This window comes from Ochotona princeps, chromosome 8 (assembly GCF_030435755.1).
Source record: "Ochotona princeps isolate mOchPri1 chromosome 8, mOchPri1.hap1, whole genome shotgun sequence".
NCBI classification, from domain to species: domain Eukaryota; kingdom Metazoa; phylum Chordata; class Mammalia; order Lagomorpha; family Ochotonidae; genus Ochotona; species Ochotona princeps.
Genome location: NC_080839.1, coordinates 24,427,652 through 25,004,367, shown reverse-complemented (window position 1 = coordinate 25,004,367; position 576,716 = coordinate 24,427,652). Strand labels below are relative to the sequence as shown.

Genomic DNA, 576,716 nt, shown 5'->3' with positions numbered 1-576,716 from the left:
CCTATGTGCATTTTGACATCTAGATTCTTAAGTTCTAATTGTAAGTAGTTGCTAAAGAAGTAACTTCTAACATACTTTATTAATATTTGAAAATAAAAGTATAACATCACTCTTCAAGATATAATCCAGTGGAACATTATTTAGTTTAAAAAGTACAGGAACAAGACCTTCTATTTTATTTATAAAAAATCTTTTAATTCTATTTTTTTTTACAAACTTTAGAATATGTATTTGTTTGTTGTAAAGACATAGTGAACCAGCGGAAGGAAGATCTCTCTTTCCCTCTATGTCTATCCTCTCTCTGTCCCTCTGCTTTTTCGATCAGTGTCTTAACTACTAAACCAAACATCTATCCCTATATTTAATCTTTAGTTGAAACATACTAATTGTAGATAATTATTAGGTACAATGTGAAATTTCAATATGTTTATTCAAATGGGAAATTCTTGGAGTGAGGCAATTGGCATATCCATTATCTCAAAAATGTATCATTCATTTGTGTTCAAAATTCTACCTACTAGCTATTTTGAAATGTTCAGTTAACTACTGCCACCCATAGCTACTGTATCAGAAAATATACTTTTTGGTATTTTATATGAGAAAAAAGTGTCACTCTGCGTATAAACTTTATTGATGATTTTGTTGGACAGAGAAGTCTTGACTACACAGGTTTTCCTCCATAATTTTAAAGACTTTGTCATCTGATTTCCCAAGCTGCTTTTGGGAAGACTAAATCATTATAATTCTAATTTCTTTGTAGGTGACTGTTTCTTTCATTCTTGAATCTTATAAGATTTTAATTTTGCTCCAAATTTTCTGAGGTTTCATGAATTGTGTTGGTGTATATTTTAATCCATTGTTCTGGCACCTTGTAGGCCCCTTTAATCTAGAAACACATTCTTCTGTTCTCGGAAATTTTCTTAATTTTGTCTGATGACTTCCTCTCTAGTATTCTCTATATTCTCTCTTATAATTATTCTTATTATTTGGGTGTTGGGCACCCAGGACTAGTTTGCCAATCTTTTTAAGTATTTTTCTCCTATTTCCCATTATTTTGCTCTTTGGAGTTTAACTCAACTTTATCTGCTATTACTAAATTTTTCATTGTCCTTTTCACTTGAACTATCACAATTTCAATTTGCAAAAGCATTTTTTGTTCACGTTGACTTTTTAAGACATCTGTGAAGGATCAAGAAGCACCACTTGCACAGCTTCGATGAGTTGTCTTCTCTTTTTTAAGATTTGTTTATTTTCATTGGAAAAGCAGATTTACAAACAGAAGGACAAAGATCTTCTATCCATTGGTTCACTCCCCCAAATGACTACAACGGCCAACCTGAGCCAATCTAAAGCCAGAAACCAGCAGCCAGGAGCTACTTCCTGGTCTCCCACATGAGTCCAGGGTTCCAAGGCCTTGGGCCATACCCTCCTGTTTTTGCAGGCCACAGCAGGGAGCTGGAAGGGAAATAGAGCACCTGGAACATGGCACCCATATATGGAATGCCAGCACTTGTAGGCACAGGATTAGCTGGTTGGCCCCAATTTTGACTTTTTAAAAAAACAATCTGTTTTTCTTTTTTTTTTTCTTTTTTAAAGATTTATTTATTTTCATTGCAAAGGCAGATTTACCGAAAGAAGGACCTACAGAAAGATCTTCCATCTGGTGGTTCACCCCTCCAAGGAGCCACAACAGAAGGAGCTGAGCTGATCCAAAGCCAGGAGCTTCTTCTGGGTTTCCCATGCAGGTGCAGGGTCTCAAGGCTTTTGGCCATCCTTAACTGCTTTCCCAGGCCACAAGCAAGGAGCTGGATGAGAAGTGGAGCAGCAGGGACACAAACTGGCATTCATTTGGGTTCCCAGAGTATGAAGGTAAGGCCTTTAGCCACTAGGCCATTGCACCAGGCCCTGTTTTTATTTCATAGATGGAATATCTTTCACATTCCCGAGGACATCAAGGATAGCTTTGTTTCTTTGAGTTTCTTCTCTTTTTAAAAAGATTTATTATTTTTTTTTTGAAAGATGAATTTGGAGAAAGAAGGAGAGCCACAAAGAAATATTTTTACATCCACTGATTCACTCTCCAAATGGCCACAACAGCCAGAGCTGGGTAGGTTCGGAGCCAGGTACTTCCTCTTGGTCCCACATGGGTGCAGGGATTGTACGACTTGGACCATCTTCTGCGTTTTCAGGCACATTAGCAGAGAGCTGGATTGAAAGTAGAGTATCTGGGAATAGAATGGGCTTCCATGTGGAAATGTAAGCTCAGGCTTCCTCTATTATACCGTAGCGCTGGGCCTGTGAGTTTCTTCTTACACAATCTATTTCTTCTATTGTTTCCCTTTAATTTTAAAATTTCCTGTATTTCAGTTTGGGTATGCATATTGCATTTCAGAAGTTTTTCTAGGGGTTGGTGCTGTGGCACAGCGAGTAACACCATTGCCTATGGTGCCAGTGTCCCATTTAGGCACTGGTTCAACTTCTGGCTGCTTTACTTTGTATCCAGCACCCGGCTAACAGCCTGGAAAGTTGAAGACAACCCAAGCCATTGGGCTCCTGTACCCACGTGACAGACCCTGAGGAATCTCCTGGTCCTGGCTTCAGACATGCCAAACTTTGGTTGGTGTAGCCATTTGGGGAGTGAACCAGTGGATGGAAGATCTCTCTGTGTTTCTCTCTCTCTCTGAAGCTTTGCCTTTCAAATGAATAGAAAGACCATAAAAATATTTTTTCCTAAGTTGTACATTGATCCTTGATTCATTTATTTATCTAATTACAAACTGGGCACTGAAAAATAAGATTGCAAGCCCTGAATGCAAGAGCAGGGCTTGTTGAGTAGGTTTATCTGCAGTAATTTGCCTGTGCCAGTTTGTTGCACAATCTCTGACTTCAGTGTCTTTCAGGTATTTTCTTGTTAAAGAAAGATATTTCTGAAGGGACAAGGTCTGGAAACCAAATGAAGGAAAGGGACTGTAAATGTTGTTGCAGGGGAGGTCTCAAAGTTCAATATGAAAGATTAATCTGGGCCCGGCGGCATGGCCTAGCGGCTAAAGTCCTCACCTTGAATGCCCCGGAATCCCATATGGGCGCCGGCTCTAATCCCAGCAGCTCCACTTCGCATCTAGCTCCCTGCTTGTGGCCTGGGAAAGCAGTTGAGGACGGCCCAATGCATTGGGACCCCGCACCCGTGTGGGAGACCCGGAAGAGGTTCCAGGTTCCCAGCTTCGGATCGGCGCAGCACCGGCCGTTGCAGTTCACTTGGGGAGTGAATCATCAGATGGAAGATCTTCCTCTCTGTCTCTCCTCCTCTCTGTATATCCGGCTTTCCAATAAAATGAATAAATCTTAAAAAAAAAGATTAATTCAATTTCCCTATTTAGGTAGGGAACCTGCCTGGTGTTCCTGTGGGTAGGGGTCTTCTAGAGATAAAATCTCAGTTTTCTGATGGCAAAAGGATGGAGGACAGGCCTCACTCCTGGAGAAGGAAGAATGGAAAAGTCAAGCCATGTTTTTTGGTTTTGTTTTAAGACTTATTTATTCTTATTGGAAAAGCAGATTTACAAACAGTAGAAATAGAGAGAAAAATTTTCCATCCATTGGTATTCCAAATTGCTGCAATGGCCGGAGCTGAGCCGAAACAAAGCCAGGAGCCAGGAGCTTCTTTGTGGTCTCCCATGTAGGTATAGGATCACAAAACTTTGGGCCATCTTCTGATGTTTTCCCAGGCCATAAGCAGGCAGCTGGATGGGAAGTGCAATAGCTAGGACATGAACTGGCGCCCACATGGGATGCAATGATTGTAGACAGGATTAGCACGGTGTCAGCCCCCAAGCTGCTTTTTAAACAGATGTTCAATGGTCTTTCTACTTCTAACCCTACTGCCATTCTCACTTTCAAAGGTACTTAGTTTGCCCATTCTGGAGCCTTTGATTTTGACAGTGGAAAGTGGATTCTTCTTTGGCTTAAGATTTAGCCTTCTTGGGCATGGAATGATGGCTCAATTGCCTAAATACTTTGCTTACAAGTACCGGGATCCCATATGGGCACCAGTTAATCTCCTGGCTGCTCCACTTCCCATCCAGCTCTCTGCCTATGACCTGGGAAAGCAGTCGAGGACGGCCCAAAGCCTTGGGACCCAGCACCCGCATGGGAGACCGAGATTTGGCTTCTGGCTCTTAGCTGCAGGTTGACTCTGGCTATTCTGGCTACTTGGGGAGTGAACTAGTGGATGGAAGATCTTCCTTTCTTCTTTGGTCTGTAAATCTGTCTTTCCAATAAAAATAAATAAATCTTTTAAAAAAGATTTAGCCTTCTTGAGACTGCTTAGTCAATTACTATTTGACTATACTTCCCTCCCATTGTGTGTGTTTATTCTGGTGGCAGAAATTCCTGTCTGACCCTTGATATCCATCCTCTTCTTCTGGGTAATAGGCCTTCCAAGTTTTAGTTGGGTACTGTGACAAGAATAGCAATTACATTTCCTATGGTCTCTGATTGCTGTGTATTTCAATGTAGCTAAATTTTGGCTAACAGGATGTAAGCAGAAATGGCAGGTGCAACATCTAGTAAGTCTGCTTAAAGGCTGAGGGAGTAGCTTTGCTCTCCCTTCTTCTTTCTGCTGTTGCCTGGTATAAAAGATTGAGCTAGAGAAGACAGCTTGGACCCCAAGACAGTAGCTAAGTAGCAGATGGTGGTAGGATGATGGAACAACAAACCAGAATGGTCTCCTAATGATTGTGAAGTTGCTATGCCAGCTCTAAGTTGCCTAGCATTATTTGAAAAGTGAATTTGTATCTTATTTAAGCTATTTTTGTTTCGGTGTTTCTACTGCCTACAGTTGAATCTAATCTTAACTGATTTAATGCTGTTAAAGGAAATCTACTTTTCCCCCTGATACTGTTTTAGGAAAAACCAATAGTGAAAGTGTTTTTAACTCCCAATGTTGACAATAATTATAAGAATACATTTGCACCAACGACACTTGTTGGCGAGGTTGCGGGGAAAAGGGGACCCTACTCCACTGCTGGTGGGGCTGCAGGCTGGTACAGCCTCTATGGAAATCAGTATGGAGAATATTCAAACAACTCAAATTCAACATACCGTATGATCCAGCAATAGCACTCCTAGGAATATATCCAGAACACTTGTTCTATGAGAAACCAACATGCACTCCTATGTTCATAGCAGCACAATCAGTAATTGCAAAAACATGGAAACAACCAAAATGCCCATCAACAGAGGATTGGATAAGAAAGCTATGGTTCATCTACTCCATGGAATACTACTCAGCTATTAAAAAAAACAAAATGCAGTTCTTTGTGGCCAAATGGGCCAAACTGGAAACCATAATGCTAAGGGAAATGAGCCAATCCCAAAAGGTTAAATACCACATGTTTGCTTTGATTTAAGATGATATGATGTTATGTATAACATGTTATGTTTTGAATGTTATATGTTGTGTATAAACTAAAATTGAAGTATAGGTGAGGTGGTCACAGAAGGTGGCTGGGAACCCGCATTTACTTTTAACATATTGGTTACTCATTACTATGTCAATTAATTCCATAATGATGTAAATTTTTGCTGATGGTATGTTGGAGCTTTCAATTGACTGGGATGATACTCTGCTGGCTCTGTCTTCAGACCAGAGAGGGTATACCTAAGAAGCCGTTGAACTTGACGGGACAATAAGATACTGGACTCTATGTTTGGTATACGCTTGCAATGGGGAAATCTCAACTGAACTTGAGCTGTGGTTATGCAACAAGGTGGAGGAATCCACCATGGTGGGAGGGTTTGGGGAGGGGTGGGGAGAACCCAAGTATCTATGTAACTGTGTCACATAATACAATGTAATTACTGAAGTTAAATAATAAATAATTAAAAAAAAAAGAATACATTTGTATTTAAATTTTCTAAAATGGGAACAAAATACAAAGCATTTTATTTTGAAAGCTAAATTTGTGCTAACTATACCAGTGTGACAGCATATTTCCTATTCTCTTTATTTATTATTATAAAGGCAGATTAACAGAGAGGAAGAGAGACAGAAAGATCTTCCATCCTCTGGTTCACTCCCCAAGTGGCTGCAATGGCTGGAGCTCAGCTGATCCAATGCAGGAACCAGGAGCTTTTTCTGGGTCCCCCATGCAGGTGCAGAGTCGCAAGGCTTTGGGCCATCCTATACTGATTTCCAGGTCACAAGCAGCGAGCTGGAAGAGAAGTGGAACAGCCGGTACACAGACTGGCACCCATGTGGGTTCCCGGGTCTTGCAAGGGGAGGATTTAGTCTTTGAGCCATCATGCCAGGCACTTCTTTCGTAGTTTTAATTTGCATTTCTCTTTTTACTATAAAGGTTGAATGTACTTTCATGCTTACAAACTATTTACATTTCTTTTTCCTTTTTTTTTTTAAGATTTTTTTTTTAAAATTGCAAAGTCAGATATACAGAGTCTGCCAACTTCACTGGTTTATAGACTACAACTATATCATTTCCAACCAGGTCTGAATCCTAACCTTGGAAAACCTTCTAGGTTTATGAAGGGTTAATACTCAAGTCAAGATTTTCAGGTCCTTTCTTTGTGCCATAAGTTCAAAACTCTAGAGCAATAGGTGCTATTTTTCTTGGGGGTTTGGCTCACCTACAGAGAAAAGCAAGCTTTTTAAAATTTGAAATATGGATGGATCAAGGATGGATATTTGCTCTTCAAGGTTCCGTGCCATTTCCTGGGAGAAAGGACACCTTAACAACTCACATAAGGACTTTTGGAAGGATGTCACCTTTGTTCAGAATGATTTTTAAGGGATCTTGGGAGAGACACTTTGGAATCTCAACGCACAGAGATGGATCCTCTGTTCAGACCTCTTGACTGGGATCCTAAAGAAGCAATTCCGGGGCCCGGCGTGGTGGCCTAGTGGCTAAAGTCCTTGCCTTGAATGTGCCAGGATCCCATATGGGCCGGTTCTAATCCCAGCAGCTCCACTTCCCATCTAGCTCCCTGCTTGTGGCCTGGGAAAGCAGTTGAGGATGGCACAAAGCCTTGGGACCCAGCACCCATGTGGGAAACCTGGAGGAAGTTTCTGGCTCTTGGCTTAGGATTGGCACAGCACTGGCCATTGTGGTCACTTGGGGAGTGAATCATCAGACAGAAGCTCTTCTTTGTTTCTCTTCTCTATACATCTGACTTTGTAAAAAAAGAAAAAAAAAAGCTATTCTGGATTTCCCTAACCAAGAAGTCAAGCTGCTTCAGGCACTGGCATCTTTCCCCTCATTCGTGATGCTCTGAATGTAACTATTTCTTCCTCTTTAATTGCAAATAAATTTCTGATTATTCCTCCTCTGTGCTGAGAATGATTTGATTTCTTACCTGCAACGTTAGCTCTGACAAATTCTGTGGTCACACCTTGAAGTGGCTTTTTAATATCGCGTTTTGTCCTTCCTTAGGATTCTCCCTTAATTCAAGGATACCATATAGATTTCCTTGTATTTTATGGGTAGTCCATTAAACCAGTTAAGTATGTTACATTATTTTAAAATTCTTCATATAATTTTTCCTTGTTTAGATCATTGTGTAAGTTTTCTGCTGCTTGGACCCAGACTGATAATCTATTTTAGTACCTGTGTAGTTAAATTTTTTGCTGTATCAGGAAATGTTCCTACTGTGAGCTGCAGAGTATGGGTCAAGATTTGTTTTTTCTACGTGGCTAACTAGTTTACCTGAGCATTTCTTGAATATATTTTTTCCTACCAACTTTATCATTATTTAGCATTACAAAATTTTTGTTTTGAGGGGCCAGCATTATGGTGCAGGAAATTGCTTGACATTCTAGTATCTCAAAGCAGAGTGCCAGTTGGAGTCTCAGCTGCTTGGTTTCCTTCAGATCCCTCGTTTATGTATACATGTGTACATAAAGACTTTTTTATTTGAAAAACAACGAGAGAGTGAGAGCGTGAGAGAGAGAGCTTACATATATTAGCTTAGTCCTTAAATGGCTGTAATGGCCAGGAGTGGGCCTGGAACTCCACCCAGGTCTCCCACACGGAGAGCAGAGGCCCAAGTGCTTGGGCCATCTTTTGCTGTATCTAAGGCACAGAAGCAGGTAGCTACTGCAGCAGCTGGCACTTGAATGGTGTGTTCATGTGTGATGCCAGGGTTGTTGTAGGCAGTGCTCAATCTGTTATACCATCCTCTTCCCTTTCCTTCTTTCTAAAACATTTATTTATTTATTAGAAAGACAGAGCAATAGGGAGAAGAAGAGAGGTAGAGAAAGATATAGTTGTAGTACACCAGATGGCAGAGACAGTCACTCGTTTGAGGTTGTTCTGTGGTTACTGGAAAGCTTGAAGCAACCCTCCAGTAACAGGTGAGCTACAGCTGGTGGCTAGTATGCAGGCAGAGTTCCTGCAAAACTGCTTGAGTTCAGTGCTCTGTTTCTGGAGAAGCTAGATTTCACGAACTTTCCCTGTTACTTTTCTGGAAAATGGTGAGTTTAGATACTCTGTTTTCCTAAGATCATGTTTGGTAATTACATTGTTATGCACAATTAATTATCTGCAGTTATTTTCCCCTCACTATATTTTACATTGTGTGTAAGTGCCTTCTTTTTTTCCCAAAAACTAGATTAACCACTGGTTTAGGTATTTCCTATTCTTTTTCCTGAAAGAATTAGATTTTGATTCTGTTCATATTTTGTTCTTGTACTAGTTTCTATTTCCGTGCTCGTTAATTTTCAATTTTATCTTCATTATTTCCTTCCTTTGACTTTCTTTAGCCCTTTTTTGTTGCTGTTACTTTTTAATTAAAATTTTTTTTGTCTTGCTGTTACTTTTATTCTTGAGTTTTCTGCTTCACTTATTTTGTCTTTATTGTCAGTTAATATAATCTGAACTATTTCAATTAATATAGTTTAAAGGTATGGATTTTTTTCTTTGCACTGACTTTTCTGTAGCCCCTAATTTGATATGTAGTATTTCCATTCCTCTTTTAAAAAGATTTATTTCCGGGCTCGGCAGCGTGGCCTAGTGGCTAAGGTCCTCGCCTTGATCCCATATGGCCGCTGGTTCTAATCCCGGCAGCTCCACTTCCTCTCTATCTCTCCTCCTCTCAGTATATCTGACTTTGTAATAAAAAAAAAAAGATTGATTTATTTTTATTGGAAAGGCAGATTCACAGACAGAAGGCAATACAGAAAGAATAATCTTTTTCCACTGGTTCACTCTTCAAATGGCTGCAAGAGCTGGAACTGAGCCAATCTCAAGCCAGGAACCAGAAGTTTCTTTTGGCCTCCCATATGAGTACAGGGGTCCCAAGGATGTGGGTTATCTGTAAGCCCCTGTTGCTTTGCCAAGCTATTAAGCAGGGAGTTGGGTTGGAAGTGGAATAGCTACAACATTAACTGGTGCCTATTTGGGATATGGTGCAGCAGGCAGAGGCTCAGCCCACTGTGCCTTGGTGCTAGCCCCTAGCACTATCTATTAACTCAACATTATGAATCTGACAAAAATTAGTATATTTCCTTGTCTTATTTATACTCTCCCCTTCCTGCATAAATCAATAGTTTACCATATTCTTTTTGGAGTTTATCTTAATGCTGTTTAATATGTTGTATCTCTATTATTTGTCATCTAGAAGGGATTGCATTTGAACATCAGCTATTAAGAGTGAGGAAGTGTTACAGATAAACTAGAGCACTCTGAGTCCTAGTGTTTCATTGGAGATCATATATAATTTAAAAAGTTCTTTATTTTCATGAATAAGTTAAAGAATTGGGGAGATCTTCACAGTAAGAACATTCTTCTGAAATCTTGCTTTAAAGAGAAATGAATCATTTTGGTTGGAATTATTTATATTAAAGGAACAATGGATATAAAAGGAATTCTAATATTTTAATAATGAATCCTATCATGATTCCTTAAAAATGTTCAGAATTATTTGATCATATTAAAAATTAAATATGGGGAGATATATCAGGTGTCCATTCTGGGTGACAGTCCCCACATGTTATCTTTCTCCATTTATTTATATTTGGGGCTGTCTCTGAGGACAGAAAATGTCAGATACCTATACAGCTCACTGACAATGGACTTAAGGTCCATTAGCAAAGAGTGCATTGCTCTATATGGGTACACAGATAATAGCATTATCCCAGCAATTTCCCCAAATTTCTAACAAAGGTTTAACCTGTCAGAAGGACATCTGGCTTGCAATTTTTCCTGAGTTACCAGGTACTTCTGGTTAAAAGCCTATGTGTGATATTTCAGGTTGACCAATGACAAAAGCTTCACTTGGCTATCTTCTCTCCACACCAGAATGGTGCACAGCTAGCATACTGCAGTCTTGGAATGGAGCTGCCTCAAGGTCTCGGACCCCTGGCTGATAATATTCCTGGACTGTTAGCATCCCCTGCCCCGAGACTTTCCTTCCCAAATCACTTTATCTGAGGCCTTGTGCTATGTTCTCTTCAGAGTTCTGCCAAGGTCTGCTAATGGTAGGAAGGGAGAGAAGATAGTTTTACCTACTCTCAGTACATTTCCACTCGCACTCTTTCTTCTTTGCTCTCTCCCTCCACTTCAGGGTCCATAAGCTCAATTGCTTGAGTCCCTGCCACCCATGCAGGAGATCCAGCTGGAATTCTGGCCTCCTAGCTTCAGCTGCCTCAGCCCTTGTTGTTGGCAAATTTGGAGAGTGGGCTGGGAGTTGTAAGGTTTCTATGTTTCTTTCTTTCAAGTCAATAAAAACAAATACACTTCAAATAAATAATTAAAAAAATATCTCTATGGGGAGTTTCACTGGAGTCCTATCTGAGATGTGGAGGAAATATTTTTGCATAGTTAGGAATGTCTTTTTTTTTTAAATTAAATATGTTTATATTAAAGACAGAAAGAGAAAAAGGAGAGAGAGAGAGAATGAGATTTTTCTCCATGTTCCAGTTAACCCCCCAGATGGACCCAGAGACCTAGATGGAGCCACACTCTCCCACCTCCTGCAGAGGTGGAGCTTCAGCGCACACACTCCTATACGGAATATGGGCATGCCAGGTAGGTTCTGCTGTGCCAATGCCTGTCCCACTTAGGGCTTTCTGAGCAAAGAAAATTATGATGAATAGGTAGAGACCTCTGAAGAGAGTCAGAAACTTCCTTCTTCGTGTGTTGACATTTTGAATGGGGTGAAAGGAATTAGTGGTTTACATTTCCAAGAACTGTAAATGTCTAGGTTTCTTTTTGTCAGGGTGGAGGCAGGCAAGGCACAGCCTATTCAAACCCTAGATTAATGCTTTTGTGGTTTCTCTTTTTATCGTACAAATCTCTACATACATACGATGACATCCAGTTCTCACAGTGTCACCTGTGGGCCACTGGGCGTGGGGAACCAAAGTCGCTGTAAGTGCTAATAACTGTGCTCTTCTCCAGAAGTCTCATCTTTGGGATAAAATGAACACACAGACACACTTACCACAAAAGGGAGGATGCACTCGTGCTGATTTTGTACTATGTACAAGCTGAACAGGGACATGCGGTTGGGACCCATCAAGCCACAGGCTAGAGAGAAAAAGTTCTGCAGAGCCTCGCAGAGGTTGGAGCAGATATCAGCCCAAGATGGGAGAGCGATGTGCACAATGAGGAGACGCGGAGGTGGCTGGTAGATCGGCGGGGGAGTGGGATCAGGGGTTTTTTTACCAGTAGCTCGCCCATGATTCATGGTAGCCAGACCAGAGGTGGAGCTGCAGCCACTCCTTGGATGTTTTCTACACAAAGAAAAGAGAAATTATTGGCTTTCACAGAAATGAATTATGAACTCTGTTAAAATAAAGAACATAAATTGAAGGGATTAAGTCATGAGAGGAATCAGACTGGGTAACAAGATTGTCTAGTCCATCCCATATGAACAGTTCTTGGGAAGATCTAGATGTACACCTGTATTCCAAGTCTGAGAATGCTTAGAGATGCTGGAATGAATCAAATTCCAGTCTCAAAGCAAGGTATCTACCTTCACAAACTTGCCTGCTTTAGTAGCATTTATTATACTATAATTAAGTTCTATGATGGTCTCTTGTGAGCTTTAAAAAGGGAGGCGACTTTCTTATTGATTTTTTTTTCATTAGCACCTCGTATCATGTTTGATTTGTATAGAATAATCCTGAAAAATGAAAAAGTGATCACATTTTCCCCTCTTTGATTAAATTTCTTTGGTTGCTCTCATCTTCTAAAAGATAAAATTTAACCTTTCTTCAAGACCCTTCATGACACAAGATGCAATACGCGTTTCACTTCCCGTTGTTTTCCCTGGCTGCTGCACCTTTGTCGTCTTTTTTCACTGACACTTCTCCCCAGGACTTAGATAAGGAAATGCAGATACAGGAGAACAAAGAACTAACATGAAGAATGAGAAGAGACTATCCTTACAAATGCTCAAACACGGGAAGGAGTAGAAGAGGCTCTAATAAACAGCTTTATAAAAATAAATCTGTCAAAATAGCCAAATCCCCAGAAAAAAAAATGATTTAATGTTAGATAAAAACATTTTGTAAAAAGCATTTACGTAGTAGGCATTTTGGTAGGGGGCATTAAGCTCTTGCTGGGGATGTCTGCATCCCCTACCTGTGTGCCTGAGTCTAGCTTCCCATTAATGTTCACCCTGATGTACATTAATGGGAACCAAGCAGCAGGGTCTCTTCCACCAACATGGGCGGTCTGGATTGTTTCTGGTTCTGACTTTGCTCTAGCTTAATCTCTACTGTTGTGGGCATTTGGGGAATGAACACATACACATACAGTTTATATTTCAAATAATAAAAATGAAAGGTTTTTAAATTTTTAAAGAAATAAGCTATGTTGTTTAGGGATGCATATATAGTGATACAACTATAAATAAAAGCTAGAAAATGATTACCATAAAAATTAGAATAGTGATTTCCTCTGGTATAGAAGGAATTCAGATTACAAGGGTTAAAAAAAGGAGGTTCTGAGAGCTTAAAAAGTCTTTAAAATTTTATGGAATACGCATATTGTGAAAAGTTTATGAAAGGCTTAAAGATTTTATATCAAAGTAAATTTTATCTTTTAATTCAGTTTTCCATGAACTTTAAAAAATTTTTATTTTTTATTGGAAAGTCAGATTTACAGACAGAAAGAGAGAAAAGATCTTCCATCAGCTGGTTCACTCCCCAAGCGGCAACAACGGCTGGAGCTGAGCTGATCTGAAGTCAGGAGCCAGGAGCTTCTTCTGAGTCTCCCAAGTGGGTGCAGGGTCTTAACGCTTTGGGCAGTCACAAGCAGGGAGCTGGGTGGGAAGTGGAGCAGCTGGGATATGAATCAGCGCCTATATGGGATCCCAGAGCACGCAAGACGAGCATTTAGCAACTAGGTTACTGCACCAGCCCACCATGAACTTTTTGAGAAGCTTTTTTATTAGTCAGCTTTTTGTTACTACAATGAAATACATGAAGCAGACTGATACATAAAGAAAAGAGATTTATTCGGGTCAATTTTGAGGGTAGGCGGTTCAAACAATAGCTCTTATAGGGTCATACCTGGGTTGTATCATGTTATGATAGGAGTATCTGTGTATCTTTCTCCATCTCTCATAAAGTTACCAGGATCCATATGGCCAATGCCTACATGGAATACAGAATGGAGGCTCTCTCTCACACACACATATATACACACAAACACACTCACAGACTCATGGACAAATAAACACCCAAAGGATTATTTACTTCTCCCCTGTCTACCTACTCTCTTATCTGAAAACATATAGGCAATTCTTATTTTGCATATTCTCAAAATGCACAGATTTCTGATTTTAGTTTCTACAGTTATTATCAGTTTTTCATTAACACTATTCAAATTTCAGTTCAGTCTGAAATGGAATACCGACTACAAGTAATTACACAAACAACAATTGCATCTAGCTTTTTAAACTCACCTAAATCGCTAAGTAAAAGAATAGCATTTGCTGCACATTGACCAAATCTATCCCAGAAATGCATTGGAGGCAGACTCTTAGAAGCTCATGAGTCTTTATTTACTGGGCAGCACTGACTAGTGGACTGCCCCGAGCCACTGCAAGTGGAAGAGGTGAGCAGCCCTGATTAGCTGTGTTCAGGGGGTTTTAAGCAATGATCATCCAATCAACTAGGAGAGCATTGGAACATGATATGAATCATTCAATCAACCAAGTTTACAGCAATACAAATTATCCAGTCAACTGTAGTGGCACAAAACACAGACACCCAATCAGTTTAAGCATCTTGTACTCTAAACAATCAGTAAGAGCTATAGCCTGTCTACTAGTGAACAACTGAACCAGGCGCACAGGTTATTCCAATTCCACATACAGAACCAATTTGGGGCAATTAGCTTACTGCCTGAGCTGTAAAAGAAAAGCAAGACCTCATTCTGGAATCAGATATCACCTATGATAAGTACTCTCACTCCCCTTTAGGGACTATCCGAGAACCCAAGGTTATGAGCAAGTCCAGAAATGTATCTGGAGATCTAGCCTTACCCTCCCCATTATTTATTGTCTGGGGTGTCACAGTACTAATAATAACCCAATAACCACATAAATAGTATTATGATCAGTTTTGTCACTTAAGTCTATCAGTGACTGGTCACTGCAAATCTGCTACTCAATTTAAGCTCAGACAGCAAAGACTATAATTGTGCTTCCTTCTACTCTCTTTATAAGATCACATGAGACTAATATCTCAAAGGGGAAACTGATTAACAAAACTGGAAGTGAAGCAAAGAAACAAGAAGTGGCAATGGGCCTGGCGCGATAGCGCAGTGGCTAAAGTCCTCGCCTTGGACGCGTCAGGATCCCATATGGTTGTCAGTTCTTTCTTTCTTTATTTTTTTAGATTTATTTATTTTATTACAAAGTCAGATATACAGAGAGGAGGAGAGACAGAGAGGAAGATCCTCCGTCCCCAAGCGAGCTCAACTGCCGATGCTGCGCCGATCCGAAGCCGGGAACCAGGAACCTCCTCCGGGTCTCCCACACAGGCGCAGGGTCCCAAAGCCCTGGGCCGTCCTCAACTGCTCCCCTAGGCCACAAGCAGGGAGCTGGATGGGAAGCAGGGCTGCCGGGATTAAAACCGGCGCCCATGTGGGATCCTGGAGCATTCAAGGTGAGGACTTTAGCCGCCAGGCCATGCCGCAGGGCCCGGTTGTCGGTTCTAATCCCAGCGGCCCTGCTTCCCATCCAGCTCCCTGCTTGTAGCCTGGGACAGCAGTTGAGACCGGCCCAACTTCTTGGGACCATGCACCCGCATGGGAGACCCGGAAGAGCCCCTGGCTCCTGGCTTCGGATGGGTTCAGCTCTAGCTGTTGCGGTCACTTGGGGAGTGAACCACTGGACAGAAGATCTTCCTCTCTCTCCTCCTCTCTGTATATCTGCCTTTCCAATAAAAAAAATAAATAAATTCTTTTAAAAAAGTGGTAATGATGAAAGTGAAATTTACACAGAACGTAAAAGGAGTTAGAGAAGAAACAGCTGATTGAGAATGCTGACATTGCCACCATTTGACAGATGCCTCATAGGCAGCCTGAAGGAATCTGTGAAGGCAAACTAATCAACATAGAGAAAAGTGGGTGTGACAAACAGGATGAAGACACCCCTGAGAAAATGACACTTGCAAAAAAATATTCATGATTAAAGGAACTCTAGGAGATGTTTCAGAAAATTGAAAGCACAAAGCATAAAATGTTGGACGCTCTTCCAAACTTGAAAGTCTAAAGCATGCAAAAGGATGCTTACTTTATCGTAAGTTTGACCACGGGAAGCAAGCAACCACAAAAGCTCTTCACACTGCTCTTAAGAAATTCTTTCACAAAGACAGATCAGACCCTATTAAATTCCAAGAGGATCTCTACACAATCTTATTATCACTTACTTGAGGTTAATTGATTTGCATAGTTCCTTTCATAAGTCTTAAATGGAATTTTTAGTGTTTCTACTGTTTTATATAACAATAGGAGAAATAAATATTAGTCTTACTGCTTTATATTTCCCCATACAAATATTAAGAGAGCCCTTAGTTTTTTGACAATAACTTTCAGGGGTGAGAAAACAACCGGAGCATTTCCTACTGATTGGTGGGGCCTCTGGAGAGTTTCAGCTGGCAGTCATTTTGAAATCCCACACCAATATGCAAGCGGAGGACTGTCCTTGAACAGCGCTAAGAGACATGAGCACACATGACCAGTTCCTGTATCACCTATATGGATTTGCCACCAAACAGATTTTAGCTTTATCACCGACTCTTTACTCTGCATTTTGACCCAAACGCCGCTTAAAGGATTCCCCCTGTAAAATGGTTAAACTTTGAACAGCCTTGAACCACCAAAGACCAATGACATCCAAATACACATTGAACAAAATCCACACTCCTCACTCTAATCCCTGAGTGCACTTGTTCCGGTTCTCACTAACTCACTACCAGGTCAGGCCATTCCTTGCCCACTCATTCCAAGTAAAATAAACAAATCTTTAAAACAACAACCAACCAACCAACCAAAAACCCCCAAGTACACACATTACAGCCTTGAGGACGCTGGACAATGTTTGGTTCTTCCTTTGGCCTGCTCCTTAAACATGTCTTGGACTCCAAGCATTCTGCCTTCAAGGGCGCCTCCTTCATTACAAATCTTTAATTACAATAAATTAACAGACTATCATGGGCTCTGAAATGAAGAGGGCTTCAGCCTCTGGGCGTCTGTCCTCAGAGACAAATATCGGGACCGTGCCTGTGGGGGCCCCAGCTCAACCCCAGCTCCGGCCTGCGAGGCGCTGCCTGCTGCTCGCTCCGGCCGTGCTCCTTCCCCCCAACCCTGGCCCCTGCTCCGGCCCTGAGGCGTGGGGAAGCGCCGAGGCGCCCATTTTGGGGAGCGTTTGCCCATTTTGGAGACCCCATTACCTGGTCGTCCCTGCTCGCGGCGTGCCCCCGCGCGGCCCCAGGCGCCCCCTCAGGCCGGCCGCGGCGGGGCAGGGCTGCTCCCGGCCGGCGTTCACCTCAGGCCTGCGTGAACTGGGAGGCTGGGAACCCGCCGGCTGAAGCCCTCAGGTAGTCTGACACGTCTGTCTTTGACTTCGTTCTCAACCTGACGCTGCTTCTTTTAGCTATTCTCTACGCCTCATAAAACATTTTGGTAGCGCCACGACCAATTGGGGGGATTTTTGGTCTCTGGCTGCCCTCCTAGAAGTTAGAATTCGGCGCACATCAGTCGTTTTAAAACTGCTAAATTCCAAGGGGGGATTTTATCCAAGAGAATACTGTTCACCTTTGCTCATTCTTATTCTCACTTACTTGATCCTTCGACAAGCTCTAAGTGTGATCCAAGCTGCCTCTCCTTCATCCGGGTATTTAACACTATCTGGCCGTGTTGAAATTCTCTGAATTAGTCTGCAGGAGTGGCAGACCAGAACTAGACAAGCTGTTTCTTCAGTTTCCCTCTTTCTTTACTACTATTTTTTTCTCTCTGTGCGTTGGCTGAGGGGCAGATTGCAGGTGGGATAGGGCAGTGTTCCAATGAGTGGCTCAGAACTCAGATGTTCCCACAGGAAAAGAGAAAAATTCACGTTTGTGCTAGTCTCACTAAACCATTTTGCCTGTTCAACTGTTCTTCAGGATAAAAAAAAATGCAAATATTTAACTTAAAAAAATTATTGAGAGATGTGAAATTCCCATTTGCTGGTTTCAGCCTCAAATGCCCACAGTGACTGCCACTGGGCTGGGCTGAAGCTGGGAACGAGAAGCTCAGGTCAGGCCTCCTGTGTAGGTGGCAGGAACCCAGTTACTTCAGTGATTGTCAGAGTCTGTGGTAGCAGGAAGCTAGATTCAGGACCAATCCAAAAACTCTGAAATAAGATGCTGGTGTTGCAGGGAATGGTTGTCTGCTATACCAAAATGCTGCCCTCAATACTCACCTAATAATTACAAAACTCTATGTTTCATATTTTCTCTCTCTATATATATTTAATAAAAATATTTAGACTAGGACACTTATAAAAGAAAATACAGAAAAAACATGATAAAAGAAATAGATGGAAGAAATAGAGAGCAGGTGCCTTCCCTGCTATGTGAAATGCCTGTCCCAAAGATCTCTTTTTTAACATTGTAATCTGATGTCTGACAGAATTCCTGTGTTTCAGGGTAGCTTTTCAACTTCTCTTTTTTAGCATCTAGTCCAAATTAGTGTCTTTTTCTCTGATGTTCAGGTGATTTTTTACACTGATGCTAAAATTATCCTTGTCAAAATATTTTGATCATATTATTTGTCTTAAAAACTTTCTATTTTTGCTTTGGTTACTGGGTCCATTACAACAGCCCACTCGTTTCACCAAACTCAACCATCAGGCTATCCTAACTCAACTCCAAACTATACTTACTGTTCATAACTACGATAGATTTCTTTTCATACCTTCTATAAATGTTCCATTCATCTGGAGTAGCATCTATGGAGATATGAGAAGGACTGTGCCAGGCAGAGAGGACTATGATGCAATTCCTTGAAGAATGAGTCTCTGAGGGTGTCAAACTGTAACGGCTACAAAAAAGCAAAGGGCAATTGGTTGTATGTGTCAGAACCTGAAGAGAGAAACATGCTTGGAAATGTAGGCCTTGAAATGGCTATTAAGTTATTATGCCTAAGACTACTCAGAACAATGGTTTTTTAAAGTGGGGATCTCAACTCAGTAGTGGGAATTAAGGTCAGTTTAGTGGGCTACACTCAGTATTTAGAAAAATGGAATAGGATAAAATATAATATGAGAGCTAAGGGTGTAGCTCCTGAAATGAAGTTACACGTAGCATAACACAACTGTGAAAAGTTTATTTAATTTTTTTTCTTTTTTTATTGTTGTGAAAAGTTTATTTTACCAATATATTGTTAGTGTGTATAGTTAAGTATTAGCTAGGTTATAATGTAAAATGAGCTTTTAAAAAAATTTTAAATGAGGATTTCTTTATTTGAAAGAGTTACAGAAAGAGAAAGAGAGAGAGAGAGAGAGAGAGAGAGAGAGAGAGAGACAGAGAGGAAATCTTCCACTCCCCAGATGGCAGCAGGAGCCAGGTGCTGTTTCTGGGCCTCCCACATAGGTGGCAGGGACCCAAATACTTGGACCATCCTCTACTGCTTTTCCTAGGCGACTAGCAGGGAGCTAGATGGGAAGTGGAGGATCCGGGACTCAGACTGACACCCATATGAAATGCCAGTGTCACAGGCAGCAGTTTAACTCACAGTGCCACAACATTGACCCTAAAATGAGCTTATGATTACATATTACTGTCAAAGGTGTTTGAAGAAAGATTTTTTTTCTAAAAAGATGTATTTATTTTCATGGGAAAGTCAGATTTACACAGAGAAGGAGAGACAGAGGGAAAGATCCATCCACTGGTTCACTCCCCAAATGGCCATATTGTCTGGAGCTGAGCTGATCCAAAGCCAGAGCCTGAAGCTTCTTCTGGGTTAGTCTTGTGCTTGGTTGCAGGGGCCCAAGGCTTTGGAGCATCCCAGGCCATAAGCGGAGAGCTGGATGGGAAGTGGAGCAGCTGGGTGACAAATCGGCTGGGATGTCGACATATGGGATACCTGTGCTTGCAAACAGAGGATTAGCCTACTATGCCACAGTGTCAGACTTAATTAGCATTTTAAAATAAAACTGTTGGGCCCAGCAGCGTGGCCTAGCGGCTAAAGTCCTCGCCTTGAACGCTCCAGGATCCCACATGGGCGCCGGTTCTAATCCCGGCAGCTCCACTTCCCATCCAGCTCCCTGCTTGTGGCCTGGAAAAGCAGTAGAGGACAGCCCAAAGCCTTGGGATCCTGCACCCGTGTGGGAGACCTGGAAGAAGTTCCTGGATCCTGGCTCTGGATCGGCATAGCACCTGCCGTTGCGGTCACTTGGGGAGTGAATCATCGGACGGAAGATCTTCCTCTCTGTCCCTCCTCCTCTCTGTATATCTGACTTTCCAATAAAAATAAAATAAATCTTGAAAAAAAATAAATAAAACTGTTGCATGGTCTTGGTAAACTGTGATGAAATCCTGAACTATGATTATAATGAAAAGAATTGATTTAATCCTCATATTCTACCTTGTGCAGTCTGCTTCAGAACATCAGGCTTGGCATGTGTGATCAGTAGAATATGACAGTAGTGATGCTGTTCTTTTGAGGCTAAGTCGAAAGAAAGTGTGGTGTTTGCCTCCCTCTTGGATCACTTGCTCCAAGGAAGCCACTCCATGTAGTGAGGCCATTCATGCAGTCTTCATGGAGAAGTCTGTGTGGAAAACAACTGAGCCAGCTAAAGTTTCCCAGGCATGGAAGGAAGCACCTTGGAAGTGGATCTTCCAGTTCTAGTCAAGCCTTTGGTTCTCTGTAGACCTAGCCCATACCTTGATTGTACTTTCATGAGAGACTGACAGATTACCCAACTTAACTCCTGAGTTTCTGAAACAGAGAAACTGTGAGAAATAATAGATTATTGTTAAGTCACTGAATTCTGAGTTCAGTTGGTCCCATGTCTGAGATAAGCAAGATAAATATGCAATGTAGGGCAGAAGAGGAGAAAGCAAGGATTACCTGTGAGATCATATGGTAGAGCACTAAGCATTGGAAAGAGCCAGGGTTGGGATGGGGTGTAGTGGGTTATGCTCAGGACCAGTGTGGCCTGTCTATAAACTAATCAAAGGGAGGATGTGTCAATAGGCAGTCTTTACTTCTTGCCCTTAAGGGCCTCACAGACTCAGGTCAAGTGCTAGCTCATTTCTGAAACTTCACCAATTTCCTCAGGGAAAACCTGAGGAAAACCCTTTTGTGCACTTAGTGCATGTTACTGGAGTAAACACACATTATTGTGTATTATAGTTCCCTACTTTCAATTTTTACTTTGGGAGCCCCATTACACTGTGAGCTTCCTAAAGAGCAAGGACTGCATATTCTGTAGCATCATATATTTTGTGTAATTCGTAGAGGGCTTGGGAGCTTTCAATAAATAGTTGCAAAAGTAGTAATTTAAAGAAAAGTGGCGCGTGTACTCATTTACTCCCATACCTGGCACTTGTGTTAATGGAGCATCAGGAGCAAACCAGCCGTTGGAGGTCTCTGGAGGGACAGCTCCAGCCCACTTTAGAGGTAGAACGCCCACCTACAATTCGGACTCTGGCTTGGGGCGGGGCAGGGCGGGGTTGCGGAGGAGGCTCCCCTCGTCTCAGCTCCTCCTCTACTCAATTCCAATTGATTGAAGAGGATTGGTCCCTTCTTGAGGGGGGCGGAGCTGGATTGGGTTGCGGACGGCTGGCGTTGACGGAGCTGGGCCGAGGGGACCCGAGTGGGGCCGAGGAGACCCGAAAGGGATCGAGGCCGGCGGCGCGGCGGCCCAGAGCCGAGGCTGCCGGGCGAGCCCCACCAGGTGGCCAGGCGGAGCCAAGGATGCTGGCCTCTGCCGGGCAGCCCCGCCCGGGCCCCGGGCCGCCTCCGGCCTCGCCCTTCCCGCTGCTGCTGCTGGCGGTGCTGAGCGGCCCGGTGTCCGGCCGCGTCCCTCGCTCGGTGCCCAGGACATCGCTTCCCATCTCCGGTAAGGAGTGAGCATCGCCGCCCTCAGCCCTTCGCGCCGCGTCCAGGCCCCGCTCGCATGTCCCTCCTGCACCTGCTCTCTTCACATGGGCGGCAATACCTCGGGGTCCTCAGTTTGGTGCATGATATCCGGCGCTGCCCACGCCGCGGGTGATATCCCCCACGCGGTGCTGCTTGGACACCACCCGGGCTTCGCGCCTGAGCGCCCACGACACGCCCAGGCTGCTCCCATCACCCCTTATTCCCGGAACCGCGGGAGAGTTCAGTTCCTTCAAGATGTGGACGCAGACACTGGAGTCCGGGAAGGGCAGGAAATTCCTGTGGGAATCCCTTCTCTAGATTCCCTCTTTGGTTTCCCTGTGCCCTCGCACACACAGCTGTGCCTGTCAAGCCGCTTTGACACCCATTCTCCTCCAACCTCCATCCAGATCCCCCCTACTCAGCGTTTTATCTTCTCAAAATCGCTTTTATACCCCACCCCTATTCAACCTCTTGCCTGGCTCACAGACTTAACCTTGCTACCCGGTTCCTCAGTCCCTTCACATCTCTAGACCCCAGCTCCCATTCTCCCCGCTATCAGATACCTCCCCCTCCCACACACACCAGTCCTCTGCACTTCTCCGATGTTCTCCACTTCTTCTGTCTATTGCTTACGTTCAATGTTGGTAAACCACGCAATGAATTGTTTCAAAGTTCAGCCTTAGTGATTTTTAATCTTCACAAGAGAAAAGGGGAACATGGTTCTTTGGAAAGATGGAAGAAGGCAGGCTATGCCTAAACGTTGCAAGCAGTCATTGGGGGGTGATTCACATTTAGAGTCTGCTGAGGTGGAGATGAGTGTGGCCATGGATCTTGTTTTCTTGTTAGTGGGTATTAAGTGTTAGTGCCGTGGGCAGACAGAACAGTGAAGGCAGGGACTCAACCTGTTGGGAAAAAAGAAGCAAAACAAAAGCCCGAACCCACAACTGAATCATCACAGATGCCAGTAAATTTAGAGGGTAAACTCAGGCCATAGACAAGGAGACCATGAATTCAGAAGGCAAAGTTGTGGTAAGAGGTTGGTGTTTCAGTTTGTGTTGCAGCCACAGCCACAAGCTGAGCTGATATTGCCAGCCCAAGTTAATGTCCAGGAATCCAGAAAGGTCTAGATGGCAGAAATTGAAGCAGAGCTGGGGTTCTGGAGGGAGGCTGGGTGATTCCAGGGTTGATTCCCCCTGTGGAATACAGCAAGGAGATTAATATAGTGGGATGAGATGGCAGGGGCCCAGAGCAGCATGCCTGGGAATGACTGGCAGGTGGCCATTCTACTGTCTCAGGAGTACTTGAGCAGAGTGAAACAGGGAGAGCAGAGATGTACTGGTGCAAGGGTAGGGTCCCCAGAGCCAGAAGTTGAACTCAGAAGGTAGGCTTATGCTAATTTATTTGTTATAATCTTTAAACAGATATGAACTTAATTTTGTTATACTTGGGGTTCAAGGGAGACATAGAGTCAGAGAGAGAGAGAGAGAGTGAGAAACATCTGCTGGGTCACTCAAATGCTGCAAATGGTCATTGAACTAAATGTGGAGCTGGGAACCCAATCCAGGTCTTCCCCATGTCTGTTCCCGCGGGTGACAGGAACTGAATTACTGAACTGTCACCAGTACCCCCTAGGCCTGTGTTAGGCAGCTGGATTCAGGAGCCATAGCTGGACATAGAAGCCAAGTACTCCAGTGTGGAGGGCAGATATCTTACCTGACATCTTTAACTGCTAGACCCAAGCCCACCTCTATATGATATTTGAATGCTGGTAGGAGGTTTAGATTTTTCTATGATTTTTTTCTAAATAGAAAAATGTCCTAAGGAAGCAGAAAAGGGACCATTTATGAAACATGTCGTGTGTTCCACGTGCTTCTATGTTTGTTATTTATTAAATTCTCCCAACAAGCCTGGATGATGGTGTTTACACATGAGGAAGGTGGGGCTCAGAGAGAGCAAATAACTTCCTGAAGATGATTCAGCTGGTAAGTGGAGCAGCTACATTGAAGCCCACCTTGGTCCGTTCCAGAACCCACACTTTTTCTCAGTATACTGTTTAACTCTTTGCAAGGAAGCAGGCAAGAAGAAGGTCCAGGGCTACGGACAAGAGAGAGGATAGACTCATATGTTGGTGAAAAGTGTGAAACATTTTTTAAGTAAAAAGAAGTTACTACGAAATAGTGTCCAGAAAAAATAGCAAGTTTAGGAAAGTACTTGTACCTAGAACAGAAACTATAGGGTTGATGTTTATGCTGTTATTTCAACAAAGTATTCTTTTTTATAGAAAAATATGTTTGACTGGATTATGGGTTAAGTATTCTGACCTTATCAGTTGCCTATGTTTGGGGAAGTATAGGTAGTTGGCCTATCAAGGCTCTGATTTTCCCACTGATGGTTGCCAAATAAATAAATAATAATTGGAAGAAAACAAAAATCAGTCCCTTTGATTTTGCTCTTATGGATCTGACCAGGGTCAGGTGGTGGCTGATCTCTCTCTCCTCTCCCTCTCTCCTGCTCCTAGAGGCTGACTCTTATCTCACTCGGTTCGCTGTCCCTCAGACATACAATTATTCTGCTCTCCTTGTGGATCCTGCTTCTCACACGCTCTATGTTGGTGCCAGGGATGCCATCTTCGCCGTATCCCTGCCCTTCTCAGAAGAGAAGCCACGCAAGGTGAGAGATGAGAAGGGGGGAGGATTCCAGACTCCATGGGATGTAATTAGATCTCAGTGTTGTGGACTTTGTGGGTCGTAATAAACACAGGGATGGTGCCAGGAGAAGGAGAGTGAGGGGATATGTTCAGGAGGAGGTTGTCTATTTCATTGGCCCGGCTGAGCATGAGGGAGTCATGGTGACAAAGGAGGCTATGAGGAAGGTTTCAGGAGACAGTGGGCAGAAGGACAGTGGGACCATCACAATGGGCCCAGCAGCGTGGCCTAGTGGCTAAAGTCCTCACCTTGAAAGCCCCAGGATCCCATATGGGCGCCGGTTCTAATCCTGGCAGCTCCACTTCCCATCCAGCTCCCTGCTTGTGGCCTGGGAAAGCAGTTGAGGACAGCCCAATGCATTGGGACACTGCACCCTCGTGGGAGACCTGGAAGAGGTTCCAGGTTCCCGGCTTCGGATCGGCGCGCATCGGTCCGTTGCAGCTCACTTGGGGAGTGAATCATTGGATGGAAGATCTTCCTCTCCGTCTCTCCCCCTTTGTGTATATCTGGCTGTAATAAAATGAATAAATCTTTAAAAAAAAAATCACAATGCTGTCAGGAGACAGCTTTGAAGCTTTTTTTCACCATCCATGAGTAAGCAATATACTGTGGATTGTGACCCAGTACTGAAAAAAACATTTCTTGAAATAGTATGATATGTTCTATTCATTAAAAACATTGTTGGTCATGATTTCACAATTAATCATGTTGCTCCTTAGTGGATGTGGACCTCCAGTTAAAAATTCAATGCTCTTGGGATCTCTGAAGTTCTCAGAGGAATGGGGATAGTGGAGCTGTCCTGTCTCCCTTGACCTTGTGGGAGTTTGGGAAGAGGGCGATTCAGAGAAATGATTGCTCTTCCTTTCTCAGATTGATTGGACTGTTCCTGAAGCTCACAGACAGAGCTGCAGGAAGAAAGGCAAGAAAGAGGTAAGTGAATATCCCACCTAGCCCTGCAGTGTTGGTTCAGACCTGATGAAGTGTCAGTCCCCTCTGGTGCTCCCAACCCTGATGGTCCATGCAGAGACTAACACAATGCTATCATCCATCATCCCTGAACCTAGGATCCCAGAGCTGCATCTAAATGTTCTAACACTACCTTATCCGTACCCCTCTTTGCTGCTTCTGATTTTTCTCTAACCATCTCTGACCCCCAGGGCGAATGTCACAATTTTGTCCAGATTCTCGCCATTGCCAATGCTTCTCACCTCCTCACTTGTGGCACCTTCGCCTTTGATCCGAAGTGCGGGGTTATTGTGAGTGACAGGGGTGGGAGGAGAGGGAGCCTGCACCAGTGTAAGTTATTTGGGGGTGGCAAGTGGGTGGATGGGAAGGGTTTTCTTTGAGTGACCATTTCAGGGAGGATGGTTAAGGCAGCTGTTATGCATGATGAGCAGTGGGGTGGAGCCCTGTCTGCCACAGAGGGCGGGAATGGAGGGAGGGTGAAGAAGGTTGTAGAGGGTAAGATATACAAAGTTTTAAGAGGGAATGTAAGGGATGGTGAAGGAAGTTGAAGATGCTGGTTGGGCTGAGGAGAGAACAAGTCTGGGAGAGATTTAAGTAATCAAAACCCACGTTTCCCTTACTCTATGTGAGCTCTATCCAGGCAGCCTGGGTCCCCACTTCTTTTTTTTTTCTTTTCTTTTAAACAAGACTTATTTGAAAGATAGAGTGGCAGAGAGAGAGGAGAGAGAGAGAGAGAGAAAGAGAGAAAAAGAGAGAGTGAAAGCAAGCGGGAGAGCTGTCTTCCATCTGCTGGTTCTCTCTGCAAATGACTGCAACAGCCAGAAGCCAGGAACTCCACATAGGTGGCAGGGACCAAAGTACTCAGGTCATCTGCTGCTGCTCTCTCAGGTGCAATAGGGAACTGGATTGGAAGCAGAGCAGCCAAGATTCAAACTGACACTTGGATATGGGATGCTGGCATCGTTAGCAGTGGCTTAAACCTATAACAACACAACTCAGGCTCATGGGTGCATTTCTTAATCAGTGAAGCTCATGCCTGTTGCTTCTTCCCATAGTTTTTGACCCTCTCTCACCATCCTTCTCATCCTCCACTGCCAGCTTCATTCTGTGTGGGCTAAGACTCTTTGTTCTGATAGCCTCTGATGTCACTGTCCACTAATAACACCTGCTGGTCTCCTGCAAGGATCTTGCCTTTAGGATGGGTACACTGTCAACCAGGATTCCTTCTAGATCCTATTCATTCATTGCTCCTGAAGCCCTAGGCTTCACCACCTTCAAACCCAAGCAGGCTTGGGATATGTATATACCTGATCATGTTTAGGTTAGCTATGCTGAGTAGTTCCCTGGAATTGGTGACTGATTCTGAACTCTCAGCTTTTCCCATTCATCATCCAGACTGGCTCACTGTAGAACATGTTTGTGATGAGGCACTAGGGTGCATCAAAGGCCTTACATATCCTTTTTGTTTCCATTTCTGTTCCTTAAGGCAGCATCTTTCTTGATTCTGACCGTCTACTGTAAACCTTGACTCTTCTCAAGTCTGCAGTAACCCCTGTCACCTAACTATCAGGTTATATGTTATAGGCTACTCTTGTATCTCCAGTTATGTTTATGTAACTACATATGCTGGATTGTACCAGTAAGGTCCTTTGGGCTGCCCTTGAGTTCTTTCCAAAATATAGGTTATAGACTCCCTTTTCCTGGGAAGATTTCCCAGCTCAGAATTGTATTGAAAATCTCTATCTCATTGATGTCTCTCAAATCTAGCTTCCTTATAGCTTCCACAAAGCTCACAAGGTAATAGTGGTACTGCTTTTGCTGTATTCGTTCTTTTCCATGCTTGGAGAGCCCATGGGGATGAATTTTAGAGCCATGGCTTATAGTCAGAGCCATCACTTCAAGTTAGTCTTCTAAGGCCATCTTTTCTTCCTGGCTTTCTGTAATGGAACAGATAAGATTTCCAGATATATTGACACCTGTCAGGATCCGTGTGACTTGGACTACATCTATTCTTGATGAATATCAGCAGTGAAAAGTGAAGTTAGGGATTTGTATCGTGTCCTCCCACAAATTCAGCCCTTTCTCTGAGTACTCCTCTGTAGTAGACTCATAAAATGAGCACTGTTCTTTGATCAAGGCCTGTTAGTAGGGGAATATAAGGAACAAACCAAAAGAAATTAGCTCTGTTAACTCTTCATGCACGTTCTGTGCATCCTCTGTATGCTTTTAGAAGGTGCCTTTACCTGCTGCATGGCAACCGTAGGCTTTTTTTTTTTTTTTTAACTACACTCTTAATATTGAACTTTTAATGTCTTTGGCTGATGAGTTTGAGACTATGTAACTATTATTCAAGAATTTTGATCTGGCTACACAAACTTGTTTGCTGAGAAATGAAGGTTCTTACAGAAAAGGAAGGTCCAACATTGGATCTGCCAGCTGCAATTTCATTCTATGGGGGAACTCTAGCAATTGATAGAAGAAAGTACTAAACCTCAAATGATGACAATAGCAACCATTCAATTGAGTATCTACTCTGTTCCAGGATTGTTAGTTGATATTTTGTATTCATGGTGAAGTTTTATTCTCATTACCCCATCATGATATTTGGGTATTATTTATTTCAATTTCATAAGTAAGGAAACCAAAGTTCAGAGAAATTAGACATGACATCTAACATTATATAGTTAGCAGAAGCAGAGCCAAAATTTAAACTGAGGTTTATCTGGTTTTGCTCTTCTACCCTGTCTCACCCAGCCTGTAGCACAGAAGACCTTGTCTGGCTTTAATTTTTTTGTAACATTTGATGCCTTTCATTTAACAGGGGCCATCTTTCTTTTAATCACCTGGGAGAAGTCCTTAATGTACTCCAGATCCTTGTTGGCTAATGCTGAAAGACCAGTTCCAGCCTCATAGCTCAGTGAGTGAGGGTCGTTTATTCAGCTCTGGCTTTCAGCTCGTGGGACTTGCTGTCACCACAACTGACTGAGAGACTATGTTAACAGCAGTGAAGAATCTCAGCATTCACACAGGCGATACAGTAGAAAAGGCTGGCTCCTTTCAGATCCCAGTCAGTGGTTGCTTTAACCACACAAAATCATAACCTATCTAGCTTTCTTAAAGCTTAGAAACCTGGATGACATGATGATGCCATCATCAGAAATGGAAAGAGGACTAGTTTCAACATGTTGAGTGTTAACAGGCTGTTGGTGAGCTCTGTGAGGAAGCCCAGTAGTCAAATGAAAACTAAGACAAAAGTTTGAAAGACACTGGACTTGGAGAGTTTGGAAGATGATTTTCCTAGAAAGTCTGACTGGAAATAAGAATTAATGAGATCTTTGAAGCATATGTGAGAAGGACTAAGGATAGATCCTTAGGATACATGTGTAGAAACTGTTAAGAAGATCAAGAAATAAAAGGAGAGTAGAATGTCAGGATTGTCAAATAATAGAATATTCCAAGGAAGGGAGTGAGTCAGAAGTGTCAAATGGTGCATAAAACCTAGGGAGAATTTTTTTTTTTATCTTTGGTGAAGTGTAAGGGAGTATTTTTAAGCTTAGAGATGGGAGACCACAGTATGTGATTTGAATAGGACAGAGACAGTTTTGAGAAGTAGTAGAACGTCTTTAGGTTGAGCTAAAGAGTTTGTACTCCAATAGTGAGGCATTCTTTCATGCTCTTGCTAAAAACATGTTATCAAGACAGTGATACTTTGGAAGATCAATCTTGGGTAGACCTGTAGAATAATTTGGGGTGGGGCTAGAGAATAAGGAGAAAAGAGATTACTGTCATAGTTGAAGCGAGAAGGGAGAAAGCAACAGCAGGTATGAGACACATCTTAGAAGTGCCTGAACCTCTTGTTAATCTCTCACCAAGCGGGCATCTCCCCGTTCAGGTGAGGTTACCCCCACCACCTCACAGGTGCTGAGCTTGTCTTCCATTCTACTAGACTCTTTTGATCTCCTCTGGGGCTTCCTTAGATCATATCTACTCTTAGCAGGCCTTCTTCAAAATCGTCTCATAAAATAAAACCTGCTTGCCATGTGCAGCAAAGAGATGAGCAATCAAATGGACAAGTAGCGTACTTTACTCAGGGGGTGTCTATGTTGCTTTTCCAGCCACCATCAAAGTAATCAGGCACCAGCAACACCACAGACCCATCCTAGTTTTTGAATTTTTGACTTTTAGGTGGCATGCCTGCCATTTCTGTGGCATAGCTTTGATTCAGAATCAGCTACTGCCAATTTCCCTTTCAATTACTCCCCAATTGAAACCATTCTTGATTTTCATTTGTAGATGTTATTTTGAAGATTCCTTAGCACTGGACGCTAGACTAAGGTAGCTGCTGGTTAATCCTGGTGGAACTCTTACATCTCTTGCCTGCCAACCAGGTCAGGCCCTGTGGAGTACCTGGGTGGAGGGAGAAACTTAACTACCAAATCCTCAAATATTGGCCTGAGTTTCTGAGCATTCTACATTGATTGTAGATTCCCCTCCCCCATGGGGCGTCTGAGTTGGGCTGCCTTTTATTCTTGGGGTGCCAGTAGGGGAAGAATGGCCTTTGTGTCTCTAGCCCCTTGGCCTACAGATAGTCCTCTGTTAACCTGTGCTTTTCTTTATCCTTCCCAAAGCCCCAGCCTTTAGGATATCTGCCTTCTTTGTTGATCTCTCCTGTCCTGTACACATTCACTAGCCAGTTGCAAACTCATATTTCAGCACTATTTTAGAGGAAAGGCCCTGCTACAGAGTCTTGATGTATTCTAAAGCCAGCCTAGGAGTTCCTTTACAGGGCATGTGGATGATGAGTACTAGATGAATTGAGGGGAGAGGAATGAACTAGTAAAAAAGGGATAGCAGAGGTGGGAAAAGCAAGAATGAGGTAGGGGAAGCAGGGATAGCTAACTGGGAATATGTAATTTTCATCATGAACCTTCCCCATGACCCCTAAACCAATTGCCCCCTTCTGGTCTGTAGGATGTGTCCAGTTTCCAGCAGGTTGAAAGACTTGAGAGTGGCCGGGGGAAATGTCCTTTTGAGCCAGCTCAGCGGTCAGCAGCTGTAATGGCTGGTGAGTGAGGAGAGACAAGAATCTGTGACATCTTGCTCTAATTGCCCTCTTCCCCATTCTAAATGCTGTTAGAGTTTCTGTCTCCTTTCTTTCCTCAGAGTGTTTATTATTGCCACATATCTTTTTAGCCTTTCCTGTTCTTGCTGGAGTGCCTGTGATTACCTGCTTTTCCCTATAGACTATTACTTTCCCAGCATTCTTCCTAGAGAATGTGTCCTCTCTACCTCCAGTGTGTTTCCTCTGTTAACTCCATTTCCTTTTCTCATTGTATCTATTTTTTGCTTATAAGAATCTACTACAATGCATATTGTAATACTGTTGGAAAAATATTAAAAAGAATATTAAAAATTTTTTTCTTAAACAACTCTAAGACAATTTTGATCTACCTTGGCCAATACAGTAGCTGCTAGTTGGCAGTCACTAGCTATTGTGCCTGTTAAGATTTTGAAATATGATGCATAGCTGATAGAAGAAACTAGATTCAACTTAATGCAAATAGCCCCATGTGTCTAGTAGCTAACATATTAGTGCAGGTCTGCACTATTTCTACTTAGAAAATATTTTCTTCCATCCTTTTTAATGTGTATACACACCCTCATGCATTCAGGAACATACATTTTGATGGCCAAGTAACTGTTTTTTGTTCGGAAGAATCAGTAATTACTTAAGTAAATTCTTGCTGTCACTTCCTTTGAGGAAACTGTCAACACTTGCTCAGATGTGGATGGTTCTTTTACACATTATGCTAAACCTCTTCTGGGTAGTGACTGGCTGATTCTTTAGCAGCCACAGAGTAAATTGTTTTCACGCCACAAAGCCTGGATTTTAGGTCAGATCACACTGCATGTGCCCTGCAAATTCAGCAAAAAAAAGTTAGCTGTTTTTCTCATGATAAGTACAAAATAAGCAGATCAATGGACATTTTATGAGAGTGTGTTTGTTGTAAAGCTTTCAAATATCATGCTACATGGACATAATTTTGAATTTTGTCAGGTAACTATATGATAGGCTGTGCTCCACAAGCTGAAAGTTCTGTGTAGAGAGAATTTTTAAGGACAGGTTACCTATTCTATAAGCATACCATAAGTTGATTAAACAATTCCAAATCATTTATGTAAATATATCTAGTTTACTTCAGAGTTTCTGCTATTACCAATATTTCTATAATGAACTTTTTGTGAATAAATTTGTCCTTATTTTAGAAAATCTTAAGACTTCTAGAAATGGATTGCTACCTCGAAGGCTGTGAATGTTTCATGACTCATTATAGGTTGCTAATTGGGCTTTTAGAGAACTCAGTTTACACCCTAAGCCTGCAGTTGGTGTTTTTTTCTCTCACATAAATTTTACAAGAATGCGTTTTTGTCATTTAAACATTTTTTTGTTAATTTGATACTAAAAATGGCGCCTTGTTTTAATATTAATTTCTTTGGCCACGAAGGTGGTTGAATATTTTTCATGTTTTAGTACATATTTTTATTTTTTCTATAGCAGATCTTCTGCTCACATTCTTGGGCCTGTTGATGGGTAAGAAATTAATACTCTAATCTGCATATCCTTTCTTTTGTGATTATATTTTCTTAAGCTCAGTACTTTATTTACAAAACAGAAAAAAAATTTTCTTTGGATTTTTTTTTTCCCAACTAACTCTTGGATTTCTTGGGTGTTTATTTTGATGATGAATGTGGGATAGGGTCTGAATTATATTTTCAGATCTAGCTTATCAGTTGACTTCATTTATCACACTGCTTTTTCTTTCTTTACAACGTTTTCTGCCAACTATATCATACATTTAAAAAACATTTATTCATTTTTCTTGAAAGAATTGCAGGAAGGGAGAGAGAAAGAGAGAGAGAGAGAAAGAGAGAGATCTTTCATCTGCTGGTTCACTTTCCAAATGGTCACAACTGCCAGAGCTGGGCTGATCCAAACGAACCTTTTCCAGGTCTCCCTGATGGGTGCATGGGTCCAAAGACTTGGGCATTCCTTTTGCTGATTTTTCCTGGTTATTAGCAGGGAGCTGGATCAGAGGTGAAGCAGCTGGGACTTGAACTGATGCCCATATGGGATGCATGGGGCTGTGCCTCTGGCCCCATGAATTTTTTAATTAATACTTTTTGATGGTATTTTATATAAAATGAGATTGAGATTTAAGATCTAACATTGCATTTTGTACATGATTTTATCTTTCAAGAAAAGTCTTAAAAACAATATAGATTGCATTCCTATTTGGTCATACAGGTAATGACTTACCTTTTGTGAAAAATTATAAAATAGCATAGATATTTTTGAAACTGGGCATAAAGAATGCTGAATAAATTCTGTTTGTCATGCTTATCATTATCTACTATCAAAACTGATGAGAGTTTGCTTATATTCATCCATTTTTGGATAAAACAGGTCACTAGTTTGTTTTACTTGGTTATCAATATATTTGGCAAAATTCTGAGTTAGGTATTGAAATAATTAAGAAAGATTTCTGAGTTTTAGTGGCTGTGACTGTCCTTTGAATCTACAAAACTGTTTATCAACAAAATTGACTTCTCAATTGCAGAAGTCAGCTATGATTAGAGAAACACTTCTTTTCAAGCAAGGGTAATTTTGTGAGTAATTTCTCTTTGTTTAGCCAGTGAATTTGAATTAGGATGTCATACAGGAATACAAATTTTGTGAGATTATTATAATGTAGAGTGGAAAGAACATTTTCAAAATCATTTCAAACCTTCCCTTTCTCCTCCATCCCTCCCCCACCCAATATTAAAATTCAGGGGTAAGCCTTTTAGCTGGTAATTAATAAAGGTGATTAGTTGAAAATTACTAACGTCAGTTAACTTGGAACCTGTGTGTCTGTAGCTGTGTCAGACCAAAATCACGCTGACTTGTCAGTAGCATGTGTTTCCTCTAGTGGTTCTCATGTCGCAGTTCTCTTGGTCTGACCTACATGCCAGGTCCACTCAGAGCTTTGAGGACTGATCCCTTGTCCTTGCTGCACCTCTCTTTTCAAGACAGCAGTTTAGAAGCTAGTGTCAATGTTATGTAAGAAGCAGAACCAAAATTTCCAGTTAGGATCTGTGAAAATGTCCTTAAAGGCGATGAAAGTGCTTTGAAATTTTAAAAAGAGCTTTCAGTAGTAAAAATATTATAAGAATGTAATTGCAGGGACTTTTAAAATATTGAATGATAAAAATTACAATGTGCATTGTAGAGCATTGAGAAAAAGGAATGTATAAAGAAGAAAGTGAAAACTTTATTTGTATGTCTCTCTTCAAGTAATTGCTATTTTTATTTGGGAGTGTTTTGAATATTTTCTTCTACTGTGCTTGTCTATATGTTTTATGTATTTATAATTGAAATTATTATGCATATTTCATTTAGTTTTTTATACTGAATGTTTTCTTATAAAAATTGTTTAATTATTAAAACATGATTTCTAATAATTACATTCTTTACATTGCTGTGGCTGTACTATACTTTAATGATTTCCATATAGTTATACATTCAAAATTTAGAATATTTCCTTCAAAATAATGCCATAGCAGAAATCTTTTCATTTATGCATTTTTCTCAATTCTTTATATGATCCTTGTTTATTGTATGTGAATATATACAAAAATGGAATTTCGAAGTCAAAAGATAATAAGGGTGGTGTTGATGGATCTGGACAAACTGCTTTGCAGGAAGTCCATAAGCAGTGACAGTAGAGCCTGTTTTCATTGTGCCCTTGTCATTCCTAAGTAATAAAGCTAACATACAGTGACCTTCTCCAAAGCCAAGTTGAGATGTGTGTTGATAAACATAGTATTAAGGAGACTGAACACTTTTGCATTTGTTTATTGGTACTTCTGGGAAAAGCTTTAGAAATCTTGTTCTGAAGTATGTTTGCTTGAAATGCACCTGAGTATAAGTTAATAAAATGATCTTAATGTCTTTTTTCACCATTCAAATTCAGAAAAATAAGATCATGTTGACAGTAATATTCACATTATTCTAAAAACAGCACTGGTTCCTTCCCAGGCTCTTTGGTAGATTATTTTGTGCTCATTCTTTAATGCTGAGGTCCTTAGGCTTCACCCAGGGGCCCTTAGGCTGTGTTGCTGTGACAGCCAGCCCTGAAGCTTTTGTTCCACTTGCGTTCTGATGCTTCTCAAATCTGAATCGGCCTCCAAGTATTATTGCTGCTGCATTCAGCTGCTTTCTAGACATCTCCATCTAGATGTCCTGCAAGAATTCCAAACTGAGTTTATCACTTTCACTTCACTTTCTCCACCCTGTGTTCATTCCACTCAGTATGTGGAGTGATTGCTTACCCAAGTACCACAACAGAGACAGCGTTAGGCGTCTTTGGTCCTCCCATCACTTCCTCAGTTAGGGCTTTTCCTAAGAAGAGTAAAAGATTTTGCTCTTTCCTGTGCTTTTAGCAGCTGCCTTTGGTCTTACTGCTTCTTGTGGTAAATGCGCCTGCCAAGAAGCACAGCTAATGTTCCAGCCGCACTGAACACTGCTAGCATTTTGGGACCAAGCCCTTCTCTTAAATCCATGTGCCGCATGCCCCATGACTAGCATTCACACCTGGTAAGAAGACAGAGAAATCCGATAGGGCTAACAGAGGGAAAAGCAAGCACCATATCTCAAGTTGTTGAATTACGTCCCAATAATAAACTGTCTTTTAAAAAAGATTTGTTTTTCTTGGGAAGTCAGATATTCAGAGGAGGAGAGACAAAGAGGAAGATCTTCTATCTGTTGATTCACTTCCCAAGTGACCACAATGGTCGGAGCTGTGCCAATCCGAAGCCAGGAGTCCGGACACTCTGATGGGTCTCCATGAGAGTGCAGGATCCCAAGGCTTTGGACCACCCTCAACTGCCTTCCCAGGCCACAGGAAGGGAGCTGGATGGGAAGTATGGCTTCCAGGATTGGAACCAATGCCCATATGGGATCAGAATGCATGCAAGGCGAGGACTTTAGCTGCAAGGCCGCCACACCAGGCCCAGCTGGTTTTTTTTTTTAAGGCAAGATAGCCAGTTGGCTTAACTCTAGATAAAAAAATGGAGAATATTAGATAGCTATGTGTGCTGAAAGGCAGCTGACCACAAGAAGACAAGGAAGCAAAGGAAAAGTCCAGCACATGTTTAAAAAACTTGCTTTTAAGTTTTATTTATTTTTATTGGAAAGACATTTACAGAGAGAAAGAGAAACTGAAAGATCTTCTATCCACTGGTTCACGGTGGCCGGAGCTGAGCTGATCTGAAGCCAGGAACCACGAGCTTCTTTGGGGTGTTTCATATAGGTGCAGAGTCCCAAGGACTTGGCCGTCCTCTGCTGCTTTCCCAGGCCATAAGCAGACAACAGAATGGGAAGTGGAGCAGCCGAGACACGAATTGCACCCATATGGGATACTGGCATTTTGAGGTGGAGGATTAGCCAGTTGAGCCAAAGCACTGCCCCTCCCCCGGAAAAAAAAAACTCTTTTTAAGAATAATGAATAGACAATTCCTATTGCAGATCTTTTAAAAGTGATCATTTTAATGCCAGAATGTAAATTTGAAACCCCCAGAATGTAATGAAATATTCATTTAATGACACACATCCTTACCATTGGTTTCAAGCTGCTAGCACATTTGGGAACTTGTGTTTACAGACTTTTTAGCAAACAGAATCTATTCCCACATGTAACTGTGATTTTTTTTATCTTTGAATGCAATTCTTCATTTATACTTTTAAATCTTTTATTAATTTTTTGTATTTCCCCAATGAAAGCATTTTAATTTGGGGATTTATAAAAGTAAGAGATGCAAACTACACAACATATTCACTGAAAACAAAAAGGTATAAAAAATTTTAAAAATCACTTGTCAGGCCCAGCGGTGTGGCCTAGCAGCTAAAGTCCTCGCCTTGAAAGCCCCGGGATCCCATATGGGCGCCGGTTCTAATCCCGGCAGCTCCACTTCCCATCCAGCTCCCTGCTTGTGGCCTGGGAAAGCAGTTGAGGACGGCCCAATGTATTGGGACCCTGCACCCGCGTGGGAGACCCAGAAGAGGTTCCTGGTTCTCGGCTTCAGATTGGTAAACATCGGCCCGTTGCGGCTCACTTGGGGAGTGAATCATCGGACGAAAGATCTTCCTCTCTGTCTCTCCTCCTCTGTGTATCTGGCTGTAATAAAAATGAATAAATCTTTAAAAAAAATCACTTGTCATTCCATTAGTCAGAAACAAGCATTAACACTGCAGATCTGTAGCTCCTTTAACAATTGCTGCTATGCCTGCAAGCATGTGCACATATTTAAAAAAAAAACACAGACATGGTTGAATTATCCCCATTTTTTAAATTTTGTAACCAGCTTGTTCGCTGTGAGCATCATTCTTTTTTGTGCTTCACATTCTTCCAATGGCAGGTGTATATTTTTTAAAAGATTTATATTATGGGGGAGGGGCGGGGGGATTCCCAGAGCCTATGAAACTGTCACATAATGCTAAATATTAATAAAAATATATATAAAAAAGAATGCATACAATATAAAAAGGAAAAAAAATAGACAGCATACAAAAAAAGAAATTGTGTCATATAATACAATGTAATTAATGAATAAATGAATATATATATATAAAAAATAGATGGCAAATCAAAAATCAATACTAAACAGTATGAAGCATGTATTCATCTTTGTAAACAACTTGAATAATAAAAGATTTTCAAATAGAAAAAAAAAGATTTATATTATTTATTTTTATTAGAAAGTCAGATATGCAGAGAGGAGGAGTCCATTGATTCACTTCCCAAGCAGCTGCAACAGCTGGTGCTGTGTCCATCCAAAGCCAGGAGCTAGAGGACTCTTCTGAGTCTCTCACGCAGGTGCAGGGTCCCAAGGCTTTGGGCTGTCCTCGACTGCTTTCCCAGGCCACAAGCAGGGAGCTGGATGGGAAGGGGGGCTGCCAGGGTATGAACCTGTGTCCATATGGGATCCCAGCACATGCAAAGCGAGGACTTTACCACACCAGGCTCGACAGGTGTACATTTTAATGTTTACTAACTTGATCAATTCAACCATCATTTGCCAAACCATTGCACATTCTGTGCTTTATTGCATGAACAGTGTGACAATATTTGAAGTTGAGAGTGACCTGGAGAATCTAGGTTATATGATTATTCTGTGTCTTCCCGGCCATACAACCACAATGGCTGCCATTTTAGAGAAAGAGAGAGAGAGAGAAAGAAAAAAAAAAGAGAGAGAAAGAGAAAGTCTCTTGATACTCCCAGGGCACCTGAAGCTGTAGTACATCCCCCTAAAGTGTCTGACTCCTCACGCTGTCACTTTATGCCAGCAACCCCCTCCACCACTCTGCCTTCAATCAGTGTGCTCTCTAGCATTTCTAGGTTCCAGTGTTGTTGCCTCCCTCACTGATCCGTTAGAAACTTTGTGAGCTTTTACATCTGTCCAGCACTAGGTTCTAACATGTCCTGCTGTTCTTAAGGTGCCTATGACACAGCTTCTACCAGGAGTCAAGTCTTAGTGAAAAATTCCAATCCGATTCTGGCTTCTGTATCAACTTTCCTCCCTTTTGAAGGACAGAGGATTGGCTCATTGATTATTCCATATGCTGCCAGACTGTTGACTGATCCTTGGGCTTTCTCTCCTGAAATTTCTTGGAAGGGAATGAGATGTCACTTTATAACAACCCCTCTCCCCTTGTCCTAGTCAGGTAGTAAATCAAGCACATGGACAATGGAGGTTTCCTAAGAAGTTGACTGTAAGTGTGTTAAATGCTAATCATGGAGCCAGGCTCCAGTTAGGCTTCTGCGTTGCTTATCTTGGTTAACTTGTGCTACTCTGCAAGGAAGGTGACATTATCCCCACTCTACAGTTAAGGAACTTGGAAGTATAGGAAGGTTACTTTGTTCAAGATTATAGTCAGGGTTTAAAACCCACATCTTCCTGGCTCTAGAATTATTGGGTCTTTTTCTCAAATGATGGTCTCCCATCCACACTGCCCTGGGCTTCTACCTCTCCACTGCTGCCCTGGGCGGCCTGCTGGTCTTTGCTTCTGCACGAAGTGTGTTGTCAATGCTGGCTATCTTCCCAGTGCCTGTGACAGGCAGCTTCTTTGGGACATCTGGATACAGGGCAACTGATCTTCCTCCAGGAGGTCTCTCTCCCCTGCTTATCCTCATATATATGAGTCCCCTGCTCCAGCTGTTTTTGGTACACTGGTTGCTGGAAGCCAACCTTTTAGGCACTCCTAGTCTCTGCAGTTAGAGCCTTTCCGTGGCCCTTGTAGCTCCTCCCGTTAAAGGCTGGTGCTCAGCAGGGCTCCCTTCTCACATTAATTTCCCCCTCTCCTCCATGTTCATGTGGTGACTTAGGCATGTATGTGTTGATGTCCAGGTTGCTGACGCTGACCTTTCCCTTTAAGTGTCTTCCAGCGTCTCTGAGCAGTGTCCCAAAAGCGCTTCAATCTGAGCCTAGCTCACTTCTCCAAGTTCCTCCTTAATGGGCCTTCTGCTCTCATTTCCTGGCTTGGCTCATGATATGAGCTACTATCATCAATCTTCTCAGTTAGAAACCTTAAGAGACATTCTTTTATTTTATCCTCTCACATCTCACATTCGATTGATTTTCAAATCGTGGTAATGGACTCTGCCTCAGAAATATCTCCCAGTTCCAGCACTCATTTTCTCTGCCCTTGCCTTGGTACATGCCTTGCATTCTTGGCCTGCACTGGGTGGATGACCTTTGAATTAGAGTTATCTTCTGAGAAACACGAAATTGAATACCTCCGCAGACTTGCCCACATTCCTAGCATGGCAGAATGCTCTCTCATAAGCAGGTGTCTGGAGCCGTGTGCCCAGCTCCATCTCTGCTCTCCTTGTACCCTGGGCAGCCCTCCCTCCTATCCAGAGCTTCAGGTGCCAGGTCCCCTGTGCCTGAGCATGGCTGCCCACTTCATCTCTTGCTTGTTTTCCTCCCTGAAGTCTTCCTGTTTGGACGATCTCTCATTTTTCAGACCCAGTTTGGGTGTCGCCTCAGAGATGCTTTCCTCCTCCCCCAGTAGAAGTGACTTGGTCTTTTCCTGTGGCACCTCCACCACATCTATTAGCATCCAGGCCTCCAGTATCTGATCACAGCCTTGTCTTCCTGCCTCCAGGGGCAGTTCTTTGGGGACATGGATGTGCTTAGCACCCCCAGCATGGTGCTGCATGTATAGCAGGTGGTGAAAGCATGTTCCTATCTCCCCAGAGTGGCTGTGATAGTCAAGTCTCCTAGAATGTGTTTCTGACCTTCTACTGCTCCATTCTGTTTGCTTCCTGCTTATGTTTAAACCCTTGGCAGTGTCACTCGGAGTGGCTCAGGTTCCTTCACTTTTAGCCCACAGCATGCCAACTCCAATTCCTACTGCCCCATAGAACCCTTGCCCTCCCTCTGCACCAGGAGAAAGGACCCAATTCCTCCTGGCTTTTCTGCAGTCTGTGAAACCATTTGTCCCTAAGTCATCTGCAACAGAGTAATTCCAGTTGCTTGTCTGCTATCTTCCTTCTCTACCAAAAGAGAGTTGCTAAGTCCAGGGTGTAATTCTAACCTTGTGGCCAGACCAATGCACACCCACTAGTGTTGCTAAAGACCCTAGTTGGTACAGATGTTTATTGCAGTGGAAGGCTTCAGTAAGGGAGGGAGATGTTGCAAAGCGAACGGCCCTGTGCGAGAGCCACTATACAATTAGCGAATGTCAGGGACCTTGAAACCACAAGCAACCCCAGACCCAAGAGACTGATTTCCAGGCGGCAGGCCTTTCTTCTGCCATATAAGTGGGGATATTCAGGCACTGTATTTCCCTTGATCCTGCCTGGATCAGTTTTTGTTGGGTGGTCGTTGTGAGGAGGGTGCTGTGGCGGGTTTGGCAGCCCCTGGCCCTGAGCGGGTGCCCCCTCCCTAAGAGTTGCTGCTCCCTGGATCCCTCTACTCTGCCTGTGACCACTTGCCTTCCTTCTACAAATCTCTGACAGCCCACCTTCTTCCTGTCACCCTGCAGGGGGCGTCCTCTATGCCGCCACTGTGAAAAACTACTTGGGGACCGAGCCGATTATCTCCCGGGCCGTGGGGCGCTCTGAGGATTGGATTCGCACAGAGACCTTGCCGTCCTGGCTGAACGGTGGGGACGGGGAAGAGACCCTCTGGGGGAACAGATGGGGTGGAGGCTGGGTGGCCCCACGCCAGGCCTGGGGATCTGAGGTCAAGGATCTCCCCAGCCCCAGCCTTTGTTGCAGCCATGGCTCTTAGCCCAGCCGAGAGGGGGGATGAAGATGGAGACGACGAGATCTACTTCTTCTTTACGGAGACTTCTCGAGCGTTTGACTCCTACGAGCGCATTAGGGTGCCACGGGTGGCCCGTGTGTGCGCGGTGAGAGCTTCTCCACATCCTTGTTATGTGTCTGTCATTTCCTGCTGTCTGTCCCCTCGTCCTGTTATCTCTTGCTCCGGGCTGTTATCTCTGCATCTTCCCTCTCTCTCCTTTTTTCTGTTCCTTCTCTTCTGGGAGTTTGAGGAGGGGGGACTGGGAGCTCTGGTGTCTGACTCTCCCTCTCCTCTACACCCATTTGCCTTTGTCTCGTGCTGACCAAAGGGATTGTTCGAGTAGAGAGCTTAATGGCAGGAGCTGTTGATGGATAGACCTGGGTTCCAGTCCCTGCCATTCCCTCTGTGAGCCCAGGAAGTTCTTTAGTGTCATAGAAACTCAGGTGTAAAGCATGGGTAACAGTGATGGCTGTGTGTGTGAGTAGTTGTGAGGGGTAACTCATCTAAAATCCCACGTTGTACTGTACTTTATGAATGTACACTTTATTCAGTCACTGTCATTGTTACTGTGGCCGCACGCACTCCTGGATCCCAGTATCTCTCTGTTCCTTTGTGTGCATCCCTGTCTCCTGATCTGACTGTCTGCCCTGACATCAAGCAGGTGGCCTATTTTAGTCTCCATACCCCTTGTCCAATGTTGGGTTTCTAAAAAGAACTCCCCTTGTGCTTGTCACCTCAGGGGGACCTCGGGGGCCGTAAGACCCTCCAGCAGAGGTGGACGACATTTCTGAAGGCTGACCTGCTGTGTCCAGGGCCTGAGCATGGTCGAGCCTCTGATGTCCTTCAGGACATGGCTGTGCTTCGACCTGAACCTGGAGCGGGAACCCCTATCTTTTATGGCATCTTTTCCTCACAGTGGTAAGGGGCCTTGGTGAGGAAGAGGATGGCAGGGCAGGACGTCCGTGGGGTTGGCACAGCCTCATGCTGTCTCCTTCAGGGTTGGGCTCTCCCTGCCTTGTCTGTGTGGTTCCCTGTGTATTTCTGGTGGGTCACCTCATTTGACAAGGGATGAGCTACTGTCCCCCAACTCCTTCCAACTCTTTCAGGGAGGGAGCTGCCATCTCTGCTGTTTGTGCCTTCCTACCACAAGACATTCGGACAGTATTCAGCGGTCCCTTCAGAGAGCTGAAACATGACTGCAACAGGGGACTACCTGTCATGGACAATGATGTGCCTCAGCCTAGACCTGGAGAGGTGAGGGGCCAAGGAAGGCTTTCAGCCCAGACCTGAATGAAAGACCTACCATAAAGATAAGAAAGAACCCCTGCTGAGTTTTACTGACACTTCTGGTTCCCTGGAGTAGTTTGTCACCCAGTCCTGTGCTTCCTCTAGTGCATCACCAACAACATGAAGCTCCAGCAGTTTGGTTCATCTCTCTCGCTGCCTGACCGTGTACTCACCTTCATCCGGGACCACCCACTCATGGACAAGCCAGTGAATCCAGCTGACAGCCACCCCCTTCTGGTCACTACCGAAACAGTCTATCTCAGAGTCGTGGCGCATAGAGTCGTCAGCCTCTCAGGAAAGGAGTATGATGTGCTCTACCTGGGGACAGGTATATTTAATAGTCAAACAAGTTTACCTGTTCAGTGCATACACACTTTCCTCACAGGGAGGGATTCATAATATGTTTAGGCAGCTCCGTCATTGTTCTCACCCCTTGCCTACCTCCTAGAGGATGGACACCTGCACCGAACAGTGCGCATTGGAGCCCAGCTCAGCGTCCTTGAGGATCTGGCCTTATTCCCAGAGCCTCAGCCAGTTGAGAACATGAAATTGTATCATGTGAGTTGTAGATCTGGGTTTCTTCTGGGGTTAAAGCTGAGTCCAGAACCAATTTGTGACCCAAAGAGCCCGGTGAAGTGTTTTAACCTTTCCCACTCCCTTTCTGTAGGGCTGGCTGTTGGTTGGCTCCCGTACCGAGGTGACCCAAGTGAACACAACCAACTGTGGCCGTCTCCAGAGCTGCTCAGAATGCATCCTGGCCCAAGACCCTGTTTGTGCCTGGAGCCTCCAGCTGGATGCATGTGTGGCTCATGCTGGGGAGCACCGAGGGTGAGTGTAGACATACTAGTCTCTTGTCTGTTGCCCTAGGACTCTGCTCCATCCCTCTGTCTATATCTACTTCTCCTTTGGTAATGCTACCTTTTCTCTCTGTTTTTTCTGTGTGTTAGCAACTGCATTGCTTGTGTGTCCATCTGTCAGTTCATAGCAGTGTATCTTTCCAATTGGTGTTGCCTCATAATGTCCTTGCCTCTCAGCTGGACCTGTCCCAACTATGGGACTGACTCCGTGTTGCCTTCTCTAGGGGACACTACTTAGTGTTCAACTTCAGGAGCTGGCAGAAGTATTTCATAATTGTCCAGTCCCTCCTGTCTGGAACTGTTCTTTCCTCTTGCTTCTGTCACTCTACAGTCTTCTATTTCCCATCCTGACTTATTTTCCCATCCAATTTATGAATGCTGTGTTCCTTAGGGTCTAGTCCTAGACCACTCTGTTTTAAAAGATTTATTTTATTTGAAAGGCAGAGTTACGGGGGGGGAGGGGCGGGGAGAGACAGAGAGAGACATCGTCCATCTGCTAGTTCACTCCTCAAATGGCTGCAATGGCTGAAATCAGGAGCCTGGAGCTTCTTGGTTTCTCATGTGGGTGCAGCAGCCCAAGCAGTTTAGGTCATTTTATGCTGCTTTCCCCGGGCTATTAACGGAGAGCTGATCAGAAGAGGAGCAACTGGAACAGGAACTGGCACCCACATGGGATGCTAGCATTGCAGGCAGCGGTTTTACCAGCTAAGCCACAATGTACTGATTCTGGCTCCAAAAGCTGTCTTTCCCTAGCCCTCTCTCCCTTTCATATTTGTTGCTATTACTCTCATCTAAGCCATCATGTTTTTTTTTCTTTTCTTTCTTTTTGTCTTTTAAAGATTTTTAGATGATGTTTACTTAGTTGAGAAGGATGCATACCCATGTGGACCACTGATTAGGGTGGGAACGGTTGAGGATTAGGGGATGAGTCCCTTGTTTCCATTTTTTTTTCTTCTTCCTGTATCTGGGGAAGGGGTGGGAGTAGGGGAAAAGCTGTACCCACCTTCCTAACTGCATTAGTACCCCGGGGGTGGGGAGTGGCTAACTGATGTCATCCCAAGTCCCCAATGTGGGGCATGCTGTGAGGGTTCTGCTCAGGTGGTGTTAGCAGTTCTGAAATGCTGTTGATTTCATTGCTCCGAGGATGAGGAAATACTTCCAAGATTCATTGGCTGACATAGTCCATCTCAGAGTCTCCATTTGCCCAGATACTTGCTGTCAATACTTGGCTGGGAGAGTTGTCCAATTTCTTCTGCCCGCCATCCTCTGCTGTGAAATTAGATGTCTCGTTAGGACCCAGTGGACTGCCATACCCCCATGTGCATATGGGCATGCAATCTACTGCACCATCTTAGTGACTGAGGAGGCCCAGGTCTGACTTATGCACTCCATGGTTAGAGCACAGATCCTGCATTTCTCCCTGTGGTTGGAGTTCTGAATCCAGTAGTTCAGTTTATGCTGAGGTGGTCCCCATAGCAACCATCTAAGGTGACACCAGACCTGACTCTTATGTGTGCTAGCTGGTGTGGGGTCCTGTTCAGTCCATCACGCACAACCTGTGTACACACTGGTGGTGGCAGTTGCTGGGTCAGTTCTGTCTCTAGCCCCATCTCTTACATAAATCAGTGGATGCTGTGACCCAGCCCAACCCTGTCTACCACACACTCAGGCATCACATATACCAGTGGAAACTGCAGCCCAGTTGGGGCAATGCCTAAAACTCCCCACCAGGCCTGCCCCTAGCCCTTGTTCTTATACATGCTGGTATATGCAGGAGACTGGTCCAGTCTATCCCGCGTCCCATTTAGCTTTTGAACACACCAGTGGGCATCGCAGCCTAGCTCAGCCCAACTGACTGTACTATCAGCCTACACTTATGCTGACGGGTGCTACCACCTGTCTAGCCAGGTCCACTCTCAGCCCTGTTTCTCATACTCAGCAACCCATCAGTGAGGTGCCCATAGTTTCCCTAATAGGCTCATTCCCAGCCCCAAATCTTGCACTTTCCAGGTGGTTCTGCAGTCTAGCTTGACAAGATTTGTCTCCATTCCCAGCACTTGCCAGCTGATGCTATGGCAAGGCCCAATTAGCCTGTGCTTACTCTGGCTCATGCATGCATTAGTGGATGCATTCAGTTAGCCCAGCCTGGCTCTCCCATTAAACCAGCTCACATGCAGGCCAACAGGTGTTGTAGCCCTGACTAGCCTGGTCTACCCCCATGGGAACAGTGGCTCAGCAGGGGTATCCCCTGCAGCCTCCCTATCTGGCTTGATGCTCCACCTTGTCCCCCTGCTCCCAGCCAGCCCCAGGTCTTATGAATGCTGGTGGATGCTGCAGCCCAGTCTGGCATTGCCTGTGCCACCTCGGCATTCGCTGACAAGTGCTGTATCCTAGCCCCAACCTAGCCCACTTCCAGTTCCAGCTCTTGTTGATGGGTGCTGTAGCCTAGCTCTGCCCAGTCTGCCCCCATCCCTGGCTTTCATGCAGATTGATAGATTGATAGCCTAGCCCAGCATGGCCCTCACTCCATCCTAGATCCTGCTTATGCCAGTGTGCTAAGGTTTGGCCTGTCCTTGCCTTGTCCTCCCTTCCCCAGAACCAAGCCACACATTTGCTGATGAGTGGAGCTGTCTTACCCAGCCTGACCATCACCAAGGCCTGAATCACATGCTCACCAGTGGGAGCTATAACCCATCAGAATATTTTCCCAAGTTCCCTTACCAGGCCCACTCCCAGACCCAAATCTCACATGTACCACTGGGTGCTAGGCTTTTATCCAGCATAGTCTGCTCCCTTCTCCCTTCCTCTGCACCTCCCCAAACGCTCCTCCCCTCTGCCTGAAATCAAGCACATGGGGAAATCCCCAGGTGGGCTCTGCTAGCCAGGGTATGAGCTCTAGGTTCCCGCATGCTCCCACCAGCGCCATTCCTATCTCCTAGATCTCCTGCAAACCCACACTCCCAGGCCTCTATGAGCCCAGCCATGCTGGTGGCGGAAGCAGCCAGCTGGCTGTGTCAGCAGTGAAAGCAGCCATTACTCTTTCTTAGCTGGACTACTCCAACAGCCGCCTATTTGGGATCTTTTTGTTTCATCCATTTTTCGTTCAGCAGTTAGCTTGAGTGTGTCATATTGAAGCAAATCCCTGACATAATGACCTCAAGTGTTACAAAAAAATCTCTGCCAGGTGAGGACTTTGTTAAAAACATTTTATTGTAAGAGATTTCAGATATATTCCAAAGTAGATGCACTAGCATAATGAATTCCTGTGTATAAATCTGTGGCTGCTGTTATCAGCTCCTGGCCAGTCTTGCTCATCATTTCCAATGATTTGGTAACACATCTTAGAGAGTGTCTCATTTATTCATAAATCCTAATGCAGAAGGGCTCCTTTAAAAAACATATCTCTAACACAGAAGGACTCCTTTAAAAGACATAGCCATACTTGTATTAATCAGTAAAATAGCAAAACTTAATTTCTTGTCTTGTATACAGCCAGTGTTCTAGTTTCTGTGATTGCATAGGCTTAGAAAAGTAAGTCAACAAAGTCAGGATCCGCATAATATCTATCACTTGTAGATGGTTGATATGTTTCTTAGAACCTTTAGTTGAGACCCTCTCAAGGAAGTATTTTTAAATTTTTGAAAATTTATTTGAGAGGGAGGGGAGGAAGAATTGAGAGAAGGAGAGGGAGAGGAAGAAAGAGAGAGAGAGAGAGAGAGCGATTGCTTGACTTCTATCCACTGATTTACTTCCCAGAGGCCTGCAATGAGCAAGGATAGACCAGGGAGCTAAAGCTACGATCTAGGAATACAATCCAGGTCTCTCAGATGGGTGGCAGAAATGCAATTCTGTGAGTCTTCATTACTGCCCGCCAAGGTCTGCGTTGGCAGGAAGCTGGAGTCAGGAGCCAGAGCCAGACTTGGAACCCAGGCACTCCGATATGGGATGCAGGCATCTTAGTCACTGGCTGAGTGCCCGAACCCTTAATGATATATTTGTGATCAATTGTTTCGAAAGTGACTTTAAAAAAATTGACCTTGGTATTTCCTATTTTGAAGCCAAGTTAATTTACAGTAAGTTATTTGTATTACAGAATCCAAAGTATATACAAAATTTTAATAGATTACAGAGCTCCCAAGTTTACAGCTTCTTTAAAAATAAGCACCTATATTTGGAAATAAGACAGATTAATTCACATATGAAACAGTCAAAATGTTTAAAATCACTAACATGATCAGAGTGCTCATAAAATTTAAATTTGCCTTTCTGATAGTCATTTTGGATTCTAAGTGTAAAATCTTATGCTATCTCTTGATTGGACTTGACTTTTTGCTAGTTGGGAGTATAAAGTAAAATTTGGATATCATCCTTGAGCAGCTTTGCATTTTTGGCTAAGGACTCTGACTTGGTCATTTAGTTCTTTTGGGAGGAATTTTTAAACATCTGGGTCACAAGTAGGATTTTTCTTTGTTTTAATATCCATTGACAAGAGTGCACTGGTCTTAGGTAGGTTATGTGCTAGAGCTTCAGAAGTTTAGGCATATGACAGTGTGCAGACCATAGGACAGGGTCTGGAGGTATGTGTGTGTGTCCTGAATTGGTATGTTTATATGTTCTATCTCCCACACATCAGTTCATACAAAGGAGAAAAACAGCACAGACTATGAGGTTCCCAAGGCCAAGGTGCTCTACGGGTTCTTCTCACATTCCTGACTCTCAGATGAACTAATCAGCCTTTTTATGCAGACACTTCTGTCTGTCTGTACCAATCTAGGAGCTCATTTCAGGCAGCTCAGTTCATACTGCAGGAGTTCATTATACATAGTCTGTCTTTGACTGAAGCTTTCGTGTGTTGAGCTCTTGTACCCGGCCTTCATGGGCAGACCTTTGTGGGCTTTACTGGCCTTGCCTCCTCTGGGAGTGGTGCCAGAGTGTTCTGAGGTAAGCATTGCATCTGGCTGGTTTCCATCACACACAGCCCGCCCAATGCCTGGGAGCACCAGCACTGGGCTGTTTGAAACAGACCAATTAGTACATATCTGTTTAAGAGAAATACTCCTTGGCAGAGATGAGAGGCTTTTATGAAATGAAAATCTTTTCATTGATCCTCTTAGAAAACTGATTAGCTTCTGTAGAGAAGTTTATGTTTTCTGTTAAATAACAACTCTAGTTTTAATATTTTTCTCCTAGAGAAATTTCATGGCCATGGACAACCAGGCACATTTCTTGGAATATATCCATGTTTCTTTTTCCTTTTTTTTGGTAAAACTTATTTATTTTTATTGGAAAGACAGATTTACATAGAGAAGGAGAGATAGACAGAAAGATCTTCTGTCCACTCATTCACTTCCCTAGTGGTCGCAGTGGCCAGAGTGGAGCCGATTCTAAGTCAGGAACCAAGAGGTGCTTCCTGGTCTCTTGTGTGGGTGCAGGGTCCTCCACTGATTTCCCAGGCCACAAGCAGGGAGCTGGATGGGAGGTGGAGCAGCTGGGACCTGAACTGGCTCCCATGTGGGATCCTGGCGTGTTCAAAGTTAGGATTTAACCACTGAACCATTGCGTTGGGCCCCGCGTGTGTGTGTGTGTGTGTGTGTGTGTGTGTGTGTGTGTATTTTAATTAATTAATTAATTACTTGTTTTTTTAATTGAAAGGCAGAGTTATAGAGACAGAAGGAGGGACAGAGAGGGAATCTTCCATCTACTGGTTTGCTCCCCAAATGTCCATAACAGCCAAAATTGGGCTGGGAGCTAGGAGTTTCTTCTGGGTCTCCCATGTGAGTGCAAAGGCTCAAGGACTCTGCTGCTTTCCCAGGCCACAAGGGAGCTGGATTGAAAGTGGAGCAGCTGGGACCCATAGGGGATGCTAGCCCCGTAGCCCGATAAACCATGGTGCTGAGCCATCTCCCATCATGTTTATTTAAAGAACACCCACTGAGTGTGTTTCCACCAGACATAGTGCAAATTGAGTCTTCTATGATCTGTGTAGAACTTGATTTGACCAGAGTTGTGAGGAAGAAGTCAGTGATGAGGCAAATGCTGACTGTTCATGCCAGGAGCAATGCATAAGATAATGGGAGATAGAACAAATGCATGGATATTCAGTGAATTCACACTGAGGAAGGGAGAAGGGAATGTTGACACATGATTTACCAAGTATTCTTTTTTACAGGCTGGTCCAAGACATGGAGTCAGCAGATGTAGCTTCTTTGTGTCCCAAAGAACCAGGAGGTTTGTATGGCTTATAGAGTTGTGGGTGTAGTGGATGGAAAGAGCTGGAAAGTTGTTCATTTTGACTCATTTGAAAACTTGGGTCCTCAAGGATATGGCAGCCAATGATTCAGGCCTTACCTTAATGATCCTTTTTTAAACTGTTTCAGTGTCCCCTTCTTGTGTCTAATAACTGTATATTTCTCTCCATCACTTGCCTCCCTAACCTCACCACCTTTTGTGCCTTGGCTGTCTTCCTGCAGAACACCCAGTAGTGTTTGAAGTTCCTGTGGCTACAGCTGCACATGTGATCCTGCCATGTTCCCCCAGCTCAGCATGGGCATCCTGTGTGTGGCACCAGCCCAGTGGAGTGACTGCATTCGCGCCCAGGGGGGATGGGCTAGAGGTAGTGGTGACCCCTGGAGCCATGGGCGCTTATGCCTGTGAGTGTCAGGAGGGTGGGGCAGCTCGTGTAGTAGCAGCTTACAGCTTGGTATGGGGCAACCAGCAGGGCCTTCCAAGCCAGGCCCATACAGTGGGGGCTGGACTGGCTGGCTTCTTCCTGGGAGTTCTTGCAGCATCCCTGACTCTTATCCTGATTGGTCGGCGTCAGCAGCGACGGCGACAGAGAGAACTTCTGGCTAGAGACAAGGTCGGCTTGGATCTAGGGGCTCCACCATCTGGGACCACGAGTTACAGCCAAGACCCTCCTTCTCCTTCTCCTGAAGATGAACGGCTGCCCTTGGCCCTGGCCAAAAGGGGTAGTGGCTTTGGTGGCTTCCCTCCACCTTTCCTGCTTGACCCTTGCCCAAGCCCAGCCCACATTCGGCTAACGGGGGCTCCTCTAGCCACATGTGATGAGACATCTATCTAGAGCTGGGCAGATGACAGTCACTGGCACAGAGCAATCACTGAGGTGTCAACATTGTGGTCTCAGCTTCTTTCAGTATGAGTGATCACTTTGACTTCAGTGTCCACCATTTCCAGACCTGGATAACCTTGGATTCAGGATTTGCTTAGTTCCTGATTCTCCTAGGGGATTAGAACTGCTCTCTCTGCAGGGAATCAGGCCCCTCTCCCCTCATCTCTGAGCCCCTATGATCCTTAAGCCCTGGTCCCTATCTTGGGCCCATTAGTCTTGGGGATGGGGCACAGGACTTAGCTATGACTTCACTTTCTGGCTGGCCCTGGCCAGAAGGAAGAGCCATGGCAGGGTTGGGACTGATGTACACTGCATCCTTGGAGTGCTTCTGCTGATTCTTCTAGTTTCTCTGATTCTCCATGGGGAGTGCATGATCCCCTGTTACCACGTGGAAACTCTGCCCTGAGATCTCCGTCCCGGCTCTCGTTCTTCCATGAAAGAGGGAGTATAAACACATAGGTGTTCACAGGATCCCTGATCATGTGTGCACGATTGGGCCGATGCTGAGGTGTATTCATTGGGGCTGTCAAGGGGAGAGTTTGGAATGGGAGTGTTAGCCACAGAACTTACAGAAAATGGTTTTCCTGTCTCAAAGGAAATGAAACACTGCCCCTCTCCTCGCTGCCCTACAACATTCCCTAAATTTGAGCAAGAAAAATCCAAAAGTGACCTTGTGGGTGGGTAGGACAGTGGTACACATGACCCCATCCTGCTCTTTGTTTTTGCCTTCTGGCTGCCACCACTACCCTGCCACAGCTGCCCTTTTCCTAGCTGGAGTGTCAGTTCAACCCCTTTTCTTTGGCTCCCATTAAGAGTTCACTTTACAACATCCTAAATACTTGGGGATGACAGGAGGGGAACGGCCACAAGAAGTATGAGCAGCATGAGTACAAACTTGCACCAGTGATGTTACTCAGGGTGATACCCTTGCCCTAAACCAGGAGTCCCCCTCCTCAGGCCCTTGGACTCCCTGAAATTGTATGCAAAATGTTTTCTGTATGTGTCTGTCTATATTTTTCTTGGGGGGAGGTTTTATGGTTTTTATCAGAGTCTCAAGGCCTTAACGAAGTTAAAGGACCACTGGCCCAAGGTCATGAGGACTAGACCAGGCTAAGGTGATGCTGCTCTGAGGCAGCCCTTCCTGGCCTCACTCTCCTGGATTTGTGCCTGCTGGATACCCTCTCTCCTCCAGCCCCTGGAAGCTGAATGCTGTGTATATCTGAAGGCACTGTCAGCTCTCAGTAAATGGCAAGACCTCTTCCTGCTTCACAATGCTCACGAGCTCCAGGCTTCTTTTGATCACTTCCTGTCTAGGCCTCTGAATGTGCCTCTCTTATTCCTGATGAGGGACCCCATTAAGTTCCGATGAATGATCCAGACCTTTCCAGTTCAAGTTTTCTGCTTTTCTTTCCTTGGCAGCAGCCTGTGAACTACTCAAGAGTCCCCTTGCATTGGAAATTGTTGGTGGCTTTGCCACTAACAAGTGTGTGATCTTCAGCAAGTGAACTAACCTAGGGGCATTGGCTTTCTCATCTGTAAAGTGGGGATGGTAATACCTACCTCAAGGTTGCTGCAAGGATTAAATGAAAAAAAATGTAAACAATAAAGCACTATCTATATCTTAAGATGTTGTTATAAAAACTGGCTTATTATGCCATAATTATATATAGTCACCATATAACCCCAGCAACTGCAATCACTTTAATCCCCATTCAGTGGAAGGAGGGTCATTGCCTAACAGAGCTTCCATCCTGGATCATTGCTGGTCAGTTCTTAGTTGCCACTGTCTAGGTTTTGGAAGGCTGACTTTTTATTTTTATTTTTATTTTTTAAAAGATTTATTTATTTTTATTGCAAAGTTAGATATACAGAGAGGAGGAGAGGCAGAGAGGAAGATCTTTTGTCTGATGATTCGCTCCCCAAGTGACTGCAACAGCAGGAGTTGAGCCAATCTAAAGCCAGGAGCCTCTTTCGGGTCTCCCACGTGGATGTAGGATCCCAAGGCTTTGAGCCCGTCCTCAAGTTGTTTTCCAGGCCACAAGCAGGGAGTTGGATGGGAAGTGGGGCCACCAGGATTAGATCCCATATGGGATCTCGGCAAGTTCAAGGCAAGGACCTTAGCTGCTAGGCTTTCATGCCTGTCCCTTATTTTTATTTACTTTTAAAAATAATATATTTACTAGAGAAGGAGAGAGAGAGAGTAGGAAACATCAGAAGAAGGGAGGGAAATATCCCATTTGTTGTTTTACTCTCCAAATGCCTGCAATAGTGAGGGCTGGGCTAAAGCTCAGGAGCCAGAACCTCTGTCCATGTCTCCTGCCTGTGTGGCAGGGACCGGCTTACCTGAGCCACCTCTGCTGCCTCTCATGTTAGGCATCTGGAGTCAGGAGCCAAAGTTGGGAATTCAAGCCAGGTATTCTGGATGTGGAATGCTTCTTTGAAATAACTTGGCTACATTCTGACCCATGATACTTTTTCTTAAAGTTTTTTTTTTTATTATTTAAAATATTTATTTTTATTGGAAAGTCAGAGAGAAGGAGAAACAGAATGATCTTCCATCTCCTGGTTCACTCCCTAAAGGGCTGCAGCTGCCAGGGCTGAGCTGATCCAAAGCCAGGAGCCAGGAGCTTCTTCTGCGTCTCCCATGTGGGTTCAGGCTGCCAGGGACCTGCTGGGCTTTTGTATCTACAGCGGCTCACAGCTGATTGGGTTTGTGTGTCCCTCTAGAGTTCCCAGATTGTCTACTTTTTGTTCCTCACTCGCAGGGTCCCCTCTGTCTTTGGCTCATAAATTGTGATTCTTGCCTTGTCACCCGTAACCAGTGGCCTGCTGATTAATTCAGAGCTAGAAGGGATGCTCTCTGTTGGCTCTTTTGATCCAACCAGTTCTAGCCCACGGCTGGTCCTGATCCCCATGGGAAGCATACCTACTGACTTTGCCAGGAGTCCCCTACTCCTTCCCTCTGCTCTGCGTCTACACACACAAGTTGATGGGTGGCACAGGCTGGGCCCTGGCCTTCCTGGCTTCCCTGCACCACCAGAGAGGGGCAAGGCACAGCCTCAGCTGACTCACAGATCTCTTACGGGTGACAGAATAAAATCTCTTTTCATTTGTGGCAGAGGCGAGATTTAGATTTTAAAAATAATTTTTGAAAATTTGGAGGAAGAATGTGCAATAAAAGCAACAAATAAGACATCTTTTAAGTTTTCTGATTCTCCTTGAAAGAGTCAGGCATGGGTCTGTGACATGGTAAGTTGTGTTGTTCCAGGAAGCTCTGGGTTGATGTAAAACACCATGTCCTGGTTGGGTCAGGGAAGGTGAGCACCAGGAGAGTGATTTAGCTCCCTGGGTTGGTAGGCGGGGAGCAGAGATGCTTGGAAGGGCCAAGATTAGGGGTCAAATTCAGAGTACCTGGGGAGAAGTAAATGCAAACAGGAAATTCCCTTGTTTTTAAGGACTTCCAGCCCATGGGACTAAAGTTTAGCGTGACAGATGAGGCTAGACCTGCCCACACTGCTCCTTTGTGTCAGACTGGCACCCATCTCAGATTCTGAGACACCGCAGTGCTGGACCATACACTAAGTTTTCTCCACGTGTAGCTGTATGCTTGGTTAGGGTGGGTGGATTCAGCACCTGATGCTGGGTCCAAGGACCAACATCTCCCCTCAGGTTCCAGAAAGTGTCGAGTTGAGGAGATTGGGAATAAAATCCTCCCAGGGCTGAGATGCACTCTGGGTGTAGTGGCTGTTCCTTTTACATTAAAAAAAGTTATTTAAAGATTTATTTATTTTTATTGGAAAATCAGATTTACAGAGAGAAGGGGAGACAGAAAGACAGATCCTCTATCCACTGGTTCACTCCCCAAGTGGCTGCAACAGCTGATGATTAGCCAATCTGAAGCCAGGAACAACTTCTGGGTCTCCCATGCGGTCCTAGTCTCAAGGTCTTGGGCTGTCCTCGACTGCTTTCCCAGGCCACAAGCAGGGAGCTGGAAGGGAAGTGGAGCAGCTGGGACACAAACTGGAGCCCATATGGGATCCTGGCACATGCAAGGCAAATGCTTTAACCACTAGGCTACCATGCTGCCCACCCCCCAGTTTTTGAAAGTCTGGTGCTTTAATGTCTGGGGACTTGTTGCCCAGGATCACCTGCCTCTCAGGGCTGACCAGTTCCTACAAATAGGAAACAACTCCCTTGCAGGCGAGCTTTCATCTGCAAACCAACCGACAGGGAGCCCAGTCCCTGAACTGCCCCCTTTTAGTAGGATTTCCCTGAGATGTTACTCTCTTAAGTTAATCACATGGGCCAGGGACCAGATACCTGGAGACAGTCCTCACACTCTACACTCGCTGAAATGATTCAAACCAGCACATGCGAAGCCTGTTTGGCCCTGTTCTTCCCATGGAACCCACAATAAATCGGCTCTCGCGCACGTCCCCTGCCCCTCTTGAGTGCTGACTGGTGCTTCCGATGTGGCCGTGCTGCTGCGTGGTGCGCTGTGCGGCACGACGAGCCAGGAACGTTTTAGAGACCTGCGAAGATACCTTACCTTCATAACAGCCTGTGTGTGTGTGTGTGTGTGTGTGAGAGAGAGAGAGAGAGAGAGAGAGAGAGAGAGAGAGAGAGAGAGACCACAATCGATTAAAAGAAATCCTAGGCATGCTGCGAACACCAGGACTCCCGGGAGGTTAAATGTTGAGGAGGCTGACTTGACTGAACCTGTCTGGTGAAGGAGGCCAAGGTAGAGAACACATGGGGAAAGCTCTGGCTCTTGCCGCTGCAGTCACAGCTCATAAAGAGGACTTCTAAAGACCCCCACGGATTCGCCCGCATCCTCCTCAAGCCCACACGTGAGGACTCGGCATTCTTGGTACGCTGGAGATACACATGCAAGCACGCATGCGCAGGTAAGCACGCATGCGCTGTGCTCCAGTGCCGCTTTCGGCAATGAGAAGGCGGAAGAGGTACTTCCGTGAGGCTAAAGGCATTGTACGTGTTAATATTAAGTGGTGTAGACTTGTGCCTTGCTTCTCTCCAGCTTCTGCAGCGGTGCCAGACTTGAGTGGGATGGAACTGGAGGCTTGTAGGGATGTGGCTTCCCGCCTCTTCGGTGTGGCTCTGGGGAGCGGTCCGGGGGGATCGGACAACGAGCTGCTCAACGGAGCTTGTCAGAATTCGAGGCCATGGCGTGCTTTCTTGGAATTCACGTAAGCTCTTGTGGATTCATACACAATTGTGGGAAGGGGAATGACAACCTTCCAGGATTGCTGAGGCCAAGTATCCCACCCCCTCAGTCGCCTGGGTCCTCCAAACCAGGTACATTTTGTATGAGTAAAATAGTTTGTGTACCTGTGAGGGGTTTTTTTTTTAAAGATTATTTTTATTGGAAAGTCAGATTTACAGAGAGAAGGAGAGGCACATATCTTCTATCCGCTGGTTCACTCCCCAAGTGCCTGCAACAACTGGAACTGAGCTGATCCGAAGCCAGGAACCAGGAGACTCTTTCCGGTCTGTCACGTGGGTGCAGGGTTCCAAAGCTTGGGCCGTCTTCGACTGCTTTCCCAGGCTACAAGCAGGGAACTGGAATGGAAGTGGGACCACCGGGACAGGAACCGGCGCCCATATGGGATCCCATTGCATGCAAGGTGAGGACTTAAGCCACTAGGCTAGTGTGCCACCATCTACCTGTCAGTTATGGAAAAAAAAGTTCTGCCGAGAATACTAACACCATTGCATCTGTGATTGGCTGAGACCACAGCATGTGGATTATCAACTTGCCTGCATATTGGGAGAATGAAAGAGCTGTTTGTGGGGCAGAGCTCAGGGAAGACCACATTCCTCAGTTGAAGATAGAGGGCCTCCCTTTGCTCCTTTGTAGGAGCGGGTGGCAGGGATGTAAGTACTGGATCTCTCACTTGCAGTCTCCCCAAATGTGCATTAGCTGGAACCAGAGTAGTCAGGATTCAAACCAGATACTCCAATATGGTACCCAGGCAGTTTGACTGCCGTACCAAATGCCTAGTTTCCCCCTGACTTTTTCTAAGGCTGGGTTCTCTGGTTATTCAAGCTTCCTCTTAAATATGGCCTTCCTAGCAAGGCCCGCTCGCACTGTTTGATAGAAAATAGTTTTAAGGTTCTCCCTGTCACGTTGTCCTGTTTCTCACTGTAGCATTTACCATTAACTTGTATTTCTGATTGCCTATTTTATTTTTCTTCTTGGTAAATTGTAAGCTCCATGTGAGTCTGAACTGTAGCTGTTTGGTTCACTGCCATGTCTGCAGTGTCTGACACACTGGAGATGTTTACTCTGTATTTATTGAATAGACAAATATGGCCATTACCAAGCTGCCCCATGTGGGTAGGTAGGAAGGTCGGTAGGTAGGTAGATAGATAAACTCTTTAAGGATTATGAGACTTATATTCTGAGCCATTGGTGTGTACCAAGCACCCAAATGTTATCCACCAGGGAGTCAACTTCCAGGTACTAAGGCTTGCTGCCCTGCAATGATGGCCTCTTCTTTCCCCAGTATTTATTCAAATATTCATGTAAGTTCTACTTACCAAAGATTTTGGAGACACAAAAAGTGAATGAGATATAGTCTCTGCTCCCTTACAGCTCATGATTTAGTGAGAGGCAGACAAGGAACAGATAATGCAATTATCAAGGGATATTCCAAATCCCAAGGAACACAAAACACCTCAGTCTGCTGATGTTACTTCTTTATTTTGGGATGGTGGTATAGCAAGCTAATCTGCCTGTGGCACTGGCATCTCTTATGGCTACCAGTTCTAGTTCTGGCAGCTCCACTTTGGATCTGTCGCCTTGCTAATGTCCCAAGAAAGTGGAAGATGGCCCAAGTCCTTGGGCCCCTGTACCCACCCTGTATCCACTCAGTTCTGGCCATTACAACCATGTGAGGAGTAAACCAGCAGATGGAAGCCCTCCTTATCTCTCCTTTGTTTTAAAGATATATTTTTATTGGACAGTCATATATAAAGAGGAGGAGAGACAGAGAGGAAGATCTTCTGTCCACTGATTCACTCCCCAAAGTGACCGCAATAACCAGAGCTGAGCCAATTTGAAGCCAGGACCCAGGAGCTTTTTCCGGGTCTCCCACACAGGTGCAGAGTCCCAAAGCCTTGAACTGTCCTCAGCTGCTTTCCCAGGCTACAAGCAAGGAGTTGGATGGGGAGCATGGCTGCCGGGGTTAGAACCGGTGCCCATATGGGATCTCGGTGTGTGCAAGGTAAGGATCTTAGCTGCTAGGCTATTGCGCCAGGCCCTCTATTTCTCTTTCTATCTGTAATTCTGCTTTTAAAATAAAAATAAAATAAATCTTTTAAAAATAGTTTTGTTGGGAAAGAGATTGAGATATCAAAATATCTTCAATATGCTTCTTCACTTTGCAAACACCTGCAGCAGCTGGGGCTGAGCCATCCAAAGCTGGGAGCTGGGAACTCAATCCAGGTCTACCATATGGGTGGCAGGGACCAAACTACTTGAGCCATCATCTGCTTTCTAGGGTGGGCACCAGTAAGAAGTTGGGGTCTGGAGCTGAGCAAAGACTTAAACCCAGGTCATCTGTTACAGCATGTAGGTGTCCCAGGCAGTGCCTTAACCACGATACCCAACTCCTGCTCCCCACTTCTTAACTGACAGCTGGAGGAACAGACTTGATTCATGAATGAAAAGGCTCAAAGCCTATAACTAGACTTCTTGCAGCCATTGGGATAATTTAGTATTGTCTAGTGAGACAATAGGCCTCTTTTGTCTTTTTTTTTTTTAATAGTAAAACACCTAAAAAAACAAGTTTGTTTTTCTGACTTAGATTGGCAAAGATAAGAAAAAGTGATTCAGAGTGCTTTGTGATGATGAGGGCTTGGGGGGATGAATGTTCTACAGTGCTTTGGAAGAGGGCATTCTGGTGGTATCTATTAAAAACTTTGAAATGTATGTATCATTTGATTTAGTAATCATACTTTAAGAAATTTATTTTAAGGAAATAGCTGTATAAATACATAATGCTGTATTGCTTAAGATTTTTGTTCTAATATTAAGAAGAAACCTGAGGTACCAGAAAAATATGATTGTTCAATAAGAGAAAATTGATTAAATAAGATAGTATTTATACAGGGAAAGAAAGGGCCAACAACATTGTTCATTGAAAAAAAAAGTGAGAAAGCGGAAACAGGCCCGACAACTAGAAGCTGGCCTGTACTCCCAGCCAGCCCTGAGTTTTACCCTGTTGGATTTGAATGATTTATAAAACGTAATCAGAAAAGGGCTTTCTGCTGATGATAGACCAAAACAAAAGGAGACCACTCTATCATGACTGAACATGGAGAACAAGCTGCCAAAATCATGTCTGAACAAGCTGTCAAAGTCACCAGGCAGCTGCCTGTCCCCATAAGGTGAACCACACTGCCAACTCACCAATTCTACAGCAGCTTTATGCTTGTGCTAGTCTTGCCTACTTGCAGATGAAGTTTATTGAGATGCCCAGCCATACAACTACCCTGCTTTGTGATGGCAACCAATCCCAGCATAGCCCTTCTGCAACCCACCTAGCAGAGTGCAAGTCCCAGGAGAAGTTTCACATCCCCACAGTGTGTGTTCACCTTCAACTCAGAGTAACGAACAGACCAGACGTGCCCAACTATAGGTGTGTTCCTTTGTCTGGAGAGCAGTGAAAACCAGTAACATCCCATTATTGCTTGCATTGGTGTATATTCCACTGTCATAAAATTGTTAGATGATGCGGGATGTTATTTCTGAGTTATTTTTTTGGGAGGTACAATGTGCAATTTTGTATAATTTTGGGGGTCTTAATTTTCTTCTTTACATTTCTGCTATTCCTCTGTTTACATATGGGTATGGGAAATAGAAAGGATTGAGAAAGGAGAAAGAATAGAAGGAGAAAGTAAAAGGGGACCTGATGCGATAACCTAGTGGCTGGAGGAGTCCTTGCCTTGCACCCACCGGAATCCCATATGGGCGCTGGTTCTAATCCTGGTGGCTCTGATTCCCATCCAACTCCCTGCTTGTGGCCTGGGAAAGCAGTCGAGGACGGCCCAAAGCCTTGGGAGCCTGCACCTGTGTGGGAGACCTAGAAGAAGCGCCTAGCTCCTGGCTTCAGATCTGTGCAGCACCGGCCATTGCAGCCACTTGGGGAGTGAATCATCGGACAGATCTTCCTCTCTGTCTTCCTCTGTAAATCTGATTTTCCAATAAAAATAAATAAATATTTAGAAAAAGAAGAAGGAGAATATCAGGGGAAAGAGAGAAATGATGAAAGTGATTATGGAAGAAGCAATATTAAGCTGATTTTAGTGTTGACAATAGTGCTGTTGGGGGTCTTAATTTACTTCTTTACGTTTCTACTATTCGTATGTTTACATAGGGATATGGGAAATAGAAAGTAATTTAAAATAAAAGAACATTGTGATTTTCTTTCAGAGGAAAAATTTATATTCCACTTAAAAAACACTCTTTATGCTGGTGAAGTAGAGCTTTTGGGGTTAAAATTGTATCTAGAGGCTGGAACTAAAGTTTGAAGCCTTCTGATTTTCATTATTTACTGCAATATTGTTGTAAGCAGCAGGTGGCACTCTCTCTCAAAGAATGACATATTGCTATACTGGCGGCAAGTTCACAATTCCAAGGCAATTAATTATCTGTCTTCGAGATTTGCCTTTTTCTGGAGTTTAAATAGTAAGAATTTTAGTTTCCCATCCTCCTGTAGTTTTAATCCCTGATCCGACCATCTAGCTGAGGGGAATGACTACAGCAAAGCAAATTCTCTATATTTTCTGTGGAACTTTCATAGTGTCATCCTATTAGATTTTCATGTTTGTAGTAGCTCCATTTACCAGATGAGGAAGTTAATCAGAAAACTTAAATCACTAGCAATTAATTGGTCCAGATTTCTTTCTCTGCCATGGGCTAGTTTTAGGAACAAATACGTATGTGGCAAAAACATCACTTGTGCTCTAAGTACATAATATATATTTGTATAGTTGTATATTACTATGTAATATACAGTAAAACCACATTCAAATCATTTTCTCACTACTACCATACAAAATATGAGAACCAACTCTTAACTATTGTGTGGCATGATGGATGGATGAATGCTGATGGATTCAATACATGGAGGAACTCTCTCAACTTTGGGAAAGGAGGGCAGCATCAGATACCTTTGAGTTCTTTGGAACAGTGTAGGATTCCATGGAAAGAGGCTGATTTTGAGTATATGTGGTGTGGGGTTGCTATTATAAACATGAGTTACTGTGCTGTGTGGTAGTATTAGATTATGAGTTTATTTACCTCCTCTGCTTTCCTCATATTTTCTCAACTCTTGCATGATTATCAGTCAGTCTGTCACCTTCTGATGCCTGCCTAGTAGCTGTTGCTTTTTCACTTTTCTAGTTTGCATTTGCTACATTGTTATGGAGTTAGAAGACAAATAACCAAGCCAGGTAGAAATGAGTGTCAAGTTTACCAGATCCAAAGCAAGTCTATTTGATAGCATTTGTACCTGTAGATTGCCTCCTGGTTCATAACTGAGTTGTGGGAAAGGTAGACTGATGGGAGCTGGTTCAGCGTAGACAAGGAATGACCGTGCTGATACTTTCCAAAGTCCAAGAATGGTCAGAGTCAGCTTTGATCTCAGTCTCCTGAGTCACCCTGGAACCTATACATGGCTGTATTCCTCACTCCAGTGCTGCAGCAATTTGAAGGGAATGCTTGCTGGGTTGAAGGCATCAGCTTTCCAGAGCTGGTCTGACCACCTTCTGACAGTGTGATGAATACTGGGCATGTGGGAAGCAGGCAGGGTGTGCAGCAGGTGTGGGGCTGAAGAGGCTTCAGGGAGGGCTGCTAGATTATGGCCCCTGTTGACAAAGGAATAGCCAATGCAGTCAGTCCTCTCCTCATGTTGTAATTTGCAGAGTGGAAAGTAAGGGGACCAGATGCACTACAGCAGCATCCTGTACCAAACAGTAAGTCTAAGGTGAATGGGAACAGCTGACAGACTTAACAAAATGTGGTCAGCAAGAAAGAGGCAGCAGAACCGCTTGTCTGGGGTACAAGACAGGAGCCCAGGGGAGAGGGCATAGGTGAGGAGCATTGAGAATGAGGCAGCTGGACCTGGCACGCTCTGCCTCTGACCTGCAGCTGAGTAGTGGGGCTGAGAAACCTGACTCTGCAGAAGCTCAAGCCTTCCAGCATGATTTCCAGTTAACTGACTAGGGAGGTGAAAGCTTCTGGTCAGTGTGCTGTAAGAGGGAGCCCTCTCAGCTTCTGCCAAGGTGGGCGGCGTCCAGAGGGCTGGGAGTTACTGTAGAATGGCACTAGGAGTAGGTGTGGGTGCTGACAGAGGGCTGTGGTCTCCTGGGCAGTGAGGCCTACATCAGACCTCTGTGAGCCCACTGATCTGAGACGTCTCTTCACAGGGGCAAGGGCAGGGAGGTGGGGGAGTTGTTCACAAACACTAAACACTTTGGGAGTGGCATAGCTCATCCCAATGATAATTGAAATGAGTGTGTGTGTGTGTAAGATTTAGTGGTCATAATTATTGTATAAATATGCTCCTAACAAATCAGTAGGAAATACTGAGAAGTGTGAGAAATAAGTATTATTGGAAGCCCATAGGTCAGAGATGTAATCTTGAAATACATTTTGGTGAATTTCCTTCTTTCTTCTCTGTATTTATTTATTTATTTATTTATTTATTTATTTTTTTAAAGATTTATTCATTTTATTACAGCCAGATATACACAGAGGAGAGACAGAGAGGAAGATCTTCCGTCCGATGATTCACTCCCCAAGTGAGCCACAACGGGCCGATGCACGCCGATCCGAAGCCGGGAACCTGGAACCTCTTCTGGGTCTCCCACGCGGGTGCAGTGTCCCAATGCATTGGGCCGTCCTCGACTGCTTTCCCAGGCCACAAGCAGGGAGCTGGATGGGAAGTGGAGCTGCCGGGATTAGAACCGGCGCCCATATGGGATCCCGGGGCTTTCAAGGCGAGGACTTTAGCCGCTAGGCCACGCCGCCGGGCCCTTCTCTGTATTTATTTAACATGGGTATTTAAATACATATTTTCATTTTAAATGTTTATGTGAAAGGCAGTGTGGAGGAGTGTGTGTATGTGTGTGTGTTGGCTCACTCCTAAAATGTCTGTAATAGCAGGAGGTGGGCTAGACTTGAACTAGGAGCCAGGAACCCCATCTGAGTCTCATGTGTGTGGCAAGAGTTCAAGTACTCAGGCCATCATTTGCTGCCTTCGGACTGGAGGTGGGACTCACTCCCAGGCATCTGATAGGGAGTTTGGGAGTTGTAAGTAGCAGTTTACCTACTGTATCATAATACTAGTCCTGTAAATATGTATTTTAAATGGAATCATAGAATGACACCTTTTATAATTTACTTTTTGATATAAAGCTGAGATATGTTCTGACAGTAAATAGTTTTACATCATCATCTTTGGCTGTGCCTTGAGTTGTATAGTCTGACATTTCTGTTTAGTAAGTCCTCCCCTGACTAATATCATTCCATTTCAATATAGTAATAAATTTGTTAAATTAGTTTTTTCCTTCTCCTTTTCTAAAAACTCATTCATTTATTTGAAAGGCAGAGTTACAGAGGACGAGATGAACAGAGAGTTCTTTTATCCACTGGTTCGTTTCCCAGATGTCTTCAGTGGCCGTGGGTAGGTCAGACTAGGAGCTTGGAACTTTATTTGCATCTCCCACATGGCTCATCAGCAGGGAGCTGAATCAGATGTAGAGCAGCTAGGGCTTAAACCAGTGCTCATATGGGATGCTGGTGTTACAGCTTAACCCACTGTGCCTCTAGGCCAGCCACTTCTTTCTTTTTCTTATTTTGGTATATGAGTAGAATTTTAGAACAAGCCCAGATAGAACTCATTCTTGACTTCAGCCTGATTCTCTGGTAGTGCCTGTACCATTTCTTACACTAACAAGATTTTATGTTTTTTATTCCAACAGAATCAGAATTGAATGGTGCAGTAAGACAGCTGTCTTCCTAACATCCATTAAGATGATGATTTAGCCTTTGTTTTTTAAAAGGAGAGAGAAAGAAAGAGATCTTTTATCTGCTAGTTCAATTCCTAGTGGTCACAACTGCCAGGACTGAAACAGATTAAAGCCTGGAACAAGGAGCTTCCTCAGGGTCTCCTACGTGGGTGCAAGGGTCCAATGACTTGGGCCATCTCCTGCTGCTTTGCCAGGTGCATTAGCAGCGAGCTGCATAGAAGCAGAGCAATGAATACAGGATGCCATTTGGGATGCCAGCATTGCGGGTTAAGGCTTACCCTGCTAGCAGCGTAATGTTGGCCTCTTATCTATAAAGATATGTATGTTTTAGCCTGCGAATATCCTGCTGCTAAACTCACCCTGATTTCTTGGGATGAATCTTTCATTACTGATTTTGTAAACTGAAAAGAGGAAGTTGCTGCTCTTTGCAAATCTTTTAGAAAAGGCAACATGCTTTATAAGATATGCTACACCTGTGCCTTCATATTTAACCATCAATCCAGGAAATTGTTCCCTATCAGTTCATAGGATGTTTCCTCCTTCTCTTTTATAGCTCCAGGATGTTTATTCCTTTGTGTAACTGTGTCATGATTTATTCTATCAGTTCCCTAGTGATAGATATTAAGGTGTTTCTAGTCTTCTGCTGCAGTAAGCAGCCTCATAGACACATTAATTTATAAATGTATGGGTGTACCTCCAAAGAAATTCTCAGTAATGGGACTTCATATTAGGATGATCTGGGAAACTTTCAGTCTTTTAGAAATTGATAACTAAACAGATAAATAAACTTTGATAGTTTGGATAAGCAGAGTTAGGTAACTTGGCAGTGATCTGCTCCTAGTTTGATAAAATGTCCTTAGCAGACAGCTGCGTTTAGAACTGAAGGGCACTTATAAGTGGTTATTCCATATCTTTTATACTTCTTTGCTTCCTTCTTTGTTTCCTTGCTTCCTCATAGCTGTGCATTTTCCTTTAACCTCTCCAGATTTTTTGGTTTTTGTTTTTAAAGCACTTAGATTTTTGGGGCATGATGGAGGGGAATGATAATGGTTATCAGTCCTGAGCGCTGTCCTAGGGCCAGGTACTGTGCTAAGCACTCGGAGTGTACTGCTGCTAACTTTTACATCAATAGCACCGGGAACTTTGTACTCTTTTTACAAAATGAGGAACTAAGAGCTCAGTTTTCTCAAAGCTCCAGATAGGAAGTTGTAGGTGCAGAATTCAAAGCCAAGTCTGTCTGCTCCATGACTGTGCTCTAGTTATTAGTTCTGCCCAAGCCCAGCTTTGCCAGCATTCCCATTCTGTAGCTAACAATGCATGGAGAAAGACTGAGCGTGGGGGATATGTCCTGATGGTTAAAAACAATACCCTTTAGCTTCTGGATTATTCTTTTAAATAATAGCTTTGGGCCACCAGCTTTATTTTGATGCCAAATCAGTTCAAATTGACAAATACTTATTGAACATATGCCACGTGGGAGGCATGGGGTTAGTTGCTATACGGAATACAGAAGTCAGGGCTCATGGCTGGACAAATGGAAGCTCAGTCTTGCAAAGCAGTATTTAAATTGACTGATTAACCTGTAAATAACTCCTCTCACTGGATAATGTTGTCATATTGACTTCCCAGGGGGAGAGACTACATGTTACACAATAAATGTAACTGATCCAAACTGACTTCTATTGTTTCCTAGGCCCGCAGTCCTTGTAACTGAAGTAATTTAACTCTAGGTCAATAAGCTCAGTAAACATGTACATCAAGTTATTGAAAACTCAGCAAAGAATAGTGTATGCACTAATGTTGTGGCAGGATAGCTTTATTGATAGCTTTATTAAGAATTGAGGCTACAGAAAAAAATGTTGAAGAAAAAGATTGCTTGAAAACAGTGAAAAATTTCAAAAGTTGAAAAAATATGATAGATTATATATATCAGCATGATAGCATTGCTTTTTAAATGAATAATTATAATTAAGCTCAAGTTTATAAAAAGCTTATCAAGATAAGTTAGAACACCAAGTCTTGACCACCCCCAAGTAGCAATCTGCTTAATCGTCCTTACAAACTCCACAACTATAGATCAGATACAATTGAAACATGAAAGAAATTAGGAAAGTAACAAAAATGTTCAGTATGTTCACATCCTTTAACTTAGTTATGTTCTCTTGAGTATTTTTTTTTAAAGATGTATTTATTAATTTGAGAGGCAGAGTTACAGAGAGGAAGAGACAGAGATCTTTCATTTGCTGGTTCACTACTGAAATGGCTGCAACAGCTAGGACTAGGCCAGATCCAAGTCAGGAGTCTGCGAACTCATCTGGGTCTCCCGCTTGGGTGGCAGGGACCTAAGCACTCAACCATCTTTTGCTGCTTTCCTCGGTGCGTTAGCAGCAACCTGGACTTGAACTACTGCTCATATGAGGTTCTGGCGTTAAAGGCGGCATTCTAATCTGATGTACCATGACACTGGCTCCCCCTTTTTTGTTTTGTTTTAAAGATGTGTTTGTTTGAAAAGTAGAGTTACAGAGAAAAAAACAAAGAGGATGATTTTTTTTTAAAGATTTCTAAGCATAGAGAAACTAAAAGTAAAAGGAATGTCAGCATAATAGGGAGATGGTTAACTAAATGTGTGTTTGTGATGGAATATTATGAATATTAGGAAGTTAAGATAATCATTAGGAAGGCTTTGAGATCATAGATATGTTACAAAGCCATGTTAAGTGAAACTAGCAGAAATTATTCTACACAATTATTCTATTTCTGGAAAAGCAAGTTTGTAGGATCAGGGCCTGATGGAGAAAATAAGTTATTTTGTATAATTAGGATTCTTCTAAAAAAAAAGACTTTTTTTTAAGCTTTATTTATTTATTTTTATTACAAAGTCAGATATACAGAGAGGAAGATCCTCCATCCGATGTTTCACTCCCCAAGTGAGCTGCAATGGCCTGAGCTGCGCCGATCCGAAGCAGGGAACCTGGAACCTCCTCCAGTCTCCCACACGGGTGCAGGGTCCCAAAGGTTTGGGCCGTCCTCGACTGCTTTCCCAGGCCACAAGCAGGGAGCTGGTTTGGGAAGTGGAGCTGCTGGGATTAGAACCGGCGTCCATATGGGATACTGGCGCGTTCAAGGCGAGGACTCTAGCCGCTAGGCCACGCCGCCGGGCCCAAGACTTTATTTTTTGAAGATGTTTTAGGTTCACAGCAAAACTGAACAGAACATACAGAGATTCCCCAGTACTCTTTGATGCTTCACATACACAATCTTCCCTGCCAGAGTGGTGTGTTTGTGACAGTGCACTGATGGTGACATGCATAATCCAAGACCATAGTTTACATTAGGGTTTGTTCCTGGTGTCGTGCTTTCTGTGGGTTTGCACAAATATGCCCTGCCTTCCCACTCCAGTATCAAGCAGGACAGTGTCACTGCTGTAAGAATCCTCTATACTCTGCCTATGTGTCATCCTTTCCCCTCCAACCCCTGGCAACCATTTCTTTTTAATGCTGACTAATGCTTGTTTGTCCATGTAACGGTTTACTTATCCATTCACCTCCTGAAAAATGTGTTGGTTGCTTCCAGATTTTGGCAGTTATGGATAAAGCTGCAATAAAATATTCATGTGCCGGATTTGTGTGGCATAAATTTTCAACTCATTTGGGTCAAGATAAAGGAGTATGATAGTTTATTGTTTTTCAAATTAACATTTTGAAAGTTTTGTGACAAGATTTTAAAATTATTTTTGAAGGAGAAAATTTGTTTTTGGATCTGTGTTGCAGGTGGTTACACCATCATTGCTCACACCAGCATCGAACACTTGACCAAATGTGGCAGTCCCACAACTTCTACCATAGCTGAGACCAGACGCAGTAGCTGACAGGTGCCTTAGACTCACAGAGCTCCTCTACTCTAGTTTTAGCCTTTTCCCGGGTCCCCGTTTCTTTCTCTTTCACACGCAGTGTATCTCCCTTGCACAACCAGCACAGGGCACCACCCTGGCTGGCTCCTCTTGAGTCTCCAGCCTTGCCCCTGTCTCCCCATGACACAGTGAAGCAGTCTGGCTCCTCTCATCTTCCATTTCCTACATACCTGGATTTCTTTTTTTTTTTTTTTTCATTTTTAAAAAGATTTAAATTTTTTATTGTAAAGTCAGATACATATAGAGAGAAGGAAAGACAGAGAGGAAGATCTTCCATCTGACGGTTCACTTCGCCAGTGGCCGCAACAGCGGGTGCTGTGCTGATCTGAAGCTAGGAGCCAGGAGCTCTTCTGGGTCTCCCACGTGGGTGCAGATTCCCAAGGCTTTGCGCTGTTTTCGATTACTTTCCCAGGCCACAAGCCGGGAGCTAGATGTGAATTGGGCAGCTGGGATTAGAACCGGAGCCCATATGGGATCCTGGCACATTCAAGGCGAGGACTTTAGCTGCTAGGCCACCGTGCCAGGCCCCCGACCCTGGATTTCTATTATTCCTGCTTCCTCATCCTCACAACCTTTAACAGAAGTCATTCCGGATGGGTGAACAGAACTGAACTAGACTTTGTTATACAGAGAGTAATTACCCAAGAAAGAGAGTGCTGTGTTTAACTGCACCTTTATACAAACAAACAAATTGCTTTCTAAAAGGATGTATCCAAGTTAAAGTGTAGATTTAAAAGCCTCTGAATTTAGCCTAAGACAGAATCACTTGGGCATGACAATTGACAAATATAATTCAGGAGTGGGAAGTAACCAAATAAGGATTTTGTGCTTCTGGGAATTCTCTGGATGGAGCTGGTGCCAAACATGTTCAGTGGACTCACAAATATCTGTACCAATAAAAGAACAAAGACGGTAGCAACATTATGAAACGGGAGGGATTCAGGAAAGTTATTTATGAGAGGACCTGGCTAGAAGGAAGGCCATCCCCTCTTATCTCACACCTGAGAAAGTTCAGGTGGCCAGGCAAATACAGGCTCTACAGGGTCAGCCCTGATCCTCTTCCATCCTGTCCAGCACTCTCTGCCCTCTGGGATGTGTTCTGGAAGTTTTTTGGGTTGCTGATTTTTTTTTGGCACAGTAAAAACAGTCAAATGATTTAAAAATAGAACAATATTGAAAGGTATACATTGAATAGCTCCTCTATGATTAGTTTCTTATGTACCCATTCAGTGTCGTGTTGTGAAAACAAACAAGTGCAAAAATATTAAAATACATTTATACTTGATACAATCTCTTTTACAAATAATATATGTAAGGGCTCTTCATGTTAATGTACAGAAAGATTTCTAGTTTTGCTTTGAGATATTGTGTTTTAAGGATGTACTGGCATATTTATTTATGACCTTTGAGTTCTTTCTTTTTTAAAAAATATTTGCTTATTTTTACTGAAAAGGCAGATTTACAGAGAAAAGGAAAGACAGAGGAAAGATCTTCCAACTGTTGGTTCATTCCCCAAGTAGCCGCAACACCTGGAACTGAGCAGAGCTGATCCAAAGCCAGGAGCCGGGAGCTTCTTCCAGGTCTTGCATGCGGGTGCAGAGTCCCAAGGCTTTGGGCCATCCTCCACTGCTTTCCTAGGTCACAAGCGGGGAGCTGTATGGGAAATGAAGCAGCTGGGACACAAACTAGTGCCCATATGCGTTCCTGGTGCTTTTAAGGGGAGGATTAGCCAGTTGAGCCATTGCACTGGTCCCAACGTTTGAATTCATTCTAATCTTTTGTTGCTACAACTTGTGCTGCTGTAGCTCACCTTATATAGATGTCATCTTGCAGAAACGCAGGTGTATCTGGGTATCAGTTCCCAGAAGTGAGTTTGTGAGCTCAAAGAGTGACTGCATGTGCAGTTTGGGTAGATGTCAGCACAAGTCTCTCACAAGTTTTGTCCTGCTTTGCTTTCCCATCAGAGGAATGGAAATGTGTCTGCTGTCCATACTTTGCTAGAGGTCTGTCTTTCCAGGCTGTATTCTGCTTAGACTAGTAATACATTTGTTTCATTTCCCTTGGACAGACTAATTGGCATCAGTTGAGGGCATTGGTCCTGGAGCATGGTGGGGTAACATGAGGACCCAGCTTAGACTTCAGAGCTTGGCTCAGTTAGTGCATAATATACAGTCTAGTGTATCAGTGTCTCTCACCCCAAATTAGCTCTTCCCTGTACTTCACTTGGAGAGGCCATTACTTAAAATAGCTGTGGGTATTGGGAAATCAGGTGGTGCAACTGGGTAAGCTGCCACCCACAACGTATTGTAGCAATGGCTTGAGTCTTGGAGGCTCTCTTCAGATCCAACTCCCTGCTAAAGTGTCCGGGAAGTAGTGCAAATTAGCCTAGGTACCTGTACTCCTACCACCCATGTGGGAGACCTGGATGGAGTTTCAGGCTCCTGGCTTAGGCTGTTCAAGCTATGGCTGTTAAAACCATTTGGGGAATGAACCAGCAGATGAAAGTTCTCTGTCTTTCCCTCTCCGTGTCACTCTGCCTTTCAAATAAATAAAATCTAAAAGGGCGGGGGGGGGTGGGTGGGCAGCAGAACTGGAGTAGAAATTTAAAAAAAAAACAAAGTCTTTAGGTTCACCTGAAGGCTGTCATTTCCGACCATTCATGTTAATTTGCTTGTAGTACGTCTAGAATATTTCTAGTTCCTTTCTCAATTGACCACCAAGGCCCAGCTTACCTCCGTATGAGTCACCTCTGTGGATCTGGTATCTCTGTTCTTATGATAGAATTATAAGAATTCTCTCCTAAATCCAGATGTTGAGTTTTCAGTGACTTGAGGGGACCTCTAAGTGATGATGCTGTTGTGTAGTCTGACATTCAGAGGGAGAATGGAATTAATGGTATGAGTGAGTGTCATTAGCTTGTGTAGGGGGTAAGGTGAAATCCTGAGAGGAGAAGAGGTCACCTGAGAGGAGATCAACTGAGAGGAGGTCACCTGGGGAAACTTAAGGTAGAGGAAGCATAGGTCCTGGGGGAAGATGGAGAGTTTAAGGATGGGTAGAGAAAGGGAAGTGGGGGGCATATAAGGTGCTTGGAGAGGGCATCTGGGAGGAGGTGTGAGTTAGAAGCAGAGAACAGAGTTGAGGAGAGATTGGAGACTGAGGAAGAGCAGTCAGCTAATGTAAACAACTTTTTGAGATGCTGACGGAGAGGAAGGTGGAGCCTGGGAGGGGAGATTCAGGAAGGAGCTGCTTGCCTTTGGGGTGGGAGAGATCTGAGCTTGTTTTCAGTGCTTATGTGAAGGGACTGGGAAGGAGAAAGAGCTAGAAGATAGGGGTAGGAAGGGGTGGCTGATAGAACCAGTGTCATAAGGAAGAGTGTGGGGGCATTGAAAGATAGGATTATTAACATTAAAATAGGCCTCAAAGAAGGAATTACTCTTCAACGGTGGTGGGGGGACTCCATATTCACAGAGCTGGAGGGATAGCAATATGCATGTAGGGTTGGATCTGAAAGTCTGGGTAGGAAAGAAGGCGTGGTGCCCAGTTTCCGTTGTGTTGAGTCAAGGGAGCAATGATAGAGTAGATGTCAGAGGCCAGGTATCCCATTTTGAAATAGCTTTCTCTTGTCCTAGCAAAATGGCCTGTTTCCTGCCTAACTCGGAGTGGCACTGCAGCTCCTGTGCTCCCTTTCCTTCCTCCACTGCCCTGTCCGTGACATTGAGTCCCTGCGAGTTGGCCTGAACCAGCCTTGTTTCATCACCTTCAACCTGAGGGACAGACTGTTAGGTAGGAAAGAGACCAAGAATGAGCAAGAAGTGTTTTTTTTTTTTTTTTTTCAAGTAATGAGTCGTATATTCCTCGATCATAGAAATGGCACTGTTATTTCCCCCACAAGGAGGCACAGAGAAGGCAGATAGTTTGCTCAAGGTAATTCAGTTTGCAAATTGAAAAGCAAAACTAGACTAGAACCTAAGACGCCAGAGTCTGTGCTCTGGATTTTCTTCAGTGAAGAGAGTGAAGGTAACCTGCAGAGCAGAGGTAAGAGAAAAGGAAGACAGAGCAACTGTTCTAATGGTGTTTGAGTCCTGAGTTTTGGTCCTTGAAGTCTCCAGGGCGTTGCTGGTTCCTGCTTGCTGGAGACTTCGTTTTTCAGTCATTCGTTTGGGGCTGTGAGATACTCCCAATGCCATAGGAAGAAAATGTTAAACCAGAGATTCAACTGTGGGACCAAACTGTTCCTGGGACTCGAGCTTCCTTGTGCCCTGCTGTCTGGGGAACCTGTGGATGGGTGTGGTGTGGCCAGAGGGCCCAGTGTAGGGCTCATTCTGCTTTCTTTGTGGAAGAGGAGGGGGTTGTTGAGGGTAGTGATCCAGACCTGGCTTTGGTTGTCAGCTGCTTTCGTGTCCTTCATCCTAAAGTTGCCATTCTCATATACCATCCTCTGGAGGTTCTCTCTGGTTCATCTGCAGCCTGGCTGAGACGGGACAGTCAGGATCAGTTCCTTCTAGTTTTCCCTCCCTCCTTCCTTTCCTCAGTCTGTGATCCTCTGGCAATTCCTTCAGCTGTAGTCTCATCATGACACTCATGTTGTTTTCTCCAGGCATCTGTGTTAGGTACTTCCCAAGTCAACCTTACTATTTGTTTCCTCTGCTTGAGTTCAGGCTGACTGGTTCCAGAACAAATTGATGACTTCTAACCTCAGCTGGGTTGTCAGTGCTGCCAAAATAATCTTTTTATTCCTCCTTCAGTTGGTAGTTTTCAGATACTTCAGGACATCTGCTTTCACTCCTGGCTATCTACCTTGAGCTCCTTGCCCCCATCTTAGTTCCCTTCCCTGTGGTCGCCACCTTCACAGTGTCCAGACGTGGGGATGTGGAGGAAATAGGGATGGGCTTTTGTGTACTTAAATGATAACTGCAGAGGCCTGACTCAATCGAAATGCTGTGAAGATGTCCTGATTCTGATTCCCAGGTAACATGACTATTCCATGAGCATGATCAAGGAAGCTTCAGTTGTGGGCAAGGAGACGGCTACTGTACCTTAAGGAGGAGTGGGCCTTGCCTCTAAAGACCACTGTAGGCCTCTCCCTGTCTATAGAGAACATCCCATGGTAGAAGTAAGTGTGGGAATGAAAGCGTCTCCTCAATCAGTATTGTCAGTCAGCTGTGGCTTTCAATGATATATTCTTTGATTTCCAATGTAATTGATAACCATACATAAATCTGTATTGTTTTAATCTGATTCAGTGTACTTGCTTCATAGAAAAACATCACCTGTAACCAAACTCAATTTTATACAAGTTAGTTTTGTAGGCAGCTCACCTGTTGTTGCCCAGTTTAAAACCTCAGCTGGACTAACTGAATACACTTCAACTTTGCCTTTTCAACCAGACTTTTTTTTTCTTTTTAGTTCACAGTTGAATATTGACTAAATAGTTACTGAAAGTAGTATGTGTTGTGCCCGGAATATGGAAAAAGAAAAGACAATTAAAAGGTTCTCAAAGGTTTCTCATATTGTGAAATTGGTGTTGCCTGTTTTTATATCAGTAAGAGGTACTGAAAAGAAGCAAGTTGAATCTCAGGCTTAGACTGTTGCTTTTAACATATTTAAAAAGAATGCACCCCTTTTCAAGTGCTTTGTGCAGCCATGGAAGATGCTGAAAAAGGGAAATCCAGAGGCAGCCTCTGAAGTTATCATGGCAGCCATTGCACATACACACACACTCATGGAATCTTGGTAGAGCACCCCAGGAAGAGGGGAAACAGGGTGAACCTGAGCTTTGTAATGTAGCAGCTGTAGCAACTCAAGGAATACTGATACCTCTACATGGCACCCATCAGCCTTTCAAAAACATTTGTCACACTCTTCAGAACTGGAGCCCTGACAGCTAAAAAGCAAATTTGGCAGTCCTGAGGTATTTGCTATAGACAAGGCACCATGATGATGCGGGTTTCTGAATTTATGTCTGTAACCCTCTTGTTTGAACTTCAGACTTGCATACCCAAGTGTTTTCAGGACCTCCATTCAAAATAAATCCTACCAAAACTTAACTCCTCCCTCTTCACTTAAACTTGCTCTATGTAGTTGCCTCTATTCAATTAGTGTTTAAAGTGTGATTATAAGTCATTAGCATCTAATGATGAAACCCCTTTGATCAGGGACAGTTGCTTTGTTTTCCTTCTGGGAACTCTGCTGGGTTTCAAGATGAAGTCTCTCTGGTGGTCTAAGCAGACTGCTGATCAGCTGCAATGATCTGAGTTCTAATCCTGAATCTACCACTTACTAGCTGTGAGACTAACCAAGTTATTTACCTTCTAGACAGTTTAGATCCTCCTCAGTAAAACGATGTTTTAAATTGTATCAGCTTGTACAAGGGGAATGTTGTTTAAAAGAATATTATAGTCACTGGTACATACTAAAACTCAGTTAACTACTAATAATTACTCTTTTTTTATAAATATTTATTTATTTTTATTGGAAAGGCGGATATACAGAGAGGAGAGACAGAGAGGAAGATCTTCCATCCAATGGTTCACTCCCCAAGTGGTCGCAATGGCTGGAGCTGAGCCAATCCGAAGCCAGGAGCCTCTTATGGGTCTCTCACGTGGGTGCAGGGTCCCAAAGTCTTGGGCCGTCCTTGACTGCTTTCCCAGGCCACAAGCAGGGATCTGGATGGGAAGTGGAGCTGCCGGGATTAGAACCAGTGCCCATATGGGATACTGGCACGTTTAAGGCGAGGACCTTAACCGTTATGCTATCGCGCTGGGCCCTGATAATTACTCTTTATCTTAGAATTTCCTGACCTGGAAATGAATTAATAAATAAAATGGATTTGGGTGTCCAAAGAAATTCACCTGAGATAGATAGAAATTTGAAAACCACTTATTAAGAAGTGGAGCCAGAAACTGGTTATCTTCCCATAAACACTGATGCTTCACTTCAGAATCCTTCCCTATTAGCCACTAAATTCAACATGAAGTAACTAAGCATGTTTTACACTGAGCACTGTTCTGAATGCTGGAGAAAAACAAGTGAAGAAAAAAGACAAAAAAAAAAAAATCCTTGTCTTTCTAGAGCTAACTTACTAGTCGGGGTCAGATATTTAAAACCAATCATTTATATTGCAGCTTGGAAGGGAGATGGTGTTAAATATGGTTGTGAGGGAGGGCACGTAGCATGTAGCACCAGGTTCTGAACTTGAAGAAGGAAAAACATCTTGAAGTACCCTTCAGAAATGCCCACTGTGGTTAAAGGTACAAGACAACATTCACATATCAGTCAGTAATGGAACAAACAAGGCATTCTATGCATAACTGATAGAGACAATATTCTAGAACTGTAGAGAAGCTACAGAGTTAGGGAGAGGGTGTAGCAGCCCAAGAACTTGTTCATAGGAATGGTCTGGAAATTTCTCTTGAAGGGAGTAAAAGTTAGCTGGAAGTTGTGAATGAAGTCCTCCCACCCTGCCCTTCCTCCCTCCCTGTTAGATGCTGGCAATCTGCTTGTGTTGCAGTAGTCTAAAATGAGCTGTTAGTCTTGGCCTTTTCCAGGGAGATGCTGTCATGAAAACACACTCGTAACGGCCACAGAAAACCATCACAGCCTCTCAGAATTGGCTGAAGGAGAAACAAGTCCTTTGGGTCAAGCCTAGGCTTTGAACCCAGTAGGAACCAAATCCCTGGAGACCCAAGGATAACTTCCATTTCAAAATAGCCAGGACTGCTCTGGGTCAACACCAGGAGCCTCCAATGAAGAGGTTGTTCTGTGACTCTTCCCCAAGGCTTAGAATGTGCACCTGTTCTCTAGGTAGGTGGCCAAGTCCTACTGGCAGTCTATTACAATGAGTACAGATGCAAACCTCAGCAGCAGTAATGAGCTGGAAAATGGGCTTGGGAAATGTGAGTTCCTAGTAGCTGCTTTGAATGGAACTGCACAGGGGAGAAAGCAGCCAGGGATGTGTGAGTCAAGAACGTGGGCCTTAAAGAGTATCAAGTCTTTCAGTCAAGCACATTAAACTGACCCTTGCTTGGTAAGGCACATGTTGAGTTGCTCTAAAGTAGAATCAAGAAGCAGACATTTGGAACAGTGGGGCCTTAGGTGAACCACCAGCATGGACTGGGAGTGGAAGGAAGTAGAATTCTCCATCTCCTTTGCCTCTTCTCTAGGTGGAATTGCTTCTAGAGTCTTAATTTTTCTTTTGGCTATTTGATCTTTAACTTGGAATAGAAGCTAGGAGGACTCGTATTGCTAGTGAAGATAGCAAGTCCAGTGAAGCATTGTGGTTACATTGGAGGTAGTCAGCCTGGGTTCTCATTCTAGCTGCCCACTTACTAGCTATGTGGTCTTGAGCAAACTGCAGCATGTCTCTAAGTCTCAGTTTCCTTTCCTGTAAAGCAAGGATAATGAGAAAATAAAGTTCATGTGGTCACTGTGGAGTCAGAGTAGATCATGTGTGTAGACTATAGCACCTGGCATGTGGAAAGTACACAACCAATATTTGCTGTTATTCTATAACCAATTGGGAGTAAGAAAAAATGATTATTAGGGGACAAATATTATATGAATATAAAGAGCTGGCACAAGAATGAATAAGAATGAATAAGAACCTGTCTAAGATATGGACCAGATTCAAACTCAGCCACACAGCTGCAATCCTGCTCCTGTTAGCAGAGTCCTGATGACTTTCAGAATGGTCACTGGCTTTATCCTTCCGCCTCTGCTCTCCTTCTTCAAAGCTGGCTCCATGAGCCTTCATTCCTGCCAGCGCTGGAGTCTTGTGATTTGCCCAACTCTTTCAGTTTCTCCCAACACTGAAGATGTCTTTGTTTCCCCATCCTTTTGCTTTTTGACTGTGCTTCCGGCCAAGGCTCAATCAGCCTCATGCTGATTTTTTTTTCTCTTGTTCTCTTCATTGGTCACTCATCCTGCCAGACAAAGCTTGTAAATGTGTAGATGGATTTGGTGTGAGAGCCAGCACTGATAAAGGACATTCATTTGGTTCAGTGTTTATCAAACACAAGAGAATTAAAAAGAAAAGGAAATTAAAGTAAGAAATATCAGTTCCTGTATAACAAAGAATGACTATATGCCCGAAGTAGATGAAGAATATTAATTGATATCCTCTTTCTCAAGAGCTACTCAGTAATGCATGTCAAAGGTATTAATATTTTTACATTCTCTTTAACCCGGAAAGTCTACTTCTAGGAAATTAGGAATGAAAATCAAGATTTATAAGCTTGCTCATTATGACAATTACTTAGAAGTATTGAAAAAGGAAACATTATCTAAATGTTCAAAATTAGAGAGTTTGGACAAATCCCTGAACAGAATTATTTTGTAGCCATAATGGGTGATAAGTCTGTGGAAAATAAAATATGTATTACATTACTACATAAAAGTGATAAAGTACTGTATGCAAGGTATTAATAGTGAATATTTATGTGTAGATAGCCCCCAGTATAACAATAATTTGACTTGGGTTTTTCCACTTTACAGTGGTCTCAAAGTAAATCATGTAGAAATTCTTTTTTAAAAAAGATTTATTTATTTTTTATTACAAAGTCAGATATACAGAAAGGAAGAGAGACAGAGAGGAAGATCTTCCGTCCGATGATTCACTCCCCAAGTGAGCGCAACGGCCGGTTCTGCGCCGATCCAAAGCCGGGAACCTGGAACTTCGTCCAGGCCTCCCACATGGGTGCAGAGTCCCAAGTCTTTGGGCCGTCCTCAACTGCTTTCCCAGGCCACAAGCAGGGAGCTGGATGGGAAGTGGGGCTGCCGGGATTAGAACCGGCGCCCATATGGGATCCCGGGGCGTACAAGGCAAGGACTTTAGCGGCTAGGCCACGGCACTGGGCCCAATCATGTAGAAATTCTGATTTTTTTTCATTCAAGATTTATTTATTTTTATTTGAAAGTTAAATTTACAGAGAGAGAAGCAGAGTGATTTTTCATCTGCTAACTCACTTCTCAGATGGCCCTATTGGCTGGAACTGGGCAGGCCTGAAGCTAGAAGCCTGAACTTCTGCATCTCCCATGTGGATGCAGGAACCCAAGTACCTGGGCCATCCTCCGTTCTTTCCCAGGTGCAGCAGTGGGGAGCTGGATTGGAAGTGGAGCAGTTGGGGTGCCAACTGTTGCCCACATAAGATGCTGACACTGCAGGCAGAGGCTTAACATGCTATACCATGATGCTGGTCCTTGATTTTGCTTTTTTACTTTCACCGTGGTCTTCAATAGATTAAATAAGATATTCAACTCTGTTATAAAGTAGGGTTTGTGTCAGGTGGTTTTACTCAACTGTGGGCTAATATAAGTGTTCTGTGTATGTATAGGGCAGGCCAGACTGAGCCATGACATTTGTTAGTTTAGGTATATTAGATGTGTTCTTGACTTACAATATATGTTTTTTTAAGATTCATTTATTTTTGTTTGAATGGCAGAATTACAGAGAGAAAAGGAGAGTTGTTCCATCTGCTGGCTTACTCCCCATATTACCACAACAGCCAGAGGTGAGCTGATTTGAAGCTAGGAGCCAGGAGCTTCTTCTGGATCTCCCACATGAGTTCAGGGGCCTGAAGTCTCTAGTCATCCTCCACTGCTTTCACAGACCAGAAGCAGAAAGCTGGATTGGAAGTGGTGTAGCTGACACACTGGTACCCATATGGGATGCCAGTGCTTGTAGGTGGAGGATTAGCTTATTAGGTCACAGAGCTGGCCATAACTTACAATGTTTTCAGTATATGCATGAGTTTATCAGGATATCACTTCATTGCGAGTTAAGGCACATATGTAGTAATTTATATGTTATTGTCGTTGGGTTTGGTGATTGCTTCTTTTGCTTCTATTTTCTGATCTATGATGAATATGATTTAGTCATAATGATAAGCTGTTATAGTTTGCATAAAGTTACTGATAGTATTTTTTTTTAAAGATTTATTTATTTTATTACAAAGTCAGATATACAGAGAGGAGAGACAGAGAGGAAGATCTTCCGTCCGATGATTCACTCCCCAAGTGAGCCGCAACGGCCGGTGCGCACTGATCCGAAGCCAGGAACCTGGAACCTCCTCCGGGTCTCCCACGCGGGTGCAGTGTCCCAAAGCATTGGGCCGTCCTCGACTGCCCTCCCAGGCCACAAGCAGGGAGCTGGTTTGGGAAGTGGAGCTGCCGGGATTAGAACCGGTGCCCATATGGGATCCCGGGGCTTTCAAGGCGAGGACTTCAGCCGCTAGGCCACGCCGCCGGGCCCACTGATAGTATTTCTTAAACTTTGGGGATTCAAATATGAATAGAGGAAGAACTAACATTTATTAAATTTCTAATGAGTCAGGCATTAAAATGAGTCCTTTGTATAACTTATTTCATTTACTTTTCATCATAATTACACAGGATATTATGTTTTTGGTTTATCTTTAAGGAAGCTGAGGCTGATCATAGTTCATAAATTCAGTGGAATCTGAAACCAAGTTGACTGTAAAGCACATATTGCCATTCATATAGCTTAAAAAATGTTCTTGAACAACCCAGGAGTCTGGGAGGGGCTCTGAATCCACAAACTCAAAGACTTCAGGTCTATAAAAACTCAGATCCATGGCACACATATGTACACACAGATGGTGTGAAAGACCAGCTGTGGTAATCAGAGGGAGAACTCCGACATGGATTTGGTGTCTAATTTCAGGACTCAATGACTACGGCTAGGGTTTCTGCCAATAGCCAGAGCAGGAGGGCACAAAGGCAGGAAGGAAGAGTGGGAATGGACAGGGCGCCTGGAGTGGAAGCGAGGGAGGACTTTTGGCAGGCACAAGCAGTACTGGCTTAACTGGGCAAGGTAGGAGGCTCATCTCGGTGATGCTTGCTGACTTGGACCTCATTGGTGCTCCTTTTGCATCTCACTTATCTTCCTGCAGTATAGCTTTCATCTCACTGATTTCCACTTCTGGGTTCATCTATTTGTTTGAAATCTTTTCATTTCCTTTTTATTAGCTTTTGTAGCTCATTGGGCACTTCTACTTCACACTCATAAGAGTCAAGCCAGGAAAGGAGATATCTTACCTGCAGGGACCAGGGAGGAACCAAAAAGGAATTTTGTCATGCTGATATTCTTCCCTATTACTTAGAAATATCCAGAACATCAAGGGCATTGGAGAAGAAGTTGGACAGGAGCAGGGTTACAGGTAAGGGCAGGTAGAAGGAGAATTTGTTGGGGATGGAATCCTAGGCCAGGACTACTGGTAGTGGTGGTGGGGAAATCTGGCATCTTACTCTTTCTATAACATGGCATTAGACCAACTAGAAATTCATTTAGCTTATACTTTAATACATATTATTGACAAGTAAATGCATATCTTTATCCTGGTTTGGATTTTGTATTGGGAAAAAAATCGCTATAAAGCACATTGGCAAAATTTGAATGTATACTCAATGCTAAATTTTATGACTTTGTGAATTGCGTTATAGTTACATAAAAGAATCCTTGTTCCGGGCCTGGCATGGTAGCCTAGTGCCTTAAGTCCTCACCTTATGGATGCCGGTTTGTGTCCCAGCAGCCCCACTTCCCATCCATTTTCATGCTTGTGGCCTGCGAAAGTAGTTGAAGATGGCCCAAAGCCTTGCGACCCTGTACCCATGTGGGAGACCTGGAAGAAGCTCCTGGCTCCTGGCTTCAAATCGAAACTCCTGGCTCTGGCTATGGCAGCCATTTGGGGAGTGAATCAGTGGACGGAAGATCTTCCTCTCTGTCTGTCCTCCTCTCTGTATATCTGACTTTGTAATAAAATAAATATATCTTTTTTAAAAAAAGAATTCTTGTTCTTAGAAGATAGACGCTGCTGTCTTTGAAATTATCATGCATGACGTTGGCAACTTATCCTTAAATGACTCAGGAGAAACAGTGATGCAACCCAGACTTCTGCCTTCACTCAGCTATAATGGGCATCCTGATCCTTCCCTGCTGAAGTGATGTCTCCTGTAAAGGCCCACCCCCTCCCAATGTCAGGAAGGACCCACCCACACTCAGCAGTAGTGAGGTGCTCTTCTCCCATGAGTGTGTCTGTGGAGGCCCAGTGGGCAGGGTGAACTTCCATTCCCATCTGGTGGTAATGAAACAGTCATTTCCTTTCCCTCCTGGCATGGTGTCAACAGCTACTCACGCTTAGAAAAAAATATTTAAATAAGATTTAGGATCTTACACATTTTCCCAAATGCTCAGGACATACAGAACCAGGGAAATTTGAACTTGAATGAGAAAAGACATCAAAACAGATGTTAATGTTGAAATAACTCATATGTTGGCAAAAACGTAAGAGAAACTCTTAAAGAAATGCTCCAATGAGGACTATAAACAATCCAAAACATATTGCTGCCTCTCAGCCATGAAGGGAATGAAGCAGCATGGATGAATCTCGAAGTGATTATGGTAGAAGGTCAGATGGGAAACGGTGGCGGTGGGGGAGGGTTTGGTGGGGTTGCACAGCAGGCTAATCCTGTACTCTGTGGTGCCAGCATCCTAGATGGATGCTGGTTTGTGTCCTGGCTGCCCCACCTCGACTCCAACTCTCTGCTTATGGTCTGAGAAAACATCAGAAGACGGCCCAAATCCTTTGACTGCTGTGCCCATATGCAAGAGCCAATAAAAGTTCCTGGCTCCTAGCTTCTGATCAGCTCAGTTCTGGCTGTTGAACCAGAGAATGGAAGACTTTCCCTATCTCTCCTTCTCTCCTTGTAAAATCTGCCTTTGAAATAAAGATAAGTGAATCTTTTTTAAAGAAAGAAGACGAAGAAGAGGAGAAAGAGAAAGAAGAAAAGGAAGAAGAGGAAGAAGAAGTAGTTGTGCCAGTGTGGTGGCTCAGCAAGCTCATCCTCTGCCTGCCACCACTGGCTCATGTCCTGGCTGCTTCACTTCACATCCAGCTCCCTGCTTGTGTCCTGGTAGGGCAGCAGAGGGTGGCTTAAGTCCTTGAGTCCCCATACTGATATGGAGATCTGGAGGAGGCTCCTGGCTCTTGGCTGTTGGTGCCGTGTTTTGGATTGGCTCAACTCTGGCCATTGTGGTCATTCAGGAAGTGAACCAGCAGATATTAGATCTTTTTCTCTGACTCTCTCTTTATCTGTAAACTTTCAAATAAAAACAAATACATCTTATAAAAAAAAGAAGACTGACATGATGGACATTCTGGTGCACTTTGGAATGCCTGCATCTCATTAGGCTTCCAGGTCAAGTGGTAGCTACTTGGCTTCCTATCCAGCCCCCTGGCTTACCTGGGAAAGCAGCAAATGATGGCCTAAGTGCTAGAGTTCTTGCTACTCACATGGGAGACTCAGATGGAGTTTCTGCTGCTAGCTTTGGCCTGACATAGTCCCAATTATTGCAAGTCCTTGGAGAGTTAACTTCCTGTCTGAGTAGAGGAGTTCTGTTCTTTGTGATCTTTTTTTGCAGGTGTATAGCAAGTGATCGGCTGTTGATAGGGTCTGCCATGAGGTGATCAGCTGTTACTAGGATCTGCCATGAGTCTAGTGATGGTTTAGGATCAAATATAACAGGAACATGAGTTTGGAATTTTTTAAAAAGATTTTTATTGGAAAATCAGAGTTACAGAGAGAATGAGAGACAGAGAGAAAGAGCTTCTGTCTGCTGATTCACTTCCCAGTTGCCACAATGACTGGAACTGAGCTGATCCAAAGCCAAGAGCCAGGAGCTTCTTACAGGTTTCCCCTGCAGGTGCAGGGTCCCAAGACCTTGGGCCATCCTCAGTTGCTTCCCAAGACCACAAGCAGGGAGCTGGAAGGGAAGTGGGGCAGCCAGGACATGAACCGGCACCTAGATGGGATCCTGGCACATGCAAGGTGAGGACTTTAGCCATTACACTACCGTGCTGGGCCTGAGATTGGATTCTTAAATAACACTTTGAAAGCTTACTGCAAATTCTTGGGTGCAGAAACCGTAAATTGTCTGGACCTGCCTATAGTTCTTGCTGTGGGTAACTTGGGCTGTTGAGTAATTAGAGATCAAATTCCAGAAGCATATTGTCTGTGCCAATCAATCAAAGACTCTGGCTCTGTCAGCATTCACGGGACACAACCCAGGCATAGAAAGGGACTGGAGGTGCTTTGGACTGGATGAACAGAATGGAAACTTGGCCTTTGGTGTGAGAGGCATGCAAGGGCCAGCTGCTGCAAGGGTCACCTGGACATTTGTGACTTGCAGAGGAGAGACAAAGCCTTGGCCTGGCTGACTGCCATCAGAGCCATTCGTTGGAGGCATGGATGAAGACGAGTGTCAGTCTGTCAGTCACATGGAAGGCTTTGCTGCTCTCAGACACCGGATATTCCCTGCTGCCCTGGGGCAGAGAACACTCCAGGCCTGCATCAGGGCCAGGCACAGCCGAGGATGGAGCTAAGGGAAATGAGTGGAGTCCAAGTTCCAACAGCTAAAAAGGGAAAACAATGTTCACTGTTACACTGTGTTACTCAGGAAAGTCCTTAATAGGGCAGCTGGCCAAAAGCACAAGATCCCTTCTTTCTCCGCTTCCTCCCTTCTTCCCTTCCTCCCTTCCTTCTTTCTTAACACAAAGAAAATGGACAGGACTTCCAGAGAAAGAAAGGGGACGAAAATCAGTTGTTTCACTACAATGGAGGAACATTCTTAAAGGGAAGCAGGGGCGCTGGGAACGGGGAACTTAATACACCTTTGGTTTCTGGGATGCTGGACCTCACAGTGGCTCACTCTAACATACCCCTTTACTCTCCCCTCTGAAAGCAGAGCCTAATAAGCAGAAAAAAAGGCTTGTCGTGAAGAAGTGGTTCTCTGTATTTTCCTTTAGCGTCTTTGGAAAATTGAAGCCTAATTATAGGAAGTCACCTTAACTTGAAAAGTTTCAAATGTTGTGGGCCCGGCGGCGTGGCCTAGCGGCTAAAGTCCTCGCCTTGAACGCACCGGGATCCCATATGGGCGCCGGTTCTAATCCCGGCAGCTCCACTTCCCATCCGGCTCCCTGCTTGTGGCCTGGGAAAGCAGTTGAGGACGGCCCAATGCATTGGGACGCTACACTCGAGTGGGAGACCCGGAAGAGGTTCCTGGTTCCCGGCTTCGGATCGGCGCGCATCGGCCCGTTGTGGCTCACTTGGGGAGTGAATCATCGGACGGAGGATCTTCCTCTCTGTCTCTCCTCCTTTCTGTATATCTGACTTTGTAATAAAATGAATAAATCTTTAAAAAAAAAAAAAGTTTCAAATGTTGCAACAGATACTTGGCATAAGATTGTGAAACAGAGTGTGTACTGCTTCCATTCACAGGAATCCACAAGGCCCCTGTAATACAGTCAAGGGAGTTGCAATCTCGAAGAGAGGCACTGCATGTATTTTCTGGTTCCACATGCTGCATTGCATCAGACAAGTCACTAAGCCACTGTGGATCTCAGTTTCAGCCCTTTGCAAGGTGGAGGTGGGACTTTTGTGACTATACTATAGAAAAATACAAAATGATCAGCAGGAGCCTGGTGCAGTAGCATAGTGGCTAAAATCCTTGTCTTGCGTGCGCCAGGATCCCATATGGACGCCAGTTCATATTCCGACAGCCCTGATTCCCATCCAACTCCCTGCTTGTGTCTTGGGAAAACAGTTGAGAATGGCCCAAAGCTTTGGAACCCTGCATGGAAGATCTGAAAGAGACTCCTGGCTTTGAATCAGCTCAGCTTTGGCCGTTGTGGTCACTTGGGGAGTAAATCAGCAGACAGAAATCTTCCTCTCTCTCTCTCCTTCTCTCTGTATATTTGACTTTCCGATAAAAAATAAAAATAGATCTTTTTTAAAAAATCAGCAAACTAGAGATATTGTTCGTCTGGAAGTCTAAAAGCCAGAATCTCCCAAACAACAGAATGCTAAAAATAGCAAAAACTGGTTAAGGTTAAAAATTTGACTTTTTTTTAGAGTACTTACCATAGCAGATATATCATGTCATTTAATCCTCATAGTTAGCCTGTGAAATAAAGATTCTCATCGTCTTCACCTTATAGACAAGAAACCAAGGTGTAGAGAAATGAAATAACATTTCCTATATTCCTATATTAGCAATTGTAGTGTACTGATGTATTGAGCATAGGGTGCATTTCTTTCTCAGGGTGCTAGATGGCAGGTGCGCCTGTTATTTATCATCTGAAATACACAACGAGGGAGGGCAGTGTGATCTAGTGGGGTAAGTAGTAGCTTGGGATGCCTACATCTCCCGTCAGTGTGCCTGGCTCAAGTTTCAGTTGTCCTGTTTCCAAATCAGCTTTCTGATAATTCACCTGGAAGGTAGTGGATGATGACGTAATACTTATATTTCTGATGTCCTTATGGGAGACCCAGATAAAGTTTCTGGCTTCTGGCTTTGGCTTGGCCTAGCCCTGACTGTTGTGCGCATTCTGAGTGTGAACCAGTAGGTACAAGATCGATCTCCTTCTTCCCCCACCCCCTTTCTGCTTTTTACTGAGATCTTTAAAAAAAAATCTGATGAGGACTAGATTATTGTTCCCATTGATCAGGTTAGGAAACTAAGGCCCAGGGGAATAAATAACTTTCTCAAACTCATGAAGTTAAGTTAGGATACAAATCCGTGGTCATGAAGTAAACCATCATACTAATGGAACTGAGAATTTTTTGAAAGTATCATTCATTTTCAAAATCATGGTACTAGAGAAAGATTTGCTCTGGTGCTACATACAGGGTAATAAGGTGACCTGCTGGGCTGTGAATTTGACCTAGATAATGACCACTGGGGGTGTCAATGGTCACTCTGAGCAACACAGGCAAGGCAGAACCAACTGTGGATCACACTGACATCATGGGGGTGGTGTTAAAAAAAAAAAAGCAGCTCTGGTTGATGTGCATCAATTACATGCTTTGGTGGTGAATATCTTTTACAGCATTAAATTGCATTAGTGTAAATATCATCAATCCCTTGTCATATCCACACAATGGAAAACAAACCGAATGGAAAACTCCAGAAGATGTGGAGGCTACATACTCTTTGGCCAATGATTGTGCTGTTTGGAATGAATGAATCTAAACACCTGCAGGTGACGGTGTGAGTGCTGATGACTGTGAGCCCCTGGGAGAGTAGCGGAAGGGGATGGCAGATGAGAACTGGGCATACATATGCAGGCATATATACATAGGATCATGTGAATTCTGACTCTGGGTAGAACACATCATTCATGTAAACCCCTCTAGTCCAGGTCAACTCAGAACTCCTCAGGAACAGTCTGGTGAGCTCTGGCTCCTGTCAGCTCCGGCAGGGCACTGGCCACAGCACACGTAGTCTCCTTTGCCCTGCCTGAATAGAAGCTTCTGCAAGGGGCTCACTGGGAGTAGGGCCTAAGCATCAGCCTACATGGCTCTCAGTGCCTTGGCGGCCATGCCTTCAGTCCCAGGGCCGGCCTATGTGTTTCATAAGACCTTACGTAACTGCATCCAATGCCACTGAAGATCAGAGCATGGCCCGCTGCCTCCAGCGTGCTGTCCCCCCTGGGGAAGCAAGGCCTGCCATTCCGCACGTCCGCGGAGGTCTGGCTGCTACCTTCAGCTTGCATGCTCCTGGCTTCCTGCAGGTCCTGTAGGAGTGGAGAAACCAGCCCTGGCTCTGCTGTCTTACGACAGGAGGTTTTTTCACTTTAGACTAGACAGGGTGTGGGCTACTTTGCCCCACCTTTCCTGTGCAGTGACCTGTCCTCTGTTGTCTCTTTCTATGCCTGCTTTAGCTCTCATGGGGATGCTAATCACATTTAAATACAAAGATTAGAAACTTTACTGTGGACTTCCTGGGCTGTGCTTACTTGTTCCAGTAGGGGATTGGCTACAACTGCACAGTTTTTAGCGGTGTAACTTAAGACATGCGCACATGCTCTTGGAAGAGGTGTTTTTGTCAGGTGTGTTTCTAGGATTCCTAAATCACACTGCATCATAACTCACAATGTGACCATTTGTGGCTGAGGAGAAGGTCAGACTTCTTGGCATATGATATTCTTTCTCTTCCCTTCGGTGAATAACAACTTGGAGCCTCAGAGTCAAAAAAGGATAAAATTGAGAACATTTTTAGTTAAGGCAGATTTTCCACCAATTGCAGTGGGTTTATTCAGCTACAGTTTGGGAGACACCCCATTGCTCACATGGCTTTTTACAGATCAATATAAATCTGTGTGCTGTTTATAATTATGATAATTACAACATGTGAACCTGTGGTTGGCATGCATTGACAATCTCTGGTACTCCGACACAACTAAATAGGTGGCAGACTCCTCCATTTCTCCTCCCCCAACCCCCATGAAAGCTGGTATAATCATTCTTTTGTACAATTACTCTTCCTTCCACTTTCTTTACTGAATTCCACTGCCATTCAGCCAGCTCACCTTCCAGCGAAGATTCCTGCCTCAGCGTCTGCCTCTGCCTACCTCACTCCTTACTCCCACAAGCTCCTCCCTCACCTGACCTCCCAGGAAACTGTTTCAATTACACATAATGACATTTGATTCTAGTTGATTAACTGCATTGTTAAATATTGTCCCAACTTGTTGTCAGTTTCCTTTTTTCTGAAAGTATGATCTTATAAAACAGGCTGTAAGCTTTGAGAGGGCAAAGACCATAACCATTAAAGCTAGGCTTGCTAGAATGCTTAACAAATAGCTATTTAAAAGTTGAGTATCCAGAGGAAACTTTATTGATGAGAAACAGGAAGTGATTTCCTTTTTAAAGATAGCCTATCATGGTGGAAAAATTTAAAGTATACACAGAAGTAGAGTAAATCATTTCATGAGACTGATTCACCTGTCACTCAGTGTCAACCATTATCACAAGCAAAACAAAACAAAATAAAACAAAACAGCGAAACAAAAAAAACCATTTTCACTATGTGGTCAACCTGTTTCACTGGGCCTCCTGCCCCCTCGCTCAATCCCATTGCTTTGAAGCAGTCATTTCACCTATAAATATTTCAGTAGCTATCTCTGAAAAATGTAATATATATGAGCATGGTACCACTAACATACTTAAAAATTAACAATAGAACCCAGCATGGTAGCATAGCAGCTAAAGTCCTTGCCTTAAATGTGCCAGGATCCCATATGGGTGCTGGTTCGTGTGCCAGCTGCCCTGCTTCCCATCCAGCTCCCTGCTTGTGGCCTGGGAAAGCAGCAGAGGACGGCCCAAAGCCTTGGGACCCTGCACCCATGTGGGAGGCTCGGAAGAGCTCCAGGCTGCTGGCTTTGAATCAGCTCAGTTCCAGCCATTGTGGCCATTTGGGGAGTGAATCAGCAGATGGAAAATCTTAATTTCTGTCTCTCCTCCTCTCTGTATATCTGACTGTCCAATAAAAATCAGAAATTAATCTTTAAAAAATTAACAGTAACTTATTACTATTATCAAATAAAGAGTTGACAGACTCTTAATTGCAGTTTTGTGAACAATTTATTTAAATTGAAATTTAAAGTTTCTACCTCGTTAGTGGAGACTCTTAAATGAAATCTCTTAAGTGATAGGTTGTTTTTTATTTCTTTGTTTGCTCCTCAAAAAATATTCCTCTCTGAATTTTACTCATACTCATCTTTTGGGGATGTTGTCTAATATATTCTTCTGTCTCTTGTATGTCCTATAAATTAGTAATTTTATCTTTGGTTAGATTATGGTCATTTAAACATTTTTCTAATTTGTATAGTTTCATAGTTTTTAAGTTTTGACTCATCATTCCTCACCTTTATAACTTAAGAAATGTTTTCTTAAAAGTTGTTTAAAATTGGGACCTGCACAATGATGTAACAAGCTAATCCTCTGACTAGTGGCATTAGCATACCATATGGGTCCCCATTAGCATCCTGGCAGCTCCACTTCTGATCCAGCTCCCTTCTTGTGGTCTGGGAAAGCAACAAAGGATGGCTCAAGTCCTTGGACCCCTGTACCCACATGGAAGATATGAAGGAGGCTCCTGCCTTTGTAGCCATTTAGGGAATGAACCAGCAGATGGAAGATCTCTCTCTCTCTCTTTCCCTCTTTCTGTAATTCTGCCTTTCAAATAGAAAGTAAATCTTAAAATAAATAATTTAGAAGATAACTTTAAAACTTATGTTTAAAAAAACTTTTAAAACTTCTAAAAAAGACAGCTTTAGAAATTAGACTATGATGGGTCAAATGTCATGAGTGGTAGGCTAATCCTCTACCTGTGGCATTGGCATCCCATATGGGTGCCAGTTCGTGTCCTAGCTACTCCACTTATAATCTACCTCATTGTTTATGGCCTGGGAAAGCAGTGGAGGATGGCCCAAGATCTTGGACCCCCATACCAATATGGAAGACCTGGAAGGAACTCCAGACTCCTGGCTTCAGGCTTGTTTAGCTCTGGCCATTGTGGTCATTTGGAGAGTGAACCAGCAGTTAGAAGATCTCTCCTGCTCTCTATAACTGCCTTTCAAATAAAATGAATTTTTTTAAAAAGAAAATAAATAGTAGTGGAATAATTGAATCAGTTTTAATGAAGTCTGAACTTAGTAGTATATCCACTTCCTGGTTTTGTTAAATATATTATGGTTGTATAAAACAGAAGCTTTTGGGAGGGCAGGATAAAGGACGTAGAGGAGTGTCACAGTTTTTGTAACTTTTAAAAAAAGAGTCTGGATTTATTTCAAATTGGCAAAATTAGAAAAATAAGGAAGTTGGCTAGCATTGTAGCACAACAGGTTAAGTTGTCACGTGTGACATCAGTAATCCAATGTAGGAGCACTGTTTTAGTTTGCAGCTGTTTGGCTTCTAATGGCACTTCCTGCTGATATGCCTGGGAAGGCAACAGAAGATGGCTCAAGTACTAGGGGAGACTTGGCCCATGGCTTCAGCCTGGGTTTGACCCAACTATTGTTGCTTTTTTGGACAGTGAACCAGAGAACAAAAAATAGCTTCCTCTCTCTCTGTCACCCTGACCTTCAAGTAAATAAATATCAAGAAGAAAAGAGAAATTTCAGGGCCCTGTGCGATAGGGTAGTAGTTAAAGCCCTCACCTTGAAAATGCTGAGATCCCATATGGACGCAGGTTCATACCTGGCATCCCCGCTTCCCATCCAACTCCCTGCTTGTGGCCCGGGAAAGCAGTCGAGGACGGCCCAAAGCCTTGAGACCCTGCACCTGCGTGGGAGACCTGGAAGAAGCTCCTGGCTCCTGGCTCCTGGCTTTGGATCGACACAGCTCTAGCCATTGAGGCTGCTTGGAGAGTGAATCAATGGGCGGAAGATCTTCCTCTCTGTCTCTCCTCCTCCCTGTATATCTGACTTTCCAACAACAAAAAAAAATAATAACAATAAAGAAAAATTTCAGTAGTGATAGAGATTAAATCTAGGGAGTTAAGAAACAAAGAGGAGAAAGGAAAGATAAGTTGGTTGAAACATATGGCTAGCTAAAAAATGGGGGAAAATTGGAAATAGCTTAATGGAGTCGTAAGATTAAGATTGTTTTAAAAATGTTTTTATGGCTAGGAGCAGACCTGAAATTTCAGAGAAAAATGCCAGAGGAGACTGAAGAGGTTTTAGTAAATGATATGCATGTTTTAAAAAAAGGTTTATTTATTTTTATTGGAAAGTCAGATTTATGGAGAGAAGGGGAGTTAGAGAGAAAGATCTTCCATACACTGGTTCACTCCACAAAAGGTTGCAGTGCCAGAGCTGAGTTGATCTGAAGCTGGGAGCCAGGAGCTTCCTCTAGGCCTCCCCCATGGATGCAGGGACACAAGGGCTTGGGCCATCTTATTCTGTTTTTCCAGGACATACGCAGGGAACTGAATGGGAAGTGGAGCAGCTGGAACACGAACCAGTACCCATACGGCTCCTAGTGCTTGGAGGTGGAGATAAACAAGTTGGGCCATTGTGTTGGGCCTATATGCATGTATTTTAAGTATTCTGTGATAAAAGATTGAGTTTGCTTACATGAAATTATCAATATTGTAATGAAGAATGGGTTCCATAACAAAATTTTTTCCTAGTAGAAAATAGAGATGTCACCTGTTTTTCTGACATAGGAAGAACCTAGGAAAGAGCTTCTGTGAACAGAGATATTTTAAAGTAAGAAGAAACAGAGTTGAGGCAGAATTTCTACTCTCCAGGGAAATTAAACTAGTGAACTCAGCTGAAAGTGAGACGCATAGGAAAAGAGTTGGAGACTTATAGAGCCTAAAAAATCTTTGCAATGGCTTGGAGGGAGCAATAGAAAGCCAACTTCAGTTGGACATCCATGGAACCTGGAAGGGCCCAGATTGATTTGGGGAATAGAAGTAGTGAGCAAGTCCTGGGATTCTGTTGTGATGCTTTTTCTAGAAAAAGTTGGCAGCCCTGTAGTAGACAGGTCGTGGATGACCTAGAATGAAGGTTGATGTTAGGACAGTTGGCAAGTAAGTGAGGCAAGGGGGCCAAGGATGCTAGTAACGGCAGTACTGAGGAACTGGCTGTGGGTCCAGAACAAGCAGGAAAGTGAGTCAGGCCAAGAATGAACTCTGTAGTAGGTTTCACTGGCCTGGTCCCACAAAGTAGTATCAGCCATTACAACACTGACTTTGATATATTGAGCTCTTGGAAATTTTTTCTTTAGCCAAGGAGGATAGACATTTCAAGCCACATGATGACACAGTGCGAGTTTACCTTGTTTTGTAGGTTGTTCCACCTGATGCAGCTCCACCCTCTCTGGATGAGGCATCAGTGGGATGTTAATAACTCCAAAGAAATGAGGCTCCTTTTTCTGAGGTTTTACCCACAGTCTGAGATTCTTGGCACCAGTTCCTTCCTCAGGTGGGGAGATTGGACATTGCTGTTCACAGAGATGCCATCCTGTGTGCTCAGCAATGTCCAGTCACTAGAGTTGGTCCTTTGGTGTCTAAGTTGGGTTCTAGGGGGTCATTTAGCCATTGGCTTAGAAAATCCAGCCACCCATCCTCCCTTCTCACTCTTTAGGTAGGAAAGCATGTGTTACTATTGGAAATGTATGCTTCACTTTATAGTCACTGCTTCTACCCTCAGTGGAGTAGCTTAGAGGAATCATTGATTATGAGGAAAGGAATAAGAAGTTACTTCACACAGGGATGTGTTTGCAAAAAGAACACTCTTGTGAACTTCCTACAGCTGCTGTAATAAAGGACCACAAAGTGGATGACTTAAGCAACTTAACTTTATTGTCTTATACCTCTAGTAGCTGAATGTGAGATGAAGGTGTCAACAGGTTTGGCTTCATCTGTTGGTTGTGAGTGAGGGATCTGCTCCAGGTCTCCCTCCTTGGTTTGTACACAACCTCTTCTCTGTATTTCTCTTTACATCATCCTCCTATGTGTTTGTGCTGGTGTCTGAATTCCTATTTTTATAAGGACACTAGTCAGATTAGGATTCACACATCCTAACTTAACTAATTACATTTGCAGTTACCCTATTTCCAAATAAGGTGACATTCTGAGGTGCTGGCAATTAAAACTTAAACGTGAATTTTTAAGAGGACATTATTCAAACCATAACAGATGGCAGAGTCTCTTCTTTCTCTGGCCACTGTAGGCCCCTGTATAGGCTGCTGGAAACCCTGTCTTCCTTATATCAGCCTCTGGTTTACCTTGCATATGCCCATCAAATTTCTAGAACTTCTACTATAATTACTCCTGATTAACAACCACCCAGTTTTTCTCCTTTGCATATGAAAGTAGTTCCAAAACTTGTCCATTGGTTCACTGGGAGCATGTTGCGGGAGGTACCTGGTTTATAAAGTCTGGGTTGGTGTTTCTGGCTGTTTATTTAAACAATTTCCAGATGATTTTAGTGACTAAGTCCAGTGCTTTAAAGAAGAGATCCAAATTCTCCACAACTCTAATTCCTAGCTTCATCATTCTCTTTGTCTGCTTCCTGGGCCCCACAGGTTCTGTGATATCTGGCCCCGATGTTGTTCTTCATGTTGAACACCTGAGCAGGTACTCTCTTCTATTTCTGCAACCTGCTGTTATCCTTGTTGACCAAGTCTGATGTTTTTGCGATGTCTCCCAACTACTCTGACTACTGTGGCCTCCCTCTTTTTTTTTTTTTTAATAAGATAATGATTTTTATTTTTCATGATTTTTACATAGTTGTTTAGGGTGATAAGGGTCAAGGTCCACAGGAAGGTGGGTGAGACCATTATTTCCACATTCTTTTTTTCTCCTTCCTATATCTGGGGGAAATATGGGGGTAAGGGAAGAAACCACACCTAGCCTCCCAAATGCGTCTGCACCCTGGGATGGAGGACAGCCAGCCACCTGACACCACCTCAGGGTCCCTGATGTGGGGCATGCTCTGAAGGTCCTGCTCAAGGGGTTTCGATAGTTTAGCAATTCTGCGTTACTGCCGATCTCGCCACTCCAAGCACAATGAAATCTCTTTAGAATCCACTGGTTGACATAGTCCACCTTAGAGTCTCTGTCCAGGCGTTCACTGCCAACACTTGGCTGGGATAGTTGACCAATTTGTTCTGTCCTCCATCCTCTGTTGTGGTACCAGGTGTCTTCTGTGTAATGCCATATCCTCCAAGTGCACCTGGATATGCTGTCCACTTCTCTATCTGAGCCACTGTGGAGGCCCAGCTCTGGCACATGCACTCCACAGTCAGAACATGAAACCTGCAATTCTCTCCATGTTTGGGGTTCTGAGTCCAGCAATTCAGTTGGGGGGATCCCAAAATAAACTTCATCTGAGGTGATCTTAGACTTGATTCTTGTGTATGCTTGCCAGTACAGAGTCCAGCATAGTCTGTTGCCCCAGGCAGCTTATGCACATGCTGGTGGTTGCAATTGCTGGGTCATTTCTGTCTCCAGCCCTGTCTTCTACACAGCCCAGCCTGATCCTGTGTGGCCTCTCTTTTGTTCACCTCCTTCCTGTCTCTGTTACCTGCCAGATGGATAATTCTACCTTGTGAAGGTTCATGAATGACCGAAGCCCAGAGCTAAGACAGTCCTGAAACTCTGTGTCTGAAAGACCCCCAGAGTTCAGAGGAAACTGAGGCCCCTGTCATGGTGTGCTGGAGGTTATGGGGTGGTAGAATCAGAAAATGGTTCTACTCTGTGACTCTAAACAAGACTGATTACGACTGTTAGACTTCTGTGTTTTCTCCCCTGTGCAATATGCTGTGGCAACAGATTAGAGCAAATATAACCCCTGGAGATGAGCTGAAGAGGCATTGGAATTGGGACTGAGGGAATAGTGGAGGGCAGAGCTGAGGTACCACACTGGAGATAAAAGTCCCTGTGCCAAGAAGGTTCTCTTCACTTCACTCCCATTATACTACTATCATAAATACCTAGGGCAAGAAATCAAATGATTTCCACATAGATAGACTGAAGAATCTAAGAGAAAATACAAGAAAGAGCCACCAATAAGATGCCCAGACCTCTACATAACTGTCCTATGGCAAGGCAGCATCCACCAGTCTAAAAGCCCCATTAGTGCACAATGATCTGTCAATCAGCCTTTTGATTTCTTATGTTCATAAGTGATTAAGCAGCCATGGAGTATCTGAGACAAAAACAAATAAACACCACAGAAAACAAGGAAAGTCTTGAAGTTTAGACAGACACACAAAAAGGAATAAGAATAATAAGAATAAAAAGAACAAAGATTAGCATGGGAATTTCCATTAGAAACTTGAGAAGCCATGGAACAATACCTTCCATTTTCTGTGGCAGTTTTCAATTTATATTTTCATACCTAGACAAATTATCCATTAAACATGAGCATAAACAACTTAAGATATAGAAAATGCTCTCTCCTGGGCATGCTTTCTCAGAAGATCTTGGAGGATGTGCTTCTCAGAAAAGGTGAAATTTTTGGTACCATGGGATTCAGCATAAGAAAGATGGTTATCCCCAGGATGATGGGGAAGGAAAGTTCCAGAACAATAGTCATGTAGCAGGTCTTAAGAGAAAGTAATTAATAGGAAGTATAGGACTACAGGAGGAAAGACAATGAAAGAACTGATAAATCTGGGCTGGTGTGTGTGTGTCCCTGTCTCTGTACTCTGCTTTTCAAGGACAAAACGTGGTAAATCGTTTGACACATTTGACTTTGTAGGAAATTGCAGGCATTTGGGGGTATGAACCAGTGAGTAGAAGATTTATCTCTGTCAGTCCCTCTCTTTGTTTCTCTGTTTTTCAAATAAATGAAAATAAGCACATTTTTAAAAGAAAAAAAATCAGTGGAAAAAGTGAAGAAATCTGAATGAAATATAGTTAATGTCCTCATATTTGATTTCTTCATTTTTGGCAAAGAATCATGATTACATGTATGATGTGAACATTAGGGGAAACAGGGTGAGAGGTATCTGTTAATTTTCTGTAACATATTTGCAGCTTTTTTGTTAATCTAAAATTATTCCCAACTGAAAAAAAAAGTTAAAAAAAAAAAAAAAACACACACCAAACCTTTAAAGGAAACTAAATCAATCAGGTAGGAAGAGGCTGTTCTTTGCCTGCTCCTTTCTGCCAACCCTGCTGTCTTTCTTGGGTGTCAACAGCTGCTTATCACTTGGTGATGGGATGTGATTTACCATGGACCTGGTTGAACTCCAGATGGAAGGACAAGCCACGAAGGGAGGCCCTTTTGGTCACAACCATAAGGCACCTAGCCCCGGGATCCTTGATAGTTAACACACAGAAGCTGAGAAGCAGAGAATGGAACAGAGGCATTTATAAAAAAAAAAAGAAGAAGAAAGAAAAGAATGTGCAATCCTCTGAAGACTTTAAGAAAGCAGAGTTCCAGACATTTCTTCACGGGGTTTTGCTTCTTGCTTTATCTCTATCTTCAGCCAGCTGTAAAGTTCAAGGAGCAGCTTTACAGTAGAAAGAGCTCCATGGCCTTTGTTCAGTGCCCCTTTCCTCTCTTCAGAGCATCCTACAGTTTACTGGTTGGGGGATGCCTGTTCAGGTGCTTGCTTTGATGCTTAAGTATTACCTTGATATTTTCTATGTGTCAGTCACTAAAAAGTTGTTTTAAAATTTTTATGTAATTAGGGGAGAGTTACTAAAAAGAAAAAAGAAAGAAAAAGAATCTTCATCTTTGGTGTTCATATTCAGACTTTTCCCTCCTTCTCTTCTTGGTAAGCATTTTTTTAATCTTGAGAAAATGTTTTCCTAATCTATCTTTATTCTCATTTGCATGGAAAAGCAGAGGAGTTAAAGAGAGATCTCTACCCATTGGTTCACTTCCCAAATGCCTAAAACAGTCAGGTTGAAACCAAAAGCCAAGAACTCAGTCTGGGTTTCCCATGTGGATGGCCAGGACAAGTACCTGAGCCATTACCTGCTGTCTCCCAGGTTGTGTATTAGCTGGAAGATGGAATTGGAAATGGATTTTGTACTAGACACTAGGTGCTCTGGTACTGGATGAAGGTATCTCAAGTGGCAGTTACGCCACGATGTCAAACACCCAGGCCTGGAAATCCTCTTCTGTTCATGATTCTTCCTTATGTACTGCCTTCCTCCACAATCCCTCTCCCTTCTTGGGTGTGTTCACTTTGGGAAATAAAAGCCAGGAAGTACAATCCTTCACATACTATTTTTGTATCCTATCCAGCAACAACCTTCTCTGAGATGGAGCAGATGGCTATTTATGTTTTTTAAAGATTTGTTTTATTTTTATTAGAAAGTCAGATTTACAGGGAGGAGAGGCAAAGATCTTCTGTCTGATCATTCACTCCCTAAGTGGCCACGATGGCTAGAGTTGAGCCAATCCGAAGCCAGGAGCCAGGAACTTCTTCTGGGTCTCCCATTCGACTGCAGGGTCCCAAGATTTTGGGATGTCCTCAAATACTTTCCCAGGCCACAAGCAGGATGCTGGATGGAAACTGGTGCCCTTATGGGATCCCGGCGCATTCAAGGCGAGGACTTTAGCTACTAGGTTACCGCACCGTGCCCTCTTTATTTGTTTTGTAAAGGTGTTATTTATTGGGAAGAATTGACAGGGGGAAAGGGAGAAGGAGTGGAAGGGAGGGAGGGAGGGGGAGAGAGAGAGAGAGAGAGAGAGAGAGAGAGAGAGAGAGAGAGAGAGAGAGAGAGAATATCTTAATTCTGTTGATTCACTTCCCAAATGGCCACAGTAGCCAGGCTGAAACCAGGATCTAGTAGCGTCATCATGTGAATTCATCATGTGAGTGCAAAGGCCCAAGCATAAGGGCCATCTTCTGATGCTTTCTCAGGTGCATTAGCGGGAAGCTGGATGGGAACTGGAGAGCATCTGGGTCTCACACCGCAGGTGACTTCATCTGCCACCCCACAACACTGGCCCCAAAATTGCCGTTTAAATTGTAGTGAAAGTTAGAAGGGAAAAGCAAATGAGTGATAATGTACAATTATCACTGAGGAGTTTGTTCTAATTTTGTTTTCTTCATAGTTATTTAAGAATTCCATATGAAATGTTTTTTTAGAAAAAACACTGCTAAACAAAACATTAAAATAAATGTAGAATCACCTCTGATCTTAAAAATTATAATCTAGTTCACCTACAACTTAGCACTCAGTCTGACAAATCAGCAGGTGAAGAGAAAGAAAAACAAGGAATGAAACCCTGAAGTACGTGAAACTCTGGCTGTATAAGCTTCTGAGATCTAGCTGCTTGTATCTCTCATCATTTTTTTTATCGTGTATTTATTTAACTGAAAGAGAATGAGAGAAGTGAGAAAAGAGAGAGACAGGAGAGAGAGAGAGAAAGAAGAGAGAGAGAGAGAAAGAGAGAGAGAGAGAGAGAGAGAGAGACATATTTTTCATCCAGATGGTTGCAGCAGCCAAGGAGGCTGTGTCAGCCTGAAGCCATGAGCCAGGAACTCCAACCTGGACTTCCACAAGACTGACAGTGGCTCAAGCACTTGGGCCGTTTCCTACTGCTTTCCCAGGTGCAACAGCAAGAAGCTGCATGAGAAGCAGAGCTTCTGGGGTTCTCACTGGCACTCCAGTATGGGGTGCTAATGTTGTAAACAGTGACTTAACCCACTGTTTCACCTTGTGCCCCTGCTCACCCATCTTGTGGCTTAGTGTCATGTTTTGCCTGTCACATTTGTTTTCCATATTGGATAGCACCCTTTTGGATACAAGGTACAGAAACCTGAGCTAAAATTTGTTTATGCAAAAATAAAAACAGGATGTCTGCTTAGATCATGTAAATTAAAGTGCTGACTCGGCGAGTCTTTGGCCTGTTCCTTAACCTCTTAAAGCCTCTGGTTCCTCACCTGAAAATGGATGCCCATTTCTCAGCAGCTTGTTATGGGGAAGTTAGACATGCCTGGCACATGGTGACCCCTCAGTGGACAATGCTGCTATCAGCAGTAATTGAGCAGTAGTTGCTCTCTCAAGGATTGGGGAACAAGGTGTTAGGAATGTGCTGGTATTGCCAGAGGAAGCAGGAATCAAAGGGAATGAGGCAGGACTTGACTTTCTTCTGTGTGCACAGCCTGTGAAGTCCACCAAGGTTGCTGCGAGCATTGCAGGTGTGCACAGCCATGTGTGCTGCCACCATCCCCTGCTCCATGAGCACCCTTACCCTCAGGATCATGTACAGCAGGTCTAGAAGGACAATTTCTGGACTGATGGGCAGGCCTGATAGAATTCAGGAGAACTTCTGCACCTGCATGTGACACCCAGAAGAAGCTCCTGGCTTTGGCTCAGCTCAGCTTGGGCCATTGTGACCATTTGGGGAGTAAACCAACAGATGGAAGATCTTTATCTCTTCTCAAGGTGTATTTCCCTTACCAATAAAAATAATAAACAGAATTCAGGAGAACTTGCAGCTTCTTCTGTAGTGAATGCAGTGTTTGTCACAGATCAACTCTGCGGTTTGAGATGGTGGTTTCAGGCTTTCTGAGACATGAGAAAGCTATGCAGTATGTCTCTGAGAGTCAGGGCTGTCTGTACTACCGAAGACAGACTCACACGCTACAGTTATGTCTTCTGTCCATCTTCTTGTCATTTTCTTACCCAATTAAATCCATCTTAAGGGTGAGTATTTATGATTTAGTTAAAATATGTGGCGAGAAACCAACTGGAGTATGGCTAAAAACCCCTTTTGAAAGAATTACTTTAATTTCTAGTTTGTACATTCTAGATTGTACATTTTCACTCTGTCTTATTAAATGTTTGATGTTCTTTTTCTTTTTCCCTTTGGAGACCAGTGTAAAGACATTAATTAGAATATTCTCAGTGAAGAAGCTGGGCTCACTTTCAGAGTTGTCCAGAGTTAGAGTATCAGGATGAATTGTTTTTTGTTTTTTGTTTTGTTTTTGCTTTTTTTGTAGAAGGCACCCCCACTCTAACCTTGCCAGCCTCCTCTTTTTTTTTTTAAGATTTAATTATTTTTATTGGAAAGGCAGATATACAGAGAGAAAGAGATACAGAGAGGAAGATCTTCCATCTGTTGGTTTACTTCCCAAGTTGCCACAACGGCCTGAGCTGAGCCTATCCGAAGTCAGGAGCCAGGAGTTTGCTTCGGGTCTCCTGGGTGCAGGGTCCCAAGGCTTTGGGTCATCCTCTACTGTTTTCCCAGGCCACAAGCAGGGAGCTGGAAGGGAAGTGGAGCAGCTGGTACAGAAGTGGTGCTCATATGGGATCCTGGAGCAGACAAGGCAAGGATTTAGGCACCAGGCTATCGCACTGGGCCCAAGGATGAGATTTTAACCCACCCTAACTTTTGTCCTAGTGGATAGACATTGTATATGGCATTCAAAGGTTCCTAATAAGGTAGTTGCTGAAACAAACCTGGGCCACTGTATATGCTGGCCTGCAGTGTCAAATCAATGTTTCTTTACTAATAATTTGTGATTGGATCGTTTTTGTTTGTTTTTGCATGCTTTTTTAAAATTTTATTTTTTTAGGATGTTTACATAGTTGATCAGGGTGGGAAGGGTCCAGGATCAGAGAAAAATGGGCAAGACCATTGTTTATATATTTTCTTTTTCTTCTTCCTGTAACTGGGGGAGGGAGGATACAATGGTATGAGACCACACCCAGCCTTCCCAGTACCTGATGCCATCCCCGAGTCTGCATTGTAGAGCATGTTCTGAGGGTTCTGTTCAAGTGCTTTTGATATTTCTGAGATGCTGTTCATATTGCCACTCCAAGAATGAGGAAATCCTTCCAAGGTCAATTGGCTGACGTAGTCCATCCCAGAGTCTCCATTCACCCAGAAGTTTGTTGTCAAGTTTCACTTGGGTAATTGATCGATTTGTTCTGCACTCCTTCCTCTGCAAACCAATGGGTGCTGCTGCCCAGCCCAACTCTGCCCATCACACGCTGTACCCTCACGTGCACCATGAGGAGCTGAAGTCCAGTCAGAGCGACCCCCAGTAACCCTCTGGACCACCCCCTGCTCTTGTTCCTGCGCCTGCCAGCATGTGCAGTGAACTGGTCCAGTCTGTCTCGTAGCCCATTCAGCTCTTGTACACATCATTGGCTGTTGAAAGCTAACTCAACCCTACTGACCCCATCCTCTAGCCCACACTCATGCTAGTGGATGCCATCGCTTGTCCAGCCAGGCCTGCCCCCAGTCCTGTTCTCATGCTCACCAGTGGGAGTTGTAGCCCATCAGAGAGGTGCTCAAAAGCCTCCCCACTAGACCCACTCCCTGCCCTGGATCTTGCCCTCTCTAGGTGGTTCTGAAGTCTAGCTTGGCAGGACTTGCCCCCCAGTCCCAACACTTGTCAGCTGATGCTGTGGCAAAGCCCAGCCTGCCTGCTCTTACTCTGGCTTATGCCTGTACCAGTGGATACCAGCCTGGCTTTCCCCTAACCCAGTTCACATGTAGGCCAACAGGTATTATAGCCCTACCTAGGTCTTCCCCCAGTCCCAGCTCTCATGCTCACCAGCAGGAGCAGTGGCCCTGCAGGTATGTCCCCTCTACTCCCCTACTGGGCTTGCATACCTCCCCCTTCTAGTGTGTGCTGGTGGGTTCTGTGGCCCAGTCTGGCATGGCCCATGTCACCGTGGCTTTTGCTGATTGGATCATTTGCATGCATAATCAGATCTAGCTTGAAAGGAGTCTAGATTGAAAATATGAACAGGCTCAGAAGAGGCGTGCTGTTTTTTACCATGTCCCAGGCTCAGGCAATGCCAGTATTAAGACTATCACTCCTCCCAAGCACCAAGTCTGTTGCACAGGTTAAGAGCCTTGTGTGAATGGAGGGATCGGGGTTTGTGAGCACAGTAGATAGACCTCTGAGTGTAGCTAAATCAGTTGCATAATCTCATATCCTACACAATATGTGTGTGTGTGTGTGTGTGTGTGTGTTTTCCCTACCAAAATAGGACTCTCCAGTAAAACCAAGTAGCAGTTGAACAATTTCTAGTCTTCTCTGCACCTACAAGGTGACCTACAATTTAGAGCAAGATTTAAAGATTTAAGGCTTTGCTGTCTCTTGGCTTGTTCCCCCTCCACTGCATTTTGTGCTTCAATAACTGGGAGTCTTTGTTTAATCTGATTCCAGCTCTGTCTTTGTGTTTGAGAAAAACACTCAGCCTGCATCTTCTCTGCCTTCTTCAAGTCCCAGTTGCAACTTCAGCACTGATCAGTGCTGTTAAGGTTGTAATTTAAAGCTTCTGGGAGGCCCTGGCTTTCTCTGTGTTAGACAGTTATCAGTCCTCTTTATTGACCCACTCACCCTGTTTGCTGCTTTGTGTAACAGAAAAAGCAGCTTCCTGCTCCTGATGGCTCGACAAAACATTGAAAAGAGAAACATTATGGCCATAGCAGCTGTGCACAGCAGTATCCTCCCCAAATTACCCCCCTCTGTAGGCCTTTTTAATCAGAAGGACTCAAAGGAGCTGGTCTGCTTGGGACACTGTATGACTCAGTGATGAAATTCAGTGTCAGAGGGCAGCAGCTCTCCATGCTCTCATGTTTCCAGACCACTTCTTGCCACAGCCAATAGTTTCCTGAAATTAATTTAATTTTTTACCTAAGCACAAGCATTAAACTTTTAACAGTGCCGAAAGAAGACAGAAGAAACAGTTATAGTCTGCCATCTCTACTCCTAAATTCTTTTATTCATTTAAAAGATAATTCTTTCTTAAAAGAACATTTTTATTTACTTAATGGGGGAGCGGGAGGGGGTGGAGAGTGAATATCTTCTGTTTTCAGGTTCAGTCTTCAGATGCTTGCAATAGCCAGGGCTTGTCCAAGCCAAAGCCCAGAGACAATCTAGGTCTTTCACATGGCTAGCAGGGACTTAGATACTTGAGTCATTAACTGCTGCCTCCCAGGGCGTGCATTATCAGGAAGCCTCATTGGAAGTGGAGTTCAAACAGGTTCTCCCATATGGTATAAAAACATCTCAAACAGCATGTTAATGCCATGCCCAATGCCTACAACTGCCAAGTTCATGTAAAGTTATCTCTTTATTATCTATCTCTATTTCTCTATGTGAAATGTACATATTAACTTTAGACTTTACTGGCTTTCCCATAGATCCAACACAATTCAATTTTCTTGCCCTCACCTCTACTTCCAATTTTCTACCAATATAATTAATATTTTAATTTTTTATTAAATATAGTTTCAGTACTTACATATTTTTAAAAAGATTTTTATTTAATTTTATTGGAAAGTCGGATATACAGAGAGGAGGAGAGACAGAGAGGAGGATCTTCCATCAGATAGATGATTCACTCCCCAAATGGCCACAATGGCTGGAGCTGAGCCAATCCAAAGTCAGGAGCCAGGAGTCTCTTCCTGGTCTCCCACGCGAGTGAAGGGTCCTAAGGCCTTGGGCCATCCTCGACTGCTTTCCCAGGCCACAAGCAGGGAGCTGGATGGGAAGCTGGACTGCTGGGATTAGAACCGGTGTCCGTATGGGATCCCAGGGCATAGAAGTTGAGGACTTTAGCCGCTAGGCTACCATGCTGGGCCCAGTACTTACATATTTTTAAAAAATGTTTATTTTATTTATGTGCAAGGCAGGGTGGCAGAAGGCAAGAGAGAGAGAAAAAGAGAAAGAGAGAGAGAGAGAGAGAAGCTCTTCTGGTTCATTTCCCAAATTGCTGCAGGGTCAGGCTGAAGTCAGGAACTTGGAACTCCATCTGTAAGACATCTTCCACTACTTTCCCAGATGCATTAGGAAGTATCTAGATCAGAAATAGATCAGCTATGTTTCAAACAGTTGCTCATAGGGAATAACTGAGTTGCAAGTGGTGTCTTAATGTGTTGCATTACCATGGGGCCACCAGTGATTTCCTCATTTTCATGGAGCACATTCTCAAACTGCTACCCGAGAAAGAATATATAGAAGACAAGTCTCTTGGGACTTTTCAAGCCTGTGTTTTGCTTGCTGCTCACATTTGGTTGATAATTTGCCTGGATATAGAATTTCAGATGGAAAACATTCTTTCCCATTTAGAATCTGGTAAGCATTACTCTGTTTTCTCTCTTTTGTTTTTTAAAGAATTCTTTTTTTATTTATGTGAAAAGCATATTTAGAGGAGAGAGAGAAAAGGATTTTCCATCTTCTGGTTGACTCCCAAATGTCCACAACTATCAAGGCTGGGACAGGCTGAAGCCAGGAGCCAGGAGCTTCATCCAGGTCTCCATGTGGGTGTTGAAGTTGGGCCAGATTCTGCTGCTTTCCAAGGCATGTTAGCAGAGAACTGAAATAAAAATGAGGCAGCTGGGGACTTGAACTAGCAACCATATGGGATGTTGGAATTGTGGGGCTAGGCTTACCCTGCTGTACCTAACACCAGTGGCTCCATGATTTCTAACTTCCTATACTAGAGAGAAGAAGTGGCTATTCCTTAAGGCAGCTCATTTGGTGCTGTAACAGAAGAAGAAGAGAACTAACTGGGCAGCTACTCCAAACAAGCGATGACAGCAAAAAATCTCAGTGAGTGGAGCCAATGGACATTGGGAGGGAGACATCCTCCTTGGATTGGTGAAATCGGCAGCATTTCAGAACTATCCAAACCACTTGGACAGAACCTTGGAATATGTACACACGAGACTCTGGGTTGATATGAATGTGGAAAGTCATGAGTGATTTCCCCCTTTGTTTCTCCCCTTCCCCCAGGAACAACAAGAAGAAATAGCAAATTAGGAAGCAGTGAGTTCATTCAATTTCCCCTAAACCTTGATCCTTCCCACCCTGATCAATCATGTAATCATTATAAAACAAATAGAATTTTTATAAAAAAAGAAGTGGTTATTCTTAGCTTCAGCCATCTTGAGGCTTATTCTCTTAAGGAATTTCTGTTCCTTATCCTCTTAAGGAATTTCTGTTCTTTATTCTCTTAAGGAATTTCTGTTCATCCCGGTGTTGTGAAATATTAATAGGGCCCGATGCGATAGTGTAGTAGTTAAGGTTCTCGCCTTGCATGCACCGGGATCCCATTGGTCGCCAGTTCTAATCCGGCGACCCTGCTTCCCATCCAACTCCCTGCTTGTGGCCTGGGAAAGCAGTCAAAGATGGCCCAAAGCCTTGGGACACTGCACCTGCATGGGAGACCCGGAAGAGCTCCTGGCTCCTCGCTTTGGATTGGCTCAGCTCCAGCCGTTGTGCTCCCTTGGAGAGTGAATCATCGGACGGAAGATCTTCCTCTCTGTCTCTCCTCTTCTGTGTACATCTGGCTGTAATAAAATGAATAAATATTTAAATAAAAGATTTATTTATTTTTATTGGAAAGGCAGATAAACAGAGAGGAGGAGAGACAGAGAGAAAGATCTTCCGTCCGATGATTCACTCCCCAAGTGAGGCGCAACGGCCCGAGCTGCGCCGATCCGAAGCCAGGAACCTGGAACCTCTTCTGGGTCTCCCACAAGGGTGCAGTGTCCCAATGCATTGGGCCATCCTCAACTGCTTTCCCAGGCCACAAGCAGGGAGCTGGATGCAAAGTGGAGCTGCCGGGATTAGAACCGGCGCCCATATGGGATCCCAGGGCTTTCAAGGCGAGGACTTTAGCCACTAGGCCACACCGCTGGGCCCAAAAATAAATAAATCTTATATATATATCTATAGATATAGATATAGATATAATCATAATGTAAATTGCATTCTTTGTGCCTATACTTTATTTTAAAATTTTAAAATTTTATGTTTATGTTGTTCACGTAGTTGAGAGGAATGCACATTCATGTGAGCCTCCAATTAGGGTGGTGCGCATTGGGATATGGGGGAAGGTGGGTGGGACAGACATTTCAGGTTTTTTCTTTTTATTCTTCTAGTCTGATAGGGGCATGGGAAGGATAACACTCCTTGCTGTCAAACTATATTAGCACCCAAGGATGGAGGACGGTCATGTGATACTGCCTTAGAGAATCTGACATGGGAGAGAATGTTCCAGGGATGTTACTTGAGTGATTTTGACAGTTCTGACACGTACATCAGTTTTGTTGCACCAGGGTGAGAAAATCTTCCCAAAGTCTGTTGGCTGACCAAGTCCACCTGGCTGTGCACCCACACACCCAGAAACGTTGCAAAGCTAGGCCAGGAGAGTTGTCCAGCTTGTCCTGTTTCCCAGCCTCTGACAAGGCACTCTCAACATCCTCTGCTGGCCTATATGATCTGGCTGTCATGTTCCCCATGTGCATTTGGACATACTGTCTGACACACAGGTGTCAGCAACTGAGGACGTCCAGTTCTGACACATGCACTCCGAAGTTGGACCACGTATATTGTGATTTTACTTGTGACTGGGATTTGAGTCCAGTAACACAGTTGGGGAATCCCCTAAGAAACCTCACTTGAGGTAGCCTCAGACTTGACTCTTGTGTGTGCCAGCTAGTGCTGGGCCAAGTTTGGTCCATTACGTATGCCAGGCAATGCACATACCTGTGGATGCAGCTGGCTGATCAGTTTCTCAAACAGCCCTATCTCTCATGTGAACTGACAAGTGCTGTGCCTAGCTGAGCCCAGTCTACCACAGACCTGGTCTTCATGCACACCAGCAGGTGCTGTGGCCTAGTCAGGGTGGCCCACAATAACCCTCACCAGGACTGCCCCTAGCCCTGGTTTTTGTGTGTGATAGCATGTACTGAGGGCTAGCCTGACTTATCCTACATCCCATCTGGCTCTTGTGCACACCATGGGTGTTGCAGTTTAGCTCAGCCTGCCCCACCCTCAGACCTCACCTACATGTATGCAGATAGGTGCTGCTACTTTTACAAGCCTGGACTATCCCCAGCCCTGGTTCTCACCACAAGAACCAGGTACAATCCAGTAGTGGAGTGTCCACAGTTCCCCTACCAGGTCTGCTCTCAGCTCTGGATCTTGTGGCTTCCAGGGAGTACTGTAGCCCAGCAGTACCCAGTCCCAGCACTTGCCAGCTGGTGCTGTGGCCTAGCTTGACTGGCCCACATGCATTGTGGCTCTCTCCTGTCCCAGCGGGTGCAGCAGCTTATCCCAGCCTGGCCTGCCTGAGACCTAGCCCAAATGCCAGCTGATAGGTGCTGTAACCTTTCCCAGACTGGCCCACCCCCAATTACAGCTCTCACTCTCACCAGTGGAACTAGTAGCTCAGCAGGAGAGTCCATGAGGTTCTCCTGCCAGGCCTGCTACCAGCCTCAGGTCTTCATGTGGCAGCAGATGCTGTAGCTCAGTCTAAGATGGCCCACCCCCTAGTCTCAGCTTTCACCTGCAGGTGCTACAGCTTGGCCTCACTGGTGGGTACCTCACCTTAGCCCAGCCTGGCCCATTCCCAGCCCCAGCCTTCATGTGAACTGACAAATATTGTGGTCCAACGTGGCCTAGCCAGTACCCATCTTGGCTTGGTTGTGCCAACGTGAGCTGTGGACTGGCCCAGCCCAGCCTGCCTCCAGATCTGGCCCACATGTATGACGAAGGGTGCTACAGCCCAGCCTGGTGTGGCCTGCCCCAAACTCTTGCTCCCATGCTCACCAGCAGGAGCTCTAGCCTAGCAGGGAAGTTCCCCAAGTTTCCCTCCCAGGCCAACGCTCAGCCCTGGATCTCATGAGTGCTGGTGGGTGCTGTGGCTCAGCCTGACGTGGCCAGTACCCAGTCCTAACACTCACCAACAGGTACTGTGGGCTAACCTGGTCTGTTTCATAGCTGGCTCTCATATGACCCAGCTGATGCTATGCCTAGCCCAGCCTAAATACCTTAGACACCCTCTTAACCCTAGAAATTTTTGTTACTTTGTGTCTAAAAAATATCTAGACATTTTGTTCTCTTGTGTTTTTTTCAGGTCTCCTTTTTTCTGTTTCTGTTTGTTCTGGTCTTTGTGTTTTACATTGAGGGGCTTTTGCATGAGTTTGTGAATCCTTATTTGTTCAGTGATATTGAGCCAATCAGTGAGAGCTGTGGTGGCTCACGTAGAGGGGTTCTGGTGATTTCGTTGTAGGGCTAAGGGCCTTAGTAGAGACAGCTCACAGTGCCTCAAATCTTATATGTTAATTGGCTAAATATGGTAACCATCTCTCTGTCCTACTGCATTTTCAAACTCCTACTGGACAATTATGTAAGTGAAAAGTTGCTTGTAATTATTTAACCCATGATGTCAACCTTGTTTTATATATGATACAAATAATTCTTTTTTCTCATGAGTCTCATGTATCCTGTCAATTTGAAGAATGCAACTACCATATAAATTTAGAGGAGACCGGATTTTTATTTATATCTCATCTAAGGGTTCTCACAATTCAGAAAGATAACCCACTGGCCACTGCTTGTGATTAAATGTGCTGATAGTAGTGTAAAACTATCCCTCTTACTCATGGGGATTCAAATACATGAATTTGTACCTTATTTCAAGAAATACATGTGTAAGTATAAAAATACAGTATAAGAAACATGCCAAACTGTAACTTAAAAATATCGGCAATATTCTGTTGAATATGGTCTTCTCTTAAATTTGAACTTGTTCCTTGTAAGATGATGAAAGCATCAAATGCTTTATTTGTTTTTCAGGTTGTGCTGTCCATGTACCTGTATAGAATATACCTGCTGCTATATCGTAAGGTACCTTTTTTTGTTTCTCTGTAAAGGCTCTATAACTTAGTATAAATTAAGTATAAGTTGATGATTTTTTTTAGAACAAAACAGGTATATTTCTGTTGGACTATCTGATGCAGAAGATAGTGTGGTATGGATGGATATAGTATGAATAACAAAAAATACAAATATCTTTTATTGAAATAAACAAAAATGCTTACACAGCTCAATGAGTCACTTGGAAACAAACTCTTGCTTGAGTGTATTTCTGAGCAAAAACAATGCTGAAGCACAAACAACCTTGTGCTTTAATACTTTGTGGTAGGATTGTACTATAAGCAAATGGATCGACTATGTAAATCACAAATATGAAAAATGAACCAAAGTGAGAAGGCTAACTTCTAGGCAGTATCTTTCTATTTAACCTATAATTTAAGGGAATACTAGTGATTTCTTCTAAGTGGGATTTAAGACTTGTTGCAAGCTACTTTCCCTCAGTCCTGCCTGCCAAGTTGATAATTTTAACCATGAATTTCATTTGAGATAGTAGAGATACTTTTGAAATACTTATTTTGAAAAGAAGCTTGAAGTTAGCTACAATATGGTCAAATCCTAAAATATTTATACTGAGAGAAACCAGATAAAAGAGTACATACTATGACTTCACTTTTATTAAATTCTTGAAAATGTGAACTTACCTGTTTGAACAGAAGTGTGATCAGTGTTTGGGCATGAAAGTGGAGTATGGCATGGCAGGGAGAGATTATAAAGAGACATAAGGAGACTCTGGGAGACAGCAACACTTTTTATCTTGTTTGTGATGAAGATTCCATAGAAACTGTCAACAGTTTCCAAATGATTTACCTTAACTGTGAGTCTTCATGGTATGTCTATAATCCTTCAACAAAGCTGTTGAAACACCAGCAAGAAAGAATGGGAATGTTTTGGGTCTGTTAGAGTTGGGACCAACCACAGTAGAGCAATTGGACAAAGATGGGACCTGTGCATTGAGGCTATTGCACATGTTGGGATCTGTAGGATCTGTAGGCTTTTCTCTTAGTGTTAGTCAATCCTCTAGGTAAACATTATCTAATCGCCCCCTCAGGGAGTGGCAGTGCAGGCTTTTCCTCCATCTCTGCTTGCTGTCTCCAGTCTGGTGCCTCCCACTACTCTCAGTAGTGACAGGACTCTTCCCCTTAGAATATAGGCTTTAAGCACATTCTAGAAGGATAATCATGAAGGTGAAGGATTTTCTTATGAAAATTTATTCATACAAATCCATGGATGATAGAATCCATTGCTGAACAAATGACAACCAGAGCGGATGTTTGGGGTAGGGGATGACATCTGAACTTTTTTGGAGAGGGTTATGATTCTGTCACCACCAAAGACAACACCAGACAGGAAGTAGCATTGTAGATGTTCCACTCATGGGTATCAGCAACCACAGAGCAGGGCCTAGAAGTGATTCTGGTCACACGGTCAAGTTTGCTGGTAGAGGAGCTTTAAGGTCTCCATAGGTGGCTCTAGATGGAGATTGTCGTGAAGATGGCCATGTGGGAAGTCAACCTGAAGGCAGTACTCACACCCATTTCCAGCAGGAACTCACACCCATTGTGAAGGCAATAAGGCTCCTGCCACTGAATTAATAGCTTGTGGTGACTTTTTGCAGAGGCTGGGATTCTGCTTGGGAGACCGGTCTCCAAAATCAGAGTGCCTGGCCTGTGGTCCCAACTCCCTTCCTACTGAGGTGTACCCTGGGGGACAGTGGGTGATGACTTGAATGATTGGATCACCCACAGGGCAGACTTAGATCGAATTCCTGGGTATTTGGGAAATGAACTAGTTCATGGAGATGGTAGTGGTGGTAATGGTGGTGGAATATTTATATCAGTTTGCCTTTCAAAAAAAATATTGTAGCACTACTTTTTGAACACAAAAACTCTGCCAAACATTTTATGAATTATTTCTGTGATCTCACAGCAATCCTGTTTTTAAGACCCCATTTTACAGGTAAGGTGAGTGAAAATCAGACAGCTTAGAGAATAGGCCCAGAAACCCTGAGCCTATGTCTGCCACAGAACCACACCCACAGACAGACTCCAGAGCAGGAGATTCCATCTACATTCAGATTTGATGCTCTCAAGAACTCCAGCTCTGAGCATCTTTTTTTCTTAAAGATTTTATTATTATTGGAAAGCCAGATATACAGAGAGGAGGAGAGACAGAGAGGAAGATCTTCCATCCGATGTTTCACTCCCCAAGTGAGGCGCAATGGGCCGGTGCGCGCCGATCCGAAGCCGGGAACCAGGAACCTCTTCTGGATCTCCCACGTGGGTGCAGGGTCCCAAAGCCTTGGGCTGTCCTCTCCTGCTTTCCCAGGCCACAAGCAGGGAGCTGGATGCAAAGTGGAGCTGCCGGGATTAGAACCGGCGCCCATATGGGATCCCAGGGCGTTCAAGGCGAGGACTTTAACCGCTAGGCCACGCCGCCGGGCCCAACTTCTGGACATCTTAAGTAGAACTTGGGGATTAAGGAATAACTCTTGGGGGGTCATTCTTGCTTGAACTTTGTGAGGGTATGGGGAAGCTTCCTGCCTGAAAGACAGAGGGAAATATTCTTGGTAGATCATTGTGCCTATCACTTCATGGACTTGCTGCTGGCAGATCCAGGTTCAAGTCTCCGTTCTACTACTCTCTCACAGGATGAGTTTGAGTGGTTGTTAACCCCTCACTGATGGGACCCTCAGGTTTCTCATCTATTAAGGGAGAAAATTTGGGGACAGGAGCCTGCCTGTCCAAATCCAGAGCGGTTAAGTCCCTGCTTAGGATGTCTACATCCCATAATGGAATACCTGGTTTATGCCCTATTTCTTCTTCTTCTTTTAAAGATTTATTTATCTTTATTGAAATGCAGATTTATAGAAAGAAGGAAAGACAGAGAGAAAGATTTTCCATCTGCTGGTTCACTCGTCATGTAGCTCTAGTGGCCATAGTTACGTTGATCCGAAGCCAGTAGTCAGGAGCTTCTTCTGGGTCTCCCATGTGGATGCAGGGTCCCATGGCCATCCTCCATTGCTTTTGAGGTCACAAACAGGGAGCTGGATAGGAAGTAGAGCAGCTGGGACACAAACTGGCACCCATCTAGGATCTTGGTACTTGAAGGGGTAGAATTAGCCAAATGAACTACTGTATTAGGCCTTGCTTGGCCATTTTACTTCCCATCTATCTTCCTGCTACATGCATATCTTTGGACTCAGCTGATGATCCAAGTATTTGGGTCCCTGCCACTCATGCATGAGATCTAGGCTGAGTTCCTGGCTCCTAACTTCTACCTGACCCTGCCCTGGCTGTTCAGAGCATTTAGGGAGTGAATCAGTAGATGGAAGAATTCTGTTTCTTTGTCTGTGTTTCTGTCTCCCTGCTTTCAAGAAAACAAAACAACAACAAAAAAAAGGAAGGGAAGATTTGGTTGGATAGGGCTTTTTAAAGTGCTGGATTCCATACATGGCCACATAGGGCTTTTTCTTCTTGAAAGGAAAGGTCTTTTGCTGCCATCTCAGGGAAGTATTCTTGCAAGTGGGTATTTTCTGTCCCAGTGTCCCAAACTCAGAAATCTTAAGGAATTGTCTACCCACAGGGCAGCTGCTTATGTCAGGCTGTGGCAGTGGAGGAGTTAAAGAGCACTCTGATTCTGCTTCAGGCAGAGAGGCTGTGAGGACAGCTCTGCTGGCTGCTGTGACTCACTGCTGCACGATGATTATGTAAGCGCCCAGGAAACTGCGTATTACATAGACCCAGGCAGCCGCAGGCCACTCCAGGCCTCTGATTCATTAGTACGTTTTTTTCTTAATCTTTCCTTTGGACACAAGCGTCTCTGAGTTCATATTTGGAGTGGCAGTGGAAGCATTATTGGACAGCATGTGGAACATGAATTATCCACCAGTCAGGGAGTGCCCAGCCCTCTCTGAGAAGCTGGAGTTAGCTCATGGAACTTGGAGCCTGGAACCTACCTGTCCAAGCCCAGACTTGCTGCTCGCTCTCCCTCCCTGCTGCAGGACCCATCTCTCCTCTAGACTCTCCAAGGTTGCCTCACCCCCCACTGGGAGCCTCAGGCAGGAAAAATGAGTCCCAGATCAGGGACAGTCCCGGGGACCGTGCAGTACGTGTGTTGCAGGCAAGCATGCGCGTGTGGCTGGAGCATGAGTGAGTATTGGAATTCATTCTGCAGCTGGAGCCATGACCTGCAGAGGATTTCTGTAGGGCACAGGATGGAAACCTAGCCCACTGTATTCTCCCATCAGATCACACACTTCAGTCTCTCCTTGCAGGGTGCCTTAGAGGTCAGCTTGGGGCTGACTCCCCACCTCCCCTGCCTGACGTCTCCATTGACAAATAGTGATTCTACTTCTTGGTTTGCTAATCATTGCATGCTTTATTTGGGTGTCCCTTCACTTACCGGAAGTTTACCTTCCCATATGTGTTCATATCCACACCCTCTAAACCACTAAACACGACAAGCTGATAAAAGCCTCTTCCCCTCACATCACACAGCATTCTTTCCCCACCCTACACAAATTTCTTGAACCCCTGAGTCTGTCCTTTGCTGCCTTCACTTCCTCATCTCTCACTTGTGTCTGACTCAACAGGGCAATGAACTATCCTGTGGTCCCTGGTGACCTTCTCATCACTCAATCCCAAGTCCTTTTTTTAGTCCTTATCCAATTTAACCTTTTGCAACATGTGACATGCCGACCAGCTGTTCCCTCTCGGCTCTTGTGACCCATGGGTTTACTACTCTACCTATTTCTCTAATACCTCCTCCTTCTCAGTTCCTCTTGCCATTTTCTCTTGCATGGCCTACATGCCACCTGTATGTGTGTATATAAAGGCAGGTGTTTTTCCATTGTCCTCTAAAAATGATGTAAACAGGTGATAAAAATATTTCCTAGCCCAGGATAATAATAAAGAAAGAAATGAGATACAAGTGGTGGGGAATTAAGAATAAATTGTCATTGGCATAAATTAAAGGTGCAAAACATCATAAAATTATCCAGTCAACAAATCCAATCATGTGACTCTTCCACCAACAAGTCCTGGATGACATGGTGCTCAACTCCACAGCTTAGGTTCTCACAGTCTAATCCTAATTTGTTTTTGCAGCTTATTTTCTGTTTCTGGGTCTGGTACAAGTTGATCCTTCTATTTAGAACACACAGCTGTCCTTTCCCCATACCTCTCCTTTCCCATTTAACAAACAGCTACTCGTTTTGTTTAAAGATTTGTTTATTTTTATTGGAAAGGCAGATATACAGAGAGGAGGAGAGACAGAGAGGAAGATCTTCCATTTGATGGTTCACTCCACTCCACAAGTGGCCACGATGGCTGGAGCTGTGCCAATCCAAAGCCAGTAGCCTGGAACCTCTTCTGGGTCTCCCATGTGGGTGCAGGATCCCAAGGCTTTGGGCCATCCTGCTTTCCCAGGTCACAAGTAGGAAGCTGGATGGGAAGTGGGGCCTTTCATCAGCCTGAGTTTCTGCCACTAGATACCAGGGATAATAATAGAATCCACCACTTCATTGTGAAGATGAAGTGCACACAAGACCCAGCGCCTTGTAAGCATTTACTGGATGTTGGCTGCCAACTATTTTATTTCCTTTTAAATAGAGGAGGAAGATGATCAGGAGAATGGGATATTTTTCCAAGTTAGTTACGGATGTGTGATGACAGAGCTCAGAAGGCACCACCAGCTCCTTTAGCACAGGCTCCTGACTGTTCTGACCCTCTTATATGGCTTTGCATCAGTCCCTGGTTGTTCCCCTCTGGAAAACCCTTTCAACCCCAGCCGTTGATCTTTTCTGGTTTGGATACCTGAAGCGTGTGTAACTTCATCAGCACGTGTGCAAGTACGGGTGCTATTCTAGACTGCCTTTGCTTTCCTTCTGTTGCCTCAGTCTTGCTGAGGTCACAATCTGTGAGACTTAGTACCACAACAACCTGGTCTCAGTGTGTACCAGGATTGTGAAACAAATTCAGAAGAAATCAGGGAGAAGGCATCTCAGTGTCAAAAGGCTGCCAGGAATGGGGGTACCAGTCAAGGCATTACTGGCCTTCGTTGCCAGGAAAGCTTGGGTGCTCTGAAATCAGGCTTACAGGGGCAACAAGCTGTCACAGCTGCTGGGGTGGGTTCCTGAGGGCCACCTCAGCAGCTTTCTAGCTATAAGTGCTCCACAGAGCATGCGCCTGAGTGTGTGTCTGTGAAACAGCATTGTACTGTTTCTCAAGAAGTACTTGTCACCCAAGAAGCATCTTGGCTCACAGTCAGAGGTTCATTGTCAGTCCCTCAGCCACATGTATTTAACTGGGGAATCTCATAGTAATTATACCTATACCAAGATATAGTTAATATCATTCAGAGCAATAAGAAAGAAGACTTAAGATTGCCAAATCTCTCCCACAAAGTCTCAGAATTCTAGGTGGTATTTATACAGGAGCTGAGGTCTGCCTGATGCTAAGGCTGGATTCTTTATTCTGTAGCTTGTGCCCTTTTAGAAAAGTAGAAAAACAGGACTGGTGCTGTGATTAAGCAAGTTAATCCACTGACTGCAGTGCCAGCATCTCTTATCAGCTCTGGTTTGAGTCCTATCTGCCTCGCTTCCAATCTAGCTCCCTGCTTGTGGCCTGGGAAAGTAGTGGAGGACAGCCCAAGACCTTGGGCCCCTGAACCCATTTGGACACCTGAAAGAAGCTCCTGGCTCCCAAATTTGCGCCAGCTCAACTTTGGCCATTGTAACCATTTGGGGAGTGAACCATTGTATGGAAAATCTCTCATCGCTGCCCTCCCCCCCCCCCCGTTTCTGTAACTCAAGTTAAAAAAAAAACATAAATTTAAAAAAAAGAAAAGCAGCAGCAAAGTAGAGAAAGATACAAGGGCTTCTAGATAGCCATATACAGCACCCTATCAGCGGAAGATGCTGTATTATGACCTTCCTGAGGTGCTGCCCTGCACATGCAAATTACCCCTGAAAACATGCTTCGGTGACATGTATATGGATGTACTCAGAGGAGGGAAATCACTGGCTTTGGAATGTGTGCCAAAGTTAGAAGACACATGGAGAGCACTCTGCTGGTTCCAGCCCTGAGATCTTAGGCAGATCCCTGTCAGTTTTCCATGTGTACTAGGAGCATTGCGGAGATAGCTTTGAAGTACTTCCTTCAAACAAGAGGCATCATATCTCTGCCCCAGGATGAATATTGCTTACACAGTTACAGTGAGCTTGTGGGGTCTTATCTTGTATGTGTGTGCAACTTAGCCCTTCCCTCTGCGTGTTTGTTAACATTCAGGAGTATGGCTCCTTTTATCTCATTTGATGGTGTGCAGTATTTTTCATACTTCATAACAATTGAGTAATTAGATTTAAAAAAAATGATACTTTCCCTCTAAGATCAGAATTGCCAGCACTTTCATAGCTGGCATTTGACTATAGGTGTCAAGGAGTGAAATGAGCAGGTGTCCAGCATGGCGGCGAGAGGTCAAGACCAGGTCTAGTGAGGTGTGTATTCTCAGCAGGTGCAGAGTGCTCCCAGAATAGCAATCAGAGAGCGCAGCTTGGAGAGACCACATTAGCTTTCTGCCCATAGCTGAATTTTGTCTGGTCTACACAGTGTTTTCAAAAGATTGAAAAGAGTTGCTAAAATTTAAAATCAAGATACTTCAATGTTTAGAGGAAGAACAATTAGCCCAACAGTTAATACACAGTCTTGCTGAGGTCTTGCCTAGGTTTAAAACTTGACTCTGGCTTTTGGCTTCAGCTTTACACTAATGCAGACCCTGGGAGGCAGCGGTGATTGTTTATGTGGCTGCGTCCCTCTTGCCTATACTGGAGATCTGGATTGAAATCCTATCTCCTGGCTTTGACTCGGCCCAAGTCAAGCTGTTTGGGGCATTTGGAGAGAGAACCAACAGATAAAGGGGAGCTCTTGGTTTCTCTGCTTCTTAAATAAATAAATTTTAAAGAAATCATCATTTTGGCTTTCTGTTGAACAATGTGTGTGATGGAACCACCTTCAGCCAGTAGGTGTATACTGCCCCTTCCAGCTAGGGCCTATTCTATCTGCTTCCCTCATCCTGGTCATCTACAATATGGGCACCTTCTCTGAATACGTAGCCTTCAGTGCCAACAATGGGAAGGTGGAGTAGAGGACTAAATTGTGCTCAGCAACTTCTTTGACAATTAATTGTGCCTCTGTCTTTGTGAAGAGCCTGCTGAAAGTCCTTGCCTTGCACAGAGCAAGGGAGAGAACGCACGTGAAAGTACTCAGTAAAATTGCACTGTGCTCCATAAATGCTAGTTGTTTTGGGTAGTTATTATAACCTGCAGGTCAGGATTCCAGCTGGAAGCACGTGGCCAAGCTACCCCTACCCAGCATGCCAGACTCTCTCCAGCTATGGCTCTGGGGCTGAAGGGTTATGAGGAGGTGTTATTAGCACCGATTCTTGAAATTCCAACATGGTGTGAACAAGAAATCAATTACAGGCTACCCTGCAGTGTGGTGGCTGATTTTTCAACAGCACAAAGACTCATTTATTTCCAGTACTGCTTTCTCCATGGTGGGGTTAAGCCCACCCACAGTCACTGCTCCTCCTTGGGAGGTCTGGGTTTGCCCACAGCTAGTGAGGACTGATGGGTTCCTAACCCTCTCCCTGAGCAGTTCCCAGGGCACCCATGCACAGGTGTGCAGTTTGGGGACTAACCAGCTGAATCAGCTTTGCCCTGCATGTGCTTTGGTGTGGGCTGTGCCTATTCTTTATACAAATGAACTGCCTCTGCAGTGTCCACTCAGCTTATGCCCAGAGAGGGTGTCATATGGGTCATGGGATGTCCTGGTGCACCCTTAAGAGGCAGACAACAGACTTCTTGCTGCCCAGATACTCAATCTCTACTTCTCCCACCCACTTCCATTCCCAGTTCCTGATTCTTCCTATCCAGTCCCAGAGCTCCTCTTCCCTGTAGACTCTTGGTTCTCTGTCCAACCCATGTCCCCCTATAATTTTGTAGAATTCATTTTCTCATTCTAATCTGGCCCAAAACAGTCGACCCAGGGCCAGTTACTAAGATCCAAGGTCAAATTCACATTTGCTTCTCATTTAGTTTCTGGATTCCTTTTTCAGTAACTTCCTAGTTCCCCTGCCTCACTCCCTATGCCTACCAGTTCCCCAGCTGCCTAGTGGAGTGTCTTGTGTACCAAATCCTGGAGAAGGCTGCTAACTCCTGGTTGTGGAGAACTTGCTGGACATCGCAGTGCCTGTTGCTGCACTCTACCCACCTGTGAGTCAAGCTCTGGCTTTGTTCCCCACTGCTCACTGTTGGCTTCCACCCGAGCTGTAGATGCCTATGATGGTGACACTCAGCCTACCTGCCCAGCCAGAGTGTCACTTCCTTCAGTGCCCATCCCATCTCACGGGTTAAGCTTGGCTGTTTCAGACCCTACTGTCTTGTGATGGGCCTGTCTTGTGAGTAAATAGCCCATCATGCCCAGACAAGCCTGGAGGGATGACACAATGGATGGAGCATGGTTCTTTACCTGTGACTGCCCCCATGATCACATAACAGCGCATAATGGATAATTATTGAACCTTTTCAGCTGTCACTACTGCAGCCATTTTTGCCTGACAAGTGACTCAGAATTTCCATAGGTGAATGTAGTGGTGGTTGAAGGGAGTTCAAAAATTTCTTCTCCTCCTGAGAGTCACATTTGCTCTTATGCCATCTTGGAAGTGACATGTTCTCTTGGAATGAATTACTGCACAAGTGTTTCTTTGTTACTTTAGCTCAAATGTGAAAAGTTCTGCTATTACTTTTGATTTACTTATTTATTTCAAATGATTTATGTTTATTCATTTATTTTAATTTATTTGAAAGGCAGAGTTCCAGAGAGAGCAGGAGAGAGGAAAGCTTTTTAATCCACTGGTTCACTCCCCAGATGGCTGCAACAGCAGGAATTAAGCTGGTCAGAAGCCAGGAACAACTTCTTGGTTTCTCACATGGGTGCAGGAGCCATCCATGGACCATCTTCCACTGCTTTCCCTGCACATAAACAAGGAGCTGTGTGGGAAATGGAGCAGCTACAACTTGAACCAGTGCCCATATGGGATGCTTGCATTGCTGGTAGTGGTTTCCCTCCTGTGCCACAGTGCCAGCCCCTACTTATTTATTTTGAATGCACATAGACAATGAGAGATCTTCCTTCTATTGGTTCATATCCAAATGCCCACAGTAGTTGGGGCTGAGCCAGACTGAAACCAGGAACCCAGAACTCAGTTCGAAGCTCCCACATGGTTGACGAGGATCCAGGTACTTAAGGCATCACCTGTTATTTCCCAGAATGTGCATCAGAAGCAAACTGAAATCAGGAGCAGAATCAGGACTGCTGTCATGTGGGATGCAGCCATCCTGAAGAGGGACCTAGCCATTGTGCCAGACACCTACCCACAGCCCTTTTCTGTATATCTCTAGTGATATGCCTTCATTTCTGATAGCTTCACACTCTGCTTTTGCTCAATAGATGGTTTTGGAGTACAAGAGTGCTTGAGGCTCCCAAGATTGAGCTGACCCAGCATTCCTTGACCTACTCCTGGATGTCCCAAGCTGGCTGTTGATCCCAAGGTCAGGGCTGTTCAGGTGGGGACCTCTGCCCCCTGAAAGCTACTTTGGGAAGCTCCCTGGGTTGATTGTGGCCCCTCACCATCCCAAAAGTGTCAGGGGCCAGGCCAGGAGCAGAGTCAAGCTGGGGAGTAGTGGGATATTGACTCTAACACCTCCTTCCCCACAGTCCTCCCCCTCATCCCCAAGCAGGACTGCTCATCCGACTAATTAACTGATCCGGGAAGTGACAGGGTACATATGAGGGGGCAGCCAGGATTCTACTGCCCAGAGCCCTCCTCTCCTAGTGCTGCCTCCAGTGACCTCAGCGACCAAGCCTTGTGCAAGCGTTAAGGCTCTGCCCATACACACACCCCATCCAGCCCGCCAGGGCCCTGACTCACTACCACGTGAATGGGCAAACAGCTTTTGGAGACTGACCTTGGAAGAGAAATGTGAGGCTGGACTTGTCACTAACTGGGAATGACATACCCCATGTCTATACTGGCCTCATTGAGGCAGTGTGGCATGGAGGGGGAGACATTGGGCCTGCTGTGGCTGTCCTCTCCCCTACCCCCAACCCTCCCACCCCAAACCCATGTCTGCATGCTGCTGGCTCTCCCTCTCCATCACTGAACCCTGCTCCCTGTGTCCCTCCCTCAGACAGTGCTCTGGGTCAAAGACCACCTCTCCAACTCTCTTCTCTGAGCTCCTGCCCTACATGCAGACCTCTGTTCCCCACCTTCTGCTGCATATCCCCCACTGTGTGACCTCTTACACCACTTTGGTTGTTTTCTGATGCATTTGTTCTCTGGAGGCTGTTAGGCTGGCAAGGCTCTGATAAACTAGGTCACTCTTCTTGGAGAAGAAAATCATCATTCTGGGCTATTGTCTTTCCCAGTAGCATCTGCTTCCCAGTTTGTAAGTAAGCCTGAAAAGGAGCTATATTGGAAGCATGGCAGCTGTTAACTGTCAGTGGGTGGGGAAAGTTTGCAGTTAGAGAAATCTGCCTGTTCACTGCCAAACCATACTTTTGTGCCTGGAAAATTACCTGAATACCGAAGAATAGCCTTTCCTTCTCCCGTATTTCTCCTCTCTCCAGGCTCCTAAAACCCTGAGCTATGACAATGTGTATTTTCATACAGGGTCCTCTAACAGTATGGGCTAACATCACGAGGCCAACATTGTAATCAGCTTTTCAATATGTCTTTATTTACTGAAGTCAGTGTATCTTGGAATCTGCCGTTTCAGCCAGAGCTGTTAATCTGCATTTTTAATGGGTTATGGATGAGAAAGAGAAAAGAATTGGAAAAACAACTCTCAGTGTTTCAACTTGAAATTGACTGAGAGGGAGCTAGAAAACACCTTATGTGAATGCATATACAAGTGTCTCAGAGAATCTGCATAAACTCTTGGATGTGTCTCTGATGATTACTGTGCAATGAACTATGAATGTAGCACAGCAACAGACAGCAACTGGGAATGTTGCTCTGAAATGGTTGGTCTGTGTTAATGACGTGAGCACACATACCTCACCCCGTGGCAGTAGAAACACCAAAGGATTGCCAATGTGAAGTTTTTACAACTGTTCTTCTGTCTTCATTTGGGGAAACAACTGGGATTTTGCCAGAGGATGACTTATACTGTGAGATTCCTGCAAGTGATGTGAATGAGGAGCCACAGCTGGGAGGCCCAGAGGCAGTAGGAGGCCCAGCACCTGCAAGCCATAGTACCCTTGAATCCTTGCCCAGGATTTTAGCTCAGCTTGTCCAACAGGCTGTCAGTTTAGGTTTTTGTCAACATTTGTGCTCTGATGCCCAGAAAGACGTGGAGTGACATGAAAGGCACACAGGAGCCTAGAAACTGCCCAGCTTAAAGTGTTGGAACTGTTAACTGTCCAGCAGCAGTACCCAGTGTGTTTCTGGGCCACTTTAAAAAATAAAATATTTATGTATTTATTTGAAACTCAGAATGACAGGGAAAGAGGGAAGAGAGAGAAACAAAGATATTTTCTATTTGCTGGCTCACTCCCTAAGGCACTACAATGGCTAAGGCTGGGCAAGGCCAAAAAGCAGGAGTCTGGAACTCGATACAGTTCTCCCACAAGAATGGTGGGCACATAGGTACTTGGGCCATCTTCTGTTGCTTTCCTAGGCACATTAGCACGGCACTGGGTCAGAAACGGGGAGTACCTAGGACTTGAGCCAGCTCTCCGATATAGGATGTTGGCATCTCGGGAGCCATTTTAATGTGCTGTGCTACACAGTGCTGGACAGACACACTGTGAGCCACTTTTGGTATTTGGGTTGGGATGTGAGACTCAGTTAGCTTGGGGCCAGCACAGTGGCTTAGCAGGTAAAGCCATCGTAACTGCATCCCACTTCCCAATCTAACTCCTTGCCAATGGCCTGGAAAAGCAGCAAAGGATGGCCCAAATGATTGGGCCCCTGCACTCACATGCGAGACCCAGAAGAAACTCTTGGCTCCTGGACTTTGAATTGCCCTAGCTCTGGTCACTGTGACCATTTTGGAAGTGAACCGACAAATGAAAGATGTCTCTGTGACCCTTTCTCACTCTGCCGTTTAAGTAAATAAATCTTCTTAAAAATCAAAAACAGGGGCCTGGCACGATAGCGTAATGGTGCTTTGAATGCACCGGGATCCCATATAGGCGCTGGTTCTAATCCCAGCAGCTCCACTTCCCATTCAGCTCCCTGCTTGTGGCCTGGGAAAGCAGTCCAGGACAGCCCAATGCCTTGGGACCCTCCACCCACTTGGGAGACCCAGAAAGAAGTTCCTGGCTCCTGGCTTTGGATCAGTGCAGCATTGGCCATTGTGGTCACTTCAGGAGTGAATCATTGGACGGAAGATCTTCCACTCTGTCTCTCCTCCTCTCTGTGCCTTTCCAATAAAATAAATCTTTAAAAAAAGAATAAAAAAAATAAAAAAAAAAACAGGTGTGAAGTGCAACAGTGAGTGTAGATTTTTTTAAGCAGCATAGTACAGGAAGAAATACTTTTTCTTATGTATTATCAATATTGCCACTTATAATACTAAATATGTAGTTTTTTACCACAATGACCACATCTACAACTTGCTGTGATACTAGTTTGTGTCCTACAACTTTGTGTGTGTGTGTGTGTCCTACAACTTAACTCAATTCTGACATTAACTGCCTGACATCATTACTGCAGACCTCACTGGCTGCTCAGTTCAATAGAACCTTCCATCGCAGACACCAGTCAAAAGTAGTGTTTACTGTTTCCCACACTAATGCCTGACTTGGCTACAAATCAAGGATTCCCATAACCCCTCCTCAGGCTTGGTAGTTTGCTTAAAGGGTTCATAGAAGTCAAGGAAAAACTTATATTTGCCAATTCATTAGAAAAGATGCGATAAAGGATGAGCAGCCAGGTGAAAAGGTGCATGGGGATGTCTAGAAGGGTCCTAATATAGGGGCTTCAGTCCATATTGAATTAGGGTACATCGTCATCCCTGAACATGCATGTGTTTGGAGAGGCAGAGAGCTCTGCCAACTGTGTGCTTTAGGGATTTCAGGAGAGGCTTCATGTTGTTGACATAACCTATAATTAACTCCATCTCCTCTTTCCAGAGGCTAGGGTTGGGCTGAAAGTCCCAAGGTTCTAACTGTGGGGTGGTCTTTCTGAAGAGCAGCTTCATCCCAAAGCTACCATCCACTAAGAGTCTCCTCATTTTTTTAAAAGTCACATTATTAGAACTGAAGATGCTTCTGTCACTCAGGAAATTCCAGGAGATGTAGCATGGCATCTGTCCTAAGTTGCGCATGTCTACAACTGCCTCTGAAAATCCAGCAGGAACATGCTTTCCAGGTAGGAAGCAGGAGGAACAAAACGAGAGGTGCAACTTTCAGCTGCCTGTTTCAAAATCTTTTTTTTTCCCAGTACACACTGCTCCCTCATTGCTCCCTGCCTCACATCTTCTACTCACCTGCTCCTCACTTAAGTAATGTTACATGACTACAGAGTTCTAAAAGAGACCAGTGAAACTGGGGTTGTATTCCTCAGGAAAAAGAAATAGCGGTGGGTAGGCAACCAGAAGTGGCTGCCTCGTTATCTCAAACACAGGAACCTTGTGCTTTTGGAGTCCTGGTTGGTAATTTTTATATACAGAGGATTTGCAACGTGTGTGCATGTACAGAAGCCACAGAAGAAACTGCAAGCAGGTTTGGAAATCAGCATGACTCTTCTTTAATAATTGCTTTGCTGGTTGATCTGATCTGATCTGTTTAGTTACCCTCCACCACCCAAATAATGTCTGTGGAGACTTTTGGCTTAAAATGGAAACTGGTGAGCAGCCTTAAATACAACACACTCTTAGTATCTCAATAAAGAATCCAGGAAACCATAGGAGGGAGTGGTGAGGAGGGAGCTCATAAGCATGTGGACATGAAAGTTAATGGATGAACGCAAGAAGCAAGGGTAGGAGCACCCCAGACCATGCCAGGTTACAGTACCCGCCAGCATACATGTGGGTCAGGTCTGGGGACAGACCAATCTGGGCCAGCACATAATATCCACTGGCAGATCTGAGAACCAGGACAGGGGGCCGGAGGAGCCAAATTGGACCACAACACCAGCCAGTTCACATTAGGGCCGGGATAGCAATCAGGCTGGGATAGGCTGCAGTACCCACCAGCTGGAGCTGGAACAGGGGGCAGGCTAGACCAGGCCAGAATGTGCAACAAGATTGTAGACACTGAGGTGAGGTGTCATGCCAGCCTGGGCCCAGTGTGGGCCAGGTTTGTGAACTCCGAGGTTGGGGGATCCCAACTGGGATCGGGTCATCTGGTCAGCCTGTGAAGTGGGTGCTGGGTTTGTGAGCCACAGGGGTGGGAGATCTGGCAATGCTTGGGATGTCTGGCCCGGGTCCTTGGGCTCATCTGCAAGAACATGTTGTACTTAGTGAAAAAGGTGGAGCAGTGGACACAGGCCCTGTTGTAAAAGGAGAATATGGCAGCTCATTTGGTGCCGTGGTAAAAGAAGGAGAATAGAACAAACAGGACAACTACCCCATTCAAATGATGACAACAAAAAATCTTGGTGAATGGAGACTCGAGGCTTACTATGTCAGCCAATTACATCATCCTTGGATCAGTGAAATCAATAGCATTTCAGAAATATCCAAACCACTTGGGTAGAACCCTCAGAATATATAGACATTGAGACTCTGGGTTGATATGAGGTGGCAGTTCCTCATCCTTGGGTACTGGGACATGTGGACAGTCGTGAGTCGTTTCCCCCTTTGTTCCTCCCCTTCCCTCAGGAACAAAACAAGAAAAAATAGCAAATTTGAAAGCAATAAATTTACCCAATTTTCCCTAAATCTCGATCCTTCCCACCTTCATCAACCATGTAGTCATTATTTTAAAAGAATTATTTTAGGGCCCGGAGGCATGGCCTAGCAGCTGAAGTCCTCGCATTGAACGCCCCGGGATCCCATATGGGCGCTGGTTCTTATCCCGAAAGCTCCACTTCGCATCCAGCTCCCTGCTTGTGGCCTGGGAAAACAGTCGAGGACGGCCCAAAGCTTTGGGATCCTGCACCCGCGTGGGAGACCCGGAAGAGGTTCCTGGTTCCCGGCTTCGGATTGGCACAGCACCAGCTGTTGCGGTCACTTGGGGAGTGAATCATCAGATGGAAGATCTTCCTCTCTGTCTCTTCTCCTCTCTATATATCTGACTTTGTAATAAAATAAATAAATCTTTAAAAAAAAGAATTATTTTTAAAAATACCCACCAGAAGTCAGTACTGGGGTGGATGCTTGATACTGCAACCTGCCCTTCAGCTGTGGAGCTGAGAATGGAGTTTGATCTTAAGGCAAAGAGAAATGATGGTAGGGGAAACTCACACACATTGTATGTTGTTAAATACCTAGTTAGATAGTATTTACCTTTAAAAAATTAATTAAATGTCACTAAAATTCAGTATGGCATGGACAGTGGGGAGCCAGATGAGTCTGGGTTTAAATTCTGACTTTCCCACTTACAACTGTGCAACCTTGAGCAAGGTACCTAACCCTGATGGCTCAGCATTTGCACCTGTAACATTAGGTGAATAATGTATCTCACTTCACAGAGTTGTTGTCAATACATGGGAAATGCTTGGAAGAGTACACAGTAAGCACTCGATAAATGCAAGCATTATTATGATGAGGAACAAAGAGAAAAGCAATTTAACATGGAACCTATAAATAGATTATGGAAACAAGAGAAAGGAAATAGCAGACTAAGGATTCAAGGCCAAATATATATATAAAATATTTATTAATTTTTTTATTGGAAAGTCAGATATACAGAGAGGAAGAAAGACAGAAAAATCTTCCGTCCGCTGATTTACTCCCCAAGTGGCTGCAGTGGCCAGGGCCAAGCCGATCTGAAGCTAGGAACCAGGAGCCTCTTCCTGGTCTCCCATGCGGGTACAGGGTCCAAGGCTTTGGGCCATCCTCGACGGCTTTCCCAGGCTACACGTAGGGAGCTGGATGGAAAACAGGGATGGTGGGATTAGAACTGGCGCCCATATGGGATCCTGGCACGTGCAAGGCAAGGACTTTAGCCACTAGGCTACCACACTGGGCCCCCAAATATGTTTTAAAAGTATGTACTACAGTTTGCAAAAGAAAAATTCAGTAAAATCTTTGCTATCCTGAGTGAAAGACGTAAGTCTTTATGAAACAGGATAAAAATATGCAAAGAATGGGGTGGAAGAGATGTTAAACGAAGATTGAGTCAAAGACCAGTGCTTATAAAACAGAAGATAAAAGTGGGAAAATGTGAAGAACAATCTTGAAAAATTCTGAGTGCAGAGGAAAAGAATGGAGAATTGAGACATGACCTAAAAAATCATATATGAATAATTGAAGAAGTGAACAGAGCAAATGAGATGCAGTAATGCTTAGCTATGACATAGAATATTTTCACACTATCAGAGGTTTATATATTGATCAAGAATGATTTATTCCTTTTACGCCAAAACAATGACTGGGGACTTACATTTAGGCACTCACAAAATATGTCAAGCATCCAGGTAGAGGAGGCAAACCTGAATGTCAGGCTGGCTGACATCTCTGCCAAGAGTCAGATGCACATTTATCTTTCAGTGTTATTATCTATTGTCTACCTGGAAAGTGGAAATAAAGGTAATAGAAAAAAAAAGTATAGAACTACTATGTAGGCTCTGGATTAAGACTCATTTAGAGTATAAAAGTACGAGCTTTCTTACTTCCTTTCAAGAAGGGTTTGCTAAAGAGTAACTGAGAGGCCAAGGGACGCCTTGACAGCTTCAAGGGGCCACAGCCCAGGCCCTTCCCAAGGGAACCTTGAGGAGCCCTCTGAGATCGTCCAAGCCCATTAGAATCTTGGTCAGGAAACCACACTTTCAAATGGGCAGCATGCAAATTGCCCAGCCATTTCCTAACTGATTGAGAGACCAGTGACAGGGAATGTCTTCCTCAGGCTCCTCTCTGGACAAGGATGGGTGAGGGAACACTTAATAACCCCCAAACCCTTTGGAAAACTTTGGTGTCTCTTCCTCTCTTTTCAAGCAGCACCTCATCTCCCTGACCGCTCCCGGAAAAAACCTTCATCTTCCTTCTTCTTTTCCCCTTCTCCTGTTCACTTCCCAAATAAAATTTCTAAGTCTGGGCCCGGCGGCGTGGCCTAGCGGCTAAAGTCCTCGCCTTAAAAGCCCCGGGATCCCATATGGACGCCGATTCTAATCCCGGCAGCTCCACTTCCCATCCAGCTCCCTGCTTGTGGCCTGGGAAGGCAGTTGAGGATGGCCCAATGCATTGGGACCCTGCACCCGCGTGGGAGACCCGGAAGAGGTTCCTGGTTCCCGGCTTTGGATCAGCGCGCATCGGCCCATTGCGGCTCACTTGGGGAGTGAATCATCGGATGGAAGATCTTCCTCTCTGTCTCTCCCCCTCTGTGTATATCTGGCTGTAATAAAATGAATAATCTTTAAAAAAAAATAAAAATAAAATAAAATTTCTAAGTCTGCTGCTGATTCCCTGATTTTTATTTTTATACTGAGGAAAGAACCCACAGAGCTTTGCCAGTAACATCCTCCTCCCTTTAGATTGCGACCCCCAAAGTTTTCCTGCACCTAACTAAGGGATAAAACTAGACCAGAAGCTCTAACTATTTCGGTCTCCATCATTGAATCAAGGTGATCCCAGCTTACTGCTGCTTCCAGGCACATAACATACATACTCTCTAAGGAAAGGTGTAATCAAAGGCTTAATTCACCAGGAAGATATATTTTGAAAAGAGTAATGATACAAATAGTTTCCAAAATTGGGTAAAATTTACATATATAGTATCTAAATTGATTAAAAAGGAGAAATTTTCTATTAGTGTTAGTGTCTTCAAAAATATATTTTACTGATAAAATTAACATGTGAACTTAACTCCCTAGATAATTTTATATGTGTGTGTGTATGTATAATGCTTTATTTATTCATTTGAAAGAGTTAGAGACAAAATGGTATCTTTTATCTGCTGGTTCACTCCCTAAATGCTTGCATTAGCTAGAATTGGGCCAGTCCGAAATCAGGAGACAGGAGATTCCTCCAGGTCTCCCATGTAGGTGCAGGGATCCAAGCACTTGGACCATCTTCTGCTGCTTTCCCAGGCACTTTAGCAAGGAGCTGGAATCAGAATGGAGCAGCTGGGGCTCCAACCACAGCCCATAAGGAATGCTGGTGTTGCCGAGGAACCATATGGTGCTGCACCATAGCATTAGCTCTTAAAGTTATCCTGTGTGGTGACAAGCCAGAAAACCAGAATAATATCTTTAGATTTGTTTTTACTCTATAAATAATGGTATCCAGTCCAAGAATGAAGCATGTATTCTTTGCTGAAGGATTCCCTCCCCCCTGCTTTATTTAGGATTTACTATATATACAAGAATGTATGTAACGTTTGGTACTTTCTTTTTTCAAAAGCAACTTATTCTTTCTTTTATTTGGTTTTTTGACACAGTTTCATAGACTCTGGGATTCCGCCAACCCCTCTCCCTACCCTCCCCCTAAACATTTAGTACTTCATCAAGCATAGCAACATATCTGTGAGGACACCATCCAATTTATAAGCCAGAAACAACATTCTTTTTCTCTCCCCCCACATTTTTTTTTACTTTTTAAATATAGAGTTATTTATTTTTTTCCTTGATATAGATTTATATGCATAAAGGATCATCCCTCAATCGTCTCCCACTCTCCCCTTTCCCAAGTCCCCCTCTTATTATTTGTTCCCAAATTACTACAAGAGCATAGTCATTTCATTTCAGAACAATCATTTCATTAAAAAATGCATCCATTCTGTTGATTTGGGCATGGCTCACTCTCCTGATTTTCAAACGGCAATGAAACTCTGATCTTGTTAAGATAGCTGGATAGGGCCCAGCAGCATGGCCCAGCAGCGTGGCCCAGCGGCTTAAGTCCTCGCCTTGAACGCGCCGGGGCCATGTGGGCGTAGGTTCTAATCCCAGCAGCTCCACTTCCCAAGCCAGCTCCCTGCTTGTGGCCTGGGAAAACAATTGAGGACGGCCCAGGGCTTTGGGATCCTGCACCTGCGTGGGAGACCTGGAAGAGGTTGTTGGATTCCGGCTCCGGATCAGCATAGCACCGACCGTTGTGCTCACTTGGGGAGTGAATCATCGGACAGAAGATCTTCCTCTGTGTCTCTCCTCCTCTCTGTATATCTGACTTTGTAATAAAAATAAATAAATCTTTAAAAAACGATAGCTGGATAGATATGAGCTTATGTGTGAGTGAGGGACAAAAGAAAAAACAATGATTTTTATATAATAGATCAAGAAAGCAAGGCTTGGAAGCAAACCATGATTTACATATCAAAAGTCTTGCCATTGTTCAGTAACCTGGTTGGGTAGATCCCAGTTTTCTACCTGGTGGTGGTGGGGGGGGGAACAGGAAGGGGAATATCGTCTACTTTTTACTAGAGATACTGTCTGGAAGTTCTGGGTGGGATTGCATACCTAGAAAGCTCTCCACTCAGCAGCATTCCAGTGCAGGTAAAGGGGAGGAGAAACAAAGAGGACCCACACCCAACAGCCATAAAAACTGCAGTCTGAATGCAGGCTGGACTCTGAGTTCTTTATTGAGATGCCCACTGGTCTGTGAGGTAGGACCTCCTCATTCTTTTTTTTTTTTTTCTTTTTTTTAAGATTTACTTATTTATTTTGGGGGGAAGGCATATATACAAAGAGAGGGAGAGTCAGAGAGGAAGATCTTCCTCCCACTGGTTCATTCCCCAAGTGGCCGCAACGGCCAGGACTGAGCTGATCCGAAGCCAGGAACCAGGAGCTTCTTCTTGGTCTCCCACACGGGTGCAGGGTCCCAAGGCCTTGGGCCATCCTTGACTGCTTTCCCAGGCCACAAGCAGGGCTGCTGGGATTAGAACCGGCGCCCATATGGGATCCAGGGGCTTTCAAGGTGAAGACTTTAGCCACTAGGCTACAGTGCTGGGCTCCTCTTCAGTATTTCTTTATTAAACTTTGCTAGCTTGCTCAGTGTTACTCTGTATCTCATGTCTGAACAAGAACACTGAGCAACAGATCTCTGATAACAATCCGTGATGTGCTTCTCCTCCTCTCCCTTCTCCTTTTCCTCTTCTTCCCCTTCCTGCCCCTTCTCTTCCTCCTTCTTCTTTGTAAAATTATCTTATTTATGAATGGCAGAATCACATAGAGATACAGATTCTCTAACCACTGGTTCACTCCCCAAATGACTGCAACAACCAGGTTGAGCCAGGCTGGAGCCAAGAGCTTCTTCCCGGGCTTCCACATGGGTGCAGGGGGCCAGCAGATGGACACATTAGCACGGAGATGGATTGGAAATGGAGCAGCCAGGACTTGAACTAGTGCCCATGTGGGATGGAATGCTATACTGCTAGGCCACAGCACTGGCCCTGAGTGTTTGTCCTCCTCCTCGTCCTCCTCCTCCTTCTCCACACACACACACACAGAAATTTCCTGTCCATTCATTCACTCCCTAAATGGTTGCAGTAGTAGAGGCTGAGCCATTTTGATGCCAGGAGTCAGGAGTTTCCTCTGGGTCTCCTACAGAGATACCATTTGGTATGCTGGCATTGTAGATAAAAACTTAGCTTACTACACCATGGTGCTAGCCCCCGGTGCTTGTCCTTCTTATGACTCTTCTTCCCCTTCAAATCAGAATGATGTATATTTAGCTGAAGATTAAACCTGATAATGATTTTGTCCATGATTACTAATAAAAGAAGAGACAGGATTTGGCAAATACTAGATTACATGTTACTTAAATTTAAAAGATTTTTCAAACTCTGTCCGTTGGCAATCAATATATCGATGAACCATAGCATGCTTTCATGTGACTGGCATCTGCAAAGCCAAACACCAGCATTCGGAGATGTTGTTTTCCGTGAAGATTCTGGCCATTAGAAAATAAAGGCTTCCTGAAAGAGCTCATTTTTAAAAAGATTTATTTATTTATTTTATTGGAAAGTCAGATATATAGAGAGGAAGATCTTCCATGGCTGCAACGCTGGAGCTGCGCCGAACCCAGGAACCAGGAGCTTCTTCTGGGTTTTCCACGTGGGTGCAGGGTCCCAAGGCTTTGGGCATTTCTCGAAGGATTTCCAAGGCCACAAGGAGGGGGCTGGGTGGGAAGCAGGGCTGCTGGGATTAGAACCAGCACCCATATGGGATCCTTATGCTTGCAAGGCGAGGACTTTAGCCAGTAGGTTACTAAGCCGGGCCTAATGAATTAGCTCATTGGTGTACCTTGTTGCCTGAAGGTCTCTTCCTAGCAGAGCCTGCCATGGAGAGGCATAAACAAGTGTTGTGTGATGAGCTGCAGATCTCAGGGATCAGATCATAGTCTCAGATCCAGAATGTTAGAGGAAGAAAAACATGAAGACATTCATGAGATGTTAAAAGAGGTAACACTTGAAACCTGCATTGTGGTGGTTTGTGCTAAGCTGCTGTCTCCAATGCCAGCGTTACCATATCAGTGTGCAAGTTTGAATCCTGGCTGCTCAGCTTCTGATCTAGCTCCCTGTTAACATACCTGGGAAAACAGTAGAATGTGGCCCAAGTACTTGGACCCCTGCCATCCACGTGGGAGCTCCAGATGCAGCTCTAGGTTCCTCAGCTTCTGTGGCATGTCAGCAAGTGAACCAGTGAATGGGTGATCTTTGTCACTCTCTATTGTATTGTTGTTGTTGTAACATATTTTCATTTTATTTGAAAGGCAGAGTTACAGAGAGAAGGAGAGACAGAGAGAGAGGTCTTCTGTCCATTAGTTTCTTTCCAAAATGACAATGTTGGACAGAGCTGAACTTAACTGAAACCAGGAGCCGGAAGCTTCTTTTGTGTCATCCACGTGAGTGCAGACACCCAAGCACTTGGGCCATCCTCAGTTGCTGTGCCAGGCCATCTGCAGGAAGTTGGATTGGAAGTAGAGCAGCTGGGACGTGAATTGGCACCTATATGGGATGCCGGTGCCAACACTCATAAGTTGGGAAATGAGATTGTCCAGCTAGTTGCAATCTGGCAGCTTTTTATGTGAAGGTCACCCTCAAATCTTTGGGAAGGATCAATGAAGCTCTCTGCCAAACCTTGGCACACACACCTTGGAAGAGGTGAAGAAAGAGCAGAGGAAGAAGAAGATGAGGAGGAAAAGAAGAGCTTTGACAAGAGTTAAAGTCAAGAGAACAATTAAGCCCCAATGGTAAAATCAGCAAAGGATTAAAGCTTCTATGTGTTAGTTCCTTTTTCCTGTTGGTATTTCTTTAGATTCTTTCTTTGGAGACCTCCTGGCACTGGGCCCTCTTCTAGAGCAGTTGGCTTAATGAAAGGCTCAGTTGGCCCTACTCTAGGACATAGAGAAAAACACTGTAAATTGATTCAGGCTTAAATTTGGGCCTGCATTTAGTTTAGGCTGTGCAACAGAGGCTCCTGTATAGCCTAACTAAACTCAGAAAATTTGGGAAATCCATGTGAGAATTTAAACCCAAGGCCACAGATGATTAACCCTTAGGTTTATTTGATGTTTCAGAAACTTGTGGAAGGCATGAGCAGAAGACCGTATGTTTGGGAATTTGGATTTGAAGGAAAGGTCCAAGAAAATAGATTCTTCTTGAAGAGACATTAGAGAGACAAGTTGCTTTTTGGTGATAGCTTCTGAGATATAACTGACTTCAAGAGCACACCTGTGAGTCCAGGAACTAGAACGTAGAACAAGCCTAACCCTGTACCAAGTGACATGATATCTCATGCTTGCATGCACAACTTTTCCTATGAGGCTAACTAGAAGGCATATGTGATGGGAGATAACCCTGGAGGCACATGGAGGCTGTAGGCTACATCCTGCAAAGTTATCCATTGGAGAGAGAGACAACTACTGTGCTCCAATAAAGAACATTTGTAGAAGAGAAAGGGGAACTCTTGTTCCTGTGATGCACTCTGTTGCTACAGTCACTAATTCGTCTTTCTCTTCTTGTCTTGTGAACATGTCACACTATATATTTCATCTTAAAAACAAACTACAAAATTTTCATTTGTATGCCCATTGTTATGTTCAGTTTCTTCAAAGCACTTCTTATTGAAATGTTCATATATATTGAATTACTCAGCTTCTCATTACTAACACAAAATACTGGAAGCACGCCACTTTATAAAGAAGGGGGCTTATTTTGGCCCGTGCTTCCTGAGAAGGCTGCATCTGCTCATGGCCATGTTGTTGGCAGAGCTCTGATGTGGTGCAGAGTGTTACATGGCAGTTGGTGGGGAAAACACATGTGTGGATGTGTGTATCTGTTCCATACTTTTTCTTATGAAACCATCAGGATTTACCCGAGGGATCAACTGCAATCCTGATCCCAATCACTTTCAAAAGGTTTCATCTCTGAACACCACTATTGCATTAGGTTTCTACCCCTTGAATGCCTCACAATGGGAGTTCAGTTACAACCTGTGAAGCCCTGGGGAACACTAGAGTGATGTCCAAATCATGTCATATGTCTGTTTTTAGCTTCTGTGCTGTAGGAAATTGGGTCTTGTGCCTCTTTTTTTACTACTGTTTTGTACTGTCCAGGTGGTTCACTCCTCAAATGTCCACAGCAGCTGGATCTGAGCTGATGTAAAGCCAGGAGTCAGAAGCTTCTTCTGTGTTTCCCATGTGGGTGCAGGGATCCAAGGACTTAAACCACATTCTGCTACTTTCCCAGGCCATAAACAGAACTGGATTGTAAGTGGAATATCTGGAACTCGAACTGGTGCACATATGAGATGTCAGTTTCTCAGGCAGAGGCTTAGTCTACTACACCACAGAAAAAGGCTCCAGTATTTCTTAATTAAATCCAAGAAGTTGAGTGGCATGAAGATATGTAATGTAATTGCTTGGCTAGAAATAGATTTCTTTCAAATGTACTTATAGTTTCCAAAGGCAGAGACAATGGATTGAACTATTATCATAGGAAATAATAGAAAAACAATTCCGGGCCCGGCGGCATGGCCTAGTGGCTAAAGTCCTCGCCTTGAAAGCCCTGGGATCCCATATGGGCGCCGGTTCTAATCCCGGCAGCTCCACTTCCCATCCAGCTCCCTGCTTGTGGCCTGGGAAAGCAGTTGAGGACGGCCCAGAGCTTTGGGATCCTGCACCCATGTGGGAGACCTGGAAGAAGTTCCAGGTTCCCGGCTTCGGATCGGCGCACATCAGCCCGTTGCGGCTCACTTGGGGAATGAATCATCGGACGGAGGGTCTTCCTCTCTGTCTCTCCTCCTCTGTATATATCTGGCTGTAATAAAATGAATAAATCTTTAAAAAAAATGAATAAATCTTTAAAAAAAAAAGAAAAACAATTCCATAATCCATTTGGTTGCAGTCTAGAGAGGACAAACATGGCATACACACGCTATATCCTTTTTCAAACAGACTTTTATTTAAATTTAAATATCATGCATTTTGTTTATTTCAAAGAGAAGAGGAGTGAGAAGGAGGAAGGGAAGGAGGAAAGGTGATAGGAAGAGATTGATCTTTTTTATTTTTAACTTTCTTTTTAATATTATTCACATATTTGATAGGGATGCATGCCCATGTGGGTTTCTGATTAGAGTGGGGAGGGTTAGGTATGGAGGATAATGAATGAAACAAATTTAAAAAAAAATTTTTTCTGTTGTGTCTGAAGGGGAGAATGGGGAAGGAGCTAGTACTTGCTGTCAAACTGCATCAGCACCCATGGGATGGAGGACGATCCTTTGATGATGCCTTAGAGACCCTGATGTGGGGAGGAGTGTTCTAAAGGTGTTACTTGAGTGGTTTTGAGAAGTTCTTGATTTTGTTGCTCCAAGGTTGAGAAAAATCTTTCCAAGTTCTATTGGCTGACCAAGCCTACCTTAGTGTATCCTCAGTCCCTGGAACATGCTGCAAAGCTTGGTCAGGAGAATTGTCCAACCTATTCTGCTTTCCATCCCCTGACAAGGCAGTTGACATCCTCTGCTGGCCTAGATGAGCTGACCATTATGTCCCCAGTGTGCATCTGAGCATGGTGTCCCACTGCACAGGCATCAGCAATTGAGCAGATGCTAGGATATGCACTAGTGGGAAGCTGAAATTTGAAGCAGAGCTGGGACTCAAACCCATGCTTTCATGTGGGATCTGGGTGTGTCTAGAGGCATCTTAAATTTATTTATTTTTATTGAAATGGCAGATTTACAGAGAGGAGGAAAGATAGAGGGAAAGATCTTGCATCTGCTGGTTCGTTCCCCAAATGGTTGTAATGGCCAGAGCTGAGCTGATCCGAAGTCAGGAGTCAAGACCTCTTTTGGGTTTCCCATATTGGTGCAGGGTCCCAAGGCCATCATCTGCTGCTTTCCCAGGTAACAAGTAAAGAGCTGGATGGGAAGTGGAGCAGCTGGGACACAAAGCAGCACCCGTATTGGATACCAACACTTGCAAACAGAGGATTTGCTGATTACGCTGTGGTGCCAGCTCCTAAGAGACATTTTAATTGCTACAGTAAATTCCTGCCTTCTTATCTCTCATTCTGCTTTTAAAAAGGACACCACGAATCTATCACAGATCTTTTGTTGGTGGAGAGTGGTAACTACCTCCCTGTTTTATTAAATTCACAGCACACATGAATGGATGGATTTTGGAGAACTCCAATGTGGAAGGCCTAGATGCTTCTCAAGAGCCTGATCACAACTTTAGAGTGTGAATATGTAAAAGAAGGAATAATTACATGACTTTAGGTTTTTCTTTCTATACAAACCCAATGGTGCTGCAGTTTAATCACTGTGTATGCTGGAGAGCTCCACATTTAGCCACAGACAGATGCAAACGTCAGCCAAGAAAACCTGCCTGGATCTGTGGTCTGATGATGGAGTGCATGACTCAGACCTGGGCCTCCTCAGTTGTTGGAGATGGTGCAGTGGATGGCATGCCCAGATGCACATAAGGGTATGGCAGTACATTGGGGCATGCAGAGGATATCTAAAGCCACAGCAGAAAATGAAGGGCAGAACAAATTGGACAACTCTCCCAAAGCCAAGCGTGGATAGCAAGTATCTGGGCAAATGGAGATTCTAAGACAGACTGTGTCAGCCAAAGGAGCTTGGAAGTATTTCCTCATACTTGGAGCAACAAAATCAACAGCATTTTAGAATTATTGACACCACCTAATCAGAAACCTCGGAGTGTGCTTCATATCAGAGTATTGATGCAGTTAGGATGCTGGGTGAGGCTTCTCCCCTCCCCTCCGCTCCCCCAGATACAGGAAAGAAAAAAGGAGATTGGAAACAGTTGTCCTCATCCACTTTCCCCTATTCTTCGACCCTTCCCACCTTAATCAGTGGTCCACATGGGTATGCATCCTTCTCAACTATGTAAATATCATCAAAAATAAAAGAAAGAAAGGAAGAAGGGAGGAAAGGATGCAGAAAGGAAGGCAGAAAGAGAAAAAGGAAGGAAGGAAGAAAAGAGAGAGAGAAAAAAGAGGAAAGAAAAAAAGTAGGAGAGAAAAGAAGGAACGAAAGAAAGGAAGGAAAGAAAACCTGTCTGGTGACATCAGAAAGCACAGGGCAGATGTGTGCCTCCCTGGCTACTGTGGGAGCCAGAACTCACCTCCTCAGCGAGCTGCTGGCTCCCGGGAAAATCAGAAGTGAGACTAAGAAAGGTACAGCTCTGGCCCAGTCTCTGAGTATTTTTAAAGGAGGACGTAGGCAAGATGGGCGGGTGCAACACGTGGAATGCTGCCTTTTATTAAAGTGCAGGTGAAACTAGTACTTGGCTTATAAAGTTGGGGCTTTCTATAGCTAGCACAAAATCAACACAATAGGAGAGTTAACAGGTATTTACACAGCCTGAAATGGTCCGCAGGGAATACATGCCAAGGAACAAGTGTTTTCCACAGTTCTGCCTTCTCTCTGACCACACACCCAAAACACTGCTCTGTGATAAACAGCTGGCTCATGGATTAGTTGAGAACAGAAAACACTGCTCATGATCACTGTGTGTGTGTGGAGGGGGGGGCGCCTCTGGCCGAGAGATGAGCAGCTGTCCAATGTAAGCCATCTTGAGTAACTGCAGAGTTCTCATCAAATTGTGTCGCAAACAAACTGACAAGACCATAGGGAGTAGAGGCACACGCTCAGATTCCCTGTTCTTGTCCCTGCTTCTGACCTGGCAATGCAGTGATGGGGCCCCAACATGACCTCCAAGGGAGGTCTGGATGTGACCTGTCAAAACAGGTGAAGGGCTTGTTCAGACCAGGAGAGGGAGAACCATCTGAGGTGGGACCACGTGAGCCCAAGAGAATGGGCTTGTGTGTCTCCTGTGGGAGTGGCCCTGGATTCACAAAGGAGGCGAAGGGTAGACGAGGGTGAGGTATCAAGAGGGATCTGTTTGCTCAGCGGACTCTGTGTGAGGAATGAATCACTCCTCAGATTGCAGTGGCATAGGAATAACACCTTAAAGGTGTGGGTCTTGGGGCCTGGCTCCTTTCTCCATTGTTCTCCACCCTCACCTGCTCTCCTTCTCCCTTTTAGAAACTCTTTTTTTCTACTGTTCAATATCACAGGAATTATACTTCAAGAAGTCGCCCCCTGCCCTGAATGTACCCTCTTTACATCATCTTTTTTTATACTCCATCTGTTCAGGTCACACTGCCTATCATGGAACCTCTTCTTACTTCTGTTTCTAAGTAAGCCAATTTAGAGACATTGCTGTCTTTAGTCCCCAGACAATACAGAAATATCTCAAATGAGGAAGAACAAGGGTAATAAGTAACTTTCTCAAGGCCAAAAGAATCTTGAGTTTCAAATCAAATTTTTCCTTTTTTTTTTAAGATTTATTTATTTTTTATTGCAAAGTCAGATATACAGAGAGGAGGCTATGGTCCTTTCTTGACTGCTTTCCCAGGCCACAAGTGGTGGTGCTCTCCCTGCTTGCTTCCTCAGCCCATTTCCTTTGTCATGCTGACCTATTCCTTCAGAAAGTTCTTCTTTTCAAACATGAAGATATAATATGAATAGAAAAATAGGCGTAGCTTACTGGTGGGCAGTCACGTGCCTTCACATCTCCAGTGGCCAAAGATACTAGGGCCACTGTCAGCCACTCCTTGACTGGAGATTCTTCTGGAAAAACAGGTATAGCATCCAGCTCCCTGCTTGTGGCCTGGGAAAGCAGTTGAGGACGGCCCAGAGCTTTGGGATCCTGCACCCATGTGGGAGACCTGGAAGAAGTTCCTGGTTCCCGGCTTCGGATCGGCACAGCACCGGCCGTTGCAGCTCACTTGGGGAGTGAATCATTGGACGGAAGATCTTCCTCTCTGTCTCTCCTCCTCTCTGTATATCTGACTTTATAATAAAATAAATAAATCTTTAAAAAAAAAAGAAAGAAAAACGGGTATAGGCCAGTCATAGAGACAGGCCTGGGTAGTAAACTTTGACCATATAAGCCAAGTAACCTGGCAAGGCTTTCAAAAGAAGCTGCAACTGGATTTGGGGTTTGAAGAAAGGGTAGGATTTGTACAGTTGAAGAGGGACTTGAGAAGCCACTTCCTGTGAGATGAATTTATATGTGGCTCAGTGATTTTGCACCTGAATTGAGCATTTCTTGGATCTGATTTGTTGAAACTGTCTGTGGGCCAAGTTACTCAGCCATTAGGTCAAGGTGCTGGCTCAGGAGGGCAGCTGAGGTTTTTGCATAGAAGTCACCTGATTTATGGTTCACACGCTATTTCTACTTGGTCACATTGACCAAATCCAATTAGGCAAGGGAGGTGGCCACTTCCACCCCCAACAGTTTCTTTTTGGAAGAATCTGAAGCACATGTGCACATACAGTGTTTACATAGTACTAGCGTGATTTGACTGAAGAGAGAATAAGTATACATATATGGAATTTGGAAGTCAGGTGGCAGATGACAAGGGGGTTCTGTGGTCTGAGCCCAGAAAAGTGCTTGTCCATGAAAAGCACTCAAGTGTTTTCTGGGATAATAAGATAAATAACAAAACAAGGCAATTGTGGCACAACCATTTCCTAATGGTGGAGACTATGGCTAAGTGGATAGTACTCACTCCACTTACAGGGGACAACTGTGAGTTTCTCTTTGTTTTGAATCCACGCAAGAATGGTCTACCCTGACTGGGTTTCTTTTTAACTTCAAGGTGCTAATTGCTAATTGACCTAAGAAAAGTTTTCATTTATGTCATGTAGAGTTTGGGCAAAGAAAAAACCAAAGCAAAAATAAAATAACAAAAGAAAACAAAATCCATAAAACGTAAAACAACCTGCAAACAAATAAGCAAAAAATCCCCATCAACCGAACATGATTCATGAATGAGCAGCTCTCAAGACCAGAGAAGGGTCTAAAAAACAGAGATGGTAACTAGAAAACAACTTAATTGGCCGTAGCCTAGTCAATGAATCAGTTGTTATAGCTCAACTAGTTCATTGTTTACAATGTAATTAACTAATTAAACCAACCAAAACTCAGCTACCATGATTAACTCTGTATTTTCTTAGTCTGCTGAGCCCATTCCAAATTCATGGTCTCCTCCAGTGTATTATTTAACAAAGAGAAGCCAGAAATATTGTTATTTGTTACAAGAAATTTTCTAATCTAAGACTGTTGCTGTTTTGGGTCCTCCTGCCATGAAACACCATTTTCCAATCTATGTCATAGAAGCCACCCAGCTGTGAAAGTCACCCTTGCTTGTCCTGGAAATAGAAGAGGAAACCTGTCGGGAAGTGTCCAAGCTCCCTTTCTGGCACGAATGATTCTTGCCTGTTTCTCTGGATTTATCTTTCCCCGTGCTCCACTCCTAATGTATCTGGCACAGAGACTGAACCCTGACCTTAATCCAAATTCTTAGGAAAATGGAATTACTTCATAAGGCTAAGCTGAGACTGTGTGAAAATTTCAAAATATGTTCATAATTTTTAATATTCCTTCCATTAGGAGGTGGACTTTAAAACTGATGGGGCATTTGTGACAAGTCCAAGGGAGGGTGAGTTGACTTATGAGTTTAGTTCATTAAAGGCAGTGCAGTTTCCACTTTGCTTGCTGGCCACGCCTCCTGAAGCCGTCAGCAAGCCCAAGAACAGCCTGACTGCCCTGAGGCCACCAGGCTAGGAAGAAACCCTGCGAGTCCTTGGGAAGAAACAAGGGAAGAGAACTGGGAGGGGGTGGAAAGAGGGAGAGAGGTGCTCCTGCAGTCCTCAGATGCTCTTGCTCCCTGCTCTTCTAGCTTTGGCCAGCATTGGGGCTGTAGTTGCCCAAAAGACCAGGAGTAGGAAGTGCCTGGCTGAGTGCTCCCTAAGTTCCTCACGCCTGAAAACTGTGAGAGGTAACAGATTTTGTATCATGATAGTAACTGAATAGTGGAAATTTGCATTCAGAACCCAGTCAAAGGAGGACTAGTTCAGGCAGGAGCGGAAGTGGCTTTAGCATCTAATCTGCTACCTTTGCTCCTTAAAAAAAAATTATTTAGTTTTATTGCAAAGTCAAATATACACAGAGGAGGAGAGACAGAGAGGAATATCTTCCATCTGATGATTCACTCCCCAAGCGGCTGCAATAGCCGGAGCTGTGCCAATCTGAAGCCAGGAGCCAGGAGCCTTTTCCGGGTCTCCCAATGTGGGTGCAGGGCCCCAAGGCTTTGGACCATCCTTGAGTGCCTTCCCAGGCCAGCAGCAGGGAGCTGGATGGAAGCATGGTATTGGGATTAGAACAGACACCCATATGGGATCCAGGTGCATGCGAGGCGAGGATTTTAGCCGCTGAACTACTGCGCTGGACCTGCTACCATTTCTTCTTTTATAAATCTTTTAACATTATTATGTATTTATGTGACACAGAGAGAGTGTTCGTATCTCCTGGTTTACTCACCGAATGCCTGTGATAATCAGGGTTGGGTTTGAGGTTGAAGCTGGGAGCCAGGAAGTAACTCCAGGTATCACATGTGAATGGCAACAATTCCATCCCTTGAGCCATGATCACTGTCTGCTAGGGTCTGCATCAGTAAGAGTCAGGTGCCAGGCATTGAACTGGACATCCCGACACAGGATGCAGGCATTTCAGCTGCCATTCTAACTGCTGGGCTAAATGCTTACCTCTGCCTTGCTTCTGTGCTCTTGATGCGATTTGGCCAACCCTCTGCTGTTCTTCCTATGTAATTCTTCCTGTGCTATTCTTCCAACCAGTTGAGCCTTTAGGCCAGGTACTTACCCATACACTCAATAACCCATCACACGTTTGGCATGTTTAGGAGCCCACGGGGAGGAGAAGTTGGGGTGGCTGGCATCCAGAGTGCCGGTCTGGTCCCTGTGCCTTGCTTTGTGCCTTGCTTGACGTACCAGCCTTGTGCTTTATGATTTCAAGGCATTTCCACTCCCAACACCCACCCATGCTTGGAGCCTCAATTCAGTATTCATTCCTTTCCTCATTTCTCTAGGAGGACCACTCCATCTCTGCTCACCTGGCTTCCTCACCTTTCAGTCCCATAGGCAGCAGTGAAGGTTTTTGAAAGGTGGTTAATTCATCTGAGTTCCCAGTGGTGGCTCTGCTGTGGGTTTGTAGCAGGGCTGGATGAATCACTGACAAAGCATGAATAGATGTGTTTAGTTAAAGGAGAGAAGACAGAGAGCCATCACATGAGTTTCTCTAGAGCTTGGAATGCTTTTGATGTCTGAGCGGAGAGGCCCAGCTCTGTCTCACTGCCTCTGGAAGCAGTGGATAACCACTCATCAACTGTCATTCTGTTACCAGCAGTAGGTTGCATTCTAAAAGGGTGAGGTCTGGGACTTGAAGCAAGGTTTTCCTCAAAGCAGTAATGCTACAAGCCAGTGGTTTTCTTTCTTTCTTTCTTTCTTTCTTTCTTTCTTTCTTTCTTTCTTTCTTTCTTTCTTTCTTTCTTTCTTTCTTTCTTTCTTTCTTTCTTTTTTCAAGCCAGTGGTTTTCAAGTTAACAACAAACAAGCAAACAAAAATCAGGAAACTCTTCAAAAATATGTGCTCCACAGAACTCACTTCTTCCTTTACCTCCCACATCCTTTTACTACCCCTATGCCAAGGGGACTCCTAGAAACTCACCCACACCCCTAAGTGAGTGCTGAGTCCTAATCCCCAAGGAAGCCCACATGCAGCCAAACTGCAAATTGCCCTGACCTGGTTGGAATGGGGGGACGCCTTGAAAACTATCCAGCGAGGTGGTGGGAGCTTAACCGAGGCAGCAGAAGAAATACACAGAGAGGACAATGAGAACATGAAGTTTTTGTCTATTCAGAGCTCACTTTGTATGCAATATTTTGTTTCTCAGAACAACACTATTTAATTGGTGTTGTTTGAACCCTTCTACAGAGAAGGAGCTGAGCTCAAACAGAATAAGGGATGTGCCCAGTGGTCCTTTAGGCTGCAGGTGCCAATGTTAGGATGTAAACCATGGCTCCTCTGATACCAAGGATCACAGTGTGTCCTGAATCACTGGGATGCAGGATAGCCTGGGGGGCTGAGGGCAGCAGGACTACCCCTTTGCACGTCATCCTGTGGGAGATGCAAGTAAGTCCTGATGTGCTCTCGGGTGAGTGTGGCACCCCCACACTGGGTGACCAAGTGGTGCTGATGCCTAGGAGTGGACCTCTGAAGGCGTGATCTGCTATAAATGTGTTTTCCTAATAACCCACCCTCTTTGCTTCCATTGCAGGAGGCAAAAAGTCTTCAAAAATCTACACAAATCCAAACTTGGAAAGTCATCTGTAGAGTGGTTAGAGGCTAACTGTGCTTTGGCAGAGACAAGCGGACATAGGAATTAGGGGGTGCAGAGTTATCAGCTAGATAGAAGGCCCCAGCTGAGGTTGTTCCAAAGATACCAGACTCAGAATGAGGCAGTGGGGATCCAGATAAATACTTAATATTTTATAATTGTCTTATGCTTGGGTGCTGCAGAGTGCAGATTTAGCAGTTTATGTATTGTGCTTTTACTTCAAAATTACCATGAGAAATGTTGACAAAGGACCACATAGTTTTCTTTATGCACATGCAATGAGCTTTGCTTATCATTCCACACATTTTCAGTCTAGCTATTTCCTCCCTTGTCTACTCCCTTTGACCTATTTTTAGGTCCAGAAGCTAAAAATAAAAGCTACAAAAACCTGAGCAGCCCTGGAGCCCTGATGTGCCTTGAGGGAGATTCCAGTCTGGGTTTTCAGTGAGTGCAATACCCACTCAGCTGGCCTGGCCTGAGAGGCTTAGATGATCACAGAACTGTGGTTTTCTATCCTTCCCTCTTCCTTCTCCCATATGCCTGCTGTTTGGTCCTATTCCCCTCTGCCCTACTGCCATGTCAAGCTGCTCTGAGGATGCCATATCCCATACCCTCAGCCCAGGTCCCAGTTCAGCCCTAGCCATGAGCAGGACCTTGGGATATAGCCGGTCTTGGCTCTTTGCCTTTTTCCTGGCCATTACTGAATGTGTTGCAAAACAGATGGCAGTTGACAGCAAACTCATTCACTCAGAAGGCAGAAGAATGAGATAAGCTTGGCTTTTAGAGAAAGAGATTCAGCAGGGTTCAGATTCCAGCTTTGGGACCATTTGCTGTGTACCAGGGCAAATCACTTACCCTCCTGAACTACACCTTCTTCATCTATGAAATGGGGAGAATGATAGCACTTTCTTCTGGAAGTTCAGGGAGTTAGAGATACCCTACAACTTACCATATGCTCATGGGGTCAGGGACTATGTCCTCTTGTGCATGTTGAGTGCATGTGTGCCTGGAAGGCTTCCATTTATCATGGCCCAGATGAATGATTGTCCATGAGACATTTATATGAAAATGGAGTAAGAACATGTCCAAAATCTGCTCTGGGGGAGGATGACTCAAAAGTCAGATGTGTGGAGTTGATGTTGGAGTTCAAATTCTTATGTTCAGTTTCTGACTTTTCCAGTTGCTAATTGCTATGGGCTCAGTTTCCTCATCTGTCAAATTCAGATAATAATGATGGTGATGTGACTATGGTGACAATGACAATATCCACCTACTCAGGTTGGTGGAAGGTGATATGAAGGTGACAGGCTTATGAGAATAGAACTGGAATTACATACTATGAATGTTTATTTTCATTATCATCCTTTCCTCTCTGTTATCTCTGTAGTTGGTGAAAGAAAGTCCTCCAAAAAAGTGTCTATTACCCTTTTATTTAAATTATTTTTCTGATTATAGAACTAAACATGTAAAAAAAGCAAGCATGTTTTTTTTTTTAAAAGATTTATTCATTTCATTACAGCCAGATATACACAGAGGAGGAGAGACAGAGAGGAAGATCCTCTGTCCGATGATTCACTCCCCAGGTGAGCCGCAACGGGCCAATGTGCGCCGATCCGAAGCCAGGAACCTGGAACCTCTTCCGGGTCTCCCACGCGGGTGCCCAGGCCGCAAGCAGGGAGCTGGATGGGAAGTGGAGCCGCCGGGATTAGAACCGGCGCCCATATGGGATCCCGGGGCTTTCAAGGCGAGGACTTTAGCCGCTAGGCCACACCGCCGGGCCCAAAAGTAAGCATGTTTAAGGGAAACAATATACAAGTGAAAAACAGGCAAAAAGATGAAAGCATATATAATCCCATGACCCAGAGATCCTGGGAACATTTTGATGATTTCCTTCTAGAATATCAGCATTTATACCCTTGGCAGAGTAGGTAAAAATGTGCAGCAATAGGAACTGAGGAGAGAGCCTGTGTTTTGGAGTGTGTTTGAGCTTGTCAGTGTGCACCCACCTCTGTGTTGTGCAGCACTGGTTCTCACCAGGCTGTCTCTGCAGCAGAAACATCACTTACGTGCTTGATAGAAGTTCCGGCTCCCTGGAGGCAAGCGTTGTGGTGCAGCAGGTTATGTGGCTTCTTGCTACATGGACTTTAATAGAGTGCCTTTTGCACTATTTGTGGTTCCACTTCCAACCCTCCAAACTGTGGTTCAGTGCCCAAATGTACGCAACAACCAGAGAGGATAGTACACCTCTCTCTCTCTCTCTTTATCTCTCGTTCTGTTTTGATCTCTGTCATGTTGATGTTCAAATAAACAGATAAATGAATCTTCAAGAAAAAAAAGTGAGGCCTGGCGTGATAACTCAATTGGATAAATCCTCCCCTTTCAGCACTGGGATCCCATATAGGTACTGGATCGTGTCCAAGATGCTCTACTTCTTGTTCAGCTCCATGTTGTGCCCTAGGAAAGCAGAGGATGGCCCAAAGCTCTGGGACCTGCTTATTAGGCCCAGAGGAAGCTTTTGGCTCCTAGCTTCAGAGAGGATCACTCCGGCCAGTGCAGCCTTTTGGGGAATGAACCAATGGATAGAAGATCTTTTCTTTCTGTTGCTCCTTCTCTCTATAAATCTGCCTTTCCAAAAAATAAATAAATCTAAAAAAAAAAAAAAGTTATAACTCTAAGACTGCATCCCAGACCTGCTGAATCAGAAAGTTTGGGCCATTCACTTGAACATGTTGCAAAGGCCAGAAATCTTGTATCTTAAGATCTCAGGAGATTTTGAGATCTGTTCAAATATTAAAATAAAATAAAAATTCATAGACTCACATTCATAAGTTAAACAAAAGTTTAAGAAATTTTTGCTTTCCTGGGGCCCAGCGCCGTGGCCTAGAGGCTTAAGTCCTCGCCTTGAACGTGCCAGGATCCCATATGGGCACTGGTTCTAATCCCGGCAGTTCCACTTCCCATCCAGCTCCCTGCTTTTTCGCTTTCCTTTTTTTTTTTTACTGCAAAGTCAGATATATAGAGAGGAGGAGAGACAGAGAGGAAGATTTTCCGTCTGATGATTCACTCCCTAAGTGACTGCAACAGCTGGAGCTGAGCCGATCCAAAGCCAGGAGCCAGGAACTTCCTCCAGGTCTCCCATGCAGGTGCAGGGTCCCAAGGTTTTGGGCCATCCTCGACTGCTTTCCCAGGCCACAGACAGGGAGCTGGATAGGAAAGCAGGGCTGCCAGAATTAGAACCAGCGCCCATATGGGGTCCCGGTGTGCTCAAGGCAAGGACTTTCGCTGTTTGGTTATTACGCAAGGCCCAATTTTTGATTTCTAATCTCTCATGAGTCCTGAGCCACTTATTTGAAATAGAAGCTTCCAGAAAAAGGTTAGATCTTGGAAGACTTCCTTTTTGCTACACTGAGATGCTGTGTTGAATATAGCATTAAGTGTGGGTATTTGCCTAATGGTGAAGATGCTAATTAGAACACCCCCATCCTGTAGCATTCCCTCTCCGTGCCTGGCTTCAAGAGTCCTGGTTCTGCTCCAAATCCTGGATTCCTGCTGGTTTGAACCCTGGGAGGCAGTAGGTGATAGCTCAAGTACTCAGGTACCAGCTGCCCAGATGGGAGGCTTGGATTGAGTTCCTTGCTACTAGATGCAGCTCCAACCAATGGGGACATTTGGGAAGTGAATAGAAAGCTCAGAGTTTCTGTCCTTGTGTTTCTGTCTCTCTGTTTCTCAAATACAGAAAGAAAAAAACCAAATAGTTAACAAAAACCTTTTTAAAAGTTGATGCTACTTTTAATGTCTCTGCCCTCTTTTAGAAAGAACTTTGAGTCATACATTTAATTTCCTTTTAAGTTCTAAAATGGAACATAACTTCGTTGACACCTGCCTTGGGTAACAGACCCACCCTGTGATACTAGAGTCCTCACTTGTTCCTGTCTTTGTCATTCATTCAGATAATCACCACCCAGCTCTTTGAAACATTTTTTATCTACCAGTTATGCATCACAAAAGAAATTATCTCCTTTTGTTTTTGGATTTTATTCTAAAAGTGTATGTTTTCAATTATATTTGTGAAGATATGAATAGAGAAATTTTCTCTTGGACTTGGTCCTCCATTATTAGTACTGAGATGAGGAAGGCTTTCTAGGTTCTGTTGTTCTGGTAGCAAAGGAATTGTATCCCAGTAATTGGGAAGTTTGAAGGGGGAAGAATGGCCCACCAGTGCTCCTTGATACATTTTAGGAAAATGACATGTGTCCTAAAAGAAGAGAGCTAAGTAAAAGGCATTTAGTTGGCAGCCTGAAGGGAGTACATCATGGTTTGCTCAAAATATCAGTGATTATATCACAGACCAGATTCTAGACTAGATCTTATCTATATACACATATTTAAACATAATATTCATATAACAATATTGGATGTATTGTACATAATTTGTATAAATATGTACAATAGACACTATATGTATGTTTATAGAATATCTACATATATAAAGGCAGAAAGGCAGAGAGAGGGAGGGACAGAAAGAGGGCTGTTTGAGCCAGTACTGTGAAAGCTAAACCTCCGCTTGTGGCACTGGACTGGCATTGCATCTGGACTCAGGTTTGAGACTCAGTGTTCCACTTCTGATCCACCTCCCTGTTAATGACTTGGGAAAGCAGCAGTAGATGGCCGAAGTACTTGGGAGATCCAGAATAAATTCCTGGCTTCTGACTTCTGTGGTCATTGTGAACCAGTGGACAGAAGATCTTTGTCTCTTTTTAAATGATTTTTCCTTTTAGATAAAAATAAATACATTGAAAAGAAGAGAAGAAAGAGAGCTTTTCCATCCACTGGTTCATTTGCCAAACAGCTGTAACAACCAGAGATGGACTGGTCCAAAGTCAGGAGCTCCTTCCAGGTCTCCCACGTGGGTGCAGGGTCCTAAGGACTTGGAGCATGCTTTACTACTTTGCCTGGCATATTAGGAGGGAGTTTGATTGCATGTGGAACAGCCAGGACTCAAACCATGCCCATATGAGATGTCAGCCCCTAGTACAGTGGCTTTACCTGATAAGCCACAGCATTGGCCTCATAGACTAAAATATTTAACATAATAATAATAATAGTAAAAAGTTTGGAAGATTCAGAAAAGCAGCAGTCACTGGCATTCAGCCTGAGATTTTGAAAACAAAGTATGTCAGCCTGATCTTTGTCTCTCTCTTGATATTATTTCTTGACTCATTTATTAAGAAAATATGATAGACATAAAGCTTGCAGCATAATAGAGACTCCGTCAGTACTTGTTGACTGAATGATTTAGTCTTTTGCAAGATTTCATGATAAGATCTCCCATGACTTGGTTAATAGAACTATGGCAGAATGAAGGCCGGATACGTGAGTAATAAGCTGAGTTAGAGTTGTCCAGAATAAACCCTTCATAGCAGCAGGGAGTCAGTCATAATGCTGGGCCTGGTCACCCCCAGTAAGTTCTCTCTGATGTCACGTAGACAATATGTGCTTCAAGCTGAATACAATATCATGCTGGGCAGGGTGGTACACACTGAAGGATGGATTTCAGGTCTACAGACCCTTTTAGTAATTTCCTCTGAGTATAAACAATACATCTTCATTGTGGGTAAGCTGAGAAATACAGGAAAGACTGAATAAAAAAGTGACAAAAATTCATGACATTCACAGCCAGCATTTTAGTGTAAAAAGTATACTTTATTTACAGTCTTTGTTTAGTGCATATTTTGATCTGGATGAGTTATTTCATACTTTTTTCACTGAAGTTAAACTTTTCCTAAGCACAGTTTGTGATAATTGTATTGTATAATCCATCGTATCTGTGTTGCTTTTCAAATGTTTATTTGTATTAAAAGAAACAAATAATAGCAAATGTTAATATTGCATTTTATTAAGGCCCCCATAACTATTTTTTAATTAATGCCCCAATAATTAATTTTTTGGTTTTATTTGTTTTTAGTTGAAACATGTATCGGAGAGAAGGAGAGACAGAGAGAGAGAGAGAGAGAGAGAGATCTTTCATCTGTTAATTCACTCCCTTCTGTCTGATGGTTCACTCCCTAAGTGACAGCAACAGCTGGAACTGTGCCAATCCAAAGCCAGGAGTTTGGAGCCTGTTCCAGGTCTCATGCGGGTGCAGGGTCCCAAGGCATTGGGCCATCCTCGACTATTGTCCAAAGCCGCAAGCAGGGAGCTGGATGGGAAGCGGGGCTGCCAGGTTTAGGACTGATGCCCATATGGGATCCAGGTGCATTCAAGGTGAGGACTTTAGCTGCTATGCCACTGTGTCAGGCCCAAATATATTAATTTTTTTAAAATCCTCAAATAATCCTGTAAGGTATTAGTTATTCTTTTCTAATTTATAGATGGAACAAATTGAGGCATAAAATTTACATATTGTCCCAGTACTAAATGATGGAGGTAGAAATTTCTTTCTTCTGAAGTGAGTTTTGACATTTTATACTTGTAAAATGGTGTTGGAATAATTGAAAACCCAACTGAAAAAAATGGATCACATCACACTTTACCTTTGTATCAATTCTAGGTGAATCAAAGACTTCTATAAAAGATAACATTGAAACCAAAAGCAGTGGTTCTCCATGTTCTTCACGTCTTAGAATTACCTGGGGAATCCTGGATGCGTAGCAAAAGGAAATAAAATCAACCTGTTAGAGATCTTCATTCCCATGTTCATTGCAGCACTATTCCCAAAAGCCAAGATATGAAATCAGCCTAGGCGTCCACTGATGGATGAATGAATACAGAAAACATGTGTAGACATACAAAGGAGTATTATCCAGCCAAACAGGGACAAATGGTGGGGATGCCGATTGCCCAATTTGATGGGTTTGTGATGTATGCATGTGTTGAAATAGTGTTCTATAACCGATGGAGGTGTACAGGGTAACGGAGGTTTAAAATAAAAGAAGTGCCAGTGCTCAATCAGCCCCGTCCAAGCTATTTAAAACAAAATCACAGAGGGTAAGGCTAGGCACTGATATTTTTTAAAAAGTCCCGTGGCAATTGGAATGCAGCCAGAGTTGAGAAGCACTGACTAAAAGAGAAAAGGACAGATTAAAAAAGAAATCTGGGGAGGAAGAAAATTTTTTATTAGAAATGCAGTGAGTAACTCCAGTAGTGGGGAATTTTTGTTTAATGGGTAGAGTTTCAGTTCAGGAAGATGAAAGTTTTGTCATGTGGTGGAGGGAATGTCTACATAGCAGTGTGAATGCGCTTCCTACCATTGAATTGCACATTTAAAACAGGTTGGGGCCAATGCAGTTGCTTAACAATGAATGCTCCGCTTATAGTATAGGCATCTCATATGGGTGCCAGTGTGTAGCCCATCTGCTTCACTGCCAATCCAGCTCCCTGCTTATGGCATGAGAAAACATCACAGGATGATTGGAGCTGCCCTTGGGCCCTTGCACCCACCTATGCAACCAGGAAAGAAGTTCTGGCTCCCAGTTTCAAATCAGCTCAACTCTGGACATTTTGGCCATTTGCAGATTGGATTAGCAGATGAAAGATCTTTGTATGTCTCTCTCCTTTTTTTTTTTTTTTTTATAAATCTGTCTTTGAAATAAAAATAGTTTTTTTTTTAAAAGTGGTGAGATAGTATCACAATAAAACAGCTGCACTACAAAAAAAATCATAGGCACAACCAAATATAAACAAGAGATTGAGGAAAACAAATAACTCATAATAAAGAGGGGATTATATATAAAGAACTGACACACATCAGTAAGCTATAAAGCAGCTCAGGGCTGGGTATGTGGCCTGGAAGACACCAGTTATGGTGCCTGGACTGTACATCTGAGTGCCTGGGTTATTTCTCTGACCCCTGATTCTTGCCGTCGCAGTAGCTGGGTTCCTGCTACCTGCATAAGAGATCTGGAATGAGTCCCTGGCTACTGACTTTGGTCTAGCCCAACACTGCCATTGGGGCGTTTAGGAAGTGAGCTAGTAGGTGGGAACTCTCTCAACCCTGGCTACATCCACATTCCCTATTCTTCTTCTCTGATTAAAAAAAAAAAAAAAAAGAAAAGAAAATGGAGAATAACCCAATGTAAAGATGGGCAAAGAATGAAGTTTATAGAAAAGATGAATGTTTTTAAACATATGAGAAAAAAAACATTTTTATTAATTGTGAGAAAAAATAAAATTTCACATTAAAATATCTTTTTCACTTTGGCTGAGAGGATTTTTTTTTAAAGTTTAGTAACTCAGTTGTCAATGAGGACCCAAGAAAGAGCTGCTCATTCTTTGCTGGTGGGAGTATCAACCGATGTATTTTCTGTGATGTGCCCATTTAGGACTACCAATTAAAATTTCAAATGCATGTATAATTTAATCTCATAATTCCATGTGTAACATTTTATCCTTAGAAATATCCACATTTGGGGCCCAGCGGCGTGGCCTAGCGGCTAAAGAAACATTCACATTCTGTGTGTGTGTGAGAATTTCCCTCTCTATATCTAACTCTGCCTTTCGAATACATTTTAAAAAATTATTTGAAAAGTCTGTTTTGTGTACTTTTGGGGGTACACTGTGAATGGTAAATTTAAGAAACAAAGCAGATCTATGTAGACTTATATGAAATGACTGGCACTATTTGAAAATGGAAGGTGAGAAGGAATATATAATGGACCTAATTCTGTGGAAGTAGAAGCTGGGATACAGCTAAGAGTTTTTTTTATGGTGGGATTTTTTTCCTATTGTTTTCTTAAACCTCATGAATGTTTAACTTCTCCAGAATTCTTCCTTTCCAAAGTACAGCCACACTGGGGAGGAAAAGAACAATATAAAACGACGCCTAGATGGGACTGAGGGTCAATGGTTTGTTGTCAATGTTGCTATTTGGTTGCTTGTCAGTTGCAGGGGGAGAGGAGACATTTTCACTTACGGCAGAGATGAAATCAGCAGAAAGGAAAAGGCGATGGAGCCATTTTGAGGGGAGAAGGGCAGGAATGAAGTCAGGAACAGGAGGCAGAAGCAGACACAGCTCCTTCTGTGAGATGGACCAGATGAACAGAGGAGGATTGGGCCCTAAAGATGAAAAATGGAGGCGTGGGTGGTAGTGGTGGTGGAGTGCCTGCCTCATTGCCGGCATTTTCCCGAAAACCATTATATAGGTTATCTGCTGCTAGGAAGGAAGGAGTGAGATGCTCATCCTGGGGGTCTGAGGGGATTAAAATGTTAACAGCTGTTACAGAATGCCAGCAAGCCTTAGGAGGCTTGAATGACAGCTGGCAGATTGAGAGCCACATAAGCAGGGGTGGCTATCCGCTGGGCTGAGAAGTTTTCTTTAGCAGTTTCAGTAGCTGGGACACTGAGCTGGGACCCACTCCTCACACCCAGGAAGAAGGTACCCAGGAGGAGGGCTGGGGGTTGGAGGTGTCAGACGGTGGGCCAGGTCTGAGACTGTGGGGAGAGAGCTCATTAACACTCAGGTCCCCTGAGGGCCTGTTGATCTGCCCAGGACACCAGGAGCCTCTCCACCCCAGGCCCCAAGTGGGTACCTGCTCATGGGTCACACTCAAGGTATACCTTTCCAATTCCACCAACCCTGTAAATGTAAAACTGAGGGAAGACAAACACCAACACTAGTAAGACCCAAGTCTTATCACTTTGGCAATGCTGTGTGAGGAGGCTTTGTCCCCTATGACATTTCAGTGTTCAGCTACGTTGTTCCCTGGTCCTGTTTGCTTTTTCCAGATACAACAATTGCCTCAAGAGATCTCAGGGATGTGCATCTCTGTGCATGCTGCAGGATATGATGGCATGAAATGTGCAGGGCAGAGGGTTTTTCTGTAACATTTTCATCAGTCATATGTGGCATTCCTTTCCTAGTGATCCATGCTGCGGATTTCTCTTTCTTTCTTTTTAATCGTATTTTTAAAATATTTATTTCTGATTTTTATTGGAAAGCCAGATGTAGAGAGAAGGAGAGACAGAGAGCAAGATTTTCCATCTGCTGGCTCATTCCCCAAGTGGCCGCAATGACCAGAGCTGAGCTGATTCAAAGCCAGGAGCCAAGAGCTACTTTCAGGTCTCCCATGCAGGTGCAGGGTTCCAAGGCTTAGAGCCATCCTCCACTGCTTTCCCAGATCACAAACAGGGAGCTTGATGGAAAATGGAGCAGCTAGGACAAGAACTGGGGCCCATATGGGATTCTGGCACCTGCAAGGTGAGGATTTAGTCATTGAGCCATCACACCCAACTCCCACATTTCTCTCTCAGTCACATGAAGGGGGCAGGAAGGGAGGTAGAGGAGAGGGTCTGAAGAGAGAAGAAAGTACAGTGCCCAGGAAGTAGCTCTCTATTACTGACTCCTTAGTACCAGTGACTTGCAGCTCAGGGAGTTGCAGGCACTGGATGTTGGGAGGAGTAGGAGGCTCTTAGACGCAATCTGAAGGTAAATGCACATCTGCAGCTATTTGGAGAGAGTCACTTTTCCCCTCCAGCCCCCTACCCTGGATGCCCATTGCACTTTCCTCTCATCTCCACCAGCAGTGAGCAGGAAGCTGGTGCTGAAGAAACCCTTGTTCATTCAGCCATTCGTACAGTGGCATCTGAGCCCTTGCTGCCCGCCCAGGAGGAATGCAGAGTCCCCCCCTTCCCGCCCACCCCTCGTGAGCTGCAGACAGAGGCTTCAGCTCCAGTTGGGGAAAGGTCTCGTGATTGCCTTTAGATATTATTGTCTGAATCCTGAGATTAACAACATACTCCTGAACCCTGAGCAAGTGAGAGACAGGAGTGCCCTCCAGGGACCTGGCGGAGTGCACATGCCAGGCTGCACGTAGCTGCTGGGGTAGGGATGGAGGCGTTGCCTGGGAAACTGGCCCTGCCAGCCTTTCCACACTAGGAGACACATGCATAGCTCTCTCTCCTCTTTGTTCTTGTCCCTGGAAGAGCTGGGGAGGAGTTTTTGGTGAATGGAGTGGCATAAGTGGAGCTGAGCATGGGCAGGAAAATAGCAGATAGGAATCAAGAAGACCACCTAACTAGCTGAGTAGGGCTTCCAGTAAGGTAGTGGGGGCACAGCTGGTGCAGTCCCACAGCTCTGCGACTCTGGAGGGAGAAGCATGGCTCATGTCATGACCCTACACCTGCTGCCCTCTCCTCCCCTGCTCTCATGGGCTATGTGGTGTTTAAGGAAAAGTCCAGGCAGGTGCCTGGGCCTGGGGAGGCTGAGGCAGTATAGTGCAGTTAAGAGAGTGCTGGAATTACAGTAAGGAGGTCTGGATTTTAACCCTAATCCCAGCAAGGCTTGGCCTTAGGCAAGTCATTTCATTTGTCTTCCTGGCACTGTTTACTTACCTGGAAAGTGAGAGGGCTGGGCTAGAACCGGGATTGCAAAGAGCTGCATCAACATTCTCTCACAATATTACTTGATGCAGACTTGGAAGCCCCCTCCAGGGATTCCTATTAGATATGTCTGGATGGAACCTAGGAATCTGTTCATGTGAAGGTGAATTATTTCAGTTTGAGAAGCTGTTAACATGCTTGAGGTAATTAAAGACACTGTTGAGAGCAGTCACACCAGAACTATGAGTCACTGAATCAGAGATAAGTGGGAGCTACACTTAGATAATGGAGTAGGATATTCTAAGAGTATATTATCTGATTAGTCCCAGGCCTCTATACTACTTATCTCATTGTGGAGTGTCCTTTAATGCAAAAGTGACCATCGTTGAAACCTTCTTGAGCAGACCTGACCTCAAGATATCCTTGAGGGTCCGGCATGATGGCTTGGTGGCTAAATCTTCACCTTGAAACTGCTGGGATTCCATATGGGTGCCGATTCATCTCCTAGCTGCTCTACTTCCCATCCAGTTCTCTGCTTGTGGCCTGGGAGAGCAGTAGAGAATGGCCCAAAGCCTTACAACCCTGCACCTGCGTGGGAGACCCGGAAGAAGCTCCTGGCTCCTGGCTTCAGAACGGCTCAGCTTTAGCTGTTGTGGCCACTTGGGGATCTTTCTCTCTGTTTCTCCTTCTCTTTGTAAATCTGACTTTCCAATAAAAATAAATAAATCTTTAACAAAAAAGAGAAAGAAAAAAAAATTTTTTTTTAATCCTTCAAAAAAAGTAAAAGATATCCTTGAGCAGGGCCAGGTGCCATGTATAGTGGCTTAAGCCTTTGCCTACCGTGTCAACATCTCATTTGAGTGCTGGTTCTGGTTCAAGGTCCAGCTGCTCTGCTTCTGCTCCAGCTCCCTGCTAATGGGAAAGCCACAGAGGATGGCTTATGTGCTTGGGCCTTTGCACCAACACAGGAGACCCAGAAGAAGCTTTTGGCTTTAGAATGGCTCAACTTGAGCAATTGCGGCCATCTTAGAAGTGAACCAGTGGATGAAATATCAGTCTGTTTCACCTTGTCTTTGTTGTTATTCTGCACTTAAAATAAAAATAAGTAAATCTTTTAAAATACTGAAGATATATCCTTGAACATCAGAATGGACAGGTAATCACCCAGTCTCTCCCAAGTGACTGTCGCTGACACTGCAGTACCAGGACTGTAAGAGGTGGGGCAAACAGGCCGCTGAACACTACCCTGAGAATTGTCTTCCTTCCCTTTGGTAAGTCCATTTCTCCATTTTAACAAATCTTGGTTCAATACATATATTCACCTGGATGAGTACCTGTCTGCTCCTAATAGTTTTAAAGCCAGCCCTGTGCTGGGCTCTGCGGCTACAAGGGAACTCACAAAGGCCTATGGCCAATTACAATGTGATGTCATGAGTTTTGTGAAGATGCTGTGGGGCTGTCTACCCAGACTGTGCCCAGACATCTTCTCACCTTTCTGCCTCTAAACTCTATTCTGTAAAGCTATAAATGACATTTACTGGCAACATGATGGAATAGAACAAGGATGGCTGGGACCAGCAGTCTGGCCAGATTGTAGGTGGCCCTGGCAGGGAGAATCTCGCAGTTGGTGATAAGAAATTGAGAATGGAAGTCCTCTAAGAAGGTCCAAGCAGGGACCTGTCTTGTGGCACAGGGGTTGAGCCGCCCCCTGTGAACACTGATTGGAGTTCCAGCTGCTTCACTTCCAGTTTGGCTTCAGGATAACATGCCTGGGAAAACAGCAGAAGATGGCCCAAGTAGTTGGGCTTTTGCTACCCAAGTGAATGACCAGATGGAATTTTAGGCTCCTGACATGTCTGTCCCTTATGTATTATGCCATTTGGGGAATGAACCAGTGGCATCTCTTTCTCCCTCTTTCTCTCTGTCTTTTTTTCCTCTAACTCTGCCTTCCAAATAAAATAAATTTCAAAAATTAAAGAGAATCCTAGCAGCTGGGAAAAGATAAAGTTTAGGTAGGCATGTGAAATCTAGATAGATACTTTATGAATGAAGCAGTGGTTAGGTGGACCCTGTCTCAGGGCCTTGGGTGGGATGAGGTGGCACCTGATGCAGACAACCTGTGGCACTTAGCAGGCCATCTGCACATGGACACAGATATGGGACATGATAGGTCAGGTGGTGGTCAATGAGGGCTTCTTTGAGGAAATGATATATAAGCTGTACCTGAAGGATGTGTACTAATGCTCGAGACAGACAGAGGCCGAAATATTCCAAGAGGAAGCAGAATGTGGAGGAGTGACTGCTGTTACCTTCTGTGTGAGTATAACTGATGGTCTTCCTTTCCATGGATTATGCAAAAGAGTCGGGAAATCTTACAGGCCTGCAGAGACTGGGCAAGCCCTGGAAGGTGTCAGGAAGTCTGCCGAGGGAACAGAATCTGGGGAGGAAACTCCTTCCTAATCGGAGAGAGCTTTAGTGACCAGATGGCCTTGAGGTGGCCAGTTGTAAGAATTCTCTATCCCTTAGGATTAGTTAGGTGAAGATAAAGGTTAACACAAGGTTCTGAGATGTACTTGCATGTTTTACATACACACAAGTATACAACCAATTATGGATTATTATTTATAACTTAAATAGATAATTGTCTCAAAATTTAAGCAAAGAAAGAAACATAGATTTCAAAAATGTTTCCTGTCTACTGAAAATTTTATTTAAAAACAGATTTTTATTGAAAGGTAAAATATATATATAGAGAAGCCCAGAGAGATGTATTTGTTATTTCCCTCCCCGGATAGACACGATGGCCAGAGCTGAATTGATCTGAAGCTGGGAGCTTCTTCTGGGTCTCCCACATGAGTACAGGTACCTAAGGACTTTAAGATTCTGTCTGCTTATTGCAACATCTGGGTTGCTATTATGTATATTTCTATTGACTGTTCCCATTCCCTCTTTTAAGATTTATTTATTCATTTGAAAGGTAGAGTTACAGAGAAAGAAAGGAAGAAAAGAGTGAGGTTTTTTATTTTAAGATTTATTTATTTTTGTTGGAAAGGCAGATTTACAGAGAGAAAGACGTTCTGTCCAGTGCTTCATTTCCCAAGTGGCTGCAACAGCCAGAGCTGAGCCAACCTGAAGCCAGGAGCCAGGAGCTTACTTTGGGTCTAACACATGGGTGCAGGGTCCCAAGGCTTTGGGCTGTCCTTGACTGGCTTTCCCAGACCACAAGTAGGGAGCTGGATGGGAAGTGGAGCAGCCGGGATACGAACTGGCGCCCATATAGAATCACAGCACCCCATGGGATCCTGATGCGTGCAAGGCGAGGATTTAGCCACAAGGCTATTGTGCTGGACCCGGAGTACGCTCTTGCATTCTCTAATTTACTTCCCAAATGGATACGACAGCAAGAGCTGGACTGGTCAGAAGCCAAGAGCCAGGAGCTTCTTCTGGGAAAGGAAGAGAAAAGGAGAGACAGATAGATCATCCATCTGCTGGTTCATTCCCCAAATGGCCACAGTGGCTAAAGCTAAGCTGATCTGAAGCCCGGAGCCTTCCCTTGGTCTCCCACACGGGTGTAGGGCCCTCAGGCTTTGGGCCATCCCCTACTGTTTTCCCAGGTCACAAGCAGGGAGTTGGATGGGAAATGGAGCAGCCGTCATATGAACCGGCACCTATAAGGGATCCCAGTGTTTGTAAGGGGAGAATTACCCAATCAAACCATCATGCCAGGCCCAAGTAGTCCTTAAAAAAAAATTTTTTTTTTTTAAATTTTCACTTGAAAGAGTCTGTGTGAGAAAGAGATCATGGACAAGAGAGATCTTCCATCCATTGGCTCACTCCCTAGTTGGCTGCTAATGGCCAGATGCAAAACTGGGAGCCAGGAGCTTTTTCCTGGTCTCCCACATTGGTGCAGGGGGCCAAGGCCTTGGGCCGTCCTCTGTTCCTTTCCTAGGTCACCATCAGGGAACTGGGTTGAAAATGGAGTAATTAGGATCTAAATCAACACCCATTTGGAATGTGGCACCAGAGGCAGAAGACCAGCCTGCAATGCCACCACATCACCCTCCAGGGTGTATTGTCGTGGGGGGGGGGGGAATTGTGCACATATCTGAATTTCCTCCCTTGTGATTTCTTCCCTTTGAGCATTTCTCCTTCCATGTCCAGATGCTTTGGCAGCTCATGCTTCCTCTGGTTCCTTTTCCTAATAAAACTGATGCTTTCTGCTTGATTGTTACTTCCATGTACCACACTACACAATCCTTAGGGGAAAGCTGGAGTAACTATGGATCTCCTACACTGTGCTTTCTCCTTTAAAGGCCACATCTGTTCACTGTCCTGCGGCGATGGACTCATTGCACGGAGCTGATAAAGTTCATTAGCAGCATCAGGCTTTTCTAGACTGAGGGCACATAGGGTAAGGGAGGAAGCTTTGAGGAGTTTACATAGTTCCCATAAGCCTGTCTATGGAACCCATCAATTGTTTCCACACGCTTGTCTGAAAGTATCTCTCTTTGTTCTGTAGATACCCAATCAGTTGTCCTACGCATATCCTCTGAAGTTTGTGTATGTTCTGCACTGTGCTTTAGTGCTTTCAAATAATCAATTCTGTCCAGAGTTGTAAGTTGTCAAGAGGAGTATTAATTAAATATGTGGTCACTGGGGTAGGGAAAGGATGGAAGCTGAGAGTATTCTCTGTATCTGATTTTAGAGACTGTAAATTGAAAACAGGCATAACAGGAATGTGTCGGTGAGTTATTGGGAGTCTGCAGTAGCTGAAAAGTTTGATCTGGCCTCTGCCTGGAACCAGGAATCAGCATTTAGAACTGTGGCCATGGAGACCAGTTAGGATGCTGAAGTCTATACAGGCATGTGCTGAGGCAATCAAGTGAGAGACAGTGTAGAAAGATTGAATTAGGCAACTAGAGAGAGTTGGGTTTTATGGGAATGAAGAGGACCACAGAGAGGAAAGAGACAGGAGTGACCTCTCAATAGTGATCTTGGAAGGCAAGGGGATTGGGAAGGGTAATTAGAGGTGCCTGTGAATGGTTCACCTGCAGGGCGGTGTTGGGGGCCATTCAGTGCAGAGGTGGTGGTCTCTGAGGGAGAATTTGGAGAGAGCCAGGTGGTGATGTGAGGATTGATCCTACACAAATGCTGGCCACCAGGAGAGGAAGGAAGAGAGTGGAGCCTTCACGACCCTCCTGTGGAGCTGACCCCGCAGGGGGACCAGAGAGGGCAAAGTGGATTACAGAAGGTTCTAAGGAGGGATGTTTAGGATGAGCCAGCCTGCGAAGAGGTGAAAGTTCAGCAGCTCAAAATGGGGAGGAGGAAAAGGAAAGGTCAGAGGGCAGTTGTGAGGACAGGTTCTGGACAATGGTAAAAACGGAAGTCATCACAGCAGGTTAAATAACAAGTGAGCTTAAGTTACTCAAAAAAAAAAAAAAAAGTGCAAACAAAAAACCAAAAATCCTGCTGTCTGCCTTTAATGCAATCTTGTTCCTCACCCTCTAGCTCTGTCAGTGTCAGATTGGCCTCTTGCTGCCTCTGGTTTCCCAGGGAATGGTGGTTGCAGCTCCTGTCAAGGGTTTCTTACAGGCAGTTTTATCTGTCTGGGAATGAACCTCCCAGAAGAGGATTCAGCTGCCCCAGGGAGATACGGACACACCAGGGGAGCCGCCTGATCTCCTCGTGCTTGGAAGATAAAGGCTTCTAACCTTAGAGTTTGAATCTGAGCTTCTTCTAACCTTTCCTGTCTTCCACATGTTTAGTTAAGATGATGGATAGCACCTAATTGTACATCTGCCTTCGCAAATCGTTTTGAGCATGCGTCTCCCAGGTTTCAGACTGGCTGGAGACAAGGCAGGAGAAAGACTTTATTGCTTGGGCACCTTTCTCACTCCTGCACTCTCTGGGTTATCTGGTCATAGGCAGTGTTTACCCTGAATTGGAGTAGACACAGCAGGCACTGGGCATGGACTAGCGTGTCCCTCATTTTCTTATTTTTAAAACATTGATTTATTTTTATTGGAAAGACAGATTTACAGAGAGAAGGAGAGACAAAGATCTGCCATCACTCTACCAGTGGCCGCAACAGCTGGAGCTGAGTTGATCCAAACCCAGGTGCCAGGATGATTGCAGGCCCAAATGATTGTAGGGGTCTAAGGCTTGAACTATCCTCTGCTGCTTTCCCAGTCCATAAGTAGGGAGCTGGATGGGAAGTGGAGCAGCTGGGACATAAACCAGTACTCCTATGGGATGCCAGCACTTGTAGGCAGAGGATTAACCAGTTGAGCCATTGCACTGACCACTAGGGTGCTCCCTGTTAAAATGAACAGTCTAGGACATAGATTAACTGAGTGTGGGGAGGAAGATGATGCATGGGGGTGGGGAGGTGGCTCTCTGGAGTCCAGTCTGATTAAGGAGCAGGTAATTAATCAGATGAGGGCAGAAAGAATACAGTGTGGAAAAAGATCATAACCTTGACTCTAAACTGTTAGGTGCAAGGGCCTATGGAGCATCCTGGTGCTTTCTGTGAGGCCCAGGCTTGGCCAAGAATGCAGGGTGAGAACCAAGAATGACAAGTACCTGAGGTGTGTCTTTTGGACATGATGTTGCTGGTGTCTGTTTTGCTTACATGCTGCTTGCATCAAATTTTCTCTCATTTCACAAAGGAGAGCCATTAACAAGGGAATAGATTTTTGAAAGAAAGTGATGGAGGCAAAGAAAACTTGTGACATGGTGCTCAAGCAGCGTTAGTGAGCAAGGAATGCGCTTACAAACCTGTTCTGTTGCAGTTGGGGCTGCAAATTTGGCTCAGACTCTCCTCAAAGCCAAAGCAAATATTTTCTGATAGGGATTGTCACAAGGGCGCGGCAGAGATTTCCGGAACCTGAGACCCAAGAGAAATATCTCCTGGGGATGCTCAAAAGGAACCCTTTGATAAGGTACTTGAGAATCATTCAGGAAAGCCTGTATCTGAACGATTACAACAAAGTAGATCTGGCATGTGCTCCAGGCTTTCTTGATCCCATCTAGACCCTCTGCTGTTAGGAAAGGGGAGGAGATTATTTCTAAATACTGCTCCATTGGAGGAGGCAGCCTTCCTAACCCTCAAGCCAGGGAATGACAAACTTTCTGTAATATTTTAGATAGTAAATACTCTATACCTTGGGGGCAGTTAAATCTGTTACAACTACTCAATGCTGTCATTATAGCTTACATTAAGCCTAAGACCCCTTAAACAAATGAGTGTGATTGGGTTCCAGTAAACCTTTAGTAAGGGCCAACAGAATTTGAATTTTAATGACTTGTTTTTATAACAAAATATTAACTCTTATTTTGATTTTTTTTTCAGCCACTAAAATGTGTAAAGATTTAAGCAATGCCCTACAGCCATGGACAGTGGTCAAGTAGACTTGACTCACATACCATAGTCTACAGATCTCTGCTTCAGGTGACCCTCTTTAAAGAGTCATTTTAATAACTGATTAAAAAGGTGGAAGCCAAGGATGCTTAAGTACAATTAGACTCCTGTAAGAAAACATTGTAAACTGGATACCTCATAGGGAACAAAACTGCTCTGCTCACACTTATGGACTGGGAAGTCCAAGTTCAAGGCACATTGGGTGCTGGTAAGGGCTTGCTCTCTTGCCTCCTCATCACTGCGGTCTCAAATGGGGTAAGAGCATTCATATAGACTCCTTCGTATCAGGCCTCTACTTTCATTCACAAGGCTCTAATCACCTAACTACCCCCCAGAAGCCCCATCTCCTAAGCTCATCACCTGTGGGTTGTTGGGGGGATTAGGATTTCTTTATTTTTGGTTTTTTATTTATTTTTTGTTGGGATTAGGATTTCAACATAAAAAATTTGGGGGGTAGTGGGAACACATTCACACCATCACTCAGGAGGTTGAGGTTAATTTGAGAGACACTAGATACTTTGATGGATCAAACTCAAAATCTCTGACTGACCAGGAGTGTATTGCTGCTCACGTAAAGTCTGAACAAGGTTTCCTGATGGTTGGGTGGGTCTCCTCTGAAAGGTAACTGAGGAATCTGGGGTCTGACTGCCTGGTAGCTTCACTTCAGCCAACAGATAGGAGAAAATAAGGTAACTATCAGCTTCCTTTTCAGGCCTTTCATCCTAGAAGTGACACATTTACAAGGCCGCAGTTTCATGGAAAGGGACAGGTTGTGCTGCAGACAAAGCCATTAGGCTGGTCAGTAACTTTCTGGTACGGGTGCTTCTCTTTGCTGGAAGCTCAAGTCTGTGATGGGTTGCTGGCGCTCCTTGCCAGGGTGATGGAAAAAAGAATTTGAGCACACATAATGGTGTTGGTTAAGTGTAGTTGTGAACCAAGATGAATAGAAAGAAGGCATACTTTTCAGAAATTAAAATTGCTAACCAGGCCACATAGCTGGGATATGTAGAGGGCTGGGATTTGCTACTTTCCTCCCTTTTTCACACTATAATTTTGATTAATTTTAAAAACATTTCTGTTTTAGTTTTTAATGGCTTCAACATAGTTCTTAGATACAAATGTAAGAATATAATATTCTCAGGCCCAGCACAATGGCTTAATTGGCTACATTCTTTACCTTGCATCCGCCAGGATCCCATTTGCATGCTGGTTGGTATCCCGGCTGCTCCACTTCCCATCCAGCTCCCTGCTTGTGGCCTGGGAAAACAGTCAAGGACAGCCCAAAACCTTGGGACTCTGCACCTACATGGGAGACCCGGGGGAGTGTGCTGGCTCCTGGCTTCAGATTGGCTCAGCTCTGGCCATTATGGCCATTTAGGGAGTGATCTTTATCTCTCCTTGTTGTATGTCCGCTTTGCAAATAAAATAAAATAAGATAAAATGAAATAAATTTTTTTTAAAAGAAAGAATATAATATCCTCTTCCTCCCTCTCTCCTGTCTCATCCTTTAACCCTCCTTCTCTCATCCTCTTTCCCTCTCTCTCTTCCTTCATTTCTTTTTAAATTAAAAAAAATTGTTTTATTTTTCATGTTGTTTATGTAGCTGAGAAGGATATACACCCATGTGGGCCTTGGATTAGGGTGGAGGTGGTTGAGGTATCCTTCCTTCTTTCCTTTCCTTTTTGAGATAGCATTTTGTATTCAATATGCAATTATTCAACTGGAACAGTGTAAACTCCAAAAAGTAGGTGGTAGAAGGTTCAGTGTTTTCCACTGAAAAAGCTGGAAAAACTTCAAAGACTTGTGATCAGTTGCCCAAGAAGGCAATAAAAGCCACTAACAAAGAACCCAGGGAACTTAAAATGTTAAGCAATATGACCTCCTTTTGAACCTTCTAAAATACACTCATCTTGAGTTGTATTTCCTCATAACTCAGAGATTCTTAGTAACTGGTAACTCAACACCACTCACATTTGGGGCTGGAAACTTCTCTTATGAGGGCTGTCTTGTACTTCATAGGATGTTAGCAGTTCCCTGGCCTCAATACACAAGTAGTACCATCTGGTTCCCTTTTCATGACAGTCAAGGATGTCCCCAAACATTGCTCAGCATCCCTTAGGAGACAAAACTACCCTGCGTTGAGAATGATAGAAACTGCTGAATAAAATAATTGAGTATAAGCCAACTAAATGTTGCAGGACTGAAGCAGTCCCTGATGATGTTGACTCTGTAGCTGTTGGTTTGGGGCCATCCTTCCTGACAATAAGGAGTGGGCTGATGCTAAGAACTTCTCTTAGTAAAAAATGATGACATTTGGGCCTGGTGTGATAGCATAGCAGCTAAGGTCCTCGCCTTTAGTGTGCCAGGATCCCATATGGGCGCCGGTTCTAATCCCAGCAGCATTGCTTCCCATCCAGCTCCCTGCTTGTGATCTGGGAAAGCAGTCAAAGACGGCCCAAAGCTTTGGGACCCAGCACCCACATGGGAGACCCGGAAGAAGCTCTTGGCTCCTGGCTTCAGATTGGTACAGCTCCAACAGTTGCGGCTGCTTGGGGAGTGATGGAAGATCTTCCTCTCTGTCTTTCCTCCTCTCTGTATATCTGCCTTTCCAATAAAAATACATAAATCTTTAAAAAAATTGCCATGGCATAACACCTAGAAGGAAGAGAGCCAGAGAAGCTAGTAGTATGGTTCAGTCCATGTTCAAGGATCTGAGGACAAAGGAAACTGATGATCTAAACCTCAGTTCTAGTTTGAAAGTCTGAGAAAGTGGGAACCAGTGGTCAGGGTTTGGAGTCCAAAGGCGAAAGATCCTGAAGTTCTCATGTCCTGGGCAAGAGAAGAGGCTGTTTCCGCTCCAGCGGACAGGACAAACGTGAGTGGGCCTTTCCTCTGTCTTTCTGCTCTCTCCGGGCTGTCAAGTGATTAGAAGGTACCACACTGGGCAGGGGCAGATCTTCCGTACTCAGCTCACTGACTCATAGGCCAATATTCTTTAGAAACACCCTCACAGAAGTACTAAGTAATGCTTTTCTAGGTTTTGGGAATCCCTTAGTTTAGTCCAGGAATTAAAGTACTCATTTTAGCAATAGTAATAGTAACATAACAGCAACAGTAATGTTAGTATTAGTTCCATGATGGGCAACAGCAAAGTGACTTTGTTGGAAATTATGCATGCTGGTGTCACAGAATGCTTCCCTGCCTCACAGTTCATTAAAAAGGAAACCTGAACAAAATACAATCCAGACTTGTTAATACGGCTTTCAAGACCCTGCAGTTCAGCCTCTCCCTGTATCTAACCTCATTTTGCCTCCTCCACCCCCTTTGGCTTTTTGAAGTCTCTGACCCCTAGAGATTTGGTGGTGTAGTACTGAGGTGTTCTAGGAGCATCCTGAATTTTAGAGCTTTCTCACTGGTTTTGATGGGCTAGCAGGTTGGCGAATTGAGGCCACAACCATTGCTTTGCTCAAACCTCAGCTGGTTCTAAAGCTGGACAGATGCTAAGTGAGGTGAAAGCTGGTACTCTTGAAAGCCATGACTTCCTCTCCATGAATGAGTAGGCTGGATTGCAGGAACTATGTGGGTGGAGGCCTGGACTTGCTAAGAGGGAGGGGTACAGTCCCCGGAAGACAAGACCAGTAGGAAAAGCCAAGTGAGGTTTCTGTTTTAGGAGCTCTCTCTCCCAAGCAGGAGGGTGAGCTCTAGGCCTAGGCACAGACACCGGCAGGGAGGAATGAGTTCTTAAAGCAGTGGTAATGATGTGGTGAGCACTTAGTAAAAATGTCCTAGTGTTGAAGATTTCTGCAAAGGCCCTGAATTTTCCCAAATTCAATATTTAAACTATGCATATTTTATTTTGTTTAGGAGTCTTTCCAAAAATTTAACATTTAACGTTTAAGAACCACTAATGGAACAGGTGCCGTGGTATAGTACATTAAGCCTCTGTCTGCAGTGCTGACTCCCACATGGGTGCCAGCTTGAATTCTGGCTGTTCCATTTCTGATCCAGCTCCCTACTCCTATGCCTGGGAAAGCAGCATTAAATGGCCAAAGTCCTTTGGTCCTTGTTCCCAAGTGGAAGACCCCAAAGAAGCTCCAGGCTCCTGGCTTCGGGCTGGCCGAGCTCCAGCCATTGCAGCCATCTGAACAGTGAATCAGCAGATGGCAAGATCTCTTTTTCAGTATCTGTCCTTCCTCTTTGTAACTCTGCCTTTCAAACAAAAATAAATAAATATTCTTTTAAAGATTTATTTATTTTTATTACAAAGTCAGATATATAGAGAGGAGAGACAGAGAGGAAGCTCTTCTGTCCGATGGTTCATTCACCAAGTGACTGCAACGGCCGGTGCTGCGCCGATCCAAAGCCAGGAACCAGGAATCTCTTCCAGGTCTCCCACGCGGGTGCAGGGTCCCAATGCATTGGGCCGTCCTCCACTGCTTTCCCAGGCCACAAGCAGGGAGCTGGATGGGAAGTGGAGCAGCTGGGATTAGAACCTACGCCCATATGGGATCCCGGGGCGTTCAAGGCAAGGACTTTAAGCTGCTAGGCGACGCCACCAGGCCCAGAAATAAATATTTTTAAAAAACAGAACCAATGATAATAGAGACTTAACATTGGATCAGTGAATTTTGCCAATGGTCTTTAACATAGACTTTGTTAAATATATATTAGCCAGAAGACAATAAACAATGAAAAGGACATATAGTATGTGATATTTATTTTAGCACAGACAAAAAATACAAGCTCAGAGGGCCACTGTGTTGGGCTAGAGGACGTGATAAAAGACAACTCTATTCATGGATATGGGATAATTAAATAATTCCCCTTTAATTTTCTGACAAGCAGATAAATGAGAAATTTCAGAAAGTTCTGGTTTGTTTGCAGGATATATTCCATTTTGGCTTTTTCATTTTTGAACTGGTTTTTTTTGTGATTTTTTTTTGTTGTGGATGTTGCTTGCTTTATATTTTTGTTTGTTTTTAAATATTTATTTGTTTTATTTGAAAGGCAGAGTTACGCAGAGAGAAGGAGAGACAGAGAGATCTTCCATCTGCTGGTTCACTCTCCAAATAGTTGCAATGGCTGTAGCTGTGTGAACATGGAACAGCTAAGATTTGAACCAGCACCCATATGAGATGCCAGGGTCACAAGTGGAGGCTTAGCCTACTATACCATGCTCCCAGTCCCATGGTTTATTTGTTTGAAAGGCAAAGATATACACAGAAATATATTCCATCTGCCGGCTCACTCCTTAATTGGCCGCACAGCTAAGGCCGAGCTAGGCTGCAGCTAGGAGCCAAAGCCAGGTGTCCTACATGGGTTCAAGGACTTAAGCATTTGGGCCATCCTCCAGTGCTTTCCTAGGCACACTAGCAGGGAACTGGATCAGAAGTGGAGCAACTGGAACTTGAACCAGCACGCACAAGGGATGCTGGCGCCACGGCTTATCCTGCTATTGCCACAGTTTTGGCCCCTCTTCCTGGGGCTTTTTATGATGGAAATTTAAAGACACATTTCAATATTAAGAATCAAACAATGACCGCTTTGGAATCCAGGGCACAGCTTCAGTACCATCTGGTTTGCTGTTATCTCTGAATCTCTTCCACTTTGGTTTTGATGCTCTTGGTCCTTAAAGGGTGTGTCAGGTGTCTAAGAGAGGTATCTAAGACAGGGATAGGTAAAACCAACTCTACAAGAAGACAGATCGAAAAACAACCTGGGGCCCGGCAGCGTGGCCTAGCAGCTGAAGTCCTCGCCTTGAAAGCCCTGGGATCCCATATGGGCGCCGGTTCTAATTCCCAGCTGCTCCACTTCCCATCCAGCTCCCTGCTTGTGGCCTGGGAAAGCAGTTGAGGACGGCCCAATGCATTGGGACCCTGCACCCACGTGGGAGACCTGGAAGAGGTTCCTGGTTCCCGGCTTTGGATCAGCGCAGTACCGGCCATTGCGGCTCACTTGGGGATTGAATCATTGGATGGAAGATCTTCCTCTCTGTCTCTCCTCCTCTCTGTATATCTGACTTTGTAATAAAATAAATAAATCTTAGGAAGAAAAAGAAAAACAACCTGGGCTGGCTCAGAATGAATGTAGGTGAGCACCAAGCAGTGGGGCTAAGGACCCTGCTTCCCGAGATGGTCCAGCATGGGGATTGAGTCATTTGGTCCTAAAAGTGCAGTCACTGGGAAGGTTTCAGAAGTCCTTGAGTAAAATGACTTCCTACTACCCTTCACCATTCAACCATCTAATTCAGAATATCTTCTTTGTGCTCACCTCTCAGAGTGAGGATATCGGGATGGGGCTTGGGAGCAGTGATTCATGACAGAGCACACAAGCAGCCAGGAAAGAGTGACATAGTTCTGAAGATTTTTAGATCCCCGGTTTCTGCTGGGAGTACATTTGGCAGGGAACAGAGGGGACAGAGGGAGGTAAAAAAAAGATTTATTTTTTATTTATTTGGAAGGCAGAATTACAGAGGGAAGAGATGAGATAGAGAATTCTTCCATCCATTGATTCACTCATTCTCCCAAATGGCTGCAATTACCTGGGGCTGGACCAGGCCAAAGCCAAGAGTCTGGAGCTTCTTCAGGATCTCCCACGTAAGTGCAGGAACTCAAACACTTGTGCCATCTTCTGTTGCTCCCCGGGTGCATTAGCAGGGAGCTGGGTCACAGATGAAGCAGTTGGGACTCCAACTAGTGCCAATGTGGGATGCCAGCATCACAGCCAGAGGCTTTACCCTGATGTAACACAACACCTATCCCAGAAGGGGGGCATTTTTATGAGAGAAAAGCTGCTAGAAGTGGTGAACAGCATGATTGCTGTTGTCAAGCCTCATCCAGCCTGTGGTCACAAGCTTTGCCCCCTCAGTAGGATCCCTTACCACATGGGAGGAGCATGGCCTAGAGCTGAAAGACCCAATTTCAGTCCTGACTTCGGTTTTTCAGATCTTGAGCAACCTCACTCAGCAAACACCCCGCCTAAGAAAGCATACATGTAAGTGTTTCATAAATTTCTCACAAGATACTATTGTGAGGGTGGACCTGTGACTTAGTGGCTAAGATGTATCAGGATAACCTGCATTCCATATCCAGGTGCTTGGATTTGGGCCTGACTCCTCACTCCAGCTTCTGTCTATGCAGACCCTAGGAGGCAGCAGGAAGTGGCTCAAGTCTTGCTAGCCTAGATGAGCTGACCTTCATGACCCAGTGTGTGTCTGGACATGCTGTCTCACTGCACAATTATTATCAACTGAGGAGGCCCAGGAAGCAGGTTGAATTTAATTTAAAGAAAAATGCATGGTATGTCTCAAAATAGAGGATTTTTAATGTATTCACAGAAAAAGAAATGTGCAGAGTCTGAGGTGAACAGTACAGTAATTACCTGATTTGATTGTCACTCAACATATACATAACCAGAACATCTTATTGAGGACCAATGTTGTGGTTCAGTATGCTAAGCCACCACTGGTGATGTGGGCAACCCACATTGGAGTACTGGTTTGAGTCCTGGCTACTCTGCTTCCAGTCCACCTCCCTGCTAACGTGCCTGGGAAAGCAGCAGAAGACATCCACATGGCAGACCAGGATGAATTTTGCATTCCTGGATTTGGTATGAATCAGACATTTGGGAAGTGAACCAGTAGGTGAAATATGTCTCTTCCTCTTTGTCTCTGCTTTTTCAGTAAACAAAGAATTTTTTAAAAGAACATTGTGTCATGCCTCACAAGTATATACAAATATAAGATCAATCAGAAAACTGGAAAGAAAGTTCTGTAGGTTCAAAGCAGTGGACCTCAAAGTGCAGTTCCGAGAGCAGCAACATTAGCCTGGGAGTTGCTAGAAAAGCCTGTTCTCAGATTCCAGCCGATATTTTGTATCCAAGTTTTGGGTAGGGCCAAGCTCTGTGTCTCCATGAGCCCAGTAGGTGACTGTAATGCACAGTGAAACCTGAAAGTCTCTGCCCTTGCTAAGCTGGCATAGCTGGTTGCTTTGAGCATTTGTCAGCGCATCCTGTCATTTGGGTACCCTGGGTTGGTTCCCCAGACCCTAGAGAAGCCCCTTTATCTGTGGTAAAAGTGGTTAGGTGATTGGAAGGACAACTTGCCTTCCAGTGAGCCTAGGTTTTTATTTATAGGCCAAAAAGTGTCGGAGAAACAGACATTACAGTGCCTGTTCAAATGGAACGGACTTCTCTTTCTGGGTTACAACGGTCTGGAAGTGACCCAAAAGAGGTGGTCAGAAGGCACTGGGTCATCTGGTGCTAGGGTGCTACAATGTATTCTCTGTAGTGGCTCCCACAGGGTCTCTGCAGCCCTTCCCTGCTTGTTCCCATTATCCAAGGACACAGCCTCCCGTCCTGCTCTCCCCACAGAACAAGGAGGCCCTGGCTGCTGTGAAACCCTCAGGGCCAGCCCCAGTGCCTGTGGCTTTCAGAGCCCTCCCCTGGAAGCCGCTTCTGCTTCACCTGAGTATACTGTGTTCACAACCTTTACCTGGATGTTATGTCTCCCGTACAGCCAAAAGTGCTCAGCATACAGTACAGAACCCAAAAATGATAGTTATCCCCATTATTGTTATTATTTTGCAGTAAGCAAGGGGAGAAGAGAAGAAGGGCACCCTAGGGAGAGGGAACATCAGGGTTGACTGCACAATTTATGGGACTTGGAGAAAAACAGAAAATGTGAGGTCTGGCTGGGGAGGGCAGGGGTCCTGGACAATCAATCCTCCTTCTCCACAGGGCTATTCTCCCAACCCACGTCTAGTAGGCAATACTTCAAGTAATTGTAATTTTCATTCAGGGACATGGTTAGTCCCTGGGGTGGATGAGAGAATCCACAGAGCTACTTACCAAACATACCATCAATCACCAGAACATTTGCAGCTCAGGAACCACCGAAGCATGTCCAATCCCTTACCTTCATGCTCGTGCTCCCAGGCCCTGGGTGGGGCTGGAGAGCAATGGAGGAGTGACCCACTTGGCACCTAGGCAGAGGGTGACCATGGTCATAAGCCTGAAATGGGAATGTTAGGTTCCAGATTCAGGGAGCAGATGGCCAAGAACTTGTCCCAGAGGATGGCAGGAAGTCACATGAAAGTCATCTGACCATCTCAGCAGTGACATCTAAGGCTTACCAGACAGGTCAGCTTTCTGGATATATGCCCTGCATAGAACGCAGGACCACACTCAGAAAGGCTCCGTGCTTAATTTAATATCTGCTATTGCCATACTGAAGTTCTTAATAATTGTATCTTTGAATGTGAAGTGAGTTAGTGGGGTCCAGTAGGACATGGGGTGTGCATGTGCAAAGTAGAGAAGTGAGCAATATTGTAGTTCTTATTTCTTGAGTCCCAAGCACTCAAATGCTGCTCCACATGCGCAGAATTCACCTGATTCATTAGCACAAGGGCACTCAGGCACAGGGCAGCATGAGATGTTGGTGACTGAGTAAGTGGGGACTTCTACAGTCTGTGAGGTCACACTATCCATTCCAACTACAACTTGCTTCATTTATATCCTTCCTTGTGGTATCAGCTAACTCCCTAGCTAAAGAAGATGACACACAAGGAAAAGAGTGTGCTGATTGCTTCTAGTCCTTTCTGCTCAATAGGAAACTGAAGAGAACGTGTTGGTAGGATGTGCACATGTTAAGAAGTGAAGTAGAAATAAATGAGTTTATTTTGTGCAGTATTTCTGCCATTTTGGTAAGAATGAAATATTTATGCATGTACAAGCCACAAATATAAATTGTCTGATTTTGATTTTTCTAAGTTAACTGTGCTTATGTTTATGCTAAAAGACTATAGAGATGCTTATGATTTAAAAATTTTGACTTTTCTATACTTACAGTGGCATTAAATTTAAAAAAATAATAACAGATGAAGAGAGAGAAAGTGGAAGGGCGGGGGGGCGAGGGGAATTGCAGGTGGCCTGGCAGCTAATAGCCTGCTTGGATACCCAAATTCAAACAAGGGGGCTGGATTTACTCCTGGGATCTGGTCCTCACTCCAGCTTCCTGCTAATTGTGTGTCCTGAATAGGTCTAGCAGTTAAACTGCTGTCTCCCACTTGAGAGGCCTGGGTTGAGTTTCTGGTTCCTGTCTTTGGCCTGGCCCAGCTTCCATAGGTTACACAAATTTGGGAAGTGAATTGGTACATAGCAGTTCTCTCTGTCCCAGACTGTCTCCCTGCCTGTCAAGCAAATGTTTTAAGGAAAGAAAGTGGGAGAAAGAAAATTTGTGTATGCATATCTTTAATGACATTCTTCTTTTTTTTTTTTAAGATTTTTTTTGTTATTACAAAGTCAGATATACAGAGAGGAGGAGAGACAGAGAGGAAGATCTTCTGTCTGATGATTCACTCCCCAAGTGACCGCTACGGCCGGTGCTACGCCGATCCGAAGCCGGGAACCAGGAACCTCTTCCAGGTCTCCCACGCGGGTGCAGGGTCCCAAGGCTTTGGGCCATCCTCGACTGCTTTCCCAGGCCACAAGCAGGGAGCTGGATGGGAAGCAGGGCTGCCGGGATTAGAACCGGCAGCCCTGGTAAGGACTTCAGCCAGTAGGCCACGCCGCCGGGCGCGACATTCTTCTTTTAACTCATGGTCTCAATTTTTCACCTTACCGTAGCATCTACAAATTATGTAGCCAGCCTTGCCCTGATCATCCAGGACTTACCCTCTTCGGCTCACAAGTTTATTCTGCACTCCAAGACCTGGCAGTTTCAAATTTGTTTGGTTGATCTATACTCCAGAAATGCATGCTTCAAAAAAAGCAATGTGTTCTATTAAGATAAAGAGTTGGATATACCTGAAATACTTAAAAATTTATTCTATTTTATATAAAGATGTTTACCCTAACACTTCTTGTAGTGGCAAAAAAAAAAAAAAAAATGAAGCAAAGGGCTTGGCACTTTGGTCTAATGGGCTAAGCTGCACCCTACAGAGCTGGCATCTTGTATGTATGCCAGTTCAAGTTGCAGCTGTTCCACTTCTGATCCAGCTCCATGCAGATTCCCATAGAAACAGCAGTGGAGAATAACCCAAATACTTGGCCCCTGCACCATGTGGGAGACCCAGAATAGGCGTCTGGCTCTGACCTGGCCGAACTCCAAGCCATTGCAGCCATTTGAGGAGTGAACCAGCAGATAGAGATCTCTCTTTCTCTTTTTCTATGTGTATCTCTCTCTGTGTAACTCTGCCTTTCAAATAAATAATACATCTTTTAAAAAAGATGAAACAACATCTATGTTTAAGTATGGAAGATTAACATATTAAGTGAAGTTATACTTGTGCCTTGAATACTTGGGAGCCTTAAAACTGGTGTCAGGAAGCCCGGCAGTGTATCCTAGTGTCTATAAAGTCCTCGCCTTGAACACACCGGGATCCCACAAGGGGCCGGTTCTAATCCCGGCAGCCCTGCTTCCCATCCAGCTCCCTGCTTGTGGCCTGGGAAAGCAGTCGAGGATGGCCCAAAGCCTTGGGACCCTGCACCTATGTGGGAGACCTGGAAGAGGCTCCAGGAATTTGATTTTGGATTGGCTCGGTTCTGGCTGTCGTGGCCACTTAGGGAGTAAACCAGAAGATGGAAGATCTTCCTCTCTGTCTTTCCTCCTCTCTGTAAATCTGACTTTCTAATAAAAAAAATAAATAAATTTTAAAAGTTTGTTTTTTGAGATATATGGAGATAAATTCTTTGTTTCAACTTGGCTAGGTTATGGTGCTCAGTTGTTGGTCAAACTACTTTTAAGATATGATTAGCATCTAAATATTCATAGTCTAAGTGGGGCTAGCATTGTGGCATAGTGGATTAAACTGCAGCCTGCAGTACTAGTATGCCTGTGGGTGCCTGTTTGAGTCTCGACTCTTACATTTCCCTTCCAGTTCCCTGCTAATGTTCCTGGGAAAGTAGTAGAAGGTAACCCAAGTGTTTGGGTTTCTGCACTCACATGGGAAATATGAAAGAAGCTCTTGGGTCCTGGCTGCAGCCTTGCCTGCCCCTGGCCATTGTGACTATTTGGGGAATGAGCCAGTAGATGGAAAGCAGGTGGAAGGCTACTCTCTCTCTAACTCTGCCTAAAGCAGATTATTCTCAAATAATGTGGGTAGGCCTCACCAAGTTGATTGAAATCTTCAAGATTAAATATTAAAAAACCCTCAGTTTTAGGGATTAGAATTGGGTGCAGGCATTAAGCTGCAACTTGAGACACTATATCCTATTTCCAAGTTGCTTGTTTGAAACTCAGCTCCTCTAATTCCAGTGTCGTTCTTGCTAGCATGTACTCTGAGAGGCAGCAGATGGTGGCTGAGGTAATATAGCCTCTGAAGCCCATATGAGAGACTACATTGAGTGCTAGCTTCCTGGGTCTGGCCTGGCCCAGTCCTGGCAATTGTTCTGGGCATTTGGGGAGTGAACCAGCTCTCTTTTTGTTTGTTTGTTTATGGTTTGTTTATTTATTTTTACTCCTTTTATTATTATTATTGTATATATTATCATTTATACAGTTCCTTAAGCCCTGGAATTTCCCTTCCTCCCTCCCACAGAGTTCCCCTGTATTATTACTATAGTATAGTCCTTTATAAAGTCGTATGTCCATCATTGTGGGCATGGACAATGGCAGAGAGTACAATTTCATTGGGAGTTCATCTTTGATCTGGAAGTAGAAGTGCATACTGCATTGTGTCCTCACATCTGGATATGATAGTCTCCATTACACAGTTACTATACTTCCCCTGAAATGAAAAGCCACAAAACAAAATCAGCAACAGGGAGAAATGCCATGCTACTGAATGTGTTGCCAAAGAAATGGAAAAGAAAATCAAGAATCTTATTGAAGAAAATGATGCTACTGTATGATCTATAAATCATTGAACAATGTAATGAGAAAGCGTTTTGAAGAGATGAAACTAAAAAAAATCAAAATCCATTAGACATAGTTTCCGTTTATCTTTGTTGGTGAGATATGTCTCCTGTAGATAACAAATAGATTACCAATTTCAATCCAGTCCACTTATCTATGATGTTTGATTGATGAGCTTAATCCATTTACATTCAGGGTTCGTATGAATGGGTGGTAATTTGGTCCTGTCATTTTAGCAATAGGTTATTCATTGATTTAGTCTTCTGTTGTTATTTTACGGGGTGTTCTGCCTTTGGTTTTGTTTGGTGCTATTCCTCTTCTCTATCAACAGAACATCTTTAAGTATCATTTGTAGGGCAGGTTTGGAAGAGGCATATTTATTTCACTTTTCTTTACTGTGGAAGAATTTTGTTTCATTTTCAAACACAAAGGAAAGCTTTGCTGGGTACGTTATCTCGGCCAACATTATTTTTCTTTTAGAATCTGGAATATGTCACACCATTCTCTTCTAGCCTGTAGTTCCTGTGAGAGGTCTCCTGTGAATTTAACTGGCATTCCTTTATATGTCTTTTTTTTCATGTGCACATTTAAAGATCTTTTCCTTATGTTCAATTGAAGAGAGCTTGATAATCATGTGTTGTGGTGAAGATCACTTTTGGCCAACCCTGTTGAGAGTTCTGTGCCCCTCTTGGATGTTGTTTCCCAGTTCATCCTCTAGATTAGGGAAATTTTCCCTTATTATTTCATTGAATACAGTTTTAATCTTAGCTTCTCTTTCTGCCCCTTCTGGGATTCCCATGACTCTTATATTTGACCTTTTAATAGTGTCTTTCAATTCTCGAATACTTTTTTTGGCCTGATCCAGCTGTGCTTCCTGCTTCCAGCTTTTGTTTGTTTCCCCCTGGTGACAGGAAATATCTTCCAATTCTGAGATTCTTTGTTCTGCTTGCTTCATTCTATTTTGGAGACTCTCCACTGTACTTTTAATTTGCTCTACTGTATTCTTAATTTCTGATATATCAGCTTTCATTTGGTTCATTTCCTGTGTGACATATTCCTTAAATTCCTTGAATGCCTACTTTATGTGCTTCTCGTTGTTGATAAGAAGCTTTGTAACAAGTGTTTTTAATTCTGTATCCCCCATTTTCTCAATGTATTGCTCAGTGAACTCTAAGGTTGGCAAAGGGTTTTGTTCCTTTGCAGGGGAGTCTTCAGTATTATTCATTGTGTCTCTGTCTCTTCTTTTGCTTTTGGTCATTGTACCTCTGGTTATCAATCAGATTGTTCTCCTTGGGGCAGGTTTCTAAGCTGTGTCACCCACAGGTCTACAATTTGATTTTACTTGTTGCAGTTGGTACATGGCTCTTTGTTTATAGTCACTTGTGTCACTCTCTCCAGCGAGTTCCAGGTCTGGGTTCTTATGTTAGACTTCCTCCATGGTCTCCATAACCCCAGCTATGGGCTCAACAGTCTCTACCTCCTGTGATCCCATGCTGAGGCTGCACTGTTGTCTGTGCAGCCTTTTTCCCACTTTTGGTTTAAGCAGTTCCCAGGATTAGGGAGACAACATGTTGCTGTCCCACAGCGATGGACTTGGTGCACGGAGCCAATAATAATAACACATGTGGATTCTGACTGATGGTCAAAAGCCGATGTTTATTAGTGGCATCAGACTTTATACATTGAGGGTCATATGGGATAAGGGAGGAAGTATTGAGCTTATCAACAGAACCGATCAACTGTTTCTATACTTTTGTTTGGAACTCCTTTTGTTTTGTATATTCTACCAAGTGTTGTCATTCACATGCTGTCCACTCAACTGTTCTCATACAAATGATATCCAATCAGTTATACAAAAGGTATCCATTAGGTTGTTATCATACAAATATTATCCAATCAGTTGTAATCCTGTGCTCCCTTACCTTCTAGGGTCACAATGTCCTCCTACAGCAACAGGTTTCCTATATAGCTAGGTTGTTGTTGGTGCTGATCTTGCTGGAATCTGTTGGTCATTTGGTCTGGGGGCAACATAGACCTATTTTGACCCATATGATGCCGAAGTTGGTATTATTTTCCCCATGGGAGCAGTGCAATGCACTGAGCTCAGCAAATTCTCTCCCAGCTCAGTGCTTGCTCAACTCACTGCTGTCCCTTATAGTCTTAAAGTTTTTGCCATACTGTAGAAAATGGCACCTGATGTGCCACTACTAGAGTTCTTCATCTGCTCGCCATGAAGTCTGAGGGTTACCTGGACCTATCTTTGGTGGAACCTGTAGGATGCCACACTGTTGCAGTTCACTGACCCGGAAATGAGTTCACTCCCAGCTCAGTGCATGCACAGTCCTGTCCTGTAGCCTTTGTCTCCCTACACAAAATGGTGCCCAATTCGACTCTTGGGAGTGAACTGGGCTGAGAAATCCATCCTGTTCCCACACTGCCCATCTGGGACCTGCTGCTCTGTCTCTGCTCCTGGTTAAATCAAGCAGACTAGCAGGATGAGCAATTCTTTGAGTTCTCCTCCTTAGCTGCCAGTGAATATCCATTCCCACTTTGTTGCTGGTGGAGTTCCAGCTGCCAGTGGAGTTCAGATCGTTGTTTGCTGAATGCCACTGGGGTATTGGTCACTACAACACCACACTGTTGTGTCCACTGCTTTCCCGTGTCTGTCAGTCTCCAGGTGCCCCTCTGCTGTCATTCTGTCCTCTCCTATTTCCTGGAATGTTCCCTCTCTGTTTCACCCTGGCTAATATTTCTGCATCTGTTTAAATGTGTCCTTACCGTATTCTGCCGTCTTGATTCCTCAAGATCTCTTTTATGGTTTCCCTTGACTTTCAAATAAAATAACAATAAATAAATTAGTTAATTAATAATTTACAACTGTGGTTGAGTGATTGGAAAAGGTTACATTTTCACTTAGCAAATTATTAAGCAAATCATGGAGTATCCTGAAGGTGGCATTGTGTTGAGAGCACAAAGATGGGTAAAATTCAGTCATTTCCCTTAAAGAAGATGGTTACGTTTTAGAGGAACGTGACACAAAAACAAACAATTGGGAGCCAGTGCTGTGGCCCCACTTCCCATCCAGCTGCCTGCTTGTGGCCTGGGAAAGCAGTTGAGGATGGCCAAAAGCCTTGGGACCCGGCACCCACGTTGGGACCTGGAAGAAGCTCCTGGCTCATGGCTTCAGATAAGCTAAGCTCCATCCAATGCAGCTACTTCAGGAATGAATCAGTGGACAAAGTATCTTCCTCTCTGTCTCTCCTTCTCTTTGTATATCTGACTTTCCAATAAAAATAAATAAATCTAAAAAAAAAAGAATTAACAGATGCAGGACATACACAGACACACACACATACTCACACTGGGTCATTTTCATGGGCTGGAATGATCAGAGTGGGCTTTATCTGTTGCAGTTACACATGTCTTATGTTTGTGATAAAAAGTAGGGGAGTGTGGGTAGGGTAGATGTACAGCAGGGAAAGGGTGCAGTGTATGTGAGCAAAGACTCAGAGAAGGCTCTCAAAAGCTCAATCTGCAATGCCCTAGGAAGAGACCAAGCTTGCAGGAGGGGAGAGTTGGTGTCAGGAAGGAAGTATGGACAGGGTGGAACAGGCTGAGCTGTGAATACCAACCTAATATCTTGGACTTGATCCTGTGGCAATGAGCCTTGATCAAAGTAGCAGTATTGTAAACTGTTCAGGCATGTAGAACAGTGGCTCCTGAGATTTGGAGAAGGAATGGGGTGGATGATTTTATGAAAGACTTTGAAAGATAAGGAAAAGCGTTTTTTGTTTGTTTGGCTGGTTGGTTTTTTAGATCTTAAAGCAGAACTCCTTTTCCCTGTCTTCAAACTAGTGTCAGAAGAAGCTCAGTGTATCAAAGAAACACAGGCAGCCATTAGCGTGCCTAGGTTGGAAGCCCCTGCTGAAGTTGATGGGGAGTCCAGCAGCTTGTAGACTCTGATGGCCATGTATGATCTGAGTGAAAGGACAGAAGATGCGAATGGGTTAGGGTTAGAGCAAGAGGGTGAGGATGTAGATGATAGAGATGAAGGGATTAAGGCAGATCTGGAAAGGAAAAGGTAAATACAGGAAAGGAACTAAGTAGAGAAGGAAAGAGCCTGAACTCTCCGGAGAGAGGGAAAACAAACAAAGAGGAGAGAAAGATCTGTCTACTGGTTCACTCCCCAAGTAGTCACAATGGCCAGAACTGAGTGGATCCGAAGCCAGGAGCTTCTTCTGGGTCTCCTACACAGGTGCAGGGTCTCAAGACTCCAGACCATCTTCTATTGCTTTCCTAGGCAAGAAGCAGGGAGCTGGATGAAAGTGGAGCAGCCAGAACATGAACCAGTACTACAGTGGATGCAAGACAAGGATTTAGCCACTAGGTTATTGTACCAGGCACGAGAGGGAGAGAACTCTTGCCAGTGCTTTTAGAGTGAAAGAGCTGGCTGCCCTCAGGCAGTAATACTTGACAGCCAACTGTGTGGCCGTTGTTACAGATTGTCATGATTGCCTATCCACTAAACTTTGTTCTGTGCTGGGATATTTTAGAAGAACTTATAGAATATTTAAATTTAGTCCATTGAGAAACGCAATGCTTGTCTGTCTTTATATAGTCTAATAACAGGAGGCTGTCAGGAAGGTGTTTCTGTTTTGTTTTGTTTTGTTTTGTTTTGTTTTGAAAGTTCCATTGTAGTCCTTGAATCTTATGCTAAAATTACCTGTGCAGATTCCTGACTATCAAGAACTGTGAAGAGTTTGGGATTTTACTAGCAAACTGGCAAAGTTGCCACATGGAGGCTGACAAAAGATACAAGATTCGGGGCAGGAGGTGAAGACTAGCTTGTGATTCACAATAATAGCACTGGACAGAGTATCATTTTTGTATTGCTTCCCCATGACATGAAAGAACAAGGTGATGCTTGCACATACAGTGGATTACAATCCAAAGAGGAGCACAAGTTTACGGAACTCAAAACTGGTATGAGGGTGCTTCAAAAAGTTTGTGATGAAATGGAATTATTGTGGTATTTAAAAAAAATACTGAACTTTGTGCATAGCTCTGTCATAATATGCATTTTCATAAATGAACATTTTGAAGACCCTTTCCTTTTTTTTTTTTTTTTTTTAAAAACAAATACATCTTTGGGAGGCAGAGAGACATAGAGACACAGAGAGGGTTGTCACATAAAGGCTTGCTCCCACATGTCCGCAGTGGCTGAAGCAGGCAAGGGACCAAAGCTGAGAGCCAGAATTTCAGTCCAGGTTGCCCCCGAGGGTGACAGGGACCTGACTGCTGCCTCCTGGTGTCTGAATCGGCAGGAAGCCGTCATCAGGAGGGGAACAAGCAGTTGAATCCAGAAATTCCTAACTAGAATCTTAATTGTTCAGTTAAATGCCTGCCCCTGAGCTAGTCTTTTAATTCCACTTTCCAGAAACAGAATGCACAATAAACCAGCCTAAACTTTGCCCTGAAGGAAGATGCTATTTTTGTTGTAATAAGCAGTAAACAAACCTGTCCCCTCATCTAGAGGGAGAAACTATCTCTGCCTTCCAAGGCTTTTTCTTCTATATTGACATTCTAAAAATACGGGCTTGGCATGAGGCAGGTAGTACTCTGATCCCCAGATAGGAAGAAAGGCCAGAGTCTGTGAACAGTTGCCCCCCACTGAGGACGGCTCCCTGGCCCTTCCTGGGCGTTTGCCTTTCCTGCCCGCACCACCAGTTCGTCCACTGCCCCACCAGCCTGTCATGTCTTAGGGCTGCACAAGTGGGCAGCAGCTGGTGCCGGATGGAGGGGTTGACAAGATACCAGCAGTGCTAGTGCTAGCCATGAGCCCCCACAGGGGAGTCTCCAGCACGGCATCCCTTCAGTGTCTGGGTTCAAGTCTCTGCTTAGCTCCATTCTCCAGCTTCCAATTAATGCTGGCCTCTGCACTTTGGACACCCACCCAAAAGTCCCAAGATGAACTCTTACTTTCTGGATTTGATCTTCCAGCTGTTTGGGGCTGTTGGCTTAAACTAGCAGATGGTAGGAATCTCTTGAAATGATGTTTTAAATGAAAAAAAAAAAAAAAAAAGAAAAAGAAAAAAGACAAGGATAAAGAAGAATTGCCTCCTAACGTAACAAGGTTCTAATGGCAGTGCATTGTAGGGATGGCCGATTTCCTTCATTTTCAGTCTTTTCCTCCATGAACTTCATGGTTCCTAGGAGATTTCCAGGTCGTCTACAAGGTCAAAATTTCTGTCATGCTGGCATTCTTTGGAGTGTCTCAAAGTTGTGACCACTAGGTAGCTAAGATTCTACTTGTCCATACACAGCTAGTTTAATGATTCTTCACTGACCAGGTCTTCAGATTATTTTCATTCTTCTCACCTCAACTCAGATTTCTTGCTAGCTTGACGTACTATAAATTCTAGGACCCAAAATGCTGAATTCACAATTAAGAGATATATAAAGAATGTTCAAAAATTCCCCTAAAGAATTTTTTGCAGGATTGGGTAAATAAACTATATAGAAAGCTTTGTAGAAAGGAGTTGTGATGTAGAGTAGCCTAGCACACCTCTGAAAGATTTTACAAGACAGCTGAAAAGAATAAACTTCCTCAACTGGGGAGTCCTTCTAAGTCTCCAGTCTCGTTGTTCTAGCATGTAACAGGACAGAAGAGTCATGCAGCCATACCTTCAGATGAGGGTGAATTGTCACCACAATCCCACAGAGCTTGTAGTTTCCCCAAGTCACAGCTCTAACAAGGATGTGCCTTTAGCCCCTTCTAAGGCTAGAGAGGTCTCAAGTGGTGACTGTGACTTGGTGCAGTGGCCAGCCATGTATGGTAAGAGCAATGAACATTGCTGTCATTATAATGAGTGAGTGAGTCAGGGATCCTTATCAAAGGCTCATGCACTCAACCCTTGTGAGGTGGCTTGGAGAAAAACATAGCTCAGACAGGGGACCTATACTGTATGAGAAAGGCAAGTTTCCTTTACTCCACAGAGAAATATGAATATCAGACTCACAGAAGTTGGCACAACCTTAGGGGCAGGTTGCAAGAAAAGTGTCTCAGTTCTCTTAGAGGTTTAGGGGCCATCTAAATACAGAATATGAGGGCAGGCACCTCACACAGTAGTTAAGGTGCCACTTGGAATGGCTGCATCCCATATTGGAGTGCCTGGATTCAAGTCGTGGCTCTGTGGATAATTCCAGCTTCCCTCCAGTGTGCACCATGAGAGGCTGCAGGTGATGCTCGAGTACTTGTGTTCATGACACTCAGATTAAGTTCTGGCTTCCTGACTTTGGCTTGGCCTGATACTTTCTGTTTGGGCATTTTAGAAATGAACAGGAAGATGGCAGATACCTTTCTCACCCTGCCTTTCAAATTAAAAAAAAAAAAATTAAAACATATAAAACAAATCCAGGATATGCTAGAACTTAGACAGAAAGGGTTTTCCTTTAAATCTTATGTAGTATGGACAGCATTGTAGTATAGTGGATAAGGTTAGCATTGTTAGCATTCCATATGAGTGCCGATTTGAGTCCTGGCTGCTCCACTTTTGACCCAGCACCCTGCTAATGGTCAGGGAAAGCAGCAGAAGATGGCGCAAATATCTGAGTCCTTACCACCCACGTAGGAGACCCAGATGAAGATCCTGGTTCTTGGTTTCACCCTGGCCCAGTCCTGTCCATTGAGGTCATCTGGGAAGTAAACCACCAGATGGATCTCTCTTTCTCTCTTGCTCTGTGTGTGTGTTTGTGTGTGTGTGTGTGTGTGTGTGTCCCTTTCTCCCTATAACTATCAAATGAATAAAATAAATCTGAAGGAAGAAAGGGAGGGAGGGAAGGAGCAGAAGAGAAGGGGGGAAAGAAGGAAGGGAAGGAGGAAGAAAGAAAGAAAAGAAAGAAAGAAAAGAAAAGAGGAAGAAAGAAAGAAGGAAAGAAAGAAAGAACAAGCCTGGTGTGGTAGCCTGGTGGCTTAATCCTCATCTTATATGCAATGGGATTGCATATGGGGGCTGGTTCATGTCCCAGCAGCTCCACTTCCCATACAGCTCCCTGATTGTGGCCTGGGAAAGCAGTGGAGAATGGCCCAAAGCCGTGGACCCTGCACGCACATGGGAGACCCGGAAGAAGCTCCTGGCTTCAGATGGGCTCATCTCTGGCCATTGTGGCTGACTGAGGAGTGAACCAGTGAATGGGAGATCTTTTTCTCTGTCTCCCTTTCTCTCTGTAAATCTGACTTTCCAATAAAAATAAATAAATCTTAAGAAGAATAAGGATGATGTTGATGTAGGTTTCAGTGAAATTCTTGTCTACTGAATGAAAATTTATTGAAAAAAAATCTGATGTAGTGACATAATAATGCCCTAAAAGGATTTCTAATCAAAATGTAAATGAACCTGAAATTAGAGATAGAAAATAAATCCTATGTGCAAGAGAAGTGAGACTCTGGTAGAAGAGGCATTGTGTTGTAGGCCAGGATTGTACAAATACCACACTGTCTAAACATGAGCTAGTAAGGAGAGAAAGTTATCTTCGCTATGTGCATTGTCAAAGCCAGAGATGAAGATTTGTTCCCAGCCGCTTCAGTCTAACCTTATAAAGTGTAGTCCATAGGGCATGAGACTGAAAAATGTCAAGCACAGGAGGAATGAAAGCCTCTTTGCCCACACTCCCTCAGAAGCAGATCTCATCCTTTCCCATGACTTTAAATACAACCTTGGTCTGACAACTCCCAAATTTTATCTCCAGCCAGATGTCTGATACGAGAAAAAAAGTCATACAACCAACAGTCATCTCTGTCTGAATTATAGCAGGCACTTCATCTAAGCATGCACAAAATGGAACTCAAATCCACTTTCCCTCACCTTCTGCTGGTTCAGTAAATGGTACTATGTGCAGCATAAGCCAGGAACCTAGAATCATTCTTAACCCCTCGCATCCAATCTCTTGAGAAGTGACGCCAATTCTGTCTCCCAAACATGTCTTGACTCATCTGCTTTTCTCCCTCTCTGCAGCCATCCATCATCAAGCCACTGTCAGCTTTTCCCTGGTTGACCCAGTGGTCTCCTGTCAAGTTGTATCCTTTCTGCTGTCTTCTAACCCATGTTTCAGACAGCAGCCAGATGAGTTTACAATCTATAAATTTAAAAACACATAAATAAAAATAAGTTGAATCATGCCACCCATGTGCCTGGAACACTTTAGCCTCTTCCCATTGAACTTGGAATAAAAACCACCTTTCTTTCTCACATTACCTTCTACATTCTCTATGAAACTGAGGCTTATCTCTTGCCCCATCCTGCGAGTGACTTGTCCTTGCAGAGGTATTTCCTGCCCCAGTGCCTTCTAGTATGTTGGAAGCCACGTGCATGGTGTTTCCCTTAAGCAGTGTCCCTTTGGGAATTCTGCATCCAGATGGCCTTCTTTTTCTTTGATTACATAACCTAAAAGAGGCTGCGGGCTTCTCAGTCATGGAGTGCCACATTGTTTTTCCTTTATAAAATTTTGTTAAAATTCTTTGTCATTATTGCTTATCAAAATTTAAAATTCTGTCACTGGAAATTAGAAAAACACATTGTCACTGTAATTTTATTTTGCATCTTTATTTGTTTTTTTGGTTTTTTTTAAAGATTTATTTATTTATTTTAGATTTATTCATTTTATTACAGCCAGATATACACAGAGGAGGAAAGACAGAGAGGAAGATCTTCCGTCTGATGATTCACTCCCCAAGTGAGCTGCAACGGGCCAGTACACGCCGATCCGAAGCCGGGAACCTGGAACCTCTTCTGGGTCTCCCACGCGGTTGCAGGGTCCCAATGCATTGGGCCGTCTTCAACTGCTTTCCCAGGCCACAAGCAGGGAGCTGGATGGGAAGTGGAGCTGCCGGGATTAGAACCGGCGCCCATATGGGATCCCGGGGCTTTCAAGGCGAGGACTTTAGCCGCTAGGCCACGCCACCGGGCCCAAGATTTATTTATTTTTTTACAGAGTCAGATATACAGAGAGGAGGAGAGATAGAGAGGAAGATCTTCCGTCCGATGATTCACTCCCCAAGTGAATGCAACAGCCGGTGCTGTGCTGATCCGAAGCCAGGAACCAGGAACTTCCTCCAGGTCTCCCACGCGGGTGCAGGGTCCCAAGGCTTTGGGCCATCCTCAACTGCTTTCCCAGGCCACAAGCAGGGAGCTGGATGGGAAGTGGGGCTGCCGGGAGTAGAGCCGATGCCCATATAGGATCCTGGCGTGTTCAAGGCGAGGACTTTAGCTGCTAGGCCAACGCGCCGGGCCCATCTTTATTTGTTTTTAAAAGATGTTTTTATTTGAAAGGCAAATTGACAGAATCTTTCCTCTGTTGGTTCACTCGCCAATGACTGTAATAGCCAAAGCTGGGCCAGGCGAAAGTCAGGAGCCAGGAACTCCATCCTGGTCTCCCACAGACATGCCCCAAGTGCTTGTACCATCATCTGCTGCTTTCCCCAGTACATTCATAGGAATTCATTTTCAAAAAATATGTATGGAGCACTTATATTTCCTTTTTTTTGTGAACTCTTCACATTTTTGCATGTTTTTCCAAATTAAACTGTTGATTTTCTTATTAATTTATTACAGATTTATTTATTTTACTTCAGTAGATGTAGAGACAGAGAAAGAGGGATTTTCCATCCCCTGGTTCATTCCCCGAAAGACTGCTCTGGCCAGTGCTGGGCTGGTCTGAAGCTCAGAGCCAGGAGCTTCCTCCAGGCATCCCATGTGTGTGCAGAGGCCCAAGGCCATGCGCCATTAGCAGGGAGCTGGATAAGAAATGGAGCAACTGGGACACGAACTGGCAACCCATATGGGACACCAGTGCTGCAGGTAGATTCGCTTACTCTACTGCTGTTATGGCTCCTTTTCCCATTATTTTTTTAAATTATTTATATCTTAGAGAAATTTGTTTATGGTAGGTTTATCTTCAGAGATTAAAAAGAACCTTAATAGTGCTAAATTAATCTTTTAAGGCATCTCTCTCTCTTTCTTTTTTTTTTTTTTTGGTGGTGCTTAAACAAGTTTCAGGTAGAGTTAATGACAAACATTCTCCTATGATTTTTCTTATACCTTATAAATATATATATATAAAGCTTTTTTCCATTTGGAATTTATTTTTATAAGCAATAAGCCAATAATCAAATTAATTGTTCTTCCCAAATTGTCAGTACCAGTCCCATTTATTGGTTAATCCATGTTTTCCCTGCTGATTTGAAAAATCAAGACTTTATCATGTCCTAAATCCCTGTATGTTTCTGGGTCTGTTCTATACTTATTACTTGGTCCTTTGTTCTATTTAATCATGTCTGACTTCATGTTGTACACAATTTAATGTCCCTATCATGTCAAAGGGTTACAAAGGCAGATTTCTCAGCCACTATTACAGGGAGAATTGGATTTGGCAAACTAACTGGGGCATACAGAGATTGAATCCTCAATTCTACTTAAATAACTCCTCATTGACCCAATGCCAGCTACTCCAAAACAGGTTCTGACACTTTTAAGGAACTCTGGGCTTGGTATGTCTAGACACCGCATTCTGTTCTCATTTGAGACTCACAACCCCTGGTGAGGTGAGGTTTAGGGGGGGTTATTTTGGTTGCAGCAAACAGAGATTCATTGAGGCTGGGTCAGATAATAAGGTGATTGTATATGTGCAGCCCATGAATCTTAGCCACATCATCCAAAGTCATACAGGAACACCTCCTGGGAAGGGCTCTGGTCGTTTTTAAAACATTGCACATCATTTATGGAATGTTCACACATAGGCATCATTTATAACTCATTTTGTGAGCTTGACTGCTCTTATATTTAAAGACTCATATCAAACATATTAGAAGGCTGGTGTGTTACCAAACGCTGGGAAGCAAGAACACAGGAATCAGGGTTTTAGGTTAAAAAGCAAAAAGTGAATGTGAAAAGGCAACAACTATAGATGGAGGCCTTGGACGGGCTACTGAGAGTGCCCAGTGCATTGAATAATAATGCACCAGCACTGGAAGTCCTTTAGAAAATTAAATGTAAAGCTTTGGCTATTGGGATGTGAAAAGAGAGGTAGGGAATTGAATGGAAGAGAGCAAATCTGGAGCCATGCAGGGAGATGAGGAGGAAGCAGGTAACTGCAGGGAGAGCCAGCATGTTTGTTTGTTTGTTTGTTTGAAGTTTTAATTTTATTGGAAAGGCAGATTTACAGAAAGAGAGACAGCTGGGATAGGAACTGGCACCCACATTGATCCCTATGGTTGCAAGGTGAGGTTTTAGCTGCTGGGCCACCTGCTGGGCCTGAGCCAGTGTGTTAGGAAAAGCAGACTGTTACAGTAACTGCAGTTTAAAACTAAAAAGGTTATTTCTTGCTTATTCTACTTGTCTGTCTCAGTCCTCCTCACCCAGGAATCCAGGCTGGCAAAGACTTTGTCTCTCTGCTTCCATGGAAGTCAAAGCTCAATTTTTTGGGGGTGCACCTGCTGCATTTTTCATTGGCCAAAGCAAGTCACATGGCCACATTCAACTTTAAAGGGACGTGGTTATATAATCCTACCATGCACTTAGAGGAAGAACTATAAATATTTACTATAGCAGTGACAACAATTCACAGGAATGTGAGCCATAGGGTCAATTTCTCTGACTTTACATTTTAGAAGCAAATTGTGGCCTGGAGTCCCAATGGCTCTGAAGTCAGCAGAGGGCTCCTGGCAGGGGAGGGGAGTGGTGGCTGTTTCTGAAAGCGGGAGCAACCTGCTCCTGTTCTGAGGATGGGGGTAGGTCCTTAAGAATTAAACATGAAACATTGGGAAATACACAAACACACACAATCTCTAGGACGGCTTGGCAAAGCCAGTCTTTGTCCTAGAGTGCTGGTCTCCGTAATTAATGCTTTGTGTCTTCTGTCCAAAGAGATAGTGGGTAAATAACTGTCTCAGCATAATACCAAGAACAGGGATATATTGTTCTTCTGGATGTTTTAGCTGATACTTTAATCCTAACTCCCCAAAACTCCCATGTCGCCTTGAGATATCAACCAATGTTGCAAATAGAAGCAGTCTAACCCCACAGTTTAGTACAAATTCTACCAATAGTGACATCATATTTTCCTCTGCCAGATTAAGAGAAGCAATTCTGAAATGTTCGCAGACTGACCAGTAAGTGTCCCTGGGGCTTTTTGAGTGCTAGCCTTATAATTCTGCAGAAATATGAACACTAAGAGAGTAGCCTCCGTGGATTCAAGGACGGCATAGCCCTATGTTGTGATCAGACCATCCATTTCTAGATTGTTTTTCTGGGTTACCTGTGAAGCAGGGGCTTTGAGGATGCTGTTCACTGCCTACCACCTTGCTTCTTTTCCCTTAAACACCTGAAAGTGTTTGAGATCTAGCAAATGACTAAGGGATAGGAAACCTCACCTTTAGCTCTCAGGATGGGTCCTGATTAGTGTCAGCCACGTATTTCAGGCCTGGCACAATTAAGGGTTTAAGCAGTGTAATTCCTTGTTTTCCTTGTTATGTGGCTACTGTATGTTTTCTAGAATGTTTAGCAGTGCCCCTGCCAGTTGCAGCCCACACTCCAGTTGTTTCTAGGCAGCTGGTTTAGGAACAAGTATGTGACTAGCTCATGGGATTAAGGAGAAAGAACACTCTTGAAGGATTTCAGGAATTTTTTCTTTCTTTCTTTCTTGGTTTAGGAACAAGTATGTGACTAGCTCATGGGATTAAGGAGAAAGAACACACTTGAAGGATTTCAGGAAATCTATCTATCTTTCTTTCTTTCTTTCTTTCTTTCTTTCTTCCTTTCTTTCTTTCTTTCTTTTTTAAGCTTCATGATAAGGAGATTCAGGATGGGTTACCTTCCATTGTTTATGGCTAAAACCTGGACACTCTGCTATTCATCTTGCTGTTAGTTTGAAGATGAAACTAATTCAAGGAGTGAGGCAGAGCCAAGAGCTCAGAGAAGTAGGGCTAGAGCCCTGACGCACCTGGCCTGGACCCCAGTCCACTGCTACACAGCTTTTTATTTGCTACAACAAATATCCTTATTGTTGGAGGCAGGGTGTTCTGTTACTTGCATCTGAAACCATTCTAGCTGAAGTCACTAGTTGATTGGGGCACAGAGGGAGGCACCCTCAGTCTGCTGGAGCTGCCCCCAACAAGGGCCTCATTCCTTCCCGCTGGGCCAGGCATCTCTTCCAATGAAAAACAACACATTTCCCATCACTGAGGGGTCAGGGGCTTGGGATGGGCTTACTTGGATTTTAGGCAAGTTCCTAACAGGAAGACTGAACTCCTGCTGCCTCTTCTAGAGAGGAGGAATAGAGCAGCCACAAGGGTAAGGAGCAGATGCTGCTGGGCCAGAGGAAATAAAGAGATCAGAGAACCACAAAGGGATCAGCCTGGTGCTTAGGGATGGAGGAGACAGATTTAGATGGTAAGACTGACACAGATTCAGCTGATCTCCTAAGTACCCAGAGCCATGATTTTTTTTTTTTTTTATTACAAAGTCAGATATACAGAGAAGAGGAGAGACAGAGAGGAAGATCTTCCGTCCGATGATTCACTCCCCAAGTGAACGCAACGGCCGGTTCTGTGCCGATCCGAAGCCAGGAGCCAGGAACTTCTTTCCGGGTCTCCCACGCGGGTGCAGGGTCCCAAAGCATTGGGCCGTCCTCGACTGCTTTCCCAGGCCACAAGCAGGGAGCTGGATGGGAAGTGGGGCTGCCGGTGTGAGAGGAGTTAGACTGGGTAGTAGGCAGTTAGGGTCCCCAAGTCATTTTTCTTCCCAAATATAAAGGGAATTTCCCCACCATGTCTTGGATTCACCAGAGCACATCTCTCCCAGACAAGTGCATATCTTATCAGGAATGCTTCCCCAGGAGGCAAGGGTGACATCTATTCCCCTCCTGAAGCTTCCACCCAATTCTGTCTCCAGCCATTGCCAAGGGGGAGGGCTTCAGACTGGCCTCTTAATCATTAGAAAGGGACCAAGGAAGTTGACCAGTGACACCTTTCTGGCCTTTTGTCCCAAGGCCAGGTACCATGGAAACCAGGAATTTTCTTTGTTTATGGAGAAACATCTTTGAGGGGAATCTTTAAAAGATGCTCTCCCCACCATTAATACGGGTTTTTTTCTCTCTAGCTTTTCCTCCTGCCCCTATGGCAGGGGACTAGGGTCTTTTAGCTTTTCCTCCTGCCACTATGGCAGGGGTAAGGGTCTTTTTCTATCTCAGAACCCTCTCCCGTCACTAGGGCGGGAGCCTCCTTTCTTAGCTTTTCTAATAAATCTTACTTTAAAACTAAACTGTGTCTGCATGAAAATTCTTCTTTCCTGCGAGACAAGAATTTGAGGTTGCTGCAGTATTCGGGGTTCAAAAACCCTACAACACCGGGATTAGAACTGGTGCCCATATGGGATCCCGGGACATTCAAGGTGAGGACTTTAGCCGCTAGGCCACGCCGCCAGGCCCCCAGAGCCATGATTTTTACCTCTGATTGCCCATTGGAATCACCTGGGGAGCTTTAAAAAACCCTAAGATTCTGAAACTTGTGATTGTTTGAGAGGCAGGCAGAGAGAAGGAGTGCACCCATTGACTGGTTCACTCCTCAAATGCCTACAATGGCTGAGAATGAGTTTGGTCAAGCCTGGACCATGAGTGGGACCCAGATAACTGAGCTATCACTGCTGCCTCCCAGGAAGCTGGAGTCGGGTACCAGAGCCTGGAACTGGGACATCTGGGATGGGATATCAGTGTGTGTGTGTGTGTAGATAATACTTGCTCCTGGCACAAGATTACACTACCAAGGCTGTTGTGGTGCACTGAGCTAAGAGACTGCCTACAACACTGACATCCTATATTGGAATGTTGATCGAGTCCCAACTGCTCTGCTTCCAATCCTGCTCCTTGCTAATGTGCTTGGGAAGGCAGTGCTTTGACTCGTGTCACCCGTGTGGGAGATCCTGATAGAGCTCCAGGCTTCAGCCTGGACCAGTCGTGGGCCACTGTCGCCACTGGAGGAGTGAACCAGAATATGGAAGATACCTCTTTCTCACTCTCCTTCTCTCCCGTCCCCCTTCCTTATCTTCTCCCATCACTCTTCTTTTGATAGGTAAATAAATGCTACACAATGGAGTCTGTTTCCATACTTATCTCCCAGTCACTTATTTCCTCTAATTATAGGATAGTTTATAACTATGCAAAGGTATACATTTATTTAATTTAAAATTCCTGTTTATATACCAAGGTAACTTTCCATGAATATTCTGTAGCCTGATGTTTTTTCTCTTTTATTTTATCTTGCTGAGAGTTTCATATTAATACTTTGAGATCTTTTTTGTGTTTTTTACATGTGGTGACCGAATAGTTGGTGGATGTGGATGTGCCATAAACCACTCAGCTAGTCCCCCAATGATGGGAGTTGGGTTAGTCCCAGTTTACACAGACAGTGCCCAGCACATGTGGGAATACCTGTATTAAAAATAGAGTCGGGCCTGGCGGCGTGGCCTAGCGGCTAAAGTCCTCGCCTTGAAAGCCCCAGGATCCCATATGGGCGCCGGTTCTAATCCCTGCAGCTCTACTTCCCATCCAGCTCCCTGCTTGTGGCCTGGGAAAGCAGTTGAGGACGGCCCAATGCATTGGGACACTGCACCCGCGAGGGAGACCCAGAAGAGGTTCCAGGTTCCCGGCTTCGGATCGGCGTGCACCGGCCCGTTGCGGCTCACTTGGGGAGTGAATCATCAGACGGAAGATCTTCCTCTCTGTCTCTCCTCCTCTGTGTATATCTGGCTGTAATAAAAATGAATAAATCTTTAAAAAAAAAAATAGAGTCAGGGGATCAAAGGGAAGTTATATTTGCAATTGATTGGAGAGTGTCTCCTGGAGGCATGTCTGTCCAACAGTTGCTCTTCCATTATGGCAATGAACAGAAAGCCAGATGAGAAGGGATTATGAACAAAGACTGGAAGGATCAGGGCCCAGCATGGTGGCGTAGTGGCTAAGTCCTTGCCTTGAACGCACCAGGATCCCATATGGGCATTGGTTCTAATCCCAGGAGCCCCGCTTCCCATCCAGCTCCCTGCTTGTGGCCTGGGAAAGCAGTCAAGGATGGCCCAAAGCTTTGGGACCCTGTAGCCACATGGGAAATCTGGAAGCAGCTCCTGGCTCCTGGCTTCAGATTGGTGCAGCTTCAACTTTTGTGGTCACTTGGGGAGTGAACCATCAGACAGAAGATCTTCCTCTCTGTCTTTGCACCTCTCTCTCTCTCTCAAAAAAAAAAAAAAAAAAAAAAAAAAACACTGGGAAGAGTGGAGTGAATGGAAGGAAGTTCCTCCAAACTTCAGCTGCACCAGGTGCTCAGAAGTCCAGAATAGGTGGAGTCTGAGCAGTGCCACACCTGCTTCCTGTCCTTAGGGAAATCTGTTCACCTGGAAGAGTGCTTCCTACTCACAATGTGTTCTCACTATTAGATTTTTGCCAAATGATGGGCAAAAGAATGATGTAATACTCTATTTTCAATATTCTGGATAATGTTATTCAAATTTTCATGTATTATATAGCCATTTATTTATTTCCTGTGTTCTGTGTCCTTTATGTAATAGTTAGATTTCTTTTCCCTAATAATTGGGAGTTCCTTGTAGAGTATTTTTGTGTTGACTGTCTTTTGATTTTGTCTCACAGAGATTGTTTTATTGCTCTTTTCTCATGATATTTCGGTTTTCAGTCTTTCTTGTAAGTGGCTTCACATCTCTAATGTTTAAGAAGCAAATAAATTGCAGAAACTGAGTAGTGGAGATCTTGTTTAATTTTTCATATGGATGTAGAATCACCCTATGTAGTTCTTAAAAATTCCTATTTTGAGGTGGATTATATTTAACGTTTACAGATCATCCTAAGAGGAAGTGAAATATTTGAAGTACTGTTAGGCTTTCCTATTTGTTCTGAGTTCTTTGTACAGATTAAATTCCTAAGAATTTTGTCTTTTGTTCACTGTTACAATGTTGCAAAAAATGCCATTAAGTGTTCTGTTGATCGCTTATTTGGCCCAGGATGAGTAGAAGCTCTCCAGGGGATTCTAATACATTAGAGTACAATGGTCAGGAGTGGAGGGGTAATCTGGAATCTGCTGGTTGTAATCAGGAACGAGTATGTTGTCATTGATATTATTTAAAATTGTCAGCGTTGGTGATAATAATACTGGTAAACCACACTGGCTAAAGGTTTTTATTACTGTTTATAAGTTCTCTGGAGCAAGGCACTGCTCATTGACAAGACCCAGGGCCAAGTACCCCTACCTCTTGGGGCATCTTGTTCCAAAGAGCAGTCAAGGTTGAGAAACCATTGTCCTGGTGTCTTCCACTGCTCCCTGTCCTTCACATGCAGTCACTTGTCACGTGTTGCCAGGCTGCCTCTTACATTTCTCTCACTTGTTTTGCCTGTTCCCTTCTTCTATGAGTCTAGTAAAGGCCTACAACATCTTTTCTCAGGACTCGGGTCTCACTTCCCATGGGTCTGTCTGCTCCAATCTTCCAGAGCCATAGCTGTGTCTTTAAGCACTGATAAGATTCTGTTGTCTTTCTTCCTTTTGGCTAAGCCCTGCACATCTGCCCAGCTTCCCTTTTGCCATTTCTTACTGAAATAGTCTTTCCCGATCAGGACACTGAATTTCCATTTGGCACAAACCAGTCTTTTCCCTGAGACTCTGGCACCTGATTAAAAAAAAAAAAAAAAAAAATCACTGAACTCCTTTTGCACAGAGGACTTGAGATTACAGGTAATAATTTCAGGAAACTGGTATTCAGGATCTACTAGGCACCATACTGTGAAGTAAAAGCTTTGTATATTCCATCTCATGAATTCTGCTTTGCAGGTGAGGAAACTTGGAAACTTGGAAAAAATACACAATATTCCCAGGCCAGCCTCAGCATTTCCTAGGTATATCTCTCTGGTGCTATGAAAGGGCTGAGAGTGGGGATAAGATACATTGCCAGCACATTTGGAATGGCCTTGGGGGGATGGAAATATTTCATAGTGGTCTTTTCCTTACCTGATGTGGACCCACACTGGGCTGCAGCCTGTGTGTGGATGGTGAAGCATCCAGCTCCATGTCAATCCTTGAATAGTTTTCTGGTGTTTGCCTACTGATGACTGTCACACATATTAAACTGTTACTAATTATACATGTCTTAATCTTCAACCTTTTATGTATTTTTTAAAAAAATAAGCCAGTTAGTTTCAAGGTATTTTGAATTTTGCAATGCAGCACATTCAGACACTGTTGGTTATAATGGATGTTTGTCAAACTTTGGGACTTCCCAACCCTCTTGAACAACTTTGAAGTTTTGGGTCTTCTCCATCTTACGATTCCTAATTCTCTACATTCTGTTTCTCAGGTTCCCATGCAGTTAGGACATGGACATTTATCCAAACTCTTGGCAATCAGCTTCAAACTTTCAATTTACAAATAAGTTCCAAAAGGAGGAGATGCTGTGCAGAATTCTTTCTGTAGAGGGTAAGAGGAACAGATAATCAGCTGCCAGAGGTAATCATCCTGCCCCAGCTGTAGGCAGCTGCCTAGGTTGTCTTGTACCTAGGCAAGAGTTAAACTACTGGTAGAAAAGCAGTCAGTAGCTGGTGGGAATTCTGGACCTGGTTAATGTCAACTCTGTGTTAACTACCCGGTTAATGTCAACTCTGTGTTAACTGTACCAGTGTGCCAGCATAGTTGACACAAGCCTTGGCCTTGTGTGGCTAACCTTCCTGTGGCCTTTTGTGTATACACTGGGACCTGTAACAATACCCATTTCCGCCACCTGCCAGGCTTCCTAGGAGTACAGAAGAGGTTACACACACTCAGAGCCTCTCATGATTATTAGCCGATGCACATGAAGTAGAACAACAGGGAAGTAAACAAGAGACATAAAATTACTATCTGGTGAGAGGATCATAGTTGATCTGACCCCACTAGCTTTGGTCCCATCTGCCTAGGGATATTGGATTTTTGCAGTACTGGCTTAATGGCTTTCTAAGTGTTCTTGGGCAGTGGCATCCCCCTTTTTATCCTCTAACCTCAGCCAAGTCTACCTGAGACGTAACATCTAAATATAGTCCAACTCCCTGGCCCACCTTCATCGTGGCTCAAGCCCTAATCTTGATATTTCTGCTTCTTCCTGACTCTTCTCTGATCTTCTTTTTCCTTAGTTCATATGGAAGTCTGTCACTGCCCTAAAAAACAAACCTGGAGGTGAGCCTTGTGGCACTGCAAGTTAAGCCACCACTTGGGATGCCTGCATCTCACATTGGGGTGCTTGATGGAGTCTTGGCTACACCATGCTTTTGGTCCAGCTAATGTACCTGGGAAGGCAGTGGGTGAAAAATAACTAAGGTGCTTGGATCCTTACCACCCAAGTGAGAGACCTTGGTGGAGTTTCTGACTCCCAACTTGAGCCTGATCCAGATCTGGCTGTTGTGGCCATATGGCAAGTAAACCAGCTGATGGAACCAGGCACCCTGATAAGTGATGCAGAGGTCCCAGGTGCTGTTGAGACATAAACTGCTAGGCCAAATGCCTGTCATGGGTTATGTTTTAAACAAGTCCCTTGGGCTCATGAAAGAAAAAAGAGATTATAGGGCTGAGGTCTAGGTGGATAAGAATGGAAGCAGGGGCCCAAGGCAGCATGATATTGGTTCTTAGATGCTGGTGGCTGGGATGGAAGTATCCAAGGACACAGAAAGAAGTGATCAGATGCATGCTGTATTGCCAGTTAATGCCCCTGCTTGCTGAGGCACTGACTGGCTTGAAGGGTGGTGTCATAAAAATCTAATACGACTTAGGGTGGATGATGTTGTCATGGGCTGGGATAACCAGGAAAGAAAGCTTTGGGGAGAAAGTTGAATGGAATTAGGACATGTTCCATGTCAGGTACTAGAGATGATGACATGGTGGCTGGAGTAGTCTGGAGCTCTGGGAGAGCCCTTGTAGATTTACTTTTATGAGTCATCAGTGTGTAGATGATATAACAGTCATGGGGCTTGGGAGGGATGGCGCAGGGAGGCAGTGTAACTAGATCAGGCAGTTCAGGGATACTCCGGTGTTTAAAAACAGGAGCCAAGGAGTCTGAGGAGCAGGGTTAGCCAGGAACCAGCACAGCTGATCGTGTTAGGCTTTGAGCATGGAAGGTATATCCAGATGGAGGTGATCAACTGTTCCCAGCATCAATGAGAGGTGTAAACAGCCAGTGGGCATTTATTCCTTGTGTGACAGTAGTAAGTCAGTGCACACTTAAGACCATCAGAAAGAATGATATATCTTCTGTAGGACAGGCAGCCCATCAGTCCTCCAATGCCAGCTTCCTCCTCCTCTCCCCACCCCCACTCCCTCCCCACAACCAGGGTTTATTATTCACCGCACCACCAACCTCACATCTGCTGAAATCGATGTTTCATTCATGCTGGTTTCCATCTCTTTACATTCCTATATCTATATCCACACGGGGTCTCCAAAGGCTCAAAAGGTAGGTGGACTTTGGTAACGCCTGAGCAGCAGTTACAACTTCTCATTTGGCATTAGCAATGGTGAACAGGTTGAGCTACAATAGGCAAGAACTTGGATGCTTCAGACGTGTGACCGGGTTGTAGGAGGCCCTCACATGATCCTAGGAATCCAGACGATGTCCCTCTCTCCGGAGACACAGGGTGTGTGCTTGTCCAGAGGCCTGTCTTTCCAGTCGCCTCACATCTCGGGTCCCCAATCACGCGCCCCCCACCCAGAGGCGCGCCTGACGCAGCGGTGGCTCATGCGCCTTTCCGTCCAAGCCTTCTGCCACGGAACACACGTCCCATCTTTGCAGCCTAGCCCCGCCCCGCCCCGCGCTCCGGGCGCACCTCCCCAGCCCGCCAGCTCGGGTGTCTGAGCGGCCGCGCCCGCTGGCCGTGCGCTCTGATTGGCTGTGCCGAGGCGGCGGGCGGCCCACGGGCGCACACACCCTCTCTGTACAGCCAATGGACGTGCGCGCGTCACTGACCGGGCGGCCCGCGAGCGGCAGCCCCTTCAATAAGCCACATTGTTGCACGAAACTCCAGAGCAAGAGTCCCGGGCTGCCGCCGGCATCGCCGTGTCACGCAGCTAGGAAGATCTACCGACGGGAGCATCGCGTACATTTGTCCAAGAGGTCCGATCACCCCAGTGGAGCTGGGCTGCGGTTCTTTCCAAGTTGAGTTTAGTGCCCCTGTGGCTTAAGTTAGCGCTTTGACGTAGGGCAGCCAGACACGTTGCCTGGAGTGATACTTAGCCGCTTTTACCAGTTGTGACTCCAAAGAATCCCTGTTCCTAGAGCCCCGAGTTCCCACCTAGCCAGGCGCGCTTTCGCCGTTAACCTTCTTCGTGAACTCCCTGCTCCCCGTCGGGCCGCCGAGCCTAGGCACAAAGCGCTCGCGCCTCGGTTTCCCCAAGTCGGCACCGTTTGGCCGCGCAGCAGGATGATTGCCTCGCATCTGCTCGCCTACTTCTTCACGGAGCTCAACCATGACCAAGTACAGAAGGTAAGTCAGTGGAGCGGGGGCGGCCGGCTAGCTTCTGACAGAGTTGCGCGGTCTCGGAGACCTCCTTCTTGACCCTGCCGGGACCCGCTCACTCACTTCCCGACCGACTTAGCTGGAAAAGTCTGAGCAGTAGGTAAAACTCCCAGGCTGGAGGAACCAGGTTCGGCAGGCTAGTGCGCGCGAGCCAGGAGCCGGGGGCTCGCGCGCCGCCCGACTGGATTCCTCGCTGCCATCCTGTGCGCATTCCCGTGGCCGCCCCTACCCCCTTTCTTGTTTCTGGAGCGGCGAGTCACCCGGCACGTAGTCAGGGACTGCGGCGCCCACGTGGTAAGGACCCCCCTTCTCGCAGGCGAGTTCCGGCGAGAGCACGTGGGGGAAGCATCGTGGCTGGGGGAGGAGGCTCCGTGGCCGCGTGGAGCTAGCGCCGGCATCCAGACAGAATGCCAGCGGGAGGCGCGCCGCGGCCCCCGCCCCAAGCAGTGCCGCGGCCCCGTGGAGGTGGACTTCGGGGAACCGAGCCGGGGAGGCGCTGAAAAGCGAGAGGAGGAACTCCGCCCTCTGCGCCCCCTCCCCGGAACTGAGGCGCCCGGAACTGAGGCTCGGCCAGGGGCTCGCGTCGCCCGCCCCCAACTCGGCTTCGTGTCCCCGGGGCCCGCCTCCGCGTGGGGGCGGGATTTGGATGTTACTTTCTGCGGTTCCTTTTAAAAGTTACTCAGAAGAGTACCACCCCTCGCCCTTTCCCGGACTCCCGAAGACTCTTGTCTTCCCAAAAGAGGGATTTCTGCCGCTCTGGGCCACGGCCGGTTGGCGCTGCCAGAGGCTCGGGGAGCCGGGGCCTCCACGCGCCGCGCTATTTACATAAGAAAGAGCCCAGGGGCCCTGCCGGGAGCCTTTCACCCCGCGTCCCGGATGCAGTGGGGGCGAGCTCGGTGCCCCGGGGCGCGCTCCCTCCCGGGGGAATGAGGCTCTACAGTGCCTGGGATTAAGGGATTGTCCCCTGGTTGGACGTTTGACTGAGATTGGAGGGAGAGGATGGGCTAGCTGGTGGAACGGCGAGTGTTGTGGAGTTGTGAGGCAGTGGAGCGAGCATTGCTCAATGACACACTTGCAATCTCAGTATCAGAAATCAGTAATATCTTCGTTCTGCTGGTCTCCCCATTCTGATGCAACTGGAACCTTGGCCAGACGAAGAGCCTAGGGTGATTGGGTTGGTTGAGTTTTATCCCGTCTGGAAACGGCTGTTACTCTCGGAACCCATTCCCTGGATGTGGCTGCGCCTTTACTACTCAGCGTGCCTGGAAACGTGGCTGTGAGCTGGCCGGATGCTGACAGTTTTTCTGGCTCCCCCCGCCCCCGCCTCCACAGGAACGAATCAACTCTTGCGGGGAGACTGTCATCTCTAGGTCAAGTCCTCATGCTCAAAGTGGTGGAGGATCACTCATTCCCCCCCACCCCCCAGGAGGAGCGGGGTTGTGCGGATCTGGCTCCAGGACGTTTGGGTTCTTTAATAAACTTTCGTAAGCCAGAGGAAGATGCTGGAATTATGGAGTTAGATCATTTCACAGGTGTCCGTGAATGAGCCCAGGTATCTGGGAGTGGGTCCCTATCCTTGACTTGAGATTTATTAACAGCAAGAGTATCTATTTTTTAAGACGCAGGTGGTGGCAACCTCTTCCACTTCGTGGAGTTATAATGATTAAGCACAATGTTGGCTTTTGATGGCACAGCTTGCAGTTAGAAGTGTCCCACCGGAGGAGGCAGTTCCTCTAAGTTACCACTAGGGGTAGAGGGGAATCAGGGCTTTAACTCCACCAGGGCTCCCATTCTGGGATTTAGTCTCCCAGCTCAGGTGCACGAAGCTGTTGGATTGTGGTTGCAGTAAGATAGGAAGTGAGAAGGCAGAGTATGTTAGAAACATCCTTTAGAGTTGCTGTTAGAAGGAGGAATGAGAGGAGGGTGAAGCTTAACTTTATCGTCTTTTGAAAAGGCCTTCATTTGATGATTCTGAAATTTCCTTGGGATGACATCATTTTTGTATTGTGTCATCTGAGTGCATGGAGTGCTTGGGGTCACGCGCACAGAACTAGTCCCATTGGGATCCATGGTATTAGGATGAGAGTCAGGGATGTTGGCTGTCTTTATTTTTGCCAATTCACACAACTCAAGAGCAAACACAGGGTGTCCTCTGAGTAGCTGAGGCTGTTCTAAGCTCTTGACATAAGTTAACTCATTAACATTTACAACAGCCCTGTGAGATAAGTGTGATTATTGTCAGCATCTGTTTTACTGGTGAGGAACTGAGGTATGGAGTGACCTGCTCAATGTCACCGGCTTTATTACAGGAGCTGTGAGCCAAAGTCACAGGCGCGGCTCCAGGCATTTGCCTGTCTCCAGGGAGTCTTAACGGGCTCCTGGCTGTGTCTGTGTCCTCCTGGGTGCTGGGCAGCACACCCTCCCAGCATGTCTGGGAATGGAACTGTTTTTCCTGGTGGCCTTGTCAGTGGCACCAGCACCCTTGGCTATTCCAGCTAGGAGCTCCTGGTTCATTTTCACCGACTCTCTGATCACTGGAGGGTTACTCCCAAGTGCCTCTCTTGTTTTTTAAGGCGGAAGTGGCTCATTTCAGAAGTCACCTACATCCGCGTTGGCTTCCAAATGCTGCTTGACCCTACTCTGCATCTCAACCTCATTGTCCTCACATCATTTCATTCCCCCAAAACTTGAATTGCCATTCCTCTACTCAGTGTTTACTTCCATTGGGACCTTTAGCTCAGGCCCTTTTTGCGGCCCCAAATGTTTTGCCTACCTTTTCTGCATTTGACCTTTTCCAGCTAAATGCTGCCTGCCCTCCCAAATGTCTCTGCCTCCTTCCCTGCTCCCTCCTCTGGGCCCACCTTACTGCACTTGAACCTCCCATGGCATTTGTTTTCATCTTGCATATGCAAGAGTTGATGGTTTGTATTCTGGGTTCCTTCCTCAGGGCAGGGAGAATCCTGGCTGGGCACTTCAGCCACTGCGGTTTCTGCCCACTGGTGATGTGCTCAGTGAGTGCAGGGATGCAAGATAAAGAAGCAGAGGAAGGGTGGCTGGGTGGACCCTGGGAGAGAAACTCAGTTCTCCAGGCTGTTTCTTCATCGGAAGTGTGGCTTGTGTTGATGCTAAAGCAGGTGAAAGTGGTGGAATGGGGGAGAGGAGTTCCTGATCCCCTGTAGTAATCAAGATTTTCAGTCCTCTGTGGGTGGAGGTTTAAAAAGATTTATTTATTTTTATTACAAAGTCATGTATACAGAGAGGAGGAGAGACAGAGAGGAAGATCTTCCATCTGATGATTCACTCCCCAAGTAACCCCAACTGCCGGTGCTGTGTCATCCTGAAGCCAGGAAACAGGAACTTCTTCCCGGTCTCCCACGCGGGTGCAGGGTCCCAATGCCTTGGGCCGTCCTTCACTGCTTTCCCAGGCAGGGAGCTGAATGGGAAGTGGAGCTGTCGGGAGTAGAGCCGGTGCCCATATGGGATCCTGGCGTGTTCAAGGCGAGGACTTTAGCTGCTAGGCCACGCCGTCGGGCCCTTGTCTCTTAAATATTAGAATCATGGTTAACCATGTATATACCAGTGTATACCCTTTTCTTTAGCCAGTGACCAAATCTGTAAGAGGGCAAGAAAGAATGGGAGCTCCCAACTTTTGGTTCACTCTTCAGATACTGTAACAGCAGGCATAAATTCAATCCAGGCCTTTAGCAGCCTTCACTGTTCTCTGACACTGTCTACCCTGGGGAGAAGCCAGAGTAAGAACTAGAGTCAGAACTGGAGTCAGGAATCCAATCCAGGGAACCCAGTGTGAGACATGTGTGTCTCTCCCTTGCCTGTCACCTCCCCACTTTAATAAGATTTATTTATTGGAAAGGCAGAGTTATATATAGAGAGGGAAAGAGAGAGAGGGCTGGGCCAGGCCAAAGACACAAGCCTGGACCTTCATCCAGGTCTCCCATAAGGGTGCTTGCGCCATCCTCCGTTGCTTTCTGAGGCATATTATCAGGGAGCTGGATAGGAGGTGGAACAGCTGGGACTTACTTGAACCTTAACTCATAGGATGACAACATTGCTAGCAGCAACTTTTTCTGCTGAGCTATAACACCAGGCCCTGGACATATATGTCTTAAATGATGTCTTAAGCAGCAGACTAAATACTTGCCTCTCCCAATTGGTAGACATATAGAGACTGGTGATATTACCACTCCGGTGCTGGGATATACATAGCTTACGTAAAGCTCCTGGCTGTAACAACAGGATGGCTTTCATTCCATTTGAGTGGGGAATACCTTGGAACTGAAAAGCTTCTTCAGAGCTTCAAGAATCAAAATAGACAAGACTTGTTTTTTGAGACCCTAGTGTGAATGCAAGGCATTCTGGGGGCATTTCAGTTGTCTGGGGAAATAAGGTTCCAATAGAAGATCATTTTTGGCCACCAAGCCAAAGAGGGCCTGTTAGTGTGAGTGGATGGGGTGTTAGAGACCTCCAGGGGACGCTGAAGCATTTTGAACACCTATGTGCCATTAATCTCCAGATAAGGGGCTAAATGATGAGAGTAAACTACTGATGAAACTTTAATAGGTTATTTTTGAGCAGGTTAATTAGATCGATTTTGATGGGTTAATTGGCATTGGTAGATATGATTTATCTCATTTGGCCCACATCTTTGTATCAACCTTGTCCCTTTACCTATCCTCAGACAACTGATGGTGGTAAGACTGTTCCCTCGCTTTTACTAACTAGGCTTTTGTTTATACTATTTGTTAGAAGCACTTTTATCTATATCCTTGAATGAATTAAAATTCCCTCTGAGGTCATATAGCCAAAGCCAACGTCACTTTTCAAAGCTGAATTTTTCAGCACCCTATAGAGTTTGGTGGCAGCCAGGGGCCCCTTTCAAAGGCAAATCAGAGCAGCAAAACCACAAAGTCAAAATGTGGCAGCTGGAGTCAGATCTGATGTGCTAAGGAACTCAGGAACCCCAGAAAACTGGCTTCTTTTGTTTGGATACTTCCAGTGGACGAGCAGCTCTTGATAAGAGGTTCCTCATTATCACAGTTGAGTTTCGAATCAGCAAGTTCAGTTTGTTTTTCAACTTTGTATGTTGTCTCTTTCAGAGTAGTGGGGGTGGGGTATCCAATCCAATCCCAGGTTTACTGAATGGGACCCAGCACAGCAGTGGCCTTGCTGCTGGTTTCTCAGTCTTGATACTGTTGACACTCTGGGTCAAATTTTATTTCTTGGAATTGTCTATCCCAGCCTATGATAAAGAACAAGAATTTGTTCCTGCTCCAAACACTGGGCAAAGCCCATTTGTGTGTGTGTGTGTCACTGTTTAGAGAACCATTTTTAAGTTGGATTTTGGCAGTCTGGTGACATTGTTGGTTATCACAGATTAGTGACAGATGGGTGAGTATGTGTTACTGATATGTGGTTAAGTAAAGACTAAGGAAGATGCTGAATATCCCCACATTGTGGTGGATAGCTCTCCTGTCTCCTCTGGTCCTAAACAGCTATAGTGTCAGGATTTAGAAGAACGTAGATCATCCCCACCACTCCTTCCTTCAGTTTTCAAGGGCATCGATCATGGTCATACAGCCACATCCTGGGACAGTCATATGGGGAAACAGGTGAATTTAATGATAGATCTCCAGTCCACAGCAGCCAGCAAATACCCACAGTCCCTCACTGAAGGCTGGTTTTCAGTTACTGTCTCTCAACCAAACAAAAAAAAAAAAAAAAAAAGAGAAGAAGAAGAAGAAGAAGAAGAAGAAAAATATATAGGGACAGTGGCTGGCACCCTAGCAAGCCACCAGGAGAGAGAGCTGCTGAGTTGTCTTGGGAGAATCTCACCCTGGTTGTGCTGGGGTTTCCATGGAGGTTGAGCTTGGCTAGGCTTCCAGACAAGGCAGGCAAATGAGCTGGAGAGGAGCTGCCAGGGCTGCGGAGCGGGGGCCAGGGGCCAGTGAGCTGCATAGTCAGGCTCTCTGGGGTCGGATGTTAGCCTGCCACGCACGGAGCAGTGTGAACTTGGGCCAGTTATTAAACTTCTGGGCCTTAGTGTCTTCCTCTTGTAAAATGGAGATTGTTTGGATAACACTTTAATAGGGCAGTTGTAAGGATTAAAGAGAAGCAGAGTTAACACATGGGGAGCCCTTAGAACTGTGCCCAGCCTGCTTGTTAATACACAGAGAAAGAACGATGCCCTTGGAAGCCCACTACCCTGTCCATTTGGAGCTCAGAGAGGCCCTGCTTTGATGTGGTCGATTCCCAAGGGCTTCTTGGATCATGTGTGGGTCACATCTATTTGTGACCTCTGTCTGAGGTCAGATTATATTGAAAGGTAGAGGGGCCAAAAAAGTAGAAATTTCCTGAAGCCAGAGAAGAAGGAAGTGTCCCTACTTCCCCTTTCCTCTTCTCTAGAACCTTCTCTTTCCTGAGGCCCAGAGGGGTGGGGCATCCTTGAGCTCTTTCTCTGACTTTCCTTCTAATCTGTCTCTGGCATGTCTCGCCTGTGAGGACACTTTAGCATCCTCCTTGTGACACCCCAAGACACAGCTGTATTGAACTCCTTCTCACCAGAGAACTTAACCCCTCTCCCTCAACCACCTCCCCAGAGGGCAGCGGCTCCCCGCTGGACATTTGTGTTTTTTTATCTGACACAGAGTTTTCCAGTAACTACTGGCCCGACCCTGGCTTCCCACAGAGCCAAGAAGAGGCAGGCTTGGTTCCCCTTGACTCCTGGGATTTTGCTGAAGTGAACTGGCATTCCTTGGGCTCACTGGGTAGAGGTTCCTAGCCAGCTTGGGTCTCGGTAGGGAGTTCTTTGTTCATGCAGACTCCAGGTGCCAAATGTGTTCTTCCTGCTGATGCAGGGGTGCCCAGAGGATCCTGGGTGTGGAACCTGCACTCTTTATCCTTCCCCTTCAGCAGCTTTTGTCAGATTCAAGTCAGGGGTCTTGTCCCTGGTCCTGTATCCCCTTGAACACTGTCCTTGATTTGAGTGATTGGTTAATGGCTTTTGTTCTTGCCTCTGGCTCTCTAAGCCTGTCCTTCACATGCCATTCCTAGTCAAACTTTGTCTCGGAGTTAGCCAGGAGAGGGAGTCAGGACTCTGAGAAGCAGGCTGTGGGAGCCCTCCAGGCCCATCTACTGAGCCTCCTGCAGGGCTTCAACACCCCAGCCCTGGATGGCCAGCATCCCTCTCCTGGGAAGCCAGGAGGTGCTTCTTGTTCTAGAAAGATATTCTCAACTTCTTACTCTTGGGTTCTACAAGATTAGAGGCAGAAACAAAGCAGGCGTGCCATCTGACAACTTTAATTAGGGCTAACTGAGGGCATCAGAAGCAGCCACTTTTCCTTCTTTCCCGTTTGAGGGGCTTCCTCCTGCTGCTTCCTGCTTCCTCCCCCAAATTTCCTATTTAACACCACCACCTCCTGCCACTGTGAAGCTGTCCAGCAGTGTCCCTTCATTTCCTTCTCCCCCTTGCCTATGGGTAGTCTTGCAGATAACAAATCAGATAACAAATCAAGGTCCTTGGGAGAGGTGACCTCTGTCCACACCCTCTGCACAAGGTAATTGAGGGCAACCTCCAGAGGCGATCCTCCAGGGCAGGCTCTGTGATTCACTGTTATTCAGTTGAAGCCTGAAGGCACAGAAGAGGACAGTATCTTGTCCAGAATCCCCACCCAGAGACAGCCTGGCCCCTGAGACCATGCCTTTTAACTCCCCAGCTTGTGCTGCCTAGGACACCTGGTGATGGCCAATCATGTTTCAGTTTCATTAGGTGATAAATCAGGTGTCTGCTGGGAAAAGACCTCTGTGGTATCACATGATCCCAACCTTCCATTTCACAGTTAAGGAAACCAGTTGCTGTGTATCTAAAGGACCAGCCCCAGCTTACATAGAATAAGCCCTCAATCTGGAACCCAGCTTTCTGTTAAGTAGCATCTGCACAGCATGAACTGTTATCACTTAGGTGTGGGTTCCCCAAGAGAATGCACAGGCAGAACTTGCCTAGTGGCCTGTACCTGGGGGTCCAACTGGGCTACTTTTGAGTGTGAAAAAGGCATTGGCCATACTGATGCCACTACCACAGGTGTAAACTGTACCTTGAGTATCATATGATGGGTGTCATTTTGATGTGGGCAGGGCAGACTGGGAAAGTCTAGGACAGGATAAGGGAACAGAGGGACAGAGTCAGACATTTGATCCAGAGGTGGACAGTTATTGCAGCAGACAGGAATGGGTAATGCAGGTGCCACTATGAGGCAAGAGACCCAGATACAGACTCTGCTCCTTGGCATGGGGCTGTCTAGGAGTAGACAGAGTTTAACCTCTAGAGAACCTGGCATACTAAGCCTAGTATGGGTAGCCAGGTGGAGTGGATGGGGAGGATCCCCCTTAGTGAGGGCACAGGCCTGGAGAGGTCAGGCCCAGCACACCTGCCAGTCTGCAGTTGATAGGTGTTCTTTACCAAGTCAGTCTTTTTTTTTATGTCTGGCATTACGATAGGCCCTTAGGAATTTCATGACAACTCTCTCTTGCTCTTACTGTCTGTATATTGATATTGTTTATAACTTTCTCAGGACAAATGTTCTGTGCAATTATATTGGGGAATGTGATATAAATGATAATAAATTTGTATTTTATTGCCATGAAATAAACTGCCTCCTGTCTGCCCTGACTCCTAGGTTTCTGTGCCTCCCCACCCCAGACAAAGCTGCTTGCTGGCCAGACTAATGTCTGCTTTTAAATCCCAGTATTCTCAGTGCTCAACTTTGTGCAATAAACTTGGTGCTCAATCAGTCACTTTTGGTAAGTGAACTCTGGCGGAGCCATTTATACCTGGGACATTATTACTACTTGGTACTGCTGGCACTGCTGCCTCACACATAGAACAGAATGTCTGAGGACAGGAAGACCCAGGGCCCAGTCCCTGACAGGTGCTGCTGCTGCCTGAGGAGGTCTGGCTGTAACTTGATGCAGCCGAGAGAACTGGAAGAACAGGAAACCTGTGACTCACAACGGTGCAACAGGATCCTGGAGGAGTGGCCTCCTGCCTCCCTGGTCAGTGCCACCTGCCCTCTGGCACCCCAGGCTTCTGTCTAGTCCACTGTGTGTCAACTGGAATCTTCCTGTGGTGCCACAGCAGGCCCCCTCCCTCCAGGTGGGTCTGTTTGGGTCTCCAAACATACCCTCAGTTTTGATCCGCTGAGGTTCAGAGCAGATGGGCCTGGAAGGTTCCATGTTCCGCTGAGTGTCTTCTCTCCCAGACACATCTTTATTTTCTTTATCAGAAACATCTGGCCTTGAACTTGGCAACTTTACAGGATAAACTTGCTGCTCTTTGTATGGCCTCTGCCCTGCCGGGAGGAGTCTGTGAAAGCATTATTATTATTATGAATGAGGTCACTGATAGCAGGTGTGCAACTTTCCTGGGATAGGCACACCTGTAACTTTAGGTCAGTGCACTCGGCTGGCCACAGGATGTCCGGGTCCTTCCCAGGGTTAGACCTGTGGCTTGAAGAAGCTTCTCCAAGCCTTGGTTTCCTCGTCAAAGATTTACAGTATGACCTGGCAAAAGAATCATGCAAAAATATGAAGTTCATTCCTGCAAGCATGTGTCAGCTCATAGCCAGTGGAAGGCTTTGTGTGGCTGAATTTAACTTGTGGGTTTCCTGTCTGTCTTGTCCTCATCTGACCTGTTTCATTCTCCTTGGCACCTTGACAATATGTAGTAGACACACTAGGGCCAAGTTCTTGCCATCTGCCTTTTATTACTCCTTTTTTTTTTTTTTTAATATTTATTTGAAAGGCAGAGAGAGGGAAGCAGAAAGAAAGAAAGAAAGAAAGGTAAGATTGGTTCCAAGTGCCTACAACAGCTAGAGCTGGGCCAGGTTGAAGCAGGGAACCAGAACTCAACCTGAGTCTCCCACTTTGGTGGCAGGGACCCAAATCCTCGAGCTATTACGTACCTCTTACCAGTGAGGAAACTGGAATCAGGACACAAGGCAGAGCTCGAACTTAGGCACTCTTAGGATTGTGGGTCCCCCAAGTGGTCTTAACCACTCAGCCAAATACCCTTCTGTCTGTGTTGTTGTATATCAACAACTAATACTGAACACCAGGGACAAGCACCCTCTAGATCCAGTGACAGATTATTACCAGTACCAGCTCCATTTTTCTTTTTTTTTTTTTATTGATTACATTGCATTATGTGACACAGTTTTATAGGTACTGGGATTCCCCCCCACCCCTCCCGAGACCGCCCCCATGGTGGATTCCTCCACCTTGTTGCATTACCACAGTTCAAATTCAGTTGAGATTCTTTCATTGCAAGCATGTACCAAGCATAAAGTCCAGCATCTTATTGTCCAGATAAGTTCAATGGTTTCTTGGGGAGACCATCTCTGGTCTGAAGGTAGAGCCAGCAGAGTATCATCCCAATCAATTAAAAGCCCTGACATTACATCAGCAACAATTTATACTGTGATGGAATTAGTTGACATGGTATTGAGTAACCAATATGTTAAAAAGGGAAAAAAACCAAAAGAATGCAAGTTCTGAACCACATCCTGTTACTTCTACATTGACATTTCAATTATTATTTTATACACAACCGGGTTCTATATACCTTAAAATGGCTATTCTATTCAGCTGTCTCATGTCTATTTTAATTTTAGTATTTAGCAGTTTGTAGCATTGAAGCATGATTTTGCTGAACCTGGCTGTTTTTCGGGTAGTCTAACTGTAACTCTAACAAGACATGTGTCAACAGTTTAGGTGAACAGTGTTAGGAGGGGTGTGCAGAGAAATCTTCAATACCCCAGTGAGGAGTAACTATTCTTTGTGTCCCACCCAGTGAGTTATAAGTGCATCCCCGCTGACCATTTCCTGTCTGTTTCTAAGCTTTCCTTGTTGTTCTCTATATATTCTAGTTTTTGTTTTTTTGTTTTGAGGGGTTTCTGGAGAAATCCTGGTGGTCATTACGAGAGAGGGTGGGGACCCAAAGTTGGGACCAGGCAAGGACCAGAGCCAGCTCCATTTTCTGGCACTGACACCACTCACCCCTGTCCCCAAGTGCAGTCACTGTCTTGACCTCCTACAGAATAGATGCTCTGTGTGCTTGGTGTGCTTGGTGTAGTGGCACATGCAGTGTGTTACCCTCAGGGTCTGATGTTGGTGTCCCCTATGTTGCTGCATGTGCTGTGGTAGGTGATGTATTGTTATTGGTGTGTTGTATTCTCTGCCCCACCTGGGTTGATCTGGCTGATGAGACTAGCTGCAGGGCCCTTCAATTCCAAAACGCTCAGTCTTTCTATTTTTTTCCTTCCTTCTTTTTAAAAGGTTATTTTTATTTAAGAGGAATACTTATAAGAGAGAAAGAGACAGAAAGAGAAATTTCCCACCCACTGGTTGATTCCTGAAATGGGTGTAGTGGCTGGAACTGAGCTCAACTGAAGCCAGGAGCTTCTGGGTCTCCCATGTGAGTATAGGTTCCTAAGAACTAGAAGCATCTTCCTCTGCCTTCCCTGGCCATAGACAGGGAGCTGGATCACAAGTGGAGCACTCCACTGCAAGTGGAGGATTAGCCTGAAAAGCCACTGTACTGGCCCCTCCTAAACTTCCTAAATTTCTCCGTTTGGAGCTTTGATGTAGTATGTAGATTATCAGATTGTATCATCAGGACAAGAAAACTTGAGAATGAGGCCGGTAGGTTGATCTTCTTTGTATCCAGAGGCTAACAGGTAGAACTTAGCTAGTGTTCCTTCAGAACCACTTGGAGAGAGGGCTGTGGATCTTAAAATCAGAGATGTGCAGGGCCAGTGCAATGACTGAGCAGGCTAATCCTTTGGCTGCTCTACTTCTGATCTAGCTCCCTGCTTATGGCGCAGGAAAGCGAAGGATGGCTCAAGTCCTTGGCCCCGTGCCACTCACATGAGAGACCTGGAAGAAGCTGTTGGTTCCTGGCTTCAGATCAGCTCAGCTCCAGTCATTGTGGCCACTTGGGGAGTGAAGCAGTGGATGGAAGATTGTGTGTGCATCTTGCTCTCGGTAAAGCCTTTCAAATTAAAAAAAGAAATATCCGAAGATCAGAAGGCAATCTACTCCGGTTCAAGTGTCCCTGCGTTCTTAGCTGGGATCCATCTAAGCTTGTTGAGTCACTTTTTTAGCCTTTATGAACACTTGAGTTCATCCTTCTATTGGGAAGGTGTGTCATAGAAATGACTGAGCATTTAGTCATTCATGTATTATTTAATTTTCTGCCTGCTTACTAAAAGGAGTTGTTGATTTAGTTCACCTTTAAGTAAAAAGATTTCTAGAATAAGAGTCAGCAGTTGGGCGGGGATGATTACCAGAAAACTTAGACTAGAAGTTGTTAATTGGCATTAAAGGTAGAACACTGAGCTTCCTGGTGGCCAAAGCATAAAGGACAGCTGTCCTTGAATCAGTGTTGCCATATTATTGGCTGCAGGAGGAAACAATATGTCTGACCAGCTGAACTTTCTCCAGGCATAAACCTAAAGGAAATTGAGTAGTTATGGCAGTTTTACACAGGGAGCTGGTCTTAAGGTTATACTTAATCATATTGCTATGAAGCATTTCACTAGGGAGCCTGAATGGCATAGGAGCTAGTAGCTTTCTGTGTCTGAAATGAATGATCTTCAGGATCTCGGACTTGGCCATACCTTCCGAATGTCTCCTGAGCTCTGGTTTCATTAAGGCCACTTTCACCCAATCAAGGGCTACCTCATATTGTACTTGCCTTATCTGCTGAGACCCATCTTCTATTTGAAAGGCGGAATTACCAGATGGCTACCACTGCCAGAGTTGAGCCTATCTAAAGGAGGAACCGGGAGAGGAAGGGTACCCGTGAAAGTGCAGACACCCAAGAACTTGGCCCGACCTCTACTGCTTTCCAGGGCCATAAACTGGGAGCTGGATGGGAAGTGGAGCAGCGGGCACTAAAACTGGTACCAGATATCCTGCCAGAGGCAAAGGATTGGCCTACTGCACCATACCATGACGCTGGCTCAAAACATGTTTTTTGTTAGAATATATTTTTTTACATCGTAGTGTTTTTGTGGATAATTGAGATTCAGTACATATTGTAAAAAGGGAAATACTGAAGCTGTAGCTGTGACCAGGAAGCCAAGGGTTAAATGTTAGTGTCCTAATTAGGTATTTAGACATTGGAATCTCAGGGTTCCTCTGTAACTTTCCTTTGAAGGCCCTTAAGGTACTCAAGGTGGAGTTTGTAGTACTTTATATAACAAAACCAACAAAGTTGGGATATCTCTGTGTTTCAGGCATAAAGCATTGGTCAAGGCACCGAGACCAGAGATGGTAGTCTCAGGATCCAGGTGTTGGTCACCAGCCATTCAGGTGTGGGCGTCCTGGACGGCAGTCTCTACTGGGCCTCGGTTTCCCCAAGATTTCTTTCCGGCTCCCATATCCAGACCTTTCCTTCCTGGAAAGATGTGTCACTCACCCTGCCCACTGTTCCTTCCAAGAGGTTCCTCTATGAGGAAGATCTTTTCTTTCCTGTGGGCTGTGCAACATGGCTGTGACAAAATGTCCGTTCCTCTTAGTACTGCTGTGAAGGAAAAATATTCCTCAAGAGTATGGCCTTGCCCCGCCACCACCAGCCCCTAGATGGTAGAGGAAGGATATCAGGCTGGTGGCTCTTGGGGGGGAAAATGCAGCTGACCAGGATTACCCTGTGAGGAAGTTCTAATCTCCTTGACATTGCCTAATAGATACCAGCTAAAATGTGTTGTTTTGCCCACACAACCTTACTCAGGGGTAGGCGGGCAGCCCTCCGGCTGTGCTCTGGCCTGCCTCACTGCTGGAATGTCCCTCCTTGCCTCCTGTCTCCCAGTCAGGATAGAAGTGTGACAGAAGATGATTGAGAATTAGCTTTGATCATCTGGGGGGGACCACTTCGCAGAGAGAAGTCTAGGAAGAAAAGGTAGTAGAAAGAGGATTGCCTAGAGCTTTATACTTGCTTCCTAAATTATTGTGTAGAGTTGTTCATCATGTTGGAGTGAGGAAACTAGAGTCAGATTGGAAGCGGCTCCTCTAAACGTTGCATGCTTTACCTACAGTTTCTGCCTGTGGTGAGAATTTGCATGCCGATTGTTCTGATGCCAAAGCCCCTACTTCATCACCACCAGTTACTAAAAGCCTGAATCGTTCTGCTTTGTTTTTTATACTTTTCAATTTATTTTTCATTTGATTTTTACTCATTGACTCTCTAAATGCTCACAATAGCTGTGGCTGGGCCAAGCTAAAGCCGGGAGCCCAGAACTCAGTCTGAGTTTTGCACATAGGCGGCAGGGACCCAAGTACTTGAGCCATCACCTGTTGCCTCCTAAGGCATGCACTTTAGGAAGCTGGAATTGGAGGTAGAGGCTGGACTGTTAGCCAAGGACCCTGATGGAAACAGGTACCTTAAGCAGCATCCTAACTCGGCATCAATATTTATTCCAGTGACCCTGCTTTGATGGTTTGAAACAACTTCAAACAGGTGTGGAGTTTGTCTTTTATTTTTATTGTTAAAGGTTTATTTTATTTATTTGAAAGACAGAGTTACAGCAACAGAGATCGAGCTTCCAACTACTGGCTCACTTCCCAAATGGCCACAATAGCTGGGGCCCGGCCAGGCCAAAATCAAGAACCAGGAGCTTCATCTGGGTCTGTCACATGGGTGCAGGACCTCAAGGACCTGGGCCATCTTTTGCTGCTTTCTCAGGCACACCAGCAGTGAAGTAGCCAGGACTCAAAACTGGTGGCCATATGGGATGCCTGAAATTGCTACACCACAACACTAGGTCCAGAGTTTGTCTTTCCAATCCTGGGAAGGCTGAATTGTTTCATACAGTGGGACTAATGTCTTAACTACTGACTCCAGGCAGAAAGGTGGTGAAAATGACCTGAAACCATGCCAATTGGAACTTGATTGATTTTTATCAAATCAGTGGCTTGATAGAAACCTGCCCCGGGTGTTAAACTCCCTGCCCTGGAGGTGCCATTTAGCTAGTGTGGAATGATCTCTGGAATTCTTACTATTTTTTTTTTTTAAGATTTATTTATTTTTATTGGAAAGTCAGATTTACAGAGAGAAGAATAGACAGAAAGATCTTCTATCCCCTGGTTCACTCCCTAAGTATCTATAGTGGCCGGAGCTGAGCTGATCAGAAGCCAGAAGCTTCCTCCAGGTTTCCCACATGGGTGCAGGAGCCCAAGACTTTGGGCCATCCTCCAGTGCTTCCAGGTCCACAGGCAGGAAGCTGGAAGGGATGTGGAGCAGCTGGGATATGAACCGGCGCCCATATGGAATCCTGGCACATACAAGGCAAGGACTTCAGCCGCTAGGTTGCTGCACTGGACCCAAATTCTTTCTGTTTTGTTAAAGCTCCTTGTGTGATTCTGAGTTTGAGAACACGCATCACAAGTGACAGAATGGAGATGAAGTTACGAGAAAGCAGATTTCTCACTGAAAGAAAGTTTTCTAACAATAGCCAACTTACAGGGAAGTAGTAAGCGTTCATGCTTAGAAGCATTCACATCTAGGCCAAATGGTGACCTGACCGGGAATGTTTTCGAGCTGCAGTCCCAGTGCTGTGTGAGCATGTGGCATCTGTTTCATGGCTCTCTCCCCTGACTTAGGAGGCCTTATGCCCTGTCCCTGGGGTTTTGTTGTGGTTGAAAGTTGGCTAAAAAACTGACTTTGAATGGAAGCTGCCTCATTTTTCTAACTTGCACTTTCGTTGGCTGCTGTTCACTCAATACCAGCAGTGCCCTCCAAGCTTGGTGGACTCCAGTATTGTGACACTAGGTAGTCAGTGATCCTTTTTTGGATGACACTAAGATACTAGGTGGGTACAGTTGCTTGATAGTTAAGATAACTCTGGGTGAAAGGGGAAGTTTGGGGCAAGGTGTGTTTTTCACCACTGTTCTTTCTCTTGATAAAGAGGAAACTAGAAGTCGAAGGCTCACCCAGGAAACCAGAGGGCAGTCAGGGAATGCCACCCCTATGGAGAGAGGCCATGGACTGGCAAGGGTGGCAGTCATGAGGGTCCTTAGAACCTCTGTTTGAATTCTACTTCTGCCCCCTACCACTTGAGTGGCCTGTTAAACAAGGACACAGAAGTGTTAACAAAAAGACAGTGGAGATCAAGTTGTCCCAGCTGTGGAGGGCGCCTGGCAGATTAGAGCTGCTTGGTTAAGGTTCAGCTGTTGTAGTTATCGTTGTCACTTGTTTTCATTGCTATTGAACACTTGGAAGATAGTCAACATCTATTCCGCAAAGGGCAACGTGACTTGAGTAAAGGGTGACCATTTAACTTGAGTCTTCAGAGTTAATTGTGAGAATACTCTGGATTTCCAACAAGCTTTCTAGCAGTTTAAACATCAAAGATGAACTGAGAATGGCCACAATCAAATGAGCTCAAAGCCAATACTGCTAATGTCCCTGGGTAGGCAGCGGAAGAGGGCCCAAGTGCAAATAAAATAAATCCAAAAAGGCTGGAAAAACATAGGTTTTCCCATTAATGAGTGTGTTAGTCCAAGAAAACCAACTGCAAAACACCATGTCCTTTGTCGGGGTTGGGTCATTTACCTATTTCTCATAAGAATGACAGCAGATTGGAATCCATGAGCTCTAGAACTTGAAAGAGCAGCATCTGTTCTAGTCCTGCCCTATGAAGAAACTCTGATAGGGTTACTGGTGCTTCTGCCCCTCCTGGTATGCAATCTGGAAATGGTTAATATAAATTCATGCCAGGGGCAAGGCCAGTTTTTGCCTCTGAGTACATGAGAAAGGGTGGTGTCATTTACACAGAGCCTCTCAACATGTTAGGTACCATGCCAGGTTTGGAGCTCACATAGGTGAACCCACACATCCCAGGTTCTGGTACTGTGATGTCCATGTCAGTGTGAACACTAACCCAGATAGCTCTGACCTATTAATAGTTTATTGATTCCACTTAATAGTTTATGACCTTATGATGGTGTGAGAATGATACACATCTTGTAGAAGCTGTACACACTCCCCCTACACCTCTCCCCTACCCCTGGCTAGTGATAGCTGTTACAATTTTCTCTTCGTGGTGCTGGACATGGAAGTGACTGACAGCATCTATTTCTCTAGTTTTTCTTTTTTCTTTTTTTCCCAAAGGCAAAATCTCATCATCAGTTCTTGTTAATGGCCTTTAGTAACTCTTCCGTACCTAACAGATTTTTGAATGAGGTTTCATAAGAGACGTGTACCATGATTGATTTGACCTATTGATCTTTTGCTGTTTCCCACCCACCTCTTCTAGGTTGACCAGTATCTCTACCACATGCGTCTCTCTGATGAGACCCTCCTGGAGATCTCTAAGAGGTTCCGCAAGGAGATGGAGAAAGGGCTTGGAGCCACCACCCATCCCACTGCATCTGTGAAAATGCTGCCAACTTTTGTGAGGTCCACTCCCGACGGCACAGGTACTGCAGCTGGATAGTCCTGAGTGACCCAGGTCTAGGGAACAATTTGCTTGGCTCTCTTTGGAGGCCCAGAGAACTATGTGTCAGTGAAGGTTCTGTGGTTTCAAATCTCAGAAACCAACTCTGATGAAAGATCCCTGGAGTGGACTGGGAGGCTGTAGATGGGATGGAGGGGAAAGACTGGGAAGCTGGCAGTCCTGGCATTCATGGTAAGGGTGCTTCCTGTCAGCCATGAGCTAAGAAATACTGCTTGGCTCAGCCTGGTATTTTACAGTCTCACTAAAGTGGCACCTCGAGGAGGTGATGGAGTCCAGCAAACTGCCTTGAGATGGTCCAAGCATGGGCTGCGGCAGCAGCTGCGTGGCCACCTGTTCACACGTCCTAAGTAGCACGTCCTTTGGGTGTGCTGGAGAGGCAAACTGTGGTATAGAGGCTCCTCGTTTATTGCTGGAAGGCCATGAGAAAGGTTCTAGAGGGCTGACCTGGGGAGAACAATGTGCCTGGCAAGGAAGCAAGGGTTCTGAAGTGAACACTGTGGGGTGTGGGTAGAAACCAGGTTCTTGTAGGATTGGATGGAGCTATCTTGGTGATGTTTCATCATTAGCTATCCCTGATGGGGAGGCCCAGGGGGTTGACAACAACCCCCAGAAAAGGAGAATGAACCACATCACAAGAAGCCTCTATCTTAACACTGAAGCCCCTGTGAGGCCCCTACAGGATAGGAAGTGGGGAAGTACAGGTGCAGGATAAAGAGCTCAGGGACAGCTCCTGGAGCTGCAGAATGACCCAGAAGAGCAAACTCCAAGATCTGGAAGGAGGGAGGAGCTGTAGGAGGTGCCAACCACTGGTGATGCGCCTGCAGGGAACTCACAGGGGTTGGGGCTGGGGCCTGGTAGGGGACAGGGCTGTTTATGGGCCTCATGCTTGTTTCCATCACACCGTGTCCTTGAGGCTCACCTTCATGGGTGTCCAGGGACTTGATTTGTCCAGCAAGACTTTTAAGTTCTTAAAATAGCTATGTATTTGCTGAGGCTTTTGGGACTGCCTGGACGCAGCGCCAAGGGTGTAGCCTTGTTTGGGATTGTTCTCTGAGCATGTGTGTCTCAGCCCTTCAAAGAGACCCTTGAGGTAAAGGGCCCCAGCAGCCATTCCTCCTGCGCCCTCTAACTGGGCATGCTTATTGTACCTACTGTTCTCACTGAAAACTACACCTGTTGCCATGGTGTCTGTTTGACCTTCTGATAAATAACCACCTGTTGAAGGCTTGCTTTCACCCAGTGCTCACACTAAGTGCCCTAAATATTTTCTAAACGTATGCTATTGAAAAAGCTATTCTGAACATCTGCATGTGCTCATTCACTTTTACAAAACCCTATGTAAGGGAGTTAGAAAGCTTCCCATCTAGCTCCCTGCTTGTGGCCTGGGAAAGCAGTCAAGGACGCCCAAAAGCCTTGGGACCCTGCGCCCACATGGGAGACCCAGAAGAGGCTCCTGGGTCCTGTCTTCAGATGGGCTCAACTCCAGCCATTGTGGCCACTTGGGGAGTCAATCAGTGGATCGGAAGATCTTCCTCTCTGTATATCATGCTTTCCAATAAAAATAAATGTTAAAAATAAATAAAGGTGCATTGAAGTCAAGATATTATTTTTTCGACTACATCACTTAGACAACTGTTTCATTTGCTGTCGCTGTCCCGCAGCGATGGACTTGGTGCAAGGAGCCGATAATAACACGCATGGACCCTGACTGATGGTCAAAAGCCGTAGTTTATTAGTAGCATCAGACTTTATACACTGAGGGTCATACAGGATTAGGGTAGAGATACTAAGTTCATCAACAAAACCATCAACTGTTTCTATGCCTTTGTTTGGAAGTCCTTTTGTCTTGTATATTTCCACTCAACTGTTCTTATACAAATGATATCTCATCAGGTATACAAAAGGTAGTCACAGTTGTTCTCATGCAAAGGATATCCAGTCACACCCATTCAGTTGTTTATCATACAAATATTGTCCAATCAACTGTAATCCTGTGCTCACTGACCTTCTAGGGTCACAATGTCCTCCTACAATTTGCTGTTATCAGTTTTTAAAAGATTGAAAAAGCAACTGAAGTCCTAGAAAATAGAAATGTAATTTTTTAAAGATTTCTTTTGGTTTTTAAAGAAAAACCAAAAACTTTAGTTTTCAACATGAGTTACAAGGTCATGAACACAATGCAACGTGATCCACTGCAAACCAGGGGTGCCACAAACTTCTCTTCCCCTGAAGCCAGGGTGGCTCCTGCAACTGTGGAGGGAAGGTAGGTGCTGGAGGACACCACCATCTTAAAAGGAAATGCAGGAATAATTGACATCATTTTAATAAGTGCCTGTGATCTTTTCTAGTCTGTTTACATCAGTCTATTTTACTCTCCATAAAAACTTTACAAGAAAGACATTCCCACTTTAAGACAACTGAGGCTAAAAGAGGGTTGCGGATTGCAAGGTCACCTGTGGGCAGTTCACTTCAGCTGGTGACAGACTTGAGGCTTAAGCTAGTACTGACTCATGGCATTTAGATTCACTGTTTCGGGGGCTGGTGTTGTAGTGTCATAGGCTAAGCCTCCGCCTGCAGCTCAAGTCTTGGCTGCTCCACTTCCAGTTAAGTTGCTTGCTATGGCTTGGGAAAGCAGCAGAGGATGGCTCAAGTTCTTGAGCTCTTATGTCTACTTGGGAGACCTGGAAAAAAAATAGCTCCTGGCTCCTTGCAGTCATATGGGGAATAAGCCAGTGGATGGAAAACACCTCTCTATCTCTGTAAATTCTGCCTTTCAGATAAAAATAAATAAATCTTTAAATACATATATACATACAGTTTTGATGGCTCTTGTTGCTGAACAAAAATGTCCATAGCAAGCCAGATTATCTTTAAAAAACTTTTTTTTTAAACTGTATTTTCCTATTTGGTAGACACAAAGATCTTCACTTGCTGATTTGTTCCCCAAATGCAAATGCCAGGACTGGACCAGGCTGAAGCCAAGAGCCAGACAGGACCCCATCTTGGTCTCCGACAGGGGCAACAGGGACCTGTGCGCCTGAGCTATCATCTGCTGCTTTCTCTGTAAATGTTCGCCGGAAGCTGCATCACAAGAGGAGGAGCTGGCACTTAACCCAGGCATTGCAGTGGGTGATCTAAGAAGAAATTTAACTGTTACACTAAATGCCTACCAACAGAATATTGTTGTTTTTTTTTTTTTTTAAAGACTTATTTTATTTTTATTACAAAGTCAGATATACTGAGAGGAGGAGAGATAGAGAGGAAGTGGAGCTGCCGGGATTAGAACCAGCAGCCACATGGGATCAAGGCGAGGACCTTAGCCACTAGGCCACGCTGCCTAGCCCCCCAACAGAATATTGTTAAGAAAAATTTATTTGAAAGGCAGAGTGACAGAGAGAGGGCACTGGGGGAAGATGGAGAGATCTTCTGTCTGCTGGTTCACACCTCAAATGGCTGTTCCAGTTGTGACTGGGCCATGCTGAAGCCGGGAGTCTGAAACTTCATCTGGATCTCCCACACTGGTGGCAGGAACTCAAGTAGTTTGAGCCATCATCTGCCGGCTCCCAGTGCATTAGCAGGGAGCTGAATTGGAGGTGGAGTCTCTGGGACTCAAGCTGGTACTCTGATATAGAGCAGGTGTCCCAAAGGGCAACTCAACCTGTTGTGCCATATGGCCTGCCCCCAGATGGTTAGAAATATAAGTTGGCTTTATATCATTAAGACAAGTTCAAGTACAACCCAAATGCTCCCACTGTAGGCTCTAATTTAGAAGTGAAGTATCTGTGGCATCCTCATTGACCTCTTTGTCCTTGCAAGATTGTTTAGGTATCACTGTAGCACTATGTCTGATTAGCAGAGTTAGGGTGAGGCAGCATCAAGTTGACCATCTGACACTCAACTTCCCTGAATTATGAATTATCTTATCAGGTAAATACATCTCTACTCTTAAGTAAGACTTAGATAACCAGGGAGGAGGGGCTAGCTTGGTGAAAATAGCAGGTACTTTGCTGAGGGCCATATTTGAGCTATCTTATTAGTTCTCACAGTGACCTGATACACAAAAAAGCTAGATTTAGAGAGATTAGGCACTTGCCCAAAGTCACACAGTGAATAATGGCAGTATTGGGATTTGAACTCCCTGGCCAAAAGACAAAAAAAACCTCACTAGCCATGTACCGGGCCTAGGGTCCCTACACACACCACTGCTGGCACATTTTGTGCTTAGGTATGTGTGACACTGTTGGTACAATGCATTAATTTTTTTTTAGTAACTCAAGCCTGCTTGTTTAGTTAATCAACAGATCCTCTGTCGGTGGCCGAGCTGCCATGCGTCCTGCCTTTGAAGAGTGAAAATTTGACCACATGCTGCACTGAAGTGACAGGTTCTTCATAAGACACGGAGAGAGAAGTGTCAAAGCTTCAGAATGTTCCACTTTCTTTTCCTTCACAGAGGCAGTTTGTTGGCTTTCTTCCATTGTTGTTTTTGTAGCATTTATTCCAGAAATATGTATTTCCATAATCCAAAGGTTATAAAACCACTAATGTCTTAGTGGTTGGGGCAACATTTAAGATGAAAACTGAAAAAGCTAGGATTTATGGAGTGTCACGTTAGGGTCCAATATCTATCTATCCTGTAATGTTTAGGATTAAAATGTTAAAAATTTTGAAAAAAAAAAAGTGAAAATTATCCCCAGGGAGATAAAGCTTACACAGATGAAACAATTAGAGGGTGATAACGGGCCATAATGCAGCCACACTGTATGATAACGGGAGACTGGTAGGCGGGGTGCAGGCAGAGAGAAGCCCTTATCTTGGTTGGTCTGCATTATATCAACAGCCATGCAGTGGAGACATGGATCAACAGTTAGCATACAAGCAGGTCAAGTGGATTGATGTGGTGGTGGCAATCTAAACTGAAGATTGTACTGATAAATGGCCAGCATTTAGGTGATACATCGGCCTTGTTGCCAAACACCTTATTACACTTTGTTGCTATCAACTTTTTTTTAAAGGTTTATTAATTTTGATTGGAAAGGCAGATAAATGGAGAAAAAATTCTTCCATCCACTTATTCACTCCCCAAGTGGCTGCAACAGCTGGAGCTGAGCTGATTGGAAGCTAGGAACCAGGAACCTCCTCTGGGTCTCCTGTGTGGGTGCTGGGTCCCGAAAGCTTTGGGCCATCCTTGCCTGCTTTCTCAGGCCACAAGTGGGAGCCTGAAAGGGAAGTGGGGCTGCCGGGACATGAACTGGTACCCATGTGCAGTTCTGGCGCATGTGAGGTAAGGATTTTAGCCACGAGGCTATTGTACTGGGACCCAATCTTTTTTCTTTCCTTTTTTTTTTAAAGATTCATTTATTTTCATTGGAAAGGCAGATTTACAGAGGGAAAGAGGTGGAAAGAAAGATCTTCATCTACTAGTTACTCCCCAAATGACCACAATGGCCAGAACTGGACTGATCCAAAGTCAGGAGCCAGGAGCATAGTGTTGGATCTAATACAGTCCAGCTGTCTTGATTTTTTTCTGGGACTTTCTCAGTTTTAGCTCTGAGGTCCATGTCACTCTAGATCTGGGCGAACTGGGACAATCACCCTTACAGGTCTTTGTTGTTCCATTCATTTATCACTGCAGCTTCTGAGCCAGCCTCCCAGCTCTGGAGCCCATTCCCCAAGGTGCTACTAGCTCGCTCTTGGAAAGACAAATCTGACAAATCTGACATGCTGAAGTACCAAGGTCGTTGGCAATGGCGTTTGCCAAGAGCTCATAGCCGTGTCATGTAAGCCCTATGTGGTAGCCACTCTGGACGTGCCATTGTCTCAGTCCCAAGTGATGCCATCTCAAGCCGTTACCCCACACCTGTCCTGCCTTGCCAGGTATGGAGCGTGCCATGAAGTTCCACACCCTGTGCACTCCCTTTTCTCTGACAACTTCCTACTCAATAAATCCTGGCTGTGGCGGATCTTCCCTTATCTGAACAGAAATATTCGCTCCTTCTACAATAGTTCCCGTCACAATATTGTTCTTGCCACTGCCCACCTCCCCATTCCCCATTCATGCAGCCAAGGAGCTTTTCCTCACCTGTCTTCAATGCTCAGTGTTGAAATAACTAATCAACAGAATAGAAAACATTTTGTGCAAAGGTCTTTAAATGGGTTCAGATTTCCTTTTTTTTAAAAAAAAGATTTATTTACTTTATTGCAGTCATATATGCAGGAGATACAGGAAGATCTTTCATCCGATGATTCACTCCCCAAGTGGCCGCAATGACCATAGCTGAGCTGATTGGAATGCAAGAGCCAGGAACTTCCTCCAGGTCTCCCACGCAGGTGGAGGGTCCCAAGGCTTTGGGCCGTCCTCGACTGCTTTCCCAGGCCACAAGCAGGGAGCTGGATGGAAAGTGGGGCTGCCAGGATTAGAACCGTCACCCATATAGGATCCTGGTGCTTGCAAGGTGAGGACTTTAGCCACTAGGCCACCGCGCTGGGCCCCAGATTTTATTTCTTAAGATACAGTGTTTGTTGTTTCCTTTTTTTTTCCCCCGTATTTCTTGAAATGGCTTTCTTCAGTCTGTTGACATTGGAACCCACACCCAAACTTAAGCCAAATGAAATGCTGTATAGAAACCCACATAAAAGACAGGAGAAATAATAATATAGGAGGTGAGGATGTAGGAGGTGATTTTTACTTTGATGGTCCTCCTATAACCTTCACTAAGGACAGACTGCCACTCATATGAATCCCTGGACTCTGAGAACATGGTATAAAAACCATGTTTTAAATAGGGAGTACCTGTAGCTTATAGTTCCAGAAGTCTGTTTGATCTCTTGATGTCCTGGGGTGAAGGGCTTGGCCCCTAGCTGCAGCTACTCTCCACAGAGTGGCCCCGGGTGAAGGAGCACTGCTGCCTTCCAATGCAAAACAAAACCAAAATTGTTGCAAGTCATACTTTGAGCACAGGCTGGCCCTCTGCTCTGACTTTCTGAGAACAGGTGGGCAAGCACCTAAGGATCGAAAATAGACCCTGTTGAAAAATCTAACTGTCCCTTATGTCTCATCTTAAAAATTAAAAAAAAGAAAAAAGAAAGAGAAAGCGAGCTAGAATGACATGTCAGGTCCCAGGCCAGCATGAATGTATGCAATTAACACTGCTCGAGTGACAGCTAGTTCAAATACATTACACATGTCACATCAACCAAGATGACATCCACTATCATGTTTAGGGGAGCATTTGGTCAAATTCATGTTCGTCTCCAGCTCTTCCCTATGACAGGTGAATTCCCAGGAGAAATTCAAACCTGTTTATCTTGCTGACCTGATGTATCCGATAAGAGTCAAACTGAAAGTGAGTTTACTGGAGTCCTCTAGCATGGGAAATGAGTCAGCAAGCCAAAGCCAACTGCTAGAGGGAGGGTGGCATGGCCTGATACTCCTGCTGCCAGTTCCTCTTATGACCAGCACTGTGACTTTGGATTCCTTTTTCTTCTTTTATTGGAGAGTGGCAGGGGTGGTGGGGGGAGCTTTTCTTATCTATTTTGTGAGGAGCGGGCTGAGGATATTTTGGATGAGCAAGATCTTCAGCAGAGAGTACTTACAGAAGTGAGAGCAGAGGTTTCCTAGAGCTGTAGGAGAGGGCACCAGTTTGTGGCTACCAAACTAAAACCTGAGTCTGATGCGGTAGCCTAGTGGCTAAATCCTCGCTTTCCTTGTGCGAGGATCCCATATGGGCACCAGTTTGTGTCCCAGCAGTCCTGCTTCCCATCCAGCTTCCTACTTGTGGCCTGGGAAAGCAGTGGAGAATGGCCCAAGTCCTTGGGACTCTGCACCTGCATGGGAGACCTAGAACAGGCTCTTGGCTCCTGGCTCCTAACTGCAGACTGGTTCAGCTCTGGCCTTTGCAGCCACTTGTGGAGTAAACCGACACAGGGAATATCTGTCTCTCTGTAAATCTTTCCAATAAAAATAAATAAAATCTTAAAAAGCAAAACAAAAAACAAAAACCAAAAAAACCACCTTGCATTCCCTAGCTCTCATAGTCCAGGGTTCCTCTGAAGAGAAGGGATGCCTCCCCTTGCCAGCTGATGCGTGCCAACTCTGCCTCAGGAGGGAAGGTGGAGTCAGAGAATGTGCCATTGAAGCAGTCCAGGGCCTGGGCTGTGGTTATTGATGAAGGATAGGGTGTCTTGCTTTCTCACCACATTATTGGCTTCCAGAATCCAGAGCCATGAAAGATGTGGATGTAGAACAAAGCAGGGGCCCAGGCTCTGGCGCCTGGTGGATTTGGGTTCACACCCAGCACCACTCACCCCCATGTGACCTTCACCCAGCAACTCAAGTTCTAGGCCAGCTGCAGTATCGCTTCCTCTGTCTCCCAGACCAGCTATTGTCCCTCTGTGTCCTATTCTTGGTGGTAAAGCAAAAAAGTCCCTAATTGAGGGTTTACTGCTTTCCCATGAGAAATCTTATTTTTTGTTGCGTCAGGAAACTTTGTAGAAAACAGATCTTGCTTAGGATTTCTTGGTGTTCTTTTTGTAAAGTGGGGATTATAATGTCTGGCTGGGTTGTTGAGGATTACTGAGATAATGTTGGAACAAAGAGCCCATCACTTAACAAACCTGAATTTTCTTCTGTTAGGGGTGGCTATCTGTTGAGGCCCTAAATCTACTAGACAGTTCTCACTTCTGCCTCTGTGTTCCATTGTTTTGTTACCACAATAATCTGAAAGTGAATGAGGAAGTCTCAGATCTTCCCCAGGGACAAGAGAGGTGAGGGCAGGGTCCTAGATACCATTTTTCAGAAAGATTTCATAAGAAAACAAAAGATGAATTTGATCTTTTAAATAAACTTCCTCATTTTGGCAGTAGTTGTAGTTATATTCAGGAAGAAATGGAGAGTTCTAGAACTCTATATGTGTCTATATTCACATACAACATGTCATGTAAGCCTTATACCCAAATGGAGAAGCCGATGTTGTGAACCATCTTCTTTTATGTATGAGGTGAAGTGCTTGGAGTTACGTGATGTTCTCAGGTCACACTGCAGCCGAGCTGGGATTGAACACAAGGTCTCCCCACCCATCTCTAAAGGTAGCTGTTAGCTGCCACTCTCCTGGACTGGCATGACCTGGAGGTGGGCGTTCGGAGAGGGCTCGCCCACTGCCCTAAGGGGTCTGTTAGGATCCCCAGAGTTCCAGCTTGGTGTAGAGTCCTTGGCTGTGGTGGCTGATCTGGCAGGGGGTGGTAGGTGGATTGCAGGGTGGAGGCACATGAAGGAATGTCTGTCCCAGAATAGCTGTCAGGAAAGCAGTGGATGCGGTTCTTTGCTGGAGTCATCAGCGAGTGCACTCAGTGCCCTGGAAGATCCTGAAGCGCTGCCGTGCCCCTGCTGTGAGCCTACTGGGCGGGCCCTGGGTGATCACTAACCAAGGGAGCCCTTTCCAGCTCAGTCCCCCCTGGTCATGGACGGGCCCTGGTTCAGCGGATCATGTGTATCTGGGCCTCAGAGTGCTGAGGCAGGCAGATCGTGTTTGGTTCTTCTCTTCATCCCTCATGACAAGCGCCACATGGTGTTTCCTAGAATCTGGCTGACTGCCCACTCCCTGGGGAGGCTCAGAACTTTTCCAGAGTGTTGGAGGGTGGAGGGGATGCGGGGTGTGGGGGGGTGAATGTAGCTCATGGCCACAGCAGGGAATAGGGAGGGCAGGCAGGAGGACCCCAGACAGAGTTGATATTATTTTACCCAGGGTACAACTGTAGCAAGTGACAGGGCAGCCTCCAGACACCAGATGGGCAGTACTTCCCAGGAGGAAGCTGAAGTTCCTGGACTGCCTCTGGTGGCTTTTCTTGGACAAGGGTCTTCCACCATGAATGTGGGCAGGGGCAGTGTTTGCTGAGAGCCTGGGCAGAGTGTGTGTCCTCAGCTCTCAGCAACTTGGGTGCTGAGAACTTAGACCCCCTCACAGCAACCCAATGACATATGATGTGTCTGTTGTAGAGGTGAGCCTCATCGATGAAGTGGCTGGGGTTCTGATGTAAATGTAGGTCACCCAGCCAGTTTCCATTTGTTCCAGCACCTGGCTGCTGTTTGGTTGAACATCTCCCATAGATGAAGTCTACAGCCAGCTGCGCTTGTGGGCTCTGGGTGCTGTGCATGGCTGGTCCTAGGGAACTGGGACAATGTTGCTTTTCTCAGGCAGGAACAGTTGCTGAGGGAATATGGGCACAGAATAACCCTTGTGGGTTCATTTAGTCAGGGCGTGTCCCAGACCCTGTAATCCGCCGGACCTCACTGCAGCAGTGGGAAGGGACAGGATGTCACTCCACACCCTGAAGGACTCCTCAGGGAATGATCTCAGATCCTTAGAGCAGGTTGGGACAGGGCATCTGGAGACTGGGGCAGCGACTGGAACTGGTTGAGGTGGCTACAGGGAGTTTGAGCCCACCTTCTGCAGCCCTGGCCTGCCTGCTACCCCCACCATGGCTATGGCTCTGCACCTCTTCAGCGCTTTCATTCTATGTCGTACAATGGGGTGCTTTTCTGCAGCCGCCGTGTCATTGTCCACCCTCTGGATGTTTTTTGTCCCTGCTGTTTATGTCCGAGGTGGGAAGGAACCCTATACTCCTGGGGATTCCTGGAGATTGGGCCCATTTATGTCTGTAGGATTCTCCTGGAGTCTCTGGCCCTGTCCCCCATTTCCTCACAGCTCTACGGTTTGCAGGAGTGCAACATCCCAGTGCCTCTTGTCTTTGTACGCTCTCAGGTCAGCATCCTTTCTTATTCACTCACATTCTCATATGCTTGGGACCCTCTGAGGGACACTTAGTCAGCTCCTTAATCTGTAGTTGGCTGGACCCTATTTCACTCCATCACTATCACCATCTTGGCACTCAAGCATTCCAAAGCAAACTTTGCAGCAGGCAGTTTGTCAGAAGCCCTGGGGCCCACAGGCCTACAGTAGCATGTTGGGCATTCTAGAAGGAAGAGGAGCAAAACAGAGGCATGGACCCTTGGCTTGGGGCTTGCAGGGCGCCAGGAGCTCAAGGAGGACTTACTGAACCCAATTAGGGAGGACCCTCGTGAGGGGTGAGTGCCTCAGCATTGGCTGTGAAACCAGATCCTTGTACATGTAGATTTCTAGAAGTGCTCACCGTGCAGAGGATCCGGCAGCACATCCGTGTGTGTTGAGGACAAGTGACAGCTGTTGACTGCCCTGTCTCCCACAAATGGACCAGTGTCTTGGAGGAGCTCAGGTTTTCAAGTCTTGACCCTGTTGTCTTTTCCCCCCGCCCTTCTCTGCAGAACATGGAGAATTCCTGGCCCTGGACCTCGGGGGCACCAACTTCCGGGTGCTCTGGGTGAGAGTGACTGACAATGGGCTCCAGAAGGTGGAGATGGAGAACCAGATCTATGCCATTCCGGAGGACCTCATGCGCGGCAGTGGAACCCAGGTACAGCCTTTCTCTTGGAGTGGCCATCACACTGTCTTCCCAAGATGTGTCTTGTGTGCCGTATTCAGCTGCCCTAGGTCCATGGGTAGGCACTCGGTGGGAACTCAGCTCTTGGCTGGAGTTCTGGCTTAGTCTTGCTGTGTTTTCACACTCAGTGTGTACTTGATAATAAAAGCAGTGAATGCCAGAAAATCCCACAATCCAAGGATGCACTTCTAGCATTGTCACATCTTGGGTCTCTGGGCTTGCGGAGAAGTTGAGCGCTCTGAATCCTGGTCTGCCGTTCTCTTCTGCCACTCTAAGCCACTCCTGAGAAAGGAATTTCAGGCCTGGAGGAGAGCATGTGAGGAGGCTATTTTTAGAGCATTTATTTGTCTTTGGGGGGTACCCGTGAGAGTGAACCTGCTTCCTTTGCTGCTGTGCTGGAGTTGGGGAAGGAGGTGAGTCCCTGGACCTGCGGCTATATTAAAGCTCTACCAAGGTTGTCACAGGGCTCCAGTGCAATGTTAGGAAGGTCACAAAGGGTGGTCCCTGCCTCCTTTGCACCTGCTTGATGCTGTGACAATGAGGAAGTTGTTCCTTATGATTCTGGGTAAGCAGCAGACACCACAGAGCCAGTTTTACTGATCTGTAGGGAGGGATGATAGCACCTGGATTGTGTTGGGGCTTAGACAAGACGATGTGGGCTAAGTATAAACCGGGGCTCTTGTTGCTTTTCGTTAGGACTTTCATCTGTTCCTCTGTGGCCAGTAGTTGAACTGTTGCCTCATCACAGGGGAAGTGGTCACCTTCTCATTGCCTCTATCTCTTATCCAGATTACAAACATTTGAGAACCAAGTAAGCAAGACTAAATGACAAAACGTTTCAAGTGTGCTCTGTGCTTCTCAAAGGCTAGCAATATGATGCTGATGTGTTAGGTGAATCTAAGCTCTATGGAAATAAAACGCTACAAGCATAATTCCAAGGCCTGTTGTTCACACCTCAGCAGCATAGAGGGCCCAGGTTCCTCACAGCCCTTGCAGTTTCCGGGCTTCTGTAGGCAGTGAGGTGTGTTTGCCAAGCCAGAGAGCGAATCTGTTTCAGACACTCAAGAACTGAGTGAAGTTTGCCATGGAAAAATTATGTTTAAATCTCCTAAAACACTTAGTTAGATGGTATAAAGACAGGCATTTTTTTGGGGGGGGAAGGAAATATATATATATATACACACACACATATTTGAAAGGCAGTCTCAGGGTTTAAGCCTGCCCGCAGGCCCCGAGGTCACTGAGGGTGAGGTGATGGTGTTCTGGTGAGGAATGTCCACTTTATTAGGAACAAGTTAAGGGGTTGAAGGCAGGAGGGCTTCTTCCAGCAGTCCCCCGCCACCCAATAATGACATATTCCTCCCCCCCACACCCCCCCTTCCTGTCAGAGGTCACTTCAGGTTCCAGGTACAGGCCTGGAAGCTGTGCCTCAGGTCATGGACAAGTAAGTGATGAGCCACGCCTACCAGGGAGTGGTCAGGGGCTCAGGTTTGATTGCCTACAAGGCAGCTAAGAGGGCCTGGCACAGTGGCTCAGTTGGCTAATCCTCCCTGTGCAAGTGCCAAGATCCTAAATGGGTGTCGGTTCATGTCCCAGCTGCTCCATTTCCCATCCAGCTCCCTGCTTGTGGCCTGGGAAAGCAGCAGAGGATGGCCCAAGGTCTTGGGACCCTGCAACTGCGTGGGAGACCTGGAGGAAGCTCCTGGCTTTGGATCAGCTTAGCTCCAGCCACTTTTTCCACTTAGGGGAGTGAAACAGGGGATGGACACTCTTATCTCTCCGTTTCTTCTTTCTGTAAATCTCCCTTTCCAATGAAAATAAGTAAATCTTAAAAAACAAAAATAAATAGACAACAAAGAAAGACAGTTCTTGTGTTTCATTTTCCAAATGGCCTCAACAGTCATGGCTGGGCTAGCCCAAAACCAGGAGCCTAGACCTCCATCCAGGTCTCCCATGTGGGGATAGGGGCTCCATCACTTGGATTATCTCATGTTGCCTTCCCAGGCATGTTAACACAGATTGGGATTGGAACAGGAGCTGCTGGGACTTAAACCAGCATTCTGATGTAGGATGCTGACATTGCAAATCCACTGTATCATGACACTGCTCTAAGAACACAAGGACAAGATATTTTAGTCTAATTAAAACACAAGCACCTGAAACCACCTGGAAGAAGCAATAAAACCATTGGAATAAGAGAAAGATCTGAATAAATGAGGGGAATGCTAAAATAAAAGGAAATCAGGAGTTCATTTACCCTAAGGAAGAGAAGGAATACTGTAAATCTAAAACCACTGGGAAAAAGCGTGGATAAAAGGAAGGCTATTTCAGGTGATATGGTTACTGTTGTTGTCTTACTCTTTTGGGGATATTAGGTATAAGTATTTTAATTAAAGAGAAACAAATTAGGGCCCGGCACCGTAGCCTAACAGCTAAAGTCCTCACCTTGAATGTGTCGGGATCCCATATGGTGCCGGTTCTAATCCCAGCAGCTCCACTTCCCATCCAGCTCCCTGCTTGTGGCCTGGGAAAGCAGTGGAGGACAGCCCAAAGCCTTGGGATCCTGTACCCACGTGGGAGACCAAAAGAAGCTCCTGGCTCCTGGCTTCAGATCGGCTCAGCACCGGCCGTTGCGGTCACTTGGGTTGTGAATCATCGGACATAAGATCTTCCTCTCTGTATATCTGACTTTCCAATAAAAATAAATTTAAAAAAATAGAGAAACAAATTAAAATTTTAAAATGGAATTCAAACCAAGATGAAATCAGCAACCCCCTCCCCCCAACCCAGGTTGGCAGAGGTTTGTGAAGACCCGGGAGTCCCTGGGGGGCAGCTGTCTCCCTGGGCCGTCACTTCCTCCAGAGAGCAGGGATGGAAAACCTGGCTGGTGGCCACTTGGAGTTTTTAGAGTGAGCAGATGCTCACAGCAATAAGGAAAGGGAAACCTGACTGAGTGTATAAATGATGCCCTTTGAGCCTTTTTTTTTATGGCCGGAAGGTGTTGTTAGCTTTTCCTTCCCGTATCTCATGCTTATGTTCTCAGTAAATAGAAATGGGGAATCTTCCAGTACAAGGAAGCTGATGGTCTCTTTCGACCAACTTGTACATATAGGTCCTTTTCTTTCTTTCTTTCTTTCTTTCTTTCTTTCTTTCTTTCTTTCTTTCTTTCTTTCTTTCTTTCTTTCTTTCTTTCTTTCTTTCTTTTATTTAAAAGATAGTTAGAGATAGAGGTGAGACTGAGAAGGATTTTCTGTCTGTTGATTCACTCCCCATATGGCTGCAACTGTCAGAGCTAAGCTGGTCTGAAGCCAGGAGCTTTTACTGAGTCTCCCACTTGGGTGCAGTGGGTCATCCTCCACTGCTTTCCCAGGCCACAGCAGGGAGCTGGATGGGAAATGGAACATCCAAGAATCAAACTGATTCCCACATGGGATGCTGGCATCACAGGTGGAAATAGCATGCTATGCCATGACATCGACTCTAAGGATAGATTCTTTGAGCCAAACTTTGGCCAACAAACCTTCATACAATGATAGGACTTATTCTGGGGCTGCCTTGGGCAACATAGCAGCCATTGTCCACCTGTGGCATGGAGTACCAATAATGTGGCTAGAGGAGCTAAGGGCTTACATTTTTGATCTAAAAATTCAGGTTGATTGGAATAGCCATGAAGGGCCAGTGGCTACCATATGGGGCAGGGTAGCATTTAATGCATCTCCATTGCGTTTCTTTCTGCACCTCCCCCGGCTGGGAGTATGATTAGAAAGGTGGCAGTGGTCAGTATGCACGTGGGAAGCTTGTTGCTTTTCCCCTTTCTGAAGGCTCCTGCACCTCTGGTGATGGCCCTTATCTCTACAAAGCTTTGCAGTTTCTTCTCTGTCCATAGAAATTTACGTATTCTCAACATTTTGACTAGAGTGCCAGGAAGGAGTCACTCAGCTTCTCAGCAAAAACAGAATTCACTGACTCCTCCCAGTTAACATTAAAACAAAACACTTCAAATATGTAGTATGTACCTCTGCCCCAGGTCAATACCTTTCCCTTGTTGAGAAAATCCTGACCTTCTGCGCTTGAGAGTGTTGTGATTAGAAGGCTGAAGGTTCAGCATCAGCTGTCGTTAGCCTTGCACGGGATCAGACAGGGGGCGGAATTCACCAGAATGTCAGGCAAAGCCAGTCACCTTCTAGCTGGGTTGGTCTTGTCTTCCCGGGTCCCTCCCGCTGATGGTACTCAGGGAAGTAAACGCCTCCCTCTTCTGACTGACTGCTCAGTTCCTTCAGAAATGCAGATACATTCAGGGGGGTAAAGTCTTGTTAGCATAGTTTCTGGGGTCTAGGCCCTACGATTTGCATTTCTAAGTGCTTCTCAGGTAGTGATGTTGATGCTGCTGGTCCAGGACCATGTTTGAGAACAGTCAGTTTCAGAAATCTTCCTTATATCTCGGAGAAGAAAAGGATCGTCATCCTCTTCCATCCTCTGCGCCCTTGGCTTTTCCATGTTGCCACCTGATCAGCCTGGCACTTGGAATTGCCTAGCTTTTTTACTTCTGCTTCACTGTTTGCCCCAGGGTGCCCTTGCCTCAACCTCTAAGCATCTGGAAGGTCACCACATTGTCTTTGAGGGAGCCAGGTGGGGAAGAAGGAAGCCAGTAGAAAGGCCGGCTTTTGTGAATGCAGCTTTCTCTGCAGCGTTAGGGGTTGTGTGGCTGCTCAGCGTGGTCAGGTTGTGTGGCTGCCCACCTGCACCTCTGTTCATTTTCCAGTGCCGATCACCGATTCACTTGGGTGTGTTCCATTTTGCAGTCAGAAACCATAGAGAACTACTTTGAAGTGCTTCCCAGAAAGGACAAAACTATGAATTACTTATTTTGAAGATGGCTCATAGGAGAGTAACAGGAGAATGTTCCATCTCTCCCCTATCATAAGGGATGGGAGTGCTAAGACTTCTTGGTGGTGAGTTGAGCAGTCTTTCCTGGGAAGATAAGCAGCTAGGCTTATGTTCTGATAGGGCCTCTCCAAGAAGCTGTGACTATTTGGTTAACTTTGGCTTCACAGGGTGATTTTTGACGGTGATTTGGATAAATGCTTAGAGGAAGGTTTAAACCCTCTAGGCTGTATTAGGCATACATATATCTATATCTATAAACAGATATAGATATAGATATCTAGATATAGATATAGATATATAAATGTAGATACATAGATCAGTCTTTGATCACTTAATCATTTTAGTCTCTCCATGAGGACAGATCCAGTTGTCATTCCTAGTGAGCATAGGCTTTGAAAAGGGGATATGGCTCTAACACAGGACTTAGTTAGCTCCTTTCTGGGCCCCAAGCTCACACGCTCACTCGCTGTGCTATGCACCTCCCTGCTCATCTTCCGTGTTGTGTGCCCTCAGCTGTTCGACCACATTGCTGAATGCCTGGCGAACTTCATGGACAAGCTACAGATCAAAGACAAGAAACTCCCTCTGGGTTTTACCTTCTCCTTCCCCTGCCACCAGACTAAGCTCGACGAGGTAAGAGAGGCTTTCATACCATTCTATTACCTTGTTCTTGGCTGGGTGGACCAGGAAGGACATCAGAGTCACCTGCCACTGTAGTGTCAATGGCACCCCAAAGGGGTTGAGTCCAGAGAAATCTGAATTCTGTTCACCCAGGTGGCAGGTGACTGTGTGTGTGTGTGTGTGTGTGTGTGTTTGTGTGTTTGTGTAGCTGCTGAGGGGATGGTGACAAAGTGTCACAGAAATGGGGTGCTCTCATCACTCTTGCCTCCACTAATATCACACAATCGCTTATCCTGCTGACGGAAGCAGGAGAGAAAAATTAGGAACTCCTCTGATCTAGAGTATTGTGATAAAGACCTCTGGAATAAAGACACATGAGGAACTGAATGGCATGGGGTTAGTAGTGTCTGGTTTGGGTAGTTCTAAGCCTGTTGTTGCTGCTTATTGGGGTCCTGAGAGAGTCTCACCTTATTTGGTTTTTGATGGGTGCCAAGTTTCTCCTTCCCAGCCTAGTCAAATGACAACATACAAGTTGAATCATGACTTTAGCCCAGTGGCAGAGGTCTGCGCTCATGGTAGCTCTTTGAGGGGTGTGGCCCAAGTTCTAGCTGTGAGAAATCAATATTCATTCCTTGATCCTTTTCCAGAGTTTCCTGGTGTCATGGACCAAGGGATTCAAGTCCAGCGGAGTGGAAGGCAGAGATGTGGTGGCCCTGATCCGCAAGGCCATCCAGCGGAGAGGGGTGAGTGAATGGGTTAGCTGGTGCTTGGGGTCCGTGGGTTCTTTTGGGTTCCCCCTGAAGTCTTCCCTCTTCTCCCTGCTGTGTTTGCCCATCCGATTTTGTGTGTGATTAGATGCCTTTTGGGGTCTTGGAGGAATGCAAGGACTGAGTAATCGTGACTGTGGTGAAGGAAAGCCCCTAAGTTCTTACCCTGAGAAAGAGTTGGATATCAAATTTAAGTAAGAAAGTTGGGATGTTGTTGACATGAAAGTGGAACAGAACAGAGAAGGGAAATAACACGGAAGAAGAGAAGAGAGGAAAGAAGAAGGAAGACAGTAAGATGGACTCCGTTAGTGCAGTGATGGCTGTGGATTGTTTGCTGGGCTGCCAGTGAGGAATTTGGGCCTCTGCATGGAGGCCAAGCAGAATGAGAAGTGTGTTGGCACAGTTCGACCAGATGTGGACTTGGGAGTTCCTGCTCCAACCCTCCTGGGGGTGGGTTAGTTGGGGGAAGCTCTGCTCTGCTTAAGCTGTATGTCCTTTTTCCATCTTCGCATCTGAAGCCCCCTGTGATACTGATGGTTCCCCCATAGGACTTTGATATTGACATTGTGGCTGTGGTGAATGACACAGTTGGGACCATGATGACCTGTGGCTATGATGACCAGAACTGTGAAATCGGTCTCATTGTGGGTGAGTGGATTCTGGATGGTGGGCTGGAAAGGGAAAAGGGAACTGTGGTCAGGTGTTTTCTTGTACTTCATATCTAAAGATTATTTGTACGGTCACTTTGGAGGACTGAGACAGGAATAGTTGGGAATAGCAGAGGACAGGATCCTGGATTGTGATTCGCTGGGAATCTCTGTTAAGGAATTCCAGTCCACCGGGCACACTCAGGACTGTGGTGACAGAGGAAGATGAGGCTCTGGGGATGAGAAGGTGTGGTAGGTGCTGAGCAGTCCCTTACTTTGACCAGGCACGGGCAGTAATGCCTGCTACATGGAGGAGATGCGCCACATTGACATGGTGGAAGGCGATGAGGGGCGGATGTGCATCAACATGGAGTGGGGGGCATTCGGAGACGACGGCACACTCAATGACATTCGCACTGAGTTTGACCACGAGATCGACATGGGCTCGCTGAACCCTGGGAAGCAACTGTGAGTAGGCTCTTCCTGGGAGGGTGGGCTTGGGGCTAAGGAGCTGAGGTCGGGGTTGGCCAGAGCTGGGCTTGGTTCTCATGTTTTCCTTATAGTATTGTATCCCCAAAAGGTTGCTGAGGCATATCGGTTATGGAAATACCTGTGACCACCACTCACAACGAGAGCTGTGGAACAGATAGAGCAAGCATTGCACCAGATTATAGCTGATAATTTAGCTCTGACCTTTAGATTACCTTCCTCTCTGTGTAAATATTCATAAAACTCTTAGCCACATAAGAAAGTGACGTAATGATGGTCAAGATTACCGTCTCTAAAGACATCTTTTGTAGCTCCCACCCATCACCATCTACAGCACAAGGCTGTGGTACTTGGTACCTAGCCCATGGAATCCTGGACTTCCTGCCCCAGCTGCAGGCAGGCCCATGGCTTGGGGGAGGCTGGCTAAGGAACCCCCTGGACCTCCACCCTGGACTGTGACCCAGTCATGACCTGGGGTGGACTAGAGAATGCCCCAGCATTTTGGACCCTGAGTGCTGTACTAGCCAGCCTGGCCTGACTTGACTCTTACAACACACTATTTCACCCTTGCATTTGCCAAACGTCCCTGTGAAAGATCTTAAAATAGGATTGCTGCAAACTCTAAAGGCCGTTGCAAAATGTTTTGAGCAATGCGCTGCTCTCTGGGTGTTCTTGTCGCTATAACCGTGTTAGGAGCGCCTTTAATGCAGATGTCTTCTTGGAGATGACTGCCCACCCTGTAAACCAGGTTGCCAATGGTCAGCCCTTTCCCATGCAAGTGACCTTGCTTCCTCTTTACTTGTTGAAATGTAATTCTTTGTACTTTCTTAGGAATATACACACTCAGGATACACTTAGATTGTGTCTTCCGTGGATGGTGAGGTTTTTATGAGCTGAAAAATCACTCGGTCACTGCCTACCATCCTTGATGAGGCACGCCCAAGTTACTAGAGGAGCTATATGAGGAGCTGTATGTCCTTTGAAGTGCCCAAAGATGGGGACTAGCAGTCAGTCCTTGGCAACACATCCTCAGCTTGTTCTCAGGCTAGACAAAGGCTGGGAGGACATATGAGGGGGCTTCAAAAAGTTTGAAAAAAAAAAATGGAATTAAAAGTTCATTTTCTTGCAAAAAGTAAAATGTTGAAATCCATGATTAGTTTTTCCAGACTATGCATTTTCCATAAACATTTTGAAGATCCCTCGTGTACATAGATTTTAATTTTTTTTTTTAACCTTTAATTGAATTTCCCATGAGCCTGGAGTGCTTTCATAAGCCAGTTGTCAACTGCGATATCCCTGAAGTCATGACAGACAGTTCCTCTTCTCCCACCTACTGTGTCTAAGTAAATATCTTGCAAATATTGAGCAGCACAGAGTAGTTTACAGGCTGGAATAAATCCTTACAAAACACCCCCTGTACTTGGGAGCCCTGCTGGCCTGCGGGCCTCTGCTTGCTTCCCCCAGAGCTAGCTCCCTAGCAGATGTGGAAGCAGACAACGTGAGTTCTGGGCCAAAGAGGAGAGCACTGGTGTCATTGTCATGTTTTAAATCTCCCTAGGGCTTCAAGCCACTTTCCCAGCTCTCACTGAGCACTGGTCCTGCCATACCTGGCCCTTGGTCTTGAGCAGGGCACCACCCAAGGGCAGGCCCTGGTGTTCTGTGAGACCCAGATCTTTCCCAAGATTCTCAGAAATGACCCTTCTTTGGCAGGAAGCACTGCCAGTGCTAGGTTTCCTCTGCCACATAGCCCTGGTCCTTTCTGTGTCTGAAGGAAACAGTGACACCTAGTGTTGGAAAATCAAGTTGCCTAACTGCCCTTGCAGTTGGCGGGTGCTGGCCCATGCCTTTGCTTTCACCTATCCTTCCCACCTTTATCATTTTGAAAACCAATTTTCCATGAAGGCACACTCGATCCACAGGTGGAGAGCAATGGGGGTTAATGAGCTGCAAAAGTATGTGCCCTGCATTTAATCTGATTGGAGTGTTACATAAGATTTTATTTAATTTTTTAAAGACTTTTTTTTTTTTAATTGGAAAGGAAAGTTTACAGAGAGAGACACAGAGAGAAAGATTTTGCACACGCTGGTTCACTCCCCAAATGGCCGCAACAGCTGGAGCTGAGCTGATCTAAAACCAGGAGCCAGGAGCATCTTCCAGGTCTCCCACACAGGTGCAAGGTCCCAAGGCTTTGGGCCATCCTCAATTACTTTCCCAGGTCACAAACAGGGAGCTGGATGGGAAGTGGAACATCTGGGATATGAGCCAGCATCCATATCAAATCCCGGCACTTGCAAGGGGAGGATTAGCCAATTGAGCCGTCAAGACAGGTCCAAGATTTTATTTGAAAAAAATAGATTACCTAGCTACAGAAAAAATTTTCAAAATCACTGCCCTACACATAACTTACTTTAGCCAAAATTCAGACCATTCCAGAATATTCCGTACGTCCAAGACCTGCAGGGACAGCCCAAGTCACCCAGTCTCAGAAGCCCCCTGAACTATCACTTGTTCACATTCCTAGGCTGTGCCACCTGTGGCAACTCTCCACCTGCCCTCCATCCGGTAACGTCTGTTGAAGTTGGTATGTGTGGGTGTTGCTTCTGCAGGAATGTTTGAGCTCAGCAACAAGGGGCTTCCCTTCTCCTATTTGTGTCCCTGCAGGTTTGAGAAGATGATCAGCGGGATGTACATGGGCGAGCTGGTCAGGCTCATCCTTGTGAAGATGGCCAAGGAGGAGCTGCTCTTCGGGGGGAAGCTCAGCCCAGAGCTGCTCACCACGGGTCGCTTTGAGACAAAAGATGTTTCCGATATCGAAGGGTAAGCTTATGGCTCCTACATATCTTTCAGTCGGGTCTCAGAAGGGTGGGTGGACATTAGAAGCATGAGAATGGAAGCTGGACTCGGGCCCTTTGAGCCCGGGCCTCTCCAAGAGGGTACTTCACACAGTGGACCACACGGCCCGCAGCTTCAGCTCCTGAGCCGGTCTTCTCTCTGTATATGTTAGGACCTGAACGCTGCACTGGATTCAGTGCCAGAGATGTTACCTAGGGCCCCTTAGTGGCTCTTATGCACCTGTCTCCCTTTCCTTCTCCTGAGATTTCTGATTTTAAACTTTTGATGATGCGTACATAGTTGACAAGGATACATGCCCATGTGGACCACTACTTAGGGTGGGAAGGATCAAGGAGTAGGGGAAAGTGGATGAAACCATTGTTCCCAATTTTTTTTCTTCTCCTGTCTCTGGGGGGAAGGGAGAAGCTGTACCCAGTATCCTAATCACATCAGTACCCAGGGATGGGGAGACGGCCACCCGATGTCATCCCTGGGTCTCCAGTGTCCCACCAGTTGTTTTCAAAAGGGACTCCATTGCCTGGCTGGGCTGGTAGTGCAGATAGCTTTGCTCTGTCTTATTTTGTTGTTGTTGCTTAATGATATCCCAACAGTCAGGCCTAGAATCCTGCTTATAGATTGAAGAGGTCTTAATGTTTCAGGGACCAGATGAGTTCAGACAGAACAGTGAGACCAAATAACTTTATTTGTTGCTAAACCCTAAGTGGATCAAATTACTCCTTGCCTGGAAGGTGTTCAGTTCCGCTAGTAGGCTAGTGCCAGCCCTGCATGGCTGTCTGGATGCAGATAGATTCCAGCTGCTCGGGAGCGGGAGAAGGTTGTGGAGACAAGTGGACACTGCTGCTGGATTCAAATGATTTGAATTAGCTGGTGGCAGAGAGATGATCTGATTTCCCAAAGATCAGCCAGCATAGCACAAACTCACCAAACAAGGCACCGACATCAGTACACATCACAAATATTAGTTGTTGGGCCCAACGCGGTAACTAGTGGTTCTCACCTTGCATGTGCTGGGATCCCATATGGGTGCCAATTTGTGTCCAAGCAGCTCCACTTCCCATCCAGTTCCCTGCTTGTGGCCTGGGAAAGCAGTCAAGAATGGCCCAAAGCCTTGGGACCCTGCAACTGTGTGGGAGATCTGGAAAAAGTGTCTGAGCTTTGGATCAACTCAGTTCTGTCTGTTTTGGCCATGTAGGGAGTGAATCAGCAGGCAGAAGATCTTCTTCCTCTCTGTATATCTGACTTTCTGTTAAAAGAAAAAGCTATTTTATTTACTTTTATTTGAAAGGTAGAGTTACAGAGAAAGAGATCCTCCATCTGCTAGCTCAGTCCCCATGGCCATAGTAACTTTAACTGGGCCAGTTCAATGCCAGGAGCTTCTTCCAGATTCCCCCTGTAGATGCAAGGGTTCAAGCACTCGGATCATTTGCTTTCTCAAGAACACCAGCAAAGAACTGGATCAGAAGTGGAGCAACTGGGACTTGAACGAGTCCCCACATGGGATGTCGGCACCACAGGTAGAGGTCCAATTTACTATGACACAGTGCTGACCCCAGAAATGGTAGTTTTGCTCAGTGGAGGCAAAAGTGGCTACATTTATTTTGCCCCCTCCTCCTTTGCTTTTCCTCCATCTCCCTCCCTTCTGGCAGGTGGAGCAGTGACAAGGGATTCTGTTGTTCCCAGCAAATGGAGTTTGCTGGAGCTGAGGGCTTGCCCTTCTTGCTCAGACCTCCCAATCACCCACACATATTATCTTTGCAATTCTCAGGGAGAAGGATGGCATTAAGAAGGCTCTGGAAGTCCTGGTACGGCTGGGCCTGAACCCAACCCAGGAAGACTGCGTGGCCACCCATCGAATCTGCCAGATCGTGTCCACGCGCTCAGCCAACCTGTGCGCAGCCACCCTGGCTGCTGTGCTGCGGCGCATCAAGGAGAACAAGGGCGTGGAGCGGCTGCGTTCCACCGTGGGAGTCGACGGCTCTGTCTATAAGAAACACCCCCAGTGAGTTGGCCTCCTGAGGCCTGCCGTGACCCTGCAGGCCAGTTCCCTTGCCTGCCAGGGATGGGTGGATGGACCATGGTGTCTGGGTCTTTGAAGGGGCCTCCATGAAATCACCGACAGGTGATTTGTAAAGACTGCTCATGCCTCGGGCTCTACACAGAGCTGCCCCAGCTGCTAGGCATTCTCTTCCCACTCTGTTTCTTATGAGTCAGTGCTTCCCTGTTTTGTTTTTTTTTTTAAAGATTTATTTTTTTATTTTTATTACAAAGTCAGATATACTGAGAGGAGGAGAGACAGAGAGGAAGTGGAGCCGCCGGGATTAGAACCAGCGGCCATATGGGATCAAGGCGAGGACCTTAGCCACTAGGCCATGCTGCCGAGCCCCCCTCTGTTTTTTACTCCCGCTTTCCCATCATTTTCACTTGACCTGAGCTCCAGTGTCTTCATTGGCTGCAGTGGTTGAATCTAAAGGCCACACCTAGGGACTCCCTTTTCCTGGTACAGAGCCTTAAAAACTTCAACCTGCATGCTCTGGGCTTCTCAGAGGCAGGTGCTGGTTCAGAATGTCTGGGCCAGCTCACCACCCTGCATCTTTCTAACAGTACTTAGTCAGGCTGTTGGCCCACGCCTTGCCTTGGTCCTGGCTCAAAGTAGCCACCACTTGGAGAACTTTTGGCTGAACATGTTGTTGCCCTTGGCTGTTCAGATACCATTAGGACTACTGGGAGTAGCTGACAGACATGGGATCCAAGTCCAGAAGAAGAGCACTTCTCATTTTCCAGTACTGGGTCTCTCCCAGGTAGCACTCATTCATTGAGTGGCAGGCCATGAGAAGCAGATGGTGTTAGAATCAACAGACATCATTGGGCAGCTCCAGTGGAGAGGCTATATCATCCTGGGGAGAGGAGCTCGAGGAAGAAGAGGTCTTGTGTGACCACATATGGGGGACAGTTAGAAGGGTCCTTTTCAGAATGAGTGGACCCAGTTGAATATGTGGACGTTTGTTCACTGACCCCTTTTCTGAGAACAATTGCGGAAAGAGCATTAGGGCAGCTCTGCGCCTGCAGGTACCTCCTGGTGTTTGAGCCTAGGAAGTGACCTACTGCCACCACCATGTGCCCTGTTGGTCTCACTGTGCCTACCTGTCTCTTCTCTTGTCCCACCTGGATGACTACAGTTTCGCCAAGCGTCTTCACAAGACCGTGCGAAGGCTGGTGCCCGACTGTGATGTTCGCTTCCTCCGCTCAGAAGATGGCAGTGGCAAAGGGGCAGCCATGGTGACGGCAGTGGCCTACAGACTGGCTGACCAACACCGAGCCCGCCAGAAGACCCTGGAGTCTCTGAAGCTGAACCATGAGCAGTTGCTGGAGGTCAAGAGGAGGATGAAGTTAGAAATGGAGCGCGGTCTGAGCAAGGAGACCCATTCTGTGGCCCCCGTCAAGATGCTGCCCACCTACGTATGTGCCACTCCTGATGGCACAGGTATGTCACCCAGGCCATTGCACTGCTGTGGAGGCTGAGCATTCTCATTGGATGTTTGTCAGCTGTATTATTGTGGAATTCCACTGGAGGTTCCTCTGCTACCAAAGGACAGTAATAGTAGTCAGTAGTCTAAGATTCTTACTGTATGTCCAATCTGTGCAGTAATCCATTTAGTCTTCAAAAAGTGTTAACAGAAGTGAATATTAAACTTTGTTTAGTAACAACCTGCTTCAAGCCCAAGTTGCTCCCTGACTTGCCATGTACAGAAAAAGGTTTCAAATCTGATGTCGATCTTCCAAGCAAAGAAATGGGATCTATGTGCAGGCTAGTGTGTATGTAAATATAGCACAGTGGGTATAGGCTCTAGAGACAAACTTGGGCTTGGCCCCTGCTCAACCCAGTCTGGCTCTGGAGCCTCAAGCAAGTGGCTTACTGTACTTCATTCAGCCAGGTTTCAGTTTTCTATGAGGATGGAATAAAATGCCTCCCCTGCAGCATTGCCAAAGGGTTGAATGAAGACTGTGTTGCATATTGGAATTGCCCGAGAAGGAAGGTGCTATTCATTTGAAATAATTTCCCTTCTAATTTGTTTCAAGATCTGGACTCTGCTAGAATCCTGGTAGCCTAGACTGTAATATAAAGTGACGTCTAACTTGGCCCAAATGGTGCATTTAATTGATGATAAGCACCCTGTATCAGCATTCCCTGCTTTCTGCATAGCTCATTCTGACTTCCAGGGACCTTTCCCTTGGATTCAAAGGAGCTGGCTCTGGCCTATGGGATCCTATCTACTTCACTGTTGTGTAGAACTCACAAGCCGTGGAGGGGCTTCACCGACAGGGGACGGTGCATTAGACTCTGCCTTGCTGTTGCAAGGTGGGGATGCCCCAACTCATCATCTTCCTGGTCTGTTTTCCAGAGAAAGGAGACTTCCTGGCCTTGGACCTGGGAGGAACCAACTTCCGGGTTCTGCTGGTGCGGGTGCGAAATGGGAAGCGGCGTGGTGTGGAGATGCACAACAAAATCTACTCCATCCCGCAGGAAGTCATGCACGGTACTGGGGACGAGGTGAGACATGGGCTCTCGGTGCACTCCTGGACCTTCAGCTCAGCCCTTGGTGCCTACTTACCCTTGGCCGGGGGAGGGATAGGCAGGCTCAGAGAGACCTGGCCTGGTCCTTCTTCAGATTTGGGCTCAGGCTTAAAATTCTTCTGGGTGGAGACCTAGAGTTGGTACCCAGCCTGCTATGGCTAGAGCCCCTCCTTGACTTCCCCCCCATTTCTCTCTGTAGCTCTTTGATCACATCGTCCAGTGCATTGCCGACTTCCTCGAGTACATGGGCATGAAGGGCGTGTCTCTGCCCCTGGGCTTCACCTTCTCCTTTCCCTGCCAGCAGAACAGCCTGGATGAGGTAACTTCCCAGCAGGCTCTATCGACTCTAAACTTACTCAGATTTCAAGGGAAGGGCTGCTGGTGGTGGGAAGTTGAGTCGAGAGGAGGGGAGAGGGGACATAGGTGTCCAGTAGGAAGGAGAGAACCCTTGGTGGAAATGAGGTAATTCAAGACTGGTGAAGATTAAATAGGCCAACTCAGAAGTAATAGTCTTTGGGATGAAGTTCATGCTACTTAAAATACTAGCAATTAATGTTTTTTAAGCACTCACTTTGTACTAGATACTGTACTAGACTTGCCACTTGCCTTATCTCAGGTTGTTCTCATAGCAACTGCCCAAGACAGGCTGTTTGTATGCTTTGCAGAGAGGACACTGGACAAGTGATGAGTATCTTGCCCCAGGTCGTGCAGCAGGGGTATAGCCAAGCCACAACTTCAGTTCTGGTTTGCTGGCACCCAAGTCCATGCTGTCAATGACACTGTTGCAGGCTCTTGTTGCAGCATCAGGGCATTTTTATTCTGACTCCTTGGGTAATTGCCCTGATTCTTCTCTTCTCATTCTCCTTCACGTTGCCTTGGATGAGTGAAGCAGGTGGTAAAGATGTGGCTCTCCTGAGTGTTCTTGGCACGAGTGTGCTGAGGAGTAGAGGAGAACAGAATAGGCCATGCTTGGGTGTGGGCTGATGGCCAGTGGAGCAGATGTCAGAGTACGGCCACTGAGGCACCTGTTCCTTTGTGTCTCAGTGAGTCGTGTCTGTGCCCGTGTACTTGCCATGGATGCAGTTGCCAGGTAGAAAGGCACGTCCTGCTCTAGATCCATGCAGAGGGCTGATGAACCGATCTCAGAGAAGTAAGAACTGCTGTTTGGAATGTGGCACCGAATTGCTCAGGATTTGCAGTGAGTTGCTAGTCTGCTTGTGCACCTGGAGGGCTCTAGGAGTGGTTAGAACAAGTCACAGGAAGGAAGTAGGGAGGATAAAGGCAGAAGGCCTAGCCAGCATGGGAACAGGCATGTGGGCAGAGTTGGCTGGAGCCCATCCCTGGGAGGAGGAAAGGCCAACCATGTGCCACAAGGGCCTGGAACACTGATCCCCAAGTTGCTCATTTGAATTTTGTCAATGCCTCCTCCTTCTCCCTCCTTGAAGTTCAACTTCCTCTGTGCACTGGTGACATGAAGGTTTGGGGAAATACTGTAATGAAAAGCCTGCATCCTCTATCAAAATGCCTAGATTCAAGTCCCGGCTGCACTTCTTATTGTAATCTCCAACTAGTGTGCCCTCAGGGAGGTTGATAAGCAGGTGATGGCTCGTATAGTTGGGTCCCTGCCACCCACACAGGAGACCTGAGATAGAGTTCCTAGATCCTGGCACAGCTCTGGCTGTTGTGAACATTTGGGAAGTAAACCAGCAGAGAGGAGTCCATCCTGTCTCGTTGTCTTCCAAACAAAACAACCTTAGACTGTGATATATAAAGGACAGGGACAAGGCCAACTTCCCAGGGAAGGAGACAACTATGGAGGGACATTTACATGAGTGCATTCATTAGTCAGCAGGCCTGGGGGGAGTGTTGCTCTTGTCCTCTAATCTGTAGACCTTGGGCAAATGACTCTAGAACTTGAGTTACCTAGGAAGTGGGCCTGATCATGACGAATGTCCCACAGGCAGCTGTGAGGATAAACTGGTGTAATACATGTGATGTGCTCAGTGCAGTAGCTGATGCGGAGAAGGTGCCCAGGACACACCAACAAGTACTTAATAAGGCGAACTGAGCATTCTTCGTGGGTGAGGTTACTGACTTGAGAGGTTGAAAGCTGGAAGCACAACCCGGCCCCTGGGAATAATTCAAGAACCTTTCTCTGATTGCCTGTCCATGCCCATGTGCGATTTTTAGAGCATCCTCCTCAAGTGGACAAAAGGCTTTAAGGCATCTGGCTGTGAGGGTGAGGACGTGGTCAGTCTGCTGAAGGAAGCCATCCATCGGCGGGAGGTGAGCAACGAGGCATCAGGCTTGATGTGGCATCTCCTCAGTGCCTGATGTCAGAGGAGGCAACGTGAAGTACTGTTGTGGATGAGTGTGGAGGTGGCGTGTGCCTAATTCAGTACTCATTGAGTGTCCACTCCCTGTCAAGCCCTTTTGTTAGCCTGAGGATTCAGGAGGGGCTGCTGTGAACACAAGCACATGGCCCTCTAGCAGGTGCTCTTAAAGGCTGTGAAGAAAATAAACTTGGGGAGAAGGGGTGAGTGGATGGTGTAAATGAGTTGAGAAGGGCAGTTTAACAGCACAGCTTGGAATGGTCTCTGAGGAAATTATATCTGAACAGACATGAATGAAGAAGAGTGTGGGGGGGCTCATTGCGCTTGGCATGTGCGTCTGTCCTCTCAGGAGTTTGACCTGGATGTGGTTGCTGTGGTGAATGACACGGTGGGAACCATGATGACCTGTGGCTATGAAGACCCTCACTGTGAAGTGGGCCTCATTGTTGGTAAGAAGGCTGGCTGGCCTTCTGCATGGGGGATGCATGGCCTCGGGTGCCTGGGAAGCCAGCGCTGAGTGGGCCTGGTGCTGCTGTGATTGGCAGGCACGGGCAGCAATGCCTGCTACATGGAGGAGATGCGCAACGTGGAGCTGGTGGACGGAGAAGAGGGGCGCATGTGTGTCAACATGGAGTGGGGGGCCTTCGGGGACAACGGATGCCTGGAAGACTTCCGCACTGAGTTTGATGTGGCCGTGGATGAGCTTTCTCTCAATCCTGGCAAGCAGAGGTAGGCCCCCAGCGATATGGGGATTCTGTTACCTGTATCCTAGGATTGCAGAAGTGTTGTAGTCAGCAGCCTCACTGACTGTACCACAGTGCTAGCTCCAACCTCATTCTTTTTTTTTTTTTTTTTTTTTTTTTTGTTTCCATCCAACCTTATTCTTTTAAAGGACATTATGCTGGGCCAACAGGTCCTCAAGCCATTGCATGGTCATGTTCGATTCCAGTGGCCTGGGCAGGAAGTCTACAGCTGGTGTTAATGGTTTGATTCATGATGAGCAGGCTCAGGAAAAGGTGTGACAAATGTCTAGTGAAGATAGGGATTAACATGACATCCAAGAGTGGTGTTTTGAGGGGGTGTTCCCTCTTGAGGAATTGACAGGAGGCCTTGGGAATAATTCTAGAAGGTGGGGCAACTCCTGAGGGTCCTGTGGGCCTTTGCTGCAGGTGGCAGTTCAGCATATGAGGATGCCAGGTGTCTTGCCCAAGTGAATCTGGTAGTGCTGCCTTTCATACCAAGAGGAGTCAGCATATCTTCCACTTTGTCACACACTGAGACAACTGTGGAAGTCTTTTGTGTCTCAGTACATCCTGACAACCTTCTGGTTCAACTTCCATGCATGTTGCTCCCTCTGTAGGTTTGAGAAGATGATCAGCGGTATGTACTTGGGGGAGATTGTACGTAACATCCTCATCGATTTCACTAAGCGTGGGCTGCTGTTCCGTGGGCGCATCTCAGAGCCACTCAAGACAAGAGGAATCTTTGAAACCAAGTTCCTGTCTCAGATTGAGAGGTGAGAGTTTAAGGCTCAGGGCAGGGTGGGACTGTGTTCACCTGTTTACCCGTGGTTAGAAAATTTAAAGGATCCACAGGTCCAGGAAGATCAGGGCATGGCTTTTACCAAGGTCATTTCAGTAGCCAAGACACTCTTATCTCCAGGGCTTACTTGCAAAAAGAACATAATGAGTAGAGGTGATTTGAAGGCAGTTGTATCATGCATCACTGGATAATGAGTATATAAGGATACATTCTGAGAACTGCATCATTACAAAGTTAGCATGGACATTGTAGATGAAGGATGAATTTGACAGCCACGAGATAGTTAGGTTATAAAATATCATAGGACCACTCTTTTGGGGTCGTCCTTTGTTGACAAAAATATCATGCCATCCGTGCATGATCATGTATGACATTCTATGGAAGATCATGTTAAGCATGGTGTGAAACCATTTGAGGCAATATTACATGTCTCTGTAAGGCAGGAAATGATTCCAGGCTCCCAAAATGGTTCCCTTTATATAATAGATTTGTTTTCTCCTTCCCACTTTATTTGTGTTAGTTTCATAAATCGGGCATGGGCAGAGTTCAGACCACTGGGGACGGGAGCAGCAGGAATCTGTTGCTGGTCAGTTCACACTTGTCCTGCAGACCTGTGGAGAGCAAAGAGAGAAAGGACGTAAAGGACTTTGCAATCAGGAACTGCCCCTTCTGGGCATTGCCACTGCCTTCATTGTTTCCCAGTGAGTGGAAGGAGTACGTCTTCCTACAAGTGTCAGTTTTGTAGTGCAATGTCCAACCTTGCACAGACCTAGTAGAACAGCATCTGTTTCTTCACATTCCAGTCCCTCTCAAGCAGAGTCAGTGCTGTCTAGTGCAATCACTGGTTTGAATTCAGGATCAGGAGCCATCTTCTAGAGCACACTCCCAAGGGCCAGATCCCACTCCTGTCATGGAGCGTCTCTTGATGAAGGATCCAGGCCCCGAAGTAGGAAGCCTCCAGTCCTCGTGTCTCACGCTGACCACTCACTGTTTCCTTCCCGCTCCAGTGACTGCCTGGCCCTGCTGCAGGTGCGGGCCATCCTGCACCGTCTGGGGCTTGAGAGCACCTGTGACGACAGCATCATCGTCAAGGAAGTGTGCACCGTGGTGGCACGGCGGGCAGCCCAACTCTGTGGTGCAGGCATGGCTGCTGTGGTGGACAAGATACGAGAAAACCGGGGGCTGGACACTCTCAAAGTGACAGTGGGCGTGGATGGGACCCTCTACAAGCTACATCCTCAGTGAGTGTCTGGGCCCAGCCTTCCCTGCCTGTTTTCTCTCTTCCTCCATCTCTCCACGCTTCTCTCTTTCTTTAACGTTTTATGTGTGAAGATGTGTATACTCCAGCTTGAAGGTTCAGTAGGCTTCTGTTCTATCAGCCTTCCTCCCCAGCAATGGGAACCCCCAACAAGCCCCTCTGCGATTGCACCCTCCCTGCCCCGTGCCACAGACAAGTATTGTGTTAATTTAGTTATTTGCTTTTCTTCCCGCTGTAGGTCACGGTACACAGCTCTGTTGGTTAGTTTACTTATTTCTGAGCCGTTCATTAATGGAATCGCAGCATCTCTTCTGCAAAGGCTTTTCTCACACAGCGCTTACAGTTTTGAGATGCTATATCCACACTGAAGTGTGCAGTTGTAGTTGGCTCCTTTTCAGATCTGGAGATCATGCCACAGAGCATGACATTTGAATTGCTTCTGGATTGTGACTATTTCACAGTGCTGTTATGATGGCTTTACAAAATGTGTGCTAAAACTCAAGCAAGAATTTTTTCCCACAGCCTGGAGCGAGCAGATCACAGCCACTGACTGGTTTTGTTAGAACATAGCCGTGGCTGTTTGTTGATGCCTTGTCTGGATGCTCACAGACCAAACGGCTCTCAAGTTACTCTTGTGCCGCCCTCCATCTCTCTTCTTCATTCTCTCCACTTCTCTGTTCTCTTCTTTCCCCTCATTTGCACATGTTTTGAGTGATTCATTTTGAGGACAGGAAATGCTCCCAGACTCGCCCCCAGAAACCTTTCAGGTAAAGAGTAAATGAGTGGACCTGTGCCCTGGCCAGGCAGTGGGCACCACATAGTGTGGAGGACAGGGAGTCTGAACTGTTTCCGGCTCGCGTCGTGTTTGTTTCAAGAGACTCTTCCAGAAGCTACACAGTTAGTGAAGGAACCAGGTCTCTTTTCTTGATCAGTGTCATGGCTGAAATAGGAGCATGGGTCTGGGTGAGTATTGGGAGGGAGGCAGCCTCAGGCTCTGGGACCTAGTGTCGAGTCTCAGATAGGGAAGACACCCTGACATGCTACAGTGAAGCCAGCATCTACAATTTCTTTCTCATGCCCCACATGGAAAGACCGTGGCCACTGTGATATCCTGGAAGTGATTTCATGTCTGCTCGTTTTGTGTGCAGTGGTATGTTGCAGTGGATGTGATTTGATGTGAGGAAGTGTCCTTGGAAAATACAAAATGACATGCATGGGCGTCAGTCTCCCCCTGTGGAGTTTCTGAAACATGTGGCTTCTGTGCCGTTGAACAACTTGCCAGAATCTGTGACATTTGTCTCAGAGTCCTAGCCCCTTCAACTGCCCTTTGTGATAGAGAACTTGAACAATAGATTACTAGCATCCCCAAGCCTCTGTTTTCTAGTTGGTATTTAGGTAGTAAATGTTTACCAGGTTTTAGCTGTCACTCTTCTCATCTTCATGGTTGTGGGTTTTCAGCGTCACTTCTTAGGTCTCATCTCTGAGGACACAAAAGAGTCGACTAAGATCCTTTTTTCCTGTGTCTTCCTCCCGCCCTTTCCAGCTTTGCCAAAGTTATGCACGCAACAGTGAAGGAACTGGCCCCCAAATGTGACGTGTCCTTCCTGGAGTCGGAGGATGGCAGTGGCAAGGGGGCAGCTCTCATCACTGCTGTGGCCTGCCGCATCCGAGAAGCCGGACAGCGATAGGACCCCTGGCGTCACAAAGGACTGCTGGTTCTCCCCTTCCCCACTTTAAATTATAAGATGTCACCCCCGTGTCAGAGACTGACAGCTTGGCTTTTCCTTGGCAGAGAGGATCCCACTGGACTGGGTCTTGTTCCTGTAATTACTCACTGTAGAGTTCGGTACCTAAACTTGGGCTCTCCTGAGATAAACACAGCTTGAAGTAAGAATTTGTTCCCATCAGTCACAACCAGCCCTATTGGTTCTCTTAAGAAAATTAGCTCTTGGTAGTAATACCCCTGGTCATGTTCCACACCCTTAAAAGGATGGGGACAATACTGATAACGACAACAGTTCTTCACCTTGGAGCCTGAGCACATTTCTATGTGAAAAGCGTCCCCCAGCAGAGCGCCAGAGATCTGGCCAATTTCCTGCAAGTGAGCCTGATTCTTCTACAGAAGAGGTAGCATTGGAGGGAATGGATTTCCATGGGACAGCCACTCTTCAGCCTCATCCCGGACAATGATTCCAGCCTCTACCCGGACAATGAAACCAAAGCCAAGAGTTAATGCTTCCTGCCTGTGGGCTCATAGTAATGCCTCCTTGTAGGGCCACAAATCATCCATACGCAGTGGAGCTGTTGGGGGCTGGGGAGCAGAGCATTTCGGTTTGTTTTTCAGATTTTTTTTCTCCTGCAGAAGTGAAAACACTGTATTTTCATTTTAATTTATGTTTGAGATTTATTTAGTTGATGAAGTAAGTCTGTTTCATGTTGACCTGTAATGGTCAATTGTATGTAATGTATTTATATGTGAATGTGTTGTATATAGAAATGTGGAGTCCCCATGGACTCGACCTCATTTGTAGATTAGTGTAGTTAAGGATGGAAGGTGGAGTTCCTAGAAATACCTCGTTCCTGCATCACCTCTGAGAAGAGAAGCCTCTCTTGGGCGAGCAACTGGCAGGGCAGCCACCTTCCAGCTCTTCCTTCCTTCCCTTGCCAGCTTGGAAATGTGTGGAAAGCAGTGACAGGGCAGAGGTGGGGCCTGTAGCTGGGAGGAGAAACTACAGCAATTGCTGCTCTTTGTAGAGACTATCCGGGGCAATAATCCATGGGATGTTAATCTAAGGAAACCAAAGGATTCATTTCAAAGGGACTCAGACATCTGTACTCTCATTTCTTAGGGCAGTCAGTGCTCATGGTACTTTCAAGTTCTGAGAAGATGAAGGAAGCCACCAAAAAAATGTCTTAAAATTGTTACCTAATTGTCAACAACAAACCAAAATGAAGCAATTAAACAACCAAACCAAAGCTCAGGGACAGCCGTTTTTCTTAATGTATTTGTGCCCCTGGGTTTGTTTAGTGAATGTTTTGCAGGAAATGTTCATGTGCTTCCCTAGGCTGAGTTGGCATTGGTCTGCTGACCTGTTTTTTTTTATGTTTTTATACACAGAATTTTTTCCAGCTGTTGAAAGGGATGGGAATGGCATAAAAGCTTCTCTACCCTGCTGTTTAAGAGAGTGATCAATTCAGAACACCCAGGACCCAGTTCTCTTCACAAATGCACACAACCATAGTCATTAAACCTACACAGACGTTGAGACTGGTGCCACGGTGTAGCACATTAAACCCCAGCCTGCAGTGCTGACATCCCATATAGGTGCCAGATGGAATCCTGGCTGCTCCACTTTCCATCTAGCTCCCTGCTCATGCAAGAGAAGATGGCCTGAGTGCGTGGCCCCTCACCATCCATGCTGGAGACTCAGATGATGCGTCTGCCTCCTAGCTTCTGCTAGACTCAGTCCTGGCCTTGCAGCCATTCGGGAAGCCAACCAACAGATGGAAGATCTTTGTGTATCTGTTTCCTTCTGTCTCTGTAACTCTGCCTGTCAAATGAACAAGTAAATCTTAACATTAAAACAAAAATCTGGACACACATGACAGAGAGAATGAGCTTATAATACCACTAAGTGAAATACAAAGATGGAGCAGAGTTGGAAACTCAAGACTCAACTGCACCCAGTTTTTGCGCATTTTCCAAACATGTACTATAAACGGGGCCTGATTGTTGTTTCAGCAGAGCACAGTGAAGCGAGAACTGCTCAGATCCTCCTGGGAAGCTCACGAGGAAGGGGTTGGGCCTTCTCGTTTGGTCCAGGCTCACTTTGTCTGGGGTAGCCCTTCTGTCACTCCCAGCTACACCAATTGGTCCAAAATGTGAGCACCTCTCTGTAAGAAAGGCAAAAGCCACCCGCAAGTTTGTGGGTCACCAAAGGCTGTCCATGAATTAGAGATGAATCTCAACTTAAACTGTAAACTTGAAAATTAGACATCATCTATGAAATTGCTTTTTGTTTTTTAAGGCAGAGATATGTGTGTAGCTGTTGAAGATGTGCTGTTGGTTTCTAAAAAGGAGTGATGGAAATGCATTTTTTAAATGTTTGCACTCCCGGCGTTTGGCTGACGGCTGCTTGTTGGTGCTGCTTTGCTTGGTGTGAACCAATGGATCTCAATCTTGGGGGTGTGCTAAATCGTCGATCATCTCAAATCCTTGAGCACTCAGTCTAGTGAAGGTGTTGTCATGTACGATAAAGAACTAGCGGAATTAACTATGTGATATTAACTTTTAATAAATTTTAACATTTTTTGAAATAGTCCTGGTGTGATTCTTGAGCACTTTCAAGAGTGTGGTTATTTTGGGCGCATGTTGGTGCTTCTTGGCTGGCCTGATGGATAATTTATTATAAATTTCTTGACTTTAACTGTGCTGTCGTCTTTTGGTATCCACAGAGGATTGGTTCCAGGAATTCCTATGGAAGACAAAATTTATGGAAACTCAAGTTCTTTATAAAATGGTACAGTGTTTGCCTATGATGTACACAATTCTCTCATATACTTTAAATCATCTCTAAATTACCTGTAGAGTCCTGGCTGCTCTGCTTCTGATTTAACTCCCTGCTGACATACCTGGGACCCAAATACCTGGGCACCTCCTGCCCACATCAGAGACCCAGATGAAGTTCCTGGCTCTTGGCTATTACAGCCATTTGGGGAGTTAATCAGTAGACTAAAGATCTGTCTCTCCCCCTCTCTAACTTTCAAATAAGTAAATAAATCTTTTTAAAGATTTATTTTTTTGTTACAAAGTCAGATATACAGAGAGAGGAGGAAAGACAGAGAGGAAGATCTTCCGTCCGATGATTCACTCCCCAAGAGAGCCGCAACGGGCCGATGCGTGCCGATCCGATGCCAGGAACCAGGAACCTCTTCCGGGTCTCCCATGCGGGTGCAGGGTCCCAAAGCCTTGGGCTGTCCTCGACTGCTTTCCCAGGCCACAAGCAGGGAGCTGGATGGGAAGTGGAGCTGCCGGGATTAGAACCGGCGCCCATATGGGATCCCAGCGTGTTCAAGGTGAGGACTGTAGCCGCTAGGCCACGCCGCCGGGCCCAAGTAAATAAATCTTAAAGATTCTAAGCACTTGCCTCTGTTCTCTCCCTCCCGACTTTCCCCTCTTCCCTAGGCAAAGAACAATTTTGGAGATTTTCTCTAAACTCCCACTGAGATTTCCAGGGTTGTGCTTCAGGACAACTGCGGAGGAAGCTGACCAGGGCGAAGGGGGATAACACAGAAAGCCATCGAGAGGTTGAGAAATGAAGATGAGATCCCACAAGTTTCTAAGTTTAAACAGGTGAAATGACGGGAGCATTCTCATACTATTGGTGGAAGTGTTAAGTTAGTACAGCCCATTTGGAGAGAAAAATAGCAACTGCATTCAAAAGCAGGCTTTATGTAATTGTTCTAGAAAGTAGGGCTAAGGAAATACACATACTTTTATTCTATGGGAAGTAGAAGTTGGGGCTGCTTTAGCCGTTGTGTGAGTTGTAATAGCTAAAAAGAGGCCTTCCCACCTTGTCTCGGATCCCAAACAATCTACTCTAGTAAACACTTTGAATGCAGTGCTGGAAGAGCTGAGGCAGCAGATAGCGCAGGGAATTAGCCAGGCACTAGCAATATCAAGAAAAGCCACTTGTCACTCACTAGCCAGATCAGAATCCAAAACCTGGGGAGGGAGGAATAGGAGTTGCAGCTCTTTGGAAACAGACCTACCCTGCTTCTCTCCCTATCCATGTATTCTCTAGTGTGTTTCCCGTTGGCTGGACCTGGCAGGAAGTGAGTAACAGGAGCAGGCTGGGAGGCCTGGGTTAGAGCAATTGGGAAAGTAACAGGAGGAGTGCCCTGTGAGACAGCTAGGTCGAGATACCTATGCTATGATCAGCCAACAGGGCCCAGCATGAGAGCATATCACCTAAAGTCCTCGCTTTAAACGCTCCAGGATCCCATAAGCAGGCCGGTTCTAATCCCGGCAGCCCCACTTCCCATCCAGCTCCCTGCTTGTGGCCTGGGAAAGCGGTCAAGGATGGCCCAAAGCCTTGGGGCCCTGCACCCACATGGGAGACCCAGAAGAACCTCCTGGTTCCTGGCTTCAGATCAACTCTGCTTCAGCCGTTGCGGCCGCTTGGGGAGTGACCCATCAGACGGAAGATCTTCCTCTCTGTCTCTCCTCTCTGTATGTCTGCCTTTCCAATAAAAATGAAAGAATCAGCCAATAGTATTATGGAAGTGTATTTGATAATACAGAAAATATTGACGGTATGTGGCTTCATGCTGAAAGTATGTTACAAAACAGGATATTTTGAGAACTTTTTGTGTTTAAAATGGGAATGTGTGCTGTGCAGGAGGTGTAAGGACTTTCCCCTAACACCCTACCTCGCTGAGCTGTGGTGCAGGCCACAGGCTCCTTCCTCGGCAGCTGCCCTCAACTTGCGCAGCCCCCAGGGGTCCTGAACCTCTACCCAAGTTACCTGGGCTTTGCCAATCTCAAGCAGGTTGCTGCTTGGAGCTGCTGGCACCAGCAACCTGCCTCATGGCCCCCGCCTAACAGCATCTGGGCAAAGCTGCTCTCCCACTCCCTTCGGGGGCAGAGGGAGAGGTGTGGGGTGGTAGGGGTGAGTGTATGGGTTCCCGAGCTGACACGGACCCTTATTCATTCCCCTGCAGACTCACTGGACAAAGTGGGCAGAAGCCTGCGTTATGAGGCCCTCAAAACCCTGGATTTCTGTCTCCCTGTTCCTGCCTCTGCCCTGGGACCGCTCAGTTTTCTTGTTCCTGGAGAAAGTAACTCCTCTGAACAGGAAACCCCTGTCCAGGTTTTACACTTCCCAACGTCTCACAGATGTCTTTCCTTGGCCCGCTCCCCAACCCACCCCCTCAAAAAAGACCAAACAACCTTGTATGTTGGAATCAGAATCTAGTCAGAGCCTTCTTCTCTCTCATCATCCCTATTCCCCTCCAGCTGTTTTCCTGCCTGTCTGTCTGGCTTGTCGCATGTCCCTGTCATTAAATCCCACTGCGGCCCGGATTTACATCTGATACTTCCATGAGACTACTTCAGAGGGGGTACTGTTGCTGCCTTACCCACCTTGGTGTAGCTTTCCTTCCTTTTCATTTTATCACTTTGCAGGATTTTTCTCTCTTTTTTAAAGATTCATTTTTATTGGGAAGGCAGATATACTGAGAGGAGGAGAGACAGAGAGGAAGATTTTCCATCTGATGATTCACTCAAGTGACCACAACGGCCAGTGCTGAGCCTATTCGAAGCCAGGAGCCAGGAGCCTCTTCTGGGTCTCCCACGCGGGTGCAGTGTCCCAATGCATTGGGCCGTCCTTGACTGCTTTCCCAGGCCACAAGTAGGGAGCTGGATGGGAAGTGGGGCTGCCAGGATTAGAACCGGCGCCCATATGGGATCCTGGTGCGTTCAAGGCGAGGACTTTAGCCACTAGGTCACAGTGCTGGGCCCTTTTTGTCTTTTCTAGAACATCCTTGCTGGTACTTCTGTTTCATTCATCTTTTCAGATTTACTTCCTCATTTTTCCTTCTTTACTTCCTTAATTCCTGTCCCTTTTTATTTTTTCTTCCTGTTTTTTAATCTGTTCCTTTCTATCTTAAGTTTTTAGTTTCATGGTGTTTACAGTTGTAAATAGCTCTGTTTCTACTGTTTGATACATTACCATCTCATTGGCACATCACATACTTTGTAATTTGCTATGTATTTTTAAAAGATGCATTTACTTTTATTTGAATGGCAGACTTACAGAGAGGAGAGACAGAGAGAAAGATTTTGCACCTGCTGGTTCACTCCTCAAGTAGCTGCAATGCAGGAGCTGAGCTGATCCGAAGCCAGGAGCCAGGAGCCTCTTCTGGGTCTCCCATGCAGATGCAGGGTCCCATGGATTTGAGCTGTCCTCTGCTGCTTTCTCAGGCCATAAGCAGAACAGCCAAGACACAAGCCAGCACCCATATGGGATCCTGGCGTGTGCCACTGAGCCATCATGCTGGGCCCAATTTGCTAGGTTTTATATTTCACCTTTTAAAATGTAATAGTGTTTAGTTTGCTGTGATATGTTTTGTAATCAATCCCTTGGTTATTTCTAATTTTTGGTGTTCTGGTCCGACAGCATGATTGTTTGATGCCAACTTTCTGGAACTGTTTATTGTAATCTTTTGCCTGGCATATAGGTAATGCCCTACCCTCCTCCATCTGCTTGGAGAGTGTTTTCTCTGGTGTTGGTGACAGTAATAGACAGACACGAACAGAGGCAATGTGACTTAGATTCCAGAGCATTAAGGTAAGCTATTTCTGGGTTTCTTTAAAACATTTTTTATTGTATTTATCTATTTACATGACGGGTCTCACACACACGGAGAGAGAAAAGACAGAATGCTTCATCTGCCAGTTCACTTCCCCAGATGTGTGTAGCTGGGTGGTTGGGAAACCAGAGCCCAGAGCTCAGTCCCCCTCTCCTGCACAGGGTCAGGGCCTAACTATCTCAGTGGCGACATGCCGCCTCCCGCATCCAGCAGGGTGTGTTACCAGGCAGCTGTAATGGGAGGGCGAGCTGGACCTCAATCCCAGGTCCCCTGTCGTGGAAGGCCAGCAGCTTCAATCCTGGGGCCTGACGCTCACCCTGTTTCTAGGTTTCTTGTTGGAGTTTCAAGTGACTTATTTTCTTGGACAGCAGTAGTCTCATCTGTCTCCAACATCCTTGCAACGCCGTCACTGATGTGTTCCTGGTCTGGGGCTCTCCCCCAGCCTTCTGGGCCTATTAACCTGCTCCATCAAAGGAGAAGATGTAAGCTCCCACCAGCCTGAGCAATGATGCTCTATCCTGTCTAAGCCGCATCGGCCGCTGGAACACTCAATTCTGGAGCCGCTGGCTGTGGTCCAGGCGCTGTGGCATCTGTCCTCCCTGCTACCCCTCAGCCGCCAGGGAAACCTCACAGACCCAGTCCCTTCTCAGTGCCCTACCCAGAGATGACGTGGGCTATTTTCCCCTGCTTCCATTTAGGGATAAACGCGTTTGTTCTCCCGCGTGTGTGGGGTGTGTGTGTGTGTCCGGTTGCCAGCCCACTTCCAGGGTACACAGACAAGACACGCACCAAGCGCAGCTCCACGCAGAATGGGGCTCAGAGCTGCGGCAGCGCCTGGGTTTCGGGGCCACCGAGGGGGCACGGAGGAGGGGTGGCTCATTAAAAATGTTTTCCTGCGTAAGGAGCCGCAGGAAATGCCAGAGCGCTCTGCAGGCACCTGTCGACCCCACAGGACCCGCTTGGTCGCAGTGCGCCTCTCACTCCCTCCAGGCAGCGGCACGGGAACCCACTAGGGCGCTGGATGCGCCAGGCACCAACTCCACCTTGCGTCCCCACGGGCAGGGCTCTGCTGCTGGCTCCACCAGGCCACCCTTGCTTAGCAACCTAGTGCACCTGTCTCAGCCCCGGATATTGTTCCACGTCTGTTCCCCCTTGCGCCACAAAACGAATAGCTGGAAAAACCAGTGTTTGTGTTACTCTTTTTTTTTTTTTAAAGATTTATTCATTTTATTACAGCCAGATATACACAGAGGAGGAGAGACAGAGAGGAAGATCTTCCGTTCAATTCACTCCCCAAGTGAGCCGCAATGGCCGGTGCTGCGCCGATCCGAAGCCGGCAACCTGGAACCTCTTCCGGGTCTCCCACACGGGTGCAGGGTCCCAAGGCTTTGGGCCGTCCTCAACTGCTTTCCCAGGCCACAGCAGGGAGCTGGATGGGAAGTGGAGCTGCTGGGATTAGAACCGGCGCCTATATGGGATCCCGGGGCTTTTCAAGGCGAGGACTTTGGCCGCTAGGCCACGCCGCCGGGCCCTTGTGTTACTCTTTTTATCTGTGTTATACAGGATTTAAGAACAAAGTTACCACACAGTTGGATGCAAGAAATGTTACCGTTCTGAATTAAAATTGAAACCATTTCCGCTCACTCGGAGGACGACATGTGCTGGCATGAGCGGTTCTCCAAGGTAGAAAGGGTTATGGCCCTGTTCCCTTCCCTTCCCTCCCCCGCCTTCCTTTTCCTTTTTCTGTTCCTCCTTTCCTTTCGATTTATTTGCATTTGAAAGGTAGAGTTGCTACAGAGTTTGAGAGAGACACTGCAAATCTCTCATCCGCTGGTTCACTCTCAATGGCTGCAATAATCAGAGCCACTGGAAGATGCTGAGAGATGCTGGTGAATTTCCTGCTCCAGGTCTCCATCCTGCAGAGTATTCCGCGAAGCTCGGGTCCACCACTAGAGGGAGCTGATGGCTTTCAAGTGACGGTGAGCCTTCCCAAGGAAGGGGGACCATGCGGTGCAGTCTGACCCCTGAACACTGCCATGGGGGACAGAGATGGGCAGGCTAGGAAGCTGTGGCTGTGAAACTTCCACCCTTTCCCTGGGGTGCTCTCAAGGGCCTTGCCCAGCTTTGGCTCCTGGCCACTGCACGTTTAATTGTCCTCTTGATGTGTTGTGTTTACAGACACCCGGTGGGGTTTCTTTTCCTTCTTCACATTCTTCACCTTGGTATCACCGTCCCCTCCAGCTCCTTGGAGTAGGCATTCTTAGCCTAGCACTGAATCCTGACTTGTCTGTGCGTGGGATGAGGCACACTTCTATTGAATATGACAAGGGAGCAGTTTGATCAAGCATGTGGGACACAATATTTTTCACTGGCAGCACCTCACCAAGTAGAGTGAGGTCAACACCACCACACCGAAAGCTAAAAGAGCCGCCTGCATGCCCTGCACTGGCCCAAGCTGTGTGCCCTTGGTGTGCCGTTGCGGGGACTGCTCCCAACAGTAGTGTGTTCATGAGGCCCAGCCTCTGCGCAGCTTAGGCCCGGCAGGAAGCCCATTCGCTGACCCCGCATTTCATCAGTGTTGTGCCATAATGAAATGAGGTGTGGTTATATGGTCCAGCATCCTCCGATTGTTAAAACAAACAAAAACCCTCACCTTTTAATCCCATGTGTTCATGAATTTTTTTAGTTTGCGAGGCACTGATTTAGTTCCCATCCAGTGATTCATTCCCCTGGTGTCTACAAGGCAAGAGCTGGGCTGACACTGAAGGTACAAGCTGAAAATTCAAGCCAGCTCTCCTACAGAGCAGGCAAGACCTCCCTCGCCGGAGCCGTCGCTGCTGCCTTCTAGGGTCTGCACGAGCGGGAAGCCAGGCTCAGGCAGTACCGAACTGACGCTCTCAGTGGGACGTGTAAACCTCAACCACTAGTCCAAACACCTGCTGCTGCTCAGGCACAGGGGCGCTTCTTACCCCTCTCCTTCTCTCAGCCCTTCCCCGGTGCCTCCTGAGACTCCGCCATCAGCAAACTGCCCCCTTGTCCTGTGGCCCACATAGTTGTTCCTTCTGCCCCTTTTGTTCATTCAATAATTAGCTGAGCAATGTCTAGAGCCGTGGTGTAGCTGCTGGCAATAGAGCACAGCAAAACAGGTGCCCGCCTCGCATCCTGATGGAGAGAGAATGACATCTAAGGTGGGTTAGGCCAGATGCTTTAGTTAGTTGTTTGTTTGTTTTTTAAGATTTATTTACTTTTATTGGAAAGGCAGATAAACAGAGAGAAGGAGAGACAGATAGAAGGACCTTGTATCTGCTGATTTACTCTCAAGTGGCCACAATGGCCGGAACTAAGTTGACCTGAAGCCAGGAGCCAGGAACCCTTAGGACATGAACTGGTGCCCATATGGGATCTTGGCAGATACAGGGTGAGGACTTTAGCCACTAGGCTACCATGCCAGGCCCTGTGTTTAGTGCTATAAAGAGGGCTGTAGGGTAAGAAGAGCATAGAGGATAATGATGTGGGGCAAGGTGCCCATAACATGGTAAAGTGAAGAAAGAGCAGGATCCATGGGAGGGGTGGGAGAACCCCATGGCCAGGCAGGAGAAGAGCTCCCCAGCCGGAGGCAGGGCAAGAGCTGCCAAGAAACAGAACAGAGGCCAGTGTGGGTATGCGGTTAGCGCAGGGGAGAGGAGGAGGCAGGCAGGTGCTGGGAAGCCAGGTGCTGTGAGGTCTTAGAACTGGTGTGAGGCTGTTGGATCTTGGTCCAAGTGCGCTGAGAAGCCCTTGGCTTTGAGTAATGGTCCTGTTTTTCTAACAAGAGCATCCTGGCTGCCTTGTAGGGCATCCAGGGATGGAAACACCAGCTCCGAGCTATGTCAGTACACAAGTGAGGTGTGGGGGACTGGGCCAGCAGCTTGGGTGGTGAGGCTGTATCCAAGGCTGGCTGTGTTTTTGAAGCCAAAGTCAGCCAAGTGGCTGACAGAGCAGATAAGAGGTATGAGGGAGACTCCAGCTGACGTTCATGAGGTTGGCTTGAGCAACTGAAAGAATGGAGCTGCCATCCGCAGACATGGGGAAGACCGAGGGAGGAACAGGTTTTGAGAAGCAAATCGAGTTCTGTTTAAAACTTTTTATTATTTAATTTTTAAATTGGGAGATACAGGAAAAAAAACTGCAATCTACTGGTTCATTTTCCAAAGGCCCCCAATGGCTGGGGCCAGGCCAGGCCGGAGCAGGGGGCTCCAGGAACTCAGGCTGGGTTCTCTCTGCAAATGGCAGGGATCCAAATATCTGTGCGGTCACCTGCTACCCCCCAGGACATGCGTCAGCAGGAAGTTAGAATCAGGAACTGGGGTTTGAACCTGGGCACTCCATGTGGGGTACAGGTATTCCACCCTAACAGATCTGTTTCTCTTTTTAACAACAACAACAACAACAACAACAACAAACGATTAATTTTTACTGAAAAGGCAGAGCTACAGAGAGAGGGAGAGGAGAGAGGATGACTTTCCATTCACTGGTTCACTCCCCAAACTGTTGCAATGGCCAGAGCTGAGATGATCTGACACAAGGAGTCAGGAATTTCTTCCAGATCGCCCAGGTGGGTGCAGGGCCCCAGGGATTTGAGCCATTTTCTGCTGCTTTCTCAGGTAGGGAAGCTGTATTGGAAATGGAGCAGTCAGGCTTTGAACTGGCACCCATATGTGATGCTGGCACCACAGGCAGAGGCTTAGGCTGCTATGCCACTGCACCAGTCTCAAGAGATCTGGGTTTTTTATTTCGTTTGTTTTTTTAAAAATTTTATTGGAAAGTCAGGTGTACGGAGAGGAGGAGAGACAGAGAGGAAGATCTTCCATCCATTGATTCACTCCCCAAGTGGCTGCAACGGCTGGAGCTGCATCGACCTGAAGCCAGGATCCCAGAGCCAGGAGCTTCTTCCAGGTCTCTCATGCAGGTGCAGGGTCCCAAGGCTTTGGGCCATCCTCGACTGCTTTCCCAGCCACAAGCAGGGAGCTGGATGGGAAGCGGAGCTGCCGGGATTAGAACCAGTACCCATATTTTAAAAGGTGGAGAAGCAATAGGAGAGAGAGAGCTACAGAAATGAGAGAGAAAGAGAGAGAGAGAGAGAGAGCGCGCGAGGGAGCGCAGGAGCAGAGAAATCTTCCATGCTGGGTCTGGGCAGGCGGAAATTCAGTCCAAGTCCACCAGGGGGCGGCAGAGGCCTAAAATGCCCAGTCATCCCCTGCTACCTCCCAGGTACACATTGGCAGGAACCCCGAATTGGAAGAGGAGCGAGGAGTGAATCTAGGCATTCCGCTGTGGGAGGCAGGTGTCTCAGCAGCACTGTAACGGCTGCATTTAGCGCCCGTATTAGAAGGTTTACCTTTCAAAGATAAAAACTGAAATCATGAAAGATCTACATCTGGGATTGGTTTCAGAGTTATGTGTGGGAGCGGGGCAAAGAAGCAAGACTGCACACGAGGGAGGTAATGGTTGTCGAACCTGTGTGCTGGGTGTGTGGGCATCAGTGTACCCGTGTGTCTGTATCTACTTCTGTGGATGCTCAGAACCTTCCAACACAGGAAGTTAAAAAAGAGAGAGATAAAAGACAATGAAGAAGGGAGAGGGATGGAGAACTATTAAGGCTGGAAACAGCTAGATAAGATCACCTTATAAAATGAGTAATAATAAGGAGTAGTAATAAATCTTCAGAAGTGAACAGATTTCAGGGATATTTTTGAAACTGGGAGGTTGGGAAGAGGAGGTACAAAAGAAAGTATGTAGGTGTGGCTGGGAAAGAAGGAAGTGGGGAGAGAGGGTAGCCTGGGAACTGGGCAGGTGTGGCAGCGCAGCATCAAGGATGGAGCACGTTGACTTAGGTCGGGTGGGGGGGAGGCAGGGAGCTTGGCTGAGACTTCTTAGGGAGGTTAGTGAGGGAGAGAGCTCAATGGAGAATGGGATGGGAGACCAACAGTGACTTCAAGATGGGGGTTGGGAATGATAACATGTTTCATTCTGGTGGGAATGGTCCAGAGAAAGAGAGAATAAATAATGATGTGGGAGAAAGGAGCATGTGTTAGGTGAATGTTCGGGATCACCCAGAATGGCCTGAAACAGGTTCATGACCAGGTCAGATCCATTTGGTGTCACAACACACATTTCACTGCCAGAGGCCTGACGGTCACCTCCATGGTCGCCCCCAACGCTGGAGGTTGTGTCCACGGGAGGGGGTGGAACAAGGAACCCCCTGTGCGTGAAGCTTGCAGGCTGACACTGGACCTTGGCGAGGTCTGTCCTGTGTCAGTCTGGGAGCTCCTTGGTGACACTAAGTTGGGCAGTATGCACGTGTTTGTAGCAAATTCCTCACCTTCCACTCACTCCATGGCACTGGGAGACCAGTGATGACTTCTGCCGCAGCAGGAGGGTATGTCTGCTTTTCCCAGCTGCCTCCCCACAGCTCAAGCTGTGGTCTGGTTGGGCCACGCCTTGTGGCTGTCTACAAGTGATGGCAGAGTGAGGAGGAAAGACCAATTCCCACACAGGCCAGGACCCTGTCTCTGTATTCTGGTGGGACTGGGCAGGACAGGAAATCTAGAGGTTTCATTTGGTCGGAAGACAAGGCTATAGGGAAAGAGGTAGGAGGTTTAGAGCTGGGATGCAGCAGCCTGTTGTCCCAGGACCATGCCCCTGAGCGCCATCCCCTTCTATTTCCATTTGCAAAGACCTCTGTGGAGTCAGCCCTTCATGGTGCCTGCAGGCGCCTCCTCAAAGCCCACATGGCTCTTTCAGCATGGAGGGTGGAGCACAGTGTGACTCCCTCTTGTCACTGCACACACCAGCCGCACCTACTTCCCATGGGCAGGGACCCTCCCAGCTCCCACAGCCTGGTGTTAATGCTGGGGTGGGCACCGGCTGCTCTTCGGGGCCCCAGGCGATCTGTGCCCTGACAAAGCCTTTTGAGATGCCCTGGGGTTTCCTAGGCAGAGCCCTGGACAGAGGTCCAGAAAGCTCCACTGATTTCCTGCTTTGCGTTAGCCAGCCCCGCGAATCACTTTCTCCAGTTGGACATACGTTACATTCCTGGCCCTGGGGATGCGGCAGTGACAAAAGAACATTCCTGCCTGTCTTAAACATACATTCTAGTGCAAAGACAGATACGAAGTCACTCACCCAAAATACATAATTTGTCATGCCAGTGACAAGTTCTAAGACGAAAAACAAATTGGTGGGATGGGAGGTACTGATGGGATGTGTGTGTGTGTGTGTGTGTGTGTGTGTGTGTTAGAGAGAGACCCTACAGCAGTTGATGGGGGATGGCATCTGTGAAGAGTAGCTGCAGCAGAATCCTGAAGAGGAGAGGCCATAGTTCCATGGGGACAGCGAGCCAGCAGAAGGCAGAGCAGGTACAAAGGCTGCACCTGCTGGGGGCTGAACGTGCCTGTCATCCTGGGGAGGCTCGCTGTCAGTGATGGAGAGTAGTCAAAGTGGGCTCAAGGGGGGCAGGTTCTGTGTCTCAGGGGTCCTTGTGAGGACTCTGAGGGGAGAGCATCCGGGGGACAGACAAGACAATGAATGTGGTTAAAAGAACCATGAGACTCCTGAGGCTGCCGGGTGGACAGGCTGTGGCAGCTCAAGGACAGAAACCGAAGCTAAGAAGCAGCTCCTGTTACTGCCCTTGGACAAGCAGTGGAAGGTGGCCAAGTCCCTGGGCTCCCGGAGAATCAGGCACAGGTCTCGGCTCCCAGCTTTGGCCTGCTCTAGCCCTAGCTGTTGCAGCCACTCGGGAGTGAAGCACCGGACGGAAGACTCTCCCTCTCTCTGCCTTTCAACTAAATAAGGACATATTAAAATAAATAATAAAAATAGTACCAGTGAAGGTGCCAGGCGCTTGAGTTGGAGCTGCTGCTGTTTTTCTCCGGTTATGGCCACATGTCAGGGGAAGCTTTCTGCAGGTGGTCTCTGCCCTGGAACCTACAGATCCTGCCCACTGTTGGGATCAGGCTCAAACATCACCTGCCAAACCTAGCCCTCTCACCCTGGACCCAAACTCCTGTCGCTGGTCGCGGTGGAGCCCTTCTCTTCCACAGTTCTTTGTATTTCAGACATGCGGCTCACCATTCTGCATTCTGCAACCTTTTCTTTTTTCTTTCCATGATTTCACAGAAGATTCCCCCAATACAACCTGGTGAAATGCAATCCTTTCTTGAAGATCCAACCTAAGTAATTTCCCCTCATCGTTTCCCTGACCTCCGCCGGACACCTCCGACGCCAGAGTTGCTCCTCTTAGCTCAGGCTCTTACGCCCGTGGGGGGTCCTTGGCAGTGGCAATGGACACACACCTTCAGGAATGATTGCCTTACTAATCTCTCCTTGGGATCCATCTCTTTCTCCGCCCTCGGGCTCCACACTGAATTATTTGTTGGTGACCTACCGTCTCCGTCACTCCTTAAGTGCCTTGGGAGATGAGATGAGCGTTACGTTTATTTCTCCCCAGGTCTCACAACAGTTGCTCCGATGCAAGGACCGGATGCAGCCATCTTCCCGCACGCACCCGGCATCCCTGCAGACCTCGCGATGGCCTCCAGGTGGCGCCCGCCGCTCGGCGGTGCGGGGAGCGGGGCGCGCAGCCGCGGAAGCGGGCGCGGAGGGCCTGGGGAGGCGGCAGCGGTGCTGCTAGAATCCACGCCCATCGCCCCGCGCCGTGGCGCCATCCCCCAGATAATTCAGGAATGTGCCCCTTGGGCGACAAACAAGCCTCATTGTGGAGCTCATTGGTGTGGAGGAGTCCTCTCTCCACTGGGTGGCTATGCTGGGTGCTGGGCGCGCCCCAAATACCGCAAGAACGCTAAGGTACGTGATAATGTAGGGCAACAATCAAACTCCTGAAGTTGTGGTGACAAAGCTCAGGGCTGGAGGTGCAATGTGTGTGCCCAAGATGGCATTTGGTAGTAGCAGCAGCAGGGTCCAGATCAGCCAGCCCCCTGACTGCTAGCAGAGGGCTTTTCTGTTCCACCCTCCTTCACCCTCTCCTTGTCCAGCCAGCAAGTGCCCAGCCATGTAGACCCCATTTATAAAGCACCTAATGTGTGCTGAGCAACTTGCTTTGAAAGTGAGAAGGGGGAGGGGAGGGAGTGACTAGCTCCCCGGAACCCCCCAGGCTCTTAAAGGAGACCCAGGCCAAGCCCCGATGAGGGAGGAAGCGATGGGTGCCAGGGCCGAACCACGGGCAAGAAGGACACAGCCCACCTGACTTCTGTATCCATTCTTGTTAGCAGCCTTGTCTATTGGAAGCCTGCCCAGCCCCAGGCCGTCTCGGGGCTCGGGTGTCTCTGCAGGTGGATGCTGTCCTTGAGTGGACTCTGCCCAGCGTCTGAGAACCTTGGCTTTGGGGGATGAGCTTTTTGGGTACTGCCTGCCCAGGTAGATGACCATCAGGGCCTGGGCTCCACCTGCTCGTTCAGTGGGTGGCCACAGTTAGACACCCTGCCCCGGCCTCCCAGGCTGTGTCATTGCAGTGTGGGACCTGACCTTTGCAGTCACAGCCTGAAGACCACCCTCCCTGTAGCTCTGCCCCCACACGCCTTGCCATCCACCCGGCCTCTGAAAACCTCCCCATCCTGGCTCATCCCCAGCTCCTGGGGGAGCTGCTGACTGTGGAGCCTGCCCCGAACCCTCTCTTTTCTTTACTTCATCAGTTCTTGGCTGGCTTGGCTTCCTTCCCCACTTATCCTAGAATGATCCCTAGGCTTCCTTTCTTGCTGGCCGCTCATCTTTACCGTCTCTCTCTGGAAGTCACTGTGGCCAGCTGGGGTAAGCTTTCCCCACTCCTTCATAAAATGAGCGAGGGGGGGTTGGTGCTGGTTCGGAAGGGCGGAGGATTTCAAGGCGGTGCCGTCGTGTGCATTACCTCCCGTGTAGGGTCCTCTTAAGTAACTTCTGTCCAACCATGAACCTGTGAAGCCCTTGTGCCTGGTCGCAGATGTGACCCCTCACCTTCACTGAGCCCTGCTGTTTGACAAGTGCTGTGTCCCCTGTCCCCGTGTTGTCCTCAACTGTCCCATAACATCCCAGGCTCACTTGCACCCTGGTAGGAGTTTTCGATTGGAGCAGGGAGACTGGAGGGCTGGGGGGTGACCCCACGCAGCTGCCCTGCCACTGGAAAAGCTATCTGGACCAAGGAGCGCTGTCACCATGACGCTTTCAGAGACCAGAATCTTCATTAATGCAGGGGGCTGGGCCTAGATGTCAAGGGCAAGACGGAGGGTAGGCAAGGGGCCTGCAGGTTGCTCCTGATTCTCTCAGATGACACACTGAATGTGAACTGTCTCAGTTGGTCCCTGCTGCTGCAACAGAATACCAGAGGCTGGGTGCTTTATGGAGCAAAGAACGTCCCCAGTGAGGGAGGTGGCTGATTTGCTGTCTGGTGAGAGCGCCTCTCTGCTTCCATAGGCTGCCTGCTCCCGTGGCCAGAGGGCCCTGCGGCTCCCTGGTGGCTCGCGGATGAGCTCATTCATCCTGTCCGTGAGGGTCCAGCCGCTGAAAAGCCCGTTTCTTGTTCCTGTTGCACAGGTCATTGAGTCTCAGCACAGGAATTTTGAGGGACACTTTCAGACTGTAGCATGCCTGTTCCTGGACTGAATCCTCCAGGAGGCCTTTATTCCCTCTGTTTTATAATTTTAGGGGTGAGGAAATGGGCAGAAAGACAAAGCAGCTGCTTGCTTGAGGCTGTGTAACTGCGGACTGGCAGCCGCGGGCTTTTAGCCCAGGTGGGTGTGTGGACAGAGTCGCGTGCTTCTTCCTTTAAATCCCCCTTGCCTGAAGACGGCAGAGCTAAGCCTCGACAGTGACTCGTTGGCTGTGTCCAACCTGTCCTTTCCTTGCCGCATCAGATGGCTGTGTGCTGAAGAAGTGCAATCTCATCCTTACAACCTGCCACTTTCACACTTATTTGCTCATAACAATACAGCTTTTGCAGCAAAAGAAAGCACATGGCTGTTCTTTCATGATCCTTTTAAAAAATTATTTGAGGGTCCAGTGCGATAGCGTAGCAGCTGAAGTCCTTCCCTTGAACACACTGGGATCCCATATGGGCAGCCCTGCTTCCCATCTAGCTCCCTGCTCGTGGCCTGGGAAAGCAGTGGAGGACGGCCCAAAGCCTTGGGACCCTGCACCTGTATGGGAGACCCAGAAGAAGCTCCTGGCTCCTGGCTTCAAATTGGCTCAGCTCCAGCTGTTGCGGTCACTTAGGGAGTAAACCATTGGACAGAAGATCTTCCTCTCTGTCTCTCCTCCTCTCTGTATATCTGCTTTCCAATAAAAATAAGTAAATAAATCTAAAAAAAGAAAGAAAAAATATTTTAAAAAGAAGAAAAAATGTTTGTTTGTAAAACAGAGTTACATAGGGCCCGGCGGTGTGGCCTAGCGGCTAAAGTCCTCGCCTTGAAAGCCCCGGGATCCCATATGGGCGCCGGTTCTAATCCCGGCAGCTCCACTTCCCATCCAACTCCCTGCTTGTGGCCTGGGAAAGCAGTCGAGGACAGCCCAAAGCTTTGGGACACTGCACCCGCGTGGGAGACCTGGAAGAGGTTCCTGGTTCCTGGCTTCAGATCAGCGCGCACCGGCCCGTTGCGGCTCACTTGGGGAGTGAAACATCGGATGGAAGATCTTCCTCTCTGTCTTTCCTCCTCTCTGTATATCTGGCTTTCCAATAACAATAAAATCTTTAAAAAAAAACAAAACAAAACAGAGTTACGTAGAAAGAGGGAGAGACAGAGATATCCACTGGTTCATTCTGCAGATGGCTGCAACAGCAGAGCTAGACCAGTCTGAAGCCAGGAGCTTCTTCCAGATTTCCCACATGAGTTAAACACTAGGAGCATTTTTCGATGTTTTTCCAGACCATAAGCAGGGAGCTGAATTGGAAGTGGATCAGCCAGGATACAAACTGGTGGCCACGTGGGATATTGGTGATACAGATGGAGGCTTTCCCATTACACTACAGTGGAAGGTCCCTGATAGTCCTTGGTAGAGGGAAGGCCCTGGCATTTGCCCCTGCCTCGTCATTTCCTGGGCATCTTGCACCATTTCTGCCCTTATCAGAACCTTCGCCACCTGCTGGTCCTTGTCGCAGGGGGGCCTACTTCCGGTCCTGCTGGTGCTGGAGGGTGAAGCGAGGTCTTGTTTCTGCTGCTACGGCAGTGGTTGTTTACCTTGAGGAAATCACTCGTTCTCATAACAGGTGCCAGTTTGTAGCTTGTTTTTACAGCCTCAGCTTGAGTTTCAGTGATGCTAGGCAAGCACTACTGTTTGGAGCTCTGCATATCAGCTCCACGGAGCCCCCTTTCCAAGCTTCTGGGATTTAAAAACTCTGATCTCATCCCTTTGCTCCTCTACTCCAGAGGGGGAGCTGATTGCTACAGCTAGTATTGTCTCAGTGTTTATCTTGGAACACCCCTTGGTGGCTTTTCAGCTTTTGTTGCCTGCTTAAGCAATTGCCTGAGTTAAATTCTTTATGTTAAAATAACTGCCTGGCTCCTGTTTTCCTGCCTAGACCTGCCTGACCCCTGTGCCTTGGTGACATGGCCTGAGAAGTGCAAAAGTGTAGAGCCTTACCTTGTTGAGCTGCTCTGAGGAGTCCAATCCCAGAAATGCTGCCAGCAGCCCCGACAAGTCAGCCCACATGGTGAAGGTGTCCACTCATCACAGGAGAGTCCTCTAATCTAAAGCAACATGTATAACCAAGAAAGGAGGGCTTAATTTGAGAAAGCCAGCAGAGACACTAACTCTTTTCATCCTAATCAAAGCTGTCAGAGCCGGTTAGTGTCAGAGCCAGTCAGATGGCCCCAAAGCCCGCCATCCACCCTGCAGTCATCCTATCACCAAGGAAACCACACATCAGTTAGCAGGGTCCCCAGGAGCCAGCCGGAAGCTCAGTTGCCTCACATGTTTGTTGTTATCAGCTCTTCCAAAGCACAGCATCTTTTGCAAGAAAGATTCTGTGAGACTTCTCCTGCCCCAGGCCCCCACTGTCTTCTGTTTCCCAAAGTTAAGAATGCATTCCCCTCTGAGAAAGACATGTGCTGGCAGGCACATGGGGAAGTTACTTGTCCACTCAGTGTCACACAAGGCAGACGGCTGCATTGCCACCAGGACTGATATGGAGCAGCCCCACCTCCCTTCCCTGGTCATTTTTTAAATCTGTGCTCCTGCCTGGTGGTTATCTGTCTACTCTCCCCATGCAGCAGGACCAGGAAGCAGCTCCTCATCCCACCCCGCATAACTGTCTTTCTCACTTTTTGAATTGTTTGGTGTTATCACCCCACAGTTGATTACACAGCTACTCCCTATCTCACTGATGTTGATAACTTCCAAAGTGAGAAGAGGATTCATTTACATTTTTAATCATTCTACAAATAAATGTTGACTACCTGCTGCATGCCAGGGACCGGGCTAGAATAAGTCATTGGAAGTAGATGATGTCAGTGGAAGCTGAGACAGGGTGAGCAGGGAAGGCTGTTCTGAGGAGGGGACACACAGTGATGTTAAACAATGACAATAGCTATGTTGCTCACAGGTCTTTTTTTCAGGTAGGGCTGGTTGAGGACAATGTGTCTCTGCCCTTCCTGGCATCAGCTCAGTGTGGGAACTGGAATCATCTTGGGCTTCTTTGCTTGCACAAATTGTGGCTGATGTGGGCTGGTGCTGGCTGCTGGTGGGACCTCAGCTGGGGCTGTACTGAAAACACCTGCATGTGATTGGCAGGGCGTCTGGGTTCAAAGCGTGAGTTCTTCTGACAGTGAGCCGGGTGGAAGCTCTGTTGCCTTTTGTTGATTGAATCTTAGGAGTTCTGTAGCATTTTGTTCAGTGGAAGAAAGACAATGCGACCAAGTCATACTCAAGGAAATTTAGTCTAGTTCTTGGTAACATAAGTCAAAGAATTTGTGGATGTGCTTTGAAATCACCGTAAGTTATAACCTGAAGAAAAAATAGTGGAAAACCATTCCAGGAAGAGGGACCGGTGTGAAAAGGGTGGGAAAGTCTTGGTGTGTTCATAGAAACAAAAGATCAAAAGTGGGAGCACAGCAAGCAGGAGTGAGGATGGCATGAAGTTAGAGTGGAGAGAAACTATTAGTAGTAGTGTAATAGGAGCCTGTGTGTATGTGTGGGGGATTGTTTCGTTTGTAAGACTTATTTTTGGGCCCTGTGCAATGGCTCAGTGGCTAAATCCTCACATTGCTAAGTGCCAGGATCCCACATGGGCACCAGTTTGTGTCCCGGCTGCTCCACTTCCCATTCAGCTCCCTGCTTGTGGCCTAGGCAAGCAGTAAAGGATGGCCCAAAGCCTTGGGACCCTCTGCCCATGTGGGAGCATGGGCTCCTGGTTCCTGGCTTCAGATTGGCTCAGCTCTGGCCATTGGGGCCTCTTGGGAAGATCTTTCTGTCTCTCTTCTCTGTAAAACTGATCTGCCTTTCCAATGGAAAAAAATTTTTTTTCTAAGATTTACTTATTTTTATTTGAAAAGCAGATTTTTACAGAGAAGGAGAGATAGAAAGATCTTCCATCTGCCGGATTAACTTCCCAAATGGCTGCAGTGGCCAGAGCTGAGCTGATCCAAAGCTAGGATCTTCAGGGTCCCCCACACGGGTGCAGAGTCCTGAGGCTTTGGGTCATTCTACTGCTTTCCCAGGCTCTAAGTAGGGAGCTGGAAGGGAAATGGAGCATCAGGACATGAAACTGTGCCCATATAGTATCTCAGTACTTGCAAGGTGAGGATTTAGCTGTTGAGCCATTGCACCAGGCCCAAGGAGTTTGTGTTTGTAATGGAGACAACTGGAAGGCTTGATGTTTGTGCTCAGTGCAGCTATTGTGCATAAGATGGATTGACGTGAGATAGAAATTGGGAAAATCAGTGAGGAATGTTATGGGTATAGTGATGGCTTGGACAAGAATGTCGGCATTGGTGGTAAAGGTAGACTTGGGTTCGGCAGGATAACGATTGCCTTCAGTGTGCCTAGAACGGCGCCATATGGGCGCCAGTTCTAATCCCGGCAGCCCTGCTTCCCATCCAGCTCCCTGCTTGTGGCCTGGGGAAGCAATTGAGGACAGCCCAAAGCCTTGGGACCCTGCACCCACGAGGGAGATCTGGAAGAGGCTCCAGGCTCCTGGGTTCGAATAGGCTCAGCTCCAGCCATTGCGGTCACTTAGGGAGTAAACCATCGGACGGAAGATCTTCCTCTCTGTCTCTCCTTCTCTCAGTATATCTGCCTTTCCAATAAAAATAGATAAATCTTTTTTTAAAAGTTAGAGAAGAAGTTTAGAAAAGAAACAACTTACCTGAATGACCTGGTTCTTCTAGAGCTGGGTTGCTGTGGTATTCTAAGTGTCTCTAATCCCATCAAACTGCACGGTTCTGTGACTGTCTGACATCTCTGAGAAAATGAACTTCCTGAAGAGTCTCTGGTTCTTGGCTGTGTGGAGTTTGTGCCTGTGTTTGGAGGGGATCATGAGCAAGCTCAGAACAGAAGTGAAAAGCCCCAGAGGGCAGGCAGCCAGGGGTCCCTGGGAGTGGGTGGCAGGAAGGAGATGGGATAATGGAATCACCATTCCTGGTCAGGATGACTCAGCCAGGGGTGAAGGCACTGGCAGCCTTTGTCCACGGGTGGGGACCTGTGTGGAACCCAGTCTTTGTCTTCAACATTTTGGGGACGCTCCTGAGCCTCTGTTATCTTTAGGAGGTTGACGTTTTGGCCTTAAAGAACTTCAGGATTTGTTCCAAGGGCTCTCTGGTTGGGTCCACGAGGGCAGCCTGGTGATCGGCCCGACTCTCCAGCCGAGCATGAGTGAGCTCTTGTAACGGCACAGGATGATTTCAGGGCCTTAGGCTGGAGGTGTATGTGGAATTCTCTATCAGCTCTTACCTGTGTGTTCTGCCTGCTGCCTTCACTGACTGACAGGCACTCAGAGGCATGGGATGGTGGCAGGTGTCCTTTCCCCTGTGTGCCCCCTTGCCTCTGGTGCCTGGGATTGTCACCTTCTGTCCTCCTGAGGCTCAGAAGCACATACCAGGAAGCTGCCTCCCTCCCTCCACAATGCCCCCTCCCCCCAGTGGCTGGCTGTGCATGTCCCATCCGAGGGCTTCGAAGGCCCTTGCGTTACAGTGCCAATAGCTCTTCCAAACTTCATCTCCTCTTGCTTCCAAATGATGTGGTGTTGTGCTTCCCCAGTTCGGTCTCAAGCTAAACCCAACAAGGAATGGAGGTTCCTTATGTGATGGGACCATTTTTCTCATCGTGACTGTGTCTCCTTGGTTGTCCTCCCTGTTGGTGTGTGGAAATGCCAAGTGCAAGCAACACCTTCCAGGGTGTAATGATCATGGCCTAAAGAATTTGACAGAACACACACAGTTGGAAGATGTGTCACTCAAGGTTAACACTGTAAGATTCCAAATGGAAAATGAATTTATCCTTCACCCTTGCCTTCCTATCCTGGGTGAGGCTTGTGTTTTTGGTCATCAACATGAAGCACAGAAATAATCTTTGAGGAAATGATTAGGAAGTAGTATTGACAGGTGCTGAGATGCACCCAGCATTAGACAAACGACACTAGAGAACTGCAGAGGCAAACAGCCAAAGCCCAAGCCCCAAAGTGCAAGCTGCAGGTGCAGTGTCTCCATAGAAGCAGGTCCCACAGAGCTGTGACACTGAGTGGTAAGAGCATCGCTTCCTTTCTCTCATGGTGAGAGAAAACATTAGCCCACAGCATGTGAACACGTGTTTACCGGATCTGAGCAGAAATGATTGGTGGCTGAAGCTCGTGAGGTGATAGAACAATGAACAGTACAAGAACCTCTTCCCTTCCGCTTGTTTATCCTCCCTTGTTAAAGGTCTATGTAAGATTTTACGTAGACAGAGGCCTTGAAGAAGTCCTCCTGTGCATTTTAAATGGTTTATTTGAGAGGTAGAGAGAGAAAAAGACATAGTTTCATAGGTGGGAAAGCCTGGCCTCCATGGGGACATCAAGTCCTCGCGTTTCGAGGCTTGTTTTTGAATATTCTGTTCACCTGACACAGAAGGGGATGCCACTGGAGAGGTCTGAGCTGTGCCAGTGCTGCCCACCACTGGATGCCTTCAGCCACAGAAAGGGGCCGTCTCCCTGTCCTGGAGATATAGCTCTGGATATGCAGGTGTTTCAAGGACCGCATCCTTCTGGGGACTCCCCGGCAGGCTGCACTTCAGGCCCCTCCTTTCACTTACATGGTATTTTTCCTTTTCATAAGTGTGTCTCCAAATTCCCCCCTTTCTGAGCTTGCTCATTTGTTTTTATAAATATTTACTTATTTATTTGAAAGGCAGAGATACAGAGAGAGTTAGTTCCTTTATGCACTGATTCACTCCCCAAATGGCCACAATGGCCCGAGTTGGGCCAGGCTGACACCAGGAACCTGGGTCATCCAGGTCTCCCATGTGGGTGCAGGGACTCAAGCACTGAGGCCATCTCTCGCTGCCCTCCAAGGCACATTATCAGGAAGCTGGATTGGAAGTAGAGCGGCCAGGACTCAAACCAGTGCTTGTATGGTATGCCAGTGTCACAGGTGGCAGCTTAATGCTCTGTGCCACAGCCCCATCTACATTTCCCCTTTCCTGTAAGCACAGGAGGCATATTGGATCGAGACTAATTTACATAACTTCATCTTACTTTACCTTAAGGCTGTAGCTCCAAGTAAGATCATATTCTGAGGTACTGGGAGTTAGGACTTCAACATGGATTTTGGGGGAGCATAACTTCTAGGAGTAGTATTTGCAAGCAATGAGGGGAAATCAAAACCTTCTCCAACAGCTTTGAGGGGAGGAGTCCTGAGTAGACGAGGGTGTCCCTCTCAGATGGAATGAAGTTAAAGTTCTTCCGATCCAAAAAAAAAAAAAAAAAAAAGAGAGAGAGAGAGCCCGGGAACTGAAGTCCGGGTGAAGAACGGGCCGGCCTTCGAGCTCTAGCGACGCAAGATGGCAGCTACCACCGGCTCGGGAGTAAAAGTCCCTCGCAATTTCCGAATGTTGGAAGAACTCGAAGAAAGCCAGAAAGGAGTAGGAGAGGGCACAGTTAGCTGGGGTCTAGAAGATGACGAAGACATGACAGAAGATGGACAGGGATGATAATTGGGCCTCCAGGAACAATTTATGAAAACCGAATATACAGCCTTAAAATAGAATGTGGACCCAAATACCCAGAAGCTCCCCCCTTTGTACGATTTGTAACAAAAATTAACATGAATGGAGTAAATAGTTCTAACGGAGTGGTGGACCCTCGGGCCATCTCAGTGCTGGCCAAGTGGCAGAACTCACATAGCATCAAAGTTGTGCTGCAGGAGCTGCAGCGCCTGATGATGGCGAAAGAGAACCTGAAGCTCCCGCAGCCGCCCGAAGGACAGTGCTACAGCAGCTAGGCCGCAGGATGCTGCCGGCCGCCAGCAGGCCGCCTGCTCCGCAGTAGTCCATTTTCTAGGTTCATCTTGTAGGCCTCCAAGTACTGGAAAGGAAGCTCCCATTCAAAGGCAGTTTATCTAAGGATACTGTAAATGATACTAATTTTTTGTCCATTTGAAATATATAAGTTGTGCTATAACACCATCCTGTCAAGTATAGCCACTGTCCAAGTAGTTGAACTTCTGGGATCAAGAAAACCTATTTAAATCAATTCCCACCCTCACTGGTGGGACACTGCTAACTCAACTGTGAAAAGACACGTCACACAGTCACCTTGCTGTTGCTCACCTGGCCTGGGCCTCTGCCTCCCTCTCCACTCTCCTGCCCCCCCCCGCACCCCCCCTCCCCGCCGCCACCCTGCAGCTTGAGGTGGCTCCCTAGAGGAGAGGTGAAGGTTTCAGGGGCAGCCGTGGGCTACTGCAGGGGTGTGGGGGTGCCTCTCACCCTGGTTTCTTTCTTGAGTCTTAACTGGTGCCCTCTCCAGCCGTCATCATGTCCCCTGCCTCCCTCCCCCACCAATGGCCGAAGCATAGATTGTAACCCTTCTCCTCCCTCTGAAATTGGCCTTCAGGGTGGACTCAAGGGATTGCCCACGCCTTGCTCCCACACTCCAGCGAGGGGTGTGTGCTCCCCTGTCCCTCAGGCCCTTTGTGCTCCATCACCCCTCACTCCTGACATTTCCAGCAGGGAGGCTTCCCGGAGCTGGGGAACCACAGCCACCCAGCACCAGCCCCGCAAGTGAGTGCCGGGGCTCCCGCCCTGCGCCTGGGCCGGCAGCTGTGGAGGCGCTCTCCCAGCTCGGATTTGGAGAGGGCGGTGATGACCCAGACCTGCCAGCTCTTGGAGGCCTTGGTGCTTCGGCTTGGGCACAGGCTGCCTGGAGACCCATCCACACCAGGAGCCTCTGCATTGTCCTCTCCCACAGTTGCTTCTGCTTTTCAACATGGAAGACGTTGCAGACAGGGCTCTCGCTTGGGCATCCACTATCCCTTGGGTCAAATTTGGAATCAGACAACTGGAACAGAGAGGACCTCGGAGCTGCCCCACGGGGCTGGGCCGGCGTGGGCATGGAGGTGGACATGACAGGGCGCACATGACAGGGCCCCGACGCAGGCGGCCCGGCCCCTGGCTCCCAGCAGAGTGTCCCATCATCCCCCAGGATCACTCGAGGCTGAAGCGTGGATGATACTGAAATAAAAGCTTCATTCCTATAGCCTCCCTCTCTACATGAACAAGAGACGCGGCTGCACTTACTGGGGAGTCAGCACTTAACGTACCCTATGCTGCCATCTGTGGAACCTCGCTGTCCTTGAACCAGGTCATGAGCCACAGGAGCAGCAAGCATGGGGGGCCAAATGCTATGTTCCATCATCTCCAATGGATTCCTTTTAGTTCAGTGGTCTGGAGAATTGGATTTTCTTATTCTCAGGAAGTAATGAAACGATGGTGAGCTATTTGTAGTCTTTAAGAATGCTCAAAACCAAGGGTGTGTCTAAGAATTAAGATTTTTCTTTTTTAAATGAAATCCTCTGTCAGGACACAGTCCCTGCAGGTGAGCACAAGAACCAAGACTGGAACTGCGGGCAGGCTGGGCTGAGCCAGGTTACAGCACCTGCTGGTGGGTGCCGAGCTGAGGCAAGCCATGCCAGTCTGGGCTACAGCTCCCACCAGCATACGTAAGACCCGGGGATGCTCTGTTGGTGAGCATTTGAGCTGGGTTTTGGCAAGAGCCAGGCTGGGCTGAGCAGCCATATCCACTGATGCATACGTGAGCCACAGTAAGTGCAGGCTGGTGATTGTTTGCTGCAGCATCAGCTGGCAAGTGCTGAGACTGGGGGAAAGTCCTATTGAGACTAGACTGCAGAACCCACTGGAAAGTATGCCATCTTCTGCTGCTTTCCCCAGGTCATTAGCAGGGAGCTTGACTGGAAGTGGAGCAGCTGGGACACGATGCATATGAGCTGAATGGGATATGGGATAGACCGGACCAGTCTACTGTGCATACTGGCATGCACAGGAACCAGGGCTGGGGTGGACTTAGTGGAGGTTATTGGAGGTCACTCCAACTGGGCTGCAGTTCCTGCTGGTGAATTTGAGGGCAAGTGTGTGGTGCGCAGGGTTGGGCTGGGCCATACCATCCATTGGTTTGCAATGAAATGGGTGCTGGGGACAGAACTGACCAGGTGACTGCAACTAACAGTGTGTGTGTAGGCTGATGTGGGTGATGGACTGAGCTGGACCCTGCAATGGCTGACACACACAGGAGTCAGGTTGGAGTCACTTCTGACAAAGTTTCTTTGGGGAACCCTGACTGGATCACTGGACTCAGAAGTCCAACCATGGTGAAAATCACAGGATAGGTGGTCTAATCGTGGACTGCATGTGTCAGAACTGGGTCTCCATGGTTGTTGAAGCCTGTACAGTGGACAGCATGCCAGGATATACATAGGGGCATGACAGTCAGTTCACTGAGGCCTGCAGTGGACCTCTAGTGCTGTGGAGGGCAAAACAAATTGGACAGCTCCCCCGACAAGTATCTGGGCGAATCCAAACTGTAAGGTGGACTTTGTCAGCCAATGGACTTTGGAAGGATTTCCTCAACCTTAGAGCAATGAAATCAACAGCATCTCAGAACAATCAAAACGACTTAAGCAGAATACTTGGAACATGCTCCACATCGGGGACCCTGGGATGACATCGGGTGACCTTCCCCCATTCCTTGGTACTGATGCAGTTGAACTGCTGGGAGTGACCTCTCCCCTTTCTCTCTACCTTCCCCAGATACCAGAAGAAAAACAGAGATTGGAGGCTGTTGTCTCATTTACTTTCTCCCATTCCTAGACCCTCCCCACCCTAATTGGTGGGTCCACATGGGCATTGTATTCCCTCTCAACTATGTAAATATCATCAAAAAGAAAATGAATTTATTATTGAAAAATCTTTTAAGATATGAATGTAAGTTACCATGTCACTTAAGCTATAAATTAAACATACATAGAATTGTTTAGAAAATAAACAAATATTATGTATTGCTACATCACTACTTATATCAGAAATACTTTAAAAATATTTATTTACTTGAAAGGGGTGAGACAGATCTTCCATCCACTTTCCAAATGACTGCAGTGGCTGGGGCTGGGTCAGCCTGCCAGGAGCTAGGATCCGGATCCAAGAGTTTCTTCTGGGTCTCCCACGCGTGTGCAGGGGCCCAACCACTTGTGCCATCTTCTTCTGATTTCCCCAGGTCATTAGCAGGGAGCTTGGCTGGAAGTGGAGCAGCTGGGACACGAACTGGTACCCATATGAGATGCCGGGTATTTCAGGCAGTGGTTTAATTTGCTATGTCACAACACCAACTCCCAGAAATATATGTTTCTTATTAAGTCTGGTTCCCTAAGAATATTTAGGCTACTATGATTTTTTAATGAAGCTTAATTTCCAAAATAAGGATGTAGAACACCTATTTAAGTTCTTTTGCCCCATTATAGACATGCCATTTATACTGAGGTAGGTTAGAAAACTTCAGGGCCGAATGAACCACAGTCCTGATGATGACCACAGCCCCTTGACTGGCTCTGGAAGCCCCCAAGGAGTTGAGGTGACACTAGCGGCAAACAGCAGCACAAGATGAGTTTTCCCAGCTGTTTCCTTGGTCTTTTTGGGAAGAGCCGTGTGAAGTTGTACCATCTGTAGAAGAACCAGTACTTTTGCTTGACTGTCAATGTAACGGGGCTCCTTGGTGAGGTAGAAAAAGGTCAGTGCTGCTAAAGGGTCAGTCCCAGTCCTCTTTAAAAGCTTCACTTAATTTTGTATTTAAAGGTAAAGAAACAGAGACAAGGGAACAGAGTTACACACACACACACACACACACACACAAAGTGAGAGCTTTCATCTGCTCATTCACTCCCTAAATGTCCATAACCATCAGGGAAGAGCTATGCCGAGTCAAGAGCCTGGAACTCAAGCCACACCTCCCAGGAGACTGAACCCAGGCCTCCAGTATGGGATGCAGGATTTCCAAGCAGCAGAGTAACTGTTGCACCAAGTCCTTGTTCAGCCTCCATATCTGAAAGACTACAGTATCATTGTGTATTTTACATACTGTTTAACTTTCGGAGGTTTCAATTATCTGTAGTCAACAATGGCCTGGAAATGTTAAATGGGAAGTTCTGGAAATCCAAAAATTCTTTCTTTTTTTTTTTATAATCTTAGTTGATTAGGGTACAAAGGGTCAAGGGCTACAGCAAAGCGGGTAATACCATTATTTCCACACTAATATAATTTCCCCCCTCTATCTGGGGTCAGGGGAGAAACAAAGGGAGAAACCCCACCCAGCCTCCCACCCATCCCAGGTCCCCGATGTGAGGCAAGCTCCGAGGGTCCTGCTCAAGCATTTTTGATAGTTCAACAGGTCTGAATTGCTGCAAATTGCGCCATTCCACACGTGATGAAACCTATTCAGAATCCACTGGCTGACATAGTCTCTTTATGGTTGGGGTTCTGAGATCAGCAGTTCAGTTGGAGAGATCTCCAAAGAAACTTCATCTGAGATGATCCCAAACCTAATTCTTATGTGTGCTTGCTAATACAGGATCTGGCACAGTCCATCAGCCCAATCAGCTTATGCACAAGCTGGTCATTGCAATTGCTGGATCAGTTTTGTCTCCAGCCCTGTCTTCCGTGCGAACCAATGGGTGTTGTAGTCCAGCCTGATCCTGCCCACTTCATACTTGGTCCTCACGCAAACCAGTGGGAGCTGCAGCCTAGTTGGGGCAACTTCCCATAACCCCCACCAGGCCTGCTCCCTACCCTGGTTCCATGCATGCCAGTATGTACCGCAGGCTTGTTCAGTCTGTCCCACATCCCATTTAGCTCTCGTACATGCCAGTGGGCATCGAAGCCTAGTTCAACCCAACCAACCCTACTATCCAGCCCACACATATACTGGCAGGTGCCTTTCTGTCTAGCCACTCCTGCCCGTGTCCTGGTTTTTGTGCTCTCCAGTGGGAATGGTGACCCAAGAGGGAGTTGGCCACTATCTCCCTACTAGGCCATTCCCACTTCCGGATTATGCACTCCCAGGTGGTTCAGGAGTTTAACTTGACTTCTTAAAGTTGTAACTTGCCTGCCATTTTGGGAGGCATGGTAAAATTTTGCACCCCTTCACTCCATCCTGCAGAAGATGAGGTCATCCTTTGGTCATCTGACGTATCGGGGCTGTACTTGCTACCTGCCTGCTCGTCACTTACTGGCTGTGTCAGTTACGAGAATGCTGTGTTTAGGTATCAGGGTGCTGGTGGTCAAGCAATTTCTGTTACTTAAAAATGACCTTGAATTGTAAGAGGAGGGACAATTTAGATATGCTAATGAGCTATATAAAGTGCTTTCTTCAAATGAAAAGGCGAAAGAAAATATAAGAAAAGCAGTTTTGTGCTAATCTTGCCATAGGACTTCATTGTGAAAGTTGTGACTGCAGCACACTAAGTGCTCAGTAAGATGTTGTGGCATTACATTTGTGAGTGGAAGACAAGAAAACATGGTTTGACTGATGCAGTGTTTGGTGGTCTGTGGTTTCAGACATCTGCTGGGAATTTGGAATGAATCTGCCAGGGATCAAGGGGTAGTACTGTGGAAGAAAATAAGTATGAAAATGCAAACTCATTCACCTAGTGCAGGAGCCTAGTTGAAGAGAGCCAGGAAAAATACATTGAATGTGTATCTTTAAAAACTTTTTTTTAAAAATATATTTACTTGGGAGGCAGAGTTCCATCTGCTGGTTCACTCCCTGGATGTCTGCAATAGCTGGGCCTGGCCAGCCTGAGGCCAGGATTCCGGAGCTTCGTCCAGTCTTCTACTTGGACGATGGAGTCATCACCTGTTACCTCTCAACATGAGCATTAGCAGGAAGCTAGAGCTGGGAGTGGAGTAGGATTCACACCCAGACACTCTGACATGGCCTGTGAGCATTTCCATCCGATCCCACCACCAGGCCCATTGTCTGCCCCAGATTATCACTTCAGTTAGAGATGGGATGAAAATACGGGAAAGTCATTGCAACCATTACATTAAATACTGACCTGATGAAAAGCAAACATTTCTTTTTTGCCTTTTATGTTTCCCCCTTCTCTCAAATTTAAAATGGACTGAGGTCCTATGGGAACTCTGAAATTCCAGTGGTCCCTAGGTTCCTCTGAAGATTGCTAAATAATGCGCTGAGAGACGGAGACAGACAGAGGAGGGGGAGGAGCAATCATCTCCTGCTTTACTCTCCAATGTCTCCAAAGGCCCAGGCGGGCTGGGCAGCAGCTGAAAGCTGTACACTCAGCTGAGGCCTCCGCCTGCTGCCTCATGCTGGAATTAAGAGCCCAAACAGGGGCAACCAGTGCGTCAGCAAAGGCTCAAACCCCTTCGCAAGATGGCTTTTAAAAGACTTATTATTTTTATTGGAAAGGCAGATCTGCAGAGAGAAGAAGAGACAAAGATCTTCATCTGCTGGTTTACTCCTCACATGTGTGCAGCAGCTATATGGGATGCCGGCGCCTGAAGTTGCAGGATTAGCCAGTAGAGCCATAGCGCTGGCCTCTCCTCAAGATTTTAACCCCAGGGCCAGACTCAGCTTTGCTTTAGTGGCGACTCTCTCTGCCAGTGCAATCGTACAGGTTTACTGCATAATTCTGGAATCATGAGTGATTTAAGATGCCGTCTTATTCAACTTCAGCCTGACGTCACCACATTCTTCTCTGGGTGAGTTACTAATTTCCTCAGCTGTAAAACAGGGTAAAATATCCACCTAGCAGGGCATTACGGAAATTATATAATGTAGTTCATGTAAGTGTTAAGCACTGTAAACCATGCACAACAGAAAGTGCTCAAATAATATGAACTCTACTGACTTCAGGGAAACTTGCTCATGCAAAAAGTAGCTGTTTATACCAGCAGATCTCAGACATGTGGGGACCCGCGGCACGGAAAGGGAAGGATTTCCTGGAGGTTTGTCTTTGTGGATCCATGAGGTCAGAACTATTTTCTTTTTTTAAGACCTATTTTTACTGGAAAGGCAGATTTACAGAGAGAGAAGGAGAGACAGACAGGTTGCTTTCTTTCCCGTTCTCATTCCCTCAAGACGTGGAGTGGCGAGAAAGCCTCAAGTCACCGCACAGCAGGGTCGGCTTCAAACACACAGCCGGAGTGCCCAGCTGTGTTCCGTTAAGCAGTTGTGGAGCCCCTTTTCACTACATTTGTTCTGAGTAATTACTGGTCCTCAAGATGCTGCTTAGGTTGATGTGTAATGTAGTCCTTCTGTTACATCTATTTTTATGTGAAAGATGTATTTTATTCGAAAGGCAGTTACAGAGGAAGAGAAAAGGGGAGGAGGAAGGGGAATTTTCCATCCTCTATATGAGGGTAACTGGGGAAGTCAGGAGGCGGGAACCCCATGTAGGTCCCCCAGATGGGTCTTTTGCGTGGGTAACAGGGGCCCAAGCACTTGGGCCACCTTCCCAGCGCTTTCCTAAACACAGGGACAGGGAACTGGATGGGAATCGGACCAGACAAGACTCTACCGCAGGTGGTGGCTAAAGTTGTACAACCCAGACCGCTAATATTTTGTTTGTTTGAACTCTGACACACAGTAGATACTGCCTCTAGGTACAGAAATAAAAGCTCCTTGGAGTCCTCCCAGTTTCTAAGTATAAAGGGATCCTGAGAGCCAATCTTGAGAACTAATGTTCTGATGAAGTCGGCATTTTAACTAGCGCGCACGCCTTGGCCAGGTTGCTCCCGCCAGCTCCAGCTGGGAGCACTGGGTGGGTTCAACAGGCCGCACCTGAACCCAGCATCCATCAGAGCCCGCGGGCAGGGGCAGCACCCAGCCGCCGGCATTTCCGGGAGTTCCGGGCCGCGGCGGGGCGGGGCGACGTGCTCCGTGGGGCGTGGCCTCGGCCTGCGCGGGAAAAGGGGCCGGTGCCGCCTGCGCGCGCACACTCGGCGGCCGCGCGCAGCACGCTCGGGGTCGGGATGGCGGCGGCGGCGGCGGCGGCGGCGGCGGCGGCGGCGGCGGCGGCGGCGGCGGCGGGTGGAAGCGGGGCGCCCGGGGAGGAGGAGGGGCCTGGCGGGGAGGCCGCGGCCCCACAGCCCCAGGGCCCGACAGGCGCACCCGGGGCTCGTCTCTCGAGACTGCCTTTGGCGCGAGTGAAGGCCTTAGTGAAGGCGGACCCTGACGTGACGCTAGCGGGACAGGAAGCCATCTTCATTCTGGCACGAGCCACGGTGCGGCGGGAGCGCGAGGCGAAGGGGCGGAGGGCGGGGCTTCGCGGGGCCTGGGCGGGGCCTCGTGGGCCGGGGCGGGGCTTGGCGGCGACTTGGGCATCTGGGGCAGCAGGAAGAGGGAGTCTGTGGGGTGGGCCGAGCGCGGGGAGGGGTCTGTGTCTCTTCGCGGCCCGACGGCGACTCTAACTTTGTGGTGTTTAACACAGCCCCTGCGGGGAGTCTAGCGAACGCGTTTACAAGTAAGGGAGGAAGGACGGGAGTGGGGAAGCAAGGAGCCGCTTCCTGACGGCAGGTTCAGCTTCCAGAATCACCTCAGGCACCTGACAGCTCCCTTCCCACCCCTGTTCATCCGGACGGTGCCCGACCCATGATAACACTGCGTTGCTTTACAGGAGCTGTTTGTGGAGACCATCGCCAAAGACGCCTACTGCTGCGCTCAACAGGGAAAAAGGAAAACCCTCCAGAGGAGAGATTTGGGTAGAGTGTCGCTGGAGAGTCCGGGGGCCGACCAGGGAGGGCTTGGCTGTCCCCTGTACTGGTGGTCTTGGGGTGCCATGGGGGAGTCTCGCCCGACGCTTTCAGTTGGTCTGACATTTAGAATCTCTGCAAAGTAGAAAAAGTTTTTGCGCCCCTCCCGCCCCGCCCCGCCCCTTCATAGCATCTGCCAGGAAAAGGTTTTTTTCACCTAGCACCTGGGAATTTGGCTTCTGACGTTGGAGTGTAGCGGTAGTCCCTGCACGTATGTGTGCTTTGGTATACTGCATTCGCTCACTCCCTGCTACATGGCTAAACTGGCTTTCAGAGCCAAGAGAATGCACAGTTGGTGTAAACCATGGTTGTGGGGGGCCGTTAATTCTCCCGCCTTGAGCTGTGGTTGCCCAGGTTTTTGTTGCAGGGGTACTATGTACGTGTTGTTGGAGTAGATGGGGACTTAACTCCAGCGAGGGCCACGTTGTAGGAGTGCTAGGAGAGTCGTGTGGACTGTGCTGTTCTGGGGCCAGGTGTTTCCAGCTGGTCAGAGTGTCAGCTGTCTTTGCTTTGTGTTTCAGATAACGCCATAGAAGCTATAGATGAATTTGCATTTCTGGAAGGTGAGTTCTCATCTTTTCCAAGCTCATAATGCAAGTTCAGACCTTGAGAAATGTGTGCCTGATCCTACCCTGCTTGTTCTTGGGATGATGTTCTCCTCCTGTGAGAACCTAATGAGAGTCAGCTTCTGACATTGGGGGAATTCAAGCTTCCACCTGAAAGTTGCTAAGCTCAGAGATGGGAGGGAATGTATAGAACCTGGTCATGTTGGAGGCATTACAAGTTAGCCTCACAGTTTGGCCCACATCTCTAGATGTTATGAACAGGGGAGCAGTATTACATTATACATAAAAAAGGCCAGCATTTGAAAAATGACATCTTTTTCCTTGTTCTTCACTCATTTGTTTAAAGTGATTATATTTTGACAGAATCTTTACATGCCTGTATGTGTTCTTAGGAGTTTAGAATTCTCTCATGCTAAATCTTGTCATTAAAATAAGAAATATTTGGAGACCTGTATTCTGGTTATCTTCTGAGAATTGTTTATTAACTCCTAATTTGAGTGGCACAGTTAGAGAGGGAGTGGTCTAGAGAAGTCTTCCATTTGCTGGCTCACTCCCTGGTTGGCCACAATGTCCCTGGCTGGGCAGGCTGAAACCGGGAGCCAGGGGCTTCATCTGGATCTCCCAAGTGGATGAGCCCAAGCACTTTAGCTGTGTTACGCTTTCCCCGCGTGCATTTGCAGGGAACTGGTGTGGAAGTGGAGCATCTGGGACACAAACTGGCACCAGCATGGGATGCCAGTACTGCAGATAGTGGCACAGCACTGGCGCCTAATTCCTAAATTTTACTCTGAAATATATATTCTCATGGATAGCTTTGTAAAAGCCATGCGTCCTCAACTCATTCTCACCGTCACCGCACCAGGTTGTTCTCATTATCTTCAGATGTCTTTTATTGATCTGATCCATTATTTTCATTACTTTGTTCTACACTCCAAATCCTGACCCGTGGTCTTCTGGTAGATTGTTCTTAATGTCTTTTAAGACATGTTCCCATGCCTGTCTTCAGACCCGTCTTATTGACTGTTATTTTAATTTCAAGGTCTAGTTCAACCTCTGTTTCCACCTACTTTATTTTTTTTTAAAGCTTGAGGGCCCAGTACTATAACCTAGTGGCTAAGTCCCTGCTTTGTATGTGCCGGGATCCCATATGGGTACCGGTTCGTGTCCTGGCTGTTCCACTTCCTTCTAGCTCCCTGCTTGTGGCCTGGGAAAACAGGAGGATGGCCCAGAGCCTTGGGACCCTGCACCCACTTGGGAGACCTGGAAGAAGCTCCTGCTTTCAGATTGGCTCAGCCCTGGCTGTTGGTGGCAACTTAGGGAGTGAGTCAGTGGATGGAAGATCTTCCACTCTGTCTCTCCTCTTTGTATATCTGAGTTTCCAATAAAAATAAATCTTTTGTTTGTTGGGCTTTTTTTTCCCCCTTGGTCTCTTGGTGGAGTGGGGGGTGAGCTAAAGCCACAAGAAGAAACGTAAGAAACGTGATGTATGTATCTGATATGTACTTTTTTCTTTTTGCAAGAAGAGTTGAACTATTTTTGATAACAAGAGTAAATGGTAGAAAATGTTTAAAAACAATCTTTAAAAAAAAAAAAACAAAACCACTTTGATCCTGGCATGATGGATCAGTTGGCTAATCTTCCATTTTGCAAGCTCTGGGATCCCATATGGGGTGACGATTTGTATCCTGGCTGCTCTGCTTCCTATTCAGCTCGCTGCTTGTGGCCTGGGAAAGCAGTCGAGGACGGCCCAAAGCCTTGGGATCTTCAACCTACTTGGGAGACCCTTGGCTCCTGGCTTTGGGTTGGCTCAGCTCTGGCCGTTTTTGGCCCTTTGGGGAATGAACCAGCAGATGGAAGATTTTTCTGTCTCTTTCCATAAATCTTATCTTTCTAATAAAAATAAGTACGTTTTAAACAATAAAAAAGCCTTGGTTAGTTGCCTGCCTAAGATAACTGCTCCTAAACTTTCTGTTCACAAGTGTTTGGAGCTTACTTCACCTGTTCACTTTTAACTACCACTTTTGTTTTTAATTAAAAATTTTTTTTTTTACCTGTCCCAGCAAATGCTAGCCTTATGTGTGCACCTGTGAGCCTGCTTTTAGCTTCCCAGCCCCTGGCAGGCGCCCAACACAGGCACTGGTGCCAGGTGCTTACATCTGGGCGAGCTGTGAGGACGAGTCCCCAAGGCTATGAGAATATACAAATGAATGTTATCCACATTAGCTTCCAGCTCCCGCAAGGCAGGAAATCACTGTCCACAGGCAGACAGCACTCAGTGTCCCACCTGGAACCCAGGCCTGGGCCTGTTAACTGCCACTTTTAAAATGATTAGTGATCTGCTCAAATCTGTATTTTTTAAGATTCATTTTTATTAGAAAGGTAGATTTACAGAGAGAAGATCTAACTGATGATTCATTCCTCAAATGCTGCAATGACTGGAGCTGAGCCGGTCTGGAGCTAGGATCTGCTTCTGGGTCTTCCATGTCAGTGCAAGGTCCCAAGGTCTTGGGCTGTCTTCCATTTTGTTTTAGGCCATAACAGGGAGCTGGATGGGGAATGGAGCTGCTGGGACAGATGGCAGTCATGGATTGCCAGTGCTTGGAGGTAGAAGATTAGCCAGTTGGACCATCGTGCTGGTTCGAATCTCCTGTAAGACATAATGTTATTGTCCTGTGAGTAATAGGTTAGAGGTTGCTACAAACCCAGTGGAGAAATCTTACAAGTCTTCTTCTCAAGTTGCAAGAATGGCTTTGTGTTTACCCCGGGTTTTTAATGACTGGCAGTTTACTGTGAGGTGGATGTATTCATTTTCATCCTCTGGTGATCTCAATAGTTGAATCTCTTTTCTGTTGTACATTAGTAAATCTGAATGTTGGTCCTCTTGGTCTCCCTGGTTTCTGTATTCCATATTGAATAGTTTTGTACCTGGTAAAGTGAATGTTCTTATGTCTATTTTCTAAGTAGGTCATCACTCTTCCTTTTAGAATCAAAGCACTGAGTATATTCACACTTAAAAATGAGTTATCTAAATGCTTTAATGAAATACAGCTCCTGCTCTTTCATTGTTTTTATTAGCTTTTCACGTGGCTACTTTTAGGAGTATTTCTAAATACTTAGTCTTTGATTTGTCAAGTGTTTTTGTTATCTGCATTTGACAAATCAAGCATAGGTGTTCCAGCTGTGAGAAATGAAGATTTGGCTAAGCCAAACAACTCCAGAAATTCTCTCCTCTTCTAATTTTGGGGAGTTGTATCATTATTTTTAGCTCCTTTATTGCCGTTATAGATTATATAACAATAAAATGTTTATTTTTTGTTCTCAGTTTTCAGTCTAACTCCCCACTATGTATAGTATGACTATTTGTACACCTGTTTATTCCTTTCCTCAGTTTAGCTCTCTTGTAGCTTGGTTTGTAAGCTGTATTAGTACATTGTCAAGGCTGATAACCTTTATATCATCACTTAAATGTTCCATTTTTTATCAATGGGGTGGGTGTATAAGTTGAAAAGCAGTATCGTAAACCGCCTCCAGCACTCCCTGAACCGTAATCCTTCCTGCAGCACACTCTGCAGGCAATTGGTGTTAGTTTCTTATGTAATTGTGTGGATATTTTATGCAGATACTTGTGTGTATGTACATTCTAAGCCTTATAGTTTTTTTTTTAAAGATTTTTTTTTTTTTGAAAGTCAGGATTAAAGAGAAGGGAGTCAGACAGATCTTCCATCTATTGGTTCACTCCCCAAATGGCTGAAACAGACAGGAACCAGGAAATTCTTTCAGGCCTCTTGAGTGCGTGTAGGGGACCAAGTACGTCGCCATTCTCTGTTGCTTTCCCAGGCATGTTAGCAGGGAGCTGGATCAGAAGTCCAGCAGCCGAGTTTCAAACTGGTACCAATATGGGATGCTAGCATCGCAGGTGGTGGCTTAACTTGCTGTGGTACAGTGATGGGATGTATAACTTTTTTTTTTTTAATAAAACTGGAAGTGACTTTGTGTATTAATCTTTGCCCACTTGGGCTTATCACATGGCAGTATTGCTTCTATTATTTAAGTTTTCCTGTTGGCGTCCATTGATCTATTTGGTTTATTATAAAACTGATACCATGATGTCTTAATTACAGTAGCTTTATCAGAGAGCAAATATTCCCAGCTTGTTCCTCTTTGTGTTATTTTTGGTTCTTTGCATTTTTGTAACTTTTAGGATCTGCTTTTTAAATCCCATAAAAAAGAATATTGATATGATTGCATCAAATCTATAGAGAGGTAAACAAATTCTCTTTGTAACAGTGGTTCTGCAAGTCTGAACATGGTATGCTTTTCCATTTGTTAAGTTCTTTAGTGATTTTTAAATGAAGTTTATTTTACCTGAAGGAATGTGTTTTTTAAAAATTTATTTATTTTTATTGGAAAGTCAGATATACAAAGAGGAGGAGAGACAGTGAGGAAGATCTCCGTCCACTGATTGACTCCCCAAGTGACCACAATGGCTGGAGCTGAGCTGATCTGAAGCCAGGAGCCTCTTGCGGGTCTCCCACATGGGTGCAGGATTGCAAGGCTTTGGGCTATCCTTTACTGCCTTTCCCAGGCCACAAACAAGGAGCTGGATGGGAAGCAGGGCCATCAGGATTAGAATCGACGCCCATATGAGATCCCTGTATGTGCAAGACAAGGATTTTAGCTGCTAGGCTACTGTGCCAGCCCCAAGAGTATTTTTAAAGAGTTGCTTATTTTTATTGAAAAGGCAGATTAACAGAAAGAACAAGCAGAGAAATCTTGTATCCACTAGTTCGCTCTACAAATGGTTGCAGTGGCTGGACTGAGCTGATCCAAAGCTTGGAGCCAGGAGCTCAAGATGCAGGGTCCCAGTGCTTTGGGCCATCCTCTATTGCTTTCCTAGGCCACAAACAGGGCACGGGATGGGAAGTGGAGCTGCTGGGACACAATCCAGTTCCCAAATGGGATCCTGGCATTTGCAAGGGGGAAAATTAACCAATTGAGCCATTGTGTGGAGCCCAGGAATATATTGAAAGTTTGAGAGAGTTTCAGAGCAAAAGAGAGAGGGCCAGAGAAAGATCTTCCTTCTACTGGTGCACTCCCCAGATGGCTACAGAGGACATCACTGGACCAAACTAAAGCCAGGAACCAGGAGGTGGGAGCTTTATCTAGAGGCCCACATGCATGTGTCGTCTTCCACTGTTTCTTCCAGGCCGTTAGGGAGCCAGATCAAAAATGGAGCAGCAGGGTCATGAGTTGGTGGCACATGGAATGCCAGGTTTACCTGCTATAGAATGTTCCAAATCCCCTCTGAAGAAAGCTTGGGTTATTTTGTTAGATGTTGACCTCTAAGTACTTAATATTTTGTTTTTAATGGTATCTTTATTTTTTAGTTTTTATTGTAGAATGTACTTGATTTTCTAGGTAAATTTGTATTTGGCATTTTTCTCTCTGCAGTTCTTTCAAATGAATATTTTAAAATATTTGTATCTTTTGTTCGGAGTAGGCTTCCTTCAAATACTTGTTGTCTTGATTTGAAAGGCAGCTTTAAATCTCCCATCCATTGGTTAACTCCCCAGTTTATTGTATTAGCCAAGATTGGGACTAAGGCCAGGAACCAGGCGATTCTTCTGGGTCTCCTGCTTAGATGCCAGAGGTATAAACACTCACTGTCTTCCACTCATTTCCCAGGCCATTAGCAGGAAGCTGGATTGGGAGCAGAGCAGTCAGGTCTAACCAGCACTTCATGGGATGCTGGCACTATAGATGGTGCCTTTACATGCTATACCAAAATGCCAGCTCCAGTCACTTTCATTCTGCTTAAGAAAGAAGGAAAGCGAACATTGTGTGGAAGCTGTGTCTGAGTTGGACTGGTCGTTGCCTGGCCATTCTATTAGGGTGGACAGGGGAAGGATGGGTGTTGACACTGAATGGCCCTCACAGGCAGGAATGCAGAATGCTTTACTCTGGGGGGACTTGGCAATTTCAGAAGCTACTCATTCTCCTTATACACACACACACACTGGGTGGGATAAAACATAGTTCCGTGCTTGTGTTTTTTCCAAGTTAGGTTTAAATGCCCATCTTCTGGTGGTGCTGCATGTTGGGCTTGTGAGGAAATACAGGGGTGCTAACTCATTTGTCATCTCGTGTCTGGCATCTCTGGTGACTCCCGCTGGAGCCTCCTGGGACCCCCGGGGGGATTGACCCTTACCTGTGCCACAGCCCTCTCTGTTCACGTTGGGCTTAGTTCCCGTCTGCTGTGTTTATAAACCAACGGAAGTAAAGTTTGTTCGTTTTTGTTGAAATTTCTTAACTGCTGATGGATCCTTATGTGACAGGAAGATAAACTTGTGGGGTGAGTTCTCCAGGTTGAATTGGAACTTGGAGAAAAGATTATAAGCTTTTTGTTTTGGCAAACTTACCTCATTGCTATCACTCATCCATTTTATAGACTAAGTGTCCACTAACTCCCACAACAGGTATTTAGGCTTTTCTTAATTTCTGATTCTAATTCTCTAGACTTTGCCATCTACTTCCCCTCTGACACATGCTTTTCCCCAAGGGTTCTTTTAACCACATATTCCTCAAAATTGGTTTTTTGGTTTTAGAGAACTGCTGCCCGTAGCAGTGTCCCTTCCTGTTTAACTTTCCCAGTTGGTTACTCTGATGCAGCTCTTGGGGCCCCTTGCCTTACACGCTACTCGTTGTATTTTTAGGTACTTTGGATTGATTGCTGAGCGGGGCAGTTCCATGCGCCTCACCCGGGTCCTTGAGTTTGCTCCTCTCTGCAGGCCTGAGCTGTGAAGAGGAGTCTTTGCGATTCTAAGCCCTCATCCCGTTCCACCTCAGCTAAGCTGGGACAAACAGAAATCTCATCCAGCTCTTCTCTACAAGTCTTCCACTACTTGCGTCTGTCTTCCACTGCAGGCCTGCATGCAGCTGCCGCTGCTTGGGGCACATGTGCAGACAGTGTGATGCAGAGGTGGCTTAATGAGTGATGAGGACCAGAATAAAGGTCTTTGGTCAAGTTTGGTCTGGTGTGTTTTCTGTTCTCAACTTTGTTCTTACCCCTGTGCCTGGAGGGTCGCAATGCCCACGTCTGCCTTTCTCGTCGTTCCTGCCGACCGCCGGTGCTGCAAGCAGACACATAACCTGCTACACCACGGTGCCAACCCCGGTACTGTTTTTTTTTTTTTAAGATTTGTTTGCTTATTTGAAAGGCAGAATTACAGGGAAAAAGAGAGACAAAGGTTTTTCGTTGGCTGTGTTACTCCTGAAATGGCCATATTGGCTGTAGCTGGCGCTGACCCAGGCTTGGCAAGGACAATGCAGGGAACCAGAAGCTTCACTTGTGTCACTCAGATGGGTGCCAGAGGCCCAAGCACTTGAGCCACACTTTACTGCTTTTCCGGACCATTAGCAGGGAGCTGGATCAGAAGTGGAGGAACCCGGACATGAACTGGTACCTGTCTGCAGTGCCAGTGTTGCAGCCAGTGGCTTTACTCACTACACTGCAATGTCAGCTCCAGTTTCCTTTTTTTTTTTTTTTAAAGACTTGCTTATTTTTAGCTTATTTTTAGTGGAAAGGCAGATTTGCAACGAGGAGAGACAAATCTTGCATCTACTGTTTCACTCCCCAAACGGCTGTAATGTCCAGAGCTGAACTGATCTGAAGCCAGGAGCTAGGAAACCCCTCTAGGTCTCCCACATGAGTGCAGGGTCCCAAGGCTTTGGGTGTCCCCTACTGCCATCCCAGGCCATCAGCAGGGAGCTGGATGGGACATGGGGCAGCCTGGACACAAACAGGTGCCATATGGGATGCCAGTGCTTGGAGATGCTTGGAGGATTAGCCAGTTGAGCCAATGTGCTGATCCCCCATTTGTAAAAACAATATGTACTTTCTATGAAATTTTTGGAAACCCTTTGTGTGCACACTTGGTCCATGTGGAGGGGAAGGTGAGCATTTGTGGTAGTGGTTAGGGCTGACTAGCATGGTGGACCGTGTGGAAGGAGTCAGTTTGACTCTGAGGTCTGGTCCTCCCTCCTACCTTGGAGACTGTAGTGATGGGTTAGGTAGTTGAGTTCTGCTGCCCACATGGGAGACCTGTGTTACATTTCCCAGCTTTGGCTTATCCCTGGCATTGACAGGCATTAGGGCAATGAACCAGTGACTGGTGGCTTGCTCCATCTGCGTGTCTGCCTCAGAATAACTAAATGTAACGTGTATGTAGTAGCGAGACCCTCCCAAATAACTTGACTCTGCTGGTGTCTTGTGTCTGTTGTTAGGTGCAAGTTGTGGGTTGCTGGGGAGGAGATGTGACCTGAAGTAATGGGCAGACAGTGCTCTCTTTAGCAACTAACAAAGTTTATTTCCAGGCTTTCATGGTTTTATACATTTCATGAAACAATAGTTCAAACAATTCAGAATTAGGTCATGTCTAAGAACAGCACAAAGAAGCTAACAAGATGGCTTAGTCAAAGAGTTGTTGAAACAGGGAATAGAGTACTGTCTGACCTTGATTGACTAGACAGAGCACAGATGTCCGCCTGTCTTCAGGGAGAGCACGAAAGCACATCCAAGGACTCAACTGGGGGCAGGAACACACTGGGCGAGAGGCCTTCCTTCTGCCTTCTTTCCTGGAGCCTCTTCTCAATAGGGTCCCACAGGCCTCCGCCGTCGCAGCTGTCCTGTTTTCTGACAGGTACATACTGGTAACATTGCAGGTGGCTATGTTAGTTGGCTTTAAAATTGTCTCAAGTGTCTAGGTAAGCCCAATAACTTGGACATGTGAGCTCTTAAGGCATGAAAAGGTCTTATCTATTGCCAATGGATTTGAAGACTGAAGGCGCCATGAACCAAGAAGTGTGGATAGCTTTTAGAAGCTGAGAACAGTGATGACCAGGTGGGAAGGAGCCCCAGCCCCACAGCGGCAGGGAGCTGAATTCTGCCAGTGATTTCAAGAATCATGGAAATGAGTTTCCCCTAGGGACTCCATGGAAGAGCCCAGGCCAGCTGATAGTTTGACCTTGTTGGAATCCGACTGTATTGTCAGATTTCTGACCTATAGAAATAAGAGATAATAAATGACCATCAAGTGGTAATTTGCTATGGCAGCAATAGGAAACCAGTAGGATGTTACTGATGGTCAAGGTAAAAAGAAACTGGAGAATATTGCTTTAATGGAAATTATCTTGGATGAGGGTCAGGAGACCGGTTTCCATCCTTCTACTCTGATTACCTGGTGACATGTTAATCACTTGTTCTTGAGCCTTAGTGGTTCAGTGGCCGAGTCTAAAGCTTTTATTCATTTGTTCATTTTCATATGCTGCATGTTTTTTAAAGTGGTATAACTTTTGAAAAGTGAGTGAAGGTATAGAAAAACCCTTCATGCTGTATCTATTGTCATCTGCTCTCAGACCCTATAGCTTTGTCTCCAGGATATTACCTAAATAGACTCATACAATATGTAGGCTTTTTTTTTGTTTTTAAGATTTACTGATTTTTTATTGGAAAGGCAGAATTAGAGAAGGAAAGAGAGATACTGCAGCCATTGGTTGACTCCCCAAATTCCAGCAGCCAGAGTTGGGCTGGACTGAAGCCAGGAGCTTATTCTGGGTTTCCCACATGGTGCAGGGGCCTAAGGGACTTGGGCTATTTTTTGCTACTTTCCCAGATTGTAAGCAGGGAGCTGGGTTGAAAGTGGAGCAGCTGGGACTCAAACCAGTGCCTATCTGGGATGCCAGCACCACAGGCAGAGGCTTAGCCTGACAGGGCGTTGAGCAGGCCCTAATATGTAGACTTTTCAGCCTGGCTTCTTCAGCATAGTGCATTTGAGATTCATTTATCTTGTTTATACAAGTATGCTGTTGCTGTTTATTTGCTGAGCAATATTTTATTGTATGGAATTTTTATTATATTTATTTTGCAAAGATGTATTTATTTTTATTACAAAGTCAGATATACAGAGAGGAGGAGAGACAGGAAGATCTCCAGTCCACTGGTTCACTCCTAAAGCAGCCACAATGGCTGGAGCTGAGCCAATCTGCGGCTAGGAGCCAGGAGTGTCTTCTGGGTCTCCCACATGGGTGCAGGTTCCCAAGGCTTTGGGCCGTCCTTGACTGCTTCCCCAGGCCACAAGCAGGGAGCTGGGTGGGAAGCGGGGTTGCCGGGATTAGAACCAGCGCCCATATGGGATCCTGGTGCATTCAAGGCGAAAACTTCAACTGCTAGGCTACAGTACCGGGCCCAGATTTTTGTTGTTTTAAAAGACTCATTTGATTTTATTGGAAAGTCAGAGTAACAGAAGGAGAGACAATGATCTTCCATCCACTGGTTCACTGCCTAAGTGGCCACGGTGGCCAGAGCTGAACTGATCTGAAGCCAGGAGCTTATTCCAGTTCTCCTGTGTGGGTGCAGGGTCCCAAAGCTTTGGGCCATCCCACTGCTTTCCCAGGCCATCAGCAGGGAACTAGATGGGAAGTGGAGCAGCTGGGATACAATCCAATGCCCTTATGGGATCCTGGGCTTGCGAGGCAAGGACTTGAGCCACAAGGCTACTGTGCCAGGCTCTCATTGTATGGGATGTATACAACAGTCTGATTATCCATTCCCCAGTTGATGGACATGTGTGTTGTTCCTGGAATTCTGTCTGGGTCTCCCACATGGGTGGTAGGGGTCCAAGTACTTAGAGCTTCTTCCCCACTTTTTCCAGGTCTATTAGATGTGGAGTTAGATTGTGGAGTGGAGCATCCTGGGCTTGAATTAATGCTCCTATGAGGGGCCAGCATTGCAGGTATTTGCTTAACTTGCTGTGCCATAACAGTGGCCCACATCTTACTCATCATCTTTTTCGTGGATATAAGCCCAGGGTGGTTTCTACTTGGCCTTGGTGATGGTTATTTGTAGGTACGTGGTGGAGATCTTTTTAATACTTCTGTTTGTGTTCTTTTTTGTATTGCTTGTTCTATGGTGGCCACTGTTAACGATGTGAAGAGGGACCAGAATTGTGAGGAGACTGGAAAAGCTTTGTGATGCTGGTGGCACTGACACTTTGAGATGGTTTGCCCCACTGTTTCATGTTGGTTCCCTAGGAGTGATAAAATCCTGCAATTTTGGGCCCAGCGTGGTAGCCTAGTGGCTAAAATCCTCACCTTGCATGCGCTGGGATCCCATATGGGTGCCAGTTCTAATCCTGGTGGTCCCACTTCCCATCCAGCTCCCTGCCTGTGGCCTGGGAAAGCAGTCGAGGTTGACCCAAAGCCTTGGGACCCTGCTTCTGCATGGGAGACCCGCAAGAGGCTCCGAGCTGCTGGCTTCAGATTGCCTCAGCTCCAGCCATTGTAACTGCTTGGGGAGTGAATCAGTGGACAGAAGATCTTTTTTGTCTCTCCTGTCTGTATATCTGACTTTCTGATAAAATAAATAAATCTTTAAAAAAAATCCTGCGATTTTCTGGAAACCAGTTTACACTTTGTTTTCTCTGTTTTCTGGGACCCGAGAAGTGACAACTGCTTTTCTGGGGTCAAGGATCTAGAGCCCGAGGGCAGCAAAGGTCTGGCGTTTGTAGAGCGCTGTGGCTCGTGAAGCTTGCTGTTGCTGCATCCACGGAGCATAATCTGTGAACTTGAATTCTCACAAGTACTAAGTGGCCATGCGCAGTATGACGTGTGATTTCATGGTCCTCGCTCTCCAGATCTCCTCAGCCTGGATGCACAGAGCGTGTTGTGCCCAGAGAAGTCGGGCCAAACTGCCTTTCCACCGGGGAGGTCCTTGTTTCATATCTGGTGTTTAGAAGAAGGCAACATATTGGATGAGGAAGGGCACTGATTCAAAATGAAGAACTGATTTTCACCCTGCCCCTTCCTGGCTGCTTAGCACTGGGCAGGACGTTTCAGCCCCCCTAAGCCACAGTTCTCTGAAACAAGGATGGAGACCTGATGATGACATGGGATGTGCTTGGAACATTTTTTGCATTTTACACCTTGGGCTGAGGAAGACTCTGTGCTATTACTACCTGCATTTTCCAAATGAAAAAGTGGAGGCTTAGCTCCAAGGTCACTTGGCTTAGGGTTGGAGGCAGGTTTTGAATCCAGCCAGAAATTGTTCTAGGAATTTACTCAAGAGATGTGAAAGCACATGTCCACACAAAAAAATTGAACATGGTTTATAGTACCTTTATTATAGTCCTAAACTAGAAATTGTCTCAATGTCCATGAATCTGTGAATGGATAAGTATAGTCATATTCACACAACAGAATATAACTTAGCAATAGAGAGAAATGAATATGGAGATAGAAAATTTTATTATGGTGATTGGAGGAAGCTTTACACACACACAAAAAATACTTAGTGTTACTCCGTTAATATGAAGTTCTAACTTGTAGTAAAACCAAGAACTGTGGTTGTCTATGGAGCACGGAGGTGGGAATTTCCTATGTTCTGTATTTTGATGTGTAGATGTGCACTAATGGATATTCATATTGATATTTTTTATAAAGATGCACTTTCTTTTTAAAAATTTATTTTTATTGGGAAGGCAGATATACAGAGAGGAGGAGAGAAAGAGAGGAAGATCCTCTGTCCGATGGTTCACTCCCCAAGTGGCTGCAATGGCTGAAACTGAGCCAATCTGAAGCCAGGAGCTAGGAGCTCTTTTGAGGTCTCCCACACGAGTGCAGGGTCCCAAGGCTTTGGTCTGTCCTCGATTGCTTTCCCAGGCCACAAGTAGGGAGCTGGATGGGAAGTGGAGCTGCCGGGATTAGAACCGGTGCCCATATGGGATCCAGGTGCGTTCAAGGCAAGGACTTTAGCCGCTATGCTAATGCACTGGGTCCTGGATATTCAGATGTTAAAACTCAGTAAGTTGAACCCAAATTATTGCTGCTCACTGTATGTAAATTTGACCTAAAACAGAACTGATAAGTAAATTATTTTATTTAATGATCTGCATACTCCAGTGTGTTTGCTGTGCAGCAGCGATGGACTTGATGCACAGTCGATAATTATACATGTGGACTGCTGACTGATGGTCAGTAGCCGAAGTTAGCAGCATCAGGCTTTTATAGACTGGCGTCACATAAGGGGGAGGGCTTGAGGAATCTACACAGCAGCAGCATGACGGGGTGGACTGGAGATTATGGGATATTCCAGAGGCCTGCCTGCACATCTCATTAATTGTTCCCATGCCCCTGCCTGGAAGTACCTGTTTGTTTTGTGACTTAGACCCGTGGATCCAATCAATTGTCCTGCACCAGTGTGAAGGGAAAAAAATATTGATATTTAGAACTTAGACGTGCATAAAATGCAAGAATATGAAAGAATGTTGTTTTGAAAGCTCTTTGGTAATGGAAGCCAGCAATTGGCAATTTTTTATAAGTGTTTAAATAAGTAAGTAAATTTTCTTTATTTAAAGATTGGTTTATTTTTATTGGAAAGATTTGCAGAGGAGAGAGAAGGATTTTCCTTCTGCTGATTTACTCCCCAAGTGGCCGCAACGACTGGATCTGAGCTGATCTGAAATCAGCAATCAGGAGCTCGGAGCTTCCTGTAGGTCTCCCATGTGGGTGCAGGGTCCCAAGGCGCTGGGCCGTCTTGTATTGCTTTCCCAGGCCATGAGCAGGGAGCTGGATGGGAAGTGGAGCAGCCAGGATACAAACTGGTGCCCATATGGAATCCTGATGCACACAAGGAAAGGATTGAGTCACTAGACTATCTTGCCAGTCCCGTCAATTCCATAATGTTACAAATTGCTGTTAATGTTATATTGGGACTCTTAATTGACTGGGATGATATTCTACCAGCTCTAACTTTGGACTCCCCAAGACACTGTTCAACCCATCTGGACAATAAGTAGCCGGACTCTATGTTTGGTATATGGTTGCAAGGAAAGAATCTTGATTGAATTTGAACTGTAATACTGCACCAAGGTGGAGGAATCCACCAGGGGGGAGGGGCGTGGGGAGAGGTGGGGGGATTCCCAGAGCCTATGAAACTGCCACATAATGCATAATAATTAATAAAAAAAATAAAAAAATGTAGTTGAAAGGCAGAGTTATAGGGAGGGGAAAGTTGGAGAGATCTTCCTTCTACTGGTCCATTCTCCAGATGTTTACAGTGGCTAGAACTGGGTCAGGGGACCAGGGTGGTGTGTCCTGGCCTGGAGTTCCTCACCTTCCCTGCTTAGTCTTAAGCAACTGTGTTGACATGCTGGTATAGGTAACACGTATCTGGTATGAACCAGATCCAGAATGCCCACCAGCAACTGGCTGCTTTTCTCCTGTAGTGTCAACACTTGCCTAGGTACAAGGCAGCCTAGATAGGCAGTTACCTGTTGCTGGGACATAGTTACTTTTTTTAAAGCAGTGTGTTGAATATGACATAGAGTTCTTATATGTCCTTACTGGCAGGCAGTCTGAGTTGCCCCTGTTTGGGAGACTTCTTGGTGTGAAAACATCCTGTGTGTGAGATTCTGCTCAGATCTATCTATCTATCCATCCATCCATCCATCCATCCATCCATCCTGCCATCCTGCCATCCTGCCATCAGCTCTTCCAAAGAATTTGGAACAAAAGGTAGAAAATTTGCCTGTAGATAATAGAGCTTAGTTTAGCACTTCCAAGGTTGGATCACTCCCCAGTGCACTTCAGATGTATCTGAAAGAAGGTGTCCATCTGCAGGGGACACTGATCGTTGGTGAAAGTGAGAAGTTCCCAGAGACAAGAGTTGGGAAGACCGATTTCCACATTAGAAAGCTTAGCTAAAGCCTTAATCAGGGCCTCTGAGTGCAGTGTTGTGGTGCCATTGGTGAGATGAACACATCACACTGCCTCATTCAGGTTTAAGTACTGTAATCAGATGTCTTTTCTTGTTCTGAGCACCCCTTTCCCAAGTGGTAACTTGGTGCTGACCTAGTTTCCTGGGTAGCTCTGAACACAGGGAAAGATGGTGCTGATCATGGGGAGTTGGACTATTTCAGTTCACGGTGACAGTGATTTCTGCTTGTGAAATGAACAGGACAGTGTCTGGTTATGATTTCCGTGCGCCTGTTGCTTAGCTAGGGAAGAGAATGGGAGGTGGTAGCCATTTCAGTCCTTGTGAGAATTGTTCCACTTGCAGATTGCAGCATCACCAAGCGAGGGATGGGCTAGGGAAATTGTGTGTAGGCCTAAGACATATGGATTAAAAGAAAATTCACCATGGGAACTTGGGGATACTGCAGACTGCATCCACACCATTCTGTGAATATTTCCATAGGTCAGATGAGTTGGTGGGGAAACAGAGGAGCTGTAGAGTTGGGAGATGGTGACCTGCCCATGTTGAGGAGGCGGGGCTGAAATAACCCAACACAAATGTCAGGTCCCAGTGCAGAGTACACGGTCAGTGGGAAAAGCAGCGCTGCCACTCGGACTTTTGTACTAAATCACCTGCTAATGGCACTCTTAGTTTCCTATATAAAAAATCATTTGTTGTGACAGTTATGCCTGCAAACACACTGGCCTAAATGCATGGAGAATTATCTGTCCTCCACGGGATAGTTCGATTGTTCTGAGCTGACAAGGCTGCCATGTCCCATGGTGTCGTTCTGGGACCCAGGCTTCTGCTGTCATATTGCTTCATCCTTCCTTACAAGACAATAACCCAGTAGAACTTTCTGTGGTGATGGAAATAGTCATGCAGAATGGAGGCCACTGCTACATGTGACTGTTGAGCAGTCTGAAATGTGGCTGTTGTAAAGTGAGGAACTAAATTAAATTTAGCTTAATTTACATAGTTGCAGGCTAGTGGCTATAGTATTTACCAAGCAACTCTAGATCAAAACTGGGTGGTCTCTAGGTCTCGTTCCAATTCATAAGGGGGAAGAGAATATCAGGATATGGGGCTTGTTTTTTAAATGGGAGAAAATAAAATGCACATATTATTTTTGCTCAAATCTCCTTGATCCACCCTTAGCGGACTGGCCATTTCTATTTGCAAGGACAGCTAGGAAATAGAGTCTCTGGCTAGGAGGCCATACACCCAGGCACAGCTCTTTTTATGTTCAAATGATGGGACCATTTTCATGGATGTCTGTAAGTCTCAACCACTGCATCTCATCTTCGCAGCTCTGTGTTACTGGCAGTACAGTAGCAATTCTATGACAACGGCCATCACTCTTTCATAACAATTGTTGGGAGGTTTCACAGTGAGGTCATGCCAAGAAAGCCCTGAGTGTGGTGGATGGTAGCTTGTATTCAGTGCACATCAGATATGGTTCCTGCAGCTTTTGTGCCTCGTAACTTTGGCCTGTAGTAATGCCTGCAGACTTTCGTGTTGTGATCACAGGTCACCTATGGTAACCAAAGGTCTAGATAAGAAATGAGAACTATTTCAGACACAGAAAGGAAATGTGTGTCTGCATAGCCAATATTGAAGCTGGCTAATGAGCATGTGTTTCTGAGAAAAAGGTTGATCTTGATGTGCTAACGGTCCTGGGGTTCTCAGCCTGAGACCTGTTCACTGCAGTGATGAGCGTATCCGTGAAGGGCCTCTTTGGAGACAGCTAGAGAACTTTAACCAGAGACTGGCAGCATGTCCCTTGTGGTCCCCATTCCCTAATAGAGTCTGGCATCACCAACTGAGAAAGGCGTGTTTTTAAAAAGTAGTCCATGCTCAGGGTGTTTTCTTGATGAGCTGGTAATGAGCACATCTCTGATTATTAGAGAAGACAAACTGGCCAGGGACTTGCAGGAAAGGGACATTTGTAGAAATCATCTATCCTCATCTCGGGGGTGTCACACCAGACTGTCAAAAAGCAGAAATCAGTATTTGGCTTTTTAAATTACACAAGTAAAGATAATGAATTCGCTCAGGACTCTCAGTGCACTTTAAAGAAACATGACATTTTAGGATAACTGATTGAAACTACATTTCAGGCCTGGTGCAATAGTGTAGTGGTTAAAGTCCTTGCCTTGCATGCGCCTAGATCCCATATGGGCACCGGTTCTAATCCCGGCGGCCCTGCTTCCCATCCAGCTCCCTGCTTGTGGCCTGGGAAAGCAGTCGAGGATGACCCAAGGCCTTGGGACCCTGCACCCACATGGGAGACCCGGAAGAAGCTCCTGGCTTCAGATTGGCTCAGCTCCAGCCATTGTGACCGCTTGGGGAGTGAATCATCGGATGGAAGATCTTTCTCTCTGTCTCTCCTCCTCTCTGTATATCTGCCTTTCCAATAAAAATAAATAAATCTTAAAAAAAAAAAAAACTACGTTTCACAGTAAGAGGTGACAGTACTTCCTTGTAGCCTTACTTGTCAAAGAAACTTGTAACTTCAGTGTTTTGAATTAATCAAACACCATGTGAATGTTTGATAGAAAGTTTTCCAGATAATTTTTGGATTCTTCCTTTTTCCAGTGTTACTACATGATTTATGATAAATGCAAGAAGTGAAATTAGTTTTTCTGAATGTCTGTCCTGATTGTGAGCAGCATGAATTCCAATGACTTCCTGAGGAGTATGCAGAAGTGAAAAGGTCTGTAATTTAGGGTGTGTGTCCTGGTAGAACTTTCAGACATAACAGAATTGGGAAGAGAAATTTCCCAAGAGAAATCATGGTCACAGGAAAACTTCAAGCTGGGGGAGGGAGGGAGAGAGAGAATGGGGCATAAAAGCAGATACTTGGGCAGGCCCTCTGCTAGGATGCTACTGGAGATAGGAAGAGGAGAGCAACCTCGTGCAGGGCCAGCAGGTCAGGGCTGTGTCACTTGAGGCCAGCTGGGGCTTTGATGGTGATGTGATGTTTGTTAAGGTAGTCTGGGCCCAGCAAGGCTGTCTGAGCCTTCGGCTTGCGGGTTGCAGTGTGTTTGTTGGAGGAAGGCTGGATTTCTCCCAGGGTCTGATTGTCTTAGTTTTACACGGTCAGTGGTTTGGGAATGATGGGTGAGTATTTTCTGAGAGAACCTATTTGTAAAAGTTGGTCCTGAAAGCAAAGAACCGAAAGCTGTGAGCAAATGGATGTTGAAGGCTGGCCAAGCATTGCCCAGGATCCCAAAGGACAGAAGTGAATCTTGTGACACTGCTTAGGATGGTTTCTCAGCCGACGTAACCTGAAGGGGAAATGCTGACCCTTGGTCACTCCCAAGGGTGAGGTGGTCCTGTCCACTTGAAGGGCTCCTGGGACTGCCTGTGGGCCCTCAGGACACAGCCTCAGCTGCCTGGGAAGACCTCGTGAGGTGTGGGCAGGTGGTGTTGCCTGCCGCCTTGTGTGTACCCCTCCTGTGTTCCAGTCCCTGGGCTTTCCTGAGGGAGCCATGGGCTCTGCGGCTTGGCTCTCCGCCGGGAGACTTTGCTGGTCTGCTCTCTGCAGGCAGGCAGATGCCTTTCCTCTGGGCTGCTCTACCTTCATCTCTTCCCATCACAGCTCACCGCACTATACAACAAGGGTTTGTTTCCAACCTGTCTCCCATTGGCCTGCCTGTTCCAGGAGGGCACTGTGGGGTCTGTGTGCCTCACTTTTGGATTCTTGGCACTCTGGCTCAGGGTCTGGTAAAAGAGTAGCAAATTAACTTCAGAGTGTTGTATTAAAATACTGTTGTAGTTTAAAAAACATAGTAGGTAAATCTATGATCACTATGGAAACTTTAAACACAGCACTCAGAAGGTGGATTAAAAATGAAAGTTCCGGGCCTGGTGCAGTAACCTAGTAGCTAAAGTCCTCACCTTGCATGCACCAAGATCCCATATGGATGCCGGTTTCTTGTTATGGCAGCCCCACTTCCCATCCAGCTCCCTGCTTGTGGCCTGGGAAAGCAGTCAAGGATGGCCCAAAGCCTTGGGACCCTGCACCTGTGTGGGAGACCCGGAGGAAGCTCCTGGCTTCAGATCTGCTCTGCTCTGGCCATTGTGGCTCACTTGGGGAGTGAATCATCAGACGAAAGATCTTCCTCTCTGGCTCTCCTCCTCTCTGTATATATGACTTTCCAATAAAAAAAAAATCTTTTAAAAAATGAAAGTTTTCTTTGGTTCCAATCCTTATAGGTACTAATTGTGACCAGTTTGCTGTGTTAACTTGCCATCGGTTTTTTTTTAAGATTTATTTATGTTTATTAGAGAGGCAGGTTTAAAGAGAAAAATAGAGGGCAAGTTTTTCTGTCCACTGATTCACATCCCAAGTGGCCGCAACAGCCAGAGCTGAGCCAATCTGAAGCCAGAGCCTGAAGCTTGTTCTGGGTCTCCCACGTGGGTGCAGGGTCCCCTGGCTTTGGGCCATCCTCGACTGCTTCCCCAGGCCACAAGTAGAGAGCTGGATGAGAAGCGGATTTGCCAGGATTAGAACTGGTGCCCATACGGGATCCTGGTGCTTTTCAAGGCAAGGATTTAGCTGCTGAGTTGTGCTACACTTCCATCTTTTTTGTATGCATGTAAGGATGCGTCCAGATGTAGTTTTAAGGGAAATAAGCAAGCCCTCAGATGATGTATCTGTAATAGACACCTCCTTCCTGTTAAACCTGTGAGAGAGTGTGTGGTTAATATTCTACGTTGTCAGCAACAGAAACAGATTTGACATTTTTTTAAAAAAGATTAATTTATTTATTACAAAGTCAGACATACAGAGGAGAGACAGAGAGGAAGATCTTCCGTCTGATGATTCACTCCCCAAGTGACTGCAAAGGCTGAGCTCCACCAATCCGAAGCCAGGAGCCAGGAACTTCCTCCAAGTCTCCCACTTGGATGCAGGGTCCCAAGGCTTTGGGCCATCCTCGACTGCTTTCCCAGGCCACAAGCAGGGAGCTGGATGGGAAGTGGAGCTGCCAGGATTAGAACCGGCACCCATATGAGGTCCCTGTGCGTTCAAGGAGAGGACTTCAGTAGGTAGGCCACGCCGCCGGGCCCTGACACTTTATTTTTAAAGATTTATTTTTATTTGAAAGCTTTACAGAGAGAGGAGAGACAGATCTCCCATCTGTTGGTTGACTCCCCAAATGGCTTCAGTGGCTGGAGTTGGGCCAGTGTGAAGCCAAGAGCCTGGAGCTGCTTCTGGGTCTCCCATGTGGGTTCAGGGGCCCAGGGACTTGGGTCATTTCCCCTTGCTTTCCAAGTCACATTAGTGGGAAGATGGGTGGGAAATGGAACAACAGTGACTTAAACTGGCACCGATATGGGATGTTGGCACTGTAGGCAGAGGCTTGACTTACTGTGCCACGGCACTGGCCCCAAACTAGTTGATTATAAATGGTTAAGGGACTTAAAGTTTAAGGTTTGAATTCGGATCAAGAACCACGCAGCCGCACAGAATAAGCTTCAGCTCAGGGTGAACTTTATTGGGAGTGCTCTTGGGCGAGGTTCACTGGCCTGCTACAGACAGCAGGCTAGGGAAGTTGCACCAGGGGGTTGTGGGGAGGAGATGGCAGAGAGATAGGCGGTGGAGAAGAGAGAGAGAGGGTCTGGAGGACTGCTCCCTGGTGGGAAGCCTGGGACCACTTCCACATGGCAGAGTGTTCCAAGAGGGAAATGACCACCCAGGGTGTACAGCACTGGACTTTTTTTTTTTTTAAAGATTTATTTATTTTTATTGGAAAGGCAGATATATAGAGAGGAGGAGAGACAGAGAGGAAGATCTTCCATCCAATGATTCACTCCCCAAGTGGCTGCCACGGCTGAAGCTGAGACAATCTGAAGCTAGGAGCCAGGAACTCTTCCAGGTCTCCCACGCAGGTGCAGGGTCCCAAGGCTTTGAGCTGTCCTCAGATGCTTTTACCAGGCCACAAGCAGGGAGCTGGATGGGAAGCAGGGCTGCCAGGATTAGAACCGGCGACCACATGGGATCCCTGTACGTGTAAGGAGAGAACTTTAACCACTATGGTATCATGTAGGGCCCAGCACTGGGCTTTTATACATTTTAGGTTTGGGGGATGGGGGAAGGGAACAGCTCCTCTGTTTGTACATGCTTGTGACCATAACATGTCATCACTGCAGGTGTTGATCCTTTGCGCAGACTTGGTATTTGAAACATTTCTGGGGTTGTGTGTGTGTGTCTGAGCTCGGCAAAGATAACATTGAGTCTAAAGAAGCTCTGTTCTGTTGGTGGCTCAAGGGAGGCAGAAAGGAGAGAGAGCACCAGGACTCGGTCTGCTGCTTGTTGCGTCAAGGTCCCCAGGTGCTCCTGGCTTGTGATAAGTTTCCTTGTCCTCTGATGCACTCAACTCCTTCAGGAGTCACTTCTCTTCAGCCTAACATTCCAGCCTTTTTTTTTTCTGGTTGAAGTTCTGTTGTGGAGAGGGTTAGGCTAGAATATGAGTGAGCGGAGGCTTATATTGGCCTACGAAGTGTTAGGTACATGATTGTCTAGTTAGGCCTTAAAAGACAGGTTGTAAAAAGAAAAAAAAACTAATATGCATTTTGTGGAAAAGAAACACTCCTGATTTGTTTAGTGTGCCTGAGTTAGCAAGGAGCTACGGAGTGGTAGTAGTCTGGCCTGCCTCTAATCCTGTGCTCCCTCATTCTCTTCCTCTACTTAGAGCAAAGGAGGGGCCTGCAGTAAAGCCAGGCCTCCAGCAGAAGGTGGCATTGAGAGCTGTGGGCCAGCTCACAGAAACTGTTTTGTGGTCTTGTACACATGGGAGGAGACATATCTAACAAGTAGGTTAACTACAGTCAGTAGAGCACCCAGGAGAGCTCTGCTGCCACCCCAGTGCACACGATTTGATGGAGAGACAAGGAGAAGTTGACAGGAGGGTTTTGATGATTAAGTGGCTGTTGAAGCCCGGCCAGGTGTATATGAGGCCCAGGACTATTTACTTATTTATTTGGTGGGGTACTGGAAAAGACTATATAGAGGAGATGTGAAATGTTTTAGGGGGAGATATCCCATTGACTCTCATTATCTTGCTGAATAATAATAGGAGGTTGGTACAGAACAGACTGTTTATAGATGAAAATATACAGTTTTACCTGTGATGTTGCTGACCCTAGGCCGTCTCCTCTATAGTGATGGATGCTTTGGAAGTATGGCAAAGTGAAGGGCTTTTAGCTTGTGGTCTACCTTAGTTCTGATCCAGGGGTCCTTTAACCCTCAGGGCAGTTCCATTTCCAGTGGCAAATCCCAGCAGAGCCGACAGGGTTTTTTGAAAACCACTTCTATCGTGGGCAGCTGTTTGTCCATCTTGGGCAGCTGTTTGTGCATCTTGGGCAGCTGTTTGTCCAATCTCCTGGCTTCCTACATTGTGAGTAGGTGCTACTTGAGGCTGGACTGGCAGATCACTGTATAAAGTTGCGTTGATGGGCCTCCTGCTGCCTAACTCACTACTTTTCCTCTGAGCCTCTGGTAAAGTGGACCACGAGGCAGCCTTCGGGATGCCAGCCAAGGGGATGAGCTAGAGATTGGTAGTCACAGGCGCATTCTGGTAGTTTTTTCTGTAAGATTAAGTAATGCCCATGAGGAGATAATTAGGCTCCTTGGTCTTATAAGTTAGTTGTTTCTTTATAAGGTATGGAGGTTAAAGTGTGTAGCCTAAGAGTCCTTTAGAATTTTTGGGAGATAGTAGGGAAGTGAAGAAAGGAGTCAGAAACACCAGATTGATTAATCTCAGGAAAAATATCAAATGAAAACTATTAAATAACAGCCCTAGAAAACGTTTACCCAAAGGTTTGATGTCTGCTACAAATTTGAGACAGGAGTACAGGAATACAGTTAACCTAAATTGTATAATAGGAAAAGCAATGAGAATATAACATGAGTAACTTGGTTGATGAGTGAGCCTGGGCACAAACATGTCATTTTAAAAACAGCCTATTAGAGCTTAAAGTTAGGTGAACCAAAGAGATTTTGTGTTGATAGAGCGATCTTAGTTTAGAACAGAATGATACATTACTTTCAGTAATGGTTTAAGATCTTTAGCTGCTTTAAAAATTACAATTAGCCAGTGATAAATCTGTACCAACAATGTCGGGGTACACTTAAATAAGAGACTAATAGAATTATGATTCCTTATGAAGGACTACGCTATTGTAGTAAAATGGGGAAAATCTGTCAGGAGGTGGGAATCTGGGGGAGGATAGGCATGGACCAGGTGGGAACCAGAATGGCTGAGGACAAAAGGTGGATTAAGAAGCAAGACAATGAGCAGCCCAGCCCAGGCCAGGTCACAGTACCGGCTGGTATTAATATTTGGGTTGGGTCATAACACCCATTGGCAAATCTGAGAACCAGGATCGGGTGCAGGACAGGCTGGATTGGGCAGCAGCACCTGTCTATTCGAATTGGAACTGGGGGCAGGTTGGGTTGGACAAAGCCACAGCACCTGCTGGTTAATGCCAAAGTGAGGTGGGCCATGCCAGACTGGGCTGAAGCACCCACCAGCACATGTGAGACCTGGGGGTGTGGGTGGTGTGAGCCTGGTAGGGGAACTGTGGGGACTCCCCTGCTGGGCTACTGCTCCCACTGGTTAGCATGAGAACCGGGCTGGGGGCAGACCAGGTGGGGTAGGGCTGTAACACCTATTGGCCTGCATGTGAGCTGGGTTAGGAGAGCCAGGCTGGGTGCCAACTGATTGTGTCCAGTAGTGCAGGCATGAGCCAGAGTAAGGGCAGGCAGGTTGGGCTTTGCCGCAGCATTAACTGACAAGTGCAAGGAGTGGGGCAAGTTCTGTCAAACTAGACTGCAGAACCAATTCAAGAGTGCAAAATCTGAGACAAACTGTGGGCACCTCTGATGTTCCAAGGTTACCAGGTACTGCTGGCTTGTGATAACTCCTTGATACACCCAGCTCCTTCAGAGTTGCTTCTGCTCAGTATAACGTAATGCTGTGTAGCTCATGGAAAGTGCTGTGAGTCTAAAGAAACAGGGTTGAAAAGTGAGCATGAGGACCAAGTTGAATCTCAACAGCTCAGCTACCCTCCCCCAGAGTAGGTCCCATGAGGACCCTGTGGCTTCTCCTTGCCTCCCTCCATCCTTCCCACCCTTCTTCCCTTTCTTCTGTCCTTTTCCTTTCTGAATGGGAGAGGGAGGGAAAGGACAGAGTGAGGGCAGGAGAAGGCCAGCCGTGCAGACACGAAGCCAGGAACCGGGACTTACAGTTGTGTTTCCTGCATGGGTGACAGGGACCCAAATAATTTGACCATCTTCTGCCTTTCCTTGGCCATTAGTAGAAAGTTGGATCAGAAGTGGGGCAGCTGTGATGTGAACTGGCATCACACTGGATGCCAGGGTTTCAGGTTGCTGCCTTTTCTGCCATGCTACAGTGCTGGTCCAACATCTGTGACTCCTTAGTGGGCACTCCACTGCCTCCACCAAGGCAGACCAGTGAAAGATACTGCCTCTGCCATCAGCATCATGAGGGAGTTCGTGCCAGTCCCCCACTGGCCTTTTCATCATTGGTTCTTGATTCAGATGGGAGGATTGGCCAAGGGCTAGGCAGGAGATGGCAGCCAGTTGCAAAGGAAGTGGATTCCCAGGTGCCTCCTTGGCTTTTCCAGGCCACTGGCAGGAAGCTTCATTGGAAATAGAGGATCCATGACTATAACTGGTGCCCATCCCCGGATGCTGGCGTCACTGTTAGAGTATTAGTGTGCTACGCCTCTGCGCCAGCCTAGGCACCTTGCTTGTTTATCTGGAAACAGTTGAAGAAGGCCGAAATCCTGGTTCCCTGCACTAACATAGGAGACCTGAATGAAGTCCCTGGCTTCAGCCTGGCCTAAACCTGCTACTGAGACTCTCTGGGGAGCGAATCAGTGGATGGGAGGTCTCTGTCTTTTGTGCAACTCTGCCTTTCAAATAAATAAGTAAATCTTTTTTAAAAGAAGATACACACTAGTGATATACACTAGTGATTTAGCCACTAGCCTATCGTACCAGTGGATAGAAGATCTTTGTCTCTCCTCCCTGTAAGTCTGTCTTGCCAATAAAAAAAAAAAACTTTCTCTTTTTTTAGGATTTATTTATTTTTATTGTAAAGTCAGATATACACAGAGGAGGAGAGACAGAAAGGAAGATCTGTCCAATGGTTCACTCCGCAAGTGGCTGCAATGGCTGGAGCTGAGCCAATCCTAAGCCAGGAGCCAGGAGTTTGTTCTGGGTCTCCCACGTGGGTGCAGGGTCCCAAGGCTTTGGTCTGTCCTTGATTGCTTTCCCAGGCCACAAGCAGGAATGGGAAGTGGAGCAGCCAGGATTAGAACCAGTGCCTATGTGAGATCTTGGGCGTGCAAGGCGAGGACTTCAGCCAGTAGGCTACTGGCCAGGCCCAATATTTTTTTAAAGAGTTATTAAAAAATTTCATTGAAAATGAAATTTAAAAAAGTTAAAGGCCCAGCATGGTAGCCTAGTGGCTTAAGTCCTTACCTTGCATGCAGTGGGATCCCATGTGGACAGAGATTCGTTTCCTGGCTGTTCTACTTCCCTTCTAGCTCACTGCCTGTGGAAAGCAGTTGAGGATAACAGAGGACTTGGGACCCTGTACCCATGTGGAAGACCTGGAAGACACTCCTGGCTCCTGGCTTTGGAACGGCTCAGCTCTGGTGGTTGTGGCCACTTGGGGAGTGATCCAGCAGAGCTTTGTCTCTGTCTCCCCTTCGCTCTGTGGATCTGACTTTCCAATAAAAATATATAAATCTTTTAAATAAAAGATTAAAAAAAAGATAAACAGTAGGATTCAAGCAATGGCTCAGTTGACTAATGTTTGATCTACCAGCACTGACATTCCATATTGGCAGAGGTTTATGTCTTGGCTGCTCTGCTTCCCATCCACTTCCTTATGTTTGGGAAAGCAGTGGAGGATGGTCCAAGCACTTGGGACTCAGCACCAGTATGGGAGAGCTGGAAGAGGCTCCTGGCTTAGCTCTGGCTGTTGAGGCCATTTAAGGGGAGTGAACCAGTGGATGTCAGAAACGTATCTTTGGTCTCTCTTCCTCTCTGTAAATCTGCCTTTCTAATAAAAATAAATAAATCTTAAAGGAAGATATACAATTAAAAGCAAATTTTATTCTCATCCTGTTCCCCTAGTTCTTCCACCTCTTCTTTTTTGTCATTATGAATTCTTGTATAAGCGTCCCAGAATTTGTCTTGCTTACACCTGGCTGAATTTAAAAAATACTGAAATGGTATTAGAATTTATTTTTATTTACTTGATAGAGACTGTCTACATTAGTTTGCAAGAGAAAAAAATCAATGTTTGTGTTCTATTTCAAAGTAATTAACACCAAAACCAATAGGTTATACCACAGAAATCTCAGTTGGTCCAGATCTGTATAAAAAGTTAAGGAGAAACCAAGTTTCTGTTCTTTGGTCACCAAAGCTGTTGTTCCCAGACCAACTGTAGACAGGAGCGGAGCTTTCAGTAGAAATTTTAAGCAAGTGGGGTCATGTACCAAAAGCATTTCCTTGAAAATTTGCAGGAGATGAAGCTGACTTCACCAGTAGGATTCTGAAGACAGGGTGCAACCAAAGCAGTGGCTGCCAAGAGGTGGAGGTAATTCAGTCACAGCGAGAGTGGACGCTTCAGGAGCAGGGGCCATGGCAGTGGATTTTTAGGAGGGTTCAGGCCATTTTGTCTGCTGACTCTTTGGAAGGCCAAAGAAGATCCCCTCTGCTTGTAAAGAGAATGTTTTGAGAAAGTCAGCCAGAGCTCTACCAGGAAGCACCTGGAAAAGCTTCATCAGCGTCTTCCTCGTCACAGTGGTACTCTTGCTCATTCTTCTCATCAAGTGAGAGCCTTTCATGAGGGTTCCCAGGAGAAATGATCGGTCATCCACCATGTGGTCCATTGTGACTTCTTTTTCTGTCTTAATCTTAAAAAGAGCTTTCAAGGACACACAGGTTTTTTTTTTTTTTTCCAATTAATGTGAGAAAGACAGCATTGATGTGATGCGATTCTCAGGACCCTCAGGTCTTTAGGGATGAACTAAAAGTTTGGGATCCTTACTTACAGCTGTGTACTGACCTGGGTGCTGCTTAGGTTGAGAAATACAGTTTCTATTTTGGTTTCATTTTGCATGGACTTTTTGACATCCCCTGCTAAGGAATTGTGCCTGTTTTCCCAAGGAGAAGACGCTGTCTGATAGATACAGAAAGAAAGATCTTCCATCTACTGTTTCACTCCCCAAGCAGCTGTAATGTCCAGAGCTGAGCCGATCTGAAGCCAGGAGCCAGGAGCTTCTTCCAGGTCTCCTGCTTGGGTGCAGGGTCCCAAGGCTTTGGGCTGCCCTCAACTGATTTCCCAGGCCACAGTCAGGGAACTGGATGGGCAGTGGAACAGCTGGAATTAAAACTGGCATCTATCTATATGGGATCTTGGGCGTGTAAGGTGAGGACTTCAGCCACTAGGCTACTGTGCCAACCTCCATTAATATATTTTTTAAAATATTCTGCTGGCTCTGTTTTTGAGTGGGTAGTCGGCCAGAGAGCCTGTGAAGGCAGGAGGAGCTGTAATCAGTGCCAGAGGATGAGAACATGGCTACAAAGACTTATGTTGCTCAGAGTTTTGAACTGCTTCCGTTCTTTCCTTCCCTTCTTTGGGGTAAGGCCTTAAATGCCCAGGTGTAAAATTCTGTAGAGCATGGAGTAGTCTTGCCTCCTGGTTGGCCACATCACCAGGCTCTCTGGGCACACATTATCTAGGACCATGTGGGTGACTCCTTCTCAGCTAGGAAGGGCAGAGGAACCATGTTGGTTGTCATCCCCTCTCCTGGTGCTGTGTGTGCCCTGGGCAGCTGACGTGTATGGTTTACATTGAGGGGCCTCCCAGGACAGTGCGGGGCAGGAGGAGAGTGGACCAAGTGCTTTACTCCTCCTTTCCTGTGGGATCAGTCCAGTCTGCTTTGTTCCTAGGTTTTAGTTGTTGGCAATTCCTTCTGAGCTCCACTTTCCCCAGGTTCCCTAGTCGCACCCTCCATTAGCCCTGGAAGCCTCAGTACGATGTGGCCACTTGTGTCTTGGGGATGCTACAATACCCTTTGTGAGTGCAGAGTTCTTTGCCCACACTGCTAGGGTATGTGTATGATTTGTCCCCATCAAAATTCTCATTGAGGTTTGGTCCCTAATGTTACTGTTGAGAAGTGGAGGGGCCTTTCAAAGGTGCTGGGGGACCAGAGAGATGACCTCATGAAGAGATGGATGTTGTTACCTTGAGGCTGGATTCCTTATCAGATAGCAGGTGGTTGTGAAAAAGCCATTTGGAGTTCCTCGGCTCTTCTGGCTTTCTGTCTTGCCCACCTACTTCTTCCTTATATGCCTGCTTATCCTTCTGCTTTTCTGCCTTGCAGGAAGTAACATGAAGCCCTCAGTGAAGCCGAGAAGATGCCAGCACCATGTTCTTATAGAATGGTGAGCCAAAATCTTTTCTTCATAAATGACTTAGCTTCTAGTATCTTGTTATAGAAAATTAACTGAGACACACATGTGTGTAAAAAAGGCAGTTTACCTTTAGTAAAATTGCCTGAAATGATCTCAGGTACTGTGTGCCATCTCAACTTGGTACTCTGGACCAGCACAGGTACCTTTGCCTACTGATGTGTGTTGACCCACAGCTAATGTGTGAGCACTTCATCCACCCCTGAGGGGTCACAAGGAGGTCAGCAGGGGCCAGTCAGCCCCCCACTGTCTCAGCATGAGGAGCTTGAGGGGTGCATTTGGGTGATCTCGTCCTCTGGCACCAGGTAGAAGAAGGTCATGGCATCTGTGTGGTGAGATGAGACTGCACTTGCTTGAGCCCCTGGTGACCACAGGGCTCATGGTTGTATAGGATGGAGCTCTGGGGCAGCAGGATTGGCTCAGGGATTGAGCAAATCAGTGACAGCCACTGTGGAATGCTCCATTCCTTTCTGGGGCTTAGGCAAAGCTAGGTTTGGTGGGGAGCCCAAAAGTCAGGATGGTGAGGACTTTAAGAGGAATGTGTGTGGGGGTTGGGAAGTGGGGCATGGGCTGGAAGAATATGACTTCAGCAGGGAAGATTGGTCATAGTTGAATTATTTGTACAGTGACTACCAGAAGCTGCTGTTACAAATTGGAGCCCTATAGAATTATACTCAGTAGCTACGGATTGTGTTTTGTTGTTGGTCTTATATTTACTTTTTAGAATTGTGGGTCTCCTCTTGCATTTTCTTTATTTGCTTTGGACCGTTAAACCAGATACTGAAGCTTGTTACTACAGGTATAAAATAAGATTGATACATTCTGAACTAAAGACTTACAAGTAGAATGCATGAGCTTTCACACCATTGTGTTGATTATAGATCTCTGGGCTTGTGTTTTCTTGTTTGGTTTTTCACATATTCCAGGTAGGTGAGCTTGCAGTGTAAGCTAGGCCTGGGTTGGAAATTTGTGCTGTTTGCTTTTGGAGGGAATCAACAAAGGTGGTTCATGAGAAAATAGAATGAGGAGAGAACAAAGAGAAGGCAATGTCTGGTTTCACTGATTATGTAAGTAGGGCCAGATGTTAGTCATGCTCTAAGGACAGTGTGGCCACCAGGCTTGACAGTAGCACTATGGGCATATGACCCTGGGCATCCTGTACTGCAGCATCCTGTGTTCCTCACGTTGGTGCCCTTCTTGGTACCTAGAGCCCTCATCTCTGTTTTTTTTTTTTCCCCTTGTAATGTTTCATGCTTTGACTTGACCTTGTTTTCTTAATCAAGTCTTTTTTCTGAATTATGTATATAAAATTTCTGGTTCTTCCTTGTTCATTCCGGCTGTAGCCTCCATGCTAATGTTACAAACTAGTCATTACTTTGGTTCTGGTGTCTTGACGTTTGCTGAAATTTGGTGACCTCAAGTGTTTCCTTAACGTGGATGAAATTACATGGTTTAGCTGAACAGGGCTGTATATTCCACAGGAGGGTTGAATTATTAAGCTCTGTTCAGAAAAGTTTAATATGGGGCTTAGTCGCGGGGTGGGGAAGAATGCTATGCTAGCAAGCACCGAATGTGGCCTCAGTACTTGGGCAATGAAACTTCGGAATCATCATCTTGATTGTGAGAATAGCAAACGCGAATCTCTGTGAGAAACAGTCATGTCTCTGAAGCAGGTGCAGCTGTAGTGTAGGAAACTTCAGGCTCAGGGATAGGTCAAGTGCAAAGGCTACAGGAGTGGTTGCTCCTTGGGGAACTCCTTGTTAGTCCTCTATTCCTATCAGTAATGCAGATTGCCCTTAGATCTATAAGGAACAAGTGGAGTTGGATGAGGGATAGCAGGGAGCAGAGCTAAAGATGCTAACAAAACTTTTAATTATATAGTCTATAAAAGGAAGTAATATCCTGCTGGTGTTAAGTTTTTTTTTTTAGTCGTTTACTCTCTTGTGAGCAAGTGTTGTCTATGGACTAATGTGGGGCCTGCCTGGGGAAGTCCTGCCAGTAGATCTTTGACTTTACCAGCTGAAGACTTGGCTTAGAGTCACAACATGGCCTTCAAGGCCAAGATGATGAGGAGCCTCTATGACAATTTACTGCCAGATAATTTCAAACAGTGTAGACCCAGTGCCATCCAGCTGGACTTTCTACAATGAAGAGAATTTTCTCTGTCTTCGACCATAAGAAGTTTATCCTAATATATCCTCATCTGGATTGGGGGTCATAAATGGCTGCAGGATCCCCTATTTTTCAGCAAAGCTCACTTTACTCCGAGACGTCTTCATAATGCAAGCATCGCCTGTGCAGTTGGCTGTGGGGTTAGTGGCCTGACCCAGTGCCGGGTGAAGACCCTGCCCGTCCCTGACCGCTCGCGTTCCTTCTCCCACTGTGAACCATTTTGCCCAGCTCTGTTTGTTGCTCACTTCTTATCTGTCTCCCATCACCCTGAGCTCCAAGCCAAGTACCCTTAAGGGGACCAGGACAAATTGGACATTCATGTTTGCCATGATCTGGATGTAGCTGGTGCCCCTAAGGTTGTATGGGAAGTGTGGTCCCCTGTGTGGGTGTGTTAAGGTGATGGAAGCTTTAAGAAGTGGAACCTCATGGGAGGTCACTGTTGGCACTGTCCTCACAAGGAACTAAGTAGTTCTTGTGGGTTCCCAGTTGATTCCAGTGAGAGTGAGTTACTCATTTTTTTTAGATTTATTTATTTTTATTGGGAAGGCACCATGGGGGGGAGGAGGCTTAACTTATATGCTACATTGCTGCCTTCCCCAACCCCTTTAACAAAAAATATTTATTTTTATTGGAAAGGCAGATGTACAAATAAGGAGAGACCAAGAGGAAAAAAAAAATCTTCCATCTGCTGATTCACTTCCCAAATGACTGCTGTGGCCATAGCTGAGCCAATCCAAAGCCAGGAGCTAGGACTTCCCTCCGGGTCTTCCACTTGGGTGCAGGGTCCCAAGGCGTTGGGCCATCCTTCACTGCTTTCCCAGGCCACCAGCAGGAAGCTGGATGGGAAGCGGAGCAGCCCAGAACACTACTGCTACCCATGTGGGATGCAGATGCTTGCAGCAGAGAACTAGCCAGGGAACTGTTGGATCAGTCCCGAGTCAGGCTGGCCCTTCCTCTCCCTTGGCTTCCAGGCTCCCCACGTGATCCCTCCCTGCTGCACATGCTGGCATCATGCCCTTGAACCTTCAGAACTGTGAGTTAATCTGTAAGTTACTCAGCCTAAATTTTTTCATTGTATTGATAGAAAGCAACTACTAATAAGTGTAAAAGGAAAGCGTTGAGCGGGCACATCTTTGAACTGCCACTTGCCCTGAGGTGCTTTTGGTGCTTTACCAGATTCTCTTCTGCCTTGACCTTGGCTTTTATTAAGCAGGGACTAGTAGTTGAGATAGCAACAATAATATGAATTGAAACAACCATGCCTGCCTTCTTGCTAGAAGAGATAATACATCGAAATAACTTTGAAAATTTAGAATGTTGTTATAAAGTCAAGTGTCATAGCTATCAAATCTTGCTGTCTTCTGGAGCAGACCAACAATGAGTGTTATTCATTGTGTTGACCCCTTCTTGTTTTTATTTTCTCTTCCTTCTTTCTTCTGGGCCAAGTGAAGTTTCCCTGATCGAAACATGCCTTAGATGGAGTAAGGTTCCCTCTTCGCTTTCTGTTGTCGTCTTTTGTCTGAGTTACATTCAGAGAGTCTGTTCTCTGGTTGCTTTGAAAAAGTGCTTTAAAATTATTTACTAGTAAAAAAAGAAGGCTCTGAACATGCACAGGCTTTCTGCATCCTGTTGGCTGTTTCTGTAAGTGACATATAAGAGAGGTTATGAGTCTGATGACAAGAAAGGAGAACTCATCTTCTGGTGGTTTTAAATGTCATGCAGGGCTCCAGCTAAGACATTCTGGGAGGAGAATCTTCGAGATTTCTATACTATTACCAAAAACGTTACTTAGAAGATAACCAGAAAATACTCGTTCTTTGTGTTTTATTGTAGAGAGCAGAATTAGGTGAGTAGACATTGAGTGTGTGGAACATAAACAGACAATTTTTCCATGACCCATAGATCCCGCTGACCTTGTATGAAAGTCCTCCTAGGCATTTCATGTCTTCTATTTTAAAAGAGAAAATGCATTTCTGGGAATATTTACAGAAAAGTGACATTCAACTTCAGATCACAGAACCCCAGGTTGATTAAAATATTAAAAAATGTAAATTGAATTTGAAAGTTTTGTTTAAATCTGTTTTTGCGTATTGACATTCAAGAGAACACAGTGGGATAAGAAGGAGGAAAAAATTTAGGTTCCCAGAGGTCCTTGTCTCCATGCTAATTTTTGCTTTACGTGCCATAAAATCAAAGAACGTCTCATAAAATGAAACTTAGCTTTATGCACATGGATACTCCATACCCTGGCAGGAGGGGGTGCTGTGTTGGGACTGTGGCCAGAAAGAGGAGTGGTAGGTGCAGTCCATTTGCCAAGGCTGTCACCCTGGATCTGCTCTTTGTAGATCTGCTCGTGCCTTCTTCCAGCTGCAGGTCTGTGGTAGGTTACCCGAGAGGGGTGCCTCTTTTACTTTATCTCTAGCTTCTGCAGTCAGCCCTGCCTATGTTTCCTACTAGAATCCCCCGTCTGTATCTCAGTCTGAGGATTCCAAATAAGCGTGTAGCCAGATGTTTCCTGAGGTCCATATACACAATGAAAATGTGTATGAGATAACTATGCATGGATTTCAAGAATTTTATTTTTTTGCTCTAAAATAAATTCAAGTTTTAATTTCATGGTTCACATACTTTAATATATGCCTGTAGACCCATATCTATAGATACATGGACAGATACGGGGGAGTAGCTCATTGAGTGATTGAGCTGGGGTTAGATTTGAATGCGGCTGAGTGGATACCGCCTTCTAAGCTTGAAGCTGAGATGCTTAGTGAGTCTTTGCAGCCCTGTATGACATACAGATTTCTCTGTTGGCCAGCCCAGATGCCAGTAAGGCATCTGGTTAGTCAAGTCAGTCATTCCAGTATGAGATTTGTGAAAATTACTGGTAGTTGCTTCTCGTTTTCCTCTATTCCCTAAGTAACATCTTCAGGAGGAGGGGTGGGGTTCTGTTCTGCAGTTGCAGAATTCTGGTGGCTCTAGAATGACCTTGGGAATTAAATTCTTGTATGACTTCCAGGAGACAAAACATATTCAAAATATAACGGTGTGTGTGTGTATACAAGAGGTCTTCAAAAAGTTTATGGAAAGTATATATTATGAAAAACTACACAAGGAGGGACAGGGATTGGTGCTGTGGCTATTATGCTGTTTGGGAGGCCTGTGTCCAATATCCCAGGTTTGAGACTTGGCTCTGCTCCAAATTCAAGCTTTCTGCTGATGTGCCGTGTAGGAGATGCCGATGATGGCTCAGAGGCTGGGTCTGCAACAAGGTTGAATTCCTGGCTCTTGGCTCTGGCCCAGTCCAGCCCTGGCTGTTGCAGGGACTTGATGAGTGAACAGCACATGGGTGATATGTGTCTTTCTCCTTGTTTATGAACAAACAAATACCCCATAAAACTATTTTGGGATTTCTTTTTTTTTAAAGATTTATTTATTTTTATTACAAAGTCAGATATACAGAGAAGAGAGACAGAGAGGAAGATCTTCCGTCTGATGATTCACTCCCCAAGTGAGCGCAACGGCCGGTTCTGTGCCAATCCAGAGCCAGGAGCCAGGAACCTCTTCCGGGTCTCCCACGCAGGTGCAGGGTCCCAAAGCATTGGGCCGTCCTCGACTGCTTTCCCCGGCCACAGGCAGGGAGCTGGATGGGAAGTGGAGGTGCCAGGATTAGAACCGGCGTCCATATGGGATCCTGGCGTGTTCAAGGCGAGGACTTTAGCCACTAGGCCACGCCGCTGGACCCTACTTTGGGATTTCAAACTGTTTTGCACCAAAGCAAATTCAGGTTTGAATTTCAATTTCCAACGAACCTTTTGAAGACCCTTTATATGTATATACACATATAACATGTTAAGTTGAAGATAGCTTATACGTCATATCTATGTAGTTTTGGCTGGTGAGATTATATAGAATATTCTGTGTATGTTATCTACCTGTAAGACAAGGATATGCGATTTTAGCTTTCATATTCCTTAATCCAAAAGGATTATTAAATGCCCAAAAGTATGGAGTCTTGTATTAAGAATGAAGATGAGATGTGGCACATAGGAAGGGGAAAGAAGATGTGTACTCTCTCTTCAGGGAGTTCTTCTTTGGGAGTGATGGATGTGCAATTTATGGCATTTTACATTTGACCAAAATTGTTAAAATAGTTATAAACCAAGTCATGCGGAAACGCTGATGAAAAAAAGAATCAGTTCTGTGTGAGAGGATCACGGGACATTCCCCTGAGGAGGTAACATTTGAGGTGCCCTTGAAGGGTGAACAGAATTTCACAATAGTTTTAAAAATAATTAGTCTTTGCTGCTCCACTCTTGGCATGGTGGTTTCTGTTGACTCAGTAGCTTCACACACTTTGTCTCATTAATTGGAACAATAGCTTTGCAAGGTTAAGTAAGGGGCTATTGCTATGATGATTATTCAGGTAAAATGGAGACTTAGAGAACTTTAATGACTTCCCTAAGGTGACTCAGTGATTTAGTTTGGGAGGGATGCAGAAGTGCAGTATCTGCTGTGTCTTGCAACATACTGTAAGATCCCTTCCTCAGCCCATACGAAGCAGAGCTACATTTTGGGAATTTGCAAATTGTTCCTCTTTCGGGGATCTGCACTGTGATTAGTAGGTTGGCTCTACATGTTGTGCTGGCATCCCATGTGGGCACTGATTCGAGTCCCAGCTGCTCCACTTTCTATCTAGTTCCTTGCTAATGTGTCTGGGAAAACAGCAAAGGATGGCTCAAGTCCCTGTGCCGCTCCACCCGCGTGGGAGACTGGAAGAAACTCTAGGCTCCTAGCTTTCAAATGGCCCAGCTCCAGTCATTGTGGCCATAGTAGGGAGTGAACTAGCGGATGGAAGGTCTCTCTCGCCTGCTCTCTCTCTGTAAATCGGCCTTTCCAATAAAAATAGATATAATTTTTAAAAACAGTTGCTCTTTGACAGCAGACCAGCTGTCCTCAGTGACATGGGTGCTTCTCTTCCCCTCACTCAGCAGCCTCAGCGTCACCAGCACGCGTTGGAACTACAGATGCTCAGAGCCCATTCCAGCCCTGCTGAGCTAGAGAGGGGCTCAGTCATCCCTGTGTTAACAAACCCCCAGGGAGTCTCATGTAGGCTTACCTCTGAGACTCACTGGCAGAGGGGAATTAAATCATAGCTTTGAAGAGTCTCTTAAATTAGAATAGCTGGTGGGAGTGTGTACATAAGCTGACTGGGGCAACAGACTGTACAGGACCCTGTATTGGCAGGCCCACAGAAGAATCAGGTTTGGGATCACTTCAGATGAAGTTTCTTTTGGGATCGCCCCAACTGAATTGCTGGACTCAGAACTCCAATCATGGAGACAATTGCAGGTTCCATGGTCTGACTATGGAGTGCATGTGTCAGAGCTGGGCCTTCTCAGAGGCTCAGTCGGAACAGTGGACAGCATATCCAGATGCACATGGAGGATATGGCAGTACATTGGAGCTTGTAGACATCTGATACTACAAGAGAAGATGAAGGACAGACAAATTGATCAACTATCCCAGCCAAGTGTTGGCAGTGAATATCTGGGCAAACGGAGACTCTAAGGTGGACTGTGTCAGCCAGTGGCTTCTGGAGAGATTTCATTGTGCTTGGCGCGGCAAGATCGGCAGGAATTCACAACTGTTGAAATATTGAAACCTCATGATAGGACTCTCAGAGCATGCCCCACATCAGGGACCCTGGGGTGGTGTTGGGTGACTGTTCTCCATCCCAGGGCACAGAGGCAGTTGGGACGCTGGGTGTGGCTTCTTCCCTTATCTCCTCCCTTCCCCCAGATACAGGAAGGGAAAAAAGAGAATGTGTGAAATGGTGATCTCAGCCACCTTCCTGTAGCCCTTGACCCTCATCACCCTAATCAAAGATATAAAAATCATCAAAAAATGAAAATAATTAATGGAGAAAAAAATAATAGTTGGTGGGAAAACAATGAGGACCAACTCTACAAAAACCCAAATAATCTGTACAGCATCAGCAGGCTCACACATGATGTTTTCCTTTTCCTGGTCTGAGGCTTTTCTCATGTGAATGTTGAATGTCACTGTGGAAACAGGGACATTGAAAAAATGTTCCAAAGTCAAGTTCTCAGGGCTGGTGCTGTGGTGCAGTGGGTTAAGTAGCCTTCTGTGATGTGGGCATCCCATAGCATTGTGCTGGTTTTAATCTTGGCTGCTCCACTTCTGACCCTGCTTTCGACAAAGGCACCTGGGAAAGCAGCAGAAGATGGCCCAGGTGCTCGGACCCCTGCCGTACATGTGGCAGGACTGCATGGAGTTCCTGGCTCCCGGCTTTGGCCTAAGTCACTTGTGGCATATCCACAATTTGTGGAGTGAACCAGTAGATAGAAATGTCTCTACCTGTCTCTCCCTCTCTCTTTGTAATTCTTCTCCCTCCCCCCCCCCCCCACTTCCCTCAGCAAATTCAGGAGATGAATTACAAAGTCACATCTTGCTTCTGAACACAGGGATCACCTGCTACCTTCCTTTCTCTCTCTCTCTCTTTTTTTAGATTTATTGATTTTTGAGAGAGAGATTTAGAGAGAGAGCTGGAAAGACAGAGATCCTTCATCCACTGGTTCATTCCCCAAATGGGTACAATAGCCAGGGTTGAGCTGATCTGAAGCCAGGAGTAAGGAACCTCTTCCAGGTCTTTGGTGTGAGTGCAGGGACCTAAGGACCTGAGCCATCTTCCACTGCTTTCATAAGGTGATTGGCAGGAAGCTGGGTCAGAAGGGGAGCAGCAATAGACATGTAAAAACATGCTCAGACTCTCTAGCCATCAAGGAGATACAAGTGAAAACCACAGTGATGTTCCACCTAACTCCAGTGAGACTGGCCTACATTCAGAACTCTACTAACAACAGCTGCTGGTGTGGATGTTGGGGGACAGGTACTCTCCTTCACTGCTCATGGGAGTGTAGGCTAGTACAGCCACTGTGGAAATCAGGATGGAGAGTGCTTAGAGAATTGCAAATAAATCTGCCATATGACCCAGCTATCCCGCTCCTAGGAATAAATCCAAAGGAAATGAAAACTGCATATGAGAAGGGTATCTGTATTCTTATATTTACAGCAGCACAATCTACAATACCAAAGACATGGAAACAGTTCAGATGCCTGTCGAAAGAGAAGTGGTTAAAGAAAATGTGGTACATCTACTCCATGAAATATTACTCAGCCATTAAAAAGAATGAAATAATACCATTTGCAACTGGATGGTCCGGATGGTCCCAACTAGAGACCACTATGCTCAGTAAATTAAGTCAATCCCAAAAGAATAAATGCCATATGTTCTCTCTTTTCATGAAGGCAGCCTTCATGAAAATTGTAAGATCAATAAGCCTTTTCATACTTTTTTGTTGCATCCCATGTGTTTTGATTGTTTTTATTTTCATTTCTTCCGAATAGTTTCTCTTGTTAAATTAATCGCTGGCTGATTGATTGCATGGTGGCATCGTTTTATGGAAGAGACGTTTGTGTTTTCTTCACCCATGTGTTGGTTATTTAGTGGCACATTTTTCGCCTCCATGGTGTTGTAAATTTTTTGTTTTAACTTCATATCTGTTGTTGTTTTTGTTTCATGGCTTCTCATTTAAGGGAAGATACAGTGATGGGGTAATAGAGACTATCATATTCAGATGTGAAGATATAATGCAATATGCAATCTCTGCTTTCAAAGCAAAGATGGACTCCCAGTGAAATTTTGGACATAGACACTGGGGTGCTGGACTGTCTGACATTGCCTATACCAGCAATATCGGGGCACACTTAGATAACAGACTGATGGATTTATGACTCCTTATGAAGGACTGTACTGTGGAAATAATATGGGGAAAATCAGCTGGGGAGTGGGAATTGGAGGGGGGAAATCCCAGAGCCTATGGAATAGTAACATAAAATTTCAAAATAAAAAAGGAGGTTTCAACTATTAAAAAAAAAAAATGGAGTATCCAGGACTTGAACTGATACCCATATAGGATGTTGCTGCTTCAGTATGAGGATTAGGTTGCTAAGCCACCCTGCCGGCCCCAGGGATCAAATTCCTGATAAGGGTAACCCACAGATGAGGGCCTGACCTTGACACCTTTCAGTCTGATACTGGGAACATGCAATTTCCAAAGAAATGCAGCTGCAAAATGGGAGGGGGCCTGGTGCCATACATTCGTTTGAATGGCTTGTGTAGAAAAACAAGAGGGATGAGAATATTCTGTTACCGTGGTAACCTGGAGAGGCCCTGGCTGGCTGGTGATGCCAGGAGCTGACAAACTTTGGCATCCTGATGCTCAGTGAGGCTTGAGGTTTGCAGAGAAATCAATGTTCTTCCCTCCCTTCTCCCCCCCACCCCCCAACTTCTGCCATCCGGCCTGATTTAAAGCAGTGAATAGAATGGCTGTGACTGATGAGCATTTACGTATTTTCCCTGTCTCCGAGGCTCTCCCCTTCCCTGTCAGGTTTCAATTCATCCTTCGCTGCATAGCTACACACCCGGTTCCTCAGGGACAGATTTCTCACTGACGAGCCTTCAGCATGTCATTGAAGGCTCCAACATTCATTCAGTTTCATTTAACACCCTGTTCACTCAAAAAAATTTGATTCCAGAGTCTAAGCAATGCTGGCCATAATCTAGTCCCTTTTTTTTGTAACTTTTTTTTTTTTGTTTTAAATTTGTTTATTTGTTACAGAGTTTATTAAGTGTTAGAGGAAAGAAAGAAATCTTTACCCATTGGTTTCCACCGCAAATGTCCACAGCTGCCTGGACTGTGCCAGGCTGAAACCAGGAACCAGGAGCTTTTGTTCGAACCTTCCACATGAGTGCAGGTGCCCAAGGACTCGGGCTGTCTACTGTTACTTTCCCAGGAGCATTAGCAGGCAGCTGGATCAGAAGTGCAGCAGCTGGGATTTGTACCGGTGCCCATACTGCATGCCAGCATACCTGAGCCACCACAGCAGTGCATGTACATACATATTCCTCCCCCTCGCCTTTATTTATTTTTAAGAATGGCAGGTGGTAGGGAGGGAGGCTGAGGGAAAGAGGTCAGACCCATTGTCCTTTTGTTTGTTTTATTGGAAAGTCAGATATACAGAGAGGAGGAGAGAGAGAGAGAGGAAGATCTTCTGTCCAAAGGTTCACTCCCCATGTGGCCACGATGGCCAGAGCTGCACCAATCCGAAGCCAGGAGCCAGGAGCTTCTCTGGCTCTCCCACGTGGGTGCAGGGTCCCAAGGCTTTGGGCCATCCTCGACTGCCTTCGCAGGCCACAGGCAGGCAGTTGGATGGGAAGTGAGGCTGCCGGAACAAGAACCGGCCTACATATGGGATTTTGGGCATTCAAGGCGAGGGTTTTAGCTGCGAGGCCACCATGCTGGGCTATACAAATAGAGCTAACAGCTACTGACTTCTCATTATGTACAACACAAGTTCATTTGTAGTGTGGTTCAGGATCTGCAGCGTTAGAATCACCTGGTGTATTAGTTTTGTGTTACTGTGACAAAATATTTGAGGATCTTTGCAGGCAGACAAGTCCACAATTGCGACCCTGCTTCTGTTGCAGTTCTCATGCTGCAATAATATGGCGGAAAGCATCACACGGTGAGGGAGCCTGCGAAACAGTGGCAGGTGTCCAGTGATGAGGATGAGAGAGGCCAGACATGCAGGGAAGCTTTGATTTGTTAGCAGCCTGCTCTCATGGTAGCTAATTCAGTGTTTTCTTTTAAAAAGGTATTGATTGATTGATTGATTTGAAAAGCATAACAATAGAGAGTGGAAGAGATGGGGAGAGAGAAAATGAGTAAGAGCAAGGGGGCTTCATTCAGCTGGTTCACTCCTCAAATGGCTGCAACAGTCAGGGTTGGGCCAGGCCAAAGGCAGGAGCTTCCTTTGGGGCTCCTGGGGAGGTGTGTGTGGGGGGGGTCCAAGCACTTGGGCTTGCTGCTGTTGCTTTCCCAGGTGTATGGGCAGGGAGCCAGATTGGAAGCTGACTAGCCAGGACTTGAACTCTTATGTGGACTACTGGCGGTCCTAGCAGCAGCCTAATTCATTGCACCACAATGCTGGCTTCACCAGCCCAGTTTTAAAACACTGGTCCAAGGCAGTGAGTTAAGCTGCTGCGTGTGATGCTGGCATCCCAAATGACAGTGCTGGTTCAGGTTTTAGTTGTCCTGCTCCCTATTCAGCTTCGGTGAGTAAGCCTGGAAAGCTGCAGATGATGGTTCAAGTGTTTCGGCCCTTGCTACTCATGTGGGAGACCTGGATGGCATTCTGGGCTCCTGGCATCTGGCCCAGCTCTGGCTATTGCCGATACTTGCAGAGTGAACCAGTGTGTGGAAGATTGTTACAACCCCCCCCCCCCCGCCTCCACCACCTAAAGAAGGAAGGAGGGGAGGGAGGGAGGGAGGGGAGTGGGTAAGAAAAAGAAAATGAAGGAAAAAGAAGAAAAAGAAAAAAGACTTTTTTAAAAACAAGCCCATCCCTGAGATTCAGGCCTGAATTCCATTGTGGAACATCCATGTGATATAATGACCTAACATCAGGCTCCACTCCTTAACAGCCGCACTGCTGTCTCAAGGATGCTGCACCAGGGGTCTAACTTGAAGCATGTGAACATTTAGAGACAAGCCATCCCCACATCGTAGCACCTGGGAACTGGCAGAAAGTGTAAATCCTGTAGTTTTACTGTTGGCCTGCTCAGTCAGGCATTTTTTGGGATTGGTGTTCAGGAATGTCCAGCAAGCCCTTCTGGTGACTTGGACTCACATCAAGTTTGAGAATCATCATATTGGATGTATCCAAGTGTGTTGTGTTGTTTTCTCAACAACCTTTAGCCTAGCGACTGTTGTTATCCTGGTACATCTATACCAGGGAGGACTGAGGCGCAAGACAGTGAGTGAGCTGCTCAGGGTCCCTGTGGTGTAATGTGTGCTAGGCTCCCGGCAACAATTTCTCCTGTCTTTTCAATGTGGCATTCTTCTATTAAGAGCTGGAGTCTGTTTCCCTTCTTCATGAACCGGTCCATGACTTGACTGACTGACGGAATACAAGGAAAGCGGGGTGGTAGAACTTCAAATGGGAGCTTGCAGGTTTTGTTTTCACTGTCTGAGTGACTGACCCTGCTGCATGCTGAGATGTCCAGGGAACCATGGTATAGACAGGCCATGTGCTGATCAGGACCCTGGAGAATGGACAGACAGTGTGGAGACAGACCCCACCTGTGGTGAGCCATCACTGCTGCCTCCCAGGGTCCACATTAGCAAGAGTCAGGAGCCAGAGGCAGGTGTTGAGGCCAGGGACACCCGTAGGGGGCACCCTGACAAGCGGCTTAACTGCTAGGCCACATCTCTCCCAAGAGGGTCTGTCTTTCCATCTTACTCTTACTCTTAATTTGAGAACAAAACAGTGAAGAACAACAGTAGAATTGCTGTCTTATAGTATAAGAGCTTTAAGCCCAGTCCATTTCCAACGCAAGACATCTGGTAAGTAGTGGTGTCATGGCAGCAGTGAACCCTTATATGGTACTTATGTGCCAGACAGTAAACATTTCGAATATATATAAATTTGCTATTTTTCCTAACTTTTGAACTATATTCTTAGATAATTGATATTCAGACTTTTTCCTTAAGTGCAAGCAATTAAAGATCTTTTTCTGAGTTTAGCTGCATTCTACCTATTTTGATTTGTCATGTTTAATTATTATTTGGCTCAGAATAATTTGATTTTCATAATTACTTCTTTGACCCAGGAGGTTTGTTTTTTTCCCAGAAATATATTGCTTAATTTCCAGACATATATTGAAAATTTTCTACTTATCTTTCTATTAACTATTTCCTAAAATAATTGCACTGTGGTTAGTGGGCATATTTGGTGCGTTGTAAACATGTGAAATGGACTAGAACTTATTTTATGGACTAGTGTGTTTTTAGGTTTGGCAAATGATCTCTGTATACTTTAAAAAAAAATGTGTATCGTATAGTTCATGGCTAACTTCCATGAACTTGCCATGTTGATTTGGATAGCTGTTCCCTTAAGTTAAAGATTCCATCCTTCACTTCTGAAATACAGAAAGATTGTGTACCCCTCCCTATGGGCTCTGGGGTACCTAAGTTTGGGGTCAGGGAGCGTTAATGAGTTTTGAGGACTTTTTGTTTCATTTTTAAAGTTTGTATCAGTTGGGCTGATGACTCCATATCATAGCTGTGTTCAGTTTCAGATAAAGTGATTTTCCTATCACCATGTGCCAGGAAAAAGCAACTCCTAGAACAATGTCTTTGCCGAGGAGGCCCAGTGGGGAACCACTGGATCTGTTTTTGTTGCAACACTGAGTGAATGAACTGCTGGTCCCTGTCGGCAGCCTGGGCGCAGGACCACCGTGGGTCTGCCTGGTTTTTGAGGCCGTCACACCTTGCTAGACAGCCTTCCCTGACATTGCTGGGAAAGTGCATATTACAGTGTTTCTGATGCAGATGTGCCTTCTCAAATTTTTATCCATTTTATCCAGATGGACCATCTAGATGTGCAGTATTTTTAAAAATATTTTTATTTTCTAGAACTGGGCAGTGTTTGGAGTGCTCTTGCTCCTGTGGTCTCTGCTGGAGGCCCAGGTGATCTAACTGCAGCCTTCTGGGCTCTCAGCCCCACGGCTCCTCCAGGCAGGCAGCTAGGGGAGCAGCGCTGGGAGCCACGCCTGCAGCAGCCGGGCGATATGCTCCTGTGCGCTGAGCCTTGGCCAAGGGCTGCTGCAGAACAAGAAGGAAAGCAGGAGCAGGAACTACATGTGGGGTATTTTCATAAATGCTGAGATTTTTATGTGTAATGGAATAAAACAACAAAATGAATATAGAATTTAAAAGATTCCAGCAAAGGAATGCCAAATGCCCAGATGCTTTCTTAGTGGTATCTCACAAACATTTAGTAAAAAAAAAAAAAAAAAAAAAATCAGTGGTATATATAAGCTTTCTCAGAATTGAGAGGAGGGAATGTTTTCTAGCTTTTGATTATGCCAGCAGTATTCTGATATCAAAACAAGACGAACATTACCAAAAAAAGAAAACTAATAATCAACATCCTTCTGAGTAAAACTGCAAAAATTATTGATAAATAACAGATCAAAGGCAACATCAAAAAGGATATAACATAACATGACCAAGCAGGATTTAGTTCCAGAAATGTCATTTTGGCTTAACAGTTAAAATATATATACACACAATAACCCCATTAATAGAGGAACAGAGGAAGTTAAATGGTTATCTTAGTAGGTGCAGAAGAAGCATTCGACAAAATTCAGCGCCTAGTTATGGTTAAACACCCTGGTGAAGGAGCAGAAGAAAGGAGCTTCAGCTTGATGGACGACGTTTGCACTGGGCTGATTGAGTGAAATTTCTTCAGAGATCTGGAGAAATAGTACCAGTCCGTTCCATTTCTTACTTTAAAAACGTCTTTATTTTTTATATATTTGAAAGAGTCACAGAGAGAAAGAGCAAGACAGACAGGGAGAGGGTCTTCCCTTTGCTGGTTTAATGGCTGCAGTGGCTAGAACTGAGCCGATCCCAAGACAGGAGCCAGGAGCTTCTTCCAGGTCTCCCATGCAGGTGCAGAGTCCCAAGGCTTTGGGCCATTCTCGACTGCTTTCCCAGGCCACAGGCAGGGGGAATGGAGCAGCGGGACATGAACTGGTACCTGTATGAGATTCCATTGCATGCAAGGCTAGGATTTAGCCACTAGGCTACCGTACCAGACTCAATGTTTACTTTATTTAAGCATGTGTACAATAGTAGCTTTTCTCCCCAGATGACAGTTGGATGCCTTTTTCTCTTTGAGTTTTCTTCCCGAGTTTTGCAGAAGACCTCAGAATATCTCTTGATCTTCTGTCCGCTCGCAAGGGAAGGCTCAGGATTGACTTGTATTAGTGTTGTGGGTGAGGCGTGTGTCAGTCTTCCTCCAGAGATGGAGGCAGATTATGTCTTGCACAGGCAGTAGCTTGTCAGAATTGCTGGGAGACTATTATTAGCTAGTTCTGTGTTTCAGCAGAAATACATGATCTTAAACCTTGCTCTCTATACAGAAGGGAACTTCCAGTTGGTAAAAGTTGATTATGAGCACTTAGAAGTTTAGCTCAGAAAGGACTCGAATATAACTCTTCCGGTCATATTGTTTTGAAGACTACTTGGACAGCAGTAAGCTTCATGTCTTTTTAGTGGCAGGAAAGGAAAGGATTCATAGATATTTCAGCAATTCATTTTATGTCATCTGCCCTTAAACAGAAGTGCACGAAATGAATGAAGTTGTCCTTCCGGAAGGTGCGAAGGTGATGTGCTCCTCTGGCTTCGTCTGCAGGTGTTTATAGGGGACACAGATGTGAAGAGCTAGAACTGGAATTCAGTGGATATAACTTAGCTTTCTATTGCTGTTGTAAAAAATTGTCACAAGTTTAAGCCACACCAACTTGTTATCTTGTAGTTCTGGAGATCAGAAGTTTGGAATGTGTCTTAGCGGGCTAAAATCAAGGAATCAACAGAGTTGTGGTCCTTCGGGAAGTTCTGGACGGAAAGCTGTTTCTGGCTTCTAGGTGTTGCCAACATCTAGTTTCTTGGTTTGGAGCTGCATTTCTCTGGCCTCTGCCTTCATGCTAATATCTCATTTGCCTTTGATTTTATTCTCACAGAGATCCTTAAAAGCTTCCTCTTTTAGAGACCCTTAAGATCAATTTTTTACTGGGCCCACCTGGGTGATCCAGATTTTCTTTTCTCATCTCAAAATAGTTACCTGAATCATATCTGCAGAGTTCTTCTTTGCAGTACACAATGACACTTCACAAGCCCTAGGCACTGAGGCAGGGTCTGTTTTTGATGGGGATATGGCATCATTATTCTGCCCACCACAGCAAATGCAAACTGTGGTCATGAACTGAAACTGATATGGAGCAGAATAATGTTGGGAATCACTCTGCTGCTACACAGTTGAAGTGGAATGAATGTTAGAGGTCATCTCACCTAATCTCAATGAAGTCTGTTTCATAATAATACCTGGGTTTTCATACATAGAGATCAATGCTGTTTGGGGTAAACAGTTTGATAGTTTCTGGCCTGGCTCCTTCATTGAATTGTCAACACTATGATGGTAAAGAGACTACTGTTCATTACACAGTTACTCATGCCTCTATCATTACCCTCCCATCAGCTACTATTACCTCTTTTTTAACAATTGAATCTCAGTTTTGTTTCCAGGGAATTGTTCATACCCAAGGGATGAACCATAATTGTGTAAGACAAGGAGGCAGTCATACTCTCTTTGCCAGTGGTCTAGTCCTGGCCTTCTGGAGGCTTCTCAAAAAGATCTACCATTTACTGAAAAGAGAAATCCACGTGAGGCAAAGTCCATGTTGCCTCTGCCCTTTTATTTTATCCTTTGATGACTGGAGCTGTGGAAAGCATTGAGAATCCACTAGGGGAGATGTAGGCAACTCAGCAAGAATAGCAGGACAGGTAGGAAAACCCTGTGTTCTTGCATGCGTAGTGGAGCTCCTGCACCTATGCTTAACATTGCCCATATTCAGAGTTTGGTTCTGAGAGATAACTAAATGTCTTTTTCAGGGATTTTGTTATTTGCAGCCAAATGTACTTGAATTGTTAAACCCTCACATTGTGTTTTGAACGTGGTGAAGACGTCTAATGAACAAATCCTTCAGTCAATAGATATGCCTGCATTACAGTCTCAGAATTTGCTAAAAGGAAAGGAGTATTTACTTTACAAATAGCCATGTCTAAGCTTCTGAAAGCGGCCCAGAGCACTGGGATGCACTGCTGTGCCAACTGCCACAGGAGGGAGTGATTGCATTGCTGAGTGACTTGTGTGCTTCAAAGCAAATTATCCTGTTTAACTGCCAGTTGCTCTTCCTGGCTGATTAGCTTTCTCTGTCTAATTGTGCGCACCAGCTGGGAACTGTAAGTCAGCTGTAGCGTTTCAGTCAGGCCAAACCAACAAACAAATGCTGTAGAAAGACAGTGAGGTAACTTACCTCTGGAGATTCCTCAGCTCTAAAACCCTCTGTCTACCGAACTGAGGACCCTAGAGGTTCCCAAACTCTTGGAAACATCTAAAAAAACCTCGTAGGACCAAGCAGGAAGGTGCAGAATGGCCAGCTGAGAGAGTGGTGGCTCTGTGTGTTGGGCAGTGAGGTTTGCACCTGTGTGTGCCATCTGCATCTCACAAAGGTGTGGCCCCTCCAGGCCCTTGGGCGCCACTGATGGTGGTGCTCTTCCCAGAAGCCGTCCTTCACCTCTGCTCCTAAGTTCAGATGAGGCCACAGGAGCCTACAACATATCAGTATTAATGACTATTTCGGAGCTTTCCTAGAACATAGCCTCTGGGAAACATTCTGGTTGTGCGCTGCTTGTCTTCCCATGGGCTCACAGACAAGTGGCCACACCTCCCTGGGAGTGTCATGCCTCAAGGAGGAGGTCCCGAACCCCTCCAGTTTCCCCACTCCTCTTCTTCCACACCAGTCACATATGGAGCTCTTTGGCTTCCATGTTTCCCTCTGACTTAAAACCAGTGGATCCCTAGTCCAAACCTTGCACATCTGTGTCTACTTCTGATCACGTCTGCAGACTGAAGCCAGAGAGAGAGCAAGCGAGTGAGCCTGGGCACTAGGGGGGAAACCACTACTGTTAGAAATATCCTTTGCCTGTTGAGCTGGAATATCTCTGGCACTGACATTCAACTTTACCGTCAGTGCCAGTGTCAGCACTTTCTTGGCATGCCCCTTATCCATCGTGTCACATCCTCACCTTGTCCTCCCTCCACCTCTACTCACATGTTTAGTCGTCTGTGTTAATGCTGTGCTTTCTCCATCTTGCCAAGTTATCAGGTGTGCAACTCCGACGCTCCCTCATCACAACGAACAGTGACAAACTGTTTCTTCCAGCTCAGATTGTTTTTGGAATGCAATTTCTTGAATTTGCATGTCATTTCCAATTCTAATCATTGACAAAAATCCATGTTGCTTGGATTTGTTTTTTTTTATGGACTTTCCCTAGGGCAGGTGAATGAATTGCGAGAACATCCAAAAAACTGAAAACAGTATTCAAAGGCTGTCTTGCTTGTGATTATCCAGAAAGGTTTTAGAGATCAAGGCAGTTGAGAGGATAGTGGAACTCTGCCAAGTGAGGGTTTTAGTGAAGAGATTACATGATCAGAGAGGCAGGGGAGGTGGCTACTCCTGGTATAAATTGTTTGGAGATTTACTCAGTTATATAACAAATGCTGTTTACAAAATGGCACTACTTTCGCTCATGCACTACTGTGGCAATGGAGACAGCTAGAAATGCTTTGGGAAATAGCTTGGCAGAACATTTCAGGAGCTCTAAAAATATTTACATTTTTAAACACAGTTTTTGCCTCTGGGAATAAGTCAGGAGGAAATAACCCCAAGCAAGGTAAAAAAAAAAAAAAAAAAAAGAAGTAATAAACACAAGAATGTTTATTCCCACACTGTTCTGTCATAGAGAAAAATTAGAGCCAATTTAGTTATTTAGTTATTTGAAGATAGGAGGATGATTAATTAAGTCCTGCTGTAGTCCCTTGATGAAATATTATGGAGCCATGAAAATTGTAATTATGGACATGATAACTACACAGGAACATAATGATGTAAATTTTTATGCGTAGTCTTAATGGCAGTGCCCTAAAATTTATACTCCTATAATTAAGGAATGTAAGAAAATTCATAAAATGGAAACTAGCTGTGTTAGTGGCTGGAATTGCTGGCTTTTCCATTTCTGTATTGACAAGATGTGATGTTGATACCATGTTCCTTAAAGCATGTAGAATTAACACATAAAATGCAAACACTCTAAAATGATATGAATTTTTACATCTGAGGAAACAGACTGATTGAAGATGAATCAGAGGTGGCAAAAAAACATACACATTTAGTGAGATTCAGAATTTGTTCAGCAGTTAGGCAGTTAGGAAATTCAGGGATTAGGGAGTCCATTCTGATCATTGCCCCTGAAAATGATGAGGGTGAATTATTTCCTCAGTTCATATTCTGTGGTGCTGTCCTGGCAGAGGGTTGAGGAATGAACCCTTGGTACTCCCTGGTGGACTCCTGGGGCATGTGTATCTATGTAGTTCCTGGAGGGCCTTCTTCAGAAGGCACAGTGACATCTTGTTGGGCATCACTTCAACACTGAAGAATTTTCAACCAGGTTCCTTGTGGAGGGTCTGGAAGTGCTGATGTAATAGGTGTCCAAAGATGCCTTGACTGGGGACTTCTGTAGCATCGTGTGGGGCCTCAGATCAAGAAGACAGCAGGAGATAACAACAGAGAGATGGAGGATCCAGGAAAGTCAGAAAGCAGACACAGTGAGAGTGTGGCCATCCTAGCTAACATTTTGTGATAAAAGCATCAAAGAGTAGGGAATCTTGTATTGCTCATGAATAGATTGCCAGTCACAAGACCCCAAATGGAGAAGATCCAGTTAGAAAAGCAGTTCTTTTTTTGCTATTTATCCATTCATTCCACATTCTCTTTTTTTTCTATATGTAGGGTAAAGGGGGGAGATAAAGGGAGAAGCCCCACCCAGCCTCCCACCCATCTCAGGGTCCCTGACGTGGGGCATGCTCCAAGGGCACTGCTCAAGTGGTTTTGATAGTCCAACAGTTCTGAAGTACTGCCAATCTCACAATTCCAAGCACGATGAAATCTCTCCAGAATCCACTGGCTGACTAGAAAGGCAGTTCTGAAGAGCAACACTTCACAGTGTGGGGAGACATGGGAATCATGACTTTGGCATTCTTCCTTTATGCTCTTCTGACTGTGTCCCACCATTTGTCAGGGATGTACATGATGGAAGCAGGAATAGACTGGGAAGGGGCTGCTCTGTGTGAACACAGGCACGGTCTTACAAATGTAACTAAAGTAAACCTAAATCTTGCTCCATCCTGCTGGGAGAGAGAATAATCGCACCTAGTCAGCATTGGGGTTTTTTCTTGAGTGTCTGTGCCTGAGTGCCACCAAGCTTTCAGGGCCTTCAGAGGAATCGAATGTTGAAGACTCCAGTGGTTCTTTTTCTCTAATCCTTTGTAGTAGGTAGGCAAATGGGAAAGAAAAAGCTGTACTTAGAACAGTAAACCACTTCACAGTTGTTTTGAGGGTTTTTCTTAATGTGTACATCACATATGAAAACAGCCCACAGCAGAATCTTATGGTGTAACTAACAAGCTGAATTTAATAGCAAATTGAAAGGATCATTGGGCTCCAAGGATGGCTTGACCTATGCAAACCAATAAATGCAATTTACCACAATAACAAACAAGATCATGTAATCATCTCAAGAGATGTAGAAAAGCAATTGATAAAGTGTAGAATCTATTCATGGTAAAAACTCTCAACATAACAGCTTGAGAAGGAATGTCCTTCAGTTTAATAAAGGCCATATGTGATAAGCCCATAGCTAACTTTGTAATCTTCAGTGAAAAGTTGAAATCTTTTTCTCTAAGATCAGGAACAAAATAATTATGCTCACTTCTGTCAATTTACTGGAAGTCCTAGCAAGAGTGGTCAGGCAAGAATAGCAAAGACAGCCATTCTTGTAAGAAATCAAGAAATAAGTAAGAAGAAAGCAAGAAAGTAAGAAGCAATACTGTTTTGCAGATGGAGTAATCTGCACTGTATATGTAGATACAAACAAACTGGGCTATAGAAGCAGGAAGTAGAATGTTGAAAGGCTGGAGGTAGAGCATAGAGGGAGATGTTGGTGAAAGGGTACAAAGTTTCAGTCCTGTAAGTTGATTCATTTCTATGTACAGCATGACAACTGTAGTTAACAATACTGTATGATAACTTGAGATTTACTGAATGAAACTGAAATGTCTTACCACACACGTGCACAGACATACAGTGGTAACTAGCTGAGGTGGAAAACATGTTAATTAGCTTAAAATTGGTAATCATTTTATGATGTGTATGCATGTGAAAGCATTATGTTGTATATCTTAGATACTTGTGTACATAATTTTAGTTTTTTAATTATCTCTTAATGTTGACAAAAGTGCTTATGTCATTCTTGTTTAGAGTGGTATGCTAGAGCTAGCTTCTACCAACTCACACGAGCTGATTTTTAATTTACAGAGATTGTTTTTTCCTTATTTTTTTTTTTAAGATTTATTTATTTTTAGTACAAAGTCAGATATACAGAGAGAGGAGGAGAGACAGAGAGGAAGTTCTTCCGTCTGATGATTCACTCCCCAAGTGAGCCGCAATGGCCGGTGCGCGCCGATCCGAAGCCGGGAACCTGGAACCTCCTCCAGGTCTCCCATGCGGGTGCAGGGTCCTAATGCATTGGGCCGACCTCGACTGCTTTCCCAGGCCACAAGCAGGGAGCTGGATGGGAAATGGAGCTGCCGGGATTAGAACCGGCGCCCATATGGGATCCCGGGGCGTTCAAGGTGAGGACTTTAGCCGCTAGGCCACGCAGCTGGGCCCTTTTCTTATTTTTTAAAAAGAATTTATTTTTTATGATGATCACATGGTTGATCAGGGTGGGAAGGATCGAGGTTTAGGGAAAATTAGGTGAACTCATTGCTTCCAAATTTGCTATTTCTGCTTGTTGTTTCTGGGGAAGGGAAGAGACAAAGGGGGAAACCACTCATGACTGTCCAGACATCCTAGTACCCAGGGGTGAGGAACCGCCACTTCATATCAACCCAGAGTCTCGTGTGTACATATTCCAAGGTTCTGTCCAAGTGGTTTGGATAGTTCTGAAATGCTGCTGATTTCACTGATCCAAGGAGGATGTCTCCCTCCCAATGTCCATTGGCTCCATTCACTAAGATTTTTTTGCTGTCATCGTTTGTTTGGGGTAGTTGTCCAGCTGGTTCTGTTCTTCTTTCACTGTAGCACCAAATGAGCTGCCATATCTTCCTTTTACAACAGAGCCTGTGTCCACTCCTCCACCTTTTTTACTAAATAGGACATGTTCTTGCAGGAGAGTCCAAGGACCTGGGCTGGGTGTCCTAAGCATTGTCGGATCCCGCACCTCTGGGGTTCACGAGTCGGACACTCACCAATAGGCGGCCCTGGGAGATAGGCCAGGCGACCCAAGCCTCGCTGGATCTACACCTGGGGCTCATGAACCTGACATCTACCTAGTAGGTGGGCTCTAGGACTCAGGCTAGGCAACCGAAGTCCCACCAGCTTCCTCACCCCCAAACCTCAAGAACCTGACACCCACTTAGAAGGCAGGCCCCAGGATCTGGGCCAGCAGACTCAAGTCCCACGGGCTCCCCTGTCACTGGGGCTCAGAAACCCGGCCCCCACCACGCAGGTGGACCCCAGGACCTAAGCCAAGCTACCTGAGCACTGTTAAATCCCTGGTCCCTGGGACTCACATACCTGGCCCCTGCTGGGCCCAGGCTGGCATGACTTGCTTCACCTGAGCTTCTGCAGTTTTATTACATAGTCTGGACTAGTCTAGTCTTCTCTGTTCCAGCTCCTGTTGGTGGATACTGCAGCCTATCCCGGCCCAGTATGATTGCTGTCCTGGTCCTAATGTGAACTGGCTGGTGTTGTGGCCCGATCTGGTTCCTCTTGCCCCCTACCCTTGTTCTCAGATCTGCTAGTGGGTGTTATGTGCTGGCCCAGACTGGTCTGTCCCCAGACCTGACCCACATGTATGCCGGCAGGTACTGTAACCTGGCGTTTTCTGGGCTGCTCCTTGTCTTGCTTCTTGTGCTCACCTGTAGGGCTTGTGTCCCAGTGAAGGAGTTTCCCAAGTTTCCCAGTGGCAGTTCTCATGCACACCAGTGGGGTTGTTGGCCCAGGTTGACTTTGTCCACTTCCTGTCCTGGCAAGAACAGTGGCCTTGCTCAACCATCCACACCCATTCTGGTTCTTATTGTTGGGTCTTGCACCCCAGTGATACCTGATCCGCACCCAGACACAGCTTTCACGTGGTTCAGTGAAAGTCAAGACCTGGCCTGGCCTGTTCTACACCCAGCCTGGCTCTCACAAGTACCGGTGGGAGCTGGAGTCTACCTCAATCTATTGCTCCACAGTCCCAGTGCACACCTGCACCAGTGCAGGCTGTAGCCATGTCCAGCAAGTCCTGCTGCCCACAGTTCTACTCTCATCCTCAATAGTGGGAACCCCAGCCCAGCTGGGGTGCCCCCTTAGCTCCCCAGCAAGGCCTGACCCCATCCACAGTTCTTAGGCAAGCCAGTAGATATTGCAGTCCCACAGGGGTGAACCCACATTGCCCCCACAGATTCTGCTATTAGACTCACTTCACTCACTCTTGTTCTCCCCTCCAAACCAATTTGGTATCAGTCCCCTACTTACATACATATGTCATGGACTTGTCTATGGAAGTCCCTCAGCGGTAACTCCTAACCTAGGCATAAAAACAATCTCTTAAACACAGCTATCTTTAAAAACTAAGTTAGGATCCAGCAGTTAAGACACTGGATTGTGATGCCTATGTCCCAAATTAGAGCCCTTGGGTTTAAGTTTTGACCCTGCTATCCCTCTATCTCTACATTTCAAATAAAATTTAAAATGTAAAAATTATATAAACCTGTAATTAACAGACATTAAAAACAAAAGTTGTAAATGCCCCAAGCTCATCCCTTCCTAATTACTTTATCTTTTTTTTTTTTAATTACCTGTCCTTTTGAGTTTACTTATCACGGAAATGCCAGAAAATAGTGTGCTACTGCACACCTCTTTCCAATCTTACTTCCACGGACATGAAGTTGTTAGGGGGAAGCCAGCCACACAGAAGTATTTGCATCACCTGTAGGGGTAAATGCTATAAACCAGGGCTTGATTTGTCGCATTGATTACCTGCAGTTAAGAAAGAAAAAGAGAAAATGTTAATAATGCAAATTAAACCTAAAAGCTTGTCATGTTGTAGTCATTATATTTTGAATACCACATAAAATTGAAATCTTCCTTCTGTATTTAAAAATTATTATTCAGTACAACAAATAGGTTGCTCATGCCATGATAAATGAGGCATATATATGCCCTCATGCTCTGTCTTCCATTTTACCCATTAATTTAAATGGATATATCAGCTAACATTTACATTGGAAGAACACTTGGAGATCCATGGTGTTTTGTGTGTTTTGTTTTTTTGTGTGTGTTAGGAGGAGACACCCACCCACCCACCCACCGCTAGAGAGAGGAAGCGAGAGATGGGAAATCTTCCATCCATTGGCTCACTCCACAAATGGCTGTAATGGCCAGGACTGTGCCAGACTGAAGCCAGGAGCCAGCAGCTTCTTTTGAGTCTCCCTTGTGGATGTGGAGCCCAAGCACTTGGGCTGTCTTCTGCTGCTTTCCTAAGCAATTTAGCAAGGGGTTGGATGTCATAGTGGTACCCATCTGGGATGCTGGCATTATAGGCAGAGGCTTAACCTACTATGCTGTAATGCCAGGTTCCAACCCAGTTGTTAAGCATTCAGCTCAATCCTGGTGCGAATTAAAATAATCAGAAATGAGGGAGAAGGAGGGAAAGAGGCAGGGAGGAAAAAAGCAGTGTGTAAATAGAAGGAAGTATGAGTGTATACCCAAAGGAGCTGAAAACAAGATGTTTGCCTTCCCATATTCATTTCAGCATTATTCACAGCAACTAAGAGAAGCAACCTTAAATATCCGTCCATAAGTATGTGGATAAGAAAAAATGTGGTCTGTGCATGTGCATTGGTGTATCATGCTTAAACGGAAGGGAATCCTGTCATATCCTACAACATGAATGACCTTTGAGTTCACCCTGCTATGTGAAATTAGCTCTAAAGGAAATTGCTGTCTGATCTACTTGCTGGAAGTGTCCAAAATCATCAACTAGAAGTAGGGACAGGAAGTGGAATGGTTCCCAGGACAGGGAGAAAGAATAAAGGGAGATTTTGTTTAATGGTACAAATGAAAAAGTTCTAGGAAAGTGTTTCACAGTAGTGTTCATAGAACTAAAAATATTTAAAATTGTGTGTGCGTGCTTTTTAACAAACAAGAAACAATATAAGGAAGTCTGTTTTAGAGTTGTTCTCAGAATAATAAGCATAGCTAATTGCTAAGTTTTGTAACTTCAAGGTCACCAGATTGTCCGTGTGCCCAAATCTGTGCTCTCTGCTTGAGTGGCATGTATCATGCTGCGGAGTGTAATTCCAGCAGACTGCTGACCTCTGTCACCTTGCTCTGCAGCAGTTACGTGGCTAGCAGAGCTGTTTGCTCTGGGCAGGGGAGTTCTGGCCATGAATCTCCACAGGCACCAACTACTGCCAGGGCTGGGAAGCAATGCATGGGCGCAGATCTGAGTTGGCACCAAACCCAGGCCTTGGGCAGTGTTTCTGTGGCCTCTTGATTTCAGCTGCAATTAGGGAAGGACTTTGGTGAAGAGGAAACAGTCCTGCAGATGGCTGTGTGAGGGTTCTAGCCGAGCAAGTCATTCACGAAAAAAGTAGACAAGTGGTGATGGCCTAGGTAGAATCTGTTCTAGAGTGGTAAGACATTGTGAGAGTATCTATGCAAAGTTCTGTGCAGCAAAAATAAAGTGTGACTGCTGTGTTGTGTAGTGTTTGTAAAACTCAGCTAGTGAATGGAAGAGAACATTTATTAAAAGGGAATGCTGTTGATGGGGAAACATTTTAATTTACAAAACATGACTTTAGAGACTGAATTCACCAGTGTAAAAGAACTAGCTGAATCCTATTGCTTCTCAGCCTTTTGGCTAAGATCAAGTGAAGAACTAGCTGAATCCTAGGTTTTATTAATCCTCCACTCTTGGGAAATTGGCAATGAAAAATAAGGTCAAATCTCTTTTATTTATATTGCATTTGCATTGTGCTTTGGAGATTGCCACAGTAATTAAGCTGAACAAATTCTTGTAAGAACTTTGATCAGCAAGTGCTGATTAATCAAAAGGCTTTCCCTGTGTTCAACCATTTGTCTCAATTACTCTCCTGATGAAGCAGTTTTTATTTCTACCCCCTATTCAGAAGTCCTTTAGACATGGGAGGGATGATGTTTTTCTTAACTGTGGTTTATGGTCTTATAAAAAGAAAAGGGGGTTCCAATGAAGAGGGAAGCCAAGATTAAGATGATAAAAATTGTCATGAAGGTACAGTGTATCTCCTATCCTTTTTTATTCCCTTGACCATCTTGGGCCCGCTGAAACTTGATTCCATTCAGCAGCAGCCCCGGAGACCCCTGATGTTGTCTTACTTTGAAAAGGAGCTGTCCTCAACTGTACTTGATCAGTGGATATGCAACAAGGTGGAATATTCCACCTGGGGGAGGGCGGGGGGAGGGGTGGGTGATTCCCAGTTCCAACGAAACTGTATCACATAATACAATGTAATCAATGAATAAAAAAAAAAAAAAGAAAAGAAAAGGAGCCATCCTCATGCCCAGCTCCCGCATGACTGCTGTCCCTGGAGAGCATCTGCAGACTCAGCGTTTGTTGCTCCTCTGTTGCACTCCCAGTGGGTGCTTCTCCGGCACTGAGTGCTATAGGTCTTGGTTAACCCTAGAGACAATTCCTTGTACAGTTTTATGAATTGAGAGTGGCATTGTGGTGCCGTGAGGTTAAGCCTACCCTTGGGGCACCAGCATCCCATATCAGAGTGCTTGTCAGTACTGGATGCTTCATGTTTTTTTTTTAATTTTAATTTTTAATTTTTTTGTTTTTCCTTTATATATTTTTTTAGACTTTTAAAAAATTGATTACATTGCATTATGTGACACAGTTTTATAGGCATGGGATTTCCCCCCCACCTGTCCCCAAATCCCCCCCATGGTGGATTCCTCCACCTTGTTGCATTACCACAGTTCAAATTCAGTTGAAATTCTTTCATTGCAAGCATCTACCAAGCATAAAGTCCAGCATCTTATTGTCCAGATATGTTCAACGATTTCTTGGGGAGACCATCTCTGGTCTGAAGGTAGAGCCATTAGAGTATCATCCTGATCAATTAAAATCCCCAACATTTATAACGTTATGGAATTAGTTGACATGGTATTGAGTAACCAATATGTTAAAAGAGAAAAAAAATGCAAGTTCTAAACCACATTCTGTGACTTTTACATTGACATTTCAATTATTAGTTTATATACAACCGGGTTCTATACACCTTAAAATGGCTATAGATTACTATTCAGCTGTCTCATGTCTATTTTAATCTTAGTATTTAGCAGTTTATAGCGTTGAAGCATGATTTTGAAATCATGAAATTTATCATGCAATTCTGTGTAGTCTGGGGTTCCCCTCCCTCCATTTTCTGCCCCCCTGATTAATTTTTCCCATGATGTCACAGATGCTTTACTTTTGTTCCCTTTTATTTTATTTTTAATTTTATGATACAGTTTCATAGGCTTTGGGATTTCCCTTACCCCCTCCTCAAATTCTCTCTCCCCAACTGATTTCCCTCATATTATTATGATAATATAGTCCTTTATAAGCAGTCATAAGTCCAACATTTTTGCTAATTAAGTATATTCTGACAATGCTGGTACAGATAATGGCAGACAGTTCAGCATACTATTGTCAAAATATATTTAACAGTTTCATTGGGAGACAGTCTTTAATTTGGAAGTAAGGATGCATACTGCATTGTATCTTCACATCTGGACATGATAGTCTTTATTACACAGTTACTATACATTCCCTTAAATGAAAAGCCATTAAAAAAATCACAAAAGGAATAAAATTAAAAAAATTACAACACCATGGAATTAAATAATGTGCTGCTGAATAACCAATGTGTTGAAGAAATGAAAAAAAACAAAAACAAAAAAGCTTTTTGGAGAAAATGATGCTACTGTGTGATCTATGAATGAAGAATTTAGTAAGAGGAAAGAAACTATTTTGAAGAAATGAAAATGAAAATAAAAACATCAAAACTCATGAGTTGTGGCAAAAGCAGTATTGAAAGGGCTATTAATCTTATAATTTTCATGAAGGCTGCCTTTATATCAGAGAACATATTGTATTTGTCCTTTTGGGATTGACTTAATTTACTGAGCGTAGTCTCTAGTTGCAAATGGTAGTATTTCATGCTTTTTAGTTTAATGGCTGAGTAGTATTTTTGAAGTAGATGTACCACAGTTTCTTTAACCGCTTCTCTTTGGACAGGCATCTGAACTGTTTCCATGTCTTTGGTATTGTAGATTGTGCTGCTGTAAATATAAGAATACAGATACCCTTCTCATATGCAGTTTTCATTTCCTTTGGATTTATTGCTAGGAGCAGGATAGCTGGGTCATATGGCAGGTTTATTTGCAATTCTGTAAGCACTCTCCATCCTGATTTCCACAGTGGCTGTACTAGCCTGTACTCCCATGAGCAGTGAAGGAGGGTACCTGTCCCCCAACATCCACACCAGCAGGTGTTGTTAGTAGAGTTCTGAATGTAGGCCAGTCTCACTGGAGTTAGGTGGAACGTCACTGTGGTTTTCACTTGTATCTCCCTGATGGCTAGGGAGCATGAGCACCTTTTTTATATGTCTATTAGCCATTTGAATTTGTTCTTTTGAAAGATGTCTGTTCATTTCCTCCACCTCTTTCTTCACAGGGTTGTTTGTTTTGCTGTCACTGGGTTTCTGAAGCTCTCCATAAATCCTGGATATTAGTCCCTTATTGGTTGTGAAGTGTGCAAAGATTTTATCCCATTCTATTGGTTGCTTTTTCACTTTGTTGATCATTTCCTTTGCGGTACTGAAGCTTTTCAGTTTGATGTAGTCCCATTTGTTTATTTTGGTCTTGAATACCTGTGCTTTTGGTGTCTTTTTTCAAGAAGCCTTTCCTCATTACTGTGTCTTACAGAGTGATTCCTATGTTTTTCTCTAATAATGTGATGGTTTCTGGGTGTTGATTTAGGTCCTTGATCCATTTAGAGCTGATTTTTGTATAAGATTACGGGAGGGGGGGGTCTTGCTTATTACCTCTGCAGGCTGCTGTCCACTTGTCCCAACAGCCTTTGTTGAAGAGACCAGGCTTTTCCCCTGGATTGTTTTGCATTTTCTTGTCAAAGATTGGTTGGGTATACACGTATGGGTTTCCTTCTGGTGTCTATTCTGTTCCATTGATGTTCTTGTTTGTTTCTGTACCAGTACCAGACTGTTTGGATGACCACTGCCCTGTAGCATGTCTTGAGGTCTGGAATTGATTCCTCCAGCTTAATTTTTATTTTTCAGGATAGCTTTGGCTATTTGTGGTCTCGTGTTTCTAGATGAACTTTTGTATCTTCTATTTCTGAGAATGTTGTTGGGATTATGATTGGGCTTGTGTTGAATCTGTGTATTACTTTTGGCACTATGGACATTTTGATGATGCTGATCCTGCTGATCCAGGAACATGATAAGTTTCCCCATCTTTTAACATTTTAAAAACATTTTTAACATTTTAAAACATTTTAAAACATTTGTAGTTTTCGCTATAGAGGTCTTCCATGTATTTCGTTAGATTATTTACAGGTATTCCTCTATAGTATTTTAAATGGGACTGTACTTACAATTTCTTTCTCAGCCAGGAGTTATTTGTGTACAATAGTGCCATCAACTCATGTTCATCAATTTTGTATCCTGCCACCCTGCTTAAGTTTCTTATGAGTTCGAATAGTCCCTTGACTGAGTCTTTTGGTTCTCCTATGTAGAGAATCATGTCATCTGCAAATAGAGATAATTTCAATTCCTCATTTCTGATTTGGATTCCTTTAATTCCTTTTTCTTGCCTAATTGCTCTGGAAAGGACTTCCAATACTATACTAAGTAGCAGTGGTGAGTGTGGACATCATTGTCTAGATATTAGTGGAAAAAAACTTCTACTCTTTCCCCATTTAGTACTTTTGCATGAAGTTGTGTTGGATTTTATCAAATGCCCTCTCTGCATCTATTGAGATGATCATATGGTTTTTATTTTTCAATTTGTTGATGTGGTGTACCACATTTCTTGATTTGTGAAAGGTAAACCATCTTCCTGCATGCCAAGGATGAATCCCACCTGGTCCGGGTGAATGATCTGCTTGATGTACTATTGGATGCTGTTGGCTAGTGTTTTGTTGAGGAGCTTTATGTCTATGTTCATCAAGGATATCGGTCTGTAATTCTCTTTTTCTGTTGTATCTCTGTCTGGCTTTGGTATTAGGGTGATATGGCTTCACAGAATTTGGAAGGATTGCCTCCCTTTGTAGTGTTTGAAAAAGTTTGTGGAGAATTGGGGTAAGTTCTTCTTGAAACGTTTTGTAGACTTTAGCAGTGAAGCCATCTGGTGCAGGACTTACTTTACTTGGGAGGGCTTTAATTATCGATTCTAATTCATCCATTTTAAAGGTCTATTTAGATTATTAATTGCCTCATGATTCAATTTAGGTAGATTCTGTTCAAGAATCTATCCGTTTCTTCTTGGTCTTCTGGTTTGTTGGCTTGTAATAGTTCCTAACAAATCTGAATGTCTGAGGTATCTGTTGTTATATTTCCTTTCTCATCTCTGGTGCTATTGATGTGTATCTTCTCTCTCCGTTTTGATTAGTTGGGCTAATGGGGAATCTATTTTGTTGATTTTCTCAAAGAACAAGCTCTTTGATTCCTTGATCTTATGTACCATTCTTTAGGTCTCTATTTGGTTTATTTTCTCCCTTATTTTGATTATTTCCTTTTTCCTAATAATGTTGGAATTGCTTTGCTGTTGTTTTTCTAGTTCCTTCAACTGTAAGATTAGCTTCTTTACTTGGTGCTTTTCTAATTTCTTGACATAGGCACTGACTGAGATGAACTTTCCTCTTAACACTGCCTTGATTGTGTCCCATAAGTTTTGATATGTTGTGTTGATGCCTTCCATTGTTTTAAGCAATTTTTAAAATTTCCCCTTGATTTTTCTCTAAGCCATTACTCATTTAGTAGCATTTTATTCAGTCTCCATGTATATGCATGCCTTCGTGGCTTTTTTGACTTATTGATCTTTGGTTTCACTCCATGATGGTCTGAGAAGATGCATGGTGTAATTTTGATTTTTTTTTTGAAGTTTGTTGAAGCTTGTTTTGTGGCCTATAACTGACATAACATGGTCAGTTCTGGAAAAGGTTCCATATACTGATAAAAAAATGTATATTCTCTGTTTCTAGGATGAAAGGTTCAGTAGATATTAATTAAGTCCATTTGAGTGTTTGGGTGAGTTCTGTTATTTCCTTGATGAGTTTGTCAATCTGTCCATTGATGTTAATGGGGTATTTCATTGGTTTCCTTCCTTTCTCTTCTCAATTCCCTTTTTCCCTGTGGGTGCTTTCAGGATTGTCTCCCAGGTAGTACAACAGTCTTCCACATTGGGAATTCAAATAATTGCTGATGGAAAATATTTGAAAAAAAATGCATGTTTTTAGAACACTCATTATTCACTAAACAATACAGTATAACAATTATTTATGTAGCATTTATGTAATAGATAATAAAAGTAATCTAGAAATGACTTAAAATATGAGGGAGAGGTACATAGGTTATTGTCAAATACTTCCAAGTTTTGAATGAGAGTTTTGAGCATCTGTAGATCTTGGTGTCTGTTGAAGGCTGCGTGGTTGCTGAGGTATGCCAAGAATTCTTGCTTTGGGGTTAACATCAGGAAGAAGCTGGGTAGCACTAAGTAAGACAAATTTGAGGTGAATAGAAGGGCCCTGGTGATGCAATGTTAGTTTTGACTGAACTCTTTTTGTGCTTGTAATATGACTTTGGTGTGTGTGGAGCTGAAGACAGTCCGGGTATTTGAATCTTCCACACCTCATTAGTTTTTCAAAATTGCTTCAAAGAGCCAGTAGTTCCTTATTTTCATCCATATTAGCCTTTTTTTTAAAATGGAGTTTAACTAATGTATTCAATTTTTTGAGAGAAGCAATGAGCCTGAAATTTAATGAGTTAATTCTTTCCCTTCTTCCTCTCTTTTCTTTGATAATAGGAGCATTTTAGCCTTTGGCTTAATTTTATGCACTTTTATATGTAGTTAAAATATGAAAATAAATGAATTAACCACTGAGCTTTTCTAATTAGAATGGAATACATTCAAGAAAGCAGGTTAGAAATCAAAGACAAAAGCAGAAATTATTGAATTAAAATCCACACAAAATACAGAACTGAGATATCAAAGGCAGATTCCTAGAAACCCAATAAACTATATAAACACCTGGCAAGTCTATTCAAAAAGAAGACACATACACACACACACACTAATAAACAGTTAAATGTTACCATAAATCACAGTAACAGATCAAAGCGTACCTTGTCATCACAACCATTTTTCAATATTGTTGTGGAACTTGGTCCCAAGTGCCCTAACCTTATCCATGAACACAGTTTTCCAAGTGGTAGTGGCTGTAGCATTTGTAAGTGGGAAAGGTTGTGAGAACAGATGCTTCTGGGGTTGATGTTTGAGACGGGACCTTTTGTGGTCTCAGGAACAGTGCATATGAAGCTTCGTGTTGATACATGTCAACTCCGCCATGGTAGAGGAAAGCAGTCATGGGCGTTCTGTAAGTGAATGGCCGTGTCTGTGCTTTGATAAAATTGATTCCTAAAAACAGGGAGCTGACAAGATTTGGCTTAGCAGGCTGGCCAGACCTCCACTCTGTCCCTTCACGCTGTGCTAGCTCCTGACCTTACTACTACAGGGAAGTAACATAAGTAAGCTCTCTGGAAAGCTGTCTCCTGCTTGGTTCCCATTGCATCTTCCACATGTAGGATAGTGATTAGCTCCTATTAGATCTTTGAAAGTGACTTGTGGAATAAATGATTAGCAGGTTTCAGTGCAATTGGTCCATTCATCCTAAGGACTGCTGTAACATTTGTTACATTAGACTGCTGCTGTAACTGTTAATTTTAATATTGTATTTGTGCAAGATAGTGTGGTAGAACTTAAGAACCCTAAAATCTTAATTTTGATGTTTCTCTGAGAAATAAGAGAAATGCAAAGAGCTTATCTTATTATTATTTGTAATAATAGAAATTGGAAAAATAAACCTAAATGGGGTGACAGTTAAGCAAATTAGACTATATCCCTCTAGATGGAAATATTTTAAACACAAAAATTATTATAATAATTTTTAATGACAAAATGTTTCTTTATATGAAAAAGATCAATGAGGGATATTTAGTGCAGTAGTTAAGCCATTGCTTGCTATACCCGCATCACATAGCAGAGTGCCAGAGTTTGATTCCTAGCTTTGCGCTTCATGTTTTACATTATTTCTTTCCCTTCTCTGTAAAAGGCAGGTACCACCCTGTGTCTTCCTAGGAATGTATGCCCTGTTGGTCAAGTGTAGACTTCCATCTGCTAAAGCGAAAGATGAAAAATGCGGATTACTCCCAGTGTAGTAACCTCCCAGTGGCTCTTATTGTGTTGTATAATTCCATTTTGTATGTTGAAAATATGAGCCTGTTTTGCCTTCCTAGCTCTTTTGCACCAAATCTTGCGAAAATTAGGCATGTACTCAGAAAAAGGCAAAAGAGGAAAATGTATTAATAATATTCAAAATGTTGCATTCTTAGCAAAGCATATGTGCCAGAAAAAGAACCTGGAAGAAAAAACCCAGAAGTGTCAGTAGGGGTCATGGCTAAATATTGGGATGCTTTAAAATTAAAAAAAAAATTCCATAATTACATGTAACTTTTATATTGGTTAAGTAAAATTTTTTAAAAAAAAATACACATTAGGAAGTAGTAAAACTACTTGTTAATTTCATTGCAGTCTTTTACATTTCTGTGGATTCCATTCTATTTGTCCTGTTAACTTTATGGCTGTAACAGGCATGTATGAGGATGCTTCAGAAAGTTTATGGGAAAATGCAAAGAAAAGATAACACTTATTTTGGCACAAGAAAGTTTTTCTTTTTTAATGACTTACTTATTTTTATTGGAAAGTCAGATTTCCAGAGAGAAGGAGAGATAGTAAGATCTCCCATCCAATGGTTCCTTCCCCAAATGGCCACAACAGCTGGAGCTGCACTGATTCAAAACCAGGAGCCAGGAACTCCCTCCAGGGCTCCCATGCTGATGCAGGGTCCCAAGGCTTTGTGCCACCCTCTACTCCTTTCCCGGGCCACAAGCAGGGAACTGGCTGGGAAATGGAGCAGCCCAGACATGAACTGGTGCCAGTATGGGATCCTGGTGCTAGGAAGGGGAAGATTAGCTAATGGATCCATTATGTGGGTTCCCAGCACAAGGTGTTTTAAAATTTATGCATTGATATTTCTTTATATACCTTTTCCATGAGCATTTTGAACTTTACTCATACAAGTACACAAGAGGTACACTGTTGTCTTCTCTTCCTGAAAGAATAGACTCATTTACGTTCTGATCATCCTGGGGCATGTTCAGCAACTGAGCACCTCAGGAAGCAGGGGTTTGCCCTAGAGGAATATGTTCACTTACTCTACAGACCTTCAGGTTCTGCAGAGTTGTCAGGCTCAGGCAACAATGAGAAAACTACAGTGTTTAGGACAAGCAAAATAATAGCAGCCTCCACCATTTTGTTGTGTGTATCCCAGTAAGGTGTCCGTGACACACCAGCGGTGGACTCACGTGATGTGTTGTCTGTGCAAGACGGTGGTGTCCACTCTCCCGAGTTCCATTGTGTAATGATGCATCTTCCTTGCTCTCTGTTTTGATATTGCAGGTTTAAAGACCAAAGAATCCGTAGTATAGGATTCCATCTGTGTGTGTGTGTATGTGTTTTAATAAATTAGACATTTATTGTACCCAAGAAAGGAAAAGCAGCCTCTGGGAGCATCTGGGAGCTGACTGACCATAGCAGCTTAGGTGTTGCTGGGAACTGGCTTGGCAGCTCAACAGCTGCGTTGTGATGCTAGCCTGCTGGACCAGACAAAGCCAGTCTGGCATTAGGCGAAACGAGCTCACTGCATAGTTTTATTTAAGCCCAGACAAAACCAGAGGAGATACGGTGTCTTATTAGAATTGTCAACCTGCATTAGGTTTGGGAACTCTGAAAAATTCCGAAATGCATTCTCAACCAAATCAACCACTTTCAATCTTTGAAATTCTCTAACAGCAAGCTACACAATTGCATGGAGTCAGATCCACAAATTATGAAACAGGAAGTAAGTGTGTGTTTTCAGGATGTTTGGAACCTTAAAATAATGCCAAGTGCAATGCTAAGCCTCCAAGCCATCCCATGGGATCATTAAGACTTTGCGGCAAATAGGCAGTTTGAGGGGAAACTTAATGCAGTTGTGTCTAGGTTATTGTCTGTATCCAGTTGCCCCATTCTTGAAGCTTCTGTTTGCTATAGGGTGATGTTTTCAACAGCCAGTTCAGCAGTTAGCATCTCCTGTCATTGCTCTCTCTGGTGGCTGGTGAAGAGCCGAGGTTAATACTTCTTCAAAGACTTTATCAGCTTGCAGGACATGTCTCAGAGTTCTCCAAAGGAACAAAAACCACTAGGCTATATTAGAAGTCTTCAAAGAGTTCATGGAAAAATGTGTTATGAAAAAAAGCATGACTTTGATTTAAAAATATTTATTTGTTTTCGTTGGAAAGGTCGATTTACAGAGAGAAGGAAAGACAGAAAGAAAAATTTGTCTGCTGGTTCACTCCCCAGATTGCCACAATGGCTGGAGCTGAGCTGATCCAACATCCGAGCTTCTTTTGGATCTCCCACACGGGTGCAGGATGCCAAGGCTCTGGATCATCTTTCGCTGCTTTTCTAGACCACAGTCAGGGAGCTGGATGGGAAGTCAAACATCTGGGATATAAACTGGTACTCATGGGATGCTGGTGCTTATAGGCAGAGGATTAGCCAATTGAGTTATTGGACCAGCCCCAGATTTTAAAACTTTCTCAAAAGTCTAACATTTGTAAGTTTTGTGTTTTCTTTCTTTTATTTTTTAAAGAAGAAATTTGATGGATAGAGAGAGAGAATACTTATTTTACATTCACTGATTCATTCCACAAATGGTTACATAAAAGCCAGGTCTGGGCCCTGGCACAGCCAGGAGCCTGGAACTCTATCCTGGCCTCTCAGTTTTGGGGTGGGGACCTGAATGCAGCGCAGATGGGAATGCCTGGTGTTGTGTTAGATGCAGAGCAGGCATTCAGCTGCCAGTCACTGCTCTTACTATTCCTATGTCTGTCATTTCTTTTCTACTTATGAGCTCCTGCTCATCCATTAGATACATCTCAAATGCCAGCCTCAGACTTATCTTTTTCTGTTCTCACTTCCCCTGTGATCTGATGCAGCCATGTGGCTTTAAATACCATCTATAGTCTGATGATTTTTAAGTTGCTATCTTGGCTCTGACCTCTCTTTGAATTGTAAGTTCTTACATCCAACTGCCTACATGACATTTCCACGTGGTTGACTACTGGCTGTGTCCGACTTGATGCTCTTTAAGCAGAGCCTTTGATTGACTGACCCAAGCGTGCTGTCTCTGCAGCCTTCTCCGCTCAGAGCCTGACAGCTTGATTGTCCAGTTACTCAGGCCCAGACTTTGCAGTTGTTATTTATTTTCACATTCTCTTTTTTTCCCCTCTTCTCTCCCTCTTTTCTCTCTTGCTTCCTCCCCCTCTCTCTCCTCTCTATTAAATCTCATGTTCACTAGCAAATCCACCCTGCATTCCAAATATGTCTGGAAACAGATCACTTCTCTTAGTTCCCATAGTTCCCACCCTGGTCCAAGTGCTGGGTTACTATGGAAGCCTCCTGGCTGGTCTCCCTGCCTCCATTACTGTGTCCTATTGGTTTTCTCAGCATTGCAGTCAGAGTGACAGTTCAGAAGTCTTCATGAAGCATGAAAAGTGTATACAAAGTTGCTCAAAAGTATCCTGCCTAGGAACTTGTTTGACAAAGATATAAAACAAAATTATATTTGTAGCAATACTGACACACAGAGATCTTTATTTTTTTAGAAAAATTAGTTCCCATGTATAATGGTTTGTGCCTTTTATTTAGTAAGCTATTGTATCCACCATGTCAGGTGTTGTGCAGGGCTGGGGGCTGGAAGAACACTGGTCAACCACAGTAAGTTTCTTTATTCATCTGGAAGCAGAAACAACAGCATAGGTAATTGTAACACAGTGGCAGCAGCTCACAAGGGCCGGACTTTTTAATTTTTTTATGTTTTAAATACAGGGTTTACACAATAGTGTTCATCAGCCAAGAAATCTTTGTATCAGTTGCTGAGGCCACCTGACTAGGAAAAAATGTTATCACCAAAAGAAAAAAGAAAGAAATTTGAAAAAACAAAGTCCCCTAGGACATATACATAACAAAAGTTCTGCTTCGCATCTCACTTGGAATCAAAGCTCAAAGCCTTAGGATCGTCACCAAGAGCTCACATCTAATGAGAGCACTTCCCCTTGTACCATGAATGAGTATCATACATATTTCAGTGGAATGAAACTTAACACAGAAGAATGCATATCGTCTGCTTTTATTCACATAAAGTAGGAAACGGAGGACTTGTGTATGGTAGCTGAAGTCGAGAGTTCTTTTCGGGAGGGGAATGGTGAAGTGATTGGAAGGCATGGGGGAGGTTCTAGGTGTTGGTTGTGCTCTGATTCTCAACCTGTGTGTCTGTTACATGGATGTGTTTATGTTGTGATGATTTGTCAGTCATTAGGCTGTATCTGTGTGTTTTTCTAGATGTAATATTAAAAAGCTTAAAAAAGGTCCTGGCACAGCAGCCTGGTGGCTAATGTCTTCACCTTACATGTGCCAGGATCTCATATGGATACCAGTTCTAATCCTGGCTGCTGTACTTCCCAGCCAGCTCCCTGCTTGTGGCCTGGGAAAGCAGTGGAGGACAACCAAAGCCTTGGGATCCTGCACCTGCATGGGAGACCCGGAAGAGGCTCTTTGCTCTTGGCTTCCGATTGGTGCAGCTCTGGCCATTGCGGCTGCTTGGGGAGTGAATCAATGGATGTAGATCTTCCTCTCTGTCTCTCCTCCTCTTTGTATATCTGACTTTCCAATAATAAAACAGAATAAATCTTTTTTTTTTTTTTTTTAAAAAAAAGCTTAAAATAGTGCATTGGATTTGTAGATAGAAAAACTCTACTCTCCTTAAATCCTTGACTAGGGACTTGAAACCCTGCCCAGTGGCTTCTGCACATCATTCTTTCGCTCAGGATTGGCTGATGCATGTCACGTGCTGACTCTGATGAGTCAGTGGTGGCTGCCAAGAGCACTGCGCAGTAACAGATTTGGAGCCAGTTCCTGGGCTCACCAGCAGTAGAGTGCTATGGCCAAGAAGAGATGCTGTCATGGAGTGGGTGAGAATTGGCCTTTGTGAACCTACTGCTAGCCAGTCCTGTTGATGGTACAGTGCTGCATGAGTCAATAACTATCCTAACAATGTGCCCATCTTACACCAACACAGAACTTACTTGAGATTTCAGAAGCTTCTCTGTGAACCATAGTCATTCCCTTGCGCCTCCTGTCTGTCATTTCTTTGCTGATGCCTCACTTTGTAAATCCTGTCTGCATCCCCCTCAAGGGACACTGTCATCCTCTGAGTGCTGCAGTTCTGTTAGCGCTGTCCTGGAGACAGGCAGATGCCAGTTCATCATTTCTGCTTCCAACCAGTCTCTAACTGCCGCTCCATCCTGCGGCAGGCCAGAGGCTCTGCCAGGGCCTCCAGGGCTGCTGGTGGATGCCTACCTTGTGGGCCCAGAGGACTGCAGTGAGTTGATCTGAGCCCAGGTGGCCTGTTCTACGATAGTGGTCCTTAAGCCTCTCCTCACCTGGAGTCAGAGAGAGAGAGAGGTGACCACACTGATCTTCTGTCCTTCAAATACAAAAAGTCTGTTTTTGTTTCCATCTCTATTTTTTGCACTTGATGCTCCCTTCGCCTGGAATATCCCATATTCAGTTCTCTCCTCAGTTAGTATTCAGGTATTCAGCTTTAAAGCTGCTTCTCCAGGGAGGCCTTCTCTGGCCACTCTTTTTTTTTTTTAAAGATTTAATTTTTTATTGGAATGTAAGATATACAGAGAGGAGGAGAGACAGAGAGGAAGATCTTCGTCCACTGATTCACTCCCTAAGTGGCTGCAACGGCCGGAGCTGAGCCCATCCAAAGCCAGGAGCCAAGAGCCTCTTCTGGGTCTCCCACGTGAGTGCAGGGTCCCAAGGCTTTGGGTTGTCCTCCACTGCTTTCCCAGACCACAAGCAGAGAGCTGACTGGGAAGTAGGACTTGCAGGGATTAGAACCAGTGGCCATATGGGATTCCTGCGTGTGCAAGGCAAGGACTTTAGCTGCTTTAGGCTACTGCGCTGGGCCCTCTGGCCACTCTTAATTTATTTTCTCATTCAGTACAAGTGCTGTTCTCAGTAGAGGACTGAAGAGTGAACCCCTTTCCTCCATAGAGCATGTGTATGTTTGGGGAAGAGTCATAATTCACAAGTACAAAGTCTATAATGTATCAGGCAATAATATAATGAAGAAATACAGAACAAGGAAAGAGGAAGAAGGAGCAAGGCTAGGAGGCAGTGCCATTTGGAGTTGGGTGGTTGAGGAAGCCACCTTAATAAGGTGATAGTAAAATAAGGAGCTAAATGAAGTGAAGGCGTGAGCACAGGGAATTCTGGGTAAGGTGTTTGGCAATGGAGACAGCGAGTGTGAATGCCCTGAGAAGGAGTGCTTTCCCTCCTCCAACTTCTCCCATTGGAAGAGCCTGTTTACCTTCTTTCACCCTTTGAAATGATTTATCCATTCACTTATTGTTTGTTATGTTAGGAGGCTCTGCAAAGGAAGGATCTTTCTGAATAGTGTTTTATCTCTGCCTAGAAATGAGTCTGGTCTAGCAATTTGTCTATAAATGGGAGTCACAGTGCAAATCATAGAGGCTTCACAGGGAACACCGAAGTAAACCCAAAACAACAATTACAGGCATCGCTGAAGTTGGAATTACCCGTCCTTTGAGAGGGAAGAGCAGGAGCCCAGGTTCCCAGGCCTGGGTACAGGAAAGAGTGGTTGTCCCTGCTGGGCTCTGCTTGGGAGATAGCTTCTCTTCCCCATTTCTGTTCATGCGGTTCTTCTCTTAGGAATGCAATAGGCCTTCGAGGGCTGGCCTCATGGGTACTCAAGCAGCTGCTCTTTGAAATGCCTCTGCTTAACAGCTCCACTGTAAAGAATCATGAATCTTACTAGTTGTTGAATATGAGTCTTCAGTCCTCATTTTGCACCATAAATTATGTCCTGAGGTCATCTGGGGTCCTGCACTCATCACTGCCCTGCAAGCACTCCATACCTGATGGTTTCCCTAAGATTTCCCTTGAGAAAAATGGAGAGGAGCTGGCTGGATTGGGGGGTAGAGGGACAGGCAAATATAGCAGCCATGTTGGAATTCCCCCTATGCACCAGGCTTACCAGGAGAGGAAGAAGTGGCATTGGCCATCTGTTCTAACTCAGAGGTAAATCTCACAGCTGTGTAACTCTTACCCCACAAATGCTATTTTCCTCATGCTAGGCAGCATTTCAAAACTGGCCCTCTGCCCTTCAGTATCTGTGAATGGTTTTCTCGATTGCTCCATGTTAACATGTTGTTCAGAGGGAGGATCTCTGGCCTCATGGAGTGTAATTCTTGTGTGTAAATCATACATAATGTAGAAAGTAGTATTTTTTTGATTAAATACAACTTTGTTTCACAAAACAAACAGAACTCTATGGGAAAGAAAAAAGGTCTTAGCTGTGTGCTTTAATTTTATATTATTTCCACTCCTCCAGTGATTGTATTACAACTTCTGTGTGGTCAATGTTTGATTTCCAAAGGCATATTTCTGTAGTCTTTTGTGCAGTATCCCACTTACTAAGCACCTGCACCTTCGAAAGAGCATGCTACTGTTCTTTTGGTCATTCATAGACTAGGTGTAATTGTATGGTTTTAGGTTCTATTATTACATTTGAAAAGGTTTCAGAAAAATGGACCCAGCTGGGAGCTGAAGATTTAAGAACCTTGCACCCTGCTTCCATTATTATGTGATTTGTCAGTTTTTGATTCAGTGTGGTCAGCTGAACTCCCACATTTACCTCACAAACACACAAAAGAATGAAAAATAGCTTAAAAAAACTCAAAACACCTTTGAACTTCTAGTAATCAGAAAATTGTAAACTGTGTAGGCTGAAATTAATTTCCCTCTAAGTGAGCAGATTAGGATTCTCAAGGATGTTTGCAGAAAAATAAAATCAGTGAAGTGTGTGTATCTATATTTATCATTTAGCCATCCATTATCTCTTTATCTTTTACTTATCTGGTTATCATTACCTATCTGTTTATATCTGTATCTATGCTTGACCTGGCTATAATCTGTGGAGGCTGGCAGGTCTGAGAGCCATGGGGCCAGCCAGCATGCTGGAGATCCCAGGAGGAGGTAATGTTGCAGCTCAAGTCCGGAGAATCTCTTCTCTGGGAGCCTTTGGCCTTTTTCTCTTAAGATCTCCAGATGATTGGAGAGCAAAGCTCCTTTACTCAGGTTCTACTGATTCAAATGTTAATCATCTAAGATGCCTTCACAGTGATATCTAGACTGGTATATTACCAAATATCATGATACGATGGCTTATGCAAGTTAGCACATAAAATGAAAAATAGGCAAATATCTTTTCTTTCTTTTTTTTTTAATTGCATATTTTTTTTTGAATTTTATTTTGCATTATGTGACAGTTTGATAGGCTCTGGGGTTCCCCCCACCCCTCCCCATGCCCTTCCCCCACGGTGGACCCCCCACCCCATTGCATCGTTACAGTTCAAATTCAATCAAGATTCTTTCCCTGCAAACAGATTCCAAGCATATAGTCCAGCTGTTCATTGTCCAGATGGATTGAACAGCTTCTAGGGGAGACTATTTAGCTGTGATCAACCCCTAGTGGTTTTAATATTTCTCTAGTTATGAATCACTGCTAGTCTCGCCTCCCCCAGCTCAATGAGGTCGTTGTAGAGTTCACTGGTTGACACTGTCCATCATAGAGTCTTCATTCGCCCTGTTTTCGCTGCCAACATATATCCGGGATGGTTGATTGACCCGTTCCGTCCGCCGTCTTATCTTGGCTGGCGTTCTGAGTCCAGCCACAATCGGTTTGTACGTGCAATTCCTGGGCTGATTTTGTTTTCGGACTGGACTTGCTCCATGAAGGAGGCGGTAGCACTTGGGCCCAGGAAGGAGGCGGTAGCACTTGGGCCTGAAGGATAACCAGAGAGTCCCTCACTGCCTCGTGGCAGTGGTCTTGGCATGCTGAGTCCTGGTTCTCGGATCCGGCCTGGCTGGGCCGCCCCCGCCCTGGGGAGCAGCCCGCCGCCTCTAGGCAAATATCTTTTCAAAGATTGATAACACTCACTATTCACAAAGCAGTCGAGAAATAGTTTTCTATATTGATGGGAGAATAACCACAATAAATCTTATGGGACAAATGAAAGCAGTTTAACAGTTTACATAGAAATGTAATAATGCACAATTTTTAGTATGGTCACTGAACGTTTAGCTATCTCCCCTAGAAAGATAATCACAAATTATACAATAAGAAAATTATGGGGTCAGCACGATGGTTCAATGGCTAAGTCCTCACCTTGCAAGTGCCAGAATTCCACATGGTCATCTCTTCATGCCTTGGCTGCTCCACTTATGGTAAACTTAACACAATTCTTTTTAATGCTGTCAAATTCTGGAGAGGCCAGGCAGATGGGGTAGCTTTGGTAGCATCTTGCTTGTGGCCTGGGAAAGCAGAAGAGGAATGGCCAGAGTCGTGGAACCTTGCACGCTAATGGGAGACCCAGAGAAAGTTCCTGGCTCCTGGCTTCAAATCAGCTCAGCTATGGCCATTGCGGTCACTTGGGGAATACACCTGTGGATGGATGGATGGATGGATGGCCAAGATCTTTCTCTCTGTCTCTCCTTCTCTGCATAGATTGGATTTGCCTTTATAATGAAAGTAAATAGGTATTTAAAAAAGGAAATGATCTACATATTTACCCATAGGGAAATAATTTATGACCTCTCAAGGTTGTACAGCAATTGATAAATCTCTGTGTATGGTTATAATATATTTTTTCAGACTTCTTATTAAGTGATATATAGTCCATTTCCAATGATGTAAAATTATACAAACTACAAATATATGTTCATGCATATGTAAGGTTATATGTATCTATATGCATGTGTGTATATATAAAGAATATATCTATTTAAATGTAGAAATATATGTTTACATATTTTAAATACATGCATATATGTCCAATATATGAAGTGTATGTGTTTGTGTGTATTTAAGTGTAGAACTGGCAAGGCTACAGAGGGGGCTGCTGTTACTTCTGATTTAGGGTATTGATGATGTGTGTGAAGGGGTATATTTAACAGATTCTTTTTTCTTTACTCATAAGTATGTGTTCATGTACATGAATACTTCATGTAAAAATAGTGTCATTTGTTTGCCTAGATGGCTTTGGGTCTTCATGGCAGCTCAGGTCCCAGCTACACAGCTGTCAGAGCCAGAGCCAGCGAACTCACTGTTTCCCCCGTTTCTCAGGATGGCAATGTAATACTCTTTCTTTTCTATTAGCAAGTCAGATATACAGAGAGGAGGGGACACAGAGAGGAAGATCTTCCGTCTGATGATTCACTCCCCAAGTGGCCTCAATGAAGCTGCACTGATCCAAAGCCAGGAGCCCAGAGCCTCTTCTGGGTCTCCCACGTGGGTGCAGGGTCCCAAGGCTTTGGGCTGTCCTTGACTGCTTTCCCAGGCCATAAGCAGGGAGCTGGCTGGGAAGTGGTACCTGCAGGGATTAGAACTGGCACCCATATGGGATCCCGGCTCATGCAAGGCAAGGACTTTAGCTGCTTTAGGCTACTGCACTGGGCCATGTAATGCTCATTGTTATATGTGGTCAATTAGTCATGTGTTTATTGAGCTAAGGGCTGGGTACTTTTCTGGCTGGGAGGATATTAGCAGTGACAAGATGGGCAAGATAATTGAGTATGTACTGGAACTTTATTCTTACTGAAAGAAGATGGTAAACTTAACATGATTCTTTATAATGCTGTGAAATTCTGGAGAAGCAGGCAGATGGGGCTCCTGCTTTGGCAGCATCCAGGAATATCTCCCTGGGAGGGGACAGGGCAGCGGCGGGTAGCCCATGAATAGCGATCTGAGTGAAGTGCATCTCATGTTGAGGGCGTGAGCAGGTGGTTGATTGTCAGATAGGAAGCGTGAGGTTCTCCCACACTTACTGGCCAAGGCTGAGTTTGGATCTTCATCCTGAGTGTGGTGGAAAACCATCAGGCTTATAAACATAGTATTAATGACATGGTCTGACTTACATTTGCAAAGCTGTGTTGAGAGTGGATTGCAGTGATGGAAAGGAAGTGAACACTGTAAGCAGCTCGTGGTGATCCTCCTCTCTTTTTAGGGGTCTTTTACCTTGCAGACGTCAGGATGGGGGGACTGTAGGATCACATCAGGTGGACAAAGATTTCGCATTGTTGCATCCGCATCAGCTTCCGTAGTGCTTCCTGTCTCAAAACTAGTTTGCCAGATACCTGTGACCAGAGCCGTTCTCCTGCCATCTTCTCCTGGGTACAGTGACCTCAAGGACAACAGCACACGGTTACCTAGGACTGTGGCTCCTGTGGTCAGCCTAGGGAAAGAAAAGAGAGGAGCGGGGAGAATAAGGACTGGATGTGGGTGCTTAGCTCAGCCTGCCGCTGCCGCCTCCTGTGCTTCTGGGATGGTGTCAGCACCAGCTCTGGGGAGCTGTAAGATCCCTTGGAACTTCTCTTCAGCCTCCGTTCTGCTCATCCAGGTCTCCCAGTCGGGGTTTCCCCTTGGGGCCTTGCTTAATGCAGCTGAGCATCATGCCTGGTTCTTCTCTCAACATATACAGTCTATCACCAAAGTACACATTAAATTGTCTTTTTATTCCAACCTCAGCATTAATATCCTGGTTGAATTTCTTAAATTTCCCATCCAGCTTCCTTGCTGTCAACCTTGTCTCGCTCCAGAAAGTGTTTATAGTGTTGTCAGAAGATTTTTCTAGTGGGAAGCATGACGTGTTTCTCTGTTTGAAGTCTTTGAATGGGTCCCAGTTTCTCTGAGGATAAAGTTCAGACTCCTAAGTGTTGATTTCTAGGTCCTGTGCTATCTGGTCTCTCTCTGGCAACATGGCCTATTCCTTATGTCACACTTTGTGATGGAGCCTCCTGAACTTCTTTTGAGTCTCAGACTTTCTGTATGTCCTCTTACTTATGGGCTTTCTTTAACTTCAAACTAAGAAGTGCCAAGGCACAAGAACAGTGTGGAAGATTAGCTGTGCCCTACACAGAGGGTCTCTTGCTGCCTGTAGAGCTGTGTGAGGTTTTGAATAAACTCAGCTTCTAAATTGGAACTGTCATTTTTCAGTCCGGATGAGGACCGCACCCTAAAGACAGTCATCTGAAGGTGAACTTTCTGCCTGACACCTACACATTTTTATAGCAACACACCAGAGTTAGTGGATAGAATTTTTTTTTTTGAGAAAGCAGTGAGATCCTCTAAAGGTGTACCATTCAGTTCAAAAGCTACTAATGGTATATAGTTGCTGAACACTTGAAATGTGTTGAGTATAATTGAAGATGTGCTGTAAATGTAAAACATGCACAGGATTTTGAATACAGAGGGAAAAGTAAGGCTATTTCATTAATTTAAAAATTGATTATAAAAATAGTGTTTTGGGCCTGGTGGCGTGGCCTAGTGGCTAAAGTCCTCACCTTGACCATGCCGGGATCCCATATGGGTGTCGGTTCTAATCCCGGCAGCTCCACTTCCCATCCAGCTCCCTGCTTGTGGCCTGGGAAAGCAGTCGAGGACGGCCCAAAGCTTTGGGACCCTGCACCCAAGTGGGAGACCTGGAGGAAGTTCCTGGCTCCTGGCTTCGGATCAGCACAGCACTGGCCATTGCGCTCACTTGGGGATGGAAGATCTTCCTCTCTGTCTCTCCTCCTCTCTGTATATCTGACTTTGTGTTAAAAATAAAACAATAAATCTTAAAAAACATAGTATTTTGACATGAGGCTAAATATATTGCTAAAATTATTTATACCTGTTATTTTTTAATTTAATGTGTTGTGATACTCTAAACCCTGCCCTAATGCTAGTAAGTTATTATTACATTTTAAAGTGGGGGTGGTCATCTGGGTGTTTATAGCATCATCTATGGGCTGTAGAAAATTATTAACTGGGCCTGGTGCGATTGTGTATTGGTGAAAGTCCTCGCCTTGCATGCCTAGGATCCCACATGGGCGCCGGTTCTAATCCCGGCTGCTCCACTTCCCATCCAACTCCCTGCTTGTGGCCTGGGAAAGCAGTGGAGGACGGCCCAAAGGCTTGGGACCCTGCACCTGCATGGGAGACCCGGAGGAAACTCCTGGCTCCTGGCTTTGGATCAGTGCAGCTCCAGCTGTTGCGGTTGCTTGGGGAGTGAGCCATCGTACAGAGGATCTTCCTCTCTATCTCCCCTCCTCTCTGTATATCTGCCTTTCCAATAAAAATAAATAAATCTTAAAAACGAAAATTATTAACTAAAAGATTAGCCTGCTATAAATTTATTGAATGTTTGAGTCCTCCATATTTGCTTTTGCAGGACCAGACCAGTTTCATGGACCGTATAAGGTCTCTAGGCCATTCGCTTCCCTCAGAATTTTAAGACTAATAAAAAGGACAAGGTTATTTTTCTGTGGTCACCATAGCTGCTAAAATGAAATATCTTGAAATATCTATCATTTAATGCCCTTTCCCTGAGGCAAATTGACAACACCAGAGTGTGGTATACTTTGTTTATTTTGGACAGTATTATTATTTTGGCTTTTTCTCCTGTATTAGCTCATTGGCAGCTGTGCTCATATACCAGAGGAAATAGAGTGTGATCATGACTCCTAGCAACATGTGTGTGCTTTGGTTCAAATGCTCTTAGAAGGAAGGTATTTCCATTAAATGATGTATTATGGTAAGAGACACATAAGAGATGCTTTTGTACAAAGACAGCTGTGTGGCTTTTGTAAGAGCAGGATGCTTCCCTTTCCTAAAGACCAGTGGTGTTCTGGTCGGAAGCTTTTTTTGTAGGTCTCTGGGGTGTCCCCAGGTGGGATCCAGTAGTTCTGTTCTCTTTAAAATATACAAACATCACTCATATCCTGCAAGTTCTAGGAAAAGATATTTTGCTTCCTGAATTGCCTTATATGTTTCCCAAGCAGTGGGGCTATTATCAAGCCCAATCTCCAATTCCTCAGGCAGAGTGCTCTGGAAATAAACTCAGAATATTTTGTTTTTGTCTGCTGTATTAAATTTATTTCTGTTTTTCTTCTTTCAAAAAATCTGATGCAATTCTTAGCATATATGCCACAACACAAGTAAAATGGAACTATTAAGTCAGAACAAAGACCGATCGGGAAGCTGGTATACATGTGTCACTAATGACATGATGGCACCAGGCTGCGTGTGAGACCCGAATTTTAATGTTCAATTCCCGGAATCCACTGATAAAAGGCAATAAACATCACACAATACAAACTGAGGAAGAAGGAAGTTGACCAGTTTCTCAACATAGTCAAAATTTTCCTGGCAGAACACTCCAAAAGATATTTTCATGCAATACTTATTTAAGGAGTATGGTGTGATGTTGCAGATAAACAGATTAATAATAGCACCTTTCTCCTTAGGGATATAGGAAGATTAAATGAAGCAAAACAGGCTAAGCTAGGGTCGCGAATGGCACAGAGTAAACCCCAATGAACGTTAACTGTCAGCATGATGATTATATAAAGACATGACAGTGAGCATTTGTACTACCCAGGCAAGCTAATGCATTGCAAGTACTGGGGAGCCTGCTGTCTTGGCTAGAACAAGGGCCAGACAGAGGGGACCTGGCAGATCACAAATGTCCCAACTCATCAGTCTCAGATATGGTGATTGGCCACCCAGTAAGATATAAAGATCCATGAGATGAATAGGAAACAACACCCAAATCCAAGTTTTAATAGGCCAGGGATATATAATTCCATAGACCTAAGTAAATTGATTATTTGTAACTACCAAGTGAATTATTAAAGGTTATTAAGATTTGATACTCAAAACTCATATTAAGGCTACACCAGCGTTTCCTGAGGGTTGTATCTCAGCATTCTGTCGGGTCTGTGTTTTCCAGTATTAGATTATGCTACAATGCTGAGAGAATAGCTGGCCATTGGTTCATCATTAGCACTGTCTTTTGAGTTTGTCATCGTTTTTGATGGCAGCTGTACTTGTTAGTTTTAAAAGGTTTATTTTATTTGAAAGGCACAGAGAGAGAGACATCATCTGTCTGTTGATTCACTTCCTGAATGGCTGCAGTGGTCGGGTCTGAGCCAAGTTGAATGAAGCCAGGAGCCAGGAACTTCATCTGGGTTTCCCAAGTGGGTGGCAGGGACCCAAATACTTGGGTTATAGTCTGCTGCTTTCCCAGGTGTGTTAGTGGGAGCTGAATGGGAAATGGAGCAGCTGGAACTGGGACTGAGGCACCCCACCCTCTGGTGCTGCTGGTGTTGCAGGTGGAGGCTTAACCCACTGCATCACAATACTGAGCCCTGATGTATGTATATATGTATGTATGTATATGTGTATATATATATTTATATTTATATATATATATGCTTTTACTTGAAAAGTAGAGTTAAAGGGAGGGAAGAAGGGAAGGAGGGAGAGAGAGAGAGAGAGAGAGAGACAGAGAGAGAGAGAGGTTGATTGATTGAGAAAGAGATATTTTGCACGTACTGATTTGTACCCCCAACTGGCCGTAATGGCCAGAGCTGAGCTAATTTGAATCTGGGAGCCAGAAGTTTTCTCCCTGCCTCACACATGGGTGCACAGGCTCAAGGCCTTTGGCCATTTTCTGTTACTCTCCCAGGCCATAAACAGAGAGCTGGATTGGAAGTGGAGCAGCTGGGACATGAACTGGTGTCCATATGGGATACTGGCACCACAGGCAGAAGCTTAGTCTACTGTGTCGTGGTTCTAGCCTCTGGCCACTGATGTTTAAAGTGCTCATTTTTCTGAAGGGTGTTTGATCAGCCCTAAAATATGATGTAATATGGAAAATGGAATTACAGTGTATGTTTATTTTGGTGCACAAACATTTCTGGAAAGTCAGGCATAGTTGCTTTATATTACACATTATTTTTCATGAACTTTTTGAAGCTCCCTCATATATTTGTATCAACAGTATTGCTGCAGTTATCCCTACACCCCTAACACCCTTTTTCCAGGGTGTTAACCTTACCAGACTCCTTGCCTTTTGTAGTAGCTTTCTCTAAGTGATGATCATGAAGGCTTAGACTTTCTTCCCTGTCCCACATCTTAGCTGCGCTGGCCAAAGCCTGGAGTATTACCACTTCATGGTGCTCTGAAACCAGAAAGGATAAGGCAGAGGTGGCTTCCTAATGTTTTGTGGGCCCTGTGGGATGTACCAAATGCCTGGAGGTAGTTGACACAGTTTGATTAAAGTTGGAAGCCTCTCTCTGGTATCATTACCTGCCTGCCTCTCTACAAATAGGGGCCCTGGGGATTTTGCAGGCAAAGTCAGTTTTTTTTTTTTTTTTTTTCTTGAAAAAAAAATTTATTTACGCCAACTCTTGGACCAGGTTCTTGATCCAGTCATCAAGGTTTTATATCACTAAGTAGAGAAAAGGATGACTTAGTAAATTTTCAACACCTTAGCACTGTGTCTGACAGTGGTGTGTTGGAACAGGTCTGTAGCAGCTTGTGAGAGCCACTTGTCAATTTTTAAAATTTTAGTGAGCTGGTTGAATTTAGTGAGCCGGTGGTTAAGCTACTGGCAGTTTGAAATTGGTCACAATAGTGGTGTTACATTAGGGAAATCAGCAAATGCTACATTTCTCTTTTTCCCAGAGAACTGATTATTAAATATTTACTAGCATATCACTGTGGACAATCTAGTTTTAAGCAATCTGGTGTTCTTGTGTTCCCTGAAAACTAAAATGGGTTTACCCATCTTCAAAATGGTAGCCATCTGTTTTGCTTATGATTATAGATCCGTTCCCTTGCTAGTAATATTCAAATCCTGCCCTACCTTCACTCCTGAGATGTTTCAGATTTGAATCTCTTAAATGAATATTTGGCATAAGGGATGAGTAGATTTTAAGTCAGTTATAATATTAGCCTTAATTTTACTCTCATTTACTTACTTACTTTAATGAATATTTATTTAGTTAATCTGCTTAAAATCAGCCTTTTTGTCCTTGATACTGTGCTAGGAAATCGTACCATGTAAAATAACCATAGATTCTTTGTGCGATTTACATTCTAACAGAAACAACAGGCTTTATTGATTTTTAAAGATTTATTGATTTGAAAGGCAGAGTTACAGAGTGGAGGGGGTATGTGTCTTCCATCTACTGGTCCCTCACTAGATGGCCGCAATGGCTGAAGTAGGGCCAGTCAGAAGCCTTGAGGATGGAGCTTCCTCTGTATTTCCCATGTAGCTGCAGGGGCTCAAGCACCCACCTGGGCCATCCGTCATCTACTGCTTTCCCAGGCAAACTAACTGGGAGCTGGATTGGATTGGAAGCAGAACAGCTGAGACTCAAACCAATGCTTACATAGGATGCTAGCATTGCAGGGGCTCCTCAACCCTCCATGCCACAGCACCAGCCCTGAAACAACATACTTTAAAAGTCACACAAATAATGTGCATTTGCACGTTGTAAAAGTGCTGTGAAGGAAGAAAACAGGCTGATGGAAGAGAAACATGGGATCTGTTTTGTGTTAAAACCAGAGAGGAGGGAAAACATTGGAAGAGAAAATTGAGATTAGCTTTGAAGGATGAATAGGAGTTAGTCCCGCAGAATAAAAGACCAAAAGAATAAATGACCCAAAACCAAGCAATGTGATGCATTTTGGAGTTCATGAATCTATCCTTAGACTTCATCGGGTGAAGTTTATTTTGATCCATCTTACTTGAAATGTATGGCTTATTATCTTCAGTTTTAAGTCAATTATGTGACATTCAAATATTTTCTCCCTGTTTTCTTATAAGTAAGATAATGACTAGTGCTGTATGTAACTGATGGTAATTCTGGAAGTGAATGAACAAAGGTAATCCTGGTGTCTCAGTCTCTCTGGCTTGTTAGGAGAAGTATCACAGAATAGGTATCCTCAATAGCAAGCATTTTTCACACATCTGGAGGCTGGAAAGATGACATCCAGGTGCCAGCATATTCACTGTCTGATGGGGGCCTTCTAACAGGGTCCTAGACAGCCATCTTCTCATTGTGTGCTCATATGACACAAGGGGCCAAAGAATTCCCTGGAGTCTGTTGTGTGAGAATTCTAATCTCCTTCATGAGAGTTTCTCCTTTCTGACTTAATCATCATTCACAGGGTCTATCTCCAGATAGAATCATTTGGGGGAGCAGGCTTCGAAATATGAATTTGTAGGGACTTGGGATAAAAACACTCAGTACTTAGCACTAGATTATCAGCATTATGACCTCAGGTCAGAAGAAAAGGCTAGTGTCAGTTACTGTTGAATTGCCTTGGAACTGAATTAGGATTTGTTTTTCTCTGAGATCATGAATGGCTCCAGAACCACCTGGGCTGGGACCATGTGCGAGACATTGAATTACATAACTATCAACCACAACGACACTTCAAAAAGTTCATGGAAAACAAGATGGAAAGCATGAGTGTATTTTCGTGTAATTTTTTAATATTTGTGAACTGCATAATATATAAAAAAACTATGGACAGATTTCCATTTTTTTGCATCAAAATAAACTTATACCTTTATATTTTCCCATGAACTTTATGAAATACCCTCATACACTAATGCAATACACTCAGAAATATTTCTTTTTTTGTGTTACTTAACAAAATTCATTAATGAGAGAAAAAGTATGATTTCTCATCCACTGGTTCACTCCCCAAATGCTCACAAAGGCCAGAGCTGGGTTGGGACCAAAGTTGGAAGCCAAGAACTCAAACTGTATATCCCATGTGGGTGGCAGGCACCCAACTACTTGAACCTTTCATGGTACACATTATCTGAAAGCCGATAGAATCAGTTGAGATGCAAACTCATAAGGCATCCCACTCAGTCTTGAATACTAGGCCAGATGTCTGCTTCCCACCATGTTTACTTCTTAAATTATTATTTATGAGAGAAAAAGAGAGAGAGGGTTTCCACCCAGTGGTTCACTCCCCAAGTGCCCTTAGTGTTTGGGATCTGTCTGAGCCTGAGCTAGAAGCTGGGAACCTAATCCAAGTATCTGAGCTTGGGAGAAGGAACCAAATTACTCGGGTCATCACCACTGCCTCCCAGGGTTTATGTTGGCTGGAGACGGGATGAAGCTGGAAGTGAATCCGAATATTCCAGTGGGAGTATGGGTGGTTTAATAAGTAGGTTAAACACCTGACCACTATTTATTCCATACTTGATGGTGTACTTGACAAGGGATCACACAAGGGAACATGTTCTAAAGCCCTGGATCAGTATTTCTCAAATCCTGGTTTCTGTATCATAACTAGGCATGTTGTTTGCTAACATGTAGATTTGGAGGCATTACCCCAGAAATGCTGAATCCCAGTAGTTGGGGAGTCTGCAATGATGAATTGAAATTTCTGTATGCCAGTTGCCCTGTTCCATAACTTCCCGCGTCATTCACAGCAGATGATCTTGCTTTCTGCTTCTCAGAAAAAAAGTGAAACCTTCTGATGGAGGAATGTCTCTGATAGCCCGCTATCCAATGTCCTCGTCTACCTCTGGCTTTTGTATTCCGCCTCCCAGTTGTGTTTTTCAGATCACCATCCTGCTTTCTCGGAATGTTTTATTTTTTGCTGTCGATTCTCTTTTTTTCCCTTCTATGTATTCAACTGCTCCTTTTCAAAAGGAGTTCTTGTAGGTGGGAAAAATACGTTCAAGTTCCTTCTAATGAGCAATAAACACAAATTAAAAATACCTCCCCTGGGCCCACACTGTTTAGATAGCCCCTTCTCTGTTCTCTGGTGGAGTTCTGTGGGTTTGATTCTCTATTTTCAAGCATTCATTCCTCAGCTTGCTGTGATCTGCTTGCATCTCCTGTGACTCCATCCAAACAACTCATGTTAAGGCCACCATTGATCTTTTCATCTCTAAGCCCACTGGGTACTTTCTACTGCCCTGCTTTCTCCACCACTTCCCAGTATTCAGCATCATAAAACCCTTTCCTTGAAACATTCTCTTTCATTGCCTTCCAAGATACCACATTATTCCTGTGGATTGCTTCCTGTTTCTCTAGGCACAATCTGACTCCTCTTCTATCTATTAAAGGTTGCGGTTGATTATCCAGTACTAAAACACTGAGCAAACTTATACAGGCCCAAAGCACCAGCTGCCATTTGTAATCGACTTGCAAATTGGTGTCCTCAGCCCAGGTTTCTCCCTGATCTCCAGATCCACATATACAGTGTTTACTGGAAGTCTCCTGTATACCGCAGAGTTATCTCACATTCAGCATATTTAAAATCAAACTCTTCCTCCCTATACATAAGTGTAGTGTCCAAATATTCCTTCTTCCAATAAATCTCACTGTCACTCAACTAGTTCTATACAAGGAATATCAAATTTACTTTTGAGACCTCTTTCCCTGCAATCAGCTCAATTCACCGTCAAATAATCATTTCTCATATAGTGCCTAAAAAGACTTCCCAAATCTATCCACCTCTGTCTGTACACACCTGTTTAATTCAGGGGCACACTTCATCTTGCTTGGATGAGGACAAGTACTTCCTAATTGGTCTCCTTGCACCTAGAATGATCTTTTCCAAAATTAGATTGCTCTCACCATCTCCTAAATCTTTTGGAGACTTTGCTGTAAGAGTGAAGACCACGGCCCACCAGGGTCCTCTCCCTCTGTTTCACTACTCTCTATTCTCTGCTACCCAAACACATTGATTTCATTTTCCAGGGACTGAAATATGCCATTATGCCTTTCACACAGGTTTCTCTCTACATCTGTCTCTCTCTGCTTTTTCCCTTTTCTTTTGGTCAACTTTTAGTCTTCTCCGGATCTTGCTTTCTCAGAGAAGACTTCCTTCTCCATCACAAATCTTGGTCCAGTTCCTCTGTTACAGGCTCTCATAAAAGTACTTTTCTTCCTTTGGGTGTTCCTTTAGTTTAAGATTTAATTATTTATTTGAAAGAGTTAATGGGAGAGGAAAGAGAGAGATTGCTTGACTTTGCATCTTAACTCCCTAGATGGTTACATCATTCAGTGCTGGGTCAGGCCAAAGTGAGGAGCCAGGAATTTTTCATAGGTCTCCCCCATGGTTAGCAGGGGCCCAGCCCCTTGGGCCGTTCTTTGATGCTTTCTCAGGCCATCAGCAGGGAGCTGAATCAAAAGTGGAGCAGCTGAGACAAACGGACTGCCAGCATCACACTAAATTTTTTTTTAAGATTTATTTATTTTATTGGAAAGGCAGATGTACAGAGAGCAGGAGAACAGAGAGGAAGATCTTCCGTCCGATGATTCACTCCCCAAGTGGCCGCAATGGCTGGTGCTGTGTCGATCCGAAGCCAGGAGCCAGGAACTTCTTTCTGGGTCTCCCATGCGGGTGCAGGGTCCCAATGCTTTGGGCCATCCTCGACTGCTTTCCCAGGCCACAAGCAGGGAGCTGGATGGGAAGTGGAGCTTTCGGGATTAGAACCGGTAGTCATATGGGATCCCAGCATGTTCAAGGTGAGGACCTTAACCATTACGCTATTGCGCCAGACCCATCATCACAGTGATTTATATTGCTATGCCATAACCCTGGCTCTATATGCTTTTAGCTTTTTGGTGGTATTCTCAATTCCCAAGGATTACTTGAGTAACCAAACTTTGCCCTGGCCTGAAAGCTGTCAGTGATAAACATGTCTGTTTGAATTCCTGTGGCATCCCTGATGCGCTGCATAGGGCTTGGTACATTGTAGGCAAGAGAGTGAATATGTGAAGAATTAGATACCTTCTAGCCTGAAGGAAACATTGTATTTCTTGTCATAGGAGCCTTTGGAAGTTATTTTTAGATATTAAAGTGCCATGTGTCCATGAAAATGATCAGTGTAAGACCATTTCTACAGACTTGATAAATACTTGAAAGAATAAGTTTTAGAGAAATCTTACAATTAGTTTGCTGTCTTTAGCCAAGAAAGAGCATCCAGAAGTCCTATACTGAGACTCTCAGCCACATGCCGTGTATCATCCCTGTCTCATGGAACCTAGAATGCTGCGTAATGCTGTGTGGGGGAGAGTTGTTTCTATAGTCTCTTTTCTTGTGAAGCGAAAGTGTATCTGACTTCTGTTTTTGTGTTAGGTTTGTTTGTTGTTATTTCTGTTGTTTACTTTTCCCTCTCTTATAACCCACCCAAACAACATTGCTTTAGTGCAAAGACTTATTTTAACTTGATTGAATATGAGTGTGAACTGAACATAAGGAGAAAATTGTATACAATTGAAAAAGCCATAAAACTGGGTGGAGTATGCCGATACTGTAAAATAATAATAATAATAATGTCTCTTCTATAAAGCGCTTTAGAATTCAGGCAGACAGTTCTATCCTGAGTTGGACACAGCAGCTATGACAGATATCCAAAAATATGAAAAGTAAAAATATTATGCTTGTAGACTTCTATGAGAGAGAATGAACACAGGGCCAGGGAGCGAGTGTGGGACAGGAGTTTCTTTGAATCAGAGTATGGAAATGTTGGAAGAGAATATCGAGGCTCAGCCAGAGCAGCGTGAGAAAGTAGGCTGGACCGTGCTCCCGCCTTCCTACATCTCTTCCCTCCATCCCTCCTGCGTCTCGTGGTGCTCACCCTGACTTGCTCCAGCCGACTGACTTTGCGTGGTCAGAGAGAGGAAAGTCAGCTAGTGATGCCATGGCCATCTGCACTGTAATAACTGACATGCTTGCTGAGCATGTGGAGCCCTTTGCCCAGGCTCTGTGAGAATGAGGCCTGGGATGCAGATCTTGGTGACTCCCTGACATGCACTGTTAGTGTTTTTAAATTGTTCATTTGGTCTGTCCGGTTTTCAAGTTCCCAATTTGTTTGCTTGGGAGCGAAGCTCACTTTCCTTTTCTGAGTCAGGAGAGCTGTGGGGAATCCTTTGGGTAATGTTTTGGCTTCACCTAGTACCCTCCCTTTGTGCACCACTTTAAAGATGGACAGTGAAAAGGCCTCGTTTCTGCTCCTCCTTCCCCTGCCCTGACACCTTGGAACCCAGGTCTCCATTATCTGGGCAAGTCTGGTCCTGTGGGTGAGCCTTAGATGTCTACATTGCTAGTGGGAAGCATAAGGTATCTGTGACCTTTCTCTTTCTTTTAAAAAATATATGTGTTAATAAATATTAAATATCAAATATATTAAATATTTTAATATAACTAATACATATATATTTAAAATTTTTTATTTGAAAGAGGAGGAGAGACAGAGAGGAAGATCTCACTCCCCAAATGGTTGAAACGGCCAGAGCTGAACCACAGGAGCCTAGAGCCTCTTCTGGGTCTCCTACGTGGGTGCAGGGTCCCAAGGCTTTGGGCCATTCTCGACTGATTTCCCAGGCCACAGGCAGGGAGCTGGATAGGAACTGGAATCCATATGGGATCCTGATGCATTCAAGGTGAGGACTTTAGCCACTAGGCTACTGCGCTGGGCCCTGTGACCTTTATCTTTCTATAAGAAGTCTTTATCTTTCAAACAAATGTGTTTCTTGAAAATCTGGGCATGTCAGACTAAATGTACCAAGATGGATTTCAGCTGGAAGTGCTTGACAGGCCCCTTTTTTTAAAAAAAATTATTTTTTATTACAAAGTCAGATATACAGAGAGGAGGAGAGAGAGAGAGGAAGATCTTCCGTCCGATGATTCACTCCCCAAGTGAGCGCAATGGCTGGTGCTGTGCCGATCCAAAGCCGGGAACCTGGAACCTCTTCCGGGTCTCCCATGCAGGTGCAGGGCCCCAAGTCTTTGAGCCATCCTCGACTGCTTTCCCAGGCCACAAGCAGGGAGCTGGATGGGAAGTGGAGTTGCCGGGATTAGAACCGGCACCCATATGGGATCCCGGCCAGCATGTTCAAGGTGAGGACTTTAGCCGCTAGGCCACGCCGCCGGGCTCGACAGGCCCTTTTCAGTCATAGAACCGGCTGTACATCTGCCTGCGTGACTGCAGAAACTGTTTACCCACTGAAATATTTTTCTGATTGACTTAATGGAGCTAAGGAAGTTTGCTGCTCTTGGAATTACTTTGTTTAAAATGCTTTAACCTAAATACAAACACCTTTATCATTTACATTTGTGTCTATCCTCCTGAAGTCTCCTGTTCATTGCATTTCTGATTGTTGCTCCCACAAACCTGTTTATAGCTTCTCATTGCTTTTGTTTTTCTCCTCATTGCTCTTTTAATGGAACCTCTTACAAAGTGAGGTGGCCCAGGTGGTGCAGGTGGCCTAGGATGCAGGAGGCTGGTTGCCAGGGCTCCCAGTGATGTTTGCTGACATGTTTTCAGACACAGAGGACTAGACCAAAACTGTGGTGGCAGTGGTGGAGATAAGTGTCTTAGAGCTCCCTTGGAGAGATTTCGGATGGCAGGAGTACTGTCAGCCGCTGGCCCATCACAGTGTTCATATGCAGACCGCTCTTTCCAGAGAGCTGCAGCCAGAGGCCCAGCCTGGTGGGGCTGAGGCCTGGCTCTTTCTGCCGGTGCTGGCCTTCCCTCTGGTCCCTGTGGCAGTGTGTGTGTGCTGCTGGACTGGCCAAGGAGCTGCCTCACGGTCTGCGACTCTCACACCCATCAGGTCCGCCTGGTATCTGCAGGCTTCCCTGCCCACTCTGGCTTCTTCCTCTCTGGCCCTTCATCTTTCCCACGTGTTGCTCTCAGCTCTTGTACTTCAAATGCTATCTGGGTGATTGCTTCTTAAAAGGCCTGAACTGACTCAGCTTTATCCACAGATGCCATCCCATGTCTCAGTCTGGGAACCCAGAAAAAGGAGCTTGCTGAATTTTTGGTTCCATTCTCCTAGCTGTGCAGATTATTAGGCTTTCTGTTATTGTCCCATTCTGTCTCCTGTAGTGGGCTTAGGTGCCATAGAAAAGAGGCAAAGGCATGAGACTGTCAAACACAAACTTTATTTCTTTATAGTCTTTCCAGGACCCTGGGCTGGGAAACGTGGAAAGCTCAGGAGCAATCCCCTCTCCTACTTACTTTTTCCCCTAAAAGGAGGCTATGAGGTTAGCTACTGGGACCACTTTTCTTCACATCTTAGCATTCTGGTGAGGGGCGGGGCAGCAAGGAGGATAAGGACTCTTGTCCCCTAGTTAAACCCACGAAGGTCCCTCTCCCCACTCCTTGGTTCCTGTGGTCTTTTTTTAAGTCCAAGATACACAGCACATCTCCTCCCAGAGAAGAACTGAGGAGGACGCGGCAACTGGCATAACACAAATATCACAAGGGCTGGAGTTCACATTTTGGAAGTAACATAACAAAGATGGCCCCATGTTGTCTCACATTTGTTATCACTGGGCAATGCATCAAGGACTCGCACTGAAGAGAGAAACACAGGATAGCATTTCTGTAATAAGATTGGGACCCATGCACAGCACAGATCCTGGTGTTGTTCACACACAGGGGCTGAGAACATTTTTAAAAGTTAAATGGACACTGAGGGGGGCAGAGGGGGACTTGCGGGCACTCTCTGTGGGATGTCGTGTTCGAAATCGCCTGTAACCATCCCACACTTGTTCTTATTAGGCACAGTGGCAATGCTGCTCAGCCACATCCCCTCAGGTCTCCTGGAGTGATTGCCTTTGGCAAGGCCTCAGCAAACTTTAAGGCAAAGGCTAAGATGCCAGCCTTTGGCCCACTACCTGTGGTGAGCGTGGGTTCTTAGAATCCTGTGGGGGATCTGCTTCTGAGATGCCAGCATGCCTGCTGGGCAGGCTCGGTCCACTGGAATTGGTGATTCAGCAATGGCGACTATGGTCAGCTGCTTAAGCGCTGAAGGAACTCTGTCCCTGGCTCAGGGTCAAGTCCAGAGCAGGTACGCAGTAAACTTCGCAGGATTCCATTTCATGCTTCTCTTCTGTAGGTAGGACGTTTCAACCCCTAGGCACTTTCTTCCTAGGTGCCTTAGTCCTGTGGGTTCTTTACATTTTCTGATGTGAATGATTCAAACATGGCATGATCCTCCCAAAGGCTTTGGGAACTGACTTCTGCTGTCCCTACATTTTTCCTTCCATTTGTGTGTCTACTTTAGTAAGCTCAATTTAACATTTTGCATGCTGCTTTGTAGCATACAGTGCTCAGTGTTGTTTGTTTTGCTTGTCCTGTTACTAGACAACCTCCGTAAGCCTGCTGCTACTTGGAAGGGTTAGAGCCATCAGGGCTGGTGGTACCATGTGGGTAACATTGTTCTGTCCTCATGAGAGATTTATATATATATTACACATATATATATTAATATCTTCCATGAGATATGTATATGTATCCTTGTTCAGACCACAAGGAAGATATTCACAAATCTGCTTCCAACCTACATCTGGATAAAGGACAGATGAGGAAGACAAACTACATGCCCAGTGCTGGAAACTCCATCCAGGTTAGACTGGTCTGTCCTTTAGGGCAGATGGGCCATCCTCCCTTGGTAGACAGGAGGCCAACAAAGCCATAAGGCAGAAATGAGAGTTTCAGAATCTGAAGGGGAGATACAAAATACTGTGTTCTCACAAGCACAGTGGAAGGGTGCAGCCTCCTTGTACAACACGATCTGAACAAGCCTCATGCTAGGATCACGGTGAGGGTCTGGGTTAGTTCATCTGGCATAAGATGGCCAGAAGGCCAGAATAGGTTGGCCGCATGCTTTTGCTGCATTCTGGTGTGCTCCAGCTGTGTTCAGCCTGTGGAAGCCTGGTTAAGAAGCAGATGTCCTCTGTTCTGTTAAAGGCCGGACTTTACAGGAGATGAAATGTACTCAAGAACTTCTGGGGGAATCGGAGGACGTGTCAGCTGGATGTTTACACCTTTTGCAGGAGACTGTTCTGTTCTGAGACCACCTTGGGGTGTGTGTGTGTGTGTGTGTGTGTGTGTGAAATAAGCAGAGCACTCATTTGATCATTGAGATTTGGGGTACTAGGGTCAACCCCAGAGTTGTTCAAATAAGGAAAGAGTCTTAGCAAGTTGAAGCACAGCCTTGGTCTCCTGACTCTGGAAGCAGTACACTGCTTCTGCCACATCAAGGTTCAGGAGGACCAGAGAGGCTGTAAGGCAGAAGCCAGGGCGCTCAGACCTGTGGGCATTTAGTGAAGAAGCCTCTTCTCACAAATGCTTACAAGATTAACTTACAGCTCTCATTCAGATTTTGTGTAACACTCTTTTGTCCATTCTGTCTAGCAGAAGGTTGCTGTTATGAGAGCTCCCAGCTGAAAGAGGCTGATCTGAGCATGATCAAGGATGACTCCTGGAACCAAGACAAGGGCTCCAGGCAAATGGGTGAGTAGGAGCTCTTGAGATCTTTTGTAATTCATTTGGGAATAAGTACCTACATGCAACTGAAGTCAGTTCTAGATGCTGGAATGGACTGCAGGGGAAGCTTGTCCGACATTCTCATCTTGGAGAAGTTCATGGGTTTGCCTTGATCACACAGCTTGTATGTGTTGGGTAGTGAGGGGGGAAAAGTCAGGAGAAAAATCCAGGTTGATTTCAAGATGGAATATTTTCCCTGCACCAGTTGCATCCTTTCCCCAGGTTCCAATGTTAGGGTGCTTTTGAGGGTCTGCAGCTCAGGGAGGTACATCCTTGGGCGAATGAAGCAGAATGAAGATGGTAGTGGCTGTCTCTGATGCAGGGCCTGGGGTCTAGGACAGCATGTTGGAGTAGAAGCTGAAGCTCTCAGTCATAGTCTTGGAGTTGCTGCGAGAGGACCCATTGGAGGTCAGATCAAGGGATGAGGGAGTAGCCTTGGTGCCTTCATCTGCTTCTTCTTCATGGGTCCCCACTACTGTGGAGATAGTGGTCTCCAGGCGACTGACTTTATACACGCTGCCCTGGGTCTGCAGGTACCGGGTGGACTTCATTTCAAGACCCTCATAGTCACCGGCACTGATGAATGGGCAGCACCGGAAGGCATGCTTGAAGCCCAGGCGGAACCTGGAGAGAGAGCAGACACAGAGGTGACTCTTGGGGGCCAGATGCTTTCAGGGACGTTTCAGCTTTTTAACTCATAGACACAGTCAAGCAGGTCTCTGTGTTGGTTAAAAATTAACTGAAAGCTGGAGACCCTGAGACCAAAAAAGTTGGGTGATTAAGGTCAACTCCAGGACTAGGATCCAAGCTCATGTGAAGTGCAAGTTTTTACTGAGGGTGGCTCGTGGTCCATGCTGTGGGATCAGCAGCCTTTCGGTCAATTGGCAACAACAAACATAATTCAACAAGTGTTTATTAGATGCCTTGTACAGTGCTCATTACCCGGCTGTAAAACACCTCGAGACCAAGTCCTTTCTGCCAGTAGTCCAGGGACTGCAAGGAGACTTCTGGCTAGCCACGTCCCTGCAGCAGGCATCACTGTCCTTGTTAAACAGGGAAATCAGTCTTTCTTTACTTAAAGCTGTGCGGGGAGATTTAACCCAAACTCCTAAGGCCCATCAAGTACTCTGAAGGAAGACAAATTGTTGAGTTAGAAAAAGGTCATTTGAGCAAGCCCCAGAGGATGTCTTTCCCCACATAGTGCTTCATTCTCAGAATGTTCTTTACAGGCTGCTGAGCAATAGTGTAACAGATAACCACCCCACTTCGCCTCCAGAGGACGGAGATGACCGGAGTAGTACCTGAGCCATACATGGGCAGGCTGCTTCGGGGTCCCACTGCAGCAGCCAGCCTGGCCAGGTGAGTAGCTGGGCTATTATGCCTCCACTGAGGTGGCAGGCCAGGCTGGGGGATGGCTGGGTCGGCCAGGGTGCTGTTGCCTGTGTCCCCTCCAAGTCCTGGAGGCCTCCCAGGAACCCCTGCCATTCCTAGGTTGACTCTCCATCTCACTGATGGCCTTTGGCATGGGAGGGGCATGCTTTCCTGCCCGGTTGACTTTGGGGCACTTGGGATCTCCCATCACAGGAACCAGTGCCCATGGGGTCACTGCCTTTGCAGGGTGTTGTTCGGAAGAGAACATATGCAGGTGCACATAAATGATAAGCCCGTCTACTGCAGTGAACCAAGCAAAGACCTTAACACCTCTCCAAAAGGCAAAAAGAATCCAGCAACTTCTCGGAGTACTGAGGACCATATAGGCTGGCAACACAGTTCCATCATACTGGTTCTCTGTAGACCCAGACTTTGGTCCCAGCAGTCAGTATCGGTGTGTGCTGGGCAGGACAGACCCCATAGGCCCTGTTCCCTTGATGGGAGATACTACGGCACCCGAAGCCAAGCAGACATGAAAGCATAGCCACTGTATGCTATCAGTGGAATGGAGAGCAAATCTGAGAAAGGCAGGAATTCCTGCAAGGCTCGGGACCTTGGGACAGTAACTTAGCATGGCAAGACCAGCACTGGTTCTCTGCTCAAGGTCTGGGAAAAGCAGAGAGGATAGCCCAGGTCCATGGTCCTGGGGGACCTAGAAGGGGTTCTTGACTTCAGCCTGGCATTGTGACCATCTGCAGAGCCAAGTAGCAGATTGAAGGTTAGGGCTGCAGAGAGATCTAATAAATTTTTTAAAAGATTGCATACCAGGCAGGGGTGGAGCAGTGCCCTGGGTGATGGATTGTGCTGCCACTGGCTACAGTGGCCAGTGCAGGGCTGCCCTGAAGCCTGAGCCAGGAGTCTCTTCCAGGTCTCCCATGTGGCTGTGGGGACCCAAGGCCTTGGGCTATCCTCCACTACCTTCTCAGGCCACTAGCAGAGAGCTGGATGGGAAGTGGAACAGCCAGGACAGAAACCTCAAGTGGCAGCTTACTACATATTTCACAGTGCCAGCCTTACCTCTTCCTTTTTTCTCCCTGCCAGGTTTGCTCATTTAGACTGACTGACTGGTTATAGCACAGACAGATGGCCATGAGGCCCTTACCTGTCATTGAGGCAGCAGTAGATGATAGGGTTGTACATGGTGGAGCTCATGGCCAGCCACATGATGGCCAGGTAGACCTGCTGGATAAACTTCTTCAGGTAGAGATCTGGGTTGATATAAGGCAGGAGGAAGAAGATATGGAAGGGCAGCCAGCAGATGGCAAAGGTGCATACCACGACGATCATCATCTTGACCACCTGGCAAGAGTGAGATAGGTGAGTCCACTCACACATCCTTCTGTCAGAACTTCTCTCCCTCCTCCCACCACTCATTGTCCAGTGTGACATGGGTTGGGGTTTTGGGTTGTTACTGACCATAACCCCATTCGGGCGGAGAAAGGCCATTTGCCACATGGTGCTAAACCACTTCTATAGCAACAATTTTCAGAGTGCAGGCCTAGCAGCATCACTCATGCTTTTGTTATGAAATTGCTAGGTGTGTAAGCTCCTATACCGCACTTTAGGCCCCACCCTCAGAGTGTCTGATTCAGTAAATATAAATTGTTTGCCAAACCTTTCAGATGATCCTGAACACGCGTATGTTGCATGATCAATGTCTGGAGAAGCCAAGGGAGGCCACCCCAAGGAGCAAAGGTGACTGGGAGTTCAGGAGGAAAGGACTGAAGGTGAGTGAGCAGGCTCCTTAGTTCAGAGACTGAGGGAAAGGGAGGAAGAGGGAAGAGATTTGGACAGTGGTGGCAATGGAGCAACAAATGATTAAATAGAATTGGAAAGAAACATTCCCAACATTGGGAGTTATGACCTGAGTGCTGGTGATCCCAGCCCCAAGATGATGGCACTGAGGTAGGGGGCTTGGGGTGCCTGTGAGAGGCCCAGGAGAAACTCCTCACCTCTTCCTCCATGGGAGGACGCAGCAGGAGGCAGGCAGACCTCAGCAGACACGCATCTGCCTTCCTGTTGCCAGTTCTAAAAGGTATTGTGATACAGCAGGCCGGATGGGATAGGACAAGGGGGATGCAACACTCTGGTTTTAAGCAGCCGGAAATCTCCGGTGAAGAACTGCATCTATCCACGCACACTCACTAGGAAGACACGCTATGCAGAGAAGCACCAAAGAGACTTCCTGTTGAAGCTCTTGCAGATTTTGTTTAAGGGGAATAGATAACATTTTTTATACACTTACTAAATTTATTTGGCTTATACTTTTACCTAACAGACAATAGTGTTGCCACCATGTGTGTGCTTGGGGAATGTGTAAAACGGTCCCTGGCACCCTTGAATGACATCACCTTCCATTATCAAAACCAGAAACCGACATTAGATGGGTGCTGCGTGCTCATTCCCAACCTCCCTTGGAGGGCGGCCAGTCTTCCCTGCACTCTGCCTTTTCGGTGTGCAGTTCTGTGAAAGCATCACATATGGAGGAGGTGACCATGCCAGCACACTGCAGATGCAAAGCTACTCACTTGCTCCCTCTTAAACGACTGGCCCCCCCACCCCAACACTCAACCCTTGAAAACCTCTTACCTGTTCTCCATCACTGTAATTTTTGTTTCATTTAACACTTTGTGAAGTTTGAACCCTGTGAGTGTATTATTTTGTCAGATTTCAAATAAATAATAAAAAGGACCAAAATAACTCAATGCATGTGTTATGTGTGTTTGCATATATGTCCTAATGGATGTCAGGTTCTAATCGCTCCTAAGGTGTTTTGTGCCTGTACAACCAGACACAAGAACACTGGGAAAGTTCCCTTCGTGCTTGTTCCTTGTTCCCCAGACCTAGGGATGTAGTGTGTTCAGCATCCCTGGGGCTCCCAGGCTGGCAGCCCCACTGGCAGCCTTCCACCTGTGCTGTGGGTACAGTGGTTAGTGTTGCTTGTCCCTGGCTCACCTTGCGCTTGGCAGAGACTTGCTCGTGGTAACGGTCGGAGGAGTCGCCGGGAATCTCGCTGGCCCACAGTGTGATGCCCACCACAGTGTACGCGTAGCCGATCACCAGCAGGGGCAGGAAGTAGATGAGCACAGTCACGCAGATGTGGTACCTGCAGCAAGGTGGACAGCAGAGGTAGGGGGTAAAGGCCTGGCAGGTGCATTAGCCCAGCATTTGCTGGGTTTTTTTTTAAACATTTATTTTTATTACAAAGTCAGATATACAGAGAGAGGAGGAGAGACAGAGAGAAGATCTTCCGTCCGATGTTTCACTCCCCAAGTGAGCCGCAACGGGCCGGTGCATGCCGATCCGAAGCCAGGAACCAGGAACCTCTTCCAGGTCTCCCATGCAGGCGCAGGGTCCCAATGCATTGGGCCACCCTCGACTGCTTTCCCAGGCCACAAGCAGGGAGCTGGATGGGAAGTGGAACTGCCGGGACTAGAACCGGTGCCTATATGGGATCCCTGGGCGTTCAAGGTGAGGACTTTAGCCACTAGGCTACTGCACTGGGCCCCAGCATTTGCTGTTAATAAGCTTGGACTTTAAGGACACCTAGGGAGGCTTGCCACTTGCATAAGGTGGAAGCAAGTATCTTTCATTTATGTTTCTCTCTTCTGGACTTTTACCATGCTAGAGATTCCTGTTCAGATTATCAAGAGAAGGAAAACAAACAAGAGGAAGTTGAATTTGTTATATGTCTATGGGAGTTCCAGTTGGTTTTAGTTCAGTATCCCTTATCACACCACACAGAAAGAACAGCAAGCTTTGATTAGCAGGATTGGAGAAGGAATGTCTTCAGTTATGTCTGTTGGACTATACTACTGCTCTTAGTGCAGAGATATAAGCAAGTGGCCCACTTAGACAATGGTGGGTTAGCCCCAGCTCATACTTTGTCACAAATAGATTCATGACTATCAGAGGGAAAAGACAGACTGATCCTGGAACAATCTGTTTAAGAAAGGCACAACACGGACGCAATGCTTACGCATGACCCTTCAGAACGCGTCTTCAGATGGAAACGGCTGGCTCTCCAAGTTGCACTTGGAGGAGAGATGCCAGCTGAGTCACATTGGACTGTGGCATGACACCGTTCAGATCCCAGAGCCAAACTTACGCTATTCTTTGTAGGAGACCCAAATGAGATTGATTTTTATGAGAAAATGCATTTTTCCTAGGTGATCCTTAGTTTGTCTAATTATAGCCTTTTCTCTGGGTGCAGGAGAGGGGCTTGGCATACCTGCTGTAAGACAGCTAACATTGCTGTGGGTTTCTGTGCTCGTAGTAACAGGAGATACGAGCTAGAAATAGTAACCAAGTGGTGTTGAGCATTTATGAAGAGCACAGAATGAGACATTTTATAGGCATCTTAACTGGTAATTTACTCTTCCAGTAAATGAGTAGGCACTATCATCCCATTTTCTTGATTAGGAACCCAAAGTTTAGAATTTCAGCAAACTGATTAAAATCATAGCTGGTAAAGGCAGAAGATGGGTTTGCATGTTTGTGACCCCAAGACCAGCTTCTTGTCACTGGGGAATATTTGCCTGGTTTTTCATCCTCTGTTTACATCCTATGCTTATTCTCTGTGATAATTTTCTTCCAATAAGGAAAATCCCACTTGTTCACTTAATTCCTTTTTTATTCATACTCTGCTTGCATACAGTCACTCGTGAAGCCCCCAGGTTTGCCACTTATTTAGCCTTCTCTAATTACCAAGATTTACAACTGGAAGATACTCCAAGAATTCTCCAGTAAAACCGCAGACGCAGCCAGGCAGAGGGCTGTGTGCAGACGGCCTGCCTCAGTCTCAGTGGGACTTCAGGTGCCCTGGAATGCCATCCCGCACACCTCTGGGTTCTCTTGCTACCAGGCAATGTCTGTGTACCTTGTTTCCTGCATGATCATAGAATGGAGCCCCTCATCCCAGGGGTCACGGGGCTAATGATTGCAAGCAACTATGGATCCCATAGGCACAGGGCAACCTGAGAACGGCTGGATTGCACCGACCTCTCCTCCCTGTCAGAGCAGCTCTGAGTCAGCTGGCCTGACACTTGATTAGTGAGCAAACACAATAGCTCAGCCCTGCCAGGCCCACTGCCTGGGGACCTCAAGTACCAACTGCTGGCACAGGGACGGGGTGGGAGGACACTGTCGTCAGGTTGCCAGCCTTCCACTGGGTCAGGGCTCTCCACTCTTGAGTAGGCTTCCAGAAACCCAGGTGGGTTTGTGCAGCCACAGGGGGTTGCTTCCCATGCACAGGGTCTCGCTGGGGCTCCTGACAGGAGCAGCTCCTGCACTCTTAGCCTGCTGACTTCCAAACTGGCCTATCCCAAACCTGCTCGCCGCAACTCCCCACTCCTTCATGAGAAAGCTGCTTGACACAGCCTGACACAGGGCTTGCTGCCTGCCCCTGCCTATGCAGAAAAAGAAAAATACCTTTGCAACAGCAGTTGTGTTCTGATCTGTTGACCTCACCATCACTGAATGCAATGCAACCTGAATTCTAAAACAATATACCCCTTAGGTAATTAGGAGTCACATCATTAGGAAAATGTTTAGATGAATCAGTAAAACATCATTCATTAGCTTTTAGAAAATATTTTCTTTCTCAAAGGACAGTCATTTATTTAAAAACAGCATAGAGACTTACTTTTAGTTAAGGATAATATAGTTACAGCATTGACCTTTCTTGGCTGTGATGGGGATAATTAAGAATAATTATCCCAATTAAATAATTATGTATTAATATATATTACACAATTTGATATAATAAAACTTCTGTTCCTAAGTAGAAACAAGAATTGAAAACCTGCATTCAGACAGACACTGTGCACCCACATTATCTGCAGTAGCTACAAGATGAGAATAATCCAGGTGAATGGGTAAATAAATGTGACTTAGCTGTGCAGTGGAATATTACTTAGCCCTAAAAAGAATGAAGTTCTGCACTCAGACAACTGTAAAGCTACATACCATATGACCCAGCAATAGCACTTCTAGGAATATATCCAAAAGACCTGTTACATGAGAAACCAACATGCACCCCTATGTTCATAGCAGCACAATCAGTAATGATGATCTAGTCTATACTGTACTCCCATTTGAACTACATGGTCATACACTAGCATTAATTTCTACAGGAAGATACTGGATACTCTTGTGCTACCCTACCATCACATCGATACCCCTGCTACTAGTTTGACAACACCATGGAGATGAAGGTTCACTATTTCACTTTACTTATTTTTTTCCCTCTCAACCCGAGGGGGACTGTACCCAAGGGAAGGTATAATGGAAGTGCAGTGGGAATAAATATGTCCCTAGGCAGAAGCAGAGAGAAGTATATATATACTTTCAATACAAGGATGGACTCAGTGAAACAACAGAAAAGTCCCTACATCGTTGGGAGACACCTCGATGACAGTACGATGGACTTCTGAGGGCACTTGGAAGACACCTAGTGAAAGACGTGATCCATGTGCAAGTTCAAGTTTGGAGTACACACTCCCAGTCTTGGTAGCACATCATAATTGCAGGAGAAGTCGCAAAAACCTCCAGCATGTAGAGCCCACTCTACAGCTGTGGTTGGAATTGGCCATACACCAGGATTTAGCAACTTCTCAGGCACTGCTCTCAGGCTGCTAGGCTGAGAATCCCTGTCTGCTGCTGGTGGCAGCTGGGACTGGTGCAAATGCACCTTAGCTGAGTGCAAAGTTGTGGCCCTGTGGCTCTCACTGCTTCTTAACTGCTTACAAGCAGCAAGCTGAGCCTACATCCTGGGATGGCCATACAAGCACGAGGTGGGCGCCAGCCAGCCTTTCCCCAGAGCCCCCTGTGTGTGAGGGCTTGGGGGTCACCCCTCATTGCACGCAGGCCGAGTAGCCCGATGCTGCTGCTCTTCATCAGGCGCGCTCTCAGACTTTGATTCGTTTTCACAGCTAGACTTCAGAGTCAAATCCCAAAGTCCTTTGCAGTTCTCTTGGAGTCAGGGAAAAATCACAACCTATTTGTTGATACATTATCAAGCATTCCTTCAGCACTTACAGTCTGTGTCCCAGGAGCTTGCAATCTGCAGGGGACCCAGAGAGGCACCAAAGAATGTAGCACAAGGAGCGAATGGCCCCCTCTTTGAGAGCGAGTAGAGCCACTGTAGAGAGTTGTGAGGCACCAGGCTGCAGATACCCTACAACATTGACCCTTTCAAAGTACCGCTGTAGTGCTTTGTTACCAAGTGCATGGGGCTCGGGTTGTGCGAATACTAAAGTGAGATACTCAACCAAAGTGGTCAGGTAAGTCATGCTGGAAGAGGAGCAGCTTGGCTAAGCCCCGACACACAAGCAAGAGGCAGTCAGGCCCTGCAGTTTGAGGGCACTGCAGGAAGAGGAAATGCATGCCTGTATCTAGGGACAAGCCCAGGCGGGCGAGAGGCTGGGGGCTTGTAGGAGGATGTTGGTGGGAACTTGTTCTGTTCTTGGATGTCAGAGATCCAGGGCAGACGCAGGGTTAGCGGCAAGGTTAGTGAAGGCTGGCCTAGGTGGCCGATTATGGGAAGCAAGGCAGTGGAGGCAGTGGTGTAGTCTCTGTTCTTCCAACACTTGTCTATGAAAGGGAACGGAGAGGACAGCAGCTAAACAGGGGCCAAGTGTCAAGATATCTGCTGGCTTTTAAAGGTAGGGGATGATGAGCTTGGACCTCTCCAACAGCTGTAATGAGAGCTACTCGATCACAGGACGCTAGCAGAAACAACCAGGTGACCCACTCTTCCCTCCCTTTCTACACAGGAGCTGGGTGATGTGAATATGGTGGGGGGAGTGGCCACACATGCTTGAGTGTGTTTGCACGCACATGTGTGCACGTGGGTAGTAGTCTTGCTTACAATTTTGATTGGAAGAATGTGTCCAAGAGAAAACAAATGCTGCACTGAAACCCCCCAAATACTGCCCACATATCACCGAGAGAGAACAAACTAGATGGCCCTTGGACTGACAGAGGGTTATATTTTGAGATAGGAAAATAACAGGCTAGAAACCTATTTTGAGATGAATTGGGGGGTTTGTGTGTGTGCACACATGCGTGTATGAGAGAGATAAACAGACAGACAGAATTGGTAAGATTAAAAATAGGAATGATTAGAGATGGAAACCCTGGGCTCCATGTTTGGAAAACAGGGGAAGCAGGGGGAGTTCCTGAATCTGTGTCGTGCTCTCTGATTTGGTCTTCCTAGTCCCAGTAGGGCAGGCAAGTACCACCAGGTGGCGCCAAACTGCAGCCTGTGCTGAAACCAATCAGTGTGCCATGTGGGCTACTGGCATTTCTGTAACTTGGTGATAAACAGACACGCATTACATACTCTTGACTTCACTCATTTCACTCTACACACTGCCCAGTTCCCAGCCCTCCACCAGGATCCTGGTACACTTCTCTAGTAGGTGGCTTCTGTGGTATCACCTTTGCTAACTTCCTTGGAATAGTCCTACCACATTACAGAACAATACCCTGCTTTGTCTGTGATGTATTTGTTGTGACTCTCCTTGGCATGGACGGGTGTTTTGCTGGTGTAACTCACATGCGCAGCCCCTCCGGATGGGGGCCTAACACTTCTGACCATGCCGTGCTTAGCTGACCTCATTGCTGTGCCTGCGTAGCCAGGGGCAAAGCCAGGAAGAGCTTCTGCCTTGGTCGCTGCTGCAGGCGACGGACACTGAGCTGAGAGCAGGACTATGTGTTAGGGAGTGCAAACTTGCACTTGGTCATTCTGTCTGGCTATGGGGCATTGTTCAGATGCTGTTCTAGTTAGTGTCCATTTATAGGAATAAGCACTTCCTGACTTTGGCAAGCTGCACCATAAGGATGGGTGCTGGTGGACACTTGACACTCACTTTGAGTCCCAGGGTTTGAAATGCATTTAATATAATTGAGATAGTCCTAGTCACAGTGGCCTGTGAGTAATAGTCATTATGTCCACAAGTCTGGATTAAGTACCCAGATGACATGTCACCCTTGTGCTAAGTGTTTATCCTCCTGGTTGGCTTCTGAAAATATTCTCTCACCACAAGATAAATCACAGCATGAGACTCAGGAACAAAGAGCCAGCAGCCTTCTCTCCGGAGAGAACCGGGGCTCCAGCATGGTGGGATGTGACTGGCCACCATGTTTTCTATGTGCAGTAGTGTCACTGTAAAAGTGTTTCTGGAAGGTGGATTCCACTTCATCTCATTATGTCTGGGACTTGGAGTAAGAGGCTGATCTTGCTAACCTTGTTTTAAAATGAAAAATTAAAGGACAGGAAGGAAAATTGGCTTGTTCAGGTCACTCAGGGTTAAAATGGGAATGAAAAACAGATCTATCTATTTCTCAACTCAACATTTCCTTCTCTTTCTACAAAGATGAGCTAAGAAGAATGGATAAATGCCACTTAGAGCAGGGAAACCAGCGCTTTCCAAGAATGAACAAATACATCATACACAAAAATCAGCTACAGCATTTAATAAGGGTGGATGATATATTGGGAAATAGCATAGCTTGAAAAAAATCAGACCCAGAATTGAATTCCATTTCTAAGAGTGACCTTGAATGTGGCCAGCTGCATTTCAATTCATGTCTGAATTCTTTCTTGTACTTCCACAACCTCTGCCCATATGGACCCTGAACCTGGCAACTCTGAGTTGACTGAACTATATGGAAAAGACACACACCCTACTTCTTGTTCCCCAGGCAGAATTTCTTAGCATAGACATTGTACCATTACACCACGAGCCACGCAGGTTGCCATTGTACAGTTTCCATTAACAAATTGAGTAATTTACATGTGTCATAGAGGTGACCTGGAAGACATTAATCAATGTTAAGTCAGCTCTGGGTTGAGAGAGGTCACTTTTAATACAGCAACTTGGACAGATTTTCCTACTTTCCCAAATAGGCCAAGTAGAAGCTAATGTTTTCTGGATCAATTTTTTATGTGACCTCCTCACCTTAGAAAACAGTGTCTTTATTGCTGGAAGAAATGTGAAGCTGATCTATATACAAGAGACAGAAAGTCCATGTGAGTTCAATGTGGAAGAGGAGGTTTTGCCCCGGGGGAGGAGAGAGAGAGAGGGAGAGAGAGAGAATGAGAATGAGAATATATGGGGTGGCATTAAGCAGAGACAAGGACATTTTGCAGGTATGATTATGCACACTTGTCTTAAATACTTTTTAGTGAAATTCCTGCTTTATCACTTTGGCCTGTTAAACTCAGCTTCTTGAGTTTGACTTTGCTTCATACAGGGTTGTGCAGATTTAGACTTTATAAATGTGACACTCACATTGTCACCAGAATCCCCTGTTGAGGGTGGGACCAGCCCTGTGCTGGGGGGCATGTTGAGTGACAGGTGAGGAACACAGGCAGAAGAGGCTGCACAGCTGCTGCCAGGCCCCCTTCATTCAGCCACCCAGCCCTGAGCCCTGACTGTGTTCAAGGTGCCGAGGCTGCAGTAGGCAATAAACAGGGCATGAGATTTGCCCTTGAGAGAAGCCTCGAGTATGGTTTGGAAGGTAGCAGTGATGGCTAAGTGTCTAAATCCCGCCCTTGCACATGCTGGGATCCCATGTGTGCTGATTCCTGTCCTGGCTGCTCCACTTCCCATCCAGCCCCCTCATGGTGGCCTGAGAAAGCAGCAGACCATTGCCCAAAGCCTTGGGACCTTGGCACCTGTGTGGGAGACCTGGAAGAAACTCCTAGCTCCTGGCTTTGGATTGGCCAGCTCCAGCTGGGCTATAATATATAGAATATAGAATATAGAATATAGAATATATAGAATATAATATATAGAATATGTATAATCTCATATTATATATGTATATAATCATGAATGTCAGTGCATGAGGGAAACCCATGGACAATAGTGGTGAATATCTAGGACTCTCATCAAAGGACTCTGGTCAGGTGAAGTAGCAGAGATCTAGAGATCTGAGGGATGCTGAGATGGTGGCCATTCTGAGCCAAGAGCAGGCACAGAGGCCTTCAAGCAAGAATAAACTGGGCATGGTGGTGGAGGCGTGGGCAGGCCTTTGTGGCTGGACTGCAGGGGTTGAGGAAAGGGGCTGCTGGAGACACACGTAAGACCCTTGGGCTCCTGCAGGTCATGTGCTCAGGGGAACCTGGCCTCAAGTGCCAAGGGGTGCCACTCAGGGGACCAAAACCACTGAGACAGGATCCAGATGTGATGTGCACAGTAAATATTTGGGCCTAGAAGGGAGGCTGTACTACTATCTGTGCAAGGTACAATGGTGGCTGAGACTAGAGGGTCATGTTGGTCAGGGTTTTCCAGAGTCAATATCTTTTCTTTTTTCTTTTCTATCTATCTATTTTCTTTTCTTTCCTATCTATCTATCTATCTATCTATCTATCTATCTATCTATCTATCTATCTATCTATCTATCTATCACAGCCTTCTGTCACCTCTGTATTTCTACCCTGCCCAATCCCTGACTCCACCTCCATCACGGTCTCTCCCTTGCTTCCTGTCCCCACTCCCTGAGATTGATTTATCTTAAGGCTTACATAATTGAGAGTGCTAAATCCAAAATATGCAGACCAGACCAACTTAGGTAAGAAATTCAGGTACAAGCTGGTTGATACGGTGATGTTGTGGCAGATTTCCCTCTGCTCTGGAAATGTCAGAAAATCTCAGCTTTTGCTCTCAATGCCTCAACTAATCAGAAGGGGTTGCCCACATTATGGACCATCTGCTCTATTTAAAGCCAACCATTGCAAATGTTAATCACACCTAAGACTCCTTCACAGAACCATCTAGATGAGTGTCTGATTAGTAGCCTAAACAAACTGATGTATAAGGTTAACTGTCATAAAGGTGCAGTTTAGATGGAGAGAGCTGGAGAAATTAAAGGTATGATTTGGAGATGTTCTGGTAACAACAACAGCATCAAGAATAGTTACCATCACCACTACCACCGAGAGCTAATCTGATAGAGCATTTGCTCTGGGTCAGGCTCTGTTTTAAACACAAGGGGACTTGAAAGTTTAAGGAAAAAGTCAATAGAAAGGAAATTTTATTTTGTTGGTGCAACAGTGTTGAAATCTGCATTCCCATGAATATTTGAAGACCATTTGTCCATGGCCTCATTCACTTTTTGCAACATCACTTTCTGTTTTAGAGATTCTAGAACTCAAGCTGGAAGCCTGCAGAGTGCTCACGTATCCCCGCATTCAGCACAAGTCCGTGACAACACTCACGAGGCTGTGGGGCAGGTAACACCCCTTGAGTCGTGCAATGCAGTTGGCCCTGTGAGAGTTCCCACAACTGGCTCAAGCATTGTAAAGTCGCCCTTTCTCCCCTTTCCACGCTGTTCTTTCTGGAAGAGAGTCACTGTGTGCAGGCCATGCTAATGCCGGGGGGAGTTGTGTTCCACTCCAGGGCGATGGTATTGATCGGCATCTGGAATTATTCCACACGGGAGATGCATCTATTTCTCTCATTGGTTTATTCATTCCATTTTAAATTTATATCATTGACATTTATTGTATCTTTAGGGCTATAATCCAAGATAACTTTATTCATCTCCTTTTTGTTCTGATTGACCTAACATTAGCCACATGGAGGAGCTCTTTCTGTCATCTGTGCCCTTTGATGAACCCCGATGGGGTGTGTGTGCGTGTGTGTGGCCATGTGGGTGTTTGCTTTTTGGAGCAATTTCTCCCTTTTGGGAAATATAAACTATTCCAGGCTCATAAAGTGAATTTACTGCCTCGGTGCTGGCATCAGCCATTTCTCTAAGGAGCCTTGGTTCCCTTTATTAGAGAAAGGTATGAGGAATTCCTGCGTAGGTCCTGGGTGATACAGAGCCTCATTAACTTTTCCAAATGCAGTCATAGTTATGATGCCTTTTCTCCCCCGAATACCCTTTCAGAGTGAGTAATGTCATTCCTGCTTTACATGACAGGCAAGGAAGGGACACCAAAGGATATGCAGCCGACTTTGGCCTAGACCCTAAGTCTCATAGCAACGAACCTCACATTTCTCCCATGCACACTTCTGTTTGCTTCTCGCTTGCTCCCCATGTCTCTGAACTCCACAGGCTCGAGACTTCAACCACATAACCCTTGCAGCACAGAGGTGGATGCTGCTGTATCCCTGTCTCCATTTGGCAGGCAGTAGGTTGGGGTCAGGGCAATAGGCAGGCTGTGTGCAGTGACGCACATGGTAGGTGGCAGAGGCCAGTCCCGGGCCCCAGTTGCACCCTGGGGTCTGCACACTACAGCCCATGGTCAAAGCAACTCACCACTGATTTCTTTGTGGTTTGTGAAGTAAGAATGACATATTTTTAAATGGTTGGGAAATTTTTTTTCATTGGCTTGTGAAAATTATACAAAATTCAAACTTCAGTGTCTATAAATAAAATTTCCTTAAAACACGGCCATGCCTCCTTATTTTAGTATTGCCTATGGTTGCTTTTAACTCCAGTGACCAAGGAGAGTATTTGTGACACAGGCTCTAGGTCCTAGAACATTCACTACCTGCCTCTGAAAGAAAAAAAAAATTGTCAACCCTATCTTTCAGATGAAATCTAAATTCACTTGCTTAAAACTGCATCCCGACAGAGACATCAATGTGAACAGCCATACACACACCTCACCACCTTCACAAGGTCTGCGGAAGCGGGGTCTGTGACTGTGGATGGAGTTTCTGGGCTTGTCCAATACCAGGCAGAGAGCTGCCCTGGGGTGAGGTGGACTTGTCCTGGCATATAGCACCATCAGCCTCTTGCGGGCCTGTGGGCATCCCTGAGGTTCCCAGGGCCGGGGGAAGGTCAGACCCAGGAGCCATCTGGGGCCTGCCTGGGTAGTTGAGAAGCTGTCCCTTTCCTTCCCACAGCCTCAGGCAGACAGCAAGAAGCCTCAGGAATGTGTGGGATCTCAGTGCTGGGCTGGTCAAACCAAACATTGAGCGCTGTCCCTGTCCCCATGCCCACACCTGCAGACTGGGCCTAGTAGACTTCCATCATCTGGGTGAACACTCTTCCCCAGCCAGCATCAGCAAGAAAACCACTCTAGCAGCACACAGTCCCTGGCCCACTAAGCAGCAGAAGCCGTGGCTGAGAAGTCCTAAGAGGAGAGCGAGTCCTTCAGCGTACAGAGTGATAGCAGCAAGCATTCGGAACTTCCAGGGAGTGTGACCCCCTCCTCAGAGCACAAGCAGGGCCAGAACCAACCCGCTAGGGATTGGAATTCCTTAATGCTTGCACAAAGATTTCCAAATAGAGGTTTTAAGGAAAATAAGCACAATTCAAGAGAACACAGAGAAATTTTTCAGTATTCAGACCAAGAAACTTGAGAGAGGGATAGAATTAAACCAGATCAAACAGAAACTCTTCAACTGAAAATAAACACTAAGTGAATGTAAAATGGGATTGAAGGCATCAGTAGCAGGGCAGATGAAACAAAAGAATCATTGAAGATAAGCCAGTTGAAAATACATAGTTGGAAAAGAAAAATAAGATTTAAGGGCTGGCCAGTCAACCTCGCAAAGATTTCCTTATTGTTGGAGCAGTGATAGCAGCATCTCGTAACTATCAAAAACACATCAACAGAACCCTCAGAAAGTGCTCCACAATGGGGACCTCGGGGTGACATCCTGGGGCAGCTCCCCAGTCCCCGGGATAATGCGGTGGTTGGGAGGCTGGGTGTGGTTTCTCCTCTGGTCACCCCCTCTTCCCCATATATGGAAAGAAGAAGAAAATATGTAAACAAGGGCCTCACCCACTATCCCCTGATCCTTAACCCTTCCCACCCTGACCAACTATGTAAACATCATCACTAATAAAAAGAATTTAAAAAAAGAAGAATCAAGGGCTGGCACTGTGACTCAATAGGCTAATCAGTCAATAACACTGGCATGCCATCTGGGTGCTGGTTCATGTCCAGCTGCTGTGCTTCCCATCCAGCTCCCTGCTTGTGGCCTGGGAAAGCAGTGGAGGACAGTCCAAAGCCTTGGGACCCTACACTAGCATGGGAGAACTGGAAAAAACCTCCAGGTTCCTGGCTTTGGATCAGCTCAGCTCTGGCTGTTGTGGCCATTTCAGGAGTGAACCAGTTGATGGAACATTTCTGTCTCTTCTCTCTATAAATCTGCCTTTCAAATAAGTTTTTTTGTTTTGTTTTGTTTTTTTAGAAAGGAAGTTTATGGGAAATGTGGGCTAGCATGAAAAGAGAAAATAGTTGAATTGTTGGTATTTGCTAGGGATTGAGATTGCCCAGGGGAGGCGGGGGGGGGGGGGGTAGGGGGAGTATATTTCAAGACATGAGAGAAAACTGCCCCAACGTAGAGAAAGATACCATGATTCACAATTCAGATATAGAAAAGTCAAGGTCACCAGATTCCTCCCAACAAAGTCCTTCCCAAAATACATATTATAAGCAAATTCCCAGAGTTTAAAGAGAGAATTTTCAAAGCTGCAAAAGAAGCAAGTAACACATGAAGGAGTACCAATTCACCTTACTGAAAGCTTCTTCAGAGAAACCTCAGGTTAGGAGGAGATGGGAGGTGGCTTTTACAGCACTTAAGGAAAAAAAATGGCCAGCCAGGAATGTTGTGTCCAGCAGAGCAATCCTTCAGATGTGGGGGGGGAGATAGAGACACTTCCAGATAAACAAGAGCTGAAAAAATGTATCACCACCAGACCTGTGTTACAAGAAATATCAAAGGGAGTTCATCAGACTGAAAAAAATAAAAGCTGGAACACTAACAAGTAAGAAGAAAATATCACCAGTAAGAAAACTCAGTGTCAGGAAAGATTACACTAAAAGCATTCAGAATACCCTGATACTATAAACACAGTGTGTAACTCATTTAAGTATTTACTGTGAAGACTAAAAAATTATAATTACTATTATAAAACATTAGGAAATAAGCAGTATGGAAACAGAGCAAATTGGACCTTAAAAATTCAAAATGGGGGCTAGTGCTGTGCTAGAGTAGGCTAAACCTCTACCTGCAACACTAGGATCCCATACAGGCACTGGTTCGAGTCCTGGCAGCTCCACTTTTGATCCAGCTTTCTGCTAATGACCTAGGAAGACAGTGGGGGAGTGCTCAAGTCCTTGGATCCCTGCACCCACATTGGAGACTTAGAAGAGGATCCTGGCTCCTGGTTGCAGACTGACCCAGCTCCAGTCATTGCAACCATTTGCGAAGTGAACTAGCAGATGGAAGATTTCTCTCTCTCTCTGATTCCATCTGCCCATCCTCCTCTCTCTGTGACTCTGCCTTACAAACATAAAAGCACATTTTGTAGAGTGCATTAGGATTTCTTACCTTTTTCATTTTTCCTATTTTTATAATCATTTCAAGTTAGCATTTCAAGATAGCTTGTTATTGATCAAATAATTTCTTGTAAGCCTCAAGGTAACCAAAAGCAAAACCTAAATACAGACTAAGTAATAAGCAAGGAGACAAAATACATCGTGAAAAGAAATCATCTAACTGGGCCCGGCGGCGTGGCCTAGCGGCTAAAGTCCTCGCCTTGAAAGCCCCGGGATCCCATGTGGGCGCCGGTTCTAATCCCGGCAGCTCCACTTCCCATCCAGCTCCCTGCTTGTGGCCTGGGAAGGCAGTTGAGGACGGCCCAATGCTTTGGGACACTGCACCCGCGTGGGAGACCCGGAAGAGGTTCCAGGTTCCCGGCATCGGATCGGCGCGCACCGGCCCGTTGCGGCTCACTTGGGGAGTGAATCATCGGACGGAAGATCTTCCTCTCTGTCTCTCCTCCTCTGTGTATATCTGGCTGTAATAAAATGAATAAATCTTTAAAAAAAAAAAAAAAAAAAAGAAAGAAATCATCTAACTGCAAATGAAGATAATACATTAGGGACAAAGAAAGAAAAGAATTTCTTTAAGTTTTGGGTCTGGCATGGTAGCCTAGCGGCTGAAGTCTGTGCCTTGAATGCACTGGGATCCCTTATGGGCATCAGTTCTAATCCCGGTGGCCCTGCTTCCCATCCAGCTCCCTTCCTGTGTTGTGGCCTGGGAAACCAGTCAAGGATGGCCCAAAGCCTTGGGACCCTGCACCCACGTGGGAGACCTGGAGGGGGCTCAGGTTCCTGTCTTCAGATCAGCGCAGCTCTGACCATTGTGGCCACTTGGGGAGTGAATCAACGAACAGAAGATCCTTCTCTTTGTTTCTCCTCCTCTGTATATCTGACTTTCCCATAACAATAAAGTAAATCTTTAAAAAATTGCAAGTTCCAAGCAATTAGCAACATGTGCCAACAACAAGGTCCAAAACGACAGTACTAACACCTTGCCTAGCAATAACGACCTTAAATATCAGTGGAGTGAATTTTTCAATTGAGATGCAGAGTGACTAAATGGTCAGAAAGCAGGACCCAACCACATGCTGCTTCCAAGAAACTCACCCCACCTCCTAGCACACACTGAAAGTGAAGCAACAGACCAAGGTGTTCCATTCCCAGTGAAACTCAATATAAAGAAGTCATGCTTCTATCAGATTTCAAATCAATGCACTGAAAAGAGACCTGGAAGATCCTTGCATAAGATAAAGGGTTCAACCAGCAACAGGAAATCCATTTGTAAGTATATATGCACCCAGTGTCAGAGCACCCAAATACATAAAGCAAACATTAATCCACTTACAGGGAGAGATGGGCCCTATGTTATCATGGGGTTGGGGGCAGCTTTATAACCCACTCTCAGAAGTGTAAAGATCATCTAGACAACAAAAGAAGGCACAGAGTTAAAGTGTACCTTAGATCAACTGAACCTAGCCAATCTCGAGAGAACTTGGCATGAGCTGCAGAGCACAGGACCTTCTCCACAGCAAATGAAACCTTTTCCAGGGGAGAGCTTGCAGTAATTAACAAACCAAGTCACAGCTGAACAGTTCTAATAAATTTGTGACTATTTTAACGTGCACGAGTGAAGTTAAACATCTTCTCATTTGATTATTATTTATACCCCTTGCCTGTTTTCCTGTTCAATGGCAGTTTCTTTAATCTTTTCATTAATTGAACTCTTCATTTATGAAGCACTAAGTTCGAGACACTAATTAAACTAAAAATGTTATCCAAACAATTTTTTTAAAAATTAAAGGAATACAAATCATATTGAGCATCATTTTTGACTATACTGCAATAAATTAGAAATCACCAATAAGAGAAATGATGTAAATTACACTAACACATGGAAATTAGGCAACTTACTTTGGAACACCAATGGATAATGGTATAAAGAAGAAATAAAGAAGAAAGAAATATTTTATGAAACCAATAAAAATGGAAACAACATTCCAAAACCTATGATACTGAGAAAGCAATAGTAAGGGGAAAATCTGTAGTTATATATATACACATATAATGGTTTATATATATATGTATATATAAAAGAAAAATCTCAAGATCTCAACTTGTCACTATACCTCAGGGAACTAGAAAAACAGAACAAGTCAAGTCTAAAATTGGTAGAAGAAGAAAAAGCACAGAACACAAATAGATGGCATGGAAACAGAAAATGGTACCAAAAAATCAGTGAGGAGCTGGTTCCTTGAAAGGATAAACAAAATTGATAAATGTGTTTAGCATTGTCCAGGGAACCCCTCCTCCAAAACTAGAACTTCTATATAGATAGAATGGAGATGAAAATGGAGACACTACTGTTTATACCACAGAAAAACATAGCATTATTACAGATTCCTGTGAACAGCTATGTGGCAAAAAAATTGGTTAACTAGAAGAAATGGGACACATTCTTAGACATGTAAACAAGTTGAATCATGAGGAAACAATATTTCAACAGATCAACAATGAGTATCAACAAGCTCGAATCTGTAATAAGACATATCCCATCAAAGAAAAGCCTAAGGCCATATGACTTCATTGGTGAATTTTACCCAGCATTTAAAGAAGGATTAGCACTAATCATTCTTGAACTATTTTAAAAAAATAGAAGACGAGGGCATTCTTCAAATGCATCCTATGGGGCCAGCATTACCTTGATACCAAAATCAGACAAGGATACAACAACAGAAAGAAAGCTACAGGCCAAATAGCTTTCATGAATATAATACCAAAATCCTTAATGAAATTCAAGCAAATCAAGTTCAACAGAAAATAAGTAACTCACCATGATCAAGTATGTTCTATCCTAAAGATACAAGGCCAGTGCAAAATGCAAGTCAGTAACTGACACAGTACATCATCAACAGAATGAAAGAAACCATATAATCATCTCAACAGATATGGAAGAAGCATTTGGTAAAACTCAGCATCTCTTCATGATAAAAACTGACCAAATAAGGTATAGAAAGGACATACCCCAACATAATAAAGGGCATATGCAACAAGCCAAGAGCTAGCATCATTTTGAATGGGGAAAGATGGCTTGCTTTCTTAAAAAAGATCTGGCACAAGACAAGGATACCTACTTCCATCTCTTTTATTCAACATACTATTGCAGTCCTAGCTACAGCTACTAGGAAAGAGAAAGAAATATAAATTAGAAAAGACATCAAACTGTCACTGTTTGTGGATAACATGATTTATATAGAGAAAGCCCCAAGGACTCCACCACAAAGCTGTTGGAACTAATAAAAGCAACAAAACTGTGTAATACAAATTTTGTCAATGTACAAAATTAGTAGTGAATCACCATAATAGTGAATCATTTGAAAAACAAATCAAGCAAGTAATTCCACTAATAGCTATAAAAAAAAAAGAAGCTTGGGAATAAATTCAAGCAAAAAAGTGAATTATTTCTCCAATGAAAACCATAAATCATGGATGAAAGAGAATGAAGACACAAAGAAATGGATAGAAAGAATTGGAATCATTGTGCATTCAGTGATGTCTCTATTAAAATCATGACATCTTTCACAGAATCAGAAAAACAAACTGCTAAAATATGCATGGAATCATGAAAGACCTTGAATAACCAAATTCATCAAGCAAAAACAGCAAAGCTGAAGTTATTATACTACTGGACTTTACAATATATTACAAAGCCGCATATAATTAAAGTAATATATCATAGGCATAACAACAGATCCATAAACCAATGGAAGAGAGATACTAGAAGTAAACCTGCCAATAACTGGATTTTAAGAATATTCATTAAGGCCTGGTGCGGTGGCTCAGTGGCTAAATCCTTACCTTGCAACTGCCAGAATCCCACATAGGTGCCAGTTTGTGTCCCTGCTGCTCTGCTTCCCATCTGGCTCCCTGTCTGTGGCCTGGAAGGGCAGTGGAGGATGGAACAGTTCCTTGGGACCCTATACCCACATGGGGGCCCTGGAGGAGGCTCCTGGCTTCATAACAGTTCGGTTCTGGCTGTTGTAGTCAATAGGGGAGCAACTCAGCAGATGCAGAATTTTTCTGTCTCTCCTCCTCTCTGTAAATCCGCCTTTCCCATTTTAAAAAAAAAAAAAAAGGAATTGGAGAAAGTATGGTCTTTCTAATAATTGCTCCTGGCAAAACTGAGTATACATTTGCAAAAGAATGAAACTAGACCCCATCTCTTACCATTCACAAAAATCAGTCAAAATGGATTAAAGACCCAATTGTAAGGTTTGAAACTTAAAGAGTATTAAAACAGGGAAAACATTTCGGAACATACTGGAATGGACAACGATTTTCTGGATGAGATCCCCACACACAGGGAATGAAAGCAGAAATAGGCATATGGGATTTCATCCAAATAAAGAGACTTTACACAGCAAAAGGAAACAATCAACAGAACAAAGAGAAAAACCTAGAGATTGGGAGAAGATATTTTCAAACTCTACATCTTTTTTTTTTAAGGTTTATTTATTTCCATTGGAAAGTCAGACATACAGAGAGGAGGAGAGACAGAGAGGAAGATCTTCTGTCCGATGATTCACTCCCCAAGTGAGCGCAATGGCTGGTTCTGTGCCAATCTGAAGCCGGGAACCAGGAACCTCCTCTGGGTCTCTGACATGGGTGCAGGGTCCCAAAGCTTTGGGCCATGCTCAACTGCTTTCCCAGGCCACAAGCAGGGAGCTGGATGGGAAGTGGAGCCATCGGGACCAGAACCGGCGCCCATATGAGATCCCAGCACGTTCAAGGTGAGGACTTTAGCCACTAGACCACGCCGCTGGGCCCAAACGCTACATCTTAAAAAGGATTAATATCCTATATGTACAAAGAACTTAACAAAAACCCAACAAAACCACCCAGAAACCTGATTGAAAATGAGTAATAGAGTCTGGCGCAGTAGCCTAGCAGCTAAAGTCCTCTCTTTGCATGCATTAGGATCCCATATGGTGCCAGTTCTAATCCCAGCAGCCCTGCTTCCCATTCAGCTCCCTTCCTGTGGCCTGGGAAAGCAGTTGAGCACGGCCCAAAGCCTTGGGACCCTGCACCCAAGTGGGAGACCTGAAAGAAGTTCCTGGCTCCTGGCTTCAGATTGGCTCAGCTCTGGCCACGTGGCCACTTGGGGAGTGAATTAGAGGATGAAAGATCTTCCTCTCTGTCTCTCCTCCTCCCTGTATGTCTGACTTTCCAATGGAAATAAATAAAACTTTTTTTTAAAATGAACAATAGATCAACAGATACTTCTCAAAGGAAGCCAAACAAATGGCTATCAGGTACATGAAAAAAGGCTCAAGTTCACTGATCACTAGAGGAATGCAAGTGAAAACCAAAATGAGATAGCACCTCACTCCAGTAAACCTGGTTATTATCCAAAAGACAGACGTTAACAAGTACTGGGGAGGATGTAGAGCATTGTGGAAAAGAAGTACAGTGGTTCCTTTAAAACCTAAACATAGAGCTACCTGCAGCAGGTTGACAATATCCAGGAAATAGAAACAACTGTAATGTTCATTCTACTGATACCATGGTTAAAGAAAATGTGGTATATATATAGCCAGTGGGCTATTACTCAGCCATGAAAGGGATAAAATCTTGGATCTGCAGCAATACAGATGGAACTGGAGATCACTGGGTTAAGTGAGATAAGTACCGAAAGACAAATATCACATGTTCTCAATCACGTGTAGAATTTTAAAAGCTAGGTGATCTCACAAAAGTTTTAAAAACGAAATGTGGATTGCAGAGGCTGGGGAAAGAATAGGATGGAAGGAATGGGAAGGATTGATGGAGAGGTACCAGGTGATAGCTAGATAGTAGTAAGAAGGTCTGGGCTTCTGTTGTACAGTAGGGTAAAGATAGATGGTGGTAATTCATTGTGTATTTCCCCATAAAAACCTAGAAGATAAGATTTTGGATGTTTCCACCATAAATAAATGTTAAACATTTAAGATGTTTACCCCAATTTGATTTTACAGAATGTATTTGTGTAATAAAACATTACATAATATACTATAAGTATGCTCTTTAAATATTTCAAGGAAAAAAAAAACAGCAGAGGGAAGGGGCTGAGTTACCCGCTCCATCAGAGGAAAGCAGTACGTGCTGGGCCCAGCTCCTGCCCATTCTGTGCTTTTACCCACTTGACAACTTCTACTGATGCGCTTCCTAGCCAGTCCCCAGTCCAAGCCCAGTGCTCCTCCAGCATCCAGCAGTGCTGCTGGGAGCCGCTGTGGGCCAGGCTGGTCTTGGGACTGACTCGGCACTAACTCCTTAGCACAGCAGTTAAAGTCCTAATTGTTGCTACCTAACTAGTACCCACACCACTGCTTGGAACAGAGGGGCTGCTCAGTCAGTGCCGTACCTCGTGCCCTGCCCTGCTGCATCTTCTCACTGTAACCACCCTGGAAGAGAGAAGTGAGGACAGACACTCAGGCTTGCCAACTATGAGGTCACTCATGAACAATTTCAGAATCAGGATGGGGGCAAAGGCCAGATCACCAGAAATAAAGGTCTTGAGTGGAGCCAGGGGGCAGTGCAGAGAACAGGATGACTTTGTGGGACAACAGGAGTCAATACTTTGTGAAGAGTAGGTAAGTAGTGAGTGATAATTTGGAAAGAGCAGGAAGAGGAATAAGGGCAGATGGGGATAGGGAGAGAAGGAAGGGTTGGAGGGTCCAGTTCCAGTTTCTCAAGAAGTTGATGCCATGATTCACTTGCCCAGGCAAGGGATATGGGGCTGGGTTGGAGAATAGCAATAGGAGGCAGCTGATGGCATCAGAAGAGCTGAAAAATGCCCAAGTAGCATGAATTGATTTGGCCATTACTGGCACTGGTTTTTCCTTTTGCTAGCATTCCTTGGTGATCCAGGTGAGAGAGGGAGGAAATACAAGGAAAATAAAAGGCAGGAAAGCTGAGGTTGGGGAATAAACCATGGGTGGCCCGGATGCCTTAGTGAACACGTTGATGGAGTTGCCCTTGATTTAGTATCAAATGTGGTACAGAAACATCACACAGTACCCTGTTAAGGCCCACCCAACTGTGTTGATGTGGGGTTTCAACAGCTACATTTTTGTAATTACATGTGAACTTCAGGGAGGTTCCCAGACTCACACGGAACACGAGTCTGAGCTGGGTCCCAGATCTCTAGTTCCTTTTCCATTCTGCTACTTTGCCTTTATATTGTGGAAATTGTGTCATGAGGGACCAGACTAAGGGAGGAGGCGAAGCTTGGTAAGGTGAGGCAACTTTTCAGTGCTCACTCCCATCAAGTTCTTCCTCACTGGGGATGACTGCCTTTCATGGAGCCCCTACTGGCTCCCCAATCACACATTCTGCTGAGATTATCTGTGAAAACAGAATCCAGGAGTACCCACTTCCATCCAGAGGAGCAGTGGGCAGGTGAGTAGAGCGGGGGAAGTGTTGCTTTTTTTCTTTCCTGTTTGAGAAAGTCAAGGGATCCGGGACAGTAGTTAAGTCTCAGGAAGGAAGGAGATTAGTGAGGGGCCTGCTCCAGGATACCCACTCTTCCCTGTAACTCTTTAACAGGACCCCTTTGCCATGGACCTCTAGTGTGCAACCCCAAATTCATAACCTGAAACCCTAACCCTCAGTGTGGTGGGGTTGGGCATGGGGTCCTGGGGACATGATTGGCTCATGAGAGTGGGGTTCTGGAGCCAGTTTCAGGGTCATGATGTCACTTGCTTCTGCTCTGTTACCACGTGAAGACATAGCAAGGAGGCATCATCCTTCTGCAAACCGGGAGGAAGATGGTCATTGGAGACTGAATCATTGTCTGGGGCTCCCAGGCTGCAGAAGTGTAAGCAATAAATAAACGACTGTGCTTCAAGCCTCTTAGTCGCCATTTTATTTGAGCAATCCAACAGCTGTACTGAGCCTGAGGAAGACAGTCTCTGCTCCAGTCTCCAGAGTGATGCAAGAAAACTTGTTTTGTTGCCATCTTGATAATCTCTCTCTCTCTCTCTCACACACACACACACACACACACACAGGCAGTGTGCTGAGTCCGGAGGGACATCAAATGTCAACGCATTCGCTGCCTTCCATCTCCACGGGATTTGTTGTGATTCAGAATGTGTGAAAAAAAAAAAAAGATTACCATGGGACAGCTTGGGAAATACCTTTTCTGGGTCCAACCGCTGCTGAGACAGGGCCTGGGGTCTGAATTCTAACAAGTGCCCTCGTGATTTCAAGGCAGCTGCCCACGTCTCTGTGTGAAGAAAGCATTGTTCCAAGAACAAACCCAAATTCACGGGTATAAACAATTTAAGTCCCAATGACGTGTGGTTTAGGGCATGCCTCCAAACTCCTGCAAGACAGACCCCCCAGTGACCTTTGTTGTGTTTGGGAAGAAATGGGCCTCGCATACACAGGTGTTGCCAGGAAGGCTGGCTGGATGGTTGCTAAGGGGTTCCCCCACAGGACACTGACCTTGTTATGTGTTTTCCAGTTGGGGGTTGGCCCCAGGCTGCAAGTCCAGAAACCTCATTTGTCATTAGGCACATTCTTTGCAGCATGAGCATGTTGGCCATGCTTTCAGCAGACTGACTTGTAAAGTGTTTCAGGTGACAAATACAACTGCTTGTGAACTGGGTGCTGGCATGGCCAGACTGCGAGACTGCGGAGGGTGTCAGCAACTTTGACATCAGGAAGTCTGGATGACCGATTCCAGAACTTTCTGGGGTTCAGCTCTGAGCACCTGCAAAGCATGTGCACCTCGTCCAACAGTCAGTATCTCTGTGTTGGGAGGATGGATGTACCTGCCCACAAGGGGACACAGCTACTCTTCCCAGTACCCATACACATGGTATTCTGAAGAGGGCTTAGACAACTTCAAGACCTTTTGTTTTGCCCAAATCCCAAATCTTGGTGGTATATGGTTCCTAGACTTCCGCATTCCATAGAAAATCTTAAAAACTAATATAGTGCTTCCCTTCCACAATTTTCCATGTAAGAATATTAAAAACAAAACAAAAACAGGCTAAGCCAAACTAAACTGAACTAAGTTAAACAAAGCCAAGCCAAACTAAACTAAGTCAAGCCAAAGAAACTGACAATTGTCATCATCACTATTTTCTCTGAAGAATATTCTAGTACCAGAAAAGAAGTAAGAGCATAATAACATACAAAGACAGATCTTTTAATGGGAAATCTTGGCAAGTCGGATTTACATAGAGAAGGAGAAACAGAGAGGAAGATCTTCCATCCTCTAAATCACTCCCCAAGTGGCCACAATGGCCAGAGCTGAGCCCAGCCAAAGCCAACAGCCAGGAGCTTCCTCTCGGTCTCCCGCATGGGTGCAGGGTCCCAAGGCTTTGGGCCATCCTTGACTGCTTTCCCAGGCCACAGGAAGGGAGCTGAATGGGAAGCAGGGCTGCTGGGATTAGAACTGGTGTCCATAAGGGATCCCAGTGCATGCAAGGCACAGACTTTAGCTGCTAGGCCACCACGCCAGTCCTTGATGAAAAATCTTACTAGGTTGAAAGAGAAAACTCCCACTACTTCTAGGTGTAGGACTGGGTGATTGGATTCCAGCCACTGGGGTCTATGCTCCTCTTACACAATCAGTGTCCAGCCCCACCTCCCAGGCCCCCCTTCTGCGGCATGTTAGCCTCCCCCTCCCCTTTTCCTAGTCCTGGTCTGATGTTAAAACCACTTCCCATCCTGTGTGTGGATGCTCCCATGGAGCTTCTCAGAGGGTGACTTTGTCTCCTAGAGGAAGAGAATAAAAGGTCGATGATGCTAACTGGCTGGTTCTGGTCACCAGGGTGTGGCGCTGGCAGCCCCCATGTGACCTCCCACTCTAGGGAAATGTGCACATTCATATGTGTGTGTATATATGTTTGTGTGTGCAAGAAGAACGTACAAGATGTTGGCACTGCCTGGAAAGGTCATGTAGCTGTGGTTACTGGCTTGAGTCCTCTTACCAAATAGGACCACAGTGAAGAGGAAGAGAAAGTAAGAGGGGCTAAAGAATGAAGACCCAGTGTGTGCTCACAGGTGGGGCTGTGTCCTGAGCTTTCCCTACTGGGTCTGCTCAGAAGGGGGTGGTGGCGGCAGGCCCCTGGTGAGGGGAAACTGATGCCAGGTCTTCCAGCTGAGCAGCCAGAGAGAAGGGCGTCATCCGGTCTTCCCTTGGTGGACCCTCACTCGCTTTCTACCATGGAATTGGGCCCTAAGCTGCTTCCTTTCCCACAGCCTCACATAGCAAAGGCCACTTTTCACTAAGCAACAGATGGCCAAGTAAGGCCAAGATTCTCAAACCTGATGGAAGGGTCATTGCTACCAGGCAGGGTGAGGCATTTCTCTCATGTGTTTGCAGACTTCACTCTCCTTGGCTTCATAGCCATGGGATTAGTCTGCTACGCCACACACTGGCCCCTTGCCTACCTCAGAACTTGAACCTGAAGGCCTCAACCCCAGAAGTAAATACCAAGACACTAGTACCTCTACCCTCTCTCTCTCTCCACCACTCTTCCCCACTGGCACCAAAAGATGTTTTCTGGAATTATATAGCAGGCATCTGAGATAAACTATCCCCACCAGAATTTGTATTAATAATCAGGTTGTTTTTGTTCTGCCACTTTACATAATACTTTTACCAATGCAGAGGAAATATCTACATATTTTTACATGGGGTGCATCTGCACTTGTGAGCCCTTGCTGATGTTTGCCCTGCTCAGGATGACACGCTCATCAGCAGCTCTCCCCAAAAAGCCACTGACATGAATGTGGGCTGGTGCTGTCGTAACTTATCACAGAGCACCAAAAATTGACAATGAGGGCTCCTGTTGTCTCCATGCCCTGGAACTCCAGCCTCTAGCAAGAGCCATGTTAAACCTGTTTTCAGCTCTGCCCAGCAGGAGTTCCGGGGGGGTGGGGTCTGGCCTTGTGTGGAAGGGGCAGCTCAGATTTCTTGCCTGGGTCACAGGGGTCCACAGCCGCATCTCTTAGGCCCTGGAGCCTGTGTCGTTTTTGAAATGTCTTATTGAGATGTCAGATTTCTCCAGCCTAGGGAAAGAGGGATTTCGGGAGAAACAACCGCTGAGGAATGCCACTGACATTCAACAGAATGTCATCTAGATTTTTCTTTAAAAGGGAGAGGTAAACTTCTTTCCCTCGCCTGTGCCCATGAGGGATAGCCCCTGAGAGCAGTTTTGTTTTTTTGCAGATGAAATGGTGACAAGTAAGCTGCCTTGTGCCATGCACAGGCCAGTCCCGTGCTGGGGTTTGGGATGTGGTGGGGCGGATTAGGGCTGAAGGATATCTGTGTGTGCAAGATACAGAAGTGACTAGTTAATTTTAGTTCCCCTGTGATTTTCCTGCTTTCAAAACTGAAAGTTCAGCATCCAGCGAAGGCCCTGTATCTCAGGCAAGCTGGGATGCTTGGTCAGCCCAGTAGTGGAGCTAGAACCTACTCCTCAGCCTACCTTCCTCCGGAATGTTTGATGGGACTGATGGTCCACTATTTAAGACCCACTTCTCTGACTCAAGGAATTGTCCCATATTAAAATGTGGACACCCTGACGCAGGGTGATCAGGAACACCACAGCAGCTGGTGAGCTGTGCTCAGGCCACATGGTCATCTCCCCTGCTTAAAACAATCTTCTTCTTTGGAGAAAGAAATCTGAGCCACAAGACAGAATCTTACATTTGCTAGTGAGCAGAGAGGTTAAGAAGTCTGACAATACCAAATGTCACCTAGGACTTGGAACAGTAGGAGCTCCTATGCACTGCTGATGGATGTGTGAATCATTGCAACCACTTTAAAAAACAATGGCGGAATAGGCATTGTTTTATGAAGTTTAACACGTGCAAACAGTTTGATTCACTTTAAGATAGATGTCCTACAGAAACTTTTGTAACTTCAGCCTCAAGAATTCTATTCAAGAACATTCACAGCAGGGGCCAATGTTGTGGCTTAGCAAGTTAAGCTGATGCTTTTGAGGCCTGCATTTCATATGGACAATGATTCAAGACCTAGCTGCTCTACATCCCACCCAGCTCCCTGGTAACGTCCCTGGAAAAGCAGGGGGAGATGGCCCAAGGATCTGAGCCCTTGCCACGCATATGGAAGACCTGGATGAAGCTTCTGCCTCCTGGCTTTGGTCTGCCTCAGCCCCAGCTATAGCAGCCAGTTGGGGGGATGAACCAGCAGTGGAAGACCTCTCTCCCTCAGTCTCTTCCTCTGTCTGCAACTGTGTGTTTCAAACAAAATAAATCCATCTTTAAGAGCAAAAAAGAATGTTTGTAGTAACAAAGAACTGGAAACCATTCAAGTGGTAATGAGTAAGTGAATGGGTAATAATGATGTAATTATTTATACATGGACTAATATACAATAGTTCAAGCTACTGAACCAGTTATACATAATAGGATGTATTAATCTTAGAAACAAAATGTTAAAAAAAAAAATTAAACAAATCATGGAAAACTAGGCATGGAGCCAGTATGGTGGCATATTAGGCTGCTCTTCCACTTGTGGTGCCAGCATTCCATATGGGTGCTAGTTCATGTTCTGACTACTCCACTTCTGATCTAGCTCCCTGGGAATGGCATAGGAAAGCAGTGGAGAATGGCCCAAGTGCTTGGGCCCCTACTCCCACGTGGGAGACACAGAAGAAGCTCCTGGCTCCAAGTATCAGACCAGCCCGGCTCTGGCCTTAGTGGCCAATTGGGGAGTGAACCAGTATTTGGAAGATCTCTCTTTTTCTGTCTCTCCTCCCTCTTTAATTCTGACTTTCAAGTAAAATAAATATTTTTAAAAAAACTGTAGGCAATAGGATGTCATCTCTATAAAGGTAAAAAATCAAGAAAAACTAAGCCATCTGTAGTTAGGAGTACATAAAAGCATCTATTGTTTAACAATGCAGTCATTTACAACATGAATAATAGGATTATGGTTCAAATTATTTTGGCATCCTGTTACTTATGTATCTGTACATACATAATATGTTAGAAAATAAGAAGTAAGAAATAAAAACATCAGTAATCCCAGTAAATGTAAACAGACTAAATTCACTGGTCAAAAGTCAGGGTTGGGCTTGGCACAGTAGCCTAGGGGTGAAAGTCCTCGCCTTGCACATGCCGGGATCTCATATGGATACTGGTTCTAATCCCGGCGGCCCCACTTCCCATCCAGCTCCCTTCCTGTGTTGTGGCCTGGGAAAGCAGTTGAGGACGGCCCAAAGCCTTGGGACCCTGCACCCATGTGGGAGACCCAGAGGAGGCTCCTGGCTTCGGATGAGCTCAGCTCCAACCACTGCAGTCACTTGGGGAGTGAATCATCAGATGGAAGATCTTCCTCTCTGTCTCTCCTCCCACTTGTATATCTGACTTTCCAGTAAAAATAAATAAATCTTAAAAAAATTAAAAGGGTTGATAAGATTACATTTAAATGACAACACATCCAGCTAAATATTGAAACACATAAAATACAAAGACACAGAAAAGGTAAAGTACAGAAGAAGACATTTCAATATAGATGTAACTCTGCTAACTTCATATTGACATTAAGACAAAAATTATTCTAATGCCCAACATCAGGAATCAAAGACAATTTCTAGCAAAACTCCACGAAGCCACAATTGTTTGGATCTATATCACATGGCTTCATCATACAGAGCAAAATAGGATTACCAACAGAAATGGATAAACTCACAGCCATGGTGGGGGATTTTAACACAGCAATTGAGTGGCAGTTGGGTCTGCCTTTACTATTTTATCCCTCCTGACTTCCTACATGACCTGAGCAAATCTCTTTTGTTGGTCTTTTGTTTCTCATACCTGAAGGGAAGGGCCTGGACCAGCGGGTAAAGATCCAGTGAAACACCTGCCCTCCCACACCCATCAGTGACCGGATAATGGAGGAAGCCGATGCTCTTTCCTCTGGATGTCACAGTAGAGTCTATCACCTGCTGTTTTCCACAGCAGTGCCATCCCTCACATCCCTCCTCCTATCACATAAACTTTACCCACACTGAAGAAACCTCTTGGTTGGGTGGAGGGGCACGTGACAGATGGATCACATGGCTGGAGACCCAGTGTCTTGGAATTGTGTGTGTGGATTGCCTCTCCAAGTCAATGAGGGGGTGACAGAGTGAGGAGTCAGTGGAAGGCGACTCCTCTGGGAGACTGGCTTTAACTCACAACACACATCCCTGGGAGCATGGATGGAGACAGCGACGAGAGCCGCAGTATAGCTTCCCCCCGGGGCAGTTCCAGATGTAATATAATGGGGCAAATTGGACAGTGTTGGTGGGGACCAGGAGGCAGGAGCCTGGGGATGCTTTTCTGGTATAACATCAGTCAATTTGCTGTTTGTCTCTGCATATCTGCTTCATCTCTAAAGTAGTGGACTGGTGTTCTAACCTCCGAAGCACCCCAGCTCTTACAGATCCTGGAACTCTATCTCTTCCATTAATTGACATTTTTTATTTTTTCAGCACGAAAGGGAAAGTGAAGCAACACCAAGTGCCTGCTAAGTTTAATCACACTTCTATCATTATTTTTAATATTGCAGACAAGAATGGAGGCTTAGACAGGGAGCACTTTGAACAGTAACAATGATAAGATTAAAACTTGGGTCTCTTGACACCAGAGTATTATTTTAACTATAGCCAACTCACTCCCATGGCCAGCACATTGTCACAATGTGACTACTGTTAATTTTTGTCCCCAAGGGAAGAAGCTGTTGCTGAATGGTTTATACAGGCACTCCTTGGTGCCATGTCTGAGATGTCACCTGGGATGACTGCATTCCATTTTGGAGTGCCTGGGTTTGAGTCTTGGATCTGCTTCCAATTCAGATTCCAGCTGATGCACACACTGAGAGGCATCAGATAATGGCTCAGGTAGTTGTATCTCTCAGGGGAGACCCAGATTGAGTTCCAGGTTATTTGTTGTTAGCCAGGCCCAGTTCCAGCTGTTGTAGGCATTTGAGGAATGAACCAGTAGATAACTTTCAAATTAAAAAAAAAAACTAAAAAATGAAAAATCCACAAACACCTTGGTTTCACCTGGTTCATATTAATTTTGTCTCTGGAAGCTCCTTTCCCCGCTCTGTTCAATGGGATGCCCTTATTGCTCTGAAGAACACCAAACTGCTTTTCCACCTAATGGCTTCTGGTCTCCCTCTAGAATGAGTCATTTCTATCCATCCTCTAAGAATATTTTTCAGCTGGATAGCCCAGTTGTTGGAACCTTCTGCAAAACTGTTCTCATGGTGGCCTGTGGAATTATCTGAAGGGAAGAAGGATGTCAGGAGAAGGAATCCTGTGTCCTAAGCAGCTCTCTCACCTTGGGCAGGTTGCTGCAGCCCAAAGCACAGAGAAGTTGCCGGAAGCTGGCTCTGCAGTAACTACACCACTCCCCTCTGCGGAGCCGAGCCCTGGAGGAAGCAGTGGCTCTTGCAAAAGGTTGTAACATATCTATTACTTATACTTCAGGATATTAGCATTGGGATACAGCTAATTCTTCCTGAAATTAGAAATCGAAATGCAATTAGAACTTTCTAATTAAGCTGGCATAAATATTTATGAGTATGATGTACATTTCAAATGGCTGCCATGCAGAGGATCTCTTCAAAATGTGATGAGGATGAAAACCATGGTGCTTAGTCACTGCCTCTGGTGAAGAGCCCCCAGCCTGCTGAACACACAGAGCACGTGAATGCACACCCACTTTCTGACTCACAGCCAGCACCTTGCCCTACACGTAGGCTCAGAAAGAACTAATCTTTGGGATTCTTAGTAGGCACACACCACTAGTCCTCAGGCCAGATGTTATTGTTAGATTTTATAGTTTTTCTAACTCGGAAAATTTGGAAACATACTGAACCGTCCATCACACAAGCACATTGTTAGTTCTTTAAGAAACTGATACATGGTCTGGAGCCAACACTTGGTTTGGGGTGGCACTTAACTGTAGTGTATAGGAGACCGGAGCTTTGTTCCTGCCTCTTCAATTCACTAATCCTGTGAGTTTGAATAGTGCTTTATCCTTTAATACTTCCAGATAGACAAGTAAAGATGTTTCTACCTCTTAGAGTTGTTTTGGGGATACACAGAAGTTACCCATGTGAAATTACTTGGAAATATTAAAAAAAGAACAATGTACCCAGGCGTTATCGCTGCAATCATTACTTATTAACCTATTAGGCAATATGTTACATATATGGAATAAATATTTTCTCTACCATAAAGGAGTACCTGAACTAGGAGAGGTGGGAGGAAGGAAGTCATAGACAGGGAGGGACCAGATAAAGAAACATCAGTCAGCAGGAGTCAGGGAGAGACAATTCGTCAAGCCAGTGAGGAAACTGCCGAAATTCCAGGCTTTATGGCAGCTTGCTTTAGAGAACAATGGACGTGTCAATCAGCACCTCAGACCTTGGTCCAGCACACCGCAGGTGCTAGGAGGATTACAAAAGAAGAGCCAGGCTTGCTCTGGGGTGAATGAGAATTAAGCAGTGAAATATGATGTAAATTAGGAAGCAGGATCAGACAGACTGTATAGTAATTAGGCTGATACTGGGTACAGAGAAAGCATTTCAGTGCTACCCATCTACACTGCTTACATCCTCAACAGTAAGAGTCAGGTGTACTGTTCAGGCTCCCTGTCCTGACTCCTGCGATTGAGGAGCCCACCAGGCCCTCCAGTAGCCAGGATCTCCCCCACAGAATGAGAGGCGTGTGGGGTCAAAAGACATGGCTGGGGTCTCCTGCACCTCCTTCACACTGCTGCGCTCAGGACCTGTGCAGAGCCTCTTCCTGTGGCTCAGCCTCCCCCAGGGTGAAGGATACTGCTCTCTGGTCCTAAGGAGTGGCTTAGAGTGACCAAATGGGGAAAGACCAAGGGCATTGATATAGAGGTGTTACATAAGCGAGACCCCTGGGAAGAGGCAGTAAGAAAAATGGGTTAGGCTGCCAACCTAGGGCTATATGTACTGCCCTGCCAGGCTATGGTCCCTCAGAGAACTCCCTGGAGTCCATGGTCCCAGCCTGGTTTTTGGGTCTGTGCATAAGAACACGTTTCAAGCTAAGAAGATAGAGTTTTAATTCAGGTTGATTTTAGATGTGCTCTGGGTGCTTCGCTGGGCTTTGGGCTAGCAGGTCTGCCTACTCCGGTCATTTGAAGGGAGAGGCTGTGTTCCCAGAGCAGCTGTGTCCCCTGGGGCAGCGATGCATGCAAGGAGCAGAGAAGCTTGTTGACAGCAGAGCTGGAGGAAGCTGTGACTTCTCATTTACATGCCAGGTTGCTGCCCAACTGACTTGCATTTCAGGATATTAAGACATGGAGGAAATCAGTTGCTTCAGAAGCTGAAATGCAGACAAGTCCCCCAGAGGTGAGATCTGACTTTTGCCTTGAACTCTGTGTCTAGATTGGGAAAGAACTCCAAGGCCTGTGGCCAATGGAGCAAAGTCCTGGAGGTGATGATCACACTGTGGGTGACCTGGCTGCACTTGGACACTGTGGATGAGTATTCTAGCCCCAGCACTATCTCGAGTCTCCTCGTAGCTAACTTCCTACACTACCTTCACCGAAGTCCACAGCCTCCTTGGGGCTTGCTTACACCTCTACATTCCCTAAACCCAGCTTTCCTATTCTGCTCACTTCCAGAATTCTTAGCCACACAATCAACACACATGGGCATGTTTAGGTTCTCTACTTGGCACTACCCAGTTTAGAACCTGTCAACCTAATAGATGCAGGAATGCTTGGTGTCCTCTCGGAGATCAGGAGTCCTCTGGTGACAGAGAGCACCGCTCTGACAAGTCTGAGTTGTTTAAGTCAAGGAGAGAGAAAATGGAGGAGGAACAGGAGAAATTACCTAGCTTCTTGAATTTTCCCATCTAAGTTCCTTCTTAAAACAGAGCTTGGGAGAACGTGGGTCCCTCAGGGAACCGAGGGCCGAGCGCAAAGCTAGGCATGTCATGTCTAGACTTTGAAACGAAGCTTCTTGTTTTATCTTTGAACTTCATGTAGATTTTATATTCTACTTGATACATTCTTGTATCTGGTAAAATAAGGTTTTAAATATTTTATCACAGAGTAAAACTGACTCTCCTAGAGGATTTAGCATGCCGATTTTTGAGAGTGAATTGTTCTCAGGGCTAAGCATAGCACTTGGCACACCGAAGACGCTTGATGAATGTTTGCTGCGTGAGTAAATGGATAGCTCACACTGGAGAGTGTCACACGTGCAGGACGTGGCACTGTGTTCCCAACAGGACACGTCCCTGAGTGGTTGGAGCAGCTGGAGCTTAGGAAACTTTCCCCATGGTCCACACTGCGGGGAAGGGTAGGTCAGAGCATTGGCAGTGGAGGGAGGGATAGATACGGGAGTTGCCTCAAAGGAAGAATAAACCAGGCTAAAGAACTGGTTGCATTTGGGAGCCTAAATAAAGATGACAGTCCAATGTGGGGAAGTTTTGAGAGGGAGAGATTATGTCATTCAGCCTTGACATTTGAGCTTGTGATCATAGTGGCAGATTCAGATACTCTTGGGTTCTCTTTCCCAGACAGAAAGCGCTTTGAAAGTCATTGTCAGTATACACACAAAATGGAAAATTCTCAGGCCATAATTGTGGTGCAGCAAGTTAAGCCATCATTTTCAATGCCGGCATCCTCTATGGACAATGGCTCCAGTCATGACCAGCTCCCTGCTACAGTGCTGAAAACCAACAGGTGGCCTAAGTCCTTAGGCTGCTGCACTCACATGGGAGACCTGTACGAAGCTCCTGGCTCTGACATGCTCCAGTCCTGGCTGCTGGAGCCATTTGGGAAATTAATCAGGGAATGGAAGACCTCTCTGTCCCTCCCTCTCTACCTCTGTGTTCAAACAAATAACTTAAAAAAAATTTTTTTTAATGTGACATTCCTCATTCTGGCATATAGCACCATCACTGCTTAGGCTTCATCTTGGTTAAAATAGTAACCACTGGGCACTAGAATTGGTTGAGCCTCGAACTGTGGTTGAATTGAGCTGTGTGACAAGTATAAAATATATGCCGAACTTTGACAATAGTACACACCTATAGACTATAAAACATGTCATTAATATTTGCATATGGATTTTATAATACTGCGAGTTATACTAGGTTCAACTGTATACTTTTAACATGTATCTCACTTATTCCTTTTTAGAACATGGGCTGCCAGATGATTAAGGATCCCACCTGTGCCTTGCATTTATAGTTTGTGTGCGGCTAGTGGACTAGGACTTCCTGCTTCTAGATCTGGGAAGAGCAAGCCTGAAGCTCCTTGGGAGGACCACCAGGAACAAACCCCCAGACATTCCTCTGCAAAACACAGTTTCTGTCTCCGGGGTGTTGGGGAGGCATTGTTAACTGACGCTTGCAAAGAACAGTTATTACGCACCACACACATTTGGCAGGGTGTGCTGTTGACAAGTGTGAAGTTAAGTGGATAGCTTAACCCTTACCGAAAGAGAACTTGTCCATGCCCAACCACTTCAAAGGGAAACCTGTGATTAAACACTCTGTTGTGCGACTCAGCACTGCTCTAACTGGAGCTCCAGGCTTGTCACTCTCTCTCCAATCCTTGTTATGTCAAGCATTAACGATTGGACTTCTGGTCACCTCCTTGGCATTCCTAATTCTCCCTTGTTGATGCCAGATCTTTTAAGCAGGAGGGGTTCTGGCCACTTGGAGGAACTGAGACAATTCTGATGTTGTTACTTGAGTATCTGAGGCACTCCAACACGTTTGGGAGTTTAGGTGCTGTTTGTGGTATGGTGTGCAGCACTGGAGTTGCACGGGGAACTAAGCACTGATGAGACAGCCCTCAGCAGCAAGAATTCTGGGATTGTGTTAGAATCCTAATGTAACCCTCTGCGGTGGAGTAAAATGCTCCCACCCCCAAGTTCTTGTTACTGTAGCTAATCTCTGCCTTGCAGCTTGGTCCTGCAGTGGAAGCCCAAGCTACATAATTGATTAGGGTGATTAGGGTCAAGGGCTACAGGAAGGTGGGTGAGATTATCATTTTCACCTTCTCTTTTTTTCCTTCCTGTATCTGAGGGAAGAAGGGAGACACGGAGAGAAGCCATACTCAACCTCCCAAATACCTCTGCACCCAGGGATGGAGGGCAGCCACCTAACACCACCCCAGGGTCCCCGATGTGGGGCATGCTGTAAGGGTTTTGCTCATGAGGTTTTGATAGTTCAACAGTTCAGAATTACTGCTGATCTCACCACTCCAAGCATTATGAAATCTCTCTAGAATCCACTGGTTGACATAATCCACCTTAGAGTCTCCGTTTTCCCAGTTATTCACTGCCAACACTTGGCTGCCAACCTACCCACTTTGCAACAGATGGGTAGATAAATTCCAACCCTTAAATGGCAAAAGAGGTGCCTTGCCTGCCTGCCCTATCTGCCCCTTTCTGTGACCACCCAAGAGACTCTTAACCCCTATGCTCTGCTCCAGTTGCCCTCAGCGGAGAATGAGAGACTCCCAATTTGCTGATTAATTCAAATTCCACCATACCTAGGGCTGCCTGAGTCAAAGCTGGGAGAAGTGAACTCCAAACCAGGTGACCCACATAGGCAGCAGGGATCCCACCATTTGCGCCATCATTGCTGCCTCCCAGGATCTACATTAGCAGGAAGCAGGAGCCAGAGCTGAGACCTGAACCCAGGCACTCATAACTGCCAGACCAGACACCTGCCTTTGGTCCTGGGTCTTGTCCTGCTGCTCTGACCCTATAGCTTTCCATGTAGTCAGCATTCTTTCCCTCCAGTTTGCCTCCCTTCCCACCTCCTTCCCACATTGCCACCTCACTCGTTCTCACAGCTCAGCTCTTGGGGGCATATTTCTTGGAAGCTGCAGTCTTTTGATTTGTTCCGATGGTGGCCAAGGGTTTCCTTTCCAAGTGCTTGCTTATCACAGTTGACCTATAAGGCTGGCACTGTAGTATGATTACTTGAGCTCTGTCTTTGCCAATTACTTCTAAGCAGCTGAAAGGTGGGAATAATACATGCTTTGTCCACTTTGTATAGCCCCAGGACTAAAGGCTCAATAAATATTTACTGAATGAATAAAGACATATGTTTATTCTGCAACTCCTCCAGACCCACCCTCCTTGGAGGAAGTGCTGTCTGTATGACATGAGGTACTATTTCCTATTACCTTCTATCAGATGTAGAAGTCCCTTGTGCTGTAAACAGTAATTGTGTGTATGTGTGTGGGGGGTAAAAGGGGGATTGATGGTGAGTTAGGTGAGTCAATTACAAATCAGGCCAGCTCAGATCCATGGAAGAGGTGAGTTAGAGCCCCTAACTTCAAAACATTCCTCCTTCAGTCTGGGCTGTTGCCCACACCTTACTGCTAGTCTTGTGGCTTCCCTCAAGGAGAGTTAAACTCTTCTGAGGTACACAGAATCACTCTCCTATATGACTGCAGTGGCTTCAGGTTTAAACATGCCTGCAAGACAGCACAGGTCTATTTAGCTAGCGTGGAAGCTGGCCTCATGCACACTGCTGGGAGCAGGGGCAAAGTTTCAATGAGGCCACTATTTGGAGAGTTCTTTTCTATAGAGCACAGTTGTCTTGCCCTTATAAGCAGGTACTGCATGATTTGCCTTTTGCGTAAATGCAAGATTCTTTTTTTCATTAGACAAATCTTACCCTTATCAGAAGACGACTGCCACTTGCCACCGCCAAGGGCACCACTGTGGCCAAGTCCCCGTCATCTTCCTCGAGAATTATTGCCTTGGTCCCCTTGCTTCTACCTGGGGAATCCCAAGTTCAGATCTGTTGAGATCATGTCAGCCACATCACTCCAATGTTTAGGATCATCCAAGGATTTCTCGGCCAGGGGCAAGCTGAAGTGCTTGCCTCTCCAACCTTGTTTCTCACTGCGCTCTACCTGCTCTTTCTACTCCAACAACACTGGCTTCCTCCTGGGCTCCTGAATGTGCCAAGGGGTTCCTATCTCTCGCCTTTGAGTCCACAGTCTCCTCACCCAGAGCACAGTCCCACCATGTGTTCATGGGGCTCATCCTCATCTCCAGGACTTGGCTCCACTGTATCTGACAATGTGTGGACTCTGGCTTTCCTCTAACCTTTTATATACTCCTCCCGGCTTTACTCTGTAAACAGAAAGGGACAACACTGGGATTATTACTAAGCGTTAGTAGGCTAACAGTTCCTCTTAAACATTGAGCACTCTCGCTGGAGGGCATCTGGTGACTTCTAAGAGATGAGAGACAAGGGCAATTGTTTTCCAACTAAAAATAAAGTGAGAGGGGGGCATTTGTCCTAAAAGTTGATGTTACAGCAAGGTGCCTGGATTTGACACCTGGTTCTGGCTATTGACACCAGCTTCCCACCAATGCAGACCTTGGGAAGCAGCAATGATGGCTCAAGCAATTGGGCTCCTGCTACTTATGTGGGAGACCTGGACTGAGTTCCTGGCTCCTGGCTCCTGGCTCCAGCACCTTCCCAAGCCCAGCCATTGTAGGCATTTTGGGAGCTTGGTCTCTGTGTTTGTTTCTCTATTGCAGAGATAAAACAAAATTTATATATAAATAGCAAAATTACTTCTGTAAGCTTAGGCCTGGCACAATAGCCTGGTGGCTAAATCCTCACCTTGAATGAGTTGGGATCCCATATGGGCACTGCTTTGTGTCCCAGCTGCTCCACTTCCCATCCAGCTCCCTGCTGTGGCCTGGGAAAGCAGTAGAAGATGGCCCAAATCCTTGGGACCTTGCACCCATGTGGGAGACCTGGAGGAAGTTCCTGGCTCCTGGCTTTGGACCAGCTCAGCTCTGGCTGTTGAGCCATTTGGGGAGTTAACCAGTAGACAAAAGATCTGTGTCTCTGTTTCTCTCTGTAACTCTTCCTTTCCAATAAAAAAAATCTTGAAGAAAGAACCTCATTTCTACAAGCTTTACATGAGCATGTAGTGTGGCATGCAGTGTGCTGACAAAAGAGGTCATCATTCCCTCAGCTGACAGGCAAGAAAACAAAGGCCAAAAGAAATTCAACTCTTAATTTAGAAGCTAAAAACTGTGAGAAAGGACATGGGCCTATAGGTCTTTTGTTATTACCATCATACCATGTCCTGACCCTTTGCCCAAACCAATGGCATTATATGGGCAAATATTAAAAAACAATAATTTTCTGGAAAGCATTGCATGAACTAAAATCAATGCTCCCAGTATGGAAGCTCATTGCCAAGTAAATCTTTATCACAACCATCATTATCACCATTCTACTGTTTTTTTCCCACTTATAGTACTTCTCTAACACATGACCTAATTTACTCATTTATTACTTAGCTATTTTTTTTCAATCTCCTTTGGCTGGAGTGTATGCTCAGTATGAACAAAGTCTTTGTTTTGTCCATTGATGGTGATCCGGAATAAGACCAGGCACAAGAGGCAGTAATAAATAAATGAATCAATAACGGTTATTACATTGCCCCCTTCTTATACTCACACAGCCAACTCTGGAGGTAAGCTCATACTCCTGAGTCATCCGGGCATTCTCTGCACTCCCTCCCCTTGCCACTGCATTGATGCCTCCATCTCAAAGACTTCCTGTGTCTTTGTTTTGCCCCTCTGGGGTCTCCACTGGCTGCCCTCCTCTTCTGGTCCTTCAGCATCACTCACACGGATGATAACAGTGTTCTCCACACTTGGATTCCTGTTTTCATCTGCCTCCCTCCCACCCACTACTCTGCGGCTAGAATGGAATCTGAACTCTGCCAACCAGAGTCTGCCAGTCTGATGCTTAAATTCTTCTCAGCACTTGGACATGCAGCCTACATATAGGTGAGAGCCTGGCTTTTTGTGAAAACATTTAGATAATTTTGTGGAATTCTCTTTTTGCAAAAGACTATGCAGTATCTATTTTGCAAACCTTATGAACACATGGCCAGGTACAGGGTGTGCAGATGCATTGTGACCAAGTGGCTAAGTTGAGATTTGAATCCAGACCTGTCTACTGTTTTCAACTTCACTACTTACTAACCATGTGACTAGGGCCACTTCACTTTGTCGCACTGGTCTTTGTTTCATCAGGTACAAATTAGGGATGATAACACCATCTACCTTACTGTGTTGGAGCAGGGATTAAAATGCCTCATATGTAATGAAGCACTTGATTTTGTTGTGGGGTGTGAGAGAGATCATGCCAGACAAGTCTAGGATGTATTAAGGAGTCTTTATTACCAAGCCAATCCAGTCTGAATCTAAATCCTGAGAGAAACAAATGGTCATTACCGTGAAATCCATCTGTTAAACCTTTGTTCCAGCTTTCCTAACAGTATAAATTACCCTAAGAGACATACAGCAAACAACCTGGACACACAAAGCTGCAGACATTCACCATTTCTTGGCTTCTCTGTCCACATTCCATTACTGCTAGGCCTCAATTCTCTTGGAACTCTTCAGAGTACACAAAGTAGAAATACTAAGCATCTTAGCATTAACATCTTCACTGACTTGTCCAAGCAGCGAACAGAGAGTAAGGAATACAGTCATACAGGGGCCATGCTCAGGGGCTACCTGTCCTCAGAGTCTATTTTGGGAAGCCAGAGAGAAAGCAGGTACTGGGGAGGCCAAGAGTCATGCTGCCATACTGACAGAAGCACATGACTAAGACAGAGAGCCGTTCCCTATCATGGGCATTTATGGGGGCTTCAGAGGGGAGTGGTTACACAACACAATACCATCCCCTCTGAGGCTTCAGGTGATGAGGGGTGAGCATCACCTGACTCACAGGTGGGCAGAAAGGACCACATAGGTGGGGTAGGTGTGGCTTCCAGGACTAGCTGCCTAAGACAACATACAAATTAAGCAACAAACCTCAGCCAAAAGTTATCACACCTCCAGTGACCACTCTCTGTCTCTATAAGATGTATAAGCATTCAGAATTCGGGCAAACATTTCCCAAAGGAAGGAAGGCAACCATTCCCCATGAGGCCTGTGGTGTCCTTAAGAATGTGATCTCCATGATCACAAAGCCATCCACCTTGAAGAGTGGAGTGTGTGGTCCTGGTTCAGAAGTGGGACTGAATAGTGAGTGCGTTTTCTAACTGCCATGTCAGGTCCATAGCAAGCTAGAGAGTCTGCAGCCCTGGTCACTCGTTTGGGAAAGTTGTCACCAAGCCCTCTGCTCATTGATATTCTTTTCTTCCTGCAAGCTCTAGACAAGTTCCAGCCTTCATTTTTGCTTCTGGTTTGTATTGATTCTACCTCTTCCCTATTGTTCATGGAGTAAATTGGTTTATCTCACACTTGGTGTTAGACAGAATTCCTCACAATCTTTCATGCCTTGTGTGCTTGGATGTGCCAAAAAGAAAAAAAAAAAAGCAAAGTCCACACGGACTTTCTACTACTCATAGTGACTTTGGGAAATTTCTCAACCACTCTGGCTTTCATTCTGTTCACTTCAGATAAGCAGTTGAATTAGATGATGTTAAAGATCTCCCCAGACTTCAGATTCTATTGATCTCTTAGTTTGATAGCCTGGCCCATGTCCAGTAATAATATGACTGCCCCCACTCACGAGTGTCTGCCAGATCTTTTAACTTTGCCATTTCCAATCTTCTCAATTATCTGAGGGAACTATTACATAACTAATGCTAGGAACTATTTAAAAACCACAACTTGCTTAAGTGGCTTTTAGTGAGGCAGGGCTGGGATTGCACCTTGAGTCTAACTTCTGAGCCTGATTCCCTTTCCCTTCTCTGAAGTGTATCATGTTTCATTTGTAGCGCTCATGGCCATGGATGACAGACGTAAACACAACAAGTGATCCAAAATGAACTTTGAGTTGTAACCCATAAACTCAAGCACAGCAACCAGTCACATTCCCCCCTTGCTCCTGGTGCTTCCCTGCTGTGTGGGTTGGGCCCTCTGGAGCCTCCTGCATGTTGGCAGCTGGGCAGAAAGCAGTTCACATGGAAAAGAAGCAGTTCTTCCACTTATTAGTGGATGACTGTGACCAAGTGACATGACCCTCAAAAAGCCCATGTTCACACATTATTTGTGAACATATTATTAAACATACCCAAAAGCAAATAATGCCTTCCTCCTAGAACCTACAGGAGAAATGTAAATGCAGAATGAATGCAACATTGGTTTGTGATTTTTGTTTTGGTTCCAATTCAATCTGGATGCAGAAGGCAGTGTACCTTGCAGTTCTCTACACACACACACACACACACACACACACACACACACACGCCCTGGTGATCTTACAGGGCTGTAGATGAGAAGGTTTACATCATTTATGCTGTAACATACAATTCTATATCTACCTTTCCCTAAATAATTTTTAGGCTTTACTGGCCCCTGTCTCCTATCCCCTCTTCAAGTTCAAATACGTTCCCATTGGATCATGTTTGATTTCCAGACTCATGTTCCCAATTCTTGATGATGTTTCCAAAACAAAAGTGCCTGCCAGTTCAGAAAACTCACTCTCCTTGAGCACCTATTAGGCTATAAACAATACAGGATTATTTTTTTTCTTAGTCACCGTCATCATCTTTATTGTAAAAAAATTTTTGTTAGTGATTTAGAGAGAGAGAGAGAGAGGACAGGAATGAGGGAGAGAGAAAGGCAGGTTGAAAATGGAAGATGTGCTGATCTGAATCTAATTTTCAGAAAAGTTGTAGAAGGTGCAGAGATCAGAGCTGGGCGCGCGAGCTCTGGCGCTGAGCTTTCCACACTCAGAATAACTGGAGTACCTCTTTCCAGCTACTGAATCCTGTCAGTCAGTCCGCCTGGCTGAGCATATGCAGCTTCCAGGAGAGGATCCCAAAGACCACTTCAAACCACCAGAGCTCCAGAGTCAGAATTCTCCTGGGCTGACATCTAACGTCCTGCCTGGTTCAGTCCATGAGCCCAGTCTCATTGACCAATGCTGCCTCTCGTGACTGCCTGTCTGAGTCTACTATGCTAGTGTTGTTGCCCTTTTCTGGAAGATTCCTTTGCCAGATTCAGCGGAAACCAAACACATCTGGAAGAGAGAGCCTGGACACAATCTAGAAGGGCAAAGGAATGAAGTGATGAAAGCTGTCAAAGCCAACATTCCTCAGCACAAACCTTTGATTACTGCTTGTCACCCATAGGCCAAGTTATTTTATATGAAATAAACTAGATTCATTTCCAGTAACTTCAGGAGCAATGAAGCATCCAGTGATGGGAGATCTGCCATGGGAGACAAAGTGTAGATGGAAAGTGGGGTCCGCTAAGAGCATAAAGAAGAGGGGGTTGGGAAAGGGACTGGCCATGCTTTTCTAATCTTACAATTTACAACCTCCTAGGGATGTTTAATCCTGATTTTCTTCCTCACAAATTGTTTTTCCTGTATGACTCTTAACAGACCAGAAAAAGAATTCATCTGAACAATAACAATTCTCATGTTCCACCTTTGCCTAGCATCTGGGCAGTGAAGAGCTCAGGAATTAGGAGGTTGGCAGTGGAACGAACCAGGGGGATTGTCAGTGACAGATGTAAGCGCTGTTCTTTTAGCTGGATTTTCTCCACCGGTAAACTTGGAATGAATATGATGCTGATGCTGATCCCCCTGTGGAATTCTCAACACACTTCAGACTGCACTGGTTAGAACATTAAACAAGAGTTGTGGAGTGGGCCTGGGGAACCTGGGGTGTTGGTGTCTAGGACACAAAACCTGCAGTCCGCAGCCCCCGAGGGTGCCCTGCTATCACCTCTCGCCTCTGTTGGTCAGGGCCTCCTAAGTGTGTGTGAGGTGCTGTTGGGCACCTCCATTTTGTTTGTAACTTTATAGCCAACTAGGCTGTTCGGTAGATGGTAACTCATAAATAATAATGCTTCTAGGATTATTAAACATCAAAGTCAATGTTGTTTGGCATTTTAATTGGGAAAATTTCATGACCATACCCTTTAATAACAACATTTACCCATGAAGTAACAAGACACAGGCTGAGTGCGTTTGCCTTAGGGTCCTGGGATGTTAGAAATAATTCTTGTGCACAAGCCCTTTCTGCAGGTGAGGAGGTTGGCTCACTCAGAAATGCCAAGGAAAATCCAAGGCGATAAGAAGCCGTTGGACTTGACTGGACAATAAGATGCTGGACTCTATGTTTGGTATACGCTTGCAATGGGGGAATCTCAACTGAACTTGAGCTGTGGTTATGCAACAAGGTGGAGGAATCCACCATGGTGGGAGGGTTTGGGGAGGGGTGGGGAGAACCCAAGTATCTATGTAATTGTGTCACATAATACAATGTAATTACTGAAGTTAAATAATAAATATATATATAAAAAAAAAAAAGAATTACCAAAAAAAAAAAAAAAAGAAAATCCAAGGCGAGAGCCCACGTCTTCCACCTCTCAGCAGTGGGGCTAGCTCCCCACACTGTCTTCAGGGTTATGTCTCAGATGCTTCAAGCCACGTTCAGATAATGCTGCACAAAATAACTCCCTCAAACATATTTATACTGTTGTTGCTGCACAAATAAATTAAAAATAGAATATTCTAAGGGGAAAGCCCTATAGTTTTCTGAAAGGTACAGCACTGAAAAAAAAGCCACAAGAATTAAAAGCATTGCTCTAAGTCCAAACTAAGTATTCGTTATGTGCTGTTAGTTTAAAATAAAGAGAAGTAGTCTATAGACTTTTGTTGAGTGAAATGTTAAGAAGAAACAAACCAAAGTCTCATTTCCTTAATTTTTTTAGTGGGAAATTGCAGGGTGCTCTGAAGTCCCTCTGGATGCTGAACAGTCGGCTCTACATGGCTATGACTTCTAAGACCCTCTATGGTGAGAGTTCAACAAGATGGTGAGCTCTGTGCTGCTGCTGCTGGTGATACTGTGGCTGTGCTGGAGAAGTGATGGTGCTAGCGGTGGAATTAGAAGTAATGGTGGTGGTTTTAGTGCTTGTGATGGTAATGAATGAAGTGGTGGGCACGGGGGCACGGTCTTCCTAGAGGCAGTGATGGTAGTGGTAGCCATAGAGGTGGTAGAGGTGACAGTGATGAAGGATGTACCATTTGCATTCAGATCTCAAAGATAGGCAGCAATTTCAACAAGCAGGAATTTCTGGCCTTGGAATTTTCTAATCTGTGGGAGCAGCTTAAGTGGGATTCATTTCCTTTGACTGACTGGGATGAGGATACAGAAGATATCCTCAGAAAGGTGTATAGGGCACATCTGGTAAAATCCTGGATGCTGGGACAGGAATTTTTGAACAAGCTCTTGCCCAGGATGATAACTAGAATCATAAGTCAGATGACAACTAGAAACATTCAAACAAAAAAAATTTGATGAGAAACTCATTTACAGCAGAATAAAGTAACATGTGAGTTATTTGTGAATAACAGAACTTGATGCTGATTGTGGTGAGGGCTGAGCAAGAGCCGTGCTCTGGCAATGTTCCATGAGGGCATGGGTGGTGCCTTGTGTGCCCAGAGTTTTACATAGTGTCTATAGCATGCCCAGTCCATGCTTGGTGGGGCCTCTTGAACTGCTTGGAGTCACCTGCCGAGGTGCTGGTCATGTGGCTGCATTTCACGCTCTTCTTGTCCCTTCACTCTTACTGAGTATGTGTGCTTAGGCAGAGGCTCGCCTGCACACAGACCTACTACTGAAGGTCATAATCTGGCCCTCAGTTTGGCCAGACCCCAGGCAGTCAGCAGAGGGAGGATAATAATGGGTGCAGCTCCTTTCTCCCAGCTCCTATTAGAGGAGGCCACTCACTGAAGGAAGGGAACCTTATGCAAGGCGTAAGATGTCATCTGAATCCAGCCGATTGAGCATGGAGGCGGGGAGGGGGTTTTAGGAGGGAAGAATTGGGGCCAAGGGTCTTCACTGACATGAATGGATCACTCTTGCTGGGGTAGGGATATGCAGGGGCTGTTGGGCAGACCCATTCTGCTCTAACTAGGGAAAGTCTTGAGGTACAGGTGCAGAGGTTGGTTCAAGGTCAGGACCACTAGTGTTCACCTCATGTTCATGGGCTCCCTTTCATGACTGGACTTCCTGTAGTCAGTTGGAGTGCCAGGAGTGAACTCCAGCAAACACAATTTTGAGCAGAGAGACACAACCCTTCCACCTAGGAGCTGGCTCTTGGGACATCTCAGCCATCCCTTGCAGGCTCTCAGTGGTGGCACTCAGTTCACCAGCCCCAAGCTGGTGTGGGTGCCACCACTCAGGTTTTCAACTACAAGAAAGAGGATGATATTCACTGGAGCCAGATTCAGACTTGGAGTGGGCAGTGGGATTTTCGGACATTGGAGAAGAGACTCAAGTTTGGATTATTTTGCTAGAATGACTCAACTAATCATTTTAAATGGTTAGGGTCAAGATGATGAATGCTAGGGTAAGGATGGGAGGCTCTGAACATGGCCAGGTTCTCTCCACCCTTGAGGCTTCCTCTCGTGAGCAGTTCGCACTGGGGAGAGCAGTGGAGGGTGGAATCTACAGAGACCATTCTCCTTTGTCTGGGCATCATTCTTGTGCCACTCTTTCAACACCTTGGAGAAGATTAACTGATATGTTCACAAGGAAGGGGGACACTTTATGTAAAGCAAGGGCAAGTAGGCAGGGCCTCTCTGTGCCCTTCCACATCAGCCTGTCCCAGTACAAGCACCTAAGAATGCCCACAGTGATTCAGAAACCACTTCAAAAACCCCTAGAAGCATGGAAAGGCACAGAGTTTGGAACTGGAAGACTTTGGTGTCCTGAAACACCAAAAACTATTTGTAGAAATTTGGGCAAATGTCTTAATCCTTCTAGACTTTATTCTTTATATAAGATTAGATACATGGGGCCAGTGCAATGGCTCAATTGGCTAATCCTCTGACTGTAAGTGCCAGCATCTCACATGGGCGCTGGTTAATGTCGCAGTACCTCCACCTCCCCTCTAGCTCCCAGCTTGTGGCCTGGGAAAGCAGTGGAGGATGGCATGATGCCATGGGACCCTGCACTTGTGTGGGAGACCTGGAAGAAGCTTCTGGCTCTTGGCTTTGGACCAATTCAGCTCTGGCTGTTGTGGCCACATGGAAAGTGAACCAGCAGATGAAAGATTTTTCTGTTTCTCCTCCTCTTTGGAAATCTGCCTTTCCAATAAAAATAAAATCCTTAAAAAGAAAGGATTAACTAGCTGCACTTTGTTCTATATAGTATCATTGTGCAAAGAGAAGGATGAAGTATAACAACACACTTTGTGAATTATATAGGATTCTTGTAAATATGTGGGATTTGTTTATTGTCGCATCTGCATGGCTGCAAAAGGGTTTCAGTTGGGGCCTGCAATGATTAGTGGCTAAATCCTTGCCTTGCAAGTGTCAGGATCTCATTTGGGTGCTGGTTCATGTCCTAGCTGCACTACTTCCCATCCAGCTCCCTGCTTGTGGCCTGGGAAAGCAGTAGAAGATGGCCCAAATCCTTGGGACTCTACACCCGCGTGGGAGACCTGGAGGAATCTCCTGGCTCCTGGCTCTAGATCAGCTCAGCTCGGTCACTGCAGCCACTTGGGGAGTGAACAAGTAGATGGAAGATCTTTCTTTCTTTCCTTCTCTCTGTAAATCTGTCTTACAAACAAACAAATCTAAAAAAAAAAAAACAGTGTTTCAGATGGGGTCCTGCTGCTTCCTTTCATACTAAGGTGCACATTCCTGAACCTTCTCACTTCTTTCTTTGCCTCCCATTGTCCTGATAACATTAACAACTTCCAACACAGGTCTCTCAACTTCTTTCTACCTCTCTGCACATCCTTCCACACTCTCTCCTGTTCCAGAGGAGGATGGGATCTTCCTCTGCTGCGGGGTGAGCCCTTTGTTTAGCATATCTCCTTCAGGACTTGTTCCACCAATCACTCCATGACAGTTGGATGACAGACTCAAGTCTCTATTATCCTGGAAAATTACATTCCAGTAGCACGTTTCCTCACAACAGCAGGTCTTGTTATTCTGTTTCTATCCTAAGAATAGCCCAAGTTCTCTACTTCCACTTGCACGCTCATTTGGGTGAGAAGAATGGAGGCAGGTGCCTTCTGACCACGCTTAAACACTCCATTGATTTTGCATGGGAGTGATCAGCGTGGGCAAATAACAGGAGGTGCTTTTCAGAGTCCTTTGTTCTAAGGTACAGAATATGAAAACATGGCTCAATACCAAGGAATTGGATCAAATCACTCAGTAACTTTTCTTTGATCTCTTGTCCCTCTGGGTTTTCAGCAACACCATCACCTCATTGATTTTGTTTCTCCTTTTCACTGTAGGTGATGAATCTTATTTCCTTTCTGAGAAATGTGGAGATCTGTCCTCAACATCCTCTCACTGCATAAACAGCACGTTCAGGATTCCAATCGTCCTGGATCTTCTCAAATAAATGTCAAAAGCCAGAGCGCTCAGAATGTCTAAAGTAAAGGCAGTGGTGGATTGCCACACCAGAGTTAGAGTCTGGGGGCACTGAGCCCAATCTCAGTGCTCTGACCCCGAGTCCCAGGGTGAGCAGCTGACTACTGCTCTCACCTGTTGACCTGCAAATAAGGCACCTGGTGTGGCCTCTCTAAATCCAACACACAAGGTTTACTTGCATTCTTTTTTTTTTAATTTATTATTGTTTTTCCACTAATCAGCTGAGACATCAACATGTCTTCTCATCTCTGGGAATCTGTATTAAGGATAAAAAAACAAGTGGGACATTTGGTCTCATAAATACTATGTCCTTGGGAATCACAGAGCCTTGAATGGACTCCTGCCCGCTAAGAGAGATCCAGGCTTTGTACCCTTTATCTCTTCCGGCATCACTCATCACTATGTTCAACTCACTGTAGGAACTGCTTCACATCCCCTTAATCCCAGGTTCATCACCTTAAGGAACCCAGGGTCTCATCCTCTCCACCTCTTAAATGCTCCTGCTCTGCTTTTGAATTCCTGCTTTCTGGCAAGCAAACTGTCTCCATTTAAAGATTTCTAAGTCTTCCTTTTCCTTCTAGCCTTGGTAGAACCCTGACTGTCCCCTGAGAACATGTGGGCTGTAGATTCAATGTAAGTGAAGGCTTTTATTTTCTTGTCCTACTCCCATGCATATCCCCATCAGAACTGGCAGGTGCAGTGAAGGGCCCCTTACTCCTCACTGCCACTTCAATGCCACCCCCTCCTTCTGAAGTTCTGTCAAAAACCACCCATTGGAGAAGGACGATCTGGCCACACGGCCTCTTTTCATTGCTGCTGTTACTCTCCAGCTTTCTGGCCACGCTTCCCTGAGCCTGCAGGACCTCAGCTCAGTCTCTAAGCCTTCCTGTCCATCCTGGTTTCTGTCTCATTCCAGTGACTTCCTCCTCCCTGAGGAAGACTGCTGAACACTACAGGGCTGCAGTTGTACTTCTTACACACACACACACACACACACACACAAAATCAACCCAGTTATTTGAAAGGCAGAGAGAGATAAATAGATAAAGAGAGTACAAGTGTGATTCACTTCTATAATACCTGTAACATACGTTGAAACAAAGTATGAACTCAACCTGAGTCTCTCAAGTGGACAGAAGGAAACTATTTGATCCAGCGTCATTGCCTCCCAAAGTCTGTATTAGCAGAAAGCTGGAGTGAGAAGCAAGACCCTGGAATCAAACCCAGGCTTTCTAATAAGTGATTCAACTGCTGGGCCAAACCCTTGCCCCCATGTCTCAGTTCTTGGTCTCCAGTGACATTCTCCTTCCTCTACCTCAGTTATCTTCTTCCTGGTCATACTGAGAGCATGTACCACTTTTGACATCTCCACCACAAGTACCCCATCCACTCCCACTTCCTTTGCCATCACCACAATTTTGTCTTCATGGGAACTCAGTCCATTGAATCTTCTTTCTGCCTGCCTCAGTCTCCTCAGGATTATATATGTTGGTCATCTCTAATTGGAAAATGTGCTATGTTCTCATTATCTAAAATGTTTAGAGCACAGACATGATGCCACAGTGGAAAATAGTGCACACGAACCTTTGTCTTATGTACAGCATTATTTTAAAAATAGTGTGTACAACTACCTCGCTGGGGTCACATTTGGACATCAGTCTCAGGCCCAAGGATGTCTCATTAGGTGGATGCAGACAGACTGAAAATCAAAAATACTGGTTTGGGTAGTTGGTTAAGAGATTGACTTCCTTGTCCATGAGTCCTTAAAAAAAATCCCAGCCCAAGATGAACCCATTTGCCCATACACTATACCTCACTTCCCCAGAGGCTGTGCCTTCGGGGGCAGGGCATAGGCAGTGGGACTGTGTGAGTTTAAGTGCCCAGGCCATTTTCCTTCTCTGCTTCTGTGATGACACAGCTCAGCTTCTTTGCTACCCTGCAGACCACCCAATCACAGCCCCCTGGCGTCATTCTCCTTTCCCCTGACTTCCTTGGAGCCTTGTTCAGACCCTTGTTGTTGTTTCTCTTATTAGCTCTCCCCATGTGATTCCCTTGAACTCTTGTTGCAAATTCACATAAGAGCTTGTGACTCACATTTTGATGTCCTGACTCAAATGTCCTTTGGGTACATCTCTTGTGTGTCTTACAAATACTTCTCATTTCATCCTTCCCTGTTGGCAGCACTGACTTGCTGGGTTGTCAGGGTAGAGCCTAAACTGGCAGTATTCTTCAAACTCTCCAGCTTGATATTTCTTTGCATGCTCCTTTCCTTTGTTGCCTACCAAATCATACCCACAAATACACAAGCACACACACTGCACATGTAGCTCGACTCTGAAGCTCAAAGTTACTATGTCATCCTGCATCTTTTTTTTTTTCAAGATTTCCTTTTATTTTTATTTTAAAGTTGAAGAGAGTGGAGAGATCTTAGAAATGTTGGTTTACTCCCCAAATAGCTGCAATGGTCAGGGTTTGGCCAGGTTGAACCTAGGAACTGAACATTTCTTCCAGGTCTCCCATGTGTGTATGGAGGCCCAAGGCCTAGGGTCATCCTTTACTGTTTTCCCAGGCACATTAGCAGGGAACTGGATCAAAAGGTGAGCAGCTAGAACTCCAATCTGGATCCAGATGGGATGGCAGCCTCACAGGAGGCAGTTTTATCCACTACTCCCCAATACCAGCCCAAATCCTGTCTCCTTGAAGAAATGTAGCATAACCAGATTTAAAAAATTCTTTTTGTGCCAAAAAAACCAAACCACTTTGACTTCACCCTTTTTCATGAACTTAGCACTGGAGACTTGCTCTCATCATAGCTCCCACCACTGTAGTTAAGCTTGTTCCACCTCTCTGACTGCCCATCCTGTAAGAATATTTTTTTGGGAGTGGGGCAGGAGGACGTTCATCTTGGCTGTTGCTTTTTCTCCAGCACAGTATTTGTTGTAAAGTAAAGGTTTGCAAATATTTGTTAAGTAAATAAATGACATGAAAAATCACAGTTAAGAACCCATGTCTCCACTTTCAAGAATTCATCAGAAAAGTAAAATTCATGTTAACTATGGAATTTTGTGGTTCAGAGGAATGTAATGCCCTATTCACTGTCTTGGTGATATGAATAAGTATTCCTCGAAATATAAGAAAAAAAGAAGAATGTTGAAGTAGCCAACTTATGCATTTAAACATCCAATGTTTAAGAAACAAGGAAAATTTCATTGAGTTCCAAGATTTATACCAATCCAACCAGGACAAAAAAGGTGGTTGCTGAATTGGAAAAAAACTAAAGAACATATTGGATATGGCAAAAAATTAAATTAGCCAGGTAGAGGAAAATGATCATTTTTCCAAGACTGTTTTTTAAAAGGAAAGCAAGGTGAAAATGAAACTATAGAAATAGAAAATATATTCTTGGGCCCGGCGGCGTGGCCTAGCGGCTACAGTCCTCGCCTTGAGCGCCCCGGGATCCCATATGGGCGCCGGTTCTAATCCCGGCAGCTCCACTTCCCATCCAGCTCCCTGCTTGTGGCCTGGGAAAGCAGTCGAGGACGGCCCAAACCTTTGGGACCCTGCACCTGCGTGGGAGACCTGGAAGAGGTTCCAGGTTCCCGGCTTCGGATTGGCGCGCACCGGCCCGTTGCGACTCACTTGGGGAGTGAAACATTGGATGGAAGATCTTCCTTTCTGTCTCTCCTCCTCTCTGTATATCCGGCTTTCCAATAATAATTAAAAAAAAAAAAAAAGAAAATATATTCTCAGATTCTAGCTGCTGATGAAGATTTTCTGAAAGTGATCAGAATGATAGAAATGAAGCAGTGAGCAATGAGTTGTAGTCTGTACATAGTGACTTCCTTTCAAAATAAAACATCAGGTAGGCTGCTGGGAGCAGCCCTCTCCCGTTATCCTGCCCTTTCCCCCAGATACAGGAAGGAAAAAGATCAGAGGTAGTTGTCTCATCCACTTTCCCCCATTCCTTGACCCCTCCTATCCTAAACAGCAGTCCACATGGGCATGCATTCTAATCAACTATGTTAACACCATCAAAAACAAAATAAATTTATTATTAAAAAGAAACAAAACAAAACGAAGCATGCCTGGGAGAAGAAAGAAGGATTCTGCAGGAAAGAAACAGATAAGCAGCAGCTCCAGCTAGGCAAAGAAGGTTAGCAGAAAGGGATTGATGGCAGCTAGATGGCAGAGCAGGGGACACAACCCTAAGTTTATGGGCTTAAAATGCATTGTTTTTGCTATTAGGTGCTTTATGTGAGTCTCATGGCATTCACTAAACAAATATTACAAGATTAAGACTCAAAACATGGCACTATAGAAAACCAAATCACAAAGGAGGAAAGTAAGAGAGGAGGAAAGGAACCAAGGGTCTACTGGACTACCGGAAAACAACTGACAAAATGTCAGTGGTAAGTATTTCTCTGTCAATAACTACCTTGAATGTACAGGAACTGACTTTTTCTATCAAAAGCCATTCAGTGCAGTGGATAAATGGGCAGAAGCACAAGAACCAAGAGGATGTTGCCTCAAAGACACCTGCTTCATTTTTAAGGGCACACATAGGTGGAAAATGAAGAGGTTAAAAAAGATAGTTCACATACATGGAAACTAAAAGAGAACAAAGATGAGTATGCTAGTATCAGACAAAAATAGACTTTAAGGTACCATTATGTAGATTATGTTGATAAAAGAATCAGTTCGACAAGAAGATGTAACAAGTATATACACTTTATATCAGAGCACTCAAATACATAAACAAATGTCAATAGATCTCAAAGTCAGAGAGAGAGAGAGCAATACAGTAGTAGCAGGGGACTTCAATAACCCACGTTCCACAGTGGATAGATCATTCACACAGAAAATCAATAAAGAAACATTGGACTTGAGCCAAATCTTAGACCAAATGGATATAACAGACACAGAGTGCTCCATCAATAGTCACAAAACACACATTGCATTCAAACATGCACATGACACTCTCCAGGACATATCAAATGTCAGACCACAAAACACGTCCTAACACATTCAAGAAGACTAAACTCATATCATGTGTATTTTCTGACCACAGAGGCATGGAACCAGAAGTCAATAACAAAGAGAAAAACTCAAAAGAAGGACAACAGATTTATGAAAAAAAAAATGAAGAAGCACAAATTATCAAGGAAATGCAAATTAAAACTGCTATGAGATATCACTTCATATCTATTAGAAGGGACATTATAGAAGAGACCAAAGATAGCAAGTGTTGGTGAGTATGTGGAAAAAGGGAACTCTATCACTGTTGGTAGGACTGTGGAAGCATCCAATCATTACAGAAAACAGTGTGGAGATTTCCTTAAAAAAAAAAAAAGCAGCAAAATTATCCTATGATCCAAGCAATTTCACTGTTGAATATATAGAAAATGAAATAACATGTTGAAGGGACAGCTATTCCCCCATTTCATTACAGCATTACTCACAGCTAACAAGAAATAATAACCCATTTGCAATAAATAAAAATGGCAATGTTTTCAAAAAAATCAATGAAAAGAATGACAGTGTTTTATGTTTCTGAAAATTCCTTTAATGTCTGAGATAATGCTACTACGTTCAATGTGTTGTGATATCACACATAATGGAATCTGGAAAATTCCACACAACACTTAGAAGGAGAGTAAGAAAGGCAAATGTATTCATCTCTATATAAACAATTTTGACTCCAGGGGCCTCTTGACAGTGTCTCTGGCATTCCCTGATCACATTCTGAGAGTAGCTGATACAGATTATAAAAAGTACAAAGGATGAAGCCTACAGTACTGACAGCAAAACTGGCAGCAGATGAGGTTGGAAAGGGAAGGCCTGCTTGCAGTGGGGTAAGCCACTGCTTGCGATGCCTGCATCACGCATTGGAAGGGGTGCTTGGGGTCAAGTTCCACTTCCAGTTCTAAGCAGCTAAGCTTTTGCTAATGCACCTAAGAGACCCACTTTCTTGAGTTCCTGCCACCCACAGGAGAGTCACCAACAGATGTGGAGTTCTCGGCTCCTGGCTTCAGCCTGCCCCAACTACAGTTGCTATGGACATTTGGGGACTGCACCAAAGGATGGAAGAGTTCTCTTCCTCTGTGCTACACTGCCTTTTAAATCAATGAAACTTTTTTGAGGAAGTGACTAGTCTCATTCCTGTAAAAGGAAATGAAAACATAAATTCTACTATTAACAGGATAATGCTAATAATCAACTGGTAATGTATTATAAATGCCCATAGCTAAAACAGGTTGTTTTAAAGTCTTAAGAAAACTGTTCCTAAATGATATAAAAGATATTCCTCTTCTAAATTCCCAAAGATAATTATTAGCAAAAGCATTGATAAAGCAGAAAAACAAGATGGTGAAGAAGTAAGTGCCAAAAAAGTGCAAAACTAAGTGACAAAGGAAGGTCAAATACAGCAATGGATATGGATAAATGACATGAGTGTAGACACGTTAATATTTCTTATTAAAAGACACAAGACCCAGGCTGGCACTGTGGCGAGGCAAGCAAAAGGCACAAGACCCTGAGGGTAAGTTATAAACTGATATTACAGCTATGCTGAATATAGAAAGAATTCTCACAACAAAGTGACAAACATGGAGTAAGATGAACAAAGTGACACTAAAAATGATTGAGAACACCAGACAAAACTGACTTTTTTATTACAACTTCAGAGAACAGTTCTATGACACAACCCACTAAACAGAAAAAACATTTTCTATGGCTAAATGGGTAATTCCCAGAATAAAAGCACCATAACTTCAATGACCATAAGGGGAATTTAGCAGAAGTATAATTACAACAGAAGATTCTGAGGAATCTCTCTTGTTCTGAGTGGAAATAGTACCAAAAATCCGTAAGCACACAATTTGAACTAAACAATTAGTGAGATGATTCACTGCCAGGCTTTGAACCATGCCTGTACAGGAAGAAGGAAGAAAAGAAGGAAGGAAGGCAGGGATGGATGGAGAGAGGGAGGGAGGGGAGGAAGAACTCCAAATAGCATGAATTTAAAAACAATCCCATTTGGACATTTGATTTAGCAGTTAGGGCACAACTTAGAATGCCTGCATCTCCTACAGGAATGCCTTGGTTCAAGTCCTGGTTCCACGTCCGAGTCCAGCTTCCTGCCAGTGCCAACTGTGGAAGGCAGCAGAGGATGGACCAAATAGTTGGATCCCTGCCACTCATCTGAGAAACCAAGATTGAGTTCTTGGCTCCTGGACCTTTTGGGGAGTAAATTAGAGCTGGAAATTCTAAAAGGAAAAAAGAAGTACTTTGTTCATGTGAAAAATTTGGGGAATAGGTGGCACAAATTCCCAAATGTTAAGAAGAACTAAAAAAGAAAAGAAAGAAAAAAACTTCTAAATTGCTACCGAGTCAAGAAAAAATATATAGTGATAATCAATTTAAAAAGAATTTAAGAGCCCTACATATCAGTGCTTATGGAATGGAGATGAAGATATTTTTACTATTTGAAAAATCAAAATAAATGGACTAATTCAGAAATCCAGAAAATGTACATTTAAATAAGTTCAAGGAGAAACAGGATGGAGAACAGGAAAAGTAAGTGAGGTGAGAGAGTGAAAAGCAGGAGATGGATAAACAAACTCTTGACACATGCTTTGGGACAAAAATAGAGGGTGTAGAAACTGAGATGTTTTAAAAGATGTATAGTTACAGATTTTAAAACTAAAAAAGTCTCTGTGAAGTAGCCATTTTATCTTTTTTTTTCAAAATGAACTATTTAATGCAATATTAAACCAGTGACACCAGAGTAAAGCAGAAAAGGAGCACACTTGCTGTATTGGATATGCAGTCATTACCACAAACAGCAATGATACGTATCCTATACAATGATTATACACATGTTCATTTCTCAGTCATTGTCAGAACCATGTGGAGGTAAGAAAACCAAGGCATCATTGAAAATATGCCCAAATGCCCTAAGACGGTATACACCATACATCACATGCATTTGATTAGGTGTCAGTCCATTAAAAGTAACAGCTGTATCTGAACAACATCCTTCTACTACTAGGGTAGGATGATTATTCATCGCCTCTTTAATAAAAAGGCCAACAGACTTGGTATTAAATACATCTTTTCCATCAGCATCTTCTGCATTTTCTGCAACCACTCCAGCATTGTTCAGGCACATTGCTAACTGCCTATCTTCCGATATCTTCCAAATCATCCCACCCTGTTCAGGACACTTATCTGGGATTTCTAGAAGGCTGTTAAGTCTTTTCATTGATTCTATACTCAAGCCATTTTATCTTAAAAGTATAAATTACAAACTGAAAAAGTAGAAATAGTAAAAGCAGCAGTGATGAATTAAAATTCATTAAATAGAATCTCTCCCTTCAAGGACTTTAGGGCTGATTAGTTTTGAGAGTGAGCTCCTTTGCTAATTCCAATACTATTTCAGAAAACAAGGAGTTTTAAAAATATCCACTGCCTTGACACCAAAATCAGGAATCAAAAAATCAAATATTAATATTTAACATTGGCATGAAAATCTTCCTTAAAATCCACAATCAGCATGTTAAATGCATAATTCATCATGATCAACTCAGATTTATCGAATGGACACATGAATAGAATTATAACATTGAAAACAATTTTTCTAGGGACTGGCACTGTTGTATGGTGATTTAAGCCTCCACTCAGAGCGCTAGCATCCCATGCATGCTGGTTTGAGTCCTGGCTTCTGATCCAGTTCCTTTTTAACATGATGGGAAAGCAGCAGCAGATGGCCCAAGTCCTTGGGCTCCTGCACCCATGTGGGAGACCTGGCGGAAGTTGCAAGGTGCTGGCTTTGGGACCAGCCCAGCTCCAGCTGTCGTACCATTGACTCTGTCTCTCCTCTCTCTGTAAATACATTTTTCAAACAAAATGAAAATTTAAAAAGTAGATAAAAAAGAAAAATACTTTTCTCAATGGCTAAAACTCTACCAAATTAGGAACAGAAGAATGTTGGAAAACAATCTTTTCAACAAAGTTGTCAACACGGAACTTAATTGTCAAGCTGATAACCAGAAATTCAACGATCAAGTATTGCAGGTGTTCCCAGAAAATACGAAAGTCATTATTTATCAAATATAGTAGAACTTCTGGTTATTACAACACAACATGAAGCAGAAATAAGATATAGCCACTAGAAAAATGCAGATAAAAATCACTCTTTGTAGATGAATATGGTTATATAATAGCATGATTCTGTTCTGAGGTGAAACATTAGCATAAACACTACTGAAATCAATAAGCTGGATAAAGGTAAGCTCACAAAAATTGATTGCTTTGCTCTACCACCCAATGAAACTAGAAATCATTTCAAAATTTGGAGGTAATAGTGTAGTTTAAGCTAAACACAGTTAATCAAATAAATGTAAAATTGCATTTCAGTTCTGGAATTGACTGTAGGGTGTGATGCGTTGGGCAGAGTAAACTTCTTTTGATAATGAGGTGCTGGGACCACACTGAGGGAGAGCCTGGCAGGCCCAGGCAGAGCAGGTCTTTTGGGAAGATCCCTAGAGGAACCTGCTGCAATGCAGAAGACTGAAGGGAGGGCGTGAGAGAGGACTGGAGGCAACAGGTGAAGTCAAACTATCAAATCTCCCATCAGGTTTAGTGTGTGCAGTGGGCATCAGATAAGAAACTGACAACTCAAGGACCAATGCCCAGCTGCCCACCGGCTGTAACTTCTGGGAACACAAATTCTAAGAACTAAAGAAGGGGTGAGGCACTCCTTTGCCATGCAGGCAGCTTGGAACCACATGAAAGATCATATCTGTTGTTCTCTTTATTTGTAATTGAGAAATTTGAGTAGGGACCCCTATAATTCCAAATGTGTTTTAACTCCCCATACTGGATGGCCCCTTACAGGAATCTGCAAATACTGGATGTCAGGCAGGACTAATGCGGGAATCAATCTGAGCCACGTGTAAATGTCTCTGCACAGGTCTTATTTCAAGAAACGGTGGAAATGCCTGGTAATCCTTTATTTGTTTTTCAAACAAGATCCAGAAGCCTTGGCACTTCTGAAGCAGGAAGTGCAAAGGTGATTACAGATTGCAACATGTGAGGGTGGCAGTGAGTAGCAGGAGACCCTGTGCTCTGAACATTTCATCAGATATTTGGGAGCTTACCTGGGAACAAGAAGGAAAAAAAATGATGAATGATCCAGATCAGTTAGAATGTAAGAGATGTTGACAAACAGCTTATGGGTGGCACTGACCAGGAGAGAGAGCCAAAGAGAGGACAGGCAATTTTTAGAGACATTTTTAATTGAAAACAGATCTGAACTGGGATCTGACTTTAAATTGGAAAGTCTCAACAATGACTGAAAAAGCACAATGAAAATCTCAAGTGGAAGTACATCTTGGTATGGTTTTTGCTACTATAAATATAAAAAGCACAAAGAAAAATCTTGAATGCATCAAGGCATAAATCATAAATTATCTAAAATGGGAGGGGGCAGGAATCACATTTCTTCACAAAACCAAATGCCAGATGTCTAGCAAATTTAAGAGCAAAATGATTGGTCTGTTTGTCAAGTGCCAAGATATTCATTTCATTTCATCATGTTATTCCCTAGTGGTTTCTTTCAAGTGATAATATTTTATGTTCCAAGTAGATGTCTTTCATATTACTGAATTAAAACGTGCAGAAGAGGTGATAATTTATATTCTGCATGGGGTAACTTAAATTGCAAACAAGCAAAAACAGAAATTTTAAATGACCTATATTCTTTTACCCAAGACAAATATTGAGCATTAAACTTGCCCACCTGTCTTCCCAGGCTGTTTCCCAATAATTTATAAACACATGTACACACATCAAAACACAAATCATTATAACTACACATATCGCTGTGAAGCTTATTTTTTCTGATTAGAATATCACAAATATATTTTTCTGATAATATGCTTATACAATGTCAGTTTTAGTAACAGCACAATTTGTATGGAGGCGCCATCACTACGAATGGACTTTTTTCCCTCTTATTTTATAACCTAATAAACGAGGCTGACATCAATATCTTGCATATGTATTACTGACCTCATGATTTATGAGGACAACCGATGCTCTAAATCTACTGTACGTTTACAGATTTTGATAGATACTGTCAAACTGTCTTCCTAAAACTAGTTTCCCATCTTCCCCATAATCTTGTCAATATTTAACATTTTCAAGCAATTTATTATGAATGACACAAATTGAGAACAGTGTTCATTACTGGCATACAGTTTTTCATATTCTTTGATGCACTGTTATTTTTTTCAGTCTTGCTTCGTTGTTATTGATTACAGCTCTTCTATACTAATTATATTAAAGGTTCATCTCATATATTGCATTCCTCAACTCATCACTTGCAGAAGCTCCTAATGAGTTTTCTGATACACAAAATTTAACCAACACATCCATATCTGTATGTCTATGTGTATCAGACCAGCAATTCCTTCCTGTTTGTTTTTTTTGCCTTGGGTATCAGGATTTGACAACATCTACTGTATTTCTACCTACCTGGGATGGAATGCAAGTTGTGAGGAAGGAACTCATCTTTCTGGCTACCCCAGAATTTCTCCAGATTATGTTTTAGGGATAAGACTTCTTCTATGTGACATGTAAACATCACATGTGATTCTGATAGAATGCAATTCTAACTAGAACACAGCCTTGCTCGTTCTCGTCAGCATTATCCACTGCTGCTTTCTCAGTGTAACTACCAAGGCATAGAAGCTGTGTGGCTGCAAAGCTGAACATATTCACCATCTTCCTGACCTTTTACGGAAAGTCTCCTTGCCACTGCATTACAGCAACAAGTACTGTACTCTACTTCTGTGAGGAATACTTCTTAAAAGAACTAGTTCACGAAGGAGTAAGTTCGGGAAACACAAGATTTGAGCCCAACCATCAGATTTCTTTACTGTAAAACTTTATCACAGTGCAGACTACTCATAGCAGTATACGTTGATGTGGTAGACACCAGAAACAATCCAGATACACATCAATATCATATTGGATAAATTTCCCACAGTCATACTGTTGCTCTAAAGAAAATGAGAATACTTGCTAAAAACTGAGAAGGGATATTAGTAATCTAGCTGATAAAAGCAAGAACAGAATATACAGTATATTTTGCATTATGAAAGGAAAAAAATAAGCATGTAAATTTATACTTTCTTAGCATGAAGAAACTTGCAAGGCTCACAAGGAGGTGTAAGATAGGAGAGGGAGTAGAAAGGAGCAAAAGAATATTTTTTCTGATTATTTTGTACTTCTTGGTTTTTAGGCCACATGAATATATGACCCATAACAATGAAATTAAAGTCTGTTTTCAGGAAATCTTCTCAGAGGCTTCCTTATATAAGTAGATACTGCGATGCTCCATAGTGGGAGTGAGGGTAGATTATATAGCTATCTCCAAACTCACTTGAGTACAGAATCCTACAGTATTTTGGTTTATCTAGGTTTCAAAAAAATGCATAATAATCCTTGTGGGTCTGGCATTCTATTTTTACCATTTAGCTAACAGACTATTCTACATTCTTGGCTTTTTTTCCCTCTCCCTCTGTGTATGTGGTAGATTACCTAGTCTATTTTTCATTGACTAAGTCTATTTTAAGCACATTTTTTAATGTTTGGAAGAGCAAGTTGCTTTAAAAATGTATGTATTTATTCATTATGTTAAGTAAGAAGGGGAAGGAGGAGGAGGGAAGGAGAGGGAGAGAGGGAGGAGAGGGAGAGAAAGCAGGCTCTAGCTTTCAACTATTAATTTACTCTCCACACACCTGTAACAGCTGGGACTGCAGATGGGGTCTGAGAACTGAATCCAGGCCCTCAGAGGGGGACAGAAACTCAACTACTTCATCCACCAGCTGCTCCCTCCCAGGGTCTACCTTAGAAGGAAGTTAAAATTGGAAGTATAACTGAGACTGAACCCCAGGCACTGCACTATGGGATCCAGGTGCCCTAAGTGGGCAACTTTTTATCATTTTTCCATTATTTTCCTAATATCAAAATTAACTTGTCTTGTTCACTATTTTCTTGATTTATTTTGGTCCATTTATCTTTTAAATGATCTATATTACCAACTAGCTAAACATACTCTTAAAACTAGCTTGAGAAAGCACTAGAATCTTTATAGATTTATGTAAAGACAGGAGAGTGATTCTTATGTTTCATTAAGTACTTTGAGTGCTGCATCATATAAAATATGTTTCTCAAACATTCCCTTATGCCATTTCACAAAGTTTAAAATAGCATGATATTTTCATTTTCTTTATATGAATCCTGGCTATTTTTTATTTTTCTTTTTTATTTTAAAGGAAGGAAGATCTATAACTGTTATTGCTAATATAAGCTATGGTTTCCTTTAATAGATATCACATTTTAGCAAATTTATTTTTGGCATTTATTGAGATGAATACATGGTACTTCCCTTTGACCAATTAATTTGATTAAGTATAATAGCAGATTTCCTGATAATCTACTAACCTTATTTGCTGGAAAAAGTCATGCCTGATAACAAAACATTGCTATTTTAATATAATTTTGAATTTTAAAAAGTGTATTTATTTATTTGAAAAGCAAACCGACACAAAGAGAGAAAAACAAAGACTGAGGGAGTTCTCCCAGGAGCTGGCTTATGCCCCTCAACCTCCACCATTCCAGTAACAGCAAGGGCTGGGTCAGATCAAAACCAGGAGCCAAGAACTCAGACTGGGCATTGAGAGAGATGGGACTGGAAGCAGGCCAGACAAAACCTAGCTCCTTGCCAGCAAGTACGCACTAAGCAAAACAGGGAGTGTTCTTTCTCTGGGGCAACCAGGCATACATCTGTCTTCTCAGTAAGTGGACTGGGACCAGAACTCTTGCTTTTCCATCTCCCCCCTTGTCTTCAACAACAATAACAACAACAACAAAACAACAATAACACAAAAAGTATTCCCAAAATTATCCTGCCATTTTTGGACCATTCTTTCTACCATAGAAAATGTCTCTTGATGGAGGCCATGCAGTAGGTGTGTATAGCACGAAGGTGTGAAGAGAACAGCTCCCTGACTGGCAGGGCCCGGGGAGCTACCAGCTGCTTAGCAGGGCTAAGTGGATTCATCTCTGACCACCTTGACGCAGTTTTCACTCCCCTTCGCATGGGCACTCAACCACCCCACTATGTAATCTATTGAGGCATTGTCTGCCCCTGTGAGATGGCTTTTACAACCAACGTGAGCTTAGGAGTTAATGTTACTGAGGATGTCCTGGTGAGTGGGCCTTTAACTACACAAAGGAGTATAATTAAGTCTGTGCTGTTTACCCATTGCCATAAAATCTGGCCCAGATACTTATCATGCTTTCCGGGGAATGGCTTGATAAGAGGAACTCTAAAAGTTATCCTGTTACTGTGACCCTAAAGGTCATTCTGCTATGACAAAGAATATAGTTACTATGACCCTAAAGGCCATACTGCTATGACGAAGAATATAGCTACTGTAACCCTGAAGCCTATCCTGCTAAGGCAAAAAATATAGTTACTGTGGTCTTAAAGGTTAGCCTGTCCTTGCAATTCTTTAGAATATAGAAAATGTAGCTGTTTTAGTTGTTTTCATAAATTTTTAGCTAGAGGAAATATAGGGTGATTTCACTAACATCATAAAGAGATATTTTTGATTATTGTTGGATCACTTATGAAGTTGTAGAGCCTGCAGTTGTGGAGGAATGTAATGTTTATAACTTTTTGTCTTAGATCTTCATGTTTTTTCTCTCTTGATGTATTTCTCCCATTTAGTGATAGATAAGTTGAATAAGAATTGTATTAGGAGTGTATTACTGCATAAGAGGTGTTGTCTACTGAGAAACTCTTGGTTGCAACGTTGGAATGGATAATGCCTTGCCTAATACTGAAACAATTTGTAGAATTGTCTTTGGAAACACTCGCTCATCCATTGTAGAGTTGAAACTTAAATAGAGTAACTTAGCTCATTGCTAACTGCAATTCTTTCCGCCATTTTTACCCTTGCTTTACTTGTTTGGTTAACAAACTGTGAGCTTACAGACCTATGGCCAACTAATGTCAATAATCCTGATCCCCATAGAACAAGGCCCCAGTCCTTTTAACTCATACAAGGTAGGGGTCTGGTTGACACAGATGGCGCCTAGGTTATAGCCCAGACCTGAGGAGAGCAGATGAAGACTGGCAAGCCAAGATAAGCAAGGAATGTGGAATCCTTCCTCAATCATTTCTCAGGAAGTTGTAAATTGTGTCCCCCTGAAGCTGTGTCAATATGCCCCTAAGAAAAAACTTTGTACTGCTTCTGTATAAATAAAGCGGACAGCTTTCTCGTTTTGTCCACTACGATCAAGGAATCTGGTGGTCCGTCTCCTTTCTTTCTCTCTTCACGCCTCATCCACGCACCCTTCCCGAGCTCCGAACCTCGGCTGGAGCTGGACTCCGGCAAGTGGCGCCCAACGTGAGTGACTCGATGAAGGTAGTTCTTTTCTTTCTCTTTGCGGCGTGGATAGGACTTCACCCAGGGTGCTGCAGGCCCCCTGACAGAAGGTCAGGTTAGGAGGGGTGAATAGTCAGAACTTATATTGAGAAGTCGTGTACCCTCTGTGCTGTAAAAATGGGCCAGAGTGATTCTAGTGAAAGAAGTATATATGCTGATATTATTAAACATACCTTACATAGGAAGAGCATTAAAGTTAGCAGAAAGCAACTATTAGAATTTTTACAATTTGTACAAAAAGTTAGCCCGTGGTTTATTGAGCAGGGCACTTTAGACTTACACACATGGGATCAGGTAGGGAATGATATGAAAAGGTGGTATCGGAATAATGGAAGAGTGGGCATGCCATCCTCTGCATATGCCATCTGGAATGTTTTAAGGCAGGCATTAGATGTGGGACCTGAGCATTATCCTGCTCCTTCAGCTCAGCGGAGAGAACATACTCCCCTTATTGATCCTGAGAAGGGAGGCTTAAGCTTTAGTTGTGGCTCAGTGGAAAGTGTCCATCCTGAAAATAATGTAAAATTTTGTAACAATGATCACGAAAGTTTAACAGATGAAGAAGATTTTTTAAACCCAGAAATATTTAGATTAGTAGTTAGAGACTGTGAAAAGAGACAAATGGCTGAATTACATGATAAAAGGTCTCCTGCTGTTAATGATAAGCCTTCAAGGTATTCTGCTAAGCCTTGTGAGTCCTTTCTAGCTAGACCAGATCCAGCAAAGATTGGCTTTAGAGGGGCAATGCAGCAGGCACATAAGGAAGGTGATTTTTTCTGTTTTCCTGTTGTCTATGAATGGGATGAACCTGAATGGGAACCGTTGCCTTATAAGCTTATTAAAGAACTAAAGCATGCTGTCTCAGACTACGGGCCAAACTCCCCGTACACTAGGGCAATGGTGGAGAGCTTGGGAGCAAAGTGGATGACTCCATATGATTGGTTTCAGACTGCCAAGGCTTGCCTCACAGGAGGAGACTTCCTTGTGTGGAAAATGGAGTATGAGGAATTAGCTAAGGCAGAAGTAAAGTCTCAGGGATCTGTGAGGTGTGGCAAACCTTCTTTTACCTTAGACATGCTTCTAGGACAGGGCACTCATCTTGGCGTTTCAGAACAACTTACTCTGCCGAAGGAGACTCTACAGCTTATCTCCTCCCTGGCATTGGGAGCATGGAAACGCCTGCTGTCTCCGGATCAGAAGTCTTCAGGTTTTGTAAATGTTAAACAGAAGCCTGAGGAGCCTTTTGAAGAGTTTGTAGCTAGACTCACCGAGGCAGTGAGCCGGACAGTAATTAACAGTACAGCTACAGATCTTATAGTTAAACAGTTAGCTTTTGAAAATGCTACTCCAACTTGCCAAACGTTAATTCAGCCAGTGAGAAGGAAAGGAAAGTTGTCAGACTATGTTCGAGCTTGTGCCGAGGTAACTCCGTCTTACATTCAAGGGTTAACTATTGCTGCAGCTCTTCAAGGTCAAACTGCGATTCAGATTTTAAAGAACATAAGAGGCAATCAAAGACGTAAAAAAAGAAACAATTGCTATTCTTGTGGTGGAGTAGGGCATTTTAGCCACAGTTGTCCTGCCAGAAACTCATCTCAAAATTTCAAACAGGAAGAAACTTATAGGGACATTGCTAGCCCCAATTTAAATATTCCTCACACTGTCTGTCCACGGTGTGAGAAGGGATTTCATTGGCAGAAGGCTTGTCAGTCTAAATTCCACAAGAATGGAACAGTTCTATTGCCTCTCAGTCAATCTAAATTGAGTAATCAGTCTGTACAGGATCAGAAGCAGGGAAACGGGAGGGCCCAGTCCTGGGCCCCCCAAGTAATAGGGTCATGTATGGATATTGTCTCTGAAAGGTACAAAACTAAAATGTTGAGTGCTACCTTAAGCAATGGGTTAAAGCAAAATAGATTTAAATGTCATAATTGTAGGAAACCCAGCCACCTTCCAAAAGAATGCCGAACAGCATCTCTTTTAGCTCAAAAATGTGGCACCGATACTGCTAAGGATCAATGCCCTAAGATAAGTCCTAAATGTCATAGAGGTATACATTGGGCAAAAGTATGTAAATGTAAATCTAAAATTGATCATAATGGCCAGCGCCTGTGGTCAGGAAACTCGTGGCGGGGCCAGTCTTGGGCCTTGAACAATCAGAGGTTTAAAAGACAGCATTATCTTACCCAAGCTGTGCCTATAGAAGAGTAACAGACTTAAAACCTGATATTAATTGTGAAAATGATAATTAAAAGTTTGCATTTTCCTTTGCAATTAATTATACTACCTACTGTTCATACCCCAACTGGATGCTTGTGGCAACAAGGGTCTTCAGAGTGGCTATATCTCCTTTCCATGTATAAAAAGAAGTTATTACTCCTTATTGTGCTTTAAGCTCCACCTTAATTACAAAGAGATGTCATAAGAATACGGAGCTTTTTTGGCAAAGATGTAAATAATTATTCCTTATAGCTCTAAACAGCTTATTTTTTTTAATATCTGAGGTTGACATAAGACAAATAGCACTCTAAACCCTCGTAGATACAATTTCAAACCAGTTAGCAAAAAATCCCATTTTACATTTTGTTAAAAGTCATTTGGTTATATTTCAAAAGATTTGTTCCTTAACTCCTTTGTTTTTAACCCCTTTTTTGTTTCCTCAGACTGCTTCTTTAGTCTTTACAGATGGTCATATAACAACAGCTTCTTTAATCATAGATTTTGAAAACGTCCTTACAGGCCAATGGGAAGGATACAGTTTCCTCATAACTTTTGGAGGAGGGAATGCTTTCTTTTTCCACAGAGCGTGGACTTGCTGACTAGGGCTCTAGATCTTATCCAATTTACATTTCCACCCCCCTGCCGTTTTGCAGCAGCAAGCATCCTCTACAGAAGTTCTTCCTCCTGCCCAGCAACTTCAGGGTTAAATTCTCTTCTCCCCAGCAGGTACGCTCACTCCTGACCCCCTCCTGCTTCTCTTTGTCTCACTAGTGCAGTTTCTCCAGGACGCTTTACCTTTTTTTTTTTTTTTTTTTCCTTTGTGAAGCCTCCTACCTCCAACCCTTTTTAACCAAGAGAAGAGTGATAGGAGATAAACTAAACTGAGTCCCCAGAAGAACACCTAGCCTCTTGTACTTCATAAACAATGTTTTTTCATAATTAACGTCTTTTTTAACTCTATTAAATTTTTATATTGAATTTTTGAATTTTATGAATGTAACTCTTAAGGTATTAAGGCATTGCTTTGAAAGTGTAACATTTACACCAAATATAAACTGTAACTGAATATAAAAGTAACATTTAATTCACTGTTAAATTTTTTCCATGTATGGGATGTACCCATGCTTTTATCTGCTAGTCTTTATAGATATAGTCTTTAACAGACTGTTTGCAGCGTTTTTTAATACGTTCATCATTGATTCATGGAATTACAATCTGATTCTGTTATAACAACAAAGTTAACCAAATATTATAACATCTTCTTAATTGTTTTTATATAATTAATGATTAAGTTTTTCTAGTCAGCTCCAGTGAACTCCAGATCTGACTTTGCTGAAACGTCTCAGAATATGATAAGATTCTATATTGAAGCAATCTTTGTGTTTTCTGCCTTTCAGTATGCTCACATTGCTTAAGATTGACAAAAGTTATGTACTTATTTTATAGGTATTTAAAGAGATCACTTAATGTCAATAATTACATCTAATCTATATTGTGTTATATAAAGATTCTGTTTCAACTAGATGTTATAGATCTTGACATCCTTAATATGCATTTTAAAAATTCAAAAGTTTTATTTAATAGATGCAACTGAGTAAGCATTTGGATTGTATTAAAGATGCTGCCAGATGCCAAGTGGGGCAAAATTTTGTCATATCAATATACTACTATAAAATAATTTTTTTATAGAAGTTAATTCAAATTTCTGTATTTCCAAGAGTTCCAGGACAGGTAATGCTTAACAACAAAAAAGCCAGAAAAGGATAAATGTTTACGGTTTTATAAATATGTCTAGGCTGTTGACTGCTTATCTCTTAGGCTAATTTATATTGCTCAGATAACTAAAATCAGGGTCTTCAGTAATGACCAATTTTTTCCTCTCAGGGTTTCAGTTTAGACTGAGTTATCATTATTGACTTATCACTTAGTACTGCTATCACCAAGCTTGGTTTATAAAGGCGCCTTAATAAATCCTAAATTTATCTAACATGATCTCTTGTACACGTTGTAACATTTTGAAGGCCTCAGTCAGAAGGTAGTAGCCATCCTGAGTTCTAGAGCCTGACTCGGTAGTCTGGGGAGGCCACCGTGATGATTAACACGGCCCCACTGCCAGTCCTGGCTTCCTGGCTCGCAGGATTTGCACTGACCTCTGCCTATATACAGGTACCTCATCATCCAAATTTGCTTGTCTTGAATACTCATCTGGGACTTGAGAGGACTGGATGCAACACAACTTCTTGAGTCACGATCCATATGAGAAGTCATGGCTCATTAGCTATTTAAAATTGAATGAGTGTGGTGGCCACATATGTCTGTCTTGCTGTACGTCTTTTTGTTAAAATTGTTTGAAATTTTACTCTTATACTCCTCTATAGTTAAAAAAAAAAAAAAAAGAGGGAGAATAGGAAAAAAAAAAAAAGAGGGAGAATGTATATGTGTGTGTGTGTGTTTGTTTTATTGTTTGTCTTCAATGTTCCTTGAGATCAGATGAGAAATGGGTACATGATAGATCTAAGTTTTATTCCATTTTTCCCAGCTACAGTTATTACAAAACAGTTCTTGATTGTTATTATACATTGCTGCATTTGCTAGTTGGGAAATACTATATTTTAACTAATTCTTAAAGGTTTTGTAACAAAAATTATTTAAAGAACAGATATACTTGTCTGATATATGTTCCCTAAGACATCTTGGTAAAATGTTTACTATAATCCATTTCCTATTCTATATTTGTAAACCATCTAATGACCATGCAAACTTATTTTACTACAAACAACGGGGTAATTCTAACCAATTTATAATTTTAAATGTCTAAAGCTCTTAGATCATTATTGAAGCTACTTTATTGTTCTAAGCTAATATTGTTTTTTGGCTCACTTAATTTAAATCTCAGACTATCATTGAAAATGCTTTTTAGTCAGCCATATGCTTTTGCTTAAGTTCACTTATGGCCAGGTTTCTCATGTTATACTCTCATTGCCTTTTTCAATGTGTTACTTTGGTATGTGCCTTTATTTTAAATTTATAGCAAACATTGGACCTTTGGGCAAATATTTTCTAAGGCTGTTTTTTGATGGTTTTCACCTGATATTGTTACTGAGAGTGATCTATATAATTATTTTTAATTATTTTAACTTTTCCTTCACTTCTCTTATACTTCCTCTCCAAAAACTCCAAAGGGCCTCTCAGAATATACAGTTAGATCTCCAGAGTTTATATAGGTGTGGCTAACTTATGGACCTGAAATCCCAAGGATTGCCTCTACAGCCCACTTTCCCAGAGGCCCAGAGGAAGAATAGCAAGCTAGGTACCAGGGTGCTATCTCTCCTTCTTGCCTCCCTGTGGCCAAAACAACAGAAAGAGTTTCTCTAGCCTTAGTACTGCACTTGCTGAGATCAACAGACAAAGGCCGAGTCTGAAGATCAACACCTGCCATGAAGACACGTCATGTGTACATCTGCTGATTACCCTCAACCACTGAAGACATCCCCACGCAGGACTCAAGCTAGTTCTAAAAGGACTGTTGATAAGTGACATTTCTCCCTTACAGATGGAGCCTTAACCTCCTTCCAGCTTTCCTGAGATGGCTCTGTATACACTGTAATTTGTACAAAGTGTGTTGTCACCTACTGTCTTAATTGTTCTTTGATGCCTGGTACTTTTAGTTTCTTGAGAAGACCCTCATATGTAATATTTCCTAAAAATTTGAACCATGGTGTGATGCTGCTGCTCTTTATGCTTTGGAATTGTTGTCAACAACTTTGCCCATGCCTTGTGCATTATCTTTGGATCTCACTACATTTGTTACTCTTATTGGGCCTCTTACAGCTGGTGCAATAAGTTCATAGGGAAGTATTGACAGATCTAGAGGCTAAGATAAATGCATTAGAAGAGGCAGTGATCTATATTGGCAATGAAATTCAACACTTAAAAACTAGATTTGGTGCAACTTGCCACAGTATTTACAAGTGGATCTGTGTCACTCCTCTCCCTTATAATGACTCACACATCTCTTGGAATGATGTTAAAACTCATCTCCAAGGTGTATGGAATAGTACCTCTACTACTCTTAGCATCCAGGAATTACATGCCCAGATTTCTGCCATCTCTCACTCTCAACTTCAGGCCATTTCCACGAGAGGCATTGCCAATCAATTTTTACAATCTCTTTCATCTTTTATTTCTGATAAGACATTTTCTTCATTCTTTACTAATTTGGGTATCACGCTAATTGTTCTCCTTTTTGTGTTGTTTCTTGGCCCAGTCATCTTCCGACGTTTGAGCTCCATGATTCAAGCCACGCGCAGAGAACTGCGCATCCTTCAGCTTAATTTTAATAAGAAAGGGGGAAATGATGGAGGCCATGCAGTAGGTGTGTATAGCACGAAGGTGTGAAGAGAACAGCTCCCTGACTGGCAGGGCCCGGGGAGCTACCAGCTGCTTAGCAGGGCTAAGTGGATTCATCTCTGACCACCTTGACGCAGTTTTCACTCCCCTTCGCATGGGCACTCAACCACCCCACTATGTAATCTATTGAGGCATTGTCTGCCCCTGTGAGATGGCTTTTACAACCAACGTGAGCTTAGGAGTTAATGTTACTGAGGATGTCCTGGTGAGTGGGCCTTTAACTACACAAAGGAGTATAATTAAGTCTGTGCTGTTTACCCATTGCCATAAAATCTGGCCCAGATACTTATCATGCTTTCCGGGGAATGGCTTGATAAGAGGAACTCTAAAAGTTATCCTGTTACTGTGACCCTAAAGGTCATTCTGCTATGACAAAGAATATAGTTACTATGACCCTAAAGGCCATACTGCTATGACGAAGAATATAGCTACTGTAACCCTGAAGCCTATCCTGCTAAGGCAAAAAATATAGTTACTGTGGTCTTAAAGGTTAGCCTGTCCTTGCAATTCTTTAGAATATAGAAAATGTAGCTGTTTTAGTTGTTTTCATAAATTTTTAGCTAGAGGAAATATAGGGTGATTTCACTAACATCATAAAGAGATATTTTTGATTATTGTTGGATCACTTATGAAGTTGTAGAGCCTGCAGTTGTGGAGGAATGTAATGTTTATAACTTTTTGTCTTAGATCTTCATGTTTTTTCTCTCTTGATGTATTTCTCCCATTTAGTGATAGATAAGTTGAATAAGAATTGTATTAGGAGTGTATTACTGCATAAGAGGTGTTGTCTACTGAGAAACTCTTGGTTGCAACGTTGGAATGGATAATGCCTTGCCTAATACTGAAACAATTTGTAGAATTGTCTTTGGAAACACTCGCTCATCCATTGTAGAGTTGAAACTTAAATAGAGTAACTTAGCTCATTGCTAACTGCAATTCTTTCCGCCATTTTTACCCTTGCTTTACTTGTTTGGTTAACAAACTGTGAGCTTACAGACCTATGGCCAACTAATGTCAATAATCCTGATCCCCATAGAACAAGGCCCCAGTCCTTTTAACTCATACAAGGTAGGGGTCTGGTTGACACAGATGGCGCCTAGGTTATAGCCCAGACCTGAGGAGAGCAGATGAAGACTGGCAAGCCAAGATAAGCAAGGAATGTGGAATCCTTCCTCAATCATTTCTCAGGAAGTTGTAAATTGTGTCCCCCTGAAGCTGTGTCAATATGCCCCTAAGAAAAAACTTTGTACTGCTTCTGTATAAATAAAGCGGACAGCTTTCTCGTTTTGTCCACTACGATCAAGGAATCTGGTGGTCCGTCTCCTTTCTTTCTCTCTTCACGCCTCATCCACGCACCCTTCCCGAGCTCCGAACCTCGGCTGGAGCTGGACTCCGGCAGTCTCTATTATCTCTCTTCATAATCATCGTGTTTCTATTTCTACCACATATAATTAATGTATTTCACAGGTTCTTACAGGAACACGAGTGCTATTTCCCGAGCCAACATGCAAGAACGAAACAAGACTGCTTTTTCCTCAATCAATCCGATCTAGCCTACAGATCCAGAGAGTAGATATCCAGCCCCAAATGGAAGCCCTGTATCTGCAAAGAAGCAACCAATTCCCCTACTGCCCCTCCCCATTCTAGTTGCTCAGCCTTCATAGCTCCCAGATTGTGAGCTACTGTTCCCCTCCCTGCCCCCTGCAAGCACTCAGCACTTACATTTCAAAATATCAGTCTAAGTCTTGCTTTGACTTGTTCATATCCAACCTGCTGCGTTTCTTTTCAACCACCTAGACTCCAAAGAGGAGAAACCCCTTGGTTTAAAAAGCCTGAGAACTATCTCGGCTCCATCCATCCCTCCTGACCCTTTAGCTCTAAAAGGCCAGGTCTGCTGAAGGACTGAACCACAGCCAAGTGTTCGCTCTGTCTGCATACCCGCAGTTGGCCACCTTCTGTGAATGTATGCCATACATTCGATTTGGCTGTGAATTTCTCTTGTTCTGTGCCACTTTCCCCACAGGTCTCCCACATGAGTGGGAGGATCCCAGGGTCTGCACTAACAGGAATCTGAAGTCAGGAGCATAGCTGGAACTTCACCCACACAGTCCAAGGCACTTTCCATACCTCACCAAATACCTGCCCTGAAATGTGATTCTTTAACATTATTTTTCAGCTCAATGACTTAGGGTTTTGCAGAAAATCCTTCATTTTAATCTTATCAATTATGACTTGTTGCTTGTTTGTGCTTCTCCTTTTTGAATCAGCTGATAGTAGCAGCCCTAACAAATCCTGAACTGGGAGGTTCTGATTTTCTGAAGGCTTCAAAACTAAGCTCTCTCTGGCCTCCTAACTGGGAGATGAGGGCGGATGGGTTGTGTTGTCCATAGAAGTCTCGGTGCAGGCGAGGCCCTCTCTGGCTCTCTGTGTAGTGGGTATGTATACCGATTTCTAACATGTGTATGACATTCTGTTTTTGTAGTCATGTCAGCTTTCCTTTCTTGCTCTTTTTTTTAATCTTCACTCATTCTAACTTCCTTCTGGGAGTTCAGGTTTAGGGCTTGCTTTTGCAGTACCCATCTTTCCTGCCATGTCAATGTACTCCTCCTCCTTGGTTTAACTGCTTTTCATCAACAGCAGTGACACTACTAGGGGCCCTGAGCTATGTTTATAAGCTTAGTGGGTGTCAGCGGAGGGGATGAATCACAACAGCTAGCATAAACAATCAATCCTCGGAGCACAAACATACTGACAGCCCTTTGGCCAACGCCCAGGGTAGCATGGCAAAGGACCTACATTTCTTTTTTCCTAAGTTGTGGAATAATCAAACGGGTGGAAATTTTCACAAATAACACTGCAGGTATATTTTCTAACATTCTCTTCCCTACTTACTCCCTGTCCATGAGTTGGTTTTAAATTTTATCATTACTAACAAAAAAGTGTGCCTAGAAATCTTAGCTAATTCCTTACCATGGGTCATAGTATATGAAGACAAATTATTATACATGTTAATCCCATATTTTTATAGTCTTTTGCTAGGGCTTATAATTGTAGAGACTTGAATTACTGAATACATCCACATTCATAACACCTTGCCATCAAATCTTCAGGTTACTGGAATCATGAGGGCTGCTAACGGAGCCTCCTCCTCTAGTATCACTGGTAGTATTTGGAAGTCAGAACAGGCATGTATGTCTTCTTGTTAATTCTCTACCACAAAGTTTATAGTATATGGGAGTTTAATGAACAGCAAAATGACATCTGACCAATATTAATAAATGATCCAGGGAAGCTGAAATTCCCTGGGGCTGTCTAGATCTTGGTTTTCTTGGAATGTCTTTTTCATTTTTCATCCTCATTACAGACGTTTTCTTGGCCCTGGTGATGGGCTGTCTGATGAAGAAATTGAAGAAATGTTGCCTTGTTCATCTTCCATGTCTTTGGGGCCATTGCCCTAGTACCTCTGGGATTAGTGCCACTCACAGACTGTTCAGCCTGGTAAGAATGGGCTTAGCTCTGATTAACATTGAAAACGATTGCACATTCCTCCTACTCCTGAGAGAGGGAGGGAGTGGGGCAATGCACTAGCAAAACCAAATCTTTTTTCTTTATTCTTTTATTTTCTCTTCTCTGCTTTTCCTTCCCAGCAAGTCACTTTTGGTCATGCATTAAATCCGTCCTTATAACCTGCCAATCAACTCCATCTTTATAGGATTTCCCTGGGTAGTGTCACAGTTTCGCTACAACAGCCATGGCGAAGCTGGCAGATTGCTAATTATGGTAGGACTCAAAGACAGTTTAGGATAATATGACACTAATGAGGAGAGCCCAAGTCCCCATTTTGTGAATGCTATTATTAAATGTTATTAGTAATGCTATGAAAATCATGTTAGCATAATTTTCAGTAACTGCAGATTGTAAACATAAACAGGGAATGGCAGATGATAGGGAATCAGTCTCTTCAGAGCAGGGATGTAGCTGGAAGCAGCCCCATATCTTACAAGCCAGGGAAGAGAAACCACTGAAGTAATCCATTGCCAAAGGAGGGGATTCATTAACCACACACACACACACACACACACACACACACACACACACGATGCTGTAGAAACATTTTCGATGACGTAGGAAAATGCTTAGATATGATAAGGGGAAGCGGTAGATTATCAGATGTATGTGCAAGTGGCTAAGTTGCGAAAAGATGTTCACTCACTCTTATCAGAGAAACATAACTGTAACTCTGAATATCTTTCCCTTTTATTCAGCCTATTGGAGGAGCAGAAGTCTAAGGGCAAAACAATAAGGTCTGTTGACCTACAGTCTGGTGGGACTGTAAATTAGCACAATCCTACAATGGAGGTTAAATATCAAAAATTGAAAGGGTATGTTCTACTTTGGAGATTTTATGCTGCATACATCCCTGCATGAACTGTGGAAAAGCTCTCTGAGGCAGCACACTGTAGTAGCACATTCAAAGGCCACCTATAGTGACTGATCCAATGACAGTGCATACTTGATAAATGGAATACTGAAAATAGAATAGAGAAGCTATGAACTGATACAGAAAAATCTGAGACATCCAATTAAGTTAAAAAATAGAATGCACAGCAGTGTGCATGCTAAACTATATTTCCTGTTACAAAGAAGGAAGCTTTCCTATTTACACTGGCTTAAATATGTGGACAGAAGATTTAAAAGGAAACTATGGATAATATATATTTGGAGATTAAATTGAAGACTAGAATGATATTCATAAAAATGTTAGTGACTGATGGGAATACAAGTGATTAAAGAAGTCATAGCAGGAGAATCAAGATGGCAGAATAGAGTAAGGACTATTTAAACAGACTGAGAAACATTAGCCAGTGTGACGCTGAGAGGTCATACTACAGGAAACAGGAGAGGACAGGACGACAGCAGAGGGGCACCTGGAGACAGACAGACATGGGAAAGCAGCAGACACAATGGTGTGGTGTTGCATTGACTGATATCCCAGCAGCATTCAGCAAACAGTGATCTGAACTCCACCAGCAACAAGGTGGGAAGGGACTTTCACGGGGAGCTCTGGAGGTGAACCCAGACAAAGAACTGTTCATCCTGCTGGTCTGTTTGATTTGACCAGGAGCAGAGAGTGCGGCAGGTCCTATATGGGCAGTGAAGAAACATGGTGGATTTCACAGCCCAGTCTGCACCCCAGAGCTGAATTGGGTGCCATTTTGTGTAGGGAGACAAAGGTTATGGGAGAGGACTGTGCATGCACTGAGCTGGGAGTGAACTCATTTCAGGCTCAGTGAATTGCAACAATGTGGCATCCTACAGGTTCCACCCAAGATAGGTCCAGGTAGCCCTCAGACCTCACCGCCAGCAGATCAAGAACTCTAGTAATTGCACATCAGTCTCCATTTTCTACAGTGTGGCAAAAGCTTTAAGACTGCAGGGATAACAGTGAGCTGCACATGTGCTGAGCTGGGAGTGAATGCACTGAGTTTCATGTATTGCACTGGCCCCACAGGGAAAATAATACTGACTTTGGCATCGTACGGGGTCAAAGTAAGTCCATGTGGCACCCAGACCTAATGGGCAACAAGTTCCAGCAAGATTGGCACCACCAACAAACTAGCTATACAGGACACCTGGTATCTCCCTAATCCTGGAACTGCTCTAACAGGAAGTGGGAGAAAGGTTGTACAGACAACGGTGCAGTCTTAGCACAGGATCACAGGAAGTGGAGACTGGTGAGCCAGGAGCTGGGGCTACAGAGACCATGGTGGATATCTAACGTAAGAACCCAGACCTGGAAATTGCTAAAGGGAGTGCACAAGTGACTGCAAACAAAAAGCTGTGTATCAACTGCAACAAGTAAAATCAAATTGCAGACCTGTGGGTGACACAACTTAGAAACCTGCTCCAAGGAAAAGAATCTGCTAAGCAGAAGTACAATGACCAAGAGCAAAAGAAGAGACAAAGGCACAATGAATATTACTGAAGACTCCCCTGTGAAGGAACAAAACCCTTTGCTAACTTCAGAGTTCACTGAGGAAGACATTGAGAAAACGGGGGATACAGAATTCAAAACACTTGTTATAAAGCTTCTTATCAACAATGAGAAGCTCGTAAAGCAGGCATTCAAGGAATTTAAGGAATATATTACACAGGAAATGAATCAAATGAAAGCTGATATCAGAAATGAAGGATACCGTGGTGCAAATCAGAAATACAGTGGAGAGTCTCCAAAATAGAATAAAGGAGGCAAAAGCAAGAATCTCAAAATTAGAAGCTATTTCTTGTCACCAAGAGGAAATGAACAAAAAGCAGGAAGCAGAGCTGGATCAGGCCAAAAAAAGTATTCGAGAATTGAAAGGCACTATTAAAAGGTCAAACGTAAGAGTTATGGGAGTCCCAGAAGGTACAGAAAGAGAAGCTGGGTTTGCAAATGTATTTAATGAAATAATAAAGGAAAATTTCCCTAATTGAGAGAAAGAATTGGGAAACAACATCCAGGAGGGGCACAGAACTCCTAACAGGGTTGACCAAAAGCAGTCTTCACCAAGACACATGATCATCAAGCTCTCTTCAATTGAACATGAGGAAAAGATCCTTAAATGTGCACGTGAAAAAAATGAATTGACATATAAAGGGATGCCAATTAAACTCATGGGAGATCTCTCACAGGAAACTCTACAGGCCAGAAGAGAATGGAGTGACATATTCCAGATTCTAAAAGCAAATGATTGTTGGCCCAGGATAATGTACCCAGCAAAGCTTTCCTTTGTCTTTGAAAATGAAATAAAATTCTTCCACAATCAAGAAAAAATATGCTCCTTTCAAACCTGCCCTACAAATGATACTTCAAGAAGTTCTCTTGACAGAGAAGAGGAATAGCACCCACCAAAACCAAAGGCAAATGTGAAGAACATGCCAGTAAAATAAAAACAGAAGACTAAATCAATGAACAATCCATTGCTAAAATGACAGGACCAAATTACCACCCATTCATATTAACCCTGAATGTAAATTGATTATCAATTAACCGTTATAGATTAGCAGATGGGATTAAAAAACCCAAAACCCATCTATTTGTTGCCTACAGGAGACATATCTCACCAACAAAGATCATTTTGGTGTTTTCTTTTTTTTTTTAGTTTCATCTCTTCAAAGCACTTTCTTCTAATTAAATTCTTCAATGACTCAGACCTACAGTAGCATCATTTTCTTCAAGAAGGCTCTTGATTTTTACATTTCTTCAGCAACACATTAGTCATTTAGTAGCATGTTATTTAACTTCATGGAATTTTTAATTTCTTTTTTCTTTCTGATGTTGGTTTTGTTTTATGGCTTTTCATTTAAGCAGATGTACAGTAACTGTGTTAATGGAAATTATCATATCCAGATGTAAAGATACAACATAGTATGCATCTCTACTTCCAAAGATGGACTCCCAATGTTGTTAACTGTGTCTTGACAATAGGATGGTGTACTCTTTGCCATTGCCCATGCCAATACCACTTTCTCAGCAGTGCCCCCATGTGTTCCTTTTGATCATACAGCATCTGCTTGGCAGGAGGATGACCATGGCCTTCATGTCTTTGTTTGTATTTATAATTTTATTATCTGTTTATGTATTCCTAAAGTATAATTTCATTTGTCCTAGACCTTTTTTTTTTATAAAGCCATCCATGCTGCAAGCAGCTGCCTTTTGTTCATTTAATTAGCAACATAATATTCAACATTACACATTGAGACCACAGTTTTTATCCGTTCTATTGATGATGGGCACGGCACAGGCATCTGTGACTTGCTATATGAAAAACAGTACTGCTCTGAGCATACATTAGATGTATTTGGGTGTGTTTGCATGTATGCATGGATTTTTCCAGGATAATTACCTCTGGGTAAAATTTTAGATTTACAAGGTCTACACAACTGCTTTTTCTTCTTAGATAATTTTAAGATATTTTCAAATACAATTTTTCTCAACTTATACATCTAGTAACAGACTAAAGTTATCACTACTCCAAACTTGCATCAAAAGTTTCAGACATTGGGGCCGGCACAGTGTATGGTTAATTCTATACCTTTGTGTGCTGGCATTCCATATGGGAATGGTTTGTCATGTCCCAGCTGCTCCATTATTTCTGGTCCAGCTCTCTGCTTATGGCCTGGGAAAGCAGCAGAGGATGGCCCAGTTCCTTGGGCTCCTGACCTAATGGGAGACCTGGAAGAAGCTCCAGGCTCCTGATTTTGAATTGGCTCAGTTCTTGCTCTTGTGGCCATTTGGGGGTTGAACTCAGGGATGGAAGATCTCTTTCTCCGTGTCTCCTTCTCTCTGTAAGCCTGCCTTTCAAAATAAGTAAATAAATCTTTAAAAAATATCAGACACTTAGTTTTATCAAACTTCTTGGCATTTGCTCCCATGACAAGAGTGCAACAAGTTCTCATTATGGCTTTAATTTGCATCTGATATTAGCGCACTGCAAAGCTTTATTCAATGCTGTTTTATCAACAGCCTTCATAATGTGTTGGGACATATTTTAAAGGAATTTAAATTTCACAGTTTCTAAACTAAGTACTTAATTGTATTTCCTTCTTGTAGAACTAATGATTGTCGTTTTCACAGTATGCTATATCTGGAATTTGAAACCAGATGGAAATATTTTCTGGAGGCAGTGTAACAATTACGATAGGAACACGGGTTCTTGAGTTAGATGAGGGATCAACTCCCAGCTCCATCACTCTGCAGTTGAATCCTAATGGTCAAATGACTTAAGGCCTTAAGCTCAACAGTATATTCCATATGGAAGTCTGAGAAAAAAATTAAAACCCATGGGAAATACTTGGCCCAGTGCCCTGCCTGCAGTAGGGACCTGGTGAAGACTGGTGTCACCCATCGATCTGGGTTCACTGGCAGAAGACTAACAGCACACAAAGTGGTGAGCAAAGGTGTAGGCCCAATTTGTTTGATGGAGACTGCGCACCTGCTAATTATTTAAAAAAATGTTTTTTTTGCAGAAACCTTAACTTGCTGGCATGCCTTTTTGTTGTGTGGTGAACCTTCAAGCTGGGGCACTCATTGTCTAAACTCTTTTAAAAATTTATTTATTTTTATTTTATTTGAAAAGCAGAGGAGACTATGGGGGAGATCTTCCATCTGCTGGTCTACTCCACAAGTAAAGCAGGACTAGGCCAGGCCAGGTCAGGTCAACTGGGAATCCAGAATTCACTCGGAGTTTCCCACGTGGGTGATAGGGACTCAAGTTCTTGAGCCATCACCTGTTGCCTTTCCATGGTGTGCCTTAGAAGGAAGCTAGCACTCACAGCAGAGGAGCCAGATCTCAAACTCAGGAACTCTGACAAGGGATGCAGGTGGTCCAAGCAGTGATTGCACAACTCTGCCAAACACCCACCCTGAAAGATTTCTGAATTCAGTTATTTTTGTAAAACGCCCTAATACTATTGTGTCAACCATACTACATGCTATGAATAGACCCTATAAAATGTTTGTAAATCAGACTCACTTTTAGGCTAAAATAATGAAATAAATGATGATGACAAACTTAACCACACATCTGATATCAGAAACTTTAAGTTCCTAAAGCAAGACATAAAGAACCCAATATATTGTGTTGAATCTCCAAATGATTTTATGGTCATTATTAAGCACAGAACACAACAATGTTCAGCATGACTCTAGGACTAAATCACAGAAAAAGCAAACTCATCTCCAAGATAAACTTGTAAAAACTTGTAAAAGAATTGTGACTGTGAGGGGTTCTTCGAAAGGTTATGGAAAGCATAATGAAAATACTAAGTGCAGTTTGGTTCAAAAATATTTTAGAATTCATGCATACTTTTCTCATCACACACATTTCCCATGAAGTTGTTGAAGACCTCTCATATTTAAAACAAAAATTGAGGATGGAGTGATATTTGGGTTAAGATGCCCACATGCCATGCTGGTGGAGTGCTCGGGTTTGGTTCCCAGTTCCGGTTCCTAACTCCTGCTAATGTTGCCATGTTGTACAAGGTGGGTCAGATCTCGGCAAGATCATGAGACCTGAGAACAGAGTCACAGCACAGGGAGTCCACACAAGTTTCTGATAATTGACACGTCAAGCTTTAATTCAGAATTTTTATTGCTTTGTCTTTTTGAGTAAACCTTTGACTTGAACAAATTCACGGATCCTGGACAGTTTGTAATAGTGTGCTCTTCCTCCTGCCGAGATCTTGCTCCGGCTTGTAACTTCATTTAAAAGAACAATTTTCAATGTCTCCTTCTGGGCTGAGCATTAATCCCCCCGCTGCCTGATCAATGAAATCCCACTGTCGGTGTCTGGAAGGCGGAGTCGGAGCTTTGTGCACCACTCTCTGTAAGCTGTACTGCCCTGCTCCATGGAAGGCATGCAGCAGGATGATTTTGTGTGCAACAGGCTCCCAAGCCTTCAAATCTTGGAGGCGTGACAGGTACAGCATCTCATGCTGACATTTAGTAAATTTATAGGCTTCATAATTGTGTTGCTATCTAATGTATTTGGTTCATACCTTTTGTCTGGCATTTAATAGCTTACCAGGTGAGAATGCATTAGCTCATTTGATCATCACAACAATTGTGTATGCAAGACAGTATGTTAACATTTTCCATTTTAACAACAAAGAGAGGCTACGATTCTTGCCCAGGGTTCTAAGGCTAGTGGCAATTTTGTAATTAACCCCTCTCCCCATCCTCTGATTTTAACACCAGTGTTCCTTTATATAACTCACATTAATAAAGCCAAGATTGGAGAATTACAGAAAGCTTTCAAAGGACTCATATTACCATGCACTAGGAGTCCAGAACACTAATGGTAATATGCATATCACTCTTGCTCACTTGAGCAGAACAAAACAAATAAGCCACTTCAGTGTTGCCTGTAGGATAAGTCCACAGAGAAAACTACCAAGATACTTTGAAAATCCCTGCATATGATCATCCAGGCCTCTGGGAGCCACAGATCTGTCTGAAAGAAATTTATGATCTGTAATATCTCAGAGTACCGGCCCTGCTTCCCCATGTATCTCATATGTATATGCCTGACTTTAGTCTTCCCCTGAGGAAAATCCTGGGAAATACATTCAAGTTCAAGTATCTTACTTGGGAGAAGAATGTAGGGATTCAGGAACAGAGGGCTGGTGGACAGTAGAGGATGTGTTATGGAGCCAGCTGCTGTAACACAAATGAGGCTAAACCCCATGGGGTAACCCTGGACATAGTGCAAAACACCAACCTTGGAGCTCCCTGGCCACTGTCTATTCACTGAGTCCCAACAGCAATGGTTGAGAGCTGTGGAAATGGGGATAACAACCACCCTTCTGCTTTTTCCGTGCTATGCAGGAATGCAATTCTGCAACTTGGGGGAAAAATTCCCAAAGAAATGCAGATACTCACAGGAGGCATGTCCCATAAAAAACCTGAAGTATTTGGCGGGGCTTGCAAAGGATCTGTTAACACCACATCTCTGGGTTTTTCTATGCTCTTTTAAAGCTTATAATAGTATTTGGGATAGTGCAGTCCTCCCACAGCCAAGGACCTATCCACACAACATCAGAAAACACTACAGGTACACAGTAAATCTTTAACACCAAAATAATGTGAAAACAAAGAGGCCCCATGGGAGCCAGGTGGACTCACACTTTCTCGTAGATCTTGTCGGGATGCTCTGGCCACTCGATCATGCACACAACTCTGCTGGGCATGGTCTCCGTGGTGGAGTAGTAGCCCTGGGGGAAGGCCAGCAGGAGGGCCAGGACCCAGATGACGCAGATAACCACTTTGGTGGCGGTGGCTGACAGCCGTGGCTGGAGGGGATGGATGATGGCCATGTACCTGCAATGGAGAAGAAAGGATTTAGGCATGGTTCAATCCCGACACATCTGTCTCAGCAGTTCTGTGTTTTCACTGCCAGTACACAATCCCCATTCCTGATGAGGCTTACAACCACTTCCCAGTCCCTTTCCACATGCTGGTCTGCAGCTTTATGGCTTGTGACAAGTAATGCTGAAAATCCCTAAGAAAAGTCAGCAAGAGCCTTTAATCTTTCAGAACCTGCCTGGCAACACTCCAGGGAGATAATCTCACATGGAAATGCTAGTGCTGGGAACATGCTGGTCATGAACAGATCAGAGGCTTAAGGGGAAATTAGAAAGATCAGGAAAACTGTGTAAGGGTACTTCACACAAAGACTGTCTTGGAGACCCAGCATTGTGGCATAGAGGTTGAAGCTGCTGCCTGTGGTGCTGGCATCCAATTTGGGTACCAGTTTGAGTCTTGGATGCTTCATTTTGGGTCCAATTCCAAGCTAATGGCCTGGAAGCAGCACTGGAAGATGGGCTTAGTGTTTGGGCACCTGCACCCACATGGGAGACCCGAATCAAGCCCTTGGCTCCTTGTATCAGCCTGGCCCAGCACTGGTCATTGAGGCCAACTGGGTAGTGAACCAGAGAATGGAAGGTCTCTCCATTTCCCTCTCTATACGTAATTTTGACTTTAAGATAAATAAATGCATCTTAAAACAAAAAGGACTTCCTGTTTTAGATCTTAGTGGTCATAGAAACAGCAGGTGCTTGCTTATGTGGGGCGTGTTGAAAGGTGAGCTGCCCCACATTGGTCTGTACAGTTTGAAGGGAAGTGAATCTGTAGGTGGAAGGAAGCAGTGGTGTGAAGCCAGCAAAACCCGTTAGTTCCTGGGGAGATCTTCACCTGCTCCTGGAGCATCTAGCAGGCCGTGGCTGTGGCCAACTCAGAGATGCTTTGTCTGGATAGGGCGGACATGTCAGAGCACATGGAATTTTGTTGGAGGGGAAGCATGCAGATTAGAGCTCCAGGCCATGTCCGGTATCTGGGCTAAACAGTGTCATCTGAAAGGGCGTGTCCACATGTAGAAAACTGTGCACAGTCTCTGAGATGCCACAGAGCCTAGAGGAATGATATACTGGCCAATCAGTGTTTCCTAACAGACATAAGCACATCCATTCTTCCTCTTCCACTTTAAAAGGCATCTCCCTATGTGTACTTTTCTTGCTATGTTTATAAATCCATCTTTTAAAATCCACATTTTTTTTAAAGAGTAGGAACAATGCTTTGTACAGTTGTGGGGGTTTAAAGACATTCAGACAAAACCTCCGAATTGCATGCTTGACTCTCCGACAGGCAGACGTTTTTGGCTTTCATGGGACAAAATGCTTTTGGAGACTTCAGAAACACACAAAGAGCAGCACAGCCTTCTGCTGGCATCACAGAACTCCACAGAACTCTTTTTACTATTACCTTTGGATTCCTAGGATTTCTGGGCCAGATTTGGGATGTGGGGTTACAAGCGAAGCGTTTTCATTCAGCAAGCACTCAAGCAATTTTCAGCAGGCACTCACTGCAAGCAGAGTCCAGTGCCCCTGGCACCCTGCGATGCTCTAATTTATCCAGGGAGAAAAGTCATGTCAATAAACAACCAGAAAACCCGAAGAGAAGAGGAGTAACCTCACAGGGGAATCTGATAAATTCCTCAGAGCCTGCAGGAGCTGTGCAGGTTAGCAAGTTTCAGAATGACAGGTGGTCTACTGGAGAAACTTGTGCTGGGTGGATCTGGGCCTGGAGGGATGGGGGTGGGGAAAGCAAGAAGGGACAAACCAGAACATTCTGTTCCATGGGCAGGAGGCCTTGGGAGCCTTCTCTCTTTTCTGAGTTATGAGCTCTAATTTCCTGTCCAGAAAAATTCATAGTGCAGTGCCTGAACAGGGCTCTTTGGAACTCCTTTTGTTGTTCTAAACTTAAGAACACTTTTCTCTGAATTTTCTTATTAGAGACCTAGGACTTCCTTCTCTGGTCTGCAAGAGCAATGCCACTGAAGGTGTTCGGTGTGTAGACACTGGATATGAGATCAGAAATCATGATAGTTCCCAGGAAGGAATCTTCCAGAGAATTTTCTTGCTGTTTTGTTAGGCAAGTGTGTAGGTGATCTGAAAGCCAGAAGCGAGTAGAATTAGGAAGAGACTTGCCCAGGACAGCATAGTGGAGCTGGTAGAAATCTATACATCTTTGGTTAAGTGTTCCTGATAAAGTTGGTGGCTGCAAAATCCATCAATCAAATGCCATATGAAGGACCTCAAAAAGGCAAAGACCCCTCTCAAGGTGCTGCCAATCAAGTATTATCTGTCTTCTCTAAGTTCCCCAAATGGCCACAGCTACCGCCAAGGGAGGATCACTTCCTGGATTCTGATGGCCCTTCCATCCTTCCATCCCTGGACACGTGCATTGAGGAGAACCTGAGCAGTTTTGATTCCCCTTCCAGCTCCGTGGCCTTCCTGCCACCTAACAGCAATGGAGCCCTGGACAGGCAGGGGGAGAATGTGGTAATTACATTCCTCTCTTTTAATATTATCTCAATGCAAGATTTTAATTTTTTTCTAACTCAGGATAAATATTCAGTCTTAAATAAGTGAATCCCAACATCCATCCCCATGCCCAAATTGGTGATACACCATACAGAATCTAATGTGACTGAGCTTAAAGGAGAATTAAATCAGCAAATTGGCACTGGATCTCCAAGTGGATGGCAGAGAGTCATATTTTATCTTTACTGCAGAAACTGCCATTTGGGAGCCCAGTTAACTCTGCTATTCCTTGAATGGAGGAGCTGCTTTAGTGACAGATGAACATATCATCCACATAAAGCCAGAGAGAATAAAAAAGATTAGCTTTTAAAAATATATGCATGTTCATTTGTTCAAACAGCTCCATTTATAAGTCTTCCTTCTTTTCTTCCTTATTTCTCTCCTTGCCCCCTGTCATTTCACCTCCATAACTTATGTAACAGGCTTTTTTCCTCTTCACCCAGAAGTTAGTACTATTTGAATAATGTACACAGATGGATGGATAGTTTCTTCCCTATTCCCTGTTACTGGATTGAATCCCGTTAACATGCATTTATATATTTATCTGAAACCACCCTGAAGAATTTGTGCTCATTTGGTTATAATGCTGAGCAAGTGCTGCAGGCCTAGGAAAACACACTGAATAAATATTTATCGACCGCACTGGGCTCCCGGGACTCTAGGAACAGGCAGTGAATCCTTGTCCTAGTTGATGCATTCATCACCAGGCTGTCAGAAACCTGCAAGGGCCAGAGCCCGAGTGGGATGTGTGGTTCCAGTCCTAGGGAGTGTTCTGGGCCAGGATGTGTTAGGAGCCCTAGGTGATTCTCAGAGATAAAAGAATTCTAAATTTTCTTTTGAACTCAGGAGAGGAGCTTTCTCTGGTCCTTACTTAGTTCCAGCTTTGGCTCCCCATCCTCTCTTGCACTGACCATCAGGGTCACTCAGGAGCCCCAAAATTAGCTCAGATAGACAGAGACTAATACAGAAGTTTTGCACAGACAGAAAGAAGTCAGTTGGCCTATAATTGTTCAGCCTGTATCTTACTTGTCAGGCTCCCGATTTAACTTTTCCTAGACCTCACTAGATGGGATAGAGTTCAGTTATTCCTCACTTGCTAAGTTATTGGGAATTTCTCTGCTCACCTGCCTAGGACTCTTCTGCTCTTCAGTTGTTAATATATGGCTTCTTAGAGTTATAAAACTGTTTTGATTACCCTAAAATGCATGAAGTTCTGTAAAATCTTGCTTGAATACTATAAACTGCTAAGTTTAAATTAAAAAAAAAAGGTTGACCAACCAGTTTTGGAAAAGACAGACAGTAAATATTTTATGCATTTTAGCGCATATTATTTCTGAAATCATTACTTCACTTTGCAGGGTGAAAACAGCCATCAGTAATGAGATTATTTGTCAAAAAGACTTTATTTAGACAAACAGAAGGCGGGCTGGATCTGGTCCTCAATCTCGGCTTGCTGTCCTCAGACCTGGTTCATGTGCTGTGGGGAGCAGGAGGAATAAGCTGTGGGAGCACACGGTGTCATCTTCAGAGACACACAGTTTCCCACAGACTGCAGAGTGGAAGCGGCTCCGTGGAAGGAGCAACCTTCCAGCCCATGCGTACAAACACCTGATCTCCCAGCTGAGTACAATGACCCTGTAGCCTTGACCTGGGCCTGGCCACCTCCCTGCCAGTAATTCTGGCCTCACAACTGGGTGACAGGCCACACTCTCATGGCCGCAAATGTCTCTAACCTTGTGGTCATGTTTCATTTTACTCCTCTGTTTATCTAACTGTTCTCTCTTCATCCTCCACACTCTCACATCTAGTAAATGCTCAATGAATGTTTAACTGACTACATAAACATATATAAATATCTTGGCCCATGGCAGGAAAATGGATGAAAACAAATGCACAGGACAAAGGCATACACGTCATACCTTTCTACCTGAGCACATGGGAGGCTATTACATGTAAGTAATTATTATCCAAGGTGTTTTCTGTCATACAGTCATCCAATACCATCCTGCAGGAGTAACTTTATCAGATCCTGGTCTCTTGAAAGCTCCCTAGATCTTGCCATTAAACCCAGAAATTCCCTGCAAGTATTTGTTGACTAATTTCTGTATTGATTATATGTTAGCTACTGTGTAGGAATCAGTTTTTCTTTGAAGTCTCATTTCTGACTCTTGAACATGTTTTCCATCCCTGCCCCTCTAATCTCACCTCACTCCATCTCAGGGAGCACTTTTTTTTTTTTTAACATGAGCCACTAGAAAATCCATCAGTTGGATTTTCTCCGGGGATATTACTTTTATCACTTAAGCTGATCACTTTCCCAGCAACCTTATCTACTAAACTAAGCTGGGGCTCACAAAGTTATAATCAAATAGTACTCTGAGCAGCCTGAGAGATGATGCCTCTCACACATGGTGCTTTTTTTTGCGTGTAAGTGACAGAACTCTTTGTATTCTAGGTTGTGTTTTATTTATTTATTTATTTTTAAATTTTTATTACAAAGATATACTGAGAGGAGAGATAGAGAGGAAGTGGAGCTGCCGGGATTAGAACCAGCGGCCATATGGGATCAAGGCGAGGACCTTAGCCACTAGGCCACGCTGCCGAGCCCTAGGTTGTGTTTTATAAAGCACACGATTTTGTTCTGCACATTGGGTGCATCTTCATGGTGCTATCAGTGGATTCAAAAGTTCCAGTTGGAAATGACACTATAGGAAATGAATGCAAGGATGGGATTGAGAGCCTAGGAGGGGTTAGACTGAAGCGAAGTATGGGATGCAAGTGGACCCACATGGTTTGAGGAGGATTCCGACTTAGAATCCCCAGGCTGTTAGAGAACCAAGTCCCTTATATACAAATTCTTGAGGGGACCCTTCTTTAGATCCTGCTTAGTATCCCACTACCACTCGCGGAGTTTTTATGAAGCCTTTAGAAATAGGTTAAAGCCCATCTTCTCTAGGAGATCTTCTTTTTAACTGTTTAAAGCCCTCACAAGGACAATCATACCTAGAGTCAATCGAAATCCTTCCATATGCCCCTTGGCTGGGCTCTCTTCTACAGCCCTCACATTCATGCTTGTAGCAAAGCAGTCTGTGGTCTTATCCTGCCCTATCATCAGGTGTTAAGTTTGTAAGGGCAAAGGCTGTGTTCACTTATGGCTTAATCTTTGGGAAACTTAACAAAGAGCCTGGTATAATTAGAAAAGGTTTGCCTGTTGCCCACAGCACTCCATATTCAGTTCAGAGTTGCAAGTGACAGCTCTCCTTAGAGCATCAGGACCAGGCCTGAAGAATTCATGCCACAGCAAGCCTCACAAGCAATGCCTTGATGGCATTCCACATGTAAGACACTGAACCAGGAATGGTAAAGTGTTCTGGTGGAACAGCGTGAGGAGATCCCTCAGTATCCCAAACTACATTCAGGCTTTCAGAGCCAGACCGGGCTACCACAGAGGCAGAACATGCCACAATATGAACTGTGGGGAATAGGCATTGACACTCTATTATTGCTTATCCCTACAGTGTCATGATACACTTAAATAAAAGAATGATGGACTTGTGACTATAGTTGGAGGACCACACTGTTGTAATAGTACAGGGGAAAGCAGTGAGAGGAAGGGCAAGTGGGGACGGTGGAAGGGGAAATGCCTCGGCCTGTGGAAATGTATCACAAAAAATAAAAAAAAATTTAAAAAGGCCCAAAAAAGTGTACTCTTCTGACTAGGGATAATTGTATTAAGCATCAAATACAAATATATGTGTATGTATACACATATATACACATATACAGTATACAACATATACACAATAACTTTCTGATTAGGAATAATCTTGTTAGGAATAAGCAATACCACAAGTATAAATCATTGGAAAGCTGCAATTCACAATAGAAATAAATGCCTCAGGGGTTGGATTGAGGATGGGAGTGGCTGGAATAGAATGGGAACACAGAGCATGTATTTTTCACACCTAAAAGGAGAAAGGACAGAAAATTAGTAGCATTACAGAGGGTGAGTAAAATCATGCTTCTTTTCATCCTTAACCTGAATGCATTTGTCAAGAATGACAGAAGCTCCTTGCCAGTTCATGGTATCTCTGTAGCCTGCCTTCCCGTGGGAATCTACATTCTTGAACTTGGACTCCATTCCCGAGCCTGTGCTGATATGTGTGTGAGACACACAGTGGCGGCCATCCTCTGGGCCACAGGATGCTACCAACTGTGACCAACTGTGACCAACTGGCCCTTGGCTACACTCACACTAATTGGGAAGTAAAACCTGGGTAGGAGGAATGTCATTACACACAGGAGAACCAGATTGATAGAAATTTGATTTGGGGAGTCAGTTGTCACATTAGGTCTGGCAGTGGTATGGTAAGAAAGAGCAGTTTGGAGTGCAAATGTTTCTTTGAGATTTTAATCACCACAAGGAAACGAGGAACATGCACAGATTGCACCTTGGGGCTTTAACAGGAACTTGATGAAGGGGAGAAGTTCACCGTGCATCACTAACACTATTAGCATTGTGCTTTGACTTTCCCGTCTCTGGAGGGTGCACGCGCTTCTCTGATCAGCAAGGTAAGAAAAAGCCATTGTCTGGAATTTGTAACAGGACCACATCTTTATCTCATCCAGTGTGGCCTTGACGTTGAGTTAGTATTTTTTTTTCCTGACCATTTTTGACATCATTTTTTGTCAGTAAAAATGATGCATTTCCTTGATGGGGTGGAAATGTCTCTTGCCTTGGGCCTGGCAGGCTCCATAAATACTACCACCAGCCCATCAATGGGTCCCTAGTGTTTCCCTGATTCTCTGCCTCTGTCCCCTTCTTTGGAATGATAGGAATAGTATTTGGTGTCCACAGGTTTGCCTCTTAGGCTCAGGAGTAGGTGCATCCGGGACAAGTCATTGAATCATGAGTTTGGGGAATGTCATGGCTCGGGCCCAGCCCCATCTCACTCAGGGAAGCCTCTCTTTTTCCCCAGACCTCTAACTCATCGGAGCTGCATTTGCAGCTGGGATCAGGGCAAGGTAGCAGAGCCATTCACCGTCATCTACAAGCACATGGTCACGTGCCAGGCTATAGAAGTACAGAATTGAATCCTGTCTTTATCCAAAAAAATTTCCCCATTTTTTGTTTTAATTTTAATTATTTAAAACATTGCATTATGATGCTATTTACTGACTTTTGTGCTTCCCCTACCTGCCTTAAGTCCATGAGTCAGCACAACTACCGATCAGAGGAAGTGAAGATTCAGGTAGTGATGGGGCTGTTAGTCAAAGCTGCTGTCCCTCCCAGACCCCTTATGAACCTATCAGTTGTACTATGCTTGGCACAGGGGGACTTGAATTGTAAGGTGACAGGGCCCATGGGAAGCCTGGGATAGGTGCTGAGTTATCTTGCTATGGAGAGTAGAGTTATTTGGGCATGTTTGCTGTGGTGAGCTTTTTATGGTATAGTGTAAATCTGCAATTACTTGCTTAATTGATTTTTGTCTCTGGGTCTTTGAATATGCTGTCATCTGCTCTTGCTCGCTCAGCTCAATGAAGTCTTTTGGGAGCCATCAGTTGTAAGCAAACACACAAAGTACTGGATTTCAGCTTTTCACACAGGTTGATGATGAAGCTATAACGTTCACAAAGTATTATTTTCACTTTGCCTATGAGCACCAAAAGAAGGTAATTTGCCAAAGTAGCTGCAGCATCCACACCAAAAGTTAGCACTCACTTTGAAATGACTGTGCTCACATTTGTCAACCTGGGCAATGATAATGTAGCACTTGAAAATTTTTCTGCACTGTATGGTTAATTTTCTTTACCTTCAATTCCAGTTGTTACTGTGTATACACCAAAGGTCAAGTATAACTATTAGCATGCTGCCTCAATCAGCAAAAGGAAAACTTGGCAAAGAGTTAAATGATCTTGAATTTTACGTCAATGTCATCACACTTTTCAAGAAAATCAGTTAATTAAATAATTATACAATTCTTCTTAATCCAATTAATTTGTGAATTCAAATTATCTGCAAGATGATACAACTGGCATTGTTGTGAAAGTTGCCATAGATTCATTTCAAAATGTCACTGGTAAGGATAAACTGCCTTAAAGATGAACTTATGACTGCTTATGAAGGACTATACTATTGTAATAATATAAGGGAAATCACTGTGGTTGGGGGGGAGTTTTGGAAGGGGTAAGGGAGATCTCAGCCTGTGGAATTGTATTCTAAAAAATTAAAGGAAAAGATAAACTGCTTTGTTTGGGTACTATTTAGAAAACAATGTGGCAAAAGTTCTTACTAAATTAAGAAACTGATAGAACACAGATGTACTTCCAACTTTAAAGAGGTGGGTCTGAGACTTTGTCTTTTGTCCTCATTCCCTGTGAGTCAAGGTCAAATGTCCTTTAGAGAAAAGCTTGCTTCATTGCTCTGCCTCGCATCCGGAATAACTGCCTTCACTTAATCTTTGACAGGAGTACTCCACACTTCCTGCAAGATAATGCATGCATTTAAGAGCATTATCTTGCATATGATACCTTATTCAGTATTTTAAGGTTAATTTTAAGAACATCACTCAGGATATCTAGAACGTCATTTTGCAAGAAGCAGAAGTTCTGTTGCATTACTTCTCATCTTTCTTTTGGTTGCCCAGTTATTCAAGATAAAAATCCAAACACTACAGGAGTACATAGAGGAAATCTAACACACTGCGAACTGGATTGGTACTAGCACCACATATTCTATAAGCCCATCTTATCATTTACTGACTTTTTGAGATAGGCGAACTTAATGCACCACGTTTTCTACATGAAAAGATTTTCTACATGAGGAAAGTTCAGTAACTCATCTACTCAGTGGTAGGATTTGGTTTGAACATGGCAGCCTGACTTCAGATCTCGGAACTAGCTTTGCTTTTTATTAAAGCACTAGTCAGGCTTCTTGCAACTGCTGTCTATTATGTGCGCAACATGCCGGTTTATCCACACTTTATCCTATATCAGACTTTGCTTTCACTCATTCACCCCTCTTCATTCACTAAGCCGTATTTAACCCCCTTCTATGTGCAGATAGATTGCTATCTTCACGTTTTGAAGGCACATCTATCTCAAGAAAAGCATACACATGAAATTGGTGATGAAATATGTCACTTGGAGAGTTGCAGTGTTTCGTAGACATAAGCAGACAGGAGGCCACTTAGAAAGAGGTAGGGAGGAGGTCAACTGCAAGGTTGCACTGGGGGGTAAGTGACAGCATATGCAAAGGTCCAGAGACCTGACAAGTCAGAACTGTATCAGTGATCACTTTTACGGTTTATCAGCAACTTATCAAGGATCAGTGGTAATCTTCTCTTCCACTGCCTTCCTATGCACCTAATTAGGCTCAAGGTATTTCCTTACCATCAGACTGACTTGCAGCTACTGCCTCCCATTAAGCAAATGGTGGGTAAAGATGTTGGCCTCCTTTGAGTCTTTCTTCAGATGTTGCAGAAACAAGAACAGAGAGGGTTGGGTCAGCAAGGATAAGGCCTTGTGGCCTCTGCTCGTCAAGTGACCACAGAAAATGTGAGTTTTCAGAGAGCATGAGGGGCTTTTTGGAATAGATACCCAATACAGGGCAACAGCCCCAGAAGGTAAACACTCTTGGGAACTGTGTTTACAGCTCACTCTGCAGCCCGCCCCCCCGCCAGTTGGAGGGCTTCTGTCATCCCAGCCTTAGGCCATCCAGCTCCTGCCGCCTGAGTTATAACTTTCCTTCTTTGGTGAGGCTTCCAGCCCAAGGCAAACCTCTTTTCCTCTTCTCAATGTCCTTACTACTTTTTCAAATCCATAATTGCTCTTCAAGTGGCTTCTCAGCATCTCTGTTTTCTCCTTATGCCTAGGGATGGTGATATTTACAGAGCAGCATTACTGAATTAGATTATGCCAGGGAAGGGGACAGGCGATGTCTGGTACACAGCAGGCCCCCAACACACAGTCCCCTCTGTCCCTTTGTAACTCAAGACTCTGGAAGCCATGTGGTCTACTCCTGGAGACTCAGCTCTCAGTCTGAAGCCAGGGTACCCGAGGCACCAGACGCCTAGCCCATCAGGATGACTGGCTGGATGCTGGGCCAGGCGCCCAAAGATGCTCTAAACAGCCCAAGGCCAATGAGGCAGTGGCGTCTGCTTAATAGCTGCTGTCAAGGATGGAAGTATTCAATTTACAACTTTAATAGCATTTCACAAGAAAAGAACCAAATTAAGGCAGTATTATTCATCCCCTACCCACAGCCCCCATGTTTTAACCATGTGAGCATGGCTGCAGTGTGATGTCACTGGCTGGTAACAGGGTGCAAACTCTCAGGCAGCTCCACATTGGACCTCATTCGGGCTTTGCTAGGGGACCCCAACACCCAGCTTCTCACCATCTCTTGCCTCTTCCACCTGTGCTCCTCCCCTCCACTCCCCATGCCACCTCGTGTTTCATTGCCCTTATTTGCAATTCAATTTTGAGAACGGTTATGAGAGGCTTAGTGGAGAGTTGTCACTAGGAACAGGTAGGGCATGATCAGAGGAGAAAAGCATGTGTCAAAGCAAGAAGGAAGCACGTGTAGAGGCAGGGGCAGGCAGGGCCTGGACCCTGGGGAGGGGGCCAAAGCACATCATCTCACAGGGCACAGCCTCCTGTGTGCTCTCTTGCTAGCCTTCCTGCTTGCGTGCCTGCCTTTGTAACTTTGAAGAAAAGGATCTGAGTTCCAGGCTGCTTAGCTCTCACATCTTCATCCTCATTAACCCATCACAAAGGCCACATTGAACGCATACTCCCCAGTGCAGTGCAACCGTAAGACCAATGCTTACAAGACATATCCCCTGTCCCTGCATTCCATGTCAGGAGGTATGAGAATACAGCCAAAATTCCAAGGAAAACACATTCTATCAAGGAACTATGCATGAATTTCAACATGTTAGTGTCTAAATAAGTTGATTATTTTCAATTCCATTTCCATGAACTTTTGGAAGCAGCCTCATAGAAGACAAGTTATGTGATTTTTAGCAATAAGCTCATTAGCGCCAACTTTATTGCTATGCAGAACAATTTGGAAGGCTGACATAATTAATTAAATTGGAATTTTACTTATAGTCATTGCCACATACGGAAAAGATCAATTTGTACCAGCTTTAATGGACGTGGCTTCTGTTTTTCTACCTGGTTGGTTATGAGGCCTCTCTTCCCAAAGTTTTCTTTGTCTTCCTCTTCTGCCAGTTATTTACTCTGGTGGGTGTTAGTTTCCTGGGTGACTGGGTTAACTGGCAGAAGTAGGCATGTGCCACTTCAGAAGCTATTGTCTGGAGCCAGAGAGTTCACGTTGTCAGTGGTTTCTGGAATCCCACTGTGGTGGCATCTCTGACTAGGGCACCCCACCTGACACAAAGATTCCATGTGGCCATTTTAAAATGGTGGTGTCAACGTGTTGAAATGTTTTTCTGATACCAAATAATGGGAAGAAAATGACTTCTCACTGAAACCTTTCTCCTGCTACTCTTACCCCTCCAATGTTCTGTCTTTAAGCGAAGGTTTGGGATGGCATGGGGTGAAGATGGGAGCTGGCCCAGGAAGATGATGAAGGTGTCTATTTAAAATAGCTTCAGTAGGGCCTAACACAGCAGCCTAGTGGCTAAAGTCCACACCTTGCATGCGCCAGGATTCCATATGGGTGCTGGTTCATATCCCAGTTGCTCCTCTTTCCATCCAGCTCCCTGCTTGTGGCCTGGGAAAGCAGTCAAGGACAGCCCAAAATCTTGGGAGCCTGCACTTGCATGGGAGATCTGGAAGGAGGTGGTCAATGTGGCATTGCTGGTAAGTTTCATTCACTTTCAGTGGTTTACTTCTGAGCATCTGATGGAGCCCATCCATCCCTCCTTTGGGAAAGTAGAGCCTCTGACAGATTCTCCCAACATGGTGCCTTTCATCTCAGATATCTCATTCACTATTCTGAGCCATAATAAGTCAGAGCTGCCTCTAGAAGAGCCAGCTGGTCTTCTCAGTAACAAAGCCCTAACGTGAGTCAGGCAAGTGCTGGACAAGAGATAGAGGTAGAAGGTTGTGGCAGAGTATTAGGAGAACTTTTCTTCCTGCTCCTCTCATAAGGACCTGAAAACTGCCGTGAACTGCATGCAGGGATGGAAGGCAGTATGGTTCTGCCATGAGAGCCTGAGGATTTAAACACTGATGTGTTGAATCAATTCCTTTTGCACCCAAATAGAGTACCTGTAAGTGCTGGCTGCACAGCTCACCTTGAGACAGAGGTGAAACAGGTGGCCTCCTGGTGCGGTGAGCTCAAGTTTAAGGCTGCATGCTGGCATCCGTCTATACAATGAGTTTGAGGACACACTGTATGGAGTCACACTGAGGACACATGTCTATGGCCACTGCCTTTCAGGAAACCCCAGCATGAGCTCTGGTACTCTTAGGATTCCAAACAACACATTTCAGATCATTACAGAGCTAAACACAAAGACCAGATATTCCAAAAGCAATAACAACTTATTTAAAACCAGTATTTACACAATAGAGTTTACACATTAAATCCTAGCCACAGGGGTCCGCAGTCACATCAGCCACATCTCTGTCATTTCTTTCTTAGGACCAAGGGAAAGCTATTCCTTAGAGATGCAGCTGGCTGCAGGCAAGCTTTGATTCCTGGGATCCTCCAATACTGCAGGCACTGAGACTGTCTTTTTCCTTCATATACTTATCTCACTTTCTCCACACACCTGTATTTGTTGTGTATTTTTCAGAATGGGACTTAGGAAATGAGACTTTGTCAGGCACGGTGAGCTTTACCACTGCTGCTGGAGTCCTACCTACACCTGTGAGAACGCAACGGCTAGGATGGACGAAACAGAACTGATGCTAAACACAGGCGCTGAGGTGAACCAGGAAAAGTGACCACATTACTGATCACATGATCTCCTGGAAATGTGTGATAAAATGCGGATAAAGAGTAGAGATGGGACTCCCACCCATCCATTTGCCTGATTGCAAACCCTGTATGGGTCAGAGGCCTTGCAGATAGTCACAGATGGCAGCATCCCTACTGGCGGGCATGTGTCTTCACCACCTCCTTGATAATTCAATTTGGGCAATTAATCAAACATCCTAATAAATCTTTGTTTTTATGCCTACGACTGAAGCTACCTTCTCTGAACTCTTTTCTTATCAAGGAAGGTGGCGGCTATTAGACTGTACCATTGCAAAATGAAAAAAAGTGACAGGCCGTGCGAAACTGCATTAATGTTCCAACAAATCTTTATTTACAAAATGCAGGTGGCTGAGCAGATTTGACCAAATGGCCATATTGGGTAATTTGTTCACTATAGTTAAAGTATTAATTTAGCCTTCCAAAGAACAGGAGAATGCAATTAACATTTATTTCACTGATCATCAGGGAAATGTAAGCCAAAACCCGAGAGAGACATCACCTCCTTCTAGTTAGAATAGCTGGCATCAAGAAGACAGGAAGAAAAGGGAACTCCCGCATACTATTGGTGGGACTGGAAATTAAATAGCCATTGTGGAAAACAGCACAGAGCTTTCTCAAAAACCCCAAAACATAGTGATCATATGATCTAGTGCTCTCACTACTGGGATATATCTACAAGTAATGAAATCTGTCTGTTGAAGAGGCACCTGCACTCCCAAGTTTATTACAGCACTAGTTAGTATATAGGAAAAGAACCCATCCAAGTGTTCCTCCACTGATGAGTGGATAACATGGGACAAGTATGCACTTAGCCCTAAGGAGAATGGAATCTTATCTGCACCATGTATGCATCTGGACATCATCAGGTTGAGTGAAATAGGCCAGCGATGGACAGACAAGCTCATGCAATGTGAAGTCTTAAAAATGGTGACCTCAGACATCAAAAATGTAGCGGTAGTTTCCAGAGGCTGGGAGTGGAAGGAGTGGGGGCCGGTGGAGACTAAGTACTTAGACAGGAATCAGAAGTCCTGAGCTTTTGTTGTACGCATCTGTTGACTACAGATAGTACTAATTACTATATATTTCTTTATGAACAATCTAGAAAATGACACTGAATATTTTTACTATAAAGAAAATGAGGGAACTGACACATATACCCAAGCTAGACATAACAAAATGTGTGTTTTTATAGATACATATGTATACATACACATAAGTGTATATAATGCATATATGTACACACATATATGCACATATCACATATGCACACATGTACATATGCACATATAACACACATTAGCACCAACACAAATATATACACACACATATACATGTATATATATGCATATATATATATGCACATATCACAAAGCATCACATGGTGCTCCATAAATAATTTAAGGGGTCTATTAAATTATTTTAAAGAAAAGTTCTTAAAAATAATCAAATGATCAGGAGAATTTCCTTGCTTCATTAACAGCATTATCCAGGTTATCCTGCTAGACTATTCATGGCTATTGTTTCCTAAAAACTATTTTTATCACCCAGGTGTTATCACCCTTAGTTTACCCCCCAGGCAATTGAAGCACAGAGAAATTATGTCATCTGCCCAAGGTCACACTGCTCACAAGGAATTGGGACAAAAGGGTATCTGAACAGACCGACTAGGCCAGGATTAGGAATCAGGCATGGATGGAGTCCAGGTTTGCTATTGTATCACTGATTCTCTTTCTACTGAAAGAGCAGCAGCAAAGTGGCACCCATGTTGCCAGTTTCTCTGTTGGGCTGCAGATGTGTGACTCTGCACCTGTCAGCTCTTCCTCACCTGAGAGCTTGGGCTTGCCATAAGGCTGCGTCTTCTCTTTCTACACACATTAAACTACTCTAGGTTTCTTCACAATCAGAACCTACAGTGTAGAAAATAGACTATTTCAGAGCTTCCTTTTGCCCATAGATAAACAAGTAAATCATCAGTGTTCAATATTCTGGTAACGAAGTAATCTTTTTCCTGTTGTGCTGAAGATACGGGATTCCAGATGCTCCAGTGGGGGAAGAAATAAAAACCTGAACTGTAAGTTTATTGCAGACACAGCCAAGATGCTAACATCTCATTTAGTAGGGGAAAGACTCAAGGGGAAGCACCAGAGCTAAAGCAACAGCTCTTGGCCAACCCACCAGCAAAGCTGGGATACAAATGTACTGCATGCATTCTGGATGCACGGCCAGCTTGTTAGAGGGGAGGGAGTGCGCGGCATTCCAAGGTCTGCTTTTGTTACTTTGAAATCAATGAGTTCCCACCAAAATGGAAACTGAAGTCTCATCAAATGTGACATTCATTTTCCGGAGAATGTACAATTATCTCTAGCTTTCCTGCTCACAATGAGAATTAAAATAGTCAAATTTACCCATTTGTCTGTAAAAGTTATAACTTTGAAGTTCTCAAGTTAACACAGAGATTCCTTAGCCATATGTGTTGATGTGAATTAGGAATGGGGGGCTGGGAGGATGCTCATCTTCCTCCCACTCAAGGTAGCTCAGAGAGGCAAAGGGCAGGGGCTGGTGTTTAGCACAGCAGTGAAGATGTGGCATGGGATACCTGCATCCTATACTGCAGAGACTAGGTTCAAGTCCCAATTCCATTTATGATGCCAACATTTCTGCAAATGGGATCCTGGGAAGCAGAGGATGATGACTTAAGCCCTTGGGTTCCTACCACCACTGTGGGAGATCTGACTTGAGTTCCTGACTCTTGACTTTAGTCTGGCCTAGCCCCCGCAGTTGAGAGCATCTGGGGACTGAATCAGCAGTTAAAAGATCTTAGTGTGTCTTTTCGCATTTAAAATAAAATGGCAAATAAATACAAATTTTAAAAAGGAAAGGCAAAGGGCAAATTAAATGAGGATGAAATGCTAGAAGTGACAATAAAATTACATTTTCAGAGACTTATTTTAATGGAAAAGCAGTTACTGCGGAGGGCAGGGAGAGTGGGGGGAGAGGGAGGGAAGAGGCAAGACAGAAAGAGAGAGACAGAGAGAGAGAGAGAGAGAGAGAGAGAAAGAGAGAGAGAGAGAGAGATAGCGGTTCACTTAGCAAATGCCAATAATGGAGCTGGGCCAGGCCAAAGCTTTGAGCCAGGAGCCTCACCTAGTCTCCAACGTGGGTGACAGGGGCTCAAGTACTTGGGTCATCTTGTTTTCCCAAGCACATTAATGGCGAGGACCTGGATGAAAAGTGGAGCAGCTGGGACTCGAACCAGCACCCAAATGGAACTCTGGCATTGCAGGTAACAGCCTCAAGTATCACACCACAATCAGCCTGGTGGTGTTGTCTTTTTACAAAACAGCAAAGACACATGGTATGTACTTGGGAAGATGATTTTAAAAGTCATTAAAAGGAATAAGGAAGTCAGTTCTCTCTGCAAAATTGATACTGGCAGATTATGTGAGGCACATGCTCCCAGCTGTGTATGGAATTGTTCTGGTCCCTGGTAGTTCATGCCTCGCTTGTCCTGGGAGGTTCAGCAGAGAGCCCTTGAAGCTGTTCATCTGATGCTGACAAACAACCCTCTCAGAAGGCTCCCTTGAATTGCCTCTATCACTCTTATAGAAATTAAATGCACCTGCAAATACACTGCCCAGTGGCTCCACATTATCTCTGCCTGGTGAAACTGTAAGCTCCCCAAGGACAAGGCCATGCATGTTAGTTATGCAGTTCCTCTGGTGTCCCCAATGATGTCATGTGCTGAGAAGTTCAACAGAACTTGCTTGTATTCCCATACAAGTGTCTCTCTAATAAAAGTGCTTTGCAACATGGAATGGGACTGTCAGAGTCGATTCTCACATATTACTTGAAATGTTCTTTCCTAGTTTCCCCAGGGGATGGATAAATTTCATTGAAACTCATAGTTTTATAATCTTGGAAAAGTTCACAGCTCTAGCCAGGACATATAAGGATCTCATGATTTCTTTTTGTGGATTGCATTGCAACTTGCTCCCAAATGCATAAAACGTCTCCTTTTCCTTCTCTTAATAATATAGAAGCAGTATGTTCTTTGGTTTCTATAAATGTTGCAGAGTCTAGTAAGAATTGGTAGTGACTTCACGGATGGGTGTTATTGGGTAACTCGTATCATCTTACTGGCTCTCTGTCTCCTTGTAGGATAGCACCGATAGCTGGAAATCACTCTTCTTTTAGGATAAACGAGCCATTTAGCTCTCCCAATTTACAAACCCATATGGTCTCAATAGAACAAAGCCAACTTATAAACAGACCCACCATCCTTAAAAAAAAAAACAAAACAGTTGAAGATTTAAATATTCCCTGCTACACTGAATAGGATTTGGGTCTCCAACAAGCAGATTCTTTAAGAAAAGAGCTTTGCAATGCTTGCAACTTTAAAGTTGCCACGAGAGGACTTGTACTTGGATCTTTGGCACCTACATGGGACATCCACATTGAATTCTGGGTTCCTGGCTTCAGTCTGGCTTAGTCCTGGCTGTTGTGGCATTTGGGGATTGACTCAGTGGATATTCTCTGTCTCTGCCTTTCAAACATAAAATAAACAAAAAATTTTAAACCTTCAAAAGTTGTCTGAAGGATGGAGTTAGAGAACTAGGGAGAAGTGGTCCCAAGTTATGCCTCTGCCACCTTATCTAACGAATGTATCTTGGTTCTTGATCAGGCACTCTGTTGGACACTAGGAATTCACAAATGCATAAGCAATGTTTCTTCCCCCAAGGCACTTACATATGCTAGAAACACATCACCCCATCTCCTGCTACAGCCACCCCATGAGGACTGTCAGGTTTTCGAAGGTTTCACGCCATGTCTGTTTCAGTGCTTGTCTTTGCTGCAGTCTGACTGTTTGTGTGGACTCGCACTACCATCCTGGAGTTGCAAGACACTTGTCCATCCATTCCATTATTGGGGACAGGGGGGAGGTCCAAGCCCAAATCCCAGGCTAACCTCCACTGTTTTGCTCTATTTTCTAGGCCCAAACTTGCCACGGAGCAGGAAAGAATGTGGAAACATTTGGCACTGTACTTAGTGACTTCATGTGTCCATGCAATTAGATTCTCTTTATAATCCTATAGTAGCCCATATTTTTGCCTCTTCAATGAGGAGACAAGGGACTCAGCCTGGGTCATAAACTGCTTAAAGTGATCAGCCATTGGAGGGGAGATGGGACTCAGGGCTAGCACCTGTAGTCTCGGCTTCCACCAGCTGTCCAGCTTGCTACTCTATGTCCATTTAAGGTATTGCTAATAGTTGGAGTGTTCACATTTTTTTTCTTCCAATCCTCATGCCAAAAACTTGAAGTGGCCAAATGTTGAAGTCTTAGGAGAAAGTTATTACATGACAGTCCCTCTAATCTCTAAGTTTCCTTTCAAGAAGACAGGAAAAAAAAGATGAAAAAAAAAAAGTCACAGTAAGTTTGGCAAACAAATCTAGTGTGTGTTGCCAAACTAGAGACAGTTGTTCCTGCTTCTTTTACAAGCACGTCAATCAACTGTCTGAACAGCCAAAGCAGCATAAGCTAAAGCAATGAATAATGAAGGAATGGAAACATTTAACAGGCTGGGGGAAGAGTTGATTTGCTTATTCATTTATGCAACATATTTTGAGTGCTAGAAGGTGCTGCGGACATCAGATGACACATGGTGTCTTCCTTAGAAGAATTCATGGCTTATTAGAGAGGAGAACATGGGGGCTGCCATGGTGACATAGAAGCTTTTCCTCTGCCTGTGATGCTGGCATCCTATATGGGCACCAGTTTGAGTTGTAGCTGCTTAACTTTCAATCCAGCTCCTTGCCTGCAGCCGGGAAAGGCAGTAGAGGATGGCTCAAGTCCTTGGGTCTCCGCACCGCTGTGAAGACCAGGAAGAAGCTCCTGAAGGACCCCTTCAGATGGCCTCAGCTCTGACCATCGGGACCTTTGGGGCAATGAACCAGCAGTTGGAAAATCTCTCCCTCTTTCTTTCTTTCTATAACTCTGCCTTTCAAGTAAAAATAAATAAATCAGAGAGAAAGAAGGGAAGGAGAAGCAGGAGGAAGAAGGGGAGGAGAAAGAAGGGCAGTGGAAGGAAGAGGAAGAGGGAAAGGAGAAGGAAGAGGGGAAGGTGGAGAAAGAGATGATGACCACAATGATGATGATGAAACTGGCCAGAGGAAATGCTGGCTGAGTGGACGGGAGGACATATTAGCTAGTGGGGAGGGTATTTAACCTAGAGGATGCATCACTCGGCCAAACTATCTCAGTTTTTTTTTTTTTAATAAATACATGGATTTCCCTGACCTAATAACTTAGAATTTTCCAGAACCTTAATCTCTTACGTAAGTTCCAAGGTTGGCTTTGGTCATCACGGCCACTGGTTCATTCTGGGGAAGTTTGTGCTAGGTACAGCTGGGTATCAAGGTGGGGCAAGATGGTGCACGTCTGAGCTTGTTAGAGGAGGCCATATCCAAAGTAAGCCTTCACAGCTGTCAGTGAATGAGTTGGCCATGTCAGGTCCAGGGAGGGAGGGGAGAGGAGGTCCCAGGAGAAGGTTTCCTTGGAAGTGGGAGCTACCAGGACAAGTCTGGAGCTTGCTTTGGATGTACTACAGCCTGGAGAGGAAGAGAGGACCAAGGTTTGGATTCCAGAGCCATTGCTAGATCCCAGGCAGCCTGCTGATCCTACCAGGGAGTTTGCGCTTCAGGCTTTTCGACATGACTCACTTGGTGGTTCACATCAGAGAAATGAAATGATTGGCTTTCATTTCACAAACAGTGCTTTGCCAACTTCTGGGACCAGAAGCAATACAAGCCTCCACACATAACTTATTGCTTGAAAAGCCATGGAAATACGTGAACACATATATAGACAAAGATCAGAAAAGGATGACTTCTTCAAAGTAAAAGTGTTCATACCTTTTTTTCTGCATTTGATGCTGTTTGAGATTTACTGTGTATAGGCATTGTCTGGAATTGGGCCATTTTCTTCTGCTTTCCCTGAGCCATGAGCAGGGAGCTGAATTGGAAGTGGAGCAGCTGGGTATAGAACCAACACCCATATGGGATGCTGGTGCTGCAAGGTGAAGGATTTGTCTGTTAAGCCACAGTGCTGGCCTGATCCAGATTGTTTAATATCTGTTATCTAACTGAATTTTCAAGGTGCTCCATAAGGAAAGTGCTATTATTATCTACCTTGATGGGCCATTGCCATCCTCTTAGAACAGATGAAGAAAGCACAGCTCAGGGATGGAAGCTGAATCTAACAGTCGTACCTCTAAGTGGGAGTTAATATCTGAACCCAAGGGGTTTGGTGCTGGAGAGCAAGCACTGACAGCACTGCACAGCCTGGGGTATTGTAGACATGGGGCTCAAGTGGCCTCAAAGGACTCAGGAGCTCACTGGCCCCAGTTCTGTGCCTGTGAAGGAGAAGAACCAAGCAATGAATGAGAGCAGTATTTAGTGCAATTTCCTTAGCTTCCAGCTTAGAAGGTCTTCAGACAGGGGTGGCCAAGGGCATGGTGTAGGAGTGCTTAATGCTGGTACCTAGGACAGCAAGAGAAGGAGAGTGACTGCTTGGTAGAGAGTTTCTGTTACTGGACTGCCTTCAGAGGTGATTAGCTTCCTGCTTTCTAGAATCAAGGAGAATTAAAACTTGGCACAAATGTTCCCAATGCCTAGTAGTAGTGCCAGGACTCACATGAATGGGACATTAGGTGGCATCTGCCATAAATGTTCAGAAGTACGGTGGAGCTGACAGTTGGAACCCTACCTTCATTCCACAGAAAGCACAATCATTAAAATATAGGCACAGTGCATTGGGTTCTGAGGTAACCATGAACTTCACCAGGGACTAAAGAGAATTGTTCAGTAACATGTTCTTGGATAGATACCTTCTCTTTTCTTTATTTTTACTTGAAAGGGAGATTTATAGAGAGAAGAAGACACACATAGAGAAAGATCTTCCATTTACTGTTTTTTTCCCCCCTAGATAGCACTCCCTGGCCAGAGCTGAGCTGATCTGAAGCCAGGAGCCAGGAGCATCTAGTATTAATCTGCCTGGCTCGAGTCTCAGCTATTTGGCTTTGGGAGGGCAGCAGATAATGGCCTAAGTCATTGAAATTCCTTCCATCCCCAGGTGTAAGATAGATTAAAAACTTGTCAGGCTTCCTGACTCCTGGCTTCAGCCTGGCCCAGCCCCAGCTGCTGTGGACATGTGGGGAGTGAACCCACAGATGGAAGTTTATCCATCCTTCTTTGCTACTCTGCCTTTCAAATAACTAAATAAAAGTTTTAAAAAAGTATTTGAGAATTTTTAAAAGGACAAAATAGAGAAAGGAGAGGAGAGGAGAAAAATAAAATGAAGATATGAGTAAGTAATCCCAGAACTTGTAAAAGAAAACATTGTAACTCAGAACCCTGGACAAACAGCACCTTCTCAGTATAAAGATGGAGAGAACTCACCAGAACTATCAATCAGCAATTTGACAACATTCACTTGTATTAGCAGAGTCAATGTTCTTCTCTGAAGAAAGCTTACTCCCCAAGGAGCTATAACCAAACAGAACCACGCTGTTCAAATTCTCAATGAAAACTTGACTTCAGAGCACCCGTCCCATCCAAAAGCAACAATCTGACAGCAGGAAGTACCACCCTTCAACACTACAAAAATGTGAATGTAAACTTATCTCAACATTTGTAAATTCAAATCTTCCATTTCAAATTTTTGATAACAAGTGGCAGTAGTGAATAACAAATTGGATGGCACTGAAAAGCAAACTAATAGTTGAAAAGTTGAGTTTGAGAAATTCTACATAAATCCAGAAGCAAAAGACAGAAATGGATATAATTTGAATAAAATAAAGAGATATAAGTGGAGCGTTTAGGAGATAAATGTGGTATAATTCAAATTCTAGAAAGAAACTAAATATTTAATATATTTAGAACATAGATCCATGACCTTAATATGATTTTATGTTCTTAAACAAAATAGGGTTTTTCTAGAAAAAAATGATTACAAAGACGATTCCATAGAATTCTATTAATATCTTTTTCCTATGACCAGATGAATGGAAGAACAAGATTATAATTATTTTTCCCTAGGACTAACAAACACTTAATAAAAATATTATTTACTAATGCTAGGCAAAATGACATAGCTAATAAAATAAAGTACATATATTTAATAATGGAAGTCTTTTAACTTTAATGATGAAAAAGAGAAGCTTTCTCCTTACAGTCAGGAATCACAGAAATGATCACTTTATAATTGTATCATCAAAATAATAGCAATATTATTCTAGTTATGACATTCTAAGTAACTAAGACAAGAAAACACAACAAGAGATATAAATAGTGTCAGGTTGAAGAAATCAGTATTTGTAGATGATACTCTGTCTTCAAAATCAGGAAAATCTCTGAAGCATTAATTAGAAACTAAGTATGGGGCTTTTCCCTTTGTTTCTCCCCTGGCCCCAGATTCAGGGAAAAAATGATAATATTAGTTTGGAAACAATGGTATTACCCACTTTCACCCTGTAGCCCTTGACCCTTTGTACCTTAATCAACTAAGTAAGATTATTAAAAAAAATAATAATAAAGAAACTAAGTAAAACTAATTAGATTTCACAAGATGGCTAGTTTCAAAACAACTGGACTGCAAATTAGTAGTGTGTGTGACCCAGTGGGTTATGTTTCCACCTATGACACTGATCTCTTGTATAGGAACTAGTTCACTGATCCAGTTCCCTGATAAAGCGCCTAGGAAGTCAGTGGAAATGGCCCACGTGCTTGGGCCCCCACAACCCACGTGGGAGACCTGGAGCAAGCTCCTGCCTCCTGGTTTCACTTTGGTCCAGTCCTGGCTGCTGTGACCATTTGGGGAGTGAACCAGAGGTTAGATCTCTGTCTCCCCTCTGTATAACTCCACGTTTCAAATAAAATAAATCTTTTGAAAAATCAATAGCTTTCCTTTTAAAAAAGTGCTTAGATCATATTGTATGGGTGAAGAGACTATCCCAAGCCAATTCATAAACACATATGGAGGAATTAGGATGTAAATGAAAAAAAATGGTCCAACCTTCATTTACTGAAAGAATTCATGGGTACTGGACTCTGATAAATGTGCTGCTGAATGGGCAGAACTGGATCCATGTCACAATAATCGGATCGATTCAGTTTTTGGTATGTAGAATTTGAGATTTTTATTACATATCCAGGTGGAAAGATAGAGAAAGCAGACAGGAACTATTACTTGCATGCTGTAGAGATTCTGGGTAGACTACTGAGGTTTGGCAGTTGCTGCTGCAGAGTGAACAGCTGACAGGTTGAGGAGGGGTGAGAGCCCCTGGAAGCAGGCATGGAATGCAAACAGAAGAGGAAGACCTAATCCTGGAGAACGTCCACTGTCCATCCAGCACGAGAAGACCGAGAGCGCTGGGTGTGAGGCTAGCGCATGGAGTCTAAGACTTGGGAGGAAAACTAGCAGTGAGAAGCATCTTAGGAATGAAGGCAGAGAGTTTACGACGCAGGGAGGAGTGTCTGCAGGCACAAGACAAAAATGGAGAACAGTTCACGATACTGGCTTCTAAAAGGTTACTGAACAGATTCCATGGAATTGTGGAGGTGATGGGGTCAGGATGGGTGAATTCCCGGTGAGGCTCATGACTACAGAGGAGCTGGTACACATGGACTTTCCCAGCCACTACTGGGAGTCACTGCATCCTAACGACATACCTGTGAAGCACAATTACAGTCACAGAACAGAAGTGCCATAATGATCATGAAATGTTTTCAAAGCAATAACCTCTGTGCAAACAGATGGTGCTCTTTTGTGTTCTGCTGATCTTCCAGGCAGTATTTTCACACAACATGTGCTAAGGATGTTGGTAATGAGATAATATCCCTGAAAAACTTGCTTAGCACCTCCTCTGTAGCCCTCGCTTTTTTTATATGCGGAGATGAAATCTGTAACCTTGTTAACACAGAAACACAATCTGCGGTGTGCCTTTGCATCGACACAGAGGAAGCTGCCTGGGAAAGCTGAGAGGAGAGGTTTTGCAACGTCAAGTATTGTTTGAGCCATCAAACGGCAAGCAGAATCATTTCAGTCACGCAAGGTGGCAGAAGGCTTTCCTGTTTCTCTCAATAGGTGCTAGCACTTAAATAAACATGATGCTCCTTCCCAGAACTTGGTTGCAAAGCACCCCCACCAAACATAGCCCTGAGACGCTTGGAGCATGGCCCAAACCAGCTGACATTTCCATTGTCCTTTATTTGGACTGCAGGGATCTCAAGTAACTATGGGGTGGATATTTCTGCAGATTCTCAGTGGGAACATTCCAGTAGCAACGGTCAAGTGGCCATAGTATAATGGGCTTAACCTGCATTCTTTCTTTTCCTTCATCCATCCCTACCAAGTATACTTGGTAGGCATTTGTGAAATGCCAGGTACATTGCCAGGGGTGAGGTTTGCAAAGACGAATGGCACTGAGTTGCCCATAAAGAGCTCAGAGTGTAGTGAGGAAGAGAGGCATGTTAACACTTAAGTATTCTATGGCAAAATAAGATCTTTAACAGATGAGTCCTACAGGAACCTGGAAAGGGACCTCTGGTTTGCCTGTTCACCCAAAGGGCTGAAAGTTAAAGTGCCAGAGGTCAGATTCTTAGAGTTGAGAACAGTGAGTTTAGCAGTTGGCACATAGTAGATGTTCAATTAGATCTAGTCAATGATGAATGTCATTACACGGGCTCATTGAGCACACTGCCCTAATTGCCACAGCTCTATTCCCTTTAGGACAATTCATTTGTAAGAAGATGCTCCTTGGGAGAATGGACTATGCATCTCTTTCTATCATCTCAAAGACTATTAATCCTATTAATCCCAAAGAAATTGGGTCAAGACCTCATCAAAAGAAGTGCTTTATGGAGGGGGCATTGTGGTGGAGTGGGTACATCTGCCAGCTGCAATGGCAGCCTCCCATATTGGTGCTGTTTTGTGTCCCAACTGCTCCACTTCAGATTCCAGCTCGCTGCCAATGACCTGGGAAAAGCAGTGGAGGATGTCCTGATCATGTGGGCCTCTGCCACCCACACAGGAGACCTGGAGGAGACTCCCGGCTCCTGGCTTCACCCTGGTTGTTGTGGCCATCTGGAGAGTGAATGAGCAAATGTAAGATATTTTTGTAAATCTTGAAGAGGAAAAAAAGGAGTTGTTTTAGGCAAAAATTCAATAGGAAGGCGGACCTAGGATGGCATTGGGCTCACCATGACCTGGTTCAAATCTAATACGTGCCTGAGCACGGACAGCAGTAACAGAGGGGAATCTGTTCTGAAGTTACACCTGGTCTGTGAGATGTCAGGAAAGGCCGTTGCTCCAAAGATAGCCCTGGCACGGAAATGGGCTGTCTGTGCCAGGGCCAGGCACTCACTACTCACTGACGACTGACCTTCTTTGTGAAATGTCAATGCCGATCAATGTTGGCTGGCTGGCTGTGCTCAGGGGTCTCCTCAAGCTAATGAGGAGCAGCAGAACACAAGCCATTAAAACAAATGCCTACCTGCATGGACTACTTTCGCAAAGATGTGCAACTTGGGAAAGTCACCAGGCACTCTCACTACTTCCACCCCTGTGGCCACTCATCCTCAGAGCCTGTCAGCCAATCGGGCAGGCAAATGGGAATTTTAACACCTGTATGCAGGAATGTTTGCCTCTGGATTATCTTCTCTTCTGTTCCAGTTCATTCTAGGGGCTACTTCAATCACACGTCTTACACTTTCGACTGGAGTTGCTGACTGTGGTTTACACTAACTGGCTTTGGTTAGGGTGCTGTACAAAGTAAATGGCTGGGGGGCCAGGGTGGTGGCTTATTAGACTAATCCCAAACCTGCAGTGCCAGCATGCCATTGAGGCACTAGTTCATGTCCCAGGTGCTTTGCTTCTCATCGAGCTCCCTTCTTATGACCTGGGAAAGCAGTGGAGGATGGCTCAAGTCCTTGGGCCCCTGTATCCACCTGGGAGACCCAGAACAGGCTCCTGGCCATTGTGGCCATTTGGGGAGTGAACTAGCAGATAGGTTTCTCTTTCCTTACCTCTCATTCTCTGTAAATCAGCTTTACAAATAAAAATAAATGCATGAATCAAAAGCAACCAAAAAAAAAAAAAAAAAAAGGAAAGGAAATGACTGGGATAGTGGTACCTGTTCCACAGGCCACTGGCCTTGGTGAAAGGTCCTTAGTAAAGGCTGAGCCTGCTCCCCCGAGATTGAAGGCTGGGGGAGGGGAGAGGCTTGCCATGAAGCACATTATCTGCCCCAAGGTACCCCTCCCAGGACCCAAAGAAGCGCTTGGCCTGCAGTAAGGCCCAGCCTGGTGCCACATTCCATCCTCCAAGCTCCTGACTTCCCTGGGAGCTGCAGGATTGTGGCCACACTATTGACACTGAAGCGCTGCAAACAGCTTGTTCCTAAAAAGCCTGCCCAGTGCCGTGGGATAGGGGTGGGGTGGGGTTGGGTGGCATAGTTTACCCTGCAAACAGAGTTTGCCTGGAGCAAGGACCACATTGCTTGCTCTGGGAGCAAGTTGCGCCAATGGAGCTAACCAGCACCAAGCACAGCACAGCTGCGTGTGCCGGGCCAGGCTGTGGGCCACCTCCTGGACACACTCTGCAGGCTTGCCAAGCTGCAGGCTCAGAGTAGGGCAGGCCTGTGTATGCCCTGCCTGGACAGTGACGGGAGGCTCCGCACTGCCCTGTGGCCTCTGGGCTTCCTATCCCAGGCCATACTCTGTGCACCCACTCAGCCCTACTGCTACTGCAAGGGTTAACCCACAGGGCTGCTCAGCTCCTGTCTTCCCTCTAGTATCCCTCTTGGCTCAGCCTCTGCTGATGACCTGCAATGGCCACTGCTTCTCATAGACGTAGCAGCCAGCCTAAGCTGGCTGTCCCCTTCTCCCCTGATGCTCTACATGCACCAGATCAGACACATGGCTGGTATGATCTCTTCACAACCAAGGAAAAGGCTGTGTAACCACAACCAAATTGGCATACCTTGGAAGGTGTCTATACTAAGATCTGCATTCAAATATCAAAAAGATCCCAAATCCCGCTTCCCCCAGAAATAGGAAGAAATAGAAAATTTGGAAACAATGATCACACCCACTTTTCCCTAACCTTCGATCCTTCCCACCCTGATCAACTATGTAAACATCAAAAAAAAAAAAAAACCAAAAAATTAAAATAAAACAAAGTCCCCCGGAAGCCCTAGCATATTTGCCCATCTTGCCTGTAAGGCTTTGGGGGCCTTCTCCCCACCTTGGGATGGTGGCTGCTACCCTGCTCCTCATGCTCTTTAGCTCCAACACATCTCTGACTGCGCTCTCTCCCATAGGGCCTGGAGGGCCTGAGCAACCTCAGATCATCATCTCTTCCCCCTCCCCGCTTCACCTTCATTTTGCTTCCATTCCCTCTGGCCACTTTCCCTACTCTGTCTTTCTCATATCCATTGGCTCCTCGGGGCTGCTTTGTTGACCCCTTGTCCCGGCATCACCGGGTCACTTGGTTTAGCTTACCTGCAGAAGGTTCTAGCCCTTCCAGAGTGGTAACCACATCCTGTTCTTGGGCCACATAGCTCAAATACGTATAAACAAAGTCGTGCAATTACCTCCCTCTTTCAGAAATCACTAATGATCCTTCCTCATCAAGTCCCCTGTGGAGCCACATTTACAGCTCTTCCTTTGCGCATGGCCAGTGAGAGAGTTTCACTGAGAAGGGTCACAATGTATGTCAAAAGACACAGAAACATTCAGAATAATGAAGACAGAGTAGACAGATGTATTACAAGGTTTTTAGAGACCTTCAAAAAGAAACCAAGATGATTTAAAGTATATTCTTTTACTTTAACCCAGGATTCTCTAATTAGGATGTGCAGGCCTACTGCATTTTTCATATGGCCCGTGGGCGAAGAAGAATCTTTACATTTCAAATTGCTAAAATAAAATGTAAAACATATTTCATAATGCATTAAAATTCTATGAAATTAGCATTTCGGTGTTAACATAAATTAAGTTTTCCTGGAACAGAGCCGTAGTCATTTATTGACAAATCACCTATGGCTGCCTATGACAATGGCAGAGTAAGTGGTTGAGAGAAACCATATGGAGTATAAAACCTAAAATATGCTCCCTTCTGCCAGAAGGACACATTCCTGCCCTTGGACCTGAACTCTGAGCATGAAGGCTCTTGAGAGCCTTAAAGGCCTGGTGAGCACTACATCCAATGCCAAGTGTGACTGTAAGAAATGGAGGCGCCGAGAAGGTCAGGGATGGCCACAGAGGCAGGGACAGCAGTTCACAGCCAGAGCCAGGGCATGTTTAGCGCCTGCGAGAGGCAGGAGAGGCAGGCAGCATTCTCCACAGGAACCAGGAGGGAACACAGGCCCACCATCACCTTGCTCTCCCCGCTAGCCTGCAGACCTGGGAGGAAACAATTTTTAAGTGTGAAGCCACCTGCTTTGAGGTAATTTGTTACAGGAGCCCAAGGAGATGAATACTCTGACCTTGCACACAGTTAACCAGCCTGTTTCTGTCTTTCTGCATTGTACTTCTGCATGCTTCCTCACTTGGGTGAGGTTTCCTCCTGAGGAGGCAGGGATAAGTTCCACATCTATCAAAATGACATACGAAAACGAGCACCATTGCTTTACTGTGTGAAGCTGACAGCCTGCCCGTGTGGGATGAGAGTGGGGCTCTGTGTTCTACCCTTTCCCCAAAGCTCTCCAGCTGTTGGATTGAGGGCGATTGGTGGCTCAAGCTAGGCTGGAAGGGTCCACCTCTCCAGCTTTTATTCAGGTTTGTGGAAGTGGCAGGGGTGAGGGTTGAGTAAGGAGGAGTGTGAAGGAGGAAAGGGCACCTTAGAACAAGCTGGTGACAGAGTCCAGAACTCACGCTACTCTTCCCAGCATCCACAAAAGAGATGACTCAGGTCTTGGCAAACATGCCCTTCCTGGGCAGGTGAAGCCTTGTGGAAGCAAGTATTAAACTCCATGGCATCGAAGATGGCATTACTGGAGGGGAAAAGAGGATTGCACCCAGCTGAAGTAGTTTCCCTATTTGTTCAGACAGTGGGCAGAGGAAGGGGCAGGGAAGTGGCCCCAGCAGTCCCAAATAGCATGGGACAAGCAATATGACCAATGGTTTCAAAGGAAATTCCACCCCACCCTAGTGCAGAGGACAGACAGGGGCATTACTTGAACTCGCAGGTAGGGGGAGCTGCCCTGCAAATTCATGAGGAGGTGGGTCTTAAGCAACTTAAATATCCTATTCTTTTCTTTCAATTCTGGCATCTGGTCATTATCAGGAAGGTGTGGGAAGAAGCCTAATTTAAAATCTTCTGATCATGGAGAGAATATGCCACAGTGAAGCAATTTACAGCATTGCTACCTGGAGATGGCGAGCTAAGGGTGTCTGAGTCTAGGTCCGTGGGGAAAGGAGTGTTTGTTCAGTTTGTTTCTCAAAGAACTTGCATATGCATGTGTACGTTATGCAATTCTCATTACAACCTCATTAGTTAAACCTAAACCTTGTTTTATTACTGAGAAAACAGAAACATAGTTGTATGAATAATTCATTCAACTTGATAGAAACAGTTGAGGGCAGAGAGAACACGGTGAGACTTTTCTGATGACAAGTTGGTCCTCCAACACATCTCACTGTGGATGTTGGGACGCTTCAGTCACCTGTATCACACATCTGTGTAGCTGGTTAGCAATTCTGGCTACCCTGAGTTTCTGATCCAGCTTCCTGCTGATATGTCCATGAGATAGCCAAGGATGGCCCAAGAATGTAGGTCTCTGCCATCTATGTGTGAGACCTGGCTGGACTTCCTAGTCCCTGGTTTTGGCCTGGCCTATCCCTGACGGTTACAGGCATTTGGGTGTGTCAGTGGAATCTTAAAGCAGACCAACACAAACAACTTTTGGATCTAATTGACTTCAGGTACCTTGAGAGTCAGGTAGGTGAAAGTTTGGGCAATTACTGGAAAAGAATTATTGCTGGTGGTTACATAATCAGTATGATTTAAATTAGGTCAGGTGGACATAGAAAGACTTCCAAGACACTAATTCTGCTTCATTATTTGTCTTTTTCCTGGAGAAAATATGAGATTGCAAAACTGGGTAAAAAAACCCTTCTTTTTCATGATATCTGTAAAGTGTATATTAGGAAAAAATATGTGTGGGTTTCAAATTGTTTTTATACAAAGGTAAAGCCATTCTTTTAGCTCCACTTTTCTACAACCTTTTGAAGTATTCTCATTAGTGTATCATGTATTCCCAGGGACTGAATTATAAGAAGGGCTACAGGAATGCAGTGACAGAATACTATTTTCTAGGATGTGACATACACATACAGATATATACATCACTAGACAACTAGAAAAAAAAATGGAAATAGTTCTCAAGAGAGCAAGACTTTATCCCAGACTTCCAAACCTAGAATTTTCTAGTTCTTAGCATTAGGCTTGAAAGTTTCTTTTTTCTTTCCTTTTAAAAATCAACTTTGGGTGATTACCATATATTTTCATCCATTAGTTTCTTTGGAAATGCCTGTTGAGTACCTGATGTAGCAGGGGGAGACAGGTGAATGTTTGCAACATAATGTAATTTGGTAGCTGGGCCCTGAAAGCTGAATATTCCCCCAAATCATCATGTCTAGGAAAGCAGAGGCATAGAGCTGAAAAGAGGAATCTGTGGTCAGTTGAGGGGCTTGCTGTGTGACATTCAGTTAGAGGTGAACTCCAGCTTGGAACTCAGTCCTGGCCCCAGCCCTGGCTCTCCCACCAACCAGCTAGAAGGCTTCCAACATGTTCTCAATCTCTGAAAGCCTGCTGCCTTAGCTCTCAACAGAACCAGTGTATGCACCAACTTCAAAGGGTAAGTACTTTGAGTGTATTTGCTCATCTAATGCTTAGAACAGTCACTAACTGATAGAACAACTTTGTACTAGCATTTTTTTGATGACTAAAATAATTAGTTTTGAAAGAAATCCCACCAAATAAAAGACATGATTTCTAGACCAGTTTGACTGTTAACCATTACTAGATCCAATGAGGCTTAGAAACACATCCCAAACACAGACCTTCCTCAGTTATGGTATTTAAATATTAAATACCGAAGTCAATGGAGAAGCAAACCATATTAAGGAATGCAAATGGAAAAGCATGTGACTAAAATGGTACTGATAAATATCAAAGTCAGTTAAATCTAAATAATTGGATCAATTGGTTTTTTTTTTGAAAATCTAATAAAATAAAAGCCCCTAGTTTTATTAGAGCTGGAAACATTGAATATTCCTCAATGATATGCTAGGAAACAGAATTTCTACTAGCCAAAGACTGGAGGAAGTTTATAGATGGAAGAAAACAGTTATACCCTTTTAGTTTGATATAGCTACAGCAAACTACAGATGCTCCTGCCAGCAAAAGCAAAATGAACCTAGATCTCACATCTCAAATAATCAGAGCCACTTATACCAAATCTCCTTTGACATTCATTACTCTTATCTTGCAGCAGTCTCGGACCACAATCACCCAAAATACTGTGTGACTAGTTGATTGTTTTCTTTTTAAGGTTTATTTTACTTGAAAGAGTTACAAGAGAGACAAAGAGGAAGAGATCTTCCATCTGTTGATTCACTCCCCAAATGGCCATGAACGCCAGAGCTGACTGAGTCTGAAGCTGGACGCTAGGAAAGGTCTTGAGTAATCCTCTACTGCTTTCCCAGGCCATAAATAGGAAATTGAATGGCAGGTGAGCTACTAGTTATAAAGGGGCACCCATATGGGATGCCAGTGCCACAGGCAGATTAGCTTGCCATGCCACTGTGCTGGCTTCAGTGATTAGGCATTCTTAGATTCATATCCTGGAGGGTCTGAGCCTCATAGTTGTGATGTATTCTGGGAATTCTATTGAAAACCTGAGAAAATACTGAACATTCACTACATGTTAAGCAAACCTACCATTCACTGCTGCAGGCACATACAGCCCGGAAAGAACGCATGACTTTCAAGAAAATCCAAAGAGAAACAGGCAGTGGAACTAGATATCGCCTGGCAATACAGTCACACAATCTAAAGATGCCTTGAAAATCAGGGCTGGTGGGTGGCTTAGCAAGGTAACTTCACTTGCAGTGCCAGCATCCCACACATGTGCTGATTTGAGTCCTGGTTGTTCCACTTCTAACCCAGCTTTCTGCCTACAGCCTGGGAAAGCACTGGGGAATGATTTGAGTCCGTTCCTGTACCTGATCAGAGACCCAGAAAAAGCTCCTGGTTCCTAGCTTTGGACTGGCTTAGCTAGGGCCATCCCAACCACTAAGAGAGAGATCTTTTACTCTAAAAAAAAATTCAAAAAGTGACTTCAAAGTTACAAAAAATGAGCTGGAAAACATGAATATCAAAAATATTCGACCCTAAAATCTGCCATGAAAATTTTATCAACAATTGCATATCTAGTGAGGCCAGATGAGAAATAATTTTGAAATTAAAGATGCATCTAGAGAAGTTACTCCATCATTAGAACAAGTAAGTTGAAGAAAGAACACATTATTAATAAAAGAAGTATCACTGGAAGTTGTTCTATTATAAAAAAGAAAAGAATGAGATAAAAATAATAAGGAAACCAGGATTCCTGAACATAACTAAACAGTTTGAACAGAAGATGATTTAAAACACAAAAGAAAAGACTTTTGAACTGAGTCACTACTCGGGTTTGATCATACAAAGCATAATCCATGCACATGGGGGTGGAAATGCGCACGGAAGCCACGCTGATGTATTTTCTTCTAAGTGAAGAGTAAATGAAGAATTCTATCAGTTGTCCACCAAGATAAATCTGTTGATTTGGTCTACAATTCCACCGTAATACTAGAAAATGACAGAGCTATATTTATAAAATTGTGGCAGGAAAAATCTCAGACTAAAAATTGTCTACGTGGCTGCACATGTATTAAAAAAAAAGATTCTCAGAGCATAGGATCAAGTTTATCATCAAGACTATCCCTAGAGAAACAAACTAAAACCCCCTCTGCCATTACCATTCAGACATTTTTTTCAGTACAAGACAAACAACTCAGAATACTACAAAAAAAAAAAGCTGTTCACTAAAGGATTATTGAAAACATTGCAAACATTTAAGCAAAATTAAGGCCTGGTAACATTAGTAATACTGTTCTGGAGTTTGATAAAAAATAATGTCAAAAATAACTCTTGGAACAGAAAATATATGAGCTATAAATGTCACATATCATTTAAAAACCCTAGGAGAACATGAGAAAGGAGAAATATATGCTAACATGCTAATCTTTTGTAGCAGTAGCCAATAATTACAGTCTTGTTTTTGGCATTGTTGGGGTAATCAGAAGTTTCGATTTTTTAAAAATTGTGTGGGTAACCACTACAAAAATAGCAGAATATATAAATTTCAACTCACTAGAGGAAACAAAGAATATAATGGGTGCTGTAGAGGAGGTAAAGAGACAAGAAGCAATAGAAAAAGACAACTCCAAATCACCTAAAAAGAATCAGAGGATGATACTCATTATCACAAATATTAATGGTTAAACCACTTTTACCAAAAGAAAATTATTCAAAAATATCAGATGCAAAAAAGCATATGTAGACCTCCTAAAAAAAACCCTGTTCTCAGGATAAGTTACAGATGAAAAGATGGACTTTCTGTGTACCATTATGCTTTATGGAATTGAGCCTGATCTTCTCATCAGTTGTAGTGAGCACCATGAACAGTGTGGAGTCAATCAGGTAACTACCAGTGCAGGGTTAACTGGATGGATTTGTTAAAGCTGAAGCAGAGAAGTCCAATCAAGATTCTTATTGAGTACAGACTAATTAAAAAAGGACAAATGTTGGAAACTTTTTCATTAATATCACTTAGCAGCACATTGGAAATCTATTCCAAGAAAGCAAGCCAAATAATGTCCTGAAAGCGCATTTTTTTTAATAAAGTAGTGTTGCTTTGTGACACCTACAAATTCAGAAGATAGCCATGCAATAATAAGTTCACATAATCAGACTAATGGTGATCAAAGACATCCTAAAGTGTTGCATTATTTTCAGGACCCCTACTTAATACTTCCTTAAGGAAAATGATAATCTTTAAACCATGTGCAGGGCATACAGCTTAGTAAACCTTAACTAATTGCATCAACGACTGATGGTTCTGTGTCTTTAGATAATACCAGAAGATAAGAAGTGGTTTCCTAGCAAAGTCTACAAGGTTTATTTATTTTAGGAAAGAAAACTTTAGAATAATAAACTATGGAAATTGTGAAACTTACTGTAGAAATGAAAAACTATCAAATGGGATAGGGTTACTTGACCTGTGTTTTATCTCAGACATACATAATTGTATTTCATTCATTTCTTGGTTAGAAATGCAGTTCCTTGTAATCAAAGGTCAATATAATTATATTTCTAATCTCTTTTTGCTCTATTTTTGTCTGGGAGGCACTCAAGATACTGACATCCTTTTTTACTACTTAAAGTTGTTTTTGCACATTAATTATGTTACCTTTTCATTTAAAGATGGAGAACTCAGAAATGTTGATTTTCAAGGTTGTTAAAATTCCATGGTAGGGAGAATCAAGATGGCGGAATAGGGTAAGGACACGTTTAAACAGACGAAGAAATATTAGCCAGTGTGAAGCAGAGAGCGCACATTCCAGGACATAGAAGAGGACAGAGCGACAGCAGAGGTGTACCTGGAGACTGACAGACACAGGAAAGCAGCGGACACAATGGTGTGGTGTTGCAGTGACTGATATCCCAGCAGTATTCAGCAAACAGTGATCTGAACTCCACCAGCAACAAGGTGGGAAGGGACTTTCACGGGGAGCTCGAGAGGTGAACCCAAAGAACTGTCCATCCTGCTGGTCCATTTGATTTGACCAGGAGCAGAGACAGAGCAGCAGATCCCAGATAGGCAGTGCAAGAACAGTGTGGATTTCACAGCCCAGTCAGCCCCCTAGAGATGAATTGGGTGCTATTTTGCCTAAGGAGGCAAAGCAAATGGAAAGGACTGAGCATATGCTGAGCTAGGAGTGAACTCATTTTAGGCTCAGTGAACTGCATCAACGTGGCATCCTTCAGGTTCCACCCAAGACAGGTCTGGGTAGCCCTAAGACTTGACGGCTAGCAGATCAAGAACTCTAGTAGTGGTACATCAGGCACCATTTTGTACACTGTGGCAAAAGTTTTAAGACTGCAGGGGACAACAGTGAACTGCACATGTGTTGAGCGCAAGAACTTACTGAGGTCCATGGATTGCACCGGTCCCACAGGGAAAATAATACTGTCTTTGGCATTGTACGGGTCAAAATAGGTCTGTGTGGCACCCAGACCTAACGTCCAACAGGTTTCGACAAGATCAGCACCAACAACAACCTAGCTATATAGGATACCTGGTGTCTCCCTAATCCTGGGACCTGCTCCAACCGGAAGTGGGAGAAAGGCTGTACAGACAACGGTGCAGCCTCAGCATGGTATCACAGGAGGTAGAGATTTGTGAGCCAGGAGTTGGGGCTATGGAGTTCTTTATGGAAATCTAACATAATAACCCAGACTTGGAACTCGCTGGAGGGAGTGGCACAATTGGCTGCAAGCAAAGAGTTGTGTACCAACTGCAATAAGTAAAATCGAACTGTAGACCTGTGGGTGACACAGCTTAGAAACCTGCCCCAAGGAGAAGACTCTGCTAACCAGAAGTACAATGACCAAGAGCAAAAGAAGAGACAAAGGCACAATGAATATTACTGAAGACTCTCCTACAAAGGAGCAAAACCCTATGCCAACCTCAGAGTTAACTGAGGAAGACATCGAGAAAATGGGGGACACATAATTCAGAAGACTCATTTTAAAGCTTCTGATCAATAATGAGAAGCACACACAAGAGTTCAAACAACTTAAGGAATATTTTACACAAGCAATAGCAGCAATAAAGCAAATCAAGGCTGATACTTCAGAAATTAAGAACACAGAAGAGCAAATTAAAAGTACAGTGGAGAGTCTCCAAAATAGAATGAAGCAAGCAGAAGAAAGAATCCCAGAATTAGAAGATATTTCCTGTCATCAGGGGGAAGCAAACAAAAAGCTGGAAATAGCTGGATCAGGCCAAAGAAAGTATTCGAGAATTGAAAGACACTATTAAGAGACCTAATATAAGAGTTATGGCAGTCCAAGAAGGTACAGAAAGAGAAGCTGGGTTTGCAAATGTATAATGAAATAATAAAGGAAAATTTCCCTAATTGAGAGAAAGAATTGGGAAACAACATCCAGGAGGGGCACAGAACTCCTAACAGGGTTGACCAAAAGCAGTCTTCACCAAGACACATGATCATCAAGCTCTCTTCAAATGAACATGAGGAAAAGATCCTTAAATGTGCACGTGAAAAAAATCAATTGACATATAAAGGGATGCCAATTAAACTCATGGGAGATCTTTCACAGGAAACTCTACAGGCCAGAAGAGAATGGAGTGATATATTCCAGATTCTAAAAACAAGATTGTTGGCCTAGGATAACATATCCAGCAAAGTTTTTGTCTTTGAAAATGAAATAAAATTATTCCACAGTAAAGAAAAGTTAAATTGCCTCTTCCAAACCTGCCCTACAAATGATACTTCAAGATATTTTCTTCACAGAGAAGAGGAGTAACACCCACCAAAACCAAAGGCAAACGGGAAGAACATGCCAGTAAAATAACAATAGAAAATTAAGCCAATGAACAACCTATTGCTAAAATGACAGGACCAAAGTACCACCCATACATATTAACCCTGAATGTAAATGGCTTAATCTCAATCAAACATCATAGATTAGTAGACTGGATTAAAAAACAAACCCCATCTATTTGTTGTCTAGAAGAGACATATTTCACCAACAAAAATCAGCAGGACCTATATTACATGGGTTTTGTTGTTTTCTGTTAGTTTCATCTCTTCAAAACACTTTCTTCTGATTAAATTCTTCAATGACTCATAGATCATACAGTAGCATCATTTTCTGCAAGAAGGTTCTTGATTTTCATTTCTTCAGCTACATGTTAGTCATTTAGTAGCATGTTATTTCACTTCATGGTGTTGTTAATTTCTTTTTTCTTTCTGGTGTTGGTTTTGTTTTGTGGCTTTTCATTTAAGGGGATGTATAGTAGCTGTGTAATGGAGACTGTGATATCAAGTAACATGCTATTTTATTTCATGGCATTGTAAATTTCTATTTTTCTTTCTATTTTTGATTTTATATTATGACTTTTCATTTGAGGGGATGTATAGTAGCTGTGAAATGGAAACTAACATATCCAGATGTGAGGATACAATATAGTATGCATTTCTACTTCCAGACAAAGATGGACTTACAATGAAAGTGTTCACTATATCTTGACAATAGGATGCTGGACTCTGCCATTGTCCATGCCCACAATGATGAACATATGACTGTGCATGAAGAACTATACATTAGTAATGATATAGAGGAACTAGGTGGAAGGGGGAATTGGGGCTGGGATAAGGGAAATACCAGGAATCTATGGAACTGTATCATAAAATGATAATAATAAATAAATAATTTTAAAAAAGCAAACAAAAAATACCATGGTAGAATTCCATTTACAACCTGCTACACCAAGATGAAACACTGTGCATTTATCACTTGTGAAAGGGATGGATGAGGCTCTATATGTGTCCTGGTCCTGCAAGAGGTTATGCTTTCCTGTCCCTTGTCAACCAGGCAAGACTGTAGCTAACTCAAGTAGACAACATGTCAGTGTGCACTGTGTGCCTCTTCCAGGAGTGGACACAACATTTCCACTTCTCTCTTACCTGCTTGTTGTAACCTCGACATGTTAAAACGACAGCGTCAGAGGATGGAGGGAGATTTGATTTCTGAGCCAGCAGATGGTGGGGTTTACCCCGCTGACTCAGAATTGGTTCTGGGAGAAGAGTAAATGGTTGTACTAACCTACAGAGAGGTCAAGGCTTGTTTACTGCCAACTGTTAGCAATTACTTAACCTAACATAACTTTTCTTCATATGTGTGATTCCCTTTCAGGATCAAGTTCTTCAGGAACATTCTATGAATATTTTATTTGCCTTGAATGACAATGTGAATCAGTGAAAATGTACAAATTTTAAAACAAAGGCATTTACACAAGCCCTGAATAACAATGTAATATTTGCTTGGCATCTATTCCACGCAAAGCAGTCTGGTCGTGATTGCTTGGTGGGCAAAGGCAGGATACTGCCAGCTTCACTTCTATTTTTGAAATGCAATCTTTAGTGGATAAGGGGGGGGGGAGTTGAAATAGAGATAGTGAACTCTGAACTTCTAATGATTATTTTTAGAAAGTTAGAATATAGGTGCATCAAAAATATGACATTCAATCTTATTTTCACTAAAAACAATCTATGATTTAAGAAGAATTGATTTAATATGAAAATATTGATTTCTTAAGTAGTAACAGAGTGGTCAAAAGACAGATAGGATTGATTCTATCCATTACTGGTTTATTATTCTTCATGGCTTTGTTTATTCAGTAAAATGAATTTAAAATGAATCATTCAAATTTCTCTGTTTTCAGTGTATAAGTTGAATGATTGTTCTTCAGTTCCTTTGGAGTGTTTCATGAAATGATGTTTATACCATTTCATGACAATGACAATCTGACAAGGAGTTCCTCTCAAGGATTTTCTGGCTCATTGTGTTGCTATGGCTATTGTGGGGGTTGATGCATGGGGCCCAGCACCAGTAGCAGCACTGAATGACCCACATGAGCTTCAGAGTCAGTCTTGCCACCTCCCCAAAAAGGCTCCTCAGAAGTCAGACTAGAGTTTAGGTTATATTTCCATAAGGAAAATTGCTAGGATGAAATAGCTCAGCATAATTTGGCAACCACTCCTCCTTTTGGTGGTAAGCTATGCCTGAGCAAAAGATCCTGGAACAGTCAGAGGAAGAAAGATCTCTTAGCTACAGCACTGCAGATGCTGAGCTGCAGGCTGCTTCCTTGGTTCTGCACTGAGGACCTAACAAGCGAGCCATAGTGGGGCCAGCATGATAGCCCACACTCTCTCTGTACCTGCTCCCAGCTCACATTCTTTGTCCTTCCACTAAGTAGCAAACTCCATCAAGCCCATACCTTGTGGAATAACTTTTTAACAAGGAAAAAAAACCACACTTTAATGAAATAATGTAAGCAATTTATATCTATTAAAAAGGCACCGAAATATCCTTTTAGCTCTTAACCATTTATTAAAAAGTCATATAAGCAAACATTCCCTACAGGTATCTTTTCCCTCTCACTGTGACTAGAAAGGATGAAACACAGAGAAATATCAAACCTGTTACCATGCAGGAACACTGCTGTATTAAAACAAGAGTATTTTAATACACTTAACATTCATTAACAATGAAAGGAGAAAAACATACGGCTATCTAGCATATACCAGAATTGGATTATTTAAGTTTGTTAATTCTTGAGAAAAATCTTAGAAACAGGCTAAATATTTCCTTTACCTAATAAAATGCGTCACAATTAACAAACAACATGTGGAGAGATGAAATCATAAAAGCATTCCCATTGTATTCAGAATGCTCACTTGATAATCATATTTTAACATAGTTGTTTTAAGCAATTCAAATACAATTGCATGATTGTCTCACTTGAAATTCAAGAAGTCTGTGAAGGAAACATCTGGTTTTTGGCCAAGGGATTAGCACCCTCTGCCTCCCATTCATCTTACAGGCCTTTGCTGGGGGCTCTGTCCATGACCCATTTATGTAGTAAGGACTCTAGTCAATCAATAGTTTCTTCTCAAAGCATTTTGCAAGAAAAAGAATGTGAGTGATGGAATGAGACCGTGACAATTGAGCGGGCTAAAGATGTTGGTCAGTTGAAGTTGCAAAATGTAAAACTTTGACGCAATCAGAGGGTGTTCCCTCATTCATTTGGCTCCTGCTATCTGAGGAAGGCTGCTTACTTGGAGAGGGGATGGAACAGACGTAGAGGCAGCAAAGCCAACAGACACAAATGCCAGTTCTAGTTGACTTTAGGATGCAGCTGCAGTTCTATTGTTGGGTTATAGATGCCTTAATGTTCTTTTTGCTTATGGGAGCTTGAGCTGAGCTAATGCGGGGAGTTACAAAATAGATACCAAGCAGCAGACTTTTATATACCAACAATAAAGAAGATTACATATAAACTATATTTCTCTGCAATACTAAAAGATAAATAAGAGCAATCAAACTAAAATGTGCAAGACATTTGTATGATGAATATACTTAGTGATGGTGATAAAATGGAAAACTTAAAAATGGAATGTTTATGTTGGCTAGCAGATGAATTATTGCTCAATTTTTTAAAATTTATTTCTGTATTTGATGGGCAGAATTATAGAGGGAGGGAGGAGAGAAAGACACATACACATACACACTGAGAGAGAGAGAGAGAGAGAGAGAGAGAATCTTTCCATCTACTGATTCATTGCTACACTCCTCAAATGCCTGCAATAGCCAGTGCGGTGCAAGCTGAAGCTGACACCCTGGAACTCATCAAGGTTTCCCACATGGATGTTAGGGGCCCATGCACTTGGCCCATATGCTGCTGCTTGCCAGATCATGACGTTTGAGCTAGAACGGAAGCTGAGACTTGAACAATTAGCTTAGCTCACTGTGCCACAACATAGGTCATGTTCATTTTTTTCTATATATTTTCAAACGATTTCAGTAAAAAATACAGTGAGCTTTTTTGAGCATACTTTGTGATTCTCAAGTCACCTCAGAAAATCAACTGGCAAGATTCTGTTAAATAAGAAGTAGGGAAACATAATATTCATAGGCTGGTGATAGAAGGTACCCTCCTGCCTTGATAGCTATTAAAGTCAAGTCGTAATAATTAAGACAGTGTGCTATTAGCACATGTACTGAAAAGTGGGTCCAGTAATAGCAATGAAGTGTCTTAGACAGTATGGCATCTAAGAGTTTAGCACGAAATGCTCACGGCACAAGTTAGTGGAAAAAGCAAAGACTTGCCAAGAAATAGTGCTAACACAATTGGTTAACTATATGGGAAAAAAATTTTATGAGGTCACCCCATACCAAAACTAAAGGAAGCAAAGGCAAATATGGGGATACAAGAGAACTATCAACAACAACAAAAAATCTGTGGTCAGTAAATGCTTAATATATTATTTGAACTGATTGTCAAAAAAAAAACACCTTAGAAAAATCTAAGATGCAACTTGAAGTATATTTGTAAATTAAATAAGACTTAATGTTCTTAGAGCTGACACTGTAGTGCTGTGAGTTAAGCCACTGCCTCTAATGTTGGCCAGCATCTTATATGAGTGCCAGTTCATGTCCTGGTTGTACCACTTCCAATCCAGCTCCCTGCTACTGTATCTATGAAAGCATCAGAGGATGGTCCTGTGCTGGGACCCCTGCCACCCATGTGGGAGATGCAGATGGGTTTCCTGGCTCCTGGCTATGGCTTGGACCTGTCTTGGCTATTGCAGCCATGTCTTCACATGGATGGAAGATTCTGTCTCTGTTTCTCCTCATCTCCACAATTCTGCCTTTCAAATAAATAAAAAATCTTCTTAAAAAACCCTAAAATTATTAATATAGAAGTAACTCTGACAAGCTAAGAGATAGTCAAATAAATTCTATTGTGAAATGGGCAACAAAATGAAGAATAAAAGCCATATGATGCAGAGAAGGCATTTGATAAAATTCAACAATACTTCATGCTAAAAATCCTAAGATAGGCATAGAAGGAGCATTTTACAACACAAAGAAAGCAATACATAAAAACCCAATGGAAGTATCACACTGAAAGTGGAAAGATTGTAAGCTTTCCCACTAGGATCTAGAATGAGACAAGGATGTCTGCTATCAATACTCTGCTATTCAACATAGAATCAGAAGTCATTGCTAGAGTTATTAGGCAAGATAAAGAAATCCAAGGAATTCAAATTGAAAACAAGCAAGTCAAATTATTCCTGTTCACAAATGACATGATTTTATACCTAGGAGAACCAAAAAATTGAATAAAGAGACTATTGGAATTCCTAAGAGAGTTTGGCAGGGTAGCAGGATACAAAATCAGTCAACATAAACTGATGGCCTTACCATACCCAAACAGTTCCATGGCTAAGAAACATCTTGTAAGACCGGTCCTTTTCAACATAGTAGAGAAGAGCCTTAAATACCTTTGAATAAATCTAACTAAAGATGTGGAAGACCTCTATGATGAAAATTGCAAAATATTAAAAAAAGAAATAGAAGACATTAAAGGATGGAGAAGTTGACTATGCCCCACAGTTGTGGTGTATTTTGGGAATTCTATTGAAAACCTGAGAAAATACTGAACATTCACTACATGCTAAGCAAACCTACCATTCACTGGTGCAGGCACAAACAGCCCGGAAAGAACGCATAACTTTCAAGGAAATCCAGAGAGAAACAGGCAGTGGAACTAGATATCGCCTGGCAATACAGTCACACAATATAAAGATGCCTTGAAAATCAGGGCTGGTGGGTGGCTTAGCAAGGAAACCCTTCACTTGCAGTGCCAGTGTATACTTGCTGAAAGAAATATACAGATTTAATCTTGTATCAAATCCCAACCTTCTTCTCAGAGCTAGAAAACATACAAAAATTCATCTGGAAACAAAGGAGACCATGAACAGTCAAAGTTATCATGAAGAACAAATACAAAGCCTGAAGAATCAAAATTCCAGATTTCAAGATACACTGCAGGGTAGTAGTAATCAAAGCAGTCTGGTTCTAGTACAGAAAAGATCAATGCAACAGAATAGAAATCCCAGGCGTGAGCACGCATATGTACAGCCAATTAATCTTCGACAAGAGAATGGAAAATAACCCAGGAAGAAAGGTTCATCTTTTCAACAAATGCTGTTGAGACAATTGGATATCTACTCACAGAGATAATACTCCACCTTTGAATACGAAAGTCAGCTCTAAATGGATCAAGGACCTAAATCTACACCCAGAAACCATCAAATTACCAGAGGAAAAACATAGGAAATACTCTACAAGATATAGGCATAGACAAAGACTTAGAAAGGTCACCAAAAGCAGAGGCAGGCAAAGCCAAAGTAAACAAATGAGACTACATCAAACTAAGAAGCTCTGTAAAGCAAAAGAGACGTTCAACAAAGTGAAAGGCAACTACAGAATAGGAAAAAAATGTTTGTACACTACACAACAGACAGAGGACTAAAGTCTAGGATTTACAAATAACCTCAGAAACTCAGTGACCACAAAAACAAACCAAACCTGGACAAAGGAAACCAGCAGGCATTTTTCAAAGGAACAAATTCAAATGGCTAATGGACATAAAAAAAAAATGCTTGGGCTCCCCATCTATCAGGGAAACACATATGTAAATCACATTGAGATTCCACTTAACTTCAGTGAGAATGGCCTACATTTGGAAATCTAATAACAACTGTTGGTGAGAATACGGAAAAAAGGATGCCCTATACCTGCTGCTGGTGGGATTATAGACTTGGGCAGCCACTATGGAAGTCAGTGTGGAGAGTGCTCAGGCAGTAAATTAGCTTACCATATATCCGATTGGTATATCCCACCCCTGGGTATATATCTAAATGAAGCGAAATCTGTATACAAGAAAACAACATGCAACCCTATATTTATAACAGCACACTCCACAATAGCAAAAACATGGAAATGACCTAAATGTCCGATGAAAGAGGAATGGATAAAAAACTATGGGACATCTACTCCATGGAATACCAACCACCCAATAAAAAGAATGAAATTCCACCATTTGCAACAGAATGGTCCCAACAGGAGACCATTATGCTCAGTGAAATAACTCAGTCCCCAAAGGAAAAATATCAAATGTTATTTCTGATATAAAACATTCTTTGTGCAAAATACAAAAGTACATACATACATTTTAATAGATGAACTGTATAATGGAAACTAATATACTGGGAAGTGAAGATACATTATAGCACGTATCTATCCCTGAATAAAAGGAGAATGCTCAACAAAACAGTTAAATATAATTTGACAATATGATGCTAGATTTTGTACCATTATCTAACTATAATGGCATGATACACATAAACAGAAGAATGTTAAACTTGTAACTGTTAGTGAGGGTCTATACTGCTGTGATTATATGGGGGGAAATGGTGGTGGGAGGGGGAGAATGGAGAGGAGAGTGAAAGGGAGGAATCCCTATACCTATAAAATTATATCATGGAAAATAATAACAATAAAAAGAAATGGGCAAAGGAGTTAAGCCGAATTAAAAACAAAAATACAAAATAGCAGGTGACAATATTAAATAAGACATTTTAGGTCCATTAGTAATCCAAAAAACATAGTTGATAAGGTGATACTAATTTTATGTATCAGTTGTTTAAAAAGTGTATTCATTTTTCTCCCCAGGTGCTAGAGTGCAGAACTGGGCTTGTTCCTACAGAGCTGCAGAGGGAAGAGCCGAGACCATGTAGGAAGTAGGTTTACCAACATGCCAAAGCTTAGGCCTTTCAAGAAAAGTCTTTGACTTGGAATTCTAATTTTAGACATTTGCCCTGTGGACATGCTTGGCTTGCTCAGACTTACATAGAGAATTTATTACTTAATTTTTAAAAAAATGCCTAACCAATGGGAGTGCTGGTTCAATGAACTCTGGCCATGTACTAGAGTGGCAGGTGGAATAACGCTCACCCAGAAGGGATAGTCCGACAGCTAAGCTGAAGCAACCCACAAGCCACAGGCCACAAGCCCCTGCCCCATTTCACTCCATTTTGCTTGTCAACCAGAAAGCCTGCTTTCCCAGGATGCCTCTGTTTCATCCGGGATAGATGCCATGAAAGCATGGACATCAGCTTCCACATGGAATTTTAGTTTTATCCTAAAACTCCCAGGTGGCTTTCTGTCTGTAGACACACACCGTTCTCTCTCATGAGAGGAGGCACTTGGAAGTAATTTCACTGTAGACCACGACTAAAGGAGGTACAGAATCACTCTCTTCTTCTTCTCTCTCAGCCTCCTTTTCCCCGCTCCACTGCTCACTCATAACTGGGATCTTGCTTTGTGGGGCAAGGGGTGTGTGTGAGTGTGTGCTCTCACCAATGTCAACATTAAGAATTCCTGTGCATAGCAAGAGCCTGGAATATTAGTATATATACTTCACTCCCTCATTTCACACCCACCTCCAAGAGGTGTAAATTCTAATCCTGGGATCTGTGAGTGTGCTACCTTCTTGTCTTTTTTTGTTTCAAGATTTATTAAATATAACTCTTTGTGGCCAAATGGGCCAAACTAAAGACCATTATACTAAGGGAAATGAGCCAATCACAAAATGTAGCATATCATATGTTTGCTCTAATGTAAGATAATATGATGCCAAATCTAGGGATATTACATGTGAATCTTATGTTTTGTCATTTCATATTTACCTGTACCTTTTATAAGATCTTGTGACGTAATTCACTGGTCAACCATCAATAAGAGACTGTTTACAATTATTTGAGATGATCAATGTCCCTTTTATCACTGTTACTGATACTGCCTGTAAATAACGAAGATCTAGTGCTCATTGCACCTTCACTAGGTCCCTGGGATACAAGAGTTAACTCACAACGAAATGACTTGACAATCTCCTACACAGTTGGAGTGGCAGCATGACGGACTTAGGAAAATTCACGCAAGACACCCATTATGAGACTGCAGGGGAGAAAAGAGGAGAAGGGAGGGAGCTTGGGGGAGGGGGAAGGGAGACCCCAATGCCAACTAAACTGTATCAAAAAACAAAAAAAAAGAAAAAGATATATTGGAAATGCAGATATACAGAGAGGAAGATCTTTTGTTTGCTGATTCACCCCCCAAGTGGCCACAAAGGCTGAAACTGAGCCCATCAGAAGCCAGGAGTTTCTTTTGGGTCTCCCATATGGGTGCAGGGTCCCAAGGCTTTGGGCCATGCTCGACTGCTTTCCCAGACCACAGGGAGGGAACTGGATGGGAAGCAGCAGGGCAGCAGGACTCGAACTGGCACCATATGGGTCCTAGTGCATGCAAGGCGAGGACTTTAACTGCTAGGCTACTGCGTTGGGCCCACGTGTGCTACCTTCTATTGCACACAGGACTCAGCAGGCACAAGGAGGCTAAGGATCTTGAGGTATGGAGATTATCCTGAGTTGTCAGGCCTGTTAAATTGAATCACAAAAGCAGATAATCTTCCCCAGGGCAGCATGAGAAGCAAGGCCAGCATGATGCAGTATTCCTGGCTTTAAAGCTGCAAGCAGGGGGCAAGCAGCCAAGGGATGCAGTGGCCTTCAGAAGGTAGGCAAAGGAGGCGCTAGCCATGAGCAAATCCTGCAGCGCTTTCAGTTTGTGCTCAGCGAATCCTGTCAGACGTCTCTACATCTAAAAGCCCGTTAATTTGTGCTATTTCAAGCCATTACATTCGTGGTAATTGCTTATAACAACAGAAAATAAACACAAATAGCACAATTTGCTCTCAGTAATTAAAAGTTTTATTGGTTAAGAGCCTATTTAGCTACATGTAAAAAAGTGGATGACAAAATTGCTAGGTATGACAGCCCAAATCAAATGATGAGATGTGCATACGGTAGCCATGATTATGTCTCGGTGCTGTAATTATAAGAGACTTTTTTCAAACTTGGTTTTCTAGTCTTCAAAATAAGAATGTCTCCTCTTTGTAACACAAAAACCCCCACAAATGTTATGTAAAAGTACATGTTAGCATGCATTTCTCGAACTATTCAGTCAACAGTAATATTATGACTTTTTAGCACATGTGCTGCCGAAGCGAACACAATGACTTTTTTTAGCAATACTTATCTCTATCATTCCAAACCTGCTTAAATCTTAGTCTAATATCCACTGAAAATTCTTTTACAGTAATTAATAAACTCTAAATATCTTCAAACTTTAATTCTTATTCCCAAATTATTTACTAAATGGCAACTTGTTGGAATTTGCTTTTGACAGACTGCAGTTCTTAACATCACTTCTTACAATTCTTCCTCATTTGAAGCCTGAATTCTTGTTGATTTCCTTATTGGTTATAATCTGATTTTGCATTGGTTTAGTTTTTAGCCAGGAAAAGGATACAACTGTTTTATTTGCAAAGTCCTTGTATATCCAAGAATATCTCATCTGCATGAATAATATGGCTCAGCATATAAGGTCACTCTCCCCTGCTAGAATTTCTATGGAGATCTTTTTCAACTCATGTCTGATATTCATTGCCATCCATCAGCAAGACTGCCATCATAGCAATTTTTCTATTTTAGGTATCTTGTATTTTTCCTGGTGGGATTTTTCAAGGAATTATAAAATTTAACTTAAAATTCTTAATTTACCAGAAAGTGAAAGGAGTATCATTGGGGTTAGATCCCACGCCCTCATTAGTGTCACTTTGAATATGTGAGCCCATTCTGTGCAGATAAATTTATTTCCCTGTAATTTTAAGATAGTTTTTCAACTTCTGCTGGTTTCTTTTTAAATAATACCCTGTATGTGATGTTGGATTTCTGATTTGTCTATGTTATAGCTAATAACTCCTAGAACTTCTGTTCTAGAACTTTCATTTTTCTTCCTTGTGATTCATTTGGCCTGTGTGTGTCCATTACGATTGTTAATGTATTTTTAATTCCATCTTTACACTTTTGGTTTCTTCTCATATGACTTCTCCACTGTGATGCAAACTCTTGCATATTCAAAGAAACGGACACAGATGTTTTTCCTTTTTCCTTTGTTGTACTAAATTACTCAAAGACTAGCTTTTCTTTCTTCAGGAGAATGCTCTCCCTGCCCTGCCTTCCCTCACTTGGGTTCTTGAATGGAGACCCATCTAACCTGGACTTCATACATTAAGCATTTGGAAATTGGCAGAATCGCTTCCAGCACAGGAAGCTGGAAGGCACAATGAATAGCCTTAGCCTAAGCCTTTGGACCTAGAAATCTGCAATCTTACTTCTTCCAAGTGCAAATTTCCTTATGAGAAAGAATAAGTCCTATAACTTTTTGATTTGAGATGGAATATGACAAACAGTAGACTTGAACAATTTTCTTTTACAAGTCTCTTCTGATTTGGCAGCTCCATTCTGAGTCTTCACACAGGGGCTGACCACACATCCCAGGGACCAATTCCTAGCCCTTCTTCATCTTTCATCTGCCCTGCTGCATCTTGGAAGTTGTGGCTTCCAAGGACAAAAGGCTCTCTGGTAGGAAAGACAGCATGGCACATCAGTCCTTCTAGTCTTCTTCAAATATGAAGACTTGTTCTAGGGGCTGCACCATCTACTTCCTCCCCTTCGCATCAGGGTTGTCCTAACAAAACACTGGGTGGTTTATTTGGAAATCCAAGATCCATTTGTGCACTGGGTTGGTCCCTCTAGAGGACTGTGAGTGAAGGGTGTATTAAAGGCTACAGACATCTGACTTCTCCCTGTGTTCCTTCTCATTGTGTGCCCAGATTTTCATTTCTGTAAAGACAACAGTCTCCTTGGCCCACCCAAATGACCTTATTTTTTCTTGACTACATCTCTAAAGACCATGTTTCCAGATAAGACCACCTCCTGAGGTATTGCAGGTTAGGACTTCAACATTTCCATTTGGTGGTGTGAGCGTCACCACTGAACCCATACTAGCTGGTGAGTCAGTTCTCCATCTTGCATTCTGGCTGCTATAGACTAGGGCGAAAGTGACAGGGGTTGAGTAGGGTTTAGTACGCTTCTTGTGATCCAGTGAAAACTGTCCCCCCAAAAAACACTGCCAGCTGTTAAACTTAGCACCAAAGCTGTTGTAGGACTGCAAAATGTTGTGTGCTTTGCCTGATATTGTTTTGTAAACATAAAGCCTGGAGAAGCCTTGTGAGGGCTTATTAACTGACTGCCAGATCAACCTTGAAATTCCAATCATCAAACACTTGCCAAAGAGTGAGTGATTTTGGAGTCTGTTTTGCTGCATCTCTACCACACCTTATCATTGGCAATTGTATTAATGCTCTCTCTGGGTTACTTATTGAATCATGAATAATAACGAGAGGTCATTTTCCACTTAAGAAGCTGGCTTTTGATCTACTTGACAAACAAATCTGGTTAAACTAATAGGGTGTGAAACATGAAGGCAGGGTGTGGAATGACTGGAAGAAGTTGGCAGCTGAGTACTCCATAATGAAGCGGACCAAAAGAAAAAAAAAAAAAGAGGGAACAACACCTTCCTTAACCTTCACATAGGGATGTGCCTCAAGCAGACTTCAAGGTGAAATTTTGTCTAATTACACAATTATCTACTCTTGTAACTTGGAAGACTATTCATCATAGCTTCCCCTCGCCAGAAAGGAACATCCTATGACTTGGTAATGATCAAACCATATTCTTAAGTAGAGGGAAAGGCAGAAATTACATCCTCCAGTTTTTAAGAACAGTTCTGTAATGAGCTGTCTTACTCTGGTTCATTTTTCTGAGCCATGTGGCCTCCTTCCTGGAAGACAGGCAGCCTGGTGTGCTAAACAATGTGCTAGTGGCTCGTCTCCCTGATGAGGGCTAATTACAACACTGGCTCAGGAAGGGAGCAAGCCTTCTCTCGCCTTCACTTGTCACCCGCTCTGGAGCTGCACTCCCAGACCTAACTGCCTTCTGTCTTAGCCTGCAAGTTGTACCTTGCCCTCTCCAAACTCTGTGGTCCTTTTAGTTTGTATCAAACCTGTAACCCCTCATTGGACCTCAAGTGATGTGACTGTTATGCATTCACTGCAGACAGAGGACTGGTTTGGAATTGTTTTCTAACATTTGTTTTCTGAAAGCAGTTGCTGGGTATACCCAGACTTTGTGGCTAACAGCAAATGGCTGCAGAGGGAGGAAGGGGGGTTAAATCAAAAAATTATTACTTCCCATACTTTTTGAATATCTTTGTATTATTTACTGGCATCTATTGGAGGTCTTAGAACACATCCCATATAGATAAAGGGAAATTGTTATCTATTATTATTCATGGTTTAAGGAGTTTTACAGATGTGCCTTAAGCTAAGGATCTTAAGATGGGATGTAGATCATGGGCTACCTGGAGGGGTCCAATTGTCATCACCAGGGTGCTTAGAGGAGAAGTAGGAGAGAGGAGAGACAAAGGCAGACAGAGACTTTTAAAGCATCTTGGTTGGTTTTGAAAGTGGAGGAAGGCAGCCTGCAGAAATACAGGAAGCCTTCAGAATCTGAAACCAAACCCAACCCAACTCAGGGAACCTCTCCCCCTAAGTTGTCCAAAGGATTACAGATCTGCTGATACCTAGATTTTTAGCTCAACAAAACTTCTGACTTTTGTACCATAGAACTATGAGATAATAACTAGGTATTGTTTGAAACAATAGGAAATACTGATTTATATGGAAGCTGGAGCTTGGTTTTTGTAATTATGATTTTTTAAATCTGTATGAATATTTGCAGTGGCATTCAAAAATTAGTTGGGACATAGGACATACAGGACTGTAACACTCAACATGGCCAACCTAGTACTTTTGCATCCCTGTCTAAATGCCAACAGCTCCCCTCTGTTACTATGACAACCAAGCATACCTTTTAACAAGCTCAATTTGTAAAGGAAAGTATCCACTATCTGGGAGCTAGGAGCTCTGAGGGCGTTGTAACTGAGGACTTTTTTTGAACTGGAAGCCCAGTTTCCAAGATACTCCCATGGCCCTTTAATTACCTGACATTCAATTGCCTCAAAGCAGGTCCTGCTTCAGAGAAAAGATCAATCAACCATCAGGAATCTGATCAATCAATAAAGACTTGAATTGATTCCTTAAAAAGACTCTGTTGGTTCTCTGTCCTTGATAGAGTTTGGGACTAGAATCTCTAGTCACGACAATCCACAGCTATCTCGTGTCGCAGGAAACCATAATGAAATGCCAACCTTTGTAAATTCATAAAGGTTCAATTCAAAAGGAAAAAATCAATTAAAAGGAAAAAAATCAGTGATTTCACTTCTACTCTCCATGAAACAGTAAAATTAAATATGAATTTATTTTGGTACAAAAGAAATTTTGGCATAATACATGAAAAATATATATTATACATTGTGCAGGGATTTCAATTCTTTTCGCACAAAAGTATACTCAATACTTTTAATTCCAATTTCTTTGAACTTTTTAAGATACCCTCCTATATGTTATTTGTCCTATACATACTTACATGCCCATGATAAAGATTACTTTATTAATTTGGTGTAGCAAAGATTGTTCTAATAGAAAAACAGAATGTTTATAACAATATAGTACAATAAAATAGCCAAGAAAATTACTTTTGTAAGTTGGAACCATTATTAAGTAAAATAAGGCTAATTAAACATAAATACTCTGCTCTTATCCTAACTATAATGCTGCTAAGTAAATAATGGGCTGGTAACATATATGGTACAGACGTGATGGACAATGGAGTGATTGAAGCTTCTAGTTGGGTAGGGGTAAGGCAACAGGATATCTTACCACATTAATCAGAATGTGAATTTCTATTTTTGCAGTTTTCAGTTTAACTGGTGGTGAGTTGATGAAACTGCACAAAGTGAAACAATACACAAGAGGTGGAATCACTGTATTTAGAAATTCCAGGTATTAGGATGTAGACACCTTTAGGAGGCCATTACTCCACCTATCACATACACAGCATATTTTAATAGTTGATAACTGTCTTGAATTTTCTAGGAACTTAACTACCAAATAAACAGAGCAAGAGTTTATTTTGCACATTACTAAGAACTAATGCCCATTTCAGAACATCATGCTATTGACAGCAGTACAGTTCACTGAGAGAGAGAGAGAGAGAGAGAGAGAATCTCAACTTTTGTATCTGCCTACATCTGTTGCTGTCACATTCTCTTTATTCTAAATAAGGGTAGATACCCCTGAAATACTCATTCCCTATGCTAAAGTTGCATACCCAAGCATTTCCTTATTGAAATACATTTTGAAATCAATTAAAAATTATTTCTCTTACTTGCCTTTGATAACAAAGACTAGGATATTAGTTTTTATTTGAAAGTGTGTAAAAGTAGATTTTAAAAATCTGTGAATTTTATTTCAGTACTGCAAAATGTACATTATAAAATAATTGTCATAAGATGTAGCTCGTGGCCTCTGAAGTGTCTTCAGATTCCTCCTCACAGTAGAAGACAAGTCCTCCCCAGGCCAATGCTGTCATATGGGCATTGGATTGCTCTCCCTTCACTCTCCTTCACAACTCTACTGAACTTATCCTGCTTAAGGTCATCCTGTGATGCCTCCATAACATAGTCCCTAATTCTAGAAAGCTCTTCACTTGGGCTATCATGAACTTCCCTGGAACGGTCTTTGGAAAGGGTCTTTTTCCCAAAGCAGGGTTTCAGGGAATCCTATGGAGTACCATGCTTTCCTGATCAGTCAGTCCTCTGTGGTGGCCTCACTGCACCGTCGGCCTGCCTCAACATCTAAAGCTAGTGAGGAAGCTCTGCCTAGAATTATTGTGTGTCATCCTTGGAATGACTCCCAGGACCAGCCCAACTGCTCATTTACTTCTTTGTATCTGACCTCCACTGGAGGATTAAGGTTGTCCAGTCACCAATTAGCATGATGGCCTTAATTTCAACTTGGTCCAAAACAATTTTCCCTCTGCACACTCTCAGGGCATATAGTCTATCTTCAACAAAACTTTAGTCTTATTTCAAAATTCCCTCACCTTCTTACTGTTTTCCCCTGGCTTTTCCAGGGCATGGCTGCCACACTGCAGTCATCTCTGGGGGCTACTGTTCACAGTTGACTCACTGTAGGGCCCGACAGAGTCTACTGTACGCCTTGCCACTCACTGCCACTTCCTGACAACTTCTCCTTTCTTTTCTTTGTAATCCCACCCCCTTTGGAGCATAGCCATCAGACCACACCACCTGCTAAACTCCTTGCAAACTCTTCCTGATTCATCCACTGTGCATTCTCTCTCATCTATCAGAGTTCAGCCCTGCCTCGCTCACTGCCTATCTCACCTTCTGGTGACTGTCATATTCACATACTCAATTCAACTTCGTGAATCACTTTCTTCCAATTCTGGTTCCTTCTACTTGCTCCAGCCTTCTACTGTCAGGATGATCATTCCCTGGGCTAGGTCATTCACCAATGACTACATATTTTCCAAACTTGGTTTCTCAACTCCTCACTGATGCTCTTTTCAGATCAGATGTAATTCTTAAAACTCATCAGAATCACCAGTCCATTGATTCCACCAGTTCTTTAGTAGCAGGGAGCTAGTTTGGAAATGGACGTGTCCCTATGGGATGCTGGCATTACAGGTAGTGGTTATACTTGCTTTGCCGCAAGAGTGGCCCCATTACACCACTTTAAATTGCCTTTGTTTCTCTATGTATCCAGCCTACAGCACATGGTCTATTCCAGCAAATCACTCTTGTGTGGGCCCTGACCCCATTTTACTCCTATGACAAAACTCCATTGTTGATTCTCTGCTTGCTCTATGCTTACAGTGGAGAAAGACATACCTTATATTACAGTATTTCTAAATTCTCTCATCAATTAACCAATCTGAAGTAGTTATTTAGTCACTTTGTTCTGCAACTTCATAACATGATTATTACATAAATTTTCTTGTCACTTCTAATATGGCCCTCCTCACTTTCAGCTAATGACCTTGCTTTTAAACTGGGAAACAGAAGCAATTGAGATGAATCATATAATTTTATTATCAGTGCTATCAGTTTATCTTCATTTCTACCCATATGCCCGCATTTCTCCTGATCCGAGTGGACGGCCCCTCTTCCTTTTCATGGCTGATCCTGGACCCATCCCATTTGGTCACTTGAAAACTTTGCTTCTCTAGTCTTCTCCAGAATTAATTTCTGTTTCTCAATTCCCCATTCTTTTCTCTATTCAAATATTCTGTAAGACCTTTCTTCTTAATGAAAACTAAAATCCTTTCTTAAATTAATAAAACCTTTGAACAGCTATATCTTTCCGTTTCCTCCCCTTTTATTGTCTCCTCCCCCCCATTCTTCTAGGAGACCACCCAAATCACTCTCTACCACTTTGGACAAGTCTATCCCCAGTCCTTTGAACTGCAGACTAACGAATTGAACAATCATTGTTGATCAGCTCTGGGATCTCATGGCTGTTACAAAACATCACTGTGGCAATGGGTAACTGACCCACCAAGGGTCCAGTGAATAATTAGAATATTCACAGTGGGTATATAGATGTTTTGCAGCAGTAACCAGATATTCTTCAGTAACTTTTGCTGCCTCGTATGTTCTTTATTTGACCACTGTCTGTCTAGTCTAGCAAACTACTGAACTGGAGAACCCTAATTTTTTTCTTTCTCTTCCTTATATCTGCTACCCCTCTTTCAAGTATCTGAAGAGCTACCGAGTCATCCAATCCCACCTCCAGATTTTGAAAATCCATTTTCTCCAATCCCATATTTCTAACAATATTTTGCTTCAGTATTATAGTAAATTTATGGGGTTCTTTTTGAAGGGGGTATCCCTACCAGTGATTTCTTTCTCATTTTATAAAAGTTGTCCTTTTTCCACTAACTATATTGGCTCCAAAAACAAATACATGCATTTACAGTTAAGAGTTGTCACATTGAAAAACGTCTTCCCCAAATTGTTGAGAAAAGCACCCAAGAAATTAGAAAATAGAAAGTTTTAATTAAAAGAAAGCAAGAAAAATATACATTGGTTCTTAACTGTTTGTTGGCAAAAATAATTTAGTATTCTGCTCGTAAAGTCAGATATCACAGTTATTAAAAATGAAACAGTTTCAACATTACCCCTATGATAATGCCATACTCACTTCCCTTCTTGAGCATAAAATAAATGGTGGACTCAGTGACAAATTCCAATAATGTGGGTCCTATTTTGTCAAGTCCCAGCCTGCAGTGAATTTGCACTGATAGTTGTGAACGTAATGAATTGTTGTAGCACTCATGACTGTGATTTTGTATTTGTTCCATTTTTGTCTTAATTTTATCCATGGTTTGTAATGCAAGAGGAGATGAGCAGTATTTGTCCTATGATGCATCATACTTCCTCCTGTCAGGGGTTTTTGTTAATGCAGTTAACCCGACCTTATACTTCTTCTTCCACAGCTGTCCTCACTCCTTTTAACTGGCTAACATTATATTGGGTTGCAAATAATAGAAAACTTGTTTATCAGGGGCTTCAAGAAGCAGACTTCCTTGCGTTTCATAACCAGAAGCCCAAAGTGAAGCAGTTTAAAGCTAGTGTGTGGATCAATGATGCACTCAAGGGGATCCCAAGCTCTTTGGAACTTTCTTATCTGCAATCCTTAGTGGACAGGGACCATTCTCCTGTGCACACACTAGGTGCCCCCTGCCTTCTCAGCCTCTCACCTATGCCTTGAGGAGGATGAAGGGAGAAAGGCAAAGGGAAGAAGAGCATGTCCCTTTGTAGCTGTTGCCTTTCAATTCAGGAAGGAAGGCTTGACCTCTAGGCTTTTTGATCATTACTATCACCTGACCTGTGTGTTTTTGCTAACAAGTTGGGGGCATTGACTGCATCACCAGTCAATGGAACAGAAGGGAACTTCAAATGGCTTTTGTGTAGTCAATCTATAGTATCTGTCACACTGCCCACCCTCCTCAGACTCTCTAGTTTCTTCTCACCTTTTAGATATCAAACCAAAACCATTCCAATAATGTTAATTTTGACCAATGGCCCTCAAGTTCCAATGGTTCTACTTAAATTCTCTGACCTTATGATAGTGTAAAAGCAATGCATATTCTGCAGAAGATGCACTTGGAGTTTTTATTTTGATCATTTCCTGGGCTAGCGGCATGTGGTATGACTCTTGTAGTGTTGGGCAGTGACAGTCTGGTGACTGCAGGCGGGCAAAGGTAGATTCTCAGTAGTGGCCTGCATTGTCAATGTACAATGTTTGACAGGTTAGGTGTATAAAATCCATTTTGGCATGATATTGTCAACTTGCAGTAGGTTTAGAGAGACATAACCACATTATATCTGTACTCTTTTATAAAAAAATTTATTTTCACTGGAAAGGTAGATTTGTAGAGAGACAAAGATCCTCTATCCACTGGTTCACTTCCCAAATGGCTGAAATGACCAGAGCTGAGCCAATCTGAAGCTAGGCACCAGTAGCTTTCCCCGGGTCTCCCACATGGGTACAGGCCTCAAAGACTTGGGCAATCCTCCACTGCTTTCCCAGGCCACAAGCAGGGAGCTGGATGGGAGGTGGAGCAGCTGGGACACAAAACAGCACCCGCACAGAATGCTTATGCTTGGAGGTAGAGAACCAGTGAGGCAAGCCATCATGCCAGCTCCATTTCTTACTTTCATAGCATTAATATTCTTTACTAGCTCTTAAGTCAGTTTATAACTATGCACTGGTTTTGATAATCATTGGATTGATGGTTAATAAATGTTTCTGTTGTTGGACTGAAAGCCCCTTGAGGGAAGAAATCTTGCTTCATTCTTGTTGAATATTGTAGCCTTGGACCCAGGTTCTCTCTAAATATTTACATGTGCATTTACATAGCATGTGGTGCTCAGTGATTGCAGAACCTCTTACCAGTCCAAAAGCAAAGGGAAAATGCAAATAAAAGTTGTCAGACTTGATTTGTATTAATAGTGTTAGAAGCCAGCAACCTGTGTGACAAAGTAAAGCTTATTTCTATTTCATCTTTAACAGTCTATTTGCTTGCCTTATTCTCCCTGTTGATGGGGAAAGGAGTGTCTGGAAAAAAAAAGATTCAATCTTATTTGAAAGCAAAGTTTAATTTAGAAAATGTAATGTTTATTTTTTCCCTCTAAAATGTCAATTATTGAGCTCCTTCAATAAGAAGTTATATTAACCATAGGCCTCTGGAAGTTCACAAAATGCACACTGCAGCTGAAAAATCTGCACTGCTCTACTTTGCTGATCTGTTCTGTTTCTCTGGCTTTCGTCAAGCTCTGTCTGACTCTGAGGATGTCTTCCTCCTGGGACACTGTGTATCATGGCAGAAAAAGGATGGAGAGTCCAGCCTTGGCCTGTTGCACTGAGAAGGTCAGTGCATGCCAAGCGTGCTGCTCTCCCTAGCTGCTCAGCAGTGATCCGTCTGCAGCAGCACGTGAGGCTGGGGCCTCTCCTGGCACTGGGATCATTGTTCTTCTAAGCTGAGAGTGTAAAATCTTCAAACTGCAGTGCAGACCCAACTCCTGCGTGTTTTCTGAATCAATAACCTACTCTGTTATTCTTTTTTTCTCCCCCTTGCTTCATCTAAAGGGCTTGGGAAAAGCCCCGTGCTACTGTGTGGTGAGTAAACAGAGAAACATAAAAATTGGGAAGCAATATCATTCAGGAAATTGATTCAATGAAAACCTCTCCCCAAAGTCCACTGTTTTGGTTAATATAGCAAAATTTTAAAGACTTCCTCCATTTATTTATAGCCCTGCAACTAGAACTTGGAAAGATTTCACTAAAAAATTTAAACCTCATGTCAGTTATACTTTATAGCAAAGATGCAATAATGCAAATAAAATGTTACCAAGTCAATCTAACAGTATATTAAAAGAATGAAGCATGATAGGAAGCAGTGTTTGTTCCAGGAGTTCTAGAATAGTTGAAAATTAGGAAATTAGGGAACAGAACAAAAATGTATTGACAGATGCCAGAGAGACAATTGGTAAATTAAATATCTAAATCTAATTGAATCTTATTTCACTAGGAATTGAATGATGTCATTTTAAAATGTCTGTGTTAAACTGAAGTCAACACTCTTCAATCATGATACTAAAGGAAACATTTTAGTTACAGTCAGGGATAAAAAAAAGCTGTTTTATAACTATCAGTTTTAATTAGGAATGTTCTGAAAGTTGTGTAAAAAGGAAGGATTAGACATATGACAACATCTAGATCATATGATTAGCTCAAGAAACTGAAAAGAGTACCAGGAGAAATACCAGAACTTCAGCTGAAGTACAGGGCTCATTATAGCTTGTTTCTCAGGAAAACTCGGCGAGACACTGACGTAGGCAAAGACTCCTTGAAAAAGACCCCAGAAGCAGAGGCCATTGAAATCACAAACAAACAAATAGAATCACATCTAGTTAAGAAGCTTCTGCACTGTAAAGGAAATTGTTGACAAAGTGAAGAGGCAACTGACAAAACAGACGTGAGTATTTGCAAATTGTGCAACAGAGGATTAATAATCAGGAGCTCATGAAATTCAACACCAAATTAATAATCTAGTTAGAAAATAAGGCAAGGCCTTTTCTGAAGGAATAAACTCAAATGGCCAACAGACATGCTTGAGTTTACTAACCATCAGGGAAATGCAAATAAAAACCACAATAAGGTTTTACCTCACCCCAGTTAGAATGGATATGATGCAAAAATCAAAAAACAAATGCTGTTGAGGATGTGGAGAAAAAGGTACTGTAATCCACTGTTGATGGGGGTGTAAGCTAGTACAACTAATATGAAGGAAGTATGGAAATTCCTCAGAGAGCTGAGAGTAGATCTACCAAATAACCCAGCCATTCCATTCCTGGGAATTTACCCAAACAAAATGAAATCAGCATACAAGAGAGTTATTTGTATCTCCATGCTCATAGCAGCACAATGGACAATAGCTAAGATGTGCAATCAACCCAGGTGTTCATCAACTCATGACTGGATACAGAAAATGTGGGGTATATACACAATGGCCTACTACTCGGCCACAGAACAGAATGCAATGGATGCAGCTGGAAACCATCGTGCTTAGTGAAATAAGCCAGTCTCAGAATGACAGGTATCATGTTGTCTCTGATATGTGTCGGCTAATACAGAATACACGAAAAAGTATAGGAATCAAATGATCATTTTAAGAGATGACTTATTTTTAGCTCATGCTTATGCCCCAGTGGAAATCTGGCCTTCCCATCTTCTTAGCTTTTACTTGTTGAATATTATAACTAGTGGCAAATTACTAGTGCCTATAAATACAGAGCAGATTAAAATTATGTCTGTGCAAATATGTCTGAAGGGAGGGAGAAGCAGGGGAGTGGGAGAGTGGGATTGTCTTCCTAAAACTGTACCTACAAAACACATAAAATCTGTTCTTTTTGTATCAGTGCAAGTTAATAATATAATTACAGCTTGCTTCAAACTAATTGTTAAAAAGTATCTAGAGCTTCCTAAAACAATTCTGTTAGAAAAAATGCAGGGAGATTATTGCAATTTTAGCAATCAAAATGCTAAATTTATACATATTGGCAATGGTTCTGTGGTGTAGCAGGTAAAGCCACCACCTGTGGCTCCAGCATCACCTATGGTTGCTGATTCAAGACCTGCCTTCTCCAATTCTGATTCAGCTCCCTACTCTAATGCACTTGGAAAAGCAGAGGAAGATAACCCAGGTGCCTGGGCTCCCACCTGGGAGATCCTGAGGAAGCTCCTGGCTGGCTTAGCTGAAGCCACCGCAGCCATTCAGGGAGTGAACCAGCAGATTCAAGTCCTCTCTGTCTTTTCCTAACTCCGATTTTCAAGTAAATAATAAAAAAATTTTAACAAAAATTATACATATTTAAATATAAATTTCAATATACATTTGAATGACATGTACACTAGGATTCTTTTATATAGCAAACCATTCATTTATATAGCATGTAACTGAGCTTTTAAACATAACAAAGCCTGTTTAAAATACACAAAATTCTGCAATAAATTAGAGCCTCGATGACATAGAATATGCACTATGTTTATACATTGAAAAAAATCTTGATGCTGACAATTCTCCCCAATGTTAACTTCTAAATCTAATGCACCTAATCCATTTTCAGTACAAATGCTAGTAGAATTTTAAAAGATATGTTTTCATTAACAAGTGCAGTTTATTAGAAAGGATAACGCATACTGGAATTACTACAGAAACAGCCAGCAAACTAGAACGATCAGACATAAGCCTATGCATGAGAAAAACTCAATACAGGACAAAGGAATATTTCAAGTCAGTAGAAAATGATCACTGAAGAAAGGGTGTTTGGACAACAGAATAAACATAGCTGATGTTGAGAAAAGTTTTTTTTATTTATTATTTTTAATTCATTAATTACATTGCATTATGTGACACAGTTTCATAGGTACTTGGATTCTCCCCACCCCTCCCCAAACCCTCCCCCCATGGTGGATTCCTCCACCTTGTTGCATAACCACAGTTCAAGTTCAGTTGAGATTCCCCCATTGCAGCATATACCAAACATAGAGTCCAGCATCTTATTGTAAAGTTTGATATAGTCTAATGAACTGTCTACATTATAAAACTAAATGGAACTATGGCTGGATATTTATTTACCTTAGGATGACAGAGGTCATTTTAGTCAAGACATCAAAAGGAAAAGGGATAAAAACAAGGTGGATACAACTATACATAATAAGATTGATAAGGAAAGGGAAACTAAAATCTTAACAGGAAAAATTAAAACGACTTATGTGACAGCCAAATAGATGTATCCTTAAAGTAGAATTTCTGTAATTCACTGTGTAATATAAAAATTAAGACTTATTTTAATATAAAATAAACTAAAATAAAAATTAAGATTTATTAAATTGTAAAAATGTGCTTAGCAGGGGCCAGTGCATTGGCTCAGCTGGGAAGTCCTCCTCTTGGAAGTGCAGGCATCCCATATGGTTTGTGTCCCTGCTGTTCCACTTCCCATCCAGCTCACTGCTGTGGCCTGGGAAAGCAATCGGGGATGGCCCAAAGCCTTGGGACCCTGCACCCATGAGGGAGACCCGGTAGAAACAGTTGGCCCAGCTCCAACAGTTGTAGTTATCTGGGAAGCAAACCAGAGTATGGAAGATTGTTCTGCCTTTTTAATAAAAATAAATAAATCGTTTTTAAAAATGTGCTAAACGATTTGCAAAAAAAATGAAGTACAAAGGAATAATATACAAAAAATAGACTCTAGTTTGAAATGCAAATACAATGAAATTTGCACCTTGTAAGTTGGAAAACATGTCCCTAAAATTGTTAGGAATGTGGGTAAAAGATCTATATATACTGATTCATGGTGCTAAAGCCTTCTGAAGAACTATTTATCAGAATGAAGCAAAATATTCAACATTTTTCATAAACTTTTAGATTTAACTTCTCTTAAAATTTATCTTAATATGCATCTGCAAGTTTAGCTGAAGTGTATTGTTCATAAATTACATGCTATCATAAAAACTCGAAACACCTGCAAGAGCTAAGGATGATGGATTTAAATGATGAACTTTGTAACCATTCAGCCTGATCTTACAGAAGAAAAATTACTACCGGAAACATTTCTTGCCTGTCTGAAATAAAAATGTATACACTATAGGGCCATAATTATGAAAAAGATCTACACACAGAAAAAAATATCCTAGAATGAAATATTCCTAAAAATTGATGATAGTGGTCTTTGAGCATTGAGATGAGGGTTGATTTTGCTTTTGTCCTTTTTCAAGTTTTTTTTTAAAGTTATTAGTTCTCTTTATGGGATATGCAATGCTGTTCAGTTTCAAAAATCAGTACACTGAATGTGTTGAGAAATGACTTTGAAGTTGTACAGATCATATTTGATAGCAAGTTAATTTTCTTTTCAAAAAAGATTTATTCATTTTTGTTTGAAAGATTTACAGAAAGAAGGACAGACAGAGAAAGATTTCCATCCACTGGTTTATGGCCCAAATGGCTGCAAAGGCCAGAGCTAAGCTGATACTAAGATGGGAGCCAGGAGCCTCTCACAGGTCTCCCACAAGGGTGCAGAGGCAAAAGGACTTGGACCATGCTCCAGTGCCTCCCCAGGCTGTAAGCAGGGAGCTGGATTCAAAGTGGAGCAGCTAGGACATGAACTGGTATCCATAAAGGATGCAGGCGCTAACAGGTGGAGGATTAGCCTATGGAGGCACTACACCAATTCCAACAAGTTGGTATAATGAGTTTAGCTGCGTCCTGCAGTGCCAGCATCCCATCTGGATACTAGTTCAAGTCCTGCCTGTTCCACCTCTGATCCAGTTCTCTGCCAACGAACCTGTGAAAGTAGCAGAAGATTGCCCGAATGCTTGGGTCTCTGAATCTATATAGGAGAGCTGAAAGAAGCTCTTTCACCTGGCCCAGCCCTGAATGTTGCAGCCATTTGGGGAATCAGTGGATGGAAGATTTCTCTGTGTGTCTGTCTCTCCCCCTTCTCTCTTTTGGTCTGCCTTTCAAGTAAATAAATAAATCTTTTTTTTAAGTAACTTACATTTTTGTCTAAACATTTGTACAAACAGCCTCCAAGGATCTTTTTATGAGGCTCTTTCTCAATTCCTCTGGGTAATCAGGATCCTAGTAATTTGAATTTTTACATTGGTGTGTAAAAGTGCTCTTCAACGATCTTACCCACAACAGCTTTTGGTTTTCATCTGCTCCATTTCTGTTTTTCAGTCATTGACAGTTGTTCAAACTGTGCTATTTTCAAAATGCTGAGAAAGGGTTGGAAGGAAATGGAGCAACGAATTTTTTTTTAAAACCCAGGTGTAGCAAGGAAACAAGAAAAGAAAGACACAGACAGAAGCATAAAAGCTTCCAGATGCAGTGAGTGTCCAGACAGACTTTGGCAGAAAGCCCAGCTGGTGGAAAACTGGCCTTTGTCCCGGACTGGGAAACCGCAAAGGCCAGTGATGCAGACCCCGGAGGGGTCAAGATTTGCTTCAATCACCCCCCAGGGCTGCAGTGCTACCCTCGTCCCAACCTGGGGGACCCTGTGAGTGGGCTGGGACCATGATCCTAAGTTCCTCCTTGGTGATAACATCCTTAAGCTACACAAATTCTGTGCATATTACAGGAAAATTAGTGATGTACAAGGAAGCGTTAAGAACAGAAGCTGATGCTGGGCCTCCGCCGCTGGCCCCACAGGACTCCCCAGCAGGCTTCTTGGGAGATGCACAGGACTGTTTGAGAGCTGAACACTGTGCACTTGCTTTACCTAAACTCCAGTGCTTCTTCACCCCAGATGGATGTAGGTTTAGGACTTCGTTTCCTACCATCTTTCAAAGAGTTGACAACCAGAACACATTTCCATTTTTAAATATAAATGGGGCCGAAGAGTTGAAAGAGGCCCATATCCTAATGTGATTTTGATCAGTTATTATATTGAGTTGAGCCAAGGGAATATCAAATAGGAAGGGGCAGTAAAGAGAATGCAACAGTCATTGTGAATTTACTTTTGTGAGGTACACTAACCCTTAGATAACATATATTAAAAAATAAACCTCCAATTCCGGGTATAAAAATAGAGCAAAGGCACTTGGGGGGGGGGGGGGACTCCCCACAGGCAATACTGAGACAACCTGGGAAAGGGGGTTGTGGATGCCCCCAGAATTCTACCTTGGTATAGAATGGAGCTGGTTGTTAGCCCCATTGGAGGGAACCCCCACAGAAGAGATCAGTTGGATCTCTTGAAACCTTGCATTCTGATTCAAGTTTCAAACTGGTAGTGCCTTTACTGAACCACTGGAACCCTACAAGTTAAAACCGTGGTTGATTTTCTTTCTCTTCCTGTTTTTTTTAATATATATATATATATCCACACATATAAATAAACATTTTAAAAAGATTAGTTGATTAGTTTATTGAAACTGAAGAGGGGAGGGGAAGAGATCTTCCATTCATTGGTTCACTCTCCAAAAGACCAAAAGACTGCAGAGGCTGGGTTGGGCCCATGCAAAGCCAGTTATCCAGAGCTCCCACCCAGGTCTCCATGAGTGGCAAAAGCAAAAGGCCAAGGCAACTGCAGCATCATTCTCTGCCTGCTTTCCTATGTACATCGAATGATAAAGTAGAGAAACACTGGGCAAGAAGGAAACTTGAAGGAAGCCAAGGAGACAGAGCACCTAGGGGACTCCACAGGCACTGAGCAGGAGGAAAGAGCTGTGAGAAGGGCATCAGGCCTCGAGCTACAGCTCTGGGGGAGACTCCTGTGCATATGCTCATATTTGGGCCCCTGGTTCTAGAACTTCATTCAGATGCCCCTTATGGAGAAGAGTATTCTGCTGCCTCTGTGTGTTCAACCCTGCTGGCCAGGGGTAGACATTTTTGAAAGAGACAATAGACACAAAGAAATGATATTTCTACATAGGTGGGGTGTGTGTGTGTGTGTGTGTATTGGTCACTTTTGTTCTTTTGTGTGTGAATTTGTTTTCAAGATGTTGGAAAAGGAGATTCGGGTAACCTAGCCAATTTGTAGTTTTAATTGCTTATGAGGATTTCACAAGTTAACTACATAGTCACTGTTTAGGTAATCACAGAACCTTATTTACTGAATTTATAAGTCTAAGTCTTAGAAGGCTGAAATGCTTGAAAAGAATTTGGTATGCTACATTTTGAAGCTTTGATTTATTAACTCTACAAGAGCCGAGTCCTGAGAAAGTTTGTTTCTTCTATTTATGTCATCCTGTTCAAGAAAACCAGATGTATTGAATTTATAATTAGTTTGAAGTGTTGAGGGGAATTTAATCAATCAAGTTTTAAGTGCTATTTACATCTCAAAAGATTGTTTAATTTTCTAAGTTTATAAAAATTTGTGACTAGTCGAACACACTTACTTGTAAGACCATTTGATTAAGGTTGAAAATGGTGCTAAACTATGTCTAGGGAAGGCCTCCATCTTACATGTAAGAATGAATTGAACTTTAGTGAAAGGCCACGGAAAAATGTTCAACACTTTAACACACACGATTTGTAAGTCCCTTGATTTATAAGACGTGCTCAAAGGCTAAACAAACATCACAACTTTCAACTCGGGCAGCTGCAAGAGAAAGTTTCCCCTCATACATTAAGTTGCAAATGATGCACTCTGGGAGGGCCCTGATGTTGAGATAAAGATTGGGAGGTGAATATGTGTCTTTGGGGATGAGATAAAAAGAAAACCTTTCTTTTCTCGGAGTATGGAATACAAGATGCAAATGATGGACTTCTGGCTGATGGGTGCAGATCTCCAGACAGGAAGGATGCTGAAAAATATTTAGCAAGGGATTTGCTGAGCCAAGAAGGAAAGATTGATGCTTCACTGTCACTAGTGTGTCTGAAGAAGTAGGGAAGCAGCAGGAGGCTGAGATAGGGATTGTCGTACCACAGATACAAAGGTGTGTCAAGGTTGGTTAGTGGCCTGGCGGGATGGCTCAACGGCTAAATTCTTATCTTGCAAGTGCCAGGATCCCATATGGGCGCCAGTTTGTGTCCCAGCTGCTCCATTTCTCATCCAGCAACCTGCTTTTGGCCTGGGAGCACCATTTTCGAGGCAGTAGAGAATGGCCCAAAGCCTTTGTATTCTGTACCTAGGTGGGAGACCTGAAAGAATCTCTTGACTTCAACCCTTGTGGCCATTTTTTGGGGGAGTCAACCAGCTGATGGAAAATCTGTCTCTCCTCTCTGTAAATCTATCTTTCCAATAACAATGAGTAAATTTAACAAGATTGATTAGTGATCATACTGCTTATTGCTATTAACTGAGGTCTTACTGAAGATGGCTAATGGACTGGTTTTTTTTCTATCTTTCCCTTAGAAGGTACTTATTACTGTGTTTCTTTTTGTAGGTGAGGAAACTAAAGTCTTGCCTATATTTGCACAAGAAATAAGAGGCAGAACCAGTACCTGAGCCCACCTCCCAGGCTCTTTCTTGCTCTCCATTCTGTGGTCAGGCTAAGTGTTTTTATTAGAAAGCACAAAAGGCACCGCAAAGGAAGGTCTAAATGCCACAGTGATAAATTTGAGTTGCAAAGTAGATCATGTAGAGCGTCATAATGAAGAGAAGTCACAGGCTATTTTACCACTGATGCTGAGGACTAAGACTCAAGGACCTTGTTAAAGCACCTGTTTCATCCCTGGGGTTCCTCATACTAATCTCCCCTCTTCCCCTTCTGTAGAAGTGGAGTTATAGCTCTCAAGGGGGGAGTTGAGAGCAATGTAAACCAGTCCCCCAGGCTTTCCTGCAGTCTATGACTTCCTCAGGCCTGTGGAGTTGGTCCTGTGTCTGTGAGACAATCAGATACACATAACGATGTTTGGTGAGCGACATACAGCATATACCACTGTGGTATATGCTGATATACAGGTCGGTTTGTGTAAATATGTTCTATAGTGATCACACAGTGACGAAATCCACTTCTCAGGAAGTATTCTTGTTGCTGATTGGGTTTTGACAGGCATTCAGACAACTGTGGCTAGAGGACTTGAAGGTCTGGGTGGAGGGCACATTTTGGTTGGTTTTTGTCTCAAGAAAGGCAAGTCAAGTGGCGAGCATATGCTTATTGTAAGTAGAGGTGCTGGAGAAAAAGCTAGAAAATGACAACTGTGGGGCCAGAGAAGTGTATGTAAAATGTCTAGGAGTTTCTAGAATGCCTGGATAGACTGCAGGTAAGAAATAATAAACACCTTCTCTAATCAGAGAGCCTTTCTTGGGATGTAACACCTATTGAAGGCAGCAGGACATGGGCCATGCTGAGTCCTATGGGGCTCAGCAAATGGACTATGGGAAAGGCAAATGAGAGTTAGGATATGCAGTTGTTCTGGAACATAAGGTTCTGAATCAAAAGTGTTCCATTTTGTGGCCTAACTATGGTAGTCATAAATTTGTCCTAATTTTTGTTTTGCTTCAAGGCATAGTATTGTAGGATTGATTTCGGATCTGTCTTGTGCATTGGGTTGGTTTTCCATTTGTGTGCAGGAGGAAGGCACAGCTTATCCATGATACACATATTTTGGTCACTACCTTCTTTTTGCCAGGCTTTTGGATAAGCATCCCTGCTTTCATGAAAACTGTAGCATAGTATACAGGACATTTTATGGAATATATTCACAAGTTTCAGAAAACAGCTCCAACACTACCAGATAACTACTGTAGCAATAGATAATAAGGGCACTTCACTTGGCTTCTTACAAAGGTCAAATCAGTTTCTTGGTAGTAATAATTTCTGAGCTAAGTATAAAAGGCTACAAGGTCTCAGACAGGCTGCCAGTTTTACAAAGGCAGTCCTGGGAAAGGTAATGGGAATAGGCTAATGCTCCATACTAGCTATGTCCTTTTTAGAGGACCATTAACAAATGAAAATAACCAAAAGACCAATGAGGACATAAAGATGAGGGATCCAGGGATAATTAACCAGGATGAAGAAGCTTTAGGCAGGATATACTGGAAAAGCTGCCATATGGGAGAGTCACTAAACTTGCAGGAGTAGTCAGAGAGGCAGATTTCAGCTTAACAAAATAAAGAATGAGTTATCAATGGACCGAATTAAATAAGTTATGGAAATAGAAAAGAATAGTTCAGCAGAGTTTGATACTGCTGGAGCAGCTGTGTCTAGAGGAGGAATGTGGGATTGAGCTTTTATTTGGTTGTGAATTCTAACACTAACACTCTGTGGTGCTGTAGGACCCTCATTTTATTTGACTGCCTTTAATGACAGCTTTCCTTGGGCAAGATATTGTCTTAAAAATGTCTGTTATGGAGTGTGTAGGCAGATATCTAAAGCACATTAAAAACAAACTGCACGGGGCTCCAAGCTGTGAGGGAATAAGAGTGGGAGGATAATGGTGAAAGAATCATTTCTCACAGTCTTTCCAAGGTAGAACAGAAACATCATGGAAATTAGAAAAGACAACAGACCCAGCATACAAACATCAATTAACATTCTGACTTGTGTTAACAAAACATTCTTTCTAGTTTTCAGGTGACAAATACAATAAATCATCATGAGTATTACCTACCCAGTGTTCCTGTGCTAAAATCGTCATACTCTTGTTTATGTACTTTGATGCTTCTCTTTCTGCTTTCTCTCCTATTCCTTTTATTAGTAAGCTGTTCCTGTATTCCTAAGGTGGTTCTCTGCTTTGTTTGCCAACATCTGGTAGCATGGCATTGATTGCATTGCACTATAATATGGTATTCATATCTGGGAAATCACCAAAGGCTAAGTGCAAAATGGCAAAGGAAATACTTTTACTCCGTCAAAATCTGGCACAGGATAGAAGACTGACAATGGCTTGATGGTTGGATGATGAAGAGGCCATTTTTTGTCACTGTCATTTAACTTTCCCCTCCTGAGCCTGGTCAGCTGACACTGTCTCTTACAGGTCACCAATATTCTCTGCAAATCTAATGTTTTCATTGCCCTTGGATGCTACTCATCATAATGAACATAACCAACCACTGGTCACCTCTCTTAACTTACACCATTCCATATATCCTGACTATTGTATACCTCCCTACTTGTTTCTCCTCTCATCCCCTTCCAGTAGCGGTAGAACCTTCCTGTCAATCTTAGGGCTTATCTCTGTAAACAATTATATAGGTAGAAGAGACATTTTCTGCTTTCCAAATTCTAATTATCTTTGTTTTTGGAACTTTTAAATATGTATTTTGATTTTTGGCTTCTAGTAGTCAAATACCACCTCTAAGTTTCTCATGGAGCATTAGCAGATAATCATTAGATTTTTACATCAAAGCCAATGTAAACTGTATTTCCTTCACATCAACTCTACCCTTTGTTCATGTGTAAACTTACATTAGTTGAAATAATCTATCATTCTTCCCAACCTCTTCTAACTTTTTACTTCCCTGCTGTCATCATAAAGTTTCCTCTTCCTGCAATGCTATCATTTAAAACTCATCCTCTCAAGGTTACAGAGGTTAAGATCCTGCTTGGGATACCCACATCCTGTTCTGGGGTGCCTAGAATCAAGTCCCAACCTTGCTTGTGATTCCAGCTTCCTGCTAGTTCAGACTTTGAGGAAATGGATGATAGCTCAAGTAGTTGAATTCCTGCCGCCCATACGGGAAACCTGGAGTGAGTTCCTGACTCTTGGCTATGGCCTGTCCAGTCCTCACTGTTTTTTCTGGGAATGGAAGTAGATGGAAGACTTCTCTCTCACATGATTTGTTTCAAATAAATGAAAATCATAATGAAAAAATAAAAATCATTCTAAGAGCCTGCTCTAATCTTCAAGGTCCTACTTAACAGCACTTTGGTAGTCTTCTTTGATCAGCATCACTTTTGGATGGACCACACTCATCTTTTCTCCTATATAATTTATCATAAAACCCACATGAAACTTTACCTGTAAGTAATTCTTATTCCCCAAATATGTAGCATAGACCCTTTAAGGGAAGACATTGAGGCCCTATGTTAGAAAGCATTTTTACTGTGGCAGCATTGCCCCTTGATGGAGTAAGTATAAAAGGGTTTCTCTTTCACGATCCTTGATCATGTGCTAATTCAATAACAATAGCGACTGTATCTTACATGCTTTTTAAATTCAGAATCATGCAATAGTCCACCTGCTCCCCACCCACTTAATCTATATTTCTGCAAATTTTGTAAAACCAAACTAAATCAAGAGCTTAAGTCACTCAGGACACTGGGGTGCTGCGGGAGACAGACCAGGTTGTAGCAGGTGTAGAGGGGGTCAGTTCCAGGGAGGAATCAGGTTCTGCATCTCTTTACTTAATTAGAAAAGACAGTGCAAGTCATGATCGAAAAGCTCATGGTGAATGTCCCTTCTAAGCCTCATACAGGTGCTTAGTCATGAGCTTCCATGTCCATGTGACTCAGTGACAAGGTCCCTGGAGGCTAAATCTTGCTGATGGGTTGGGAGGGAAGCACTAGCCTGAGATAGACAATGACATCCCATTCCTGCCAACAAAGTATTTGTAAAGGACTGACTGAAGGTCAAACATTGACCTCAGAAGTGGGTTATTTTAACTGACAGTTGGGTGTGGTTGGGACAGAGTTTGCCTGGACACTAGGGAGCCAGCCAGGGTCTTGTTAATTTTGTATAGCTTTGCCCTAAGCTTCTCTTTTGTTCTCTGAAAGCTCATTCTATCTTTTACCTTAATTTACTACCCCAATCTGGGCAACTCTAATTTTGATTCTGTTCATATTTCCTATTGTCTAGAAGCCATCCCCATTTGAATGCTTCATTTCGAACACAAATAACTCTGAGGAATGAGCAACTTATATATTTCATTTTGTTGAAATAATATCTACAGCCACAAAGTGGAAAAGCAGCAACATCACGCAGTAGTTTTCCAAGTCCTATTGCAATATACAAGGTTCCAAACCAGATTCCCTCTTGTTCTTTCAATCCCTCTTCTGGGGCTTAAGGATTGACAACCCTATTGCCTTGATATTTTCTGCACCACAATACCAGCCACATCACCACCACAGAACCTGTCATCATCTTCAACTCTATGAACTGGGTAAGCTCCTCCTCACGCTGTCCATCTCCAGATTTCATGAAATAGCAAACACACATTTTAGCTTTAACTAAAGGAAATACTTTCAAAACTGAATTTGGGAGAAAGTAGAATTCAAACATTTGAAAAGCCTTTGGTTTGCTGTGGTTTATATCTGATTTTACTTAGCTTTACTGGTGCTTGAAACTTATTAAAATTATTGTATGCAACTATTGCCTTCTAAAAGTGAGTATTCCTTCTGAAAGGAATCATTTTTTTAAATATAACAATTACAGGAAATATTTAAATTAGCACTACAGTTTTCAGCTGCAGTTTGGTTTGGATTTATTAGTTCTAGAAGGAAATACCAAGATAACTTGACCCAATAATTCTACTTCCATGTGTTTAGTCTTAAGGAAAGAAGCAAAGATGCTTCTAAAGATACATGTTCAGCCTATTAACTTCACTTTATTTGCAATACTGAAGAATTTTGAGATATCTAAAAATAGAACAATGGCTTAATAAATGACTATATTCATGTTATACAGGGTATTCACTGAATATAATATTTTGAAAAACATATGATATGGAAAACACCTATGCTACAATGTCATAGAACAGTGACAATAACAGGAACAAGAATCCACTGAAATTGGTCTTTATCTAAGTTTCACTTAAAGGCAATAGCTGTATGAATAACTGTATATGTTCATAAAAATGTATAAATATAAATAAATATATGTATGTGGCATGAACCATATGTAGCATAAATGTAGGTAGCATTCAAGGGTTTTAATTGGCTAATTTTAAGTAATGGGTTTGCAAATAATTTTTAAGTATTTTCTTTTAGGTATTTTTTTCAAATGCTCCTCTAGAAATTATCCACGTATTCACACATTTAATGAACAAGTAGACAAATGCTAATGCTGCCAAGTACTCTGCTTTGTGCTGAAGAGATTAAAATGAACGAGGCAGAAGTGTTTCTTGCTATCCTCATGAACCAGGTGGACATGGGACTGTCCACACACTGACCTCAGGCCAGGACCTGCTTACACCTAATATATATATATATATACACACATACATATATACATATATACACATACACATACACACATATATACATATATACATACATATATGTATATACACATACATACATACATACACATACACTCACATATACACACATCTAATATATATGTGTGTGTATGTATGCACACATATATAATATATATATGTGTATATGTATGTATATATATATGTTAGGGGTGTGTGTATGTGTATTTTTTTTTCTTGGCCTTCATGATTAATTCCCTTACTTATTGCCCAGGCCAGACCTGTTGCCCTGCTTCTTCTGGGACTCACTGTATTTTGTAAAAATGCTGGTCATTTCCACCAGGTATGACACTCTAGACATGGACAAGTCCAAGACTGGACTCTGTAACTGAAATATTTCTGGGACATTTCTATAACCTGACCTTTGCCATAACCTTGGCTTCCTGGAAAGTCCCTAAGGGGGAGTGGGGGTGCTTATCACAAGACACTATCTCATTCCAGGATGAGATCTTGCTTTTCTTTGACACTTTAGGCAATAAGCGGATTGTCCCAGATTATTTTCTGTAAATGGAATCAGAAGAACCTGTTTGCCTGGTTCTGTGGTTCACTATCAGGTGGGATGCAACTCTTACTGACTGGATAAAGTGCGTGATGCTTAAACTGGGCATCTGTTCCACATGTGGTGGAATGGGACAGTCCACTGGTTGGTGCTGGCTGGTGGGAAAAAAAAAAGTGTTCCTTGCTATATAGAGTTTATAACCCTTTTAAATTAGAAGGAAACTTTCATAAATTTCATTTCATTTGGCCAGTAATTCCACTTCTGGGAATCCATCTTAAGCATAGAATCATGAAAGCAGAACAAATTCATCATGTAAAAATCTTCAGTAGAGAATCAATAATAACAGGAAGAATTCTGTATCACCTAAATGTCCAACAATAGGGGAATGGCTAAAAAAATAACCAAGTAATAGAATGCTAGGAAACTATCAAGATTATGGTTCTTTAGATTTTTAAAATAACATGAGAAAATGCTACTAGTACTTTCCATTACTACCAATAGAAAAAAAGTAACAAAATTACATAGACTCTGCCCTCAATTATGCAGTGTAACATTTATGAAAGTGAAATTCAAGTACTGGCAGATGCTGTTTCTAGATGATGAAGGAATCATTGATTCTATATTTGTGTCTATGTTATTCACAGTTCTTATATCCTCTGCAATGAACACAGTTTAATTTCACGGTCAGGGAGACCACATTGCTATTACTAGTGTATCCATTTAAAATTTAAGGAATATATAAAATGCAATTTAACATTTCCTGTAAGTCATGTTCAAGGAAGGAAGGAGTAATTCATATGGAGGGAATTAGGGCTCTTTTCCTCTCCAACTTTCCTGGTAGAGAACGGATGACTGTGTATGTAAGTACACATGCGTGCCAGGGCCTGGGAGGGAGTTTGCAACATGCTCAGGAGTCTGAGCAAGGGAAGACAGGAGGAAATGTAGAGGATGTGGGGCTAGGAACCTGAATCCTTAGCGCTGGCTTTATTTTGAGCTGCCATAGATGACCTTCCTGGGCAGACATTTTTTGTGGCTGGCATTTCCAACAGCATTGAACACCTCATTTCCTCTGATCTCAAGGAGCAGGTGTCAAAGAACACTGGGGTTCTACCATGTTTTACCTAAAGAGCAACACCAGAGGAATGGAAATCTGGTACCCTGCCGGGTTGACCATGAGGACCCTGACACTGAGTCCTACTACCAATCGTCTAAGTTCAAAAGGAAAGAGCAGGGCTGGGAACACAGCCCATTTCTCTAAGTCAAGGGCAGAGGGCTGTCTACTGGTGCTCCATCCACTGAGCAATGTACCAGCTCACACTGACTGCCGGGTCTCCCTAGAATTCATGCAAAGCATCATTCCAGCAAAAAAAAAAAAAAAAAAATCATCTCACCATCTGATTTACAGAACATCAAGAGAATGCGTATAAGGCTGAAATGATTATACTCACATATCATGCCATGAACTTTGTTCTGTTTGCATTTGTTTTAAAGTTCTAGCAAGCTGTTAAGAGGTTAAAGGAGCAAACGAATGCATAGATTTACAAGTATACCTGTGCTTTGGAACATCTTAAAAATGGAGTAGCAAGGCAGGTAACTTTATGAGATAAGTCATTTCACTACCACTTTGAGTAAATGGTTTGTCTAGGCTTAAAGCATAAATTGCTTTACCACAACAGACATCAAACACGTGAGAGCTGTGTAAACGCAGGTGCACATGGAACTCACTGATCAGCATCAGCTGACCATTGCAAAGGATGGAAATACAGATCTCCCTGATTCTACAAGTGTTCATTGACTGTGGGCAAACACTTCAACAAAAATGCTTGTATTAACCACAGCTCTAACCCAGAAAAGACCTCAAATCCATTACAAGTTACAAATAATCTTTATGCAGAAGAGGTAGTGGTTTGAAAAGTTTTTTCATATTAAGTTTTCTCTTTAACTCCTTGTGTTTCTTATAGTCACTTGTCTCAGGGAAGACATAAGAAATCCAACATCACACTGGCAGGTATTGTAAACATATCTCTGCATCCCAGTTGAATATGTAACACCTGAGCACACAGTCGCACACATTAGAGTCCTATGGCATCTATGAAAAGGCTAATGCTGGTAGCTGAGCTCTGATACCCAATTTATCATTATGCCATCTTCCAGAATGCTAGGCTTTCCCCTTTCGGTTATCTTCTGAAACCCGAATCTATCGGTTGCAAGAAAGGAAACACTCTCAATCACCTTTACCAAACATGCTTCTTTGTGAATACAGCAGGCTACAAACACTGGCCTTCCATGACAAGCGGAATCGAGAGAATTCCTCAAGGAAACTCTTTCTATGGAGTGCCCCCAAGAGCAGCCCAGCTGCCTCCCGTTCCTGAATGGGGTCGGCTGACAGCGCAAGAGTGAGCAAGCACAATTAAGATCTGGAGCACTTGAGAATGCAAAGTCCTGGAGTTAGGTGAATTGAATACACAGAGGCAAGAGCAGAAACAGCAGATGTGGAGCACCGGATGAGGCCCCCACTGAGGCTAGCCCCATGGCCAAGCGCTGGGCATACCCAACCTGGGTACGCCCCTCAGGTGTTAAGACTAAAAGAGACGAACTATATGGAAAAGGAACAAAACAGGAGTTGAAAGGAAAGTGTGAGGGATGAGTGAAGCAGGAATGAAGAAAGGGGAATTACCTGAAGGAAGTGTGTGTGAGTGTGAGTGTTGGAAGGAGGGGAGATCGGTTATGGGTGAAAGGGAGGAGAAAAAGAAACACAAAATCGGAAGTAAAGCAAAGACATAAGACAGTATCTCCCATCAACAAGTGACTCAGTTGAGTGTCAGTAAAACCCTGAGGGGCTGAGAGGTTAATCTTCCCCTTGGGCACTATACTATCCAGCCCCAAACCTTCACAGCCACACCACAGCACTTTCCCCCCTTTTCACAAAGGGTAAGCTCACCTATCAAAGGCTACAGCTGTCATGGAGTAGATACTGGCAAAGACTGCAGCGATGGGGAAAAAGTTGTGGAATTTGCAGTAGAACAGGCCATAGTACCACTCGTTGTGGACAGCATAGGTGAAGTTCACCACCGTGTTGAAGGCAGCCATGGAAGCCTCCGCGAAGGCCAGGTTCACAAGGAAATAGTTGGTCACGGTTCTCATTCTCTTGTGGGCCAAGATGATCCACATCACCACCACGTTGCCCACCACCGAGGTCACCACGATGACCGTGTAGGCAGCCGCCCACAGCACAATTTGCCAGGCTGGCTGCACGAATTGGTTGGGCTCTGAGGTGTTGGTGGAGATGTTGGGGAAGAGGTCCGAGCCCACCGGCAGGACGTTATCCATTTCCCACGCAAACAGCTCCTTGGCAAAGCCCTCGCCTCTGCACTCAGTTCCCTTCCCTTCACAGCAGGGTGCTGAGACCTGCGCCTTGGAACTTGTCTACAGCCCTCAGAAGGGCAGAAGGCTCCTTCTGGGGAAAACTCTCCCCTTGGAAGCAGAAAACTAGGCACTTAGAAAAATTAACGTTTCTAGATGTGCCGACTGCCCTCCCCTCCCGGCTCAATTCCTCCACTTTCAAGCGTCGGGAAGCAATGGAGTGAAATCTGGAGACAGCGTCTCTCCCGTGTTCTACTGGAGTAGGGAAGAAATTCCACCGGTTACAGTTCTAGGAAGCCAAAAAAATCTTTCTGCACCTGCTGCTGCTTGCAACTCCTATTTCGCCTTCCCTGGGCGGGAAAAGGCAAAGCCTTGTGCTGCCTGAGGTCTTGGGGGAGAAGGGAAGCCGATTCCAGCACGTCCTGGAAAAGTTCTGAACCTATGGTCAGGCTTTTGGGGCTCCGTGTCCAGCTGGGGGAATTTTCCTTCGCTTTCTCTGAAGCCACCTCCGTCTGCAGCTTCACTGGCTCCTTTTGAATTGGGTCCGGCACAGAGCCGGAGTTAGCAGCACCTCGGCAAGGCTGCGCACCAGGCTTTTATAACCAGCTGCAGAGACGTCACGGGCAAGGGGCAGTACCTGGGTTGCGTCCAGTCCCCGAGCGCAGCACGGCAGCTGCGCCAGCGGTGGGAGACTGTCTCACTCCGCTGCAGTCACCACGCCTTTTGTTGCTTGCTACCTGCGGCGGGAGTCTGTAAGCCGGGAGCCCTGCGCACTCCACGAGGGGGCAGTAGGTAGCCTAGGAGGGACAGCCAGACAAGGGTTTGCAGCTGGACCCCAAGGTGCGGTGCATGGGGGAGAGAGAGGGCGGGCTTGGCATTAGCCAGAGTGGAGGGCACTCAATTTCCAGGGAGGCCGGAGCCCTGCGACAGCTTTGCAGGGGTGCCCGCCTCTGGCAGTGGGAGTTGAGCAAGTGTGAGGGCAACGTGCCAGCTCTGCGCTCCCAACTGCGTGCCAGCCGCTGTGCGCAGCGGGCTCGCTAAGGATGCTATCAACGAGTGATAAACCAGGACTGCAAAGATGCTGTGTTCCAGGTGTCTGGAAAACAACTTTCCTGAGGTTGTATTGGGAAACGCCCCCGAAAAACACATATAGCCCCCTTTTCTGGCAGGCTGGTTCTCCTGGGGAGTGCTAATAGGCTCCAAGCTTTGGGGACAGTTTCCCCAGCTACTCTAGTGGCTTGGCTCCTGGTGAGAGGAAAATCTGAGTGCTCTGGGCTGGAATGCCTAGGAAGCTGAGGGAGAGTAGGAGCCACTCTAAGTCCAGCCTGTGGCCCAGACACTCGGCTCTGGGCTCTGCAGACAACCACTGCGTTCTTGCCTTGGCTGTGGCGGAGCATCCCACCCAACTGCGGGAAAAGCAGGTCCGGGTCGCTGGAACCTGGACCTCTGTTCTTGCTCAGGGCCCCATCTACGCCCCTGCTCCACCCACCTGCTCTCGCTCTCCAGCTCATCCTCTCAGGAGACTTGTTCACGCACAGCTCTGGCACCAAGCACGCAAAGTATCATGAGAATGATTTTAAGGATTGGAAGTGCATTGATTTATGCTGGGCTGACGCAGGATCCCCTCGCGGGGCCAGGGAATGTGCTAACTTCCTCTGGGGATTTCAGCATCCCTAGGAATCATCCTTGCTTGCTCTGCCAGGGTCTGCCATGCGTTCCTAACCCATACAGTGACACATTGGAGAGAACAGCGCCCCCTGATACAGAGCAGCGACACAAGAGGGAGGAAGGGGGCGAGGGTGTGTGTGTGTGTGTGTGTGTGTGTGTGTGAGAGAGAGAGAGAGAGAGAGAGAGAGAGAGAGAGAGAGAGAATGAACAAATGGATTTCATCTCGAATTTCCCCCTTCCAGGTTCTCCAAGGCTCTTTCCTGCCCTCTCCCTGAGCAGTGAAGGCAGCCTGAGATTTTCTAAAAAGAACTTCACTAGGGGAATAAATTTTATCCAAGAGGGTATAATACAGATGAAATACAAAATACAAGCTTTTAAAGTAGTTATCTTTCCTTAGTAGAGTCTATGGAGACCTGAAACCAGGGGTTGGGGCTAGGAACCGGGGATGCAGGCAGTGACTACAAAGATCTTATGATGAGAAAGGTCCCGAATCCTGCGTGAGGGGAAAGAAGGGACATGGAGCGAAATAACTCTGGCCCGGAAAACAGAGAAGCTTATCCACGGAAGAGCCTGAAAAATGAGTTTGGGCAGGACGAGGCTGCCGGTGGGAAGAGAGAGGCTATTTAGGTGGAGGTTTGGAACCCTGTTACCCTGCAGAAAGGCCCTCTGACGGTGTGGTGCTCATTCAGAGGAACGCCCACCTCCTGGCCTGGCCCTTGCTGGCAATGCCTTCCCAGCCCTGACGCCTTCACCAGGCACACTGGTTCTAGGATGCATTATGGCAATGCCTTCATCCAGAGAGTACTTAGGACTTGTGGAAATTGATTTCTCTCCCGCAGCAAACAAAACACGCTCAGGGGAGTGATTAAAACCAAGCCTCGGCCACAGCATCACAGGTGCCCTTGGCTCATACACAAGCTACCAGAGGGACCTCTTCCAGTGCCTCTTCTAGAAGGTAGTGATTTTCTTTTCACACAGGATTGCTTTGCACAAATGTGTAGCTAGCTATGGCCTGAAGGCACTGATTCCCTCCAAGAGCTGCTATCTTTCTCCTTAGCTTTGGCTTCCATCTCCACTGTACTCCCTTCCTGACACACAACCCAGAGTCATCCATCTCAAAGTAAATCCTGCTGACAATGTAGTTAAAGCCTTCCTTGTTTGTACAGGCTCTAGAATACTATCTAGACAGAAACATAGCCCAAGTAACACGTAATACGTGTCTGTGTTAGGACTTTGTCTCCATTTTGTTTTCCTCAATCAAAACATTTAAGTTCTTAAAAGTCAACAGGTAGAGATTTAACTCATTCTTTTCAGTGGCTAACTGATTTTTTGGATACAGATGTGCCATCCTGTACACAAATTCTGTTTCCAGTCTTTGCCCCTGAAGAAGACAATGCTATAGTAAACATTTCCTATGTAGTTCTCCATAGCCTGATTTCCCCCACACCCCCATGGCATAGATTCCAAGTGAAAAACTGAGTTAGATTGGTATTATACCCATACCCATGTGTATATATGTAGATATGCTGTGTGTTTCTGTGGATTGCCTTCCAAAAATCATGTCATATTGTAACATGTCACTAGCAGTTAAATTGCCTTTTTTTTTTTTTTTCCCAAATCTACTCCAGGAACAGGTACTTAAATTTTCTTACAGTTTTATCACTCTGTCATTCTGGTGACTATAAAATATTGGAACATTGCTGTTGTACATTTCCCGTACTACTACAGAAACCTGAACTTCTTCGAAGTGGGGTGTTTTTTTTTTGCCATTTGAATTTTCCTTTTTGTAAGTAGTCTATTGGCATCCCTTGCTACTTTTCCTGTTTAATTGCTTTCCAGTAATGTTTTATAAGTACTCTTTACGTATTTCAGGTACGAACACTCTCCTAGCCATTAATATCTCAATTATTTTAATATTGGTATTTGTCTTTTTAATTTCCTTTCTACTTGAGCAATCTTTACATAGTCATAATTGCTTTAATAGCATTTGGGTCATCCAGTCTTGGTATAAAATAGTCTTTCCAAATCCAAGCACTTGGTTTTTCAAAAGGATGTCTAAATTTTCAGTGTTTTTACATTTATTTTATTTATTCTTACATTTAGATTTTTAATTCATCTGAAATTTGCTATCTTGTATTAGTAAAAATATATTTACTTTTATTTTCCTCCACAGTTAGCCATCCTCTTTCCCTAGATTCTTTTCAGTTATATGTGATTTTGTATTTATATTCTTCAGTCTTTCTACTGATGCATTTGTCCATTTACTTATTCCCACAGTAATGCTGTACCTAACATACATCTCTATGTATATGGGATATATATATATATATATGATATAACATACTTACAGACTTATATGCATATACATCAATACACACACATATTTGCATGTATGTATCCCCCTGCCTTCCCTCCCCACAGATTAGACAGAGCTATGTGACTGTTCAGCCCAGGGGATATTAGTGGAAATGTTGTGTGTCACCTCTAGTCTGAGGCACCGAAGTGTCTCTGTGTGTGCATGTATACATATGAGAAGGCGAGGGACTTCTTTAGCTCTTTTTTGCCTCTGCAGAATCTCCACAAACCAAATGATGCAACTCTGATATGGTAGGGATGGGCATTGTGGCCCAGTGGATCAAGTCACCACTTGTGATGGCTTTATCCTGCATTAGATCCACTTGTGATCCAGCTTCCTGACTATATGTCTAGGAGGCAGTGGGTGATGTCCCAGGAATGTGTGTTCCTGTTATTTATATAGGAGACCTACATAGACTTCCTGGCTCCAGGCTCCAAGCTTCAGCCTGGCCCAGCCCTAACTCTTACAGGCAACTGAGAGATAAACCAGCTGATAGAAGATCTCTCTTTACCTTTAACTAAACTAAGCTAAACTAAACTAAACTAAAAGTCAAATGTGCCAGGTCCCTATCATGTTGAATAGTCAAATTACTGTCTAATACAGCCCCATTCAAAATCTATTCTGGACAAGCAGCCTGATCAGGCTCCATAGTTAGGGCATTAGAGTTGCGAGTTAATTTTTTAATTTTGTAATAACTCATTCTGATTCACACAGAAATAAGGATTATGATACCCAGAAAGGCAGGTTCACTTGATTGCTCATTTCATATGTTTTTCTAATACATATGTTTAAGCCTTTTTTTTTTACATTGCTTAAAGGACAGCTTTACTGAAATTTAATTCACTTCTAACACAGTTTGGCATTTTTTAGCATATTCAGAGTTGTGCAATCATGATCAATTTGATAATATTCTTAGGTTAGAACCTCTGTACCCAGCCCCTCTCTATCTGAAACCCCACTCCCTCTCACCACCGCACAGATTCAATGTCAATTTTGTCCAATGGATTCTCATGGTGTGGACATTTTGAGAAATTGCCCCATATGATATACAATCTTTGTGACTGGCTCCTTTTACTTAGAATAGTGTTTTTAAAGCTCCTTCTCTCCTCCTTCCTATTCTTCCAGACCTTTGGTGACCACTGTTCTACCTGCTACTTCTATAAAGTCAACTACTTTAAGCTGCCAAAGAAAACTATTTGTATCTCAGCTAGTATCTGCATTGGAACTGCCTCACACTTGTTTAACTTTGAAAGAAACTGCCATTTTTTTTTCTACCCAGAAACACAGTTTGCTTATTTCTTCATGTCTTAGTTTATGTCTTTCAAAGAGTTTTTATAACACTTGTTAAAAGAGATTCAGTCTTTTGATTAAATGTGTGTCTATGTGTTTCGTGACTTTTTGTTTCCATTGTAAAGGAAATGACTTGTTAAATGCTAGACCAGGGAAAACTAATGATTTCTATGGACAAGAATGTATTATAAATCCATCTGTGTGCATTTTGTATGTCCCGGATTTGTTTTTCATTCTGGTTTTTTCCTCGAGTTTCCTTAGTTTTCAATAACATTAGCATTGTTTTGTCTCATTGAATTTCCTCTGCCGTCTCAAACTAAATTTAGAAAGAATACATATTGCTGTGCAGTTTCTACATTTAAATATGATTTTACTTTTTTACTATTTACAATAGTATTATTTGTGAAATTTACCCAAGCATCTTCTATGTTTGAATATTGCTTAATTCTTCTTGGAAATAATTGGAATGTACTGGCATTTATTTATTTATAAATGTCTTTTTTAGGATTTGTTAATGTGATTGTGCAATTTTTCCACTAATCTGTTGACATGGATTAGATGGATAGACTTCTCAGCACTGATCCAAGTATTGATCCACCATTGAACTCTTGGCACAGATTCAATGCATTCCTTTGATGCATTGTAAGGTTCCATTTACTATTGTTGTCTTATTTACATTTTTAACCTATTTTTGTAAGATTACTGCATAAATTTTCTTTCTTGATTAGATTTTTGTACTATCAACAGGCATTAAGAAATGGAGAAGCATCTTCTCTTTAATTAGCCAGAATCATTTTCATGCTGGTCCCTGAACTGGCAGCACTGGCATCAGCAGGAGCTAACTGGAGATAGTGATTCTTGGGTCAACCACCAACTACTCAGTTAGAATCTACATTGTAATGAGACCTGGTGATTGGTATATAATGAACATTTCAGGACATTAAAACAGGTCCAGTGTTTTTCAAATTTCTCAGCTAAGATTTTCTACAGGTGCTTGTTAAATAAACATCCCATTCCCTTGATTCAGTACTTTGGGCTAGACTTCAGCAACCAGTGTTTTATCTTCATGAAAGTTTTGAAATAGGTGGATCTTTCATTTCAAATCACCATGAAACTAGGTTAATCTTTTCTTTACCTCAAGGAAATTTTATTTTTTTAAAAAATAATCACCTCGGGCCCGGCGGCATGGCCTAGCGGCTAAAGTCCTTGCACCAGGATCCCATGGGCACCGGTTCTAATCCCGGCAGCCCCACTTGCCATCCAGCTAACTGCTTGTGGCCTGGGAAAGCAGTCGAGGACGGCCCAAAGATTTGGGACCCTGCACCTGTGTGGGAGACCTGGAAGAGGTTCCAGGTTCCTGGCTTCAGATTGACCGGCCGTTGCGGTCACTTGGGGAGTGAATCATCGGACAGAAGATCTTCCTCTCTGTCTCTCCTCCTCTCTGTATATCTGACTTCGTAATAAAAATAAATAAATCTTTAAAAAAATCACCTCTTTTCCATCAGTTCGGGCCCCTTTCCTTCCTCCTTTTTAGGCTTTGATGGTCTGGGTCCCTTGTATCTATTTCCTCAATGTTTTGAAAACTATTCTGCCCCAGAATGATAGCTCATTGGCTAAAATCCTCACCTGGTAAGCACCAGGATCCCATATGGGTGCCAGTTCATGTCCTGGCTGCTCCAGCCCCCTGCTCGTGGCCTGGGAAAATAGTAGAGAATGACCAAAAGCTTTGGGACCCTGCACCCACCAGAAGAGGCTCCTGGCTTCGGATTGGCTCAGCTCCAGCTGTTGTGCCCACTTGGGGAGTGAACCAGCAAATGGAAGATCTGCCTCACTGTAAGTCTGCCTTTCCAATAAAAGTAAACAAAAAAGAAGGAAAGAAACAAAACTGTTCCTCATTCACTTGGTGGGTTAGGAAAAGATGAAATAGTACAGAATGGAATATAACATGCGCACAACAGATAGGATAAGTATTGTTTTGTTAAACTTACTTTCATAGCACATGTACAAGACCTCAATAAAAAAATTTATTTTTGAATCCCAAGTCATTATTTTACACAGCCACCCACTCACCCACAAATTTCCTCTTGTAATCTATCTTTTGTGTATTTGTGCTTTGTTCTTGGACATATTTTCTTGAATTTTTTTCCTCTAAGCCATTCCTTTTGATCTTTTAATATAGCTGGGCATTTGTCAAAATGTTGCTTGGTTTAGCCTGTATCATGTTTTTTTCTTTTTCTGCAGTGAGTCATCCACCTAACTTCTACTGCTTTCTTGACTGGTCATATTTTCTAGCTGTCAGCTACACTTTCCTCAACTTTTCAAGTTACTATTTTCTTCATTTCATATTCTTTTTTTTATTATCTATATTTATGGGGTACAACATGCTGCTGTTAACAATGTGAACTGATTAGATCAAGTTAAGCAAGTTCTCCATTTCCTCACTATTTCTGAATTTCTTTTCTTTCTTCTGTGAGAACATCCCATCTCTCAGCAACTTTTCCAATATACAGTAATTATTGTATATGAGGCCTATAGAAATTAGTATTTCTATCATCTGAAACTTTGTACACTTTTTCCAACATCTCCCACTATACTTTTTCATTAACCACTTAGCATCTAAAATCATGAACTCAATTTACATATTTTTGAATGTCAAATTAATGCAAGTAAGTCTAATTGGCTTCTTTCACCACTATTACAATTGTGAGATTCATTTCTGATGTTTGTAACAGGGGCTTATTTTCATTGTTACATAAGTCTCCATTGTATAAGCATGCAGTTTATTCATGTACTACTGATGTACACTTGATTTATTTCATTTTTTTTGGTGAAAGGAACAATGTTACTATGTCTTTTCAGCACATATTTATTCATTGCTGGCTGAACACAACTCCTAGGATACATGCTGTGTACATGCTCAGATTTAGATGTTTATGAACATGTCATTGCTTGTGCCAACGACATGCCTACATTTTAAGATTATTAATTTTTATTGGAAAGGCAAATCTCTTTGCCTTTGAAAGACTTTTTAAAAAGCACACATTCTATTTATCTAGCAATCTCACTTCTAGCAAATGCTCCTGAGGAAACAATTAGGGATTTAAGCATAAATTTTCCCTGAGGAAAATTAATTACAGAACTGCTTACAGTAGGAAAAAAAGCCCTGAATATTTATTGAATTAGAAAGATATTTCTCTTGACATGCTACCAGGTAAATAAAGTCCTTTACTACAGAACATATATGCAGTGTAATAATTCTATTTATATGTATACTATATGTGTGTGCATAACCACATTTTATTAGAAATTATTGTGGGGCCCAGGGCGTGGCCTAGTGGCTAAAGTCTTCGCCTTGAACGCCCCAGGATCCCATATGGGCGCCGGTTCTAATCCCGGCAGCTCCACTTCCCATCCAGCTCCCATCCAGCTCCCTGCTTGTGGCCTGGGAAAGCAGTTGCGGACGGCCCAAAGCTTTGGGACCCTGCACCCACGTGGGAGACCCAGAAGAGGTTCCTGGTTCCCGGCTTCGGCACGCATCGGCCTGTTGCGGCTCACTTGGGGAGTGAATCATTGGACGGAAGATCTTCCTCTCTGTCTCTCCTTCTCTCTGTATATCTGACTTTGTAATAAAAATAAATCTTTAAAAAAAAAAATTATTCTGCATGCTAGGATTATATGGGTGTATGTTTGTATATTTTAAGAGTACATTCCTTTGTTTTTCTGTATATCTAGCTATATTATTGATATTCTTTTATGGTAAGTATTATTATTTGACATTATTTCATAGTAAATATTTTATTGAAATATCACATTTTTAAAAATTTCAAAAAAATGAATTAGGTTTTATAATTTTTGGCATGGAGGTTTCACACATCTGTTATATATATTGCTAGCATTAATAATTGTAGTGCTGATTTTTTTTTTGAATTTTACTTTCTAATTGTTGATTTATATAGATAGGCATTTGATCTTTGTGGTCTGATCTTTTTTATTTAGGATTTTGGTAATTTTACTTATTAATTTAACTTAATTTTGGGATTTTCTGGAATTACTATGTATGCATTTGTTGAAAAGAATAAAGGGTGTTAGTTCTGTCAGGTTTTACTCTATGTAGTTTGACATGTATGTTTTTAGGTTCATATTTAAGTCGGATATCACATTTCTGAATTCACTATGCATTATGAAACATACTTGTTCATTACTAGTTATATGTTATCTCTTTAAATTTATTTTCTCTGATATTGTTTTCTTTTGGTTAGTTTTGTGGTACTTATTTTACTTTTACTTTCAGCTTTTTCATTTGTTTCTTATATAATTTTCAGTTCTCTGCTGAAAATTTTCATCTCATTATTTAATTTCCTAAGCACATGAATCAGTTTCCTTAATGCTCATGCTTGTTAATTCCAGTATCAAAGTCCTGTGGATTTGTTTGTAATACCTATTTTTCTCTTGATTTTTAGTTAATGCTTGTTTTTTTTGCATGGTTTATCATTTTAATTAAGCATAGAAATAATTGATAGGAAAGAAAAAGTGTCTGAAACATTAGAGATAATTTGAATCACTGGGTGATGTTATATTTCCCCAGATAAGAGTTATCTCAGCTCCTGGCATATGGTTAGAACAACTTTAATCCAATCAGGATTGAACTAATTGGAAGCTACTTTTTAGTGTTGAGATTGGCCTATTTTTAGTGCACCATCATTCCTAGGATAAGGTGCTTGGGAGCCCCAAGTGACTACTTGGTCATTCATAAGGACCGTCCCTTGTTTGTGATCACTCCATTTTTGGCCACCTTTTAAGCTCCATGAGGGTACTCATACCTTTGTTAGCATCTCAGTCTCTTAGCGTTCCCAAACAGGCAGAAGCCCCTTGGGGGAGCGGCCAAAGTGGCATATGCAAGCCAGGGGACTTGCATTGATTAACTACAAGTACGACATTTTTTCAATGTTTTAAAATCAGGCTATTATTAGAGCAGCTTTAGTTTTTATGGAAAAAGAAAGAGCATAAAATACTGAAAACTGCTCCATCTTCCCTTGCCTTCATGCAGTTTCCCCACGACGATCAGTCATGCACACCAGCCGAGTAAAGCCTCTGATTTACTGCCAGACTCCACATCTCACAGGCAGTAAACCTAGAGAAGTGTCAAGTCTTCCGGTCCGGATCTGAATCGAGCCCAGTGACCTTGGCTTCTGTGTGGCTCTCTGGAATGATAGGCTGGCATGAATAAGCACACAGGTAAGAGCTATTTTGTCAGCATGTATCTATGAATTAATCACCAAGTCACAGCCAAAGTTCTATCCTGGGAGCTCAGAAGTCCTATCACTGCTCTCTGAAAGATAACCTGCTGGCCAAACCAGGGGCTTCTGACTCCTTTCATCTTCCTGACACAGCTGTGCTGGAAGCAGTTTAAAAAAAAGCACAAGAGGCTTATAAAAATCCACAGAGGCCTTCACTGGAGTCTGGGCCGAGTAGGCCAGCAAGACACTGAAAACCCTCTTCATCTTCCCACCAAAGTCCAAAAAGGCAAAGCACATCTGGCTTCGTATCCTAAATGATAGTCCCAGCTGGGGCCTCATACACCTGGTTCAATTTTTTTTTTTTTAAGTAATGTAACATTGCTTCACAACTTTCAGTGTTAAGTTTCCCCTAAGTTCTTTCATTCTCTCCTACATCTTTTCTGAGATCTTGAATTCTCAGTGTTGTGACATGGCCAGAAGAGAACAGCAGGCATATTTGCTGGGCCAGTGCTCATTCTTACCCGGGATTCCATATACTAATACACTTTCTGAAGTCTAGGTGAGAGTGACATTATCCAGAGGCAACGTCAAAGAAATTGCAAGTAGATGATTTAGTGCTTTAGCTCCTCATGTCTTTCTATGTTTGTAAGCACCTTTAAGTAGTTTCTTTTTTCATCTGCTGTCTGAAAAGCAGAAAGCATTAGAATTGGGAGGGGTTCTGAGAATCTTGTGAGGCATCATTTGAAACAGATACAATCTTCCTTAGAAGATAAAGGCTCTTTTCCCTTATCTTGATGTACTGTGTACATCTGAATATCTACTCTGAAACAGCAGCAAAGGGAATAGGTGACTTCCTAGCAAATGATTCAACACATTTTGTACATGGGGTACTATGCAATCATCAATATTAGTCACATAATTAGCAGTATGGTACACCACACTTATTCCAATGTTTCTAGACCTTTATTTCACAGCCACAATTGGGAAGACATATGGTCTGTGGGTTTGGGTAAAGATAGTTTTGACATGATTCCTCAGATCGCTAATTGTCAATAGATCTTTCCTGGGATGCTATTGAGTCATTCAGCTTCATGGTTTGCAGGTTGTCTTGAATACACACCACATCACATTACTGTGGAGAAAATTATTTTGCTCCAGCCACAAGCATTTTCTTTCATGTCTCAGAAAATGAAAGCTTTTCAAAACTACATCTGTCAGAACTCAACTCTTGGGATTTTCCAGAACAAAGCTTGGGATGACGGTAGTTTGGGAGTTATTTCATTTTATTCCCTACATTTCCATGCTTGGTAGGAAAATGCCATGATACTGAGAACAAAACTAAGTATCTGCCATCCACTGGAACCCTCAATAGGGCTGTGCTTGCCTTAATCAAGGCTCCTGCACTCCTAGGTCCATGGAAAATGAACACTTAAGTAAGTAGCCGACTCAACTGCTGTCTAATATGCTCAGTGAATTCCAGTGTTTTCAACCTGATGAGCTAAGCATTCATTTGTTCACTCAACAAATATCTGAGTACCAGTATCTGTGCCATATTATGGGCAGTAAGATGCCTGTTCTCAACAAGAGTCTACCAAAATGGCAAATGTAATGCATCCCTGTGAAGCATGGAGACACAAGAGAGACCTGGCCCTGAGCTAGGGAGCTAGGGTAGGCGTCAAAACAGGGATGGCATCTGAGCTGTCAAGGCAGGCTGCAGTAACCCAAACGCCTGCCCGCCCCTCAAGCTGTGGCTTAACCAGTAACAACTGAATTTTGATTCTATTTCTTGCTCAAAGCTACTCTTCTGGCCCTACTGAGCTATAAAGAAACTGGGAAGGGTCATTGTCATGTGCCTAGGAATGAGGAATATGAAGCAGCAGTTTTGAATGCACAGAATTACTTGTGTCACAAATGGAAGAAATGATAACACTACTTCAGTCCTCATTTCATTGGCCAACTGGTTATACGGCTGCACCTACCCTATAGAGTTTAGAAGCATGCTTTTTCATATGCTCAAGAAGGTGGGGTATGAAACTGGATTTGATGAACACAAATTATTACCTCTGTTTAGCTAAGAAGTCTAAAAGTCGTAAGGAGTAAGATGAAAAGTCTGGAAAGTGAGGGCTGTCCCAGGTAGAAGGGAGTACAAGGATGAAAATCTGGAGACTAGAAGGAATGTGGGTCACTGAAGACTTGACAGAGTGGCCTGTGACTGGCACAGTGTGGGAAGGGAAGGAGCTAGGAGGAAGTGAAGAAAGGTTAAGAGCTCCTGTCATGATGAGCCCATGTATCCTTCCGGCTTCTCAGAACCCAGAATGGAACAGACAGCTGTGGGCCTTGGTCCAGTCAGAAAGATGTGTAGTTCAAGTCTTGAGCTACCCATCTCCAAGGGAAAAAAATAGGCTGCTTATCAATATCGCAAATATTGATAACAAGAACCTATTTATGATCAATATGAGCACAACCGCTTTGAAAAATGGTCAAAGTGCTAAGGATAACAAAGTAAGACCTAAAATTAATCATCATACTTCTGAGGAATAGCATTTCAAATTAGTTCAAACATTTTTCTGGATGTTTCTGTGAGAGTGTTTTGCAGGTGGGATTAACATTAACATCAGTGAACTTCACAGTTTGATGGTCTTTGAGCTTGCACTGCAGTATTAGCTCTTTCCTGGTATCTGGTCTGCCAGCACATCTTGCACGTTTTGAACCTGTCTGCCTTCATAATCACATAAGCCAATTCCTTGAAATAAATGTCTAACAAGGTATGCATGTACTTTCCTAGCCTGTTCCTTTTTAGTAACTCAGATTAATGTACATACTAACCATACACTGTAGCAATTCATCTCTTGGTATATGCCAAACAGAACCTTGTGCAGGTGAGTACAAAATACACTGATGAGAACATTAGCAACAGTGTAGTGCAAGGTTGTCCCAATCTATAACCTTATAAATGCCCAACAATACAATAAATTTTTTCCTATGGATCCTATGATGGGATGGTATATAGCAATGACAGTAAATGAACTAGCATTATATACAAGTACATGAGTGACTCTTAGGAATGTAACACTGAATGGAAGACAATGACTTCGAAGAGTATGCATGATTATTTCCATCTGTGTGAGTACAACTCCAACAACAAGCAGAAGTAGCTTATGCTGTATCACTGTAAATAAAAGAATTACCTAAAGCTTTTGGACAATAGTTTTAGTTGGCATGCAAAGGAATACAGAGGAGATTCCTGCGTGCTGCATTAGCTTCCTAGCCTGTGTGGTGACTATATGATTTTCACTTAGTATTTGAACAATCTGCTATTTACTTTTAAGAACTTTTGATGTTTTGCTTTTTAATATGAAAAACGTACTTAAAGCAGTATATGTTACTTTTATGAAATCTCTTCCAATTTCTACCAGCTATAGGGGATTTTTATTTTCACATTAGGAACTGGTAAACTGTGCTCATCCCTTCTGAGTGTGTGTGTGAGTGTGTCTGTGTCTGTCTGTCTGTCAAGGGAGAGCAGGTCAACTGGTAAAGGGAGACTTGGACACTCCCTACACCCTATGAAGATTAGTGGCCCTAACATAATAAAAAATTGTGGGGCCATAGTCACTTAAACTTATACCACTTAAAGCCTGTAGTAATGCTTGTGTGTCTCATGCTTTCCTTTCTGTTCACTTGCTTTTCATGATTAACGACGACAGTGAGGCTCAGAAGAGGCAACAAGACTCTAATACAATTTGAGTATCCACAGCAGCATTTCATTGTTTAGACTCTCTGCTGTCACAGATTTCAACCAGGACCACTTTAGCCAGTCTCTGAATCTACCAACCCTTCCTCACCGATTGTGACTAGGACTCCTGAAACAAAGCCTGCTGATGGACCATTATTTGCTTTCCTTTTGGAAATGGGCTTTCATGATCATGGTAAGATTCTGGTAATCTTTGGCTATCCTATAACCTTTAATATAGGAAACTTCTGTGACTTTTCTTTTACTTGTTGACTCAGGGACTTTCTACTAAGCTCTGATTTTGTTTGGACTGCTGTATCAGAAATCTATGAAGTAGTGCACAAACAGCAGAAAATTTTATCTCCCATCTCTGAGAAGTCCAATATCTGAATGTTGATGGACCAAGGATCTGGTGAATACTCGTTCATCCCTTGCTTCATGAATGGCAGTCTCTCTGTGCATCCTCACATGGCCACAGGACATGGCAGCTCTCTAGGGCCCTTTTTTTTTTTTTTTTAAATATTTTTATTATTATTGGAAAGCCAGATATACAGAGAGGAGGAGAGACAGAGAGGAAGATCTTCCATCCAATGTTTCACTCCCCAAGTGAGCCGCAACGGGCCGGTACGCGCCAATCCGATGCCGGGAACCAGGAACCTCTTCCGGGTCCCCCACGCGGGTGCAGTGTCCCAAGGCTTTGGGCCGTCCTCGACTGCTTTCCCAGGCCACAAGCAGGGAGCTGGATGGGAAGTGGAGCTGCCGGGACTAGAACCGGCACCCATATGGGATCCCGGGGCTTTCAAGGGGAGGACTTTAGCTGCTAGGCCACGCCGCCGGGCCCTCTCTAGGGCCCTTGTAAGGCACTAATCAAGGTCAGGAGAGTCCCATCTCCTGACTACCAGTGCTGGTTGGGTTTTCACATATGAATGTGAAGAGGCATAGACCCGATTAAAGAGAAACTAACAGTGGAGGGAATTTGGTGCATCCATGAAGAGGCTGCTGGAATCTGTCTCCCATAGTGGAGGGTCTGGGTTTATGTTCCAGCTCCACTCCTGATTCCAGCTTCCTGCTATTGTGTACCCTGGGAGGCAGGAAGTGATACATCATGCAAGAGACCCAGATTGAATTCCAGGCTTTAGCCTGGCCTAGCTGTAGGTGTTTCTGGCATTTAGCATCTGGAAAGTGAATCACACATGGGAGATTTTTCTCTCTCTTTCCTTCCCTCTTTCCCTCCCTCCATCCCTCCCTCCCTCTCTCCTCATCCTTTCCTGTGCCCCTCAATATACACACATACATAAACATACTTTAAAGACTATTAACAAAGTTGGCTTCTGTCAGTCCCGGCTTCTTGCACATTTCTTCAGTTGAGACTTCTCAACTATGTTATTTTGTCTGTTTGTGCTATTCACACAAAATCGAGAAGGCCCTACTCAAGGTTGGCCATACATTGAGCCATGAATATGGGGCTGACATTTGAATCAGCAGGTTAAGTCCCTGGCTGTGATGTCAGTACCCTGTGTAGGCCCTGTTTCAAGTCCCAGTTTCTCTGCTTATCACCCAGCTCCTTACTAATGTGTCTGGGAAAGTAGCTGACAATGGCAGAGTTTCAGGATTCAGCCTTCAGCCTGGCTCAGCTCTGGAACTTGAAGCCATTTGTAGCCATTTGGGGACTGAAACAGTGGATGGGAGATTTTCCTTCTCTCTTTATGAAATTCTGCTTTTCCAATAAATAATTTTTTTGAGTTAGACTAGCTCCCTCCTTGGGCACTGGCACATTATTGCTGCACTCTTGGTTCGGTTCTGTGGATAGTGATCATTTTGTTATGCAGGTGGGTGGTGCCATGTTGGAACACATCGATAATGTTGAATAAAATTGGTCTTATCCATTATTAAATGGACTTGTGCACCTGGAAATCCACTATTTATGCTGGACATTTCCAGAGACTTTCTCATGGGTGACTGCTCATAAATGCTGTTATGGACCACATCATGCTCTTTGCTTTCTTCCTACCCCAGACTTTTAAAATGAGATCTGCCAAAGTTCTCCACCCTGACTGCCCACTAATGAGTCTCAACAGTCTAACTCTAAAATGACATTTTGACCACAAGATTATGTAGGAATTGGGTGGGATATTATTTCCTCTTTGTGTGACCCTTATTATACCTCACTCTCTTTCTCCAATTTCGTCTACCGCCGCTCTCCCCTCAGGGCACACACATGCACATCTATAGAAGCAATATCCATTCTTTCTCACAGCCTTCTGTTTCAGCAATGCTCTCCTCCTATGAGCTGTAAAACTAGTTGTGTCATGAGACTTGTATTGAGACTTTTCTATACAAGTTTCTCTACAAGTACAGGAAATTCAAAGACTAGGCCAATAACATGAAAAAGTACAGAAATCTCTAGGACCCAAGCAATTGTCCCATAAGAAATATGTTAATCTTGTTCGGCCATTGGAAAGCTTTCATTTCATCATTCATTTGAAAATTATTCTTTGTGAATGATTTAAAAAAACTACTTGACCAAGGTTTAATGAGCCAAGATCTCTTTATATGCAAACTTAATTAACACAGAGCTGTATTCTGGAGGCTAAAGGACAGGAAAACCCATTGGTTACTGGTTAACACAGAAAATGACCCTCCAGGGAAAGATAAAATTAATATAGGAAACCAAAATAAGAGAACACTGCTGGACCTGGCACGGTAGCCTAGTGGCTAAAGTTCTCACTTTGAATGCGCCGGGATCCCATATGGGTGTTGGTTCTAATCCCAGCCTCACTTCCCATCCAACTCCCTGCTTGTGGCCTGGGAAAAGCAGTCAAAGATTTCCCAAAGCCTTGGGACCCTGCACCCACATGGCAGACCGAAAAGAAGCTTCTGGTTCCTGGCTTTGGATTGGCTCAGCTCCGGCCTTTGTGGTCACTTGGGAGGAGAATTATTTGACATAAGATCTTCCTCTATGTCTATGTTCTTCTCTGTATATCTGCCTTTCCAATAAAAATAAATCTTCAAAAAAAAAAAAAGAGGGCACTGCCACCAATGACAAATAAATTCTGTTTTCTAGTATAGAATTAATGTAGACTAGGTGAACATAAATGAAAGGGTTTACTGAAAATTGGGAAGAGGCCAGTTGGGAAGGTTTGGTTCAAGCTTATGCTAGGGATGACTGTGGAGTGAAACCATTAGGGTTCTCTGGGTCAACAATGGAAGGAGCAGAGCCTGAGTACACAAATTTTGCTTTGTCCAGGTGGGCTGATGGGCTGTCACTTGTGGCAGGAGTAGGTAGAGTTCATCAGCTGAGACTAGAGCATCCTTGGCGTCTCACAGCTGAGGTGATGCAAGTTCCATCTGGCCTGTGGTAGATGGGCAGCAGGTTCACCAGTAACAATGTATTATCTTCCATGCTTATGAAAGAAGAATAGCTTGCCTTTTGTGCTCCTTCCCTCTCTGGTATTTTCCTTAGACAACCTTGTTCAGTTTTTTGTGCAGGTTTCTGCCTATTGATGACCCTTACCTATGGCTAAAATCTGACTGTGTGTTTGACAATGGTTGACACCATGACATTTAGGGCAAAGTATCAATTATCATCCAATGCCTCTTGCTCACTATTGAAACAGGTCTTTCTCTGCTTGATGGAAAACTAAAACCTAAGGGTATTTTTAAAGATCATCTTCAATTTGATGCCTTCTAGTCCTAGTTTATTAATTCAACCATTATTTATTGAGCTTCTACTGTGTGACAGGCAGTAGATGAGATGCTGGGAAGGAGGAGGGAAATAAGTCAGAAATAATGATCTTTCTACTAATGTGGCTTACAGATTGATTAAAAGACAAGAGCAGTCTAAGGTGCTAGAAGATTTCATGAGAGTCATTTCTACTATGGCCTTTAAGGATCAGGGAAAGTTCCTGAAGACAATGTTACATGAGCTTAGACTTAGGAATGAGAAGTAGTAGTCAAGAAAAGAGAGATCCAAGATCTGAGGCCAAGAGAAATTAAGTGGCTTATAAAGGGAAGAGCTGGAGATTGTTTCTCAAATCCTCCAACTTTCTGTTCCCTGTTTATTCATGTAGCATATTTTGGGAATATCCTAAGCAGTAAAATTATAGAGGTCACACCATTCTCCTTAAGTTATTCCAAGATCAGACAGACAAGTGCGTAAATAATTACAGCTCACTGAGAAAGTTGCCGTGATAGCATCAAGTACAGGAAGTAATTCAAGACATGCAAGGGGGAAACTAGGCTCAGACTAGAGAAGGGCAATCAGGCCTGGCTTTCCTGAGGAGGTGACCCTGAATCTACAGTGTGAATGCTAAGTAAGTGGTCATCAGGAAAAGAAGTAGCTTGTTTGGAAGTCAAAGAACTACCCAATGTTTGGTGTAGTTCAAGGAATTTTGAGTCTTTGAATATCATCAGAGCACATGGATCACAGATGAAAGGGGAATGAAACTTCAGAGGAAAGGGTTTGCAGCAGGTGTGACAAGAAGTTAGAAATTATCTCTAAGATAATGGAAGCCCATGGGTGATGTAATTCGGCACTAACCAGATTTCCTGAAAGACTATTTTATTGATAACATGGAGACTGTAAAGAAAGGGTAAGATTAGGGCAGGGAGATCAAGGGAGAACCACTGCAGGACTCTCTGTAAATCTGATCTGTCTTTCCAATAAGAACTAGTAAATGTTTATCAGTTTCCTAACATGAAAGAGTATCCCGAAAGTCCTATGAAAATGAATTTGAAAAATAAGCATATTTCAGTACAAAAAAATGTGAAATCCATGCCTGCAAAAGACTTCCAAAAGCTCATGAAAAGGTGAGTGTTCAGCCTAGCAACTAAGACATTGGTTAGGACATCCTCATTCCATGTCTCAGTTCCTGTTTTTGATGCCTGGCTCCAGCACCTGGCTCCAGATCCCAGCTAACATGCAACTGGGAGTGCATGTATCAGCTTAAGGAATCAGTTTCCCGTTGCCCATGTGGGATATCTGCGCTCAGTTCTTGGATCCCAGCTTAGGCCTGCTTTTGGTCTTCTCAGCAGATGGGAGCATCCTTTCCCTATCCCACTCTCTCCTCAGGAAAAAAAAAAGTAATAGTAATAAGAATTTTCAGCTTCATTATAATCTAATGGGATGACCATTATACATTTGTTATTGAACAAAATGTGTAGTACAGGGCTGTCTGTCTTTCTGGGAGAGAGAGAGAGAGAGAGACAGAGAGAGAGAGAGAGGGGAGGGAGGGAGGGGCAGGCATATATATGGTAATTTGAAATAAGATCATTATAAAAAATAGTAAAACCTTAAAAAAAAGGAAAGAGGAAGTTTCAGGAAAGGATCTAGTAATGAAGACAGATCCCCAAATACGGATTCTAAGCTAGCACTGAAGCCAAAGGGCTACCAGAGAAACAGAGGAGTAAGGAATCCTGGAAAGGCTGATTTTTAATGTAAGGTCTAAAGTCAATATTGCATGTTGGAATGGTACCTCCTGTATGAAGCTGGCCGTCACACAGGCTGCCAGACCTTTGAATGAACATAAACCACAACTGGGTAATGAATGATTCTTTGAAAAGTCAACACCTCAAGCTAATGTTGCCTGGGTTTCCTCACGATACATGAACCCTGGAAAACATTCCTGCTGAAGAGAAGCCTTGTGAAAAACCAAAGTACATGGGGTGGCCATGTGAGGAAACATTGGCCCTCCTACTGACAAAAAAAATCAGGACAATTAAATAATTCACAGGAAACAAAGCATTAGACAGAGATTGTAAAATTTGTGTGGAAATTTAAAGAAATAAAGGAAAGAATAAATAGAGGGTTAATGCAGAATAATACCAATCAAAAATACATGAAAAAGGAATAAAAATTTTCATTAAAATTTAAGAGACTGGGTAAGTGGCTTAAATATAATTATAGGCAGCCAAGTAGAGAATGAAGTCAACTTCAAGGTCTGAAGATGTTAGCCTGTATGGGGCACACTGATGAAGAGATGGGAAACATGAAGGAGAAACTAACAGATGTGAGGAAGCTGAAGAGAAGCTTCAATACATGTGTATAAAAAAGGACGGAACAAGGCTGGGGGAAGCCATGCTGAAGGAATGATGCTGAACATTTTTCCAAATATTAAAAAATGGCTGCGGGTCTTTGGAGAGCAACGACATTGCAGATTCTCAGCATGGAAGTAGAAGCAGCACCTGCCCAGGCAATTTGTAGTAAAATTGCACACACCAGGGACATGGAGGGAAGCTTAAAAGCTGCAAAAGAGAAAGTGCAGAATATTTATACATGCCTAACAGTCAGATTGGCAGCAGATTGCTCATCAACAACAGATGTCAGGCACGAGGAAGTAACATTTTCTAAGTGCTGGAGAAAAAGAGGACATCCAGGACTCTGTGTCAAGTGAGATGATCCCTCAGCAGGAAGGACTAAACAGAAATATTTCCAGAGGGAAGTGTATTGCCTCCAGGCCCATCCTGAAACCATTTCTAAGGGTGCATTTTTGTAAATTGAACTAAAAAAAGGAGTGCAAGGCAAGACTAGAATAAAGACACCTGCAAAACACACGAGTAAATCTCATCATGATTGACTAGAAAATAGAATACAAATGTCCAGACCAGGTGAACTCAGATTTTCTATAATACTGTCGAACATGGGAGATATTTTCTTAGACGCTGTTTAAATGTTCATAGATACACATGTACACGGGTTAACCATACATTAACATTTAAGATTAGCAACAAAAAGAATAGATTTGAAATTGTTTCCAAAATAGTGAAGGAAAAAGGAAAGTAAAGGATTTCAAATAATTCAAAAGACCATGACAAGGGGAGAAAAATAGCATAATAGGAAACACAAAGTGACACCAATGAATTTATATACATCAGTAATCTTCAGGATCACTTAGGCTTGTCGATCAAAATACACATGACGAATATTAAATGTTTCCATCATGTTTTTAGAAATGATAATTTATTCCAATACAATGACTAACATTAGGAGGTGTTTAGACCATAACACAAACTCCATGTAAGTTTTTTTTTTTTTCTGTTCTGTTATAAAAACTAGAAAAATGTCAAAAATTCATCCAACTGGGCCAAGGTGCAGGAGAATACAGATGCTTTTCAACTTAACAATGGGGTTACCTCCTGATAAAACATCTTCAGCTTATGTGGGTTTAAGTAGAAAATGCACTCAAAGCTTATTGTATATTATAATGTGCTGTCCATTTTCTACCCTCTTCATTGCTGATGCTGCTCCACGTTGCCAAAAGCAGCCTTCTATCGCACACAGCTAGCCTGTGAGAAGACCCCATTCCAAGTAAAGCTTCTACCAAATGCCTAGGGCTTGTGCACAATCAGAAAGTCAGAAGTGTTTGGCCTAGCAGTTAGGATGCCCGTATCCCAAATCTCCCAGTTCCAAGTTCAAGTTTCCAGTTAGTGTGTACTGTGGGAGGCAATGGGGAAGGCTCAGTAATGGGTCCCTGCCACCCACACAGGAAAACTGGATTGAGCTCCTGATTTCCAAGCTCTGCCCTCCATCCCTGCTTGAGACCAATATGGGCATTTGGGTAGTGAGCTATCAGGTGGAAGATTGGGGGAAGCATGTATACATTCAAGCTCTCTCTTCTCCCCATCCAAATAAACAAGTAAGTAAATAAGTTTTTAGGAAATCAAAAGTCCAAAGTCAATAATCCAAAGTTGGAGAATGCCTGCACACAAGACACACACACAATACGCACCAACTCTTTTGTTCTGTGCTCACAAGCATCCTAACTTAACAAGGAAGCTGAAGGGAAGCAAGTTGGACATGTGACAGTGGACACAGGGGGTTGTAGTGATGGGAGAAGACGGCAAGAAGCCCAAGGAAGATGAAGAGTCCCCAGGAGTTAGACAAAGCAAGGGACTCAGCCCCAGGACATCCAGAACTATCAGAGTAAATGTGTGATGTGTTAAGCCACTAAATTGGTGGCATTTTGTGACAACAACAGAAAAGAATACAGTCAGCTCTTGGACACTAAGGAAAGGAGCCAAGGAAAGCAAAAATATTTACTGCAGAGAATCAAAGCATATGAAGGACAAGAATGACGTCTAGGCAACACTGGGGCCCGAGAAGGAGGCATTATGGGACAACCCTTGTGGGCATGGCAATTTTTTTTTTTAAATAGTGTTTTTTTGTTTTTAAAGATTTAGTCATTTTTTATTACAGCCACATATACAGAGAGGAGGAGAGACAAAGAGGAAGATCCTCCGCCCGATGATTCACTCCCCAAGTGAGCTGCAACGGGCCGATGCACGCCGATCCGAACCCGAGAACCAGGAACCTCTTCCAGGTCTCCCACGCGGGTGCAGGGTCCCAATACATTGGGTCATCCTCAAGTGGAGCTGCCGGGATTAGAACCGGTGCCCATATGAGATCCCGGGGCTTTCAAGGCGAGGACTTTAGCCGCTAGGCCACGCTGCTGGGCCCGTGGGCATGGGAATTTGGTCATCCATGCACAGCAACATCTGTTACTGAAATCTTTTTCTAGGTAAGAATGGAAGAGGGATTGACACAGCAGGGAAAAATGATCAATAGCATTTCTGCTGGCTACAGGATTTATCTGAAAACTTGAAATAATATGGGTGAGAAGGCAGCTTTTTTTTTGCACAAATGAATTTAATTGGGATCAGTGAGTGAGAAACGTGTGTGTAGGAGATAGCTGGTAAAGGATTAACTATCTCATGGTATGTAACTTCAGATGATGGCAAGCTGTAGGATTTGCTCAGTGGCAGAAGCTGTCATTAGTAGTTCATTACACATTTTTCCCCTTTTCCCCCCTTGCAGTGGAAAGTCTTTAAAAACACATGATTTCAGGGCTCAGCAGTGTGGCCTAGTGGCTAAGGTCCTTGCCTTGATCCCATATGGCCGCTGGTTCTTATCCCGGCAGCTCCACTTCCTCTCTATCTCTCCTCCTCTCAGTATATCTGACTTTGTAATAAAAATAAAAAATAAAAAAAACCCACATGATTTCAAAAATGTTTGCACCATCATAAACCTATCTTTTAACTTCACTTTCCAAGAACTTTCTCCAAGTATCTTTGTAGGATGTTTTGCTAGATTGATTTAGAGATCTCAAATAAATCATATGCTTCCAGCCTCCCTTATGGCTTCATGTGGTCTAAGTTCCAGTCAACAGCAGACAAGAAGTGACACTGTATGTACCATCAGGAGCATGCCCCCAAGCAAAGCAACATGATTTCTCCTACCTTCTCACTCAGTGCTGTCTGACATGCAGACAGCTGGTGAGCGATCAGCATCCATACGGATTAGAGCAGCAATCTGTAGATGCTAGAGCAACGAGGCAGGAGTTTAGCCTCAAGTAACTTCCTGCAGCAGAGCCAACATACCAACTTCAACTTGCACAAGACAGAAGAAAATCTGTATCTTGTTTAAGCCACAGTCATTTTACAAGTGTCCCTTGCAGCTGAACCTGTGTTGTAACTCATCACCTTAGATGTGTTTGACAGCAGTCAAACACTGGTGAACTAGTAATGACATTCATTGGATGAAGAAACTTTGAAGTCATCCAGAATAATGATGGGAGATGATGACTTCTGATATACACGGCAATATTCTTAAAGAATGAAGGAGTAGGCAAGTCACAGTAAGAGAAGAATAGGTAACCATGGTCTATTCTGTGAATCTATAAACAGGAATTGTTTTTAAATGAGGGTGGCAGGAAATTATTTTACAAACAGATGTGAAGAGAAGAGATATGTTGGAATACTGCCCTGGTACCTACGGCACACTAGCTGTGTGGTGATGAGCCGTTTCTCACAAGCAGGCTATAGGAAAAGTAGCAGCTCAAAGGAGACATAATTTTCAGTTAAGGCAGGAGGCAGGGTACATTCTCTGATGAGTGTGAAGGCAAACAAGCTGGTGAACCATTAGGTGGCTATCCAGACAATGTGAAGTGTCAATAGTAGGGTAAATGACATATAATTAAAGGTATAGGAAATTGAGCATGAGATATGGGCGTGCTGGATGGTAAAGAAAAGGAGAGACGATCATTATTCATTTGGGTTTTGATCAATTCAAATCATTCAATTGAATAATCTCAAGCAAAGGGACTACTAAGATATGACTAGGGTTAGGGAAACCACAGTGAACATTATGTTCAAGATACCTGGTAACTAGGGAGACAATTGGCCATTGTACTTGCAAGCTTGAGGGAACACAGGGAGCGTGGAGCAAGGTAGCACTATGGAAATGAGGCTACTATGGAAAGATGTCACTACTGCCAGAAACACAGCTCAGAGAAGGCAGCCAGTGGGAAATAAACACCCTGATCTCTTTTCCCCCTGTTTTCAGTATATGCTTCTGGACAAGCCCAATGAAAGGCAGTTAACAAAGGACATCAGGGCCCGGCGGCGTGGCCTAGCGGCTAAAGTCCTCGCCTTGAAAGCCCCGGGATCCCATATGGGCACCGGTTCTAATCCCGGCAGCTCCACTTCCCATCCAGCTCCCTGCTTGTGGCCTGGGAAAGCAGTTGAGGACGGCCCAATGCATTGGGACACTGCACCCGCGTGGGAGACCTGGAAGAGGTTCCAGGTTCCCGGCTTCGGATCGGCGCGCATCGGCCAGTTGCGGCTCACTTGGGGAGTGAATCATCGGATGGAAGATCTTCCTCTCTGTCTCTCCTCTGTATATATCTGGCTGTAATAAAATGAATAAATCTTTAAAAAAAAAAAAAAAACAAAGGACATCAATTGCTGTAGTCCATTGAGTCCAGTCACCCTTGTGGGTAGAACACGGAAGAGATGACCAGATTTTAACCAGCACTAAGAAGACAGGAAGGGAGTTATCCATTCCCTGAATATTGCAGCACAGTTGGTTAAGCTGTGACTAGGGATGCTCATCTACCACATGGGCATCCAAGTCTTAGTACCTCAATTTATGATTGTGCTTCCTGCTCACTCAAACTGGGAGATGGCAGATGATGGCTCAATTGCTTGGGCCCCTGCCACCCATGTGACAGATCTGAATGGATTTCTGGGCTCCTGGCTTCCTCCTGACTCCACTCTGGAAAGTTGTGGACAATGGGAATTGAACCAGGGGACGAAAGATTGACTTCTTTCTCTTGATCTCTCTGGCTCTTTCAAGAAGATGAAAATAAACATTAAAAAAAAAAGAAGAAGAAAATGAACATTAAAAAGAGGCTGGAGGATGAACTGCTGGTATTATTGCATCTCAAGTTTTTTTTTGAAAGCTAGCAGAGATCGAAGTCTCCTAAGCATGGGTATGTGAAGTCTGTGAATATTCTCATGTTCTTCATCATGCTTATATTTCTCCAAAGAAATCCTTAAGCAAGTGTCCAGGTTCTGAGATTTGATCATTCTTGGGTAACCATCTTGCAGTAGGAGAAGCAAAAATGACCAAAGAGATGGAAGGAATCAAACCTTTTTGCAATGGGAGTAGCAATGGTCTATAGAATTGGTCATGCTTAAAAAAGAAACTCAGGGTCGAAGGAACAGGAAACCACCAGGAGGAGCTAACACAACCTATGTGACATTTAGGAAACATAAAGGTATAGGAAAACAAGATTTGTTCCTCTACCTCTCACCTCATCTTGGTGGAAACAGTGTCCTTTCCCAGACACAACACTTGCTCCTCATGGAGGGACTGACAGAATGTCACATTCGTATTCTATATTCTAGGTGATCAAGGAGGGAACCAGTGATGGCCAGTTACACATTACCTGGGAAATCATCACCTGACACAGCAGGAGAACAACTTCTCGGTTTGTAAAACACTAAGTGTAAATAGGAAAGATTTCATTTTTAACCTGGCTATGAAACTCTCTCAACGGCATCCTCGTTTCAGAAGTAAAGTAGTTTTCATTAGCTTTTTAACTAAGACAAAGAGCTGTTGACACACTTTTGAGAGCATTTATTCTTCTAAGACACTTTTAAATATTTAATGCTAAAAGCAAAAAACAAATGGCCAAACTTATGTAGTTTCCGCCGAATCTCATTTAAGAAAACAATGATTAAAATCCAGAATTCACAACACAACTTCTGTAATCCTTTAAAAAATTATTACAGATGCTTGATTTTCTTGAATTTCTCATTTTATGAGGGTTTATACTTACAGAAGTAGGGAAACAATAGTGTAATGAACACATATGTGTTCAACCTGTATTAGCTGGTAATATTTGTCATTTTCTATCCATATTTTATTTGTTTACAGTTTTACTGGTTTTTGGATACATTATTTAAAAGTTGAGTACAGATAGTTCATACCTAAAAGATTTGACCTGAACAAATCTATTCTCATGTATGTACTATTTCTACCAGCCATTTTTCAGTATCATCAAGAGGATAAAATCAAGTGTGTTGTTTCAAAAACACTCTCAATCAAGTTTGCTGGGTAAGAGCTCAAGTGTTACAAGCCACATGATCCAGAGCTTGGCAGGCATCAGTTCATATCACTCTCTAAACTGTATTTAGTCTTTTCACTTTCTTTTTAGCTTGATTAGTTTATTTTAACTCTTTGAGAAACTTTGAATTTATTGTGGAATACTGTGTGCAGATTACAAACATTGTTATATTTCAAATGAGTCACCAATGGTCTCAGTATTTCTTAGAGAAATTCCATCTTTTGTCCCCTGATTTATGGTATTCTCTCTCTCTCTCTAACACACACACACACTCCTCACTTGGCATGATTATAATATGTATGGATTTTAGCTACCGTGATTTGGTTAAATGATACTAGTTCCCTAACAATAAGATTTTAGTTACCATGGTATTAAGGGTGCATGACATATATGGTGGAAGTTAGCTGTCAAAGCCATATTTACTACATAAAAATCAGATGAACATCACAACTGGACACATTTCTTTCAAGTCTACCTATGTCTGGCCACTATGTATCAGTTATCAATTCATGTACAGACAAAAGAATGCAGTTATGTTTCCTTGTCTACAAATGACAAATGCATGTGACATTTTGCAGAAATGGACAATTAAAAGAGAATTGGCCAAAGATAAAAATGTAGCAAAGAAACTAATGACCTTAGCAGGGGAATGGGAAGCAAGCATAACAGAGTTATAAAAGAGAAGGACTAAGGAAAGGAGGGAGGGAGGAAGGGAAGAGTGCTTCCCTTCCTAGAACTGTGCCTATGAGAGACATGCAAGATACATGATCTTTATAGTAACAATTTTTTTTACAAGACAAATGATCGTCGACATGTTGAAATCAGTGTCTTTGGCTAGGCTCTTAGCAAGCAGCCAGGAATGTGGTACAAGTCCACATCTTGGCACAAGTGCAAAAAATGATCATGATGCAAAGGGAGAGGTCTTGGAGGAAGCGCTGTCACTGTCACCAAAAGCTCAGCATTAGAAGACATCTCAGAGACATTTCCCAGCACTGAGTGCAAAGGAGAAAATCGTGGATGCTGATCCAAACTTAGAAAGGAGTCTGACAAGCAGCCCAGGCATAGGACAGACTCTGTTCTGTATCACAAGGTAACAGGCAGACAGCAACGCTGCAGTGACGCTTGCTGAATTCTTTGCAGAGAAATACAACATTGTAACTCCAAATGCTGCTAATGCTCTACATTTCAGTGTGCTAAATCAACACTTACTTTGAAATTTTTAATTTTCTTCTATGTGACATTATGGAATTTAAATGATTTACATATAAATCTCAGTGATTGATATATAGTCAACTTTATGAAACTTCTAATTTTCACACTGATCAAATTGTTTTTGTCTGGGTTATATTTATCTTCCATAGTCATTTGCAATTTCTATTCTGTATGATTCATTCATCCTATTTTATTCCATTATTATCAAAAATATACCAGCTAAAGGCTTGCATCTTCAGATCTGCTTTAATAGTGACAAAGCAAGGCTGCCTTCACTTACTACTCATCTTTTACCAAGTATTAAAAAATTTTTTTTCTGAGACCCAGGATGGCTGAATCAGGTGTAAGAGCAAGTGTGCTTCTCTTGCAGTTCTAGCTGAGAAAGAATCCCACAACCACCCGGTGACTTTTCCTCAGTCTGGGAACTCATTTGAATAAGAGCAGTAGGCAGGCTTGGAGCAGGCTAGCTCCTTCAACTGCCTCCTACTCCCTACCCCTGCAAAGCACCATCCTGGGCAGCGACAAGTCAGGCAGTGCTCATCTGATGAGCCTCTACCAGCATCAGAATCAGCATCAGGAGGAGACAGCAGCTACCCCTCTTGCTGCTATTGGTGCCTGAGGGAGGACCCTGCAGGTCACATGTTCCTTGACAATGGAATGCTAACAGGGCAGTGGAAAACCAGGGAAGGGAGAAGCAGGGTGCCAATCTCAACTGGTGAACTGAGAGCACATCGCTGTCCTCCCATTCCCTGTCCCTAACCCCCAGACGGGTGCCAAGTGAGTAACAGGGAGGAAGCAGCATCTTCAGGCTGAATACCAATAGACAGTGGGCTCTGGTAACCTCTTGGCACTCTCCATGGATGGAGCAGCTTTGCAAGGCTAAGTGCATCTCCTGCTCCTGGTGACTAGGGACCCCTGTGTGCCATAATAGTGGAAATTCTGTGACTGCATGAAAAGGCCTGGAGTGCAGCTGGGTTTCCAGTAATCACTGTGTCTGTGTTTGGCTTCAGAAGTTTAGAGTTCCCTGAGGGTCTGGGGTGGGTCACTGCAGAGGGTCTGGGCTTCCACGGAGAAGCTCACAGATCCTCTGTGCAGTTCTTGGGAAGGTGTGCATGAGATGTGTCTCCATCACAGGCTCTTTCTGAGCATTAACCATTTTTGCAGAGAGGAAGTGAGGCAGTGATCACACCCACAGATGGGATCACTCTCTCCTGCAGGTTGACACTAGAGCTACCATGCCCAAAACAGTTGTCACCCTAAATACCAAACAGAGCTCCCTAGCCTGACCCAGCCTAAGCCTCTGCACATCCATTGAAGAAGGCAGCACTCCACTAAGGCACAGGGGCATTTACCAAACAAAAATACAGTGGAAAGCCTTAACAATAGACTTGGTAAGGCAGAAGGGTTTCTGAGCTAAAAGACAAATCTTTGGAATTATCTCAGACCAACTATAAAAGGGGAAAGGCCAAAAATAGTGTCTGAGATTTATGGGACACTATCAAATGACCCAACATACATGTCAAGGAAGGTGTGGAAAGAAGATGGATTAGAGTGACTGGTAAAGCAGTAACTGAAAACTTCCCTAATTTAGAGAAAGAAAAGTTTATCTAAGGACAGGAAGCACATAGACCTCCTGATAGACACAACCAAGAAAGATCTTCACCAAAACGCATTATAGTCAGACTTTCACAGCAAAACGTAAGATTTTAAAATGTGCATGAGACAAATGCCAGATTACTCTCCCAGGGTTTTTCAAACAGACTGACAGTTGCTTTCTCATCAGAAACTCTACAAGCCAGGACAGAATGGGGAGACATAATCCAAATCCTAAAAGAATAAAAAACTATCAGTCCAGAATATGGTACTCTGCAAAGCTCTAATTTGTAAATGAAGGTGAAGTAAAGACCTTCCAAAACAAACACATTTATAAAATTTGTTACCACTCATCTGGTTCTACGAGCCATGCTTAAGGATGTGCTACTCACAGAAACAGGATAATAGTCACCATTGTGAAAGAATGTGAAGAAGTCTCCTAGTAGCAGTACAAAGGAATTATTAAAAGCTAAACATTTGGATTTATATGGAAAAATAGCAGATGCAAATTGATACTTATTAATAGTAACTTTAAATGTAAATGACCTAAAATCTCCAATTAACAGACACAAATTGGTAGCAGGGATCTATAAAACAATTCATGTTTGCTACTCTCAAGAAACACACTTCACCAACAAAGGTACATGCAGACTGAGAGTGAAAGGAGGGGAGATGACCTGCCATACTCACAGAAAGCAAAATAGAGCACCCTAACATCAGAGAAAATACATGAACACAAAAACTCTAAAAAGGCAGGGGCATTGTGTAATGATTAAAATTTCAATTCAACAAGATCTGAGTATAGTGAATGTATATGCATCTAACATCTGGCTATTTAAAACAAATGTTAATGGACCTAAAAGGACACACACATTTCAATAAAGTAAAAATGGGGGATTTCAACATCCCACTTTCATCAATCCACAGATCAACTACACACACACACACACAAAATCAACCAGGAACAACATAACAAATATATATTATGGATCAAATAGACTTAGTTGATATTTACAGAACATTGCATCTCACAGGAACAGAGTATACATTTTCTCAGCAGTGCATGGAATTTTCCATAGAATATATCATATGCTAGGCCATAAAAGTAAATCAACAAATTTTTAAAAATGAAGTTTTATCAAGTAACTTTTCTAACCACGGTGGAATAAAGGCTGGAGATTAATAAGAAACTCTAAGATGTATGCAAGTACATGGAGGCTGGACAACACTTTGCTGGATGAACAGTGGGCCATAGAACAAATGAAAAATAAAAATATTTCTGGAAACAAATGAAGATGACAATATAATGTATCAAAACTGTGGGAGACAACAAAAGCAGTATTAAAAAGGAAATGTGTAGTAGTACCCACACCAAGATATTTGAAAGGTATCAGATAAATGATCTATCAACATATCTTAAGGATCTAGAAAAAGAACAATAGAATCCCGAATTAGGAGAAAAAAATAGACAACAAAATTGGGACCAGAAAAAAGGATACAAAATGTCAATGAATAGAGGTTTTTTTGTTTTTGTTTTTTGGTTTTTTTTTTTTTTTTTGGAAAAAAAATTTGATACACCAATGGCCCAACTAATAAAAAAAAAAAGACCAAAATAAAATCTGACATGAAAAAGATGTTACAATACCATGGAAATAAAAAGAATGAATCATTAGAAATGACTACAAACAGCTATATGTCAACAATTTGGAAAATTAAGGAAAATGAATAGATGCCTGTATATAAATAATCTACCAAAATGGAGTCATAAAGACATAAAAACTTAAACAGATCAATCAACAAGATGGAGATTAAATCAGCAAAAAAGGACATCCAAAAAAAAAAAAGTCCAGAACCACTACTGAACTTTTCAAGAACTAATTTCAGTACTTCTCAGACTATTCAAAAACAATTGAAAGAAATGAAATTCTCTTAATCTCCTTGTATGAGGCCAGCATCATAATTCCAAAATGAGGAAAAGATACAACAAAGAACTATAGATCATTATCCCTTATCAACATAGAGGCAAAAATCTTCAACAAAATATTAGCTAATTGAATCCAACAATGTATCAGAAAGATCATTCACCAAGACCAAGTTGGATTTATCCCTGACATTCAGGGATGTTTTAAAATATGCAAATCAATGTGATACATTATTATCAACAAATTGAGAAATAAAAACTATGTGATTATCTCAACAGACGCAGAAAAACCATCCAATGAAATCCAATATCCTTTCATGATAAGAACCGTAAGCAAATTGGATACATAAGAGACATTGCTTAGTACAAACAAACCATGAACCACAATACCACCACCAGCATCATATTCACCTGGGATAAAGTTGGAAGCATATCCACAAAGATCTAGTCTTCTTTGCTATTTACTATTGTCTAGAAGTTCTAGCCAGAGCCATTAAGCAAGAAAAAGAAGTCAAGTTGGATACACATTGGAAAGAAGGAAAACAAAATATCCCTGTTTGCAGATGACATGATCCTATATACAGGGAATCTGAAAAACTCCACAAAGAAACCACTGGAAATCATAAGAAAGTTTATCAAAGATGCAGGATGCAAAATCAGTACAGAAAAATCAGTATCACTTGTATTTACAGTGACATGTTGAGAAACAAATTGTAAGATCAGTACCATTCACAATAGCTACAAAAAAATTAAATACCTTGGAATAAATCTACCCACAAATGTGAAATATCTCTATTTAAAAAACCGTCAACAACACTAAGAACACACACACATAAAAAGGAAAAATTTGATGTGTTCATGGATTGAAAGAATTCACGCCATCAAAATGTCCATACCACTCCCAAGAAATTCACAAATTCAATGTGATCCCAACCAAAATACAACAACATTTTCTAACCTAGAAAAATAATAAAAATCATACAGAAATAAGAGATCCCAAATAGCTAAAGCAACCTTGAAAAACAAAACCAAAGCCAGAGCATCATAATATCAGATTTCAGAGAATACTACAGGGCAGTAATAATTAAAACAGCCTGGTACTGATTCGTAAGTAGACGAGCAGATCAATGAAACAGAACAGAAGCCCCAGAAATCAGTTAATCCACCTATAAATGAAATAATTGACAAATGAGCTAACATCAATCTCTGGTAAGAGGACAGACTCCTCAACAAATGGTGCTGTCCGATTTGGATCTATGTGTGTAGATGTATGAAAGAAGATCCTCCCTTACAACTTATATGAATATTCAACACTAGATGGATAAAAGCTCTGAATCTATGGCCTGACAACTTCATACTAGTAGAGGCAAACATTGGAGACACTTTGCATGATACAAACATAGGCCAAGACTTCTAAGGAAAGATTGCCAGAAGCATGGGCAATTAAAGTGAAAAGAAATGATTACTTCAAGCTACGAAACTTCTGCACTGCCAAGGTAACCATCAACAAAGGGAAGAGACAGCTAACATAATGGGATAGTGGATTAGTATCCAGGACCTATAAAGAATTTAATAAAAACCAACAACAAAGCAAATAATCCAGGTGAGAAGTGGGGAAAAACAAGAACAGGGTTTTTCAAAGGTTGAAATTCAAAAGGCCAATAGACATGAATAATGCTCAGGATCACTAGCAACCCAGGAATTGCAAATAAACAGTGAGGTTTCATCTCACCCCAGTTGGAATGGCTATCATACACAAGCTAGAAAATAATAATGTTGGAGAGGATCTGGGGAAAAGCTATCGTAAGCCACTGTTGTTGGGATGCAAACTAGTACACCATTATGGAGGATCATCTGAAGATTCTTCAGGTATTTAAAAATAGATCTACCATTATGATCTAATGATCCCACTTCTAGAAATCTACCCAAGTGAAATGAATTCAGCATACTACAGTAGGATCTGTACTTCCATGTTTACATCAGCTAAATTCACATCAGCTAAAATAACGAGTCAACCTAGATGCCCACCAACTGATGATTGGATAAAGAAAATGTGGTATAAATACACTATGAAACACTACTCATTCATAAAAAGGAATGAAATCCTGTCGTTTGCAACAACATGTATGCAACTGAAAGTAATTATATTTAGGGAAATAAGCCAGTCCCCCAAAGATAAATAACATGTTTTCCCTGATCTGTGGCAACTACTACACACAGTACAAAAAATGCAATCTACATGAACAAAATTGACATTTTGAGATTTGATTATTGCTTATAACTTTTGTCTGTACTCTTAAGAAACCTATTTATTGAATTCTTTACCTAAAGGAAGGCTAACTTGTGATACTGAACTGAAAGTATGCCAGGAAAATTAGAGAAAAAAGGAGAGTAAGAAAGAAGAGGGTGGATAAGGAATAGGAGGGTGAATGTGGTAGGAAGTGTCACTACGTTCCCAGATTTGTATAGTGAAATACATAAAACATGTTCAGCTTTTGTAAATAATAAACTATTGTATGATTATTTCCACCCTTTAGGTCAATGTTAAAATAATTCTGTCAGATGTCATCTCCTCATGGAAATATGACTAGAGATACATTAATCACAATACTTATTTGGGAAGAATTAACATAGTTGTAATCTTCCTCCTTCCCTTCAAGAATAAACCTACCCTGCTTTTCTGTTACTCTTTGTATAATTCACTCATTTCTTTTTGGTAATTTTACATGTTTCCTACACTCATTTAAGGTATTAGCAGCCATTTTATATGTGCATTGATTATTTCAATTAGTTTTTTTATTTGTGTGCAAATCATTCACAAATTTTTTAGATTAAAAATGATCAACTAGCATTATATTTGTAGATTGGAAATCAAAGAAAACAGGCAACTTTTGGTGAAGATTTTACCAATAAAGATTTATTGGAACACAGTCATACACATTTGCTTATATATTTTCTGTATTTGATTTTGCACTACGAAGGCCAGGTCAAGTTGGACTGAGATAATCTACGTGACAGTCCTCAAATATCTTTTGCTACTTAATCCTTTATGGAATGGATTCACTGGCCTCCACTGCAAAGTATGCCTTTCAGTTCTGAAGATTTACACAAATAATGTTTTTATGTTTTATGAGTATCCAGTTGAAAAATAATCAATAACGACATTTTGTCTCCCTCCTAGTTACTATGCTTAGCGCTATAGCATCAGTGAATTCACCAACTAACAATTCCATTAAACAACTTCAAAGAATATTCCTACTTTTAATGGAAAAGCTCTGGAAGGTTCTTTCATCAAAGCGGAGACCATTTGAATTTTTTCAAGTCATGCTGAGAATACTCATTTACCAAAGTTCTGCTATCAGTATTGTATGGAACATTGTTTCTCTGATTAATATGACAAAATTGTTACTGTCTTTTTTTATTTTGAAGTCATACTTGCACTATTAAACATTCAAAGTTTGTGCTAGAATTGATTTACTGCTATTAACTGTATTTTGTGAAGAACTAAATTGGGAACTAATCTTCTAAAATTCTATTTTAGATAACATGTCAGAATTTTGTTTAAAAAAAAGCAGAAGTGCCTACCAGTTTTCTATTCCCTGGAGAGAGAAAGAAAGAGACAGAGAGAGAGTGTGTGTGTTGTATGTGATGATGTTCTAATTTTCTGAAAATACCTTTTGAACTCTGTTTCAAAAGCATCAGAGTTCAGCAGCTTTTTGGGGACAATTCTCCAAAAACAATATTTACATGATGATTTCATATTTAAGTATCAACTTAGATCTTGTATTTTTTAACCAGTATGCTTATTTTTAGATGCATATTAGTTAATGATTCAAACAGACAGAAGGATGGAGGGTGCTTTAAGCTCATCATTGTTTCTTCTATTCTTTTTCTATCTTATTAATTTTTAATATGGAGGCTTTCTCAAATATTTTTCCTAGACGGTTACCTGGAATTTTTTTTATCTTATTGTATTTTTTCCTTTTGGAGTTTAAATGTATATTTTTTATAGTTTTAATTGGGGTGCAGTATGCTAGTCCTTTGGGGCCAACATTGCTTAAGGGTACCAGTTCACTTTCTAGTTGTTCCACTTCCTGTCCAGATTCCTGCTTATGGCCTGGGAAGGCAGTAGAGCATGGCCCAAGTTCTTGGAACACTGCATCCACATGGGAAACTGGGAAAAGCTCCTGGCTCCCAGTTTTGGACCAGCTCAGCTCTGGACATTGCAGCCATCTTGGGAGTGAACCAGCTGTTACAAGACCTTCTCTTTATCTCTCCCTTCATTCTCTATAAAATCTGTCTTTCAAATAGAAATGAATTAACCTTTTGAAAAAGATTTATTTTAAAGGTGGAGTCACAGGGAGTTACAGAGGTGAGGGATGGAAGGAGGAAGGGTGGGGAGGAAAGGAGAGAGGGAGGGAGAAAGAGAGAGAATATGAATGAATGAGTATGAGTATGTGGATCCGGATCTCCCATTCGCTGGTTCCCTCCCAAACGATTACAATGGTCAGGGCTGGGAAAGGTTGAAAGCAGGACCTTTATCCGTGTCTCCACACAGATTCAGGAGCCCAAGCACTTGGGCCACTGTTGGCTGCTTTCCCGGCAACATTAGCATGAATCTGGCTCATACATGGGTCAGCAGGAACTTCAACCAGTACCCATCTGGGATGAACTGCTACAAGCAGTGACTTAACTCACTATGCCACAATGCCAGCCCCTACATACAGTCTTTATTTATTTTGCATATCCTTATTTCCCAGACGAAATGTCAGATATTTTCCTTTTTTCCAATGGTCTGGATACTTTTGACTGGTTAAAGATTCTCAGAATAAACTTATTTTCTCTTAATCCTAGTCAACTATCTTCTAGCTTTTAGTTTTGCAGAAGAGAGGCTCCATGTCAATACTAGCATCGTCCTTGAAAAAATAATCCCTTCTGTCTAGAAGCTTGTAAGATTTTTGCCTAGAAAACAGAGGGAGAAAGGAGAAAGGCGAGAATCCCTGTTCCTACAAAACTGCATTATGCAAAGTAATTTAAAAATTATTTTCATCTACTGTGCGGAATTTTACAAGGGCATTCCTAGGCATGGGCCTTCTCTCTGTACTCCTTCCTTACACTTTCTAGGATGTTTTAATCCCACAGACTCAGATGTGCTTGACCATGTGAGAATTTTCTGCTAGTTCTTAATTCCTGATTGCTTTTGTTTTCTGAAACCATTGGAATGATGTGCTCAAATCTTGGATCTTTTTTTTTTCCCCATGGCATCTACCTTGCTCTTTGCAGTTTACATTTTGTTTGGAGTTGCTTCTTGCATTTACTTTAAAAAATACTTATTTGAAGGGCAGAATTAGAGAGAGACAGAGAGGTTTTCTGTCTGTTGATTGACTCCCCAAATAATGATAAAGGCCAGAGCTGAGCTGATCCAAAGCTGGGAGTCAGGAGCCTCTTCCAGGTCTCCCATGTGAGTAGTGATCCCAAGAACTTGGGTCATCCTCCGCTGCTTTCCCATGCCATAAGCAGAGAGCTGGATGGGAAATGGAGCACTAGGGACTGGAGCCCAATGGGATACTAGTGCCAATGGGTGGAGGATTAGCTTGTTAAGCCACTGGTGTCTTACATTTATTTTGCATGCCACTGATACAATTCCCAGCACAGCAGCCACTCTTTTACTATATCCACTGCATTATTTATGCAAATCATATCTTCTACTTCCAGAAACCCTCTTTGGTGTTTGCTTGAATTTCTTTAAGTACTGTATTATTTCTTTTTAAAAAGTTTATTCTTATTTTTCAACAGTTGATTTCCTACAGGGTTAATATTTAGTCATAGTGTCAAGCCACTCCTAAATCTTCCCCTTTCCAAAATATAGAAAAATTTCATGTATTTATGTGGTGAATAACCACAAGTTTTTTAAAAAAATTTATTTTTTTTATTGCAAAGTATACAGAGAGGAAGATCTTCCATCTGATGTTTCACTCCCCAAGAGGCCACAACGGCTGGAGCTGCGCCAATCCGAAGCCAGGAGCCAGGAGTTTCCTCCGGGTCTCCCATGCGGGCGCAGGGTCCCAAGGCTTTGAGCCATCCTCGACTGCTTCCCCAGGCCACAAGCAGGGAGCTAGATGGGAAGCAGGGCCGCTAGGATTAGAACCGGCTACCATATGGGATCCTGGCACATGCAAGGCAAGGATTTTAACCACTATGCTATCGTGCCAGGCCCCAACCACAAGGCTTTTTTTTTTTTTTTTTGACAAAATATATAATGGACAAAATATATAATCTTGAAATCTGGGTAAGCATATCTTCCAATTTATCATTTATTTATGGTGAATTAAAAATTTTTCTTCTGGCTTTCAAAAAAATGCAATGTATTATCATTTTTATGGTCATCTTACTATGTAATAGAACATAAAAATCTTTCTCTAATTCAATGCTTATTAATCCATCTTTCCCCCATTTTTTTCCTCCCTTCTACTCTAAGTATTAATAACCACCAGTCTACTCTCTATGCCTCTGCAATCAGTCTTACTATATCCCACCTGTAGGTGGGATCATGCAGAATTTTTTTCTGTACTTGACTTATTTTGCTTAACATAATGCCTTTTAGTTTCATGCATGTCTTAGCAAATGACAGGATTTCTTTTTTTTTGGAAAGATTTATTTTTATTGGAAAGACAGATTTACAGAGAGAGAGAAAGATTGATCTTTGATCTTTTGTCTGCTGGTTTACTCTCCAAGTGGCTGTCATGCTAAAGTTGAGCTGATCCAACATCCGAAGTCAGGAGCTTTTTCTGGGTCTCCCTCATGGGTGCAAGGTCCCAAGGCTTTGGATCATTCCTCCACTGCTTTGGCAGGCCACAAGCAGGGAGCTAGACGGGAAGTGCAGCAGCTGGGACAGGAACTGACTCCCATAAGGAGTCCCTATGATTGCAATGTGAATGATCACACCAGGCCAAGGTTTTCATTCTTATGACTGGATAGTGTTGCATTATTTATCCATACTACATCTTCTCTATCCTTTCACCCACTGATGGATACTTAGTTTGTTCCAATATTTGGCTATGTGAATAGTGCTGTAATAAACACGGGGTGCAGATGCCTCATTGAGACTGCTTGTTTCTGTGGCTATATATCAAATAACGGGATTGCTTGATCATGTGTAGCACTTTTATTCTTCAATTTTGGCAAAAGGCCTCAATGTCTGTGCTGATTTACATTCCCACCAGCAGTGTGCAATGGTTGCCTGACATTCCTGCCAGCACTATCTTTGGTCTTTTCGGTATTAGCCATGCTGATGTATTTGCTAGCCATTTGTGGTACTTTTTAAAGTGGTATATATTCATATCTCAGCCCATTTCTACCTGACCTGTTTCATCTTTTACTGCTGAGGGTTTTTTTTAGGTCCTTGCATATACTTTATATTGCTCATTTGTCAGATATATAGTTTGTAAATAGATTCTCCTTTCCTGTAAGTAGTCTCTTCACTTTGCTGTGAAACTTTTCAGTTTGATAATCTCATATTTATTCTTACTTTTGCTTTCTGTCTTTTGGGGCAGCTCATTGAAAAATCCTTGAACTTCCCAAAATCTTAAAGCATTTTCCTTATGTTTTCTCCACATGGCTTCATAGTTCAGACCTTTCTTTTTAAGTCTTTAACCCATTTTGAATTGAATTTTATATGTGGTGAGAGAAGTCTAGATGCATTCTTTGGCATGTAGTATTCTATTTTTCTAGCACCACTTACACTGTGCTTTTCCTAGGACTTGTTCATGGCACCTTTGCCAGTGGTTGGTATGTATCAATAGTGAATAACTTGATAAGGAAATTTTATTTCAATAGCTTTAAAAAATAGATAAGAAACTTAGAGGTGAAAGATCTCTAGAATAAAAAACTAAAATATTACTGAACAAAGTTAATGAGGATATAAAATAATTATGTGTTCACGGACCGGAAAAGTCAGTATTCTTAAATGTAACTTGCTATCAAATCATCCACAATTTCAGTGCAGTACCATCAAAATGGCAGCATTCTCCAGAACTAGAAAAAAAATCCTGGGCCTGGCACAGTAGCCTAGTGGCTAAAGTCCTCACCTCGTATGCCAGGATCCCATATGGGCACTGGTTATAATATCAGCAGCCCTGCTTCCCACCCAGCTCCCTGCTTGTGGCCTGGCAAAGCAGTCAAGGACGATACAAAGCCTTGGGACCCGACACCCATGTGGGAGACCCAGAAGAAGTTCCTGACTTCAGATCGGCCCAGCTCCAGCCGTTGTGGCCAATTCAATAGTGAATCACCAGACAGAAGATCTTCCTCTCTGTCTCTCCTCCTCTCTGTATATCTGAGTTTCCAATAAAATAAGTACATCTTTAAAAAGTAAAAAGAAAAAATCCTAAAATTTTTCTAGAATCACACACACAGAAAACCAACCAACCAATCAACACAAAATGCTTGAACAAAATAATAAAGCAGGAAGCATTGAACTACCTCATACTTTACTGCAAAGCTGTGGTGATTACAACAATGTGATGCTACCATAGAAACATAGACTGATGGAATAGAAAGGAACTTAATAAGTAAATCCACATGTCTGTTGCCAACCACTGGCAAAGGTGCTATGAACAAGACCTGGGAAAAGCACTTTGAACTTGGACAGACTTGTTTTTATTAGGGAGAACACATGGATATCTTAAGGTTTTGCTTAAGCCTGTGTTATTGTATGAGATTCAACCTTTGCACTCTGTTTTCCCTGAAGTTCTTTTATGAGGACTTGATTTTGCATCATTACAATAGGCCGAGTGCTAAATTTACACTGGAGCAAGGGTCAGTACAATATTTTTCTATTAGCAAATCCTGACCCATTGACTACTTTAAGAAATGATATTTCTTAGAACAAGTCCACCATTTTATATAGCTGTCATCACACTAAAACTTCACTATTGAGTAATCTGCCAACATCCTTCCTTATGGTGTAGTTGGTTTTTTCTTTTAATATAAAAATACAAACACCCTGCTAGGACTACCATCCTACTGTGGAGTTTTCTTCTCCTCAGGTTTTCTTTCCCATCAGCTGCGCTGGCACTCGGCTGACTCCTGAGTCTCATGGGCTCTTGGTTATTAGAAAACCCTACCGAGCAGCAAACCTGCAGCTGGTGGGAGGCCAGCTCTACAGAGGCCGACTGACAGGCTTCTGCCGAGCAACATGAGGAAGTCTGCCTGTTTTCCAGGAACTCTTGACACAGCAGACTTACAACTCAGTCTATTCTCTTGAGTAGGGTGACCAGTATATTCATGTGAGGCCAGTCTCACATCTCTTCCGCTCCGGATCGCTGAGCATGAAGCGCTTCCCAAGAACCTGTGCTTTTTGATTCACATCTCTAGAGTAGGATGCTGCTCTCTAGCTACAAGTACTCAATCCCCCAGTGTTAACAAAGATGTATAGTAGCTCCCAGAAATCCCAGCAAATCTAAATCCTATTCCATGTCATAAATCTGAGCTCAGGGGAAAGATTTGGAAATTGGAGAGGAAATTATTGTCCAAATTCCCTGCTTGCAGAATTTTAGCTTATTTAGTAAACAAAGTATTTGTTAGATGCCTACTATGTTCCAGGCACTTAGCTAGGCAAGAGAAGCATGATGGTAGAAAAACAGAAATGATGCCTGCCTTCAGTGAAGCTAGCGGAAAAGACAAGACTGCAGGACATGGCTCTCTATATGGATTCACAATTATGAAGCATTAGACGTGCCTGCAAGGAAGACTCTGGGTGGTATGAGACAGTATAGCGGGGAGGGGGGCAGACTTTGACATACAAAGATACTTGTGAATTAACAAATGATACAGCTTTGTCACTGGACTCTCTCCTTACGAATATTTTTAAATTCACCCGCACTGCCATCTTCCTCCATGGCAGCATCTTCCTTGGCCATGTCCATGAATAACATGAAATACTAATATTTACAACTCAGGGTTCTTAAGTCTAAATGTTTGAGAAATCTAGATTTTCAGTTTGAAATGATCCCAGATTAACAGTTACGAAGCAGGACAAAACTGGGAAGGCTGTTCGTCACTGATAAGACACTTGACACAGTGAATAAGCATGAGGATTCTGCAACACATTTTCAAGATGTTGTGGTTGGGATAGTAAGAGGGAGGGATAAGAATAGGAAACCAGTTGGCTTCTGAATTAATTTCCTGGAGAACTGAAACTCAGTGGTAAGTGACTGGGACAAATCCTGTTTTCATCCAGCCAAAGTAAACTCGCGGGAAATGGTATTTGTTCAGCTACTCATTCTTAAGAATTTGACTTTTTATTGCTGGGAGAAATTGTGGCATTTGACCTCTGTTTTACTGTGAAAAATATTGAGGCCTAAGAAACAAAAAATGCCTGAAGCAAACAGATTAATAGTGGAGACAGTAGCGGCACTTTCTCAACCCAGTAACCTCTGGCAATTTCTGGCTCCCACATGTCCAAGCCTGCATGGGAATTTTGTTGATCTGTTGTCTTGGCTTATCACTAACATGGAAACATACAAGAACACACTCAGAGGAATTAAGGCTTCATTTTTCAAATTTATACTTACTTCACATACTTTCAAACAAAAGGGCTATCTGAAGTCAGTCAACTTACTGTGGAAAAGACTGATTTTACTTTCTAGAAGATGTGTTTATAATCAGGCAATCTTTCTTTAAAATTTAAACTTTGGGTAGCCAGCTTTATGACCTAGTGGATAAAGGTGTCGCCTTTGATGTCAACATCCCTTATGGGCACTGGTTCATGTTCCTGCTGCTCCGCTGCTCATCAAGCCCCCTGCTAATGGCTTGGGAAGGCAGTGGAGGATGGCTCAAGTGTTTAAAAGGCGCTCCTGACTTTGGGCTGACCCAGTACTGGTAGTTGCAACCATCTGAGAAATGAACCTGTGGATGAAGATCTCTCTGTGTTCTCTGTATCTTTGACTTTCAAAATGAATAAATCTTTAAAAAATAAAATGAACTTTTAAAATTAGATATTTGTAGATGTTTATGAGGCACAATGTGATGTTGATATTGAATCATGAGCATATCAGGATAATTAGCACCTATATCACCTAAATTTATTACTGGTTCAATACAGTGAGCATACATGGAATTCTTGGACTATTTGGGAATATACAATGCATCATCAATTAACAAGTAGAACTGGTGAGTAAATATTTTGTATTTGTGTAGATTTTAAATAGTTTTAATAATTATAGTTATATCTTAATATAATTATATATTTTATAACTTTAATAACTTATCTAACATAAAAAGCTTTTATTATTGTTATATTATTACTATTTCCTATCGTACAGTATAGGGCTTCCCCATCTCACGCTTCTCTCCCCCTTTGTGACCCCCAATTTTCCCCTGTATTTTACAGCTGAAATCATGAAAACAGCTTTTCTGTTTTGCGAAATATTTATTTGATACTTGCATATTATCTTTGGAGAAATGATCATTTAGGTTCTTTGGCCCTTTTTAAGTTATTTTTTAGTTATAAGTTTTAATTGTGATAGGAGCACTTAATATGAAATCTACCCTCTGAAATGATTCCCAAGGGTATATACAATAAAGTGTTGTCAACTGTGAGGGTAATGCTACACAGGAGATTTTTAGAAACTATAAAATTTTCATACATAAACTTTATACTTAGTGATGGCCAACCTTCCATTCCCTGTTACCCATGAACTTGACTGATTTTAGGATGTTATGTAAGTGGGAACATGCAGCATTTGTCTTCCTGTGACTGTATTTCCCTTAGGAGAATGACCCCTAGACTCATCCACACTATCACATTTCACCTCTTGTTGTTAAAGGTTGAATAAAATTTTGTTCATTCATAATTTTGTGTTTTTCCTTTTTTTTTTTTAACCATTGTCAGGAGTGTTGCAGTGAACATGAGAGTGTTAATGTTACGGGAAATTTGGGGCAAAAGATGGAGACTACTTTGGTTCCTGTCTCACACGAAAGAATTCTCACGCAGACAGAGCAAAGCAAGATCTACTAAAGACAGAGACCTCTTTCTGCAAAGTCAGGAGAGGGGGCTCTGGAGGGGAAGGCCCCCAAATCTGGTCAAAGTGGAGCATTCTAAGCACATTTTTTTTTGGTGGTGGTGGGGGAGGGAAAACAAAGCAGCTTAACTCAAGGGTCAGAATTTGAATCCTGTCTAGCTTGTTCATCACAAAAAGCCATCAGAAGGGTGTGATTGCTAACAACTTCTTTCCAGTTCCCACAGTAAGCTGAGAACTCAGATGGTGTCCTTGCTTCCTTGCCTCATGGTAAAACTAGGAGGAGTGGGATTGCTAGGTTGCCTTTCTAAAACCTAGACAAAAGTCATCTTGTGCACTTTGAAAGGGATTCTTCTTCTCATTCCAAAGGGACATAGTCCTAACAACCAGTAGCCCATCTAACTGTCACACTAACAGCTCTCACAATCCCAATTTAAATGCTATTGAAAAAACACCTAGAAGTAGATAAGTATCAGAATGATAGTTCAAATTTCAATTACTTGCATTGTTTTTTTTCTCCCCTCCACAGAGTATTACCCAGTGTCTCTGAACCTCACCAACACTTCTCTGTTACTCATTATTTTTTTCTTTCTTCCTTTACTTCTTTTTGCTTCTTTCTATTCAGGATTGAGATAATGTTTTGTTGTGGAAACATAGAAAACAGGTTTTTTTTAATTAATTTATTTTTTTAAATGATTTTACATAGTTGATTAGGGTACAAAGGGTCAAGGACTACAGGAAAGTGGGTAATACCATTGTTTGCACACTAATATTTTTTTCTCTGTATCTGGGGTCGGGGAGAAGCAAAGTGCTGGTTTTGTTCACTGAGAAAGTATGGAGAGTGGCTGGGAAACAGTCATCTTGGATCTGCTTATTCACTCCCAAAATGTCCACAATGGCCAGGGTTACATCAGCTGATTCCAGCAGCCAGGAACTCAACTTCCCATATTGGTGTAAAGACCCAACCTCTTAGACCATTGTCTGCTGTCTCCCAGGAAATCAACACATGGAACCTTTGGAATTTTCTCTGTATTCTTGTTTTTTTTCAACTCCTGACCAGGACACCAGACCCCAGTTTCCTATTTCATCTTATGCTCTACCAAGACCTATGCTACTGCGTCTGCTATGACTCTGAGAATATCTATAAATATCTTGCGGAAGTCTCAGAGGCAATTTATCAATGAACATTACTAAAACATTCACAAGTAGTCTGACTTCAAGGGTGGCTCAATCCAGGAATCATCTACACAGGGTCATCCAGGTCCCTCTTCTCCATCAATTTCCTTTGAATTTGCTATTTTCCTAGGATTCCTTTGAGGGTTCCCAGGAGCTTCAGGGTCTCATTCATAGATACCCACTACCCTGGGAAAGAGACAGTCCATTTCTACAACAGTTCAACATACAATCTTAGAATGAAGTTTTGAGGTCATATGTCCTTTCTTGAACCAATCACTGAGCCAGAAGACAGACTATCCTCATTGGCTCAGCTTCAACACATGTTCTTCTTAGTGGAGGCAGTTTTGCCTAGAGCACACAGAGTAAGAACGCACTCGGAATGTTCTCAACTTCTGCCTAAGATTGATGGCTTATACTCTCATTTTCTACTCTCCCACAGTAGATCTGCCACAAAATAATGGTAATGAAGTGAAAATAAGTCCTTAGAATAAAGGAAATGGGAGGTTGGAGTATGGCAGTTTGACTATAATTTATGAAGAAAACCTAAAGTAAATGATGGCATTGAACTGACATAACAAACGTTAGAGGACTGCTCTTAAAGTGCTTACAGGGGTAAATTCTAATAAACAAAACAACAACAGCAGCAACAACAACAAAACACCGGCCAGGTCACTGCATAGAACCCTGTAATAGCTCAGTTATTAAAAATACCAAGTACCTCTGGAGAACAAAGCTCAGCTGAGAGGTTCAAAACAATGAGTTAAGGGTCTGTATGCCACACAGTTCAATACTAAATTTCCTCCTTGGGGCCAGCATGGTACCTCAACTGGCTAATCCTCCACCTCTATGCAGTGGGTTCCCCTATGAGCTCTGGTTTGTGTCCTGGCTGCTGCATTTACCTTCCAACTTCCTGCTTGTGGCCTGGGAAAGCAGTCGAGGACAGCCCAAAGCCTTGGGACCCTGAATCTTTGTGAGAGACCTGAATAAAGCTCCTGGCTTTGGCTGTTGTGGCCATTTAGGTAGTGAACCAGTAGAAGGAAGATCTTTCTCTCTTCTTCTCTCTTGTAAATTTGCCTTCCCAATGAAAATATAATCGTCCCCCCCCCCAAGGGTCCCTCTTTTACTGTACTGTTTTTCTTTTTCTTTTTTTTTTTTTAAAGATTTATTCATTTTATTACAGCCAGATATACACAGAGGAGGAGAGACAGAGAGGAAGATCTTCCATCCGTTGTTTTTCACTCCCCAAGTGAGCCGCAACGGGCCGGTGCGCGCCGATCTGAAGCCGGGACCAGGAACCTCTTCCGGGTCTCCCACACGGGTGCAGGGTCCCAATGCTTTGGGCCGTCCTCGACTGCTTTCCCAGGCCACAAGCACGGAGCTGGATGGGAAGTGGAGCTGCCGGGATTAGAACCAGCGCCCATATGGGATCCCGGGGCTTTCAAGGCGAGGACTTTAGCCGCTAGGCCACGCCGCCGGACCCTGTACTGTTTTTCTATACCATCTCAGGGCAACTCCAAGTTTTCCAAAATTCAGTGGGGGTACACAAGGACTCTTGACTCAGTAGAGGGCAGTGATGAGGCACAACACTGAAAGGCCAGAGCTGAGAACATATTTATTTCTTATACTGAGGATCCTGAGGCATCTTCCTTATTCCTACTTTCAGAATGCAACATCCAGGGGTATAACAAACCCATTCAAAAGCAAGTAGTAGAAAAAAAATTCTTGTAGGAAAACAGGAAATCCCAAAGGAAAGAAATCCTAACTGTCATTTCGAAGGTCTGTGGTGAATCTATCTTTTTAACAACTGTAAATATGCAAACATAACCGGGCTAATGCCACCCCAATTCTGAAATAAAGTCCCTTTCAGAATCTTATAGCATTATCAATATGATGTGGAAAAAATTTTTTTTAAAGATTTATTACTATTGGAAAGCCGGATATACAGAGAGGAGGAAAGACAGAGAGGAAGATCTTCCATCCGATGTTTCACTCCCCAAGTGAGCCACAACGGCCGGTGCTACGCCGAT

General features: G+C 44.1%; 5 protein-coding genes, 1 long non-coding RNA gene and 1 pseudogene across 9 annotated transcripts in view; 5 read left to right on the top strand and 2 right to left on the bottom strand.

Moving 5' to 3' along the window:
• Positions 1-16,999, bottom strand: part of M1AP (meiosis 1 associated protein) — a 68,556-nt gene extending 51,557 nt beyond the window's left edge. The window contains exons 1-2 of the mRNA XM_004590785.2: positions 16,919-16,999; positions 11,452-11,743 (exon numbers count right to left, since the gene is read on the bottom strand). Coding sequence (XP_004590842.2) covers positions 11,452-11,697 — 246 coding nt within the window. The 5' untranslated portion in view covers positions 11,698-11,743; positions 16,919-16,999. The remainder of the gene's footprint in view (positions 1-11,451; positions 11,744-16,918) is intronic.
• A 4,308-nt stretch (positions 17,000-21,307) lies between these two features.
• On the top strand, positions 21,308-50,354 carry SEMA4F (ssemaphorin 4F). Of its 3 annotated transcripts, XM_004590702.2 has the most exons (14): positions 21,308-21,573; positions 24,112-24,263; positions 25,169-25,228; positions 25,456-25,554; positions 30,236-30,329; positions 40,353-40,472; positions 40,570-40,721; positions 41,355-41,533; positions 41,722-41,869; positions 42,008-42,230; positions 42,351-42,460; positions 42,570-42,730; positions 48,929-48,987; positions 49,230-50,354. In XM_004590702.2, exons 1-14 carry the CDS (start codon positions 21,429-21,431, stop codon positions 49,838-49,840), a joined length of 2,313 nt encoding a protein of 770 aa, XP_004590759.1. In that variant the 5' UTR covers positions 21,308-21,428; the 3' UTR covers positions 49,841-50,354. The 3 variants fall into 3 exon arrangements, with proteins under 3 accessions (XP_004590759.1, XP_004590760.1, XP_058523391.1); XM_004590703.2 differs by lacking the exon at positions 25,456-25,554; XM_058667408.1 differs by lacking the exons at positions 21,308-21,573; positions 25,456-25,554; positions 30,236-30,329 and having other exon boundaries at positions 24,194-24,263.
• A 56,430-nt stretch (positions 50,355-106,784) lies between these two features.
• Positions 106,785-245,628, top strand: HK2 (hexokinase 2). 2 transcript variants are annotated; one of them, XM_058667710.1, is made up of 18 exons: positions 106,785-106,802; positions 212,222-212,384; positions 223,719-223,867; positions 229,295-229,414; positions 230,050-230,145; positions 230,718-230,817; positions 231,101-231,284; positions 233,967-234,122; positions 235,924-236,157; positions 237,335-237,639; positions 238,559-238,707; positions 238,931-239,050; positions 240,922-241,017; positions 241,414-241,513; positions 241,610-241,793; positions 242,425-242,580; positions 243,614-243,847; positions 245,408-245,628. In XM_058667710.1, exons 2-18 carry the CDS (start codon positions 212,243-212,245, stop codon positions 245,550-245,552), a joined length of 2,670 nt encoding a protein of 889 aa, XP_058523693.1. In that variant the 5' UTR covers positions 106,785-106,802; positions 212,222-212,242; the 3' UTR covers positions 245,553-245,628. The 2 variants fall into 2 exon arrangements, with proteins under 2 accessions (XP_058523693.1, XP_004590762.1); XM_004590705.3 differs by lacking the exon at positions 106,785-106,802 and adding an exon at positions 194,162-194,861.
• Positions 245,629-260,906: 15,278 nt separating this feature from the next.
• On the top strand, positions 260,907-265,402 carry LOC131480921 (uncharacterized). The gene is made up of 3 exons (XR_009245886.1): positions 260,907-261,081; positions 261,927-262,041; positions 264,782-265,402. It is a non-coding gene; the product is annotated as an uncharacterized LOC131480921 (long non-coding RNA).
• A 4,787-nt stretch (positions 265,403-270,189) lies between these two features.
• On the top strand, positions 270,190-270,914 carry LOC101518564 (ubiquitin-conjugating enzyme E2 variant 1-like; annotated as a pseudogene).
• Positions 270,915-278,766: 7,852 nt separating this feature from the next.
• POLE4 (DNA polymerase epsilon 4, accessory subunit) lies at positions 278,767-370,052 on the top strand (the record flags this gene model as incomplete). The annotated part of the gene is made up of 5 exons (XM_058668338.1): positions 278,767-278,979; positions 279,372-279,456; positions 280,029-280,070; positions 308,299-308,359; positions 369,980-370,052. Coding segments are annotated over 5 exons (420 nt in total), but the record flags the coding sequence as incomplete, so codon positions are not given.
• A 198-nt stretch (positions 370,053-370,250) lies between these two features.
• Positions 370,251-530,622, bottom strand: TACR1 (tachykinin receptor 1). Its single transcript, XM_004590706.2, has 5 exons — positions 529,658-530,622; positions 454,091-454,285; positions 374,498-374,648; positions 372,645-372,841; positions 370,251-370,735 (listed from the first exon to the last, which is right to left on the bottom strand). The coding sequence occupies exons 1-5, from the start codon at positions 530,044-530,046 to the stop codon at positions 370,444-370,446; spliced, it is 1,224 nt and encodes a 407-aa protein (XP_004590763.1). The 5' UTR covers positions 530,047-530,622; the 3' UTR covers positions 370,251-370,443.
• Between the last annotated feature and the right edge of the window lie 46,094 nt (positions 530,623-576,716).

Coding starts and splice junctions, on each gene's coding strand:
- SEMA4F (XM_004590702.2), top strand. CDS start 21,429: ATGCTGGCCTCTGCCGGGCAGCCCCGCCCGGGCCCCGGGCCGCCTCCG. Junction 24,264..25,168: donor CAGAAGAGAAGCCACGCAAG/GTGAGAGATGAG, acceptor TTCCTTTCTCAG/ATTGATTGGACTGTTCCTGA. Junction 42,461..42,569: donor AGAACATGAAATTGTATCAT/GTGAGTTGTAGA, acceptor CCCTTTCTGTAG/GGCTGGCTGTTGGTTGGCTC.
- TACR1 (XM_004590706.2), bottom strand. CDS start 530,046: ATGGATAACGTCCTGCCGGTGGGCTCGGACCTCTTCCCCAACATCTCC. Junction 374,649..454,090: donor GACAAGATCTACGAGAAAGT/GTGAGTCCACCT, acceptor ACCTTGCTGCAG/GTACCACATCTGCGTGACTG. Junction 370,736..372,644: donor TACTGCTGCCTCAATGACAG/GTAAGGGCCTCA, acceptor CTCTCTCTCCAG/GTTCCGCCTGGGCTTCAAGC.
- HK2 (XM_004590705.3), top strand. CDS start 194,799: ATGATTGCCTCGCATCTGCTCGCCTACTTCTTCACGGAGCTCAACCAT. Junction 230,818..231,100: donor TGAAATCGGTCTCATTGTGG/GTGAGTGGATTC, acceptor TACTTTGACCAG/GCACGGGCAGTAATGCCTGC. Junction 239,051..240,921: donor AGCAGAACAGCCTGGATGAG/GTAACTTCCCAG, acceptor TGCGATTTTTAG/AGCATCCTCCTCAAGTGGAC.